Source organism: Lissotriton vulgaris, chromosome 12 (assembly GCF_964263255.1).
Source record: "Lissotriton vulgaris chromosome 12, aLisVul1.2, whole genome shotgun sequence".
Taxonomy (NCBI): Eukaryota; Metazoa; Chordata; class Amphibia; order Caudata; family Salamandridae; genus Lissotriton; species Lissotriton vulgaris.
The window spans coordinates 226,945,331-227,522,046 of NC_141700.1; the positions used below are offsets into that span (position 1 = coordinate 226,945,331).

The window sequence follows — 576,716 nt, forward strand, 5'->3', positions numbered from 1 at the left end:
CAGTATAAAATGAGCGCAGAAGTAAAAGCAGGAGTCGCAATTGAAATTACCAGGTTGCTCGAAGCGGAGATCATAGAGGAAGTGATGAGCAGTCCCTGCAATTCACCTATCATTGGGATTAAAAAGCCTAGTGGAAAGTACCGGGTAGTGCAGGATTTGCGCAAGGTAAACCAAATTGTTGTACCTTGCTGCCCTATTGTGCCCAACCCTGCAGTGATACTATATCAGATTCCCTGGAATGCGGAATGGTTCACTGTCATTGACCTATGCCATGCATTCTTTTCCATCCCATTGCATCCCGAAAGCAAGTTCCTTTTTAGTTTTGAATTTGACAGCCATATCTATGTCTGGAATCGTGTTCCTCAGGGGTACACTGAAAGTCCATCGATTTTCAACCAGATATTGAAAAAATGCCTTGAATCTCTAATACTGCCAAGAGAGTCTGTTTTGGTGCAGTACATAGATGACCTGCTGGTGGCATCTAAGACTCAAAATGACTGTGTCACCGACACAATTGCTTTGCTAAATCACCTAGGAAAAGGAGGACATAAGGTGTCGCCTGATAAATTACAGTTTTGTAAAAACTCAGTGAAGTATCTGGGGCACCAGATAGAAAAAGGAATCAGGAAAGTCACCACAGAGAGAATCAAAATAATTAAAGCAATGGAACTACCCCGAACTCAGAAAGAAGTGAGAATGTTTCTAGGAGTTGTGGGGTACTGCAGGCAGTGGATTGTAGGATTCGCAAATCTAGCCAAACCTTTGATAAAAATGACCAAGAAAGGAGTGGAAGGCCCAGTCAGTTGGGACAGTGAAAACATGTCCGCATGGGCAACATTGCGAAATTGTCTATGTACCGCTCCTGCATTAGGTATGCCCGATTATTCCAAGCGTTTTGAACTATTCTGTGACACCAGAGAAAATTGTGCGCTCTCAGTCCTGACCCAGGAGCATGGGCTGGTCAGGCGTCCCGTAGCCTACTTCTCAGCCACTCTAGATCCGGTGGCTGCTGGATTGCCCGGATGCCTGAAGGCAGTAGCTGCTACTTGTGTCAGTCTGGAACAAAGTGAGAATATTGTTATGGGACATCCTGTCACTGTATATGTTCCACATTCTGTTGTAATTTTACTGACAAGAACCAAGACCCAGTATCTCACACCTAGTCGGCTGACTAAGTTTGAAAGAATTTTGATTGGTGCTGAGATTGTAACAATTTCTCGGTGCAATATCCTAAACCCGGCAACTCTGTTACCTGTTCCTCTGGATGTAGACGATGAGGACGAAATGGAACATAACTGCATTGATCTAACAGAATTCAGCACTAAACCCCGTCCTGACATCCGAGAAGTAGCATTGCTTGATGGGGATTTCACCATGTTTGTGGACGGCTCATGTTTAAGACATGAGAGTGGAGGTCTGAGTGCTGCCTATGCTGTAGTCACATTGACAAACACCATAGAAGCCTCTTACCTAAGTGAAGTGAAATCTACACAAGTAGCAGAGCTCATAGCCATGACAAGAGCCTGTAGGAGGGGAAAAAACAAAAGAATAACTGTTTATACCGACAGTCAGTACTGTTACGGGGTTGTTCATGACTTCGGCCAACTGTGGTTACAAAGAGAATTCATGACTTCCTCAGGTACCCCAATCAGAAACGGAAAGGTGGTATGAGAATTATTAGAAGCTATTCAATTGCCCAAAGAATTGGCTGTGGTCAAGTGTGCGGCTCACAGATCAGGAAATGATGATGTGACAGCCGGAAATAGATACGCTGATCAAATTGCCCAATTTTGTGCCCGATACCAAATGTCCCTCCAAATTGGGTTGTGGGGTGGAAACATCTGCCAACTGATGTTGTTTGAAAATGTGTCAACGTGGGATGAATTAAAAGACTTACAACAGTCAACAGGCAGGGAAGAAAAAGGCAGATGGAGTGAGAATGACTGCAGAATGAGGGATGACGGTGTGGTGGTAGACAAAATTGGAGTGCCTGTGCTGCCCGACAGTCTGATAGATCCCATGGTCAGGATGATACATGAACCAACACATATGGGAAGGGACGCCATGTGTCGGGTGTTTGACAAGGTGTTCTACAATTCAAGGTTCAGGAACCAGGCGGAAAGGTTTTGCCAGAGGTGCCTAGTGTGTCAGCAATTCAATGCAGGAAAGAAGACGGTAGTGGAGCAAAGCACCATCGGAAAGGCAGTAGGTCCCTTTGTCAGAATGCAGGCAGACTTTATAACAATGCCCAAATGCAAAGGATATAGATATATCCTGGTCATAGTCTGTCTGTTCTCCCGGTGGGTGGAGGCCTACCCAGCAAAGAAAAATGATGCCCTAACTACAGCCAAGCTATTGCTCAGGGAGTTGATACCTAGGTATGGAATCCCTGAGACGATTGAAACGGACCAAGGGGGGCATTTTGCCAACGACGTCCTAGAAGAGCTCTGTAAGGCCTTTAAAATGAAGCAAAGACTGCACTGTGCCTACCATCCCGAGGCGTCTGGGGTGGTTGAGCAGATAAATGGCACGATAAAGTCCAGGCTGGCGAAGATGTGTGATTCCACCAAAATGAACTGGACAGACGCTTTGCCCCTTGTGCTGATGAGTCTGAGAAGTATTCCAAATCGAAAAACAGGCCTGAGCCCCCATGAGGTACTAATGGGGAGAGTGATGCGACAAGCATGGGTACCTGGACACAAACTGCTAAGCATTACTGATGATTTAGTGCTAGAATACTGCAAGCAGCTGGGTGACCAAGTGCGTTCTATCTCCCACCAGATTGGAGAGACAGCTGACGACTGGCCCAAGACCCCAGCACATAAGCTACGACCAGGTGGTTGGGTAGTGTTAAAGAAACATACCCGGAAGAGTTGCCTTGGACCAAAGTGGGGAAAGCCAACCCAAGTGATCCTTGTCACCACTACTGCTGTGAAGTGTGCTGGTGTACCGAAGTGGATCCATGCCAGCCACACAAAGCGGGTAACAGGAGAAAACGCGACTGAAGCTGAAGGCAGCACCGCTGAGGAGACTCCTGAGGAGAGTCCGGATCTCGCTGACATCGAACTGCCAAGCACAAGTCGAGACGTTGATTGGTACCCTGCCGACGACCAGGTTCATGATCCAATACGAACCAGGAAATATTCCTACCTAGACAGTGAGTGGGATAGTCCAGGTGAGACAGAACTAGAGGACGAAGGTCAGGTCAACGAGACTCACATCACACCTGATCAGGAAATAGGCCAAGTAGGGACAGATCAAGACGTCGACACTCCACCTGAAACTCCGGAGTCTGGAAAGGGACAGATAGTGGTCAAAGCTGAAGTTCATGCGGAAGAAAGTGAAGAGGACGAAGAGCATGAACCAGAGCAGATAGAAATAGATGAACGTGTTCAGGAATCAGGATCCAGTTCACCTGAAAGCAAAGAAAGCCTACAAAACGAACCTGAACAGGGCAAGTTTGAGGACCAGGCAGAAGAAATAGATGAAAGACCTGGAACTAGTCAGACAGGAAGGGAAATAGACTCTGTCCAGCACAAAGAAAAAATAAAAAGAGTGCACGAGGAGGGCCAGGTATCCTCGACCACTGAAAATCACCGAAGAAAAAGTACACCCAGGTACGTCAAAAGGCTAAGACTCCGAATCAAAACAGTCGAGGAGAAACTGAAAGACCGTAAGAGGGCTGAAAGTGAAAGAAAAGCAGCCCGAGGCAAGGCTCTGAGAAAGAGCGACAGAGTGAAGAAACAGAATAGACTGTATCGGAGCCCCGAATGGACATACCTGGTGCTGGAAGAAATTGATGAGCCCAATCGCAGTGGCAAAAGTGACGAAGAGTCCATCACTGATCGGAGTTCGGACGAAGACCTTCCTTGAGTCAAAACAGAGCGAAGCCTTGGTGTAAAGAAACAAAGAGGGGTTGCAAAAGCCACCTGTAAGCTAAAATGTCTGATTCAAGCGTAGCTGGGAGATCCAGATTTGGGTGTTGTAAAACTTGCTGTAAAATATGCTTATGTAGTATAGCCATGTTAATAGTGATGTGGATAGGATTAACAGTCTTTATACCTTTTATGATAAGTAAAGATCCTAACCTGTCCCCTACTGAACCTGAAGTATTAGAGACAGACGTTGTACAGACTGCAGAAACACCACGAAGCTTAGAACGACGTGACAATTCAGTTAGTATGAGACACACACAACCTAATTTAGAAGCATCAGATGAGGATGGACTACACTTTCACAAGATGAGAAACCGGACGCATTTAAATGTTTTCGCTAACCTGTTAGTGCATTATGTAGAGACTATGGAAATAGAAGACTGTTATGTCTGCATGAAACTACCCACATCTGTAGCTGAAGGTGTGACATATCACCACTTACCCCTAACCTACGGAATTTCCTGCAGTATATTAGCTAGTTTGTTTTATAGAAGCACTTTGCAGTACTACTATTCAAATGCTGACGTAGTATTTTCTGAACTTCCTATTAGAGGACATCTGAACCTTGTCCATGTTAAAAGCGAGGTAACCCGTTATATGGGTGAATATTTCCTGACTATAGGTGACATAGACTTAGCTGAAGCACGACAAGAGAATCTGACCTGTTCCTTGCAAGAGCAGGAAAAGATGTTTATAAAAATGGCAGACCGAAGGAGGGAAAGTTTCAGAAAAAGGCAAATAATGAAAAAGATAGAGTCCCTAGGTGGGCTGAGCACATGGATGACACCTCACAAGGCGAAGCTAATCCTGCTTTGTTGCTGGATTTTGAACGGAAAGGAAAACTTTGTCTCCATAGAGAAAGGACAGAATATTATAACAACGTATTCATTGGTTCCAGCGAGTGTGAACATAATTATAAGGTAATTGGAGGTTGGGGTTTCAAAAATGGGTCAGAACCTGTGTTTCCCGGAATATATTATATATGTGGGAACAAGGCTTATTTCAAATTGCCGGATCACTGGTATGGAAGCTGCTATTTTGGCATTGTTTTCCCGAAAATATACCATGTGAATAATGCTGCTGGAAGCAATGATGAAGATACTAATGGCTTAGTGCGTAGTAAACGTGAGAGTGTAGGAGAAATCATAGGTGATATCTTTAGTGCACTGATACCTGGAATGGGGGTAGTTCTGAACACTCACAGAATATGCAAATTATCTACAGTAGTGGATCGGTTATCTACTGACACTGCTGCTGGATTCCTGCTGGTCAATACTGAAATGGTTGCGATCAGATCAATGGTTTTGCAGAATCGCCTTGCTCTTGACACCTTATTGGCAAAAGAGGGCGGAGTCTGTAAAATGCTGAAGGCGCAACATTGTTGCACCTACATACCTGACAAAAGTATCGAATTGAAGTAATATGTAAAGAACATAACTAATTTGGAAAAAGAACTCAAACCATTAGAGGTTGACAGTGCCTGGACGAGACTGACTGGAGGTCTCTCCTCAATAGGTAGTTGGTTTTCTAACTTAGGTAGAAATCTTCTGTGGAAAATACTGATGCCAATAATTGGAATAGGTGTGGTTGTGTTGATAATTTTCATCTGCTGTAAATGTAAAAAATGCAAAAAGAAGTACACTGTAAATAAGAGAGGGGTGAAAAGAAACATTGATGAATTAGAATTGGAAGAATTGAGGAATGAAATATACAAAAAGGTAAAGAATCACCACTCTCATAGAGAAGCCGAAAGAAAAATCAACAATAAGTTTGTTGAGATAGAAATGAATGATATGGAAGAATGAAAGTTGGCATCTGTTTCCTTTGTAGTGATGATAGTAGATATCATCAAAGAGGGGATTGATGGAGCAAGGATTCGCACGTAAAGCGACTTGCTCACATTCATGAACCTCGCCCAACGTATAATCATATTAATCCAACTGTCCGTCTTATAATTAGCATTTTCCCCAACACGCGGGCGTTCCCGAGAGGCTTGCCTGTGTGTCTTTTCATCCTCACAATGCTTGCACTAAGGAAATGGCTGCTTCGCTGAAATTCAGTCTGCGCATGCGTCGGTCATACCCATGTGATGTGACGCACTCGCATTCTGGAGGGAATCTGTTGCTCATGCGCACTGTTGCAAACATGGCCGCTTGTCTCTCACCACGCTCTATGCTTGCAACTGCTGCTTTAGCCTATCTGTCTTTTCGCACTAAACTTTAATGCTATAGATGTTATAAAGTAAGGGGTGTGTAAAATTTTATCACGGTATACAGTGTGATCATTTTTATGTGTGATTCTAATTTGTTCTCTCTTACTTTTCATGTATCGCGTCTCTGGGGCTGGGATATACATGACCTACGCCATGTTGCGGCTCCTCTGAGTATTGCCATGTGACCTGGGAGAAACTCTACTGCGCAGAAGCTGAAACAAGCCAGCTGGCTCCTGGAGCCCGATGCGCCTGAGAACCCAGCACAAGACGATGAAATTCTACCTTGAACCTCAGAGACATTGTTGCTATACCCTGTACACTCGTATTTTCTACTGTATTCCTATGGATGGGAACGTGAACCCAAGGGGCGGATAAGCAAATTTCAATATTTATGATGGGAACGTTGAATTCTAGGAGGTGACTATGACCGAATCACCTCTCCTGACCAATCATAATGTACGAAACTGTCACTTGCAACATTGGTGGGTGGTCTAAGGGTCCCCAAACATATAATTGCCCTAGTGTAGCTTAGGAAAATTGTCCGACTTGTCCGAGTAGCAGACCTGTCACTGACCCTACGAACTCTATAGGTGCTCAATCTAGAGTGCTGCGGAGCACTCTGTCCATACTTTCCACAAACTCCTAGGGGTGGAAATAGTCTTAAGTGCTGGCGAAGCACTTTGCTGGGAAATTCGAAAACCCAATCGGGGTTACTGACGGATTACTTGCAGAGAGGGGTAACCCAGGCGTTGCATCCGAAGCTGTGGGTGTTGGTCGTGCCTTGGTGAGCCCAGTCCTGACCCAAACCTGAGGGGTATCCTGTTTTAACTGTCCGTGAGCTGTACCTGCTCGCATTCTGGCATTCCTTTTCTGAGGGTCCTTGTCCCCGTCCTTCCAAACTGACCCGTGGCCAGGGTTAGTCCCCATTTCTAATTAGGTAAATATTACTTTGTGGGTTTGCGTCTTTCTCTCACTTACTCTCCTTTTCTTAATAAAGCACTCTCGCCTGTGATATTGCCCTATCACTTTGAAACACAATTTATATGCAATTGTTTATTAGAATTGTTCCACTTCTCTCCCCACCTGTAGGAGATTATCAAAACTGTCATATTTTATTAGTGTGTTCCCGTTTTTCCCCTTTTTCCTTAGCGAGGTTGCAGTGAACTTAGTAAGAATAGCATGAGTAGCTTAGTCTAAATATACATTGTAGGTCCCTTGTTTTAGTTTAAGCTTGTGTTGAATAGCGGGTTCCCTAAATGCTCATATCCCAATAGTATTCACATATACTCAAATGGTCCTTGCCCTAATCCATAGCTATATTTTGGTTGTGATCTTAATGCTTGATGTGTTATTTTGTATTTTGATTATCTTGGCATATTTACTTTGAAATCTTTAGATAAACTTTTAAACTCATCAGGTGTCTGTGGTTATTTTACGGATTACAGTGTGGACAATGTATTTTGGTTTATAAGGTATATTCTTTCCTAGGAAACCTGTCACCTGTCTACTGTTAGCTCCTGATCCGTCAGGAGTAATGTGCCTGTGGTAAGTCAGGTACATGAATAGTAAGTGGTGTAAGAGTCACCCCCCGAATTACTCATAGTGGCGTGCAAGAAATCACCCGGTTCACGCAAAACTCAGTCTTGGTCTCTCGCGTCAGGGCCCAGTGCGCGGGGAAAATTGGTAAACTTGTGACCCGGGTGACCTGCACGCTCTATCATGGCCACCTCATGCAGTAATGAAGTAAAGCGAGTGAAGAATTAAGAGCAATGCAATTACTGACAAGTAACTGAAACATTTTTAGAAGAGGGTACATTTTGCTTGGTGAAATAGAAGCATTAAATAAATGCAAATAAATTCACAACTTGGGCATATTGACAGATCAGCAACAAATGCTCCCTCAGGATGTGCTTGCCTGCCGCCACAGAAGCACAGTATCAACATTTAATTAACAGAAAGAATTGCGAGAGGCAAAAAGAAAAACATATTCTTAATACATTTATTGTCCAAGCACAAATCGGCCAACACGTGTCTCACAATAAAAATGTTTGTTGGCAACTTAACTTCTTAAAATAACTTAATTCTTAGTTTGTAGCTGGTTTGTATGATTTGCATTTGTACTTCCATTTAATACTTGCATTCAATAAAATCGAAAGGCCTCCCTATGGATAGCATTGTCTAGAATAAATAGTAAAAGAAGAAATAAAAAAGCTAAAGCCAAGTATTTTTAAACATGATTGTGACATACTTTTTCAAAATAACCGATAGACATATATGTCATGATAAGATGTCTACAAGAGGCCCTTAGGCCGTACCTCTACGTCATGACTGTCAAATGTTTAGAAGTCCAGGCAGCTGTTTTTACGTTCTCCCTTTTCACGGGGGTACGCTCCTGCTTATTGTGGTGTTGGTGAGAATGACTGTCATTGCCCGAATCCTTCGGAGAACTGGTAAAATCACAAATGTGGGACCAGATGCTCCCTTCTGGACAGCATCAATAATAAATGGGTGGCATCACTAGTGACATCACACACATATGGATGTGTATTGAAGAGATTTTCTAACCCCTCCTAGTTACTTCCAAGGATCGGGTTGCTGTGTGGCTCTGTAGGAGGAACTATGAGTAGCTATTACTGCCCTCAGCTCCCTCCAGCCATAACCAACAACTCAAGCTGATTTTTTCTGTTGTTGAGAGGCAGAGTTTTGAAGGAGAGGGTAGGAGAATCAAATCAGTTCCTCACACTTTATCTCCACCACTCCTGTTGACAGGCTTTTTGGGGTACAAAGGAGGGAGACATGTTATATGCTTGAAGTAACTCTTTATTTGAGGAGAGCGCCGGGGCGAGCTCCAGCTCGGGCTGTGTGCTGGGCTATCATCGCCTAAGATCGCCTCCCGTGCTCCTAGCGTCTCCCATCACGTGATGACGGAGACACTAGAGAGCAACACTACATATCTCCCCCCTTTAACAACACTGCGAAGAATTACAAACTATTGGGAAATAACTGGGATAGTTCAGTTCAAATGGTGATTAGGTCTTCATGTGGAACTCTCAATACTTTTTGGGCAGTAGCACGGTCCTGCCTGTGTAGGTCTGTCTCAACAGGGTGCTTGCCCTCATGTCTCTGTTGCCACTATGTGGGGCAGCGTTGGTTGTTTCCTGTGGTTGATCGCTGGTGACGGTGCCACTCGCATTTTGCTCTACTTGTCTTGCCTGCCGCTCAGAGTCTCCTGGATTCTCCTGTGTCCTGGTGGTGTTCGCCTCTTCTGTGTTGGTGTCTTCGGTGTGACCACTAGGTGTTTCTGTGTCCCTGTTGGTTTCCTCTTCCTCCAGGTTCCCGTGATTACTCTCATCCCTTGGGGTCTCATCTGTCTTCGTCCACTTCATCACCTTGTTGCGCCTTGACACTCTGTCTAGGGACCATATCTTCCCATCACTCAATAAGGCTGACCTGGTGTATATTTCTTTGACCTGTAGTGGCGTGCTGTACTTGCTGTCACCTTTCCTCCTCAGCTGAGTGAGCTTCACTCTGACCCATTCCCTCTTTCCCAGCATAGCGTCTTTGACATTGTGCCTCTTGTTGTATGGTCTGTGTAGATCTTTTGCGCCTTTTCCAGATTGCTACGCACTACCACTGTAGACCATTTGCTTTGTACTGTGCGTCGTGTCCCCTGTCTTAGTGGGAGTGATTCGGTAGGCCCATAAGGTGCACTTGAGTTCCTTCTCCCAATTCTTCCCTACGTTGATGGCCGCTTGAATTGACCCCATGATGACCCTGTTAAACCTTTCGGCTAGACCATTCTCTGCTGGGTGGTATTCCGGGGTGTGTTTGATCTGTATTCCGCTCCTTCCCATGAATGCGTTCCATTTCTCTGACGTGAATTGGGGTCCATTGTCACAGGCTATGACTCGTGGAATCCCTTCTCCCAGGAATGTGGATGTAAGGAAGGCCTGTACTGCATCAGTGTCCACGGTCTCACATATCTCAACTTCCAGCCACTTGGAGTATCGGTCGACGAGCACGTTGGCGTACTTGGGTACACTGTTTACATCCAACATGGGGCCCAATATGTCCACTGACAATTCTTCCCATGGGTTTGAGGAACAGTATTCTTCTGATCGGGATCATTTGTACCGAGACTCCATTGCTTTTTCATTGCCATCTCGTGTCAAACACTTCCACACGACCCACCTGGTTGTTTCTGCTGATGCCTGAGGAAATCTAACTAACACGACAACAGCCATCTTGCAGCCTGCATTTCTGCCCAGGAACTGTCGTACACCCAACGGCCCTGTTCTTGCAGTTCAACAGAAAGCCATGAGACACTCACACCCTGTGTAACTGATTTGTTTTCCATCTCCTGCTCCCAGCCTGGTAAACATCCTTGACACCGTGATCAGGTTATCTGGACAATGATCTGACTGCTGGGCCTTGATCAGGGTGATTAAACAATGACCTGAAAGACCGGGCTTTGATCAAGCTGAGTGAACAATGACCTGAAAGACTGAGCCTTGATCAAGCCGAGTGAACAATGATTTGTGTACCAAGCCTTGACCAGGTCACCATCTACAAACATCGTCTGGATCTGGTTATCAACTGCAAACACTGCCCTGATTGAACAATGAACTAACAGCCAAAAGACCAGAATGAAAAAGTATAAAAGGCTTGTTAGCTGCGGAGTAAAGCAGCAGCCTCCTCTGTCTTGTTTCTGACGAGCTTGGGACTCTGTTCCATAGCCCGGGCTATTTGAATAAATCTTGGTTCCTCCTGCAGACGAAGGCGCCTGTGTTTCCTTTTACTACGTATGAAGGGTATGGAAGGCTTGGGCGGTTCCCCCGTCGCCGAAACCCAGTAAGTGGGTCAATCTGGTTCTTCAAATGGCGCCTGAACAGGGACTCCATGAGCACGAAGGTCAGGCCCGGTGGATGTGAGGAGGTGCACGGAGAGACTCCGACAGAGGTACCCTACCCGAGGGATTCTTGCAATCCGGTAAGCCGAACGACTCACCCACTGTTCTTCCCCACCTGATCTGGGCCACATGACTGCGTTCTCGATGGAGTCCCCTAGCAAATAATTTCTAGAGCAGGACACAGCCCTACGTCTGCATAAGAGAACTACCCCTGTAAGGTAAGGGTGGACTGATCAGGCACCAAGTCTGTATGATTCTGTTATTGACTTCTGCAAAAGCCAAGCTGTTATTGACTTTTGCAAAAGCCAAGCAAGCGAGGTGAGTTTTTTAAAACCCGCTGGTGTCTGTTCTGTATGATTCTGCTGTTATTGACTTTTGCAAAGCCAAGCAAGCGAGGTGAGTTTTAAAACCCGCTGGTGTCTGTTATCTGTTTTTAAGCATGCCAGTCAGTTGTAAGTTCAAGAAATTATGTTGTTGTATGTGTACACAGGACTCCCAGCTGGAGGCAGCTTGTCCGCTTCCTCCAGAAGGGACCCCTGGCCATACGATGTATGTTAAACATGGCCTTTCTGCCATAATGTTTTCCTCATTCTGGGTAAAATATATGAAACAAAGTAACGCAGAATTACAGTGGCCACTTTATGGCTCCTTTAATTCCCAAGTTCTCGCCAAATTAGAGGAACAATTAATGAAAAGAAAAATGAGCCCTTCTATGTTTGAATCTGTCCAATTTTGGAGGAAAGAGACAGAGCAGAGAGCTAGAAAGCAGAAGGCTCAAGAAAGGATGCAAGAACGTATGTCAATGGCCAACCAGGCCAGAGAAAACTTACAAAATCATATGACAAAATCAGTAGGAATAGCCGATAGGGAGCATGGGGCCTGGGTTCAAAAATGTCATCCAGCTCGTGAGGAGAAAGGAAAGGGCCATATGGAGGGGAGAAGAAGGTGATTCCTTGCTTGATACCATGCTAGAAAGCCCTCCTGCATATGCCCCAATGTACCCTGCTTTGATGCCTCACACCCCGCATGTCCCCCGCCAATGCCTACTCCTGCCCCCACCGCCACTAACTGTTCTCCCTGTCACAGCATCCCTCCCAATTTTTCCTATGACACGGACCACGCCCGCTAACCCTGTCCTCGCTGCGGGAATGACAACAAATCTCCATCCGCCCTACCCCAGCAGCTTTACCCCCACACGCCCTTTTCCTGCTTCCCCGTGGTCTACAGTTAAGCAGGATTTATATAAATTGTTGAATTCCCCCCGACTGGCCTCCTTGCACTCTGCAGTCAGCTTTTGGTCCCTTCGAGAAAATGAATTACAGAGGCAACAGTGTGAATGTTGGATAAATAAAGGGAATATTTATGCCTTTAAAGAAATATGGTCCACCTTTTCCCAGTGGACGATTATGGAAAAGACCACCTGGGCTGAATACATTTGTACCCTGGTCATGCAAAGATTTGAGAATGCGCTTATGCAGATACCCACCGGATTAATGGACCGTAGGTCGCAAATAAAAAGAGGCGATGTTCAGGGAGAGGGGATGTTTGGCACTATGTCTGCTTTAATGGCTTACCGTGATATGACCGCTTTTCCCAACACTCCTCTAGAAACAGCTATGCCAATGAGAGAGGCGGCCCCTGTCTTTGTTAACTAACTTACCGATGAAAAAAAAAATGGCAGAGGGGCTGTTGAGGCACACTGGCGCAGGCTTTGGGTTCATATTCCTTGGAAAAGGTCAGAAGTAATGCAGTTAAAAGGACAATTACCAGATCCCCTGAAGAATTCGGCTACCTTTTACAGAGAATTAGGTCAGATTATAGCTGCAGGTACTCTCGTTCTTGAGGATATAGATTTACTTTTTAGTACAGTTGTCCCCACTGAAATTTGGGACAAAATTCGACATACTGACCATGAAGTAGCGTTGGGAGGGAAATGTGCTGACCTAGAGGCTATGGAAGAAGCAAGGGTAGGAGGGACTAATCCAGAAGCTTCCATCCTGACTTGCCCGGTAAAATAATGACGTTTATGAAAACACTTTTGCCGGAAACTGTCATTAACTGGGATAAAATAAACGCCTGTAGCAGCAACAAGATGAGAAAGTGGTTGACTTCTTTACCTGTTTTGAGACAGAATACAAGGGACATAGTGGTTTGGATCCTTGGACCCCAGGTTCTGGTCCAGTATTTGCTGATAAGTTTGTCAGCAACTTGCTTCCTGAGATCTCCGCCAGGCTTAAGAAAGTTGAAAGTACGTGGTCTGCCCAAACTATGACTGGTATCTTGGCTATGGCACAATATCATGAGAATAGGGAGAATGAATATAGAGGCAAGGAAAGTAAGAAGGTTAGGGATCTTAAGACTAAGGCACTTCTGCAGCAGGCTTACCCACTCCGAGGTCCCGATGCCCACCAGAATTTCAGATCTCAACCCCCTCTGAGGGCGCGCCAGTCTACCCCATCCAGCCCTCAACGTACGGGAGCCCTCCAAACAGATCAGTGTGCTTATTGTAAGGGGTACGGCCAATGGATAGATGAGTGTCCTGTGTTAGCTGAAAACATCTGATCAGGGAAGACTCAGCCTCGCCCTCCCAGGGAGGAGAGGCTGACTAGGGACCATGGCCTGCCCCATCCACAGGGTAAAGAACGCAGGCCTAGGGATGGCGCACCCATCCAGCAGCACCCAGCCAATAGGTTTGAGGGGGACGAAGCAACACGCACTTATTACAATGACGATTATGATGAAGTTGATGAGACAGGGTCCTACCAAGCATAGGACAGCCAGGAAAGGGGTATTTTCAGAGTGTAAATTCCAGTGGATCAAAGGGGCCCGTATGTTCAAATGTCAGTTGTGGGGAATGATCAGAATTTTCTTTTGGATACTGAGGCCACCAGGTCTTCTATTGCATGTCTGTCAGTCCCGGAGGCACCCCTATCTGGCAATATGAATGTCTCCGTGGGTTTTGCAGGAACACCTGTGACCAGCCCTGTCTCTGAACCCTTTCCTCTCGATATTGGCCCTGCACATGTTGACGCTCCCTTGGTCCTTACTACAGGTTGCAGTGAAAACGTGTTAGGCATGGATTTACTGAAAGCCCTGTATGCGACCATATCATGTAGTCCCTAAGGTATATCCCTAACAATTTCCCCCACCGCAGCTTCCTATATGTATCTATCAGGTCCCCTCCCACCAGAGTTGCAGTCTTTACCTTCCTCCCTCTGGGCATCATAAGACACTGATGTAGGGTGTCTCAACATATCCCCTCATGTGGTACGCATCCAGACAGGTGCACTTCTCCCCCGCCTCTGGCAGTATCGACTGCCCGCAGAAGGAGAAATGGCCCTTTTGACAATAATATCTGAATTAATGGACAAGAACGTAGTGGAGGAAACACGTGGCAATATCTGTAACAGTCCCATTATTTCCGTTCTTAAAAAGACAAATGGAGATGCTCTCTCTCCTAAAATATACTGCGGGGGCGGGATTTTGATCACTATCTTATCACTCTAGATCTAAACCCCGTTCTGGTCGACTGAATCTTTATTGCCTGTCATTGAGGGAAAAAGTGTATCTCTTACCAGATTAGTTAAATCATTAATGGACTCGGCTCGGAAAAACCACAGACTACTTCTAAGTTTAAAAGTTTATTACAAAGTCAAAGTTAACTGCAGGTACAGGCATCTCAAAATGAGATTCAAAAGATATACGGGCACCACTTCATACATGTGCTCTCTGAAAGCCCTCAGGCGAGCAAAAAATACTACAAGGACTAATTCTAAAATCAAAAGGGCTGCAAGCATAGACACGAATTGGGATCTCTCCGTCATTTACAGCAGGAGGGAAAGGTTTCAGGTTAGGCTGTCCCTACCCTGCTCTGGATGGTATCCCTACTTAACAGAATCCCAACCTATCAAAAGGTGTCAGCTGTGAATGACTTCCTAGGAAGATCATCCACTCTTAGTCTCTAGGTGAAAACCTATGATCGCCAGTCATGGCCCCTCTCTGCCTACCCATCCGCTCTCTAAAGGGTCCTCAGGCATCTGCTCTAACTCCACCCCGGGGTGCTGACCCTAATACAAAACACAATAACGTTTGAGACGCCCCTCGTGAGACGCCCCTCACGTGGTGTCGATTCTGGCTTTTTCCATGATGATCTTCCTCTGGGCCTCGTGCGTTAGCGTTGACCTTGCTTCTCAGACTCTTCTCCGGCCCGCCGATACCCCCTAAAACATTCCTGAACCCTCCTCCATGTCTACACCAGTCTCTTGAACAGAACTCTATTCATCCAATTATTAATTGGATCCCCCTCACATATGCAGACAGACATCCGTAGCTGAATCCCCATTCCCATAAACTTCTAACAGAAGTTTGCAACTTATTTCCTGACACAACTCGGCCTGCACCAGTACGTGCAAATCAGAAACCCTTTCATCACTTCAGGCCTACAACAATTCTCGCAAAGGTCAACTAAAATAGCATGTTAGCATCTTATTGTTAAAAAATAAGAAAACACATCTATGGAATATAAATCTAACGAATAAACAATCATTGTAACATTAGTGCAATCTATGTCAATGCAAAGGTGTATACGTTTCTACCCTTCTGGCCTAGCCATAAGGCCCGTTCTCTTCTATGTCTTGCAGCATGACATTCTTCTATTAGCAGCTACATAACATGGATCATGATTAATCACGTCTAATAAGGTTATACATTCTCACACATTTCTGCATTAGTTCCACTTATATATGAAATCTCTAGATTAACTACACATTTCGAAGTATAGGTGAATATATTCGCAGTACTCATAGCATTTCCCTTATGATTTGGGCGTACTACTTGTAACTTTGGTGTACTCATACATTTTGTTCAGTTTGCGCTCTCTCAGTTCCCCCCTTTGATGACCTCTAGGGGTCATCACCAACATTTAAACTGAACTAATGGCTATTGCCCCTCGTTTCTGCGTTTCTAGAGCCCTCAGACTCCGGTACTGATTGTCTTGCATTGCAGCCAATCTCTGTAACTGCTCTCTCCTGGATCTCTCCAATCTATTTGATCTATACCATTGGTATGACCTCACCAATCCCCACAACATGATCACACAGATCACTATTATGATGATAGGTTTCAGCACATACCATACAAAACTCTTCCCTAGGTTGGCGAACCAACCTCCAACTTCGCCCATTCCATGGCCCACCTTTTCCCAAACATTTACTTTAGTTAGGTCTTCGATCTCATTGTGAATGTTAGTTATGTTCATGATAACTTTCTCAAGAGGTTTTGAATTGTCTGGAATGTAAGTGCAACATTCCTGGACCTTCAAAGCCTTACAGACTCCGCCTTCTTTTGCTAGCAGGACGTCTAACGCAAGACGGTTCTGAAGCACCATGGCCCTTATCGATTGCATCTCTCCTTTCACCAGCATTAAGGATCTAGCAGTGCTGGCAGACAACCTGTCTACGACTGTTGCCAGTCGCCTAATTTTGACATCATTGAGGATCAGTCCTAAGAGCGGAAATGCAGCTCCAAATACATCTCCAACCATTTCTGCATCTCCTAGGTCTCTTCTCCCTCTCGCTGAAGCTTTGCCCTCTATGATCTCTAAGTCTTGGGCGTGGTATATTTTGGGGACGACAATTGCCAAGTAACATGATCCATACCAGTTATCAGGTAGTCTCACGTAGGCATTTCTTCCACATACAAAATATACATTTGGAATCACTTGCATTCCTTTCAAGAAATCCTTAGTGTAATATTCTAACCTAAAAGCATGTTCACAACTGGCTTCTCCTACGAATACATTTTCGTAGTACGTTTTACTTCTGTGAAAGCATAACTTCCCTCTCTGTGTGCGATCCAAAGCTATTGGACCACTACTACCCTTCCTCTTATGTGCTTTCTCCTCCTCGGTCCAATCTGTTTTCCATTGTCCTGATTTTTTCAAAATCTTTTGCCTTCTATACCGATCATCCACCTGCCCTATAAACTTCTTTTCGACTTCTGACACTTTGCATGTCAGATTATTTCTGCGGGCATGTGAAGTATCTAAGGTATCCCAAGGAATGAAGAACTTGGCCAATCTGTCTTCACTCTTCCAGTAGTCCCATTTGTTCATTTGCTTGTAATTTGGGACTTCTGGTAACACGGAATCATAGTTAGAGAAATAATACTCAAAACTATCTCTTCCGTAAAATATGCTAAGCAATAAGCTACATGTAATGCCATATGTCAACGGGAGGTGATAATATCTAATGCCTTCATCTACAGACGCCGGCAGTTGCATGCAGACGTAGCAATCTTTAACCTCCATGGCATCCACGTATTCATACAAACGTTTGGCATAAGCATTTGACCTATAGTCGCCTTGGGACTCATCCATGTGTAACCTACGGGCTTCTGCTGCTAATAACGCTTTCTCCTGTATGTTTTCCCCTTTCTTACCAGCAACAGTGGGGTTTGGTGTCACTACAGACTTCTCGTCTGATACCCTTGCCTCACTCTCATGTCCCATTACATATGATACAGTAACTACTAAAGCTATTAGAAGTATCACTCCTACTATTAGTGTGCCTATTATACATTTGGCTCTACGATTCGGACTACCGGCCTCCATTTCTTCAGACAGTATGATTCTTTCCTTCTATTTCAACACAAAGTTCTTTTCTCTTCGTTCCTCTACAGTCTCTCTTGATCCTTCAGTCTTTAGAACCACACAATTGGAAGCTGGCAATCTCCTTTTGCAAAGTCTTTTTGAGCCTTAAAACAGACAACCCTAGCCCTTCTCCGTCAACTTATAGGAAAGGTCCCTAAGTTTCTCTGCTTCCTGGGCGCTAGGTAATCTTCTTTTACTCGTTTATTTACAAAGTCTTTAAGCATCGACAATGAGGCTTGGGCCTGCAGCTTGGATAGCATAGTTCAATATTTCCAAACGAAGAATGTGCTCTTCATGGCTTGTTATCTTTGTTCCAAAGTCGGGGAATTGCAATTCGGTGAAAAACATGTGCTTTAACTTGCTTAGGCAGGGAGGGTTGGGGAGTTTGAACGTTAGTGACCCTTCTGCTTCCACTCCGGGCACTAACAGCTGTACTTCCACTGTGATGATGGGTTCAGAGCTGGTCACCAGCACCGCTCTTATCCTCCCTGTCGCTCGTTCCCAAGACATTTGTCGCCAGATATGTCCACTCAGGAGTGGCGTATCTTCTGCTAGGCACACGTACTCTTCTTGACCTTCTTAGATCTGGTGCTTCAGAGCCCTGAGCACCTTCTTCCAGATCTAAGTCTTCGGATATTGGAGCAAGGGTTCTCTCTGGAGTCGACCTCAGGCTTGAACTCCCTCTTTGCTCGCGCTCTCTTTCTGCCTGGTCGGTGTCTGATTCGTACTCCCAGCTGCTTTCTCCTTCTGTAGCGTCGTCCGTTTCGCTGTTGTACTGACCGTCCTCAACCTGGTCAGACACGTTCCCTGCTTCTTCTGGCACCTCTACAGCTTGGCTGGCCCCCTCTATGGCTTCTCTGTCCGCAGCTGGACTTACATCCGAGAGAGGAGCTGTTTCTTCCAGAGGTGCTGGAACTCTCCGCGTATGAGACGCGTGGATCCAGTTGGGCAGGCCTCCCACCTTCACAGCAGTGTTCGTGATCAGGATGATCTGGTAGGGCCCACGCCAACGAACATCTAGGCAGCTTCTTCTTACGTGCTTTTTCACAAGCACCCAATCTCCAGGACACAGGTCATGGCACTGGTCCTGGCACGACGGAACCTCGGCAGCCTGCACCTGAAGGGACACAGAATGAATGGCGTCAGACAGCCCCTTACAATAGTCCAGGATCATATCATCTGTGATGTTTAACAGTGCAGCAGTTGGTACTGATGGCAATCTCATTGCCCTCCCCATTAACACCTCGTGCGGTGATAGTCCCGTTCTTCTGTCTGGGGTACTACGGATGCTCATAAGGACCAATGGCAGAGCATCGGGCCAACTCAGGGACGTTGATGAACACATTTTGGCAATTCGGGACTTGATGGTGCTGTTTATCTGCTCCACAATTCCTGAAGCTTCTGGTCGATAACTACAATGCAATTTCTGATCTATGTTCAGGGCCGCACAAATCATCTTCACAAGCTCGCTGTTGAAATGTGTTCCCCTATCTGATTCCAAAGAGGCTGGTACCCCGAAGCGCGGAATGAGTTCCCTGAGCAATAACTTAGCTACTGTGAGGGTGTCACACCTGCGTGTAGGGTATGTCTCGACCCATCTGGAAAATATGCAAACAACCACCAGGACATAACGAAGGCGGTTGCACCTTGGCATTTCAATAAAGTCGATTTGCATCCTATTGAACGGACCTCCAGACCTCCCTATGTGGCTCAATGCAACTGGCGTCCTTTTTCCTATGTTCAACTGCTGACAGGTCACACAACGCTGGCACACTGCTTCTGCTGCTACTCTGAACTTAGGGTTGTACCAGGTTTGTCTGAATACTCTCATCATAGCATCTCTCCCTAGATGTACTGGACCATGTATCTGTCTGGCCATTGGGCTCACCATCTCATTGGGCAACACTGCTCTTCCATCTGCTGAAACCCAGAAATGCGCCTCACCTATCACACATCCTGCAGTTTCCCAGGTTTGCTTTTCAAAATCGGGTGCATTTTCTTGCATACATTTTAACTCGTCCCAAGTGTCTACAGTTTCCAATATCATGGCTAATTCAGTTCTTACATTTATTCCGCCCACTTCCACCTCTGTGAAAGAGTACCCTTGTTCTGCACAATATCTTGCGACTTCGTCGGCATATCTATTGCCTTGTGACACGAAGTCCATGTTCCTAGTGTGGGCGGTACATTTTACAACTGCAATACCTGCTGGACATTGCAAAGCTTCTAACAGCAAACGTACAAACTCTCCATTTCGAATGGGGGAACCTGAAGAAGTCATGTAACCTCTTTGAGACCATAATTGCCCGTAATCATGAACTACCCCGTAACCATATTGGCTGTCGGTGTATATAGTGACTGGAATTTGGTTGCTTGCCAGGCAGGCACGCGTCAATGCAATAATTTCAGCTACCTGAGCGGAGTGTACTCCTTCCAGGCATCCGGCTTCCACAACTCCAGTAATTGTACAAACAGCATAAGCTGCTCTCAACTGCCCAACTTCGTCTCTTACACATGAGCCATCGACAAAGAAAACTTCATCGGGGTCAGTCAGTGGCTCATCCACGATATCGGGTCTCGGTTTGGTGCATAGTTCAGTCACATCAAGGCAATAATGGTCTGTACATACATCATCATCAATGTCACCTGGGAGTGCCATTAAGGTAGCAGGGTTCAAAACAGAGCATCTCCTGAGGGTCACGTTCTCTGCAGCAAGAATGACTTGCTCATAGCGCGTGAGCCTACTATTGGTCAGATGCTGTGTTTTGGTCCTGGTCATCAACAGTTCAACAGAATGTGGCACATACACCTCTAACTGGTGTTCCATAACTATATTTTCACAACGTTCGATGCTGACACCTGTTGCAGCAACGGATTTGAGACATCCGGGCAACGCTGCGGCTACTGGGTCTAAGGTAGCCGAAAAGTAGGCAACTGGTCTACGGCCATTCCCATGGATTTGGACCAAAACAGACAAAGCACAACCCTCTCTTTCACAACAGTAAAGCAAGAATATTTTATCGTAATCTAGCATTCCCAGAGCAGGAGCACGACACAAGTCCTCTCTCAGCTGCAGGAACGCCATCAAACAGTCCCTGTCCCATGGTACCGGATCACTCACCTCCTTGTGCGTCAGTTTTTGCAGGGGTTTTGCTTTCAGTGAAAAGTTCGCTATCCACTGTCGGCAATAACCCACCATCCCTAGGAACATCCTGACTTCTCTCTGTGTTTTAGGCGCATTCATTTTCATGATCGCCTCTATTCTGTCTGGTGACACCTTTCGTTTCCCTTTTTCAATTCTGTGCCCCAAGTACTGTACTTCTGTCAGGCAGTACTGCAATTTGCCCGGGGACACCTTGTGCCCATTTGTAGCTAGGTGATTTAGCAAAGCATTGGAGTCCTCCCTGCAAGCTTCCTCAGTTTCTGACGCCACAAGTAGGTCGTCTATGTACTGGACCAGAACCGACTTCTGGGGCAGCACTAGGCTTTCAAGATTTTTCTTCAAAAGCTGGTTAAAGATCGATGGGCTCTCTGTATACCCCTGTGGGATACGACACCATGTTAATACGCGACCTTCCAGCTTAAAAGCGAAAAGGAAATGGCTATCCTCGTCCAATGGGATCGAAAAGAAAGCCTGGCACAGATCTATCACCGTGAACCATTCAGCTTGGAACGGTATCTGAAACAATATCACTGATGGACTTTAAACAATTCTCTTCCTGAGCAATTACCAAAGCATTATCTTAGAATCAGTTCACAAGAAGCATCCAAATAATATCAAACAAATCAGAAGAAATGAATCCAGTGTATTTCAAAAACTTCTTCTTTATTTTTCTTCTTTCCAGTCACTCAGTACTTTTTCTTTTCTTTTCCTTTGCCAACACGTGTTTCGTCCTAACTAAATACAGTTAACGGACTTCGTCAGGGCTAAAGAAAAATTAAACAATTATAAAATTACTAAAATTCATAAAAGTTTATGTAATAAAGTATCATCAAGATAATACTTGACATTTTCTAAAATTCATTTCTGCGATGTAATTAGAGGTCTATTATGGTGGAACTCGCTCTTTACAGTCGCAAAACAGTACAATTAATAATTCATTCATCTGGAATGCTCACATCCAGAGACATTACTAATAATTCCCATCATAAAAAGTCATATTCTCATATTTACAGATTTATCAAATCATGCTTTCAAAATTTCATTTCAGAAAAGATCTTAAAAAAGAGAGGAATCAATGTCAGCAACTCTTAAACTTTCTATACTTCTCATGCTACACATGACTACAAATCAGGCAATCTCAGAGTCCATTCAACACAGGAATATATATATGTTTTGATGCTAGACTCACCAATGAGTATCTTTAATCTATGATATTGGCGAGACCTCAGGTGATCATAACTTGAAAATTCCTAGAAAATACATATTGTATTTTAGACATAAAGTAGAAACATCCATTATTTAGTGTATGAGTCCACAGTATTTCATATAATGCAGACCCATAGATACATATTAATCTATGATTCAATTTATAAACCCCCTGATTACTAAGTTAACCTGAAATCACATTACATGACAAAACGATATTCTCAGTTGATTCCACTGATATACTCATATCAGACTAGTTCCACCAGATTGCGATCCCTAGTATGTCTTAAATAATGTTTATAGACCAAAATGTCATAGTCTTGATATTAGAGCCCTCATGTACAAAAAAGAACCCATATGAGTGGTTGTTACTTAGGCGGGTTTCTATACATTTAATAATCCATTGACAAGGGTTCACATACCTCAAAAGGGAACGCAAAACGAAGGGTAGGGGGGGCGGGGGAAACTACCCAGATCCGTTTATGTTGACTCTAATAACCGTGGAAATTGAACAATTTCAAGTTTCACAGGATGCTTCTTACCTGGCTAGTAAGAAGTGTACACCTCACCCCGCCTGGCTGCGGCTCAGGACTGGTGAAGCACCGCTCTAAAAAAGGTAAATAGATTCAAAAACAAGAATCATCCACCAAGTAGTGCCTGAATTTGGTCAAACCGAGCTATGGAGTGTTGTCTGGTATAAAATCTAGCAAATAATGGAAGGCGGTGAAAAGATGTCATATTCACTTAAAAAGTTGGGACATATCAAGTTGTAATCCTATTTTTACATGCATCCATCAGTTACAGACTCTGATGCCAAAGAGATGTTCCATCAAGTAGGACGCTTTAATCCCGTTAACCAGACAGGGTAGGATTAGGTAAGATAAAAGTGCCCCGTGGGTGAAGGTTCACAATACAGCAGAACACTGATGCCTGTTTTTAAAAAAAGGAACCGTCTGCTGAAGTAGCGTGTGACCGCTCGGTGGAATTGAAAGAAAAGAAAAGCCTGCCCGCACTCACCTATCCGTCGGTACTTCCTAGCGGCATCTGTGCCGTCTGGGGAGGTACCGGCGGTTTGTTTGTGTTTGCATTATATTACGCTGGCTCCCATTGGTCAGAGGCACTCACGTGACGCGCCATTGGAAACGGCAGCGTCAGTAAAGCTACGGAACCACTGGTTGGGTTAGCTTACGGGCCGTCTGTCCAATGGCGCGCTAGGAAAATTTGTAAACACTGGAGTCGAGTAAGCCTCCGGTGATGTCGGTAATTCCAATATTTATGCCTCAAACCCAGTGGATGGTGGTTGCATCCCCACGTGTGGCGTTTGTTTAATGCGTTAATGGTGTAATGAGTTTGCCAAACCAGCGGAATATGTAATACCGCTCAGGCAGCGCCAGCAAGGGTTCCAATGACCATATCAAGAGACATATGGTCACAGTGATCGCATGGTCATACGGTAAATACATAAAGGCCAAAGGTGTGATGTTGGCATCGATGGTTACGGCACATTTACAAAGGAGTATGTCTGTTGGATGTCAATACTGATGGGGCATATCATCAGAATCTGGTTACCACACTCTGTTTAGTGCACCCAGTGGAAATGATTCAAAACGAGGACCAGGGAATGTCATCATTCAACCCTATTCGATCGGTCCCTAGTCTCAGCACCCATTTCTGTTCTTTTTTATGGAGAAAATCACTCACATTGGTGATATGAGAGGGAATGAACGGTTTCTCCAAGACTGTCCATTTGAAAGACGTGGGTGAGTGATTTTGTGTAATGAAATGGTTGGTGAGTTTTGGGGCCTGTCTCCTGCAATTGATGGTACTCCTGTGTTCAGATAATCGCACCTTTACTTTACGGGTAGTCATACCCACATACCTGAGCACACATGGGCAGGTTATGAGATAGATTAATTTATCGCTGTTGCAGTTCGTGAACTTCAGCTGTCTCCAGGGCCTAGAAGTCCCGATGTCTATCTCTGTGGTTCTGGACGTTTGGGCACATGATTGACATGTGCCACAGGGATGGTGGCCAGACACTGGGGGTAGATCCCAGAGGGTACCTATTGCTCTCGGAGTCTCATCAGGGGGTCTGGTGTGTACCATTCTGTCTCGTAAATTGGGTCCCCTTTTGAAGGAAAATAACGGTTGTGGAATGGAGTGCGGTCCTGAGTTTAGAATGGACCAGCGTTTCTTAACCGCTTTCTTGATACTATGGGACAGTGTGCCAAAGGTATGTACAAAGGTCATCCTTTCAAGCGGTGCTTTAGGAGTGGTAAGTTCTAATAGTGCTGCCCTATTGTTGTTGCTTGCGCGTTTCATGGCCCGATGTACCAGCCGGGGAGGATATTTTCTTTCAACGAGCTGGTCTTTAAGTGCAGACGAATGTGTTCTGAAAGCAGTGTCCGTGGAACAGTTTCTTTGGACTCGCAGAAACTGACCAAACGGAAGATTGTCCCGTAAGGACTTGGGGTGGTGACTGTCATACAACAACAGAGAGTTCCTAGACATAGGCTTCCTGTATAGTTCGGACTGTAAACCCGTGGGTGTCGCCTTAATCATAAGATCAAGAAAGGCTAGCTTGTTTTCGCCAATCTCAACGGTGAAGCGTAAAAAAGCATTTCTGCTATTCAGCCATCCCAGGAAGTCTTGACAACTGTCTTTGGAGCCCCGCCATACCACCAATATATCATCAATATATCGTTTCCACGTTCTTATTTGTTCAAAGTATGGGTTGGACTCATTTAGGACAAACCGTTGCTCGAAGTAGTGTACATAGAGGTTTGCCAGGCTGGGGGCATAAACGCTCCCCATGCTGGTCCCAGACACTTGTAAGTATATGTTGTCTTCGAACTTGAAGAAATTCTTCTTCATGGCTAAGGTAGCACAAGCCATAATAAAATGTACTGGAGTGATGGTATCTCTCTCGGTGGTGTCAAGAAGGGAATGGATGACCTCGAGGGTTTCGTCCTGGGGTATAGAGGTGTATAGAGCCTCTACATCAAACGAGACCAATAGGTCCGTATTGATGTCAAAATTGATGTCAGGCAATAAACGTAAGACATCGGTGGTGTCCTTCAAGTAGGTTGGCATGGTTTGGACCATGGGGCGTAGAAAATGGTCGACAAACAGTTGTGACTAGTGAAGAGGAATGGGGTAAACTGTTAGGCCTCAAAAAATCCATGACTAGAACATCTTTACATGGAACCATCATGGCCCAGTACCTACGCAACGATTGTGCCCCCACTGGGCTTTTAGTCACCAATGCCCCTAGGCTTTTCCTAAAAGACAAAGAGTTTCTAAAGAGCTGGGCAATGATTGCTTGGCGCTGCACGAGGGATTGGCTGATCTTGATTATCAAGACTTCCAAATCCGCAGCTGATGCCTTATTGATCGAAATACAGATCACTGAATCTAAAATTAAAGCTACCCTCTCAAACAAAATCTTTCGAAAGAAAAAAGAGGAGTCTGATAAAAGCATTAGCGATTACAAAGACCATATCCTTTTCACCAAAATGGAGAAATTTAAGAAGGATCTCGAGAAATTCAAATTTGAACGAGTATATCCTTACACCAGCGAATCTTATGCTCCGCCAGTGTACAATTCTAATATTTGCAAAACAAGCTCCAACTATGGTACTTCTGATTCAGATGGTAGCACCAATGGTAGCGATTCTGGTAGTGATAACAAATCCAGACCGAGTAGAGGTCGAGGCAGGAGGAATTTCAATCAGTTTTGGCGAGGCAACCAACAGAATCAAGGCCCACAGCATTGGTGGCCACCGAATCCGTGGCAATACGGGGCTCCTAATTTTCCTCCCAACCAACAGAATTCGTTCCAACCTCCTATGGGTCCCTTCCCTCCCAATTTTCCACCAGCCTTCCCTACCAACTTCAATGGGCAGCCTTTTTTAGGGTATGGCCACGGCAGATCACGGGGCAGAAGGAGAGGCCAGTCCACAACCAAAACACCAGCACAACCCCAAGTGCAGTTCAACTCACCGCCGACAACGAGCTCGACTCGGAACTTACGGAGCACCACGGCCAGGAACAAAGAACAAACCCCCACGGAGACAGCATCGTGATCGATCTAAGTAGCCGCATTCTCACCCAGATTGAGCAAACGGCTCTCAACAGAGGACTGGGTTTTGTTCCTACATATAGGAACGAACATTTTGAAACCCGTGTGGAACTGGCCAAATTCATCAGAAAGGTGCGACTACACTTCTTTTTTATGGACAAAGAGAAACTAGACCAAGAAGAAGCAATGACCAACACTGGACTAAGACCTAAATCAACTTTCAATCCACCTACTCATCTTATGCCAGCTAATGTCCTGGCTTTTGAACAGGCGATTGAAAGGGACATTGATGAGCTCTTCAAACACGAAGAAAAAACATTTTGCAATCTGCCCAAGGCCGAACACCAGGCACTCAAATCTTTATCAGCCGATAATTCCATAACGATAAAGCCAGCCGATAAGGGTGGAGCAATTGTCATCCTCGATACTGAGACGTACAGAGCTGAATGTCTTCGGCAATTGGGCGACGTTAGATCTTACCGCCTCTTGGAACAAGACCCCACAACAGACCTACAGAGGACGATTCGTGATATGACAGAAGAGGCAGTGAATGAAGGATGGATAACTGAGCCGGAGGCCAGATTCCTCAATACTGAACATCCAGTGACTCCCTACTTTTATATACTACCTAAAGTTCATAAGGAGAAACGCCCACCACCAGGTAGACCCATCATCTCGGGCATTGGATCCATTTTGGAACCCCTTTCTACGTTTGTCGACCATTTTCTACGCCCCATGGTCCAAACCATGCCAACCTACTTGAAGGACACCACCGATGTCTTACGTTTATTGCCTGACCTCAATTTCGACATCAATACGGACCTATTGGTCTCGTTTGATGTAGAGGCTCTATACACCTCTATACCCCAGGACGAAACCCTCGAGGTCATCCATTCCCTTCTTGACACCACCGAGAGAGATACCATCACTCCAGTACATTTTATTATGGCTTGTGCTACCTTAGCCATGAAGAAGAATTTCTTCAAGTTCGAAGACAACATATACTTACAAGTGTCTGGGACCAGCATGGGGAGCGTTTATGCCCCCAGCCTGGCAAACCTCTATGTACACTACTTCGAGCAACGGTTTGTCCTAAATGAGTCCAACCCATACTTTGAACAAATAAGAACGTGGAAACGATATATTGATGATATATTGGTGGTATGGCGGGGCTCCAAAGACAGTTGTCAAGACTTCCTGGGATGGCTGAATAGCAGAAATGCTTTTTTACGCTTCACCGTTGAGATTGGCGAAAACAAGCTAGCCTTTCTTGATCTTATGATTAAGGCGACACCCACGGGTTTACAGTCCGAACTATACAGGAAGCCTATGTCTAGGAACTCTCTGTTGTTGTATGACAGTCACCACCCCAAGTCCTTACGGGACAATCTTCCGTTTGGTCAGTTTCTGCGAGTCCAAAGAAACTGTTCCACGGACACTGCTTTCAGAACACATTCGTCTGCACTTAAAGACCAGCTCGTTGAAAGAAAATATCCTCCCCGGCTGGTACATCGGGCCATGAAACGCGCAAGCAACAACAATAGGGCAGCACTATTAGAACTTACCACTCCTAAAGCACCGCTTGAAAGGATGACCTTTGTACATACCTTTGGCACACTGTCCCATAGTATCAAGAAAGCGGTTAAGAAACGCTGGTCCATTCTAAACTCAGGACCGCACTCCATTCCACAACCGTTATTTTCCTTCAAAAGGGGACCCAATTTACGAGACAGAATGGTACACACCAGACCCCCTGATGAGACTCCGAGAGCAATAGGTACCCTATGGGATCTACCCCCAGTGTCTGGCCACCATCCCTGTGGCACATGTCAATCATGTGCCCAAACGTCCAGAACCACAGAGATAGACATCGGGACTTCTAGGCCCTGGAGACAGCTGAAGTTCACGAACTGCAACAGCGATAAATTAATCTATCTCATAACCTGCCCATGTGAGCTCAGGTATGTGGGTATGACTACCCGTAAAGTAAAGGTGCGATTATCTGAACACAGGAGTACCATCAATTGCAGGAGACAGGCCACAAAACTCACCAACCATTTCATTACACAAAATCACTCACCCACGTCTTTCAAATGGACAGTCTTGGAGAAACCGTTCATTCCCTCTCATATCACCAATGTGAGTGATTTTCTCCATAAAAAAGAACAGAAATGGGTGCTGAGACTAGGGACCGATCGAATAGGGTTGAATGATGACATTCCCTGGTCCTCGTTTTGAATCATTTCCACTGGGTGCACTAAACAGAGTGTGGTAACCAGATTCTGATGATATGCCCCATCAGTATTGACATCCAACAGACATACTCCTTTGTAAATGTGCCGTAACCATCGATGCCAACATCACACCTTTGGCCTTTATGTATTTACCGTATGACCATGCGATCACTGTGACCATATGTCTCTTGATATGGTCATTGGAACCCTTGCTGGCGCTGCCTGAGCGGTATTACATATTCCGCTGGTTTGGCAAACTCATTACACCATTAACGCATTAAACAACGCCACACGTGGGGATGCAACCACCATCCACTGGGTTTGAGGCATAAATATTGGAATTACCGACATCACCGGAGGCTTACTCGACTCCAGTGTTTACAAATTTTCCTAGCGCGCCATTGGACAGACGGCCCGTAAGCTAACCTAACCAGTGGTTCCGTAGCTTTACTGACGCTGCCGTTTCCAATGGCGCGTCACGTGAGTGCCTCTGACCAATGGGAGCCAGCGTAATATAATGCAAACACAAACAAACCGCTGGTACCTCCCCAGACGGCACAGATGCCGCTAGGAAGTACCGACGGATAGGTGAGTGCGGGCAGGCTTTTCTTTTCTTTCAATTCCACCGAGCGGTCACACGCTACTTCAGCAGACGGTTCCTTTTTTTAAAAACAGGCATCAGTGTTCTGCTGTATTGTGAACCTTCACCCACGGGGCACTTTTATCTTACCTAATCCTACCCTGTCTGGTTAACGGGATTAAAGCGTCCTACTTGATGGAACATCTCTTTGGCATCAGAGTCTGTAACTGATGGATGCATGTAAAAATAGGATTACAACTTGATATGTCCCAACTTTTTAAGTGAATATGACATCTTTTCACCGCCTTCCATTATTTGCTAGATTTTATACCAGACAACACTCCATAGCTCGGTTTGACCAAATTCAGGCACTACTTGGTGGATGATTCTTGTTTTTGAATCTATTTACCTTTTTTAGAGCGGTGCTTCACCAGTCCTGAGCCGCAGCCAGGCGGGGTGAGGTGTACACTTCTTACTAGCCAGGTAAGAAGCATCCTGTGAAACTTGAAATTGTTCAATTTCCACGATTATTGTTGTGCACTAGTCTGGTCAGTGTGATTGTTCAGATCCTGAGACGTGAACTACACCTATGTTGATGATTGCAACAGGTGCAACAAGCAGGCTCATTTCGGACAGGTATGGAGGGATTAGCTCATGCCATGCCTTTTTTATTTCAGCGCACTGCTGACTATGTGAGAAGATCTGGAACAGACACACCTGGAGGTTCAGGTGACTTCTCAGTGTCGTTCCTATACTATATTTCACTTATTTGTTACACTTTTGTCACATTTGGTTTCTTTGTTTGCAGTAGCTGTATATTTAAGGTCCTGAAGAAAGCAAGGCTATTGGCCGGTTTTTGCTGAAACATGTCGACCACGTTACACCACTAGACAGGTCATAGTTTTTACCCTGTCTTGGCTATTTTTAATATTGGTACTAGGAGCTATACCCTATTAAAATTTTTCTATTGCTCCTTAAAACCAATTTTACTTACTCCCTTTATTGTCTTCCTTGGTTTTTCCTTGCACTGCACACCACCACCCTCTTTTTAACCCTGTCAGTTACTTTACCAACACACATGGTCTTGACCATAATACCAACACATACTAACTAACAGGAAGGTTAATTCCTTTCTGCTAGAGAACCAAGATCTAGTATTGTGTTGGTCCTCGGAGCCCCAAATGATGAAGGGTGGTTCCGAGTGGTGACTGATGGGAGCCAGAGACCAGACACTGATCTTGATCTGGCATGCTCTACATTACTCCTTTTCCAGTCATATGTCAAAAGGGAGCGTTATACCTTCTCTGTCTTCGATAATTAGCCTGTCTTACTATTGACCCTCTGGTACTGTTTTGTGATTAATGTTAGGTGGGCATGTATTCAGAGCAGGTCATTAAATTGCCCGTAGGTCCCCTTTAATGTATGTATTCTGGATGTTAGGGGTTATATACTATCCTTCACTTCCAAAATAGAGAAGGGGACTAACTAATTATAAATTGAATTCGCTAAATCTTAAAAAACCAATACACTACGCCTACCACTATGTTTATTAAACTTTATATATTATAGCGCGCTATTGTTGTCACATATTAATTAAGTAATATCAGACGCCCTATAAAATATACGATTGTTAGTAATAATATCTATATGAACTAGAGGGCTTAAATATATGTATGTATTCCTGAATATTGTATGGGGAGAGATAGTGAGTAGACAGTATTTATATTTATGAAGAGTACTTTGAAATGATAATAATCAGTTTTCTATTATTGGACATTGAAGCATACTAATTATGAAATACACTATGATTCTGAAGTATGATAATTTAATAAGGTACATGAGTGGTATAATTTAAAGGGCGTCCTAAAATATTTAAAACCTATATTGATTATTAGATTATTAGATAAGGTACATGAGTGAAGAATAAGTATTACTGACCATGATTATTGGTTCCTTTTCGTTAACATTATTAATAATAGTTTTCAATAAATAGCAATGTAATCGGTAAATTTGGATGATGTAACTGATTGGTTATCTCTTAATAACTATATATATTAAGTTTCGACTTGCTAGCCACATAAGGCAGGATAATCTTTAATAACATTACAAGTATTTCGTGGTTTTGACTAGCCACGTTAAGATGGCGCCCGCATTTGATACTAGACTCTAATGACTTGTCAGGATATCGGTTTCGTAATGATTTTGTTCAAGTTGCTCTCGTTGAAATAAGACAATATAAATTTATACATTTCTTATAATCTATATTGGAAGTTAATGTATCATTATATACGATAGGATAGATATTATTACTAACAATCGTATATTTTATAGGGCGTCTGATATTACTTAATTAATATGTGACAACAATAGCGCGCTATAATATATAAACTTTAATAAACATAGTGGTAGGCGTAGTGTATTGGTTTTTTAAGATTTAGCGATTTCAATTTATAATTAGTTAGTCCCCTTCTCTATTTTGGAAGTGAAGGATAGTATAAAACCCCTAACAAACATGGCGCTGATGCTAGACGCCGATTACATCAGGACCCCCGTAAATCGAGGCACATGCACGTTTTATCCGGTAAGAACGATTATGATAATGAAAACAATATAGTACTAGGCAGTTAATAATACTTTGGTTCTAATACGAAATTCTTTTTATAGATTCGTAGTGTCTTGACCTTGATATTGAAGATTATGAGAATATATGGAACCTAGTGGACACGATAACTTACGAAGGTACTATTGGCCCTTTTATATGCTCTGTTTAATGCTTAATGCTAAGGACTGGTGATATAGAGTGTCATCTGTAACCTCCCAATATCTGTGCAACTTTGCATAATGAGTAGATAGCTGATCAGTTAATGATGCGTTGAGTGAATATGAGCAGTTTTGGGCCCGTTTAGCAGGAGGGAGTGACTTCAGGTCAATATAGTGACAACCTGGTTTATGCTTAATATGGACTAATGTAAGTTAGACTCCACAAAGAATGTCACCAGGGTTATTAGAGTCAACATAAACGGATCTGGGTAGTTTCCCCCGCCCCCCCTACCCTTCGTTTTGCGTTCCCTTTTGAGGTATGTGAACCCTTGTCAATGGATTATTAAATGTATAGAAACCCGCCTAAGTAACTACCACTCATATGGGTTCTTTTTTGTACATGAGGGCTCTAATATCAAGACTATGACATTTTGGTCTATAAACATTATTTAAGACATACTAGGGATCGCAATCTGGTGGAACTAGTCTGATATGAGTATATCAGTGGAATCAACTGAGAATATCGTTTTGTCATGTAATGTGATTTCAGGTTAACTTAGTAATCAGGGGGTTTATAAATTGAATCATAGATTAATATGTATCTATGGGTCTGCATTATATGAAATACTGTGGACTCATGCACTAAATAATGGATGTTTCTACTTTATGTCTAAAATACAATATGTATTTTCTAGGAATTTTCAAGTTATGATCACCTGAGGTCTCGCCAATATCATAGATTAAAGATACTCATTGGTGAGTCTAGCATCAAAACATATATATATTCCTGTGTTGAATGGACTCTGAGATTGCCTGATTTGTAGTCATGTGTAGCATGAGAAGTATAGAAAGTTTAAGAGTTGCTGACATTGATTCCTCTCTTTTTTAAGATCTTTTCTGAAATGAAATTTTGAAAGCATGATTTGATAAATCTGTAAATATGAGAATATGACTTTTTATGATGGGAATTATTAGTAATGTCTCTGGATGTGAGCATTCCAGATGAATGAATTATTAATTGTACTGTTTTGCGACTGTAAAGAGCGAGTTCCACCATAATAGACCTCTAATTACATCGCAGAAATGAATTTTAGAAAATGTCAAGTATTATCTTGATGATACTTTATTACATAAACTTTTATGAATTTTAGTAATTTTATAATTGTTTAATTTTTCTTTAGCCCTGACGAAGTCCGTTAACTGTATTTAGTTAGGACGAAACACGTGTTGGCAAAGGAAAAGAAAAGAAAAAGTACTGAGTGACTGGAAAGAAGAAAAATAAAGAAGAAGTTTTTGAAATACACTGGATTCATTTCTTCTGATTTGTTTGATATTATTTGGATGCTTCTTGTGAACTGATTCTAAGATAATGCTTTGGTAATTGCTCAGGAAGAGAATTGTTTAAAGTTCATTATATAGACAGAATTCTTTTTGCCTATTCCTACAGTTTTTGACAAGGGACTGTATCTCAACCTTTGAGCAGTACTAAGCCTGATAGACTATTCATCTAATAGGAACACTATAAGCGCAAAAAGCCCCTCTTGTCATTTGTTGAATTATCAATATCACTGATGGATTCGGTACCACTGGACAACATGAGACGACTATGTTATTGATTTTTCGAAGGTCCTGCACGATTCTGAATTTCCCATTTGGTTTCTGCAAACCCATAATCGGGGAGTTACATGGACTACCCACGATTTCTTTCAGTATTCCCTGCTTAATCATGGACTCGATCACGGGCTTTATACCTGCAATCGTTTCCGGAGTCAATTTATATTGGGGTGTTCTTGGAAACTCAGCATGCGGTTTCACTACGATTTTCACTGGGTCCACTCCCTTGACCAGTCCAATCTCTTCCCCAGTGAAATCCCACACTTCTGGTGCCACGGTCTCTCTTAGATCCCAGGGGAGCTCATCCACTGTCAAAGTGGGATACAGCTCCACACATATTCTCGAATTCACGACTTTGAAGTCAGCGTCATCATCATTAGTCAATACCTCCACTCCCTGCGGTGTGCAGTATATTGTGCAATTTAATTTGCCCAAAAGGTCTCTTCCCAACAGACATACTGGACTAGAATCGCAAACCACAAACTGATGTTCATCGCTGTATTTCCCTATTTTTACTTGCACTGGTTCTGTCAATGGGCTGGTTATTCTCCTGTTTGCGACCCCCACCACTTGAATAGTCTCTCCTGACATAGGCAGGCCTGGAACTGCGGCTGATCTTATCGTGGATCGGGTGGCTCCTGTGTCTACTAAGAATGTCGTGGGGCACCCTGCCACTTCGGCCTCAACGTAGGGTCCCCTTTGGTCCACATCTAAGGCTGCCCCGAGGGTACAGTCTTCTCTCTCTACTCTCTGTCCTGTTAAGGGATCAACGTAATAGCACTCCTCTCCTCCTACAAAAAGAGGCATCTGTCTATAGGTTTTTCCCGTTGTCCCTATTCTGGGTGGTTGAGGGAACTGGGCTCGTGGAGCTGGGGTCCCCCCTTTGACCACCTTTCCTTGGTATGGCGTTACCCCTCTTCCTGGAGTACTTTGAACCTCTTCCTCCTCTACCTCCTGTTCTCCGATTTCAACGTTGTAGGGACACTTGCGTTTCCAATGCCCCACCTCGTTACACTGGTGGCACCGGGTCGTCTTCTTTAATGCAGCTATGTCTACCCTAGGTCTAAAGTTGGAGTTCTCCTCATTGCCCTTGTTCTGACTATTCTGCTTCCTGCCCCCGGTCCCTGTTGCTGTTGCTGTTGTCCACCCTTCCCGGCTGACTGCATCTGCACCACCATCAGTTTCTCTTTTAGCTTCTTTGCCTTTGAGTCTATCTCATCACAGCAGTACCTAGCATATCTCAGAATTTAATCCAAAGGTTCATTTTGCCAACAAATCAAGTGTTGCTGAATCATTAAACTAATATCCGGTCTTAAACCCAAAACGAATTTAGACACAAACTGCCCTATGTCTTTAGGATCCATTACATCCAATCCGCTATACTGTTTAAACGCCTTCAGCAATCTCTCATAATATTCATGAACTGTCTCTTTGGGTTCCTGTCTAGTTCGATCTATTTTGACCCAATCTATGTCCTGCATTGGCACTTTTTCTTTCAGCCAAGTCATCACTCTCTCATATTTTGCCATTACTATCTCGGACGGTCCATTAGTCCGTGCATCTCTCTCTGGTTCTGCTGTGGGCCACTCAGCACTAACCTTACATGCTGTCCACAAGTCTCCTGGTACCACAATGTCAAACAGTGTGTTCAGATCTATCCATAGTACTTTGGAGATTTTTACGAACCTCTCCACCTGTTTGTACCATTCAACTGGATTCTCCCTCAATTTAGGGAAGGAGTTGGTAAAGGCCGCTAAGTCCCCCCTACTCCATGGCACGTGTACATAGTTCCCGTTTGCAACCTCACGCAAAGGGTATGCCTCTATTCTCTGCAGTCCTCCCTCTGGTGTCATCCCAAGCATGCTTCTCCTAACTGTCCCTTTCTTGGACCATCTTCCTTCCCATTTATCCAGCGCCCTCCACGTCCTTATTCCAGCTATCAGTTCCCTTATGTGTGTTTTCAATCCTATTCTTCTTCTCTCATCTAGGTCCTGGTCTGAATAATGTAGCCTGTGGTTACCCTGCAATGCTTTGGTCCTTGACAGGTCTACCGTATATTTGCCTGCTAGTTCAACTAATTTCTCATGTGCTGCTCTCGCCTTTCGAGTGATGTCCTTTGCCATGAACAGTATTTCATCCTGCTCGTACATCTCCATTCTCTCTAGAGGCAAGGTACCATCCACCATGTCATCCAGATCTGACTTTAGGCTGGCGACATCAAGTCTCTTGGCTTTTATCTCGGCTCGCAGTATGTCTTTCTTAGGGGGTTCACTGGTCTCTCTACCGTCCCAACTCCGAGTCTTACGCTTGGGCTCAGGGGAGTTAAGGAGAGTTCTCCCTTGTTCCCATCTCTCTAGGTCCCATGCTCGGCCATCCTGTCTTGGAAGGTGATGAAACACGGGCCTGTTTCCCCCAATTTCATTTTGTCCACTCTCTCTGTCCTCCCTCGCTCCCTGGTAGGATTCCCTGCTGTTCTCCCTCCTGTCCCTATCCTCTCGTTGTCTAGTGTCACTCAGGATCCGGTAAGTTCCCTCTCGGCTCCCCATCTCCCCAGAACTGCGTTCCTGTCCATAATCACAGGGGTTATGGCGAGACCTTTCGCAACTCTCGTTCTGTCCCCTATTACCAGACTCATGGTGGGTGCACTTAAAACTGTTTCTGTACTCTTGCGTTCTCCTATCCCCTTCGCTGTGAATTGGGCGAGACACCCCCCCACACTCAGGGCTCCTGTTTTCTAGGTTTGCTCTACCCCCACTCCTGGTATGGCGAGTGTCTCCGCTGCCGTCCTGACCCTTCCCGTCCCACTCCGGACTGCTTTCATCAGCCCCGCAGTGAGTCCGGGTCCTGCTATCCTGGCTTTCCCTTCCAACTTCCGCTGCTATGATGCTCCTGTGAGCCTCTACTGCCTCATCCCATTTTTTCATGTACTCGCTTAGCTCCTGGAAGGATTTCCGTCCTGATCCCCTCAGATCCCTCGGCCATCTAGGGCCCCCCGGATCTCCTATTGGATCTATTGCTGTACGTACTGAGGTGCTCCACTCCCTTGGTCTTGGCAACTGACTTGGGGAATTGCTTGTATCATTCCTCCTTGCCATCTCTGCTCTCTCCCTGTCCATTCGTACCTGTTCCTCCCCTCTAGCTCTCTCTGGGTTATAAATCGATACTATAGGGCCTATAGTAACAGGTACTTGCAGGGCGTCTGGCAGTGCGTAGGATGTGGCACACTCCGTTTCTGGCACCCTTTGTACCACAAACCTTCCGACTACCTGCTGCACCGGACTAGGTTGAGACAATTCCTTGCTTGCAGTGGGATCCCAATCTGTAATGGGAAGCGGTCCATACTCCCCTATGCCAGGCCCCCCTTCTCTGCTGGGCTCAACATTTCCTGTCTCTTTGTTGTACGGGGGTGGCCTATCTGTCAGTAGCCTATTTATCAGGCTGTCCTCTGTCTCGCTCTCATCATCTTCTTCTAATGGGCTTTTGTTTCCTGCCACCTCTATCACTGGGTACAGTTTGTTTACTTCTAGGTTATGCACTCTCCATCTTTTAGCATCCGCATCCCATTTGCCTCCTGTACTGCTCTTACCGATCGTTTCACCCTTTCTTGTCGTCTATTCAGGTTCCTCTCGTGCGCTGCCCTAATCCATGCATTGAGAGCTTCAAACTGGGTCGGTCTAGGCATAGGTCTCATTGAGGTCATGACTGCTTTTAATCGGTGTAGCACCTCTAATCTGAACGTCCCGTACTTTGGAAACGTCAGTTCCTCATTTCCTTCTGTAATCTTACTCCACTCTGAAATCCACAATATAGTGTGTAACCCAACATTTGTCGCCATATAATAAGCCGGCGTACCCTCCGGCGGGGCTTCTTCCCCATCATAAGATCTCCGCCTCTCTCTTTTAAACGCTGCTCTTAACCATTTAAAACATTTCATGATTAGACGTACAATTTCCAGCCTCGCTATTCTGTTTACTTCCTGATGACAATCCACCAATCCTAGCGCGGCTTTGCTAGCTGGCCTATCACAGCGCGGTCTTGCTCCGGCCGGCCAATCCCAGCGCGGCACTTTCTGACGTCACTCGTCTCCGCTTCGCAGCAGCACCCCTCCTTCCTCAGCTCGTCTCCCAATCACACATGCGTCCCATTCATACACGAAAAATGACTACTTCCGACCAAGCCGTCACTTCTCTTGACTGTACGTCCACAGTCTATCTGTAATTGTCACCACAACTGACGAAATGTCTTCCGTCTCTCTGATAGGTTGCTTACACACAGTAACTTCCGACCAGCGTCCGTTACTCACGCACTCACTCTTACGTTCCCCCTATCTCGGTCCTGCGGGCGATCAATGGTACCTCATGACCCCTTTTACTCTGGGTTGACAATTACTCTGGATGTCCGATACACCCGAACCACTTAAGCTCTCATCTGAACTTAAGATTTGCACCGGTTGCGCGCGCTCACAACCTGTTCCACAGTCACTCTACAGGCATTCAACTCCGCCAGACATTACAACATAGATACAACACAAAAACACCGCAATCTAACACGCATGACCCTTTATACTCACTCTCGACCGATACTGCTGCTTTTCTGTCTCACGTCATCCGGACCTTCTTCGGCGGGCGGTTCTTCCGATCATCGATCTCTAGGGGCCTTGGGGTAATCTAACCTGGCCTAGATCACCTTCCTCAAGAAGGCAACCATCCTCTATAGCTACCAACTGCGGGGGCGGGATTTTGATCACTATCTTATCACTCTAGATCTAAACCCCGTTCTGGTCGACTGAATCTTTATTGCCTGTCATTGAGGGAAAAAGTGTATCTCTTACCAGATTAGTTAAATCCTTTAATGGACTCGGCTCGGAAAAACCACAGACTACTTCTAAGTTTAAAAGTTTATTACAAAGTCAAAGTTAACTGCAGGTACAGGCATCTCAAAATGAGATTCAAAAGATATACAGGCACCACTACATACATGTGCTCTCTGAAAGCCCTCAGGCGAGCAAAAAATACTACAAGGACTAATTCTAAAATCAAAAGGGCTGCAAGCATAGACACGAATTGGGATCTCTCCGTCATTTACAGCAGGAGGGAAAGGTTTCAGGTTAGGCTGTCCCTACCCTGCTCTGGATGGTATCCCTACTTAACAGAATCCCAACCTATCAAAAGGTGTCAGCTGTGAATGACTTCCTAGGAAGATCATCCACTCTTAGTCTCTAGGTGAAAACCTATGATCTCCAGTCATGGCCCCTCTCTCCCTACCCATCCGCTCTCTAAAGGGTCCTCAGGCATCTGCTCTAACTCCACCCCGGGGTGCTGACCCTAATACAAAACACAATAATGTTTGAGACGCCCCTCGTGAGACGCCCCTCACGTGGTGTCGATTCTGGCTTTTTCCATGATGATCTTCCTCTGGGCCTCGTGCGTTAGCGTTGACCTTGCTTCTCAGACTCTTCTCCGGCCCGCCGATACCCCCTAAAACATTCCTGAACCCTCCTCCATGTCTACACCAGTCTCTTGAACAGAACTCTATTCATCCAATTATTAATTGGATCCCCCTCACATATGCAGACAGACATCCGTAGCTGAATCCCCATTCCCATAAACTTCTAACAGAAGTTTGCAACTTATTTCCTGACACAACTCGGCCTGCACCAGTACGTGCAAATCAGAAACCCTTTCATCACTTCAGGCCTACAACAATTCTCGCAAAGGTCAACTAAAATAGCATGTTAGCATCTTATTGTTAAAAAATAAGAAAACACATCTATGGAATATAAATCTAACGAATAAACAATCATTGTAACATTAGTGCAATCTATGTCAATGCAAAGGTGTATACGTTTCTACCCTTCTGGCCTAGCCATAAGGCCCGTTCTCTTCTATGTCTTGCAGCATGACATTCTTCTATTAGCAGCTACATAACATGGATCATGATTAATCACGTCTAATAAGGTTATACATTCTCACACATTTCTGCATTAGTTCCACTTATATATGAAATCTCTAGATTAACTACACATTTCGAAGTATAGGTGAATATATTCGCAGTACTCATAGCATTTCCCTTATGAATTGGGCGTACTACTTGTAACTTTGGTGTACTCATACATTTTGTTCAGTTTGCGCTCTCTCATACTGATTTGTGATTGACCTGAGAGCCCTTAACAAAATAACAATATCCCAATATCCTGTTGTCCCTGACATTACTGCCCTCTTAACGATGGTCCCTTCTAATGCAACGCACTTCTCTGTCATAGACCTGAAGAATGCTTTTTTCAGCATTCCTATACATCCTGACAGCAGACATTCTTCTGGTTTCTCCCTTGGTGGGCGGAGCTTTAGATTCTGCTGCGCCCCTCAAGGTTTCACCGAGAACCCCAGTATCTATAGTCAAGCCCTAAAAAGTCAACTAGATTCCTTGGAACTCCCTGCTAATTCTACCCTATTACAATATGTAGATGACCTCCTCATTGCTGCAAATTCTGCCCCAGCATGTAAAGAAGCTACTCTCTGTTTTTTATGCCTCCTTGCCCTCCATAATCATAAAGTCTTGTTGAAAAAGCTTCAGTTTTGTGAAGAGAAGGTGACCTATTTAGGTAATCTCCTCTCGAAGGAGGGAAGGCAGCTCACCGCTGATCGTGTAGCCATTATCAATGCTATGACGGCCCCATGAACACAAAAACAGGTGATAGCCTTCATAGGCCTAACCTCATACTGTAGACAGTGGATTTCTAATTTTTCAGCCATGGTCAAACCTCTTCTTGCCCTCACCACTAAAGACATATCAGACAGTTCCTTTCCATGGACTAGAGAGCATGCACAGTCCTTCCAAGATTAAAAAAAAGGCTCTGTGTACTGCTCCAGTCATCGGTACTCCTGATTATAACAAAAATATGTACATGAGACCGATGACTGTGCATGCGCTGTCTTGACCCAGATGTGCGGAGGTCACCAACGGCCAAGTGCCTATTTTTCAGCCACCCTAGATCCTGTTGCAAGGGCTCTCCAGGGATGCCTACGGGCAACCGCTGCGTCCGCCCTCATGGTCCATCAGAGTGCGGGGATCGTCATGAACTCCCCTCTGACTCTGATGGTCCCCCATTCTGTAGATACCCTCATTAATAACACCAAGACACAGTACCTCACTAGCGCACGACTCACAGGATATGAACTGACACTCTTTGCCAGCCACGTTAACATCAAAAGATGCACTGTATTAAACCCCGCCACATTACTCCCACTGGATACTCGGGATGCACGCTTAGACTCACCTGACTGCATATTAAGGACAGAGGAGGAGACGAAGGGATGGGTTGACTTACAGGATACCCCGATAGCTGAACCAGAAGGTACACTGTATGTGGACGGGCCATGTTTCAGAGGGTCAGATGGTAACACCTTAGCCGCCTACACCCTTACGACATTAGGGTAAGTAGTAGAAACAGCTCAGATTCCGCAGTGCTCTGCTGAAGCAGCAAAATTAGTGGCCCTCACTAGAACCTGTGAGTTAAGCAAAGGGATGACGGTAAATATTTATACTGACAGGCAATATTGCTTCGGGCTGGCCCACTACTTCGGGAGGTTATGGAAAGAATGGAATTTCCTTACTTCCCATGGGACCAAGATTCAACATGGCCCCTAATTCATCGATTGTTAGACTCCCTGACACTCCCCAGAAAGGTGGCCATCATAAAATGTTAGGCCCATAAGAAAGTGACGGATGATGTTGGGAAAAGCAATGCCCCGGCTGACCAGACGGCCAGACAAACAGCTCTTAGGAAAAGGGAAGGAATGTATGTAGGAGGTCCTGCTAGGTGGGTGGCAGACGAGGGCATGGTTGAAAACACAGTACAGAGTGTGATTGATATTCAGTCCCATACTACTCCTGAGGAACTACGGGTGTGGATGGAGCAATTAGCAAAGGAGGGAATTGATGGTTGCTGGGTCCTTACAACTATGGAAATACAATGGATGTTACCTGACAGTCATGTGCTACCAGTAGTTACGATGGCCCATGGTCCTGCTCACATCAGTGCAAAAGGGATATCTAAACTGTTGGAATGTACATGGTACAACTCTAAGATACCAGCATATGCTGACAAGCTGGTTAAAACATGCATGATTTGCCTAATGTATAACCCAGGAAAAGGCACAGTTACTCCTAAGGGAGGATTCTCTCCTCCTACCTTCCCTTTTGAAGTCCTCCAAATGGATTTCATCCAGATGGACCAATGTAACAATTTGAAATATGTCCTAGTGGTGGTCAGTGCCTTCAGCCGATGGGTGGAGGCCTACCCCGTCAAAGACTGCACCGCTATCACTACCGCCAAAGTGCTATTGAAAGAGTACCTCCCACAATTCGGTTTGCCCCGCTTGGTCTGGAGTGACAACGGGACCCACTTTACAGCTCAAATTATGGAATATGTCTGTACACCATTGGGTATAAAACAAAAATTTCATGCAGCTAACCACCCCCAGTCAGCAGGTCTAGTAGAGGTGTACAATGGCAACCTAAAAACTAAAATGGCCAATATAGTAGCTGAGACAGGTGTCACTTGGGTTGATGCTCTGCCCTTAGCCCTACTGTCCACAAGAACAACGGCCCACACCAGAATATCTCCCCATGAAATTGTGTTCGGGAGGCCTGCCAATGTATGGGGTGTCCCACAGCCTAAGAAACTGTCTGATGTTGAATACCCAGTATTAACTGATTATCTGTACAGTTTAACTAATACCTTTCGTACTCTTTATCACCAGGTGCATGAGGCCATACCTGACAAAAGTGAGGGCCCAGGACACGTCATCCAACCTGGCGAATATGTCTTGGCGAAAAGTTTTCAATGGACTAAGAGCCTCGAGCCCCACTGGACACAGCCCCGGCAGGTGTTGCTGGCCACCCGCACCGCAGTGAAAGTAGAAGGTCTGAAGAATTGGGTGCATTTGTCGCACTGCAGGTGTGTGCCTCTGCCCCTCCCCTATGATCAGTGGGTGAGGGAAGGACAAGGAGACTCAGAAACAGAAACAGTCCCGATGTTTGTCCCATTCAGCGATGCCAGATTGCATTTTACATCTACGGAAGCAGAGAGTGACAGCATACTGAAAGGAAGGATGGAACCCTCCCTTAACTCTGCTCAACACCAAGAACAATTGTTTCCCGACCATACTGTCCCTACTTCCGACCGATACAGCTTGCTCCCCCGAGGGAAGGGTTGCCCTGACTTCGCCAAGTGCCTATAGCCTGTAGGGTTGTGATCTTCCCCGGCTGAGAGTAGTGCTGGTGTGTCAGACTAAGGTACGCCATAGGGCCCTTGGCACATGCAACCAGTAAAGCAACCACCAATCACAGACAGCCACTAAAGGTCCCTGGCTTAGCACAATAGCAGCCATCCAAAACACCTGAATCCAGAAACAAGATGTCAGTCTCTGACATAGTAAATGCTTTATGGCCACCGTGGTGATACTGTTTGTCTCCCTCATCCTGTTTATCCTTGGTTGGCTGTTGCTAATCTACCATCCTGTTACCTCACCAACTCCTACCCCGACTCCTGCAGAACACCAGTATTTCATGCTACCAGCCCACGAATTACCCTGCCGTGCAGAATTCTTCAACAACACCTTCATCCAAATGTTGCATCATCACCAGCTGATCATGAACACTTCCAACTGCTGGGTTTGTGGACTGATGCCGCATTCCATGATACACCCTGTCCCTTCTTTCCCTACCCCTTTTCCATCTCTGGGTCTTGTCTTGCATGGTGGATGTTGATACAGGAGGCCTACACTGTCAATGGTACTGCCAATTCTGCCTTGGAACATTTCGGGATGACTTCTGGCGGAACCGGTCTGGCCAAGTCAATGCTCCTTTTTGCCCGACCAGCTCATCCACAACGCTACTATCACCAGATGAACTCGGTGAGATGGTAGTATTCAACTCAACTAATCGATGAACATTTTCCAGATTCCGCACAAGAAGGATACTGCCTGATGAACAAGACACTGTGAATGTCATAAATGTGCACGGCCGTGTCTGCATTCATGGCCTAGGGACTAAGAAAGTTGGTACCAGTACGTGTGATATCACAAAAGCTTTGAACTCCACATCTGCTCCGAAGCTGGTGGCATCCCCCAATACCTACTTCATCTGTGGCACTGCCGCCTACACTTGGCTCCCCCGTAACTGTTCTGGTACCTGCTATCTGGCCTTACTCCTTCCACCAATGTATTTTACTCATGGAGGTTATCACCTGTCAATGAAGGGCGCTCTATGCCGCTCACGTAGGGGCATCATATCAGCCGAGGATACAGCAGGCCAGGAAACCGGAGACTCTTTAAAGGTTTCCTTCCTTTCTCGGGCTCCATGGCCAACAGTCGGGCTGTACGAGGACTGACCAGGGTCCTTGAAGCCACCATCACAGTAACAGCTGGTGCCCTCTCCAACATCACTGCAGAGCTGGAGGCGGACCGCCTCATAACGCTCCAGAACAGAATGGTCCAAGATGTCATCCTTGCTAATCGTGGTGGTGTGTGTAAATTGATCGGCTCCAGCTGCTGCGTGTACATCCCAGACAACGCACCTACAGTGTACGATGCCATCCAACGTCGCCTTTCTTCCGAAATTCATCTGGATGAAGGCAACTGGTCCCTCACAGGTTGGATCTGGGGCCTCCTTTCCCAGTGGGGTGGAGGATCCTCATCTTCCTTGCCTTTGGAGTAACTGTCCTGGTCTCCTGCTGTTTGTGCTTTCAGTATCTGCCAGTGTTCTGTACAATGTGTGTCCAGACCGCCAAGCCTCCACCCTCTAACATTCACAAAACCAATATGATGATGATGCTCCAACAAGAAACCGATGGCCTTATGAACATTCACATTTCTTAAAGTATTTGCCACTCATTGGCAAAAGGAGGGTCTGAGGAAAAGTGTTTTTCTGATCGCCATCATTTGTACCGAGACTCCATTGCTTTTTCATTGCCATCTCATGTCAAACACTTCCACACGACCCACCTGGTCGTTTCTGCTGATGCCTGAGGAAATCTAAATAACACGACAACAGCCATCTTGCAGCCTGCATTTCTGCCCAGGAATTGTCGCACACCCAACCCCCCTGTTCTTGCAGTTCAACAGAAAGCCATGAGACACTCACACCCTGTGTAACTGATTTGTTTTCCATCTCCTGCTCCTAGCCTGGAAAACCTCCTTGACACCGTGATCAGGTCATCTGGACAATGGTCTGACTGCTGGGCCTTGATCAGGGTGATTAAACAATGACCTGAAAGACCGGGCTTTGATCAAGCTGAGTGAACAATGACCTGAAAGACTGAGCCTTGATCAAGCAGAGTGAACAATGATTTGTGTACCAAGCCTTGACCCGGTCACCATCTACAAACGTCGTCTGGATCTGCTTATCAACTGCAAACACTGCCCTGATTGAACAATGAACTAACAGCCAAAATATATAGTCTAACAGCCAAAAGACCAGAATGAAAAAGTATAAAAGGCTTGTAAGCTGCGGAGTAAAGCAGCAGCCTCCTCTGTCTTGTTTCTGACGAGCTTGGGACTCTGTTCCATAGCCTGGACTATTTGAATAAATCTGGGTTCCTCCTGCAGACGAAGGCTCCTGTGTCTCCTTTTACTACGTATGAAGGGTATGGAAGGCTTGGGCGGTTCCCCCGCCGCCGAGACCCAGTAATCCGGTTCTTCGGGTTAGCTGGGTTTGAGAACCTCCCTAACGGAGGCCTCATCGTGGTCTGTGTCTTGTCTGCATTGCTGCACTGTTTGCATTCTCTGACAAGCCTCTCCACTTGGCTGTCCAGCGCCGGCCACCAGTATGCTTGTTTGGCTCTTTGTTTTGTTTTCACTATTTCCAGGTGCAAAATAGGAAGTAACCAGTTTACCAGTCGTCCTGGGGTTATCACTTGGTCTCCTCTGAGCATGAACATTTCGTTGTCTCCTACTGACAGCTCTTCACGAACTTCATGGAATTTCCTCTGTTCAGCGTTTAAGTGTTTCTTTTCCGGACACCCCGATCATTATGAACTGTTTGATTGTATTGAGTCTTGTGTCCTCCTTGTATGCCGTCTTCCATTCTTGGGCACTTATGACTGCTTATTGGTCCTCCATGAATGCAATGGTGTAGTCATCTTCTGCCGTTGGGACCGGTGGTTTCTCCATTGCTGCTGCCCTGCTGAGGAAGTCGGCAACTTTGTTCTTAGAGCGTGGAATGTATTGGACGTCGAACACATAATCCAATAGCCGCAAGGTCATTTTTGCTATGTGAGGCGTGGCCGTTGCGTGTCCACTTTATGTGAGTACCTTCACTAACAGCTTGTGATCCATGCGGAGCAGGAATCTGGAGCCCCACAGAAATTGGTGGAATCTTTCCATTTACCAAATTGCTGCTAGCATCTCCTTCTCCACCACACTGAATTTTTCTTCATTTGGGGCCAAGTACCAGGACGCAAAGCTGACCGTCGTCATTTCCCCCTCTGCCGACTGCTACATCAGGACTGCTCCCAGCCCTCTGTCACTCGCGTCCGTGGTGAGAATAGACAACGCCCATTGGTCAAATCCGTGTAGGGGCACGGCCTCGCATATGTCTTCTTTGATTTGCCTGAATTCTTCCTGCGTTGTCTCCGACCAAGTGAAGGGGGTTTTCTCCTTTAGTAACTGATGCAAGTTGTGTGTTTTGGAGGCAAAATGAGGCACAAACTTGCTGTAGAATTCTGCTATTCCAAGGAATGACCGGACATCATCCTTATTCCTGGAGGTAGGTGCATCCTTTATTGTCCTCGCATTATCCTGTTTTGGTGCAATGCCTTTATCACTAATTTCATGTCCCAGGTACGTGACCGATGACACTCCAAACCTGCACTTGTCCCATTCTGCGGTGAGGCCGTTCTGCTTTAGTATGCGTAGTACTGTGGAGAGTTTGACGTCATGGTCTGCCTTGGTTCTGCCCATTACTAGGATGTCATCTTGGAAGTACTGCACCCCTTCTGTATGTCTGAACAGTTGATGCATTCGTTTTTGGAAGACCGCAGCAGCAGACGTTAGGCCGAAAGGCATCCGCCGGAATTGGTAGCATCCAAACTGTGTAATGAACGAGGTTAGTTTCTTGCAGGTGGGGTGCAGCGCTATCTGGTGATAGGCAGAGGTCAGGTCTATGGTGGAAAACCATTTGATGCCCTTCGTCAGGGCTAACATCTCGTTGATCCTGGGCAACGGGAATTTGTCAACTAAGATGTTTTTGTTGAGCTCCCGCAAGTCGATGCAGAGGCGTACCTTGCCGTTGGGTTTCCTGGCTACGACCAAGGGCGCCGGCCATTCTGCACTCTATATCGGCTCAATAATTCCATTGTTTTCTAAGCATTGTAACTCTTGCTGTACTGCGTCCCTGCTTTGAAATGGAATGTTTCAACTTTGTGGCTGACTGGTTTTACTCCTTCTTTGCGGCACATCTTGTGAGTGAACTTCGTCAACTTGCCGATGGTGCCTCCGAAAACTGTCGGGAATTCTGCCCTCCATTTGTCCGCCTCGTATGTTCTCCCTGGTCCACCCATCCTATTTATTTATTTATTTGTGGGTTTGTTTAGCGCTAGAATCGACTCAGGGAGGAGTATCTCTGCGCTCAAATGACAGATAGAGAGTGAATGGACTAGAGATCTAGAGAAGGTGCTAAGTTTGAAACAAAAATGTTTTAACAATTTCCTAAATGCCAAGTGATCCGTACAAAGCCTGAGGGAAGGGGGGAGTTTGTTCCAAAGGCAGGGGCCAAGGTAGGACAGGGCCTTTCCACCCAGCCTTGCCCTTCTGATGGAAGGGATTTGGAGAAGGGACTGATTGCTAGAGCGGAGAGCACGTACTGGGTTGTAAGGGAAAAACTTCTCCACCAGATACGTGGGGTCCAGGCCGTGTATACCCTTGTAGACGACACAGCAGGTTTCGAATTCGATCCGTTGGCAGATTAGCAGCCAGTGGAGCTTTTCCAACAAAGGGCGAGATGGAGATCTAGGTGGAGCATTCAACACTAACCTTGCAGCAGTATTTTGAACCACCTGGAGCCTGCTAAGTAAACTGTCGTTTGCTGAGATTAATAGCCCATTACAATAGTGTAGGCTTCTGAGCACCAGGGCCTGAACAAGGGTTTTTCTAGTGAGGTCCGGTAGAAAAGGAAACACTCTTCGGAGTAGTCCAATTACATGAAAACAGGGCCCGGCTGTTTGATTTACATGCTCTTTTAGGGATAGACCTTGATCCAAGCGGACACCCAGGTTTTTCACCACCTGCTTAGGGCTGGGGACGGGGCCCAGATCTAAAGGCCACCAGTCCGGTGTACACAACAGTGTGGCTTCAACAAAGAGCATTACCTCTGTTTTTCCTACATTGCACTGCAGGAAATTCGAGGCCATCCATTGTGATACAGCCCTCATTCCTTCTGAAAAGGACTGTTTAACTGCCAAGGTTAATGACTTGAATGGGAAGAGAAGCTGAGTGTCATCAGCGTACGACACTGGAATGAATCCGAATGATCTCATGAGGCTGGCCAGGGGGGCCACGTAAATGTTAAAAAGTGTAGGGCTCAAACAAGAGCCCTGTAGCACCCCCTTGGTAAGCTCTACGGGTGCGGATCGGAATGAGCCCATACTGACACACTGTGAGCGGCCACATAGAAATCTCCTCATACAGGACAGCGCCGAACCCCCGAGCCCCACCTCCTCCAGACGACTGAGCAGATTGTCATGGGATATCGTTTCGAATGCTGCGGACAGGTCCAACAGCACCAGAATCATAGAGTTCCCTTTATCCTGGGACATTCGGATGTTATCAGTCACCGAAAGGAGCGCTGATTCGGTGCTATAGTTGGGCCTGAATCCGGACTGGGAGTGATCCAATCCTCAGGTTCGCTCAATAGAGCATGACAGATGAGTGTTAACGTGCTTTTCCGTTAACTTGCTCAGGTACGGAAGAAAAGATATGGGTCGGAGGTTGGACAATTCGGTCCAGGGGATACTAGAAATCCTACGAATGGGTCTCACCTGAGCCATCTTCCACTCCTTTGGCACCTGGCCCTCAGAAAGAGAGAGATGTTGACAAGGGACTGGATCATAGGACCGAGTGATTTGCCGAGAGATGGGACAACTCTTGCAGGAATAAGGTCTAAAGGGGATCCAGTCTTGATTTGACCAATTAGAGGCTCCACTTCACCCAGGGTCACGATAGGGAACGCAGTAATCCTAGGAACGAGGGTCCTTTCTCTGCTACGTAGAGCTTCTCTTCTGCCGTGCGGCCTTTGAAATGAAATTGTAGGGGACGGTACCCCACCATGGGAATGGGTTCTCCTGTGAAGGTACCTGGGCGGATGTCCGGAGGCAGGAGGTGTGTGCCTGTGGTTTGCACAAAGTCTCTGTCCCAGATGCTGCGTTGTATAATGGAGTATGGGGACCCTGAGTCGGCCACCATTGCTACTTGGACTCCCCCTATTAAAAGTTCGCACAAAGGTTTGCGCGTGCACGAGCAATCTATGTCTAACACTTGGTCATCTATGCACAGCACACGGTCAGCGTTGTCTTCACCCCCTCCTTCATCCGTCTCGGAGTCTTGGTCCACGTATTTGACTGACGTTTTCTTGGATTTGCGTCTGCAGACCATCTCAAAGTGTCCCATAATACCGCAGTAAAGGCATTTGGCTCTGAAGGCGGGGCAACATTTGTCGTTGGCTGTGTGTGCTTGACTGCTGCACCTGTAGCAAGAGTTCTTATCCTCTCCTTGAGGTTTCTGGTGCATGGGTGTCTTGGGCACATACCTTTTGGGCTGCCTTGAACTTCCCGTGAATGGCTGCTTGTGCTCTAGGCGGGTGGCATCTGTTACTTTGCCCACTTTCCTTTTTGGCGGCTACCGCACACCGTTTTGAGAGTTCCGCTTTTTTGACCATGGCCACTATCTCCTGAAGGGGGGCACGATGATTTGATCCCTGATGAAGTAATCGTGAAGGGCTCTAAATTTGCAGGTGATCGCTAGTCTCTTCAACGCCGCCACGTAGTCATCCACTGATTCCCCCAAGTTCTGTTTCCGTTGATAGAAGTTGAAGCGGTCAATTGCAATGCACACCACTGGTTAATAGTGGCTGTCCAAGTCCTCAATGGCGTGTTAAAACACGTCATTGTCGTCCTGAGCCCTCGTCTTCTTTATCAAGTTCATGTACACCCTGATATCTTCCGGACCCTAGTTGTGCAATAGGATCTTCTTTTTCTGCTTGCTTGGAAAGACTTCATCACCTTCGTTCTCTAGAGCTGACAAATAGTTCAGGAAGTATTCTTTCCAATCTTCCCATTTCATGGCCGGTTCCACGGTTTCGGTAGGAAGGGGACAAGATTTGTGAGGGAGAAGGTTTGGGCACACATGGCGGCTTGCAGTCTGGGCGGGCTGTCGTCTGCTCTGTTCGGCGGGCTCCCTGGCACGCTTTGGTCTTGCCGGCTCACTGCGTCTACTTGGGCCTCGAGGTCTTCAGCCACGTTGCCTTGAGCCTGGTGCAACAGGGTCGGTTGTCCACTCTTCGCTCGACTTGCCTTCCTCCGCTGGTCCATGGGCACCTGGCGTGCCTGCTTCTGGGCACCCCAACCCCTGTTACAGGCCTGCCTGGCTTCTTGGCCAGTGCGTAAGGTTCAAGATGGTGCCTGCTGGCTGCGTTGCTCCACCATGGCGGACTGGTCCGCCTTCGCCTTGTCCTGCTCTGTGTTGCCCAGTAATACTAGGCAGCTCTTGCTCTTTCCGTGCAGCCTATGCTCTCACCATCATCAGGGCTGACATGGGTGTGTGTCTGGCTGGGTGCTGGCTGTGGGTACTGTCCACACTCCTTGAGCTGGAGGCTGGGTGAGCTCCTTGTCAGTGGTGGCGTGCTCCCTTGGATTCTGCTCCTTGGGGCAGGGGTCTACTGTGTAGCTGTTGTGAGACCCTGGGGTGTGACCCTTGTGTCAGCCTCTTCCTGCTTGTGGGGGAGGGGTTGCTGTGCCTTGTCTCAGTCTCCTCTGCCCTCCCAGCATGGATGCGTGCACATGCTCACACCTCTACCAACTTTAATGTGCACACGTTGCGAAAGGAGGGGCACCTCCTACTCACTGTTCTGGCGCACCCTCTGGCACTGGAGTGCGGCCTGATTGTAACGCAGCATGTGGCTGTCTCAGCGCACCTCCTCTCCCCCAGCGGGGTTGCTCTACGCGCCGTGCGCCGGGCTCCCACGGCTCCCCTGCCGTGCTCTCTCTCAATTTTCCATCGCCGCATGTGTGCGGCTGCCGCGTAGTGGTCGGGCCGTGGTCGTGGCTCCATCCCCAGCCTCGTCGCCAATTTGTTGTGAGGCTTATTGGGGTACAAATGAGGGAGACACGTTATATGCTTGAAGTAACTCTTTATTTGAAGAGAGCGCAGAGGCGAGCTCCAGCTCGGTCTGTGTGCTGGGCTGTCATTTCCTAAGATCGCTGCCCGTGCTCCTAGCATCTCCCATCACGTGATGATGGAGGCACTAGAGCGCAACACTACAACTCTTCCTGCCCAACCAACAGAAGAAGTTAACAACGAGATGTGGATTGGAAAGAAATTGATTTTGATTGTTACAAGTTCCTCCCCTTATAGTACCCACTTCCTGTTTTAGTTTCATACAGCATCTACACCTCTCAATGGTTCTTTGTCCATGGAGCATTGTGAGAGAAAGGAGCTCTGGGGCTGTGCTGCAGCAAGAGGACAAGCGCTGTTTGATTTTTAAAGCCTAAGAAAATATCCAAACAGTTTATGACTTCTTTCTGGGGTATATACAAACGAATTTGTGCCTGAAAAAGAGGACAGACAATGTGTGAATTTTTCTCAGGATATGAAAAAATCCAAATAGTGTCTGAGTAATTTCTGGTACACAGACATATGGTTCTATACCCCTGCAAGCAAAGAGCTGTTTTGAGTTATTTCATATCCTTATCCAAACAGAGTCTGAATCCTTGCTGGGGTACAGATATGTGGTCTAGGAAGTCCTGATTGGAAATTAAACATGTATTTCTGAGCCCCACCAAGGAGCCAAACACTTTTTGGATTTTTTTCTTAGCCTTAGAAAAAATCCAGACAGCTTCTGGCTCCTTAATAACTCATAGACCACGGGTCTGAGACCAGGTCATCCAGCACCTAAGGCAACCTATCAACCCCAGATATTTCTGAACACCAGACACTTTGAGGAGTCCTAGAAGCTACCAGATGTTCTCTCCCGGGATTCCTGTAAAGTTTAAAAACTTTTAAAAATAATTTTCTCACATTTCTGTAATGGAAAGTTCTAGAATTGGTGAGGAACAACAAACTCTGATCATCATGTATTTCCATAGATTTACCAAAAAAACATCCCTTTCATGTGTGGGAGGGTGTATTGTAAAATGGACAGCCCAAGTCTGTGACTGTGTGAAGTCAATTTGGTGTCAATGTGTTCTTCACCTATTCACACTTTTGGCCTATTCCTGTCCTACACATAGGCCCATCAAATATGTGGGCTAACATTCCTCTCATGAGAAGTGTGGGAGCACTGGATGGTGTGACTCTTGGTCTGTGCCTGAAGATCTGAAGTTTGCTGTCACACAAAAGTAATTAAATTGTGTTTTTTAACCATACTTTGACATCTGCAAGAGACTTTAGTTACTAAAACATGTACATATTCATGCAAGGCCCATCACCATAGATTCCCCTTTGTCTGACATGTCTAAAGTTGGTAGGCTCACCTTTCAGATTGTTGACCCCAGGCACAAATAATGCCGACATACCCATCAAATCTGCCTACTTAATAATATTCTCCGGCATCTAGGTTGTACTTCACAGCTTACACCCATGAATACCCCACAGGTCTTATGACCTCACACACAGAAGGCATAGTAGAACATTGATTTGAATTCAAACTTGTCAGGTTCCTGTATGAGAGAAAACTGAAGAAAACAGTATATTTTGGGAAAAACAATGCTGGAAATCTCACAAATATCTTGATCAGCACTGAAGCCAATTATATTCTGGGACATAGCACTAGAAACCATATCATGTGTTGATGTTGAACATATATAGCTATGGAAAGTTTATATTTACTTCTGGGGTGATACCTGCAACCAAATGCCAGGTACCCTATACTAGCATTTAGCTTGCAGCTGCTTTCCAAGTTTCCAAAAATGCATGGTACCCAGTTTATTGCCTATAGGAACTCTACACCCTCTGAAAACCCATCCATGTCTAGTATCCCCAGCATCAGGAGACCTAGAGTACTAAAGATGGTGGTCAAGGACTGGAAGGTTGGCCACCCAGTGAATTTAGAATTTAGAATTTTTCGATGTTAAAAGGGTTTAACAAAGTTAGGGTATAAAACTTATTTGTTCCGTGAGTTGTTAGGAACAAAAAGACAGATGGCCTAAACTTGCATTTTGATTGCAGTTGCTTTCCAAAGTTCTCAAATATAATGAACCCAGTTTATTGCTTAGGGCCCTCATGAACCCATAGAAAAACAATATGTCTGTTACTCTTACACTCATGAGGCCCAGATGAACAAGGATGGGGGGTGGGGGGGTAAGCCTTTGCAGGCATATGTTCCTGTGTAGGGCAGACTGAAAGGAATTTATGTTTATAAAAAGGTTTTTAAAAATTGACAAACGTCAAGGTCAGTATGAACTCATGGCCATCCAATCAGGGAAAGGAACGTCTGAGGCCCATTGATAACAATCTTAGGATGTGTAGATGTTACAAATATCCATGGTATGTTTCCATACTACCCAGGGATAGTGCCTGTGACTTAAATACGAGTAACCTAAACCAGTGATTCGCTTGCAGTTGCTTTACAACTTGCCAATATGCTTTGCGCCCAGTTTATCACCTGTGGGTACCCTAACCCTACAGAAACCCCATACTTGTCTGGTACCCCAATGCTCAGGAGACCCAGAGGAGCAAGGCAATATGTTCCTACATGATGAAGACTGAGGAAATGACCATATTTGAAAAATAAAATATCTAAAATCTGACAAATATTGTGTTCAATGAGGGTAAAGGATGTGTGGCTTGCACCAATAGATCCCTTACAAAAGTGCAGTATATTTAGGCCCAGATTTTTAAAGTACATTTGATTAATTAATTTGATTGAAATAAAATACAAATAAAATTATTTTTCTTAATTTGAAATGAAATAAACTCCAGCCAAAGAAGAATATATAGTTTTTTTTGTTTTAACAATTATTAAAGGTGATGTATACAATAAACAAAAAAGTTACATTAATGTTTAAATGAAAAAGTGAAAATATTTTAGAAATAAATAATAATTAGGTTTTGTTTTTATATATTGTTTTAACATTAGGTTACATTCATTTAGATGTGTAACAATTGAAAATAATGACATTTAATTCAATGTAACATTATTTGCTTTTTTTTTTTTAAGTCCATACCTCATTTATGTTCTAGGAGCAGGTATTGCAATACCTGTGGATGGCCAAGTATGTGCTTTATTACTCCTGCTTTATTTTTGCAGAAGTACTTTAGAAGGGCAGTGTGTGATTAGTATTCTGCAGGGCACCTCGTAGTACTATTGTAGTACTACAAACGTACTAAGAAATGTAGTTTGTGAATCAGGCCCACAGTGATAGACCTTTCAACCTTAGGGTGGTCTTCCCCCAAACTTTTTCCCTTCACCCCCCTATTTTTGCTGATCTCACTTTTGGTGGCCTTAGGACTCTTAGTGTGCCACCCACTTAAGTAGCCCTGCAAACATGCCCCGCAGCCGCCGTTGCAGCCTACGAGAGCACTTTTAAACTGCCATATTGTCCTGGCAAAATAAACGTTTTGGCAGGCCTCTACCTTCCTTTTTAATACATATGTTACCCCGTGGGTAGGGCCTGATCAGCCCAGAGGGCAGGGTGCAGTGTATTTAAAATGTTGGACATGTACTTTGAAGTTTTACAAGTCTTGGCAGTGAAAAACTCCTAAATTCGTTTTTTACTACTGCAAGGCATACCTCTCCCTTATGATAACTTTGCACAGCTGGGACGTCCAGAACTCTTCTTAGTACCATCTACTATTAGGAGGGAGGATATAAACTGGACCAAAAAGCATTTTATGGACAGGGCCAGACTAGCTCGGGAGGACCAAGAATTGTTAAAATCCACTGTGAGATCACACTATACACTAGTAATTTCTCCCTCAATTGAGTCATATCTCAGGATTGTAACTAAGCCTTTCCACAGATTTTTATTAACTAAACTTAGATTTAATTTGATCCATTTTTATCTAGGCAGTTATCATTCCTGGTGTAAACCAGAAGGGGGCCCATGTTGTAAATGTGATAATTTTTCCATACAGGATACCATGCATTTTATTATGTTCTGTGGGCTATACTCAGACGCAAGGCAAATACATTTGCTACCAATTTTGAGAGAGGCTGGCTTTGTGCAGGTCAGTCCTGCCCTGTTGTACCTACAGTCTCTGAGTAGTACCCGCATTATATTTGGAATGGCAAGTTTTCTGGTGGCAGCATGGAGAATTAAAACTAAAAAAAGTGGCATCTAGTGTATTTATACCTCTAAAGTAACCGTCCCGTCCACACTGTTTACCGCCCGGGTTTTGCATTGCATTGTATGTTTCTTAAATATTTGAGCATTGTGCATGTAAATTTTAAATATATACAAATTAATTATGTATGTACAAAAATGTTTTAGGCTTTTTATGTAATGTTTTATGCCTTTTATGATCTTTTTTTAAATCGAATAAAGTGATTTTGACTGACTGATAACTTTGATGACTTTAATTGGGAACAGGAAGACAGCTTAAGTTTGATATCTTAAGAATTGTAATTTCAAGGCCTTTTTAACTGTGAAGCCTGAATTTTTGTCATAATTCTGAAAAATCCACTTTTGATAAGTTGTCATTTTCTTGCTCCAACCATTTGGTGTCTGCTGTTTGTATCCTAGGTCATATGACTAGGTATAGTTGGCAGTTGGACTGTATGTATTGTTCCCAGATGGTAAGACAAAGAGAAGCTAGGTGCAGGCAGAATTGACCACTCTGAGATGACAAGAGGGTGGAGCTGTCACCTACCACACATGCACATCACAAAGGGCCTGACTGAGCACTCTCACAAAGGGGTTTGATGCTAGTGTATTTTGACACCAGACAATCTGGGGCCAAGAAAGGGAGGCAGGGAATTCCAAGGACCTCTGAGGAAGTTGAAATCTCTAGAAGTTTGTCCTATATCAAAGTGGGCACCAGGTATAAATATTGGCCCTCGGACCTCAACACTTCAGTACTCATGTGGACCTCTGGAAGACTCCGATGAAGGAATGCTCTGCTGCTCTCCTGCAAGGAGGACTGCCACGTTGCTGTCCGGCTGCCCTCCTGCATGAGTGAGAAGGACTGGACTAGGACCACTAGAGTGCCTCTCCAAGGGCTAGTTGGAGGGCCTACAGATCAGAAGCCTCAGACACAGAATAGGCTTCCTCCATCTTCAACCTAGAACCTGGACTCTGCCAGCTATGTGTCCTCTCATCCCTAATAGTGCCACTTTAATCCTGGGCCCCTGCAAGTGGCCCTGAAGGTGCTCTGCCAGCCTAACTATGGTACCAGTAGAACCGAAGCATCGCAGCCACTGTTCAATCCAACATCGCACCATAACTGCGCATCGGAGCTGCTGCGCAATGCATTGCCTCTACAAACTCTGCATTGGGACCGCTGTGTGACCCATCCCCGGTGCAGGGCTTTGCATCGCCGCTGGCAGCCCTTCAGAACCGCCACCGAGTGAAGTATCCTCGACCCAGGCCTTTGCATCGGAAGCTCCTTGTCAACGTCATCCCTGACAACCACTTAGGACTCCACATCACAAGCCTTGCAGCTTCTTCAGAACCAGCCAGTGCCCAGTGCATCTCGACAAGGCACTTCGCATCACAAGCTCCTCGTCACCTGAAGATGCAGGACATTGCATCGCAGCTACTAGGGATTAGTCCTCTACAGTTGAGGTTCCGTGAATTCTGAACCCGTTTTAATGTCATGGTTTTGTTGCGAATTTGATAGTAGCGAACCGCAACTAGTGAGTACGGCAAGTACGAGTGATTTCGCTATGCTAGAACGATGGATTCACTGTGTATTTAGAGATTTTGTTCTGAACCTTGGGTTCCGCTTTGTGTATGGCAGCCATTTTGTGGTTGCCGTCACATAAGCCGATGACTACGGCCCAGCGAGTCTTTAGTACACGTATGCGTTAGCTCCAGTTCGTGCTGACTTCTGGATGAACCGAGTGAGCTGACCTCGTTTCCTGAAGCTGACCTTGTTAGGCCAGTTCCTTGCCCGATAGCTGATCAAGATTGAGGATCAAAGCACAGGACATTGTAGAGTTTGGTATGCATACACACACCCCTTATTCTGCTTCTTATCTGTTTTTGTTCCTTCTTTTATGGTCTATTTATGATATGGGTTTTGGTCTTTTATTATGGGTTTGTCCGGCTTGTGCAAGAAGGAATGTTGGGCTTTCCTGTGTAATTAATGGTTGGCCGGACAACTGAAAAGTGGGTTTGTCGTCATGCGATGCCTTTTGCAATAATGCCTATGATTGGACAAATTGTAAATAGTGGGTGTTTGTCCGGAATGTGATTTTTGGCATAAAAGAGGATGACTCGTCTTGTAAATTTGAGCAGTCTCCGACGAATATACCCGTGTTGTACTTCGTGGACTTCTGTTCCTGGTTGCAGCCAATAAATTTGATCTTTGACGCCACCGAGAAGTATCCTGTGTCTCTGTATTCTAAGACAGGTGAACCGGAAGACTTTGGGTGCGCCCCTGGCGCTGCTGGGTTCTAAAACCCGGTTCTTCAGTTGGCGCCCACCGTGGGGAGACTTCAGTGGTACCGGTCCAAGCCTGAAGATCGTGAGGAGCTTCGTGAGGAAATTCTGGAAGACGGCCCCCACTCCATCGACTCCGGCATGTCGAATGTGGACTGAAGGTTTTTGCTGCGAGGCTTCCCGCTTTCCTGACGGCTACGAAGGACTGCTGCACTTACTGTCGCCCTGTCTTGAACCCCCTTTGTGACTATTTGTATGGCTAGACGATAGACGGGTGTTCTGGTGATGTGATTGATACCTTAGTTAAGTATAAGTGGGTCGCTCCAAGTCCTTTGTGTTTTGGTTCCTTAGGTCTTTGATTTGGTTCTTGCAAGCACCAAAGCCAAGGGACTCGTACATTTGCGAGACTATCGTTTTTGGTAATCCCTTGAAGTTTGAAGCTAGATTAGTGAGCGAAGATGCCTGGTCTTAGCAAAATTAGAAAGTTATTTTGTTGTGGTTGTAATAGGGATTCCCGATTGGAGGACTTGTGTCTGATACCTCCGGTTGGAACTCCGACTTATGAGCTCTATTCTAAACATGGCGTGGGCCCCATTACGTTTAATGAAGTATGGGTCCGCTATACTAGGAAAGATGGTGTCTTACGATGGCCCCAACATGGTAGTTACGATACTGAGATTCTAAATAATTTGGAAACTGTACTATTTAGGAAGAAAGCCCGGCCGGCAATGTTTGACTCTTTCCGCCTTTGGCATAAGGAAGCCAAACAGCGAGAAATTAAACAAGCTAAAATAGATAAGAGAGAAAAGGGTATATTGATAATGCAAGCTGCTAGGCAGTTTAAAGATAATGAAGAAGATCAAGCGATTAAGGAGTTGCATAGGCAACATAATATGGCTATTGATAAATGTTATCCATCTTTGCCACCTCTTCTACGAAGTGGAACGAAGGACCCTGAAAAGGATCCTTTGATGTCACATTTGTTGAGATTACCACCCCCTTATGTGCAAAGTGCTACCGCACCTCCGCAACCTCCAGTTGTTCAGCCTCCTGTTGTTGCTTAGCCGCCAGCTCCTCTTCAGCTGGTTCCTCCTCCTCTGGCGCAGCCTTCTCTAGGGCCGCCGGATTTTCTATCAGTTTGCCTCAAACTCCTTTGTCTTCTTCTCCTGTACTTGCGACTTCTCCTGCTAATACTCCTACATTTGTTTCCTCTCAGAACACTTTTTCTCCTGTCCTTATGACAGCTTCTCCTTCTGTTCGACAAAGAATGACTGATACTGTTACTGGTCTTTTGTCTCCTTTCTTTGGGTCATTGAGTGTGACCCCTGTTTCTGCGCGTAAACAATTGCGTAGCCAGCTTCCTAGTCCCGAAGAGCGGGCAGTGTTAGATCTTTTGGCTCGAAGATGGGTTTCGAATGTTTCGAAATATAATCTAGAGTCAGTTATGGATGTCTTCCAGCAATGGGAAGCACCGAAGCAAAGGTACGTTTTCAATGGTAAGTGTACTTTCCTCAGTGAGGAATGGGAAGATAGTGAGTTGGGTCAGATCCCATTGGAGTTACTTAATGTACAGTCCGAGTTTGCGAAAGGGACAATAGTGGGTCCTGGTGTCGAGAAAGCAGTTGCGACGTTGCTTGCGTTTAGCAGCGAGTTTCCTTCTCAGCCACTGTTTGAGCCTGATCTTTCTGTTAGGAGAAAAGTGAGACAGTATCCCATGAGAGAAGTTCCTCCGGTATGGAAAGAGGAAGTTGTGGCTAATCTTAATCAGGGTATCCAGGCTGTACCGGCTCATTTTCAGCGTGTGTGGGTACATGTCCCGTGGAAGAGAGCTGAAGTTTTGGCTCTTAAGCAGACTCTACCTGATCCCTGTAAGAATCCTGCAGGGTATTACAAGGAGTTGTCTCAGACAGTGGACGCATGTATCATGAATTTAGCTGAAATAGATATGTTGTTGGGTAACGTGTTTCCTCAACCTTTGTGGGCGAAGATTCGTCACGAGAATCATGCGCAAGAGTTAGGTGATACATGGGCGAATATTGTTGCGGCAGATGGTAGACAGGGTGGTGGAGCTAAACCTGAGCCTTTAGTTGTGGAACTTCCCGGTAGGATCATTACTTTCATGAAGACTCTGATGCTTGCTATGCGAGTGAATTGGGATAAGTTAGCAGCATGCAAGCAGAAAAAGGAGGAAAGTGTGTCTGATTTCTTCACTAGGTTTGAAGAGACTTTCATAGATCACAGTGGTCAAGATATGAGTACGGAAGGTGGCCAAAGGTTGTTCGTAGATAAGTTTGTTCATAATTTGCTTCCCGAGTTGTGTAATAAGTTGAAGGACTCCGAGAGTTCATGGGCTGTTTCATCGTCGGCCCAGATATTGGCTACTGCACAGTACTACGAGAATAGAGATAAAGATGAGAAAGAGAAAGCAGAGAAAACGACTAAAGAATTAAAGACGAAGGTTCTTTTGCAACAGGCTTATCCGCCTCGTTATAATCAGCGCGAGTTTCAGCAACCTCAACAGTTTCAGAGAGGGTCGCAGAAGCCCGAGTCTTTTCAGCAGCGAATTCCAGTTGGTCCTAATCAGTGTGCATATTGTAAGGAAGAAGGCCACTTCAAGAATAGTTGTCCGGTTCTGTTACAGCGTGCGAATGGTGCGTCTGGTGTGAGAGGCTGGGGCGTTCAGCAAGTACCTAGAGGAAGAGGACGTGGTGTGTTCCCCCAGAATGGACGTTCCTTTCCCCCGCAGAATTCTATGAATTGCTTTGATCAACAGAATGTTGTGTCTGGTCGGTTGACTCAGTACTATGCTGATGACTATTATGTTGAGAGTGAGAATGTTGACGGTGATGATTGCTAGGACAGCCATGGACAAAGAGAGGGAGTAGTGTCGGTTCCATTAGACCAGAGTGGACCTTATGTTGCAGTAGTTAATTCAGGTGTGGTAGAGCCTTTTCTTTTGGATACTGGTGCAGCGAAGAGTTCTATCATGCACTCTAAACTCCCTGGCGCACCTTTGTCTGGCTTAACAAATGTTTCGATAGGATTCTCTGGTGCCCCAGTTCGTAATCCAGTTTCTACTCCTTTGTCTCTTTCTATAGGGCCTTGTGAATTGGAAGCACCCCTCGTTTTAACGACAGGTTGTGGTGAGAATTTGTTGGGTCTGCATTTGTTGAAGAGATTACATGCGACATTGCATTGTTCTCCTTCTGGAGTACAGTTTACGTTGGGTAAGAGAGTGATCTCTCCGATGTATTTGTCTAAAGATCGGCTTCCACTGGAATTGCGTTCTCTCCCTGATACTCTTTGGGCTACTGGTCTTAATGATGTGGGTCTTTTGGAGATTCCACCTTATGTTGTGATGCTGAAAGCGAATGCTAGATTGCCTTATATTCCTCAATATAGGATTTCTAGCGATGGTGAAAGAGCGCTTTTAGCGATCATCTATGATTTGATTGAGAAAGGTGTGATTGAAGAAACGAGAGGTAATGTGTGTAACAGTCCTGTGCTGCCTTTTCTGAAACATACTGACTCTTCTCAGCCGCCTGTGTATAGGTTTGTAATCGACCTTCGAGAGGTCAATAAAATTGTTGTGCCACAGTTTCCGGTTGTTCCAGACATTACTGCTTTGTTGACCATGATCCCTGCTTCAGCTGCCTGGTTTTCGGTGATAGATCTGAAGAATGCTTTCTTCAGTATCCCGATTGCCGAGGAGAGTAGAGATATTTTTGGCTTCTCTTTAGGAGGCCGAAGCTTCCGGTGTAAGCGTGCTCCACAGGGTTATTGTGAAAGTCCCTCCATCTATAGTCAGGCTTTGAAGACACAGCTTGATGCAATTGTTTTACCTGTTGGTGCTACTCTTATTCAGTATGTAGACGATTTGTTGGATGCTGCTGATGATGAGGAAACTTGTAAAGAAGCTACTCTTTCTTTGTTGTGACATTTGTCTGACCTCCATCATAAAGTATCACCTTCGAAGTTGCAGTATTGCCGCCAAGAAGTGACCTACTTAGGTCATCTCTTGTCGAAGGAGGGAAGAAGGTTGACCCCAGAACGAATTCAAGCGATTGCACAAATGACTGTGCCAACCACGCAGAGAGAAGTGCGTGCTTTCTTGGGTATTACCTCGTACTGTAGACAATGGATTCCGAACTTTTCATTGCTTGCAAAACCTCTGTTAGCACTTACTCTTAAGGCTACTCCGAATCCTCTTCCTTGGTCTGACTAATGTCAGAAACGTTTTTCTGAATTACGTGATGCATTGTGTTTGGCTCTGGTATTGGGTACTCCGGACTATAGTAAACCTTTTACACTCTATATCCACGAGAGTGAGGGTTGTGCATTGTCAGTTCTGACACAACAATTTGGTGATAAGCAGCGGCCATGTGCGTATTTTTTGTCGACTTTGGATCCGGTAGCTAGAGCGTTGCCGAGTTGGTTGAGAGCTACAGCAGCAGCGGCTGTTTCTATTCAACAGTCTGCTGGTTTGGTTATGGATAATACGTTGATTGTGATGGTTCCACATGCAGTGGATACTTTGTTAAATAGAACTAAAACCCAGCACTTGACTAGTGCATGATTGTCAGGTTACGAGTTGACGCTTTTGGCGAGTCATGTGCATATAAAGCGATGCAACACGTTGAATCCAGCTACGTTGTTGCCGATTTCTGTAGAGACAGGTGTTCAGGAACAGCATGATTGCTTTCTCAGGACAGAGGAAGAAACGAAGGGTAGAATTGATTTGAAAGATGCTCCTCTTGTGAAGTTTGATGGTACCTTATGGGTGGATGGTTCATGCTTTAAGCTTCCGAATGGCTATACGACTGCAGCATATGCGGTTACGACTTTGCATACGATTGTTGAAGCTGCACGTATTCCACAGAACTCAGCTCAAGCAGCAGAGTTGATTGCACTGACAAGAGCGTGTGTGTTGTCCAAAGGAAAGAGAGTGACTGTACACCGATAGTCAATATGCGTTTGGTGTTGCCCGTAGTTTTGGGCGTTTGTGGAAGGAATGTGGATTCCTTACTTCTCATGGTACGAAGATTCAGCATGGACAGTTGGTGAATGAACTTCTTGAGTCACTTACGTTGCCGACGCAAGTTGCAATCGTGAAATGTAGTGCACATAAGAAGGTTACAGATGACGTTGGTCGTGGTAATGCGTTTGCGGATGAAGTAGCGAAAGAAACGGCGAAAGATGTGATGAGTCGAATGTATGTTGCGGGTCCAGCGAGATGGGTTCCGGATAGAGGAATGTGTGAAGACACAATAGAGAGTGTGAAGTCAATTCAGGCTGAAGCTACTGAGAAAGAATTGAGTGTGTGGAGAGAGAGTACGGGAATGTTGGATTCGACTGGTTGTTGGATTGAGTTGTCAGAACATCGGCAATGGTTGTTACCTGATGCGTATGTCCTTGCAGTGGTTACGATGGCACATGGAATGGCTCACATTAGTGCGAAAGGGATTTGTAAGTTGTTGGCTCCAGTGTGGGAGAATGCAGGAATTCCTAAGTGTGCGAAGAATGTGGTCAAGAATTGTATGGTTTGTCTGATGTATAATCCTGGCAAGGGAACCCCAACTCCAGCTGGTCATTTTGCGCCTCCGACGTATTCATTCCAGGTGTTGCAATTGGATTTTATCCACATGGAGAGATGTAATAATTTAAAATACGTCCTTGTGGTTGTTTGTGCCTTTTGAAGATGGGTAGAGGCATATCCCTTAAAAGATAATACTGCCTTATCCACAGCAAAAGTCTTGCTCAAGGAATTTTTCCCTAGATTTGGATTGCCAAGGATGGTGTGGAGTGATAATGGAAGTGAATTTGTGGGCCAGATTATGAAGAGAGTGTGTGAAGGTTTGGGCATTAAGTAGAAATTCCATGCTGCGAATCACCCCCAATCAGCTGGTCTAGTCGAATGCTATAATGGCACTCTGAAGCTGAAATTAGCCAAGATTCAGGCGAGTTCTGGTCTCCAATGGCCCGATGCTTAGCCGTTAGCACTTTTGTCAACTAGAACTACAGTGCATTCCCGAGTAGGCCTTAGTCCATATGAGATCGTATTTGGCCGCCCGGCGAATGTATGGGGAGTGCCGAGGCCAACGAAATTCAGTGATATTGAATATCCTGTGTTGATTGACTACTTGTATGACCTGACGGCTAAATTGCGTGTCTTACATCAACAGGTTCATGATAACCTTCCACAAGCATCTGAAGATCCAGGACACGCCATTAATCCTGGTGAATGGGTGTTAGTGAAGAATTTTCAACGGACCAAGAATGATCAGCCCCGTTGGATAGGACCACACCAGATGCTTCTATCAACACGAACATCAGTGAGAGTCCACGGCAAGAAGAATTGGATCCAAGGCGTACATTGTAAGAGGGTTCCTTTACCTCTGCCGTACGACCAGTGCGTCCGGGAAGGTGTTGGCGATTCAGAGACAGACAGAGACAGTGCCAAAATTCATGCCGTTTAGCGACGCACGTTTGGTTGGGACAAGGTCTGAGTGAGAGGACGACGATATTTTGCAAGCAGCTGTTCCACCGCCTTTAAGATTGGACACCACTGAGCCTGAGTTGTTGTTCCGAGATCAGACAGTGCCTGGTAAAGGCCGCTATAATTTGAGACCAAGAAGCAATGGAGTAATAAAAAAAGGATTTGTTTTTGTTTTTGAAAACTGCACTCTCTCATCCGAAAAGCTGTTTTTATCTATTTTTCTTTTTCAAACCGCCATCCGGGTTCAGCTGTAGGGTCGCTGTATCAAGACTTGGTGTGTCAAGCCATGTAGACACAAGGTCGATGGTTCTGGTTTGTTCTAGGGCGTTCCCTGGACTTACAGACGTACACCTGAGCGAAGAGAATCAACTGCCGCAAACAGCACAGTTAGAGGATGGAGTTTTTTGAGATCGAGAGAGTTGTTGCAGAAATGAACTTTAGGACAAAACTGTGTAAATTGATTCGTAGAAAATGTTTTTTAATAACGTGTCTTATGGTGTTTCTTAGCATGACTTTGTCTTTGGTGGGTTGGATTGTTCTCACTAGCCAATTGACGTTTGCACCCACTACACAACCTATGTCTTTTCCTACCACTACCTCTTTGCATTCTTTCCATACTTTACCTGAACATGAATTAGTTAGAAGATCAGAGTTTGTAAACAATTCTTTTCTGCAGCTTTTGCATCAGCATCAGTTAGTAGTGAACACCACTAATTGTTGGGTGTGTGGTCTTATGCCGCATACTACGGATAGAGGTATCCCTTATTTGGTCCTGCCATTCAGCTACAATGGGTCTGTATGGGCGTATCAGACGATGTTTATTTATGCCCATGAAGTCTATCCCCTGCGTTCCATGAAAGACAACTTGAGTAATTGTGCCTTAGTGAAGGGAAGAAGAGATATGATCAGAGATATCGATACATATGAGACTATTCCTAAAGATGAGGCATTAGCTTATATCGGATGGAACGTGACTGGATATAGTGTTAGTCTGAGTGAAAAGCAGAGACGAAAGAAGTCACCTCCGATTTGGATCGTACCCCATCGTGGTCATTTTTGTCTGCAAGGTAGTGGCAAGAATCCGAGAGCTCAGTTAGGGAAGAGTTTTTGTACACGGACGTATGTTTTTAGGTCCCAGACTTCCCCACCGTTTTTAGCAGCTAAGGGCACGTATTTTGTTTGCTATGATGCAGCATATACATGGTTTCCCCCTGATTTTTCGGGAACCTGTTATGTTGCTTATTTGCTACCCCCTACGTATACTGCAGCCGCAGATTACCACAGAACGAGAGTTGTTAGAGGTGTCTTCGATCAGGAAGATACCACAGGACAAGAAGTGGGAGACTTTCTCAAGGGTTTCCTACCGTTTTGGGGACCTATGGCTAACAGTAGAAATATACGGCAATTGACGAGAGTGATTGCGTCCACCATAAATGAAACTGCCGGTGCCCTTAGTAATTTGACTGGTTTTAGATGTCATACTTGCAGACTGAGGTGGAGTATGTAAAATGATCCAATCGAGTTGCTGCGTTTTCATCCCAGACAATGCTCCTACAGTATACCAGGCCATTTCTAAGTTACATAGGGTTCCTTGAGTCTATACATGTGGACGAAGGAGACTGGTCGTTGACTGGATGGTTTGGGGAATTGTTATCCACTTGGGGATGGAAGATTCTGATGATCATTGGGATGGCTTTAGCAATTCTTTTCTCGGTTTGTCTTTGTGTACAGTGTGCTCCTGCTATATGTGGCCTTTGTGCTACTATGTGTGTAAGGAGACCTGTCTCGAGAGAAGTACTGAGTAATAGGATGATGCTCCAGCAGCATCTTGATGATCTGATGAATATTGACATTGATTCAGATACAGACTGAGTGATTGCCTATGTAAGGGCAAAAGGAGGGTCTGAGGTTCTGTGAATTCTGAACCCGTTTTAATGTCATGGTTTCGTTATGAATTTGATAGTAGCGAACCGCAACTAGTGAGTACGGCAAGTACAAGTGATTTCGCAATGCTAGAACGATGGATTCACTGTGTATTTAGAGATTTCGTTCTGAACCTTGGGTTCCATTTTGTGTATGGCAGCCATTTTGTGGTTGCCCTCACATAGGCCGATGACTACGGCCAAATGACTCTTTAGTACACGTATGCGTTAGCTCGAGTTCATGCTGACTTCTGGATGAACCGAGTGAGCTGACCTCGTTGCCTGAAGCTGACCTTGTTAGGCCAGTTCCTTGCCCGATAGCTGATCAAGATTGAGGATCAAAGCACAGGACATTGTAGAGTTTGATATGCATACACACACCCCTTATTCTGCTTCTTATCTGTTTCTGTTCCTTCTTTTATGGTCTATTTATGATATGGGTTGTGGTCTTTTATTATGGGTTTGTCCGACTTGTGCAAGAAGGAATGTTGGGCTTTCCTGTGTAATTAATGGTGGGCCGGACAACTGAAAAGTGGGTTTGTCGTCATGCGATGCCTTTTGCAATAATGCCTATGATTGGACAAATTGTAAATAGTGGGTGTTTGTCCGGAATGTGATTTTTGGCATAAAAGAGGATGACTCGTCTTGTAAATTTGAGCAGTCTCCGACGAATATACCCGTGTTGTACTTCGTGGACTTCTGTTCCTGGTTGCAGCCAATAAATTCGATCTTTGACGCCACCGAGAAGTATCCCGTGTCTCTGTATTCTAAGACAGGTGAACCCGAAGACTTTGGGCGCGCCCCTGGGTTCTAAAACTCGGTTCTTCACAGTCAGGATTTAAGGTACTTTTGCTCATTGTGCCTAACTAGGTCTCTGTAGATGGCCAGTGCTCCACCAGGTAACAACACAATAGGCACTTTGTGATTGTTGGTGCTATTTGCACTTAAATCTTTAAAATTGCATATCTCTGGTTCTACTGTTTGGATATTTGTTGATTTGGTCTTAAATAATGCATTAAGTTTTCCCCTGTTTTTCTAAATTGGTGTGTTTTTTTTTCTTGTGGTGTGTTTCACTCTATTACTGTTTTAATTGCTGTATAAATACTTTGCACATTGCCTCTAAGTTATGCCTGACTGCTTTGTGCCAAGCTACCCGAGGGTTAAGCACAGGTTAATTTAGGGTTTGCTTGTGATTTTACCCGGACAAGGATTGTGGTTACAGCTTGAGTAGGGTTCCACCCCCTCAATCGGTAACCCAATTTCTTACACACAATTTTTATACTTTCTATGTAGTCTTGAGCTTGATATCTATCATCAAATGCACAGTGGACCATAAACAGTGATGCTGCCATAAATTAGTTAATTTCATAAATATTAAATAATTGATTGTAAAGATTTCATTTCCTAGGAAAACTCACACATATTCGGTAGTTCCCAACTCCAGACATTCATGGCAATATTTTCTTGGTAGGCGTAATATAATTTATTCTTGTCCACATGGCATTGACAACTTCTTCCAAAAGGGCTTACATTATGGTGTATCAAATCAGCATCAGGGAAGACTTGATGTGTCACATTCACATAACAGACTTCTGCAGAGTATTTCACAGCCAAAGACTTTGATTTTTTTTAAGAAAACATATATTATCTTTTTCTTGCTTCACCAAGAGATTATCTAACCCCCTTGTACGCAGTAAATCAATGTGGGAAAATAATAAATCAATTACAAAGATGACATTATATTTAACTCTGGAATAAGTGCAAAAGGGCCTTCAGCAAATTTAATTACCTCATTGTAAAAAAAAAACACTAATTTGCCAACAACGTAGACCAATTTAGAGGAAATACTGAATTTTGGAAACCAAGAATTAAATAACAGTTCACCAGAATCTTAGAACCAATAGATGCGAACATAAAAATACTATTGGACTCAGATTTCAACTTGAGGGCAACGGTTTCTGTACAGAACAAAAACTTGCCAGAGGATTTAATATGATTTGTATTCACAATGCTTAGTGATTTTCAATAACAGTATCTACCTGAACAACAGATATTTTCATATCATATAGGATTTAGGTGCCGATTACAATGCGGCCCATAAAGGCTGCGACCGACGGTCGGAGCCTTCCAGGCCGCATCGTAATCGGCCCCTCAGTTTACTTTCCGAATGCTGCATGACAATGCCGACGGTCAGAAACTAAACCGGCTGCTCTTTCTGGTCGACTTCCGATGGGCTCAAGGAGATCGTCGGCCCGTCGGAACCGGTTTATAATCCCAAAGGCCTGGGCTTTCCGTACCGGCCTGTCAGACACGGAAACCATATCGTAAAGCATGTTTGGGGCACCCAGTTGGGCCCCCATTGGTGCGCGGTCTCTGGTTGGGGGCCGAGGGGGCACCAATGGTTCCCCCTGTGGATCCCTGCCCCCAGAGGCAGGAACCTTGAGGTGCCTGCCACCGGGTGCTGGGATCAACAGCACCTCTCATTTCCCTATGGGAGAATGTATTACAGCTGGTTTACAATCGTAATGCATGCTCCCAAAGGGAAATGTAGGAATGAGACCGAACAGTGTTCGGTTTCAGCATAATTAGGTGGTCGGTCCCAGGACAGAGAAGATGTTAGGGCGGAAATAAATCAGCCCAACATCGTAATTAGTCCCTTAATTCCAAGGGTGTCCAAGATATGCAAATAAAGATCATCATCATGCTAGAACCAGGATTATGTTAGAGTGGCTTTTTATGACTCAAAAAACACCCTCAATATCATATGTCAAGAATGTCAAGCATTATGAATGCTGCTTGCACCATCATGCAAAAAAAAGGCAAAACCTTTCCAAAAGTGATCACAATTTTACCATGGCATGCCCTACTCCAGGGGTGCACACCATTATACTGGAAATTGCCTACAATATGCCACAGATGCTAATCATTGTATCAATGATGATTCCCAACATTCTGGAGATAGCTGTGATTTGTGGTGGAGCAACCAGATATCATGGGTGTCCTCATGCCGAGGGTAAAATTGCCATCTGGAAGGTCCATTGCCTAATTGGATGGCTGGCACATCACACACTGACTCTGACACTCAGACTCACCCCTAATGACCTAAAGGTCTTCTGCAAGCATCAGTTTGGTCTCTTACCTACCTTCTGCTGCAAAGAGTATCATCGAGATGTTCATAACTTTCTCCCCATTAGGAAACTGACAACCTTCTCCATGTGTTCCAGTCTAGCTTTACATCAGAAATGGTAACCAAAAGGACACTAATGAACATCAGGAAAGAAATTCTCAGTGTCAGAGACCATGGCCAGTATTGTGCCTTGATCTTCAGTGATCAGACCATTGTATTTAACAAGATAGTATGCAATAATCTACTAACCTGTCAGGAGATCTGTTGTGAAACTGGTGAGATTGCAATGAACTAAAAAAGTAAAAAGTAATTCCTATGTAACGATAGACTGTACAGTAACTAGCTCAATTCTTCTACAAATTAACTCAGACAAAATGCAGGAAACCTCTTTGGAACCGTCGTGACAGCAGCAACCACAGCGACTTCCACATGTATAATAAGGGTACACATATCAGGATATATAAGGCTCAGAGACTACCTCTCCTACATTCAACAATAGGTGTGTCACAACTGGCTAATCTTCAACATCGAAATTCTGGGGTACTACTTCTAGGAACTGGAAACCTTATGGTGGTAGGTTCAGCTGACCTGCTGCTAAAGGCACACCCAGAAATGCCTGCTACCTCCTTCGTTCTCGTCTTACGGAGGATTGATAACATCTTTCATCCAGTGACGATGCTCCAATGGTTAATCAGAGGCTTCCTGTTAGAACTGGCTATTTCTGGTTGGCTAAGGCTGACGCCAAAGCTAGGCAGAAAACACCATTTAGTCAGGGCAAGGAAGTCACACACCAAGATAACCCCTGCTCACCCCCTTGGTAGCTTGGCACAAGCAGTAAGGCTAAACTCGGAGGCAATGTGTAAAGCATTTGCGCCAGCGCACATCAGCAACAACATACTAGGCACACCACAAAAGGAACTCCACACAAGGTTATATTAAAATAACTTTTGTATTGTCAAAACATATCAGATAGAATCACACATGTACATTGTGCCAACTGGCACGGGCAATATTTACAAGGGATTATTCACAAGACAGGGCGTCATGGGCTACTGTCCGAATCAGAACTTAGTAGAAATGAAATACTGTCAGAAATTAGAATAAAAGAATATAAAATCCCTGTAGCACAAAGTAACAGTTAGAAATCACAACCAGTATCTACTGGTAACAGGTAAGTACCACCTACGCAACCCTAAACACCTTAGGAGCATGTCATGCAGGGGACCAGGACCTCACTAGGACCACCTGTACTAAAAAGAACAACCACCTAAGTATCACACAGCATTTAGGGGTCTAGGAAAGAACACATTACCCATGATGCATAATTATACATTCAGGGGAGTAGTAAAGAGAAACACATGATGCATAAACCTACACATTCAGCGGTTTTCAGAACAGAGCACATGATGCAATAAAATACATTCAGGGGTGCAGCGCAAGAAGACACATTATGCCTAAAAACATTCAGAGGTGCAGCGCAGGGAAAAGGAAGACACATGATGCCTAAAAACATTCAGAGGTGCACAACAATACAATAGCGCAAAAAAATCACATGATGCCTAAAAACATTCAGAGGTGCAGGAATAACACATGATGCAAGCAAACACATTCAGAGGTGCAATAACCATACAATTGCGCAAAACCTCACATAAGCCACTACCTGTGGCAGTCCCTAGGCCAACTGGCCTTGTTGGGGCTCAGACGCCCTGTGTCCAATGTCAGGGCACGCTGCCATGCAGCGCCAGTCCAAGAACAAGCCTAAACGTAGCAGGTGCCCACTACTTGCTGGGCACCTGTGAATATCCCAAGACCTAAACGGTGCAGCTGCCCACTAATTGCTGGGCAGCTGGGGAACTTCAAAACTGCGCCAGGGCCCTCACTGGCCCTTAGGCCCCAAACTGCGCCACCGCTGGAGCCACACAGGCTCTGAGCTCACTCTACACATGTTGGAGCCACACAGGCTCTGGCATAACACGTGCCCCACGTTGGAGCCACACAGGCTCTGGAAACTTATGCCCCAAACGTTGGAGCTCTCAGGCTCTAAACAAAGCATTTCACAGGCAGGAGGGGGCGAGCACCGGCAATGTGCCCCGACGCCCCCTTTACCTAACATGGCCCCTGAAGCCTTCTCGGGGCTCTACACAAGCATGGCCCCCAAGCCCCTCACAGGGACTTCTGAAACAACTGCGGGCCCCGGTGGAGCCTCTCTGGGCTCTAGACTACGTTGGGGCGACCCGTTGCCAACCGGGGCCGCCCTGCTCGCACCAACTATGCCCCCCTAGATAGAGGGCTGGACACGGGCCATCGAGAGAGCCTACGGGGCTCTCAAACACATCGCGGGAAGAAGAGAGGAGCGGCCCGCTGCCACGGGGCCGCTCGAACGCTGCCTCGATCAGGCACTGCCATCCACGGAGCTCCCCGCCTACCCCCAGCCCTTCAAACACTCACCGGGCTGGTCGGGGGGGGCTCTGCCTCACACGCAGCTTCCACTGCTGGGCTCTCCTTCGCCGGCGTTTCTCTCTCGGCTCCTCTGCTCCCAGCAATTCCGGTCTCCCTCTCCACACGGGAGACCTGCGACGAGGCAGCCAGGCTTTTCTCCTTCTCTCGGGGCTCCCTCTCGGTCACGGGAGCCCCGCAACGGCAGCCATCTTCTCCCTCTCTTCCATGGGCATCCCTCGACCAGCCAATCCCGTCGCGGCACCGATGACGAGCCTCCACTCTTCAGCCAATCACGGCACGACAATGGCGATGAGGCTGCGCCGCACGGGCCTATCCCATCGCGACGTTGGTGAGGGGGCTCGGCTCTCTCAGCCAATGAGAGCGCGGCGGCTCCGATTTTTGTCGCTGCAGCCTCCATTTACAGACGGCAACTTTTAGGAATATTCCTGGCCCCGGGCAGCGGCGGTGAACAACACGGGGCAATGCCGGGTGGGCACCGGCTTCCATTCAATATGAAAATAAAAGCGCTACTAAGCGTTTGGGCAAGATAAAGCGCTCCAAAGCGCTAAAGGGGCAAGAACACGCGCCCTCAAGCCCAGGATTAAGAATAAAGCGCTATCAGCGCTAAGAATCAATCTACAGCGCCCCCAGCGCTATAAGGACATCCAAAGTCTAGTAAAGTCTTCCAGGAGATGCAGCAAAGTCCTTAGCAGTCCTGGCAGAATAAAGATGGAGTAACACAGCTCCCAGCAGGGAAAGTCCATCAGGAGTCCAGGGGCTGGGCAGGGCCCAGGGATTCCCCTGAGCCCCAGCAGCAGCATGCCTCTGGCAGATTCAAGTTAGAAACAAGAACATTTTGGAAGGGGACACAGCCCCTTCTTATACACAGAAAAGTCTTTGAAGTCTTTGTGTAGGCAGTGTGAGAACCACCTAGAACTGGTTATAGGGAAGCCCTGTCAGTATCAGGGACAGAGGTGACAGTCGCCCAGCGGGGGGTGGAGCCAGCATTGTGGTTTGGCAGCACAGCCCTTCTCTATCAGGTGCCATCTCCTCCCACTTCCCTGGCAGCAGATGCTGCCTTTCATCCATGGGCTGACTCGGACAACCTCCTGGGCTCTCCAGCCCCTGTCACCCTCAAACCAGACAGTCAATCCACAAGCAGGCCCAGGCACTCCTGACCCAGGCTCACCAGCCAATCACACGCCAGACACAAATTACACAAATATGCCAACTTCTAAAAGTGGCACTTCTAAACTAGACACAGTCATGCCGCATATACCATTTCACAGCATTCAGTCTCACGAGTTCTCTCATACCAAACTCGCCCCTGCACTCCCCACACATCAGGAACTACCATGGGCATACATATTTCCCATTCATTCCTATGGGAGGGCAGGTCACTCACCACACATACACAGAGAGCTCAAGCACTTTACACTGTACCACAGTTAAAAAGTGCGCAGAGGCCTAAAATCACCACCACCAGGTTCCAGAAACAGGCTAGGAAAAAGCAAAAAGTCTCGGGGTGAACCTGCCCAAAGGGCCGGGTCCAACACTTCCATTAAAAAAAATATGTACCATGCATAATGAACTGCGCATTGGTGTACCAGAGGTCCTGCACTCTCAAGGCTCAACAGTTTGGAACTCCCTTCCTTTGCTAAGTTGCCTCATGGAGCACTTAGGAAGTTCTGTAAACACTTGAAGACCCACTTCCTCTCCTCGGTATAAAGAACTCGATTAGTGCTTGCCTTTGGTCTGTGGTCCTGCTTTAGATTTTGATAAATGAGTTACTCCTTTACAAATGTGAAAGAGATCCTGTACACCTCATTACAAGTGCCATTGGATATAATGGACTTGCAATAAGGTGGACGGGTTACCTGCCAGGTTTGTGACAGAGTAACCCATCCACCAAATTCTAAACCAAGTGCTGTGCTACTCCATAGCCTTCCCCACTCCTGCTCTATTGCACTCTGAAGCAATCATCTTTCTACACCAGTGCTATATTACTGAAAAATCAAATATATTTGGCATTGTAGTTAGGATACGTTTTTATTTTGTATGTTTCAGGATTACTTGTGCCACACATGTCGACCTCAATGCTCGTGGTTAGGTTATGCACAGGAACAAATAAAATTCATGGTTAATGATTTTGTTAACAACCCTGACAATCTCAGTACCAGATAAGATGATACTCCACAATGGGGAAGAATGCAGGTGTGCAAACTCCACAGTTGTCATTGAAGTCATTTTTACAAACAAAAAGAAAGTTTCTTGAAGACCTGACTAGTTTCCTATTGAGGGTAAGAATGGTGAATGATACCATTAACAATCACGGTCCCAATAAAAGTGCAGAACCGACATCATTCCGTGACCTAAGGTCAAACCCGGTAAGCACAAGCAGGGTCAAGCAGGAAAAGTGAAGCTTGTTTATAAAAACAAAGACCTACCACCAATGCATCTGCAATCCATAATGTAATGGAGCAATAAAAAGTTTTTGCAGACAGCCTCAAGAAAGCTACCTCTAGTGAGTCATTTATTAACCTGAATATGTCAAAACAAAGGGCAGACTCTGAAGCCTAGAAGGATTGCAGGAAAGCTGGTCAATGGCCCATTGGTGCAGCAAGATAAAGTATTTACAGTTAAGAGGATCCAGCAGTCTATTTCAACCATGATAGTAAAGCCTTGGCAAAGTTCCTACTGATTCTTGTAAGCCCCTCCCGGAACTATGGAGGTTCAGTTTGGACTAGCATTGATTATGGTACATTCAGTTTTGTTGTGACACTATGCAATATTTGTCCCTATTTTTGAGAAGGTGACACGTGAGATTGTCCCTCTCCCATTCCTGTAGGAGACTCACATGTCAAATCATGAGGCTTCCTCCACATTCGCACTAAAGGATTCATTGAAAGCGGATAACATTTTGGTGAGCACATGGGGTTTTCACACAGACTGTTCATGTCCAAAGTGGCACGGATATCAAAGCAATATTCAAATGTATATTTTTAGATCTGTCTTTGAGCATGTTAGATATAGCATGATTCTAAAAGTCATTAAAAGAATGCAAATATTGGCACGAAAATACAAACATTGAGACCAGATTTTATTTTCTATTCCTTTACCAAATCTATGATATGCTAACTAACACTTTCTACCTTTGCTTCAAAACTGAGATTTTAAACCCTCTTCGATATTCTGCATTTGCTTGCTGATACTTCTATTAGTGCTTTACCTTGTGCAAATTCAGAGAATAAAGCACTTTTCTCAATGTATCTGGAGGGTTTTTAATCCCCTATGGATGTTTGTGCTCCACGGCTGGGCTTGGTCATCAGATTAATACATTCAACAAATGTGAAGCACAATAGGCTCCACAAGAAAGACAGAGAGTATTTAAGTTTCAAAACATAAAGGGTTATTTAAAGCTAGTGGTTTGCAGAAGGCTAAATTAGATTAAAATAAATTATTAATCAAAATACACATGCCTTGATTAATATGCAATTCAATTTAAATCTAAATCTTATAAATCAGAGGATAAACCAGCATGGGTTCGCCTCAAAAGGGATAGACAAAGGAAAGTCAGTGCTCTCTCTGAGAGAGTACTCTAAGAATACTCTCTTACTCTGCTCTATTCTCAAACTGAAAACTCATCTCTGAACTAAAACACAGAAGCTCTAACATTTTACACACCTACATATAGCTTTCATAAGACTGTCCAATTAGCTTAAAGTGAGGTGGTACAGTTATGTGCTTGTTAGCTTCTCAAGGTTTCTCAAAATACAAATTTCTCCCTGTGTCTTTCAAACTTACACTATTAGATAAAGAATAAGATGCATGAACCAGACTGCGCACTGCAGGTGTCTTCTTGAATGTGCTATTCATTATAACGTTCCATGATTATCACAAAAAAAAGAAACCGGTTCTTCACATGGAAAAGTTTTAAAAAATTGAGATCGACAATTAAAACTTTAATTCATCTAGAATTAAATGTTCACATGACACAAAGCAAAGATGGGAACCAATGGTAGGCATTTTACGATTCAGGCAAAGAGTACCTATATTTCACACAAAAAGGCACCTGAGTGAGATTTAATTATTTTACAGCATATTATTATTTTATCATTACCAGTTTGTTCCTAGACACACAAAACAAATTTGACGGCATGTCCTCACACACACTGGTGGAGACTGGGAGCCACCTGAAGAACTTGCAGAGCATGCATGGGGTGTGGGAGCATGTGAATGAGACTGTTACTACCTATTTCTTCATGGATAGTTTGCTCTCCAAGACGATGCCGAAGCTGAGGGCGTGGTTTGTCAAGATGGGGGGGGATGAGCCGAGTACAGCAGGCCACCATGCGTCATTCCATGGTTTGGTGTTATTCCCAAAACATGTGGCCATCATCCAGTCAGCGACGTTCATCATACAACTGCGGAAGTTGACTCTGCTGGTGGAGGGGTCTTCTGAAAGCAAGTGGATGAGCCAGGTGTCTTCGGAGTAGGAGCTTAAGTGAGTTTGTGTGATCTGATGTGATGGCCAAGGGGTCATGTATGTGTTGAAGAGGATGGGGCTGAGGGATGATCCATCTGGGATACCACAGATTATCTTCTTGGGTTCTGAGGTGAAAAGTGGGAGACAGATTCTATGGATTCTTCCGGGGAGGTATGAGGTGATCAATTTGTGGGCGTCTCCCTGGATTCAGATATGGTGGAGTCTATTGATCAGGATGTGATGAGAGACGGAGTTGAAGGTGACTGGCAGGTCCGGAAGGATAAGGGCTGCTGTTTCTCTGCGGTCCAGGAGGGCCCTAATGTCACTGGGGGCTGTGATCAGGACTATCTCAGTGTTGTGGTTGGCTCGAAATCCGGATTAAAAGGGGTCCAGTAGGTTGCTGTGTTCCAGGTGTTTAATGAGTTGCTGAATGATTGCCTTTCAAGAACCTTCGCAGGAAAGGGGAGCAGGGAAATCGGACAGTAGTTCTTTGGTTCTGCTGGGTTAGGGGATGGTTTCTTCAGGAGGGGCCTCTCTATAACATGTTTCCTGTCCTCAGGGAAGGACGACGAGGTAATGGAGGTGTTCAAGACTTTCTGGAGCTCTTCGCCAATCGTCTTGCTCCTGAGGTTGAAGACATGCTAGGGACAGGGGTCCGAGGGTGCTCCCCAGCACACGGAGTTTATGATGGTGTGGCTTGAGTTTTGAGAGGGTGTCAGTGAGTGAGTAGGGGTTTGGTGTTAGAGTTCGTGGGTGTGAGCAGGCTGATACTTTTGCCAGTGGGGGGCTGGGGTTTGAGATTTTAGAGGATGACCGAGATCTTGTCATGGAAGAAGTATGACAGGGTGTCACACAGTTCTTGGGACGCGGTGGGTGTCGTTCTCAGCGGCTGCGGGGTTGGAAAACTCCTTCACAATGGCAAAGATCTCCTTGGTGCGGTTTGTGCTTGCTTCTATGTAGTCTGCTAGGGCGTTCGTCTTTGTTTCTTTAAAGAGGCGGTGGTACTGGTTGAGTGCTGTCTTGAAGGAGGTGTGTTCTTCTGATTCCTTTGCTGGTGCGCAAGTTCCTTTCAAGTCACCGGCAGGGACCTTTGTTGGAGCTCTGCTCTGCGGTGAGCCAGCTGATCTAAACCAGCTATCTAAACAGATAAGTAAGCATTTAACAGACCATATATTTTCGAATCACTTGATCAATCAACCAATCAGACTGATTGGATCAAAGTAATTATAAAACATGGGTTGTGTCTGCCAAGAGAGGGATGATTTTAACAAGACAACAGCAGCACTTTGCAAACTGATGCATGGCGAAGACAAAACAGAGTGTGGCCTGATAGACTCATCAGTGACAACAAAATGTTATGAGGCAAAATATGGGCTTACTGGAGGCTGTTTCAGAGGTCGCAAGAGGCCTATTCCACTTCAAGCTTTTGAGGACCCCAACCATAATGATAGCTTTATCAAATGCCCCCCTGGCCAGTTCTCTGGAGACGCCAGGCCAGAGTAAATGTGCAATACGTATCAATGTGAGACAAATAGAATGTAAACCAGACTAGAGCTTATAGTTACTGTATAACAAAGAAAGCTGACGTTACTCTAATGGTACTCTACAGCTTTCTCAGAGCAGTTTTTCCGCCTCGTCTTCTGCTCATCCTCCCCTTCGCCCCCCCCCCCCCACCGCTCCCAAGGCTCTCCCTGATGAAAAAGGTAGTCTGCAATCACCCCTCTGCCTTTATCTGGTTTCCTCCACTCTCATCATAGCTGTTGGCATCAGAAAAGTATGGAACAATAACAGGAAGCCTCTGCAGGGTGGGAAGTAGGCTGACTCCCAGCTGGAGGGCCGTGTAGATCCTGGAAGCGCTCACTCCCTGCCTGGCTCGGTGAACGCAGGACTGCCATAGTCTGCTCTTTATTTCTCATCGAAGTGGACAAGGTCTCTCGAGGCGCTGTGAGAAGCTATAAAGTTCTGTGGGCTCGACCAGCTGCGAGGGCAGCCCACCCCGTCAATCAGGTAAGAATGTTTTCCAAATTAAGATTTTTTTTTAATGTTAAGTGATTATTTTCTACACACGGCAAACATCTAATTAATATTGCATGTGTTACTATATTCATGGTTTCACTCAAGCATGTTATTTAAGGTATAATTGACTCTGCCGGATTGCAAACATTCAGACACGTTGCAGCGTTAATAAGACCCAGTTTATACCGGAAGCTGACATGTTCATGTTGTGGTAGACAAAGAAACAGTGTGACATTGAAAAGGAAATGGTTTTGGTTGATAAAAAAGTATTTTCTTTATTTAGTTAAATAATTGTTATTGGTTTACCACCGAATAAAAAATTGTCACTTAAGCATATATAGTACAAGATGTACGTACCCACAAATTGGTGCAAGGAGGGGCACTTCCGGACAGACAAGTGTCTTACGTGGCCTTTTCGCTACGAATCTGTTTTTTTAGTAAATTAAACGTAGTTCCTGTTTTTTATTGCCCTTTAAACATTACCAGTAAGCCTGTGCCACATTATATGAAAAATCAGGTGTTTGCGTATGTCTGACTATATTAATTCTAGGAGATTCTCTGTATGTTTAAATATGACTATTGTATGTGGAGCCAGAGCACGTGGAGTCTGGAAAAGAGGGCTCTGACATCACTCAATGTATCGCAGACCGTAGCTAATCATTTTTGGAGGGCGTTTTCACTCTAAACTGGTATGGAACTTTCCATTCCCAGACAAAGGATAATAAGAAATAGCTCATAACGCTATCTACTATTGAATCCTCTAGAACGTTCTAAAGTACGAGTGGAATGTTTATTTGAAAAAAAGCAACAGAATCTGTCTAGCCCTGGTGCTTGAAGATTTAGTTCATGATACCACTTCATGCCCGCTGCTGATGCAGTGCAGTACACTCACGTAATGAAGGATATAAAAATCGAAATATTGAATATAAAAAATTAAAAACCGTCAAAGGACGGAGGGAGAGGGAAGCGGGCAAAGAGATGCTTTTTTGGCAGGATTCTGAGTGATTCAGCACCTCAGAGCAGGAAATGCGAGCACATTTCAGGGGGCAGCTTTAGGTGGGGTATGGAGGTACTGTACTGTACTGGTATGATGAATGAATATAGCGCTTTATACCATCGATGATACTCTGTGCTCTTTGGTTCGCATCGGCTTCCTGGGGCCCTTTCAGACCGGGTTGTAGTTCAGCCTCCATGGGAGATGCTGGGGATGGTGTGTAAGGGTCGGTGACGTCACGGCACAGCGAAGTAGTAGGAGCACGTATGGACACGGCCATGCATGCATAGAACTTTCATCGTTTTTAGGCGCTGTCTGCATCATAAAAATATCGTACTGTAATATTAGGGGAAAGAGACAGGTTTTTGACTCCATTGGAAAATGTGAGGCGGTTGGTGGTCAATTATTTGTATTTTTGCCGGAATTCGTATCCCACGTTTGTCTGTCTTTAGCAACAAGTTGCTTCCGTCAGGGCGAGACTATTGGAACGAAGCGGGGGTGAATAGTGTGTCCACCCTGGAGCACACATTGGCAGCAGATGTGGAGTTTGTGTTGAAGTAAGAGCCCTCCAGTGCCTTGTGTGGCCCCATGTGTGGCATCTACCTGGAGAGGCTTGCAATGCTGAACACCAGAGGGATATTGAGAGAGATTCAAAATCATCAAAAGCAAGAAGAACTGCACATATCTGTAGTGGTACAAGGTTCACTTCATGAGCTATGTGACTGTAGAATTTTAAGATCTTTATATTGCAATCGACTTTTCTTAAAATGAAAGGAATGGTGTGATCTGATGATGCCCGACTCAGGATATGCAAACATTGAATGTTCCATTGCGTATAGCCTACCGCAGAGGACATGCATCTAAAGCACTATATTGCCCATATGCCTGCTAAGTGCTGGCTTGCTTGCTTTCCAGTCCTTTATGCAGAGATTAATTCAATCAACAAGAAATCTCACTTCTGCTACAAGGAAGCCAGAACTTGCACCCTCATTTCACCCAAGCCCTCCATTTGAACCCCCTACTCCTTAAAAATCCAGAACAACTACATTGCTGCATCCCTCTGTTACCATGGCGATTGGCCCACCCACTGATGGAGTTGTACAATGTTCACTTCCTTAGTTTGCAGGGTTTATGAATGTTGCCAGGGATAAAAGAATCCTACAAAAAAGACTTTCCCAGGACAGTGTTCAAGCCCTGTTTTACAGGCGGACTGTCAGTCAAAATCCCAAACCTTTTTTTACTCGGAAGTTTGTGACTAACAATGTTGTTCAGATGTTTCACCTGTAAAATCTACATTTATGGAGGGGGGAGATAGGAGGGATGGGTGGTAGGAGGAAGAGTGAGATGTAATGAGAATGGCGCAGCGAGAGGGTGAAGCAGCGGGAGAGGAAAGGGAGAAATAGAGCTGAAGTATAGAAATAAGTGAGGAAGGGAGACATGTAAGGTGAAAAGAGAAAGGTGAGGTAGCCAGAATAAAAGTTACAGAGAGGTTGAAAGATAAAGAGGTTGGTAGTGAAAGAAATAGAGGGATGTTGGCGCTATATAAAATGTTATAAAAAAAACAAAGCGTTTTAGAGTGAGGTACAGAGGGCTGTCGAGAGGAGAAGGAAATATATAGAGAGAAATGAGTACTCAGAGGAGTGAGGTAGCGAGAGGTAAGGTAGAAAGTGAGATGAGTTAGAAGCATTGGGATGTAGAAATAGACAGGTAGATAAGTGAGGATGTTGGAGAAACATACAGTGCTGCACAAAATGTACTCAGTAAGATCACATAGGTAGCTGATTCATTGTGTGGCCCTAGAGCTGTGGTCCAAATCCTATTGTCCGCACTGGACAAGAAAGTCATGTCACACTGGTCATGATCGCTCTGGTGTGTTATGTGTTATCTGAGAAAGTAAATAACGGTACAGTGTGCAGAATAGTGTTGTCACTAGAGGTGGGTGAAAAATTCCTGTCTGCCGGCAGAGTTCGTGGAGTATTGCCCACTCCGCTTTCCGTTTGAAACTTGGAGTTCCAGCAAAATTCCACGCTGGGTGCCCATGTTTTCTCTCGCCTGAGACATACAAACATTAACTTGGCGAGCATGAGCAAGAATTTGCATCCCCTAACATGATTTTCGGGCTCTAGAATGTCTCCTAGTGAGATTTCTCAAAGCGGGCGGTCACAGCTCGGCACTGCCTTTCGTGTTGAGAAAGCTGTAGATTGAGTAGAAAATCTACAAACTCACACAGAGTCATCGTGTGTCATACAATATTGGCTCTCGTCACACAGTCCAACTCCAAAGAGCTGATATCACATGGTGCTACACAAGGTTTCCAGATAGTGGGTTTCCGGCTCATGAGTTGTGGCTCTGCGTAGCTGATGTCCATCAGGATTTTTGAAACCCACTCAAGCCTTTGAGATAAGCCTCAGAAGCTTTTGTTTGTGTTTTGAGGGAGGGTAAGAGTGGGTCTCACTAAGTGGCATATATGAAGCCCCCCCCCTCTCTCCATGGCACCGCTCATCCCTCCTCCTCTCTCGCGTGGTGAACATTTTTTTAAAATATAGGTCTGTATGTTTCTTTAGTTATACATATGTAGTAGTAGTAGTAGTAGTAATACATATGGTAAATCATTTTTCTTCAAAGTTTGCAGTTGGTATCAGTGCAATTCCCTAATTTTGCGCGTGAACTTCTTTCTGCTATCAATTCAGTGTTTTTTATATCACTGATTCTATGACTTTTGATACAACTTACTTGAAATATTCACTGCTAACCTTTGGTGGAAAATGAGACAGATCCAGCAGAATTGGCTTGGGACACTTCCCTCTAATTTACAAAACTCTTTGGCCCTGGTGATGACTGCCCTGCTGTGTGGTGTGCTATTTATCACACCAAATAAAACCAGCAACCCAGGGAAATTATCAGTGCAATAAATAGCACTTACAAGTTTACTCATGTAAATGTAAAATGAGCCCAAGACGCACCGAGGCGGGGAATTGAACCCTTGTCCTGGGCTAGACCTCTGCATCAGGGTCTGCCGCTCTAATCATTGAGCCACACTTCTCCACAGGGAAGTGACAAGCTAACCGTTGTGCTTTCTGCACCAAACTCTGCATGCTCCGCAGTTTACTGGGCCTTTTCCACCTGCTAAATTTTGGCAGGGTGACCTGCAGAAATGTAACAGGAAAGTACTCAAAGTTTTTTGCACTTTATTGCATCCAATAAATACTGGATGTGGTGGACCTTGCACCCCTTGCATATATGATACCTGAGCAAACAGGATCCGTGCAGGGATTTCACTATAACAAGGCACTCATGTTTGTGACCGAAAACAACATATAGGGCTTGATTCACAAAGGTACGTTAGAATTTTTTGGTAGTTTACATTTTTAGTACATTTACTACTCTCTGTATTTACAAACTTAGTGGCATATTTACAATCCCCCTATCACCACCAAAGCATCACTTTTAGTGACATTGTGGTGGCGATACGGGCTTCGCCTTATTTACAAGGCAGCGTTTAGCCACTTAACATGGCTGAACGCTGCCTTGTAAATTAGGCACCCTTTCATGCTATATTTAGCGTGAAAGGGGTGGGCAATGGGAGCTGCAGTGGGAGTTCCACCACAACACCCATTGATTTCGACGATGCCCCATATACAAGGGTGGTGTAAATATGGGGCAGCGCCAAAATGAAGACCAAAAAACATCTGCTCTTACCCTGGCGAAATGAGGAGAAATGCTTTATTTCTCCTCGTTTTTGCTATTTCTATGTGTACTACATTGTGCAGCACACATAGAAACAACAAAACGCCATTGATTGCGTATGTGCAGGAAGGTCTCCCTTCAATCTCTCTGCTCAATGGTGCAGGAGTGCCTGCGTTGGCCCTAGGCAGCTGCAATTAGTGCCAGCGCATGGTGAAACGCAGGGCTGCTCTGTATTTTTATAAATATGGGGCAGTCCTGCACTTCTGAAGTGGTGGAGCACAGGGTTAAGCCAACAAGGCTAATGAAGCGCTCAGTCACTTCATTGGGAATATGCCTCCTAGAGGGTAAACTTACTACAAAAGTGTGTGTTACATATCTCCATTCCCAGAGTAATGCAAATGGGTTACTCTTGTGAGGATGGGTGATGTCCGTCCCTAAACCCCTCCCTGAACCTGTGCCTCGGTGCTCCTTTCACTTTGTCTGCTAAAATCTATATTTTCTTGTACAGACACTCCACAGTTGGGCAGAGAACACCACACATCTAACGAATGAAAAATCATACACTATGTTATACATTTTGTAGTATGCTTTGTAGCCCTACAAAATGTACTACAAAGTGCAATTTGTGAATCATGCCCATATTGGTCAGTATGGTCAATCCCATGGAGAAATTTGTACTGGTGCCCGCTGGTAATTTGGGCTCTTAATGTTTCTCAACAAAGTCCTAGAAGGTGGAATCCTACTTCTAAAGCTCAAGAGTATTGGAATTAATGGAGTAGACGCACATGCAAAAGTGTTGGGTTGGAAGCAAATTGTTCCAGGGAACCCTGAAAAGAAAATGTAGTTAATCAACATTGAGAACCCCAAACCTTGCCTTCCAGCATTAATGTTTGCAACCGTGGCATAGTTAGGCCTTAGGCCACCCGTCTGATCAAAGCTCGAAGAGCGGGGGTGCTGGCGATTCATTCGGCTTTAGGTAAGATCGGGGGTTGGCGTGGTGGCACTGCCGTGATAGTTGGTGGGGCAACCCCTGACCAGTAGTGCCTGGTCATCGCCAAAGCTGTCAGTCATGGATCTTTATAAACAGAGCTCATAACAAACCATAACTGAGAACTCTGGCATTGAGGTTGAAGGCAGTGCGGGTGCATCAGTGGGTTAACAAGAATAAATACAAATACAAATGTACTCACTCTCCGGTCCCCCTTCTTTAGTCCCTCAGCACTGAACTGCAGGATGCAGTAGTTCTCCACACTGATCCGAACGCTGCTCTCATGCTACTGCTAATGTTAGTGGCATGAGAGCAGCACAAGGTTTGGGTGGAGCGGGCTCCCTTGATGCTCCAGCAGGCACTGGGGATCTGTGCCTGCTCTCCACCTAGCTGTCTTAGGCAGCTGGTTGGAGAGGTTTACCCTGCGCATGTCAGGATGGCCGCCGCAAGGTCGCTGGCCAAAATGACATGCTCAGTGTAAACTGGTGGAGTGAGCCCAACTCCCATGCTGCCAGCAGCAGTAGCCCCGCCCCCAAACATGGCTTGGCTGGGGAAAGGGAAAAATAAATTGCTAATAAAATCATTTTAGTACTATTTTATTTTTCACCTTTTACGGTGCTGGCTGCAGGGTGGCAACGCGTCTCTGCCCTAATCGGCGGTCCGCCGGTGTATAAGTGAGTGATTTGAGCAAGTGGGTGTTTGACATGAGGAGCATACAGTGGTGTGGCAGTGGGAGTGCAGGCAGTCAGTAATGAAGGACAGAGTTTTTGGCAACACTGGGATATGTGAACAAAGTGGCATGGGCACAGTAGTGGAAGCAGGGCGTGTGGTGGTATATGACAGCGAGGGATGCTAGACAGCTAAAGGTAAGAAATGGTGAGTGGATGCAAAAAGGGGGATTGTGCAGAAAAGTTTAAGAAGTTGAACAGGAATTTGTGTTGGACAGTGAAGGTTGCAGGACAGCTAAAGGTGGAGTAGTTAGACAAAATAAGCCTTAGTATCAAGTTTCAGACCTATTGCTTTAGAAAAGTAACAAGTACAGCATCTTCCTGATAGCATAATTGACTAGTGAGTTCAACATGACCATTATCTGATCTCATTAACATTTTGTCAGACATAAATTTAAGGAAGGCATACTATTGCATCTTTGTAGCAGCATAAGTTTCTTCATAAGGGTAGAGGACAGAAAGCGTTAACACTAAAATGGTAATAAAATGATTTTGGTACCATTTCATTTTTTACTCAGCCAACCAGAGGCTAGTGCGAGGGTGTGGTGGAGCCAATGGATCATTACTGATAATTGGCAGCAGGGAGAAGTGGCCACTTCTGTTTGAAGTCTCCATGTTGGTTTGACTGGTAGTCTTGTGATGGCCAGTCTGAGATGTGCACTTCAAACCTCTCCAATCCGAGCCGTCTTGGATAGCTGGGTGGAGAGCAGGCCCAGGCCTCCAGTGCCTGTAGAGGACTTAGCCAGCCTGCTCCAACCAATCCTGTGCTTCTCTCATGTTGCTTACTAACATTAACAGCATGAGAGCAGTATCTGGATTGAATAAGGGAGTTGGCTGTGGGGGTTCTTGTGCTCAGAGCCACAGACTGGAAAACATCAAGGACTTTCTGCATGCTGCTAATGGGTAAGTAAACATTTAATTTTTCTTTGTTAAGTTATGTAAATAATGTAATGTAACTGTTGCTCGTGTTAATCTCTCCAATAACTTCAGGGTGAGTTCATGAGGAATGCCTTACTTAAAAAAAGATCTGGTATAGTGCATACTTTAAACACTCGGTGCCCCAACATTTTCATATATCTGCAACTTCTGCTGCTTGCCAGACAACAAGGAAATAGACGGTCAAAAGGTGAACATGTTAAGGTGAACGAATGTGAATGAATGACAGAATATAATAATGTGCAAAATATGCAAGCATTGATGAGAACAATTTAAAAGTGCAGAGTGCATCTTTGGGTTTGTAAGGGAATGCTTCTTTCTGCCCCTTGACCCCCACATTTTGGACTGATGCTGCTGTTTTTTTGATTCTGAGACCTGCTATCCAGACCTCAGTGCCAGTGTTCTAACCCCTTGCAAAGCATATGTTAAATTGGCTACTCTCAATTGGCATGTACTGGCTTACTTATAAGTCCCCAGTATACGTGCCCAGAGTACAAAGGGTATGTAAGACAGAGTGACCACTCAGGGCTGCAGCACTGTGTGTGTCACCCTGTGAGTGACAAGGTGCAACATGGCTCCCAGCCTGCCACTCCAGACTGGAAGGGCAGTGTTTGCACTGCCACTCCCACTTTGCCATTCAAACCAATGGCAAAGGCACCACTTCCCCTAGCAATATATGCAAGTCTCCCCTAAGAAAGTCATATGGAGCCCAATGGCAGGGAGTTCTATATTATTAATTAGGATATATGTTTTAATATATGTCTTAGCAGCAACACATCTAAATTATCATTTTGCTGTGGAAAAGTTAATAGCCACATTAGCTAATACAAAGTTACAGGCTGTCACCCCGGCCTGGATAACTTCTGAATCAGACTACCTAACTGGGTACTGTAGGGTATCAAATTAATAATGGCATTAAACCCGGGCTGATGTCCATGACGACTTTAATGTCACAATGAAGGTCATCCACCTTTTAGAAAGTTGCCACTGTGACCCAGCTGGTCAAGTAGCCTTACATCTGCACTGCCCAACAGACAGCTTTCTGCCCTCCCGAGGAGTCATGTGAATGACTCCCAGGTTTAGGAACAATAGCAACCTGCTGAAGGGTGAGGTGTTCCATCCTCCTTCTCAAGATGCCACTTAGGGTGTTAGCCCACAAGGTGAGCTTCAAAAGTGAAGCCACCTTTGATGGGCGACTGGTGATCACACTCCTGAGAGGCTGCTCTTTGTTCAGGTAGACAGGCTGGTGACAAGTACAGAGAGGGGAAACCAGTGCCAAAATCGGTTTTCCTGTGGGTATGTAGCCCACAGGTAGCCACATATTTAGGGAAGACTACCAAATGCCTAATAGCTGAGGCAGGGTGCCAATATCTTGGCAATGCGCAGAATAGTTAGGTGCGGCACATTGCTGGGAAGTCATCACCAACAGGGAAGGGACCTGGTAGCCCATTGGCTAGTGACCATGTTTCAGAACATTTTTCCAGGATAAATATGGCACCCATGGCAGCCTGAACCTCAGATCATGTCAAAATTAGAAAAGGACCAAAGAAGGACTGCCCTGTTGGCCCCTGGACCACACAAAGAGAGGCTGGACCATCTGCTGGGCTGCAGCTGCTTCACCTTGGGCTAGCAAAGTTGTGACGTTGTGCCTCTGGCTACTGGCTTGGGGAAAAGTCATGCCCCAGCCGCAGACAAAAGCAGTGAGTACAAGGGCCAGTTGCCTGACCCCCTGGAACTAGCTCCAGGGACAAAACAGCGGAAGTAGCCCAAACTGGCAAGTCAGTAGCCACTTCAGAAGAAACCCCCCCTGGCTGCGACTGGGCAGTCCAAGAGAGTGATTGTCAATGGCCAAAAGTTGCACCCAAGTCAGCCAGACCTGGGAGTGTCATCAGAGTCCAGATTGGTTACCCAAGATGGACAGGTATTTTCACCAAAGGATTTTGCTGTGACCACTGTGTTAATAGACCGGTAGCCCAGCCAAGGCATGCCTTCTACTGTCTTGAGGAAGACTCAGTGAGACCTGGACCTCTGTGGCCAAATGTGTCCCACATCACTCATAGGCCAAGGATCACTACAAAGGCACCCCTGTTGACGGCACAGCAACTTGAGCATCTTTGAGCACCTTTTCATACTGCATCAGGACCATTCTATTAAAGTCTATGAAAGTTGTGTTGTAAAGTATGGAATTTTACTGGGAAATGCTCTGGTGGCCAGGTAAGTGTCCAAATCTACCCAACTCGACCTCGAGACTGTCAGATTTGGTTGCCCAAATCGGACCGGAGTAGCCCAACTAACGTTTGCAAACTTTTGAAAAGTTTACAAAGTTTTGCTTGACCAGTGCTTGTTTGCTGTTGAACTGAAAAGTAATCAAACCTTTAAAAATTCTTATCTCTGGAACCCTCTGGTAGATTTTGCCCATCTGGCACTATAAAAATTCATAAAATATACTGTATTTTTTATACATTGGTGTTGTGTTTCTTTGTGTTATAAAGCTTTCATATTTTGTTGTTTTGATACTATTAAATGCTTTACACTAAGTTCCTTTGTGCAAGCTTTGCTGCTGGAAGCCATACCCTGGGTTGCTCTTGAGTTTGTTCAATTGAGCCTGCCTGGACCCTAGACAGGTTTCTGTGAGTGTATTTCAGGTTAAGGCTGCACAGCCATACCATATAATACAGCCAAATCCTCACAGGGTTGTGTTTGATTACACAAGCAACAATTTTCAATTAACCCCTCCCATGCTCATTACGAGCTCAGCTCGTCATGAGCTACGATGGCCGTGTGCTCATGACGAGCTGAGCTCGTCATAACGGCTGCAGCGCTCGCACGCGGGGCTAATTCCCCCGCAGTGCTGAGCGTTCTAAAGAAACGGGTGTGGCCATGACGAGCTAAGCCCGCCATGAGCACATGGCCACCGTGGCTCATGACGAGCTGAGCTCGTCCTGAGCACCGGGGCGCTGTGCGCGCCCCGCCCCCAGCACAGCGGGGGAATTAGCCCCGCAGGCAAAGGGTTAATGTGTTGTTATAATTTACAGACTGATCTAAAAGCTATTGGTTGGCCTTATCAACAAGAATCCAGTAGAAAATCTGTGATACAAAATAAAGGGGGAACTTTCATTAGCTAGCATTACCTATATATCGAGATAACCTTCAACATGTATTGAGACATTCCAAAAAGGATCTTTGTTTTATAGATTCCTTGCCACATCCATATTGGTGACATGGGTGCCCATATTTGCCACGCTGTCACAGCATTGAATACCTCCTTGTATAATAGGTAATGAATGTAACTGCTTGAAGTGCTCATGTTACCCCTGTAAAATATCAGCGTTTTGCAGACCTGCCAATTCCCCCGTTACCACTGTCTGCCACATAATCCCACAGCCCCTAATAATTCACACAATAAAGAGCTGACATCACACAATGAACACGCGATGAGCTAACTCCTGCACAGAGTGGTTTTCCAACTCGAGAGTCTAGGCTCTGCAGAGTCACAATTTAAGAACCTCTTTTACATCTTCCCCATGGATTTGGAAGGCTGTTTCAGATGTATTAGTTTAGGATTGGGGGGACAGTAAGAGTCCTCTTGAGGGAGGAGATGGTACAAAGCCCACCCCTCTACCTGCCCACCCGCCTACCATGGCTGCTCCTTGTATTTATTGTGTGAGCGACATACTGAGTAAATGGGAATGTACAGCGATGAAAGGACAATGGCCAGGACTACATAGCCACTTGTACATCTGTGTGCCTGTCAGATATGGGGCAATATAACGGAGAACTTGTCCATCGAAGGCATCTTGCAATTCTCTACTTGGCAATGAAATTTCAAAGGCAGCCCTTTCATGAAAAAATGTATCTTGTATTTGAAAATGTTTTCCATACTAAAGTAGAAATATTCAAGAATAGAAAATGTACAATAACTATGTAGCCGATTACAAGTCACCCTGTGCACAAGGCGCTATAATGCCATTACCAGATGGTATTGTCACACCCACAGAAGGTGACTACAAGTGTGAGTCCCAGAATGGGGAAATATGTTCACAGGTTACCGTGATATTTACCACTTGCTTTTCCAGAATTGATATTTTAGCTAGTGCTATATGTGATTGCACAGGTAAGTGATGATAGTGGTGCAGGACCTCAGCCGGTAAAATATGGACTCGTGCGAAGTGGTATTTCCAGAGAAAACCTGCAAATATTCCTCTCCTCACAACTTAAAGTCGGCTCCCGGGCCTTTTACAGCAAAGCAATTGAGTTTACTTTTAAATGGCTGTAGCTCAGCCTCAGCCCTTGTCCCGGTGGCTAATGCAGCAGTTATGCTTTTGAAAGGTCAGCCGGATGAATGTGCCTGTCACACTTCCTGCTTTTGTTCGAACCGAGGAATTAAAAACAGGATATGAAGAATGGCACGTATAGCGAGCGCCCTAAACAAGGAGGACTGCAACTTTGTCAAATAGTCACTCCTCTCTAGGAAATAAAACAAGTGAAAACTTTAATAGCACAAACAATATTTAATCGATGTAATGTAGAGGGCACACCAGGGTTTGTTACAGATTTTTAAAAGTGTTGTCAATTCGTATTTTTACTTAAATTAATTAACATCAGTCTCAGGCTGTTTTGCAAGGGCTGCACCACATATTTCTGTGCTTTCCCTCCAACAGTCGGGTTAAAATAATCCTTTATCCTCACTGCAATCGTGTTTTGCTTTTGCCATGGGCACATGAAGAGAGATATAGCAGCTGGCCTGCATTTCTCAGCAGACCTGCCAACATTGTCTCTTCCTGCGGTCATAAAGCCTGTGGAAGTGGAAGCATTTCTCTCTTCTAACCTCACAGATGAGAATACTCTGGCGGTCTTCTTTTGCCCAGAGCCTCATCTTTAAATCATACAGTCTGTCTTCCATGTCATCTGTTGATTCTGTAGTGATGGTCTTGCGCAATCTTATCTTTAGAAACAAACTTTATCAGGCAAAAACATATCATTCCTGTCTGTAATGTGTCAGTTTCAAATTGTTTTATAGAAACATATAATTTAAAAAAAGATATGTATCATGTCAACTGTATACGTCATGAAAAGCCATCATAATTATCTCATGGCTTCACTCTTAATCATTCAGAATAAAAAAAAAGTTCAGCAATTTGTTAAATCAGTAGAAATTCTTCCTCAGGCTAAGCATTATGAAATTAAATTAAAGTATGCTCCCGACATCATGACGCTCCACTCATCAGTTGTGAAAATCATATGGCTGGTGTACATAAGAAACACATGGATCAAATTGGGCCTCAGAGAGTTCTGGGAGGATCATGTCTCTATTCCAGCTAATTCAGACCATATGGTAAAAGTTAGGCACTGGGAGATGATAGGCACCCAAAATGAAGAGTCAGGTTCAAGGGGAACCCTTTCAAGGTGTTTTCTAATGCATAAGTTGTTGCCTAAATCTGAGACATTCCTTGACTACATCCGCCCAGCACAAGCCGATACCCTGTTCTTTTAATTTAGATATGGAACCCTGCCAATTGCCGAGTTTACTTTCAAATGGGATCCTCCGACTGGAGGTTCAAGAATCTGTCATTTCTGTCCTTTTATCAAGGAAACTTCAGAACATCTGCCCTTTCTTTGCCCCAAATATGCAATCCCTAGGCATAGGTGGCTCATTCCTCTGTATAGGAATTTATCAATTACTAATCGGTCAATGACCTACAGCTCTGTAAGAGTGATCCCTCCCCTGTGCTAAATATATTTTTGCTGCATGGGCGATTAGGGTAAAATCACTACCAAAACCATTCTAAACAAGATAAAGAGGATTGCTTTTAATTTCCATTTTAATATATTCACTATTGTAACCATTTATGTATTTGATCTTATTCTCCTTTCCACTTCTATGTAAATTTTGACTCATTGTTTTAAAAGGTAGCGCATATCCTTCTTACATTATGACTGTTGTGATGATGAACTTATGTGATGTCATTTGATTAATTGATTGTTTTATGGATGGGATGGGGAAACTTGCTTTCAATCTGCCAATAAACTTTGAAACTTTGAACTTTAGGTTTACTATACTGAACTCCACATATACAGACCTCGACAGTAAAATTACCGTATGTAAAAACATAAATCTAGACTTTCCTATATGCACATACCCTCTCGATTATTTCAGGCCTCGATAATTTGGCTAATATATTGTAGTAGTTCTACATTGTCAACTCTAGTCTAGACTACAACTATTTTCTTTGAACAAATGGCAAATTATCCTCCACCAGGAAAGCAGGGCATATCCCTCCGCTGACTTGCAGGGTGTAGGACTGCCTGCCAAGGGCTAAATAAGGCCCGGAATCCTGAATAAAACACAACTGTTGGGCAAGGTGTAGCTTCTAAGCCATGCTGTATTAAATACAGATAAATTCATTTAGGACCTAGGAATTAAGGATATTTGCCCGGGGACCCTTGTGACTTGGGTCAGGAATTAGAAGTCTGGTCTCTTGACAGTATGGAGTTGCAGATAAAGTTCTGTATAGTATGTATGCTTTTCTGATGTTTTATTGGCCCATCTCCAGTGTGAGAAAGTGTTTTTTTGCAAAGTCACTTCCATTTTGTGAGGATTGATGCTGCTGACTTGACTCTGTGCTCTGTGACACTGCTAACCAGGCATCAGTGCATGTGCATTGACCCCAAAAACTTGGTAAAACTGACTAACTCGTAATTGGAATATTTAACTTCTCTTAAAGCCATAGTATATACCAAAGTATATTCTGCCCAAAATACATTTATGCAATGGAAAGTTACATTTTACATATGAACTACTGCACTACTTTTCAATTCTTTAGTGTGACCAGGTAAAAGTAACTCCAAGCCTACAGTTATAGCTCAGCAGCTGCTGTTTAAAACCTGCAGAACGACCTGTTAAAATAACTTTTTCGACAGGAGAAATTATTACTTAAAAAAATTAATAGGTCACCGCATGTAGGCTTTGCAGCCCACAAGGCACTCTGCAGGGTATTTAAAAGAGGGAATGTAGAAATGTAAGTTAGCCCGTCCGTACAGTGCATATAACTAAAAAAAACCTATTTTCATTGTTGCAAGGCTGTCTGCTCCAACGATAAACACTATGATATACATATTAATTCTGCTTTCATTCTAGCTCTCTAGATTTACACCACCTCAAATTTGATTAAACCACTAGTTTTAATTTTTATAAAAAGTCCAACGCAATGGTGCAGTCAGATTTTTATCAAATATTAAGGAAACGCAACTTTAAGAATGTACCTGTTCTCTGCCTGAAGGTCTTGCAAGTTAATTTGCATTACCTCTTCAACGGTAGCCCAGTTAGTGCGTAGCCCTGATGCTCTCTGATGAGGAGAACCGAACCTCCTTCCTCATGTACCCAGGACAAAGAAGGGGACTCCAAGGATCAGCTGACTGACCTCCTAAATGGCAACAGGGCTACATAAAGCTGCAGGGGGCCTTTTTCATGAAGTGCCCAGCTGACTAATACAAGCTGGACCTGACCTGGACCCTGCTGTGGCCTCTTCCAGAGGGAGTCTTGACCCCCTGTTCCCGAGATCCTGAGGACCTTGGCTGCATCTAACTGAACTGCTCATACCACTCCTGATAACCTGGGACTTAGAAAATGTTTGGACTTCTAGACCTCTAGAGGAATAGTGCAAACTACCTGGGAGTATCCAACCAAGGCACAACCTTGCTGGGCTGGCAAAACAGGTTCCTCCCTTTGGCAGCAAGAGGACTTCCCTGGGAGTGATTTATGCCACTCTGAGCTTTTGCCTCCAATACCAACAGCTTCAGCCAGGTCGGACTTAGTTGATGTGGCCTGAAATCGCACCTAGATCTTGGTCTACAATGACCATTGCCGGTTTGTGCTTTTTGCCACTGTTTTTCCTTAAATTCTTAAAGTTCTTATCTCTGGTTCCCCCATTGGATTTTTGTCATTTTATTCTTTAACTTCGACTCTATCTTTATGAATTGGAGTGACATTTTTTTGGTTGTGTTTTCGACTTTTCACACAGAATTCCTCTTCCGTAGGGGCCAGTGTGAGCATCCGTATGGATGAAGGCCCAACAGATAACGCTTCTTTGAACTTCCTAAGTTCGAACATAGCCGGTTTAGCCTCCAAAATTATGTCTGATGGATGCCGATCTTTTATCGTGAATTACGACTTTAGGCCCGATTGAGATATCGCTGGGAAAGCCCTACGTACGACTCGAATCCGGAGGATTTTCCGAGCGAATCTTGCTCCGGGAGTCCGAGCGACCGATTACAATCCATCTGTATGCATCCGGACTCGGTTCGCTCGGTATCCAATTTAACTCTATGGGAGCCTGTGCACAGATGTGTACACAGGAACCCATAGCAAAAAGGGGTGGGTAGGGAAAAGCATACACCCTGTGGTGGGCACCCCATGGTGCCCGCCACACTGTGCATGCTTGGATGGGGGTGACCCATGGGCACCCCCTGTGGCCGATTCAGAGGGCCCCAGGTGTAGGGGAGCCTGCTTCAGCCCCCCAAAGTACAATTCTGACAGCCTTTTCATCTAGCTGAGACTGAGTCGACGCAGCTGTCTGAATCGTTCATTGTGCTTGCTTGGTCGGAATCCGACTTCATTGTGCAGCACTATTTGTCTAGGAACGAAGCGTAGGGACGGATCAGGTTCAGAAACAATTCGATCGGCCCGTACGCGATCTTCGCATTGTACTTGGTCGTTCAGACCTGTGTACGATTCGGTTGGAAACAAGGGCTACGAATCAGATCCGTAAAAGTCAAATCCGATTCGGAGGCCTTCCGATCAACATTGTAATCAGGCCCTTAGCATTCATGGAAGAAACCTGGAAGACAAATGATATTGCATTTGATGGCTTATATGCTTTAGCTTGCCAGTGACGCCATCTCCATCTAGCAGAGCCAAAAGGGGGTTTGTCGGCTTGGTTTAAAGTGGATATTGGCTGTTCAATTGCACCGTTATTCCAGGAGCAGGGGGAGGCGCAGGCCTTCTGCCTCTCTTGGAAAGATACCCATAAGAATACTTGATAAACTTTTACAATAACAATTTCTCGTCCAAGGGTGACTTTCAATTATTTTTGTAGTAATTGACATGCTTGTGGAGAGAGAGGTTCAGGAGGAATGCCCCCTTAAGTTGCTGGGGCAGGGGACTTTAATGCTAAATTGGAGCACACTCCGCCTCTTTCTCCAACTACCTTTGATCTATTTTCCTGTGAGTCGGACTGTAATGTGATGGACGCTAGGGGGCGGGCCTTATTCTCCCATCTGGTAGAACAGGGCATGGTTAATAAGGTTCCTAACTCTATTGACCAATACATTCCAACCTTCATAGGGTGGGACACAGGGAGCACTATTGATTACATTATTGCCACCTGGAGTATGTGTCCATCTATTAAGAATTGTGAGGTCCTTATTCAGACCTATAGCGACCATAATCCCATTTCAGCCAAGATAGTGCTACAACATATGCAACAAAAGTCTAAGCCTCTGCCTGCCCAGATCCTACTACTAAGGACTCAGGGTGTAGGGTGGTATGGCGAACTACGAACATGAACAACGTTATGTCCCAGGTGCTATGCAATAGTACTGCTCCAGAGAACAGCTGCAATTACATACCCTGTGATCCTGCTTGTATCCTAATTGGCTTCACAATTCTCTTAGCTAAGATTAAAATGCAGCTTTCCAGACCCATTGTCAAGCTGCATGATCATGTTAAATCATGGTTTGATAGCGTCTGTAGAGTAGCCAATAACACCCTACATAGGGCCTTTAAGCAAATGCCTAGAGACCAGCTTGCGATTAAGGAAAGTAGAAAGTTATACCAGTATGCCATTAAAAGAAGAAAGTCTGCCATGAAGGAGGAGAAATGGGAGTCTATAGTGAGTGCATGCTATTCTAAAGACCCACAGGCCTTCTGGAAAGCAGTGCAGTCTGTTTTGTCCCCTGTCTTACCAACTGACAAAGTAACTGTCCACCTTCCGGCTGAGACATGGATGGCACATTATGCTGGATTGTATTCCTCTGATTATAGGGCTGATGATGCCCCAGCACAGATGATTATAATGTGCCCAAACCGTGTTTTTAATATAGAGGAGGTTTTTAAAGCAATTGCTAATAGCAGAGGCAAGAAGACTCCGGGGCCAGATGACATTCCACTTGATTTATTCAAGGAAGACCCAGCCGTCTCAACCCCGATGCTCACTTCAGTTTTTAATTCTATTTGCCAGTGAGAGAGTGCCAAGGTTGTGGCGTTCATCTGTAATCCTGCCTGTGTTGAAATAAGGAAATCTGCAGGACGTTAAATATTACCCCGCCCAATATCTCTTTTGGTGGATTCCTCTGTTAAAATTATTGGGAGAGTCGTTTGGGATCGCTTACTATACTGGAACAATGGCAACTGCATACTTGCTCCTAGCCAGTATGAGTTCAGAAAGAGGCTGCGCACATTCGAACAGTGCCTCAATCTTCATCTCATTGTGGCAAAATATAAATATGCCAAGGACGCTTCCACTAACTTGGCTTTTATGGACCTGTCAAGTGCATTTGATTACGTCTCCCGCTCAAGTTGTGGGTCATTTTAGAAAACATAGGTGTTGATGCGGGCCTGGTTACATTCTTAAGGCATCTCCATCATGACCGTTTCTGCTTCAGTTAGGTTTGGTGGTGACAGTGAATGTACAGAGCTGTTCAGCACCAATCGCGGGGTGCGCCAAGGCTGCGTCTTTGCCCCAATCCTATTCTTTCTCTATACTAACGATCTGGAGAATTCTTTAGTTTCGGTTGGGGCAGACGTTCCACATGTGGAGAATAAGGCTGTGCCTGTGCTTTTATATTATGACGATGCAGTCCTCCTGGCAAGGACTGCGAATGGTCTTAAAAAGCCTATCATCAGCTATGTCAGTTTTATGAAGGTCCTGGGCTTGGAGTCAAACTACAAGAAAACCTTCACAATGATATGCGGCTCAGAAAATACTAAAACCCGCAGTTTAAAGATAGAGGGCAAACTCCTGGAGAGGGTTAGTTCCTTCCCTTACCTAGGACTGGAGTTTGACGAAGGTTGTACATGACTTACTTGTGTTAAAAACTGAACATCCCAATACACACAAACTGTAGGCACTACTTTCTCGCTTGCAATGTCCATTGGTAAAAAGCCCACTGCTCCAATGTTAGAGATCTACAATTGTAAGTGTTTACCAATCTTGACATATGGAATGGGTATCTGGGGCTGTAGGGATGCACATGCTATGCAGATTGAGGAGAACAGATTTTGCAATCGAGTTCTAGGGGTCCTCTCTCATCTCCGCATTTCTCCCTCCACCTGGAGCTAGGTATGGACTTTGTCCAAGATACAATTAATGTAGCCCCTTTAGCCATCTGGTGTTCAACCTGGTCCAACAAAGAAGCTGATCTTAACCAGGCTGTTATTAGAGATTGTCTAAGTTGCCCCGTGGCATGTTCATCGCTGGGCTCCAATATATCAAAACCTGCTTTTCGCAACTTGGGTGTGCCTCATTGTTTGAGCACCCCAGGAGACAATTGGCAAAGTGGATAGAAAGTGGGTTATGGGTAGTTTCCATAAGCAATCTTCTAGGGAACTATCTGAAGTGATTAAACCCTCAGTAAGAGACTATTGTCTCATTCAAGTGTCCCCCTTAATTGCTCCGTATTTATTATACCTGACCAATGTCTATGAAAGAAAACTGTTGACAAGATTCAGGTTGGGCTCGTTTAGTTGGATGATATGTTTTCCTTTAGGCCAGTATTCTTCTGAAACTATTGCCATTTGCCCATGTGTAATGAGCAATCGAGCCAAACTATTTTACACTTAGTCTTTTTTGCCAATTTTATCTCCCTTTTAGTAGGAAATTCTTATTACCGCTTCTGCGCAGACATAAATTTAAGTGTAGAGCGGGCCTTTATTACCTACAGCAACTTAATGACTGTAATGTCTGCTTTGCAGTTGCGAGTTTCCCAAAGTGCGCTTTAGCAAAGAGAAAGAGTATAATGTTTTGATACAAAAGCACTTTAGTGGCTTCAATAGTCATTGTATTTGAAATGTCATTTTCAAATATCTATTGTTGATACTAATTTTCACTATTTATTCTTACATAATGTATTTTAGTGCTCTTTTTATTAATTATCCCCAGGAGAAGAACATTTTTTAGATGCTCATCACAGGTGCAATTTTCTTTACTTATATGCCTCTTTGCTTGTATTTCTTGACCCAGTGCTGTTGCACTGTCACTTTAGATGCACCCACATTGTCCTCCTTGACCAGTTATTTTATCTATTGTATATCAAGAAATCTGTGCTATCTTTTAACAGGTAATGACGATAATGTTGTTAGTCTTCTTTTTTATCCATTATTGAGTGTATCATTTATGATCTGTCCTTGGAAGATCCAATAAAGACAATTTAATTTGTATTGACTTTTTAAAGTTTTGGTACTTCTAAATACTTTGCACATTTTCTCTAAATTAAGCCTGTCTGCTCTGTGCCATTGCTACCATGGATTGAGTTTGGGTATACATTGCTGAATCCTTTAGGTGGACCCAACAGGTTAGTGACTTTATCACTTGTGGTGAACTAGCATCCACCTGGACTAATAATTCACTTTCTCACATCCAGCATTCGTGATGAACAAACTCTAACCCCTTGAACCGCCACATACCCTTTGATATGCCCTAACGAAAAAAACATTAAACAGTCCATCTGTTCTCCAAAGGAGACAACACTCCATTTCTGTTATTCAATTTTGGAAGATACTTCCATAAAAAGTGCACCACACAATGAAATTGTACTGGATAATCCATAAAACCTGGATCTTCTACAATCTGATATTTTATGATCACAAGACATCCTTGATGCTGTTCAAAATGGAAATATGGTGATGTGATTCAGGTTACAGTGTGTTCTCTCTCAATCACACAGTAACGGTCTTCCCTATGGTCAGGTGAATCAAAGAATGAAGCTCTATGAAAAACAACAGTCCTAAGTAGATTTACTACTTGTGGGAATTCACAAACATCACACTAATAAGCTAGGAAAGATGCACTAGTTGCAGGCATCCAGTAATTTTATTTTATTTATTTTTATTTAAGGAGTTTTATATAGCCCTGGCCGGACCCAGGGGTATCGGAGCGCTTTACAACAGTTTATCACAAGAGTTATATAATAGAGCATTGTTATACATCATGGTTCAGAAGTCCAATTGTGTTGTGCAATATTAAGGTAGTGGTGAGTACTGAGGTAACCTTGTGGATTGCACATCATCTTGGGTTAAACTTAAGTGGTCTTTGTGATATAGAGTCAGAGAGCAATGGAGTCGGGGTTTGCGTTAAGGCGGCGGTTATCCATTTGGGAGGAAGCATTTGAGGAAGAGGACTTTTAGATGTTTTTTAAATTTGGCAAAGAACGAGAAAGTTCTGATATCCGCTGGGATGGAGTTCCAGATTTTTGGCACATTTCCAGCAAAGGACCTTCCAGCAGTTTATTGTTTGTGTGTTTTCATAGGGATGAGAAGTAGGGTGTTGGAGCTCCTGAGGTTTCTTGTCTGACCAGCCATCTTGAGTTTGGCGGCCAGATATTCCGGTTTTCCTGTGTGTGGGGCTTTGTGCGTGAGGCAGGCAGTTCTGAAATTAGCACGCTGTTTGACTGGGAGCCATTTTAGTTCTCTTAGTGCTGGTGAAATGTGATCATATTTCCTGATTCCAGTGACCATTCTGGCTGCTGTGTTGAGGGTTGTTGAGGGTTGTTTTTAATGGAGCTAGTTGGGTTTTTGTTGTACCGGTCAGAGTTGCGTTCCCATAGTCGAGTCTGCATAGCACCAGTAATTGGGTGGCTTGTTTGAGGTCTGTGGTGGGGATGAATGGTTTAATTTTGTTGAGTAGCATCAGATTGAGGAAAGCATTATTTGCAGAGTTTTCAATGTGATTGACCATGTCGAGTTTAGGGTCTAGTCATGCGACTGGAAACATCATGTGACATATTCCCACTGCTCCCATTCCCAGAGTGCATTACTGTATCCAGTGTACAATGGGAACTGCAGTCTGATGTGCAAAACAGACCATTTTTTCTTTTCTTTTAATTCTCCACAGGGAAAACATGTACTCATGGCTACTCCCTACTCTTAAACCCCTCCGTTTTACTACTATTTCTATGCACTCTTGACATAGAAATCCGAAGTAGTAAAAGATTTACTCCTGGAAGGTATCCATCTGTGAATTTCTTACGGGCACAACTTTTGCCATTTTCAGTCGTAAATTGGTTTGTGGCTCATAATGTCCTTGAGAGGGGGGGGTTCTGTTAGTATTACACACTTGCAGCCGTTCTTACTTCAATTTATTTGAACGGATGACAGCATTCACTCTGGCTAAACTCACTGGGCTCAGTTAAAAATAATATTTGTAGCAGAAAAAGGACCAGTGCAATGCAACGAGCCAGGATTACCAAGTTGTCATTTTTTATTGTCAAATCCTAATTTTTAGACGTGTGCGAAATTTGCATAATTTACTTTCGTGTAGTTATGCAAAATTTCAACAAAATTACATATAATAACTCAAAATGGAAATCCTTCATTTTATGCTATATTTTAGTGCAAATTGTTTTCTCGTGACAATCGGACTCGAGCAGTGCCGTAGCTAGGGAAGGGCGGCACATTTTTGGGGCGGCCTTTAGCGCAAGGTGCGTTTTTTTTCTCTCATGTCATCATGTGTTGCCTCTCTCCCACTGTCGCCACTGGGCAGCAAACTAAGATGGCCGCGGGCGGCCTAAGCTCTGGCTACGCCACTGGACTCGAGGGTTCATTTTGCACTAAAATAAGAGCAAGAGAACAAAAGCAAGGCTAACAGCAACAGCAGCTCTTTTATTCCCATACATTTGCAGTAAATGCAATGGCATGGTTACAGCAAATATTTTCTGTGAATGGTATGTCACTACGCAAAGTGGTGTAACGATATCATTTTGATAACTTCATGTAACAAGCCTAACATGAAATTCCTGAAATTACACATATTACATGAATTATGCTAGGGTCATTTAAATTCCTCCCAGACCTATTCACATTGGCTGTGGTATCACATTGCTTTTCATTGCAAATGAGGGGGTGAAGCCATTGTGTTTATCACAATATAAAGCATGAAAGTCTTCCAGCGACAATCACATTTAACAAATCTGTCTGGCTGAGAGGTGGAAATTAGTACTTGCAGTATGGATTTAATATTCCACAGTCAGCTCCATTTTACTGTTTGCCTACAGAGAGTCTGGTTTATTATTGAAAAACAATTCATTCTCAATGGCCTCATGTCCATTTCATCAGTTTAGGCCCCATCTCCTCATCACGAGAGCTTGGGAAGCGGCATTTTATACTCGGTTTTCCTCTAATTAGGGCCTTTTGGCTGCATCACGTCTTTGTGCGAGGAGAATGAGCAGCACAGATCAGTTGTCATTTCAGCTGTCAGGCAAATTAAATATAGTCCCCAATTGTCAGTATATACAATCCAAATCTATGCAGATGCTTTGGGATGCCCATAGGCCATTCTGTCTTCTAAAAGACGGAAATAAAACGCTGCAATGTTTAATAAAGAGCAACAATGTTTAATAAAGTGCAACAATGTTTATTGAAGTGCAACAATGTTTAATGAAGTACACCAATATTTAAAAAGGTGCTACAATGCTTATAAAGTGCAACAATGTTTAATAAAGTGCTCCAATGTTTAAAAAAGTGCGACAATGTTTAATAAAGTGCACCAATGTTTACAAAAGTGCTACAATGTTTAATAAAGTGCAACAATGTTTCACAATTATGCATAAGTACGTGTAGAAAGAATTATTTCTAGTGGCGTAAAAGTAAAACAATGTATCACAAAAAATAGGTTAATCAAAATGTGTTAATGTGAAGTTTTGTAATTCTCGAGTCTGACTCCATTTTGTTCTGTGCCACCATTTTGTGTTGCCCTCACGTAGGTCTGTGAAGGTAGCCTGGCGAATAAAGTGGCCTGGCCTTCTTAGTTCATGTATACATTAACTAGGTTTCTTTTTGACTCTGAAATGAACTGTAAGAAACTGACCTCTTCACCTGAAACTGACCTCGCAAAGCCAATTTCCCTGATCGATCTTTGTCTGAGATTGCCAATCAATGTTCAGGACATTGTTAACTTTTAGTTTCCTTGCACATGCCTTATCTTGTTCAGCATCTGTTACTGTTTCTTTTTTATGTTTCTTCATTACATGGGTTATGCTTTCAATTATAGGTTTGTCCGGCTTGTGGAGATTGAATTTGGGACATTCCTAATAATTAACTTTTGGGTTGAGATACTGTAAATTGAATTTTTGTTATGTGACACTTTGTTTGAAAATGTACCTTATTGGCTAGAATTTTGTGCAGTGGATGTACATTTATAATGTGAATATTGGGTATAAAAGGAGACGTTTCGCCTTAGTAAAATGAGCAGTCTCCTGAGAATTTACAGCGTGATGTATTTCTAGGATCACTTTTACTAGCTGCAGCTGATAAACTTGGTCTCTGATGCCATCCAGAAGTATTCCGTGTCTCTGTATACCAAGACAGGTGAACTCGAAGATCTTAGGTGTGCCCCTGACGCTGCTGGGTTAAACCCCGGTTCTTCAACTGGCGAAATACTATTAACTTATTAATAACAATTCATATCCGAATGTGCCACTCAAGTATAAAAAAACTAAAATGGCATTATAGTGATCATTTTCATCTTCCAGGCAACGTGTCTTGTTCAACTTATAGGACTTTTCAGCTTAGTGAACAGTATCTATTTTACTGGTTTGTTTAAGGCACGTGATAGTGTAATGTTATGGGGCAGTTAAAGTCATGGGATAGTGTAAAGGCATGGGAGAGTGTAAAGGCATGTGACTGTGTAAGGGCATGTGACTGTGTAAAGGCATGGGACAGTCTAAAGTCATGGGATAATGTAAAGACATGGGACAGTGTAAAGGCATGGGAAATTGTAAAGGCATGAGATAGTGTAAAGGCATGGGATAGTGTAAAGTCATGGAGCAGTTAAAGTCATGGGATAGTGTAAAGGCATGGGAGAGTGTAAAGGCATGTGACTGTGTAAGGGCATGTGACTGTGTAGCATGGGACTGTGTAAAGGCATGGGACAGTCTAAAGTCATGGGATAGTGTAAAGACATGGGACAGTTTAAAGGCATGGGACTGTGTAAAACCATGGGATAGTGTAAAGGCATGTGATAGTGTAAAGTCATGGGAGAGTGTAAAGGCATGTGACTGTGTAAAGACATGTGACTGTGTAAAGGCATGTGACTGTGTAAAGGCATGGGGCAGTCTAAAAGCACAGGATAGTGTAAAGGCATGGGATAGTGTAGAGACATGGGACAGTGTAAAGGCATGGGACAGTGTAAAGGCATGGGACAGTGTAAAGGCATGGGACTGTGTAAAAGCATGTGATAGTGTAAAGGCATGGGATAGTGTAAAGGCATGGTATAGCGTAAAGGCATGGGATAGCGTATAGGCATGTGACAGTGTAAAGGCATGGGGCAGTTAAAGTCATGCGATAGTGTAAAGGCACGGGACAGTGAAAAGGCATGGGACAGTGTAAAGGCATGGGGCAGTATTAAGGAATGGGACAGTGTTAAGGCATTGGACAGTGTAAAGGCATGGGACAGTGTAAAGGCATGGGGCAGTATTAAAGAATGGGGCAGTGTTAAGGCATTGGACAGTGTAAAGGCATGGGACGGTATAAAGGCATGGGGCAGTGTAATGGCATGGGCCGGTGTAATGGCATGGGGCGGTGTAATGACATGGGACAGTGTAAAGGCATGGGGCAGTTAAAGTCATGGGATAGTGTAAAGGCATGGGGCAGTATTAAGGAATGGGGCAGTGAAAAGGCATGGGACAGTGTAAAGGCGTAGGGCAGTGTAAAGGCATGGGACAGTATTAAGGAATGGGGCTGTATTAAGGCATGGGACAGTGTAAAGGCATAGGACAGTGTAAAGGCATGGGGCTGTATTAAGGAATGGGACAGTGTTAAGGCAATGGACAGTGTAAAGGCATGGGGCAGTGTACAGGCATGGGCAGTATTAAGGAATGGGGCAGTATTATGGCAATGAACAATATAAAGGCATTGGGCAGTGTAAAGGCATGGGGCAGTGTTAACGAATGGGGCAGTGTTAAGGAATGGGGCAGTGTTAAGGCATGGGACTGCGTAAAAGCATGGGACTGCGTAAAAGCATGGGACTGCGTAAAGGCATGGGACTGCGTTAAGGCATGGGACTGCGTAAAGGCATGGGACTGCGTAAAGGCATGGGACAGTGTAAAGGCATGGGAAAGTGTAAAGGGCACAGTATTGTTTAAAGGCATGGGACAGTGTAAAGCCAAGGAATAGTATAAAGGCATGTGAAAGTGTAAAGGCATGGGGCAGTTGAAGTCATGGGATAGTGTAAAGGCACAGGACAGTGAAAAGGCATGGGACAGTGTAAAGGAATGGGGCAGTATTAAGGAATGGGGCAGTGTTAAGGCATTGGACAGTGTAAAGGCATGGGACAGTGCAAAGGCATGGGGCAGTATTAAAGAATGGGGCAGTGTTAAGGCATTGGACAGTGTAAAGGCATGGGGCAGTATTAAAGAATGGGGCAGTGTTAAGGCATTGGACAGTGTAAAGGCATGGGACGGTGTAAAGGCATGGGGCAGTGTAATGGCATGGGGCAGTGTAATGACATGGGACAATATAAAGGCATGGGGCAGTTAAAGTCATGGGATAGTGTAAAGGCATGGGGCAGTATTAAGGAAAGGGGCAGTGAAAAGGCATGGGACAGTGTAAAGGCATTGGGCAGTATTAAGGAATGGGGCAGTGTTAAGGCAATGGACAGTGTAAAGGAATGGGGCAGTGTACAGGCATGGGGCAGTATTAAGGAATGGGGCAGTGTTAAGGCAATGAACAGTGTAAAGGCATGGGGCAGTGTAAAGGCATGGGGCAGTGTTAAGGAATGGGGCAGTGTTAAGGAATGGGGCAGTGTTAAGGAATGGGGCAATGTTAAGGAATGGGGCAGTGTTACGGAATGGGGCAGTGTTAAGGCATGGGACTGCGTAAAAGCATGGTACTGCGTAAAGGCATGGGACTGCGTTAAGGCATGGGACTGCGTAAAGGCATGGGACTGCGTAAAGGCATGGGACAGTGTAAAGAAATGGGGCAGTATTAAGGAATGGGGCAGTGTTAAGGCATTGGACAGTGTAAAGGCATGGGGCAGTATTAAAGAATGGGGCAGTGTTAAGGCATTGGACAATGTAAAGGCATGGGACGGTGTAAAGGCATGGGGCAGTGTAATGGCATGGGGCAGTGTAATGGCATGGGACAGTATAAAGGCATGGGGCAGTTGAAGTCATGGGATAGTGTAAAGGCATGGGACTGCATAAAAGCATGGGACAGTGTAAAGGCATGGGAAAGTGTAAAGGGCACAGTATTGTTTAAAGGCATGGGACAGTGTAAAGCCAAGGAATAGTATAAAGGCATGTGAAAGTGTAAAGGCATGGGGCAGTTGAAGTCATGGGATAGTGTAAAGGCACAGGACAGTGAAAAGGCATGGGACAGTGTAAAGGAATGGGGCAGTATTAAGGAATGGGGCAGTGTTAAGGCATTGGACAGTGTAAAGGCATGGGACAGTGCAAAGGCATGGGGCAGTATTAAAGAATGGGGCAGTGTTAAGGCATTGGACAGTGTAAAGACATGGGGCAGTATTAAAGAATGGGGCAGTGTTAAGGCATTGGACAGTGTAAAGGCATGGGACGGTGTAAAGGCATGGGGCAGTGTAATGGCATGGGCCAGTGTAATGGCATGGGACAGTATAAAGGCATGGGGCAGTTAAAGTCATGGGATAGTGTAAAGGCATGGGGCAGTATTAAGGAAAGGGGCAGTGAAAAGGCATGGGACAGTGTAAAGGCATTGGGCAGTATTAAGGAATGGGGCAGTGTTAAGGCAATGGATAGTGTAAAGGAATGGGGCAGTGTACAGGCATGGGGCAGTATTAAGGAATGGGGCAGTGTTAAGGCAATGAACAGTGTAAAGGCATGGGGCAGTGTAAAGGCATGGGGCAGTGTTAAGGAATGGGGCAGTGTTAAGGAATGGGGCAGTGTTAAGGAATGGGGCAATGTTAAGGAATGGGGCAGTGTTACGGAATGGGGCAGTGTTAAGGCATGGCACTGCGTAAAAGCATGGTACTGCGTAAAGGCATGGGACTGCGTTAAGGCATGGGACTGCGTAAAGGCATGGGACAGTGTAAAGGCATGGGAAAGTGTAAAGGGCACAGTATTGTTTAAAGGCATGGGACAGTGTAAAGCCAAAGAAAAGTATAAAGGCATAGGACAGTGTAAAGACATGGGATAGTGTAAAGGCACAGGACTGTGTAAAGGCATGGGACAGTGTAAAGGCACAGGACAGTGTAAAGTGCACAGGATTGTGTAAAGGCATGGGACAGTGTAAAGAGCAAAGGGTTTTGTAAAGACATGGGACAGAGTGAAAGCATAGGATAGCGTAAAGGCATAGGACAGCGTAAAGGCATGGGACAGCTCAAAGTCATGGAACAGTGTAAAGGCATGGGACAGTGTAAAGGCATGGGACAGTGTAAAGGCATGGGACAGTGTAAAGGCATGGGGCAGTGTAAAGGCATGGGGCAGTGTAAAGGCACGGGCAGTGTAAAGGCATGGGACAGTGTAAAGTCATGGGACAGTGTAAAGTCATGGGACAGTGTAAAGTCATGGGACAGTGTAAAGGTATAGGACAGTGTAAAGGTATAGGACAGTGTAAAGGCTTGGAACTGTGTAAAGGCATGGGACTGCGTTAAGGCCTGGGACAATGTGAAGGCATGGGACAGTGTGAAGGCATGTGATAGTGTAAAGTCATGGGAGAGTGTAAAGGCATGTGACTGGGTAAAGGCATGTTACTGTGTAAAGGCATGTGACTGTGTAAAGGCATGGGGCAGTCTAAAAGCACAGGATAGTGTAAAGGCATGGGATAAGGTAGAGACATGGGACAGTGTAAAGGCATGGGACAGTGTAAAGGCATGGGACTGTGTAAAGGCATGTGATAGTGTAAAGGCATGGGATAGTGTAAAGGCATGGTATAGCGTAAAGGCATGGGATAGCGTATAGGCATGTGACAGTGTAAAGGCATGGGGCAGTTAAAGTCATGGGATAGTGTAAAGGCACGGGACAGTGAAAAGGCATGGGACAGTGTAAAGGCATGGGGCAGTATTAAGGAATGGGGCAGTGTTAAGGCATTGGACAGTGTAAAGGTATGGGACAGTGCAAAGGCATGGGGCAGTATTAAAGAATGGGGCAGTGTTAAGGCATTGGACAGTGTAAAGGCATGGGACAGTGTAAAGGCATGGGGCAGTATTAAAGAATGGGGCAGTGTTAAGGCATTGGACAGTGTAAAGGCATGGGACGGTGTAAAGGCATGGGGCAGTGTAATGGCATGGGGCGGTGTAATGGCATGTGACAGTATAAAGGCATGGGGCAGTTAAAGTCATGGGATAGTGTAAAGGCATGGGGCAGTATTAAGGAATGGGGCAGTGAAAAGGCATGGGACAGTGTAAAGGCGTGGGGTAGTTTAAAGGCAAGGGACAGTATTAAGGAATGGGGCTGTATTAAGGCATGGGACAGTGTAAAGGCATAGGACAGTGTAAATGCATGGGGCTGTATTACGGAATGGGACAGTGTGAAGGCATGTGATAGTGTAAAGTCATGGGAGAGTGTAAAGGCATGTGACTGGGTAAAGGCAATGGACAGTGTAAAGGCATGGGGCAGTGTAGAGGCATGGGCAGTATTAAGGAATGGGGCAGTGTTAAGGCAATGAACAGTATAAAGGCATGGGGCAGTGTAAAGGCATGGGGCAGTGTTAAGGAATGGGGCAGTGTTAAGGAATGGGGCAGTGTTAAGGCATGGGACTGCGTAAAAGCATGGGACTGCGTAAAAGCATGGGACTGCATAAAGGCATGGGACTGCGTTAAGGCATGGACTGCGTTAAGGCATGGGACTGCGTAAAGGCATGGGACAGTGTAAAGGCATGGGAAAGTGTAAAGGGCACAGTATTGTTTAAAGGCATGGGACAGTGTAAAGCCAAGGAATAGTATAAAGGCATGTGAAAGTGTAAAGGCATGGGGCAGTTGAAGTCATGGGATAGTGTAAAGGCACGGGACAGTGAAAAGGCATGGGACAGTGTAAAGGAATGGGGCAGTATTAAGGAATGGGGCAGTGTTAAGGCATTGGACAGTGTAAAGGCATGGGACAGTGCAAAGGCATGGGGCAGTATTAAAGAATGGGGCAGTGTTAAGGCATTGGACAGTGTAAAGGCATGGGACGGTGTAAAGGCATGGGCAGTGTAATGGCATGGGTCAGTGTAATGGCATGGGACAGTATAAAGGCATGGGGCAGTTAAAGTCATGGGATAGTGTAAAGGCATGGGGCAGTATTAAGGAAAGGGGCAGTGAAAAGGCATGGGACAGTGTAAAGGCATGGGGCAGTATTAAGGAATGGGGCAGTGTTAAGGCTATGGACAGTGTAAAGGAATGGGGCAGTGAACAGGCAAGGGGCAGTATTAAGAAATGGGGCAGTGTTAAGGCAATTAACAGTGTAAAGGCATGGGGCAGTGTAAAGGCATGGGGCAGTGTTAAGGAATGGGGCAGTGTTAAGGAATGGGGCAGTGTTAAGGAATGGGGCAATGTTTAGGAATGGGGCAGTGTTAAGGAATGGGGCAGTGTTAAGGAATGGGGCAGTGTTAAGGCATGGGACTGCGTAAAAGCATGGGACTGTGTAAAAGCATGGGACTGCGTAAAGGCATGGGACTGCGTAAAGGCATGGGACTGCGTAAAGGCATGGGACTGCGTAAAGGCATGGGACAGTGTAAAGGCATGCGAAAGTGTAAAGGGCACAGTATTGTTTAACCCCTTGCGTGCGGGGCGTATTCCCCGCCTGTGCTGACTCCGCCTTGCGCGGGAGGAGTCATGACGAAACGGTTCCGTCATCAGCACAGCTCAACCAACGCTGATGACGGAACCGGTCTGTCATCAGCATGGAAGGGGTTAAAGGCATGGGACAGTGTAAAGCCAAGGAATAGTATAAAGGCATAGGACAGTGTAAAGACATGGGATAGTGTAAAGACACAGGACTGTGTAAAGACATGGGATAGTGTAAAGGCACAGGACAGTGTAAAGTGCACAAGATTGTGTAAAGGCATGGGACGGTGTAAAGAGCAAAGGATTTTGTAAAGACATGGGACAGAGTGAAAGCATAGGATAGCGTAAAGGCATAGGACAGCGTAAAGGCATGGGACAGCGCAAAGTCATGGGACAGTGTAAAGGCATGGGACAGTGTAAAGGCATGGGACAGTGTAAAGGCATGGGGCAGTGTAAAGGCATGGGGCAGTGTAAAGGCACGGGCAGTGTAAAGGGATGGGACAGTGTAAAGTCATGGGACAGTGTAAAGTCATGGGACAGTGTAAAGGTATAGGACAGGGTAAAGGTATAGGACAGTGCAAAGGCATGGAACTGTATAAAGGCATGGGACTGCGTTAAGGCCTGGGACAATGTGAAGGCATGGGACAGTGTGAAGGCATGGGGTAGTGTGAAGGCATGGGGCAGTGTGAAGTCATGGGACAGTGTGCAGGCACATATGGGGCAGTGTGAAGGCACATATGGGACAATGTGAAGGCACACATGGGAAAGTGTGAACACATGGGACAGTGTGAAGGCACACGACAGTGTGAAGGCACATGACAGTGTGAAGGCATGGAAGAACACCTAATTTAAGTTTTGTATGACATAGTGTAAAGGCATGGGATTGTGTAAAGGCATGGGACAGTGTAAAGCCATGGGACAGTGTAAAGGCATTGGACAGTGTGACGGCATGGGACAGTGTGACGGCATGGGACAGTGTGACGGCATAGGACAGTGTGAAGGCATGGGACAGTGTGAAGGCATGGGACAGTGTAAAGGGGCAGGGGATTGTGTAAAGGCACAGGATTGTGTGAAGGCATGGTATTGTGAGAAGGCATGGGGCTGTGTAAAGGCATGAGGCACTGTAAAGCCGAGGGCAGTGTAAGGCCATGGGGCAGTGTAAAGGCATGGGGCAGTGTAAAGCCATGGGGCAGTGTAAGGCCATGGGGCAGTTTAAAGGCATGGGGCAGTGTAAAGGCATGAGGCAGTGTAAAGCCATGGGGCAGTGTAAAGGCATGGGGCAGTGTAAAGCCACTGGACAGTGTGAAGCCATGGGGCAGTGTAAATGCAGGTTAAGGGCTTGGTGCAGGGTAGAGGCATGGGACAGTGTAAAGGGCATGGGACTGTGTAAAGACACAGGATAGCATAACGGCAGGGGATTGTGTAAAGGCATCGGGTAGTGTAAGGGCATGGGGCAGTTTAAAGGAATCGGGCAGTGTAAAGACATGGGAGTGTGTAAAGGTATGGGCCTGTGTAAGGGCATGGGGCAGTGTAAAGGCATGGGGCAGTGTAAAGGCATGGGGCAGTGTAAAGGCATGGGACAGTGTAAAGCTATGGGGCAGTGTAAATCCATGGGGCAGTGTAAAGCCATGGGGCAGTGTAAAGGTATGAGGCAGTGTAAAGGCGTGGGGCAGTGTAAAGGCATGGGGCAGTGTAAAGGCATGGGGCAGTGTAAAGCCATGGGGCAGTGTAAAGGCATGGGGCAGTGTAAAGGCATGGGGCAGTGTAAAGGCATGGGGCAGGATATGGGCATGTGCAGGGTAAAGGCATGGGACAGCGTTAAGGGCATGGGACTGTGTAAAGGGCATGACACTGTGTAAAAACATAGAATAGCATAACGGCAAGGGATTGTGTATAGGCATCGGGTAGTGTAAAGGCATGGGCCTTTAAAAGGGCATGGGGCAGTGTAAAGGCATCGGGCAGTGTAAAGACATAGGAGTGTGTAAAGGTATGGGCCTGTGTAAGGGCATGGGGCAGTGTAAAGGCATCAGCCAGTGTAAAGACATGGGAGTGTGTAAAGGCATGGGCCTGTGTAAGGGCATGAGGCAGTGTAAAGGCATCGGGCACTGTAAAGACATGGGAGTGTGTAAAGGCATGGGCCTGTGTAAAGGCATGGGGCAGTGTAAAGACATTGGATTGTTTAAAGGCATGGGACTGTGTAAAGGTATGGGACTGTGTAAAGACATTGGATTGTGTAAAGGCATGGGACTGTGTAAAGACATGGGACTGTGTAAAGGTATGGGACAGTGTAAAGGTATGGGACAGTGTAAAGGTATGGGACAGTGTAAAGGTATGGGACAGTGTTAAGGCATGGGCCTGTGTAAAGACATCGGAGTGTGTAAAGGCATGGGACTGTGTAAAGACATGGAACTGTGTAAAGTTATGGGACCGTGTAAAGGTATGGGACTGTGTAAAGGCATGGGGCTGTGTAAAGGCATGGGGCTGTGTAAAGACATGGGACTGTGTAAAGGCATGGGACTGTGTAAAGACATGGGACTGTGTAAAGATATGGGATTCTGTAAAGGCATGGGGCTGTATAAAAGAATGGGGCAGTGTAAAGGCTTGGGGCAGTGTAAAGGCATGGGGCAGTGTAAAGGCATGGGGCAGTGTAAAGGCATGGGGCAGTGTAAAGGCATGGGACAGTGTAAAGGAATGGGACAGTGTAAAGGCATGGGACTGTGTAAAGACACAGGATAGCATAACGGCAGGGGATTGTGTAAAGGCATCGGGTAGTATAAAGACATAGGAGTGTGTAAAGGCAGGGCCGGCCTTAGGCATGTGCAAGCTGTGCACCTGCACAGGGCCACCAAACCCTAGGGGCCACCACACCAATAAATATCCTTAATATAATAATCCTCAGAGGATGGATACATATTTGCGTTGCAGCCCCTAGCAGGGATTTGGCGACCTCCGGCTCTGTTCCACTTCCATACACCCTGACCCCCCCTTCACTGGCTTCCGTGCTCCACCCTGCCCGGACCCCCTCTTCCAGGGCCCCCTACCTACGCTCCCTGCCCAGGGCCGCCATGAGCCTTGAGCCGCCCCTGGTAAAGGCATGGGCCGGTGTAAGGGCATGGGGCAGTGTAATGCCTCGGGCAGTGAAAAGACATGGAAGTGTGTAAAGGCATGGGCCTGTGTTAGGGCATGAGGCAGTGTAAAGGCATCGGGTATTGTAAAGACATAGGAGTGTGTAAAGACATGGGCCTGTGTAAAGGCATGGGGCACTGTAAAGACATTGGATTGTGTAAAGGCATTGGACTGTGTAAAGGTATGGGACTGTGTAAAGGCATGGGACTGTGTAAAGACATTGGATTGTGTAAAGGCATGGGACTGTGTAAAGACATGGGACTGTGTAAAGGTATGGGACAGTGTAAAGGTATGGGACAGTGTAAAGGTATGGGACAGTGTAAAGGTATGGGACAGTGTAAAGGCATGGGACTGTGTAAAGGCATCGGATTGTGTAAAGGCATGTGACTGTGTAAAGACATGGGACTGTGTAAAGGTATGGGACAGTGTAAATGTATGGGACTGTGTAAAGGTATGGGACTGTGTAAAGGTATGGGACTGTGTAAAGGCATGGGGCTGTTTAAAGGCATGGGGCTTTGTAAAGATATGGGACTGTGTAAAGGTATGGGACTGGGTAAAGGTATGGGACTGTGTAAAGGCATGGGACTGTGTAAAGACATCGGATTGTTTAAAGGTAGGGGACTGTGTAAAGGCATGGGACTGTGTAAAGACATCGGATTGTTTAAAGGTAGGGGACTGTGTAAAGGCATGGAGCAGTGTAAGGGCATGGGGCAGTGTGCAGGCACACCTGGGACAAGCCATATGCCATGGAAAGGCATACAGACTTTTCTTTGGGGGCCCGTTGTGGGCCCCCAGGGGTGACGGCGTGGTGGGGGGTGCACATGGGGGGTACCTATGGTATCCCCCTGCCTTTGCGTGCGCGGAGCGGCAGGTACCACGCGGTGCCTGCAGCTTCGTGCACACAAAGGAAAACATGGTTTATTTAACATTGCGGCGTGTGCTGCTTCAAGCAGCACCCGCCGCAATGTTAAATATACAGGATGTGACCGCCAGGGTGGCGGTCACATCCTAATCTGCACCTGCGGACGGTCCCTCCTACTCTGGGGTGGCGGACGGACGCAGGTCCGTCCGCCATCCTAATTAGCCCCTTAGTTTGTTTGACTACAAATGATCGGTTTACTGGACGAAAGTGCATTGTGCCTACAGCAATAATTCACAAAATACAGTACTTTAAAACAAAGACTAAAAAGTAGAAAGAAATCACATTTAGGACAAATTTGACCAAAAAATACAATTAAGCTAATGAACGGTTAGCAGCAGAAATTAAAGTGCCTTGTGCTAGCAGCTAAAATTGTCAAGTAAACTTTTAGATTAAAAAGGGTACATGAAATACAACCCACCCCTTTGAAGCTGAATTTAAGCAGGTATGCTTGATCTAGTTCTTTCTTTGGCCCTTTTTTGCACATTTTGCATGTGTGGCATGCTTCTCTGGGTTCTTCTCCAGTTTTGCACCTCTGAGTTTCGACACTTCTGAGTGCATAAGTCCGTTAGAGCATTGTAAGCTTGGTGCTGGCAAAGTAAGTTTATTTAATGCACCTGTAGGTTTTTGTATAAATTGTTTTTGATTAATGCTAATCCGTCTCACTTCGGGCCAAATACAGAAACAGAGCGTAGGTTTCCTTGTAGTGAAACACTTTACAATAACATATACTTAATGTATACGTTGAAGTTCACAAAATACTGACAGACACACATATCCAAGCAAGAGTACACACGTTTTGTACAGGTGCTCGCACAACAGAGAGGGGATACTGTACGACACAAGCAGTAGCCAGGAGCACAACACAGGCCCCTGCAGCTTATTCTCCGCAAGGGGGTCCCAAGCCCTTCAGAGGGGCCCCATTCTGCCCAAAACCAATGCATATGTGTGATAAATCAGAGACTCGGGGGGGGGGGGGCTTCTTCTCATTCGGCAGGAGGGCCCCATCATTTTAAGGTATTTCCCTGATAGTACCATTGATCAATTTTTTAAAGCAAATGGTTTGTTTGAGTAGGAAAGTTGACTGCAAGTGGAGTGAGGAACAGCACTCACACCATCAAATTATGCTATTATATGAAAAGTGGGCATAAGGGGGTGCCAACAGCGCAAACACCCAAACACCTCGAAGATACGAAAGAAAGCTAGATCAAGCACACCACGCAAAGTAGTTTTACATAAATTATATACACCTAATGAAATCATGTGCAAAGCAAACAAGTTATAGTTCCATATGTAATATGTGTAATACGTGTAATTTTTGTGGAGATTAAACATATTGCACGAATGATCAGTAGGTGACTGAATATGTGACCGAATATGTGAAATAATGGTACTGGAAAAAGTTGCTTCAGTACAAATCGTATAGCAGACACTGCTTGCTTACCCGTCCGCCATGGTGCAATGCTAAATCGTGTGACTATCATGCAGGCGTGGTGTTATTTGAGTTTGGAAGGCCAATTGCAGGAGACAACTCTGTACAACTTTTGGCCGTCAGGGCAGTACAATGCTTCAGAGTTTCATTCTGCATAGTTTGATTCTTGGTAAATCCGTCCAAAATGTTCCATTTCATGCAGCTGTTAGTAGCAAATGCATGATTACTCAACTCCCCAATATTTATTTATATACATTTTAAAAGGATGAAGGGCTGAACCGTTCAAACATATCTCCTTACCTATATTAGGTTACTTTCAATTCCCTGGAGACATGATGCAAAATAACTCTTTTATTGACTATATAGTTCTATACCTGGACTGACAACCTCTGAGAAGCACAGGAAGTGTCTCCCACCACTCTGTTTTTGAATGATCTTACTTCTTTTCTGTCTACACACACGTCTTTGGTCAATCTGTACTTGACTACCCACTTATTGAGAAGTCGCACTCATTGTTCTACACCGTAGGTTTTGTCTCTTGTTACTTCCAAGCACGAACAGACAATGCTTTTTAACAAACACCCTATTACTCCTCGAAAAGATAAAATAGGAGTACATTGAGGCATGCTTCTATGTTACATGTAACTTACAGCCTTCAAAAAGATCCTTGTTGAACGAAACACGCGTCGGATGGTCTTCAATCACTTTTGATCTCTTCCACAAGTTCCACTAACTATCTGTCTACCATGGGAGAAATATTTCATTCAGATATAGAGGTGATGTATTTTGACTTCTTCCAACAGATGTTGTAGCTGTTATGACTAGTCAAATAATTGAATTTATATCCACAAGTTTCCCAGATCGTTTGGCTACTTTTGGAGGACCATTGCTCTCCAGCAGTAAAATGTGCATGGTTTATGTACCTTGACATTTTTTAGGAAAACTTGGTAAATGTTGTTGTTTTGTTCTTCAATGATTTCAAGCTTACCATATTGAGTCAATAAAGATACATATTTAAATTGTAACGTCTAAATGTCTTGCAAGCACTTTTGTATGTCGCTGGGGGTGCACACATATTACCATGAACGCTTCAAATACTGACACGGTTAACTCTTTGGCAACAAGGGTTCCCACCTAGTGTTAGCACCCCTAACTTTAGGACTGATATCATTCTTCACTGCACCAAATTTATTTTGGGTATATTTATGAGCTGGTCAACCTAAACCACAGCTACCTCCATGTAACTGGATTAGACTTGCACGTGAACTCAACGGTATCGAATATTGTCAATGTGAATAGATACAAAGTTAAGAATTTTGAATTTATTCTTCGGTGTGTATGCTCAACTTGCTAAGATGTAGGCAGTACATCTTCTGGAGCTGATATAAGTGCAGGTCAATATTATTGACTGCAATATCTGACATACAATGAGCATAGTGAATAAAAAAATCCTGCCCTTGTATGACTGAGAGCAGGCCTGTGATTCTCATCTCCCTGACTAACCAGCATTTCCTTTTTACTGGAAACAATGGGAGCTAGTGTACATGAGATATCCTGCTTTTCTTCAAAGAAACTAATCAGGGACAGGAAGGACCCCAGACAAAGCACAAGTCAGCCAGGCCTCATGTCCGTGGCAGTCATTGGCCAGGCTCAGTCAATTGCATCCAACCTTAAGTTTAAAAGTATCATACAGTCATGATCCTAGCCAGGGTTAAACACTTTGCAGAATGTGATGACTTCATCTAAGTAGCTAAAATGCCCAACCACTGACAGATGGAAACAACAGGAAAGATGTAATTGTTTTCATTTATTTGCCAACTAACTAAATTAAACTATTTTAAGTGGGACACACCTAAAGAAGATTTAACTCACATCCGGTGACCCAAGACTGTAGTCATATCCGGTGATCCAAAGCATGTCTCCTCTGAAAAAATATATTGCAAATATTTGCACTGAGAAGCGAAGTTAAAATCTAAGACTAAATGCTAAACAAGAGGTGTAAGGCACACACCAAAAGGGCCCTTGGTGTCATGTTTCATCATCGGGGTCTTCCCGCCCGCTGCGAGACGGAGCGTGCGGCGACTGGCGACTACGCTGGAGCACTTTTAAATTTGTAAGTGCTATGTGAGGTGTATTTGTAATGAGTGATGTAGGGTCAGGGGTGAATTAAAAGGTGATGTTTAAAAAATACCTGGCCTTATGGTTTCAAAAAACTCTATTGGTCATAGGCTAGTACTGTTAAAAGAGGTGTGTCGAAGGTACCATGCTAGTAATGTGCTGTTTCTCCTGGGGGTGTCAACATGTTTCGAAGCTGTAAAAGGTTCTTCGTCAGGACGGAGTAAAATCTCTCTGTCACTCACTATGTTGCTATCAATATGTGAAGAGAAATATATACAAGTGATTTTAAATACAATACCTATGTGGTACGAGTATATGTTTTAGCTCTGACAGTATTCCTGAGAATAAGCCTGTAAAAGAGAGAGCACAGTTACTTCACGTGCGCTTCTCAATGCGCAAACACCAATCACCTAAGGAAGAAAAAGGTGACGCACAGTGACTTTAGTAGATACAATATTCTACAGTTTAACATAGGTGCTGTGACCTTTTCTGGGAAAGGAAGGGGGAGGGACAGTACATAACGAAACAGACATAAAACAGAAAACACACACTCTATTTAGTGAATTTAGAGTAGGCCGTTGCTAGCTGGAAAAAATGGTGTGAGTTTGTTTGGAAACAAAACACAGTACATACTAGAAACGTAAGGAGTCAATGCCCCATGAGCCTTTGGGTCGAGAGGTAAATTAAACTTTCATCTGTTAGTGTGGAAAAATAGAAAACAGAAAAAACAGAGTCTTATATTCATAGCTCTTTTTTGGGGAGGAGAGCCTTCGAATGCAGTCATTAACGGTGGAACGTAATTGTGATCAGGTCCCTTCTCAAACGGTTGTGCCGTACTTAGATGAAGTTGTGTAGTCCTCCCTTCCTCTCTCGCCATCCCGCGCTTCCGTGTTATGAAGGAGAGGGCGAGTGGTCGCGTATTTATACGCAACGTAATTGAATAAAGGTTTCCACCTGTCCTCATATGGCCTGGGCAGAGGTGGCACAAACACTAGAATGTTTACAAGCATTGTGCAGGGATAATGGGGGCCATGTTGTTTCTCTGAAGTAGGAATCGGAAATGACATCCGATTCGTTAATCTGGCCCCGTATGTTGACATGAGCAGAGTATGCTCACCTGTTTTAGTTTGTAGCGTCCAGATGAGGAGAAGCACTAGACCGTAGCCCACACGTTACTGATGTGTTGCCAGAAGGGTATGAAAACGTAGGCTAAACACCCGGAAGTGCGGCGGCCATGTTGGTGTAGTGCAGCACTAGCTCGTAGCCCATATGTGGTGGCTTGCATCGGATTAGTTGGTTATGTTCGGAAGTTTTTCCGAAGCGTGTGAAAACGTGGGATTGCTTTATCCATTATCGAATTATATGAGGCGTGGTTATAACATCTGTGGTGGTGTCTAAAAGATGTTGTACATCATCTCCGAGGTGCTAAGGTTATTTGAAAGAGTGTCAATCCATGCAATACATATAAGGAGGCTATACCAAGTCAGATGTACAATAATGGTGGTGGGCGGGTTCTGTATACCCTACAGAGAAAATTGAGAATTATGAATGCAGTGGACCTAATGTCAGAGGGCAGACCATACTGCTAAGTAGCGTGTAGGTTTTCCATAAATACATCTTCAGCGGTAGATGTGGCCATGGCTGCAAACTACTCATGAGTCAAGGGGCATCGTATGCTCATGGGGAAGATATGTAAAAGCGGACAATTAGTACATCAAGCAAAAATACGCAATGTTTGCTTGTGGTGTACTCGTCGTGCCAGAGGGCAGGTCATGCTCCCAAACTACGAGTAGGTGTTACACGCACAATACTAACACGGTAAATGTGGCAATAGCTATAAAAATATAAAAAATATAAAAAAATACATGTCATGGAGGACTTGGCTAAGTTACCAGCTAACAACATAGACACCTTCCAAAACACCTCACGGAAAGAAAAAGAAGCATTACATGAACTGGCTAACAACGCTGACATAGTAATAAAACCAGCAGACAAGGGTGGGGCCATTGTCATCCAAACCCTACAAAACTATAACAGAGAATGCCAAAAACTACTCAATGATAAAAGAAACTATGAAATCCTGCGTGATTACTTGACAGAGGAAGTCCGGATCCGAATCCTGATAATGGTGGAGGAGGCGATAGCTCACGATTGGGTATCAAAAAAAGAAGCTGATTTTCTTATCCAAGAAAAAAACAACACACAACACCGTACTTCTATACAATACCAAAGATCCACAAGGAAGCTGTGTATCCACCTGGCCGCCGATTCGTATCGAGCATTGGATCTATCCTTGAACCCCTCTCAAAATTCGCAGACGCTTTTTGAGACCTCTTGTACAGAAAACAAATACATACTTAAAAGACACAAAAGTGGTACTCCAACTTATTGAGGACCTCCCTTTTGACCCTGACAACAACTTACTACTTGGACTAGATGTCGAGAGCTTGTACACCAGTCTACCTCACATCGAAACACTCGATATTATTGAGGAACTACTGTCCTCAACACCCTGGAATTACCACACACCTAGGAATGTTGCCATGGATGTATCAGTCTGGCACTAAAAAACTATTTCTTCCTCTATGAAGGGGTTCACTATTTACAGAAACATGAGACCAGCATGGGCAGCACTTTTGCTCCTAGCCTGGCAGGTCTCTATGTACACCATTTAGAGACGACACGAATCCTACATCAACAAAACCCCTTCTACGACTGGGTGATAACCTGAAAACGGTACATCAACTATGTCCTAGTCATATGGAAGGGAGACATACAATCAGTTGAGGAATTCATGGTATGGTTGAACCTGCAAGATAGGTTCCTGAAATTTACCCACACAGGTTCTAACAAGAATCTGGTTTTTCTAGATCTCAACATCTATCCAGACCAGGGGAGACTAAAGACTAACACCCATTTCAAACCTACGGCCAACAACTGCCTCCTTTTATACAATAGCTTCCATCCGAGACACTTGTGGGACAATCTCCCCTACCGGCAGTTTCTTCGCCTTCGGAGAAACTGTTCTGATGTCTTTGAGTTCAAAAAGCAAGCATCTGATTTGGAACAAAAGTTGTTAAGAAGAAACTACCCGAAAAAGATTGTACAAAAATGTCTAAAAAGAGTTAAAAACAACAACAGGGAAGCTCTACTAGAGAACGTCTCACCTAGGGAACCTGAAACCCGTTACATCTGCGTCACAACCTGCAACACAAATTCAAATAGGATTTCCAAGATAGTCAACAAGCATTGGAAAATCCTCAATTGTGGCACCCTTGATTTCCCCAAACCTATGTTCTCACACAGAAGGGATAGAAATCTGAGAGACATGTTGGTCCACACAAGACCTAGAGTCACCCAAGGACAAATGACAAGATTACAATCTGTGCAAGGACACCACCCCTGCGGCTCATGTAGCACCTGTGAATTAACACCAAAGAGCAAAACAATAAGATTTGCTAAAGGCACAACATGGGAGCAGCGTTCTTTCACTAATTGCAACAGCAAAAACCTTGTCAACTTGATCACAGGCCCCTGCGGCAAAGAATACCTAGGAATGACATTGAGACCAGTCAAGATACGGATCGGTGAACATAAGAGTAACATTTGGTGCAGGAAAAGCAAGACCAAGATGGCCAGCCACTATTTGACAATGGATCATGGCATAAAAGATCTTCAGTGGACCGTGATTGAGCTTGTCGGAAATGAAAAGAACCTACTTGAAAAGGAACAACGTTGGGTGTTCCGCCTAGGAACACATATCACGGGGCTGAATGATGACATCCCTTGGGCACAATTGGACTAGCACGCCACAAGCAAACATTATGTATATTTATCTTGAAATACTCATTGTTCACATTGTTTTATCTTCTCAATGGACACACTGTGCCCATGAGTATTTTTTTATATATATATTTTTTTTATATTTTTATAGCTATTGCCACGTTTACCGTGTTAGTATTGTGTGTGTAACACCTACACGTAGTTTGGGAGAATGACCTGCCCTCTGGCACGACGAGTACACCACAAGCAAAGATTGAGTATTTTTGCTTGATGTACTAATTTTCCGCTTTTACATATCTTCCCCATGAGCATACGATGCCCCTTGACTCATGAGTAGTTTGCAGCCATGGCCACATCTACCGCTGAAGATGTATTTATGGAAAACCTACACGCTACTTAGCAGTATGGTCTGCCCTCTGGCATGAGGTACACTGCATTCATAATTCTCAATTTTCTCTGTAGGGTATACAGAACCCCCCCACCACCATTATTGTACATCTGACTTGGTGTAGCCTCCTTATATGTATTGCATGGATTGGCACTCTTTCAAATAACCTTAGCACCTCGGAGATGCTGTACAACGTCTTTTAGACACCACCACAGATGTTATAACCACGCCTCATATCATTCGATAATGGATAAAGCAAGCCCACATTTTCACACGCTTCGGAAAAACTTCTGAACATAACCAACGAATCTGACGCAGGCCACTACATATGTGCTACGAGCTAGTGCTGTACTACACCAACATGGCCGCCGCACTTCCGGGTACTTAGCCTACATTTTCATACCCTTCCGGCAACACATCAGCAACGTGTGGGCTACGGTCTAGTGATTTTCCTCATCGGGACCCTACAAGCTAAAGCAGGTGAGCATACTCTGCTCACGTCAACATACAGGGCCAGATTAACGAATCAGATGTCTTTTCCGATTCCTACTACAGGGAACCAAAATGGCCCCCATTATCCCCGCACATTGCTTGTAAACATTCTAGTGTTTGTGCCACCTCCGCCCAGGCCATATGCGGATAGGTGGAAACCCTTATTCAATTAAGTTGCGTATAAATACGTGACTGCTCGTCCTCTCCATACCACGGAAGCGCGGGATGGCGAGAGAGGAAGCGAGGACTACACAACTTCATGTAAGTACGGCACAGCCGTTTGAGGAGGGGCCTGACCACAATTCTTTTCCACCATTAATGACTGCATTTGAAGGCTTTCCTCTCCAAAAAAGCGCTATGAATTTAAGACTCTGTTTTTTCTGTTTTCTATTGTTTCACACTAACAGATGAAAGTTTCATTTACCTCTCGACCCGAAGGCTCATGGGGCATTGACTCCTTACGTTTCTAGTATGTACTATGTTTTGTTTCCAAACAAACTCACACCATTTTTCCAGCTAGCAACAGCCTACTCTAAATTCACTAAATAGAGTGTGTGTTTTCTGTTCTATGTCTGTTTCGTTATGTATTGTCCCTCCCCCTTCCTTCCCCAGAACAGGTCACAGCACCTACGTTTTATTGTATCTACCAAAGTCACTGTGCGTCACCTTTTTCTTCCTTAGGTGATCGGTGTTTGCGCATTGGGAAGTGCACGTGCAATAACTGTGCTCTCTCTTTTACAGGCTTATTCTCAGAATAACTGACAGAGTTAAAACATATACTCGTACCACATAGGTATTGTATTTAAAATCACTTGTATATATTTCTCTTTACATATTGATAGCAACATAGTGAGTGACAGAGGGATCTTACTCTGTCCTGACGAAGAAGGTTTTACAGCTTTGAAACATGTTGACACCCCCAGGAGAACCAGCACATTACTAGCATGGTCTCTCTGACACACCCCTTTTAACGGTACCAGCCTATGACCAATAACGGTTTTTGAATCCATAAGGCCAGGTATTTTTTAAACATCACCTTTTAATTCACCTCGGACCTTACATCACTCACTACAAATACACCTCACATAGCACTTACAAATTTAAAAGTGCTCCAGCGTAGTTGCCAGTCGCAGCACGCCCCGTCCCGCAGCGGGGTGGGAAGACCCCGATATGAAGCAGGACACCAAGGGCCCTTTTGGTGTGTGAGGGTTTTTTCAACAAATACTGTGTATGCCTTACACCTCTAGACATACAAAAAAAACCCTTAGAGGTGGATCTTATTGTTTTGTAAAACTATTGCATGGAGGAGGATGCATCCACTAGAGTGCTCTTTAGCACTACCTCTTTACTCCCTTACCCTTGATTTTTGATTTATAAATTAAATGCTAAACAAAGAAGTATGTAAGAGGAGAGGACACATGCAACAGAAGGGGTAAAGAGGCTAGTGAGATGGGGAAAAGGGGGAGATGGAAAAGTTGACAAGGGATAGCTCAGCGAGCTGAGAAGTCTCTGGCGAGATGAATGAATGAATGATGGAATTTGTAAAGTACCGGAATCACCCTCGAAGAGGTATCTCCGCGCTAAAGGTGCTGGTATGCAGGTCTGAAAGATCAGTTACTGAAAAATTCTATTTTCAGGAGTTTCCTGAAGCGGAGGAGATCTAGGCACTTGCATAGATAAACAGGTAGTGAGTTCCAGTACCGTGGGGTGAGGTATGAGAAAGCTTTGCCCCCAGCATGGAATTTTCTATAACGGGGAATCAAAAGAAGATCTAACTTGGAACTCTGCCATTGAGTGTTTTATGGACTAGACAAAAAATGTTGAACTTGATTCTTTGGCCGATAGGTAGCCAGTAAAGATGTCTCAGGAATGGCAGGGAGGATGTTCTAGGGGGCATGTTAAGTGCCAGGAGATATGCCATGTTCTGAACGACCTACAGTCTATTCAGCAAGGATTTGCTTGCGACCGCAAGAAAGGCATTGCAATAGTCGAGGCAACTGATTACCAAGGCTTGAACCAGGGTCCTGAACACAGACAGAGGAAGAAGATGGAACACTATACAGTGGTGACTCAACATGTGGAAGAAAGTATCTGAAATGGACATAACTTGGTCTCTCCTAGTAAGAGAGAGGTCCAAACTGATCCCTAGGTTTTTTTCCACTATTTTCGGGGAAGGGGCTAAGTCCAACCCCGGGGGCCACCAGCCAAGGGACAATAAAGTTTGGGTGCTGCTGAATAATAAGATTTTCATTTTATCAGCATTGAGCTGGAGGAAGTTTTCCGTCATCCAGCTAGAAATTGCACGAATACCAACAGCAAAGAGAGATTTGGTCGAGGCTGTATTGTTAACAAATGATAAAAGCAGTTGCGTGTCATCTAAGTAAGAAAAGGGAGTGAACTCATGATCTCTAATGATATTTGCGAGAGGGGCCACATACACATTAAACAGGGTAGGGCTAGCCTAAGACAAGAGCCCTGTGGTACCCCCTTCATGAGCTTCATGATGCGAGACCGAAAAGGGCCCAGATTAACAGTTTGGGTGCTCTGGTCCAAAAAACTTGCAAGCCATTATAGCGAAAGTCCATGGATTCCATTTTCACTCAATCTTTGAAGTAGCTTGTGGTGAGACAGTATCAAAAGCTGCGGATTAGTCCAGCAGTACCAACAGCATAGCCTTGTTGTTGTCCAGGGCAAGTCTGATGTATCACTGATCAAAACAATTCAAGTAAATCAGCACATAGGGAATGAAAAAAGATGTCCAAGTCCAGAGTGTGGTTTTCTTATCCAAATGTTCTTTATTTTTCACAAGCAATTTCTTCTTTTCATAGTTCCAACATCATAGTCAGTGCGTTTCGTCTCGCAAGAGACTTCTTCAGGGCTATATTAAAAGAAACCATACAACTACATATGTTTAAAAAAAGGGAGAAATAAGATGGAGCCTACTCCTAATCACAGAATTATACCAAATTTAAAATGCATTTACACGATACAATAGCCAATGTATGCATGAATAGAGACATATTTGAATACTCAAGAGCAATAGCTCAAATGCATAAGTGGCTCAATATGAAAAAGCATTTTCAATGTCCAATCACACGTTAAGACATTTCATGATAAATAGAATTCAAAGTTTCTAAAATTGATTAACACACCATCAAAACAACAATATTCATGTGACACCCAAAACTTGATACATTTCTCCAAAGAGGCCCATGTGACAATATATACACAAAACACTTAGAAAAAAAGCCCATACCTTCCAATGTTTATCATAAGGTAAAATTCCCAAACAGAGCACAGTGTTTCCAAACTCAGTATAAACAATGTGTTTTCGAGGCAATGTTCCGACAATCTGCAAATATAAATGTTAATTGTGAAAGAACCCATATTTTAAAACACCTAACAACTAAAGACAGAGATCTAGGATCATATTTGTGCCGAGTTTCAATTGATTACTATAACTACATGGGAAAAGCAAAAAACCTATAAACATCATAATCAATGTAACTCTGCAATTCAGTATACATTAAATACATAGAGCCTAAAAAAAGCATCACTCTCAATCGTTCATAATTTATATGGTCCGAGTTTTTAAAAAAAGGGAGAGGGAGAACAATAATTCCTCCTTTAGATAACCTTATAAGTCTCTTAATTACTTATATTTCGTTTGAAAACGATACAGGTATCCAATGTCAATTGTCTTTATTGACAACCTACTTAACATGGCCCACTATCCATTGCTCCTGGTGTAATGTACACAACTCCATTAAATAAGAAGGGGGAGGTCATATTTAGGAAAGAGGGGGCACCCTAACATCAATTACAACTTTACATTATATGTTTGTGATGACCGTTACGAGTATTGCTCAAAATATGTGGCAGCCATCTTAAAACATCACAAACACAGTTCCTCTCTAAGATTGCAGGGATCCTTCTTATTAGGTAATTCTCTCAAACCAAAATTGACCAGTGAAAATATGTATGCGTAGTCTATTACCAAACGCATGTAATCTACGGTCGTACTCCACTGTCTATGTTTACTTCCTATAGCGGCAAAACCGTAATACATAGTTAATGCATGCGTTCCAAATTTATGGCAGCCATCTTTACTGAGTGCTTCAAAACTTATTATATTCAAAGCTTTGTTCACTAAAATATATTAGATTGTCAATTATATGCCCCAAAAGTAATCAAATCACATATTGACCGACATTATTGTTGTAAAAGATCTTGGTTTTGTAAAGAACCGCCATTAATGCCGTCATTTTAGTTACATTGACTTACGAGAGAATAAGGTTTTGATAGACGCCATATTCAAACATCTATTGTATACTGTTTAGTTCTACAGCCAATAGAGTTTTCTTCAAAAAAGCACAATCGTGAATCATATCTTTATCTTTTAATCATTATAATATTCGAAGAAAATATAAAGTTTTAATGTTATACGAATTTCGTAATGCCGACACAAATTATATCGATATATGAATAAACCCCCCATCATTTCATAATAGGCAATTGAAATTATACTGCCCAGATAACTTACCGAAACGCGGCATAATAACTGCCAGCAATTCGTGCAGTGTTTGTGTATCGCTAAACAGAACCACACATGCAGCGCATTTTTAAATGCACCCACCCGGAAGTAAAACGTCATGTGGCCACGTCCTACCCAATCGAAATACATCTATTGGTATGGGCGCCATATTATTCTGTGTAGTTTTATCGTTTTCCGTATTCAATAAAAATAAGTCGAACAAGAGAACTAAGTAACTTTTACAGCTATCGCATAAGTTAAACACATTAAAATCATATCCCAATCGGCCATTTTAAAAGGACCATTTATTACACAAAAGATTGCATCTTCTGCTCATATATCAAGAGAGCTACATGTCGGAGCAGATAGTCGCGATCAAAAATTAATCAGCAATATTTAGTATGTCTTAGATTCAAACGCCAAAAAAAGATTAAAAATATCAAAACACCCCGTGAATTATTCATTAAATCATTATTTAAAATGTGTGTGCTATAATGTGCATAAAAAAGATTATAACCTCAATGGATTAAGAGAGACACTCTAGAATGTTAAGCAATTAATCATCTCAGTTATCATTCTCAATTACTTTTCACTGTTGTGTCACATTTTGGCTCTCTCTACACAAAGCAAGAAGTTTGTAAATATATAACCACTGATCCTAAATGTTCGACTATATTGTCACAGCTTGTGGATCAACAATATTGATTCTTTATGCATTGAGATTTACTCATATATTAGAAATCTATATGGGATCAATGATATAGATTCAGATCAAATTTCACAGGAAGTGATGCATCTCATCATTAATATTCAACCCATATTGTACAGTTCTGAGACGGCATATCCAAGATGCTTCTCGTGTCTAAGAAGTAATTCCCTGTTGCCTCCTCTCTCTGGCAGCCTGACCAGATCAATGGCAAGAAAATTAAACGTCATGTCTTCGGGATGTTCACGTTGCATATGCATGGAAACAGGATATCTTACATCCATGTTCTTTATAGCTCTTGCGTGCTCCTGTATCCACAGTTTAAGGCTGCGTATACTGCTCCCAATATATATTTTTTTGACAGGAGCACGTAATCATATATACTGTAAAGGTTGTGTTAAGTTAATGAAGCAGTTTATCTGGAACTCCATATTATTCCTAAATGTCCTGCATTTTTTCTGGCCAAGTTTACAAATGCTACAGTTTCCACAAATGTGAAAACCTGCTGGTTTGTCAGGTAACCATGTCATGGACGGAGTCACAACATCTCTGATATAACTGGGGCTTATGATGTCTTTCAGGGTCTTGCTCCTGCGGTAGATTACTTTGGGTTTCTTAGCTATTGCATCATTCAAGGACCCTTCTTGTTCTAGGAGATGCCAATTCTTTCTCAATAACACGACCTTTGCAGTATATATGATTACGTGCTCCTGTCAAAAGAAATATTTTGGCAGCAGTATACGCAGCCTTAAACTGTGGATACAGGAGCACGCAAGAGCTATAAAGAACATGGATGTAAGATATCCTGTTTCCATGCATATGCAACGTGAACATCCCAAAGACATGACGTTTAATTTTCTTGGCATTGATCAGGTCAGGCTGCCAGAGAGAGGAGGCAACAGGGAATTACTTCTTAGACACGAGAAGCATCTTGGATATGCCGTCTCAGAACTGTACAATATAGGTTGAATATTAATGATGAGATGCTTCACTTCCTGTGACATTTGATCTGAATCTATATCATTGATCCTGTATAGATTTCTAATATATGAGTAAATCTCAAAGCATAAAGAACCAATATTGTTGATCCACAAGCTGTGACAATATAGTAGAACATTTAGGACCAGTGGTTATGTATTTACAAACTTCTTGCTTTGTGTAGAGAGAGGCAAAATGTGACACAACAGTGAAAAGTAGTTGAGAATGATAACTGATATGATTAATTGCTTAACATTCTAGAGTGTCTCTCTTAACCCTTTGAGATTATAATCTTTTTTATGCACATTATAGCACACACATTTTAAATAATGATTTAATGAATAATTCACGGGGGTGTTTTGATATTTTGAATCAATTTTTGGCGTTTGAATCTGAGACATACTAAATACTGCTGATTAATTTGTGATCGCGACTATCTGCTCCGACATGTAGCACTCTTGATATATGAGCAGAAGATGCAATCTTTTGTGTAATAAATGGTCCTTTTAAAGTGGCTGATTGGGATACAATTTTTATGTGTAACATGCGATATCTGTAAAAGTTACTTACATCTCCCGTTCGACTTATTTTTATTGAATACGGAAAACGATAAAACTACAGAGAATAATATGGCGTCCATACCCATAGATGTATTTCGATTGGGTAGGACGTGGCCACATGACGTTTTACTTCTGGGTGGGTGCATTTAAAAATGCGCTATAGTGAACAAAGGTGCTTAGCTTATTTAAAATAAATGCAATACAGTATAGGAACACAATGGAATGCTATAGGATTTAAGGTTTCCTAACCCAGCCGGGAAAGGAATTTATTCTCAAGAAACAATGTCCAATATTCAATACAAACGAAATAACATGACACAAGCCTGTGCCGTACCAAAAAGAGGGAAAGGAAGAATAGGAATAGGGTGAAAGGGGTGTTTTTCAGGCAAAGGAAGGGAGCAAGGACAGGGCACTGTAAGTAAATCAAAGATCAATGGCAGTGTCGCCTGGAGTGGAGTGTACACAATCTCATTTGACAATATTGTGAGTGTGAACCCACTCATGGGTGTCGACGTTTCGATCCCTATTGCTCAACTAGATACATGGGATCATCATCAGGACTTTAACGATAAACAAAGCATGCCTGAATGAAATAAAGCCTGTTAGGAGAAACAAGAAGAAAAAGGATTTTTTACAAAAACTAAGGAGTAGTTTACACATGTCTGCCAACTTTGTATCACAGTCGAATTCGCAGTGTGTGACCAAGTGCAGGGTGTTTGTGCCAGGTTTAAAAATGCGCGGCATGTGTGGTTCTGTTCAGCGATACAGAAACACTGCACGAATTGCTGGCGGTTATTATGCAGCGTTTCGGTAAGTTATCTGGACAGTATCATTTCAATTGCCTATTGTGAAACGATGGGGAGTTTATTCATATATCGATATTATTTGTGTCTGCATTACAAAATTCGTATAACATTAAAACTTTATATTTTCTTTGAATATTATAATGATTAAAAGATAAAGATATGATTCACAATTGTGCTTTTTTGAAGAAAACTCTATTGGCTGTAGAACTAAAGAACAAAGCTTTGAATATAATAAGTTTTGAAGCACTCAGTAAAGGTGGCTGCCATAAATTTGGAATGCATGCATTAACTATGTATTACGGTTTTGGCGCTATAGGAAGTAAACATAGGCAGTTAAGTGCGACCGTAGATAACATGCGTTTGGTAATAGACTGCATACATATTTTCATGGGTTAATTTTAGTTTGAGAGAATTACCTAATAATAAGGATCCCCGCAAACTTAGAGAGGAACTGTGTTTGTGATGTTTTAAGATGGCTGCCACATTTTTTGAGCAATACTCGTAACGGTGATCACAAACATATAATGTAAAGTTGTAATTGATGTTAGGGTGCCCCCTCTTTACTAGATATGACCTCTCTCTTCTTTTTTGATGGAGTTGTGTACATTACACCAGGAGCAATGGATAGTGGGCCATGTTAAGTAGGATGCCAATAAAGACAATTAACATTGGATACCTGTATCCTTGTCAAACTAAATATAAGTAATTAAGACACTTATAAGGTTATCTAAAGGAGGAATTATTATTCTCCCCCTCCCTTTTTTTAAAGAATCAGACCATATAAATTATGAACAATTGAGAGTGATGCTTTCTTTAGGCTCTATGTATTTAATGTATACTGAATTGCAGAGTTACATTGAATATGATGTTTATGGGTTTTTTGATTTTCCCGTGTAGTTATAGTAATCAATTGAAACTCAGCAAAAATATGATCCTAGATCTCTGTCTTTAGTTCTTATGTGTTTTAAAATACGGGATCTTTTACAATGAACATTTATATTGGCAGATTGTCGGATCATTGTCTAGAAAAAACCTTTGTTTTGACACACTGTGCTCTGTTAGGGAATTTCACCTTATGATAAACATTGGAAGGTATGGGCCTTTTTCTAAGTGTTTTGTGTATATATTGTCACATAGGCCTCTTTGGAGAAATGTATCAAAGTTTTGGGTGTCACATGAATATTGTTGTTTTGAAGGTGTGTTAATCAATTTTAGAAACTTTAAACTCTATTGATCATGAAATGTCTTAACATGTGATTGGACATTGAAAATGCTTTTTCATATTGAGCTACTTATATATTTGAGCTATTGCTCTTGAGTATTCAAATTTGTCTATTCATGTATACAATGGCTATTGTATCGTGTAAATGCATTATAAATTGTGTATATATAATGCTGTGATGAGGAGTAGGCACCATCTTATTTCTCCCTTTTTTTAAACATATGTATTTGTATGGGTTCTTTTAATATAGCCCTGAAGAAGTCTCTTAGGAGACAAAACTATGATGTTGGAACTATGAAAAGAAGAAATTGTTTGTGAAAAATAAAGAACATTTGGATAAGAAAGCCACACTCTGCACTTGAACATCTTTTTTCATTCCCCATGTGCTGATTTACTTGAATTGTTTTGATCAGTGATAAAGAAGAAATTCTCTGACATTATTGTAAAGAGTGCTGGAACCAATTTTGTGTTCATTATTATTGATGACTGTTTGAGTTCAGAATAAATACTTTACACATTGCTTATAAGCTAAGACTGACTGCTTTTATGCCAAGCTACCAAAGAGTTTTCGCAGGCTTATTTTCCGACTTGTGGTTCACTTTGACAAGGATTGGGTTTATTCCTTGAAGTGCGATCTCACCCCTTCAACTAATCTCTTATAACACGTCTACCACTACATCACGTCAAAGTAACAGCCCCCTTCCATTCTCAAAACCTGGTTCTCCCCTCCAATCACTCATTGACTGAATCTTTGAATTTGACCTTTTGGCTAGGTTTGCATTATCCAAATACCACCTACATACAAACATCTACATATGTAAATTATATTGTATTATGTTTTCACTTGGATCATTTCTGTGTAACCACATGCTCATTATTCTATAATGAATAAATCAAACTAGTAGATCATCTGCTCTATGAGACAAAGTAAGGCAGAAGCGTGTTGCACAAATGCTAACACAACGTAACATTTATTATCCAATATGTCAAGATGTTTGTCCCTCTGCATTTAATTTATGTCCTTTCACCTTCCTACAACTGAGACTTAGAGGGAATTTGAGTATTTTAGCTATATTTTCCTAGTTTGATTAAAAACATTTTATTTCCATCATCACAGTTTGAATACTGTTAACTTATCTGCCTCAAAGGATTTGAATATTGTGGAACTTTCTGTTCTGAGCGTTACATTTCATGACATTGTCATTTTGTTTTCTCCTCTGCCCTTTGTTGCATTAGTGCATTTAGCGTAGGAGAGGAAACACTGCCTATCTGCCAATACTGGTTCTCCTAATGCATTCTGGTAGATGCAGTCCTCAATAGTGTTCATTCAATTAATCAAGTTTTTGCCACCTAGTTTTGGCACGGCCAAAGCTGAATATCGTTGGACATGTGTTTTGAGCCCTTTGGGGCTCGTTGGCAAGGAGCAATATATTCCTTTGGGTTCCTTGGGGAACTGGTTTCAATATATCAGGTTCTATGAAAATCCAAGAACACAGGTACACTGTTAATTCAGCATCTTTCAGACAATGTAAACGGTAGATTGGGGTGCATACTGCCTGTCTGCACCAGTTCTCCTGGTGCATTATGTAAGAGACAGACCTCAATAGCAGTCATCCTTACAATCAATCATTGCATTAGTGTTTAAATGTCTGAGTACAGGCTGTCCTTTGTAGATGGTAACATACACGTGAGTTCATTGTGGTGGTAGGGAAGCATCAAACATCACCTGTTTCCTCTGACTCAATGTGCTCCGGAATCAACTGATATCCTTTGGAAGTGTCGGTGCTGTGTTTGCAATATTAACAGTATCTTTCCTTTCACCTCAGCCTGAGCTAAAAATATTTAATGTAATGGAAATGTTCACCTTTTGTTGTTCCAGCATGGGCTGCACAGACATGGGATCATGCTTGCTAAAAGAAATTGCATTTCCACATAGTGCAGAAAGTGGTTTCTCTTTCTATTTTTTCACTCTGTGTCGAACAGTATCACATTGGAACTTAATCCCCCAGCTTTACCCATTGGCTCTCCACAATTAAGGATCACATTAACGAACTGGCGACAAATCTGTCCATGGTTTGGATTCTCTCATCAGATGTATTTGCCAATGAAGTACAAGTCCCTGGGCTCATTTCAAATCTCCAGGTGAAGACCTGCTCTGTCTTGAGACCAAAGCTAAGGAAAGGACATTTACTCTCAGAGTACTGAATTGATCACCAGACCTTCACAACATCCATCAAGATTGGACTTTTCCCTGCTTTTCTAAGGGTAATGTTTAATAACAAGATGCACAACATCCGCTCACCCCTAGATGCTGACAAGTTGTTAGCCACCATTAGCAACCATACGCAGGGGGGTAATTAGGCCACTTTTCGCGCAAGCCATACCTTCTCTCTCTTAGACTCGGGTATTCCACAATAATGTAATATCTTTCATGTGTAATCCCTTTTAAATCGGATGCTAGGCAGGACAAGAAGATATGAATACAAATACCCCTAGTATCCCTAGTACCGAGTATCAGCCGAAACTAGTGAAGTAGTGTGGCTCACTGGTTAGAGGCGGCAGACCCGAGAGCAGAGGACGGCCCGGGACCAGGGTTCGATTCCCGGCGCGGCAGGTTTCTGGACCAGGGTCAGCGGACTCGATAATTCTCTCGCCTCGGTGCCCACTCTGATCAGCGATCACACTCGGCAACTCTGGGCATTAGCTTGCCTCATCTTCACTAACGGCCCCACCAGACCGCCGGGGATGCCTGGTCTCACTCTGGAGATACCCATTAAGGGACCATCTCTCAGGGAAGCCAGGAAGGGTTTCGCAGCGGTCGAAGCGCCTTGGGACCCTCCGGGTAAGTAGTGCGCTATATAAATGCCTATACATTACATTACATTACATTACTACATCTTGACTAAAATATCTAATACTCCAGAAAACAAGGGTTTGGATACTTGGGAAACTTTACAGAGTAATGGAGTGCTCTGGCTTCAGGGGAATATATAGAAGTGGAGGGATTAGCAAAGAATAGATAAAAGAAAAAAAAAATGGCGAATCTAGACGATGGAAAGTAAATTGTACAAAAAAAAAACAGTCACGGGTGAAAAGGAAAAAAAAAAGTAGAATAGGGAAAAAATATATATATATATCCATACTAATAATATAAAGAGACAGCCTAAACCTTTGAGGCGGGTAAACTCAAAAAGTACAGCACCAATCACAACACCCAATACAGCGTTGGAAAGGGTAGTTGCAGCAGAAGGACATAGGCTATGCAAACGCCCACTATATACATGTAAAAGGTAAAAGAACCGTGCCAGCAAAGTAGTCCCATGTGGGCGTGTCTGCGTTGTCCTGGGGCCGTGACAAACGCTGGGGGCATGTGGTACGTTCCGCCCTTCATGCCATGTCTTTTATCATGTGCTAATCCCACCCTGCTCCCTTTAAATACCCCTGCACCCCATAATCATAACCCACCCTTACTCCTTAAAATACCCCAACACCCTTAAACACTAACCCATCTTAACCCTATAACTATACCCTGTACCCCAAAACCCAAACCTATCCCTAAACCCTAAAAATACCCCTGTACCCCAAAACCCAAACCTAGCCCTGAACCCCATAAATACCCCTGTACCTCAAAACCCAAACCTACCCCTGAACCCTAAAAATACCCCTGGACCCCAAAACCCAAACCTAGCCCTGAACCCTAAAAATACCCCTGTACCCCATAACCCAAACCTACCCCTAAACCCTAAAATACTCCTGTACCCCAAAAACCAAGATCTTCGATGATCCAACGGCCAGAGATGTGTGGTTAGGAAAGGCTAGACTTCCCGTGCTCGCCCGGGAGCAGATCGACCGTTTGGACAAGGAAATAACAGAGCTAGAGGTCAGTAATGCCATCAAACAATCAAAGAAGGGGAAGGCCGCCGGGCCGGACGGCATCCCTGTTGAGCTTTCCCACGCTCTCGGTTCGGCTATTGTTCCAGTCTTGACTGACCTGTTCAATGACATCCTATTGAATGGAGCGTTACCACCCGAGACATGGGGCGAGGCAAATATCGCCCTGATTTTAAAACCTGGTAAAGACCCGGCCGATTGTGGATCTTACTAGCCGATCTCGCTCCTAAATATTGATTACAAGATCTTTGCCGCTATCTTGTCGGCACGGCTTGGGAGGTAGATCGGCACGATTATACACCAAGATCAAATGGGCTTTATACAGAGACGCCAGTTGGCAGACCTAACCCATGATCTGGTAGGAGCAATTGATATCGCCTCAACCTTTGTCCTTCCTCTGGCCATTATGACCCTGGATGCCACTAAGGCATTTGATAGGGTCAACTGGCCTTACCTGGATGCAACAATGAATACGTTTCATTTTGGGCCTAGGTTCTGTCGAGTAATCAACCTTTTATATAGTGCTCCCAGGGCCAGCCTTTTGGTAAATGGCACCCGTACTGAACCCTTTCGAATTATGAGGGGCACCAGACAGGGTTGTCCGCTCTCTCCACTTTTATTTAACATCTATGTGGAACCCTTTGTTCAGATCCTGAGAGACAAATGTAATATTCCGCCATTTACATTCTGCGGTTGGGAGAAGAAGGTCGGACTTTATGGTGACGACATCCTCATTTACACCACAGATCCTGCCCAGGCCTTCCCGGTGGGCATAAAGAGGGCGGAAGAATTTGGACGGGTCTCTGGGTATGAAATCAATGCTGGGAAAACTGAGCTTATGACCTGGAATATAGACAACTTACTTCTTCCAGTTACCCCCTCAATCCGGTATCTAGGAGTTAAAATCACCCACGACATCGGCATCCTAGCTCAGACTAATTTAGATTGGGTCAGTCGCGAGGCAAAGGCACTAATGAGAGCATGGTCCTTTCTCCCTTTAACGGTGTATGGGAAAACAAATCTAGTAAAAATGTCGATCCTCCAGAGATTTACGTTCATCTTTAATTCAATTCCAATTTTATTTGATCCCAAACAGCTACATAAATGCCAGCAGCAACTTAACTCTTTTATTTGGAGCTACAAATCAGTAAGACTGGCTTGGAAAAAACTAAGGAGGAGGAGGGAGAAGGGAGGGCTTGCATTGCCGGACCTGGAGTATTACGCCTGGGCATTTCAGTTGTCCAACTCCAGGATGTTGTTGAAGACCCCTGAGGACAATTCAAATGGGAAGATGTTTAGGGCTATGTTAACTGGGGCCAATTTTCTGCTTGACGGCTTCTTGTTCAAATTTGGTCATTAAAGATTCTTTAAGAAGGTGAGACTAAAGATTCTACAATCATTGCTGAGAGAATGGGTTCAGATAAAGTCTAGAGTTGGGTTGGCATATTTTTCTAATCTCGCCCCAATCTGGGATTCCCCGGGGCTCCCCCATGTTTAAAAGACAGTCTGGCTGTCCCCCTTCGAGAAGCTGGGATTCTAAGATGGGGGAGAGTTGATGGCGGCAGGTTCTTTGGTGGAATGGAATGTGCTCTTCGAGAAGGTCGGTCCAGCTCTATCTAGATTCAAATACTTGCAACTGGCCAGTTGGTCTCGAGAGCAGTTAAAGAGAAATGATCAGGTCGGGGGTTATAGTCCTCTAGAGAAACATCCGGTAGATAGACAAATGGGGCGTAAGGAGGTGGCCTTTTGGTACTGGTCCATTATGGAGGAGCCAGATGGTGAATTCAAGCTCCCGTCAGAATTGTGGGGGGAGGAATTGGGGACACAGGTAGAGGATTTATGGCTTAGTTCTTTTAGCCTCTTATACAAAGCTGTCAAACCTGCATGGTTAAGACGCAACCACCTGTTTACACTCAATCAGGCATATCTCTCCCCCCAAAGGCTTTCTAAATTCCAGCCAGGAAAGTATTGTAATAAGTGCCTCTTCCCAGCAGCTTCAGATACTCATATGTTCTGGGACTGTCCCGGTATCAATGTATACTGGGAAGAAGTAAGGGCCACTCTGGAGTCAATTCTCAAAACTCCTATCCCCATCAGTCTGGCACTGATTATATTTGGTCTAGAGGAAAATTTCAAGGGGAGAGAGCTGTTGTATAGCTTTATTTCGAAATGTTTCATTTCATAAAAGCATTACAGTAAAAATCAATGTGAGCATAAAAACAATTGTACATCAAAACTGACAAAATCTCAAAGAAGGGCGCTAAAAATATACAACATAGTAGATAACATCCATTCTAAAAACATTTGTGCAAGTACATAATTATCAACTTCGAATAGGAATAATGGGGAAGGGACACATACAAAAAGCAACCGGGCCACTGGAATGTAGATTGGCATCCTTACTGGAGGATCTTTCTCCTCGCGGTTCTTATCCTCCAAGCCCACCCCAGGAATTTTGCCAGGCCACAAGCAAACAGTGGGTGAGGGTCTGATCTTAACAGCTGTAAGGCCTCCAAGTGTGACCGAGTGCCCAGCCTCGCGCAGAGCGGTTTCAACCATCTGCGACGGGGAGCAGCGTAGGCTGGGCATTCGAACAACAAATGGGGAATGGATTCATCCCTAGTTGTGCAGAAAGGGCAAGTTTCTACGGTTTGCCATGGTGGTTTCCATTTAGCTGTCCTTGTGCCTAAGGGCAAAACCCCAGCCCTAAATTTAAAATACAACGCCCTATCTGCTGGATTCAAAATCACATCAAGGTAGGGTTCTCTGAAGGGACGGCATTTGATAGCCAAAAACTCCTCAGCTGATCTGCACAGATTCGGTTGGGACACTCTCTCGTTATCCACCCACGACCAGAATATTTTCTTTAACAGCTGTTTAGGTGGTGAAGATCTACTGGCCCAAGCGTCATTCAGGCCTAAGTCACAAAGGAGGCGCTTTACTCCAAGGAGCCAGCTGATCTTATACCAACCCGGGGTTGAAAGAAGTTCGCTTAGTGCATCCGCATAACTTGAAAGTTCAGGGACATTCCATATACGGGCCCACAAAAGGAGGGGACGTAACTTGGCCTGATCGGCTATGGATCGTGTTCCTGTATCAAGTAGAAGGGGTAGGGTGGGAGAGCTGTGGGGGAGCCGCATTAGGTCTTTGTGGAACTTATTCTCCAGATGGGATAGGGTATCAAATTTCTGGGTACCCCACAATTCAGCCCCGTACAATGCCGCACTCACAGCCTTTGCCTTGTAGATGTCGAGTATCACCCCGATGGGTTTAAGGGGTGAGGCGTGATGTTCTTTTATGAGGGCGCCCGTAACCCTCCTATGTGTCAAAATGGTTTTTTGGTGGTGCGCCTTCCAAGACATGGAGTCACAAAGTCTGATTCCTAAGTAATCGAATTCTCTGACCCTTTCTAAAGGTACTGCGTCTATAGATGGCGGGTAGACTGTCTTCCTGGGGGGATTCAGCACAAGGAACTTGGTTTTGTTGATGTTAATAGCCAAGCCCCTTGCGTCGCAAAAGCCCTGGAACCTCGTTAACAGGGTTTGGAGGCCCTTCGGGGATTTCGAAATCAACAGGGTGTCGTCTGCGAACAGGAGCGTTGGTATCTTTCTGCCCGCCAGGGAGGGAGCATCTGCTGGTAGTTGGAGAAGGTGCTCTACCACTCCGTTTAGATATAGAGAAAACAGAGTGGGAGCTAGCACACACCCCTGGCGGACGCCCCTGTCAACAGGAATCCGGGATGTTTTTTGGCCCTGCTGACCCCATCTAATTTGGGCAAAGTTGCTTTCGTGGAATTTGATAGTTAAGGCCAACAAGTACACGGGCATACCCATACCCTCAAGTACAGCCCACAGTTGGTTACGTGGAACAAGGTCAAAGGCAGTCCGTAAATCGATAAAAGCGAGATACAGACTGCCCTTGCCCAGTTTGACCACTTTCCAGTAAAGCATTAGGAAACGGAATGTCTGCTCAATCGTACCGGTTCCAGATCTGAAACCGGCCTGAAAGTCAGACAAGACCTGCATTTCCTCGGCCCACTGCAAGATCCTACCCAAAACTACCTTCCCTGCTGCCTTCTGGGTGGAATCAAGCAGACTTATGGGTCGGTAGTTGGCAGGGTCGTCCCTGCAGCCCTTTTTAAAAATGGGGACGACTTCCGCACCCCTCCAAGAATCCGGGAAACCGCCACCCACCATTGCCTCATTCAGGAGTTTAGCAATATATAGGCTCCAGACCTCTACGTTGCTACGAAGCAAGTCACCGGGGACTCCATCTGGGCCTGCCGCCTTGTTGGGGACGATACACCTGATTGCTATTTCCACCTCCCTAGATGAAAAAGTGGGGCCAGGATGAGAGCTATTATCTGACACTATATGACTAGTACCCCTACTTGGACCCAAAACCCCCAAGGAGTTAGAGTAGAGTTTAGAAAAGTGGGCCAACCAAACTTCCCCTGTGATATTACATGTTAGCAGGGAGTCAACAGGCCTGTCCCTGCCTCTAATCAGAGCCCAGAAAGCCCTTGAGTCCTTTCTAGAGCCAGCCTCCATTAAATCACTCCAGAAGTTAGTTTCGTGCGTGACCTTTGCCACAGCTTGGGTCTTCTTGTAGTTTTTCCTAGCTAGTGAAATCAAAGCCGGGTCTTTAGCACTGACCGCCAGGATTAGCTCACTTTTTGCTTGACGGCAAGCGTGGGAGTACCATTGATCTCTACCCCTAGTCTCGTTTCTCCGCTTGGACCCCCCCCCTCCCCTCAGGAACCAAAAAAAGATTACTAAGTGATACAATAGTCTCCACAAATGGCACGAGGATAGGAGTGTCAGAGTCCAGCGTGCCTGCGATACACTTAGCTTCCATCATTATGGACTTTACTTGGGCCATTCTTGTAACATCAGAAGCAACCTTAGCCCACTTCAGTCGCCTCCCGCAGTTAGATGGAACAACTTCATGGGATGATTTCCAAGTTGGCCGGGATAATGCTGTGGCCCCTGGGTCCCACGGGAGAGCAAGCGAGAGGACCAAAGGGTTGTGGTCACTATCCGTGAATTGTTGAACAACCATATCAAGGACATATTCCCACAGGTTGTGGTTTAACAGCACGTAGTCAATTCTGGAGGTGTGTCCAATCCTGTTGAATGTGTGCGCACCCCCAGTATCTGACTTGCAACGGCCATTAGTGGCTCTGAGGGCGTATTCCAAGCAAAGTGCGTTAATATCAATGGCATTCTGTGTCCATTTCTTGATGGGGTCAAGAGCAAGCAAGGGAATGCCTCTCTTGGCATCGTCCTCCCATGTGTCCAAAATGTCATCACTGGCCAGAGGCTCGAAACAACAATTAAAGTCCCCGGCCAGAATAATGAAGGAGTCAATGTTGCAGCCAGTTAGCTCCTCTTCAACTCCAGTTAAAGACAAGGGGCTCGAGTTCCCCGCCCTGGCCCCCCTAAAGTACAGGTTGAAAAGCTCTAGAGTCTTGCCCCCCGGGCATTGGATAGTGAGTCTCAAAAGATCTGGGGATGGTGAATTTATATGTTTTACTGTGAGACCCAACAATACACTAACCCAGATGAGAAGGCCACCAGAAGGACGGCCTTTACTGCCTTTGGACCTGGAGGCCGGCACAGAGTAGGTGGTGAAGCCGACCCTGTGCACGGGCTCCAGGCACCAAGTTTCTTGTAGAAGGCAGATCCCAAAAGGCTCCATGAAAGAAATCCAATCAGGTTTGTCAAAGTTCCGAGCAAGCCCTGCCACATTCCAGCTTAGGATTTTAAGCTGGGGAACACCTGCCAAGGTCTTACCAGACTGTGGCTCAGAAACTGGAGAGATGACATGGATATCATCGACCCTGGAAGATTGGAGAGAAGCTGCAGGTGACGAGGCATCGGGGGCAGTCAGGTTTAAGGCTAGGGGAGTAATAGGAGAACAAACAGCTGAGGAAAGGTGCACCAGATCCTGTATAAAGGGGACCTGAGTTGAGGACTGAGTTGGAGGGGAAGTACTAATCACACCCACGGTAGCCGCCAAGGACGATCTCCCCGCCTCCAGTATAAGACCATTGGGATTACTTGGTAGTGCTGTTGCTGGGGGCGTTAGGAGTCAGTCGACATCCTCCAGGCTGCCAAACCCATTAGAAGTTACAGTTCCAAGCCAACCACTGTTTGGGTTATACACAGTGGGAGGGTATCCCCAACTAGGCTGTTGGGGGACTGTAGGCCAAAAACCCCCCTGCGGACATACAGCACGGGGGGGATAGAAGAATGACAAAGGCCTCGGAGCAATAGAGGAACCCCAGTCTTGATTCCCAGGAGACCAGATATGTTTGGCCGTAAACACATCATCAAAGGTTACGACTATACAGTCACCAGGGGTCGATTTCCTCGTGGTACCCACCCACGGAACTCTTCGCGTCGTTAAGACTCTACTCCTCCTACCATTGGGGATAGGTCTATAAGTATTAAGCCAATGCATAACTTTATTGCGTAGGGAATGCTGGTCTTCGTATTGGCCATTCTCTAATTCCGGGACACCCGTCAAAACCACCATATAATCATTTGCTTCAGGAGGAAGGTCGATGTAACCTCCTCGAAAATTACTCCTGGTATAAGGACCCCCAGCAGAATGAGTAGGGGGTTTGTTCCGGGGGGCCTGGACAGGACGGGAACTAGAGCTAGCTGAGTTCTGAACTCTCGGTGCAGCTGGTGTAGTGTTGTTCCGAGGGGCCTGGGCAGGGCGGGAACTAGAGCTAACTGAGTTCTGAACTCTCGGTGCAGCTGATGTAGTGCCAATATGAGATTGTGTTGCTAGAGCATTTATGGTGTTGGCCCTGGCCTGGGGGGGCGGATTTACAGTAATGAGACTCCTGGTGCGGGGTTTGGGAATAGGGTGGGTAGGGCAGGGCAGAGTGGGATTAGGGAGCAAACCAGGGATAGCTGTAGGAGGTGGGGTAGGAACCTGTGTAACCATGTTACTATCAATCAGACCCTGGCGTTCAAGGCCTCTCAGGCCAAGGGTGGCCAAGGCGATAATGCTTTTCTCCATCTCAAGGAGATTGTTCTCTATACGCGAAAGCCTTAAGTCCAGGGGAGATAGAAGATTTTTTAGAGACTCCCAAACCACTCCTATAAATTCCCTCTCCCTCCCTTCTTGATTAGTCCAACCCGGGTCTGATCTCTCAGGTGGTAGGGTGCTTCCAGGATCTAAAGGGACTTGCCCCACGATATTTTCGCCACAAGGAACCAATGGGGAGGGGAAAGACGTAACCGGACTGGCATCAGCTATTGTGTTATCAATGGTGGACAGATTGGCCCCCTGCATTGGCATTTTTTTCCGAGGGGAGGTTGGACTGGGGGAACGTTTTCTCTTATTGGAATTCACCGGAATGTTATCGAGGCCGCCATATAAGGTGGAGGCCAGAGATGTATCAAAGGATTGTGGGGAAGAAATGGGGGGAACAAGAGGGCTACCCTCAACAATGGGCGGGCCGTCAGGCAGAGCAGGTAGACCTAGAAGTGGAGAGGGGATGGGCAGAACAGGCATATCGTGGACATCAACCAACGCTATAGCGCCCTCCCGAGTGCAAATGCGATTAGGGGAAATAGCAGTAGCTATGTGTCCAAGGGAGGATTTCTTATGGGAAGCAAATTCAAGTGACAGCTTCCTGGCCGCTTCCAAGTCAAGGGACACTCTAGTTTGCAGTTTATTGATTTCATGATCTATCGCCTTGCTTGTCCGCGTAATGAAGTCGTCCATAGGCCCGTTATGGGCCAACCCTCCCTTGGCCGCCCTATTACGTGTAACGCGGGTACACATGTGGACTTACTGTGGCTAGCAGCCCGGGCAACAAAAATAGGCAAACACAGAACCCAGGATGCGAGACAGGGGTGTAAGAGAAGGGGCCCAGACCAGACCGCTCAGACCTCGAACGGCCTCAAACGGCCCGCTCTTAGCCCGGTCTTCGCCCCGGGCTGCGTCCCGCGCTGCGGGAGAACTAGGTCAATAAATAGGTGAACAGGTAGACAAGGGGGCGTGGCAGCGGGGAGAGCGGACCGGAAGTTGGTGTGTGGTCTTGCAGGGACTCCTGGGCAATGGAGTCCCCTGCACGCTCGCAGCCCCGCTGACCGCACTCACCCGTTGGCTCCGCAGACCTTCCCCTGTGTCCCAGATGGAGAGTACACGCAGCGGCACCCGCGGAGCGGGTGCGGCAAGAAGTAGCGAGAATCCTTTGGTGAGGCGCTAAGGGCAGATTAGTCAGCCTGGAAGTGCGTCCGTGCTCCTGGATGGCGTCCCGCAGAAGGAGGAGAGGTGAGGATCTTTATGCACCACAGCTGCAGAGGGCGGGGGGCGGCAGCGGGGAGAGCGGACCGGAAGTTGGTGTGTGGTCTTGCAGGGACTCCTGGGCAATGGAGTCCCCTGCACGCTCGCAGCCCCGCTGACCGCACTCACCCGTTGGCTCCGCAGACCTTCCCCTGTGTCCCAGATGGAGAGTACACGCAGCGGCACCCGCGGAGCGGGTGCGGCAAGAAGTAGCGAGAATCCTTTGGTGAGGCGCTAAGGGCAGATTAGTCAGCCTGGAAGTGCGTCCGTGCTCCTGGATGGCGTCCCGCAGAAGGAGGAGAGGTGAGGATCTTTATGCACCACAGCTGCAGAGGGCGGGGGGCGGCAGCGGGGAGAGCGGACCGGAAGTTGGTGTGTGGTCTTGCAGGGACTCCTGGGCAATGGAGTCCCCTGCACGCTCGCAGCCCCGCTGACCGCACTCACCCGTTGGCTCCGCAGACCTTCCCCTGTGTCCCAGATGGAGAGTACACGCAGCGGCACCCGCGGAGCGGGTGCGGCAAGAAGTAGCGAGAATCCTTTGGTGAGGCGCTAAGGGCAGATTAGTCAGCCTGGAAGTGCGTCCGTGCTCCTGGATGGCGTCCCCCGCCCTCTGCAAGGGGAGAGAGAGAACCTTTCTGTTTTACGCAATCCTCCTTGCAAGACGGCAAATATTCAAACATTGGGTCGATTCCAATCCTCCAACCCAAGCAGAATGGCTGTCATCCCTATACGAAACATCAAAGGTTGACACAGCTAGGTCTGGCAGCTCTCAGAGCCTTGCCTTTTGGAATCTCTTAGTCAATTGGAGACGCTAAGTTATTCGGGCTACCAGGGTTTTTTTGGGGGTTTTTTTTCCCCCCGGGTCCGATGATTATGCCCTTTCACTCCAGGGTCCAGATGGGGTCTGCCGGATCACAACGAAGCCAGGGCCAACAGGCTGCGATAAGCCTTGATGGAGTACGATATTCCTGAAAGTACCTGCCGCCAATTCTATATGTCTGTCCGGGTGCAGGAAGAGGTCATGTTCTTTGCTCTCTCCTGGAAGGACAATAAGGTGGTTGTATACTTCTTGGAACGAAGATACGGCAAATGAGGACAAAAAAAACCTTTTTATTGGACTTTTCCCAGTAGCACCTAAGTCAATTATTTTGATAACTATTCTGGTTGCAGAAAAAGTCGTTAAATCTATTAATGAGCAAAAATACAAGAAAATCCCTATTCCTTTTTTGTTGAATATTGAGACTTTTGTCTCAAAAAGACCTTTGTTCAAGGCAACAAAACAAAAAGGGCTTTTAGAGTTGCGACCAGATTAACAAATTTACATATTTGCAGTATTGAAATATTTCAATTGTAAACATCAGGCATCAAAGGTAACAATGAGAGTGGAGAAACAAGAGGATACGTTATATCTCTTTTTTAATTTGTTAAATATTACATTTATTCAAGTTAAAAACATCAAATGTATTCATAAAAAACATTTCATATATAAAACAGTTCATGAAGAAAAAGGATTGTATGTCGACACGGCGTTTCGGTGATAAAGGTTGTCACCCTCTTCAGGACACTTTTTTCATTAAAAAGCAGTCTAAATTAAAACAAAGATTTAAAACACTTGTTACATCAGTAGTTCTAATTAATTTATATTGTTTACAGAGATATTTGATTATAGTACTGAACTTCAAATTTAATCTCCACACTCCACTATTTATTAGCATATTCATATCATAGCCATTGTACCTCATTTATTTACACTTCAATTGTAAAAAAAACCAGGAGACAAACTATCTTTTAATAACTAATAGATGTAATGTTTCCACTTATATTAAACATATATATAAGGATATTTATACAATAACTGTTAGTCTGCAAACTCGTAATCTTGCCCAGAACTTTTGTTACACCTTTGCCTAAGCCATATATATTCTGTATGGCTCATAATAATATGGTTGAAGAGAAAACCTACCTAGTTTTGCTGCTGACTATTCGCTTCGATCAATCGGCGATATAGACTTTTGCAGTTTATTTTTGATTTGTTTGATTAACCTTTCTAATGAACAAAACAAACAGATCTGATTCAATATCACATTCTCAAATATCAGCTCTATGTTCTGTTCCTATGAATTATTATATACCTGTATTCTGGAATGATTTCCTTATCATAAATCGTTGTTAAAACCTCTTCCGCTTGTGGCCTTTCATGTGATTCTTTAATTATCACTGTTAAAAGACAGGACCATGCTGTTACGTCATGTATTCTAGAAGGGTTTATTTATTAAAAAAAACCTTTGCTTTCTGTAATATTCGGGCTTTCACTCCTGGTTTGTGGAGCTTACTGGGAGTTTTGTGTTTACTTTCCCCTCTGGCTGTTTTCATTAAATTACTACCTGAGTGCGTGGATTTAATTTTTTCACCCACTCGTGTAGGACAAAAACCCACCGAAAAAGGGCAAGTCCTGCCTCGGTCATAGTTAAGGTTGGTCTGAGATTCACCTGTCATCTCCCTTTTGTTTACACACCCATATCACTGGTTATTCTTTTCTTTACTTCTATGCAGTGATCTCAAAAAGGGGTGTTTATTTCACTTCAATTGTAGGCTCATTTTTCACATGATTAGGTTTAATTTATAAGGATTATCAAAATGACATGTGTATATGCGTGGATTTCTCATATTTCTATTCTTTGGAGACCCACTACATTTTAGTTTTTTTTGTCAAAATTGAAATTACACTATATGACTATATGAATATCTTACCTTAGAATTTATAAAGAATTTTTAGATAGGACGGCCATTTGTTCTTGAGTTTAACTATGGGGAAGAACAGTGTTTAAATTAACTTCTCTTGTTTTGGAGCACTTTATTAAATGCATACTCCTGAGGCTAGGAGTTAGTATTTCCACCTCTTACCTTAAAGTTTTTTTGAGAAATTTGGTTTCTAGTTGTTTTGCCAACCGGTATCAAAGCTTCTTTCAAAGGGTCTTGCAGAGCACCTTACTTCGATCTATAAGGAGGAGAGGGAATCTCTCATGAGTCCTATGGTTAATTAAATATAAACTAATCAACGGCAAATTGTGAGGGTCCCTTTCCCACTTACTTGGTATGCTCCTTCGCTGTCAAGTACACGGACCGTCCGCATCAGGCTGTAGTAGGATGTGTTTCTTTTTCCTTGCACTATTTATACCAACTCTAATTGGTTAATGACCTTCTAATTGTCCACATCTGGGGATTCGGTATGACTCGCGATTAGTTTAAGCGAATCCACGGCGGCCATTTTGAAATGTCTCTTTGCTGTTCTATTTACTCACTTCACCTCTCCGTTCTTCTATTTCCTCATTTGAACTGGTCACATGGTGGGATGGGACAGCAAGCCTCCATGGCCCCATCCCATTCTTTGGGGAGGTTGGCAAGATCTAGAGCATACTTTACTCATTATGAAAATAAGGAACGAATGTGAGCAGAGTACAGAACTACCACCAGTTAGGGGCAAGTAAGACTCAGGGCTACCACAAAACTGGCATTTAGAGCAAGATTTTGATATGTCAGTAAGAGGTTATTCCGATACTAAGCAGCAGTAGTTACAAAAAAAAGACTTTTATTTTTGCAGCTTAGTATAGTGTGAACTCAGCCCAAGTGCAATGGAGCATTTACAGGAGCACCAGATTACATACATTACACATTCATGTTTTTATTTTTGACACAGTAGTGTAAGTGATGTGCCTGGAATCTCACAGCATGGTTCCCTAGATCCAAATCCAGCATCTCTGCCCACAAGCCCAAAACTTCTCCCCTTCTCTTCATCAAACAAGTCCCTTGATGTGCCTCATTCCTCGTCCTTCGCTCACGCTGAAATCAATATGTGATGGCGACTGCCAATATAGACAAGAACAAACATTTGAAGAATGAAGGGAAAAGCTCTGGATATTTGTAAGACCCATCTGTTCTCAGCATTTTTTTAGGTCGAGCCTAGGCAGCGCACATGCGCGGTCTGTAAGACCTGCTGTAGTCGATAAAGGACTTTGTTCCATCCTGCTGATCGCCACTGGTTCAGCGCAGTGTCGCTCTTTGTTGCTGCTTCCGAAGTGGTTCATGCGGGGATATGTCACTTCAGTTTTTGGCAGAGGAGCACCGCCTAGGTTCAGTTTCCTTCTGCTTCCATTCTTCATCTGTTGTTTCGGAGAACAATTTTTTAAAATTATTGCAGTGTGGCATGCCAAGCTTTATTTTGAAGTATGGCGGCCCGCCTTTCTTTTGTTCTGTACAGTGCAGCGTGGCTTGGCTTGGAACATACTTTAACTCTGAGCACGGCTCTTGTGAAAGAGGTGCTGTGCTTTATCTTTTACTTGCAGCTCAAGGAAAAGGTGTGCTGCAGGCAGTCTCATTCCTGCATGTGCAAATTGGGAGGCTCAGAGCACAGCGCAGCTCGCCTTTGAACATACTTAAAGTGTGAGTGCGTTTCACATGCTTAAAGCACAAAGCGGCTCGCCTTGAAACATACTTTAACTAGGAGTTATTTTCACGTGCACTTGAAGGACAGTGCACTTTACAAACTGTGCTTAGGGGCAGTAATCCCTCACACCCCCAAATGCACATACTCGTATATGGTGCCTGGGTAGAGTCACCCCCATACTTGGTGGGTAGTATTCCCTGCAAGTGGTGTCTGGGCAGTACCTTAACTTTCAGCATGGTGCACGTTTCATGCTATGAGTGTTTAATTATTTCAGCATGGTACGCCAAGCTTTAATTTGAAGTATGGCGGCTGCGTCTTTCTTTTGTTCTGCATGGCGCGACTCACCTTGGAACATACTTTAACTCTGAGCGCGGCGCTAGTGAAACAGGTGCTGCACTTTATCTTTTAGTTGCAGCTCACGGACGTTGTGCTGCTGGCAGTCGCATTCCTGCGTGTGCAGATTGGGAGGCTCAGGGCACGGCGCGTCTGTGAGTGCATTACATGTGCTCAGAGCACGGCGCGTCTTGCCTTGGAACATAGTTTAACTGGGAGTGTTTTTCACGTGCACTAGAAGGGCAATGCATTTTACAAAGTGTGCCCTGGGGCTGTAATCCCTCTCACTTCCAAACGCACACACTTGCAATTGGTGCCTGGCCATAGCCACCCCCATACTGGGCAGGAGTACTCCTTGCACGTGGTGTCTGGGCATTACCTTAACTCTCTGTTCTGCGCCTGTTTCACGCTATGAGTGTTCGCTTTTCCAGGATGTTGTTACTTTTATTTTTTCCGGTAGCACATTACTCATGTCTCCCCTCCCACATAACCTAGTTCCCATTTTCTGGTTCTCCAGCACAACAAGGTCATTCCAATGGCAATAGCGCTATGCAAATAGAATCACTCCACTGCACATAAAAAACAAGAGTAAAAACCTTGTGATTTTCAATGCAAACAGCTCTCTCACAAATGCAAGACCGATTGCATTGTAAATGCTTGTTTTCCTTCTTGTTGCTGCGAATGTCCTGTTTAGTACTCAGGAAGAGACTTCTTTGGGGAACCAGCTGCAGGTGTGGTGCTTCCTGCAGACCAGTAAAAGACTTATGGAATTTGGAAGTTGGGAGCGCTCCCTGAAGTTTGATTTTTGCTTGGCAGGCATATTCACTCGCCGCAAAGTTAAATTTAAAAAAAAATGCTGCATAGAAATTAGTATACTGGAAAAATGTGCTGCGGCTTCAACAGAAGTCAGGCAGGTGTTTGTCTGGCCTGATCGTTGTTCATTTCTGTGAAACATTTTCTAAACAATTTACTTTATGGTTCTTGAAAATCACATGATGAGAAGTTGTGCCTTTTGTCACATGCATTTGCAGTTTCTAATTTATCGGTCAACTTAACTGGGTGGAAGAGCGCCCCCTGCCTTTCTCTATCCTGAAGGAATTAAGGGGTATGTACAATGCACCCTTTCAGGACTCTGCCCCATGACATTACTAGTAGGAGTTCAGGGGTGCGTTTCAATCAACTCCCGACAGTGGTGTAAGAGTGCAGCGAGAGTCGGGGGGGGGGGGGGGGGGGGACAGGGCAATGAGCACAAGTAAAGGCCCTGCAGTTCAAGGCAGAAGCAGATCCTTACACCCCTAAGGTGCTGCATATGGTGCACCGTCCCCGATTCCATCTGCAAGCAAACCTTGAGGAAGAGACTGAAGGCAGAACTCCTCAGCTTTGGGGCACATGCCTGAGCAGCTCATCCTGTTTAGGTTTGCATTCTTGATCCCGTAGTCCTACAATTTAGCATGTTATAAAATTGGAACTACAAGACCCATAATGCTAAGGAAAACCTGGCCTGGATGAACTACTCATGCATGGACCTAGGATAGTTTAGAACGTATGAGCAGGACTTGCTGTTTACCACAGGATCCAGTGGTTTATGTCAACAAAATACTCCCAGGTCTGACGAACAAAGCAGCATACTGGATATCGCAAAAAAACAACAACTCTGCTGTCAGTGACCTAGCCAAGTGAATGCCCCAAACCAGGTCCTACAGCATGCAGAGCTCCTAAAGTGTAATGTCTTAAGCTTTCATTTGAATATGGTCACGCCCAACACATTAAATACTTTTTGGCATTGATTACAGTAATGCATCACTAACTGGATTTGTGCAGAGGTTTCAGAACAGTGTCTGAGCAGAGTGCAGTTTCATGAAGCTTAAAAGCACTGCAAACAGTAACAGAGTGGGTCAAACTAGTCTGTACACCCAGAGGTCACCGCCCATAACATTCTGATGACTAGACTGCTTCCAGGGACAAGAGGGGTTCATCATGTAAAGCAGGACTACAACGTTTTACAATAATGCTTTTCTTAGTTACTGTTGTTATTTAACCTGAGAAAAGTGATTAGTTTTCCATTGGTAAGGATTTCCAAGTGGTATGTCCTTATACGTTGCTACAGATTCCCATGTGGCTACTTAATATGATTTCTGGGAATAATTCCACATGGAAATGGTAGATTGTTGTCAAAGTACCCTGGACAATCTCTTGACTAAATATAACAACTTGCTGCTGTACAAAGCAGCAACATAACTTGTAAGGTAAAGTATTTATTGGTTATGATATGGTCGTTTCTGATTGTATGTATTCTTTGTGGAGAAAGACTTATGAATTCACAAAGCACAGAATTCTCCCTAAAATGTCTTCGGCCAAGCCCTTCGTTCTAGATGCCACACATCTTGTAAATTATTTCTAGTTGCACTGTATGGCTACACCCCTTTAAAAGTCCTACACCCTTTTTCATCCTGCTTAACTCCCTGGTCTAGAGGGAGGCCCCTCTGAGAGCTTTCAAATTCCCCCGCTTATTTGCACCAGTTTTCCCCTATGCCTTCTTAGAGCTGTAATCCTGATTTTATACATCTGTCAGCAGGATTACAAATTAAGAAAGCAAAAGAGAAAATCATGACTGGATAAGCTGCTCACAAATTAAACTGGGGAAATTGAGTCACAGTAAAGTCCTTATATGTGTTCTTTCAAAGTATGTCATACCTTTTGAATATGGGTTTATTAGTTCATCTTTTTTTGTTTTTTCCTGACCTATAAACCTTTAACATATTCTTGAAAGAAGATGTGTGTTTGCATGTTACTGACGAGTTCACTCCATGGGCCTCCACAACACAGACTCAGACTCGCAGAGAGAGCCTCTCTTGCTGTCTCTGATTTAGTCTTCAGAGTGTGTTGACACATTCGCCTGGGTATCTTTGCAAACAGTGCTAAGTATTCCCAGCGCTGTCACACGGAGAACTGTGCCTGGAAGGGAGACATCCAGAGGATAACTCACTCCCAGCCGGGCACTCACTCTCGCTCTGTCTTGCTCTCAGGCACTGTCGTACGAATGGCTTGGACACAGTTCCTGTCCTATTCTAAGTACTCTGGGCATCCCAGACAAAATCACCAGGTTGTCTTGGAAACAGTACTCAGTGTCTCAAGTATAGTCATCCGTTGGATGTCTCGCATCCGGGTACAGTTTCCTCGATGTCGCTCTCAGACACAGCCCTCGGAGTGTCTCAGACTCTATGGCAGCCTCTATTGGTGTCTCAGTCTGAGTCGTCATTATGCCTCAGGCACATTCTCCATGGTGTCTTGGAAACTGGACTTGATATCTCCTCCAGATGTCTCCATCCCAGGGACAGAGCTGCAGGTATCTCATGTCTTAGTCCGTCTCAGAGCATCTCAGGTGCCTCAGGCAGTCTTCATGGCTGTCCCATTCTGAGTCTTTGAGGTGTCTCAGACCCCGGCACAAGCGTATTTTGGAAGCAGTCCGGGGTGGTTCAGGCACATTTGTCTCCTGGATGTCTCACTCCTTGGTACAGTACTCTGGAAAATCTCAATTTTGGCCACAGACACAGTCCTCTTCTCTCACTTGCATCGTTCTGGGTGGGCCTTGGTGTGTCTCAATCAGAATTACCTGAAAGAGTCAGAAACAGCCATGGGTTTCCCAGACACTGTGCTCTCCTGGGTGACTCACTCTCATGAACCATGCTAGGGCTAACTGTCATGCTTCCCTTTGTCCCTGTTGGCCAAGGAGATAGCCTGGGGGTTCAATATATGACGTGCTCAGTATCTCTTGCAACCTCTTTCATCTCTTCCAAACACCCTTGGGGCAACTATGCTGAGTCGTTCAGGCAAATTTAGTTGGGCTTCGGCGCCACCATCTTTGGAATTCACCATCGTCCACTGCCCTCGAGAATATCTCTGTGTGCAGGTAAACGAGGAGCATTGATCTTGGCAGATGAAAGAAGATGTCTCCCTGCAAAGGTGGACAGGGCAACAGATCTAACCAACCAGATTCACACAGTTAAAAAACAACATTTTGTCCAAAAGTTACAACCTTTAGGTCTCCCGCTAGGTGATGATCAATCGAAACCCTGTGTTCTATGCATGCCTGGTTCCGACCTCCTTCTCAATGAGAGGTACAATACCAAATCTTTCTCCCACCGTGACCTTTACGATATCACTCGAAGGAGTATCGACTCCTCAGTTTTCTCCTCATTGCAGGTGTGCAGCTTTCAGTCCAAATCAACTCACCTAACCATCGTAATGACTATACTTCGACCTTCAAAATGTAAGCTAGCAAAGAATAACTTTTTTTAATTAACACAAGCATTTTGTGTCTTAAACAGAAAAACATTATGCACATCAAGCAGAATGCAGCACTTAATTCAAAATGGCGTGGGGCCCCTAGACCGCTCACACTAACTTTAAATGCACAATGGATAACTAAAGTTAATCAAATATGTATGTGGTTCACTCTGCTAAATCCAAATGTGAATAACATGACACTAATAAGTGACATAATTTGAGTTTATAATGAAAAAAGGTGTAATTCGTGTATACTAGGTATAATGCAGGTTACAGATTAACGTGCTATTTAAGTACAAGTAACAACATCGATTTTACATCATCACTCAAGTCGTTTCTCATTAAAACTGCTGGATAGAACGCTTCTTCACCCCATCCCCCACACACAACACACACTGATTGTTCCTCGAGATATGGATGGATATGCCTTCCCTTTCAAAGATAGGTCCTCTCACAATTTTTGATAGAGAAAGATACTTCTTCGATTTAAATACAATATATAGGTGCATCAGGGTCTGGGCCTGACAGCATCCAACACCATTTACAGCTTTGTTGACTGAACTGGCATGATCTCCCAAAAATGCATTAGCCTGTGTCTTATTCCCAGCATAACCCTTTCTCTCATGATGCTTCCTGGTTACACTCTGCGGGTACACCTCCCTCTCAGAAACTTCCCCTAGCAAGCATTTCAAAGCCAATAGCTCTGGCTTCAAAGTGTACAGCATGTAAGCACAGACATCCACGTGTGCTGTTTACATGTGCTGCATGCAGAAATGCTGTTTAGCACATTTAAAATAGCTCTTTTGGAAAAAATATAAAAAAATGATTGCTTGTGGTATAAAATGCACATAGCAGATAAGGAATTGAAAATGACAAACAGGAGGGCTTTTTGAGTGCACATTGCAGATGTACAATAGTTCCTCGTGCATTCCAAAGGAAGGACTTCCTAGAATGCACAATTAAACACCAAACAGCAGACAACATGAAGTGAAAAAGAAATGCTTGTTTTGATGCAGCCACTGTGCACTATATGTATACTGTAAAGAACCGGTAACTATAGGTCCCTCCCCTCCATCATATAGTAACTGTGTACCTTTTCCAGGTTTTGAAAGGATGTTCTTCCTCAATATGTCCTGAACATTTCATCATAGTGGCACAACCCTTGTCATTTCATGGAGCGGCCTTATTTCCTCCACACTTGTTCGGTGCCCATAAGCCAAGTATGATCTCTCATCATCTAATACTTCTGTGTTGCTAGCACAGCTATTGGTTTGGTATTTGTTTGGCTGAAGTTTCACTCTGGGAATCCACTTAAATTGACCCATTAGAGGTCATCATATTGTAAACGCGTCTTCTCCTCACTCGCAGCAGCCAACAGAAAAACTGGAAAAAGTGAGCCAGTCCACCATACTCTTCCCCCTCCTGGACACACCTGCTAGCCATGGCAGCCTCACGCTGTTTTAGTAATTTCTATACAAATCCCACAGTGTGTCCTTCGACAGATACCTACCATGGTTTATCTTGTCGATTCAAGGTGAATAGACTCCGTTATGTGACTACCCTATGCTTTATTATTGGAGTAGGGTCATCTCTAAAACATTTGTTTCTCTACTACTGTGGGAGTTTGCGTTCACCTGTGTAGTCCAATGCGCTCTGTTCTGCTGTTGGTCCAGTCCATACTTCCTGTCCAGTACCTTGGGCAGGACATGGTGTACAGTGCCATGGCTACGGACCTGGGTGGAAAACCTACTACATAGTCTAATGTCCTTTTCATGACATTACATCTTGCCTCTGGCTGAGCCTCACCACCTTCATTCAGGTTTTTTTAGTACACATTCTTGTTTGCTCTGTTTACCCTTTTTAATTTCTGTGTTAACCCTTTAGCGAGGGTTTCTTTACAACCCCTTTGCCATGCTCATTTCTTCAATAGGTTGATTAAGAAATTGCTCTTTCTCCAATTATAAATCCTTTTTCCTTCTCAGATCTCCTACACTGCCACTGTGTTCTTTCACCTCCTCTCCCCACCCTTCTCTTATCCTCAGATAGTCTGCTCTCTATTTCTTCCTTCCTACCATCTCTCTCTCTATTACTTCTAATCACACTACTTCCACTAATAGAGGAAATGCTTCAACTTCAACACCTCTTCCATTCAATCCACCACTCTTCTCTGCGTTATCCATCTCTTTTTTTACATTTTTTATTTTCATTCCAAAATAGTTATGAAAAAACATACACTTTTGAAGCAAGTTCATAACATCAAAAATAATATACGAGAAAATACAACAAAACATTACCATTTATGCACTTTCCATGGTGAGTAAAGTAGTATGATAAAAATACAAGTCTATCTCACTCCAACCATCTGGCTACTGGGGCCCAAAGTTTCTTTCCCATGGCCTGCCTCCTGCGACCTTTAAGCCCATACACTGCTGTTTCCATACTATATATAGCCAGTAACCTAGCCCTCCAGTTATTGTACATTGGTGGGTCCAGACTAATCCATTGTGATGTGATATTGCCCCTGACGATTGCCATTGCAATAAAAACCAAACCGGTTTCCGAGCTAGTCCAATTCATGTTACTCTTAGTATGATGTATCCCCAAGATTACTAGACACTCAGTTATTGATATAGATTTACCATGAATCTGACCCAGAAAGTGTGCAATGTCATGAAACAATTTCATAAGTTCAGGGCATTCAAAAAACATATGAACTGTATCTGCAGCTAGTGTACCACCCCAAATGCAGGAGCTCCCACGGGATCTTGCACACTTAGTAATTTTTCCAGGTGTATAATAAAAGTCGAAGACAGACATAAAATGTTGAGCTCTCAGACTACCCGTTATTAGTATCCGATTCGCCATTTCCAGAGAAAATTCCAAATCTGTACCGACTTGTATTAGCTTCCTATCCCAAGTGTTGTTCTGAGAGGCTAGGTCATTGGGAAAAGTAGATAATAAAATTTGGCACAATTTTCCAATCCTGGATTTAGTCAATATACTATCAACCAATGGTACTCTACCAAAATTACCCCTCTCTTGTGTAATGCTTTTGTCTAGAAAACTCCTTTTCTGCAAGTACTTACAAAATGTCTGGCGTGGAGCTCGTATTTTGCCTGTAATTCCGAGAAAGATAAGATGTGGCCCTTATAAAAGAGGTCACCCAACATTGTTAGTCCTAAAGCTTCCCACCCTATTGTTATCTGATCACAAAAGATCAAAGGGAGTAGGCTGTGAGCAGAAAACGGGGTATAAGTATAAATATTTGAAATCCCAAGCAGCTTCTGTATTTTTCTCCAAATTGAAAATGCTGATTGGATAATCTTAAATTTGTTTTTCTTATAGTAGCTTAGTTCTATTACTTTAGTTAAACAATATTGCGCATCCTTTCCTAATAATATTTCATAGATAGTAGGTCTTACTGGTTCAGATACTTTTACTTTACTCCCTGCCAACAGTATCCCCATTTGCTGAAGCAATGCCACCCAATGATAAAGTCTCAACGACGGCAAGCCCCGTCCCCCGCTTAGCCTCGGGAGAATTATCCATTTAGCTGCCCTCCTTGCCTTGTGATACCCCCAGGGAAATCTTGTGCACACAGCTTCTGCTTTAGAAATTGAGGAAACCGGAAATTCTAAGGGAATTGTCCTGAACAAGTATAGGCACTTCGGAAAAATAGGCATCTTAATTATGTTGCATTGCCCATATAACGAAAAGTGAAAATGATCTAATCTTGTAAGTGTTTGATCCGCAGTTTTTATGATTGGATTAATATTCAACTCCGGTATCTGCTCCACCGCGGCAGTGATCTTAATACCTAAATATGTTGCTGTTGCTACTGTTGTGATATGTTGTGGTCTTGAGGTCTCGGAGTGAATAATCTGTGTCTTCTCTGCATTTAATGTTTAGCCTGAGACCGCACCATATGAATTAGCAATGTCAAATACTTCTGGAAGAGCAGATCTAATGTTAGATGTAAAAATAGCGACATCGTCAGCATAAGCCAATGTCTTGTAACCAACTCCATCAACTTCTACAGCAGCAATCCGTGGATCCAAGTCAGTCTTACTTAAAAAGGGATCTATATAAATAGAAAATAGGAGTGGTGAGCAGGGACACCCTTGGTGGGTACCTCTGCTTATGGACAAAGATTTAGATTCCTGCCCAGAGATTCGAACACAGGCCTCAGGCAAGATGTACAAAGCCTGTATTGCAGTAATAAATTCTGGGGGAAATCCTTTAATTTTTAATATTAGCCATAAAACCCCCAGGAGACCCTGTCGAATGCTTTTTCAGCATCCAACAGGATCATACCGAGGGGAGATTTAGACTCCTGAGCCCAGTCTAATAGTGCTATTGTCCTCCTGACGTGATCGGATGTATCACGCCTGGGAATAAAACCATGTTGCTGGGTTGACAATAACGGCGCAATCACCTTTCCAAGTCTTAATGCTATTATCTTAGAATAGATTTTACTATCCACATATATTAAAGAAATAGGCCGGTAAGAAGACGGCTTAAGTTCAGGCTTGTCTTTTTTTTAAAAAATTACAATAGTAGAATTTGGTTAATTCTGATGCAAGATTGCGGCCGGCTTGCTGGGCAAGTGAGCGCCTCATCTACTCCTCCCGGCTTGACCGCAGCAAATGAAACGGGAGACAAGCTACAGAAAATGCATTTTTCTACAAAATTAAGAAGTATTTAGCGGAAACCGAGTGGATACTCACTTCTTTTTTTTTTTGCGAATCTGGCGAACCTGGTGAATGCTCAGGAGGTCGTGAGAGTGGTTCTGGAGGGTTCCGCTCCCGAGCCGTTTGGCGTCCCGACGGCGCTTTTTCTTTGTTGCGCTCCAGCTGCGGGGTTCCTTTGATGTTCCTGAGGAGATGCCGCAAAAGACTGGCAGTAAGGGTATTCGAGGGCGCGGTGGACAGAACGGCCCCAAAAATGCTGTGGACATAGTGAAGAGTGCTCCAGCCAGCTCCATGGAAGCAGTATCGGATCGCCAGCATGGAAGAGGAGAATGCAAAGCTGGCGAGCAGCAAAAAACTCAGAAGAATGGAGGCTGCCACGCCGGGTAAGCATTCTGTGCCAGCAATGTTTAAAGCACAGGCGCTAAGAAATAAAGTCCCCAGCTACTAAAAAATCTCTTGCTCCTCGTGGGAAGGGGGGCAAGGATGTAGTATCTACAGAGAAAACAATAGCTCAGGGAAATCAGTTGGTTAAGGACACTGCATCTACCACTGAGGGGCTAAGGTTATGGCCCAGGTGGTAGCAGATTTAAGTACGGAAGGGTTAATTAAAATCAACTCTGCGACAAATGAAGTTTTAGACAAAGATGCTGGGAACTTTTTTCTTGATAGAAGTGCATTGAATCTGTGCTCTTTGCCAAAAGACAGTTCCACAGTTCTGCCAGAGCATTCCCAGTGCATTGTGGGAAATGGAGGCCAACTCCCTGATAACTCTGTTGCCATGAATATAGATGCTGAGAATAACCTTGCTAGCCAGGATAAAGATGAGGAATGTAACCACAGAGAAGAAGAAAGTGCTGACAGATTTTTCTCCCTATCAGACTACTCTAATTCATCTGAGGACGAGTCTCAAGATAAAGATTGGGGTGGAGATGGCAGTGACACAAGCAGCCTTCATTGGGAGGAGGAGAGTGATCAGTTAATGCTTCAGTTTGGCACTGTCAAAAAAATTCCATCTCTTCCTACTGTTACTAACAAACCGGAGGGGACTTCTGGTAGTATGACATGGGATTATTCTCATTCGCCAAGTCTGGAGGAGTCGAGAAACAGTGGGAAGAAAGCAGGTAATCTGGACGAGCCTCTCATAGGCACTGAAGGTACCGAAGAAATTACTCTGTCCACAATCTATCAAGTTATTATGGCACATCGTGCTGAAACTAGGGCAGAGAGCTCTCGCACACAAGGGGCCTGCAGGAAATTACAAAACGCTGTTAGGAGAGTTACTAATACCTGTGCTGATTTCGCAACCAGGATTGGAGAAGCGAAGTTCAGGATCTCCCAGTTTGAGGATGAATTTAGTGAGTAGAAGAAAAAGACAGAGTTAATGTAAGTAATGAGAGATAACACTTTCATTTAATTAACCGATTTAGAAAATCGCGCAAGACGCAATAACTTGCGCACTTTGGGCATGCCGGAGGGGAAAGAAGGATCCGACATCCGGCAGTTTGTTAACGATCTCTTTGGGGAAGGCGTTCCCGATCTACCGCAATGGGACTGGAAAACGCAGATCCAGTGGGCTCATCGCTTTCTCTTCAACCAGCGGAAAACAAGAGGGAGAATTGGATAATCGGCCTCGTGCCATATTGATTTCCTTAAATAATTTTTGGGCAAGGGAATCTTTGTACGACCTTGCTAGACCGGACAGGAAAAGATCAGGGAAGGGCTGTGAGTTTTTTGGCCTTCCAGACTTTTGTCTAAAGACAGTAGAACAGCGGTGGCTTCTTCGACAATTGATCTCTGGTTGTCAGGCTAAAGGGGCTCAGGCCTATCTTATCAATCCAGCGAAACTGAAGGTGGTCTTTCAGGGTCGTACACAGTACTTTCAATCAGATGTCCAGGCCAAAGAGTATTTAACTTACAAAAGGGGGTGGTGATGAACAGAGTGTCTGAATTGAGCAGACCACTCTTACCCAGTCCAAAGATCAGGGCTTGATCCATCACCGTTATTTATCTCACTGCCCCATCCCAGCTCAGAACATGGCTATATGCAAATCAGTCTGTCCCTGGCCCAGTGCATCATGGGAACAGGGCAGACTAAACTACCAAGCCAATTCTTTACCAGAAAGGAGACAAGCTACCGGGGACCGGTTTCTGGCATTTCAGCCTCTTCGGCCCGGCTTGCTTGAATCCTGATGGAGCAGTGAGAAAGGGACTCATGTCTGAGTATACCCTGCCACACCTATCGTGGCCAAAATCGATTTACAAAAGGGGGTGGTGATGAACAGAGTGTCTGAATTGAGCAGACCACTCTTACCCAGTCCAAAGATCAGGGCTTGATCCATCACCGTTATTTATCTCACTGCCCCATCCCAGCTCAGAACATGGCTATATGCAAATCAGTCTGTCCCTGGCCCAGTGCATCATGGGAACAGGGCAGACTAAACTACCAAGCCAATTCTTTACCAGAAAGGAGACAAGCTACCGGGGACCGGTTTCTGGCATTTCAGCCTCTTCGGCCCGGCTTGCTTGAATCCTGATGGAGCAGTGAGAAAGGGACTCATGTCTGAGTATACCCTGCCACACCTATAGTGGCCAAAATCGATTTACAAAAGGGGGTGGTGATGAACAGAGTGTCTGAATTGAGCAGACCACTCTTACCCAGTCCAAAGATCAGGGCTTGATCCATCACCGTTATTTATCTCACTGCCCCATCCCAGCTCAGAACATGGCTATATGCAAATCAGTCTGTCCCTGGCCCAGTGCATCATGGGAACAGGGCAGACTAAACTACCAAGCCAATTCTTTACCAGAAAGGAGACAAGCTACCGGGGACCGGTTTCTGGCATTTCAGCCTCTTCGGCCCGGCTTGCTTGAATCCTGATGGAGCAGTGAGAAAGGGACTCATGTCTGAGTATACCCTGCCACACCTATAGTGGCCAAAATCGATTTACAAAAGGGGGTGGTGATGAACAGAGTGTCTGAATTGAGCATACCACTCTTACCCAGTCCAAAGATCAGGGCTTGATCCATCACCGTTAATTATCTCACTGCCCCATCCCAGCTCAGAACATGGCTATATGCAAATCAGTCTGTCCCTGGCCCAGTGCATCATGGGAACAGGGCAGACTAAACTACCAAGCCAATTCTTTACCAGAAAGGAGACAAGCTACCGGGGACCGGTTTCTGGCATTTCAGACTCTTCGGCCCGGCTTGCTTGAATCCTGATGGAGCAGTGAGAAAGGGACTCATGTCTGAGTATACCCTGCCACACCTATAGTGGCCAAAATCGATTTACAAAAGGGGGTGGTGATGAACAGAGTGTCTGAATTGAGCAGACCACTCTTACCCAGTCCAAAGATCAGGGCTTGATCCATCACCGTTATTTATCTCACTGCCCCATCCCAGCTCAGAACATGGCTATATGCAAATCAGTCTGTCCCTGGCCCAGTGCATCATGGGAACAGGGCAGACTAAACTACCAAGCCAATTCTTTACCAGAAAGGAGACAAGCTACTGGGGACCGGTTTCTGGCATTTCAGCCTCTTCGGCCCGGCTTGCTTGAATCCTGATGGAGCAGTGAGAAAGGGACTCATGTCTGAGTATACCCTGCCACACCTATAGTGGCCAAAATCGATTTACAAAAGGGGGTGGTGATGAACAGAGTGTCTGAATTGAGCAGACCACTCTTACCCAGTCCAAAGATCAGGGCTTGATCCATCACCGTTATTTATCTCACTGCCCCATCCCAGCTCAGAACATGGCTATATGCAAATCAGTCTGTCCCTGGCCCAGTGCATCATGGGAACAGGGCAGACTAAACTACCAAGCCAATTCTTTACCAGAAAGGAGACAAGCTACCGGGGACCGGTTTCTGGCATTTCAGCCTCTTCGGCCCGGCTTGCTTGAATCCTGATGGAGCAGTGAGAAAGGGACTCATGTCTGAGTATACCCTGCCACACCTATAGTGGCCAAAATCGATTTACAAAAGGGGGTGGTGATGAACAGAGTGTCTGAATTGAGCAGACCACTCTTACCCAGTCCAAAGATCAGGGCTTGATCCATCACCGTTATTTATCTCACTGCCCCATCCCAGCTCAGAACATGGCTATATGCAAATCAGTCTGTCCCTGGCCCAGTGCATCATGGGAACAGGGCAGACTAAACTACCAAGCCAATTCTTTACCAGAAAGGAGACAAGCTACCGGGGACCGGTTTCTGGCATTTCAGCCTCTTCGGCCCGGCTTGCTTGAATCCTGATGGAGCAGTGAGAAAGGGACTCATGTCTGAGTATACCCTGCCACACCTATAGTGGCCAAAATCGATTTACAAAAGGGGGTGGTGATGAACAGAGTGTCTGAATTGAGCAGACCACTCTTACCCAGTCCAAAGATCAGGGCTTGATCCATCACCGTTATTTATCTCACTGCCCCATCCCAGCTCAGAACATGGCTATATGCAAATCAGTCTGTCCCTGGCCCAGTGCATCATGGGAACAGGGCAGACTAAACTACCAAGCCAATTCTTTACCAGAAAGGAGACAAGCTACCGGGGACCGGTTTCTGGCATTTCAGCCTCTTCGGCCCGGCTTGCTTGAATCCTGATGGAGCAGTGAGAAAGGGACTCATGTCTGAGTATACCCTGCCACACCTATAGTGGCCAAAATCGATTTACAAAAGGGGGTGGTGATGAACAGAGTGTCTGAATTGAGCAGACCACTCTTACCCAGTCCAAAGATCAGGGCTTGATCCATCACCGTTATTTATCTCACTGCCCCATCCCAGCTCAGAACATGGCTATATGCAAATCGGTCTGTCCCTGGCCCAGTGCATCATGGGAACAGGGCAGACTAAACTACCAAGCCAATTCTTTACCAGAAAGGAGACAAGCTACCGGGGACCGGTTTCTGGCATTTCAGCCTCTTCGGCCCGGCTTGCTTGAATCCTGATGGAGCAGTGAGAAAGGGACTCATGTCTGAGTATACCCTGCCACACCTATAGTGGCCAAAATCGATTTACAAAAGGGGGTGGTGATGAACAGAGTGTCTGAATTGAGCAGACCACTCTTACCCAGTCCAAAGATCAGGGCTTGATCCATCACCGTTATTTATCTCACTGCCCCATCCCAGCTCAGAACATGGCTATATGCAAATCGGTCTGTCCCTGGCCCAGTGCATCATGGGAACAGGGCAGACTAAACTACCAAGCCAATTCTTTACCAGAAAGGAGACAAGCTACCGGGGACCGGTTTCTGGCATTTCAGCCTCTTCGGCCCGGCTTGCTTGAATCCTGATGGAGCAGTGAGAAAGGGACTCATGTCTGAGTATACCCTGCCACACCTATAGTGGCCAAAATCGATTTACAAAAGGGGGTGGTGATGAACAGAGTGTCTGAATTGAGCAGACCACTCTTACCCAGTCCAAAGATCAGGGCTTGATCCATCACCGTTATTTATCTCACTGCCCCATCCCAGCTCAGAACATGGCTATATGCAAATCAGTCTGTCCCTGGCCCAGTGCATCATGGGAACAGGGCAGACTAAACTACCAAGCCAATTCTTTACCAGAAAGGAGACAAGCTACCGGGGACCGGTTTCTGGCATTTTAGCCTCTTCGGCCCGGCTTGCTTGAATCCTGATGGAGCAGTGAGAAAGGGACTCATGTCTGAGTATACCCTGCCACACCTATAGTGGCCAAAATCGATTTACAAAAGGGGGTGATGATGAACAGAGTGTCTGAATTGAGCAGACCACTCTTACCCAGTCCAAAGATCAGGGCTTGATCCATCACCGTTATTTATCTCACTGCCCCATCCCAGCTCAGAACATGGCTATATGCAAATCAGTCTGTCCCTGGCCCAGTGCATCATGGGAACAGGGCAGACTAAACTACCAAGCCAATTCTTTACCAGAAAGGAGACAAGCTACCGGGGACCGGTTTCTGGCATTTCAGCCTCTTCGGCCCGGCTTGCTTGAATCCTGATGGAGCAGTGAGAAAGGGACTCATGTCTGAGTATACCCTGCCACACCTATAGTGGCCAAAATCGATTTACAAAAGGGGGTGGTGATGAACAGAGTGTCTGAATTGAGCAGACCACTCTTACCCAGTCCAAAGATCAGGGCTTGATCCATCACCGTTATTTATCTCACTGCCCCATCCCAGCTCAGAACATGGCTATATGCAAATCAGTCTGTCCCTGGCCCAGTGCATCATGGGAACAGGGCAGACTAAACTACCAAGCCAATTCTTTACCAGAAAGGAGACAAGCTACCGGGGACCGGTTTCTGGCATTTCAGCCTCTTCGGCCCGGCTTGCTTGAATCCTGATGGAGCAGTGAGAAAGGGACTCATGTCTGAGTATACCCTGCCACACCTATAGTGGCCAAAATCGATTTACAAAAGGGGGTGGTGATGAACAGAGTGTCTGAATTGAGCAGACCACTCTTACCCAGTCCAAAGATCAGGGCTTGATCCATCACCGTTATTTATCTCACTGCCCCATCCCAGCTCAGAACATGGCTATATGCAAATCAGTCTGTCCCTGGCCCAGTGCATCATGGGAACAGGGCAGACTAAACTACCAAGCCAATTCTTTACCAGAAAGGAGACAAGCTACCGGGGACCGGTTTCTGGCATTTCAGCCTCTTCGGCCCGGCTTGCTTGAATCCTGATGGAGCAGTGAGAAAGGGACTCATGTCTGAGTATACCCTGCCACACCTATAGTGGCCAAAATCGATTTACAAAAGGGGGTGGTGATGAACAGAGTGTCTGAATTGAGCAGACCACTCTTACCCAGTCCAAAGATCAGGGCTTGATCCATCACCGTTATTTATCTCACTGCCCCATCCCAGCTCAGAACATGGCTATATGCAAATCAGTCTGTCCCTGGCCCAGTGCATCATGGAAACAGGGCAGACTAAACTACCAAGCCAATTCTTTACCAGAAAGGAGACAAGCTACCGGGGACCGGTTTCTGGCATTTCAGCCTCTTCGGCCCGGCTTGCTTGAATCCTGATGGAGCAGTGAGAAAGGGACTCATGTCTGAGTATACCCTGCCACACCTATAGTGGCCAAAATCGATTTACAAAAGGGGGTGGTGATGAACAGAGTGTCTGAATTGAGCAGACCACTCTTACCCAGTCCAAAGATCAGGGCTTGATCCATCACCGTTATTTATCTCACTGCCCCATCCCAGCTCAGAACATGGCTATATGCAAATCAGTCTGTCCCTGGCCCAGTGCATCATGGGAACAGGGCAGACTAAACTACCAAGCCAATTCTTTACCAGAAAGGAGACAAGCTACCGGGGACCGGTTTCTGGCATTTCAGCCTCTTCGGCCCGGCTTGCTTGAATCCTGATGGAGCAGTGAGAAAGGGACTCATGTCTGAGTATACCCTGCCACACCTATAGTGGCCAAAATCGATTTACAAAAGGGGGTGGTGATGAACAGAGTGTCTGAATTGAGCAGACCACTCTTACCCAGTCCAAAGATCAGGGCTTGATCCATCACCGTTATTTATCTCACTGCCCCATCCCAGCTCAGAACATGGCTATATGCAAATCAGTCTGTCCCTGGCCCAGTGCATCATGGGAACAGGGCAGACTAAACTACCAAGCCAATTCTTTACCAGAAAGGAGACAAGCTACCGGGGACCGGTTTCTGGCATTTCAGCCTCTTCGGCCCGGCTTGCTTGAATCCTGATGGAGCAGTGAGAAAGGGACTCATGTCTGAGTATACCCTGCCACACCTATAGTGGCCAAAATCGATTTACAAAAGGGGGTGGTGATGAACAGAGTGTCTGAATTGAGCAGACCACTCTTACCCAGTCCAAAGATCAGGGCTTGATCCATCATCGTTATTTATCTCACTGCCCCATCCCAGCTCAGAACATGGCTATATGCAAATCAGTCTGTCCCTGGCCCAGTGCATCATGGGAACAGGGCAGACTAAACTACCAAGCCAATTCTTTACCAGAAAGGAGACAAGCTACCGGGGACCGGTTTCTGGCATATCAGCCTCTTCGGCCCGGCTTGCTTGAATCCTGATGGAGCAGTGAGAAAGGGACTCATGTCTGAGTATACCCTGCCACACCTATAGTGGCCAAAATCGATTTACAAAAGGGAGTGGTGATGAACAGAGTGTCTGAATTGAGCAGACCACTCTTACCCAGTCCAAAGATCAGGGCTTGATCCATCACCGTTATTTATCTCACTGCCCCATCCCAGCTCAGAACATGGCTATATGCAAATCAGTCTGTCCCTGGCCCAGTGCATCATGGGAACAGGGCAGACTAAACTACCAAGCCAATTCTTTACCAGAAAGGAGACAAGCTACCGGGGACCGGTTTCTGGCATTTCAGCCTCTTCGGCCCGGCTTGCTTGAATCCTGATGGAGCAGTGAGAAAGGGACTCATGTCTGAGTATACCCTGCCACACCTATAGTGGCCAAAATCGATTTACAAAAGGGGGTGGTGATGAACAGAGTGTCTGAATTGAGCAGACCACTCTTACCCAGTCCAAAGATCAGGGCTTGATCCATCACCGTTATTTATCTCACTGCCCCATCCCAGCTCAGAACATGGCTATATGCAAATCAGTCTGTCCCTGGCCCAGTGCATCATGGGAACAGGGCAGACTAAACTACCAAGCCAATTCTTTACCAGAAAGGAGACAAGCTACCGGGGACCGGTTTCTGGCATTTCAGCCTCTTCGGCCCGGCTTGCTTGAATCCTGATGGAGCAGTGAGAAAGGGACTCATGTCTGAGTATACCCTGCCACACCTATAGTGGCCAAAATCGATTTACAAAAGGGGGTGGTGATGAACAGAGTGTCTGAATTGAGCAGACCACTCTTACCCAGTCCAAAGATCAGGGCTTGATCCATCACCGTTATTTATCTCACTGCCCCATCCCAGCTCAGAACATGGCTATATGCAAATCAGTCTGTCCCTGGCCCAGTGCATCATGGGAACAGGGCAGACTAAACTACCAAGCCAATTCTTTACCAGAAAGGAGACAAGCTACCGGGGACCGGTTTCTGGCATTTCAGCCTCTTCGGCCCGGCTTGCTTGAATCCTGATGGAGCAGTGAGAAAGGGACTCATGTCTGAGTATACCCTGCCACACCTATAGTGGCCAAAATCGATTTACAAAAGGGGGTGGTGATGAACAGAGTGTCTGAATTGAGCAGACCACTCTTACCCAGTCCAAAGATCAGGGCTTGATCCATCACCGTTATTTATCTCACTGCCCCATCCCAGCTCAGAACATGGCTATATGCAAATCAGTCTGTCCCTGGCCCAGTGCATCATGGGAACAGGGCAGACTAAACTACCAAGCCAATTCTTTACCAGAAAGGAGACAAGCTACCGGGGACCGGTTTCTGGCATTTCAGCCTCTTCGGCCCGGCTTGCTTGAATCCTGATGGAGCAGTGAGAAAGGGACTCATGTCTGAGTATACCCTGCCACACCTATAGTGGCCAAAATCGATTTACAAAAGGGGGTGGTGATGAACAGAGTGTCTGAATTGAGCAGACCACTCTTACCCAGTCCAAAGATCAGGGCTTGATCCATCACCGTTATTTATCTCACTGCCCCATCCCAGCTCAGAACATGGCTATATGCAAATCAGTCTGTCCCTGGCCCAGTGCATCATGGGAACAGGGCAGACTAAACTACCAAGCCAATTCTTTACCAGAAAGGAGACAAGCTACCGGGGACCGGTTTCTGGCATTTCAGCCTCTTCGGCCCGGCTTGCTTGAATCCTGATGGAGCAGTGAGAAAGGGACTCATGTCTGAGTATACCCTGCCACACCTATAGTGGCCAAAATCGATTTACAAAAGGGGGTGGTGATGAACAGAGTGTCTGAATTGAGCAGACCACTCTTACCCAGTCCAAAGATCAGTGCTTGATCCATCACCGTTATTTATCTCACTGCCCCATCCCAGCTCAGAACATGGCTATATGCAAATCAGTCTGTCCCTGGCCCAGTGCGTCATGGGAACAGGGCAGACTAAACTACCAAGCCAATTCTTTACCAGAAAGGAGAAAAGCTACCGGGGACCGGTTTCTGGCATTTCAGCCTCTTCGGCCCGGCTTGCTTGAATCCTGATGGAGCAGTGAGAAAGGGACTCATGTCTGAGTATACCCTGCCACACCTATAGTGGCCAAAATCGATTTACAAAAGGGGGTGGTGATGAACAGAGTGTCTGAATTGAGCAGACCACTCTTACCCAGTCCAAAGATCAGGGCTTGATCCATCACCGTTATTTGCTCATTGCACCATCAGGATTCAAGCAAGCCGGGCCGAAGAGGCTGAAATGCCAGAAACCGGTCCCCGGTAGCTTGTTTCCTTCCCAGTGTAAGAATTGGCTTTTTTAGTTTGGTTTGCCCTGTTCCCATCATGCACTGGGACAGGAACAGACTAATTTGCATACAGCCAGGTTCTGAAACTGGGATGGTGCAGTGAGCTAAAAAACGGTGTTGGATCTAGCCCTGATCTCTTGACTGGGTGAGAGTATTCTGTTTAATTCAGAGACTCTGTCCCTCACCACCCCTTGTTGTAAATATTTTTGTCCACCCTAAGCGTGGAAGGGTATACTCAGATGTGAGTCCCTTGCTCATTGCACCATCAGGATTCAAGCAAGCCGGGCCGAAGAGGCTGAAATGCCAGAAACCGGTCCCCGGTAGCTTGTTTCCTTCCCAGTGTAAGAATTGGCTTTTGTAGTTTGGTTTGCCCTGTTCCCATCATGCACTGGGACAGGAACAGACTAATTTGCATACAGCCAGGTTCTGAAACTGGGATGGTGCAGTGAGCTAAAAAACGGTGTTGGATCTAGCCCTGATCTCTTGACTGGGTGAGAGTATTCTGTTTAATTCAGAGACTCTGTCCCTCACCACCCCTTGTTGTAAATATTTTTGTCCACCCTAAGCGTGGAAGGGTATACTCAGATGTGAGTCCCTTGCTCATTGCACCATCAGGATTCAAGCAAGCCGGGCCGAAGAGGCTGAAATGCCAGAAACCGGTCCCCGGTAGCTTGTTTCCTTCCCAGTGTAAGAATTGGCTTTTGTAGTTTGGTTTGCCCTGTTCCCATCATGCACTGGGACAGGAACAGACTAATTTGCATACAGCCAGGTTCTGAAACTGGGATGGTGCAGTGAGCTAAAAAACGGTGTTGGATCTAGCCCTGATCTCTTGACTGGGTGAGAGTATTCTGTTTAATTCAGAGACTCTGTCCCTCACCACCCCTTGTTGTAAATATTTTTGTCCACCCTAAGCGTGGAAGGGTATACTCAGATGTGAGTCCCTTGCTCATTGCACCATCAGGATTCAAGCAAGCCGGGCCGAAGAGGCTGAAATGCCAGAAACCGGTCCCCGGTAGCTTGTTTCCTTCCCAGTGTAAGAATTGGCTTTTGTAGTTTGGTTTGCCCTGTTCCCATCATGCACTGGGACAGGAACAGACTAATTTGCATACAGCCAGGTTCTGAAACTGGGATGGTGCAGTGAGCTAAAAAACGGTGTTGGATCTAGCCCTGATCTCTTGACTGGGTGAGAGTATTCTGTTTAATTCAGAGACTCTGTCCCTCACCACCCCTTGTTGTAAATATTTTTGTCCACCCTAAGCGTGGAAGGGTATACTCAGATGTGAGTCCCTTGCTCATTGCACCATCAGGATTCAAGCAAGCCGGGCCGAAGAGGCTGAAATGCCAGAAACCGGTCCCCGGTAGCTTGTTTCCTTCCCAGTGTAAGAATTGGCTTTTGTAGTTTGGTTTGCCCTGTTCCCATCATGCACTGGGACAGGAACAGACTAATTTGCATACAGCCAGGTTCTGAAACTGGGATGGTGCAGTGAGCTAAAAAACGGTGTTGGATCTAGCCCTGATCTCTTGACTGGGTGAGAGTATTCTGTTTAATTCAGAGACTCTGTCCCTCACCACCCCTTGTTGTAAATATTTTTGTCCACCCTAAGCGTGGAAGGGTATACTCAGATGTGAGTCCCTTGCTCATTGCACCATCAGGATTCAAGCAAGCCGGGCCGAAGAGGCTGAAATGCCAGAAACCGGTCCCCGGTAGCTTGTTTCCTTCCCAGTGTAAGAATTGGCTTTTGTAGTTTGGTTTGCCCTGTTCCCATCATGCACTGGGACAGGAACAGACTAATTTGCATACAGCCAGGTTCTGAAACTGGGATGGTGCAGTGAGCTAAAAAACGGTGTTGGATCTAGCCCTGATCTCTTGACTGGGTGAGAGTATTCTGTTTAATTCAGAGACTCTGTCCCTCACCACCCCTTGTTGTAAATATTTTTGTCCACCCTAAGCGTGGAAGGGTATACTCAGATGTGAGTCCCTTGCTCATTGCACCATCAGGATTCAAGCAAGCCGGCCGAAGAGGCTGAAATGCCAGAAACCGGTCCCCGGTAGCTTGTTTCCTTCCCAGTGTAAGAATTGGCTTTTGTAGTTTGGTTTGCCCTGTTCCCATCATGCACTGGGACAGGAACAGACTAATTTGCATACAGCCAGGTTCTGACACTGGGATGGTGCAGTGAGCTAAAAAACGGTGTTGGATCTAGCCCTGATCTCTTGACTGGGTGAGAGTATTCTGTTTAATTCAGAGACTCTGTCCCTCACCACCCCTTGTTGTAAATATTTTTGTCCACCCTAAGCGTGGAAGGGTATACTCAGATGTGAGTCCCTTGCTCATTGCACCATCAGGATTCAAGCAAGCCGGGCCGAAGAGGCTGAAATGCCAGAAACCGGTCCCCGGTAGCTTGTTTCCTTCCCAGTGTAAGAATTGGCTTTTGTAGTTTGGTTTGCCCTGTTCCCATCATGCACTGGGACAGGAACAGACTAATTTGCATACAGCCAGGTTCTGAAACTGGGATGGTGCAGTGAGCTAAAAAACGGTGTTGGATCTAGCCCTGATCTCTTGACTGGGTGAGAGTATTCTGTTTAATTCAGAGACTCTGTCCCTCACCACCCCTTGTTGTAAATATTTTGGTCCACCCTAAGCGTGGAAGGGTATACTCAGATGTGAGTCCTTTGCTCATTGCACCATCAGGATTCAAGCAAGCCGGGCCGAAGAGGCTGAAATGCCAGAAACCGGTCCCCGGTAGCTTGTTTCCTTCCCAGTGTAAGAATTGGCTTTTGTAGTTTGGTTTGCCCTGTTCCCATCATGCACTGGGACAGGAACAGACTAATTTGCATACAGCCAGGTTCTGAAACTGGGATGGTGCAGTGAGCTAAAAAACGGTGTTGGATCTAGCCCTGATCTCTTGACTGGGTGAGAGTATTCTGTTTAATTCAGAGACTCTGTCCCTCACCACCCCTTGTTGTAAATATTTTTGTCCACCCTAAGCGTGGAAGGGTATACTCAGATGTGAGTCCCTTGCTCATTGCACCATCAGGATTCAAGCAAGCCGGGCCGAAGAGGCTGAAATGCCAGAAACCGGTCCCCGGTAGCTTGTTTCCTTCCCAGTGTAAGAATTGGCTTTTGTAGTTTGGTTTGCCCTGTTCCCATCATGCACTGGGACAGGAACAGACTAATTTGCATACAGCCAGGTTCTGAAACTGGGATGGTGCAGTGAGCTAAAAAACGGTTTTGGATCTAGCCCTGATCTCTTGACTGGGTGAGAGTATTCTGTTTAATTCAGAGACTCTGTCCCTCACCACCCCTTGTTGTAAATATAAAGAGTATTTAACAGCATTGAACAAGCCATAAGCTCTGGATCCTAGTAAATTTCATTTTCTTTTCTTTTTTGCCCACATAGAGAAGTGTATATCAAGCGCCTCATTCCTTATATATACTTGTAGTATATTATTGTGGGTCCCCACATTCTGTTTCTGTTTCTGTATCTATAGTTAGGAGTATCAGTCAAGCACAGTGGAGGGGCGGTGGCTTAGCTCATCATCCCCAGGGACAGATGGTCCCTATGCCTTGGACGGTGGGTAGTAGGGGGAAAGGGAGGGCTGGGGAGGAGTGGGGTGGGAGTGGGAAGGAGGGGGAGTCGGGGTGGATAGTGGGTTGAGAGGGAGGTGGATTACACTAGCAGCACTTTTTCTTTATAGCTATGACGAACTTAGCAAATCTATGACGGTTCAAATGTCAGTCAATCACTTTTCTTCTTGTAATGTTTACCTAGAGGGTAATGCCAAGATCTTAGCACCGTATTGGGTCAAAACAATTAACTACTGGTATGCCGCTAAAGAATAAATATATTAAAATCTGCTCTATTAATTGCTGTGGCCTGAATGATAAGAAAAAGAGGGATCTTTTTGCTCAGCTAATCAGACATATGAGAATTGATGTGCTTTGTCTTCAGGAGACACACATTTGTTGGAACAATAGAGGGTGGTTAAAAGATCTCGGTTTAGATATCCTGGCATGTACTCGTCAAGCTACTAATGTTCGGGGGTAGCAATCATGGCCAAGCATGGCTTAATCAGTTGTAATCGTGTTAAGGAAGACAAGTTAGGGCGTTGGGTGATCCTAGAAGCCGTCATTAGTGGCGCATTATATACTATTTGTTCCTTTTATGGATCAAATTTGGATGATCCCACTAGTCATGATTTTTCAAATATTGAGCTTGCTCTGTGGCCCCCCGGATAAACTTGTATGGGGATTTCAACATTAATTTAAATGCTAATTTTAGCCTGTTCAGCAATGCCCCCTATCTTGGTAGGAAGTTCAAGATCTTTAAGTCATTGCAGGGGTTAGGTCAGGAATATGGTTTGGTTGATATTTGGCAGATTCAGTGGGCGGCTGATTCTGGATACACATTTTACTCGCGACCTCATAGGCGATTTGTACGGCTGGACTATTTCTTTGTGTCCAACTTAATAACCGGGGTAACCAATTGCGAGCTTTCATCTAGAATAATCGTGGATCATAGCCCGTTGTCAATATAACTCCCAATTGCAAATTTACCTCAAATATTGGCAACCTGGTCATTTGACAGGAAACTTCTGCTTGACATAGAATACTGCACGTACATGTCAAATTGAATCAGGGAATTCTTTTAGAGGAATAAGGGCACTGTCTCTGAGATAACTGTCTGGGATGCTTTTAAGGCAGCAGTGAGGGGGAAAACCCTTAGCTTTTCTTTGTACCAGCAAAAGAAAATAAAAGATATAATTAATAACTGGGTGGAACAGCTTTGAGGTGCAGAGCAAGAGCTTATTTGTGGGGTTGGAGATCCACAGAAAAGAGAGGAAAGCCAAAGGAAGATTGCTATAATCAGAACGAAGATATATCAGCATTTTGTAGACGGATTAGCTATTAAATATCAGCAACACCAAGAAGACACTTATGAATTCGGGGAGAATACAGGCAGACTGTTAGCAAAGAGGGTTCAGCAAAAAGCGGCTATGAATAGAATCTGCTGAATAGAAGATCAAAGGGGACAGATCCAGGATCTTCCCAGTAAAATTTTAGAAGTCTTTCAGGAGTTTTATCAAAGGTTGTATTCTACCGAACAGGATGGGTCAATGATATTCGGGGAGGATTTCCTTTCTGATTATGCAACATTTCAGATAACCGCTGAACAGAGGAACTTATTATCTATTCCAATCTTACAGGAAGAAATTGAGTCCACTATAACTCTTTTGGCAGCAGGCAAGGTAGTAGGCCCGGATTCTATTCCTTTGGAATTCTTTCGCACTTTTAGACACATTTTAAGGGGGAGCTTGAATCCTTATTTTTGGGAGCACAAAAGGGTCAAACTCCTCCCTCATTGTGTTATCCATCTCTCTAGTACTGTCAATGACATCATCATAAGCCTTCCTTTTACACCAGGATATTCTTCACTTATCCTTACTATCCCAATGTGTATCAAAGGTGAAGGGGATACATTGTGACGCAATGGAATGCAGCCTAGGGTGGCCGCCTAAAATTTTCCAGAACTGGTCTTGTCACCTACAAATAATTACTACCAGGTGTGATGGTCTAATAAGGTCTGTTAAATCAAACCTAGACTACAATCCCGAAAAGCAAAAGGTTCAAGTACTAAAACTTAGAATTTAAAAGAGTGCTTACAGTGACACGGTGGTCGTTTAGGGATTACAGCTGTGACCCTTGACTTGGCCCTTGCAACACCTGGCACTGCCATTGTGACCCCTGGCCTCAAAGGGGGCAACATCAGCGACAGGAACACAGAGGTAGCTTGATCTTCAGCTGGGGCTCCAATTTCCTTGGTTTCTGGCAATTTTTGTATTACACTAATAGTGAATAATATAAAATTAAACTGCATGGGATGTCGCTTCCTCTACCCCCAGATTTTTCGTGAATTGGCACCCAGGTGTTACTCTACTGCAAGCAAAGACTGCCTAGAATGCTTGAGACAATGCAATTTGACCAGTGTAACATAAGGCTGATGGGCAGAAAAATCTACAGTTCACTTACTTATGTGTAATGCATTTGGGTAAGAAGCCACATTTTAACAATCTTGTGCACATGTAATAATGACATGCAGAAAACAAGCTCTGACAAAGCCAGTTGGTCTGGTGCTAACTCTGGGCCTTTTGGGTTTGTCAATGTTTGTTTTATTTTGTCATAGTTTTTGCAAAACAGTTATTTTTGGGGAAGCTGATTGGTCTTCATCAATATTAAAAAAAAATCATTGGCTCAAAGCAAAATTATTATTTGGTTTTAAAAATTGTGCATAGTAATCCTTTCCACACGGGGGAGAGAATGTAGCCTAACCGCTCGGTTGGTCGACCTCGGAGCTGGGGAATCGGGTTCTAGTCTCGTGAGATTCTGGGCAAATCACTTAATCTTCCTGTGCCTAACAAAAATGAATGTGTCTATCTGTAAGGTAACTAACTGGTGCTCATGTAAAGCGCTCTGATACCTACAGGTCTAGTTCGCGCTATATAAAACTCCACAAAAAAAAAAAGAATAAGGGAACTTCGGGGTGTACAATTGTGCTACTTGTGAAAGGGTAGAATGAGGACACTCACTAGGGTGACCAACCGTCCGTAAATTTCACGGACCGTCGGTAATTGGGACCTCACGTCCGTTGTCCGGGAGGATCCCTTTTACGGACGCCTTTTTTCCGTAATTTTGCCCATCACAGGGAGCAGCGCTGCTTCCCAGTGAGAGTCCTCACCCCACCCTGATGAGGCTGCCTCGCACTCTTCCTGGAGCACAAGAGCAGCCCCACCCCACTCATTGTAATTCTGTATGCCAGGTAATTGCCACATACAGAATGTCAATGGGGCAGTCTGGGGTGTTAAAGGCATGTGGTGACCTCCTCCTGCCTCAGTGTACAGCAGGGCATTCTGTTAGAAAATAGGTAAAACGCCAATGCTGCAACGTGAAAAAACTGTTTTTTAATGAAGACTGAAAAACAAGTTAAAAATAACAGGTTATCGTTCTTTCACTGTCTGGTCATTTTAGAACTGAAGTATTTTCAATATAATATTCAACAAAGACATGGTTGCTGCTATTTTTATTTTAAAGAACTATCAACCATTGACAAAGCCAATAGTCCTGGCTTGTTGTTGGTGTAATAATACTTGCTGTATTATGTATATATATGAATGCAATGAAAGAATTAACACAATACCAGTCAGGCGCAACACTATGCTAAGCGCAGATTTTTAGCCTAGGTGTTTTAAAACACGATCTTAATTACATTAAACACCCCCTTTGAATAGACCCACCAGTTTTTTTTACACCACTTAAAGCCCTGGAAACAACACCATGTCACAGTCACCTCTGGCACTGTGCATCATGCATGACTCATGACTTCTACATTTTCAGTCTGTCTATGTGCAGGGGCATAGTGAATTCTCCCCCACCGCAGCCACTCTGTGCTTTAGGAACTACAGCAAGTTGACGTTCTTGATGGGCCTCTTCGGTCTGCAACTCTGCAGACAAAGGCCCAGCTCATAATGTGAAAAGGAATGTGTGAATGGCTGGATGGATTGCTGAAAGGATGAATGGATGAATGAAAAGGGGAATGGATAGATAATGAAAGAAAGGATGGATGGATGAGTGAATGAGTGGAAGTATGGATGAGAGAAAACGTAAATAGATGGATGTATGGGTGGAAGGGTAGATGGATGGGGAAAATGGTGGATGGGTGTGTGAAAGGATGGATGGATGAGTGAAAGGGTAGATGATGGGTGAGTGAATGGATGGATGGATGAATTGATGAGTGAAAAGGTGAATGGATGGATGAGTGAAAGGGTGGATGTAAGGATTGATGAGTGAGTGAAAGGGGGTGGATGGACAAAAGGATGGATATATGAGTAAAGGGGTGGCTGGATGAGAGAACGGGTGGCTGGATGAGTGAAAGGATGGATGAGTAATAGGATCAATAGATGGATTCATGAATGGATGAGTAGATGGATGGGTGGATAAGTGAAAGGGGGATGGGGAGAGAAAGGGAGGATGAATGGGCGAATGGGTGGAAGGATAAGTGACTGGGTGGATGGATGAGTAAGTGAATGGATGGGTAAAAGGGTAAATGGTTGGATGGGTGAGTGAATAGATGGATGGGTGGAAGAGTGGATGGATGACTGTACGGGTGGATGGGGTGAAAGGGGGGGTAGATGAATAATGGGTTGATGAGTGAAAGGATGGATGGATGAGTGAAATGATGGATGGAAGGATATATGGTGGATAGGTGTGTAAATGGTTGAATGTATGTATGTATGTATGTATAGGCATTTATATAACGCACTACTTACCCGGAGGGTCCCAAGGCGCTTCGACCGCTGCGAAACCCTTCCTGGCTTCCCTGAGAGATGGTTCCTTAATGGGTATCTCCAGGGTGAGACCAGGCATCCCCGGCGGTCTGGTGGGGCCGTTAGTGAAGATGAGGCAGGCTAATGCCCAGAGTTGCCGAGTGTGATCGCTGATCAGAGTGGGCACCGAGGCGAGAGAATTATCGAGTCTGCTGAGCCTGGTCCAGAAACCTGCCGCGCCGGGATTCGAACCCTGGTCCCGGGCCGTCCTCTGCTCTCGGGTCTGCCACCTCTGTTTGGATATGGATGGGCACACAGGTGGAAGGACAGAATGAATGGTGAAAGGCTGAATGATGGATGAAAGAATGATTACACCTTGTAGCACCCATTATCTTAAGTAACATTTCCTATACAATGACTTTCATGTTAATATGAGTCATTGTCTCTAAATAATGTGTGTGTGATGTAACACACTCCGATACCCTGCGCTACATACTTGGGATGGGTAACACTATAAAAGAAATTAAATACACATGAGAGACCGTCTAAGTGAAGATGAAGGGCACCATTGGAGGGTGGTAGCAAGGCCGGACTGGCCGGACCGGGCATCGGATGTTTCCCTGGGAGGCTGGAAAGGGGGTGAAGGGTGGTTTTGTTACTGGGGGCTGGCGCTGCAAAGTTCCTTGTATATCCAGTAGTTTTCAATCAACAATAAAAGCGGCCTCACTTATATTCAGGTGTGGTTCACCATTGTCTGGTGACTAATGTACCTGCTGGAGCGAGATGCGAATTTTGAATCTTCTACGGTAGCAAGCTGCGCCCATACTGAAAAAAACGTGAAGTGCATGATTGTCTCAACCTAATATGAACATATTTAGACTTGTACTTAGGTGGTTGTTTATGTACTTACTTATATACTATTGCACGACCACCTCTGACGTGTCTGTTAAACGTACATTTTGTCCCGAAGTTTTGTCCTGCATTTTGACCTTTTGTCCTGAATTTTTGTCCTGAATTTAGTCCCTTTGTCCTGAATTTTTACACTCACCGTCCTGAATGTGCACCTATGTCAGTTGGTTACCCTAACACTCACAGTGAACTTAGCCAATGGTTGAAGTGGCCTAGCCTACTACCCCCGTGCTGTAAAGAGGGGAAGAAAAATGTGAATGTCACAATAACAGGCGAATGGATGAAGAGGGCTGGCTGAAGGCCTTATATATATATATATATTAAGCATATCACTTTAATACAATCATATGGTCTTGGCTAATGCCAGACCTAAAAATTGTCATTACGAGAAGCATGACATAGACAGTGTCATAAGTGCTAATCATACGTGCACACACATTGCAGGAAACGTCTCACTGGACAATTTATCTGATATGTGGCACTTGGTGGGCATTGGCACAGCATGCGTAACACGTCATACAATGTCCCCGACTTCCCGCAGCGCCACAGACTGAGTCATCGTTACGTGATCCCGGAAGTCTGGCGACTCCGTGAATACATGTGAGACGAGTACAGGACATGACGCGCGTACAGACCTCATTAATATGCAGCGCTGCGCTAGACACCCAGTGTGTGCCGCTGTCTCGGGGGACAGAGAGGCGGCCATCATCAAATCTCCCGGCGTTGCTCAATACTCGTACTGGGAATCTCATCTAAAATGCCAGCAGCAATCTTTCTAATGGCCGCTTCTGTGGTAATTGATCCAAGGGGAAGGAAAAAGGCTTCGCGGCGTCCCCTGGTATATTAATTGAAAACATTCTGCTGCCTGTTGGCCCACTGACACTTTCTCTAAAAACAAGCAGGCCACGATATTGCAATAGCCTTTTTCGCAGACTTCTTTAGCATTTAAGGGTGACTATGTCACTGAAGCAGATTGGTTTACCCTGATAAGTGCAATAAAACCCGACCGAGAAAAGCGCTTGCATTTAGTGGAAACAGTCTGTCTTTGTTCACTGTAGAAAATAAGTTTTGACTGTGCTTTGTTTTAAAAATGGCTTCTCTTATTCTGTATCTTGGGGAAACAACCTGTTCATATAAAATGTGATTGGGCTGTTAACAAAACCTGTTACACATTTTAAGAACACGTTCAATATATATTCCTCAACATCCCTATATAGGCACGGATTATGAGCTCGAGGTCATGCGAGGACAGTAATTTCTCATCTGAATTAACATTTACTGCATGGTAAACCCACCCCAGTGCCGTCCAGTTACGATTTTAAACCGATTCGACTGGAGAATTACCATGGAGACAGATTTTTCATTGCACAAAACATTGTTTGGCTCTCCTCCATCAGGAAAAATAATAGACAATAAGGGATGGTTGCTGCTCATCTAATTTTTCTCGCCAGAATTACCAATACGAAAAATTTGGTGTGGCTATTCACTCTAATCGGTTCGGAATCTGGGTACTAATATGCAAAAGAAACACAAAAATGGCAGAAGTGCAAATAATCTGACTAAACAGAAATCAAAACCTTTAACAGAGTTAACACCACAGTTTGCCGCACAATTAGATTATTTGTTTTATTTTTGCACGTTTGAACAGAATGAGTCTTCCTGCAGCGCTGCCCTATGGCAAAAGGAAAGGGCAGTAATGCACCATATCGATTAGATACAGCGCGTTTCCGTCCTTTTCCCCTGCACTGACGCTCAATGGCCTGCCTGCGCCAACGCGGACATCTGTGCGCCATGGTGCAAGGGTGCCTTGTAGGGATGATTGTTTTGGTGTAGGAAGGGAAAGAGGCATTTTCCTCTTTCTATGTGTGCTGCAGAATGTAGAACACATGAAAAAGGAGAAATGAAGATATTTCTCCTCGTAGCGCCTCCCTTACCCCTCCCCTCCCCTGGAAGGCCTACGTTTTTGCCGCTGTCTCAGAGTTACGATTCCTCATAAATCTGGAGCAGTGTCAAAAAGCCAAAGGGTGTTGCTTGAAAATAATGTTGTACTGCATTTGTAAAATAATGTTTGGGGTATATTGAGGTTTATTGATGCTAAGGTTAAGTTACTGTCTTAACAGGCTATTTTAATTCTATTGGGATTTTGATTTTTAGGCATTATTCACCCATCTCAAGCTTAACAAAATCTTAACACAGGTCTTTCCCAATGAGCATTTTGGAGTTTCAATCCCAATCCCTTAGCCTCATTGGACTCTGTACTTAAGTAGGCTGCATGTCCAGAGGCAGGATTGAACCAACATGGCCATGAGTTTTGATAAGCATCAATGGCCCTAGGCATTAATGGCTATTAATGCCACCTCGTTCTGATTATTAATGGGCCCAGTAGGTGTAAACCCAAACGGACACTGATTCACTAAGCAATAATGTCCCCAGGCTCAATGAGTGTCAATATTGTCAGACATTTGTGAGACTCACTTGCCATAGAAGCTAGTGATTAACAACGTAATCATCCATATCAGAGCATCAATATTGGCCACATGTTTCTGTAAGACTTGATATTATTTGCATCTCAGCCCTATAACTCAGGTTCAGGGTCTTTAATGACTATTATAAACCTTGACAGTGGTCTGTAATGCTTTTAGAATATAATACTAACTGAGGGTACAATGTTCTAATTTAAAACGTGAGAAACAGAAAGATTATTGCAGCAGAATATCTGTCTCAGCTATTATTGGCCCTGAGTCACCATATTGTCATTAGTGGAACGCTCAATCTCTCAATATTCTAATAAGGGTGAGTGGATCTGGACAGATATGAGCCTCAATGGTTCAAAGCAGTCATGAGCATCAAAGGCAACTAGAGTAGTGGACATCAGTGGTGCTAAGCCGCAATGGCACTGAGTTTCATCAATGGAGCTAGGTACCTATGAGCAGTAGTAGCCCCAGTATCTTTCTGGCCTAGCATATGGGCCAGGAGGCTAGATAGTGACTCCAACTTAGCTCAAGTTGCAATCAAAACATTTATTTTGCCCAGTCACCTTTACTTTTCCAAAGGTAGACAGGCATTTGTTTTTGTATGCCCTCTTTGAAACAGTATAATTCAAGGTGCCCTGAATGTGCAACAGATGAGTGTGCCCATTTTATGCACCCCAGGGCACTCTGGCAATTCAAAAGGGGCCACAGACGCTTGTTCTTACCCTTCTGTAATATGGTTTGTGTGGGTACTAAACTTGTGCTGGTGTGATCTCAATGGGACATTTCTTCACTTGCAAATGAATGCACATGAGAATATCCTGTGCATCATACCATATTACAGATGACGGTGCACTGGCAAAGAGGCATTCAGCAGGCATAATGAGGTGTCGGACAGTCAGTGGCCCCCGGATAGAGCCCTCGGGAGAGGCACTGGGGCACCCCCTTACAGGTGACTGTAGTCACAGACTGTGTCTGCATGTAGAGGGATCCCGGCTTCCCTCTGAAGGAGAGGCCAGGCTCCCACCTGCAGAGAAAGGCAGACCAGCAGCTTGACACAGCCACTGCGAATTTCACCAATGCAAATTTCACCAATGCCTTGTTCACGCCTGCATTATGACCAGCTCTTAAGGCGTATTGTGCCACTCTGCACTTGGAGTACACACTTACGGGTGCACCAAGGCGCAGAGTGGGTCAGTATGCCCTGTCTCTAATTTTGCCCCTGGGGTGAAAGTGATATTTTTGCCCTTTCTCACAGTCTTGCTCAAGGGCATGAGTATCATTGTATTATGCTGGAACAGCTCATAGTGGACGCGGTGCCTTGTTAAGTGCAAGATAAACTTTTATCACCTGGGGACATATTACGGATGCAGCGCATTTTCCTGGATTGCACAGGACACACCTTTCAAATGGTGCGCCCAGCGCAGTCCAGGAAAATGCACCGCATTATGGTGACTGGACTGCCCCAGAGCAGCCACAAACTTGCGCTGCCCTGGGGGCAGTGCATTCATGTGAAAAACGGAGCAGCTGCTTTAAAGCCGCTCTGGGTTTTCACAGCGCAGGCGACAACCTGCCTGCACTTTTAATGGGCATTAGAGATCCCCTTGCAGGCAGGAGCAGTAAGTGACTGCACCCGCCTGCAAGGGGATGTCTGGCGGTCCATGGGACACCCTTCACCCCCTCCATAGGGCTGCCATCAGGGGCGCACTGTAGTGCGCCTCCTGGGAGTTTCTTAGCCTCTGCGCCCGCGTTTGTAATACGGCACGGGACAGAGGCAAAGGGATTCCCTCATTTGCATGGGGCACACCCCAATGCAAATGAGGGAACGCCTTCTGAAGATAGTGCTGGCGCTTTATGTGCGTCAGCACTATCGATATTACGGAAGGGGCCGCACAACCGTCTGCGGCACCCGTCTGTAATACCAAAGTGCCCCAAGGGGCGCACAAAGTGGGTGCACAAAGCGGGCGCACATTCCTATTGCGCCCCCAGGGCACTTTGTGTAATATGGCCTCTTATCCTTCTATGGGAAGAATTGATGATAAGGACAACCTTCCACAGTTGCTACATAAGCAAACTATAGATTGTCTGAATGGACATTGGGGAGACACAAAGTAACGCACCAAAAGTACACTTGCTCAGAAGATGAGGCAAGGAAAATCACAGGTGCCACTAAAAAAGAGGAAAAAGCAGAAAGCATAAAAAGCCTTTCCAAGAAAGGTACCACAAAACTGAGGAAAAGTATTTGACAAAAAACAACATATGAAAATCATTCTTTTGTGACATTTTACTTACGAATTGTGCTGTGTATTGTATAGTATGTCTTTTATGATGTAAATCGAAATAAAGACGTTTTTGACTGACTGACTGATAATCATTCTTTGAACTCTAGTTTCTAACAACGGGTTGTAGCACAGTAACCACACTTTTCAACTCTTTTACCAACATTCTGCATAATGAAACCACATTAAAATGATCAGTAGCACCATTGCATAACATAGACCTGCAGCAATAATTGCACCATAAAAACCAGCATGCAGATATTTATTATACACAGGGTGTCACTTAAATTCCATAAGGGCTGCCCTTCACCACATATTTGTGTCACTCTAAAGAAACAAATTGCGAATTATTCTAACCCCTTCCATCTATTGTTTTGTTATATGATTTTTTAATATGATTTGTGTCTTTGTTCTATCTACTATTGGCATATCAAGTTCCATTCAGATATGCCAAAGGTTACAAGTCAAATGGGGACATAGGGTTTCATTTGCTAATAAAATTGGCACTGTTTGATGACTTCATCTCAATGGTGGTATCTCAAGTTTCATGCCAATACTCCACAAGGGTATTAAATACATTTTTCTAATAACTTTGGCACAGTTTGACATGTCTACTCAAAAGTTGAAGGGTCAGACCTGGGCTCAACATGCAGATTTATCAAAAGGAGCCCAGAGCATCCTGAAGCATGTGTGCAGGTGGTTTGGGTGTGACGGGGTGATGTAGACTTTAGATGTAAGCCAATACCTGATTTTAGAGTGTTTCACTCACAGCTGAAAACCTGGCAAGCAGGTGTTGGTGAGACTTGCAGTACAGCCAGAGATACTATACATGGCGGGAGACCATAGGAATATGCGCAGAGTGAGAACAGGCTGCTTCAGGGTATGGTATTTTAGAAAGCTGTCATTGTAGGGATTGCTGCATGAGAAATTGGCAAATCACACAGCATTTGGTAGATGGATGCATGGGTGATTAAGGGTAGGGTCTGGCTGAAAGCCTGGTGTTGTAATGTTCTTATATTTATTTCATGGTAGTTAGGTTCTGCCTGTGACTCAGTTTAATTCTGGAATATAATCCAGGACATTGGATAAGCTTTAGATCCTTGAGAACAGATGATGCTTGAAGAATAAATCATCATTCCAACTTTCATGATTCCTGTTGATCATTTTACATCAAGAAACCCACTTTTAACATTGGCGACGATTGGGTCCTGATTGAACAGCTCAACTCCAACATCTAAGAAGAGATCTGCGGACTTCAATGATTTACTTCTATTATTTCACCAAGTAAGACTGTTCTTTTGTTCTATTAATGGCGTAAAATTTAGAGCCTGGAACTATGAACTTTGGACGTTTATTTTTTTTAATTCGCTTTAACTTGAGTCACGCTCGCAACCGTTCTGTGACACTTGTAAGATTGGGATGTTGTGCCTCAACCTTTGGAGAGATAAGCTGTAATTTCAAGCGAACTTAACCTCTAAACAAGTGGCATCGTGGGATATAATATTAACAATAATTACAAGATTTTGCTTATGGTTGAAGTTTTCTTTCAAAGATCTTCAACAGTCTCCCTCGGGCGCACTTTGCCTTGTGGAGCCATTGTTCTACTCGCGTCTTCAGTACAGGACAAAGAGTAGACCGGCAACTTTTCCATCTAGTGCGAGACGTCATCGTAGGCAATATCGATTGCCGAGCAGCCATCTTGGGGGTACTTCCTTAAGCAGAAACCTTCCCAGCAGGTGCGGGACGTCATCGCGGCTACCGTCATTTGCCATGACGCCATCTTGTGTGTGTTTTGAAGCTGCTTTATAAGTTGACCATCTCTTTCGAGTAAACGATCTCTTAGGCACATTCTCCTTTTAAAAGTGAATTTTGCTATTATGCGCTCATCGACTGTGATGCGCACACATTGTTCTTAAGGAAATTCACTTTACTGTTCTGCGCACATCGACTGTGATACGCACACATTATTTTAAAGAAATTAGCAATGATGTGCTCATCATCTGTGATGCGTACACATTGATTTGAATTACTTTTCTACAGCTTTCAACTTTACACTTGTTTTCTGTGATACGCTCACATTATTCTGAGGGAGAGTTTTAGTTATGCGCTCACCGTCTGTGATGCGCACACATTATTTTAAAAGAAGCTTACTATGAGATGCTCATCATCTGTGATGCGCACACATTGATTGGATGCACACTTCTGATCTTCATAATTACATTTCGACGCTGACACGCACAGCATTTCTGTATTGGAGTGTCATCTATTTTTTTTTGTGATGCGCTCACATTACTTTAAGGGCAACCATCAACATTACACTTGTTTTCTGTGATACGCTCACATTATTTTATGGATGGATGACTGATAAATAAAATTGACTAAGTCTAGACGCACTGTATAATTTTGTTTTACAGGAGCACGCACTATTGTAAGAGGATACATACCTCGCTGGTTCTCCAACATAGGGTAAGCGCAAGGCTCCCCTCTCTTTTTGTTTTTTTGATTGAATCAGTATTGCCACTACCTTTGGGTAATACCTTCCCCTATCATTATACTTTTTTAGGGTAATCGACACCTCTTGGTTGCCCATCTTCTCCTTGTCCTGATGAAGACTCGCATGCCTCAGGTTCAAATGACCGGTTGGCCTTAAGTCGAGTCGAAACGTCGACACTCCCCCTTCTTTTACCTTGGACCATAATCGTGTTCTAACACAGTGCTTACTGAGGGTATAAATGTCCCTGTAAAAATCTTGAATGTAATGCTTTTATAGTAGTTTCTGTTTGGCCAGGTACTCAATACGGCAAAATTAGAACACCGTCATTGATTGACAAATAATGTGAATTTGTGATATTTATTGCTGTGAATTTCCTTTCTTTTCTTTATTCACTTAACACTCTGATCACTCTTCTTTGCACGCTCCATTTGGGCAACCTATCTGTTGGTTTTTACTGATTGAAACAGCTCATTATTGTATAAAATGAATTAAAAAATTTGAGACAATGAATTAAATACATTGTATCTCTGTTTGGGTTGTAGTGGCTTTCACCTAAGACTATTAACTAAAAATTGGAGCAGATTCAGTTGAAGTGCTCTGGAATGTCAAAATGATTGAATGAAGATTGATTGGGTCAATTATCTTGATCAATAGGTCTAGGACCATTGTTTATTTATATCACATTATTTTATGGGCAAATCTTAATTATGTGTGCACCGTCTGTGATGCGCACACATTATTTCAAAGGAAGCTTACTATGAGATGCTCATCATCTGTGATGCGCACACATTGCTTCCATGCACGCTTCTCATCTTCACAATTACATTTCAACGCTGACACGCACAGTATTTAAGAATTAAGCGTGTCATTATTTATTTATTTTTCTCTCTTGTTTTGTTGATAAAATCGATTATTTCTTATTTCTACTCTGGTTTTAACATTGACAAGTACTAAGCACTAACTAAGACCTACAATTTATTTAATTCATTTCATTTTTTTTGTTCCTTTAAATATACAAAATGTAACAGCTGCTCCTTTCTTTCTACAATCACCTGGAGATCCACCTATAAAATGGTCCAAGTGGAAAAAAGTGTTCGAACGTTATGCACGTGTTTGTGGCACTTCGCTTAGTGTTGAAAGAAAGACAGCATTACTCATGCACTGCTTAGGTTCTGAGGGGCAGGACGTATTTGATCATCTTGCTGATGTTCCTGACAGTATAGCAAGAACTTTGAATGAATTTGAACTATGTATCTACAAACTTGATGCACATTATTTGCCAAAACTTAGTACAATTTTGAACGTTATCATTTTGGTAAGCGTATGCAAAAGGAAGGGGAGAGCATTGAAAATTATGTGACTGATCTAAGGCGCTTAGCTTCCACATGTAAGTTTAATGCTCTTATTGAAGAAAGTATTCGTGATCAATTTATGCTTGGGTGTGTTTCTGAGAAAATATGAGTGGCTTAAAGATGAATCCACATTAGATGAGGTCTTGGTAATAGCTAAAATAATTCTAGAGAATGTGTAAAGGAAATTAAGAAAGACTTGAATAAGGATGTAAGTAAGAATGTCTCTGTGATTAATGCAAATTTGTCATTTAAGTCTAAAGAGCTTCAAGTTAAAAATTACACAAAGAAAAAAATAATTAATAGATCCAATATTACATTTGAAAAAGAAAATAAATGCTTTAGGTGCAATAATTCAGGACATTGGGCTAATAACAAGAGTTGTCCAGCCTTAAATGCCACATGCTCGTTTTGAAAAAAAAAAGGTCACTTTGTAAGTGCTTGTAAAATCAAGGCTTCCAAACAGAGTGTCAGTGAAATTACTTGTGGGCCGATTGTTGTTCGAGTTGATGGTGATGGACCTCTAATTTCATTCTTGTGGAAGGTCACAAAACGAAAGTTCTTTTTGACTCTGGTGCCAAAATTACCATTGTCTCTAACAAGTTCTTTACTGACAACTTATACTCCAAGGTATTTGTCATAAAATAAAATTAATCCCTGGTTCCATTTACCGTAAGAGATGAAATGTTGAAGGAATTAAACAAACTTAAATCTCAGGGAATCATTGAAGAGGTTAAGTGGACTTCATGGTTAGCTCCGGTCGTTGCAACTAGAAAGGCGGATGGGTCCCTGAAACTATGTGTGGACCTTAGGCAACTTAATAAATGTGTACTAGTTGACAAATACCCTCTCCCAAACATTTCGGAGATTTTAAGCATGGTGCGTGGCGCGAGATGTTTCAGCACAATCAATTTGACCTTCGCGTATCATCAGATTTTGTTAGATGAGTCTTCCAAGGATTTGACTGCGTTTGTCTCACCTTTCGGTACTTTTAGATTTGTCAGGCTTCCATTTGGTTTGGTCTCTGCGGCCTCCGTTTTCATAGGGTTATGGAAAAAGTACTAGTGAAGATTCCAGGTGTCTCTGTTCACCAAGATGACATTCTAGTATATGGGTGTGATGAACTTGAACATGGAAACAGAGTTAGACAGGTATTAGAAAGACTTCTCACAATCTCACCATCAAGCGGGAAAAATGTAAATTTGGTCTTGACAGAATTGATTATTTGGGTCACACCATAACAGCTGAAGGTGTGGTTCCAAAGGTTGATTTGGTTGACACAATACCAAATTTGAATACTCCCATCTCAAAAGAAGAGCTTATGCATTTTTGGGGGATGGCTGAGTACTATAATAAGTTCATACATTTTTTTGCTGAAGTCACTTTTCACATGAGAAGTTTATTAAAGAAAGGTAACAAGTTCTTATGGAATGAACCTTGTGAAAAGGAATTTGTTGAAATAAAAAAAAAGGTTCCTAATCTGAGAAATTTTGATCCTACAAAGAGTTCTATTATCTCCACTGATGCAAGTGTAAAGGGTCTGGGTGCAGTCTTGTATCAAGGTGGAACTGCTCCTGAGAACACTATAATGTTTATCTCAAGAAGTCTAAAAGGAGCTGAATCTAGATATTCAGTTATTGAGAGGGAGGCTCTTGCTGTCTATTGGGCTATCAAGAAACTAAAGAAATTTCTATGGGGACCTTATTTTAGTGTCAGAACTGATCATAAACCTCTGTGTGAGGCCTTAGTTAATAAGGGTATTGATGCCATTTCTCCAAGAATCTCTAAGTGGATCATTGGTTTACAATGTTACGATTTTACTGTAAAACATGTTCCTGGTTCTGACAATTTTGTGGCCGACACACTTTCAAGATTAGTTCCTATTGACAATTCTGATCCTTCTTCTGACACAACTTTTGATAATTCACATGATTATGTTTGTGAAATTGATTACAAATTTATTTCACATAGGAAATGGCTGGATGTGTGTAAAGAGGATGTAGTCATTCAGAATCTATTTAAACGCATTCACAGTGGTTGGGATCACAAAGATCAGTCTGATCCGGATATACAATATTTTTGGAGTGTTAAAGATCAGCACTCTTGCTGTGATGGGTTACTTTTATGGGGCCAAAAACTGGTTCCGCCTATATCTTTAAGGCAAGAGCTGTTAGATTTGGCCCATTAGGCTCATCTGGGTATTTCAAAAACTAAGGAAAGGGTTCGTTCTAGCTATTGGTGGCCGGGTCTTGATCTACAAATTGAAAGATTGGTCAGGGAGTGTGTTCAATGTTCCTTAAGTGAGAAGAGTTTTAAAATAAGAACGCAACCCATGGAAAAGAGATCTCGACCTAGTGGTCCTTGGAAGGACATTGCACTTAATATTTTGGGACCGATTTATGGTGACGGTTCTGATACTTATATCATAGTAACGATGGATCTCTACTCTAGGTGGCCAGAGATTTTGTTCACTAAGATTGTGAATACTAATACTGTAATTGATTTTCTCAAATCGCTCATTTCAAGAGAAGGGATACCTGAAACGTTACTCACCGACAATAGTGTACAACCTGTCTCGAATGATACGGAAACGTTTCTTAATAACTGTGGAATTGTTCATAAAAAGTGTGCGTTATATCACCCTGAATCAAATGGCACAGTTGAGAGATTCAGTTGTATTAAATGAAACTGTATCTTTAGCAAAACAAAATGGGCTCAACTGGAAAGATGAGGTTTCAAAAAGAGTATGTGTATATCGATTTGCTCCTCATTCTATTACTGGAAAATCTCCTTTTCTTTTATTTCATGGTAGACAAGCTGACATTTTTCTTGAACCTCCTTGGGTTAATAAATTTCTTTCACTGAAAGATGATGTTTTAGATTCAAACTTGTGGAAAGAGAAAGAAGATTTAAAGTGTCTTAAGAGTAAGGAATACTATGATGCAAGACATGCCGTTAAAGCTACTAAAGTTTCCGTTGGTGACTTTGTAATGATCAAAAGACCTGGGTTTTGTGTTTCTGGTTCTAAGTTTTCAAAACCGTTTAAAGTTATCAAAGTTTTTAGCAATGCTGTAAAAACATTTGACCATAGAGTATGGAATCTGAACCTTGTTGCTGTATATAAAGGTAAAGTTGTTCCTGACAACTCATCAAGAGTCCTAATTGATGGTGATGATTACTCATCGAGAGTTCTGATTGATAGAAATGTTCCCGCTGTACGAAAATCTTCTAGGATAGCTCGTAGTCCTTCATATCTACATGAATATACCACTTAGAATGTGTTCTTGCTAATAGCAATGTTCTCGTGCTATGTACATTTTGTAGGATGACCTTTATTTTTTTTTATATTTGCATTATTGTGACCCTTAGGATTGTCTTCTGTTTTTTGTGTCATTTATGCATAAAGAAGGGAGATGTGTTGTAATGTTATTATTTATTTATTTATTTATTTATTTCATGTTAGTTAGGTTCTGCCTGTGACTCAGTTTAATACTGGAATAGAATCCAGGACATTGGATAAGCTTTAGATCCTTGAAAACAGATGATGCTGGAGCCTGTGACAGTTGGGTAGATGAGCTATTGTATCCAAGTAATTTGAAGAATAAATCATCATTCCAACGTTGACTCAGTTTAATTCTGGAATAGAATCCAGGACATTGGATACGCTTTAGATCCTTGAGAACAGATGATGCTAGAGCCTGTGACAGTTGGGTGGATGAGCTGTTGTATTCAAGTAATTTGAAGAATAAATCATCATTCCAACTTTCATGATTCCTGTTGATCATTTTACATCAAAAAACCCACTTTTTAACACCAGGCTATTTGCCAAACCTTCACAGCACACAGCTAAAAGCCATGCAAAGTGAGGCTTGGGCACAGGGAAGTTGGGTGTATTGACTAGCAGAATTCCAGGACATTTGGCCAGCCCTGCTGTGTATAGCCAGATGCCCTGCAGAGCGGGGTTGAGCACATGAGAAGTTGGCCGCAGGGTCTAACCTGGCCAGGCCTTGTGGCCAACTTCAGCCGCAAACAGCAACAAACAATAGCAATGAGTGGTTGGCCACAAGGGAGGATAAGCCAACCACTCATTGAGAGATCAAGCCATTTGGTCAAATGCTGAGAGATCAAGCCCTTTGGTCGAATCCCGCTGCAGATGGATTTGACCGAAGGGCGGAAGGCTGTGCATGGTGGGGGTTAGCCACACAGAGTTTTGGGAGCACGTTTATGCAAAGAGGAGAATGTAGGCTCTAGATAGGCTATTGGGCACCATGCTCGGCCGCTGGCCAATCCCTGGCCAATCATTATTGTTGTATTGAATGAACTAAGACTACAAATTCTGTCTATCAAACGCCAGTTGAAATAGGGGGAGAATATTATAAATATAATTTGCGGTAGGGTGCTGGCCTAGGTGCCAGGCCCTACACTTATTGACTTCTTTGGTATGACCTACAAAAAATTTGTATTGCTAAATATTTTTGTATTCTTACCTCTGAATGCCAATATCTATCAATAACAGATGTCATTGTTTACATTACATATGTTTGTATCAAAAATGTTTGATTATAAAAGAAATATATAGCAGAGGTCAGATTTAAGGTTAAGTGAGCATAGAAAGGGTGTGAGGTAACATTAGGGTAGTTGTGTTACTTTTAAATTGTATATCTTTAGAAGTATTTTGCTATAGACACTATTACAGAGCCACCAACCTTAACTCCCCTTAGGTTAGTAGTTTTTTCAGATGTGCTTTTATTTTATTTATTTTCCAGTCCAATCCTTGACCCAGTGCTATGTCTATGTACTAGTCTTAATCCCCCAATGGCCCCTCTTTAGTGAATGATCTTTATTTGCCTTTCTCAAGGCTGATGGGAATAGCTAGAGCCCCTGCAGTCCTTACTTTCTGTGTCGCCTAAGGCTAGAAGGTGTATTTACTATTTACAGGCCTACACCCTGCTCCGACCAAGGATGTGGGCCATTAATTTCCTACTATCTTCTTCATGAGCGAGTGAGTTATATGGAGCCCTTCCTTCCACACAGATCAAGGGATCTATTATGTTATTCACATACACACAACCTTGCCCAAGGCAGTGGTGTAACAAAACTTGAGGGGGCCCCCCTCAAAGTACACAGAGGGGACCCCCCTCCAAGGCTCACAACATATCACTTTTGCTGAGGGGGCAACTGGAGCTCAGGGGCCCCCTGCACTGCGGGGGCTTATGTTACTCCACTGGTCCTAGTGTGAGGTTGCTGTGACATTCCTCTGCCTTGAACAAGGGTTGGAGTTGATCTCCAAGGATGGGGTACATATTTTACACATTCTGCCCTATGAATGAAAGAGACGGTGAGGAATCACTCCATTTGCCCAAGCACTGGTGGTCTATTTCTCCACTACTGACTCGAGAGCACAGGTGGTGTGTTTTCCCTCCAAGCCTTGCCCAAGGAAAGGGTGATTGGTATGTTTACAGCATTTTGTCCACTTTCTTGCCCAAGGGGTGGGTAGATTGTCTTGCTGAAGGGTATATTTTGCCACCATCTTGTACAAAAAGGGGTGGGCATTTGGAGCATTTTGGTCAAGGCCCTTCTCAAGGATGGGGTAGACTTTTTTCAAGGGGTTGGCTTCTCCCTGCCATACCCATATGCATAAGGCTATTATTTTCACCCCCTACACTGGCCAAGAATAAACGGTGGTGGGAATTTGCCATATTCAACCCCCCCCCTCCACCTTGTCCAAGTACACAGTGGTAGGATTGTACACACGCCCATCTTGCCCCTGGGCTGGGTGGTTAATAGCACCACCATCCCAAAGTCAGTGGTATATCTCTGCTAGTCAACAAGAGTGGGGAGTAGGATAATTTATGGCTGGCTATACACCTGCCAGCAATTATCATAAACACAACAAAAATAGAGCACATCTACCTTGTATAGAAAGAGTCAAAAGTTCTAATACTAAGGCTCCTTTCTTAAGACGTGGAACCCTCACCCACCACTAGTGACATGCTTCTTCTCTGGGTTCCCTCGACATTTGGAACCAGCATGTTGCCTGTCCAAAATGCCTTATATATAAAAAATATATTAAAGGTTGAATCTTTATTAAAACATTTGTCAGGATAACATTGAACAAGCAACAGCTTTGGTGTGGACGACTTTAGCACTATAAGTCTTGCTTGCGGAGCAATTTGTTTCTATGGATAGTCATAAAATGTTCACCTTCAAGGCAAGTTCAAGCATGCAACCTAATGCTGTAATGCAGCCCAGTGTTATTCTGAAATACATAATATAAAGAGAGCAAGGAGCAGTCACTGTGGATATGGGCCAATCTAATCCTTACGAGCCACTTACATCAGCAAAATGAAATCACACTAATGGTTTGGCACATGTGTGTTATATAAGAGAAAATCAAATCTTCCAATAAATTAGGACTTTTCTATGATTTACTGCAGAACAGAAAGGTTACACATGGAAAGTCTTCTAGGACAGAACAGATATCAAGGCATGTTAATGACACTTCCCTTGCATAGGCTATGTCTAGCGAGTTTTGAATCAACCAGAAATGTAGAATAGTTTAGGTACATGTGTCCATTGACACTTGTATTTAGAAAGCCTGATAAATTCTACCTGAGTTTCTTCAACTGCTGGCCACAAAGAAGTGGACCTCATCTGATTTTACCTGGGCCCACCAATAATTGAATTATCTGGACTCTCATAGGCATGCAAGGATCTTATGGGCACTTCATGAGAGTTAGATGGCTGCCTCTCAATGGAATGTAGAATATGTTTCCAGGTTGAAATTAGGTATCACTTCAGGGCTGAGTCATTTACTTTCTTACCTTGCAGCTGTGCCTTCCAAATATGCATGTAGCTGTATAATCTCTAACATCGTCTCTTCTCCTGTAGATGCTCACCCTTATACTAGTGTGGCAAAGGAAAGCTGCTTCTCTACAATTTTGATGATGTTCATGTGACATTTCAATCTGTGGAGGATTCTTATAAGCCAATGAAAAGAGTTGTTCTGGCACAACCTCATAATATCCTTACATGACCAAACAGTTTTGGATATATAGAAATGATTTCTTGTTTCCCAGTTTAGGATTTTCTTGTGTATCTCTTTTTTGCCTGAAAGATGTTTTTTAGTTTACCCCATCACAATATATACAAAACTAACAAGACATGGTTGTAAAGCAGCTGAAAAAACTGTATAGTATTACATAGAAAATGGAAATATTAGAAAAAAGACCCATAGGTTACAGGAGAATAATAAATGCGAAACGTTTATGGAACTTGTAAACTATGGGCCCGAATTAGATCTCGGAGGAAAGGTTACTCCGTCACAACTGTGATGGATATCCCGTCTGCGGAAATTTGTATTTCGATGGATGGGATATCCGTCACTGTTGTGATGGAGTAACCCATCTGCCCAGTTCTAAATCATGCCCTGTGTTAGAGACAGTGCAGATTAATATTGTAAAAGGTCATGGTCAACATAACAGAGAAAAGAAGTAAAAAAACGATGGTGGTGGATGTCCCAGTGCTGATCATAGACACAATGTCAAGGGAAGAAAGAGGCCCAATATGTTTTAACTCAGGGAGGCTTCATGTAGTCTAATCAATTAGTTCACGTTATCCTATAGTTATTTATATATAGACATGAAGAAACTGAAGTTACACATTACCTGCTGCTTTTATTATAATTTTTTTGCATGATCCAATGGTGGCATAATTTCCAGAGCTGCTGACTGTTGAACTGGAGAATCCAGGTTCGAATCTCGGGGTCAGCTGAACAGTTTGTGATTCTGGGCAAATCACTTATACTTCAACCTGTGTATAACAATTAGTGTGTCATTATGTAATGTAACTGGTGAGCACTTAAAAAGCTCCAATTTCATAGGCTGCTGTTAGCACTATGGTAAGACGGAGGACAGAACAAGGGCTCCAATACCGCTGGATCTTGCAAAAGAAAAATAAATAAATGAAAACAGCAGCGATGAGGGAGGTAATGGGGGGCTGAGTCAAGCAGGGAAGCAGGAGGGGATGGGGAGATGGGCAAGCAACGACGGAAGAGGGAGGCAGGAAGCAACAATGAAGGGTGGATAAATACCTTAATTGAAGCAGGATCAGTGACAAAAAAGGATGCGTCATTTTTGGAATATAACTGGTGAGCACTTAAAGCGCTCCAATACTATTGGTTTGTGTCCGTGCTATGGCAATATCGAGGATGGGACGAGCACTCCAATACCAATGGATCGTGAAAAATAAATAAAAAGTGCTGTTCATGTTTTAATAACTTGTTTCAGAAATGCATTTGTTTATGTAAACGTGTATGCATTTTAGTGGTATGTGTACAAGGGAGACTATGGAAAGACAGGGCTGGAACGAAAGCTCCAATACCATCAGATCATGCAAAAATATACATAAGTAAGTACTGTTTGGGTTTTAACAACTTTTTAAGAAATGCATTTGTTTATGTGCAGATGCATGCATTTTACTGGTAAGTGTGTATGTCTACAAGAGAGACGGCCCGAAAACACAAGTACTCATATGGTGTGCTTTAAAAGAAAGAAAAAATAGCTGTGCAAACCAGGAGCAGTGTCATGTACATGGTTCATGTGCTATGGGAGGGCCAAACACAAGAAAAGGGCATAATGCCTGCATGCCATGAAAAATGACAACAAAGAGAATGAGAGCAACGCTGAAGTTTACCAAGGGTAGTAGATGGGCGGCCTGTAGGCCCACACATAGAAGACAACATATCTCTTTGAGACATCAAATGGCTGTCTAACTGAGCAGCGCATGAGCTGTCTAGCCGAGACCTAAAACCAATAGATTTCACACAGGCGAAACCTACTGGGTTTGCCAATGCTTGTTGTGTTCAGAATCGAGGCGATTAAGTGATATATCAATATTCACAAGAAGTGGAACTGATCCAGAGCCTAGGGAGATGATCAGCGTCCTTTCGGGAGAGGATGTGGCAGAAGGGCAGAGCTGCCGACTATGGATTACAGCTCAAGACACAAGTAGTTTAGAAGCTCTAACATGACCTGTGATAACACATACCGCATTCACTTGAGAGCTAATTTTCCAGCCATAAGCACAATTGCCAAACAACCACATATGGTGTAAGAAAGCACACACACCTAGAACCCACAGTCGAGGAAAATAAACAGGGACTTCACATGTGCCAAGTAATAGCAGGCATGCACATATGCTCCAATCAGCACGTTAGATATACACTAGCAGGACATTAAAAGGCAGAACACCACATGAACAAACAAGCATTTGCAATGCAATAGGTCGCGCATTTGTGAGAGTTTAGGCTATCGGTATTTAAAGGACAATGCCTTTTATTTATCTGTTTTGCAATTAACACATAAATAAAAGGCATTGTCATTTACAATGCTAATAGCTCGAACTCATAAATACAAGACCTATTTCTTTGGAAAGTAACAGCATTGTCCCGGGCTCCTTGAAAAATGAAAGTGCGCATGGCGCGCTGAAGGTTGCGGGTAAGCCTGTTCTGCCTGCAGTAGAAGAAACTCATTTGAAAAACCAGCATTAGATTAGTCTGTGCAGCGTGAGGCATAAGCGTGCACCAGGTTCCGTGGTTAAAAACCTGCCATGTGGGAAACCAGCATTAAAGTGAGCTGTGCGTCGTGAGACACAAGTGTGCCCAAGGACCTGTGCCTTAAAAACAGCATTATGGAGAACCAGCATTAGTGTGTGCTGTGCCGCGAGAGATACGAGTGTGCACTCAGGTCCACATATGAAAACTATCATTAGTGTGTGCTTTGCAGCGTGAGACATGAGCGTGAAACAGGATTCTTTGCGCGAAAACCAGCCATGTGAGAAACCAGCATTAGAGTGTGCTGTGCAGCATGAGGCATGAATGTACACCAGGTTCTGTGCGCGGAAACTAGCATTAGAGTTTGCTGTGCAGCGTGAGGCAGGAGCATGCACCAGGATCCATGTGCGAAAACCAGCGGTGTGGGAAACTAGCATTAGAGTTTGCTGTGTAAAGCGAGACAAAAACCAGCAATAGTGTGTGCTGTGCAACGTGATACCCGAGTGTGCACCAGGATCTTTGCACGAAAGCCAACCATGTGGGAAACCAGCATTAGAATGTGCTGTGAAGTGTTAGACACAAGCGTGCACCAGGATCTGTGTATGAAAACCAGCATCAAAATGTGTGTAGTGCCACATAAGACATGAGCGTGTATCAGGATAAGTGCATGAAAAATACCACTGTGGAAAACCAGCATTAGAGTGTGCTGTGCAGAATGCAACACAAGTGTGCACCAGGATTTGTGTAGGAAAACCTGCCCTGCTATGTGGAAAACTAGCATTAGAATATTCTGTGCAGCGAGTGACATGAGCGTAAACCAGAATTCCTGTACAAAAACCTACCACATAGGTAGCTAGCACCAGAATGTATGCAGTGAGCCACCAGCGTGCACCAGGATCCGTGTACGACCAACGGCAGTAAGGAAACTAGTCTCAGAATGTGTGCCTTGCAGCCTGAGACATGAGCGTGCACCAGTATCTGCGTACGAAAACGAGCAATGTGAAAAACGAAAATCGGAATGTGCGCCACCAGTGTGCACAGGAGCCATGTATGGCATCCATTTGCAATGCAATAGGTGCCGCATTTGCAAGAGTTTAAGCTATTGGCCTTGTAAATGACAATGACTTTTATTTATCTGTTTTGCTAATTAACACATAAATAAAAGGCATAGTCATTTACAATGCCAATAACTCAAGCTCTTGTAAATGCGAGACCTATTCAAAGAAGCGTCCGGCATTATCCCGGGCTGCTCTGAAGGTGAAAGCATGCATGGCGCATTGAATGTTGCAGGAAAGCATGTTGTGCCTGCAGTAGTAACAACTGAAATAAAAGGGCCAGTCCTCATGGGAGGTTACAAATGAGGACAAGGCAGTACTGAGGAGGGACTTAGAAGCCTATTAATGAATCAGAAGCGAGCATTTACGAAGGACAATGACACAAGCCAATGGCAAATATGGGAGGATAGTGGGCGGAGCTTCTATTCCATACTCCAAAACATCATGCCACAGAGTAGCGCATGCGCTGCCCAGGCTCGACCTAAAAATAAGTAAAAATATTTTCATTTACCATGCCAATAGCTCTAACTTTCACACAGTATGATACCGATTACGTTGCCAATGCTTGTTTATTTAGCATGGACACAAAAATATAGGGCAGCTGATAAAATGCCAAGTATGTTGTATGAGTCTAACTAAACATGCACAGTTTTTCAACTTACTGTGCAAGTTATATGTTTGTCATTAACACCTTATGACATATTCATTAAGTGAAAATAAAAACTCTTTATTTCCCCATTTTAATACTTTGCTTTTTTCATTGCCTTTTATTTAACCTTCACCCTTTAATATTTCCCACGTTTTGATATTAATTTTCCCTTTATTTGAACCCCTAACGTTGTTTCTATTCTCTTCCCCTCATGTTATTTCGTAACGTGCCGATATGCTTCAGCAATTATAGTTTCTTTGCTTTCACAATGTTTATTAAGTTAATTGCTATTTCCATTACGATTCATTTTCTGTCTTTATTGAGCTTTCTGCCTGTCTCTCTTCGTGCAAACGTTTCGGGTGATTTATCACACTTGCGGAGTTTGGCATCCTGTTAAATCGTGTGTCCCCTAACTCAGCCAGAGCGGTGATCAACTGCTTCTGTCTGAACCTGCCCGGGCTGTTTCATTTACGAAAAGTGCCGAAGAGCAGGGTAAACACAATACTGAGGTGTTACCAAATATTACACAACACTGGCACTTTTCAGAAACAAGCAGGTACCCTGTTCTAGTGTTCCATAATCCATTTTAAGCACCACTAACAGCTCACTAACTGGTGTTCATCTAAAGTGCTCTGATATCTTTGGATGGAATTTGCGCTGTATAAAAACTGCACAAAATGAAACTGTGTCCACACCCGTCAGCTGTGGAGCTCAAAGAGGGAGTTTGGGAGCCTGGAGCCCCCCACCCCTCCCTGGTGTGGGTTAAGCACCATTTGTACCCTCCTTAAATACTTCAGATAACGGAGGTCGCGCTCCTTAGGAAGCCAACCGATCATAGCAATATGTCATTTTTATTTAAATATAATAAACGTCTTGCCTTATCAATAGGCACACAGCGACAGACAGTGCATGGGTCCTGCCTCAGCGTAAGACCCATCAATCAAATGGCTCTACCAATCACAGCGTGAATATTTGGAAATAGATTATAATCCCGCCCCCTTGACCACGTCCAATTATCAAGTGTGTGTCAAGTCAGACCGATATATAAGCTGTCAATCACTCAGTGTGTGTCCAAGTCCTCCAGTGAGTAGGGGCAGGGCTTTAAGTGGGCCGGGTCGCGCTGATAAAACCAGGTGTGAGACGGGCCCTTATCGGGATCTCCATTTTGCCCTCCGCAAAAAGAAATACACGTTTTTGTGTGGACATGCACATTAACAAACAGTTTAGAAAACAGAGCTGGCCCACACCGTAACCATGACAATGGCAGCGAGCGAGCCCTTCCTTACTGGGTGATTAAAATCTCAAAATGTATATCGTTAAGGAAGTTTTTAGGATGCAGGGACCTAAAACTAACCAGTCATGTTTCAGAAGACCTTATCCTTGGCCTTCTGCTCCTGGAACCCTAAAACACCGAAACAGGGAAAGAGTTTAACCTGCGAATTTACAAATACTTGAACTCTCCGAACACATTGTACAAGACTGGAGAGACGTCCTTGCAACATTGACTGTCTGTGGCATAACGCAAAACAAGCAATAGCCGCACGGCAGTAAAGCTGCGGGACCGTGAAAGCGATCATCTGAATAAAAAGAGCATGCCTCGCACAGCAGCAGGGGGAGGGGGCCTGCGCCATTCCCTTATGGGAGCATGTGACCATATGGCACCACCATATGGCGCTGCGCACTCCTGCAAGGAAATCGCCAAGATGTGCACGTGTTGCATTAAAAGCACGTTTTTGCCCCCAAAGCTGTGGCTACAGCTACAGGTCTCTGTCCTATGCAGCACATACGCGCTGCATAGGCGAGACTTGAAAAGACTATATTGGGGGTTTAAAGCAGTGACGGAGAGGGGAGAATTTGTGGAGGAAAATGAAAAGCAGCAATGAAGGGAAAAGCAGAAACGAGGAGGGGGTGATCTGTGGATGAGGCATAAGGGCGGGTGAGACAAGATGGAGCTGGTAAAAGAACAAGCACTGTAGAGTGCTAAAAAAGAAAGAAAAAATTAGGCCCTAAAATGTTCGTAAAAACGGAAGCAGTGGATGTTTACTCGTACTTGGTCCATGCTCCGGGGGAGGGCTAAGCAGAAGAAGAGGCATAACCATGCATGCCAGGAAAAATGCTGAAAAAGAATATGAGACAGATGTTGGAGCGAGCAAATGGGAAGCCTAAAGGCAGGCTGAAGCCCATGGATTAAACACAACATGTCTCTTTGGGATCTATGACAGAATTTCGACTACAAAAATATCGACCTACAAGAATATCGAGTCAACAATATCGAGGGCAAAAATATCGACATCCTATCTACAACATGGTAAGTACAAAAATATCGAAAAAATAATATCGTTGTAAAAAATATCGATGTTAAAAATATCTATTTTTTTAAATATATATAAATGTAAAAGTAAGTATATAACACTAATAAATAAAATGTACATATTTAAAAGTATCTAATAATGTTTAAAATTAATAAATAAAACATATATATTAATAATACATTAATTAAATATATACAGTAAAGATATAATATATATGTACTGAACAATAAGTATTAATAATTAATTTACTAATTTCTAAATTAATGAAATATATTCTAATTTACTAATACATGTACAAACATAAAACAATAACATACATAAAATGTAAGTAATATAAAAAATAAAATAAACATGTGATATTTTAACAATTAATTATATAAAACGTTGGATAGCGTAAGGGTAAAAATTACTATTCCTACTCCAGAGAGTGGAACAGTAGGGAAAGCGTTTGATAGCGTAGTGATAAAATTACTATTCCCACTCCAGAGAGTGCAACAGTCGAGAAAACTGACCCTGAACCCAAAAACCACCCCTTTACCCACGAACTGAAAACTGACCCTGAACCCTAAAAATACCCCTTTACCCAAAAACTGAAAACTGACCCTGAACCCTAAAATTACCCCTTTACCCAAGAACTGAAAACTGACCCTGAACCCTAAAAATACCCCTTTACCCAAAAACTGAAAACTGACCCTGAACCCTAAAAATACCCCTTTACCCATGAACTGAAAACTGACCCCGAACCCTAAAAATACCCCTTTACCCATGAACTGAAAACTGACCCTGAACCCTAAAAATACCCCTTTACCCATGAACTGAAAACTGACCCTGAACCCTAAAAATACCCCTTTACCCATGAACTGAAAACTGACCCTGAACCCTAAAAATACCCCTTTACCCAAAAACTGAAAACTGACCCTGAACCCTAAAAATACCCCTTTACCCATGAACTGAAAACTGACCCTGAACCCTAAAAATACCCCTTTACCCATGAACTGAAAACTGACCCTGAACACTAAAAATACCCCTTTACCCATGAACTGAAAACTGACCCTGAACCCTAAAAATACACCTTTACCCAAAAACTGAAAACTGACCCTGAACCCTAAAAATACCCCTTTACCCATGAACTGAAAACTGACCCTGAACACTAAAAATACCCCTTTACCCATGAACTGAAAACTGACCCTGAACCCTAAAAATACCCCTTTACCCAAAAACTGAAAACTGACCCCGAACCCTAAAAATACCCCTTTACCCAAAAACTGAAAACTGACCCTAAACACTCAAAATACCCCTTTACCCAAAAACCCAAAAATGACCCTGAACCCTAAATATACTCCTTAACCCAAAGTTAAATAATATTATTTAATTAGCAATTAATAATTAATTAACAATAACAATAAAGTAAATATATTAGCACATAAGCTGTAATTAATATAATTTAATAATTAATATCATTTTCCCCCAATTAATTAATTAACAGTAACTAAAAATTATATATATAAATAAATTACTCTAATAATGTAATTAACTAACTAATATTATTTAATTACCAATTAATTACTAATTTAAAATATGTACAAAATTATATGAATTAATTAACTAATTAATATTAATTATTTGCCAATTAATTAGTTATAAATATTTAAAAACATATATTAATAAATTAATTATTATTAAATTACTCCCCACCCTATTCCCCTATAAACCCACAACCCGCTCCGGTACTAAAACATCAAATTTCCTTATAAATTTCTATATTATTATAGAAAATGTATACACATATAATAGTAATTATTTTAAATACTTAAATTAAACATATAACACATACATAATAAAAAACTATAAAATAATACAAATATCGATATTAGTGTCATCGAAATTATTAACATCCATATATATGCTATCGATATTACTAACTTCGATATTACTTACATCGATATTAAGTATTTCGATATTACTTACCTTGGGTCGATATTCTGTCCTACGATATTCTTGCTTTCGATATTATGCTCCTTCGATATTTCAGACTCGATATTATGGTAGGTCGATATTTCCAACTCGATATTTTGACTGTCTACCGTCTCTTTGGGACAGCGCATAAGCTGTCTAGTTGAGACCTACAAATGTATAAAGGAACTGTTATTTGCCCTATTTCAAACAATTTGGTACAGGAGGAGAGAGCCAAGATTGCAAAGCAGGTCTACGCATTTCAATTTGTGTACATTTCCCATTATCTCATATGTTACTGCATGGATCATAAATTGGGGCACCGTCCTAGTGAGTTAATGTTCACAGGGCAGGGAGTGACAGTCCACACATGTACTGCCAGTATTTAGCCTGATTCCAGTTAGTTTCATTATCACAAACATGAGAACAGAGAAATATTTTCAAAAAGTGATTGTACAAAAGCATTTCATTCTGTTCCATGGGGAGGCAGGGATTGCAAAATATGCCCCTGATGTACTATGGTCAGGATGCAAGCTAGTCAGTGTTTTGTGCACCCGGACTGGTTAGTGATCCAACCTTAATTTTGCCCCTGAATGTTACTATTAAATGTGATACATTTGGTATGATGTGCAGGTTATCATTTTGAATTCGAGCAAGGCCAATTCAACCTTCCATCATTTTGAAGTTGTGTTTTGGGGGAAGGGGGTTTATCCTTGATATATAATATGTCAAAAATAAAAACACAAGATATAGCTCCTGCTTTCTTTACTTAGACAATACCTGTTCGCTGTTTGGGAGCTACGTGCAAAGAAGTACCATAATATTGAAAATCCAGACCCAGTATGGATAAGTTCATTTTGAAGAATCCCTGATAAAAAAGCCATCTATTCAGTCTTATGATGAGGGATCGTTAAGATCTGGCGTCTTTTGACGTGGTTTCCCTGTCTTTTTGCTTCTGATCTCCTGTTTTGACTGTGTGCTGACTTTCATTTTTGCTGGCTTTAGGACTCTGAGCACTTGGCCACTACTGACCAGTCCTCATGTAGAAGTGCCCATGTCTAAAACCTGATGGTAGCTGGTCTCTCTATGATTGGCGTATTTGATTTACTAGTACATTCCTAGTACAGTGCACTATGTGTGCCCAGGGTTGGTAACTCAAATGCTACTAGTGGGCCTGCAGCACTGATTGTGCCACGCACATGAGTAGCCTCACAAACCTGTCACCGGCCAGCCATCGCAGGGCCTGTGTGTTCAGTTTTAAACTGCCATTTTGACGTGGCAAGTGTACTCACTTGCCAGGCCCACACCTTCCTTTTTAGTACACATTAGGAACCCCTAGAGTAGGCCCCTGGTAGCCCCATGGGCAGGGTGCAGTGTGTTTCAGAGGCAGGAAATGTACTTGTGAGTTATACATGTCCTGGTAGTGAAAACTGCTAAACTCTGTTTTCAATTCCATAAGTTTGCATTGAAGCTGCCTGGTAACATCATACCAGTGTATCTTCCAATTGGGAATGGACGGAAATTTGGAGTTTGATGTCTCTAGATTCACAATTTAAAAACACATCTTTTAGCAAACGTGGTTATTAGATTGCAGGTCTGAATCTGCCACTATTAGAAAGTCAGTATTTTCTTACTTAACCATTCTGTACCTCTGTCTGTCCCTAGAATACACGTCTGGGTTGAATGACAGTTAGGCTTTGTGAATTCACTCTAGAAAGTCACACACAAATGGAGCTGAGGGGTGCTTTGCATATCCTGATGGCCCATCACCAGGCTAATGAGCCTTCCTGAGCTAGAGTGGAGGGAGGAGCTGAAACTTGCACCTGAACAGAGCTGTGCCTGTATCCACGCAAAGAAGTCTCCATCCTCAGTAGTGTGTCTGGAGCCGGGGCCAGGAATGTCAGGGTCTTGTGCACTACAAATACTTTTCTTTGGAGTCTCCATACTTCCAAGGTTAGAATGGGTATGAGTACTAGACCTCTGATACTATATACTTCCAGGGGGGACTGCCACTTTGCAATTTGCTTTGCTTTTTTGTCCTGCTGCTTCTGTCCTGGGAGTGAGAGGGCTGTGCTTTGCTCTGTACATCCTCCTATTGAAAGTCTCAAGGACATCAAAGAGTTCACCGGTTGTACCTGGGCTCATCTGCTGAGACCGCTGCTTGCCAAGAGGTGCCAATTCCAGTTTTGGGTCCATGGAAGTGAGGTTTCATGCTACAAGAAAAAAACGATGGCAAGCGACTTTAGAAACGATGCCTGTCTGCAGTTCTGACGCTAAACCACTGCCAGCACTGCAGCCATGGTCACCGCTTGAAGCAATGACTGCAACTTACAACGCAGGCTCTGACGACGCCACAGACTCTTCGAAAACCGCCACTGCAGGAGTCCTGAGGACTGCACTACCGATGTCGTGGACCAGTGGTTTGACCTTGATGCCGCAAAACTGAAGCCTTGCCGCTTGACTGCCAACTTCATCAAAGATAGTGCACAGCTGTAAGGAACCAAGGAATCATACCTGCAACCGACGCATCACCTCACTTGTGCCTTGCATCGCCCCTGGCAATAACGGCTCAGCAACCCTGCACCACCTCCAGGAACCGAAACCTTACTTGCTAAAGTGATGCCTCAACTCCTCTACGCAACATACTGTCCTCAAGGGCCAACGTGCCAACGACCCTGAACAGCAGTAAGGAACTAACGCATCACCTGATTTGGCTACACCTCACCTCTCCTGCTCCTCGCATCATCATAGGGTTTTGACATATCCAAAGTACTGTGCTGGGGTCTGTGGGACTCCTGTATCCAGCCCTGTCAAAGCGTGACCCAATACTCCCAGTCGTAGCTATTGTTTGCCTAGGAACTAGAACTTTACTTAATACTGAAAATTTCATAACTTCATTTGTGTATGTTGGATTATTGTCATTTTGGTCTTGTTTACTCAAATAAATATTGGCTGTTTTTTCTAAACTGGTGTGGAGTATGTTTGTGGTGTTTTCATTGTGTTACTTTGTGCGCGGCTACAAATACTTTACACATTGCCTCTGAGAATTAACTTGACTGCTCTTGCCAAGCTACCAAGGCGGTAAGCACGAGTTAATCTTAGTGTGTACCTTACTTACCCTACTAGAGCAAGTGTTCCTACTTGGACAGTGTGCAAACCACTGCCAACTTGAGACACAGTTTCTAGCAGTATCCAACCTTGTGTCAAAGTATCAGGTAGCACAATAGGGTGCTTAGCGTCTAGCGGATGCACTGGCTGACAGTAATCCTGGCACTAGTACTTCAGAAGTTTGTGAAAGGAATATTCTGCATTTAAAGAAAAACAATCTGCTCTATGTCTGTGTTTGAGCATATGTCCTTCTATAAGGGAGAAGGTAATAACAGCTGATTAAAGGTTCTGTGATATGATTCTGAACAGTGGTGTAAGGACTTTGGGGTTATTTTACCCTGATGATTTAAAAACTATTTTTTCGCACTGTCCAGTGGCTTACTCTGTGCCATGTAACTACGGGTGAGACCACTTCTGGTGATGTCACAGAGGTCAAAGGGCATGTCTTATAACACAGACCTCGGGGAAATTCAGAAGTTAGCTTCCCTGGCCAAGAGTGGGCTCCAATACTCCATGCCCACTCGGTCTTGCTCAACAGGTTATGTGCACAGGGTTTGCCCTGCAGGGAGGCTCTCTGCCAACCCCCATGCACACTGCTCCAGCCCCATGCCAGCAAGCATGCTGCACATATCCTACGATCATGCACTGCCAGCTGTAGACCAGGGTATGTACACTTCAGTCCCAGTACCGTCAAGTCCACTGCACACGACATTCGGCCATATTTAGTTGACTTTGGGAAATAGTTTGAGCCAGACCCTGTGCCACCAGGCTAGTTGCCCACAGCCATTACCAGCATAGCAGATGTATGTGTGATGAACCCCAGAAGAGCTTACCATATTTCTTTTTGAGCACTCAGAGCTGGAGCTGTATTCTCATCAGCAGGAGTACACATCCCACTTTGTATTTAGTTCTATGGCTACACATTGTGGCTTGAAAAATGCTTACAAAGAGACTCAAATACAAATGTAATTTATATAAAATGGTTTATTAAAAATGAGTTGAAATAATCATCATTGCTAAACATTGCAATGTGTGAATTTAATGAATGGTGGTGCCCATGAAATCCTGTACATTACTAAAACTAGCCTGTGCCGGTTTGATGCCTAAGTACTCCCTGCCAATTACTTTGAGTTACTAGGTCTATTTTCCTATTTCCCATATGTTTTGCAGTAATAAAGTCATGCAGATGCCACAGTTGGATCCTTTATATTAAAGGTGCATCTGTGCATTGGTGAGAGAGGATAGTAGGCTGGGCTGTGTCAGCAACTGTGTTTCAGTCTGACCTATGTTACTACAGTCACTGGTAGATCTGCCGCGATCTAAGATGGACAAGTAGTAACATGGAAACATTAAGTGGAAGATTTACTAAGATTTTGCAACGTGTTTGCAGCCAAAAAGTGACGCAAATTGGCGGCATTTGTTTCTCAATTTACTTTCCAGCGCTAAATTTGTATAGCGCTGGAAATAACGGCTAAGTCATGCGAAACAGCGCATAGCGCTACTTTGAATTACCTTACACCATGGGGGTGTACCAAGAGTGGGGTATGGGTGTTCCGATGCAACCACCAATGGTTTCTCACGCTAAACCTTATTTACTAAATAAAGTAGATTGAGTTTAGCGTGAGACAACTGCGCCCTTTTCAAGTAAGGACAGAGAAATTCCTTAATTTCTCCTTGCTTTTCTGACTTTGCATCAGTGCTGCACTTTACAGCACACATACAAAGTGGGAACATGGCTAAAGTGAGTCTGTGCATAGTATTTTGTACTGGAAGGATTCCTTCTGGTACAAAACCTATCCTAGACTAACAGGGACACCCTTGCACCATGGCGCAAAGGTGTCTCTCTGGTGCACAGCAGCTGATTTCCGCGCCGGCACTAGTAAGAGAGAAGGAGAGCAGCTTATTTTAGTAAATAGGGCGCTGTCCTCCTCTTTCCTCTTAACGTAGCGCAGCGCTGCATTTGTGGCTGCTGCAGTGCGCTACGTGAAAAGATAGTAAATCTGCCCCTTCCTGTTAGATTTGTGTGGATTCTTTATTGTGTTCCTGAGGTGATTAATCCGACGTTTACTTGGATGTTTGCATTAATGGGATGTTGAATTCAGATCACTTTTCTTCTACTGTGCAGGGTATATTTGAGTTGGGTGGTTGATGGGGTGGTGGGAAGCATGGATGGGTGGGAAGATCGACAGACAGATTGAGAGACACATGGTGGAATCTACTGCTTTGCAAAACAATAGAGGGTCCCTGGGTCATAACATTTAAGGAGAGGAAGGCAGGATCCAATAGAACAACAGAGAACCTCTCCTTAACATTTAAATAATATTCGGGTAATACCTCAAAAATCAAAAGTACATTGTCCCACAAAACATTAGTTCATATTCTTTTTATTTATCAGAAATATTTTTGTATAGTCATTTTTCAAGTGGTGTAAATCAACTCGATAATATAGGAGCCCAGAAAACAAGTTTAAAAATAAACTCAAAACATGCACTCAACCATCATCAGACATACAACTACAATCATCCATAACACTATCATACTACCAGACATAGCTCAATAAATCAATATACATCATAATACATTTTATAAATTCATGAGATAAAACATAAGGAGAAAGGCGCCTAATCTACTGCTAAACAGCACTCTTATGGGGCACGTGCATTGCAGATATGTTGAAAAAGGTGTTAGAAGATGGCAGAAGTGTGCAGAGGATTCTGTATATGTAAGTTCTTGACTGTATATGCTGGCTTTATTTTATATTTCACAGCCTGTTATGTTTTATGTTGGATCTGATTTCACATTTCATCTCAGTTGACAGAATTAAATAAAAAAAGTGTGTGAAACGTATTCAGGTTCCTCTGTCTCATTGATTCCCATTCCAGCTAGCAGTTCCTACTGGTTCCGCTCCGAATAAAGAGACGTCAGGTACGCAGAGACGTCAGGTACGCAGCGACGTCAGCTTTGATATTCCTACCCAGACGTTCCATCCACTTGGACAGGGCAATCCTGGAGTTTGCTGACTCATGACTTCCATGATTAGCAGGAGCGGGAGGGATCTCTTCTTTCCGCAACCGTGTGTCAGACGCGTCACTACCCATTACACGCCCTGCGCTTGGACGCCTCTCAGGAGGGACTCCCTGCTCTCCCCACTAACGCTGCTCTGATGATGTGAGACTGATCGCAGAAACTCGCTACTGAGCTCCCCGTCTTTAATAATAACCCTCCCAGCTTATTCTTTCCAGTCCTAAAAGCAATTTGTATCAATTTACAAAGGGAAAAACAAGAAACACGAGTGTGGTGCATCACTAAGGTGGTAATATCCTAGGGAGCAAAAATAATACTTGCTTCATTACAACTCCCCCATGCAGTTTTCCACAGGAAACCTTTTAAAATGTACAAGTGACAGCTGCCTCTGAAATGTCAGCATATTCAGAACTTGGTGCCATCAATTCTTACTCCAGATGAATTCTTATACTAGTCGCAAAACTTGGACCGGCTTTTTGAAGCCAGATATTGCTTTTGCAAAATCACCATCTGCAGGGGTCACAAAACAACCCGCCTAAAATTAATTACGCTGGTCAAATTTGCCATCCTCTTCAATATTGGCTACAAACACAGGTATGGTGGCCTGCAAGGGACAGCAGCAGACCACTCTCATGGGTTTGCATTTCAAAAGGAAAACGTTTCTTTTACATCAATTGTGTGCAAATTAAGCCTGATCCTCCCGAAGAGAGCGGCAAGTTCATCTTCTTTCAGATAATTTTAGGAATATAGTGGTAAGCGGTGCATTTTGCATAACAATAACTCCTTCAAAGAAAAAAGTCTGAACATTCTTAGCTGATGCAGACAGTTCAGAAAATACAATTTCACGTGGCCTGTCTTTTACCATAGCACTAACACTTCCACATTTCATTACCATTCTGCCCCTTTCCAGGATATTGTTATTCATATGGTATAGAATAGACAGTTTTCGGAAGCAGTAGGGTTAAAAAAACGTAAAAGCTACATCATCTCAGCTGTACTTAGAAGAGATGTAAAGATTCACAGGTTTATAGTGTAGTGCTGTCTCGCAGGTTCCTGAGATCCTACAGGTTTGGGCAGCAGCAGGGGCGTAACTTTCAATAGGCAGGCAGGTAAGATGGCACTGGGGCCTAGTGCTCAGAGGGTCTGACTAGACCTTAAATATAGCTGCCTTTTTGCCACCAAAAAAGGGAATGAGGGGCATTTTCCGGGCTGGCTTTAGGGCCCATAGCATCTTTATTACCTCACTCTGGAGCAGACAGTCTGTGGCCGTTTTGTCAGGTAGGTTTCCAGTTAGTTCTTTACAATTATTGAAACATTTGCTTTAAATTATATTTGAAAATGCAATCATTTTGTCCACAGGCCTAAGATTCATGGTTTATGAAAAGACACATTTTGCTATCTTTTTCATTTGGAAAATTAAAACCAGATACATCCAAACACAAGCTAGTCATTTTGAATTTAAAATAAAAACACAATTGTCTGAGAAATACCATATTTTCCTTTTCAATACATGCATGTTTAGTGCCCAAACTTTCATTTCTCACTTTCATCCATTAGTCACATGTGCTGCTGGCATAAACTGATTCCTGCCATTAATGGCAGGGACATTAGTGGATTACCACCATTATGCGAGGATCTGCATTTGTCCACAATGCGAAAGTTCACACCAAGGATGGTCCATATATACACCAAGAATTACCATCAATATGCCAGGGTCAGATTATTACCCACAAAGAAAATCATCATGCCATGATGGCCCTTAGTTACCAAGAACGATCACCAATATGCCATGGTCAACACACTCCGAAACTTGCATACACAAATGCACAGACAGACACATATGGCCCGTCATATACAGATATGCTCTCTCGCTTTCTCCCGCACAACATTAGGTAAAAAAATATTTTACTTACCTTCCTTCCATTGGACCTAACAATTGGAATGATAAACCCAGCTGAACTCAGGGACTCTACTTTTCCATGGAGTGGGATCACAGGAGTTATGAGTTGGGTCAAGTGCAGTAAAGTGGAAGATGGATAGAGTAGCTGTGGTGGGATTAAAGAGAGAAATGCCTGTAAGACTGTAGTCACCACTGCCTGAATGTTGCTACGGGAAAGCTGTGGGACTCACCAGTTTCCTTCGTCCTCGACAGTGTAAAACACGTTCAAGACTGTGCTCTGTGCTGATGGCAAAGAGGGGAGAAGGCACACAAGACATGCTGTCGGTTGCAGTCATACGGCTGGTCTCGCCAGATAATCTCTCTGTTTTTATCAGTCTGAGTGATGGCTTAAAATACAAATAGTTTTTTCATTTTCATGAATTTTAGGTGGATAATATTCTAAATGAAATATGACATACACAAAATTTACTCTGGTAACTGATGCACTGTGATAAACATTCGACCTATGAATGGTACAGTACCTTTATCATGCTAGAGCCAAAAAACTTGAAATAGAAATGGTATCTCCCACACATCCTATAGCTTCAAGAAATAAGACGCCAATCAAACAATAAAGGTTCACACAGGATCTGCATATAACACTGCAGAAGGCCAAGAGACCATTATCACAGCACCACGTTGAGGGTGTGAGAGAATTCTTGTATGTAGGTGAGGGAACAGTAGAGGCATCCAACAGGAGTCTCACTCCCAAAGATGTAATATCTAACTCTCTGAGCAATCACACACCTTCGGTCTCAGAAGACATTGCTGGAAGAGGTTAAATAATTCCAAGGATGCAAGGAAAGTCTTTGAAGTGACCTTGCAGAAGCAATTTGTAGAAGCACCACAAGCAGAAAACTTCTGAGATGTTTTCAATGCCTGGCTTGACGATAGGCTAACTGGAGAGTCAAGCATTCAGGCGAAGAGTTGTGCTCATTGAAACACAGGTGAAGAGCAGAACCAAAGCAGAAATGTCCTCTCATCCACAGGAGGAAAGTCAAACATCTGGTCATGACCTAGGTGTGCTTTTTATAGACTGTGGGATCCTCAATTTTAGCAGCAGACTGTTAAATCCCAGGATCCTCGAATCCTCTGGTAGTTCCTCAAGTCCTGCTGTAGCTTGCCACTTAGATATATAGGGCTTATGGTCAAGGCTTTTGGGGTGTCTGCTTGGGGATCGGATTGGCTGTGTTTGTGAATGAGGGTCACCACTGTCCGCATACACCTGACGCAAAATCTTGGGGGCATGACGTCCTGAGTGGCAATGCCCTAAGGAAGCGGTGGCCAATATGCCCAGGATCAGAGGTCAATGGGATTGGGGGTGAGCATCCGTGACATTCCATGACAAGGTCAACTTCAATGCATCTTTCAACTTCTGAAAGGATTGAAAAATCCCACACCTACCCATTTGCTCATTTCTAGTTAGTCGGAGAGCTCTCTGGTGATCACCCTTGATAGTGTAGTTTAGCAGACATGCTGTGCTGCCTTTGGAATGTGCATTATATCTACCATGTGCAGTGGGTTGTGCCAGAGATGCGTATGTAGAATACTATGTATTTACATGCAAATCTAAAAATGGAATGTCATCATGGCTCAGTGTTAAACCACATCTATGTTCTCATGTCATGATCAGCAAGGGCTAAGAGCTGATATTTGCATAGCCAGCGTGCATGAAAACACAGAATCATAGGCCTCCATTGTCGTACAAGCTGCTGCCTGTGCCCCAAGGACGGCACCGCTGTGGAGGTCAAAGTAGGTGGTAGGCAATGTCCCACAACCTCCTTAGATAAGCCATTGCTGATTATATTTCACAAACCCCAGAGGCCTTATGATCCCTTTCATTTTGTGTCTTTGAACAAGTGAACTTTGCATCATCCCTTTGATCAGGGGCTTGGAGATCCACAAATGCTCCATATGGACCATTGTAATAATTAGGAAGCCCACCTGCACACAATGAAAAAGTGGTGAGAGACCACTTGCATTTATATTATATCAGGATTAGGTGCTCTGGTGAGTGTGGTACATACATTTCTGAAGTTTTAGGTTTCCACTTTGTGAGTGTCTACAGATGTTGCATTAAATGTTCTCAATCACTCCCCTGTGGCCATCCACTACTACTCGTTCATGTGGAGCACTACATTATGTGGAAGGGTGGACTAAATTATGCAGCACGAAAAGCCAAAGTATAGCGCATTTTTGATAGTATTACTTCATTACTCTGCAATCTTTAAACATGGTAATACTGTCTAGGCAAATCTTTAACCTCATTTGTGTGTTTGTTTTTGATTTGCCAATGTGACCTAACCATGATCATACCTTGCTGAATCTGCAGTTTTATTAATTTGTATACATAATTTGTGTATAAACCCCCCCTGGTTTTGAACTACCGTGGGCGACTTTCCATTTTTCTCCTGAGACCGTCCGATTGATTTGAGATTTTCTTCCTCCCTGAGATACTGACAATACTCTTTATGAGTTTGACATTTAGAGGGCCTTAATTGCATGAATTGGGATTTATAATATGATTTGTGATTCTGAATTTCTGCCTCTGAGGCTTTATGGAAAATTCATGCATCTCTCTGTGTAGTTTTTCTAATAATTCTATAATAAATCCTTTTAACTCTATTTTTGGTCTAGAGCTGTTATTAATAATTGCAGTTTCTATTTAGACTTTACTCTGCTAAACTTGAAGCTTATCTTAATAAGGAGTGTAGTCTCTTGAGAAAATTCGGAGCTGAACTGCCCAGGTAAAAATCGGGTGCGCAGTTATTGGGGTTCAGACAATTTTTGGTGTTCGGCTCCCATAATCCACACCTAGCTTTTATCATTCGTCACGAACTGCACCACTTCTGATTGATTCCTTATCGAATTGAAACCCAGATGTACTACTCTTTATGCAGTAGAGCGCTGGGTGAGAATAACAGTGGTGTGATGCCACAAGGTTTACAGAGTCACCTGCCAATGATGTCATTGGCGGCACTCTCACAAAAAAAGGCTATTTGGTGTGATGCACAGCCTTACACCATGGCACAAGGATATGCCAACGGTGTTGCACATGTGATTCGTACCGGAGGGACACCCTACAGTACAATTTGCGGAATAGCCGCCGCAGTGAAGGGGTTAAAGCAAGCAAACATCTAACACCTATGTATCCTATGCGAACATCCTTTTGACCGTCATTTGCACCAGAAATTACTAGTGGGTTTGTTCTTTGTGATGCTGTGCTGTGCTGTTTTTGTTGTTGCACAAGGGTCAACTTTCTACTCTAAAACCCGTTAGTGCAGGAGTGTTGATCGCTACTGCTCTTTGAGTTGCTTAGCATTGCATGCATGCCTATGCTATTCCATATTAAATTCTGACCTTAGTATAGTGGTATCACCAACCCCGCACTTTCCTCCTCCTACAGATATTTGGATTGATCAAACCAGCTCTTGGGATTTCACTGTCGTTGGTTTTTACATTTTGCACAGTAAAAAATATATAATCCATACCATAGTTAAGCATATCATTGACAATTACTTTAGCGGAAATCTAGCACCTATATCTTCATGCCAAGTACATTATATGTTTTGTAATTTGATATTTTTAGAAGAACTGTTTTTCCCTAGCGCCCATTTGTTACATCTCCACCGTAAACAAGTTCAACCATTTCTCTTATACATTTTTATTTTATGTACTTATGCAAAGTTTGGTATTAATGTTGTCCTCAGGTAGACATGATAATTAATCAAGCTGGATGTCACAGTAAATTGAATGCTAATCACCACAAAATATGTTCTTCTGCATGCAAATCCGGGCCAAGCTGACCCAGTCTTCCATAAATTAAGTATCATTACATTGGGCAATGGTAACATCTGTTATTTATATCACCTAGGAATAGAAAATGAGGTATGAAGTGAGAGATAAAACTAAGTGGTTATCTTTCCCTCATTAATTCTCTTAGGCCTGGGCCTCCAAGAAACCAAAGGATCTGCCACCTATCCGAGCCAGACATACTTTAGGAGTGTAAGCGCGGGTGGAGGAGGAAGATCTGAGAGAACGGGCCGAGGTGTAACCGGTGACTCTTCTACTTAGGTAGCCAGCTCTTTTCCCATTGAAAGCCTTAAAAAAGACAATAAGAGCTTTAAATTTGATCCTCTCCTTTAGTCTCAGCCAATGCAGTGATTTAAGAAGGGGGGCATAGGAGACCTGGGTTTGGGTTGGAGGATCGCCCCAGCTGCGGTACTTTGTACAACCTGTGAGCGCTGTACAAGGTAAAAGGGAAGGCCCAGATACAAAACGTTTGCGTAGTCCAGTCTTGATGTCACCAAGGCCTGGACCACTATTTTCCTGGACTCTAGAGTCAACAGAGGAAGGAATTTTTTCAACATACGCAGGATGCCGGCTTGCCTTCCTAAATAGCCTACCCTTTCAAGAAGGTGGAAGTGTGTTTCACCTTTCATGTCATTTTGAAATTATAAAAGCCTTTTTTGTTGAATATTTTACCGCTTTTTAATGTTATCAGTAGTGTCTTAAAACCTTTCCTGTATATTTCATTCATTAGGTCTGTAGATAAATGGGTTCCCCCTCATTAAGTCCACCCAGATTATCCGCATCTGATCACAAGTTTTTTTTATTACGTGTGAGTCTTGCTCACTGTACTTCCATTATAACTGAACTGCGAGTGTTTACAGCCAGTATCTACCTTTTACGATAAGGCTGCTGCATCATAGTTAGGGTAAAGGACATTGGGCTGGGTACACGTGAACAAGTGTGCCCACATGTGTATGCATGTGTGCAGGCTGCACGTGTGAGGCTGTCATCAGGCACAGCCCAGTAATTGCGCACAGGTAGCCTGGCACAGAGGGGACTCTGCAATGATAGATTTTGACCTGAGATAGGCCTTACATTATCAGTGGGAATTCATAGATAGGTCAGTGGGGTTTAATGGATTATCTGTGGTGTCACTGTATTATACACATGGGCGATTTCCACCTTGAAGTGCAGTTTTGCTCCACTAAGGCCTACACTGCCCTGTGAGGTGTCAAACTGAAGTGAAACATGCATGCAGAGTTTGAATATGCAGGTCAGAATAACCTGCATGTACATCTTATGGGTTGCCCAGAATCGTCATATGTCTCTGGTTCAGCTCAGACTTTTGTCCCCCAGCTGGGCAAAGTAAATAACTCGCCAGATGAGGGAACAAAGACCTCCCTGAACAAAAAGAGCAATTATCAGTGCTTGACTCAGTTCATTAGAAGGGAGGTGTGAGGATGAAATCTACACCTGGTAACTAGTTACCACTCTGCACCTGGGTTGGGGACAGCCCAGGTCCACTAAACCAAGGAGGAAGGCCAGACAATTGAATTCAACAGAGGAGGCTTTCCCTATTATTGTTTTGGCGGGCATGTCTTTGCAAGGATGTCAGCTAGAGGTGGAGCAGAGGCCCTCAAATGAGTTCTGCACATAAAAAACTTGGTGGCACCATATTGAAATTTCCAAGAATGCTGTGCAGGAGGTTTGGGATGCGGCAGAGGAATGATGTGGCATCCCAGTATTAGACAGGGGTCCCTGGCGTCTAGAAGCTCCCACCAACACTTAAATCCCCTGCAAACAGGAAAGACCCTGGACCCGGAAGGCAATGATGACAACATCATGGACAGCTGGAAGTACAAGCCACCTGATGCTGCTGATGAACTAAGGACTGTCTGCAGCTGACTCCCAGGACTAGATGGGTCTCTCCAGAGTCAGTGACACTTGCCCTTTTACACCCACTGAGGACCAGTTAGGGGAATCTCTAGACGTTTGTGCCCCAGCAGGAAGACAGGAGCAGCAGGGGTGTAATTATTGCATTTGAGCATAGTTACTGATTCAATTGGTATGTTGGTGACTTTTAATATGTGGTTAATGTTCTACTGAAGTAGTGCCCCCTTGACAAAGCCATTAGACCTGCTATATCTGTGATGTTTCAAAGGATATAGGAGGGGGTACTGTGATTTTGGGGGTCATGACCCTCTATGGGGCAACATTGATTTCAGAAAGTCCTCAAACGTATTTCCTCCTGCCTGATGTACATATTTGTAATCTAGTGTTCAGTATTCAGTAGTGTGGGTGCAGTAAATTTACTTTCCCCCTTTTTAAAGTAAAAGCTCTGACTGGACAATGATTTATTGAGTGTTGTTTTTGCGTGCCAGAGAATGGGGACACCTAGCCCACATCAACTACCCTGATTAGTCCCTGGGCTGTTCTGCTTTGTTACCCTGAGAGAGTCAAGTGCTACAGTGGGTCTCTTGGTTCGAGTGAGAAGGGAATTGTGGATCTATTACCTACACAGGTCTCATATCCTGCACAAATAATAACCAATTTTCTACAAAATCCAAACGGTCCTTTAAAAATCAAAATAACAAATAAAACCATTCAATTTGCACACATTTTAATTATTTATATTTTTATCCTAAATCTGTATTGAGTCCAGTCCCCTTCCCTGACATTTGTTCAAATATTACTGTACTATGGCTGTTCTACCACAAATTCTCCATATTATCCATGCTGCTACTGAAGTTGCTAATGTTTTAACCCGCACAGAGATGACGATGCAAGAACACTGATCTAATTTTCATGATCTCCTAAAGCTTGAAAGATAACATTAAGACATAGGGTCAAACATCAAGATGTAAGTTTAAAAGGTGCTACACGATGTGGGGCAGTTTGACGCCCCATCTCCAGTTGCACTGCTTGATTGCGCGAATTCTGCACCTACTTATTTTTTTCAACCATTGAACTCTTTGTATTTCATGTACTCCATTTTAAAAAAACTTTTATTGCTCAGTTCCTGTTCAGTCCACACATCGGAATGTTATGCCATTTCCAAAGTTTCCCATGTTTGCGTTGTGGCCCTCTGGACCTCCTACAAAAACACAAACCCATGCACTATTTTAGGCTGCCGGAGCCCTTCTTCAGAGGTTAACTATAAATGACAATAAAACATTTACCATTATCTTGTTGTTCATTAACCTCTTCGATGCGTCAGATGGACGGTGGGCTTGAGGGTCAGACGGAGGGGGGCCGTCCGTTCTGGGCATGCGTAAAATTCCGCTGCACCGCGGTGGAATTTGCGCCGCGGCAAAGCGGTTATCATTGGTATGCATCTTACATGATCAATCAATCATTATTATTATACTACTTACTTAATCAATCCTAACAGTGCAGTGTTCAATTGGCCCAATCGCCATGTGTTTATTACTGCTCTGTATATAGCTCAACTCATAAACTAATCCAAAAGCAGTTCTACAGATAACATGCCATTAAACTAACAAGCCATTGTCATGTGAAAACAAACCAACTACTTTCTCACCTTTACCCTTCCTTCCCCTCCATGGAATACACAGAGTTAAATGGTTGAAAAAATAAGCAGGTGCACAATTCGCGCAATCAAGCAGTGCGACTGGCGATGGGGCATCAAACCGCACCACATCATGTAGTTGTTCAACGATGTGTGACCTAGGCAAGGCATTTTTCCAGTGACCACGCATTCACGGAGGATGATGGTAAATATGGATAAACTTTGGATTAAAAGGTGTGCATCCCATATCTCAAATTGATTGTTTAAAAGGTACTAAACATTTTTGACGATCAATAACACATAATACCAAAAATGAAGATCAAGATAACTTGACAAATTGATGTACATGTATCAGTATTAGAATTTTTAGCTTACCGTAGGGGCAATGCTGCACCAGCAGAGGGGTATCAGTTGTCTCCTAAAAGTATTTTATTTTTTAAAGCCGATGATGCTGTTCTTGCACCAACCCTGCATTTCAGAACGTCACTTTTTTCTCTCACAGTTTCAGAAGGTGCTCATATTCCTGAACTGTAGATCTGGAATTAAAACAAATGAGACATTTTGAGAAACATTGCCATCTGAAAATTACTCCTAAAGCAGAGTAAAATATGTGATTATATATGGCATAAAGTACTCTCTACCGTAGATTTTAAGGATAATGCAAATCACAATTGAGTTCCATGACCAGAGGCAAACGGATGAGTTCCTTATTTAGGTTAAGGAACTCCAACGTGACTTGCAATATCATTCTCAGATACAGCAGAGGGTACTTTATTCCTTATAATACATGGTCACACAACCAGCTATCGCCCAAACAACTTAAATTGGGGCATAGCTCTTTCATATAAAGCAGAGAGCATGCGTGCAAACATGAAGAATACAAATAGAATCCCTAGCGCAAAATTAAACACACCAAAAATTGGTTAGATATTTATTGCAAAACGTTATTAAAATCAATCAAATGAATCTCCGTTTTTGAAAAAAAAAGGGCGCAGTTGCTCATAATGTGTGGGAACATGCAGAAAGATTCAAACTTTTCTATAATAATCTCGAGAGTACAGAAAATAAATATGTTGGCGCCCTAAATATCCCCTTTCTGTTTGTCACTTTAGACCTAGAAAAACAGAGCAGAAGAAAGAAAAAACAGGTTTCCTTTTTGTTCTTTAAATAGCTGCTTCAATTATGCTCCATGATCTCACCTGCCTTTCCCATTGGCTGCTGGCTCTGGCAGCAGGCACTGTAACATGAGAATTCAACTGTAGTAAGTTATTACAGTTGAGTTCTGATGTCATTTCTTTAAAGTATGTGACTGAGTGCATCACAAGGTGCTCGCATCAAGAAATAATGTACTATTTATTTATAATAATGGATTGCATTTTAGTAATATTGTATCATTTATTTGCCGCACATGCTCTTTGAATTTTGTATTGCTTCCCTTTTTATCATGTGTGTTGTATTGGAACACATTGTCCATCTTCTCCTAATCTTGAGTCTTCTTCTTCTTTAATTTAGGTTGTGTGAACTAAGAAATACAATGGGAACCTGGGTTCCCCTGCTGATCCTGAGCCTGGTTTATTGCTATTCAACTGTAGTTTCTGGTGAGAGGCCAAATCATCCTTCAGCAGACACCCATGCCAAGCGCCCGAAGAGAGAATGGATATGGAACCAGATGCACTTCAATGAAGCTACTATCGTGGACGAGCCATATCTCATCGGGAAGGTAAAGTCTACGAAGGATTGTAGATGCTCTGAAGATGATTTCTACCAGAGGTGTGGGAATGTGTACTGTTGGCTTTTGCCAACTTGGAAAATTGTTTATTTAAACTTTTCCATATTTTCGAAAATTGGCAAATTATCAAATTAGAGTAAGTGACAAATCCTGCAAAGAGTAGGTTATGTGGCTAAAAAATCTGAACTTACTTTTGTACAAAATAATTCACTTGCATAAAGAGGTTTTTGAAATCCAAATCTTTTTTGTAGAAATATTTACCAACAGGCAAAGCTGTGAGAAAGTGCCAAACTTTGCAACTTTTAGAAGTTGCAAAGGTTACCTTCTTTGCAAATGTTGTGCCTACTTTTCACTTTCTGAGTGTTCATTAATATAAGCAGCATTATGACCTATTGTGGGGACTCAAGTATCTAACTAATTAGAGCAAGGATCGGTCAAGAATTTGTTGTCTATCGAGTTTTTCATAGTGCAGTCGGTATTGATGTATCTGTCTCTCCGTGATAGCATTTTATATTAGATATGGTAGTACAATACACAATTATAGTTTCCAATCTTCCTGTATATTTAATGTCTTAATTAATTTATAACTTCATTTATTGTCATATTTATGTAGGAACTAACCCTTGGCCTTCAAAACACTGGCTAGAGTAGGTTATAGAGCTGACAACATTGGGTATTCAACAGCAAACCTAAAAAAACATTGAAAATACAATAGAGTTTATTTTAGATTTGTTTATTCTGATGGTTCTGTGGCTTAATATATTTACTGCAGGCATCTGTTTGCTCTCATGGTCATAGATTCGAATCCTAATGGGTCTATACTGCCTTCTGTTCTTCTGATGCTTCTGAATTGAGTAATATTTGATTGGATGACAATAAATATTGTCTATATTGTGCCAAGAAGCCCTTTGGAGTAAAGCCAGTGTTTAAAAATGACACATGCTTGTTATCTGCCTGAGAAGGAACTGCTGCATACACAAAAGAGACCCACATATTCCAATGAAACAAAAAGCCAAGATCTAGTGGTTATCTTTCCAACCCATTGAAAGACTTTGGGAAAGGCTGCTGCATTGACACTGCTACCCTCCCAGTAGTTGATGATGTACTCAACTTTGTAAACAGTGGAGAGCCTGGTCTCCAGATCCTATTATATTGCTTTGCAGTATTTGTTACTATCATGAGGGTTGATACAGGATGGGATGTTAACCAGCTGTCACCCCGCATCCGTAACCACGCATGCTGTTACAGTTGTGACAACCTATACCATTACCCCACAAGTCGTTACAACGGCTTGCGGAGGGGGGAGAAGGTGTCGGATTTAAAATCCATCACCTTCCCTGCAGTCCGCACAGACTGGAGTTGGAATAGTAAATTTTACTATTCCAACATCCAGCGCCCCCCTCCGCAAGTCATTGTACCAACTTGCGAGGTTATGGAATGCGTTGTTAAAACGCAGTCATTGTAACAACCGCGTTGTAACAACATGCAGGGTAATGGTATGTGAGGGAAAAGCAGCATATTCAGATGGGATTTGAGGACTCAATTTTAAAATGATGGCAGTCATATCTCTAAATCTGTAAAAATGGAAATTGATATGAACACTCAGCACTTGTTGTACCATAGGATTTAAAACTTGCTCCCCTATGTTCAACCTCTAAATGAAGCCATTGGGCGCCTCCCAAATGACTGTGGAACTAAGTACCGGCGCCTCCCAAATGACTGTGGAACTAAGTACCACTAGCCATCTACTGACACTGACCTCTGCCTTAGAATAAAAATGCCTTGCTCCACAAAACGTTTTGATAAAGTGATTTCCTGGATGACAACATAATCTCAGCCTCAACAGCGCGAAGACTGTTTTTTATTACTATCTGCATCCTATGGAACTCCTCTTCAATATGCTGTGTTATTTCCCTGACGACATTTGGAATTTCCCCTATAGTGGCTAAAAAGGAAAAATCATTTGGTTTCATTCTAGACAAGGGACTCCCTCTTGATAACCGCATAAAACTCTGTCAAGGGAGCCCAGTATCAGTTGAAGGAATTAAAGAAAATGAAACTAAGTTTTCTAAAACCAAACCTAAAGTCTGTAATACAGCACTGATCATAAGGGGTTGATTTCAAACATTTTGCACTGGGGTAGTGTTACAAAAGTGAAGCTAACCAGCACAAAATGTTTTTGGTGGAATTTACTTTTTAGAGCAAAACATGTTGTGCGCTGAAAAGTACCCTAAAAGTAGCACCAAGGGGGCGTTACATGAGTAGTACATGGGCGTTCCCATGCAATCACTCATGCCTTTTGACGCAAAACCCTATCTATAAACATTTGTAGACCGGGTTTAGGTCCAAAAGTTAACGCCACTTCAAAGGAGGTGATAACAAGAGAAATGTTTTTATTACTCCTTTCTTTTCTAACTTTGCATGGATTCTGCACTGCACAGCACACCTACAAAGTGTGAAAAGCTTTAAAACTTGCCTAGGCATGGTATTTTGTACTATTTCTCTTCCTGTACAAAGCCTGTGCTAGACTCACGCAACACACACCCTAGCACTATGGCGCCAAGTTGTGTGCGTGGCACTCAACAGCTGAAATCAGCACCGGCGCTGGGGAGAGGAGAGGATAAAACTATCTCTTTGAAGATATGGTGCTCTCCTGCTCCCTCCCTGTAATGCAGCACAGCCTCTTTGGGCTTTACGTTCCGTGTATTTAGTTTTTTAAATCTTGCCCTAAGAATGATAGATTGTGAAAATGTTCTGCTAACTGTTCTCCTAAGTCAACATTAGCCCCACTAAAGGCTAGTGGTCATGTGACCCATGTGTAGTTGTCAGTGCCAGCTGTAAGGAACTTACCATCCCTGCTTTAAGTGATCTTCAATGGCTTAAATCCAAAGTAAAAAGCCAGTTCAAACGTTCATGCATCACGAATTAACTTCAAATGAACTTAAGCTTGCTTTAAAGGGCTGCACTGCTAAGTGCCATTGCTCCCCTTTACTCAGTTACGTAGGTTAGAGTAAAAGCTGGTAGTAGAACTAGAGTGTCAAAATAGCCGCCAGAAGTAAAGGTGTGTGCTAGCACCCTTTCTGTCTTTACACCACTGAACACAGGAGAGTCCTGACACAGGCAAGGTCTTTTCCTCCAAAAATAGGACCACAACACATACAGTTGCTTCAATACGCAGACAATATTGTTAGTATGGAGAGGACTGGCATTAGCTTGCAGAGAACATCGAAGGAGCTTGCGGAGTATAATATAGTCAATAGGTTGGTGGGCAACAACCCACAAAATCATGATTTTTTAATGCAGAAGAATAAAACCTAAACATCTGGGTGACACAATATTTAGTTATACATCAAGTGTGTAACTATCTAGGAGTCTGGTTGCCAGATACTAGCTCACCAAGATATTGTATAGCCCTCCTCTAAAGAACAGAGACATGGTCATCACATTTGCACTTTGCAGAGCATATTCACAATTACATGGTCTCACTGCTGAACTCATTCTCAGGGTAGAGGGTACTTGAAGCTAAGATAACAGTTGTTCGTTCCCTTTGAATTTGCAGAACAAATTGGATCAGTTGCAGTGTATAAAATTTAGGAAAATCTTCAGACAACTGTCGGCTACAGCTAGATTACAGCTACAACTAAATTTCAGTCTTGCAAAACAAAACCTGGCATGTGAAACAAGAGTCACCATGAAGGCCATTCTATGGCACGTTCTACAAATAAAATATGGGGCAAAAGATAATTCATGGGCCACTCTTTCAGTGATGCAATAGAAAATCTGTTTGTTGAAACAGGGTGGTTGGATAACCCCTTAACACAACTCTCTGTAGTCACTGGGAAAACACAATTGTTGCTTAATACACGGTTCAAGTACTTAGCGGAATGATATTAAACAAGTTTATGGATTTACTAATTAACACTTATAACACAATAACTAAACACTCTTACCTTACAGAATAAACTAATAAAATAAATAGAAAGATATTTATTCACATTCATTTACTGTTATAATAACCTATATATGAAATATGAAACAGTTTGGACAAGCACGTTATTAATCCCAGTAACTGTAGATTGCGCCACTAAAAGAATGAGTCACTATCACATGATGTGTTGTGCTGTCAGGACTTAGTTTTCAAATGCAATCTTCTTTGATTACAGTTGACAGCACAATACAATGTTTACTCTGGTTGTCTACTGAGATCATGATCTTTTGCTTCATTAAAGCTCATTGGAGTAATTTACCTTATTAGTTGGTGCCAACCCTTAATGCTACAGAGCAGTATATAGCCTAAGAGACCTCCTTAGCGGGCTCTACTGGACTTTAAATGCCCAAGCCGAATGCAAGGGCCTGTAACAAGGGAGCCAGCTTTTAATTGCGGGTAGAGCCTGCTACAGAGGGCTCTAAGGCTATTAGAACAATCCGCGTCTGGAGAGAAGAATGTTCATATTTGTAAAACAAAGGACTCAGAGAGCCTAAGGGGGTTAAAATTCCTTCGAGCTCCGTGAGTCCTTTGTTAAACATGGGAATGTTGATGCTCCAGGATTCTACTGCACATTTAAAGCCTAGAACACTCCACTGTTTTCAATAGAGTGCTCAACATTCCACTGTTCTACTATAGCCTTACAGCCCTCCGTAGCGGGCTATACCGGCTATTAAAGGCCCGCTCCAGCTTTAAAGGCCTGAACCGAAGGTGAGGGACTTTAACAAGGGAGCAGGACTTTAATAGCCAACTACTAAGGAGTATAAGGCTATCATAACGTTCTGCCACTAGAGGGCAGAATGTTCCAACAAATAAAGCAAAGGCCTCTTGGAGTTCGAGGGGTTTAAATTCCCTCGGGCTCCGAGAGGCCTTTGAAAACAACATTGGAATGTTGTTTTGGGGGCCTTTACCGGCCCGTAAAAGCATGAAGCAATGGAGCTCCTAACATTCCAATGTTTTAATAAATGTTAAAATACTCATGAGACTATTTCAGAAATGGAGCAACCCCTCAATGCAGGCCACTGGCTCGGGAAACCATCATTTTCAAAGATATAAGCATAGTTTATGGTAGTCAGCCTTGTCTGGTTTCCCAGTTCCATGAATGAATAGTTGCTGTGGTCCAGTTTTTTACTTCTCATCCTAGGACTTGGAGTCTTGTTTATCCATTGAAGGCCAGACCTACGAATCCCAGAATGCAGAGAAATGCTGAACTGGAAAAGCTAGTGTAAAATTGATCTGGGATGCCTGGCAGCCACAGGAATGTTTCAACAAAGCAGCGGATGACGTTTCACAGACTTTCAGTATGGCCACCTTACATTATGGTAGAGGTAGTCCATGCATCGTTAATTTATTTAACTTCATTTTGCTGTAAAATACTGAATAATTTTCAAAGATGAAATTTTCTTTCAGTTAAATAGTTAGTATTGTCCTATTTTCACTAAGGTAATCTCTCAACAGTATGACCTTTTTTGTCCATTAAAGTTCTTAAAGAGGAACTTACCCAGTCACTGCTCCTCCGCTGAGGTGGAGGAGCATCACCCTACTGCTTTTCAGCAGTGGAAGGAAAAATAAAATGATAATAACTTCGAGTTATCATAATTTTATTTTTTACTGTTGCTGCAGCTTTGCAGGGCGGGCTGCTCTCCTGGTAGAGCAGGTGAGGAGTGGTTTTCACTACCTAAGTGTGCAAGAATGTTTGGCCGGCCGTCTCTGAACACTTAGCATGTTTCCCTCCAGGCTGCATTACAGCCTGGGTGGAAAACATGCCCAGGCCCCAGTCCCCATCTGAGCGCCAAACCACGGTGCTCAGACCAATCACAACACTGCATTGCAGCATTGTGATTGACTCTGGGAGCCTGGGTGCTTCTTGTTCCGGCAAGAAGGTTGAGGAGGAGAGACATAGCAAGTAAGACGCGGCGCAGAGGAAAGTGAATTGTTCTTTTTACCTCCTTATCCCCGGATCTGTGCCAGCCACCACTGAACTTACCCTTGTTAGGTGGTGCCGGATTTGAATGGCTGAAAACAATCCAAATAATAAAATACAAAAGTTATTACTCCAGCAAGAGAACAACCTTCGACAGAGACGACTAGTCCTGGAAACCTCACATTTCATGGAGATACAAACAGTCTATGGTAGCACTCAAACAAAACAGCCAGATCTGTTCACAGGTGTAAGCCTTCAGTAATGGCGATTTTAGCAGGGCATCAAAGCGTTGTAGTAGAAGCTTAAATGAGCCAACTACCACCTCTGCACTCTACTCTCAGTGGTAGCTGCGGTCATGTTGTCAAGGATCCATCGGGGGAATGTAAATACAGTTCAGTGAACATGACTCATAAATCAACATGCAAACAGTATGAACAATAAAGTAATATCCAGCATAATACTTGCTTTTATAAGAAAAAGTAGTATTTTATTCCTAGTTCAACACAGACACGCAAAGAGATGCAACATTCAAATGTAATAACACAGTCACCCTTGATGCCGCCGCTCTAGTAGTTGTCAGGCGAATCCTGTCCCACCCTCCTCAGGCCACGTCAGGGAATGCAAATTATTAGGTAGTACTAAACAGTTCTCCCTTCTGACGTTTTAGGTACTTATCCTATCTTTTTTTGTTTTTTTGTGATGCAACAAAAATTAAATAAAGGTATTAGGTGAGTGTTTGCCAAACCCTGAAAACGCAGGGAAAGCACTATGTGTTTTTAAAATACCCCTCACACACTATGAAGTCCCATAGTGTCCTGCTTCATCATAGGGGTCTTCCCGTCCCTCTACGGGCGGGCGTGCTTTGACCTACGAATACGCGGGAGCACTTGGTCTCATGAAAATAGGCTATGTGTGGTGCAGGTAGTGGTGCAGGTAGTGAAGAGTGGTAGGGACCTGCTGGTCACTGCTGGTCACAGCAGTTCTTCTCTGGTCCAGGGCAAAGGCCTGTTACCTAGGCAAAAGTGGTACTGGCAGACTCTCCTGGCATGCGAGGATGCCACAGTACTCACTACTTAGGTGTAGAATCTCCTTCTGTAACCGCACTCACTACAGGGGCCCTTCTTGGCATACAGGGTTGCCGATCTGGGCAGTCATAGGTCCTGTGCACACGTTCCAAACTCAGTTCTCTGGTGATCCTTTCTGGCAATTTGGGGTCACCGCAATACAGGGGTACGGGTTGGTCCTTCCCGCCCAGCTCTTCCGATATGGAACAGAACAACACGGGCCTCCACTGGCATACAAGGGTCGCAGAGCCGCTATTGAACACGGGCAATGGCCCAATTGATGCATAGTCTCACATCTCGCTCAGGAAATCCTTGTGCAGGGCTCCTCATTGGACTTTGCTCCCTCCAATGATCTCTTCTCCCTTACAGGGCACACTGGTCTTAGAGAGCAGGCAGGCGATGATGCTCTATGGCAGGTGATCTTGGTGTCCTGGGTGAAGTCCTCCTTACCCAACACGGAAACTAACAGGCCTTTGCCCCCAGTCATGGTCACAGACAGAAGTTGTAAAGTCTCAATAGACACTCCTTTTAGTCCTTTTTGAAACGCCAAGTGTAATTTTGGGTCTGAATCTTTGAATTTATATGTTGGGGTTCTACTTCTTTTGAAGTGACCACTTCTCCTTTACATCTTCCTTCAAGAAAGAGGTCTTTCACAGCAGGCAATCTCCGAAGCTGACTGTCCACAACATAATTCATAGAAGTAACCAGAGTTTACACCTATATGTCAATCACAGAGATATGTGCATCAAAGGATTAATCCCAGACCTCCATCCCTACTCTTTATGATTCTCTTATCAGCCCCATCTCCTTTCCTGAGATGTGTCCAGGCCCCTTCCTTGTGATCTATTACAGTATCAAAGAGCAGTCCTTTGAGATGTAAAGGGAGTCTCTTCCGTCCGTCTAGTGTGTCCTCAACCAGCTCACAGAAATACAGTTATATACAAATCTGTCTGGGGCATTCCTCGCCTCCTCATGTGTTCATCATGCAGGCCTGGGCTTCCCAAATTGAAACCCAGGGTCCTCCATACAATGTGCACACTCACTCAGTATACATTCATACCACACTTTCTATTCAGCACTAATACCTCTATGCATTGGACCCTCACATATACCAATACATCCAGCACACACACTCAGTCTGCACATTGTTCAGCACTGAAGTGTTCTTGTCTTTGACAAGGGTGTGTTAGTTCAAAACACATGCACTGCCAGCACATACACTCACTATGTGCATGCTACACAACTCTTCACCCTTCATGTATTGTACTTCACGCAAGCACCCATACACCCACAGCACATGCTGTCCCTGCGCACACAGTGCACAGCACTAGCACTACATCTTCCATGTAATGTATTCCTCTCAGGCATACATACATCCAGCACATGTAGTAACCACACATGTACTGCACAGAACTACACCGTCCTTGTACTAGACCCTTCCCAGACACACATACAACTAATGCTACAACAAGGAAGACTCCAACTGCTGCACCTTCTGAACCAAGACAGGACTCCAGAAAGAGAAGGGCTGTGCCTAATATCCATTTTGTGTCGCGAGACCCCAAGGGCGGGACATGCTCTTACTTGTGCTACGAACCAATGAGTGGACTCCAGGGGCTAGTTAGGTGCCTCCCAGGTCCTGGACCCTTGGCTGGTGCTATAGAGTACTCTCTCTCCCAACAGAACTGAAAATTGAGAGCCAAAGGCAAAAGCTAACGTTTTTCAACACAAAATCTAAAGCTCATAAACTATCACTCCTTGAAATTCATGGGTAGGGTCGAGAAGCTGTTGAGATCTAAGACTTTACAGATATGCTGGCCTTCACCTGTCCTTTGACATCAACCCCAATGCCAGTCTCGAGCTGCAAAGGACCTCGCTGACCTTACTGTCAATAAGAAAAAACAAGACATTTTTCTAAGTGCAAAGGTAAAATTTTGACCAGGTCCAGCCCGGTGCCCGCATCCAAACCCGACTTCTGCTGAGGTTGGTGTGAAACTTTTACTTTGCCTCAGACTCTCACATTGGAAGCTCAGAGACTACTGCTAATAGTGGAAAGTGGTGATTTGCCAATCTTTTTTGTTAAAAACGTATTCGAGTGAAAAGCAGTGATTTACTAAATGCTTTCTACTTGTTTTTCTTTAAGTTAAGCCTGACTGCTCTGTGCCACAGCTACCCAGGACTGAGCTACGGTTTGATTGAAAAAACCCTATCTGGAGAAGACACAAATAGTGGCACTGTTACTTGGTGAGGCTTTGTAACCAACCCAAATAATAATCTATTTTTCTCAAACTCTCTACAACAATACAAATAGTCACCGTTTACAAGAAAATTGGGCTATCCAGTAGGTAACAGTAAAATCCTGATAAATGGTATGAGCCACCCAACAAGTTTAAGTTCCTCCAAAGAGCTTTAATGGAAGCAATGTGTCATGATGACAAAGGGAAAATAATGAACTGTGCCAGCTGTTTGAAAGAAATATTAGCTCATTAAAAAATTATAAAGTATTTGCTTACTAAATGAAACAAGAAAACAAAAAAAGATGCAATGATTGCATCTGCCACAATGCTTATTGCGAGGCAATGATTACAGTACGGTAAACTTACCGAAGACATACACCTGTTAAAAGGTCTTTGCTTCTTTGTTAGAGCACTACCACATCTTGTGTTTATGTCCTAGAATCTTCAGCGTTTATTGAAACAGAGGACCTTGAAGCAGGTCTTCTCAGAAATGGGGCTCAATCTCTGTAACTTCATGCGCCTTTCGATTAGGAAGTGACCTACTCTCAACTTCTTCGGGATTGAAAATAAACACATGGCTTTGTTATTTACAAAAGGTGCACAAAAGAAAACATAGACTGCATGTAAATTCTCAACAAGTTCTTTCTAAAAGGTCCACCTTACTGCATTGTTTTCTTTTCCAACCAAGTTACTTGTTACCTTGACACTGTTTTATTTGCTTAATAGTTTCACACCTGGCATTGTAAAGTTTCATTTTTCTTCTCAAATGTAAACCATTCCCTCCTTGAATGCTCAGTCTACACATATCTATCTTGTACCTGTTGCATTGCCTGACAATTCAACTCTTTTGTCTGCTTCCCACAAATTGCACTTTCCCATGATTGTACTAATAATGCCTAATGTGCTGTGCTGACATGACGCACAAGCATCACTGACATAATATCGAGGGACATAATATCGACTATCAAAAATATCGTTGACAAAATATCGACAGACAGAATATCGAGTTTGTATCTACAAACAGGTAAGTACAAAAATATCGAGTTAAAAATATCGCTTACTAAAATATAGTTTATAAAAACTATCGACTTTATTAAAAACAATGTTAAATTCAATTAATATTAAAAATTAATTACTAAAATATAGTTAAAAATACTTAATTAACTTATAATTAAATAATTAATGAAAGTTATGAAAAAAATTTAAATCATATTTATTAAAACATATATATATAGTAACATAATATAATTAAATAATATCCAATATTATTACCAAACAATAGCGAAAGTGTAAAAATTACTATTCCCACTACAAAGAGTGCAATCGTCAGGAAAGCGTTAGATAGCGTAGGGGTTAAAATTACTATTCCCACTCCAGTGGGTGCAACAGTAGGGAAAGCGTTGGATAGCGTAGGGGTAAAAATTACTATTCCCACTCCAAATAGTGCAACAGTAGGGAAAGCGTTGGATAGCGTAGGGGTAAAAATTACTATTCCCACTCCAAAGAGTGCAACAGTAGGGAAACCGTTGGATAGCGTAGAGGTTAAAATTACTATTCTCACTCCAGTGGGTGCAACAGTAGGGAAAGCGATGGATAGCGTAGGGGTAAAATTTACTATTCCCACTCCAGTGAGTGCAACAGTAAGGAAAGCGTTGGATAGCGTAGGGGTACAAATTACTATTCCCACTCCAGTGAGTGCAACAGTAGGGAAAGCGTTGGATAGTGTAGGGGTAAAAATTACTATTCCCACTCCAGAGAGTGAAACAGTAGGGAAAGCGTTGGATAGCGTAGAGGTAAAAATTACTATTCCCACTCCAAAGAGTGCAACAGTAGGGAAAGCGTTGGATAGCGTAGGGGTCAAAATTACTATTCCCACTCCAAAGAGTGCAACAGTAGGGAAAGCTTTGGATAGCGTAGGGGTAAAAATTACTATTCCCACTCCAAAGAGTGCAACAGTAGGGAAAGCGTTGGATAGCGAAGGGGTTAAAATTACTATTCCCACCCCAGTGGGTGCAACAGTAGGGAAAGCGTTGGATAGCGTAGGGGTCAAAATTACTATTCCCACTCCAAAGAGTGCAACAGTAGGGAAAGCGTTGGATAGCGTAGGGATCAGAATTACTATTCCCACTCCAAAGAGTGCAACAGTAGGGAAAGCATTGGATAGCGTAAGGGTTAAAATTACTATTCCCACTCCAGAGAATGCAACATTAGGGAAAGTAAATACTTCATATATTATTTTAAAAAATATAAATTAATATCTATAAAAATAAATTTTTAAGTCATTACCAATTTTATATAATATAATAATTAATCTATCAACATTACTGATTAACATTAATGATTACAATTAGTTGCCTATTAATACAAATTAATTACAAATTAACAGTTAATTAATTATTTAATAATTACAAATTTATTAACAATTAATTCGAATTAAATACAAATAAATAAATTTAATTATTTAATTAATTATAAATAAATTACTTCCCACCCTATTCCCCTATAAACCCACAACCCACTACAGAAAATAAATTAGTAAAATTAACATAATTAGCAATTAATCAATTAAATTAAATTAATTGGCAATTAACATTTTATTAATTACCCATAAAAACTTAATGAACAATTAATTCTAAATAAATACCTATAAATTTTTTTACATATACACATTTTAGACTCACAGCAGCTGCTTACTTTGATATTGTAACAGGTGCAAGTTGCGCAAACTGAAGACTCCAGTCTTTTGATCCACGTCAAGAAATAAGAAAGAGATATCACCCCCTAAAAAGAGAACATGATACCCACTTTAAGAAATGTCACCCGAAGCATAAAGCATTATGCGGGATATTTGACTTTCTAGGGCCTGGGGGCCTCCTTGTGATAAGGCTAGTAAGTCTGGCTTCTAACTGTCTCCGATTGATGACTTTGCGTGTGTTGAACTGTGGGTGGGCAAATGAGGGGAAAAAAGAGGAATGACTGAATGGGTGGATGAATGGATTCGTCCGACCTCATGTACTCGCTCATCATCAATGAACTTTGTTACTCATCGAGGCACTCGTGAATCAGTTCATCTAGCCATAGGCTCATTATTAGATTTATTTACTCAAAAAACACTGGCAAGTCACGTTCAATTATAAGCTAGATCAATTGCCTTTGCAGTGCTTATTTTAACCCCTTAGCTGCGGCAGCTATTCCGCCGCAGTGCTAAGGGGGAGGGGGGTCGCGCGGTGCTCCCATACTCATGATGGAACCGCTCCGTCACGAGCCTCGGGGTGGGCTGTGCTTGTGACGGAACGGTTCCGTCACGACCTCGCCCGCTCAAAAGAACGCTCAGCGCAGGCGCAGAATTCGCGCTGCGCAGGCGCGGCGAGCCGGCCGTGACGGAACCGTTCCATCACCAGCACAGCCCACCCGAGGCTTGTGACGGAACGGTTCCGCCACGAGCACGCAAAGGGTTAAAGAAAGAGACCTACTGGCCTTGCCAATTATTATTTGTGATGTGTTTTCTATAAATATCACCCAGGTTTTTTTGTTTTTTTTTAATTGCAAGAAAATAATATGTGTGACTCATATAACTTCATATCACTTTTTAACATATACACAAAACACAGTTTTCATCCAGTAAAATATGTTGATATATTGCCAGAATTGTAGAATGTGAACAGCATGGCTATGTAATGGGGTGTAATGTATACTGGCATACATTAGATGTGTGAATGAAGAATATTTTCAGGTGCATGACCTACTCTTGAATGAATATTGATACAAAAAATGTGTCCATTCTTGTCTGGCGGAAATATCTATGGCTGGTTACCAACCAAAATAAATGTCCTGCCTGGGAACTTGCAAAGTATTAAGGACAATATAATCACGCTTTTTACCATCTCACAGCTAATATTCATCATTTTACGAAATGCAAAGGGTAAAATAATATCCGCAGAACTCTACCTTTTTCAATCTAGACATTGCCGATAAGAACTGCAGGAAGAGCTAATACAGTAAAATAAATTCATTTAAAAAGCATTTGGCCCTCCATATCAAAGACAACCTTAGGTGTATTTGAGATTTAAATAAAAGATTGCCTATTTCAAATAAAATCAATTAAGCAAGCCTAAAGACCTTGTGATATTCATTAAATAAAGAAAGACCGAAAGTCTATCAGACTTGCGTGTTTTCCATACCATCATCAGCTGAAAACTATATTGAATACCCTTATTGGTCTTCATAATGCTCATTCCATAAGAGTTTGTTTCTTAATCAAATTTGAAAAGTGTCCAATTCTCAATGAGTTTTTCTATGAGTAAATATTGTTTTTTCCTGGAGTTTTTCCAAAAGTTGGACCTAAACCATTAGTAAGACACAACTGCTCACTGAAAAAGCTACGCAATTTATGCCCACTGTAATTAAATGTTGATCTTCGCTAAGGTATCACCAGATACCGAGTTGCACTAATTGTCTGCTCATTTTCCAGTTTGATACATATCAGTTAATCACTGTGCAGGTTAGATCTTGGATGTTTTTTTTCTTTTGAAAAAGCTCAACATATATGACATAGTTAATCTGCAATATCTTCAATTTCAATGTATTTGTTCTAGAGGGAACTAGGCTAAATTGTTAAGGGGCAGACTTCAAGTAGCGGAAGTCACTGAGGGTAGGACGCCAGCATCCAGTGAATGCTTACATTCTTAGATTAGATTAGTTTAGATTAGATTATTTGTTCTTTCAGTGCTTGATCTCCATCCACACAAGATAGAGCGGAATAATATTAAAAACATCATACAAAACAGTGTGGGATTGTATTTCGGTGCAAAAGCTATGCCGCACAGAGATAGACTCCTAACTCCAGCGCCAGCTGCAGGTTCTCTGGTCAGTGGTCGATGAGGTCGATGTTCTGCGTAAGTCTTCCGACTGAATGCAGATTTTACTCCTGGAGAGGGACTGTGAATTAACTGGGGCCTTCGGGTGTTCCTTTCTCCCTTATAAGGAGGTGGTTGTGTTTCCCGAGGTCACAACTTCTTGCCAGGTGTCTTCCTGTTTGTCTGGTCACTGTTTCAAAGACGTCGCTCAGGAGGAAAAATATGCTGTCTGATAACATATGGTGAGTAGGGCTTGTAAACTCAGTGCAAAATACTATTAATATATGTATTTGTTTAATTATTGAGCACGAGATCCTTCCAAAGCTACATTAAGAGAACCAGATAAACAGTAGCCTGAAATAAGTGAGTGACACACTGGACTGGGCCCAAAAGGCAGCTGACCGAACAGGAAGGTGGAGGGAAGCGTTGCTGACTGTAAGATTATCTTCAAAGCCTTCTAACATAGACGAGTAATTAAAAACAAATATTCAGCATGTTTTTTTTCTTGTGACACCTAGTCATTTACAACAAAGAAAGTGAACTTTCCGCGAGCACGTCACTCTCGCGGTTTAAATGACAAGTTAAGCTAATGATTCAATTACGGTTCATTTAAATAACAGAAGCTGTCACTTTCCGTTATTTGTCACGTGTTTAAACATGCAAGGGGCTGGCTCATTACAAACAAAACGCAGTGCTCTGGTACGGGAAAGAACATGAGCTGAAATCCATGCAGTAGTTTACCTTAAAACGCAAGATAAACTGAATGGCAGCAGGCAATAAAGGCAGCTCAGTCACCAATCGGATCAATCACAAAACCTGCCTACAGGCATTCCACAAGTTCTTGTGGGGCCCGGACCATAAAACTGAAACGGGGCCCTTGATAGAAAGAAGGTGACATCTTTCAGAGTTGAAAAACATTTCCTGTAGGGAAGGAGAAAACACCTTAGTTCATCATCCAGCCCCATGTAGTGGAAGTAGCTGTGTTGCAAGCCTCGCCACTGATAATTTAATTATAATTTAATTTGCGTGTTTATATAGCGCTAGAATCACTCCCGGGGGAGTATCTCCGCGCTTCGACCGCTGCGAAACCCTTCCTGGCTTCCCTGAGAGATGGTCCCTTAATGGGTATCTCCAGGGTGAGACCAGGCATCCCCGGCGGTCTGGTGGGGCCGTTAGTGAAGATGAGGCAAGCTAATGCCCAGAGTTGCCGAGTGTGATCGCTGATCAGAGTGGGCACCAAGGCGAGAGAATTATCGGGTCCGCTGACCCTGGTCCAGAAACCTGCCGCGCCAGGAATCGAACCTCGGTCCCGGGCGTCCTCTGCTCTCGGGTCTGCCGCCTCTAACCAGTGAGCCACACTACCTCACAAAGATGGCAGCTTTGCTTTCAAGTCTATGAATACATTTGTTGCCGCACAAGAGGGGGGTCGCTAACAATAGCTGGGCCTGCAGAATAAAGAACCACTTCCCTTCTAACAGGTCTGATAAGGAGTGACGTATGCCAACAGCAAGACATCTAGGCGTGTGGCCATTGGCCGGAACATGTCTGAAGGCTCCCCACTCGGGGAGTAGCGGGTACATGGGCCATGAAAGCCCAGCAGGGTCTTCCACACCACAGCTCTGCAAGTTCCATCAACTATTAATGTAGTGTGAATCCATCTGGACTCACGCACTTGACAACCAACGGGACCTTACTTGCCAGGAAGAAAGCTACAAAGGTCCTTGCTACAGCTCGCAAATGTCTGTGTGTGCTTAAATAACAGGGAACATATATATATATAAAGACATGCCAAGGGTAGAAAAGATATTGAAACTTATTCTTTTGACAGAAGCAGCAGATGTAAACTCTACACTGATTGACGGCTTGTATGAGGCAAGACTAAAAACAGGCACTGTTCTTTACACCTGTAAACTTCTTCACAGTTCCTCAATACCACATTATGCAAATTTCACAAAATTCCTTTTCATTTTGAAGGTGATACATTTCCTTGGGGTTTTGCCCACAGGGGAAAAGTTTAAACAGAAAGTGGCTTGTGGGTGCATTAGAACTTCAGCTGAGATACATTTGTTTACAAACCAGTCTCCGGATGGGATCTCTTGTGTCTTTTGAATGTGAGAAATTATCTCATGATCAAATTTCATGCAACATACCAGCCAAGAAAAATTTGCACAACAGGAAGAATTGTGTATATCTGCTTTTAAATATTACAAACAAATTCATAGCTTTGCCCACCCATAATAAAACGGAGGTATGCTCTGGGGCCCTGTCAAAGACTTTTTTCTAGAAATATAAAAATGGTAAAAGGATCCAATGCTCTCCACAAACATTCCTGATGCCCGGTTAATGTCTGTTTCTTCATAAACCTCCACTTACAAAATTACTCCAGCAAATATACCAGAAGAATAAAATAATGGGGAGAGCTATCTAAAAAGAAGGGATATGGTACCACAATGTTGACTTTTAAATCTCGACTTGCAACAAGATTGACTGCCCAATATTGACACAATATATTCAATGTGAGACTACGTAGAGGTACAATAGCAAATCTACACGTCCCTGTGTATGCTTACATTGATATTATACTATTTGGATATCTTGCAGTAGAATTATTACCGGTCGATATTTCTAGATTCAAGAAAGGAGCGTATCTTCTGCCCTTGATATAAGATTTGATCATCAAACCGATCGGTGAAGAAGCAGCCGTAATGCAATTTAGCCTTTCCTCTGTTTAGGGTTGAATGATTATCTTGTGCACATGAACTTGTAGCTTGAACTATATGCTAGCATTCTATACCCAGAGGTGGGTTTAAGTCCTTTCAATGCTTTGCCACCTTACACAATGCCACGCATGAATTGTACCTTACTATTCCTTGGAAAGGCGTCTTAGGCAGAGATTGCAAACTGCATAAGATCAACAGGTTCTATAGCACTTCTCTCAGTTGTCTGCTCAGCGGTCAATCAGCTTTAGGGCGCGATCAGTGATAGGTACTGATTAGGAAGCCACTATCTCATAGAAATTCTGTACTAAGAAATGTTCTGCTCTGAATTGCAGCAATAGATGCCTATTAGCACCTGGTGCCTGTATCTTGTAACGCGAGTTGCTTCACCAAACTCTAAAACATATTGAGGGCCAGACTGGCCATTCTGCCACTCTGGCATTTGGATGATAGGCTGCAGGCTAGGGGGCTGCTTTTACAGCAGGCCAGACTGCCGGGACCCAACCATGACATGCCCGCAGCTGCATTCCCATCATGGCTTCCTGCAGTGTGGGACTGCTTTTAACATCCTTACAAGGGCTGATTTTGTCCACCAGCTGGATCAGGGCATATTAAAGCAAATAAAGCGTAACAAATTGGCACTCAACTGTTCCACAATGGACAAGCACAGGGCATTAAGTGGGATGCAAAAACAGGGGGGTCTTTCATAGGGGCGTGGCCGCTGTAATTTAGGGCGTGGCCTAAAACACTTCGGCTAAAAATCTGTACTGAGAGCAGTGTGCCGCCCCACTGTATTTTGCAGTTTCTGTGCATTTATCTAGCTATTTAACACAACAAGTAACATTACACCTAGAACAAGCCAGGACTATTGGCTTTGTCAATAGTTGTAAATTGCATAAGATAAAAAATCAACAACTATTACTTCATTGTATATAATCTGGAAAATGCTTTTGTTCCTGTGTGCGAGGTTGTGGCTAAGGCTGCAGCTGCCTACTTTTGAGCTGAGAAAACAAGTGGAACCTCACGTCCCCTCAACATCCTATAATACAAAACATGAATATTACCTTGTGTAATGTAACTGGTACTCATGCTTGCTCCAAGTTGGCCCTATATAAAACTGAAAAATTAGTCTCTTTGAAGCTACATCAAAAGCAGTGGGAGATGGTACTATGGCAGAGTTAAGCTTTCCTTTTTTTCCACCCTGAAGGTAAAAATGGTGAGCCCGATAGGGATAAATCAATTACAGAGAAAGAGGAGCACTCAAGTTTATATCAATTTAACCAAATAGACTAAGGGTGCAAACTGCAAGACTATGTTGGCTACATAGTACCAAAACAGTGACTGGAAATGCAAGCTGAGCCTACATGCAGGATGCACTGTTCCTAGGAGAAAATATTCTCACCAAAGTGAACATATAATAAACTGATACTAAGTCAAAAAAATATATATACCTGGATATTGCCAACAAAATTTTTTTTATTTTTCACAGTGATTATTCAGTAATAATCCTGCCTTTTCAACTCATCTTGTTGATCATACAATGTTATCTTTACATAGATATATATGGTTGATAACAATAGCAAAATACAAATATATGTGTGACTTAATGAGCCACTATAATTCAAGTTGATCCATATGAAGATCAGTTTATTATATGAGCCCGATAGGGACCCATTTTGGCACTTTCTTTTAAGAACTGCCAGTGCTGATCACCGGCAGGACCCAGCTCACTTAAAGCCCTGGACAAGACCTACCCTGCTCTCAAAAAAGATTGCAATAAAGTGGATTCCTGTGTACCAATGCAATGCTTTTGGCCAACTTGCAAGCTTAACAAAAGGTGGTACAGAAAACAATCACTGGCAAAGCCAGTAGGTCTCGTCTATGCAAGAGCTATTAGCTTTACCAATGTGTTTTAGCCATGGTGTACACCAGCGGGGCTGCTGTTCAGCATGCTAAAGGTTGGTGGCGTCGACGTGGTTGGCGTGGAGTGTCGTAGAGTGGAATGTCGTAAAGGGGAGTGGCATTGAGTGTCGTGTATTGGAGTGGTATTGAGTGCCATGTATTGGAATGGCACAGAGTTTAGTTGTGTAGAGTAGTGTACAGTGGAGAGGAGTGGAGTGCATTGGCAGAGTATAGTGGCAATGCAGCATTGAAGAATGCAGTGGCATAGATTACAGTGTTGCATAGTAGAGTGCAGTGGCATAGAATGCAGTGGTGCAGAGTGGAGTGATATAGAGTAGAGCTGCATAGACTACGGTGGCATAGAGTGCAGTGGCACAGAGTAGAGTAGCATGTGGTGCAGTGGTCTAGAGTGATGCAAAGTATAGTGGCGTAGATTGGTGCAGAGTAGAGACAGTGCTGTAGAGTGCAGTGGTAGAGTGGAGTGCTGCAGGAAGAGTGCAGTGTCAGGGTGTAGAGGGAATTGTCAGAGTGCAGTGACAGAGTAGAGTGGCACAGAGGGCAGTGGTGTTAAGTAGAGTGGTACAGAGTAGAGTGAAGTGGCAAGTAGCGCAGTGGTGTAGAGTAGAGTGCAGAGGTGTGGAGTGGTGTAGAGTAGAGTGGCATAGAGTGCTGTGGCGTAGAGTGTAGAGTGTCGTAGAGTGGAGCAAAGCAGGGTATAGTGGGGTGGAGTGGCATAGAGTGTGGAGGTGTAGAGTGGAGTGATGCAAAGTGCAGTGGCGTAGAGTGCAGTAGTGCAGGGTAGAGTGACATAGACGTCAGTTGTGGAGAGTGCAGTGTTGCAGAGTAGAGTGTTGTAGAGTGCAGTGGTGTAGAATGGCATAGAGTTCATAGAGTTCAGTAACATAATAGAGTGGAGTAAAGTGATGTAGAAAGCAGTGGCGTGGACTACAGTGGTGCAAAGTAAAGTGCAGTGGTGTAGAGTACAATGATGTAGAGTGCAGCAGCGTAGAGTGGTGCAGAGTGAAGTGACAGAGTGGAGTGGCACAGAGTGGAGTAGAGTGCCGAACAGAGTAGATTGTTCAGAGTAGATTGAAGTAAGGTAGAGTGAAGTGGTGCTGGGCAGAGTGAAGTTGTGAAGAGTGCAGTGGTGCAGGATAGAGTGCAGTGACCTAGAGTAGAGTAACGGCGCTAAGTGGTGTAGAGTGCAGTGTTGCAGAGTAGATTAGAGTGGCATACAGTGGATTGGCATAGCGTGCAGTTGCATAAAGTGGAGTTGTACAGAGCAGACGGCATTGGCTTAGAGTGCAGTGTTGCAGAGTGGAGTAGAGCGTTGTAAACAGGAATGGTGTAGAGTGCAGTGGCAAAGAGTTCAGTGGTGTAGAGTAGAGTGGCATAGAGTGCATTGGTACAGAGTAGAGAGGTGTAGAGTGAAGTACAGGGCCAGACTGGCCATAGCGGGCAACGGGCAATCCCCCGGTGCGCCGCACGGGCGGGGGCCGGGTTTGGGCCCTCGGGGAAGGATTTTGTTACAGGGCCGTTTTTGCAGCATAGCTTCAAAATCGGCCCTGTACTAACATCGGCCGAAAACCGGCCCGGGAAAAGAGCTCTGCAACTCCTCCAACCCCCCGAGTGTGGGGGGGGGGGGGGGGGGGGGGAGCGAGCACTTTGCCAGGGCCGGTTGTGGTTCCCAGTCCGGCCCTGGTAAAGTGGCATAGAGTGCAATAGCATAGAGTAGTTTGCTAGGTCTGATATGTTCTGAAATGCTTGCACAGTTCATTTAAATGCTGTGCACTACAAAAAACCTTTCCTCTACCCACCGTATCCAGCAATATTCTCACCTAGATCCTCTCACTTTGAAGCCAAGGAAAGAAAAAGTAAACACCAGGCTCACGGAAGACAGCCTGACATTTGACCTCTCTCTTTGAATGCACAGCAAATGTGACAAGTTAAGAGCAAGATTTACAGGCCTGTTCACAGAAAGGAGCACTCATGGAAGAATACAAGGAGTGGTAGTTCGAAAAGACTTCACTCCTTGGGAGGGACGCACTGAACATGGTCAGCCTAAAACAAATTTTGTCTGCAAATAGAAAGCCAGAAAATGTGAGTTACAAACCACAAAGCCAATGATAAGAAACAGACGTAATGCATCCCCAGTGAAGCTTTCTGAATGTCCCCAAGATGATTTTGGTCTGGCTGTATAACATTACGACGCCTTCCTTCACCCTGCATGTCTTTACATCGCAGATTTTATAACACATACCACTACTATGCATTTACACTCACTCACATTAGAAACACATCCACTACACATTCCACTGCCACGCATACTCTTATCATGCTTACCGTTTCTGAAAAATCCTGTCACAGTCCAACACTGCCACCTACTGTTCAAAAATTATACATTAGTTGTTAATACATTTTTAATTGCATTTGTCCTTGACTGATTTTGTACTATTTGAAAATGTTATGTTTTTGGGGGATAACCCCCCCAAGCCCTCTTTTTTAATTGCCTTCCAATGCGTGTTTTTGTCCTACAATCTTTAAGATATAAAAAATGCATAGAAAATTTAATGAGAAGGAGAAATTTCAAAGTAAAGGCTGTTTCACGACTTTAGCAAACCAGACAGCTGCGTTGTCTGGTAGGCTTCAACCTAAAAATCGGGAAATGTTCAGAGATGTGTTGACCGAACAAAAGTATGACGGTATGCAGGCTTAAAAATTGACCAAAAACCACCAGGTTCTAAAGCATCAGTAGTGACTTCCATTTTGAGCACCATTTTGTATTATAAATAATAGCTGCTCTCTGTATCATAATGATATACACATAATAATGCAAGCCATCGCTATTTCCAGCATCGCTGAAGAAGTGTAGTTGAGACTGAGCCATATCTGAGTTATATCTACCTGTCAATCAAGGTGGCCACCTAACATCTTGCCATTACAGACAAATTTGACAGTTCTGGTCTTTTTCATGCCAGCAAATGCCTTCTGGGTAATGTAGTCTTGTTTTGCTTCCAATGCACTAATTGACACGCGCATGTAATATCAGTAATTTGAGGTTTAAGATTTAGGATTGGAATCCCTGCCAATGCTCACCCTACATTGTCAATTAACATCTAAATGCCTGCATTTCCTGTTTTATTCCTGCCTTGCAGCTGAAAACAAGCACAAGCAACCCGAAGGCCCGCTTTGTCCTGATGGGCGAGTACGTCAACTCCATCTTTACGGTCAATGCCGTGACAGGAGATGTATTTGTAACCAGGGAGCTGGACAGGGAGAGCAAATCGGAGTACGAGCTGAAAGCGGTCCTGGTAGACGAGGATACCAACGTCACGCTGGAAGAGCCTTCCTCTTTCATCATCAAAATCATCGATGCCAACGACAACGCGCCAGAGTTTGTCCAGAGAGTATTCAACGGGTCCGTGCCCGAAATGTCAGCTGTGGGTATGTTCATGGCAGGACTTTATTTTATTTTTTAAACCCGCTACAAAAATGTGCATCCTCCTGTTTTAACCTTGTATTGTTGATATACCCGGCAGGGACGTCAGTCACACAGGTGACAGCCGTAGATGCAGACGACCCAACCGTTCGAGGCAACGCACAGATTGAATATCACATTATTAAAGGGAACGAGTATTTCTCCATCAACGACAAGGGTAAGAAGAAGCCATGGTTATTCGGGTTGTTTTTTTCTTTCATTTCAATTGTGGCTGTTAGGGATCGTCAGAAACCAATGGGAAATTGTGGAAACTATGCCTGGTTGAAATGTGTTATCACACCTTGTGTAATGCCTAAATTACGCGTTATGCTTATTTTAAAATTTCACGCAAATTTATCCTGTGGTCAAAGACTTTTACCTCGAACCAGTCTCCTCGTGACTTATTTTGCCTTTGCCGGAGAAAAGTTAGTCGAGATACCAGCAAAATGCATTTCTTTTAAATAAGTAATTTCGTGAAAACTGTGTGGTTTGCAAATAAAACAATTGTACACCCCTACCTGAAAATGAGTTAGAGGAAGGTCAGGTGGCTTCCAAAACGAAACCGGTGTGACCACTTAAAATCCGGTCCTAAAACATTCTGTTGCACATGTTGAATAATGGGCTTTATAAAGCTGAGCTCTTTTATTTTGTGTGCATTTGTGTAGCACTTTTCTATCATTTGAATTGTCCTACGGGGATTTTGGTACTACACTATTAAAGAGTACCTGCTGAATTTCAGAATTTCTGTAGCAAATAGGAAATCCTAAATAATGAGCATCTGCGGTATGGTACAGGAATATTGTGTACTGAATTTAATGAAACAAGAAACTCGTGGTGACAAGGTAAATATACAGAGTTAAGCATAGGGTTACCACATTTAACACCACGTGTATGTTCCTCGGCAATAACTATATCTTCAAGGTACGGAGATGTGAAGTTAAGAATAGTAAATATGTGCTTACCAATATATAGTTGCCTTCACAATATTTTGGTTGTTAATACTTTTGCTACAATAATTCCTGTAGTACAATATTTAGAACACAAGAATCTGACACACATCCGAGTACCTGCCCTTCTAGATTTCCATTTCAAGCCCCGGTACAGTCTGAATGTCACCTGAGGAAAACATTCTGTGAATTTGCCGCTTACATTCCTTTGTTGTTTTTTTCTCATTAGGTGTTATTTTAACTGCGGTCCCTAATTTAGACAGAGAAAAACAATCTACCTATCATCTTATTGTGGGTGCCAAAGACTCTCCGGGCCTTATGGGCGGTCTTTCAGGAACAGCTTCTGTCATCATCACACTGACTGACATCAATGATAACTTTCCGATATTTACAGAAAGTAAGTACTTTTACAAATGTGCAGAGTGAAAAAGCACATGTGCATTTCTGTCTAGTGTTTTATGAGGGGTTGTTGAATTCAGTGGCTCAGTATTGACAAAACCATTGGGTCTTGCCCGTGAAAAGTATTGGTTTTGCCAGTGCTTTGTTCCCATCACAGCTGAAGAATGAACCTTGACCTTGTGGCTCACCATTACCACTATCGAAACCTGAGCTACCATTAAGTTCATCTGTTTGGTGGCCTCATCTGGCCCCTGACCCCACCATTCCTTCACTAAAGGACTACTACAAATCAGAGAAGCACTAACACCCATCCTCAATGTCTCAATTGACTCAGTAAGCTCCCTGGCCATGTGCAAACATGCCACGATCCCACCCCTATTCAAGAAACAATCTGCTGACCTAGCCATACCTTCAACCACGCTCTCCAACTACAGACCCATCTCTCTCCTACCATACCAGCCAAGGTCTTAGAGAAACTAACCAACCAATGCCCCACCAACCACCATCTCCTAGACACCACGCAAACCAGATTCAGGCCTAACCACAGGACGGAAACAGCATTTGACACAAAAAAACACCCCATCCTCATCAGGCCCTTGCATATGTTTGTCATCCAAGGACCCGCTCTCCACTGGATCTGCTACTTTTTAATGTCATGTTCTCTCAGCAATTTTGACAAGGGCCTGGTTACTACATACCGAGTGCCCCCATGCTAGGATTCCTGCCCTAGGGTGGTCAAGCTATAAAAACAGTGAGATTAATGGCTAGAACACAAGCTGTCGGCATGGCACCTTAATCCTCAGAAGCCGGCAAAGTCCTCTGTGGAGAGTCTCAAGGTTCATAGTTCAGCCCACCCTCTTCAAGGCATACATGATCCCTCTAGCCAATGTCATTTGTACACACAAGATCAGCATCGTCTCCTACGCCTAAATACCCAACTCATACCCTCCCCTGAAATCTCTCAAACAAAACCCCAAACACAAGAAACAAGTTCACCTCCTGCATGACCACAATTGGTAGTTGGATGAAAGCCAAATGTCTTAAGCTGAACGACAAGACAGTAGTAGTGATCTTTGGAAATATTACCTCACCATGGGGCACCAGCTGGTGGCTAGCCAAACTCAGAACCACTCCCAGCACCAACGTCAGGAACCTCCGAATCTTCTACAACAGCAAACTGGATATGACTGCATAAGTCAATGCCATCACTGCATCCTTTTTCAACATCCGGAAGATGCTGAGGAAGATCATCAAATAGCTCCCAAGCAACACCAGAAAAACTGTCACTCATGCCCTAGTCACCAACAATTTGGACTACCAGAACACCCACTATGCCGGGATCACCAAGCAACTCACCAGAAGGTTACAAACCATCCAGAACTCGGAAGCCAGACTCATCCTCAGCCTTCCACATTGAGCTCACATCATACCACACCTCAGGAAGCTACTTCAGCGCCAAGTATTCAAAAGCACTTAAACTTCTCACACACACATATTCAAGGCACAACATAGGCCCCAATTACTGGAACAATTGCATCTCCTTGCACCATCCACCCAGACTCCACCTATCCGTGCAAACCCTACTCACACACATCCCATGCATTCACAAAGCCAGATTAGGAGGACTCATGTTCTCTTACATCACTCCTAAAGCATGGAACAACCTCCCACTCCACATCAGAGACTCCTTTTCTCTTCTTCAACTCTTCAAGAAGCTGAATACCATGCTTTTCAATTACCCAATCTCCCCCAGGGCTAGGCACACACAGATACTCGGAGGCTCCCTGTGTGGATGAAAGCACACTTTACAAATACACATAACATATTCTTATGCTTTATGCAAATACATTCAAATATGGCTGCTACAGATGCACCCCTATCCGCAGCAGGCATCTTAAATGGAAGTTCTTAAATTAATAGAAAATACATTCAAAGTGATCAACGCAAATGCATGTGCATTATTGAATTGACTTTTTAATGTAGAAGAAAATACATTAAACAAGGCCTAAAACAAGGGTACTGGGGGGCAAGTGAGCACTGGGCAAATACTTTAATAGAGGGGTGAGAGGAGGATTGAAGAGTGGTTTGAGATATTGAGGGAGAGAAAATAGGGCCAGATATTCCCACATTATGAATTCTGATTTCCTAATTGAGATTTTCTCCAAAACGCAATTAGGAAATCTGTATTCCTAATGTATGAAACTCATTGAGTTTCATTTTGGGATTCCTTGTGTGTTGTACATCGACCTGCCTCACAAATATTAATGAGGTAGGCTTCAGTGTGTGACCCATTAGGAATCACAGCCATCACAGGGATGGTGGCATGCTGAGGTCAGCAAACCACTATGTCTATGACTGCTTTTTAATCAAGTGTGAATCAAGAGAGAGTAACCCTTCTGTACCAAGGGAACAGGGTAAATAGTTACAAACAAATACAAAGAGTTCCCTTGAGTTTCTATATCCTAGAGTTAGAGATCTCCAGATAAATCCCTGTGGAGATCTCACTATGATTTAAATGACACAATTATTCATGCACTCTGCACTCTCAAACTCAAATGGAACCGCAAAAAGCACTTACAATCTAAAGCTATATATACTACGTAGCCGGGGTATATGTATTATGACAAGATTTTTATTATTTAAAACAATTCCAAATTGCATGAAAAAAAAATTTGCATTAAAAACACATATATGTATCTCTTTTGGTGGGTATTCATATGTATGTCAACATACTGTTATTCGTTTCTATACAGGCTTGCTATTGAAACACTCAAAAGAGATATAAATTTGTAAAATACATTTATAAATACATTCAAATAAAATAAATCCAAGTCGAAGCGTTTCGGTGGATCTTTGCTGTGCGCACCACCTTCCTCAGGACAATTAAAAACAATTATTTAGTTTATTCACCATTCAGCCCCGTTGTTTATTGAGAAGCTGACTCCAGACAGTTATTTATCGTAGTCTGGCAAAACTGTGATAGATCTCAGGTAAAAAAAAAATTCTATATTTAGTTATCAGTTTTATTCCGCGTTATGGGTGTTCCTTTCTGTTCTTAAGGATACATACTGGCACCAATGTTAGAGTATTTTCCAGTATACTTCTCCCCGTGTTCGAGGGTTATTTCGTTTCTTTTTATACTTTATATATATATATATAAAATCCAACTTGCCTCTGGAGTGCCTCGTGCACAGACAGGTACGCAGACAGCAATAATAACAGAATCGCCAGAGTCAGACTTCTTCTTTTTAGTTGCTTTTATTTATGCATTTAAGTGGTGCATATATATATATATCAAGTCAGAAAACCTTCACTTTTCGGTGGCAGTAAGACACGAACACAATTCTTTCCAGGTAGCATTTAATTTTGCAGATTAAAGGCGATCTTCACTCCCACGGTATGCTTTCACCTTATTAATTCGATAGGCAGCAGCATGCAGAGACGGGCCATTGCACACAAAGTCTTTCACCTCTCGCCATACGCCATGGCTTTTATTTGAAACACCTAAGTGATCTTTGCACGCTGATCTCAGTTTTCCCCAGAACGCTGAGCCAGTGACCAAGGAATGTGATTCTGAAATTCGTATGGTGAGAGGCGAAAGACTTTGTGTGCAATGACCCATCGCTGCATGCTGCTGCCTATCGAATTAATAAGGTGAAAGCATACCGTGGGGTGAGGTGTCCTCATTGCGCGAGCAGTTTCGTTTGGTATAATAGGTGGCCCGCTTTGGCTTTGGCTTTGGCCACGAGGACTACCCCTCTGCGATCTCAGCAGATCCATGTGCCTTGTTGTAGAGGCGCTCATTTGGAACCACGTACCTGTTCGGTTTTGGCATGAAATAAGCAACAAGCGGGCCGGTTCTACTGCAGCAACCCGATGAAAAATGTCATGGTGGAGGAGAAACTGTAAAACGGCGCCTACTAATGGAATACACAGAACAGGACTTCAGAATCCAGGATGCATAGCAAGTACACGCCCACTAATGGCTTTTATTTGAAACACCTGAGTGAACTTTGCACGCTCATCTCAGTTTTCCTCAGAACGCCGAGCCAGTGACAAAGGAATGTGATTCAGAAACACGTATGGCGAGAGGCGAAAGACTTTGTGTGCAATGGCCAGTCTCTGCATGCTGCTGCCTATCGAATAAATAAGGTGAAAGCAAACCGTGGGGTGAGGTGTCCTCATTGCACGAACAGTTTTGTTTGGTATAATAGGTGGCCCGCTCTGGCCACGAGGACTACCCATCTGCGTTCTCAGCAGATCCAAGTGCCTTGTTGGAGAGGGGCTCATTTGGAACCACGTGCCTGTTCGGTTTTGGCATGAAATAAGCAACAAGCGGGCCGGTTCCACTGCAGCAACCCAGTGGAAAATGCAATGGTGGAGCAGAAACTGCAAAACGGCGCCTACTAATGGAATACAATGCAGAACTGGACTACAGAATCCAGGATGCATAGCAAGTACACGCCCACTAATAGCTTTTATTTGAAACACCTGAGTGAACTTTGCACGCTCATCTCAGTTTTCCTCAGAACGCCGAGCCAGTGACCAAGGAATGTGATTCAGAAACGCGTATGGCGAGAGGCGAAAGACTTTGTGTGCAATGGCCCATCTCTGCATGCTGCTGCCTATCGAATAAATAAGGTGAAAGCAAACCGTGGGGTGAGGTGTCCTCATTGCACGAGCAGTTTCGTTTGGTATAATAGGTGGCCCGCTTTGGCCACGAGGACTACCCCTCTACGATCTCAGCAGATCCAAGTGCCTTGTTGGAGAGGCGCTTATTTGGAACCACATACCTGTTCGGTTTTGGCATGAAATAAGCAACAAGCGGGCCGGTTCCACTGCAGCAACCCAATGGAAAATGGAATGGTGGAGGAGAAACTGCAAAACGGCGCCTACTAATGGATAACAATACAGAACTGCACTACATAATCCAGGATGCATAGCAAGTACACCCCCACTAATGGCTTTTATCTGAAACACCAGAGTGAACTTTGCACGCTGATCTCAGTTTTTCCCAGAACGCCGAGCCAGTGACCAAGGAATGTGATTCAGAAACGCGTATGGCGAGAGGCGAAAGACTTTGTGTGCAATGGCCCGTCTCTGCATGCTGCTGCCTATCGAATAAATAAGGTGAAAGTAAACCGTGGGGTGAGGACCTCACCCCACGGTTTACTTTCACCTTATTTATTCGATAGGCAGCAGCATGCAGAGACGGGCCATTGCACACAAAGTCTTTCGCCTCTCGCCATACGCGTTTCTGAATCACATTCCTTGGTCACTGGCTCGGCGTTCTGGGAAAAACTGAGATCAGCGTGCAAAGTTCACTCTGGTGTTTCAGATAAAAGCCATTAGTGGGGGTATTATACCAAACAAAACTGCTCGTGCAATGAGGACACCTCACCGTGAGGTGTCCTCATTGCACGAGCAGTTTTGTTTGGTATAATAGGTGGCCCGCTCTGGCCACGAGGACTACCCCTCTGCGATCTCAGCAGATCCAAGTGCCTTGTTGGAGAGGCGCTTATTTGGAACCACATACCTGTTCGGTTTTGGCATGAAATAAGCAACAAGCGGGCCGGTTCCACTGCAGCAACCCAATGGAAAATGGAATGGTGGAGGAGAAACTGCAAAACGGCGCCTACTAATGGATAACAATACAGAACTGCACTACATAATCCAGGATGCATAGCAAGTACACCCCCACTAATGGCTTTTATCTGAAACACCAGAGTGAACTTTGCACGCTGATCTCAGTTTTTCCCAGAACGCCGAGCCAGTGACCAAGGAATGTGATTCAGAAACGCGTATGGCGAGAGGCGAAAGACTTTGTGTGCAATGGCCCGTCTCTGCATGCTGCTGCCTATCGAATAAATAAGGTGAAAGTAAACCGTGGGGTGAGGTGTCCTCATTGCACGAGCAGTTTTGTTTGGTATAATAGGTGGCCCGCTCTGGCCACGAGGACTACCCCTCTGCGATCTCAGTAGATCCAAGTGCCTTGTTGGAGAGGCGCTTATTTGGAACCACGTACCTGTTCGGTTATGGCATGAAATAAGCAACAAGCGGGCCGGTTCCACTGCAGCAACCCAATGGAAAATGGAATGGTGGAGGAGAAACTGCAAAACGGCGCATACTAATGGGTAAACAATACAGAACTGGACTACATAATCCAGGATGCATAGCAAGTACACGCCCACTAATGGCTTTTATTTGAAACACCTGAGTGAACTTTGCACGCTGATCTCAGTTTTCCCCAGAACGCAGAACCAGTGACCAAGTAATGTGATTCAGAAACGCGTATGGCGAGAGGCAAAATACTTTGTGTGCAATGGCCCATCTCTGCATGCTGCTGCCTATCAAATAAATAAGGTGAAAGCATACCATGGGGTGAGGTGTCCTCATTGCGCGAGCAATTTCGATATATATATATATATATATATATATATATATATATATATATATATATATATATATATATATATATCCATTCCTTCCTGCTTCTACAGGCACGGCACGCAGGACACAAAAACCACCACACAGCTCATCCAGTACATCAGGTCAGTTTATTATCACCTTGATTCTCTCTCTGGCATGACGCGTTTCGGGTATGAGATACCCTTGATCACATAACGGTCTGATGATACAGAGGCCCTTTAAGTACTCATTTTTTTCTCTCTTTGCTAAGCACACCACGTGATTCATGAAACGTGAAAACATATTATCAACCAATACGTTGAGTGGCTCTTTCATTCTATGTACACAGCACTTATAGAGAATACGGCTTCCTGATATTTATCTACTGGCTCTTCACATGATATTATTACTGCATAAATGCAATTACGGTAAACATGGACTGGATTTGTGCAAACTTACATATATAAGTTAATATGGCAAACATCATTACATCGTAAATAATTTGAATAATTTAAATACATTATACAATTATCTGCTATATACATATAAAACCACTGTGCAGCAAAATCTATGTACATATATATGTTTATACAGATCTATCACACTTTTTATGAGATGAATTTACATATATTACAAATTCATAAAGAGTGATTTATTGCAGCTTAAATGCAAAAATTATGTGTGCAAAAGTATGCCATTATGTAAACTTGAATACTCTTTCTCCACCTGCCACCATATTGCTAAATACTATGTTAGAACCTTAGTTCAAATTGTCTGCCTAAATGCAGACACATATGTGCAAAATACGCCTTTTGTACAAATGTAGTCTCATATCGTATCTCCATGTGCAAAAAGTTACTCGATGTAATTCATATTAGTTTATGACAACTGAGCCCAGTTGTCAAGAAGAGCTCACTCCAATTCCTCTATACAAACAAAGTGCTAAGTGCTATAAAAAATTGGAACGAATGCTAAAAAAAATTGCATTCAATAATGTATCTATATTTACAGATAAGCTGTATGCAGTGTTGTCAATTATTTACATGTAACAATATTTGATCAAAAAATTGGCGTGAGAAAATTTTCACATACGAATTTAATATACTGTTTGCAGGGAGTTTATTCCTGCTGTTCAAATCATTTTCATTTGGACACCGTCATCAGTCTATCCAGGTCCACTAAGGTACATGCTATTGATATGTGTATCCACCCATTAGCAGGATACTATGTAGATATTTTCCTTCTAGATCCTTTTTCCTATTTCCTCATATTTTCAGAAATTCTAAAAGAAATGTAGATGTAACATATATGAGGAAGGTTATAGACACGTTGCTGTAAATTATATACACATAAAATTCAATAATTGGTTAATACACAAGTTGAATTTAGAGAAATGTGTGTAAATCCTCTGCGTTGTTGAGGCACTGGGGAAACTTGCAGTTGAGATTAAGAATATATTTGGTCTCTAAATGTCTTAAAAGAGTTTCCCTATCACCTCCCTTCTTAGGCATGGGGACGTGATCAATGACAAAGTACTTTAAGCAGTTAATGTCCTTATTATGCACAGACTTAAAATGCCGTGCTACAGGGTAATTCGGATCACAATTAATGATAGCTCTTATATGCTGTAATATTCTCACGTGCACCTGTTTCTTAGTACTGCCCACATACCTGAGCCCACAGGTGCACGTGAGAACATACACAGCATAATCTGTGCGACAATTAAAATTACCCCTGATAGTTTGTTCATTTTCCCTGAACGGAGTGCTATATTTCGAAGTGTTGACCCCAAAGTTACAGGCCCGGCAGGTTGCACACTTAAAAAACCCTTGTTTTGCCGGTAACCATGTTTTAATTGAGGTCCCTTCCATCATGGATTTCGATAAATGACCTTCCATGGTTTTACTTCTTCGAAATGTTACTGTTGGTCTTTCAGGTAACCTGTATTTCAGGACATTGTCCCTTAGTACTATAGGCCAATTTTTAGTTAAGATGGCCTTAATCTTCTGCTCCTGCATGCTATAGGTGGTTATTAGCCTGGGTGTATCCATATCACTGTCATCCTCGATTGTGATTGATTGATTCATAGGGAGCAGGGATTCTCTAGATCTATCATATGCTCTTTGCACTGCTTTATTCAGCACGTTCACAGTGTAACCCCTTCTTTTGAAACGTTTTAAAGTCTTTGCTTTTGTTATATTCCTCCTGAGTGCTGCATATACGTTTTAGCCGTAGCAATACCCCAAAGGGAATGCTAGCAATCAGATGTTTGGGGTGGGAACTAGTAGCATGCAGTAATGCATTTCCTGCAGTTGGCTTCCTAAATGCACTAGTTACTAATTTCCCATCTATTATCTGAATCCGCACATCCAGGAAGTCTGTAGTGGTAGGGCTACAGTGTGATGTAAAGTGTAGGTTACATTCGTTGACATTGATTTGGTCAATAACATTTTGGGCACTATTACTGTCACCTTTCCAAATCATAAAATCGTCATCAATAAAACGCAACCAAACAATAACTTTGTGCTCGAAAACGTCCCTGCATTTGTCCATGAGGGCCTGCTTTTCCCAGAGCCCCACGTGCAAGCACGCGTAGCTCGGGGAAAAGCAGGCCCCCATTGCAATACCCTGTTTCTGTCTATACAAATCATTGCCATATGAGAAAAAATTATTATCAAGGCACCATGCAGTAAGTGACAATAACATTCTATTGTGCATTAAATAATCTGCAGATCTAGTTTTTAAAAAGTGTGCCACCCCTTGTAGGCCACAGTTATGTTGGATACTTGTGTATAGCGACTCGATGTCCAGAGTCACTAATGTTAATCCGTTACACCAGGTGAAATCATTAATATGTCTAACGTCCCCAGTGTCTTTTATGTAAGACGGCAGAGCTCTTACCAGATCCTGAAGGTAGAAGTCAAAATATTGGCCCACACGTTCTGTCATACTGTTGATGGCCGATGTAATAGGACGCCCTGGAATAGGTGTCACCCCCTTATGTATCTTCGGTAATAAATATATAAAGGGCATCTCAGGGTTTGCATTGTGCATAAAAGTATATTCCTCTGAGGTAATTAGACCTTCACTCTTCCACTTAAGGAGTTCTTTCTTCAGATTCTCTTTTGATTTCTTGTATGCCTTCATGGTTGTCTTTTCATCACATTTTACGTTGGTCAATTGGCGTAGCACTTCCTTTTCATAGTCTATTTTGGGCCAGAGGACGATGTTCCTACCCTTGTCTGATTTTTTCACTATGACCCCCGGATTTTTTTTTATTTTGTCCATGAGTTGATTGAACTCTTTCTGTTTTTGATTCATATGCCGTTTTTTAAAATTCACTTGCATGTTAAGTTGTTTCATGTCCTCAATTACTCGATCATGGAATACGTCGATTGCATCTTTCTGCATTAGCGGCATAAAAGTCGATTTAGGCCTGAATGGGCCTTCGCCTGCGCCCTTTTGCAGCAAATCCGGTTCTTTTAATTTGTTCTGTACGGAGATTTGGGATGTATTGGGCTCTTCATTACTAAGCTCATGCATAGCCCATAGGGCCGGGATTTCCGCAACTGTCAATGTCTTTCCTGCCCCACTCGTTTCTCTATTCTTTTTATCCTCCCATCCACTTTTGAGTGCGAAGAATTTTATATATATATAATTTTTTCCACTGAAAAAAGCCAATGGTGACAGAGGCATTATAGTTAGGAAACAGAATTAAAAGCCCTACAAATTCACAGAAAAAACAAAGGTTACAGGGACATTTTAGTTAGGCTGACATTTCACTAGTAGAAAGCCAGAGAAATTCAGCAGTTATAGTCAGGGGTGGCCAGGGGTGGCCGGAGCTGGAGTAGTTGTACTCCATGGAATTTCATGAAGTTATTAGAAAACTCAGTGAGTTTTGCAGAGTTCCGTGGCCTGGTGAAGTGCCCCCTGCCCCTGCCCCTCCCCCTACCCCGCTAACAACCAGGCCCCCACCTGCCAAAACCCCTGCCCCCTCCCGCTAATGCCCCGGCCCCCACCCCCTCCGGCTAAACCCCCAGCCCCCCTCCCACGTAGTAAGGCCTAAAAGAGTAAAGACTAAGAGACTTATCTTCCTTCCAAATCAGTGTACTGCTCCTGCTGCTGGGTCTGGCTCCACTCGGCTTCCGCAGCTCTGGTTGAATTACAGGAAGAACTGCAGTGCATAGCATACTGCTTAAAGGCATTCCTGACCCTATCATGCACACTGCAGATCTTCCTGTATTTCAACCGGAGCAGTTGAAGTGGAGCTAAGTCCAGGTGCAGAACACCAATTTCGGAGGAAGGTAAGTCTCCCACTTCACCGGTGAACTCCAAATGGAGTGTGGAGTTACTAAAACTCTGCAAACTTCGCTGGCGGAGCAGAGTTCACCGCCCACCCTTAGTTGTAGTTATCTGAGCTGACTATAACTCGCGCCCTGCTTATGACCACATATATTACATTACTCATGGCATGTCAGTGAAATCACTGATGACATCATCCACAGAATCTGACGTACCCACTCACACCCCAATATAACCTTTCATACAGCCATTCCAACTTACACCCTACCATCCTCAAAACCATTGGGACACCCATACCAGTACTGACACACCCACTCACTGATTCATAAGTCTACACACACATCAACTCAGTTACCCATAGAGCCACTCATACACCAACTCACTCACTAAAACAGCCACTGATATATCCACCCATACAGCCACTCACACACTGTCAGTCACCCATAGAGCTAGTCACACACCTACTCACTCACCTTTAAAGTCAATCATACAGCCACTGACTCACCTAGACAGTTATACTATAACGCCAAAGTAACCTTTGTTTTTTCAGTGAATTTCTAAGGTTTTATAAATGCTAATTCCTAACTATAACGTCCCTGTAACCTTTGATTTTTTCAGTGAATTTCTAAGGATTTTTACAATTCTCATTCATAGTTGCTACGTCGATTTTCTTAAGTGTGCCTCTAAGATTTTCGTATTTTCTTTCTGTAATTGGATATTGTATATTATATTTATAGTATACACCACTAATTTTTTTGATTTGCTATGTGTTTATCACAAAGTACATTAATCACTGGTTTTATTTTTAAGAATTTTTTGAGTCCCCACAACATTGTTGCAGTTACTGCGGAGAATCTGTGATCAGCTAATGTATTTCACATAATCAAAAAAATACACTTAGAGCCACCTAAGAGCCCAAAAATGTGTTCATTTTCTTGTAAAATATTTTTATTTTTAGAATGTTTAAAATTTGCATCAAAGTCACGATGGTCACAAATATGTCACGACAACGGAAAACAAAAACAGACATTTAACAGCCTCAGTGCATCCAAATATAATAAGTGAAAAATCCATTCTAAACATTATGCTACACATATTACTATATACATACTTTTGTAAAACATGCTTAAACTCATGTTTTCATACTAAGTTTCTTTAGAATCCATCTTTAAGACCTATTTTCTAATTTCGCAGTTATTCGGGAAGTCGCAACAACGCCATTAATCGCAACTGTTGCACCATTTCCATAAAGTAAAACACACACACATATATATATATATATATATATATATATATATATATATATATATATATATATGAAAACATATTTCACACACTAGGCGTTTATTACTGTACACTTCAAACGTATGTTTTTCTAGTGCATTTCTAGACCAGCCATCTCTAAAACCTATTTCCCTTTTTCGCGGCGAGGCCAGAGATCGCGATGACATCAGTACTCGTGATTTCTGTGGATACATCGTGAACGCAGAAAGCAAAAGAAGGAATTCAATAGCCACCACAACATTCAAAAATTATAACTAAATACTTCATTCTAATCATCACACTAGATAAATCACTGTCTAAATAACTCTACAAAAACATTTATCAGAATCTCAATACAATGTGTATTAATGATTCAGTGATTTCTTTTTTTATTTCCATCAATATTCGCGATGTTTCCAAGATACTCACGACGTCCCTATGACGGTACATGGGTGGCCGCACTGGCAGTCATGTCGTCGTGGTGAATATCATGCACAATAAAAAAAATCCATTCTGGACCCATAATTTGTGTCAATACCATGTACATTTTTAAAACATGGGGTCAGAGTACACCGTGACCCCTTATGTTTGCTTTCACAGACAATATTAGCCCTGCAAACTGTTCCCAATAGATAAAATGGCAGCTGCAACTTTCTGTTCAGGTTGTGTCCAGCCAATCACAGCATTCCTGTTGGCGCGTGTGTTCACGATTAATTGCAAAACTGTCGCAAAATATCCACAGCCAGAGATATCACTATCATTTTAAATTTATATTTCTCAAAAACTACTGAACGGGTTTACACCAAATAACCAAAAGGCACTACCTTAAGACCAACATCTACCTCACTGCCAAATTTTGTTTAAGTCTATTCAGCGGTTCGGGCTGTAGGTGTGGCTAAAGGTTCCTATGGGAATTAACATTACAAATGCACCCATATTTAGCACCTGAATTTCTCAGTCACCATTGCCCGGATCACCCCCAATCTTTCCAAGACACACAGAACCTACCTTGACACTTTTTTGGTAACATTTTATAAAGATTAGTCATACAACGCCAAATTTATAGCCAAGTCATAAAACGCTTTTCCTATAGAAACTAGGTCCTAACTATAACTACCTACTGGCGACCGTCTGTAGGTAATATATATATAAAACTGTGAAACAATATTTCTTTGGTTGCTTCCTGAAGAAAAAATAGTGTTTACCTTCTTTAAAACATTTATGTACATATTCTTCTAAATCAGACCTGAAAAATCTGCTTCTTGTAAATGACATGCATAGAGTAACTATAACTCGCACATATATATATATATATATATATATATATATGTATATATATATATATATATATATATATCATTATCAACAGCTATAGATTATTATTTCCAGTACTGCTTCGCTAATGTCAGGAATGCACCCATCCTGCAATGGAATACGGAGCACAGGATTCAGAAATAAATCCACCAATCTTCCTTCATAGACTCTCTGGTGGCAGCCTTCTGACACCACAGGACAATCCCTCAGTACTTGCACAGGTAATTGTGGTGGAGAGTACTGTCGGGGTCTGGGCAGAGTCCTAATTTAACAGAAAGCAGATCAATATTATGGCAGGAATTAAGTCCCATTACAATATAAAGCATTGTGAAAAGGTCATAAATTACTTACTAGATCCTTGAGATGGATTCGCACTGACAAGCACTATGTACCAGGAGCGGGGGGCATACAGCATTCTAGAAGTTGCCAGGACCATCTTGCTCTTTCTGACCCCACGGTATGGTAACCTTTAACATGGCCTTCACCTACAACTGACTGCCTGGTCCTCCACAGTCTCCAATCTCTCTCATGAATTTCAATGTGTCTTTATGGTTCCAGAGGCTCTTGCACTGATGTCTCTTCCTTGTTCCCCTTGATGAAATATTGACAGCTACATTTTATTTAAAATCTTTTATAACAGAGTGAAAAAAGAACATTTTACTTAAGTGTTGGTTGGATATATTCTTCTAACGTTCACCTTTGTGTTTGCAGAGCGTTTTTCCTTCAGTGTTCCAGAGAATGTTCGGCTGTCGGATGAAGTTGGCAGATTAAAAGTGGAAGACATAGACGAGCCACAAAACAGGAAAACCAAGTTTAGCTTTGTTAATGGAAAATTTGAAGATACGTTTTCAATTCTGACAAATGCCATTACTAATCAAGGAATTATTGGATTAAAAAAGGTATTATTGATCAACTTCCCTCAGTAGTGTCTGGAACAGTGCATGGTTAATGGAAACAATTTGATTAGTTCCCAATGTTAACACATTTTGTGTACTTTGAAACAAACATCATTTAAATTTTGTTAGCATATTTGCTGATTAAATCTTTACAACTCTAGCCCTAGGGTAACCGGTGAAAGGGGTTGGGAACGTGATTTGGGGAAGCAAACTATGAGATTGGTCAAATACCAGAGCACACCAAAGAGGTCTCAGTCGACCACTAGATTTGTAGTTTGTTGATGCTGGTTGATTAAGGGTTCCTTAAACTGGGTCTAAAGGCAAAAATACAGTGGACTGTAAGAAATTGTGTTACTAGTTGGCTTTGGTGCGAGACCTGATCAAGCAGCACTGACAATCCTTGTCAGTGTAAGACTCAGAAACAAATAGAATGTACAGAGTTCCCCAAAAGAAGGGTGGTAGATTGGAGGAGTAACTCTCTCACTGAAAGTGTGACAGGGAATTAAGCTAATCCCTTATCGGAACTAAGGATGCCTCACACAACTAAAAGGCTGGACGACTGTTGTCATCCTACCTGATGGTTGTTTTGTATCATAATTGGCCTCCTGCTCCAGCGACAGGCTGGCGGTGCAATGCCTGACGGGTAGCACAGAGTGCTACTCTTTGGTGGAGTTCTTTTGTTCCTGGCCAATAGATGTGTGCGTGTGAGGGGCCTAGGAGGTGAAGAAGTGAGCATGAAGGGAAGGTTAAAAGAGGCCAGTAGAGTCCACTTCGGATTACTTTATTCATGTGGCTCACTGCCTAGTTAAAATTGGTGAAGGGAGGGGTACCGAAGCACAAAGGTAAGGTGGTTTGGCTTCGTTCAACCCTCGCCTATGGTGTGGTCAACATGTTTCATGCCTCTGCGGCAATTCTTCAGGACCTAAATAAGCTCATCAACTAGTAAGAAAAATCTAACAATTTGAAAGAAGTTTCACATACAACCTGCGTGGTGGATGTACCAAGGCAGGAAGGAGTCCTGCGTAGGTTCCCGCCCCCTAATCCCTGGTGGATGGTCCCCACAGACTGTCCTTGTGGGGCCTGAGCTGTCAGGTAGTTACCTGGTTGGCTCGAGGCACATGCTGGAAAGCACCTACCCCTACAACGGCGGCGAGATCGCAGGACAGCCGGTCTTGCACCTACCCCTACCACGGCGGCGAGATCGCAGGACAGCCGGTCAAAGTAAGACTCAAGCAAACCCCAAATTAACATGCGCTCAACACCCTGGTAGCTTGACACAGAGTAGTCAGCCTTAACTTAACCGTGATGTGTAAAGTATTTGTGCAACACTTCAAACAGTAAAATAGTAAAAACATCGCACAAAAAGATCCCACATCAGGTTTAGCAAAATAGAGCAACATTTAATAAATAAAAAAAGGCCAAAACAACAAAACTCCAATCAGTAAAACCTGAGTAATTAATTTTTAAATGTTAAAGCGTAAAAAGCGCCTAAAAGCACAAAGCACAACCACTGCTTTTTGGTCGGGTTGGACTGGGTCAAAGTCAAAAGATCAGGCCCACTGCGATTGAGCGCAGTCCAGATACAGTCCCAGGTTAGTCCAGCTGAAGGTTTACCTTTGCAAGTTTGTGCGAAGAGTCCTGTTCGCTTTGCAGAGGACCACGAGGAGCAGGGAGAGGTTAACAGGATGCTGTTGGCAATGTGTGAGGAGCCACCTGGTTTCGTGGGTGTTGCGGGAGTTCTGCAGTGGGGGTCCCCGCGAGTGACCGATGCTGCAGTGCAGAGAGTCACACTGACCGTGCTTTTCGCTGATTTGTGGTGCGAGCTGCAACATCTTGGTGCAAACTGGCCTGTTAGCAGACATAAAGAGTCCAAAAGCTTGATGTAAGTTCGAGTGAGCAACACCAAATGTCCAGGACCTGAGAGGCACCGCTTGGGGGTCACTACAGTGCTGCAGCTGGGTCCAAGGGCTGGTGCAGGATACTGGGGATCCTTTTATGTCCCTGATGCTCTGATCAGGAGGCCAAACTGGGTATGGGTTCCCAGGCAGTAAGGCCAAACCCTGCCTTAACTAGTATTCCAAAACTAAATCCCAATAATGCCACGTAATTTCACATCACTTATTTCATACCATGCACATGAGCGAAACTGTATGCAAGAAGGAATTTTTTATCTCGGAATTAATCAATTCAAATTTGCATTTTATTTACACATTTCTTTTATGTATTTTTTCAAACCATTTTTTTTTCAACAAGACTTTTTTGTGAAGCACATTACAAGTGAACAATACAAAAATTAAACAAAAAATAAACGTGTCACTGCTTACTTATATACATCATTCATACAGAAAGACATTGCAATCATACTATAAGCACATTCACACCACTAACAATATAAAAGGGAATACATTTTTCATACAATTTATATACAGTTCATGAGTAAGAAACCATAGATCTATGTTTTTAGATATGAATCTCTGTGGTCAAAAGATTTGTTCAGTTCTCTTATGGTTTCCACGTAAGAAACGTGATATAAAGGGGTCGAACAATACAAAAATTAAACAAAAAATAAACGTGTCACTGCTTACTTATATACATCATTCATACAGAAAGACATTGCAATCATACTATAAACACATTCACACCACTAACAATATAAAAGGGAATACATTTTTCATACAATTTATATACAGTTCATGAGTAAGAAACCACAGATCTATGTTTTTAGATATGAATCTCTGTGGTCAAAAGATTTGTTCAGTTCTCTTATGGTTTCCACATAAGAAACGTGATATAAAGGGGTCTACGCGTTTCAAACTCCTTGGTTTTGGAGTTCTCGTCAGGACCAAAGGCTGTAAATGACAAAAAGGGGGGAACCTGTATTAATGTATGAACTATTTCTACGTGAGCCGCCTTAGGTTCAACGCCCACTTCTCTGCTTCTTACCTCTCTAAATGGGAAAAGATGTGCCTCATGAATTCATCATCTATCGCGGGGCGGGACGTCCTATGTAACAAATATACACCTTTGCTGGTATGAATTTCTAATGGCAACATTCCGTATCAGGCATGCTCAACATCATACTTACTTCTGGCGTGATATCTTTCTCCTTAGTTCTATAGTGGGGAAAGGACAGGGAATCTGTCAGCGGCTTGTGTTTATATTAGGCTTCAATTCACATACGTTTCATGGCGTGTCTTACCGGTTAATTGGATGGTGAACGCCGGAATTTTATAGCTCTGTGATGGGTCGAGTTGGGGGTCACAGGGCGTCTGTGGGAGCCAAGAGCGATAATGTCTTAATATATGTTTGCGCGTTGACAACAAATCTCAATATCCTTAATGCATCTTACCGGAGAAATTGCCATGATAAACAAGAATATGAAAAATTGACAAACAATCTGATTGACCGGGGGTACCCCAAAAAACTTTTACACCGCTCCAAAAAACGAGCATGGTGGACTCCAAGAGAACATCTGCTGGAAAAAAAAAAAAAAAAGAAACTGGACCGAATAGTCTTGGTGACTACCTACTGCCCAAATTCAAACATGCTAAAGAAGGTTATAAATAACAACTGGCACTTGGTCAAAAATTTGAGCGAAGAATTAAAAAAAAAACATTATTCGCTTTTAAAAAAGAATCAAATTTGGCCAACAAATTGGTGAGAGCTGCATTACCAACGAAACCATCCACCAATTTAAGAAGCATGATGGGCTTACCCCCAGTGATGGGACACCATAAATGTGGAGGATGTAATTGTTGCGAATCGACCGAAGAAGGATCAGTGTTTAAACACAATGGAATATCGTGGAAACATGAGCAATTTACAAATTGCAAAACAAAATATGTGATTTATGGGATCAAATGCCCATGCAACCTCCTATATATTGGGAAAACCAATCAGGAGATACGCTCCCGAATACAACAACACAAATCCAGGATAAAACGGAAGGTACCCAACGCCCCATTAGTCAGTCACTGGCAATTAAAAAATCATGAGGACAATGATTTTCGATGGACAGTATTAACAAAGGTGGAACAAGATCCGAGAGGAGGGGATATAGACACTAAACTGTTCAAAAAAGAAGCATCAATGATTGTCAGATTTAATACGGCTACCAATGGCTTAAATGAATTATCTGAAATGTTCAAGCTATAAGAACACATTGGCACCCAGGATATAATTGATGAATAGGTCCCCTATCCAAGATGGCCCCCATCGGAGATACCACCGGATTCACCGTATAATCAAACACGTCTTTCTATCAATATTCGAAATCGGCATATGACCATCCAGAACTTTAAGTAACACCAAGTGAACGCTTCACATACACAAACGTCATTTTCGATATTGAAAACTTGACTACACAAACATGGCGACCATAACACACGAGTAAGTCACGTGACCTACAAACCAGGAAGTCAAAACACCATCGGGTGTCTTCACTGTGAGATCGGAAGACGGGACCCAAACGGAGCACATCGCGAATTGAAGGTATGATTCCAAACATACATTCGGGATACTTAAACCTGTTACTAATGCGCAAACAAATACTGAGACACTCTCGCTCTTGGCCCCACAGACGCCCTGTGACCCTCCGCCCGATCCATCACAGATCCCGGCGTTCAGCATTGTATCAACCGGTAAGACTCGTCACGAAGTGCACATGCAATCCAAAAGATGCATTAAGGATATTGAGATTTGTTATCAACGCGCAAACATATATTAAGACATTATCGCTCTTGGCTCCCACAGACGCCCTGTGACCCCCAACTCGACCCATCACAGAGTTATAAAATTCCGGCGTTCACCATCCAATTAACCGGTAAGACACGCCATGAAACGTATGTGAATTGAAGCCTAATATAAACACAAGCCGCTGACAGATTCCCTGTCGTTTCCCCACTATAGAACTAAGGAGAAAGATATCACGCCAGAAGTAAGTATGATGTTGAGCATGCCTGATACGGAATGTTGTCATTAGAAATTCATACCCACAAACGTGTATATTTGTTACATAGGTGGTCCCGCTCCGCGATAGATGATGAATTCATGAGGCACATCTTTTCCCATTTAGAGAGGTAAGAAGCAGAGAAGTGGGCGTTGAACCTAAGGCGGCTCACGTAGAAATAGTTCATACATTAATACAGGTTCCCCCCTTTTTGTCATTTACAGCCCTTGGTCCTGACGAGAACTCGAAAACCAAGGAGTTTGAAACGCGTAGACCCCTTTATATCACGTTTCTTACGTGGAAACCATAAGAGAACTGAACAAATCTTTTGACCACAGAGATTCATATCTAAAACATAGATCTATGGTTTCTTACTCATGAACTGTATATAAATTGTATGAAAAATGTATTCCCTTTTATATTGTTAGTGGTGTGAATGTGCTTATAGTATGATTGCAATGTCTTTCTGTATGAATGATGTATATAAGTAAGCAGTGACACGTTTATTTTTTGTTTAATTTTTGTATTGTTCACTTGTAATGTGCTTCACAAAAAAGTCTTGTTGAAACAAAAAATGGTTTGAAAAAATACATAAAAGAAGAAATGTGTAAATAAAATGCAAATTTGAATTGATTAATTCTGAGATAAAAAATTCCTTCTTGCATACAGTTTCGCTCATATGCATGGTATGAAATAAGTGATGTGAAATTACGTGGCAGTATTGGCATTTAGTTTTGGAATACTGATCAGGAGGCCAGCAGACTAGCCTTTGGAGCACTCTGGGGTCTTGGGTTCAAGATTAATTTGCAGGTCCAGTTCTCCTTCCCCCAGGCAATAGGGCAGCGGGTAATAGGACAGCAGTTCCTTTAGAGCAACAGTCAATCAGAGTGGCAGTCCTTGTAACAGCACAGCAGTCATTCTTCTTGGTGGAGTATATACAGGTCAAGAAGTATACTGAAGAGTTGGCGGCTGAGGTCCAGCATTTATACCCAGGACTTATACCCAGTTGTGCCATTGAAGTTGGACAATAGCTTCTGGAGGTTTCCCTTTAAAGGCCCTAGGCATCCTGCCTTCCCTGTCCTGGCTCCAGACTAACTACGGGGGTTGCAGTCCTTTGTGTGGAGGAAGGACACAGCCTATTCAAGTGTAAGTGGAGCTGTACCCAGCTACTCCCTCCCATCCCGCCAGTGATGGCCCATCCACAGACACCTAAGCTCCCTTTTGTGTGTGGCTCTCTATGGGCAAACACAAAGCTCAATTGTCAGCTGCACCCAATCATGTGACCCAGGTACATGCTACAGGCACTAAATGGCTAAGGCAGGGAAATGCCAACTTGACATGCCCGGGTAAAACTCTAACTGGCATGCTTCGCAAACACCAGTCCTCTGCCTTCGAGCTGGAGCTGCTGGATGAATAGCAGGAGCCCCAGACCACTCCTGCCAGGCTTATGCAAACAATGATCTCCTTCTACTCTAAGCTTTACGAGGTCACATCAGTGCATGATGCAGTGGAGCAGATTGAGTACCGGAACACTGTTTGGCTGCTATGCCTGAACAGTGCTCAAGCCAGAGGATCTATGGGACTTATATTGGCCGCTTTCAATGATCAATGTGGACAACAAAATCTTCAGTAAACTGGTATCTAATCACCTCCTCCCGTTTATGCCCTCTATTATGCGTCCGGTCATGTCGGGCTTTGTACTGTGCTGGCACACTGCACACAATCTCTGCATAATATTCACACTCATACATACCCTGGACCCTCAACTTACTCCTGTAGACGCCCTTTTAGACGCCTCGAAGACCTTCAATTCGCTTGAATGGCCATACCTGTTTCAGCTCCTTGTATGCATCGCCTCAGTCCCCGCTTTCTTCAACAAATTCAGCTACTATACACTCGCCCTATCTCTCATGTTTGGCTTAATGATAACTGTCTGACCTCCCTTTTACCTGCGGGACCCACCAGGGATGCCCAATATCACCCCTCTTATTCGCTGTGGCATTGGTGCCATTCGCGGCCCAAATATGGCAACACCATGCCCACCGCGGTTTTGGATTCATGGTGTCGATGTATGCAGAAGATATGGCGGTGTATATTTGAAAACCACAGGAGAATCTCGCCCCAATGATTTATTAGATTATGCGCTTCGGCTGTACGATATATTACCCCTTCTCTGCGCCTCTTCCATGCTACAAATCTTAGAGCACATCCTTACCACTCCTTCATCGTGCAAATTAGTTATCCAACTATACTCCACAATGCAAGCCACATCGCCAATCCGGGTGCCAGCAGCGAGCACGCGGCCTAGGAGACTGGCACTGACCCTCCTATCATAGAAACCCAGTGGCTCTACTGCTGTGGCAAATCTGTGGCTCTCTCCCCTAATTATAGACTGGCTAATACACTTCAAGTTTCTCCACCTGGTCTACCACACTCCAATACAGCTCATTCACATGGGTTTGGTGACATATGTGTACTGCCTTTAGAAGTGCAGATTCTCAGGCTTCTTTCTTACACTTGGCATGGGACTGTCCATCAGTTGCAGACTACTAGGCTGTGGTATTCTCCACCATAGACAACATCACAGGTCACTTCCTACCACAGACCCCTTTGGTTGGCCTTCAGAGCTATGTAAAGGACATTACTGGCTGAAATGGCTGACTAACAGCCATGCTCCTAATCCTGGCCATGCACTGGGTAAGACAACCAGCCCCCATTGTGGAGGTTTAGCTACAAGACGCGTCATACTGTCAGGAGCAACTATCTACTTAATGGGAGCTCATGCTGCTGCACTATCATTCCAAGGACATTTTGAAACCTCTACTAAGCCTGCTACGACAAAGAGACAACCCCCCCCCTCCTGCCTGGAGTACGGTGTACTAGCACCCAGAGGTAACCTCCTCCACTCAGGCTCTAAACAGGGTTGCCCCTGAAATTGCAGCTGATCCCACACATCCACACTCTGACACAAGTGAATAGGTGGCTAGGTAATTTTGCTGTTACCTGTTTCTTAGAACTGGCCATGTCATGTATGGAAACTCTTGAGGTCCAGCCACTGAGTAGGTATTACTGAACTTGTGACTGTATCAACCTATGCTTCCCTTCCATTTCTTCCCCCTCTCCCATTTCTTGCTAATGTTACAGCAATGTGTTTACTGCAAATGTGAATAAAGAAATTGTATTATTAAAAAAAAATGGGGGAGGAAGGTAAAAAAGTTTGGGGGTGACCCTGCAGAGAGGGCCAGGTCTAACAGGGACCAAGAAAAGATTGGTGTGGAAGAGAAAGCTAGTACAGTCAATCCGGAAGATTGCCCTTCCAGCAAAAGATAGAGGCACCATGGGTTTTTATTGGTTTTAAGGATATAATACAGAGCTTGCCACTTACCCGGCTGGATGGCACAGACCCAGGTTTTCCACTTTCGTTTCATTTTATAAGGTAGGAACCAAAAGCAAGTGAATTGAAACTAAAATATTGGAATATCATGCACGCCAAAGTTCATGTTTAATTTAACTTTTAACAGTTATTGACTTTAACGGGCAATCAACCTGAACATATTATAGGGAATCTCACTCCAAGCTGTGTGCAGAACTGACTAATATTTTCCTACGTCCATATTTCAAAAACTATTTATCTCTCAAGCAGAGAGGGTCAGCACACAGCACAGTCTATCTTGGTTTTTCAGTGTCTCAATTAAATGCATTTGGGGTCTCCAATGTACATGCTGTGTTTCCCCACCACGACCAGTCACAATCATACAACCTTACATATTAATTGTACTAGCATTTACTCATCTAAGCAACATATTAAACTGTTAAAAAAGCACTGACCACAAGACGTTTGCTTTCTGCAGAAATTCTTTTCCTAGCCTTACATGATTGAAATATTTAACAAATGCATCAAATTACACAAATTAGGTTGCATTGTTAGCATTAGCCTTAACTTGGAAAGACAATTTGCAAAACCTTCCGCCAGTTATTGTGACTAGGATTGCCACATTTACCATAAGCATTCACTGTTTATCACAGAGGTATGTTCACTATCAGGTGAGATTGGACTGCCTGACTCTTAAAGGCATCCCCTTTCATTTTGAGTGTTACAGACAAAGGGCCATATGTATCAAGCTAATTAGCATTCGCAAAGGCCGAAATTCTGCGAATTTCGGCCTTTGCGAATGCTAATTTGACAAATGGTATGTATCAAACATGTTTGATGCAAAATAAGGAATAGCAAAATTTGCAATTCCTTATTTTGCGATTGCACTTAAGGAATCACAAATTTTGCATTCCTTAAATGCAATGTATCAAACAAAAAATATTCAAAAAATGCCATTAAGGAATCGCAAATTACCACCAACTTCTCGTTGGTGGTAATTTGCGAATTCTTTTCAAAAAGCTTTTTTCCAAAAAACAAAAGGTGCCATATGACGCCCATACATGCCCTTAGGGCATGTATGTGCGCCATATGCCCCCAAATGACTTTTTCAGGGGTGCAGCAGGGTGTTCTTGAGACACGAAACAAAACTACTTAGGGGAGGGTCTGAGGGCTGTTTAACGACTCATACTGGATACATGCCCCAATCATAAACCTATAACTACAAGAAGTATCCAGGAGTCAGTGTTTTGCTCGAGACTTACTCCTATGTGACTTGAGCTGTGCAAGTGCTAGTGTAAACCGACATTCAGTATGCAACTAAGGGCAGGAAAAATTCCCATCAGTTGCCGCTCTGTACCACCATTTTTTCATCATTTGGGGACTCCATACCATGGAGTTGGCACACAGAACTGGTCACACTGTGAGTGGTAGGTGGACCGTGTGAGTATGAAGACCGATGTGAGTGGTATTTTAAGAATGATGTCGGCAAGGTTTACACTTAAGGGAAGCAGTGCAGTGAGGGATATGTGAAGGTGTGTAAAATTAGGTGGACTCGAGTAGAAAAATAATTTATTGGTTTCTCTCGGACCCCTAAGATTAAAAATAAGTGCAAATGAGTAGATTTAACAATATATCTACATGCAAGTGGTCAACATGTTTCTGCATTTATCAGGAGTGTTCCCTATGCATTCTTCAGGACCATGGTTTTGCTACTGCTTGCTTACATATGTGAAAAATAAAAGTTAAAATGGAAAATTTCACCTGGAAAGCAGGTGTAGAATCTCCGCCACAGTCTAAAAACAAGTCACATAAGGAGAGACGAAAAGAGAAAAACACAACATAAATTATGGAATGCACTAACAACATTACGCTATTCCAGTGCTCACGGATATGCAAATAAGCACGAACATGGTAACACTCACCCAATACTTGTGGGGAAGGCGCCTCACCTCACCTGGCAGGAGCTCAGGTAGAAAAGGAGCACTGCTCTGTTTAGCAAAAGAACAATAACAGGGACATTCAACCGTGTCAGTAGGACTAAGCAAAAGAACTCGGTATGTAACAATGTATTCGGTGATAGACCGAGATAGCTACGTGTAACAATAAGGGCCGTAGTAGGATGTTCGATGCCCGTATTGTTGCTCGTGGAGGACTACCTAAGGCACTCACCTCTCCGTCAGTGTCTCCAAACGTCCCTCTGGGCTCTTCTGGGGAGGCACCGAGCAAGGGAAATGGGCGGGTATATCTGTGGAGAGTGCTGGGCGAGTGTGATGCATGATGGGAGTTGTAGTTCCTCGCTAGACGGTAAACAGTGGTGTTGGACTTTTTGAGGAAGACTAAGTGTAGTTATAGTGACATCCATGGAATGGGTTCATTGAGACCATCTTTGTCACTATTAAGTTTGTACACCCATTTTTGCTCAATTTTGAATAGGAATTTACCGACATCTGGACAATGATCGGGTATTATCGGTTGCTCTAAGATCGTCCATTGAAATTCACTCGGCCCATGTCCTTTCTCTAAAAAGTGTGCTGTTAATCGAGTAGCTTGTTTTCGACAGCGGACTGTGCTCTTATGTTCTCCAATTCTGATTTTTGTTTTGCGGGTTGTCATGCCGACGTACCTCTTTGAGCAGGGGCACGTGATCATGTAGATCGTGTTTTCGCTATTACAGTTGGTGAACCTGCGCTGCTGCCAGGGGCGCGATGTTCCAATGTCAACACTGGTGGTCCTTGTGGTTTGAGGGCATGCTGAGCAATTGCCACATGGATGATGTCCTTGCACAGGTGGCATATCCCATAATGTTCCGATTTGTCGGGGTGTTTTGTTTTTCGGTCTGGTATGGACCAGATGATCTCTTATGTTCGGTCCTCTCTTGAATGCAAAAAGGGGGGGTGGTAGAGTGTCTCCGCTGGTGTTCAGAATGGACCAGTGTTTAGTTATGATCTTACGAACTTCATTGGACCTTGTGTGGAACGTGTTCACAAAAGTCATCCTCTGGGTCTTCTCTTTTTGAATAGCAACCTCTAAGAGGGCCTCTCTATTATTATTAGAGGCTCTTTTCTTGGACTGGCGGATAATCCTCGCCGGATACTTCTTTTCTCGCAAGAATTTGGAGAGTGTCCCAGAATGTTTCTCGAATGATTCTTTTGTTGAGCAGTTTCTTTTCAATCTGAGAAATTGTCCAAATGGTAAATTTTCTCTTAGGGATCTCGGGTGGCAACTTTCAAAATTGAGCAACGAGTTGCGTGCCATCGGTTTTCTGTACAGTTCTGTGTTGAGCCCATCTTCTGTGACTACAATTAGGAGGTCAAGGAATGGCAATTCCCTTTTACTGCATTCCACAGTGAATTTCAGAAACTGGTTGCAGTTGTTTAACCAACCGTGGAATTCCTGAAGGCTGGTCTCAGTGCCTCTCCATACCACAAGGATATCGTCTATGTATCGCTTCCAGAGTCGGAGCGATACATAGTAAGGATTGTCCTGATGCAGGATTTTAGTTTGTTCTAAAGCATGGACGTACAGATTCGCCAAGCTTGGCGCAAAAACACTGCCCATGCTGGTGCCAGATGTCTGGAGGTAGATGTTATCCTCAAATTTGAAGTAGTTTTCCTTCATTGCTAGTTCTGCCAACTCCATGATGAATGAGACCGGAGTGATTGTTTGTAGGTCTCTCTGTTGGAGGATGTTGCCCACTACTTCCAAGGTTTCAGTTTGGGGGATAGATGTATATAGGGACTCTACATCAAAGGATACTAGTAGGTCCTGACTGGGGTCAAATTCTATAGTTGGTAGGAGTCGAAGTACATCTTTTGTGTCCTTTAGATAGGTGGGCATTTCTTTCACAATGGGATTAAGGAAAAAATCAACAAAGGTTGATAGAGGCTCCAGTATGGACCCAATTCCAGAGATGATGGGTCTGCCTGGTGGTGGTCTTTGGGGTTTGTGCACCTTTGGCAGACAGTAGAAATAGGGGATTGTGGGATGAGAGGTGCACAGAAATTGTCCTTCCTGAGGGGTAATCCATCCTTGCGATGTGGCCTCCTCTACCAGATGATTGATTCTGTTTTTTAATCTCTCAGTTGGATCATCTTTTAGAAGTTGATAGGATCTGTGGTCCTGTAATTGTCTCAAGCATTCCTGTCTGTAGGTGTCTTTGTCCAGGATGACGATACCTCCGCCCTTGTCTGCAGGCTTAATTATGATGGAATCGTTGGTCGTAAGTGCTTGCAGAGCTAATTTCTCTTTATTTGGTAGGTTAACATAGGATCTCGGTTTCTTTGTTTTGAACAGTAGGTCAATATCTGTTTCTACTGCCTCCTCGAAGGTTTGGACCCTTGTTGGTAATCCAATCGTAGTGGGATTGAAGGTGGAGGGTCTCTTCAAACCAGTGTTGGCAACAGATCCAATGTTGTCACCTGGATTTTGTTTTGCAAAAAAGTAGTGCAGTCTCACCTTTCTAAATAGTTTTGAGATCTCGATTTGGGTATTGAACTGGTCTCCTTCATGAGTGGCCACAAAACCAAGCCCTCGATTTAGGAGATTCTCTTCATCAATGGAGAGGACATGGGAGCTCAAATTAATCACGAGGCTGGGTGGTCGGTTATCCCGCTCGTTCCAGCTCCCTCTTGTGGTATCCTCTTGCCACTCCTCAGGTCCATGGTCGGTTGTTGTACCGGGGATGCCCAGCGTACTTGTGGTCCTTGTCCTTGTCCTTGTCTCCTCCTCCCTCTGTTGCTCCTCTGGCCATACCCTAAAAAAGGCTGCTGACCTTGGACTTGTTGTATTTGCGGTGGGAAGAAGGGATGTCCCATTGGAGGGAAATTGGGGCCATACATCCAGGGACCCGGTTGCCAATATTGTTGGAAATTATTTTGACCGAAGTTGTTGCCTCTGCGGCCTCTTCTGTTACCACGTCCTTTCGAAGGACCTCCGGTACCTCGTTGCGATGTATCTGAATCGCTGGAGTTATCATCCGAGCTGGAGGTGGCGTAGTTAGAGCCTCTTCGGCCTCCATTTTGATTGTACGTGGGTGGGACATATGAGTCACTAGTATATGGGTATACTTTTTCTCTGGAGAACTTGGCTAGGTCTTTTTTGAATTTCTCCATTTTCGTGAAGAGTATCGATTCCTTAAACTCGGTATTCTTCTTATTGGTATCGTCCTGTCCAGTTTTAAAGGCAGGGTTTTTTAGGGTTGTTTTGATTTTACCCTCTAGGAGTTGTATTTCAACCAATATTTTGTCAGCTACCCGTTTAGCCGTTTTGATGATTAGGACCAACCAGTCTCTGGTACACCGCCAGGCAATGAGAGACCAGTCTTTAAGGAATTCTTTATCATCCAAAAATAACCTTGGGCTATTGGTCACAATAAGACCTGATGGTGCACAGTTACCATGCAGGTATTGTGCCATTATGATGCCGTGTACCGTGGTTCTGGTGTGGGATTTTTTTAAAACCAGGATCTTGTTCCACCCCTCATCCGGAGTGTTTGTTACGAGGGGGGCATTCTCTAGCAGGCTAGGGTTTTCATCCAAAATATTTTGGATTTCCGCTTCCTCAAAAGCCAAACCACTGTTTGATGCCATTATACGTGTTTTTATCAATTGCCAAGTTCCTACGTAAAGGGAGTGTCCTGTGATTGAAACTTATCGTCAAAAACAGAGCTGGAAAACAGACAAAATATGCTGTTAGGATGACAGACAAAGAAAAACGTTTGCCTGTATTTTTCAAAAAGACCCACAGCTGAGGCTGTACACAATCACGAAACAAAACTACTTAGGGGAGGGTCTGAGGGCTGTTTAACGACTCATACTGGATACATGCCCCAATCATAAACCTATAACTACAAGAAGTATCCAGGAGTCAGTGTTTTGCTCGAGACTTACTCCTATGTGACTTGAGCTGTGCAAGTGCTAGTGTAAACCGACATTCAGTATGCAACTAAGGGCAGGAAAAATTCCCATCAGTTGCCGCTCTGTACCACCATTTTTTCATCATTTGGGGACTCCATACCATGGAGTTGGCACACAGAACTGGTCACACTGTGAGTGGTAGGTGGACCGTGTGAGTATGAAGACCGATGTGAGTGGTATTTTAAGAATGATGTCGGCAAGGTTTACACTTAAGGGAAGCAGTGCAGTGAGGGATATGTGAAGGTGTGTAAAATTAGGTGGACTCGAGTAGAAAAATAATTTATTGGTTTCTCTCGGACCCCTAAGATTAAAAATAAGTGCAAATGAGTAGATTTAACAATATATCTACATGCAAGTGGTCAACATGTTTCTGCATTTATCAGGAGTGTTCCCTATGCATTCTTCAGGACCATGGTTTTGCTACTGCTTGCTTACATATGTGAAAAATAAAAGTTAAAATGGAAAATTTCACCTGGAAAGCAGGTGTAGAATCTCCGCCACAGTCTAAAAACAAGTCACATAAGGAGAGACGAAAAGAGAAAAACACAACATAAATTATGGAATGCACTAACAACATTACGCTATTCCAGTGCTCACGGATATGCAAATAAGCACGAACATGGTAACACTCACCCAAGAACTCGGTATGTAGGTGCCTTAGGTAGTCCTCCACGAGCAACAATACGGGCATCGAACATCCTACTACGGCCCTTATTGTTACACGTAGCTATCTCGGTCTATCACCGAATACATTGTTACATACCGAGTTCTTTTGCTTAGTCCTACTGACACGGTTGAATGTCCCTGTTATTGTTCTTTTGCTAAACAGAGCAGTGCTCCTTTTCTACCTGAGCTCCTGCCAGGTGAGGTGAGGCGCCTTCCCCACAAGTATTGGGTGAGTGTTACCATGTTCGTGCTTATTTGCATATCCGTGAGCACTGGAATAGCGTAATGTTGTTAGTGCATTCCATAATTTATGTTGTGTTTTTCTCTTTTCGTCTCTCCTTATGTGACTTGTTTTTAGACTGTGGCGGAGATTCTACACCTGCTTTCCAGGTGAAATTTTCCATTTTAACTTTTATTTTTCACATATGTAAGCAAGCAGTAGCAAAACCATGGTCCTGAAGAATGCATAGGGAACACTCCTGATAAATGCAGAAACATGTTGACCACTTGCATGTAGATATATTGTTAAATCTACTCATTTGCACTTATTCTTAATCTTAGGGGTCCGAGAGAAACCAATAAATTATTTTTCTACTCGAGTCCACCTAATTTTACACACCTTCACATATCCCTCACTGCACTGCTTCCCTTAAGTGTAAACCTTGCCGACATCATTCTTAAAATACCACTCACATCGGTCTTCATACTCACACGGTCCACCTACCACTCACAGTGTGACCAGTTCTGTGTGCCAACTCCATGGTATGGAGTCCCCAAATGATGAAAAAATGGTGGTACAGAGCGGCAACTGATGGGAATTTTTCCTGCCCTTAGTTGCATACTGAATGTCGGTTTACACTAGCACTTGCACAGCTCAAGTCACATAGGAGTAAGTCTCGAGCAAAACACTGACTCCTGGATACTTCTTGTAGTTATAGGTTTATGATTGGGGCATGTATCCAGTATGAGTCGTTAAACAGCCCTCAGACCCTCCCCTAAGTAGTTTTGTTTCGTGATTGTGTACAGCCTCAGCTGTGGGTCTTTTTGAAAAATACAGGCAAACGTTTTTCTTTGTCTGTCATCCTAACAGCATATTTTGTCTGTTTTCCAGCTCTGTTTTTGACGATAAGTTTCAATCACAGGACACTCCCTTTACGTAGGAACTTGGCAATTGATAAAAACACGTATAATGGCATCAAACAGTGGTTTGGCTTTTGAGGAAGCGGAAATCCAAAATATTTTGGATGAAAACCCTAGCCTGCTAGAGAATGCCCCCCTCGTAACAAACACTCCGGATGAGGGGTGGAACAAGATCCTGGTTTTAAAAAAATCCCACACCAGAACCACGGTACACGGCATCATAATGGCACAATACCTGCATGGTAACTGTGCACCATCAGGTCTTATTGTGACCAATAGCCCAAGGTTATTTTTGGATGATAAAGAATTCCTTAAAGACTGGTCTCTCATTGCCTGGCGGTGTACCAGAGACTGGTTGGTCCTAATCATCAAAACGGCTAAACGGGTAGCTGACAAAATATTGGTTGAAATACAACTCCTAGAGGGTAAAATCAAAACAACCCTAAAAAACCCTGCCTTTAAAACTGGACAGGACGATACCAATAAGAAGAATACCGAGTTTAAGGAATCGATACTCTTCACGAAAATGGAGAAATTCAAAAAAGACCTAGCCAAGTTCTCCAGAGAAAAAGTATACCCATATACTAGTGACTCATATGTCCCACCCACGTACAATCAAAATGGAGGCCGAAGAGGCTCTAACTACGCCACCTCCAGCTCGGATGATAACTCCAGCGATTCAGATACATCGCAACGAGGTACCGGAGGTCCTTCGAAAGGACGTGGTAACAGAAGAGGCCGCAGAGGCAACAACTTCGGTCAAAATAATTTCCAACAATATTGGCAACCGGGTCCCTGGATGTATGGCCCCAATTTCCCTCCAATGGGACATCCCTTCTTCCCACCGCAAATACAACAAGTCCAAGGTCAGCAGCCTTTTTTAGGGTATGGCCAGAGGAGCAACAGAGGGAGGAGGAGACAAGGACAAGGACAAGGACCACAAGTACGCTGGGCATCCCCGGTACAACAACCGACCATGGACCTGAGGAGTGGCAAGAGGATACCACAAGAGGGAGCTGGAACGAGCGGGATAACCGACCACCCAGCCTCGTGATTAATTTGAGCTCCCATGTCCTCTCCATTGATGAAGAGAATCTCCTAAATCGAGGGCTTGGTTTTGTGGCCACTCATGAAGGAGACCAGTTCAATACCCAAATCGAGATCTCAAAACTATTTAGAAAGGTGAGACTGCACTACTTTTTTGCAAAACAAAATCCAGGTGACAACATTGGATCTGTTGCCAACACTGGTTTGAAGAGACCCTCCACCTTCAATCCCACTACGATTGGATTACCAACAAGGGTCCAAACCTTCGAGGAGGCAGTAGAAACAGATATTGACCTACTGTTCAAAACAAAGAAACCGAGATCCTATGTTAACCTACCAAATAAAGAGAAATTAGCTCTGCAAGCACTTACGACCAACGATTCCATCATAATTAAGCCTGCAGACAAGGGCGGAGGTATCGTCATCCTGGACAAAGACACCTACAGACAGGAATGCTTGAGACAATTACAGGACCACAGATCCTATCAACTTCTAAAAGATGATCCAACTGAGAGATTAAAAAACAGAATCAATCATCTGGTAGAGGAGGCCACATCGCAAGGATGGATTACCCCTCAGGAAGGACAATTTCTGTGCACCTCTCATCCCACAATCCCCTATTTCTACTGTCTGCCAAAGGTGCACAAACCCCAAAGACCACCACCAGGCAGACCCATCATCTCTGGAATTGGGTCCATACTGGAGCCTCTATCAACCTTTGTTGATTTTTTCCTTAATCCCATTGTGAAAGAAATGCCCACCTATCTAAAGGACACAAAAGATGTACTTCGACTCCTACCAACTATAGAATTTGACCCCAGTCAGGACCTACTAGTATCCTTTGATGTAGAGTCCCTATATACATCTATCCCCCAAACTGAAACCTTGGAAGTAGTGGGCAACATCCTCCAACAGAGAGACCTACAAACAATCACTCCGGTCTCATTCATCATGGAGTTGGCAGAACTAGCAATGAAGGAAAACTACTTCAAATTTGAGGATAACATCTACCTCCAGACATCTGGCACCAGCATGGGCAGTGTTTTTGCGCCAAGCTTGGCGAATCTGTACGTCCATGCTTTAGAACAAACTAAAATCCTGCATCAGGACAATCCTTACTATGTATCGCTCCGACTCTGGAAGCGATACATAGACGATATCCTTGTGGTATGGAGAGGCACTGAGACCAGCCTTCAGGAATTCCACGGTTGGTTAAACAACTGCAACCAGTTTCTGAAATTCACTGTGGAATGCAGTAAAAGGGAATTGCCATTCCTTGACCTCCTAATTGTAGTCACAGAAGATGGGCTCAACACAGAACTGTACAGAAAACCGATGGCACGCAACTCGTTGCTCAATTTTGAAAGTTGCCACCCGAGATCCCTAAGAGAAAATTTACCATTTGGACAATTTCTCAGATTGAAAAGAAACTGCTCAACAAAAGAATCATTCGAGAAACATTCTGGGACACTCTCCAAATTCTTGCGAGAAAAGAAGTATCCGGCGAGGATTATCCGCCAGTCCAAGAAAAGAGCCTCTAATAATAATAGAGAGGCCCTCTTAGAGGTTGCTATTCAAAAAGAGAAGACCCAGAGGATGACTTTTGTGAACACGTTCCACACAAGGTCCAATGAAGTTCGTAAGATCATAACTAAACACTGGTCCATTCTGAACACCAGCGGAGACACTCTACCACCCCCCCTTTTTGCATTCAAGAGAGGACCGAACATAAGAGATCATCTGGTCCATACCAGACCGAAAAACAGAACACCCCGACAAATCGGAACATTATGGGATATGCCACCTGTGCAAGGACATCATCCATGTGGCAATTGCTCAGCATGCCCTCAAACCACAAGGACCACCAGTGTTGACATTGGAACATCGCGCCCCTGGCAGCAGCGCAGGTTCACCAACTGTAATAGCGAAAACACGATCTACATGATCACGTGCCCCTGCTCAAAGAGGTACGTCGGCATGACAACCCGCAAAACAAAAATCAGAATTGGAGAACATAAGAGCACAGTCCGCTGTCGAAAACAAGCTACTCGATTAACAGCACACTTTTTAGAGAAAGGACATGGGCCGAGTGAATTTCAATGGACGATCTTAGAGCAACCGATAATACCCGATCATTGTCCAGATGTCGGTAAATTCCTATTCAAAATTGAGCAAAAATGGGTGTACAAACTTAATAGTGACAAAGATGGTCTCAATGAACCCATTCCATGGATGTCACTATAACTACACTTAGTCTTCCTCAAAAAGTCCAACACCACTGTTTACCGTCTAGCGAGGAACTACAACTCCCATCATGCATCACACTCGCCCAGCACTCTCCACAGATATACCCGCCCATTTCCCTTGCTCGGTGCCTCCCCAGAAGAGCCCAGAGGGACGTTTGGAGACACTGACGGAGAGGTGAGTGCCTTAGGTAGTCCTCCACGAGCAACAATACGGGCATCGAACATCCTACTACGGCCCTTATTGTTACACGTAGCTATCTCGGTCTATCACCGAATACATTGTTACATACCGAGTTCTTTTGCTTAGTCCTACTGACACGGTTGAATGTCCCTGTTATTGTTCTTTTGCTAAACAGAGCAGTGCTCCTTTTCTACCTGAGCTCCTGCCAGGTGAGGTGAGGCGCCTTCCCCACAAGTATTGGGTGAGTGTTACCATGTTCGTGCTTATTTGCATATCCGTGAGCACTGGAATAGCGTAATGTTGTTAGTGCATTCCATAATTTATGTTGTGTTTTTCTCTTTTCGTCTCTCCTTATGTGACTTGTTTTTAGACTGTGGCGGAGATTCTACACCTGCTTTCCAGGTGAAATTTTCCATTTTAACTTTTATTTTTCACATATGTAAGCAAGCAGTAGCAAAACCATGGTCCTGAAGAATGCATAGGGAACACTCCTGATAAATGCAGAAACATGTTGACCACTTGCATGTAGATATATTGTTAAATCTACTCATTTGCACTTATTTTTAATCTTAGGGGTCCGAGAGAAACCAATAAATTATTTTTCTACTCGAGTCCACCTAATTTTACACACCTTCACATATCCCTCACTGCACTGCTTCCCTTAAGTGTAAACCTTGCCGACATCATTCTTAAAATACCACTCACATCGGTCTTCATACTCACACGGTCCACCTACCACTCACAGTGTGACCAGTTCTGTGTGCCAACTCCATGGTATGGAGTCCCCAAATGATGAAAAAATGGTGGTACAGAGCGGCAACTGATGGGAATTTTTCCTGCCCTTAGTTGCATACTGAATGTCGGTTTACACTAGCACTTGCACAGCTCAAGTCACATAGGAGTAATGTTCTTGAGACACCCCTGCACCCTTGAAGAAATTCCTAATTTGCGATTAGCTAATTGCTAATCGCAAATTGCACCTTCATTCCTATGGGCCTCCTGGCCCATGGAAATGAATGGGTACTTTGCGATTAGCAATTTGCTAATCGCAAATTAGGAATGGTAAAGAATCGCTATTTAATAGCGATTTTGTACATACATACTGTTTTGCGAATTCCAAATAGCGATTCCTTAAAATTCGCTATTTGGAATTCGCTAAACGGAAGTATGATGCATATGGCCCAAAATCTTTAGTTCAATTTTATCTCAAATGTTACATCCCTTTTTAATGCATGCTTCACTCTTCATTCTTTCAGTACTCATTCAGAAGCCCCAACCTCATTTTGAATGGACTATTTTCTATTATTCATTGTGACTGATATTCCTACCCACACAGACACTCTTCATTCATTTAAACCCTGAGAACACTTTCCTTCTGTACTCGGTCTACACTCATACTAGAAAAGGCCTGCATAATTTCAAAGTAACATTGAGTGTGAAGGCCAAATATCCTTGATCCTGCTGTAATTGTCTTCATTGTTTCTGTGAGAGCTCTGATGGAGTGGGGATCCTTGAATCTCAATCTTTTAGCAATGTTGTCATAGAGATTCCCCACTGGTCATATGGACCTTTGATTGTTGACTTGAAGAGTAAGAAAGAAGCTAACATCAGCAAAGATTTTCAAATACTGTGAATCCAATGCGACTCCACAGAAATGACAGAGAGGATGTTGTTTCAACAAGATGATGGACGGAGTGTTGAAACTTTTCAACCACTCAGCCCCAGTCAAGAGATCTGGGTTGAATCCATAGTTTTTTTGCTCACTATGCCATCCCTTTTTGGTCCCAGCAATATTCAAATCAGTCTTGACCCTGTTCCTCATGGGAGCAGTCCAGCCCGAACTGCCAGGCCATAATTTAAGCATGAACGAAACTTCTAGTAGCCTCTTGATAACAGTTCCAAGCAAACAGATCAATCAGGAAAACTCATTCTAGGGGAGCCGGTAAACTCTCCAGTTTCCCAATACTAAGTAAAAGAGCAACTATCTGGAAGACCTTGAATGTAAAATTGGTACATTCTGTCTCGTACAGGAGGATCCCTCCCACTGTCTCAGTCTTCATGTCCAAAGACAACTTCTCATTAGACTCCAGCTACCTATCAGTCTATTACAATAAGCCTATTCCAGCTAACGAGCTGGAATAGACACCTGCAGACACCTGCAGAGAAGAGAAAATCAAGACACTTTCAATTAATTATATCACGTTAAATACATGTTACTCAGGCATGGTTGCAAGTTGGGCAACCTTGGCATCAAAGAGGGCTATCAAACAGGTAAGGATAGCAGGAGTTGATATATTGATTACATTTTGAATATATGTGTGTCTCTTGTTAATAGTAAATGTAGCCACTTACTGTTTTATAATACAGTGCACACGATAACTATGGTTATCGTATACTGCGTATAAATGAGGCACAAGCTCATAAAGCACTAAATTTGTGCTCCACCAGCTCTGTGCAGGTGTACCCTATCCGTCACTTAACCTTCTGGTCAGGGATGCTGGGGAAGGCCTGATGAGGCATAACCTGCCATTTGTAATCAATGTGAAGAGCTTGCTCCCGCCTACTTCCTTTTCATCAATAAGGCAGTAGATTTCTCACACATATTTTGTGTTCATTTTTGGGAAACTGCGGACACAATGTATTTATTGCCATTGCAATTGGCCTGCAAACAAGTATCCTTCCATCCCTGGTTTTGGTTATAGCTCAGCTCTCATTATGCCTTCTATTCAATTTTATTGTAATCTCAAATTAGTCGGACTGCTTACATTTTACCTTTTGTTTATTGGTGCAGTGACAGTCATCCTTCGCTGAAACGTAGAAAATTCACTTCATTTTTCCTATGCTAGGCCTTCTTTCGCATCTACTTCTCAGAGTTGCTGTGATAGGCCGGTTCGAAAGGAAAAATCTTTTTATTGTTACTTCAAGAGCCCCCATGTAGATACTCAACTTTCACTTGTGATTGGGAGGAGGTTAATCTAACATAATTTCCATTGGTTTCAAGTACTGTTGAACATTTGGAAACCTTTGCTTACTTTTTCACTGACAAAAGAGAAACATCACAGATAGTCATTTAAAGGATAGGATTTAGACCAGTGGTTCTTAACTTGTGGGCTGCGGAATCCTGGGGTCTGCAAAGCTTACTCAAGGGGTCCTTGACTGTTTATAACATTTAATGACATTAGCAGATTAATAATGTGCATACAGATAGAAATGCAAAATTGAAAACTGAACGTTTTCAAATACTCTGTAAACATGAAAGAATTTGAAATTGGAGGCTAAACATTAAGTTGGAGCCCTCATCTTTATTTGAAGGAGAAAACAGAATCTAGTATGAAGAATGTGTGGCCTCAATTGATGCAGCACCGGAATGCACCAATAAAAAAGAATGGAGTAGGAAGAAAAAATACAAAGTGATCTGCTGGAGTCTAGAATATTGCTTTGTATTTTGGAAATAAAATAACATTTTGAAAACCTTCAACTTTTCCAGTAAACTTCAAATTTAGTTTTTGCCTTATTCTTTGGTTGTGAATTAAATACAATATTGAATAATTTGTGTATGTATTTGATGTACAATGTTTTCAGTATTTTTTGTACAATATTTTGTGGTTTGAATCCCAGAAACTGCTTTAGCAGTGGTTCCTGACTTCCAGTAATGATTCAGTGGAGATCCACAGATATCAAAAAGTTAAGAACCACCGATTTACAATAATTCAGGGCTATATAAATAATGTATCTCCTTAATTCTAAATTAAGTAGTGCATCACTCATTTGTAATTATTCAGTTTGTATGTCAAGTATAATACATTTCCTACAACCTGTTTTGATTGCCTGTCTTCACCCAAAGATCAAGTTTCATTGGAAAGAGTTGTAAAATCTCTTTTGCATGCCATTCATCTGGCCCCATTCCCCAACCCCTTGTTTATATAATTTCCCTAAACATCTTACCTAGTGCCAAGATGTTATTGTACCCACCAGATCAAAACCATTAGAGTCACACTTTCATCTAATTTAATTCCATTTTCTTTATCCTAAAACTGAAAAATGCAACATCAAAATTTACATCTTTTTCAGCCTTTAGACTTTGAGAAAATACAGCAGTACAGATTCAATGTTGAAGCAACTGATCCAACAATCCATCGCGGAGGAGGTCCAAAGATGAAGAGCTCCACAGAGATAATCATCGATGTCCTGGATGTGGATGAACCGCCTGTTTTTAGTCAACCATCGTACCATTTTGAAGTCAAAGAAAATATGCCAAGCACAATTATTGGCTACGTTTCTGCGAAAGATCCTGATGCAGCAAACAGAAATATCAAGTGAGTAAAACCTTTAAATCACTGGTTGAGATTTGAGATTTAAAGTACATATGAGAACCTTTTTGAATTTCATAGTTTTAGGTGTTCTTTACCAATATATATATACTAGCAGCCAGCCCCAGCGTTGCCTGGGGCAGAAGGGGGCTGGGGGCAGCATTTCAGGCTTGCACGCACTCCCGCCCCGGACCCCGCCCGCCACAGCATTGTCCATGTCCCGGAGCCTGAGCCTTACCTCAGCCGCCGTTGTTCAGGGCCAACCTCCCGTCCCCATCACCCTCCCGCCCCGACCCCCTCCCGCCCGTGTCCCAGAGAGCCTGGGCCTTACCTCAGCCGCCGGTCCCGCTCCAGGCGCTTTTCCTCCTATAATTCACCGTTTGCTACCTCCCGCTCCCGCGCATGAAGCAGCGCCAGTCACTCCAGGACTCACCCCCGTCCGCGCTCTAAGGGTTTGTTTGGTCCTGCTCCAGGCGCCCCGCCCGCACAGGCCGCCACTTCGCCCAGCAGCAAGCAGGGCCGCGGCAGTCCTCCCAGCAGGTCGCGATCTTCCATCAATGGGCACGATCCGCAGAGATGCACAGCCTCGGACCCCCAGGGCAGCACGTTTCGCCGCCATTTCAGGAAGTGTTGCCAGGGAGCGCAAATGATCTCCGCACGCACGTGGGCACGATCCGCAGAGCTGCACAGCCTCGGACACCCCGGGCAGCACGATTCGCCGTCATTTCAGGAAGTGTTGCCAGGGAGCGCAAATTATGTCATCAAGCAGACGTCACGTCCGGCGCTACTTGCAAGGGACTACTTTATTTTTATTTCAAAAATTTTTAAACAACGTATATTTTTTATTTTTAATAGCCTATGTCCTTCTGCTTGCCCTGAGGTTTTCAAAGATGTCTTGGGTGTTTGGATTGGTGGTGTACTTTTCGAGTTTACCTGGGTCAAAGGACACAGTTCTCTCTTTATAATAGTAGTATAGATATATATGCCCAAATGCAAATATTTATTAATTTATTATTTATTTAGTATTTATGTTTTGGATGTAGTGAAGTATATGTGCTAGCATCCCTTTTGGAAAACTGATAGCAATATGGCATCTGAAAATAGATGCAAACCCTGCTCTTTCGGGGATTCTTCTCCTTTTTGGGAATTTTATTCAGTTCTAGGGTACTTTTGAATCTTTAGCAATATATTCATGTGTTCACCATGTGGTACACGATGCCCTAAAACTAAAGCACCATAATGTAACGTAGATTATTATGTATTCTTTTTGGGGGGTTTCACATGCCCATCTTACCAAAAGTATAAATACTAAAAAGCTCCCCAAAAAAGTTTCTAATGCTATATTTTCAAAATAGGACATGAATTGCAGTAATTTGACAGGATTCATGCAAAATCGTTTCTCTCGTAATGAACACTCCAAAAGAAAGAGGGAACCATTAGAGGAAAGATGTCAGGGCTGACAAAAGCGAAATGGAATGTTAAAGTAAAACAAGCATTGGCAAAGCCAATAGATTTTGCCTGTGACACTAGGAATAGACCTAGTTACTTTGCCAAAGCTTGGATCGTTTTGGTTTTTCCCTTTTTTGTGGGGAAACCTGTGGTAATGTGGCCACTGCACATGCACACACATGGGTGGCCATCTTGGAACGTTTTAAAATCCACTAAAAGATGATTGGCCTTTGATGGAAGGGCATGCAGAGCCAGGGAATGAGGGATAGAGTTTAAAAAAACAGGAGGTTGAAGGATGGCAAACAGCTATATATAGGAGAGTATCAGAACAATGAAAGAGAGGGATAGAAAATAGCCTGCATGCATTACAATGCAAGATCCCAAAGATACAGCTTCTTAGCCAATTAAATCATGGTGCAACAACAATGCTCCTCTGTGTGGGCTTAAGTCAAGATTAGGGAGGCAAGCCATCTACTGAGAAGCAGGGAGCAGAGATAGACATGAAAGCTATTGACTCATGAGCAGCTGGCTGAACCAAGCTCCCTATGGGTATTCTATTGAAGCCAGTAGGTCTCCCACAAAAATAAGAAAAGCTCTCTGTAGGCAAAACCTGAAAAGAAAGGAGTGTTAAGCTGACGAAGTTGTAGTGCATGATAAGATGAGTAAATAGAGGTAGGATGGCACTCACTATTGGAAAATAAAATCAGTGCTAATGTAATATGTTTTATATCTTAAGAGTTTCCATATGCAACTTATTGTTGGCATTTGGGTTTCATTGAGAGTTGACATGTTGCACAGCACTGGGAACACAAACAATATCTGTAAATTGGCAGATATTCATTACTTCTGTCGAAACATCAAAGTTGTATGATGATTTTTTCTTCCTTTAGGCATTAAGCTTTCACAGACACAAACAGTTGCAGGGTTTTGGTTAGGAAGTGGTGACGCAGGTGTAGTCAAATTAAAGAGCAGGGTCTTAGTCCATTGCTTAAACAAGAAAATACTGTCCCCTACTCTTTATTCACTAAAGCAACACCTGAACCTGTTTTTCGTCAATGAAAACAAGAGATCAGCACTCATAATCCTTGATCCTTTAGCTTCTAACAACACCATGGACCATAATACTGTATATTGTTGAGAAGATTGCCGAGATATGGGGTGGACTATCGGGTGCCCTGGAATGGATTTGATCTTTCCTCAATAAATAAAGCCAAAACTATGACTTTGACCATTTCAAACATCTTTCCATAGTGCTATTGAAATGCACCCCTCTGGCTCAGTCCCTCGGGCAGAATCAGGCAAACTTTCCATAAAACACTGACACCCCACATCGAGTTCCAGCTGGGAAAGATACTAACATCGCCACACGCTTGGACCACACCATCACTTGGGAAAAGAGTTTCCTGTGCATGAAAGGAATTCAGCCTGAAATCTCAGCCATAAGAGGAGCTGATGATGCCCTGTTGCCATTCAATTGCATCCATAACCATGGCTTAATCTCATTAACCAAGGAATTTGGGACATATTTTCAATTCTGAGCTCTTTTATTTCTCAAGTCAGTATGATGGTCAAGGACATTCACTTGCATCTTTCAATTGTCATCAACATTCTTTTATTTATCTAAAAAGACTATCAGGTTGCAATGAAGAAACAGCTGGTAATAGTAAGTCTGGGTTAATGCAACATTGTCTACATTGGCATCATGAAGAACCTCATTATTAGGGTACAAAACTCTAAAACCAGGATGATAATTATGCCTGAACCAGTGGAAAAGAAGCCCCATAAAACAAGCTTTTGAAGCACCCGACTGGCTCCTGGGGGATTCAAGGATCAAATTCAAAGTCCTTTGAAGCAAATACAAGAGCTACTGGAAAAATAACCTTGATATCTTCAAAAATAGTACTTTATTTTGAGCCAAACGGGATCCTGTGCTCAGCCACTGCACGTCAGATCATCCAAAGAGTCTCAATGTGAATAAGTATGGAGAAACACCTGTAGGAATTCAAGTTTTGTTACCCAAGAATATTAGACTGTGGCTTGCTTTCAATTGCGGAATTCTACCTTCCCCTTCCTCACACTGTTTTTTTGTTTTCAGCCATAGAACTCTAGAGTAAGGGAAAAGCACCACACAGTGAAAACTATCCAACAAGTAGTTCGATAAATGTTGGATCCAAAAATGGACTAGTACCTTATATAGGGAAAGCAAACACTATCAAATGTGGTTATATTAAATAAGACAGTTTTGAGGTCTCGAGTTTCTTGTTTCACAAAAATATGATTGAAATTAACATATAATGGTATGTTGCAGGAATTTCTGTTGGTGCAGTAATGAAAACTGAGCTCAGTTCTGATCATCAAAGTATATTTACCTAATTTTATCCTATAGATAATAATTCGCTGAAGTGTAGAAATTAGCATTACGTGCAGTATTGTAGTATACTTGTGGAACTAACTGGAGGGGTTATCTACAAATGGAATTTAGGACTGAATTGTGAGTTTGATGGCTGATACTCCAGCCATCAAGGTGGCAGAGGACAATGCCTCCGCCATCAATCCCAGCTGTCATATCTGTACATTGAAAGGATCTTCCTACAAAACAAAAGGGTGGATAAACCCTTGTTGTTCAGATTGTCAATCATGCAACTTTTTTGTTTGTTTTTTTAGAAACAAACTCACAAAGCAGGAGTTTAATTTTGAAAAATAAAAACTATTGACCTCTCTAATGACTCCACACCTGTGGAGGTCGCTTCCAGGGAGTAGAGGGATCAATATTATTTTTTTCTTTATACTACTGCCACTATTTAACTGGTGATGACAAACAGAAAAGACAGACATTACACTTTCCACTCTAAATAGAGCATGAGGTGTAATGTCCTACTGACCAAGCGTTTGGTGGGCAGGAGAGGTCACTGCATTTTCTATATCCTCTCTGCCAAACTTTAAATGGACCCTCCAGAAATATTGCTACATATGTCTTAAGAAATATAATATGTCTGAAATCTTCACTGCCCTAAATATTTTGAAGATGGCTAAAGTTTCTTTGGACTCTATTGACTAATTGGGAGCAGTTTTATCAGTAGCAAAAATCTTCGAGGGCCATTGCAACATGGGGTAAAGTAATAAATATGTATCTCTATCACAAATCAGAATAAAATACCATAGCTCGTTCAAGAATTGTTTTAGTCAATGTTTCTTGCACTGAAATTTCTCTCTTATGCGGATTGCCAACCAGAAAACCTCCTTACATGTCTGACTAGCTGAGAAAATAATTCCCATTCTAACCAATCAGCCCACCTGAGACCTGGGATCTGCAATGATAATTCATAAAATATTATACATATTAATAAACAGCACATCTACTACCAGTTACAAATAGATTGATACGACCCTCATGCAACCAGAACAGTAGGTGTGGCAAGAATATTTATATCTTTTGATAATGTTACATACAACGTCTTTCTGCATTGGCAGTATGAGTGCAAGAGAAGACTTAAAAGACATGATTCACCGAATAATGATGCCAAAAAGAAATGAGAGATCTAAGATATTGGGCTTTACTTCCTCAAGCATGAAGAGTTGACCCTAGTCCACAAGTGATAGAACATATTTACACATGTATTTTTCATACATTTAGATAATTGATTATTGGTGCTTTGATGTGAAAGGTTCATTTGCGTACAAGATGGGAGTAAAATGGTGTGGAAAACCTCACACAAAACAGAATGTAAAATGGGGTTTTGTTTTTTGTTATTGTTACACACCACATGCTTTGCTGTATATCAAAATGATCCAGCATTGTGCATGGAGTCGGCAAATGCATAAAAGGCCTAAAAATACACTTTTGCTCAAGAAAATAGGCCCTGAGAGGGATTATTCCACTCTGCAACATTTAGCAGTACACAATAGCTAGGAATAATTTATGGGCGTATGACCTTGTACAGTTCCATATCAAAGAAGTCAGAACAATCTAAAAAAAGAGCTTCCGAAACGAGAATGAGGGTATTGTTTAACTGTGCTTTTTGGCAAATACAGTAGCCGGGAAGAGCGAGCTCCTCCTTGCTCAACAGATCGTCATATATGAAAAAGATATGTGTTTGAGGTCGGGTATGAAAGATGAACTTGTTGCTAGATGGATGCTGACAGACAAGTCCTGACTTCAGGCCTAGTGGCTTAAAGATAGGGACATTCCCTGCTCCTCCTCTGCGACACTAGCCAGAAAGAGCCTCCACTGGCTTCCTATAGAGCATCGTATCTCCTTTAAAATCATTTGTCTAGTGCATAGGGCCCTGAAAGCTGGAACATCTGATGGGCTGGGATCACTTCTCTCTGGCTATGTCCCCAGCAGATGTTTGCGCTCATCACAACAGAATCTTTTGGTGATCCCTCGGACTAAGAAGACCAGATGGGGAGGAAGAGCCTTCTCTACAGTTGCCCCGCGTCTTTGGAATGCACTTCCATTGGAACTTAAGTCCTTATCCTCACTGCCCCTCTTTAAAAAGGCCCTCAAAACATGGTGTTTCAAGAAAGCGTACCAGTAATCAGCTCTCGGGACATGTAAATAATTTTGGGTTAGGCGCCTTGATGCCCATTGGACTTAGTCAGCGCGATATAAATTTATTTTCATTTCATTTCATTTTCATTTCATTTCATTCATTTCATGGCACAGCACATTGAAACAAAATAGGGTATTTGTATATGAGCTATTAGTAACTTAGGAAGAGTTATGAATAATTGAGTAGGGACAGGTAAGGGAATATGATTGGGATGTATTTAGGCATTCACCCTTCTACTATTTTGTCCACTAAGTTGATTATAATTATTGTGGTCGTTCTTGTTCATATGATTTGATGAAGAACAGTATGTAATAAATAAAAGTGTATAGTAAAATACCAATACGTGTGTGCATACTAATGTTGGGGGTTGAGGTGGAGCAATATACAATCACTGTAAATCAGAGCTCTCCGACAGATTTTTCTGACTCGAATACTATCCATAAGATAATAAGTCTAGGAAGGGTAAAAAAATGCATGTCAAATTTCCTTTGATCTGAAAAGTCTGTACTTCTCTTTTGAGGCCTAGGAAATCTATTGGATGTTACTCTGATAACTTCAAGACAGATCACATCATATATGTCCATTCTATAACCGGGAGACTTTGACTTATTCACAACTTGTATCGCGAGTAAGATAAGACAAAAGGATTCCAACACAATGTTACCTTGTTTCTAGCATTATTTCAAGTGTAATAAATGTAGACTAACAAGTTGTACCCCAAATGTGGAAAACCCAAATTTTAAACCTATGAACCCTTCATTTAAAATGTCATTCACAATGTGTAACTTAATCGATGTACACTGCAAGCGTATTTCATTTAGTTTGTTGGATCAGTTATGTGTATCGTCCTGTACTTATTGCCATCTTGCAAAGTTGGTTGACATGGCACGATACAAATCAACACAGTCCAGTCAATTTCAATCCATTTAGTCCAATCCAATATGTTATGAATCCCAAAAGGCAACAACTCATGATCACCAGTGGATGTTGGTATTTCCGTCTTGGCCATCTCTATACATTAAAGAGAAATGGCTGCTGGAGTGACGCGCAAAGCACTCCAGCCAACAGCATGAGGTACATTTCACTGGAGCCACCGTGGTGCTTTTAACGCCCAGAGACTATGAGTCTAACTCACAAATCCCTCAGCAATGGAGCAGACCTGACCTTCCTAGTTGTTCCCAGCAAACTCTTCTTCCTCCTGGAACCTCCAAGATGGCAGATCTACCTGCTATTGCTTCTCATCAATAATAATGGGGTCTCCCAGTATCATGCAGAATCTGGGCAATTACAGCAGTATAACGACAGAGGTTCTGCCATGAAAATAATAATTGCTTTCTGTGAGTAATCGGTCCACAAAGATTTTAGGACTATCAATCAATGATACACAGAAGCAAACTACGGCCATAAATAGTACTAAACATGACAAATGACAACCACAATATTTGCTTGAAAATGAATCAGCATTTTATTAGAAAGTCATATATCGTATGTGATGATACATCCACAAATACTAAAGGACAAGACTAAATGCAGACTGTGAACAATGTCTATGACATACATATGTGCCTCATAAATAACACAGGTGCTAACTCAGTAGACAATCAAAACATTAAACACAATTAACATATATACAGAAATGTGCTTTAGCATCCAGATGCACTAGATAACCCTAAAAAGACTTAAGATTTTCATCCTGTCATGTACATGTCTATTTGGGCATGGTACGCCTGTTCATATTGAGTCGACAGTTTGGCCCCCAGACAATGAGTGTGGTTAGACAAAATCACCATGGGGGGTCTTCATAAGGACTATAAACACAATAGGGCACAGCCTGCTATGGAGGATTTTCAAAGAAAAAATAAATTGCATCCTCTCCTCTCTCATTTAAGTCAGGACCTTACTAAGCAGATAAAGAACATCAAACCCGCGTTGGGTGTCATGAAGGAGCCAAATGGGTGCTTCCTCTACTGTAGATGTGCTTAGTTTCAAAGTAGATCACCAATTAATGAGCATCCAAGATCCAGGAGCACCAAGTGCTTCCCAGGTTCCGCCGGCATGCTGAAGAAACAGTAATGCTCGGTTGACCTTCTCTGGTCTTTACTGCAGTAGTAACTAGGAATGTTTATATTTTTGGAGGAGGAGAGAAAATATATAAAACTAGCTGTCAAATTGCTTCCATGAGGTGTATTTTTTTGCACTTTACAGGATAATTGATTTATACCAAATTCTTTCATTCAAACAGTTGCAAAATCTTTTTGATAAGACCATTTTATGTCACAAATATTTCTATGAAATGATTGTTGAAGAGGCACATGCACTTTTTACTTTTGTAAATGTGTGAATATATTAGGTGTAATTGTTTCGGTATAAGTTTTATGAGGGACTTTTTACTGGAATTAAATGTTACAGTAATGTTATGCTCATTTATTTAATTTATGGGTCTAAGAGTGTCTGGATAAAAAAATGTTTGCATGCAATTGACAAAATTCCAAATAGGATGAAACTACTTCTCATGGGGACTCAAATTGACTGATGATGATTAAAGCACCACAGGATAAACCCAAGTATCATCAGAGATACAGCAGGTTCCCCCCAGGGTTCGATATTCTCTTTAATGATAAAAGGGATAACACAGAAAGCACCAACTTATTAAATCTGGCTTAGACAGCATGTTCATAATTTATGTTTTCAAGAAAGAGGACTTCACCTTTCTTCAATCAGATGCCATTTGATTAGTTGTTGTGGTTAATACTGCCTATCTTTTAGGCACCGAGAGATCATTTAGTTTGTCTTTTGTGCGATACAGTTAGCCATTATTACATTTACCAATATTTTAAAAAGTGGTTCCATGGTTTAAAAGGCTTTGCAAATAACATGGTTGTTAGAAATGAAAGTGTGCCACAAACACTGTGCAAAGCATTACGTATTGAATTTTGTTTTCTGTAATCTTTGAAAACCTTGCAGACACATCCTTAGAAGCCGTGATGATGGCCATATCATAGTTCAACCTTCTGGAAACATTGTCAGTAGAAAGCCCTTCGACAGAGAAACCAGTGCTTGGAGAAACATAACCATCGCCGCCCAAGAAGTTGATGCGCATAACAGTAAGTAGTTCCATGCAAGGCAATCTACCCTCCTTCTAGGCTTTTTAAACGCTTTTTTGGGAGCCAGGTCACTAACATCCAGTAAGCCCTGGTCATCAAATAGCATTAGCCTATCGGTCAAAATAATGTGTCCAGATACACATTTTGAAGCCACTTCACCTTATGAACCATCTGGTGATGGCTGACATTTGCTTCTATGATATATAAATACACTTAGAAGTGACAGACTGGGGCCTTCTAGAGTGTGGTGTCTGGGACTGAAGACCCTGGCTGCTCTCCCCATTGGGACACCCCTGATTCCTTCCAGGATCCATGTGACTTTCCACCTTTACCCATTCTGTCTTTCTTACTTTCTCTTTTTTTGCCCTCTCATTTGTTATTTTTCTTTTTAGGTATCCAACACCCAGTTCTCTTTTACCCTCTGTTTCTCCCCTGTGCCTCAGTTGCCTAATTTCCCTATTAAATTCTAAACTGTGGAATAAGGTGAATACTTTGTGAAGGTGATCTGAAGACAGGGCCGTCTTCTTTCGTCAATGACAAATCATGAAAAGGTAGATCAGACACAAAACCAAGAGGCCATCCATGTGCGGCTGGGGTGACAACATGACAAATTGTCAGGAGATCACATTATCTAGGATCTCTGCACTAACTGCATGTACACCCAGGGTACTTGGTTGATATACGCACAGGTAATAGAGTTAAGAGCCATGCCTCCAGTTTCCAGAACAGTACAGTAAAAAGAGACCTCAGATATAGAACTCAGAGAAAATCAGCTTCTTGTGAGCTCCAGAGAGCTTTCTAGGTTGAAGGTGCATATCTGTGGTTATCAGGTGGGGACAGGCTGAAATCGGCCTCTACTTGGATGGAACAAATTATAACAGACCTTTGAATAATTAGTGTGAGGATTTTACCCTCATTAATAAGACATTGGTAGGAGTTGTGACTTGTGAGAAAAAGGGCTGAGGAACTTTTTGAAAGTCAGTGAGCAAGAGTTAGGTGGAAGAGATCGGGGAGAACTGGTGGGTTTTCAGATCTTAGCTCCAGGCTTTGTAGGTAGTGAGTGGCACTAAGTTCAAACCAAGCAACTGAGATCACATGAATGTGAATGCATTGGCTACAGCTAGAGGAGCCAGTGGGAAGTCTAGGGGGCCTGGATGGGGTTACAGAAGACTCAATATCAGAAAATAACAACCAGATATTGCTTTAAAGCTTGTATCTCTTATGATATTGTTTTGTAATTACCTCAGATGTAGTCAAGTAAGCACCAAAAGAAGTAAAAAGCAGAAGCTGAGGCAGAACCTGGGACAGAAATCTGGCGTATGTAACTGAGGAGTCTTTCCTAGGTGCAAACAAAAGGGAGTGTGATGGAGCTCGTCATAAGTACATTAGAGACTCTAAGAGAAACCAGCTTTGGCAAAGCCAATATGTTTAGCAGGCGACACTTATTAGCTTTGCCTGTTATCTTCTAAAGTAATAGTACATGCAGACGCGGTGGCATCATGAAATAATTTTTCGTACAGAAAAAGAAAATTAATTCCTTAATAGTTGGCGTGCTTGTGCATGCATGAGCATTTCCCACCTAAGAAATGTTTTTCTTGTGCCTTATGAAAAATCATTCAAAAATGCAAATCATGCACAGTGCCTAGCTTTGAATGATTGTCATTGAAACAGACGAGAAAACATTCCAAGATGGTCATTGTGCATGTGCACAGATACACTGTAGCCACACTTGGATGGTCTTTCTTTTGGTTTATGAAAAGTCATGCCATGATAGATTTGCCCACATGCTCTCAACCTATAATGGAATTTAAAAAAAAACATTTGCATGTCAGGCAGCCCTCTTGGAAAAGTGTACAAACAATGAATGGGGGGCCCTCCAATATAGCATGCACACTGACCGAAGCACCAGTGAGCAAGAAAGCACAGTGGGGGCTAAATCTTTAATAAAGCGAGCAAGGATGGGAAGGGAGGGAGGAGAGGAAAGAGAGAAAGACAAGAATCCCTCATGCATTGCAGTGCTAAGTTCTGACATCAATAGCGGAAGGGTACAACTCATCCAATCACAAACTTAGTCAATCTGAAATAATAGGGAGAAAAGCCATTAAATCAGCTACAGGGAAATGAGATAGACAAGAATACCATCACTTCATGAACAATGGGTATCCTCATTTGGGAGCCGCAAATCGCGATTTTTTGCGACTCGCAAAACAGAATGTACTAATCTGTCTCAGACATATTTAGCGATTCTCAATGGGGTTGCGAATTACCTGCTTCATCAATATTCATGAGGCAGGTTGCAATTTGCGATCCATTTGGAATGGGCAAAAACACAGGGATGGTGGCCTACTGTGGGCAGCAGACCACCAGGTCTGTGTTTGCTTTTTAAATAAAGCAACATTTTTTTTCAAATGCAGCCTGCTTTACTTTAAAGGAAAATGGGATGTGTTTAAAAGAAAAATGTTTTAAAGATTTCTTTTCATTTCTTGAGGGCACGCAGTGCTCCGTTAGACATCTGGCCCTAAGTTCATATTGGATGCAATATTTCAGTTGTCAACAGATAGCTAAAGCGGAGTTTAGGCAAGACCTAAAAAGATGCCAAATCAGGGGGAAGTTCAGCACAGAGGGAGGAGCAGTCATTTACAGAAAGGAAACCGCAGGTTTCTGTGAGACAGCTTTAGTCGACTGAAGTCTGTAAAGAAATTGCACAAGCAACTACCAGTGTGTTCATAAAACCAGGCCGAAGTCACCAGAATCATGTCTCTCAGCATAGGAGAGTTGGCAATCACAGGTACCGCAAAAACACCAAAGGTGCCTGCTGCTTCAGTAAGCACAAATGCAGGAGCTTTTTAACCTGGATCGGTGGAACCACTTCTGAGTCCTTGGATTCAGTAGATCTCCAGCAAACAATCAGAGAGGAAAATGAGTATGTACTGCAAAAAATCAGTTGCAAAAGGTGCATTCTAAGCATAGCAAAAAAATAAATCAGTTTTAGAATTTTCAAAAGTCTGTTGAAGTAACGAATTCCTGTCTTCCACCCTAAAGTCTGTCTGCAAATGAAAAGTCACAGATTACATGGAATACGGACAGCAAGATGAATGAGTGAGTCTTTAGGGCTGAAAGACCATGGGGTAGATTTACAATGGAATGGCAGAGTGAGGCATTCGGCACAAATGCTAACGCCATGCTCCACCATTTAAAAAATGGAGTAATGAGCCGTATATGCAAAGATATGACACATCCCTGGGTTTTCCCTTAGGCTTTTGCTAAATTAAGCTGCCTAGTGCCAATGCAGGCACCCTTGCACCATAGTGCAAGGGCGCCTGCGTTGAGGGAATGATTGTTTATGTGCCGGAAAGTGTCCATTCCTGCACATAAACAATCACAAATGGCGATTTGAAACTTCGCTGTGTGCTGCATTGTGCAGCCCACATAGAAGTTGCAAATCTTCATTTTTTTAATGATTGTTTATGTGCAGGAAGGGACAGCCCCCTGCACTTAAACAACCTTGCATGGCGTTTTGCTGTTTCTATGTGGGCTTCACAATGCAGAACACAGAGAAACAGCAAAAACAAGAAGAAAAAAAGCATTGCTCCTTTTTTTGCTATGCTAAGACCTGGTTTTAATTTTGGTGCTGCCTCTTATTTACGCCAACCTTGTAAATAGGGGACAGTGTCAAAATCAATACACGGAACGCCCACGCAACACCCATTGTCCACCCTTTTCACGCTAAGTATGGCATGAAACGGTGCCTTATTTACAAGGTGGCATTAAGCATGTTAAGTGGCTTAACACCGCCTTGTAAATAAGGTGAAGCCCCCATCGCCACAGGAAGGTCCTTAAAAGTGATGTTCCTGTGGCGATAGGGGCTTGTAAATATGCCCCATGTGTGGTGCACAAAGCTGTGTCCACTTGCCTTTTTCTCGCTGACCGTGTTTTCTTACCCAGTGGCCTCAACATCTTCAAAGCCATCAGAGAGGGGTCACATTGTGTTTTTCGGCTTCACCAGCAGAGCACATGACTCAACTAGACTGAGATTGTGCATAAAAGTTGCCTCCTTCTTAAGTGTAATTGAACCCCGCCTCTTCACCAGGCCAGGGAGAGACCAAAGGTTGGTGTCAGTGGCTTCATATGCATAAGCAAAGGTTGTAAAACATGGAGGTTGCTTTGTTGGGGTTAAGGCAACTCCGTGGAGATGTCCATAGTGGTTCTACTTATTTCTGATTGTGATTCTGCAATCAGAATGAAATCCATGCACCAGGTTTAAACTATGTTAGCAGCATTGTCAAAGCCCCCCTTGTGTGACAGGTATTCTAGCACTTGATTACGCAAGTGTTCACATTCTATTTGAGGTCATATTTCAGCCCATAAGAGCCTAGCAGTTTCTGGTATCATTTGCATGGTCTTAGTTGACAACTTTCCCCACTGCAAATAACAACCTATTCTTTTCATATGCTAACAAGCTGATTAGATAATGATTTGATTTTCTTGTGTATGACTGCTGTATCATTCTGAGTTTCAATCCACCACCATCTTGTGGAGTGGGTCTTGGTTGCTTTTCTACACTCCAATTGGAGAATCAGAAGTGCTTTAAAATTACTTGGTTAACCGAAAGAAAAGACATCCAATCCTGAACCCTGATAAAAAACCTTAACCAGCCCCTTAACTTCAAGACAAAACAAAATCAGTTGGCACTCAACGGTGTAATTTAGTTTGCATGCTCTGAGAATAAGAATTACCCAGTAGTACTTACACCAAACAACTTGAATATTAAAGCACTTGAAAACTAGGAGCAAACATGAACTGTATTATATATGAACATATTAGATGTCATAAAGAGTGTAAAATATAAAATGAAGGGTCGCCAGTTCTCAACCATTAGTATCATTTTCATGCATAATTTTTAGTCTCTTGTTTATTGGTATACCACTCCAAAACCAAAAATAAAACCAGGAAAATAATAAAATAAAATAAAAACTCAAATCACAGGATGGAAATTCATTACCGCTACTTGTATTATTTCAGATCCCATACCGGGTAAAGAATCTCTTACACATGTCTCTATCAAGGTTCTTGATGAAAATGACAATGCTCCTGAATTTGCTGAGCCATATGAGCCCAGAGTGTGTGAAAATGCGCCTCCTGGAACGGTAAGTCCTCTGCTTTTTTTTTTACTCACAAGAATATTTCTGTCTATTCAGCATGACTACAGGTCAGGTGAGCAAGATGGCTGACAATAGGTCAGTTTCTCAATGAGCGCCTCAGACCGAGGGACCTTGAGGTATAGATTTGTCCCTACACTGAAGTATATCTCTGCAGTGTATAGTGCTAAGCCCATTTTCCCCCAGGCTTGGAATAAACCATACTTTCCTCTGAGTGAGCCCGGAAGAATACCTCTGTGGATTGTACCTTTGCCCACCTACTACAAAACATCAGAGAGGCAGCTCACACGAGACTTTGAGGCTCCAGAGGTTTACATCGTTGCCAAAAACAGCAAAATGGCATGCCATTGCGACAGTTGTGAACTGCAGGCAGTGATCTGCAGTGACAATGGATGGAGAGATGTGGAGGAAGTGAGCCAACCCATGGATGAGTTGTCGTAAGGTGACCCATAAGCATCCAGTCCAGATGGGCTCCTGTAGACTTCTGTTTCCTGGCACAAGTCTCCTTGACCTGTAATAAATGATTCATCCTCTCCACAGCAAAGTGGAGTGCTGACAGAGGGGTTCAAGTGAACTAAGGGCAATAAAGTACTGACAGCAGCAGCCACACTTGTTTTCCTTCGCAAAAAGAAAAGAACTAAACTGGCAGTTGAAATGCCCTCTGTCTGCCAACAATCACACCGTAATGTGGAATCCCAATCACTCATTTAGATTGTTGCGATTCTCTTTTAAGTAGACCACGTGTGATCGTGTTTCATATATAGATTGATATGACTACACTTAAAATAGCTCCATGCCCAGTGCAACTACAACCTTCCAATTATCAATCGAGCATGACATTAATAACACAATGTCTACATTGGTCTCTGAGAGCACGGGAGCAGAAAACCTTACTCTCCACCTTGGGAATAGATTCAGTAATCACACAGCAAAAAGATAAGTCCCTTCATTCTTCATACTATGGATGACCCTCCCTGCTTAACATCCTCATGAAAATAGAAATTGACTAACATGCCCACGATAATCGCCCTTTTTCATGCATAGCAACAGAAGTAGAACTTCATACTGGGGATGACTTTCTTTGACCACCTTTCTGCATGATCGCAGAAGCCCCACAGCATGAGAATGAGGCTTACAACTTCATATTTATTCTCTCCCATCAACTCTCCTTACGAGTATTCACATTTTACTCTAGGGGAGTAAAAATCACTCTAATCAATGTTTTTGTAGTTGCTTACCAAATAATCTATTTGAGGGATATAGAGCACAAAATCCCTAACAATGCTACACTCCATCTACATTTTCCTCAGTATAACCCACTTCAATGACTGCTCTCTCTCTAAACACTGCTCTAAATTAGGAATCAACTCCTTTAAAATCACCTCTCAACTAAATCTTTCCAAATATCCAATGAGGAACTTCAAACGTAAGATACTTAGAGAATTGCCAGAAGCTCTTTTTGTCAACCAATGCCATTGTTCTCAGAATGACTCCCTCAAAACTGATCTTCTACTCTTCCCACACAACACATGCCAGTGCCTAAACTTTCTACACAGGCACTTTGAAATATTATCATCGTCCATAATCCCCTATGGACAAAAGCTTAAAGTTTCACATTCTATTCCCTACAAACAAAGGCTCTCTACCTCCATTTTCACCAATGGAAAACTATGGTTTACTGTAACAATTGAAATCTGGCCTGATATGACTCTTTTTCAACCTCTCAACCCAATCTCTGGAAGCCTTCTACTGTCAATCTTCAATGCCCCTTCTCCAAATCTGTCCAAGCCTGGAAATTCCTCTATTGTCTCGCAGCTCCCCTTCTGCACTTCCGCATTTAATTTCCAGTTCCCCCGCTCTCACCACCAAACTATCCCCTACCATATCCCCTACTCCCCTTGTACTTACACTGTAACAGGTCTTGAACACCGCACTCATTCAGCCTCCTGTTTCTCAACTAACAGTCCTCCCACAACTGTCCTCATGACCTCCACCACCTTACATATGACACTCATCCACCCACTCCCCCTATGACCAACCTAAATGCTCAACATACTAATATGTTCTCTCCACCCAGACATAATACTACAGCCTGCCCTCCTCCTGGTGATCTCTTTATTGTCTCCTTGAGTATGGTCACAGCCTAGACTTCAGCCAGTGCCATCCTTTCCTCAATCAATCAATCAATAACATTTGTAAAGTGCGCTACTCACCTGCTAGGGACTCAAGGCGCTGGTGTGGGGGTGGCTGCTACTGCTCAAAAAGCCAGGTCTTGAGTTGCTTCCTGAAGGAGAGATGGTCCTGGGTGAGTCATAGGTGGGTGGGGAGGGTGTTCCAGGTCTTGGCCGCCAGGTAGGTGAAAGATCTTCCTCCGGTTGTTGTCCTGCGGATCCGCGGGACGGTGGCGAGGGCGAGGCTGGCGAAGCGGAGCTGGCGGGTTGGTGTGTAGAACGTGAGGCAGTTGTTGAGGTATTCGGGCCCAAGTCGTGGAGAGCCTTGTGTGCGTGGGTGAGGAGTCTGAACGTGATCCTCTTGCTGACGGGGAGCCAGTGCAGGTCCCTCAGGTGGGAGGAGATGAGGCTGTGTCGGGGGATGTCCAGGACGAGTCGTGCTGAGGCGTTCTGGATGCGCTGGAGTCTTTTCTGTAGTTTGGCAGTGGTCCCAGCGTAGAGGGCGTTCCCGTAGTTCAGACGGCTGGTGACGAGGGCCTGGGTGACCGTCTTCCTGGTTGCAGTGGGGATCCAGCAGAAGATCTTATGGAGCATGCCGAGGGTGTTGAAGCAGGAGGAAGTAACGGCGTTAACTTGCCTGGTCATCGTGAGGGAGGAGTCAAGGATGAAGCCCAGGTTGCGTGCGTGCGTGGGCCGTGGGCTTGGGAGGGGAGCCCAGAGCAGGGGGCCACAAGGAGTCGTCCCAGGCAGAGATGGATGGGCCGAGGATGAGGACTTCCGTCTTGTCTGAGTTCAGTTTCAGGCGGCTGAGCTTCATCCAGTCCGTGATGTCTTTCATTCCGTCCTGGAAGCTGGCTTTGGCGGAGGCGTTGGTGAGGGAGAGGATCAGTTGGGTATCGTCTGCATAGGAGATTATGTTGAGGTTGTGCTTGCTTGCGATGGCTGCGAGGGGGCTCATGTAGACATTGAAGAGGGTGGGGCTGAGCGAGGAGCCTTGAGGTATGATCTTGGAGGCTTCTGCGAGGAAGGGTGGGAGACGCACTCTTTGGGTTCTGTCGGAGAGGAAGGAGGTGATCCATTCCAGGGACTTTCCTTGGATCCCGGCGTGGCGGAGGCGGGTTGTCAGGGTGCGGTGACAGACCGTGTCGAACGCAGCCGAAAGGTCAAGCAGTATGAGGGCAGCGGTTTCTCTGTTGTCGAGCAGGGTCCTGATGTCGTCGGTGGCTGCGATGAGGGCGGTCGCGGTGCTGTGGTTCGCTTGGAATCTGGACTGTGATGGGTCGAGGGAGCCGTTCGTCTCAAGGAAGGCTGTCAGCTGTTTGTTGACGGTTTTCTCGATGACTTTTGCGGGGAAGGGGAGGAGCGAGATGAGGCGGAAGTTCCTGAGGTCTGAGGGGTCCGCTGTGGGTTTCTTCAGGAGGGCGCTGATCTCTGCGTGCTTCCAGCTCTCTGGGAAGGTGGCGGATTCGAAGGAGTTGTCGATGATGTCCCGAAGTTTGGGTGCGATGATGGAGTCGGCTTTGTTGAAGATGTGGTGTGGGCAGGGATCGGCTGGGGAGCCCGAGTGGATGGTGTTCATCGTGTGGGTGGTGTCTTCCGTGCTGAGCGGGGTCCAGGAGCGCAGGGTGGTGGTGGGGGGCGTAGGTTTGGCGGCGGGGTACGAGTTCTGGGCGCCAAAGCTGTTGTGTATGTCGACGATCTTACTGTGAAAGAAGGGGGCGAGGGGAGTTGCAGAGGTCTTGTGAAGGCGTGATGTCGTTGTTGCTGGCATTGGGGTTGGAGAGCTCTTTCACGATGTTGAAGAGTTCCTTGCTGTTATGGGTGTTGTTGTCCAGTCGTTCTCTGAAGGATGACCTTTTGGCGGTGCGGATCAGCTGGTGGTGTTTGCGGGTGGTGTTCTTGAGAGCCGTCATGTTTTCCGTTAACTGGTTGTGGCGCCAGGCTTTCTCGAGGTCACGGCAGGACTTCTCGGAGTCTTTGAGATCATTGGTGAACCATGCGGCTTTCCTGCTGTCCAGGTTGCTAGGAAGGTTTTTTAGTGGAGCAAGGGCATCGATGCAGTCGGTGATCCACTGTGTGAGGATGCGGGCTCCTTCGTTGGGGTCCGTGGTGTTGGTGGGAGGGTTATGGCTCAAGGAGGTGGTAAGTTGGTCGGTGGTGATCTTGCTCCAGCATCTATGGGGGGTTAGACATGGGCGGTGGTGGGTCGTTATTTTCCTGAAGTTGAGGTGTACGCAGCTGTGGTCGGTCCAGTGGAGCTCAGTGGTGTGGCTGAAGGCGATGTGGTTGCTGGAGGAGAAAACGGGGTCGAGCGTGTGTCTGGCGTAATGGGTGGGGTGTTGACCAGTTGCTTGAATCCGAGGTTGGTGAGGTTGTCTAGAAGGGTGGTGGTGTTGTTGTCCTTGTTGTTCTCCAGGTGGAAGTTGAGGTCTCCTAGGAGGATGTAGTCGGGGTAGGTGAGGGCGAGCGGGCTGATGAAGTCTGGGATGGCTTCGCTGAAGTGTGAGCGTGGTCCCGGGGGTCTGTAGATGAGTGTTCCTCTGAGGGTGGTCTTGGGGTCGACGTGAATCTGGAAGTGAAGGTGCTCTGCGGCGGTGAGGGTGTTGTCGGTGTTGGTCGTGATGCGGATGGTGTTTCTGTGGGCGATGGCGATGCCTCCACCGGTCTGGTTGACGCGGTCCCTCCGGATGATCTTGTAGCCGTCCGGGATGGCAATGGCGATGTCGGGGGCTGAGGTGGGGTTCATCCAGGTTTGTGTGAAGAAGGCGACGTCTGGTGCTGTTTTGTCCAGGAGGTCTCCTCCATTCCCAGTACCCATTCAATTTTCTTCCCATCCTCTGCCTTATGTGGATCTTCTACCAGATCCCTGCCATTTGACTGTCTATCTTCTCCATTATCTAGCTCCTCACAACAAAATCTGGAAATCAGACCACTTAACCTCACCCCCAATCTGAACTTTTACCTTAACCTACATCCTCTTGCACCATTAATCTCCCCTTCTCCTTATCTCTTTTCCTCTCTATCTCTGCCATCTAATAAATTTGACATGTACATACTACAAAAATATTGTCAACCATAAGACATCAGAAAGAACCAGATACATTATTACAGAATGCCGAAGTCCCTACTAAAAACCACCATGAGGTTTAAAAGGATTCTTACCCACATTGTGTTGCATGCTCGACCATCCAGAACAGCAATGAATCTGGATGGGCTCAATCGTGAAGGGATCATTGGTATTTTAGGTATGAGGAATCTTGCACGCAAATGATATAATTACCTAGAAGGAATACTCAATATTATCCTTATTGGTGGGGTCCTTAGATGAGGTTAAAAAGAGAGATCATGCATAGGGATAATAATTACTCCATCATCGTAAATCTTTAGGTCTACATGTTACGGACGATTTTAGATGCCCATTTAGGTCAAATGGTTTTCCTCAGGACCAAAGATCTCTGCCTACAGTTGTGACCTGACCCGGATTGGGAGTGGCGGGGCAGAGGGTGGGGGTAAAAAAAAAAAAAACCTCTGTTGCCGCGTCTCTCCTCCGTCTTTTTGCCGGGTCTCTCCCAGCCAGCACCAGGAAGCACCCAGGATCCACTGAGTCAAGCACAATGCTGCAATGCAGTGTTGTGATTGGTCTGAGCGCCATGGTTTGGCACTCAACTAGGGACTGGGAGCCTGGGCATGTTCTCAACATAAGCTGTTATGCAGTCTGGGTGGAGAACATACAAAGTGCGCATAAAGATTTGACCGGCCGGAGACGGCCAGCCAAACATTCATGCACACTTTCAGAGTGCTCACCACTCCTCCCTCTGCTCATCTGTGAGCAGAGCAGCCCCACCCCTCCCTGCCCAGCTGACGCAGCAGGCAAAAAGAAAATGATAACGAGTTATCATTTTATTTTTCCTTTATTTACACTGCTGAAAGCAGTAGATCAGTGCTCCTCCGCCTTAGCGGGGGAGCTGCCACTGCCTGCCTAATATAAATTCCGAAATTAACTGTGTAGGTCACTATTATGTATGTATGTATGTATGTATGTATGTAGGCATACTTGTATAGCGCAGCTGTCACCCAAAGGGCATCCTGGCGCTTATTATGGAGACAAACTTATAAAATGCACACCGTTATGCATAAATATGTTCTCCAGGTGGAGTAAATGATTTTATCCATGTTAGTGTAGGGGAGAAGAGAGTAGATTGTTCTTTTAATCAAACTTGCATCGATGAGAGTGACTGGCTGTTGCACTTGAGAGTCTCCAGCCCCTCCAGTATGCACTCTCCATCCATTGCATCTCCAAACCCATTCCTTCTTCTCTGTGCTGCCTACTACATAATTGCTGATCTACAGTTAAACACTGCTGGGACCTTTAAAACACAATTGTGCACTTAGCCTGGATATCATGGTGCTGACAGAAATGTGGCTCAATGTTTCTTCAATGTCCTGGACCTTCTTCACCCCCACATAACTCCATACTCTAATGCAACCATGAAGTCATGCATAGTGGTGGAGTAGCAGTAATTCACATGAACATGCTAAATTGTAAACAACCTCTTACAGAGCACTTTCACTCCTTCCAATGCCTTTCTCTTGATCCATTCCAAATACCCCAAGTCTCAGAAAGAATATCATTTACCACACTCCGGTGAAAATAGCATACTCGTTGAGGAATGCATGATATTTATGTTGTCACGCCTAATAATCTCCGAGACCCTGGTCTTCCTTTATGATTTCAACCTACATGTTGAAGAAAATAAACCTTTTAGTCTGTTCTCTTCCTTTTTCTGAGACAGTGACCTTCTACAGCACTGCCTGACAGCCACTTACTAAAAAGGCTCCATTCTAGGCCTGATTATCTCAAAGGAATCTATCCGATGACTGACCAGACGATTCTGGTGGATTGGTCCTCCTGCAAATTCCTTTCACTTTATTCTTTCCACACCAGAAATGTTCAGGGCCATTTAAAAGAGGAAAGACATAGTTCAGGGACCCTAAGAACATTGGCATCTACACCCTCACTACCACGGCTTGTGATACTCTTCTCCCCCCTAGCTCCCAACAAGACATCAATACCAAAGCAGATGAGTACAATAAGTGCATGGAAAACCAGATTAATAAATATGCTTTACTAAAAAGCAAGAGGAAAAGTCTTAAATGTTTTCTCCCCTGGTTCTCAAAGGATCTCCATGCTGAAAGGAAATTCCTGAAACATCTCTCCCCATGTAACCTGGGTAGTCTCAGTATTGACAGAAGACAATACAAGTTGAACATCTTCAGTGAGAAATTTAGCCACATTAAATCTCTACTACACAGCTCAAAGCATCATCCAAAACCTCTATTCAGCATGATTAAACAGACTAACAATCATTCCCACACTAGTACAATCACCAAACCAACAACTAAAGGTGAAGAATATGCACATTTCATTACAAAGAAAGTTACCTCTATTGAGCTTTCATTTCCATCAAGATCAAACAACCCTACTTACCATGTACTGAGCCACAAGGCACAGTAGAATCAATTGCACTCTGACTTCGTCTCTAACTCAAAGCTACTTGAAACTGTTACTAAGGTTAAACGTTCCAATCACATCTCCAATGCATTGCCTGAGTATATGAGCAAAGAAATGGCCAAACTGCTTATATCATACTGTCCGCACTGGTGAATGTTTCAGTGATGCAAAGTGTTCTACCTGACAGTTGTAAAACTGCCCACATCTCCCTCATCCTGAAGTAATCCACAGCTGATACTGACAACCTGGTTTCAACACTTCCCTTCTTTGAAAAGGGGTTTGAAAGCGGTGTTGCCTCAGAACTATACCCCCATATCCAGGCCAACACCATCTCAATTCCTTCCAATTGTAGAACAGAACCCATCTTCTGGAAATTGTGGATGACTCCTTATATACACATCCATATACAGATCCTTGATATCTGATGACTATGTATTGTTAGAATTCTTTTTACACATACCTACACACAGATCTTTGATGTGTGATGCCTACATATTGTTAGTCCTGATGAAGGCTGTTGGTGTATTTTCCCCTTAAGACGAAACACTTGTTGGCTAGTGTGTTGAGAAAGCGACAGAAAATTGCAGAACATTTTATACAAATAACATAAGAAGACTGAATACATAGGACGTTGTAATTGATTACTTTGGAGTGCTTGAAGGTTTCTTTTCATTTTGTGGACTTTGTTCCTATTGAAGAAGATTTGGTGGCTCTTCTTCATCTTCAAGCACCTGTGATACAATTTATATGTATAAATTGTCACTATTTATTCAGATATTGTATACTGTGTTTGTGTGTGTGTGCCAAATGACCCAGCCAACATCTGCCTTTGTATATAGGATTCAAACATGGAAGAGCAACCACTACTAGAATCTCAACAACATAAAAATTGAATTTCAATTCATGTCACCCCAGAAATCCAACCTCCCTGCTCAAGAGTTGCTTGAATCCTTCTGTACCCTGAAATGCAAACCAGCCATTGTGAAGAATGTCAAATCTCTAGGCTTCATCCTTAACCTTCTGAAACAATTCTTGGCATGGTCAAAAGCACCCTAGGCCAGCTTGGACTTCTCTGGAATATCACACAGTTCATTCTTGAGCAAGACCTGACAACTGTCTTCCAGGCCCTTGGCTTATTCAGACTAGACTGGAAGAAGGGAACTCACCCGCACAGCACATTTATCACCCCTCACTGTGTTGTCCTCTTTTTGACAGGAAATAATACATTTGACCACATCCCTTCTATTTGTCCCTAAAGCTGAACGTCTCCAGTGCCCAGCAAGGATCAACAAATGCTGAACACATGAAACAGGCATTCTCTGGCAAGGATATGAGGTCCTGGAATACCTTCCCACCATCCCATCGCACAACCTCAAGACACTGCCACGTTCAAACAGGAACTTACAATCCTCACATTTCAAAGACACATTGGATAAAGCTGCTCTCCTCCCCCTTCACTGAAATATCCAGTCTAAGTGTTGATCTGTTTTCCCCTCGTAGGAAACGCCTGCTTTCTTTTTTTGTTGCTGCTTATCTACTGTTTTATTAATATTGTAATGGATAATGTATTTCTTTTTCTCTTGTGAAGCACTCTTCTGCCTCTGGGCCTAGGTCGCATTATAGAAAGTCGCAAAAATAAATCCATAAATATTACAGGTTCGTATGTGACCGGGAATTCCAGATCTGCTCGCAGAGTCATCTTTCATGCCGCACTGGCGCACACATTGCTCTCGTAAGCAATTCTAAGAGCTTTTCATGGTCGTGTAGAAATGCACAGACTGCTTGTTCGAAAGAGAAAACAAAACCTTTGAAGGGGTATTCTGAAGGACTGTGTGAAATTACAAAGTTGTTTTGCACGGCTTGCCTAATTCTACAGCAAACGTTGCAACTTTTTGAAGGTCGTCATGTTTTTTGCTATCTCGCATTGTATTGAAAATTTGAATATTTGAGACAATTCATAAGTATATATCCTTATTTAACACAAAAAAATGGTTCTGCATACGATAACCGCCAAGGTTTCCACTTTTTACGGAGATCAATACCAGCCATTTGTGCATGTCTTAGAAACCTAGAAGGACCAGGAGTTCATACTCGGATACCAGATTGTATAAAATCCTCTATTTTTAACACTACAATACAACCTCTAGATGCTTTAAAATTCATTTAGAAATTGTCTAGGTAGAATGAACATCTTTTTATGTGTATTCTCATCTTCTATTTGTTACTTTTAAAGGGCAAAATTCTGAATGGTGATGATTTTCCTGATTATTTCTAACTTGTCTTGGCAAACATATACTGGCCATGCTGGTAAAATATTGGTCAGTTGATATATATATATATACAAGGGATTCTGGGACCTGTAGTTTTCCCGGACGCAGGGGACGCTACACAGGTGTGCTGCTTCAAGTTTTTCCTGTGGGAGGTGCAGGCTCATCACATTGGGCTTAAGAGAGAGGCGGGACCTACAGCAGAGTGTTATTCTTGTGGAGGCTTTGGGCGCTGACGAAGGCACAACAACAGCCAGAAATGCATCCGCCACTTTCCAGAATAAAGCCTCCAAAAGTTATCCCCTTGGGTCTCTGCTCTCTTTTTTCTTGGAAGGAGTGTTTCCTGCACATTTTACGCGTCAACCTGAGACGCCTACAGAGAACCCCGCCTCACTCTGGGATCGGACATCACAGGCTTGGGCTGTTTTCAGTCCGTTTTCTTCACCAGAGTTATTTGGTTGGTCCCAATCCCGCCCCGGAGTACAGGAGGATAACCGGCAGTTGCGAGGTAATTCCAACCTCGCGGTGGGCTGCAGGCACTGACCTCACCGCCCCTGCTCAATAGACACCTGTAATCTGGGGCTGAGGCGTACGAAGGGGAGCTGAGGAGGCTCTGTTGTGGACAAATCAGCCGAAAAAACGGAGCAGGACATTTTGCTTTGTTTTAAAGACTCACCCTGCTTTGGTTCCCGCATTCACGCACCAAATAATCTTTTCCCTGCAGCACCAACCCCCATGATCCCTCTACAGGGGATTCTGGGACCTGTAGTTTTCCCGGACGCAGGGGACGCTACACAGGTGTGCTGCTTCAAGTTTTTCCTGTGGGAGGTGCAGGCTCATCACATTGGGCTTAAGAGAGAGGCGGGACCTACAGCAGAGTGTTATTCTTGTGGAGGCTTTGGGCGCTGACGAAGGCACAACAACAGCCAGAAATGCATCCGCCACTTTCCAGAATAAAGCCTCCAAAAGTTATCCCCTTGGGTCTCTGCTCTCTTTTTTCTTGGAAGGAGTGTTTCCTGCACATTTTACGCGTCAACCTGAGACGCCTACAGAGAACCCCGCCTCACTCTGGGATCGGACATCACAGGCTTGGGCTGTTTTCAGTCCGTTTTCTTCACCAGAGTTATTTGGTTGGTCCCAATCCCGCCCCGGAGTACAGGAGGATAACCGGCAGTTGCGAGGTAATTCCAACCTCGCGGTGGGCTGCAGGCACTGACCTCACCGCCCCTGCTCAATGGACACCTGTAATCTGGGGCTGAGGCGTACGAAGGGGAGCTGAGGAGGCTCTGTTGTGGACAAATCAGCCGAAAAAACGGAGCAGGACATTTTGCTTTGTTTTAAAGACTCACCCTGCTTTGGTTCCCGCATTCACGCACCAAATAATCTTTTCCCTGCAGCACCAACCCCCATGATCCCTCTACAGGGGATTCTGGGACCTGTAGTTTTCCCGGACGCAGGGGACGCTACACAGGTGTGCTGCTTCAAGTTTTTCCTGTGGGAGGTGCAGGCTCATCACATTGGGCTTAAGAGAGAGGCGGGACCTACAGCAGAGTGTTATTCTTGTGGAGGCTTTGGGCGCTGACGAAGGCACAACAACAGCCAGAAATGCATCCGCCACTTTCCAGAATAAAGCCTCCAAAAGTTATCCCCTTGGGTCTCTGCTCTCTTTTTTCTTGGAAGGAGTGTTTCCTGCACATTTTACGCGTCAACCTGAGACGCCTACAGAGAACCCCGCCTCACTCTGGGATCGGACATCACAGGCTTGGGCTGTTTTCAGTCCGTTTTCTTCACCAGAGTTATTTGGTTGGTCCCAATCCCGCCCCGGAGTACAGGAGGATAACCGGCAGTTGCGAGGTAATTCCAACCTCGCGGTGGGCTGCAGGCACTGACCTCACCGCCCCTGCTCAATGGACACCTGTAATCTGGGGCTGAGGCGTACGAAGGGGAGCTGAGGAGGCTCTGTTGTGGACAAATCAGCCGAAAAAACGGAGCAGGACATTTTGCTTTGTTTTAAAGACTCACCCTGCTTTGGTTCCCGCATTCACGCACCAAATAATCTTTTCCCTGCAGCACCAACCCCCATGATCCCTCTACAGGGGATTCTGGGACCTGTAGTTTTCCCGGACGCAGGGGACGCTACACAGGTGTGCTGCTTCAAGTTTTTCCTGTGGGAGGTGCAGGCTCATCACATTGGGCTTAAGAGAGAGGCGGGACCTACAGCAGAGTGTTATTCTTGTGGAGGCTTTGGGCGCTGACGAAGGCACAACAACAGCCAGAAATGCATCCGCCACTTTCCAGAATAAAGCCTCCAAAAGTTATCCCCTTGGGTCTCTGCTCTCTTTTTTCTTGGAAGGAGTGTTTCCTGCACATATATATATATATATATATATATATATATATATATATATATATATATATATATATATATATATATATATATTCACTGAAAAAACCATAGGTTATAGACCGTATATAGTTAGGAATTCACATTTACAAAACCTTATTTTACTCACACAAAACCATTGAAATTCCATATATAGTTAGTTGCACTAACTATATATCGCGCACCCGCAATCCACTGCTGATGATGTCACATATTACATCATTCATGACATGGTCAGTGACATCACTGATGACATCACTGATGACATCTCAAATGACATCACTGATGACATCTCAAATGACATCACTGATGACATCACTGATGACATCTCATTTGACATTACTGATCACATCACTGATGATATCATTCATGTGATAATACGATGAACCTCTTCAGACTCTAATATAACCTTAGATACAATCAGTGTAAACAGACACTCACAGACTGTCACTCATCCATGGAGTTACTCACACACCTAGTCAGTCATGCAAAGAATCAATCACACCTCCATTTCCTCAACTATACAGTTATACAAACTTTACTTATTCAAACATATACTAACACATATTTACTCTCTTATACAATCCCTGATACAAGTTCACAATGATCCATACAGCCACTCACACATTCACTGGCTCTTATGCACAGTTATTTATATATGTCAACTCTCACATGTACTGTGTTTTACATATGTACTTACTTTGACATGTTGCACTGAGATATCCATTCACTCACCAATACACTCATGCACACAGTCAACCGCCCATACAGCTGTTTCCACATGCACTTTTGAAACCATACATCTAGTGAATCAACTGCTCACACATCTATGCACAGAGTCATACACCTCCCAGCCACCCACACACACACTCAGTCTCCCATACAAATACTTGGGCAACCAATCAATAACCCATATAGTTACTCATATAGCTACTTATCAACACATGCAACAGTTTACAGAACAACAGACATAATGATGCACAAATTAAGACAGTTTAGTCACTAACCCATGCACTCAGTGAGACACATTTAATCACTCACTCATACAGTCAGTCATGCACCTACTAAATCCTTCATCCAGACACTTAAACATCCACTCATTCTTCAATATGTAAGACATATTTTAACTTTACAGAAACATACAGTCACTGGATGTTGTCATCAGTGATGTCATCAGTGATGTCATTTGAGATGTCATCAGTGATGTCACTGACCATGTCATGAATGATGTAATATGTGACATCATCAGCAGTGGATTGCGGGTGCGCGATATATAGTTAGTGCAACTAACTATATATGGAATTTCAATGGTTTTGTGTGAGTAAAATAAGGTTTTGTAAATGCGAATTCCTAACTATATATGGTCTATAACCTATGTTTTTTTCAGTGAATTTTCAAGGTTTTGTAAATGCTAATTCCTAACTATATATGGTCTATAACCTATGGTTTTTTCAGTGAATTTTCAAGGTTTTGTAAATGCTAATTCCTAACTATATATGGTCTATAACCTATGGTTTTTTCAGTGAATATATATATATACATACATATATAAACATATATCATCTGTATATCTATATAAATACAAACAAAAATGCATGCATACATATACTTATATGCATACAGATGCATGTTATTTACATGAAAGTTGAAAAAACACTAATAAAAGCAAAGCTAAAAAGCCACCTCATTACAAACAGAATGGCTTTAACTTAAACGAGGGCGAGATCTATTGCATTTTCAATGCTTGTTTACTTTGGTTCCATCAAGAAGGCATTCAGATGTGTCACACATTTGCCATAAATTCTGAATGTTAGCACTCTAGTTGCACATTAGATCACTGTAGTAAAGCTACTGCTCACCAGGGACGTCTGCTGCTGGTATTCAAAGTGCATGTTCCAGTCTGCATGTCAGAATTTTTTTAATGAAATAGAAGAGGATTTGAGAAGTCACTCAAAATGATCCCTAATTTTTCTTTCTGAAGCACTAATCCTACTTTCTATGGCAAAATTAACCCCCTCATGTTGTTCCTTTTTAAATTGAGTGTTTTCAGACTTACCACTTCATTCCAATCAAGATGGCTTCTGGTGTGCCATACTTTTGTCATAAGTAAGACTGTTAGCGCTCTAGTTGTTCTTTAGAACACTCTGGGACATTCTGTCATTGGGCTATACTTGGGGTACATCTGGGTGATATTTGGGCTACATTTAGGCTCTTTTGTCTCTGGTGGCCATCTTGGGAGACTGTATGTCAGAATTTTTTAATGAAATTGAAGAGGGTTTGAGAAGTCACTCACAATGTGCCCTAATTTTTCTTTCTGCAGCACTAATCATAATTCATATGGCAAAATATACCTCCTCATTTTGTTCCTTTTTAAATTAAATGTTTTAAGAGTTACCACTTTATTCCAATCAAGATGGCTTCAGGTGTGCCATACCTTTGTAATAAGTAGGACTGTTAGCGCTCTAGTTGTTCTTTAGAACACTCTGGGACATTCTGTCATTGGGCTATACTTGGGCTACATCTGGGTGATATTTGGGCTACATTTGGGCTCTTTTGTCTCTGGTGGCCATTTTGGGAGACTGCATGTCAGAATTTTTTAATGAAATAGAAGAGGATTTGAAAAGTCACTCAAAATGTGCCCTAATTTTTCTTTCTGCAGCACTAATAATACCTTCTATTGCATAATATACCCCCTCATTTTGTTCCTTTTTAAATTAAATGTTTTAAGAGTTACCACTTTATTCCCATCACGATGGCTCCAGCTGTGCTATACCTTTGTAATAAGTAGGACTGTTAGCGCTCTAGTTGTTCTTTAGAACACTCTGGGACATTCTGTCATTGGGCTATACTTGGGCTACATCTGGGTGATATTTGGGCTACATTTGGGCTCTTTTGTCTCTGGTGGCCATTTTGGGAGACTCTATGTCAGAATGTTTTAATGAAATAGAAAAGGATTTGAGAAGTCACTCAAAATATGCCCTAATTTTTCATTCTGCAGCACTAATCATACTTTCTATGGCAAAATATACCCCCTCATGTTGTTTCTTTTTAAATTAAATGTTTTAAGAGTTACCACTTTATTCCAATCAAGATGGCTTCAGGTGTGCCATACCTTTGTAATAAGTAGGACTGTTAGCGCTCTAGTTGTTCTTTAGAACACTCTGGGACATTCTGTCATTGGGCTCTACTTGGGCTACATCTGGGTGATATTTGGGCTACATTTGGGCTCTTTTGTCTCTGGTGGCCATTTTGGGAGACTGCATGTCAGAATGTTTTAATGAAATAGAAAAGGATTTGAGAAGTCACTCAAAATGTGCCCTAATTTTTCATTCTGCAGCACTAATCATACTTTCTATGGCAAAATATACCCCCTCATGTTGTTTCTTTTTAAATTAAATGTTTTAAGAGTTACCACTTTATTCCAATCAAGATGGCTTCAGGTGTGCCATACCTTTGTAATAAGTAGGACTGTTAGCGCTCTAGTTGTTCTTTAGAACACTCCAGGAGGCTGCAGTAGAACACAAAGGAATCAACTGACAGTCTCTGTCCTTGTTGAATGTACATGTTTTACTGAGAATTTCAGACTTCATTTTCACATGACTGAGAAAGATAATGTGAATTTACAGAAAATATGCTTTCAGTTTAGCTTATAGATCTCCTTCCAAACCACTGTGGGAAAATCATGAGATATTAGTTTTCTTTCAAACAATATTCATGATATCACAGCAGAAGGTTTTTTCACATGGTAAAATCACCTTAGAACCCACCACAATTCCTAAAACGAGTATGGTACCATGAACAAATGATTTATAATGTAACTAAAGTCCTAAAACCCTCTATTAACTACAATGCTTTTTAATGAGGTGCTATCATGTATATTGGTCCCAAGATGGCTGCCAACACTTCTTGGATGAAGTGCTGACAGCCAATCAGATCAGATGTGTGGTTAGGCTCCGCCCAGATATATATCTTTTTTTGAACCTAAATTACTCAAAATCCACTGGAGCACATATATTGAGACCTAGCAAAGGCACATCGGGCTAACAGTCCCTACAATTTTGCCAAGTTTCGTGCAAATCCATTCAGCCGTTCGAGCTAAAAGTGAGGCCAACCGCCCTATGGAAATGAACATGGGAAAAACGTGTTTTGGGACCCCCCTTTTTTCTCGGCCCCCCCTTGATGAAACCCCCCCAAATTGTCAGGGGCCGCTCAGAAACAAAATGTTCCATTTTCCTGAAAATTTCAGCCAATTCCGTCCACAAACGCCAAAGTTATTAGACATAGAATTTTCAAAAATCCCATAGAGAAAAAATTCTAACTATATATACCTACTGGCGACCGCCAGTAGGTAATATATATATATATATATATATATATATATATATATATATATATATATATATATATATATATATATATATATATATATATATACACACATACGTATACTGCAGAAAACAGAGAGGCCCTGATTATAAGTACGGAACAAAATTCAGATCCCATTGCAAACAAGAGTTCACATAGGGGTAAGAATAAAGAGTAATGCAGTAATATCACCCCATACAATTGTTCCCTGGTACATTTTGACAGGAGGTTCAACCCGCTGATACCTACCAGGGAAAATCATGGAAACAATCTGGCACATATCATGTCATATTTTTTCAATTGCCAACCTGGAATGTGGGATATTTTCTTCACCTTGTAAATAGCATTTCCGGGAAATAGCTATTTAGTGGTGTTCTTTTGCAAAATATCACTGTGCAAAAATATCTCAGCAAAAGTTAACTTGCAGAGAAAAAAAAATTATATAACTTTGCCTTTAGACGTAGAAAAGCTCTGTAAAATTATCTTGAAATATGGTGAATGAAGATTGACACCTCAACACCTTCACAATGGGCAAAAAGGTCACACTTCAATATGTTTCACTGGCTCAGAAATAACCAATTTGCACTTCAAGCCCACGAGGCACTGAATGAACCAATTGCTCAGACTACTGTATCAATATATTTTATTGCATATGTAGCCACTGACGATTGGCATTTCCCAATTAATTATTCCTTTTTTTCATGGCAATTTGTTAGTTATTGTTATTTTTCCAGATTCTACTCTTTCTTGTTACAATCTTTGCATCATGAGGCACACTCATATCCTGAGACTGCATCTAGATGCCTCCTCAAACCATAGTCCTTGGTTCTTTGAGCTCACCCACTTCCTCGGTCTTAAGAAGATATAAAACCCCCCTACACCCTTTACCACAGCAGTACTGTACCTAAAGGAGAGTGATTGGAAGAAAAATCCATATTTTACCACACAGTGTGCAAACATCCTTCCACCTCTTATAAATTAAAAACAATGGGGGCAATCTGCAGTCTGATTTCAGAAGACATGACATACTGAGGCATACAATAAAAATTCCACATCTAGAAAAATTGGTTTACACACAAAAAAACCTTTCTGAGCACATCATTTGCCCAGATTTGCTATGGGTTTGCACAGCTACCCATGAGACACAAACTAGTGCTAACTGCGGCATCGACTAGCTTTCTAAAGTGTTTTGGAGCCAAACACCCAGCCTTACACAGTCCTAAAACTGCTTTATGCCATGAACGGCTGATCACCTGGCAATGTATGGAAAGAGGAAGAGCAGAGAAATGTATGGAAAGGGCCAATATCCTTGTGATACACGGATAGTGGGAGTGCACAGCACAACTCCTTAGGTTTGGCACAATGCCATATCAACTAAAACAGTATGACCTGGGTCTTAGTTAAAGCTGTTTAGAAAGTTAAAAAAGGAGCAAGCTAAGGGCAAAGTGGCTAATCGCATTATGTATCCAAGGGTTATATATGTGCTTTATACAGAAGCTCACATCTTATAGGGCTACTATCTGTGCAGTGATCTTCTGGTAGCAACTTGTACTGGTGGCTGTACCCCGAGGACAAACCTTTCGCTAGACATTGCTGGCATGCATTTGTACCATAGCGCAAGGCAAGGCTCAGCTGCACTTACAACAGACTTCTTCAACGTAAGCACCACTGATGTCATCATCGGTAGGCAACGCTTTCTAAATCTGGTGCTGTGAAGTCTTTCTATTGTTAATGCAGTGCAGCACTGCAATTTCACATGCAGTGCTCCACTGTCTAAAAATGGTGAATCTGGTCTGTAGAGTATTATACTCAGTGGGATCAGACACTTGTAAACAACGTGGAGCATCAAAAATTGTGCATGTGATTACTTCTTTTTCTGATTGAAGTGAGGCATGCTGCAGCATTTCAGAATGTTTAGATAGAATGGTTCATGTAATTTTCCATCTCAATATATAAAACGTTCTCATAACTGGATTGATCTACTAAGGCAAAAGTCAAACTTATCTACTTAGTGGCATTACAATGTGGGACCCATCCTCTCTATATAATTAAATGAGAAAAACTAAAACTGATCGAAGTACTAAGGCAATTAAGAAATTGATTCATAGTTCGGTATTACAGATCTTTATTATTGGAACTGGACAGGTCTTTGTCCCAAGGTATCATATAGCACAACACAAAAACATTGCCTTCCTTTTTCTAGAATACAAATATTGAAGTGTAAACTCACCGGGGCCACATCATCAGTTCTTCAATTTAACGCAGAGTCAGGCTTTCTGGTAAACCCATTACCACTAGGAAACGTATTTCTCCACAATCAAGAGGATCACTCTTGACACTTCAGATATTCTGGGTATTAAGCTTGAGAGACATCGGTCCACCTTGTATATTTCTAATGTATATAACAGGTTCAGGGGAGAATAGTCTGTCCAACGCACTATTTATTTTGGAGGAGGCTATAAATGAGCTTCCATATGAGGTACTGGGTTTTCTCGGAACCGATACTATTGCAATAACCCAGCGGTGTCAGGGCAACACCCAAAGACCCTGGATTCCCCTGTCTTGGCAAACAGAGACACGGGATACTTCTTGATGACGTCAAAGACCAAAGTTTATTGGTTGCAACCAGGGACAGAGGTCTACGAAGTACACACGGGTAGTTCGACAGAGACTGCACCAACTCAATGAACGAAACTCGGTCTTTTATGCCGAAAATTACGCTTCTGGCAACATCACAATTTGCATTCGGTGCATACAAAACGAACCAATGAACAAGTAGCATTTCAAAAAGTATCGAATCATGACAGCCGAAGTTAATCCCACTTTCCGTTGTCCAGCCCACCAAAACGATCGCACATATGTTAGTTTCCTGTTCGATCAGGCCGGACAAACCCATCATAAAACCTTCAACCCAGATCGATGAACATGTCGTAAAGGAGAGGCAGAAACAGATGGAAAGGAGATAGAGGAGTGGGAACGGTGGGCCATAAAATCGGACCACGTCCTGTTCTTTGATCTTTATCAGTGCAGCTGCTGGACAAGGAACTGGCTCAGCAGGATTCGCCCCAGGCGAGGAGTCAGTTCGGCCAGGTCAACCAGGAGTCAGCTAAGGCGTACGTGTCAAGGACTCGTTCGGCCACGATCATAGGGCCTATGTTAGGGCAACCATACAAGATGGCTGCCACATACAAAATGGAACCCGAAGGTTCAACCTAAATCCTCAAATGCAGAGTGTTCTCCTATATCGATTCATACGAAAACACTCAGACACGTTACACTCGTCATTTGCGGTCTGCTGACACCAAAATCGTCCATTTCCGATGATCTTCATAAATCGGGTTTCAGCACTATCGAACCCAATTCGGAATCACGGAACCACACATATGACAGTTTGTCAATTGTCGCAGGAGCTTTTAATGTTACCTTTGAACCGCTTGGTCTCCTGTGCTCCATTTTATGCAGTCAGGGGTGTTTTCGCCCCAAACATTATGCCAGTTGTGCCTGTAGGTTCGAGTAAAACTGTTGACCAGCTAGATGTTACACTCAACGATATTGTGGAGTCAATCAAGGCTATGCACCCTAACAAAGCGCCAGTCCTGATTCGGTTCCAGGTGATTTATACCTAATTTGGAACCTTTTGTTTGAATGCCTTATTTTCACAACCTTTATAAATCTATCTTGGGAGGTGGCCCCATACCTAGGTCATGGCAGCAAGCCTAAATTATTCTGATTTTGAAAAAAGGGCACAGGATATGACCGCAGCAACTATAACCCAATCAGTCTAATTGATGACGCACAAAAAGTTTGTTGTCGCATTCTACTTGGGGAACTGTTAGAGTGGGAACCGGCAAATGGTCTACTTTCAGACTATAAGGCGGGGTTTCAGGAAAAAAATTAATTACAAAAGACCAAATTCTATGTTCTTTCAGCATTTATTGGAAAACCGCACTGCTGGACAAGGGCCACTTGTATGTGGTGCTATTTAATCTCAGATCAGCATTAGACTCTAGTCCTACGGCAAAACTCTCGGAGGTGTTAAAGCAGATGGGTGTCCCCGAGAATCTCTTAGTGATTCTAATAAAATGACATGCCCTTAACTATGCGTGACTTAGATTTGGAAATAATGGGGAATTAACTGACCCCTTTGCGGTTGAGACAGGTGTGAGGCAGGGGTGTGTTTTGGCATTGACTTTGTTCACGATTTATATTAACGATCTAGTTAAAGCACTGGACTTCCAGGGGAATGATGCCCCTAAATTGGGTACCCTTAAGATTTTCACCCAGTTATTCGCATTTGACACCTTTTTAATATAGAAAACTCTGTGTGGTCTGCGAGCTATAATGGATAAGTTCCTGTGTTTCAGCACAGACAGGGTATTGGAGATGAAGGTTAAGAAGATTACATTTATGGTTTTTAACCCATATAAAAACGCGAGGACAAACATTCTATTTAGAGCATTTGAGCAAGTCCAGGAATTTGTTTATTTGGGGGTCTCCTAACAAACAAACTTAGCTGAGCGATGCAGATCAATAAGAGTAGCCTGAAGTTTCAGCAGGAGGCTGGCGCCGTGGTTAAGTTGAGGAAGAATGGCCCCGGGCCAGTCCTCTTTTACCTGCACTGGAGATCTACAATACAAAAATTACCGGTGCAGCCCAGGGTCGGCTCTAGGGCGATGTGACCGGTGCCACCGCACCGGGTGCTGACTTAGCATGTGGGCACGTGTTTGCTAGTTTATATTGTGCTTAAAAGCACCTGCTGTCGCATTCCTGGCCTGCAGCAATTTTCAGGCAACAATTAATATGTGAAGAAAACTCCGGTGATTAATGTTCTTCCGGGCCAGGTCGAAGTTTTGTCTAGTAGACGTTTTGACTCGTGGGAGTTTTGATTCAAGGTAGGGCAGAGGGTTAATATGCCTGCTGCAAAGAACATGTACCATGCAGATCACAAAGTGAATGTAATGTAAACAGGTCAGTGGGTTACTGTGTTTGTCAGAGACTTCCTTTTATTAGTTGCAGTTTACATTGAGCTATTAACTGTCAAAGAACTGCATGCAGACTTCAAGGGATAGATTAGAGCGTATCCATTTTTATCCGAGACTTTCATTATTGTAATGTTGCAAAAAAGGGTTCATTCGGGTACAAATCAGTTCTTGTTATTAAAGGGGCCCCCGTCCATTGTGTTACATTTTAAATTCAGAGTTTGTGCTTCCCCAGACAACATATTCTTCAACCATACTGCCTACCTGGATGGATAATATGTGAATCCACCCTTTGTTGGCCTCTGTCTCGTATGTAACATTTCCTATACACTGATTTACACACCTATCATTGATAATCTCTGTGTAATGTGTGTTATGTAAAGTGCTTTGACACCCTTCACTTTTATGAGTGCCACTATAAAATTAATTAAATGCATCTGAGAGAGAGTTTGTTATGGAGACTGTTAAAGGGTGGTGGGGAGGGAATCCGTGGTGGAGGTTGTCATTGGGGGGAGCCAGAAAACATTGTTGCACTGGGCGTTACTAGTGCTAAAGCCAGCCTTGCAGCTATGTGTGGGTCTGAGCTAAGGAGGCAAGCAAGAACTGCTGCTCTTCTTAAAGCTGAAAACAAGTTCATTAGGAATCTCTTTTTGGTTTTTTAAATTTTGTTTATTAATTATCGGTATTCCTTACACAGCCCCTTGGGCAAAACATAATCTTACCTCAACTTATTGAAAAATAACCCATTGCCTGTTCAATGAGCATTAGTCTAATATTGATGCTGCTGCGGGACTCTGTGATTTTATAATACATTATTAACATAACATTTAACGTTTTAGTAACTGTCATGCACCTTGAGAGCACCTAAGTAAGCAAGGTAGCGACTGCCTGCTTTGGTTCTCTTGTCTTGTTTCACCAACACTACAATACAAATAAAGACCCAATCCAGTGGCGTACAAATATATCAGTGACTCAAAGGGGGGTCCAAATGTCCCGCTCCCCACTACTCTCTTATACACTTTATAAGGAGGTAATGCACTGTACTCCGCCCACGTTAAAAGACCTGTTCTCCCGGGCAACACCACAGAACACCAACTCAAAGTGAACCAAAATAAAATTGGTCACACAAGTCCACACCAAACATTGAACCCTACTCTTAATAGAGGAAAAAATGTGCGAGAAGCAAATGACCCCTCACGGAAACACCACCATCGGGGTAACTGGTATGCAATTTCCATACAGGCCCCTGTCTCATCATTGGTAGTCACTTGCTTCTCAAAGAAAATAAGAAGAAAGAAAAGAAGTGTCCAAAACAAACAACAAATAAAGTGACAAATAATGAAGTGCAGAAAAATCTGCTGGTGACAAACACACACAAATATAACTGAGTGCCTAAAAACACACACAGCACACCAGTCCCTTAACCAATTTTATTCATAGGGCAGTGAATATTAAAAAGGCTGGTAGCTAATCATGCATACCATTACCTATTGCCAGTGCCTACACCCAGCCTCCTTCACGGATGTCGGGCGTCTTTGCATGTTTGCGGTGATCAGCAAATTCTTTCATTTTGGCTTTCTTGGCGTGATCAAGTTCTACTAGAGTGTCATGGTCTGTGGTTACAACTCGAGATTGTGTGACAGCATCTGTAGTTGGGAGCCGGGTGCGTTGAATTCGCCCAAGCATTAGAGTGGCAGGACATTGGTTCGTGGTGCTGTGTGGCGTGGTCCGATAGGCTCGCAGCACTTCATTTGGTGCTGGTTGAATGTCACGGCGAGCCAGTACAGTGTGCTGAATGGTCTTTTTGATTGTTCCCATAAAGCGTTCTACCATCCCATTGGCCTGGGGCCACAAAGGAGTGATCTTCCGATGTTTAAAGTTCAGGTGTTTCGCAAATTCTTCAAATTCTTGTCCATTGAATGGTGGTCCGTTGTCTGTCTTTACCACCGTAGGTATTCACCATGCTGCGAATGCTTCGTCGATGACAGGTATGACGGCCATCGCTTTGGTGGAAGAGACTTGATGAACAATGGGAAAACGAGAGTACTCATCCATGATGATGACGATGTGTTTCCCCGATTTCAATGTGCCGAAGTAGTCAATGGCCACTTGTTGCCATACACTGTCTGGGAGGTCCGACATCTGCAGTGGCGCTGGTGGGTCATCTTGTCCCACTAGTTGGCAGGATGTGCAGTCTTGGAGCGTGGCTTCAAACATCTGGTCAAGGGACGGGAAACAGACGCATTCTCGTAGTGCTTTCTTCGTGGCCACCACTCCTCTGTGCCCTTCGTGTGCCAAGTTGACAATTCCTTGTCTTAACCTTTGAGGGATCACAATTCTTCTGTCTCTCAGTAGTAGTCCATCAGTACTGATAAGACAGTTCTTCTTTGACGTGTTTGAATGCTGCAAGTTCTTGAGTGTTGACAGCTTAATTTCTGTGGGCGTCTTCTAAGTGTCTCCACGAGTTTATGCGGATTCGGTGCATAATGTTCTGAATTGTGGCATCTTGGGCAAACGCTTCTCGGATGGCTTCTAGGGGACTGCCGATGGACAGGCGTGGTCGATGACGAAGTGGAGATGTTCCTCCGCCAGAGAACGTCGCACTTGTGTTCGGGTTTGTGGATGTCCCGACATTTAGTCCGCTGGGTTTTCTGCCTTCCCCGGTTTGTGGATAATACTGTAAGTGTAGTCTTGTAGGCAAATTCCCCACTGTTCAATCCGTGGGGGCATCTTGGCCCGCGGGTTACCGAAGATGGTTGTCAGCGCCTGGTGATCAGTGATGAGCGTGAAGTGTTTCCCCTAGATGAAAAGAAGTAAGTGTTCACACGCCCACACAACCTCAGGGCTTTCTTTTTCTGGTTGAGAGTAAACTTTTTCTGTGTCGGTGAGACTGCGACTGGTGTATGCAACAATGTGACGTTGGTCAGCTTCATCATCATATTGCGCCAGGATTGCACCTAATCCCACTGGGCTGGCATCCACAGTGATTTCAGTCTTCCGTTTGGTGTTGAAGTAGGCTAAATTGATCACAGTGCTCACCGCCTCTTTGATCTTGTTGAAAGCGTGTTCGCAAGTAGCTGACCATAGGAATTGCTGTCCTTGACGTGTCAGTTCTCTGAGTGGATAGCTGATGGTGGCATAGTCTTTGATGTAGCGGGCGCAGTAGCTTGCCATCCCTAGAAATGAACAGAGGTCACTGACGTCATGTGGTTGTGGAGTGTCCAAAAGGGCAGATACTTTCTCCGGGTCAGGTCTCATGCCGTCCTTTGAGAAAATGTGACCGTAGAATTTGAGTGTTGACTTATGAAACTCGCACTTGTCTTGGTTGAGTGTGAGGTTGGCGTTGAGGAGGGCGTGACATACCCGATCAAGTGCTTTGTCATGTTCTTTCTGATTCTCCCCAAAGACCAGGATGTCGTCACTGTAGTTAAATGCTTTTGGGATGTCTTGAATCACCTGCCTGACGGCCTCCTGAAAAATCTCGGCTGCAGAGGAAATTCCAAAGTTAAGGCGTTTGTATCTAAAAAGGCTTTGGTGAGTGGTAAATGTGGTAATGTATCTCGACTTCTCATGTAGTTCTAGTTGGTTATAGCCTTTTGTTAAGGTCCAATTTCGAGAAGACTGTTGCTCCGTTTAGGCACGTGATCATGTCGTTCATGTGTGGTCCAGGGTGCCACTCTCTCTCGATAGCCATATTCGGGGCTCGCATGGCCACACACAGGCGTACTTTGTTGTCTTGACCACTCTTGGGCACAAGCACGACTGTTGACACCCTTGGGGTGGGTCCTGTTGATCGCTCTATGATGTCCGCTCGCAGTAGGTCTTGCAGCTCGTCATATACTGCCTGTTGCAAGTGGAATGGTACCTTCCTGTGAGGTTGCGCGATTGGTGCTATTTGTTCATTGATGTGTAATTTAACTTTGAAGTGAGTTAGCTTTCCTAGTCCACTGAATAGCTTCATAAATTTGTTGACAATGTCCGGCGAGTCATCCACCTTGTATAGGATTTCAACCAGCTTCAGACGTTCTGCTGTTGGCAGGCTGAGGAGGCAGTCTGCTGCTTCAGGGCCTTCAATCACATGGATATGTGCTTGGATTTGTCGGTCTTTGTACGTCAGTGTGGTGCGGAACTGCCCTAAACATGGCAGGAGATTTTCTGGACATCCACCTGTAGACTCGCACTGCTGCTGGTTCTAGTTTCAGTTTGGGATTCATGCTCTGATATTCTGTGGTACAGATGTAGTTAAGTGATGCGCCCGTGTCTAGAACGAACTTGGCGGAGTGACTTCCTATTTGGATATCTAGCCGTGGATATTTCTTTAATCTATCTGGGTCTGCCACCATGCACACGTATTCATCACTGTCCTGTGATATAGGAGTGAGGGAAGATGATTCTCTAGATGTTGACCGCTGAGATCTGTGGGAGCTTACTGTTTGAGAACTTGACCTTGATGAGCTGGAGGAGCGGTCTCTCCGTCCCTGTACAGCTCTGGCATGGTGACGTGATTCCGTGCTCTGGTCTATTTTACCTCCGAGCGGCGAATTTGGCCGACAGCTTCAAAGTGGTTCTCTCTTCTGCATCGATGGCACTGTTGACCAACTGCAGGGCATTGGCCTGTGTGAGGGTAGTCTTGGCCACACCGATAGCATTGCGATGATTTTGTCCTAGGTTTGCTGTTTCGGGTCCTGCTGCGCGGAGAGTTTGCTCAATGTGTTCTCACGAGTCTTCCAGATTTGTGAAGGTCAGGGCGATGCCTCGAGTCGGTATGGGACTGTACTCTAAGAGCTTGCTCGTGCTCTTTTTTCAGTTTTGCTAGCTTCCATCTTTTTCGCGTGTTCTTCCGCTTGATCATTGATGTGGGTGAGTTCTCTATCTCCTCAAGATTGCTTTTTAGTAGTCGACAACGTAGTGATTCTGATTGGCATCCCTCAATGACGCACAGGCGAAGTGCATCTTCGGTGTTGAATTTGTCGAATTCGAAGTATCGGGCGAGACGCCTGATGCGGGCGATGAAGTTGCTCATTGACTCCTTTTCTTGCGAGGCGAGGTTGAACGTATAGCGTTCATAGTCTAGGCTCCGTTTGTGGAGGAACTTCCTATCTAGAGCTTCTTTCACATCTTTGTAGGATGGGGTATTAGCGGCCGGTAGTTCCTCTATTATTTTCACAATGTCTTTTCCTATTAGATTCCGCAGGGCTATGAGTTTCTGATTGGGATCACAAACTTGAGACCCCGTCATGAAATCTTAAAAATCTTCAGCCCAGCTTTTCCATTTGGGCCCAATGCTGTTCCCTGATGTCAACATTAGGGGCTCGGACGTAGGACGCAGGAAAGGTATTCCGGTCCAAGTTGCAAGGCATTCTGAGTGGGCTCAGAGGCTGCTAACTGCGTGGTATCGGCCTCTACTGACATGGTGGGTGAAAATGTGACTCTGGTAGACCGTGGGGGCTTCTAATCCGCAAAATGTGTATGTTTTGAGGGTTTTTATGTAAGTTGCCTGACCCCAAGATTGCCACCATGATAGGGTCCAATGTTATCCTATACACGGTGCCTGGCTTCAAGATGGCCGCCAGAGAGACGTGAGTGCTTCACTCCCACTGAGTGAATTAAGTGTTCATTTCTTTGCAGGGTAGTTATTCTGCTAGATTCACCCTGATTTTGACTTTGCAGCATCTGGGGTCGCGGTCCACTTCTCAGATCAGCCCGGTGCTCATGCTCGTCATTGGCTGCCGGGGGCGCTCTATAGCGCGTCTTCTGCCGCGCACTCTTCTAGCGCCGCAGTGGTCGTGGGGAGCAGGTGTAGTGAGTCGGCTGATCCCACCCTCGTCACCAGTTTGGTGAATATGCCCCCAAAGAAGACGCGGGACATGGGAGCTCTTTATAGGCTTCTTTAGTACTATCCTGCCTACATCATACTGCCCCTTTCCTGTCTCGCCCCTTTCCTGTCCCACCTTTTCCTGTCTTGCCTGCCCCGTCTGGAAACCAGGGTTAGGCATAACAACACGACAGACGGCTGTTAGTAAGTGGGTAGAGCGGAGCTACCCGATTGGTGCACAGGAGGAGCTAAGTATCGATCTGACTTTGGGGGTTTTCTGGTGGGGCCGGGCCTTAGGCACCATGTGGGGAGGCTGATGGAAGGCTAGGGGGGGAGAAAGAGGGAGAGGTATGAGCGGGCGGACGTTGGCATATGTGGGGTCGTCTCATGGGGTCCTGTATCCCTGGGAGGTAGGTTTGTCCTGAGTGGGCCCCTGGTTGGAGGATGAAGAGTTGAATTTTGAACTATGAATGTTAGGTATTTATGGTAGTCTGGGGGGTTGGTGGCAGTGGAAGGATTTAGAGAGATACATTGCGTCAGCTCATGTTCAGCCACTAGTGCCCTATGAACGTCAGAGAGCAACACATGTATTTGAGGTGCTGAATTCAAATTCCAGGACATGGCCAGTCTACGTTTAGCAAGGCCTAGTGCTAGGTCCAGGAATTTGTTGATGAGTTTATGACGTGTGTTGCGCTTGGTTATGCCTAACAGGAAGTGAGGACCCTGTGCTGTGATTGTCGTTTCCATGGCCTCTGAGAGTGTGGTGGCCACCTCATTCCAGTGTGCTGTTAGTTGGGGACATGTCCATACCATATGGATGAATGTGGCGCTGGAATTATGGCATCTAGGGGATATATCGGGTGAATTATCGTACATACACGCCAACCTGTGCGGTGTGGGATACATGTGGTGAATGTAGTTAAATTGAGTATATTTGATTCTGGTATTAGTGTATATTATCTTCAGGAACCCTATGCAATGTGCCCACTGTTTATCTTTTAGTTGGTTGTCAATGCAATGTCCCAGTACTCTCAGAGTGGTGCTAGTAGGGAATCAACATCTGGTCTCATTGAATTATGCAGTGTGATGATCGCTTTCCTATCTGCACCATGTGTTAAAAGTGTTTGTAATAAACTAGATGTTTTAGGTTTGCCGTGTGCGTTGCCCCACATCGCGAATAACTGATGTGTGAGTGACGGTAAACAATGTTTACCGCAAAACTTTTTCCCCGCAGGAAATTACAACACAGTTGTTACAATGACCACGTTGTAATTCCGCATTCCATTACTCCGCAAGTTGGGACAACGACTTGCGGAGGGGAGAGAAGGTGTTGGATTTAAAATCAACACCTTCCCTACTGTCTGCACGGACTGGAGATGGAATAGTAAATTATACTATTTCAACATCCAGCGCCCCCCGCGCCCCCTCCGCAAGTCATTGTTACGACTTGCGGGGCAATGGTATGCAGAATTTAAACATGGTTGTTCTAACGACCGCGTTGTAATTCCCTGTGGGGAAAAAGACTGTGTGATAATGAGACATATTCGTGAGTGACGCATATGATAGAAAGGAAGCAGGGGATATGCCGTAATCATCTGACAATGTTGCCAAGTCGCAGAGATTCGAGTTGACGAATAAGTCTAACCAGATCGGTCTACCATTTCTGGGTGCTTAACTCTGTTGTGTGGGCCAAGGATTAACCCCTGGAGTAGATCTGGAGCATAGGGTGGAGGTTAGCACATATCGGGACCAGCAGCTGTGGGCAGTAGACATTAAAATATTTCCTGGGTGCTTCGGGATCATTGACTTGGAGCCAGACAGCCACTACGGCAGTTTGGACCGCATTGGCCATTGCAGTTGAGCAGCTGCATAGTAATACTCGTAATCAGGGGCGCCTAGACCGCCCTCCATGATTGGGTCGTAGAGTTTAGTAAGTTCTAGTCTTGCCCAAGATTAGTGATGTAAGAAGAGATTTCAGGTCTTGGAATAATTTATTGGTAGTTGAAAGGGGAGGGCTGTGAAGAAGTACAATCATCTGGGAAGTAATAACATTTTAGATATGGCTATATGTCCCATGGGAGACAACAGTAGTTCCTTCCAGAATGTTAGGGAGGAGTGGGCGTTAGCGATCACCATACCCAGGTTACCGTCTGTTAGCTCCACTTGTGAATGGTATATTTGTACTCCTAGGTATTTGAAGGAGTCATAGGACCAGGTGAGTGAGGCACGTGGTAAGTCCGTCCTTTAAACTGGAGTCTGCGGCATCATTGGGAACAAGAGAGATTTGACCCAGTTCACCTAGAGGCCAGATATACGTCCATATCTGTCCAATAGTTCCATCACGCCATGGAACACCACCTAGTGACCCCGGAGATAAACCAGCCCATCATCGGGTTATAGTTATAAAATAATATGCCTTGGCTGTGCGCCCTGATGCCCCCGTCAACTACTCGACTATGTAGTGCACAGGCCAGGGGCTCCATCTCTAGGGCAAAGATAATTGGCAATAGTGGGCATCCCTGCCTGGTTCCCCTCTCAATGGTAAAGGAGTCAGAGATCGTGCAGCCTGTCTTGACACTGGCCTGTAGTGCATTATATAGTAGCTTAATCCATTGTAGGAACCAAGGGCCTATACCGTATCCTAACAATATCGCATTAAGGTATTCCCATCCTAAGGCGTCGAATGCCTTCTCGATGTCTAGGGAGGTTATCCATTCTGGCTCCTCTGTTGTGCAATCTAGCAATGAAAAGAGATGCCATAGGTTTAGGCTAGTGTTTCGACTAGGTGTAAAGCATTTTTGGTCGGTATGGAATAACAGTTGTGTCACGTCAAACAGTCTATTGGCCAGCTCTGTGCCCAGTATTTTGTAATCTGTGTTTTTGGAGGGATTGGGGGCAGCACAAGCCCATCTGTAGCAGGTCTCTACCTGGCTTGAGTAATTCCACCAGCACAGCCTTGCGAAGTGAGAGTGGTAGTATGCCCTGATCATATGCTTCCATGTATACCCGGTGAAGGCAAGGGACCAATTGCATACAAAATACCACATAGAATTCTAGAATCCATCCATTGATCCCCAGGGTTTTTCCTCTCGCCAGTTGCTGAATTGCTTCGGATATCTCTGTTTCCACAATGGGAGATTCTAGGGTGGTGAAATGTGCTTGCGGGATCCCGGGAAAAGATAAGTGTTCTAAGAAGAGTTGTAGCGCCTGGCTGACGTAAGGCAAGGGAGGCCTGTATAGGGAGGCCTAGTATCGGTAGAAGGCCGAGTTAATCTTGGCGTGCAAATTGACCAGCCGGCCCTCCGAATTATAAATAGAGGTAATGGGTATTTGGGATGAGTTCGTTTTCAATAACCATGCTAACGTCCTGCTTGCTTTGTCCCCCTCTGCGCTGTCTAGCCAGATATTACTTGTAGTCTAAAACACACAGCCGGTCAAGGCTCATTATATAGGATAGTTTTGCTTGGGCCAGCGTGGTATGATTTGTAGATCAGCAGGTGCTAGACGCTTGCAGGGCTGTAATTCCATCTCTAGGGCTTCCAGCTCTTTGTTAAGGGACATAGGGGTGCCATATACTGCTTTTATTTCGTGTTCACGTAAGACCACCTTCAATGCGTCCCATTCTATTCCAGCATTTGATGTGGTGCTATCGTTAGCTAGAAAGTATGTTTAGATGGATTGGGATAAGGAGGTGCATAATGGTACATCTTTGAGCGCTTCTATGGGGAGACGCCTTGTTGGGATACTAGGTTTAGCTTTCCCCCAAGTCAGCTGGAGTTGTAAGGGGCTGTGATCTTAAAGTGTGCGGGAGAGGTACTTCACGTGGGATACACAGGCCAAGGCCTCGTGGGAACATTATATCAGGTCTATTCTTGTGTATAAATCATGTAACCCTGAATAATAGGAGTACTCCCTATTGGTGGGATTTATGCCTCACCATACGTCTTGCAGATGCAGATTGGTGACCCAAGTGTGTGAATGGTGCGACAGGGAGATGGACCGTGCACCTGGGAGTGGGGGGAGTGATTGGTCCAAGTCTAGATCTCGGGTGAAATTGAAGTCCCTTCCCCAAAAAATTAATGATAATGGTAGACCATCTATAATCCCCTCCAGAATTGCGTATTGCCTGTCTGGATCAGTGCGTGTGTGGAATATATCCAGTGGAGTCCCGGGTGCCACACATATCATGGCCCCTCCAGCATAACCAGAACACATGGTCCCTACTGTCATTATCCCTCCAGTGCTTCCGCATTGAGATAAGTGTCTGTGTGGTCAAGTGTGTTTCCTGGAAGAGGGCAATGGCAATCTTGTGCCTCCTCAGATACTGATACCTGCCCTCCTAAGCTGCAGACATTCCAAGGTAATTAATAGAAACATGTGGGTTCCCTGTGTTCCCATTTCCGGAGATTTGTTATAGAGTTGAAGGTCAAATTCCAGCATGCCGACATTGTGTCTCCTTCCCACCCTTGAACAAGTGGTCCCCATATGAGACAAAAGCATTTGTATACATCCTTAGAAGTAGTATGTGTGATTTGGTGGCACAGACAGTGCATTATAAACAAAAACAATCCCAAACTCCCACTTCCAGGCCAGTACGCCAACAGGCGAATGGCCATTAGCACTTAACTACGATTCGACAGAAGTTTAGATGAAGGAAGGAAAGAATATAGGGAAAGGAGCAGAGGGAGAAAAGAAAAAGTAGTAACAATGGTGGTTCTGCAGCAGTCACTCAAGATGAGTGGGGTGCGGTGGCTATGTGACGAGCTCGGATTGCCCACTTGTGAGAGTTAGAGTACAAAGCCCCGAAAATTCTTGTGCTGTATCAGTCAACCAATCCTATATAGTAGGTCAAGCCTATTATGTTGTCACCTGGGTATGACACTGGTTTGCATGAGAGCTATCACAGTAGGTTGTTTGATGTTTGTACATTAATTGTGTGGGCCGCCACCCGATACCGCTGTTTGTTGTGAGTCTGTTAGTGATGGGATATCCTCTGATCGATTCTTCGCATCCGACCCCGAAGATGATGGGAGGCGGGAAGCAGCGTATGTTTCAGCATTCTTTACTGCTCGCGCTCTCTCCCTTGCTGCTTGGAGGATGTATGGCGTTAGCACGCATACTATTACCACGCATACCTTTACAACGCGGTATTTACAACGAATACCGTTACAACGCATAGCGCTTTGAGGTGCTGGATAGTGGTAAGTATAATTTTATATTCCAACTCCAGTCCCCGTGGACACTAGGGAAGGTGTTGGATATAAAATTAAACGTATTCCCTATCCTAGAGCGCCCCCCAGCGCAATGCGTTGTAATGGTATGCGTGGTAATGCCTGCGTTGTAATGGTAGTGCGTGGTAAAAAATGCGTGCTAAACGTTGTATACCCTGCTTGGGCTTTAGCTGGTCCTCATTGTTGTTGTTTGCTATGTAAGCCACAGCGCCCTTGTGTTTGCCACTTCTGTCGAGGTTCGGCTACCTACCCTTTGTTTTGCACTAGCCCATTCTTCTCCGGCGTGGTGCAGATGTAGGTGTTGCCATCATGTTGTATCCATAGGATGACTAAGAATTGGAGAGCGTATTTTACATTGTGGTCCCTCAAGCTCTTCTTCACGTCGAGGAAAGAGGACATACCTCTCTGCACTGTGATTGTATAGACTGGATATATGTGCACCGTAGCATTTTCGATGTGCCATGGGTCGTGAGCTCTTGTTACCTGCAGTATATGATCTCTGTTGCGGTACTTAAAGAGTCATGCCACCACCTGCCTTGGAAGGTTTCCTGGGTGGGGGAGGCCACCCGGAACCCTATGGGCCCTCTCAACCGAGAAAAATGTTGATTGTTTGCCCTGGAGGATCCCGTCATCGAACAAGGTTTCGAGGTAGAGTTCCATGCTTTGGCCTTTGATTAGGGGTGGGCGTAGTTCGCGAAGTAGCGCTACGCAAAGCTACACGAAGTGCACTTCGCACCACGCACACTTCGCGTAGCACTACGCGAGCTGCGTAGTAGCATGTTCGCACTGTGCAAGATGCGTTTTCAATGATTGCACAGTGCAGACAAGCATCCGGCACTGTGCAATCATTGAAAAAGGCATCTTGCACAGTGCGAGCTGTAGTTTTCTGCTGCTCGAGTAGATTATTACTCGAGGGGCAAAATCTCGCCAGGATGTCATTTTGCTTGCTCGCGGTCGCAAACATGACGTTGAGGACTGCGAACAAGCAAAAAATTACCGCTGCACTACGCGTGTTCGCACTGTGCTACGTGCAGCTCGCGTAGTGCGAAGTTGCGCAAACTTCTCAAACTCCGCGAGCGTAGCGTAGTGCTTCGTCCAGGGTTTCCTTTGATGCGCTCAGGGAGACCTTCTATTTGTACATTGTTCCTACGCGATCTGCCTTCCTGGTCCCCCACCCGGCTTCTGAGATATTCCACCTCTTTTTGTAGTGTTCTGATGTGCTCCTCTGTCGCCTTCACAGTGGGCATCAGGGCCGCCAACGTCGACTCAGAGTTCTCAACACGGTCTTTCAATATTTTGTGATCTTCATGCATGAGCCCCATTTCAATTCATAATGTATCTATCTTGGGGCCCAGGGTGGATTGGATGTCCAGGACCGCCGCCAGGAGTTCATTGAAATGATGCGAATGGTCTGGTGGAGCTCTGGTGTTGATTTTTTAGCTTGGCTAGCGTTCTGCGGGATCAGGTGTGCCCCCCGCCTGGGTCGGGGGCCTGTCCAGTTTATTTTTCCTCATTTTGTAGGGGAAGGTGCAGGGAATCTGCAGTAATTTGGGGAATCGAAGCAAGGGTGCCAATTAGTGTAGATAGTGCCACATCCTCGTACTGCCAGTGGTGTCAGGTTGGGCCCACGGCTTTATACTCATTAGGAATCTCTCAAGTAAACTACAGAGTGCCCTGTGCCTTCCCTAGCTCCTTGATACGAGGATGTTACTGATCAGTTTCACCTTTTTGCTTAGACCCCTGCTGTATTGGCGCAGGCTGTGGCCTATTGAGGAGTTGGAACCATATAGACAGTTGATTAAGCTGCTTCTTTGCCAAAGGGTGTGGCAGAAGATACAATGGCTTGTTTTTATCAAGTTGATGTTCCAGGAGATAGGCATATCTGAACTGTGGGAGAACCAAGATGAATGCAAGCTAGTCTCACATTTACTGATAAAGGAGCGCTCTAAGGAATACCTTTGGGTACGAGAGATGAGGAAAATCATGCCTGGAGCCTGACTGATGCATTTCTAGACTGTAAGCCTGCCCCTGCATATGAATTATTTCTGAATGTCATCCCTCGGTGCCATGCTAAGCAATTATTTCTGAAATGGAGCTATGGTATACTCCCTGAAAAATTTATCAATGGTAGGTGTCCTTCATGCTATCAGGAAACTCTCCATCTTGCCTTCTTTTGTAGCGCATGTGCCTGCCCACGTGGGAAATGGCTTAAGCCACTTTGTCAGCATCTGGGTTTAAGATAGTTTACCACAGCACTCAAAGTTCTGCACATAGACACCAGTGAAGTAGTTGTTATAGCAGTATCCAAATACATTCATGCAGCATGGCTCATACGGTTCCTAATGGAAAAGGGAAGAGGCGAGCTCACGGATGCTCATGTGCTCCGGTGATTAGAGTCCCACTCTTTGTGGTGCCTGACCATTGGGGCACACTGGGGGATTTTGCAAGAGGTCATTATCTAATCTTTACCAAGCACTGGCACTCTCTGTTAAGCAAGGATGACAATGTGATGCTCGGTCCTGAAATGGAACTGATATTTCTTTACTTAGGCTGGTATTTAATCTCCAGTATCACATGTGCCTCGATGATGGTCTATGTTGTTATTATTGCATTTTATATATTAATAATTCTTTGTCATTCATGGGTGATTCTAATGCTGTTGTGGCTATTTATGATGAGAATGTATTGCTCATTTTATTGTGGTTTTATGGATATTTCGTCTGTAATTAATAACGAGTGAATGAATGAAATGGGGAATATATGGATGGTTGTTTGAGCATATGCCAATAGGATACTGTATGTGCCATATTATCTCATTTTAAGACATTATGGCCAATTATTAGTTGTTACTCACTAGATATGCAATGATGATGAAACAATAAATAAGTGCACTAGTGTTTTTCTTTAATACAATGTTTGCATTCTTCCAGATCATTCTAAATATTTCTGCCATTGATAAAGATGAAATGACACCAGGAACTAGATTCAGATATACACTAGCATCGAAAGAGAGTAATTTCACAGTTCAAGATAATGCCGGTAATGTATACCTCTGGTGTGAGAGACTTGATATGATATTGTATGGTACTATTGTTTAACATCCAGAATGCACATGACAGAGAAGCGTTGTGAAATGAAGGAGATGTGTGAAAAGGAAACAGGAAATGAAGATTAGAAGGAGACAAAGAACAATCTTTGTCCTATTCCAATCCATATCGCCTGGTTCAAACCTTCTATCCTTGGAGAGAACGGGGTATTGGAAGTAAAAGTGTTTTTAAGACCTGGGCTGCTCCTCCTCACCTGTCTCCAACCTACCTACCTCCCACCAACAGAAAAAAAGAGGATTGAGCTGGTGGCATGGCAAGGAGGTAGCTGGGGGAGGAATACCTGCATTAGCCCTTCAAATGGAACCACTCATCAATTAGATTTTTTGATGGATCTGGTACTGTCTGGGAAATCCCTCCGAGGTTATTCTGTTATCTATGGTTAATCTGTTATCTATGGTGTGTCATTAGTGATGTCACATACATATAAATGAGGCAGACTGTATGGAAGCAACTGGCTATCTCATTCAGGAGCTTTCTGGTGCCCAGAAGGGACTAGCCAGTGTCAAATTCCTTAAGAGCACTCCAGTACCAGGAGGAGTAAAATGGCCACCATGCATTGGGGAACATTGGCTCGAAATACAATTAGATATGTAATCAGGGAATACTAGAGACACCCTTAAATGAAGTATATATACATCAATATAGCAGCCAAGGAGTTAAGACCACTCACCCCTTGGTCTAGTTAGAAAACATGTTTATAATAACCTATTACGGTAGACTGTACATTGGTGTTTATGTACAGTGCATAAATATAAATGTGCTACTGCTGTTTAGATATTACTGCCCTTTCTGATTTTGCACCATATTCCTATGGCTTTTTAAGACAATTCAACTGCATAATCTGCAATGTGATAACAATTGTCTTCAGATCGTCAGTGTGCATACTGCTCTTTACTACAAGCACAAGCTGGGAGAGAGGTCCTTAAGACCTATTCTTCTGTTCTACCTAACAATTACTAAGCACACAGTAAAGAAGAATAGGACTTTGCATGGCTTTCAATAGAGATTTGGGAGAGATATGCCACTGTGAATTGCAAATGTTTACCCACACAATTGTGGAATGCTTCATCATTGGGCGTTTCCAAACTTGGACCTCATATGGACTCAAGTGGGCAACCACTAAAAGCTCGGGAGTGATGGGGTTTCCTGTTGTTTTAGAGGAAGAGAAGATCACCCTGTGACAGAGAAAAGAAATGTTAAAACACTCTTCAGTATCCCTAAGTATTATTAAATTGATGGTACCTTGACTGGATTAAAAGGTTACTAGAGAAGGATTGTGGCTATTAATAACCAACCTTCTAGCTAGGTCTGCATGTTTTGTCAGTCTACTCAAGCCCAGTGAGTCTGCAGCTTTTTTAAAGACTGATTCTTTTTAACTGACTCTGGCTAATAATAGGAAATACCTTTGTTTAAAACTGGCATGCCAAAAACGTCTATCAATGAGAATACCAATACCAAAAAAGAACAATAAGAGCCACCTCATAGTCCATTACAGTCCAGGTTATGTATTTAGTCCTTTGCAATTGTTTCTGCTAATATTTCAACTCTCTTCAAATGTGAAATAAAGTCATTTTCAGTCCTTGGCAACTATAGCATAAAACATAGTATCCTAACTGTTTTTTCTGCATCTACTGTGCCCAGTATAGAACCTTTTATTAGTTGTGAACTAGTGCTCTTTTGAACTTGGTCATCTGTAAACCTCATTAGTAATGAATGATAGACTAGCCGTGGAAACTATCATCACAAACATCTTCAATTTCAAAAAAGTTACAAAATGCGAAGTCATTCATATTTATTAATGTAAACTATATACACAAAGTAAAAGTTCCTTTACCATTCCCCAGAGTTATGGTCACAAACAAATATGCGTTTAAACAACTGAGAACTGGTGTTGTAAATGTATTATTAATAATTCTTTTTCAGAGCTAGCTTCTTTTTTAAATAAAACTTTAACACTCACTCTACCACTTACAGACCCACTCACGCATCCACTGACTCACCCACTGAGAGACACATTCATCCACTCATAGACCTTCAAAGACACTCATGCACCCACTCACAGACCCACTCAGATGCTCATGCACCCACTCACAGATTCCCACAGTCACTCCTACACCCACTTACACAGCCATGTACACACAGATACAGTCACTCACACACCCACTCACAGACCCATACAGCAACTCACTCACAAACCCACTCACACACCCACACACCCACTCTAAGACCCATACAGCAACTCACACACCCACTCACCTACCTATTCAGCCACTCGCATAGCCACTCTCAAAGTTTACAGTTAGGAAATATAATTTAAAAATAGTTGAAATTCACTGGAAAACAACAAAGATTACAGAGTCTTTATAGTTAGGAACTAGAATTTTTAAATCCGTAGAAATTCACAGAAAATAGCAAAGGTTAAAGGGACATTATAGTTAGCAAATAGAATTTAAAAAACCTTAGAAATTCAAAAAACAAACAAAAGGTTACAGGTACATTATAGTTAGGCTCAGATTTCACTTGTACAAAACCTTAGAAATTCAGCACATGAGTGATGTTATATGTGAGATCATAAGCAGTGCATCTGGGTTGCGTGTGTTATAGTTAGCACAGGTAACTATAACTGCTGAATTTCTATGGTATTGTACGAGTGAAATCTGATCCTAACTATAACATCCTGCAACCTTTATACACATACACACATATATACATGTATGTGTATGTATCTATGTATTATTTTACAATTTCTTTGATTACAAGAGCCAATTTCTTTGATTACAAGAGCCTGTCAGACAACTAAACCTGTCAGGCTCCCCTACATTAGTCGAGCAAAGATTATCGCAGTGCAATTCTTCAACAGCTAAGTTTTGCTAGGAGAGGTAACAATACTAAAACCATTGCTCTCTAAAAAAAATCTGTGCGTGTCCATGTAACATATTACCTATGTATAGGCTTTAACGTAATGGTATAACAATCCATCCTTAAAGGTCAATTGGTTTTAACATATGCCTTTCACAGTGTATGGCATCTGACATAAATGTTCCTAAGGAAGCATTCAGCTCTATTGGTTTTATCATAGCTTCTCACCATAAACAAATCAGGTCTACTGTATTGAGCTTAAGCTTTCCCACAAGGTAGCCGTTAAGTATACCTTCATAAAGTTACAAATACTGACAAATATGCAGTTGGAAAACTGATATAGAGTCCTTCACATGAGTCCAATAGGGATTCTCAAACACAAATCTTCTGCCCCAGAGTCGTCAGAGGGGTACCCAAGACCCTTACCTACTACAGCAATTGATGGTATCCATGTAGGAAAATACATGTGTACAGATTTTTACAGTGTGTGATAACAACCTATCATTAAATACCTATTTTCTTTAACAAAATCTTTTCACAATGAATATTTCAGGCCTACCACCTTTGCTGTGAGTTTTTAACAATAAACAAATCAGAACTATGGCATATGACCTAATTTTTCCCAATGAACCGATCAAACCTATATCCATTATCAGTTACTGTCACTATAACCAACTCAGGACTGCTGTACCGCACATAAGTACGTAAACACCCGGTGCTTGTGGTTGGTTGATTGAAGTGAGTGTACGGTTATGCCTGTTTGGATTAGCAGGTGGTTCATGCTCCTGGGGCTAGACCTGGCAAAGTGTAGGATTGCAATTAGATAGCTTTCCCGAGTCCTGCCATTGGTCTGAGAAAATGGCTGATTGGTCAGGTGTGGAAGAATGACATGTGCAAGACTCGCTGGGATGATAAAGTAGCGGATGATATGCGGGCATGGGTGGTGATACTCAATGAGCTGCTGAAACCACAAGATGTTAGGCCCCTCTTTATTAGGAGGGAGTGGATGGGAGAGGGGCGCCTGAAAAAATGGATAGTGTCGCATAAAATGGAAGATGCTACAAGAGCAGATTAGGTGGGAGGAGCAGAATTGGTGACTTGTTATAAATATGTATCCTGATCAAGGTGGAATGTATAATGGCAGACAGATACCACATTGTTAATGTTACAGTGGTAGAGCGGGGGAAGAGGGACCGTGTTTTGGTTGTGTACTCCATTTTGTCATGTGAAACGAAAATGTCTATAAGTTTATATTCCTGTATGTGAGAAAAACCATTAAAAACTATACAGAAAAAAAGTATGCAACCATCTGCATACAATCCTGATTGATGGGACTCCATTTCACAAAACACTTGTCTAAAGTCTTTAACATGGTACAATAACAACGCACTCTTAAAAGCATATTTGCTTTAATAAAGCTTTTCCCAACAAACAAGTCAAGTATACAGCATTTTTGCATTTGATGATGAATAGATCAGACCATTGACCTCTGACCTACCTCAATGTATCAATCAGGCCGAAAGCCTTGGATATTGGCTCATCACTATAACCAGCTCAGTCCTGAAGAACTAAGCATAAGCTTTCCCATAAGATAAAAGCTCAATACAAGCACTTATTTATGTGAAAGCACACAACATCTACCCAATCAAATGCAGTAAGACAAGGACATCACTTTTGGTAGTATTTCTTAAAGCTATTTTTCTGTTGATCCCATTAGGGAGGGAAACAGTGCACTGTCAAGCCAGACCTAATAACAATGTCAGCCTTAGAACAGTCATCATAGTTATTACCTTAATTAAAGGCAAACAAAATATCTTGGAGAACATAGGACCTGATGTAGATCTTGGTGGATGGGCTACTACATCATAATGGAGATGGATAACCTGTCTGCAGAAATATAAGTCACATTATATCCTATGTGACGGAGTAACCCATCCGCCAAGATCTAAATCAGGCCATAGTCTTCTCATTAGTTCAGTAATCAATTTGAATGAGCGTTTTGTTTAACCCCTCCCATGCTCGTGACGAAACCGTTCCGTCACGAGCCTCGGGTGGGCTGTGCTGGTGACGGAATGGTTCCGTCGCGGCGCGAATTCCGCGCCTGTGCTAACGTTCTCTAGCACGGGCAGGGCCGTGACTGAACCGTTCCGTCACAAGCACAGCTCACCCGCGTGCCGTGACGTAGCGGTTCCGTCACGAGCACGGGACCGCCGCACGGCCCCCGGAATAGCCGGCGCAGTGAAGGGGTTAATTTGCCCTACTACCATCTTGCCACTGAGAATAGGATAAAAGCTATTCTTTCCATTAACTGGACTATTGAAAATTCCTATTTCCCTTTTCACTTGGTTCACACTTCCTACTAATGGATGATTTAACCATCTCCTCAAAGGTTTCCTTATTGTTTACAATTGTTTTTTTCCCTCGTGCCCATAGCAATACAAAAGAGGAAGAGCATGGGATTTCTAAGGTCAGTAACAAGTGACACATTTTTACTGCAATCACTTCTTGAGTTTCTATAGGTTTCACTCTCAATTGCCTTATCCTATTTTTCCAACCACCACTTATCTTTCTCCTATCGGCAAGTTCTATTAATGTCCTGATATTTTGCTTGCTATTTTGAAACCCCCCAAAAATCCTTTCAGAAGGTTCAGATGGCCAACTTGTGATCGCACTTTCCATGCTTTATGCCTTTTGTGGTTACATTGCACACCTGTGGCTCTGCAACTTAGTTCCTAGGCTGTGGAATTCTCTCCCGGTCACACTGAAACTTGAGCCATCCTTGATGAAATTTTGCAGAGACCTTAAAACCTGGCTCTTCCCTCAATGATAACTGCTAGGTTTACCTTAGCACTATTTCAAGAGGCGCCGGGAGACCACATGTGGGTAGCTGTGCGCCTTATAAATGTAATTACAAATACAAAATACAAAATTCCTCCCAGTGTAAACTGCTGCTGGCGCTCACAAAATACATTTGCAATCTCTCTTCAACTAGTCTCAGTCTGGCAATGGAGAGACTTAAAGGAGTATCAGGTGCCCCAGCATGCAGATACAAAAAAAAAACTGCCGCTATTGTCCCCAGTGTTAATAAATAAAATAGTGCTCACCTACTCATAAGGCAGACCCCCCTGTAACAAGCCAAATGAAAGGTCCAGTCGTTGTGGGTGGTAACTAAAGGAGACAAGGCGGTACCATGGAGGAACTAACAAACCTTTCTGCAAATCAGAAGCCAGCATTTAAGAAGTACAATGACACAAGCCAATGACAAATATGGTCAGAGAGTGGGCGCGTCTTCCGCTACATACTCTATTACAGTATTACAGCATGCCTCGCAAAGTGAAATACGGAGTTAGCGCTCTTGTAATGTAAATCTGCGACCTGCAGGTTGCATGCAGATATCCCTTCACCAATCGTCGTGCAATCTCTCCCCCGTCCCCCCCCCCCTCCCCCCCCCCCCCCCGCTGCTTCGGAGAGAGCAGGCTGGGTTCAGAGGTGTCAGAACTCCAAACCGGGTAAGGCATGCCCATAAGTCCAGGAGCACCCCCTCCCACTATTTAGGTGCAGCGTCCCGCCACAAAGTACCCCCGCCCTGTGGCATGGCTGCTGACCTGCTACCAAAGTAAGCTCCCTGAGTAAACCATACCTCTGTTGCTAGATTACTGCCAGACCACTGGTAATGGTTCTCCTCTAATCCCTGTTGCTGGTGACGCAGCAACATTCAACGTTTCTGCCTTGAGCAGGATTAGAATTTACACTTGAACACATCCTCTACCTGTTCCTGCAGAACACCTCTGACGAACAGCCAGATCCCATGCATGTCATAATAAGAGCCCCAGAGTAGCGCGTAGCCGCATTGGCAGTGGTGTGATGTAAAATCAAGCATCCCGGGGACGTAATGCAACGCAAGCTTATGTAGCCCTAGCGCGAGCCTAAGAAGGGAATTGACAGCTCCTGGCAATCCTGCAAGGATAAACTGCTGGATGTCACTGGCCTTTTGACTAAGATTTTAGACATGAAGGAGGATGCCATACAGTTGCGATCTGTAATTTCCCCAGAGGTTCTCTCTGGCTGGGCGCAGTGAGCAGTCCTTTTCGTGGGCAATGCTAATTGTGCATTGTCAAATGGTGAGGCGCTGCTCTCTGCTCATAAAGGTGGACCAAACATTGGGTGACCTAGCCTCTTCGGAGGAGGGCCCCTCTGTGCAAGGAGGATTGTTTTGGCTAGCCTTTCATTAAGGAATTGGGCAAGTTTGTTGCTATGTTTAATTAACTAGATAAAACGCAGGCAACAATCAAGAAGATTTTCAATTCAAATGGTTTTTGCTGGGGCTGGGCGTGGAAGGCAGCGCACATCCGGCTGCTTCCAGTCCAACACCAAAAGCTGAGGGTAACCGTACTTGGCTGGTGCTCCTCTGTCAACGTAAGTGACCTATGGGCTGCCGAACGAGTTATCTGGCAGCAAAAAAGAGTGACAGTAGTGTGAACATATGTCAAGCAGCAGGCAGAAACCAAGTGGTTTTTTGACTACAGCAGGTCTTGCATATAGCGCATGTGTGCTGCCTAGACTTGACCTAAAAAGCAGTGCCTCAACCACTGCAATCTATAACAAGCACTGACAAAGTCAATAGGCCTCGGCTCAAAAGGCCAAGCTATTGACTTTGCCAATGCTTTTATTGGCCCTATACAAACGCATTTATCATGACAAATGTGCATGCAAGCAGACACATGGCAAGCAATTTCGCAATGGGTTTGCTAGTAAAGGGGAAATGCAGTGCGTACAAAACAAACGTTATCTTTATCCATTCTTACATCTCTAACTATCACCAGAATGTTCCTTTGTTCTTCACAATGTCTGCTTGGGCTTTGAAATCTTTTTGGACATTTTTTATTGGATGGCCCCATTCCATGATGGCCACTGATGAGAGTGCAGGCATCATGTTGCATGCACAGGTGTGCATTTTGATGCAGGCAAAAACAGTTGCAGTTACATCTGGTGTCCATTTTCAATTTATCATTGTAACATGGCGGACACCTATGTCATAATGGCAAACTACAAGTAAAGAAAATCTAAAAGAACACAGTGATATACAGTGGTTCTCAAACAATTTGAAGAGTCAGTGTTACAGCACCCATGCCATAGTGCTTGTGAAAAATCCAAGTATCACACAAAGGCCAAGTGTAGCAAATGAGCCATGTCCATTCAGTGGGAGAGTGGTAAGGGTGTGGTATGTAGCTGTGGATGCATTTTGGAGCACACTGTCACGCACACATTAATAAATCATGGTGCAATACGGCACTACAGGCAGCACATTTGTCATTGAAATGGCCGTAAAATGTACACAGGCGTTCAATTTTACTGCTAAAAATGACAATCTGTGGAAATCGGGGTTCAGGGAAACATTATCATTTGCACATAACATCTGGCAGCCTTCTCTTCCACACTCTCTGTACTCCAGCAGGATGGTTATATAATTAACTTTTCAAAATCCTCTCACTTTGTAGCTTGAGAATGAAAAGTTAACACCGATCTCCTTGTTAAACAAGTACTCAGCTTGACATTTGACCTCGATCTTTGAAGGCACAGAAACATGACAAGATAAAGACAAAATTTAAAAGCATCTTTATTGCTTATTCGCCTTCTGAACTCCAGCATGGTTATTTATGGAGGTGCTGCCGCACCCGCACACCTCTATTCCCAGCTCTTATGGGAACAAATGGGGAAGATAACAAGGAAACATAAACACTCCCATGGAGTGCTGAATGAACACCAAAAAGAGTCCCATTATGTCAGCAGTGGACGGATACATCCCATCCAATCAGTACACTGTGAAAGCGTAACCCTGGGTGGGATAAACTCAAGAATATGAAATTAAAAGCATTCACCTGAGATAGCCAACAAAGCCATCCAATCATGAGCAAGGGGTGAGCCAAAGCATTCTGCAGGTGTGTATTATGCATTTAAAAAATACATCAGCCAACAGATAGCAAAACAGGTTTGTAGCCAAGACCTAAAAATACTCAGACTATAATTATACAGATCCTGAAAGTCCTCATGATTGGTCTAAGAACCATTTTAATGTACTTGAAATCCATATGTTTGAGACATATTGGATAATCTACTTGCTTTGGCCTCTCTTATGTGAGTTTCATCCAGTGCTAAAAGCAAAGACAAAAAATATTGACCACATCTCAAAAGACTATGGGGCAGATTTATGTTAACTGGCGCATCCCCAGGGATGCGCCAGTTAACGTGCGCCACAGTGCGCCACAGCTCCGCCACCCATGGTGCGCCGCATTTATAATGCGGCGCACCATGGTGCAAAAACAGCACAGATGCGTGACGCATCTGTGCCGGAAATGTGGCGCATTGCTGGAGTTGGGTCGCAAGCGCGACGCAGCTCTAGCAAGGCTCGGGGGTACACCATCTGCACAATGCTGCGTCAAGACCTACGCCTGCTTCAAGCAGGTGCAGAGTTTTGACGCAGCATTGCCCTGAAAGTGACTGAGTGAAATCTCATAGGTTTCACTCAGCCTCTTTCAGGAGGCGTTCCTGCGCAGGAACCACCCCCCTGCGCAGGAACGCCTCCTTATGGCGCAGTGCTTTACCACGTGACGCATCTCCTAGATGCGTCACGTTGTAAATAGGGCGCATTGTTTGCGCCGCAGTTGCGTCAAATAAAGTGACGCAATTGCGACGCAAAGTGGCGCAACGGCCTCATAAATCTGCCCCTATGTTTCAAAACAGAAAAGAAGATGCACCACCTGACAACGACAACATAGTTTCAATAATTGCAGCATTGGAAGTAATAGGTGCATCTCAGCCCCCAAAATCGATGTAGTTTGTTTTCTTTATGCCCTTCCCACTTATAAGAAACCTGGAGGTTTAGCACACATTTGAGACCATTGTAATATATGTTAAGTTTGATGCAATAAAATATTATGAAAAGCTTGATTCTGTTCTTTAGGAAACTTTCCATGCCCCCATCTTATATTCACCATAAACATTTTTAGATCATAGCTAAGCATTTACATTTACAATTACAAGGCAATCGATCTTAAAATGTCATTATGTCTACAAAATATATCATTGTTTTTTTATAAATAATTCTATGTAAGGACCGGAGGCAATTATTATGCTCTTCTTCCTCCACTTTATTTTCTACAGCAGCTACATAACATTAAAAGACTTTCTTTCCCATGAACACTTGGAAAGGAAGAGAAGCAACAACAACCAGTCAGAGACTCTCCCTCTGAATATAGTCTATCAATGGTCTCTAAACCCCCTCTTTCTTTGCTGCTCCAGCAGACGTTCAGTTAACTGCTCCCTCTTTCTTGAATTTGATGTGTTTGTGCAGCGTGATACTGATGGAATTTTGTGCTGATATTGCTTTATTGCTGCTTTTGCCATATATATATTTCATTTAGGGGCCCGCGGTATTACTCTCCCCAATCCTTGCGTGGGTTACTGGTATCATTCAGGGGCACGAGGGAGCGATGCAGTGTGTAGCCCACTAGAGGGCGCCCTCAGACCATGTAGTCACTCCTTGGGCTCTTTGTTGAGTAGGGTCTGCTTCCTAAGGTTACCCCCACTTTTTGCTGTGTTTCGCTGGTTTTTCGACTTTAGTATGACTGTGGCCCTGCTAATCAGGACCACAGCCTAGCTGTTCTCTCTTTAAATTGATACCATGTGCTTTAGGTACATACCAGATTGGTTACTGGGTCACCCTTGTGAGCCCCTGTATATGGTACCTCAGGTACCCAGGGCATAGGTGCACCAGAGGCCTACCACGGGCTGCAGCATGTATTATGCGACCCCTGGTTAGCCTTCCAAACTCACACCACAGGTCTGCAATTGCAGCCTGGGTAAGGTGGTGTAATAACCCCTTACTTAGATATTGTATTCCTATATCTATCTATATATATATATATATATATATATATATATATATATATATATATATATATATATATATATATATATATATATATATATATATATATATATATATATATATATATATATATAGACACATATTAACCTATAAGTCACTCCTATGGCAGGCCTTGACAAACCTGGAGGCAGAGTGCTTGGTTTTGTGTGAGAGGCTGCCCTAGCATGAGCTGAGCCTCTCTGCAGCTTTCGGAACCATCTCCTTATAGCTGTTCTATGATATAGCCATACCATATACTCTTAAGTGCATTATAATCCTCGCGGTTAATGCTAACTTTGGATTGGCTTTATCAAAACATGTTGTGTAAGGTGTCAAACACTTTGGAATACTACCCCCCCCCCCGCCAGTTCTGGCGGCGGGGGTATCATTCCACCCTTCTAGAGGGAGAAGACATGTGCATACTGGTAAACCCAGTTAAAGTTAAACAGAGCCTCAGCATCACAAAATGGATGCTGCTGCCACAGACACAAGTCTGCCCTCCTGCTGCTGGAGAAAACTCTGGCAGGGGAGGCCTGGACAATAGGTTTCCTGTCACCTCCCCGGACAGGCTTTAGTGTTTTGGGGCAGGGTGGGTTGCATTCAGTGAATGCTTTTCAGACACTGCCTGGGGCACACAAGGTGCTCCATGCATTTCCTAGTTCAAACTGGTTGCTGGGGCACTCAGCCCCAGCTCTGGCGCGGAACTAGACAAAGGGGAAGGGTGTAACCACCCCCTCCCCAGGTCCCCCCATAGGTGGGACACTAGAGTTAGTCCACCCCCTAAACTTGCTATAAGAATAGGATCCCAGTCCCTAGGGCTTTAGATTACGCTGGACTAAACTCTGCAACATATATCTTGGACCTTCGACATTCCATATCGACTGGAAGACAGAAGAAATCTCCCTTGTGGTCAAGGAGTGACCATCCTGTTCAAACAGGCACCAAAAGCATCCTAATTTTTTAGGCTCCCGCTGGATCCCGAAGAATCTACGACACAGGACACGGACTTCCAGACATCTCTGACGCTGACCTGAGCTCCCAGCAAACCTGAGACCTGTAGCGGACACGAGAGACATGGGACCGGAACTCCGGGACATCCTGCATTTTTACAACTGCACCTACTTCCCGAAGTTTCCCGAAGTTGTGCATTGGGGTATTTGAAGCCCCTGCCCGAGCACTTTTTGAACCGAAGCTCAGAGGCCTACACTCCACGAGTGTTCCGTGGGCCCGCTTTGTGCATTTCCGCTCGAGGCTCCTTCGTGGTTCCTAGTTCGTTGGCTAGTGATCCCCCCACGAAGGACACTCTTTGATTTCTTGAGTTTTCCTGGTTGCTCCAGACGTGCTCTCACTCCTCTCCAAAGGAGGAGTCCCTCAGGCCTTGCTGGTCTGAACCGTAGCCAATCTCGACATTTTGCATGGGTTGCTGTTGCCAAGGCTTGTTGGATCCAATTCAGATTCTGACTCCGCAGCACCCGACATCCTTTGTGGGAATGCTCAAATCCAGCTCCTGGTTGTCGTCGACACCTCCTGGTCCTCGTGGCTGAAGTGTCAAGCTTCACCTCTTTCACCCGAAATCACCCGACATCGGTTGGCATCTTCTACTCGCCATCCTGGTCACTGGCTAGTGACCAGGACTCTGTCCCCTCTGCTTTCAGGTTCTTCAAATCTCCGATCCAGCCTTGGATCCAACCGGACACTTTTCCTCTGGTCGCCTGCAGCATTTCTTCGCAGCTCTCCATTGGAATCGACGACGAAACCAGACACCAAAAGACACCTATGCACCTGGCTTCCGTGGGTGAGGTAACTTGAGTACTCCAGTGCTCATGTGGGTCTTGACTCTCGAAGTGTCTAAGTCTAAAAGGGTTCCATCGTAGTTCACCTCTAGGTGCCCTTAATCTTTAAAATTGTAACTTGTTTGTTCCCCATAGAAAGTCAATAGTGATCACACATGTGTTTAGACACTGCATGCGTCCCCCGTGGGCCTCCGGCGTCCCTACCTTGGGTGGTTCCTCGTTGCCCTAGCGGTTCTACAGGCCCTAGGCCTGCTTTCTAACCCTCACGTGGTTTTTATACCACTATTTTCTTATATGGCTTGTGAGGCATAACGTATACTGTGCAACTTTTTGTATGCTAATTAAGTTCCTTGTATTGTACTTTTTCCTCTGACTTCATAAAGAGCCCAGAGTGGCTGTGTTTAGAATAAATACATATATATTTGATATATACCTTGTGTGGTGTGCTTTCATTTGATCATTCAAGAGATTACAACTGGTAAAACAACTTGCTTAACTCGCCTCTAAGTCTTAGCCTGAAGGCTGCTCTCCACAGCTAACATTAGGATAGCTTTCTATAAGGTTGACTTCACAACCTACCATGTCGTTTGGACTGGTGCAAGGTGCCCACTAGAATAGTGGAAATCATATGCCAGTCCAACTTCTCACAGGCTCCACAGCAGACGCATATTTGGTTTCCTCTCAGCAGGAGAGCCAATATACAAGCTTTGGAGCCTTGGCCCATCTGTTGCCCAAAGGCAACCTGGAGCTCGACACCCACCTCACAGGGGACCAGCCCAGGTTGCAGTCATCTGCTTAACAAGGGTGAGAAGGTCCCTGTAAAACCGAGTCTCTGACTCGCTCTATTGCAGGTGTGCCTAGCGCTACACTGAGGTAGGATGCAAGCATACCAAAGCACATTCCTGGATGAGGATTCTGCCTCCCCCTTACCTCTGGATGAGGAATTCTGCAAGGTGGTGCACACATCTATATAGCGTACTTTGTCAGCGCCCCTAGCGCCCATACAATACCATTAGCAAAGCAAATGGCTTTAACTTAATCAAAGTAGAGCCCTATTGCCACCAACCACTAAATATTTTAGGCCTAGTTGTTCCTTTCAGGTCGAACAGGTTGTGGACGCATCGCAGCAGCTGTCAGCGTCGAGCGTGTAACTCGCCGAGCAGTTCTCTATATATACCGTGTTACAATTGTCCAGGGACTTGGAAATGCGTCTACGCCCGAGGCTCGGATAAGTAGTTATGCGGACCCATATATGGGGCATCATTGTCTGTGCCAGCTGAGAGGTAGGACTCAAACAGTTTCCGATACATTATTAGTGATAGACACATATTGACGGGAAAGGGATTTTTTTAAACCTTTTCTAGGGGCTGTGAAAACAGGTTTTTCTATTTACAAATGAAAGAGTATTCGAGTTAATGGCCCTGGGATGATGAAAGCCTGAATCGGCCGTGTTAGATTTGGAAGCGGTGCCCTGCACACCTCGCAGCCTGCAGTCGGGCTGTGGGTGGAGGTGCCTGCCTGGGCCATGGGAACACGCACAGGCGGTCGCGCGCTTCTGTCCCCTGCACTCCCCTTGAAAAAAAAGTTACAAAATCCTTGAGAAAGCAAACACTTATAGGTAATGCAATAATAAGTATAGCATGTGAATGTGAAATGTAAGCATGAACAACATGATTACTTTAAAGGTTTTGGTTAATTAGAGCCAAACACACTTTACCGCTAGCCTGGAACTGCTCACCTCTAACAAATGCGCCAAACCTGTTGGGGGGGGTCCTAAGAAGGGAATTGACCGCTCATCGCAATCCTGCCAGGATAAACCACTGGATGTCACTGGCCTTTTGACTAAGATTTTAGACATGAAGGAGGAGGCGAAACAGTTGTGATCTGTTTTTCCCCGGAGGTTCTCTCTAGCTAGGCACAGATGGCAGTGGTTTTCCTGGGCAATGCAAATTGTGCATTCTCAAATGGAGAGGCGCCTCTCTCTGCTCATAAAGATAGACCCAAAGTTGGGTAACCTGGCCTCTTCAGAGGTGGGCCCCTCTGCCCAAGGAGGACTGTTTGGCGAGCCTTCCATTAGGAAATAGGGCAAGTTTGTTTCCATGTTTAATTCACTAGATAAAAAGCAGGCCTCCATCAAGAAGATTTTCAATGTAAAGGTTTTTGCTGGGGCTGGGTGCAGAAGGGGGTGCATTTTCGGTACTTCCTGTCCAACGCCACCCAGAGAGGTCAAGGGTCCCGCCCATTTGCACTGGCAAGAACAAGATAAGTACTTCCATCCAGAAGATTCCAAATCTACCGCAGGGCCAGAGGTGGAGGCATTGGACCCCAAGGATCTGCCCAAGGTGAGAACTCTAGTTTCTTCCCAACTAAGAGTGGGAGGGCGTTTGGCTCTGTTTCTAGAGAACTGGCGACCCCAGACTTCAGGTTCATAGATACTCCAGGTGGTTCAAGGCTTCCATTTAGGCTTCTTGGGGACTGCAATCCAGTCCTGTCGGCCCCTATCTCTTTGTTTCTCCAAGGAGGACTCTGAGCTCATCGATCAAGAGGTGTCAAAACTGTTGGCCAAAGGGGCGATGGTTCATATGACATTGTAGTAAGCAGTGTTTGTAAGCAATCTTTTCCTGGTGTTAAAATCGAGACAGAGACTTCCGCCCAGTCATAAATCTTCGATAATTCAATGATTGGCTCATATACTGTCACTTCAAGATGGAGGATATCCATTTCTGGAGAGACTTGCTGAGAACAGGAGATTAGTTGGTTAGATTAGACCTAAAGGATACTTACCTGACGGTTCTGAATAATCCTCCACACTGCCACTTCTTACAGTTTCTGTGGCAGGATTAGGTATTTGAGTTCAATTTGTTAGAGCAACTGGGTTTCATGATCCAAAAGAAGAAATCGCTACTAGTCCCGGCCCAACAGATGATGTTTCAGGGTTTTGATATAGATTCCAAGGAATCAGATACTCAGTCTGCCTTCCAAAAAGATGGCGAAGATCAAACTCAAGATCAGGAAGATGTTGTCATGGAAGAAGACATCCCTCTGACAACTGGCGTGTCTAGTGGGTTTACTCACCTCCTGGATACAGACAATTTTTCCGGGCCCTCTTCACTACAGGGCACTCCAGGGACTGAAGCCATTCCATCTCCGCCGGGCTCGGAGGAATTTGAAGTCTGTTCCCTTGACAGCAGAAGTGCAAGAAGCAATGCAGTGGTGGCTTATGCATATGGAGGCATGGAAAGGAAGAGCGATCTTCTGTTCCAGCCCGGATATGGTGATAGACATATCCAATGCCAGCGAAACAGGTTTGCAGAAGTGTACTTACAGGAAGAAAGTGGTCATCACAAGAATAGATTATGTATATCAATTGCTTGAAACTTATGGCAGGCTACTTTGAGGCTCGGTGTTGGACCAAGGAAAAAGTGAGCTTCTGTGTCTTGTGGGAGATGGACATTTCCTCAGCAGTCCATAATCTCAATCATCTGGGGGATCCTCATTCCAGGATTCTAGCCCAACTGGCTAAGGAGTTCCAGAATTATTGACTATACGTCACATTTCCACAGCGGAGTATCTTCGTGGGACAGTCAACAATGTGGCAGATTGGCACTCACAGCACCTTCAGGATCTCGGTGTACCTGCATCCATAGGTCTTCGGGATGATTCAGGAACACTGGGGACCATTCACAGTGGACTTGTATTCCTCTCATCTGGATTGTCAGGTAGACAAATGTTTCAGCTGGAGGCTGGATCCACAAGCAGCAGCTACAGAGGCCTCCTTTCAGGAATGGAACAGAGAGACCAGTCATGCCTTTTCCCCCATTCATAATGATCATGTAGCTGCTAGCGCAGCTCCATCATCAGAGGGCAGACCTAGTGGTTGTCACTCTATTTTGGAGGTCTCAAGTCTGGTTGTTAGTAATAATGGAACTTTTTTGGGATTTTCAAATTGTCTACCCCACAGACCAATTCTCCTTCGGGACAATCCAGGGAATCCCCATCACATGATCCAGGCTGGGTCGCTTCGTCCAATGGCATGACGGACTACAGGAGTGGATGGACGATCAGGTGACTTTGAGAGGAAGCTGAGTGTCTCTTGTTGAGGACCTGGGTGGAGGGAACAAATAAGAGGTGCAGATCCACCTGGGGGTGATGGCTGCCTTGGTGTTCAGAGGAATATTGATACTGTGGAATCCAATGTCGTCCACATCTTGAATTTGTTGTCTTCCTTGATGTTGGATAGGTTGGCCTATCGATCAGTAAATACATTTAGGTCAACTATATCGGCAGGACACCTTGCCATTGATGACTTAGCTGTTGGGAAACATACTTTTTGTCAGGAAATTGATGAGGGTACTAAGATTGTCTGTTCCGCCTGAACCTCAGTACTCTGCCATATGGGATGTCACTAAGGGTCTTAACCTTTTTCTATCATGGCGATGTAATAAATATCTTATCAGTAAACAATTATCAGGTAAGTTGGCCATGTTATTATGCCTCCTATCATACAAATAAGTGTCTGATGTCAGAGCCCTGGATATTACAAGGTAGGGTATTCACCCCGGAAGGGGTTACTTTTCACATCTCTAGAAGTACGAAATCTAACTCTAGAGGGGCCTCTTAACCCGATCTTCCTACAGATCCCAAATTATATGTGGTTAGATGCCTTAAAGCTTATGAAACATTATGGAGGAGGTTGGCCCAGCAAGGGAATGCAGCTTCCAATATCCTTATGTAAGCTGTTCAAGGCAGTGTCTTCCCCAATCATTGTCAGATGAGTGAAGTACATTATGCAGGAGGCTGGCATAGACATTGATTTTTTATGCCCACTCAGCGGAAGGGACCATAGCTTCCCAAGTCTTCTCTCTGGGGCTCAATTGGAAGACAACTTGTATGCGGACAAATTGTCGTCAGACTATGTTCAAGATGTTTTATTTTTAACCAGTGGATAATATGGCTACACTGGTCATCGGCTACCTTTGAAATAGCATAATCCTCACCTCCGGTCCTGACACAGAACGTGAAATTTCCTAGCTTTAGTAACGCAAAGTTTCAGTCCTATGAAAGACACTGAGGAGAGGATTATCCCCACCCAAGTTGGATGATCTTTCCATTTCCCCCCTCTACTGACGCTATGGACATCAGGAGTCTGAGAGACGTTTAGTATGACATATTTTGATTACATTGACGGAGGTGTAAATGGCATTTTGTCATGTATAAAATGATGCTCAGGTATATTTGTTCTGCTATTGTGCATGATTGTTTCTCCTCTGGTATCTTTTGATGGATGAGTTATGAGGATTTGTTTTTCACGCAGGAAGTGAATCTTCTATATAGGATTGAACAAAGTACAGCAGAAGTTGTTTGTTGCATGAAGAAAGAGGGGGCATAGAGACCGTTTATGGACTATATTCGGATAGAGACATTGATTGGTTGCTGTTTTTCTCTTCCTTCCCTAGTGTTCATGGGAAAGGAAGTCTTTTGATGGTGTATGGCTGCTTCAGAAAATAAATTGGAGAAAGAGGAACATAATTCTCACTTCTATGTACTTAATAGATTTAGATTTAAAACTTTCCATTACTAGAGCTAGGAAATTTTACCTTCTACACAGCCTGAGTTCCTGGCTGTGAAAAATGGCCTAGACATCTTCCAGAACTACACTTCTATATACATACTGTAATTACAGGGTCTATATTAAGCCTTACTTTCTTATAGTTATTTTACTTTCCGATGCTATTTTAATTGACATTTGTGTATTAAGTACCTGGTTTGTGAATCACATGATCCCAGTGGCAATGTGCACCATCTGTAGGTGAAGGGGAAAGACTGTGAGTATCAGGTAACTGTGCTCATCAGGTCATTGTTTTCTCATTTTGTGCAGATAACACAGCCAGCATCATTGTGACATATGGAGGATTGAGTCGAGAAGAAGCCAAATTCCACTACCTGCTCATCAATATCTCTGACAATGGCAATCCAGTTCAGACCAGCACGAACACTCTGACCATTGGTGTCTGTACCTGCAATGAGAAAGGAGAGTTCAGCGGCTGTGATAAACCTGCCAAACAGGTTGGAGTCAGCGTGCAAGCACTGGTTGCCATTTTTGTCTGCATCCTAACCATTTTAGGTAAGTTTCATTATAAGCACTAACAAATGTTTTTTTCATGCTACTTTTCTGCTTTCTCAGGCAACTGAAATTACCTATATGTATGCATATGGCCTCAATTATGGCATAGAACGTCTCCAATGAGTGGTATTTCGACCTACGCAGCATGTTTTATTGTGTTCCATGAAACTACCTCGAGGTGCCTATAATGTGGATATGAAAGAGATGGAAAGTCAATATGTAAAAAACGTTGCAGAGGTATAGCTCCATGACTTCATAACAAATACCTAGTGACCCTCTGAATATTCAATTCCCTTGGGGGTACTTTTAAGCTACGTCATCTCCCCCCTCTAAATGTAGAAAGGTTAAGAATACAGCAGGGGTCCATCTCACCACATCCCGTGATGACTACTAGAGGAATGGTATGGCTGCAGGCCCCATAGGTAGACTTGTTCAGTTCCTTCTAAACATGGTACACTCTAAGCATGGGCGGAAAATCCGTTTCGCCCGCGGATTTTGGGGATTTTCGGTAAATTCGCAATCCGCGAGATTCGCAAATCTCCCGCAAAATCCGCAAATCCGCGAGCAGCGGATTTTGCTCGCACTGTTCGCGTGAGTTCGCGGCTTCCCAGTACAACTTCGCGCCCCGCGAATAAGTGCAAAATTGCAGAAATACGATCTTAGCAAAACTGAAACTACTTACCAGGTTCAAAAGTTCAGGCTCATCATTAGTAGCCATTTCCTGTAGTGCTTCCTGAGGGGCCCCTCCAGAGTTCAGTTGCCAGTTGCAACTATTATGTGACCCTGCTCTGAACCTCAGAATAGTTACACATATGCCACAAAGGTCCTGAATTACAGCTAAGGGAGACAAGCAGGAGCCAGGCTGGAAGTTCAAATCCATTAATCAGCCCCTAATTCATTATTGTCAGTTGGGGCAGGGCAGGTGTTGTAACTAATTTTGCAACAATGAAAGCACTTAGCAAGTGCAAAAGATCACTAATCAGGAAGCACTAAGGAAGCAGGTGCCAGCTAAAAAAATATTCTGTGACACATTAATCAGCCCCAAATTAATTCAGGTCACTTGAGGCAGGGAAGGTGTGCTTGCGTTGCCACAATAATGTACACTGACTGGACAACCAGAGGGTGCTGTGATGAAACAGAGGGTGGCATGGGTGGGCCAGAGGGTGGCATGAGTAGTCAGAGAGTGGCAGTGGTGACAGGGAGTGGCAGTGATGAAGAAGAGTGTCCCAAACAGGCTGGACACGTAGAAACAACAAGTTCGCGAAACTTGCGACCCGACAGGTAAGTTCGCAATTTGCGAAATTGTACAAAACCCTCGCGAACTGGCAGAAACCCGTGCAAACACAAAAAAAAAAATCCGCAAATTCGCGAGAATTCGCGTATTTTGCGGATTGCGAGTTCGCAAATCCGCAAAATTCGCGAACGCGAGATTCGCAAAATTCGCCCATGTTTAGTACACTCCACTCTTTCTTGCATCTGGTACACACCAATGTGAGCACCAATGTGTAAAAGGAAGTTGGCGCAAATCGGTTTTGGCACTGCACATGGGTTAACTTTCAGCGCAAAATAGCTTTTGCGCATAAAAGTAAGCATTACTGCTGTTAGCACTGTTTTGCAGCACCTAGATTTGGCAAGCACTGGTGCAAACCTTCAGCAAATCTGGGCCTTGGTTTTCCTCCTATCTTTTTATAGTCAACTAGCACAAGTTTTGGTCTTTTCCCATCAAGTGAAACTGCTGTGTACGATTGGATTCATTACACAATAATGAGTAAGAAACGTCAACTATCCCAATGCTGCATTTTTGAAGCAGCCCCAGAGGAGGACAATTCAAAAGTTGTTTCTAATGAAAAGCATATTGCTAATTTGGGATATATTGTAGCATCCAAGTGTTTTAGTTTAATTCTGGGTTAATTCTGCCTCTTTAGAATTGCAAATAAGAAAATTCAAACAATATACACATTACAAAATGAATGTATCCTTTGATAATTCACACACTTGGATGCACACAATTTCACTCACCCGCGAGTACACAGTAGCAGATATCATACATGAAGATGCATGTGTTCGATGGTTATGTGGCAAATGATCTCTGAGGTGAAGTGAGTATTCCTCATTTTTAATACTGCTGCTAATGCTTTGCTGGTGCCCTGGTTGTAGGGTGAACATTCTTCATACAGGGCTGCCTGGGTTGTGCATCATCATTGTATATATGTATTTACTACTGCACCTAATGAAGGGATGCCAATTCAGCAAAATGCCAAGGGTGACGTAAGTGACATCATATACCTTTTGACTTCAATGATATCTCAATACTTCTCAACATGATCAGGTCACTTTGCAGTTACCAGCTCATCATATGCTCTGAGTATGGAGATATCAGTGCAGATCAGTATAGAAATGCACTGTCAAAACCCTCCAAATCTCTTCATATATGGGAATTAGTGTGAGGTTAAGGGGGAGTCTTGCAAACAGTTGAGGACTCAAACATCATTACAGCACCTCTACCTCAGACATTCTGTCACATCCACCTTCCTTCTTCTTTCAGTCTACCACCTAAATATTTACTCTACCTCTGGTGTATAGGCATGTCTTTCCTGTCACATACACCATACCTCTGTGACTCCTTCTCCCACCCTATGGCTCCATTCAACCAGTTAAGGGCCCAATTAGGATGGTGGGCGGACTTTAGTGCGCCTGCAACGCTAGCGGTGTTGGGACCGGCCGCCAGCGGTGTGGCGGTCCCGCACCGCCAATTAGGAGGCAACCGCCACCGTGGCGGTCACATCCCGCATCTTTGACATTGCGGCGGGTGCTGCTGTAAACAGCACCGGCCGGAATGCCAAAGATGCATGTTGTGCATTACCATGCACAATGTGGCAGGTACTGTGCGGTGCCTGCCACCTTGTGACTGGCAATGAGGGGGGGTACCATATGTACCCCAAGTGCAGTCCCAAACTCCCGGGGGCCCGCAACGGGCCCCCAAAGCAATTCCCAACAGCCTTTCCATGGCAGCAAAGCCTTCATGGAAAGGCCTTCACATCACACCATCCTAATATGGATGGCAGTGCCTGCTAGGCACCACCACCATATTAGGAGCCAATTCCACCCGGTAGGCAATGGAATTGAGAGAGCGCAAACTGAACAAAATGCATGAGTGCACCATAAGTACAAGTCGGTCGCACAACCATAATAGAAGTGATTATAAGTGTTGAAAATATATTCACCTATACTTAGACTTGTGTAGTTAACATAGAGATTTTATATAGAAGTGGGACTGACGCAGAAATGTGTGGAAAATATTTAGTCTTATTAGACGTGATTAATCAGGATCCATGTTATGTAGCTGCTAACGGAGGAATGTCATGCTGCAGAGCATAGAAGGGAACAGGCCTCATGGCCAGGGCAGAGAGGATTGGAAATGTGCACTTAAACATGACATGGATTGCACTATGTTATTTAGTAATTCTGTTTATTCGTTAGATTTATATTCCATAGAAGTGTTTCTCATAATTAAAGAATAAGGTGTTAACATGTTATTTTAATTCTCGAAAGGATTTGAAGAGAATAGAACCTCTGCGAGAATTGTTGTAGGCCTGAAAAGAGAAAAAGGTTTTTTCTGATTTGCACGTGCTGGTACATGTCGAGTTGTGTCGAGAAATAAGTTGCAAACTTCTGTTAGAAGTCTATGAGAATTGGGACCCAAGTTGCGGATGTCTGTCTGCAGGTGCGAGGGGGGTTCCAATTAAGAGTTTGATGAATAGAGCTCTGTTCGAGGAGACTGGTACAGACATGGAGGAGGATTCAGGAATGTTTCGGGGGTATCAGCGAGCTGGAGAAGAAGCCTGGGAAGCAAGGTCAACGCTAAACACGAGGCCCAAAGGAAGATCATCATGGAAAAAGCCAGAACCGACACCACGTGAGGGGCGTCTCGTGAGGGGCGTTTCAACTGTAATTGTGATTTTGTATTAGGGACAGCACCCCTGGGTGGAGAGAGAGCAGATGCCTGAGGACCTTTGAGAGAGCGGATGGGTAGGCAGAGAAAGGTCATGACTGGAGATCATAGGTTTTCACCTAAGACTAAGAGTGGGTGAACTTCTTAGGAAGTCATTCACAGCTGACACCTTTGATAGGTTGGGATTTTGTTAAGTAGGGATACCATCTAGTACAGAGTAGGGACAGCCTAACCTGATTCCTTCCTTCCTTTGTAAATGATGGATAGATTACAATTTGTGTCTATTCTTGCAACCCTGATGATTTTGGAATTAGTTTTAGTGATATTCTTTGGTCGCCTAAGAGTTTTTAGAGAACATATGTTTGTATTAGTGCCTCTATATCTTTTGAATCTCGTTTTGAGATGCCTGTATTTGCAGTTATCCGTGACTCTATAATAAACCTTTGAAACTTAGAAGTAGTATGTGGTTTTTCAGAGTCGAGCCCATTATTAGTCAAACTAACCTGGTATTGGATGCACTTTCTTTCCTCAATGACAGGCAATAAAGATTCAGTCGACCTGAACGGGGTTTAGATCTGGAGTGGTAAACTAGAGATCAAAAATCCCGCCCTCCAGTTGGTAGCAGAGGATGGTTGCCTTCTTGAGGAAGGTGATCTAGGCCAGGTTAGATTACCCCAAGGCCCCTAGAGATCGATGATCAGAAGAACCGCCCGCCGAAGAGGGTGCTGACGGCGTGAGAAAGAAAAGCAGCAGTATCGGCCGAGAGTGAGTATAAAGGGTCATGCGTGTTAGATTGCGGTGTTTTGTGTTGTATCTATGTTGTAATGTCTTGCGGAGTTGAATGCCTGTAGAGTGACTGTGGAACAGGTTGTGAGCGCGCGCAACCGGTGCAAATCTTAAGTTCAGAAGAGAGCTTAAGTGGTTCGGGTGTATCGGACATCCAGAGTAATTGTCAACCAGTGTGAAGGGGGTCATGAGGTACCATTGATCGCCCGCAGGACCGTGATAGGGGGAACGTAAGAGTGAGTGTGTGAGTAACGGACGCTGGTCGTAAGTTACTGTGTGTAAGCAACCTATCAGAGAGACGATTGCCTGGAAAGGCATTTCGTCAGTTGTGGTGACAATTACAGATAAACTGTGGACACACAGGCAAGAGAAGTGATCGCTTGGTCGGAAGTAATCACCTTTCAGTGTATGAATGGGACGCATGCGTGACCGAGAGACGAGCTGAGAAAGGAGGGGAACTGCTGCGAAGGGGAGACGAGTGACGTCAGAAAGTGCCGCGCTGGGATTGGCCGGTAGGGGTGAGACCGCGCTGTGATAGGCCAGCTAGCAAAGCCGCTCTAGGATTGGCGGATTGTCACCAGGAAGTAAACAGAATAGCGAATCAGGAAATTGTACATTTGATCATGAAGTGTTTTAAATGGTTAAGAGCGATGTTTAAGAGAGAGAGGCGGAGATCTTATGATGGGGAAGAGGCCCCGCCGGCTAATTATATGGCGACGAATGTTGGGTTGCATACTATATTGTGGATTTCAAATTGGTGTAAGATTACGGAAGGGAATGAGGAACTGACGTTTCCAAAGTATGGGACGTTTAGATTAGAGATATTACATCAGTTAAAAGCAGTTATGACCTCAATGAGACCTCTGCCTAGACAGACCCAGTTTGAAGCCCTTAATGCATGGATTAGGGCGGCGCACAATAGGAACCAGAAAAGGGCGCCAAGAAAGGGTAAAACGATCGGTGCAGGCTGCCGAGGTCCCGTCGTGCCAGGACTTGTGTCATGACCTGTGCCCTGGAGACTGGGTACTGGTCAAAAAGCACGTCAGAAGAAGCTGCCTAGATGTCCGGTGGCGTGGGCCCTGCCAGATCATCCTAACATCGAATACTGCTGTGAAAGTGGGAGGACTGCCCAATTGGATCCACGCGTCCCATACGCGGAGAGTTCCAGCACCTCTGGAAGAAACAGCTCCTCTCTCGGATGTAAGTCCAGCTGTGGACAGAGAAGCCATAGAGGGGGCCAGCCAAGCTGTAGAGGTGCCAGAAGAAGCTGGAAGCGTGTCTGACCAGGCCGAGGACGGTCAGTACAATAGTGAAACCGACGACGCTACAGAAGGAGGAAGTAGCTGGGAGTATGAATCAGACGCTGGCCAAGCTGAAAGTGAGCACGAGACAAGCAGAAGGTCAAGGAGCAGGAGGGCAAGGCGTGAAGAGGCCAGCTGGCCGCAGAGGAGAAGGTCAAGCCTGAGGTCAACTCCAGAGAGACCCCTTGCTCCAATATCCGAAGACTCAGACCTGGACGAAGGCGCTCTGGGCTCTGAAGCAACAGGTCCAAGAAGGTCAAGGAGAGTACGTGTGCCTAGCAGAAGATACGCCACTCCTGAGTGGACATACCTGGCGACAGATGTCTTGGGAACGAGCAACAGGGAGAATAAGGGCGGTGATAGTGACCAGCACTGAACCCATCATCACAGTAGAAGTACAGCTGTTGGTGCCTGGAGTCAAAACAGAAGGGTCACTAACGTTCAAAATCCCCAACCCTCCCTACCTAAGCAAGTTAAAGCACATGTTCTTCACCGAATTACAATTCCCCGACTTCGGAACAACGATAACAAGTCATGAAGAGCACATTCTTCGTTTGGAAATATTGAACTACGCTATCCAAGCCGCTGGTTCAAGCCTCATTGTAGATGCTTAAAGACTTTGTAAATAAACGAGAGTGAGAGGATAACCTAGCGCCTAGTGGAAGAAGAGAAAACTTAGGGACTTTTCCTTTAAGTTGACGGAGAAGGGCTAGGGTTGTCTGTGTTAAGGTTCAAAAAGACTTTGCAAAAAGAGATTGCCAGCTTCCGATTGTGTGGTTCTAAAGACTGAAGGATCAAGAGAGACTGTAAAGAAAACTCAAAGAGAAAGAACTTTGTGTTGAATAGGAGAAAGGAATCATACTGTCTGAAGAACATGGAGGCCGGTAATCCGAACCGCAGAGCCAAATGTATAATAGGCACACTAATAGTGGGAGTGATATTTCTTATAGCTTTAGTAGTTACTGTATCATATGTGATGGGACACGAGAGTGAGGCAAGGGTACCAGACGCAAAATCTGTAGTGACACCAAAACCCACTGTTGCTAGTAAGAAAGGGGAAACAATACAGGAGAAAGCGTTATTAGCAGCAGAAACCCGTAGGTTACATATGGATGAGTCCCAGGGCGACTATAGGTCAAATGCTTATGCCAAACTGTTATATTAGTATGTTGATGCCATGGAGGTCAAGGACTGTTATGTGTGTATGCAACTGCCTGCGTCTGTGGATGAAGGCATTAGATACCACCACCTCCCACTGACTTATGGCATTACATGTAGCTTATTGCTTAGCATATTTTACGGACGAGATAGTTTTGAGTACTACTTTTCTAATTATGATTCGGTGTTACCAGAAGTCCCAAATTACAAGCAAATGAATAAATGGGACTACTATAAGAGTGAAGACAGATTGGCGAAATTCTTCATTCCTTGGGATACTTTAGATACTTCACATGCCCGCAGAAATAACCTGACTTGCAAAGTGTCAGAAGTCGAGAAGAAGTTTATAGGGCGTTATAGAAGGCAAAAGATTCTGAAAAAATCAGGACAGTGGAAGACAGATTGGACCGAGGAGGAGAAAGCACACAAAAGGAAGGGTAGTAGTGGTCCAATAGCTTTGGATCGAACACAGAAAGGGAAGTTATGCCTTCACAGAAGCCAAACGTACTACGAAAATGTATTCGTAGGGGAGGTCAGTTGTGAACATGCTTTTAGATTAGAATATTACACAAAGGACTTCTTGAAAGGAATGCAAGTGATTCCAAATGTATATTTTGTATGTGGAAGAAATGCCTACGTGAGACTACCTGATAACTGGTACGGATCATGTTATTTGGCAATTGTCTTCCCCAAAATATACCATGCCCAAGACTTAGAGATCATAGAGGGCAAGGTCCCAACAAGAGGGAGAAGAGACCTGGGGGATGCGGAAATAGTTGGAGATGTATTTGGCGCTGCATTTCCTCTTTTAGGACTGATCCTTAATGATGTCAAAATTAGGATACTGGCAACAGTCGTAGACAGATTGTCTGCCAGTACTGCTAGATCCTTAATGCTGGTGGAAGGAGAGATGCAGTCGATAAGGGCCATGGTGCTTCAGAACCGTCTTGCGTTAGACGTTCTGCTAGCCAAGGAGGGCGGAGTCTGTAAGGCTTTGAGGGTCCAGGAATGCTGTACTTACATTCCAGACAATTCAAAAACCCTTGAGAAAGTCATTATGAACATAACTAACATTCACAAAGAGATCGAAGACCTAACTAAAGTAAATGTTTGGGAAAAAGTGGGTCATGGAATGGGTGAAGTTGGAGGTTGGTTCGCCAACATAGGGAAGAGCTTTGTATGGTATATACTGAAGCCTATCATCATAATAGTGATCTGTGTGATCATATTGTGGGGATTGGTGAGGTCGTACCAATGGTACAGATCAAATAGGTTGGAGAGATCCAGGAGAGAACAGGAACGGAGATTAGCTGCAATGCAGGACAATCAGTACAGGAGTCTGAGGGCTTTAGAAATGCTGAAACGAGGGGGGATTGCAACTAGTTCAGTTTAAATTTTGATGATGACCACGAGAGGTCATCAAAGGGGGGAACTGAGAGAGCGCAAACTGAACAAAATGCATGAGTGCACCATAAGTACAAGTCGTCGCACAACCATAATAGAAGTGCTTATAAGTGTTGAAAATATATTCACCTATACTTAGACTTGTGTAGTTAACATAGAGATTTTATATAGAAGTGGGACTGACGCAGAAATGTGTGGAAAATATTTAGTCTTATTAGACGTGATTAATCAGGATCCATGTTATGTAGCTGCTAACGGAGGAATGTCATGCTGCAGAGCATAGAAGGGAACAGGCCTCATGGCCAGGGCAGAGAGGATTGGAAATGTGCACTTAAACATGACATGGATTGCACTATGTTATTTAGTAATTCTGTTTATTCGTTAGATTTATATTCCATAGAAGTGTTTCTCATAATTAAAGAATAAGGTGTTAACATGTTATTTTAATTCTCGAAAGGATTTGAAGAGAATAGAACCTCTGCGAGAATTGTTGTAGGCCTGAAAAGAGAAAAAGGTTTTTTCTGATTTGCACGTGCTGGTACATGTCGAGTTGTGTCGAGAAATAAGTTGCAAACTTCTGTTAGAAGTCTATGAGAATTGGGACCCAAGTTGCGGATGTCTGTCTGCAGGTGCGAGGGGGGTTCCAATTAAGAGTTTGATGAATAGAGCTCTGTTCGAGGAGACTGGTACAGACATGGAGGAGGATTCAGGAATGTTTCGGGGGTATCAGCGAGCTGGAGAAGAAGCCTGGGAAGCAAGGTCAACGCTAAACACGAGGCCCAAAGGAAGATCATCATGGAAAAAGCCAGAACCGACACCACGTGAGGGGCGTCTCGTGAGGGGCGTTTCAACTGTAATTGTGATTTTGTATTAGGGACAGCACCCCTGGGTGGAGAGAGAGCAGATGCCTGAGGACCTTTGAGAGAGCGGATGGGTAGGCAGAGAAAGGTCATGACTGGAGATCATAGGTTTTCACCTAAGACTAAGAGTGGGTGAACTTCTTAGGAAGTCATTCACAGCTGACACCTTTGATAGGTTGGGATTTTGTTAAGTAGGGATTCCATCTAGTACAGAGTAGGGACAGCCTAACCTGATTCCTTCCTTCCTTTGTAAATGATGGATAGATTACAATTTGTGTCTATTCTTGCAACCCTGATGATTTTGGAATTAGTTTTAGTGATATTCTTTGGTCGCCTAAGAGTTTTTAGAGAACATATGTTTGTATTAGTGCCTCTATATCTTTTGAATCTCGTTTTGAGATGCCTGTATTTGCAATTATCCGTGACTCTATAATAAACCTTTGAAACTTAGAAGTAGTATGTGGTTTTTCAGAGTCGAGCCCATTATTAGTCAAACTAACCTGGTATTGGATGCACTTTCTTTCCTCAATGACAGGCAATAAAGATTCAGTCGACCTGAACTGGGTTTAGATCTGGAGTGGTAAACTAGAGATCAAAAATCCTGCCCTCCCAGAATGATTGCCGACTGGCGGAAAAGCAATGGATGCACTTTGCGTCTGCCGCGAAACCCCCCCGCTATTGTAATATGGCGGGGGGTTTCACTGGTTACGATGTCATAACTATCGCCACCTCCGGCTCGGTGGTGGCGAACGTCACAACATCATAATGAGCGGAGCCCCTTAGTCTCTATCTTGACTTACCTCTTCATGCACATCACTCTCTACAACTGCATACATCTACCTTTTCCTCTGTTTGGTTTCCCTTGCTCTCTCCTCGCTTGTTCTTTCTCTTTCTACATTTTTAGGTTTTGTCTGTGCATTGCTTGCACTGGGCTTGTGAAATCTATTGTATTTACTATATCTTAAAAGGGACTTACTTTCCTTTTGGTCTGTGTGTTTGTCAGTTGACTTTTCCTCCTTTTCATTGGTTGTAGGCATTTTATTTCCGGTTGTTCCATGTGTCTTTCTCTTATCTGTCTCCTGTGGCCCAAGTACTCATTCTCATTCGCCGCTTCTCGCTTTGATGGGTGGAACTACTTTAATTTGCTTGCTGCACACACGCACCGTTTATTGTTTTTGCTTAAGGCTGCACAGCATTTACTGTTTGCATTTTGTTATCTGTCCCTGGCTGCACGCATTTAGAGCATGCTTCTTAACATCATTTATCTCGTCCTGTCAGCACTCATTTCTTTTTACATTTTTGCCTCCATTGCCTTGTTTTTATTAAATTCTTGCCTCCGATGCCTTGGAACTAATTATCTAGCGTCACTGAATGTCAGAGATGCTTCTGTTGCTGTGATGAAATGTTCTTTGTAAGGCACACTGTTGCTGTGAGCAGCCAGTGGCCACGGCTGATTGCAAGCATGCACGCAGGCGAGTGGAGGTCACCAGCTCACCATTTACTGTTAGCAGCGACTCCCTCATGCCCTGCTGTAAACTAGGTACGTTTTAATGCCTCAAATACGAGTCACTTCCTTTTTATGGCCTTTCATAAAATAAGTGTAGGTATTAGACTATGTAACGGTACCCCGCTTACAAACCACATAATGATGAAAGGCCTTGTTAGCCCTGTTGAGAATTCGAGTTCATAATCTGGGGATCACAGGAATTTGGCGCTGAGTTTTTACTCACTAAGCCGGATTGCCGGCAATTGGTTCAACATAATCTCCACCATGCGCTTATATACTGTTCCCGACATGTGCGAAAGCAGAACATTTAAATAGTTCTGTTTTCCTTGCTCATCCACCATCAGCAGTTAATTAGCCACAGAATGTGCAACCAGAGTTCATGAGATTTAAGGCTGGTGTGAGCTTCTAAAAGAATGAGCAATGCCTATTTGCACACACTCACTTAAAAACTCTATAGCAGTAGGAACATTCAGGGCCCAATTCACAGAATGAATTTAAGACTAAATCCTAAACTTACTACTATTTGGTATTCACAGAATGCACTTACTACTTTCGGGATTCACAGAGTGAACTTACTACTTTCGGGATTCACAGAATGAACTTACTACTTTCGGTATTCACAGAATAGATTTAAGACTACTAACTTTACTTCCGTACTCGGGCCGTAAATTCCAGCCCGGAGGCGGAGCTTCCGGCTTGGGGGTGGAGCTACGGCCCACAGGCGGAGCTTACGGCCCGGAGGCGGAGCTTGTGGCCCAGAGGTGGAGATTTCAGCCATGGCTAAATACCCACCTCTGAGCCGGAAGCTCAGTTTCCAAGCCGCAAGCTCCGCCTCTGGGCCGTAAGCTCCGCCCCAAGCCATAAGCTCCGCCTCCAGGCCTGAATTTACGGCCCGAGTGCGGACGTAAAGGTAGTAGTCTTAAATCTATTCTGTGAATACCGAAAGTAGTAAGCACATTCTGTGAATCCCGAAAGTAGTAAGTTCACTTTGTGAATCCCGAAAGTAGTAAGTGTATTCTGTGAATACCAAATAGTAGTAAGTTTAGGATTTAGTCTTAAATTCATTCTGTGAATCGGGCCCTCTATGTTCAGCAGACCACATGTTGTGTGTTGTGTGCCAGCCAACGCTCTCTTGGTTTCCCACACACTTATTACATTACAAACACATTCACAAGTACTAAAAAGACAACAGCTGCATTCTGCACCATTTCTTTGGCTTGCGAAATTACTTAAAGCATTTTGCTCCAGCGCAGCAACAGACGAGGCAAACTGTGACACATTGCAAAAAATACATCATGTCAATATGGCTTGGAATATATGTTACATATTTAATTCATTTTTACAAAGAAAACTTGGTCTGTGAATATTGTTTTTAAAAAAAACATGGATCCAGATATTTTTCACTCTTTTCTACTGATGTTATAAGAAATGGAACATATTCATTGCGTGTCAGACAGTCGCAGATACAGGTCCGTCCAACCTCCGGTCGACGGTCCCAACTGCCTAATGGTGATGTAGCCGCGCATGGTATGGTCACAAACAACCTTTTTGTATGGGAGTTTGTTCTGCGGTCAGAAACCGGCTGCAGCACAAGCTCCCATACAGAACAAGCATTTACAATGCAATGGTCTCGGCATTATTAAAGGTAGAGCTATTGACATTGCTCATGACTTTTTTTTTTTAAATCATAAATAAATAGCATGGTCATTTACATTGCCAATAGCTTAATCGTTAAATAAATGGCATTGCACTCTGAATCTGCACTCTGAATCTGCACTCTGCACTCACACTCTGCACTCTGCACTCTGAATCTGAACAGAGCCACGCACACACAGACAGACAGAGCCACGCACACATAGGCACAGAAAAACCGGGATGACAAGCAGGGAACAGAGGCTCTGTCTTGATGGCATCAGCAAAAAAAATTGGCAAAGGAAAGAGATCCCCATTGGCAAAGTCAAAGAGGCAAGCCGCGAGACCCATTGGCTTATTTTCCTTTCTTGTCGCAAATCTGTTCTATTTGCTTCATGCTGTCACAAATTTAGGAGATTTACTGGTACAATGTCAAGTTTACCTGTATGCAGAAGGGCTGTTATCCATCTGTACTCCTGCAGGCAGGCTTTGCCCGTTATCTTTTGCAAGCACTGGGCTACAGGGCAACAACTTTCAGCATCGTGTTTATAAAATGTCGACGTTGAATATCACACTAAACTCTCAAATTGTTTCCGTTTAGGATGATTCTGGTGTAGGTTACTGATAGAGCATCCCGGATTACGCACACTTCGTGTCAATTATTGCTTGCAGAACCTACTGCGAAAGTTGTTGAGTTTAATTAATTAATCATTTAATCTTATAATCGCCCTGCCTGCCCATAACTTTCCATTTCCTCAGCCCCAACAGGTTTGGGAGCCGGTGACTATTCCCAGTTCATTAACTGACTGACCTCTGCATTAACACCCCCTCGGCCTAAAAAGCACTAGCAGCAGGAAGCAGCAGGCTTTCATGCATGTCTGAAGCACTGCATCTGGGTTGTTTCTGCGATAAACAAGAAATACAAGATAAGCAGTAGTTCTTCACTTATATATTCACAAACTCAAAGTGTGTTAGGTAACTGATCTACACTGCATTACCATCGGCTCACTAGACTCAGACAGTAAGAATCAGAAACATCCTATTTCTTATTTCACTGAAATCTATTTTTAGAGCTCCACCAAAGCCATGCCTTTTAAAAAGTGGTTAAAATCCATTGCTGTCCGAATTCTTCTTTCGACTATTTAGCAGTCGATAATTCACGATAGCAGTGCATTTCAGTCTGGCGCACTCACAACAGTATAAATCTCATAATTAGACAAATGAGATCAGAGCTCAATCCTGTGATGTCTACAGACACAAAATAAATAGTCCAGCCTCCACATGACAGCTCAACAAAGCGGCACTAAAACTTTCAGGCACTCCTTGAATCCTATCCGGAAACACTGTCCCTCTATACAGCTCTTGTAGGTCTGCATGGACTACATCAGGACAATTGTTGCACGGCAGAAAGGGGCTTCAAAGATGGGAGGGGGGCGCTGGTATCCTTGGATTGCTTGCCCAGGACGGTGGGAGGGGGTTAAGCGCTCGAGTCATCGCGGAGCTGCACAATGGTGCTTCAACGCTGGCTTCGGCCGGAGGCGGGGTGGGGGGAGGGGAGGGGAGGGGGGGCTCGCAAGGGAGCATGACACATGTTTCCTAAAGAGTGACCGAGTGAGGCGGGCACCAATTTGAGGCGGGGGGGATGTGGGGGAGGCAGGGAGCTACGGCGGGTAGCGGGAGGAGATTGCCGGTCTGATGGACGGGGACGGGTTTGTGGTCGTGGGGGGGCACGGGGCATCTTTGGCGGCCTAAAAGAAATGCTGCAGGGAAAGCGAGGCTTGGGATGGCTGGTATCGCAAATAGAATAGAAAGTCCGCATATGGTGCGCCGAGCCAATGAAAGTTTTCGCTCCACTGGGGTTAACACCATGGTTTTTCTAAATACGCTATTTGTGGCTCCATATTTCAAAATGACTTTCGTTATGCAGGGCCAGCAGTTTAAATTGGCTTAGGACAAAACACACGTACACGATGCATTGATGGAAGGTTGCCGGTCTGGTGGCTGGGGACTGGTGGTGGTCTTGGGGGGTACAGGGCATCATTGGCGGCCTAAAAGAACTGTTGCGGGGAAAGCTAGGCTCGGAAGATGGCAGCGGATGTGAGGTGCTGTCGGAGGCTGTCGGGGGAGAGCACCACTTGGCACGGAGGTGCCAACTGGGATAGGGGCGTGGGGATGCTCGGGGTGCGGAGTGGGAGCCCATGCGTGTGGGGTGGGCACGGGGACCACGCGGGGCGTGCGGCAGCTAGGCTGGACGTGGGTCGCACTCCAGCACACTATGCGGTGGTCGGGTCTTTCGATTGTCACTTTTGGAATGCACCGTTTCCTACCTCTTGTATTTGTTGGCTCACGATTGTCATTTTGTAATGCACCCTTGCTGCCTCTTGTAGTTTGTTGGCTCACGATTGTAATTTTGCTTCTTTAATGTAACGTTTGTTTTGGACTTTGCTCACTTGATTGGTCTCATGTATCAGCCCTGTCCCTATTGTGAAGCGCTCTGACACCTTCGGGTAAAGTTTGCGCTATATAACATGGCATAAATAAATAAATAAATAGATAAATAAATGGCACTGCGTGAGGAGAGCAAGGGGGAGGTAGAGAAAACAGCGCCAAGGGGAGGGGGAAGACAGGAGGGGGTCACCAACACGAACAGCAAGAAAGCCGCTGCCTCCTCGCTCTGCCTGGGGATGTCAGCTCACCTAGGTCCCGCTCCACTCACTAGTGGGCGCTTTGTCTCCCTCGCAGTTGAAAATGGCGACCACCTCCCGACCAAAAGCAGTTACTGTCTTTCCCGAAGTGTGTTAACAGGAGCGGACAAATGGGGCTTTAGCTGTAGTTTAGTTGCAAGATAGGAGCGGAGGCGGAGGGCTACCACTAAATATCATTGGGAGAGAGATGAATAACGATTAGAAGGAGGCTCGTGAGAAGGAGGCTCATGGAAGCAAGCAGATGGATGCAACGGCCGACGTGGTCAGGCCGAAATGGCTGCATGCAAAGCTCCGAAATTTTCGGATTCGGGGGCGTGTTTTGCTGTCCTGAGTGACGGACAACGTCACTGTCTAAAGAACAGCAAAACTTACGCCCCCAAATCCGAAAAAGACGGAGCTTCTTTGGAGGGACGGCTCTCTCCTCCAATTGCTGGCCTCCGTTTAGGAAACCAGCCAATGGAGGAGAGACATGGCAGGGAGGCGGGTTCTATAGCCCTACTATACAACATAAGATCTCCGGACCGGAAGCTGCTTCGCAGCTTATAGGTCCCTCGACCTAAAAAAGAGTTTGTGTTCATCCTTGCACTGCGTGGCCACAGTGCAAGGATGAACAGGGGCAACCATAGGTGCCCCCTCGGCCTCCAACCGGAGGCCGCTGGCTGAAGTGGGCCCTGATAGGGGCCCCCAAAGACGCTTTCCGACAGGGTTTCCATGTCGGAAAGCCCAGTATTGGAACCCTGCCGGAAACCGACATCGTAATCCGGACGGTGTAAAATGGCATCCATATGGCTTACGTGCCGGTTCTGACAGGCAGACGGGCTCCTTGAGCCTCGGAAGCCAGCCGGAATGCCCAGCTGATTTAAAAAACGACAGCTTCCATTGTAATGAGGCTGTCGGAATTGAAACCGATGATCTTGGTTGGAAAGTCTAAAGGCTTTCGGACCAAGATTTTAATCGACCCTTTAGTGATTTTTCTTATTAGAAAAGTTGAAAAAAATTATGCGCTTAGTTACATATATATTGACTGGTGAAACGTGGTGCTCTGGGCGTCACAAATTAGTGTGCTTCATTTGTTACTGTTGTGCAAAACTTTAGTTAAAAACGGTTGTGCAAAACTTTCGTTTAAAACTGTCCTATTTTCATAATGTGCTGCTTACACAAGCAGCAAAAGTCATTTGCTCCATTTTTCTTCGTCCGTCGCAGATTCCCCCCTCACACCACTTGAACTCAGATTCACGGGCATTGTGCATGCTATACTAACTGGTATGTCAATTCTGAAGCTATCACAAGCTAATAAGTATTTTGCTTTTTTTCTGCCACCTCACCTCTCATCCCCTATGTCTCTTACTCTTCTTTTTCCCCACCTCTTGCTCTCTTTGCCACATCTCTCCATCCCCTCCCCTCGCAATTTGCAAATTTCCTTTGATGCTGCTTCTATTGTGCTCTTAAGTTCTAATTCAACAAGCACAGAGATAGGTTAATGCAAAATTTAAAGTATGCCAGTGAAATTCACAGCATTGGAATATGTTGTTTTATGCAAAATTCACAAGTTTTTTGTGCAATCAAGAATGGCATTTAACGAAGGCTTGTAATTATGGACATTGTGATTAAATATCGACATGCAACATTTTCACCAACCTGACTTACGGTTAAGCAAAATATTTAAGCATTCACTTTGGATGTTATAAATGGTCCATTTTCTCCGAAGGCTGGAGTTAAATTCCTGCACCTGTACACATTTTGTGATCTGGGGCAAATCACTTTTTGTGATTGTACCACTATTACCTAATATCCCCGCTTTATAATAACACAAGTAACAAAACAAGATAGTGCTTTTCTTAAAAACAAGTCATAACACTTTAACAGAATTTTCAGTAACTTATGTTGCATAACTATTCACAGAGCTACAACTTACAACAAAACAAAACTTATTATTAACCACGTAGGTGAAACCGAATCCATTTACCAATGCTTGTTTCTCCTGCACTCTCTCAATCATTACTGCTCCTCTGATTTAATATCTTTGCCGAGTCTTTCGTTCTTGCTTTCTATGTGTTTATTTCCCTATCCCTTCCCTTTCCCTTTACTTTACCACTTTCATTTATTTTTTTCTCTCTTTTACATTTATTTCTTTGATCCGTTTGGGCCAGAATCACAAAGGTAAACTTACACTTTTGTGTAAGTTTACTCTTTTTCGCTATTCACAAAAACAATTTAATAGTAACTTCGTGACTGCGGAGACTCCGCTGCCGGGGCGGTGAACTCAGCACGTAAAAAGATGGGCGTAAAATGAAATATTTGGTGGTTATGAAAAAAAATATTTTGTTTGACATCTCATCACCTCCAAAATTTTTCTAACTTTGTAGTCATTCTTGTGTTTTCAACTGCCTCAATAAGGACACATTCTTTTTATTCTTAGTTATCGCTACAAGTAAAATTAGTTGCAGACACGGAAACCGAAGAAAGGAAACCGTTCTGTTCCTCACTTTTTTGCGCCTAAACAAGGCCATACATGACTGATCCACCAAGGTACAGGGCCACACTTAATTAGCAATGGTCGGGGTTCATAAACTCGAGCTTGAACCCTACTAACATGCTCCCTTTGTATACCAGTGTTTCCTGGTGACTCGCTCACTGAAAAAATAAACAAGCATTGAAAATGCAATAGGTCTCGCCTTTGATTAAGTTAAAGCCATTTGCTTTGCTACTGGTATTGTATAGCTAAGCTAATGGCTTTAACTTAATGAAAGGCAAGACCTATTGCATTTTTAATGCTTGTATTTTATTGTACTTCCTTGCCCTCTGTTGCTCCTGTCTCCCCCAGTGTTCACTCCCCCCTCCCTTGTGTTCCTTGCTTCCTTCTTCAGTTTTCGGCTTTTTATTTTTAAAGAGGGTTGGTTTTCAATATTTGGGGTTTGCCTGGTGGGTGCCGTTTAATGTATTTACTATTTACCGCTGCGAGTGGCATCCACCATCTTGAAACGAATAAATAAAAAAATGATGATACATGCTGTATGCTTGGGATACATGTAAATGGATAACGCATGACGCTGGGCGCCATCATGCCATGACCTTTGCCAGCACATGCACATAGTACGTCATTCTGCTCTTTTTGGAGGCTGAAACCTTAGCAAAGCCAAAAGGAAAACAAAACGAGACCTATTGGCTTTGCCAATGCTTGTTCAGTGCAGGTGAACTCGCCCCAGAATGAAGCCACCTCAACAATCGCGCATGTTTTTTGTGGTGGGTGTTCACGTGCGTCATTGCCTGTGTGTGCCGCGTCTGCACGTGCAAAATACTGATGTGCGTAGGTGTTCACGCCGAACCCCAGCATTTAAAAGGGGATGTTAGACAGTGACTTTTTCCCACAGCCGCTTGGAGCCCCCAGCCCCGTCTGCAGGGGCTAAAAGAGAGAGGGTGGGATTAATGTGTAATTAAAGGGAATTTGGAAGGCTGAGATTTTGCAGAATGTTAGATCAGTAGCTGGAACAGCATGGGGTATTCTTTAGGCAGGCGTCATCGAGCTCATACAAAACAAGAGGGGGCTCCCTTCCATCCTCCTCCCCTCTTTCCCCCCTATTCTCATTTTTCACACAGCCGGGCTGAACCTTCACAGCTCCACAAAAGTGTTTTAGTGTTTGCTGAAGCTGCGCTCTAGAAATGAAAGCCGAAGAAATGGGACACGTCCTCTCAGAGCACAGACCCTATTTCATGCGTCTGAGCCGTGCTGGTGGAACAGGAGCCAGCACACGACACGGGGGAAAGGAGAACGTGTTCCATTTTAAATAAATACATTTTTATGGCAGGTACATCCTCTGTGGTGTGGCGTGTAGGACGAGATGAGCGATACCAAACACAGCTGCAAAACACAAGCATCACTTCCCCCACCCGAGCTTCCGTTATCCCGCTTAATGCAAATATCAGGAGTGTTTGTTGTGGTAGGTTTAGGCCTCAACCAACCTTTCTTTGAGCCACTTCTTCACAGCGGAGCTTTTAAATGGCCGCAGTGGGCAGAAAATGTTTTTTACACAATGAAGTGGAACGGGCTCTTTTTGACAGTGAGAGAAGTGACAAGTACTACATACATGAGTTACTAACTTTTTTCTTCCTTGCAGTCTTGTACATCCCATTATACAATCAAAGGGACAAATCCCAGAATGCAAAGTAAAAACAAGCATCAATATCTCAGCTTTATGGTGCCATGTGTTTCTAATTAGCGTGATTTAGAAACACATGGCCCCATAAAGATAATAAAGTGCTTTGCGACAGCAGCAAAGCAGGCCACACAGTGGGATCGGAGGCAAAAGGATGTCCACAAAAAATCCTCATTTCCAATGGCAGGCCACCGTTTAGCATAAACGGTGATGCCAGCCAATGGAAATGAGGGGCGGGCTTAAAGCCCCTTTCTGAAATCCCTCTCTCACAAAATCTCTCACCAGCGAGCAGGGCATGCGCTGCAATGCAGGCGAGACCTAAAAAGGTTAATGTGCATCTGTAATGCAGCCCCTGTTCATAAGGACAGCATTTTTTTGCAGTTTTATGTAGTGCAAACTCGATCCGAAGGTCGACCGCTCTACATGAGCACCAGTTATATTGCACAAGGACGTATACATTTTTTGTGGTCACAGTATTATTAAATGATTTGCCCAGAATCATAGGAGGCTGATCCGACCCAAGCCTTGAACCTGTGCCAAATGTGGCAGCTCTGGCCGTTATGCCACATAATTTCCCCTATATTGCACAGAAGGTGGGTGAGGAACTGTATTCTCTCAGAAGTAGGAATCCAGGTAAGAGGGCAGTCCCTTACATTTGGACGCTGAAGGTAAACAGAGCTACGAACCCTATGTGTGTTCTTCCTGTGAAGTACGGATATCAAGGGCACTACCAGGGCTCACTGCTGGTACCCCTGGGGACCTCTACATGATGTCCATGATGCAAATACTGTTTTTCTGTTTCCCCTCAAATGTTTACAGAGGTTCACTATCATTCATTCTGATGTGGAGCTGTAAAAAAATGTCAACAAACTCAAAAACAACAACCGTTGATCTCTGCTAATCGAATTTGCAAGCTGAAAATTGTTGCCAACATTGTTACCAGCTTTTGCTTAAAAGTTGAGTATAGGTAACTAATCTATTCACTGGCTGGAGCACCAGCTCCAGAGGACTGTCTGTTACCCGAAAATCACGGGTATGAATCCCAGCAGGAGCGACTCTTCCTTATATATTTCTGACGTCAGTATAATGAGTTCCTTTGAGTTGGGTATAAGTAACCACTATTTTCTGACGACAAATAGACAATTCAGTTTCTGCTATTTACTACATAATTGGTCTGAATGTTTATGTTGGTAGAAAAATGGTTTTCCTCAATTAATATTCAACGTCAGAAGATATAGAATGATTTGCCATATCCAGTGTCAACTAACTAAGTAACATTTTTCCCTTAGTGATCACCCTGCTGATAATACTGAGCCAGAGATACAGGAAGGATGTGAATATCTTGGGAAAGAATGTGGCTGAAATTCATGAGCAGCTCGTCACCTACGACGAAGAGGGTGGTGGAGAAATGGACACCACAAGCTACGACGTCTCTGTGCTCAACTCAGTCCGCAGGAACGTCATGACGACCCGGATGGAAATGGCGCCAGGTCCATGCTTGTACGCCAAGGTTAAAAAGCCTGCCCGAAATGGAGATATGGCCTTCATGATTGAGGTGAAGAAGGATGAGGCAGACAACGATAGCGATGTTCTCCCCTATGACACCCTGCATATTTTTGGATATGAGGGATCTGAATCTATTGTGGAATCTTTAAGCTCTTTGGAGTCAGGCTCCTCGGACTCAGACATAGATTATGATGTTTTAAATGATTGGGGGCCCAGATTTAAAATGTTAGCAGATCTGTATGGCTTGGAGCAATCTGACCTCTTTGAGTATTGAATAGACATGAAGTGTTTTTTTAAATTAATTTGTATGCAATGTGATGTGATAAAACCGGGATATGTATGGTCCTCTATAAAGTATTTTTATTAGGATGAATCTTCCACAAAAAGAACAAAATCCAAAACGTCATATGACAAGTAGGGATCGGGAATGACTTGAAACTTCTCTGTGATAAAGGACATTAGTTCCCAGCATCATAACTGTGTTAACAAGGAGTGAACACATTCTGATGTCATTTTCACAGCTTAATATTGTTTGTAGTATGACAATATTCCTGTGCTTCTCTTAGCTAATTCTGTTAAATCGGATTTATGATTTCACAACTGCCCAGAAAACAATTATTTACTCCTGACTACATTACATTCAAAATCACAAATGCTTAAATTAAAAATCTGATAGATTGGGGGGGATTTAGGTCACCCCAAAAGGGCAACAATGCGATTTCAACCTTTATTTCCTATTGGAACATTGGAATATTGGGAGCTTCATTGAAGATAATGGAGTCGCTACTGGTTTATAAAGGCTGGTATAAACCTTCTGCTCGTACATTTCAATGTTTGTCTTTATGTTTCTGCCTTTTCAATGTAGAACATAGTACTCTTGGGGGGCGGGGGTGGAATGTTCCAATAGCCTTATAAACCTTCTGCCTCAAGCTACACTGTTTGTTAAAGGCCCACTCCCTTGTTACTCAGGTTGAGGGCCTTTAGCAGCGGGCTATAAGGCTATATTATTCACTAGAACATACCAATATTGGCAATAATGTCCTGCTTGATTGTCAAATTAATATGAATATTATTCTGTAAAGTTTTGATAGTTCATTTTTTTCCTCAGGGGCTTTTTCACTCTCCTTTGCACTTTTATTAAACCTGGTTATTACGCTTGAACTAAACATGCTACCATGTTAAAGGAAGAGGCATATGTGAAGTGCAGATTTTGGCAGCACAAACTTTCTGTCTTCAGCACATTTTTTCGCTCGACTATCTACATTCAGTTGTTTTGTTTTTAATAGACTCCATTTATATGTGGCCTCCTCACTAAACTCCAGTCATTGTTCAGTTACTGCATGGTGACTTGGTTAGTTCAGAACTGTGTGTCTTCTAATCTGTACCGCCTTCCACCACTGACTGATACCAAGAACTGCCTTACTGTACCAATATTGGTACAAACTTCATTATTTGGAATCCTTTGACTAGGAGGTTCCACGTGTCATAGCAAATTTGAAGTTGCCGTGTAGGCTACTGAGCTTCTCTAGAAAATATTTTATTTGCAATCATAATTGGAAGCTTGTTTCCTAACAAAGTTGTCCAGGTGTCAACCTTCTTCAACCATTAACCAAACTCTCAGAAGGCATAACTTCTAAGAAAGGCACATATAAACTTGCATGCCCACTCCCATCCAATTGTTTCTTGATCTATTACATAAATCAAGCTGTTTGGATACCTAGCCTCACACCTGAATTAAACTATCAGAAGATCCCTATTCTACTGCACATCAAGCTGACATAATGTCCTCTTTAGGGTGCAACCCAGCCACAAGTTCTCTGGATGACAGTCACCTACCACAAACTAAGATCTCTGGATGCCAGGCCTCTGCCACAAAACCATATGTCTAGGCTGGCTTCTTCCAAGCACTATATTTTCATTATAAGTGGCTTCTCTCAGACACCAGTTGATTTGATGTTTGACCTCCACCACTAACCATGTTTGAGGATTACCTGGCTCCATTTAATAGGCCAAATTTTCAGAATGCCTTCCTGCTATTAAAACCCAAGCTCTATCAATGACTAGCCTCTACCCTCAAAAAAGCTCCTGTGATGCATGAATTTTACCATAAGCCAGTCAGAGTGTTTGACAAGCTTTGAAACTGTGTTTCTGGCCTCCAAGATGAATCACGATCTGTAGATCCTGGCCTCAACATAAACTAAACATTAAGAACGCCCAACTGCTTTTGTAAACCACGTTCACCTGCCATCTGATCTGTATTACAAACCAGTCTCTTGGAATGTCCGTGGTCCTGAATAAACCAAACTTCCAGAATGCTTGGCTACTTCCATAAACAAATATTTTTATAGACTCACTTTCTGCTATCTGCCAAACCTCAAATGTGTTTGAATTCTAACAAAACAAGGTGTTTATATCTTTCCAACATACGCTAATTATTGATATCTATCATAAATCAGGCTCTGTAGATGCTTACTTGCTACCGGAAATGAAACCTCACGATGCAATAACCTACCACATTCTTACCATCTGCCAAAGTGCTGGCTTACTTCTACCATAAAGCAACCTCTCATGATGCCTGACCTTTTGCATGGGCCAACATCTTGAAGAGCCTGGCTTAAGGAGCAGGCAAAAGATGCCACCAGCAGCAGGGAGAGGATGCATCTACATGTTGCCCCCCAGATGTGCCTAAGTAAAAAACATTCTGCTAAAATTGCCTAGAGAAAAGAAATAAGTCTTTCAATCCCTTTGTTCATACATATGGCTCTGGGAGAGAGGAGTTGTAGCATTGTACATTTCATCAGAAACTGTTGTCTTTAATCATGCTAATGAAACATAATTTACTTTATTGTCTCTGGTCCGTTATCCCTTCACGTGATGGGGGTGAAGGGACAGCTGATTATCACATGTAATGGCTCAGAGAAGCAACCCCAATGGTTAATATTCGGCTGGTCCACCTATGGGCATTTGCCAAAAGACTTTAATGGACAGTTTAGCCCTATTTAGTTTTTATCGCTCATTTCACCCTCTAAGTACCCTGACATAAATCCAGATTGCCAGGATGACATCCACTTTTTGCATAAGCCAAGCTATTAAATGTGTGTCTCCTTCAACCCTAAATAAAGCTCTAAGATGTCATAAATGACATCTTCTGACATTCACCACGTTCTCAGGATAGATTGTGTATGCATAAAGCATGCTGCCAGCTTGCCTGGTTTTTGTACAATGAACCACCAATTCTTTGTATTCCTGCCCTGTCCATTCACAAATTAGGTTCCTGTGATAACTGTTTCATTGTGCATAAACAAATCCCTCAAAGTTCTCAGATATCGATTTATCTTAAAAAAAGTATAACGGTACCTTGCACAAGCAAAAGCATATCAATATAAACATGTTTTTTGATATTCTAAATATGAATACACATCTAAGAAGACCTGGAGCTAGATGTATGAAGAATGGAGTTGGTAACAGTTGTCACAAAATGCGCACTGACTTTTACCAAGTCCATTCTGTTTTTCCAAACCGACCATTGTACTAAAAGGCACTTTGCAGGGGACAACTGCATAGTGTTAATAATATGTCTCAGTATTCACAGATGAGAAGTGGTCCCTAGAAGGTCCCTTTCAATTTGCGAATGCCTTACCGCTACCTTTCAATAGTCAGCAAAGTCTTAATGTTTTGCGGCAGGATTTCAGTCGCAAAAGATTGATACATTCCACTGTGATTCATTATTCAGAAGGATGTCTTAAACACACCCCTAACAAATCCCAAATCGGTATGTACTCCCAAACCCAAACTGCAATTCGGTAATGTTCGCAATGTGGGTTTCTTACATGCCAAACTGCCTTTTTGAGATTACAACTGGTCCAATTCTGCGAATCTGGCCATTTGCAAATGCAAAAAAGCTCGATACATCTGTCCCTTGGTTACTTACATTATAAACCAAAGTGTCTTAGGTTGCCTGGTTCAAATGTTTTCAGGATCACATATCCTAATAACACAAGCAATGCTTTCCTTGTTATACAATGGTATCTCAAGCAAAGCTCACAGTATGATAAACTCCTTGATGCACAATCTTTGGTGCTAGGGCCAAATCTAAGCCAAAGTCTAAGGGTCGACCTGATTGTTCCATTGACCACAGTATAACTGTGTTAAAATGTCTTGATCTGGATAAATAAACAGGCGTACTAGTATCTGGAAGCAAACATAAAGGCCCACACAGGATGTCTCCTATCTTTCTTGTGTGCCGCCTTGACAGAGCCTCAACTTCATTTTCATTATATTTCATTTGAGGATGGCAAGGGGAGCATGCATCATTTCAAATTTGGCCGAAAGGGGTGGTCCTATTGGCAACTTCCTTATCACATTCACCAATAGTTTCAAATGTCCTTGTTACCTTTGTCAATTTCATCCTGTTATCATGTGTTTTGAACTAGGCGGATTACTAAACACTGTAGATTAATGCAGTAATATCACTTCAGTGAAGAAACAGTAAAAATGCAGCAAATGTTACTTGTCAACTAAGGAATGGTCGACAACTATTATTTTTCACTTATATATTTTTCACTGAACGCTAAATCTGGAGAACATTCTGAGGGGGAACTTTTTTATGCTGTAGGGCATAATATCTAGATTTATGAACACCACCAAATGTACATGTGCCTTCAGAACCGCTGAAAAAAGCTGGTTTTGGGTGGAGTGGATGGAGGGTGGACAATCGGGTGTATTTGTTTTATTTTCAGGTGCGAGTTCTGCTTTAATCACATAACACACCGAGAATTTTCATTTAGTGCTGCCCTTGCATATTGTATTAAAGAGTTTAATCTTGTATTTAATATTCAGCTATGAGAAAAGCATCAGAAAACTTATAAGAATATTTGATGTTTTTATAGATTTGTTACTAATACAACACAGAAATAAAGTTGTAAAATACGTCAGAAAATGAGTACCAGGAAATCTGGATTATTTTATTCCAATGTATATAAAATACTTTGTTAAAAAAACGAAATCAACTTTGTCATATCCTTCTTTCTCAAGATTCCCAAACTTTTTTTTGTACAGCTTTTATGCAAACTGATCTAATGCTATTAATTATTTCACAGTGACAGACATAAGTGTGTTTCGCACTAGTCTCGATTTCAAATGTATGTATTTTCTTTACCTTATGCTAAAGAGTGTATTTTTCTACATTCTAAATAAAAACGTGACACTGGTCAGAAATAATGGTGCATACATTTGTTTTGAAACTCCTTGTTGTATGCTGTGTTCAGAAAAATATGTCGTCTACAAAAAAATGTTGTTCTGTGTTACTAGGAAAACTGTACCCATTACACAGACACCCTTTCTAGGGGGGAAAAAGGTATTCATCTCTTGCAGAGTCACCTGACATCCTTGCTCCCCAGCATGCAGGTTTATAGAAGGTAGGCAGGGAACGCTATTGATGTTGAGGCATTGAGAGTGGGACAAGCGGGCAAAGGGTCAATGCTGCGATGTTATCAGAGGTCAAAGAATGCTTGAAAGCTACTTTTGCTACCCATGGCCTTTCAATGTATTCAGGACCGGACTGGGAACCAAAACTGGCCCTGGCAAGGTGCTCGGCCGCCCCCCCCCCCCCCCCCCCCGGGAGATTGGGGGGTGCCACCGAGCTCTTTGCCAGGGCCGGTTTCGTCCGATTTGTTACAGGGCCGATTTTGCAGCTATGCTGTAAAAATGGCCATGTAACAAAATCGGCCTCCAGGGGCCCAAAACCGGCCCCCACCTGTACGGCGCACCGGGGATTGCCTGGTGCCCGCTACGGCCAGTCCGGGCCTGAATGCAGATTTTGCTTCTATAACTTACCGGTAATGGCATTACTCTTAGCCCTTCTCCTCCACCTGCTCTATTACCTCATAAAGGACAGAACTGTGTGACCCAGAACATTATCAGGACATTCCAACTAGGTGATCCTATACAGTCTAACAAAAGTGGAAGGTGTAGCCCACGTGGCTGTCCTACCAATCTCTATATTGAAGCACCCTGTAGTTCAGCCATTGCAGTAGCCATGCCAGGCGTAGATCGTCCCTAAATTCCTAAAGGGGTGTTTTACCTTTCACCTCATACAAAATTAGAGAGCCTATCGATCTACTCGAAGTGTAAGTAGCTGACTTCTCCCCTTTTCTTGCGTGCCCAAAATACACAAATATTCCTCTTTCCGAAAGGTTTCGACCGTACACAAATACACTAGAAGAGACCCCTCAACATCTAAGCAATGCAACGTGCGATCCTCCGATGATGGAGCAGGACAAAAAGCTAGAAAAACCACTTCCTGCTGAGAATGAAAAGAGAAATTAACCTGGGAGTAAAAGAAGGAACCGAAACCAAAACTATTGTATCCTGGAAGATTTTACTAAAAGGATATTTGCAAGAAAGAGCACCCAATTCCCCTAATCTTCAGCTGATGTTAATGCCACCAAAAAACGCTTTGAAGGTCAGAATATTTAAATAAAATTGATCCAGAGATTCAAAAGGGGAGCCCGCTAAATCATCCAAGACCAACTGATGACTCCAACTCTGGAAGCTTTGAAAAGACCTAGGAAAGAGATTCAACAAACCTTGGAAAAACCTAGGCATCTGGCTCTCTTCATCCCTCAATTTCCACCATGAGCCTCGAAAATCCCAAAGCTCAGCCAATTGTACCTTCAGAGTTGCGACTAATCGGCCTAGGCTAGCATCGTCCTGCAAATATTGCATAACCAGAAAGAGACTAGCGGAAATAGGATCTACCTGCTTCTTCAAACACAATCCAGAAAAAACCCTCAAATGCCTAGCATATGAGTGGAAATTCGAGGACCTAAGTGATACCTGTAAAGAAACTGCCACTCGTTCCAGTACTATACAAAAAGAGGGTCCCAGTGAACCGTTATATATTAATCACATTTATTCACAATACCATTAAATACATAAACTCATCAGAGCGCATTGCTAATTAATCACAATGAGCTGAATCCACAGTGCATTAGGAGACAATAATAGCGACATACTCATCATAGTGCCCCAGGGAAAGGAAAAAGGGGTAGCGTGATGTAGTGAAGAAAGGAAAAGGAATGTACAAGAAAAAATAAATAATGTGACCACAGGTTATTTCAAATTTAACATCCCTGAGCCAAGAATTGGGATAACTAATTTCCAAAAGTTCATCAATAATCATGTATATGACGCTGGTACTCAATACCCGAGATAGGGGTGGCGTCAACTGATGTAGGAGAGAGTAGCCGTCGACGTTTCGACCCCAAAAGTACAACTGTAGGCGTAGTTAGCACCTTACACCAGGGTCTTCATCAGGACAAAAGCGTGAAACCCAAAGGTACACTAAGTCTTCTATAAAGGTAAATTGAATCATATATTAGTACTCTCACAGTCAAATTTAGAGAGGAAATGCAAACATAACGTTAAATCATCATGAACACAAGAGGATTTTACCATGGTGGGTGGAATATATAATTGCCACAGGATAATAGACCAAATCATCAGTTCAATCAAACAGGCAGCTTCGTTGTCATATAGACGCTTCAAAGGTCGTCAAATCTCTGAAAAAATGGAGTCCCAGACAGGACATCTAATTACCACTTTTTCACTGTCAAGAATAAGAAAAACTACATGAATGTACCTTTTAAAATATTCATAAAATATTTCTAGAAGCAACACAGGACAATTGGTAAACCAAAACTCTACCAACACAGTAAGGTGAGATATATTTCCCCTCTTAAGAAGTAAATGGAGCCTCCAAGCCTAATGCTGTAGAATCGGTGTCCGGCACCACAGATTTCACTTTAGCAGACTTAACAGACTTTAATGAATGAGCCTGCATTGCTCCGGCTACCGCAGCCTCAATCAAATCTTGGATCTCTTCTTTTGACATGAGCGGTGAAACCTCGGCTCCAGGACTTCTTGGCCTTGCTGGCCATTTAGCTGAGACAGCATCCTCCCTTTAAGAAGAAGAGGGAGTAGTTAACACTTCTCTTTGCAGATCTGTTCTCCTCTATCCTCATAGCAGAATGAGTGAGCAGCAAGCAATCCCTCCTTTAAAAACTAGTGGATGGATCCTCAAGATAACTAATTTAGATAGACTAGCATAGTACCCAAACTTACCAATAGGAATTTATGACAAAAAAATCCAAGAAATAATTAAATGGCAGCCTAAACAGGCTCTTACCGACTTTGTAAATGGTGAAAAACTGGCTGGCACCACCTTGCCAAGTCAAACACTGCTCTGCAGAGCCTCTGACCAAGAGCGCAGCCGCAAAGAACCGCCAGACTCCTTTGCGGCATGCACAGCCTCCTTTCTCCGCCCAGCATTGAGAACCTGAAGCTCTGCCAGATTGGGAATCATTGTGAGCGAGCTCAACTCGCCACCAAGACCCAAACCATGAAGAAACACAGCACGCCACGAGGGACAAATCAGGTATATCTGATTTGAGACAAAAAGGAACAGGAGGAAGAGGGGTGGGAGGAGCATTTATTTAGTAGGAAGGGGTTGTCTTATTGGAGGCAGGGAAGCCTCACTGGTATTGAAGAAAGGTGAGGGAGGGATGCAGAGGTAATGCCCTTTACATGGGTCCTTGGACAGATCTTTGATGTGTGCATCGTAAGTGTGGCCCACGAGGATGAGGACATTTATAAAGTGCACATTACTGAATTAGTCTCTGGGCCCCAATGACACTCCTCAACTGGAAGGAGAACAGTTACCAAGTGGTGAGTGAGGCTACATGGCCCGACGGACACCTTGCTATCAAGTTTTGGAAAAGGCCATACACCTTTTCTGTCAGAGATCTCGTAGCTCCAAGAGCACAAAATGTCCATAAAGTTCCATAGACTAGAGTATTTCCTCGAACTGAAATGAAAAAAAGTAAGAGTAACTTCAAGTCAATATTCTATGGGATTACTTAACTCTTAAATCTCTGTGCTTGGGAAACGTCTATTTTGCCATATGTATAAGCCGGGCATTCGGTGTCTATATTCAGTTGAGGTTCCCAGGGTCAAACTGGTTGTTAGACCTGCCATCCTTAGGGTGGTCTTGTGGTGGCAAGTAATTGATGGGATTTTTAAACGTGGTGGTTTTCCCAAGGAAGCTGTGTCTGACAGAAGCAGAAACTTCATGGCTGCATACATGCCGTCCATTTGGAAAGAGGGTGGGGTTACTTACAAGTTCTCCACACCTTACTACCCCCAGACATTGGGCTTGTTGAGAGATTCACTAAGACCCTGAAAGGCATGATTAGAAGTCTGCCTGAGGAAAAAGTTGGATATGCTCTTGCCTTGCCTGTTGTTCTCCTACAGGGAGGTACCACAAAGGGATGGGCTTTCGCCCCTTTGAGCTTCTGTATGCTCACACTGTTAGAGGACCTCTCAATTTGGTGAAGAAAGGGTGGGAGAAAGCTCCCAGAAAAGTTCCCCAGGATGTAGTTAGCTACATGTTGGCCTTTCGTAGCCAAATAGCTCAGTTGTGGTAATAAGCTTCGAACAACTTAGAAGCCAGTCAGGCTGTAATGAAAGAGTGGTATGACCAAAATTCCAGACTGTGGAATTACAGCCTGGACAGAAAGTGTGAGCCATGGAACCTGTGGAGCCCAGTACCCATCAGGACTGTTGGACTTATAAGGTGATTGAGAAGAAAGGTAAGGCTACTCACGTGCTGGACCTTAAGACCGCCAGACAACCCCACAGGGTGCTTCACATCAATCACCTCAACCCACACTTGGATGACATACCTGGATGACATAGCTGTCTTCAGTAGCAGTTTTTTGAGGGCCATCTCTTTCACCTCCAGAAAGTGCGTCAGGCCTGGCAAAAGGCAGGCCTAAATATCAAAACCAGTAAGTGCCGGATAGGTCAGGGGTCTGTGGTGTACTTGGGAGACCTGGTGGGCAGGGGAAGGTGCAACCCCTTCAGGCATAGATAGAAACCATCATGGCCAGGGAGCCCCGCAAAACCCAGATTGAGGTGAGAGAATTCTTGGCCCTCCCTGGATACTATAGGAGGTTTGTCAAGGGCTATGGCACTATTGATGCCCCCTTGACAGAGCTAACTTCGAAGAATCAGGCTAGAAATGAGATTTGGAAAGAGGCATGGTAAAAAAGCATTTGACTCCCTGAAGCAAGCCATGTGCACAGGTCCTGTGGTCATGGGCCCTGACTTCTCCCAGGAGTTTATCGTTCAGACAGATGCCCCATGGCATGGTAGAGAGGCAGTACTCTCACAGCTCAATGAAGAGGGCCTGGGCCAACATGGAGCCTTCATCTTCAGGAGGTTACTCTCCAGGAAACAAAGGTGGAGTGCACCAGAAAGAGAAGCCTGTGCTGTGGTCTAGGCCCAGAAAAATTTGAGGCCATACCTGTTCAGGACTCACTTCCTGATTCATACAGACCACAGGCCCCTCAGGTGCTTCATGCAAATGAGGAGTGAAAATCCCAAACTGTTGACGTGGTCCATTTTACAACAGGGGATGGACTTCAAGATGGAACACACCAGAAGTAGACCACGCCAATGTTTACGGTCTCTCCAGGTGTTTCCGCCTCAGTGATGAGAATTCCCTAGAGGTTGGGCAGCTCTACCCACTTTCAGCTAGGGGGGACACTTGTTAAACCTGCCATCATTAGGGTGGTCTTCCCCCAACCTTTTATCTCCCACTTTTTGCTTTATCTTTTTATTGGCCTAAGGACTCTGAGCACTTTACCACTTCTAACCATTGCTAAAGTGCATGATGTGCTTCTCCCCTAAACATGATGATATTGGTGTATACCTGATAGGCATATTTAGTTTACCCTTCAGTCCCTTGTAAAGTGGTACCCCATGTACCGAGGGCCTGTACACTAAATGCTACTAGTGGGCCTGCAGAACTGGTTGTGCCACCCACACATGTAGCCTTTCAGACCTGTGCACAGTTTACTGCCACTTAGACCTGACATTTAAAACCTTGCCAAGCCCTCAAACTCCCTTTTTATTACACCTAAGTCACCCCTAAAGCAGGCCCTAAGTAATCCTAAAGCCAGGGTGCTGTGCAACTAAAAGGCAGGATATGTACTTTTAAGTTTTACATGTTCAGGCAGTGACAAACAGCTACATTTGTTTTTCTCTGCTGTGAGGCCTACTCCTTCCATAAGCTAGCATTGTGGATCCCTTACAAAAACATTTTAAGCTGCAATTCCTAATTGGAAATGAGTAGCTACTTCATGTTTAATATCTTTGGAATGGGTTATGATAAATCCTCTTAGAAATAATCATTTTAGAAAGTGGCCATTCATCTGCTGTTAGCTCTGCTATGTGTGTGTGCAACCTGACTCCAATACACATCTGGGCTGGGTGACACCTACACTTTCTGCTTACTCTCTAGGTAGCCACAACACAGGAAGGGCTGGGTGTGACAGGGGATACATCTGCATGCATCTGCATAATGATAGTCTTCCTGGGCAGGGAGAGGTAGTTCACACTTACGTCTGAATAGGTTGTGTCTAAGTGTGGGCCTAAAATTCGTTCCGCTCTTGGAATTTGCGGATTTTCAGCAATTTCACAATCCACGAATATCGCGAAATTGCGGAAAAGTCTGCGAATCCGTGAGCCGGATGAATTTTACATGAAGCAGCACTTACAGGGTTACAGCAGGTGCCCAAGTTGAAGCTAATTTCTTTGTAACCATTTACAAAATGGTTACAAAGAAATTAACTTCAACTTGGGCACCTGCTGTAACCCTGTAAGTGCTTCCTGAGCGGTGCCTCGTTGCCTGCTTGCATTTATTCTCTGACCCTGCTCTGACCCTTGAAGCAGGGTCAGAGAATAGTTACAAGTATGGCAACGAGGCTCCTGTCACAAAAATTAAACCACAACAGGAAGCACTTACAGATATAAATAAAGCAGGTGCCCGAGTTCAAGCTCAAATTCAGTAACGTTTTAATCAGCCAAAAACATTAGTGAGCACGGTCGAGGCTGGGCAAGTGTGCTTAACCCAGTCTCTGCCGTCGAAAATTAGCTGTAATAATCCGGCAAGGTCTTTGCATCCATAAGTCTCTCGAGCGTGATCCCCGTGTGGCTGTGGCCAGGAGGCTGCTTTCTCCGCCTCACCTGCTGCCCTGCTCGCTCTCTGACCCATACACAAGGGCATGTGATCACGCATAGAAACCCCGCCAGTTTGGCCCCACACACCACACACTAGCGGTAGCAAACGTCTTACCGCCCTTGCCCCACTATGATGGGCAACTCACTCAAGGGACCTCAGCGCCTTTTGGCGCGGCGGCAAAGTTACAGGCACACATGGTCACTGGGGACAAATCATCTGGCCCTTTACGCAGCTGCAGTGTAGGAAAAACACTATACATTTACCCAACGAGGTAGCATTTACTGATTAGCCAGTAGAAAGTACTCCAGTTGAGTATGGAGCAATCGTAAAAAAATCCACGATTTTGTGGGAAAATCCGCAAATTAGCTAATTTTTTTGCGATTTTGCACGAATTCGCGGACCGCAGATCCGCAAATTTCGCCCATACTTAGTTTTGTACTGCCATCACACAAATTGCCGATTTACCCCCTACTGGTAGTCTGGATCCAGGACAGGGCAGAAGGCTCTTTTAAAATCACCCCTACATCTAAGTCATTTTGGAATTTAAGTATGAGGGCTCTGGCTCTATGAAATCAGTACACAACTGGACCTGGAAGAAACTCTGCTGTAGTAAAGGCTGCTGTGCCGAAGGATTGCCACTCTGCTATGCCTGACTGTTCCACGGAACTGCTTCCCTGCTTTGTTGAGCTGCGCTGCTGCCTGCTGATCTCTGCCCTTATAGAAAATTAAGGGTTAAGCCCCAGAGTGACTCCAAGGGCTTGCTGGCTAGCCCCATTTTCTCCCTGAGGTCTCAGGGACATCAAAGACCTCGCCATACCAAGATCTGCATACTTGGAGCTGCAGTGCTGCCCCACTGCACAGGTTCAGCATGCTGTGATTTAATCCAGACAGGCCTCATGACTTCTATTCTGCTGCGGAGGTCGTTCTACGCTCCGAGTTGACTTGTGCCCTGAGACGAAGTGACTGACACCCGCCAATCTGCATGCCAATCTGGAGTCTCTGTCTCTTTTCCTGCAAAGCTGGCGTTTGTTAAGGGAAATCCCTCTCCAGCATGGCCTCCTTCCACCAAAAAGGTCAGTGTGGCAACTGGCACTGAAATCCAGAATGCCAAGTAAAACACCACCTGTTGGTTCTTTTGCATTGCTGCCATACCTAGGGAACTGGCCTCGGCGTGGCCCCCTTCAGCATCGACATCCCACCAAGGGAACCCCTCTGCATGATCCCCTTTCGGCTGAGTGTTTGTGGAGAGTGACGCCCATGAGCCTGCACTGACTCCCAGCTCCAACCCGGTGGGCCTGAGTGTGACACCATGACCTGAGGACCATTAACAATGCTAGCAGCAGGATTTAACATGTACCCCGTGAGTACACCAGACTCGGGCAGGCGCTGACCATCAGCGGCTTGCCTGAGTCCCTCGCTCGAGGGTAACAGGGTTTTGCCTTTGATCATCTATGACCGGGCCCAAGTGGTCCCGCAACTGTGCGCCACTCCTCATAGCTGCTGCATTTACCATATTCCGATCTCAAATCCTCCAGGGGGACCCTCATTACCATAACATAACATGTGTATTTGTAAAGAGCAAGTTCACCCGTAGGTATCTTGGCACTGAATAGCAGATATTTATTGTTACCCAACTCAATGGTACTCATTTTATCAACCTCAGATGGATGAAAAGCTGAGTGGACCTGGCGGGATTTTAACCTGTGACCATGAGGTCGAACACAGGCCCCTGCAGTGGAAGCATTAGTCCACTGAGCCACCAGACCCAGCCATCAGACCCGGCTTCTAAAACTGCAATATTACCTATAATGTGAGCACACTCGTATAATTGAAAGCGCTGCGTTTTCCTGGATCCATTTCAAAGCGATATCTCCGAATGTACTGACTAGATTTTTGTTGTTTGAGTCTTATATAATGCAGATAAATAATTCCTATTTTTCTAAACCTGTGTGGAGTCTTTTTGTGGATTATTCATCATGTTACTGTGTATATGTTGCACAAATACTTTACATCTTATGATATGCCTGCCTACTCTGTGCCAAGCTACCAGAGGACGAGCAGAGGTTATCCTAGGTGTGTAGCTAGCTTACCCTGACTAGAGTGGTGAGTTCTGCCTGGCCTAGGTGCATACCCAAGCAAATGAGAAGCCTAATTTCTAACAAAGGGTCAAGTCAAGTTTTCATCCTTATTAATGCAGAAAGAATTGTGTTGATTTGTGCTCTGATTAAGTTTGCTTCCCTATATAAAACAGTCATTGGAAATGTGCCTCTAAAGTCATTTATGGGATTAGGCATAAAGTAATTTATCACACATACCCTCTGTTATTCATCCTTGCACTAGAGCATCCATTCATCCACTCACTGACTCAGTCTTATAATCACACACTTATACAACCACAACAAAAACACACACAAATTCAAGAACAACTTCAAGATAAATGAATAGAAGAATGAATGAATGAATGAATGCTTTATTGTTTGGTTACTCAAAACCATTACATTAAAAACCAGAGTACAAAATTACAAAAGTTAAAACCAAGGAAGTGTCGGGAAGTAAATCTGTATGGTAGGTCCCTGAGCACTGATGAATACTGTGAATATGGTTCATGATGAGACATGGGTCTACAAAGTCTCTATATGTTTGAGCCTTGGATGACCATCAGCTTGGGACGTGTCTGATGGATAAACTTTCCAAAAGAAGCCATCTGTTTTACCGTAGTCAGTGTGTATAGTTGGTTGATCGCCTCCTTTGCAGTGCGTGACCCCACTTGTCTTAGAATTGGCCTGAGATAAAGACTGCGAGCCGTACGCAGAGCCTGGCAGCAAAATAGAAGATGGGCCAATGACTCTCGTTTGTACCTGCAGAGCCTACATTCCCGAGCTCCTGATACAGCCTGTCCAAAGGCATATAATTCTTTAAGGGGCAGTGGATGTAGTCTGTAGACTAAAATCTTGTGAAGGGCAGCGCGGCCCACAGCCTGCGTAAGATGATATTTAGGATTGTGCACGATGTGCGGCAGGCATAAGGACTTGTGGAAGTCTTTTTTTGCCAGTGACTCCAAGTCCACCTCCCCTGACCGCGCACGTACTTGTTTTTTAATCACGTTTTTGATGGCAGTGTAATTGATGTGTTCGGGGTTCCAAGACTCGGTAGCAAGATTGAGAAGGTCCTTTGCCGCATTAAAAGTGGCCAACCAGGGGTTTCCGGGTTCCCTAAAGATGCATTTCAAAACTGCCTTGAGTGTGTTCTTGTGTGCCGCTGTTGTTAGGAAGTAGTATTTACTTAGGGCGGCCATCTCTTCCAGGTTTTGCTGGTTGGGCGAGAACTTTAAGCGGATAAGGGTGTTTCTGGTGCACCTTGGTAAGTGGAGTAGTCTCTTGTAAGCTCTGCAATGGATTTTTTCTAAATCATTGTTGAGTTTTCCCGGGAATGGTTGTTGAGCGTAGTTGAGGGCCGGCATTAACTTGGCTTTGAGCACTCTTTGTATAGCCGTTGTAGACGGGCTATATAAGGAGGCTTGCAGCTTGCAGAGGGCGTAGATGATGATTTTACCTTTGCCTTGAATTTTCTTTAAGTGGGCGCTTGAAAGCTCAGACTCCTGGTAGCAGATGCCCAAGTAAGTGTATCGCTGTGTGCTTTCCAGGGAGAGATGACCAAGCCTCCATTTTACTGATTTTTTCTGTGGATAAGGTCCAAAGATGATTACTTTTGACTTGGATGAATTTGCTACCAGCCTATTTTTGTTGTTGTATGCAGCGAGTGCCGTCAGCGCCTTTTGTAGCCCAATTCTAGTGTGGTCCAGGAGTACCAAGTCATCAGCATATTGCATAAATTGGATTTTGGTCCCTCCGATCTTTGGGGTTGCTAAGGTTGCCCCAGTCAAGGCCCTCTCCATGTTCCCTGTATATAGGTTGAACAAAAATGGGGCTAAAACGCACCCTTGTTTTAGCCCACAATGTGTGTCAATCTTCGCGTCCCTCGAGAGTTTTATTCTCACCCACGTTTTTGATACAAGGACTGGATCGCTCTTAGCAGGGATGGGTTGATGTTCCATTGGACCTACTTTCTCCACAGGATGGCGCGATCTACCCCATCAAATGCCGCCGAGTAGTCAAGGAAGCAGGCAAATAGGGGGGGGGGCTTTTGTGCGACCGCGCTTGATGGACCAAGAAAGAAAGTGCAGTGATGTTATCAACTGTAGCGGACCCCGGTCTAAATCCGGTTTGACAGAATGGGAGAAGGCCTTCTTCACTCGTCCAGTCTGCGAGGTCCCTCAAGATGGCACTAGCGTAGGCTTTTCCCTCAATATCCAGGAGGGCGATCATACCGTAGTTTGATGGTTCTGTTTTGGGGCCTTTCTTGTGGATTGGGTGTAAGAGCGAGCCTCTCCATGAGTCTGGTACATCCCCCAGAAGCCAGCATTCAGTATACAGCTGAGTCAGGTTTTCGGACCAGAAATCAATATTTGCTTTGAATAAGTGACCAGGAAGGCCGGTTGGGCCCGGTGCGCCGTTTAGCCTGATTTTTTTTTTAGGATTTTAGACACTAACAGTTTTCCGGGCGGAGCCTTCTTCTTGGTTGTGGAGTCTGGTTCATCTCCTGCGAAGGATCCATCATTTTGCTGGTTGACAGGTCCGGCTTCGTTGTAAAGTGCTTTTACATGGGCAACCTAGATGGATGCTTTGAGAGAGTTTTCTCTATGGTTTATGCCTCGTCCCAGGTTGCTTAAGTAGCTCCAGAACTCTTGCGATTTTCCTGGGCTCAGCAGATCGACGATTTTCAGCCATTGTGCTTCACAGTGGTCTCGTTTTGCAGCCCAGACCTTCTTGGAATGGATTTTTTTGGCTTCTTGTAATTGTTTTTTGTTTGAGCTTGTGCCACTTTTGCGGAAGACTTTACGTTTCGTGTTCAGTTGTCTAGCGCTTGTTTTGATCTCTTCGTTATGTCCATATGCAGTTGGAGGATGCCAGTGAGTTGTTCTACCTGTCTCCCCACGAAGAGTGGCCACCAGGGTCCCTTTTATGCCATTCCATGTTGCTATTGCACCATTCTTCTGTTCACTCGGAGGCCAACCTGACCACGAGTTTGCCCAGTTGTTAAATGTGGTAGTTGCAGTCTGTCCCCATTTAATTCTTCTGGGTAGCTTTATTAGTTCTTCGCCGTCGGCTGCTCCAATGCATTCAAGCCTGTGGCGTGTATTCACTATTAAGTTCAACGTGTTGGTTAAGGCAGCATGATCACTATCACTGCGTGGATGAACTGAATAATTTGACATTAGGGTTGCAGTTTATCACTTAAGATGATGTAGTCAATCGTCGTTTGATTGTTGTACGTGGGACCGACAAAGGCCCCTGGGCTATTCTTTAGGTGAATAGACTGCGCTGTCGCCAGTTTGTAAGATTTTAATTAAGCATGAGCGCAAAATCCGTTCCGCTCGCGAATTTTGCGAATTTTCGGCAAATTCGCGATCCGCTAACTCCCGCGAATTTACCGAAAATTCGCAAATTCGCGAGCGGCGGACCTGGGGGGCAAAAGTTCAAGCCTTCAAGCTTGTAACTATTTTAGGATGGCGCCGGCAAGCTGCCAGCGCCATCCTAAAGTAGTTACTAAGTTAGCTTCAACAGGAAGCACTTATAGATAAAATAAAGCAGGTGCAGAAGGGCACAGCAACGAGTGAGGCAGAGGGCAGAAGGGCACAAAAAACGAGTGGGGCAAGGGGCACAAGGGCACAACAATGAGTGGGGCAGAGGGTAGAAGGGTAGAAGGGCACAAAAAATGAGTGGGGCAGAGGGCAGAAGGGCACAAAAAAACGAGAGGGTGGCAGTGATGAACTAGAGGGTGCATTGCGGGCTTGCACAAAAAAAAAACCGCGAACACGCAAAGCGCCCCGCGAACACGCCAAGCGTCCCGCGAACTCGCAAAAACAAAGAAATCCGCAAATTTGCGAGAATTTGCGAATTTTGCGAATCGTGAATTCGCAAATTTGCGAATTGCGAATTCGCAAAATTCGCCCATGCTTAATTTTAATAGGTCGTTCAGTGCATTAGTGGCCCCAGACTGTTGACTTCATGTGATCAGCACCCCTATGTTGTGGATGTTGAAGTCGCCAAGGATAATACATTCTAATGACGAAAATTGGAGCAAAAGGGACTCTAGGTGGTTTATTAGCGTGTCCGAGTTGGCTATAGGCCCATGTGGGTTATGATAGATGTTGATTAATAAAATTGAAAATTTCCCATTTATCGAATGGCGACCTTTCAAGATGCCCGCCTGGAGGGTGTCCGGAAGATTGCTTATTTCCGAGAATTCCAGTTTCAGCGAGGGTTTTATGTAGACACATATCCCCCCGATGGTCTTCCAAATATGTTGGTCTTTTTTGCTGGTTTTCCATATTCAGCATATCCTCTTAGTGAAAGAGGGTGGATCTGCCAGGATTCTTGTATACAGATTATGTCCACCTACTCCATAAATTTCACCGCGATTTGGTTCTGGAGCAACTTTTTGAGCCCTGCAACATTCCAGGTCATGATTTTCAAGCTGTCCGAAGACCGGTTTTTATCTGAGGGTTTCGGATGCTCGTTGGTCGTACATTGGTGGAGTTGGCCTAAGTCTTCAGTGCAGTACCTGTTAGGATCTAGGGTTTAGTGCTAGCAGCAGCCAGGACCAATCTTTGCTTGCGCGCCCCAGTGTTGCGCATATGCGTTTGGTTGTTATCTTGATTGGGGTTCTGTTAATTGGGCCTGTGTTTATGCCGCCATTAGACCCCTGAAGAACAGACGTCGCATTTGGCTCGTGGGAGGAGGAGATGTGCGCGCGTGAATGCCCTCCGGCTAGTTGTTCCGGGCTTCCTGGCTGGAAATACGCGGAGTGGGTTTTTAGGATGAGGGGGTATTTTTGCACGGGCTTGGACTTTATTTTTATACCCCAGCTTTCCAGAAGCATATGCTGACTTTTCATTGCCTCGGCCATGTCCGAGCTCGTAAAGGTTAGCTCCGTGGTTTCGTTTTTCTCCTCCGGGTCTGGCGGTAGGAAATAGATGGTCTCGATGTCTGTGGTTTTTGTGCCCTCCAGCCCTGGGATGTTTGCGCAGAGTGTTAGAAGATTGCTGCGGTTGAGAATGTCCCACTTCCCCTGGGAAACATAGTCAGGGTACAGCAATATATGAATAGAATAAAGGTATAAAAATAAAACATGCTGTCCTAAACATGGCAGGCACATGCAGTCAATAACAAATAAAAATAAACATAGTAGCGGATTGCTGTCTTGCAACGATATTGTACATGGTATATCATTGTTTTTAAAGTTTATGGCATGTCTGCCAAGTTTAAAAGCAACATGTTGGTCATCTTGTATTGAGAAACAATGATGCACTATGGACAATACCATTCCACAATGGTTACCTGGTTTACAGACTGTGGCCTCGTGGGATGCGGTGCATTGCATATGAAATGAGCAGAAATCAAGAGATCTGTTAGCACTGTCTGAGGAACTGTATTATGCCGTAAAATGAACATAAACCAAGAGAAGGGAAAGAAATGAAGGAATACTCATAAAAGAGAAAATGGAAAACTAAAGGTCTGTGCCAGCAGCCCTTTGACTACAGGGCACTCACTTTGAGGAAGAGCTGCACGTGATTAGACCAATACCATCAATCACAAGACAAGAGAGATAATGGCTGAAGTGAGATCACAAGACAAGAGAGATAATGACTGAAGTGAGATGACCCATTCCCCATGCTCTATGCTGCAGTGGATGGGAGCAGATGTAAATGGCACTCATAAACACCGAAGCAGAAGAGGGCTGTTCCAAAGCCCCCCAACATATATATTTTATATGTATGTTTTGTAATGAATGCTTTGATGACAAATCCAGGCAAACTACTCAGCCTCTCAGGCCTTCTGAAGGGATTCTATCAAGAAAAGTCGTAGACCCCTAGGTCTTGTCAAACGGTGTAATTTACACCAAACTCCTTACCTACAAAGGTAATCAGTGAGATATTATTTAACAAAATACATGTCTTGAGGTTTGAACACTGTGCAGTAGCACTCCAAACCTTAAAGGTCTATTGGACCGAAATAATTACATCAGGCCTACTGACTCAGTATAACATTTCATAATAAACAGATCAGGCATATGGCATCTTATATAACGTATCCCAATGAACCAGCCAGGCGTATCACCTTTATCCTTGGCTTGTCGCCATAACTAAATCAAACTTATTGTATTGAGCATAAGCTTTCAGACAAGGTAACCATTAGCATACTATGTAATGTTACAAATATGTACACAATTAAAGTTGTCAACACAATATAACATTCCTCCTGAGAGGGCCTAATAAGGATTATAATAGTACAAATATTCGATCCCTGGAGTTTGCTGGAGAGGCGGGTCAATATCATATTATATATATGATATTTAATGTGACAAAATACATGTCTACAACCTGTAATACAATGTGATAAAGTGTAGAACAGCCTCCCACTCCACATGAGTTACATTTGACAAAGCAAAATATTACCTGAACTACAAGGCCTAGCAAAAATTATTAAAGCAGAATACTTCTAGTTCCACAGTAACTCAGCGGAGACAATCAAAAGCAAAATCCTTCCATACTTTGTGAGATTCCATGTAACAAAATACCTCTCTGCAGGCTTTAATACAAAGTAGTAAGAACCTACTCTTTATTGTCCACTGACTTTAACCCCTTGTATGCTCATGACGGAGCCGCTCCGCCATGAGCCGCGGTTGCGCTGTGCTCATGACGGAGCGGTTCCGTCATGGCCCTGCCGCCGCGCCTGCGCGGCGCGTTCTATTGAGCGGGCGGGGCCATGACGGAACCGCTCCGTCATGAGCACAGCGCAACCGCGGCTCGTGACGGAGCAGCTCCGTCACGAGCATGCGAGCGCCGCTCGGCCCCCCCACCCCCAGCGCTGCGGCGGAATTGCCGCCGCAGCAAAGGGGTTAACATATGCTGTTCACAATAAATAGGTCTGGTCATCTGTTTTTGTAATAACCAATAACAATAAACAGATCAGGCCCATTACTTTGGTTACTGGCTTGACTCCACAGCCAACACAGTCCTGTGGAATGGAGTGTAAGCTTTCCCAAAAGGCAAAACGTGCAATACAAGCACTCTTTCCAGTGGGAGCACACAGCTTATTCCCAATCAAATGCTGCACTCAATGAAACCAGCATGTGGATGCAAAATAAGCCCCTCTATCAGTAGTACTTTGAAAGGCTATTTTTTGGTCATATAAAGACAGGTGCCATCTGTGCTGTCATGCCAGAACTAAAACAACAGTACAGTTACTGAGAGCTTCATTGCATCTCACTATTTGAGAACAATGAAATAATAAGCAAAATAACGATACTATTCTTAAATGGGGACCAATAATGCTGACTCAGCCACTGTATTAAAAGGTTTTTAAACACAAACGTTGTTTAGTTTTTCATAGAGAGAGACGCACATCCAAATGTTGGTTTGATGAAGCACTGCCTAGTTGACTATCACATGAACATCCTGAGAACTATATTTATTGGATGTGCATGAGTCAATGATTTTAAAATGTTATAAAGTACATTCTATATATATAAAAACCACTTTCAGGTACCATGGTGCCTAGCCTCATGGAGAGCAATCTGAAAGGTTTTCATCAATGCTCTGATGAGTTGAGAGGGTATTCCAGAATTCTAGTCTCCAAACTGGAACGTATTTGCGGAAAGGGCTAGCCATGTGGTTCTGGGCAAGTTTCAAGCTTATCACCTGAATTCACCTGCAAAATGCATGTATACACCTGGCAACTGTCCTGAAGGAATTCAGGCGAGGTCGAGATTGCGCACGGCTAAAACATCAAATTGAGGGCAGAAAACAATCACACAGTTTTCAAGAATGTGGTCAACTATAGGTACAAGGCTCATCTGAAAGCTTCTAAAAATGCTGTTCTCTCGAAAGCACCTTACAGCTTTCTTGGAATGTTGGCGAGGCAGAGTGCAAACCGGCAGTCGCAGGAAGCAGGGCAGTAAAGTCAGTGGTGTCCAATGGTGGCCAGGCCTCAATCTATTACTTACCCTGAAGGAACAATGGGCCAGATATACGACCATTTTGAGCGGTCATAAACTGAAAATCAGTCCGTTTGCGACGGCTAAAAAGGGTGGTGGTATGTACAAACCCTATTTTGAGAGTCAGTAACCAATTACTGACTCACAAAATAGGGTTTGCGAGTCGTTATTAGGAATGGGTGTGCCAAGGGTGTCCCTTCCTAATAGCGAGGAGTATGTACGATTGTGGTCACAAAACATACAGTTTGCCACCTACTTCAAGTAGGTGGTAAGCCACTCACAAACAGGAAGCGGTCCCCAGGGTATCCCTTCCCCTTTGTGAATGGATGCAAAAATATTTTTTAAGGGCAGTCAGTGTTCCCAGGGAACACTGCCTGCTCTTAAAAAATGAAACAGAAACGCTCCATTTTTCTTTCTTAAATGCATCCCATTTTCCTTAAAGGAATGCATTTTTGTTTTTAAACTGCTTTATTGAAAAAGCAGTCACAGACATGGTGGTTTGCTGACCCCAGCAGACCACCATCCCAGTGAGTGCTGGGATGGTGGCAGGTTGAGGCAGGTTGCAATTTGAGACCCCACTTGGAAACACTGTTGTACATTCTATTTTGTGAGTCGCAAACTGCAAGTAGGAAAACGTCGCAATTTGCAACTAGCAAGATGGAATGGTCATACATCTGGCCCAATGTTCTATGCACTATTTTAAGAAAACTAACTTCTCACATGTGATCATCCGCTTAACCAGACATGTACTCATTTTACTGAACACAGACAGGATGCTTCTTAAACTCACACAAGATGGTGGATGTGGAGGAATCATGAATACATGTGAAGCCCTATGCCTGTGGGGACCGCTAGCCCAACATGATTGAGTCTGCTCACTCCCCACCTGAGTCTCACTTTGACTTTTCTCCATTGCTGTTGCCCTCACTCTTGATTAATTGATGGCCCACCAATTTTTTCTCCGAACTGCGCCCTTTGACTTCTGCCATCTGGCAACAGAAACAGCGATGAAGAGCTCAGTGTCATCTCCAACAGAGCATGGAGCAAGCACCATAGCCACCATAGGCTTTTGTTGGTATATCTGGTCAGTTGTGGAGGGCAAACTGGATGAGAATCAAGCACGAATAGCAAATCTTAACATATTGTCAAATTCATTGCCGTTCCCTACCTTTTGATCCCTCATTTCATTCATGTATTCATTTATTTCTGCATTCATTATCATTTGTGCATATATTTCAAAGTGTGTTTTTTTTTGGTATTTCATTTAGGTGTATTCATAATAGAATGTTGATTTGATATCATTTTGTAGTGCATCAGTAGCACATATTGCATGTATTCCAACAATATGATTTCAAGAAAGAAATGTAATATGTTTGAGCAAATATGCAGTAGAAATCACATTTCTTTCACACATTCCATCACAAATCACAAGGCCCTTAGCCCTCATAGAATTGGTGTATAATATAGGTGTACAGGCATTTTAGTGAACAGAGAGAAGTGCTTAAAGGCTGTACGAATTTGGGCTACTAGTTCTGCAGGATGTGAGGTCTCCGCAAGTAATAGGTCCACAATTTCCCCTTACTGGAAACAAAGCACGCAATTGTAGTGCTTAACTCTCTCAGGGTACGGAGCAGAGCAGTCCAAGGCCTACTCAGGGGAGGTGTTGTGGGCTAGTATCCACAATTCGCAGACATGCAACAATACACTCAAATAATGATGGGGGCTGAGGCTAGGAAATCCATAAGGGTGGATGTGTTTTGATGAGGATCCACTACTAAGCCCCTGTTATCTGACATTTCTCCGGTACAGATCATGCCATTGAGTGTTCTTCTATGACATATGCCCCCCCTTTGGCTGATGCTGTGGCGGTGTGGTCCTTTTATGGCACACTGGCCTGGTGGGGCAGAGGAAACAGGGGACAGCGCTGCCGTAGATCTGGGACTATGCCTAGAGTGACAAACTGGGGCGGAGCGGTGCCAACCGAAAGTGAGACCGCCTACTGTGGCCTTGTCTCACACAGGACCAGATTGGGAGAAATAAATTTTATTGCGGCCTGACGTAAGCTGCCGACAGGCATGATGGATTCTAGGTTACCTGCTGTGTTGCGAGACTTGACACGTCCCTGAGGGGAGAAACTCCAGTGATGCGACCGCAACTGCAAAGGTAGAGCAGAAGGGTGGATCGGGCCTATATACCTCTGACGGGCTTCCCTGAGCTATTGTGGCCTCTGCATACAGAAATACTGGTACTGGCGCTGCTGTGAGTCTGCACGGCCTCCTCGCTGGAAGCAACTGAGGTAGGCGAGGCCGTGGTGGGCGGTTGACTGAGCGAGCCGGGTGTTGAACAATGTGCCGACCACCCGCCAGGCCACCATTGCAGGGAGCTGAAATTGGGCCCACCGCCGATTGTAAAGCTACATGATTGCATGAACCGAAGGGGCACAGGAGACCTCAACTCCCACCTGGAGAACAACAATGACTGCAATACCACCGCCCTGCTGGACAACCTCGCCAACCTCGGACTCAAGCATCTGGTGAACACCTCCACCCACTACGCCGGCCACACGCTAGACCCCATCTTCTCCTCCAGCAAGCACATCTCCTTCAGCCACTCCACCGGACTACACTAGACAGATCACAGCTGCGTCCACTTCAACTTCAGGAGAACCGCGACCCACCACCACCCGCAACAGGTTCCCCGCAGAAGCTGGAGCAAGATCACCGCCGACCAGCTCACCACCTCTCTCAGCCAGAACCCTCCCAGCAACACAACCGACCCCAACGAAGCAGCCCGCAAACTCACACAGTGGCTCACCAACTGCGCCAATGACCTTGTACCACTGAAGAACTCTACCAGCAGACCTGGCAGCAAGAAAACCTCATGGTTCACCAATGACCTCAAAAACTCCAAGAAAACCTGCCGCACCCTCGAGAAAGCCTGGGGCCGCGACCAAACAGCAGAAAACATGACATCCCTCAAGTGCGCCACCAGCTGATCCGCAACACCAAAAGGACAACATTTAAAGAATGACTGCGACTCACTCGCCTCGTTCTTTCACCGCAAGATTGCCGACATTCACAACAGCTTCGGCGAACAGACCACGCACCCCACCACCACCCTCTGCATCTGGACCCCGGTCAGCACCAAAGACACCACCCGCATGATGAACACCATCCACTCTGGCTCCCAACCGACCCCTGTCCACACCACATCTTCAACAAAGCCGACTCCATCATCGCACCCCAACTCCGGGACATCATCAACAGCTCCTTCGCATCCACCACCTTCCCGGAGAGCTGGAAACATGCCGAGCTCAGCGCCCTTCTGAAGAAACCCACCGCGGACCCCACGGTCCTCAAGAACTTCCGCCCCATCTCGCTCCTCCCTTTTCCTGCCAAAGTCATCGAGAAGACCGTCAACAAACAACTCTCGGCTTCCACGAGACTAACGGATCCCTCGACCCCTCGCAGTCCGGCTTCCGAGCAAACCACAGCACCAAAACCACCCTCATCGCAGCTACCGACGACATCAGGTCCCTGCTCGACAACGGGGATACAGCTGCCCTCATCCTCCTGGACCTCTCAGCAGCCTTTGACACTGTGTGCCACCGCACCCTGATACGGCGCCTCAGCAACACCGGAATCCAAGGAGCGGCCTTGGAATGGATCATCTCGTTCCTCGCCGGAAGAACCCAGAGAGTCCACCTCCCCCCTTCCGATCCGCGGCACCGAAGTCATCTGCGGCGTTTCTCAGGGATCCTCGCTCAGCCCCACCCTCTTTAACATCTACATGAGCCTTCTCGCAGCCATCGCAAGCCAACACAACCTTAACATTATCTCCTATGCTGACGACACCCAGATGATCCTCTCCCTCACCAACCACCCCACTACCGCCAGAGCCAGCCTCCAGGAAGGAATGAAAGACGTCGCGGAATGGATGAAGCTCAGCCGTCTGAAATTGAACTCAGACAAGACGGAAGTCCTCATCTTGGGACCATCCCCCTCTGCCTGGGACGACTCCTGGTGGCCCTCTGCGCTGGGTACCGCTCCCAAGTCCACGGACCATGCACGCAACCTGGACTCATCCCTCACGATGACCAAGCAAGTCAACGCCGTCTTGTCATCCTGTTTCAACACCCTGAGCATGCTCCGAAAGATCTTCCGGTGGATCCCCACCGACACCAGGAAGACAGTCACCCAGGCCCTCGTCACCAGCCGACTGGACTACGGGAACACCCTCTACGCTGGAACCACAGCCAAACTCCAGAAAAGACTCCAGCGCATACAGAACGCCTCTGCACGACTCATCCTGGACATCCCCCGTCACAGCCACTTCTCTGCCCATCTGAAAGACCTGCACTGGCTCCCCGTCAGCAAGAGGATCACATTCAGACTCCTCACCCACGCACACAAGGCACTCCACAACATGGGCCCCAAATACCTCAACAGCTGCCTCACATTCTACACACCCACCCGCCAGCTTCGATCCGCCAGCCTCGCTCTAGCTGCCGTCCCACGAATTCGCAAAGCCACCACCGGAGGAAGATCCTTCTCCTACCTGGCGGCCAAGACATGGAACTCCCTCCCCACCCCCCTACTGCTGACCCAGGACCATCTCTCCTTCAGGAAACAACTCAAGACCTGGCTGTTTAAACAGTAGCGACTCCCCTCCCTCCCAGCGCCTTGAGACCCTAACGGGTGACTAGTGCACTCTACAAATCATTTGATTGATTGATTGATTGATTGAACGTCTGACACTAGGGTGGCCCAGTTGTCATTGTCCCATTCCATCTTAGCGTGGTGAATAAGTCGCTTATATTCCAGTCTCCTACTTTTTATTAGTGCCCTATTATTGTTTTGCTTGACGGCCAGCAATAGATCTGCCTTCTCCTTTCTACAGGCACCATTATACCAAGTAACTTTGGTGCCCCTGGGTTTCCAATTTGGAACCAGGGGGTTTAGTACCTCTGCTAGAGTGGTACTTAACTCCTGGTGTAGGTCCCCTAACTTTTGATATGTGTCAGAGGTACAGTTCTGCATAGTTAAAGCACCAACTGCTTCCAAAACAGGGACGAACCGAGCATAAAGCTCAGCCACTTGCTTGGGATGTTTTACCAAATGTTCCCATCTAACTCTACGCCTATTGCTAGATAGAACGCCCTTGAATCAAGAGCATCAATTGGCATACAGTTATCTTTGGAAATACCAGGAGAGGAAAATTCCAGGATCAAGGTATTATGATCGCTCTCACCTCTAGGAGCGAATCGGAAATCGATGACCTTGCTCCAGGCCCGGCTTTCAACAAATATATAGTCCAAACGGGACTCTTGTCCTGGCTTATTAAAAGTACAGGTCGGGGGGATATCAGATTTTGCACGTCCGTTGCAGGCCCGAATCGAGTGGTTAAGTGTTAGGGCCATGATTTGAACGGCCAAAGGGGACCAAGACCTGTGCGGAGGGCCCTCGATAGGAAGTATATTCCAGTGCTCGTCCTCCTCCAGGTTTGCACCCTCCATCAAGCCCGGAAGGGGCTCGAAGTGACAATTCAAGTCACCCCCCACCACAAGCAAAGTACCATGAGGGAAGGATGTTCAAAAATAAGGAAAGTTTGTCAATTGTTTTTGATTCGCTTGTAGCGTTCCTAGGCCTGGAATACACATTAACCACTGCGAGCCTTGAGGCGTTCGGCCACTCTAAGACTACGCATTGCACATCCTCCGAGAGGGTATTCATGGTCCTAGCTTTACAGCCAAAGTGGGAACCCACCCAAATTGTTAGGCCCCGGAATGGCCGACCCTTTCCCCCCCACCTAGCCGGGATTGAGAATGAGGCAAAGCCACTCCTTAGTTGATCCTCCCTGACCCAGATTTCAGCGCCTTGAGACCCTACGGGTATGTAGCGCGCTCTACAAGTGTCACTGATTGATTGATTGAGATTTCCTAGAAAAGGCACACATCTTTATCATCTATAAAGGAACTCCACTCTGGGCAACTCATTTTATTGTGTAGACCAGCCAGGTTCCAAGACAATATTGTCAGTGAGTCGGCATCAGTTCTTGTTCCCTTTTTTAAAGGGCATGGATCTTTTTATTTGTGGTATCTAACTGGATATATAAAATATTTGGGCCTGGTGTCGAAAGATCACATTTACTGTCTCCAGTAGGTACACATGGCAGTGAGAAGAGATGAACGCTCTCCCCTTGGGAACTTTCTTCACTCTTATATTTGACGTACCCCTTTTGCAAGATTAAATCAGGGGTGGGCGCATCTATTGTCCAAGGTCGAACTGCTACATCGTGCTTACGGTGTAGTCAGTCGACCTGTTCCAGGCAGCTATACCGATTGTAAGTAGGAATAAAAGTGTTATAGGCCGTGTACCTAGACCCCCTGCTCCGCCCTCTAGATGCCGCCCTAGTCCATCCCCCCTCTAAGCCCTCTTCAGGGGAGGAAATGTCCGATGGATAGATAGAAGAAGGACAGTGGGACGGACTGGATAATTGTGTTTGAGTTACCTGCCAGACAATTACAAATGTGAAGAACTGTTCTATATTCCCTAAAGTTGACTAGAACACAGTCCCCGCTAATATTCTTAATACTGTTGCCCACCCAACTGACTCTTCTAACCGTTAGTATTTCACTAGAGATATGTGGTGGGAGGGGTCTGTGTATATTCAGCCAATTTGCAACTTTGTTCTTAAGTGATGCAAATGATTCTGCTGCTGGGGTGTCTAGCTCAGGGACTCCCGTCAAAACTACTGCAAGGGGAGTTGCTTCCGGGGCAAATCTATTACCATTTTCTTACGGGATGCATTACCCTCAGGAATTTTTCGCTCTTCATGTAAAATAGGCTTTTTGATCAGTCTCAAAGGGCTGGCAGGAGAAGCAGAATAGCTAATACTAATTGGAAGACTTGGCGCTGCAGGGAGGGTGGTTACTGCAGAGCAACTGTTAGTTGTAATAGCTTCTCCATCGTTGAAATCAGGCATCCCCTGCAATATTTTTGCAGTTTGAAAACATTCAGCCTATAGTCCCAGCAGCTTTTTCCAAATTAGACAGCCTAAACTCGATTTGGGCGAGTCTGGCATCCAAGGGGGCTAGCAGGGACTTCAAGAGAGTAGCTATGTTAGAGTTCGTTAAGTCTCCCTCAACCACGGTTACCCCACCAGCATTAGAATTATTAAACATCACTGCAGGATGACTCAGGTCGGTCAGTGTTTTAATTCCACTCGGTACCGGGTGAGCAGTTTTGCCTTGAACCTGGGCCATAAGGTCATGACGGCTAGATTGCTTCGCCTTTTTCCCCCACTTGTCTGGGCCCCACGTTTTCTTTTCTGAACAGCCCCCACTCGATTCCCCCGAAGCTGGCAAGTATTGAGCTCAGGTACGCTATCAGTTACCGAATCATCACAACTGCTCGCCGCTGGAGTTGACTCAGGAATAGCATGTAGGGAATCTCTAACCCTAGACAGGCTACACCTGGAGATCGGCGAAACAGAGGTTAACAAACAATCATCCTGGGCCAATGGATCGAGAACAGGGGGAACCATGGGCCTTTCCGGGGTTCTAGCATTTGCTATATGCCCCAGCAATGATCTCTTTGCATTGTCAATACCCTGGGACAATCGGCGTTCTAACATAGTTATTTCGTTAGACAACACCGAATTAGCTCTGACCAGGAAATTGTCCAGAGTACCTGCCACATATGTGCCTGAAGACATAGCTTTACTCCTGGTCTCCCGACTTGTCATTCTCCGTCCCGGCGACAAGGTGATGACCAATATTGGTCGGAGTCCTGGATTGCACCACAGTGAACACAATGAGTGCCAAAGGGAAGTGGCCCGGTCCGGTCTTTCATGATCTCGAACGGGCTAAAACGGGCCAGCCCTTTCGCCCGCGCGCGATCCGCGCAGTGGTAGCCGTGCCTAAAGATGTAGGGCTTAGAGGATGGGCGGGGAGATCACACAGCGTTGCGCCTCACGGGCTGCTGGTCCTCGCAGTCCCGCTGGCGTATCAGAAATGCCCCAAAACACACCACAGAGTCACTGCACTCGAGCGGCTCCCGCGAAGCGGGGGCCGTGAGACGCTGGATTTATCCGACGAGAAGGGTGGGCGGGAAGAGCACACAGCGTTAGCCCCCACGGCTGCTGGTCCTCGCAGTCCCGCTAGCGTATCAGAAATGCCCCAAAACACACCACAGAGTCACGGCACTCGAGCGGCTCCCGCAAAGCAGGGGGCCGCGAGGTGCTGGATTTATCCGACGTGGAGGGGTGGACGGGAAGAGCACACAGCGTCACGCCCCACAGGATGCTGGTCCTCGCAGTCCCGCTGGCGTATCAGAAATGCCCCAAAACACAACACAGAGTCACTTCACTCGAGCGGCACATTGCCCACGCCCCTTTGAGAGACCCCCCCCCCCCCCAGTTTTTTCATCCCACTTAAAGCCCTGACTGCACCTAATCCTATGATACAACATGGTACTATCCAATGACAATCTCTGAGCTTCATAATATCTTTTACTTTTATTCACACTTTGCTCCTTTCCGACTTAGCATTCCAGAACATATTTTGGCTTTGCCACCTGAATGATCGTTGCTGGATACAAGCAATCGCTCTTCAGTTCGCACATTCATATTATGCCCCAGACTCAACACATATGTGCAATTGCTGACTTTTGTACACTCTCTATCGTACATTAGCATTAAACTTGAGTTTTCCACAACCATGCTCTCAGCCTCAATCATTAACTCGAGCTAGTCCGACCAGAACTACATCTGCCAGAGAACCCCAAGGGCTTAAGTCATTGCACTCTCTTCCTACAGGTTCATGTTTCCCATTTATACATTCATCCAAGAACGAGAACAGCAGTGAGCAAAGCCGACCACTAGAAGTTAGAGTTTGTTCCACCAAGAACTGCATTTATTTTTCAGTCGACATATGCCTCGTAGTGTTCCCTCAACCCCCACCACAGTTCCCTCTCAAAGTTATTGTGCTCACTTGCCACAGGACGATGTTCATTAACATTGATACACGTGCTTAATATCAATAAAGCAAGCAGTATCGAGAAGAAGGAAATAATATAAGTTATAATTATGCTATCTCATGAACCCAACACCCTGCGTTTCTTTGTTAAATAGATTAAACAAGAATTGGTTCTGTCGGGTCGAAAATACGTTACTAAGTGGTGCTCTCAATACACTCATTAAAATTGGGTCGCAACCTTTTCACAAAGCCTGTAAAGTCAAACAGTTTTCCTTGAAGAATTGGAAACAGAGATCTAGATGTTTTGTACTGTTTCTATTTTATCTGAATTAAATCATTCATAGATAAAGACAGTAAAAGGTGGCTGTCAACATGAATACAATATTTACAAAAATGTAGGGTGATCGAGTGACATGGGTGCTCAGTGCTCAATAGGTGTACAATATATACAAAGGTGGTTGAGCTTTTTATATACAGGTGGGGGATAGGCATGATGATGCATTAACACCAATGACTCTTAACTAGTAGTGTCCTTTCGTTATGTGTAGAGTCTTGGTTGGTCTGGGCCTTGAGTAATCGTCGACGTTTCAACCCTAGATGTGCCCCAGTCGGTGGTCACACAGGGTCTTCATCAGAACAAAGTGTTGGGAATGGGAGGTGACAGCCCTAGAGAGTCCGGACAGGTCTCAGCCGGGGTCAAGGGACACTCGCAGACAGATCGGAAAGAGGGTCCATGCAGAGATTGCTCTTGCTGTGACTGAGATCTAATCGGGAATAGATGTAGGACAGGCAAGCCGGCGTCTTTTCCTGCCACTGCAGTCAGTCAGTCTTTGTTCAATAGGATGTACAGACAGATTATTAAGGATGCCAACAAAGTGTTTTCCTTTACCAAGTATTAATTGGGACTTTAATGGTTCAGAAATGATCATGAAGTTTAACTTGAAACCTGATTTTGGTGACAGACACAACTTCTGTGGTACTCTCTGACTTGTAATTTTTGTATTTGTTTTGTATGCAATGTTAATTTTTCTGTGTATGATTCAGTTGTTTATTTGACTTATTATAAGTTTCCAAGACAAAAACTCTCATAAATATAACTTTGATCTACTCATTAGGTGCTTTTAATATCTTGTACTTTGCATTAAGTTACCTGGTTATCATGTGAAGTATATCTTTCTCCTGTACTTTGAGATGAATGGCAAAAGCCAATACATACATTTTTGAGCCCTTACGAGAGATGGTGGGGTGCTCCGTTTGCCCGGGCATACATGTGTGATGAGCGACCTGCTTCTTCTCAGAAATGATTTTTTTTCCTGCGGCGCCTTCTTCTTTGCACTTTCTGTGATGCATCCACTCCCTCCATCCTGTCTTCTTTCACTCCTGCAGCCCCATCTCGTTTGCACTCTCTCTGTAATTTATTTATTCATGAAGTTTTATATAGCGCTCCATCCCCTTCCCTCCATCTTGTCACCGCTCACTCTTTTTCGAAATAAAAGGAAGACGAGCAGTTACCTATGCACAAATTAATTAAAATAAGGCCTTATAAGAACAAGTTATTTCCCCTTATATTTTACACACTGCTCCCCTATAACTCTGAGCCTTGACAAAGCCTGTGGCCTGAGTGCCAGCAAGTGGGGAAAGTTTTTAGCTGCTCATTTAAAACAAGGTTGCTTTTGCTCAAATACAATAAATGAACGTAATTATGGAGACTGCTCAAGAATAGGTCTCTTTTTTGATAAAGTTAGAGCTGTTGACAATGAAAATGTTAACGTTTTTTAATCTCGCTTTTCTATACCAATGGCAATAGTGCTAAGCAAATATAATTAGTCCACTGCCCAAAATGTTTTAATTTCCAACGCCAACAGCTCTAACTTTAACAAGCACGAGACCTATTGCATTGCAAATGCTTGTTCTGCTTTTGCAAGTGGAGCGTTGGTATGGGTTAGACCGGGGACTCCCTTTGTGGCAGAAGAGATTGATATTGCCACAGAAGGTCAGTATGTTTTCGTGTGAGCCCCCTAGATGGGCGACAAATACTTCTTGGTTCGGTCTATGCGCTGAGCTGGAATCAAGCCACATTCCTTGATACTACAGGCTGTCCCGCTAGAGTGGAATACCGTGGTCAACAGGTGGCAATCTTAAATGTGTCCTTGATCCAGACCTGGACTGTTCGACCCCCCCGCCCCCAGACGCACCCAAGGTTTTAGCTGCAAAGGGCACTGCGAAATTGGCTAGAAGAACACTGGCAAAATGGTTTATGTCTGGCATCACCGCAATTCTGCATACTTGTTGTGTCAATTCTCAAGAAGACACGGAAACGAAATGGGTGTAAAGTAATTGTATTAATATAAAGGCCCACGGAAGCGGAACCGGCACAAACAGCTGGGGCAGGAATGACAAGTGACAGGAAAGGTCCGATGACAAATGACTGGGGGTGACGTATGAAATGCGTTACTTACCTGTAAATGCAGTTATCCAGTATTAGTGTCTTTCATAGATTCACATGCCTGAATCATTCCCCGTCGTCGAGACGGGAGCCTCCGGTATATAAAAAAGTAATGTCCTATAGACATACATATAGATGAGTAGGCCTAAGGGTCTCACCTTAGTGTTCTATCTAAGTCCTTATGTAGAAAGGACCAAACAGAGTAGGCCCAAGGGTCCCACCTTGGCAGCCTATCTGTGTCCTTTTGTAAAAGGACCAAAGTAAAGAGAACCAACCAATCAGCTACTACCTCCTTTTAGAACCTTCCTGTGAGGAGCCTCAGTCTCTCAGATTTTCGTACGCACTAACTAGCTTGGTGTAACGTTGTTAGAGAGATAGGTGAGTCCTTCCAGGGGAGGCGGGAGGGTGCATGTGAATCTATGAAAGACACTAATACTGGATAACTGCAGTTACAGGTAAGTAACGCATTTCTTATCCAGTATTTGGGTGTCTTTCATAGATTCACATGCCTGAATCAGAGTAGCAAGCAATACATTATGCACATTCTGTGGTGGTACATCATACATGAGTCTGGAGATAAAACATATCTGCGACTGCAAATCACCAACATACAATGTCATGTAGTATCTAGGAATAAAGAAATGTGCATACCAGTAAAGGATGGTGGGATGCAAGAAGGCTCACCTCACTGGAATAGATGGCGAAGCACTGCTCTGCCCACTGCTGCATCTTTTGTCAGCTCAGTTTCCAAGCAGTAGTGCCTGGTGAAGGTATGCGGGGACTTCCAGGTCGCCGCTCTACAGATGTCCAGGAGTGGCACTCCAGCAAATAGTGCCGCAGACGTGGACATGGCTCTCGTGGAATGGGCTTTGACTCGTGAGTCCAAAGGCCGCCCAGCCTTGTCATGGCAGAAAGTTATCGCTGAAGAGATCCACCTTGATATACTTTGTTTCGTCAGGGGCATGCCTTTCCTTGGTCTGCTTAATGCAACAAAGAGTTGGGATGATTTTCTGAAGTGTTGTGTTCTGTCGATGTAGAATTTGAGACATCTCTTCAGATCTAATGAATGCAGGGTTCTTTCAGCCGTAGTAGTTGGGTTTGGAAAGAACGATTTTAGTACACGGATTCCTCCCCTGCCTTCCGCGGGAGTGACAGCTAAGCCCTGTTTCCTTTTAACCCCCAGCTAGCATAGCGCTCGCTTAGCGCTTTTTTAACTTACCCTCTCCTGCATCCAGGGACCTCTCCCCTGCCACAGTCTTTCCCGCGCAGCCGAGATTGACGCTGCAGCGGACACAGGACTCCCCGTTCGCCGCCTTCAGCGGCCGCTCCCCGGCCACGCCCACTTATTTGGCCACGCCCACCTGAAACCTTCATTAGGAGCTGACTACTAGCTCTAACCACACGGATTCCTCCCCTGCCTTCCGCGGGAGTGACAGTTAAGCCCTGTTTCCTTTTAACCCCCAGCTAGCATAGCGCTCGCTTAGCGCTTTTTTAACTTACCCTCTCCTGCATCCAGGGACCTCTCCCCTGCCACAGTCTTTCCCGCGCAGCCGAGATTGACGCTGCAGCGAACACAGGACTCCCCGTTCGCCGCCTTCAGCGGCCGCTCCCCGGCCACGCCCACTTATTTGGCCACGCCCCTTTTCGGCAGTACAAACCATGTGCTTCCACCGTACGCGCAGCGGACGGGCGCAGCGGGCACGCCGTTTGCGCGCCAAAGGCGCGCCTAAGGCAAGCCCGTCTGCGCCCGTCCGCGACCGGCCGGGACCAGGGGCCACGGATCCTGCCCCTCTTGTGTCCTATACCTCCGCTCAACTATCCGCACTTATGGCCCCCATTCCTGCCTCTCCTTTGTTAGTCTCACGTATTGCTTCACTTGGCCTTTCTGCGCCTCCTTGTTCAACTTCACCCCCCTCCTCCTCTCCCCCCACTCTTCCTCTGAAGGTTCATCAGGTATCCTCTTCTCTCATACCGTCACCTCCTGTAGCTTCTGCTCTACTGCTAAACACCCGGTCAGCAGTTAAGCATCAAACTGAACTTTTCAACCTCCTTTCTTCAGACTGCCCCGATTATCTTTTTCTCACGGAGACTTGGTTCTCTTCTGACTCACTCCCCGACCTTTTAGCTATTCTTCCTGACACACATTATGCCCTCCGAATGGACCGCCCGGCTGGTAAAACCGGCGGTGGAGTGGCAATGATTATACGATCTTCGCTGAAATTCCAGCTTCTTGATCACTCTCCAATATCCAACGTGGATTTCCTGGTCGCCCGGTCCACTAATCTTGTTGATCCCCTCACTTTTGTCCTTGTCTACCGGCCCCCTCTGTCCATGCCTCAATTTGTTCCCCTACTACAAGATATTTTGGCCACCTTGGCAGTGAATAACTCGGCAGTTGTCCTATTAGGAGACTTCAATTATTGGCCTGACGATCCTCGAGAAAGTCTAGCTTCTAAAGATTTTTCTGCAACTCTCCAGTCTCTAAACTTTATCCCTCACATTTTTTCACCCACTCACGTTAAGGGTCACACCCTGGACCAAATTTGGTCCCTGCGTCGCCCCCTCTCCGTTCTCTCTACCCTTCCCTGTCTCTGGTCGGATCACTTTTTAATTTCTTTTAATATTTCCTTTCCCTCTTTCACAAAAGCCCCTCTCCCCAAAAACCAGTCAGCCCGCTGCTGGAATCAGACAGATCTCTCTCTTCTCTCTTCCTCTCTGGCCTCCACTGTACCCGACATGACGGACCTCTCTCTGGAAGATCAAGCCGACGCTGTTCGTGCCTGGTTATCCTCCTCCTGTGACCTTGTCGCCCCTCTTAAAAACATCAAATCTGTGCGGCCCCATGAGGCCCACAGATGGTTCACGAGTGAACTCAAAGAGCTCAAACTCAATCTCAGGCGATCGGAGCGCCACTGGAGGCACAACTACTGTCCCCTTCTCCGCATTAAATATAAATCATTGCTTAACAGTTACAAAAAAGCCATTATTTCGGCGAAAACAGTATACTTTTCTGAAAAAGTTGCCCGCTCCTCTAACAAATCCCGAGAGATCTTCTCACTTGTCAAACAACTCGCCACATCTGATCGCACTAACGCTAGTTTTGCCCCATCCCTTTCGTTCTGTCTTTCCCTCAACAATTACTTCATCGATAAAATTACCATTATCAAAGCTAACATCCCCGCAGTCTCACAAACCCAGGTCATCCCCCTTCTTCCCCCCCGCCTCTTATATTAGATCACTTCCCCCCCATTTCTGCTGTACAATTTTCCGCTCTGCTTGTCAAGGTTAAGTCAGGATCACCAGCTGATTGCGCGCCGGCTCGGATCCTTCAAATCCTTTTCTCTCACTCTCCTGGACCCCCCCTTACATTACTTAATTCATCCCTGGCTCTGGGATCTGTTCCTTCCTCCTTCAAAACTGCCACCGTCCTCCCTATAATAAAAAAACCCGGCCTGGACCCTTCCTCACCCTCCAACTTCAGACCCATTTCTCTCCTTCCATATTTGGGAAAGATCGTGGAAAGCCCTGTCACTTCCTGCCTGTCCTCACATATTGAGAAGTATGGTCTCCTGGCTTCCCACCAGGCGGGCTTCCGCCCGGGTCACTCTACCGAGACTGTTGTCACCGCTGTCTTGGACGAGCTTAAGGGTAAGGTCGACTCCAATCTCCCCCAGGCGCTGGTGCTCCTCGATCTGTCGGCTGCGTTTGACACGGTTGACCATGCCATTCTTCTCGACCGTGTCAGCGCAGCCGGCATCAGGGGGGTAGCACTCTCCTGGTTTAAGTCCTTTCTCCAGGACAGGTCCCAGGCAGTCCACCTCGCTGGTTTCTCTGCTCCCCCCTGCTCCCTTGCGTGTGGGGTCCCCCAAGGCTCCTCTCTCTCCCCCCTTCTCTTTAATCTTTACATCTACCCTCTTATTTTTTCCCTCCGCGAGCTGGGGGTCTCCGTGTACAACTACGCTGACGACCTCCAGCTCATCTTTGATCTTTCTACCCCTGATTCCTCTTCTTTTTTTAGTTCCACTTTAGTCTTTATTTCGGACTGGATGATCACGAATCACCTCAAACTAAATCCTGACAAGACGGAGCTTGTCCTCACTGGTGGTCCCTCTAATCCCTGGTGCCCTACTCATTGGCCCCTTTCTCTTGGTACCCCCCCTCTTCCAGTCCCCTCTGTTCGCACTTTAGGCATCAAGGTCAGCAGTGACCTTTCCATGCATTCCCAAGTTAGCTCTGTAATTTCATCTTGTTTTTTATCCCTCCGCCTCATTCGCAAAATTTCCAGTTTTTTTACCACTGAAGCCCTCAAATCCATCATTACAGCCCTCATCACCTCTCGTCTCGATTACGGGAACGCTCTTTACTCCGGCATCCCCGCCTTTGAAATGCGCCGGCTTCAGGCCATCCAAAACCAGGCCGCCCGGCTCATTTTTCACCTCCCCAAATTCTCCCACGCCACGCCCGTCCTGAAGTCCCTTCACTGGCTTCCTGTACGCTTTCGCTCTTCTTTTAAATTAGCCTGCCTAGCCTTTTTAGCCTTCACCCATTCCGCCCCTCTCTTTATCGTTTCTTTGATCACTCCCTATACTCCCTCTCGCACTCTTCGGTCATCATCTCAACTCCTTCTTCAAGTCCCCCGCTACCGTCAAGCTCGTATCGGTGGCACCCGTTTCTCGGTTCTGGCTCCTCAGTATTGGAATAGTCTTCCATTATCTATCCGCTCGATCCCCACTTACCCAGCTTTTCGAAAGGCATTAAAAACCTTTCTTTTTCTTCAGGCCTTCCCCGGTTAGTCCCTCCGGTTGCAGTGCAGAACCCGTCTTCCCTCCCTCAGCGCCAGGAAGCCGCTCAGCCACAGTGCGCTTTATTAAGTTTCTTTTTCATTTCATTTCATTTCATTTCATTACCACTGGTTCATTAAGGTGGAAGTCCGAGGGGACTTTAGGTATGAATCGTGGGTTAGTTCGCAGGATGACTCTGTCCTCTCTGAATTGTAAAAAAGGATCTTGGATGGAGAGAGCCTGCAGTTCACTGACCCTTCTGGCAGAGGTTAGAGCCAGGAGGAGGGCCGTCTTCCATGAAAGGAATTTGATATCCGCTTTGTGGATAGGTTCGAAGGGGTGCTTCATCAGTTGGTGAAGGACCACGTTGAGGTGCCACGACGGAGGGATTGGCCTTGGCCGTGGAAAGGATCTGAATAGGCCTTTTAGGAATTGTTTGACAAGCCTGTCCGCCCACAGGGAAGGACCCTTGGAAGTTCTTGTGAACCTGGATATCGCTGCTAGATGTACCTTGATGGACGCATGTGCAAGGCCTGACTGCGCTAGATGCAGTAGATATGGTAGCAGTTGCTGTGGGGTGACATGGAAAGGGTGTAGGCCTTCTGTCACACACCAGACACAGAAGCACTTCCATTTTAGAGAATAGGTCTTATTAGTGCTGTCGGCTCTAGCTTTAGCGAGGACATCTCTACACTCCTGCGGAATGTTCAGGTGGCTGAATTCGCGGTATTCAGGAGCCAGGCTGTTAACTTCAGAGGGCTCAGGTTCGGGTGGAGAACCTGTCCTTGGGACATTGTGAGCAGGGCCGGATGTTTGTGTAGGCGAAGAGGTGGTCGGACAGATAGGCGATGAAGTTCCGTGTACCAATGCTGCCTCGGCCAGGATGGGGCGATGAGGATCACGGTGCAGGGCTCCGACTTCATCTTCCTGAGGACCCTGGGTATCAGTGGAAATGGCGGAAAGGCGTAAGCAAACACGTTCCGCCAAGCAATGGAAAATGCATTCCCGAGGGTTCCTGGTTGGGGAAGCCTGCTTGCGAAGCTTGGGCATTTGGCATTCTCCCTGGTGGCAAAGAGGTCTATCTGCGGGGTTCCCCACTCCGCAAAGATGTCGTTCAGCGCCTCCATATCCAGCTCCCATTCGTGGGATAGTGACCGTTCCCTGCTCAGGGCGTCCGCCAGGATGTTGTCTTTGCCCGGGACGTATTCGGCTATGAGTGTTATTCCATGCTCTAGAAGCCAATTCCAGACTCTCTGTGATTCTTGAGAGAGTGAAAGTGAACGCGTCCCTCCCTGTTTGTTCAGGTAGTGCATCGTCGTGGTGTTGTCTGTCCTGACGAGCACTGGGGAGTTTCGGATGCGTGGAAGGAAAGCTTGGAGAGCTAGAAAGACTGCCCTTAGCTCCAGAATGTTGATATGGAGTTTGGATTCCTGCGGCGTCCATTTGCCATTGATCTGGAGTTCTTGCAGGACCGCCCCCAGCCTTCTAGGGATGCGTCCGTTGTGATCACGTGTGGTTCCGCCGGAAGCAGGAACGGCAGTCCCTGCGACAGGTGTTTGGGCGACCTCCACCATTGTAAATAATTGACTATAGTTCGTGTGACTTGTATGCGGTCTTCGAAGGATCCCGCAGCTTGTGTCCATTGTCTCGTTAGTTCTTCCTGGAGGGGGCGCATTTTGAGACGGCAGTGTGGAATGAGCAGAATGCATGAGGACATCATGCCGAGGAGAGATTTGAAGGTACGGACAGTCAGAGTCTTTCTTGATGCCACTAACGTGGCTAAGGAGATGAGTTTGGTCTTTCTCTCCTGCGAGGGGAAGGCTCTTGCGCGTTCCGTGTCCAGGGTCGCTCCAAGGAAAGTGATGACCTTGCTTGGTTCCAGTGTTGATTTCTCTCTGTTGAGGGTCAGGCCTAGGCGGCGGAAAAGATTCAGACAGGCGCTGGAAGATGTGGCTGCGGCTATCGCCGACGGCGCCTTTACCAGCCAGTCGTGCAGGTATGGGAAAACCTGGAGGCCCTGTTGACGAAGGAAGGCTGCCACAGGAGAGAGGCATTTTGTAAATATCCGTGGGGCAGATTTGAGGCCAAACGGGAGAACACGGAATTGATAGTGGGTTCCTGCCACTGCGAACCTGAGGTACTTCCTGTGTCCCTTGAGGATAGGGATGTGGTAGTAGGCGTCCTGCAGATCTAGTGACGTCATGTAGTCGCCTTCTTCCAGGAGTCCCAGGATCTCTTGTAATGTGACCATACGGAACGACTGTTTCTTTAGGAACACATTGAGCGCTCTCAGGTCAAGGATTGGTCTCCATTTCTTGCCTTTTTTGTGAATTAGGAAGAAGTGGGAGTAGAATCCTTCTCCTTTTTGGGCGTGTGGAACTTTCTCTATTGCTCCCTTTTGAAGCATGGAAGTTATTTCCTGAAGAAGCAGCCGTAGGTGTCTGTGGGGCCGCTTGGCTGGTGGTGTCGTTGGGGGAATCGAAAGAAATTCCAGTGAATGACCGAATTGGATAAGTTGTAAAACCCACCGGTCCGTCGTTATTTGTCGCCAGTTCTTCAGGAAGAAGGAGAGTTTTCCTCCAAGTCTTAAATTAAAAAATGCAATGGTGGATGGGCTGGCCATTGGGAAGAGTCATTGGCAATTGCCAGCAGGTCTCTTTTGGTTTTTTCCCCTGTAGGTCGATTTGTTGTAGGAAGTTTGACGTCCTGTCTGGCTTTGACGCTGTTGGAACTGCGTCTTGCTCTGGGTGTACGGGTAGGAGGACCTGTTTTGGTAGGAACCTCTGTACGTAGATTGTCCTCTTCCTCTGTTGCCACGAAAGGACTGGTTTCTAAATTGTAGAGTCCCCAGAGCCCTGGCCGTATCGGTGTCCTTTTTGATAGTGGTGAGGGCGTCATCGATCTTTTCGCCAAAAAGATGTTCGCCATCATAAGGCATATCAATGATTTTAGTTTGTACTTCCTGACGGAAGGAGGTGGCCTTAAGCCAACCTTGTCGTCTTAGAACAGCGGCGCCTGCCAGCTGTCTGAAGCCAGTCATGGCTACGTCTATAGCACAGTCAATCAGTTCAGAAGCCGATGTTTGGCCCTCTAGGAGTAGTGAGTGTGCCTCCTCTTTAAAATCCTCTGGTAGGTTAGCGAGGTAGGGCGCGATGTCCGCCCAGAGTTGACGGTTATAGCTGCCCAGGAGTGCAATTGAATTCGCGATCTTCACAGTCGTTGCAGATGTGGTGGAAAAGCGTTTTCCAATGGCATCTAGCTTCCTGCCTTCCTTGTCGGGTGGCGTTGATAAGGGAGATGCAGGATTGCGCGAGTTCTTCTGCGCCGCTTGAGTAACCACGAGTCTGCTTTGGGGTGACCCGTGAGACATGCTGGTGCCGAAGATGTGGCTTTGTATTTTTTATGAAGCCTGGGCACTACCACCTGAAGAGAAGCTGGCGTCTGCATTAGTTGTTTGCCCTGTTTCCATAGGTAGTCAATAATCGGGATTGATCTTGTCGTCTTTTTCGTAGGTTCCTTAAAATCGTAGAGGAAACATTCAGTCTCCTGTGTTTCCATAGACATATGGAACCTTTTGGCTGCCCTCTCAGTGAGGTTATGGAAGCCACCAATGTCCGCGGGTGGAGACTCCGAAGACTGTGGCTCTGGAGAGGCCGGAGATGGACCAACGTAGTCCTGGTCTGCGTCAGGGTCTGAGTCATCGTCACGGACTTCCCCCTCTTCATGGTCTCTCTCCTCATCGTCGGACGAGATGATGTCTTGTGCTGGATCTTGATTTCTAGAAAGTACCAGCGGAGGAGGCTTATGTCGAGGTACGGGAGCAGGTACCTGTGGAACTGGAGGTGCAGCAGTAGTGGCTTTCTCTGGGAACCGCTCTTTATAGTCTTTGATGAGGAATTGTAGGTCCGAGATAATGGATGCTGGTAGGCACACCATTTGTGTTACTTGTGTGTGCACCTGAGTATGGACAGTTTGTTCCATGTGTTCCTCTACTTCTTGTTCCTCATCTGTACTCTGGCACTTAAGCACCAATTCTGAAGGACTAGTGGCCTGAGTATACAACTCCTCATCTAGCTCTTCATCTTGCAAGAAGCAGGATGGGGTTAGTTGTTGCACCTTACTAGGTGACGTCATGTCCGGTGTGATTGGCTTTTTAGTTATTTTGATCGTGACATGAGACGTCTGGGCATCCATGGCATGTAAAAGCAGTTCAGACTCTTTCCAGGTACTAGCTGTCGTCGACGCTTGTGTCGGTGGTGCCGTCATAGAAATCTCCGTCGTCGGCGGAAATTTACTCTTCGTCGACGGTGTGTCCGTCGACGATGCCCTCGTCGACGTTGTCCTCGTCGACGACAACTTCTCCGTCGTCGACGGCTTCGTCGCCGTCGATGGGGTGCTCCTCGTCGGCGAGGGAGGCTTCGTCGATGTTGTAGCTTTCGTCGACGGGGTCGTCGTCGATGTCTTTGGCGTCGATCTCGTCGTCGACGACGTAGTCCTAGTCGTCGATGGAACGGTAGATGGCACAGGTCTACTCGTCGACGATGAAGGTGTCATTCTCGTCGACGAGGAAGACGCCGACGAAGCCGTCGTCGTCGACACTGTTGTCGTCGACGTAGAGACGGTTTTCAGCGCTGAGGAGACTATCGACGTTGTTGTCGTCACCGGAATCAGCGGCTGCTTCCTGGGGACAGGAAGGTCCTTATCAGACACAGGTGGCCTGCCCTCTGAAGACTTTCTAGAGGCCTTCTTAGGAGGGGTGTCTGAGGGGCCAGGGGAGGAAACCCTAGGCCTCTTCAAGGACAACTGCGAGGCGCCAGACATGCTCTCACCTTCTGAAACCAGGTCGCTCCCTGGTTTGTTTTTAAGCCTGTTCAGCCATATCAGAAGACGTCCTTCCCGTCCTTCTGAGTTTTATGGGAGAATGTTCTACATATTTTGCAGTCCTTGGCCTGGTGTTGGGGGTAGAGGCAGTATAAACAGGTCTCATGTTTATCCTCCACATGAAGCCTTTTTTTACCACATGAAACACAGGCTCGAAATAGTCCTTTTTTCTGGCTATCAGCCATAGCAAAGAAGTTGAGAAAATATCGATTTTTGATGAAAAAAATAAGTTTCCTGAGGAGAACTCAGGTGGAGACTCCCTAGCACAACGTGCGGTAGAAAATCTGAGAGACTGAGGCTCCTCACAGGAAGGTTCTAGAAGGAGGTACTAGCTGATTGGTTGGTTCTCTTTACTTTGGTCCTTTTGACAAAAGGACACAGATAGACTGCCAAGGTGGGACCCTTGGGCCTACTCTGTTTGGTCCTTTCTACATAAGGACTTAGATAGGACACTAAGGTGAGACCCTTTGGCCTACTCATCTATATGTATGTCTATAGGACATTACTTTTTTATATACCGGAGGCTCCCGTCTCGACGACGGGGAATGATTCAGGCATGTGAATCTATGAAAGACACCCAAATACTGGATAAACTGAGCTTAACCAATAAGGAACACCAGTGCGGAAAAGCAGATTACACTGAGCCAACAACTGTAACGCAAACCTGCAATGAGTAATATGGCATTACAACAATACTGTTCGGGGTCACATCAGTTGCATGTCAGAATCAATAGGATTGTTTGTATGACCAATCTTGTCTCATCAGTGGTACAAACCGACTAAATAGGTCAGACTCATTCTTATCATAACCCGCTATTTTTACAGATATCGTGGGATAATGATATACCTGCCATCCCCATATGGTGATTACAGCTGCGAGCATTGGAGGGGTCCTCCAATCCTTTCCGGGAAGCCCTGAGTTCTGTAATTGCAGATTATTTTAAAAACATCAATTGCCTAGCGTCCTCGCATCTTATAGAATGTGACGCTTTTTAACTAGTCATCCAGGGACACTGCTTGGGTACGCAATGTACTATGCGTAAATCCATTGAGGATGATCTTGTGTGTCTTGATAGAGGGCTCCCCGGGGGGAACCCGCGTGGCGTGCACTCGAACCGACATTGGGTAGGTGGCAAATCAGCGAGTGGAACACATGTCCCTGCTAGAAAGATTGCGCACTCAGCTCACACGCATGCTGCTGCTGACTGAGCTGGTCGGTTACTAGCCTGGCTTATTTGACAATATGATTCCCGTTCTCCTATACTAGCGCTACCCTCCTCCGTTGACACTTTACTCTACAACCGAAAGGAGATGCCTCCTGAGCTTACTCATTATTACACAGCTCTATATCAGTCGACCATTGTGGCTACCCAAGATGAACTTCACTCATTTTTCTCCACTGTTGAGCTACTATGCATTACACTTGAACAACAGGCAGAATTAGATGGACCACTTACTCAAGATTAAATACAGGTAAGTATTCTGACATTTGCCACTAGCAAGTCTCTGGGCCCTGCTGGGCTGCCAGCCGACTTTTACAAAACGTATTCCATGTTAGTTATCCCTCAGCTGAAGATATTATATGAGGAAGCCCTTTTGGCTGGTACACTATCTGCTTCCCAGCGTGAGGCCCTTCTGATCTGCCTCCCCAAGCCTGATAAAGATATAGAGGAACTGGGGTCATACAGGCCACTTGCGTCTACTTAATACAGATTATAAAATTCTGGCTTAACTATTAGCGGCCTGCTTGGTTGCTTTAATCTCGACATTGGTCCATCTGGACCAAAATGGATTTGTACCAGCACGTAATACCTCCTTAAATCTTAGATGCTTTTTCCGGGTTAAGACATATTCACTGCTATGCTAGGCCCTGGCGGGATGCCTTTGTGCTAGATCTCGAAAAGGCTTTCAATTCACTGGAATGGTTGTTTGTTTTTTGTGGTGCCTCGAAGGTTTAGCATTGGATCCCGCTTTATATGCCTGGCGCAATTGCTATACATGCAGCCCCCTGATGTGCCCTGGCAGCCTGACATGTTCCGTTATTTGGGTATTCGTGTATACCACTCCTCAAACGCTTTATTTGATGGTAACCTTACATGAACGGTATCATCTATCCAAGCCTAGATGGCATTTTGGAGGACATTACCATTGTCAGTGATGAGTCGAGTCACTCTGCTGAAAAAGGTGATCTTTCCTAGACTCCTACACTATGTATCTGATCTTCCCATTTGCATCCGGCCAAATTTTTCCTAGATTTTGAAAAAAGAATGCTGTAATTCATTTGGAATATTGGGCGCTGCAGAGTGACATTGACAAAACTGTATGCGCCCCTTAATCAGGGCGGTTTAGCAGTACCAAACCTGGAATTATACTACTTGGCGACCCAGTTACTCTCTCAGGCCTACAACTGATTGATACAGCTACCACACTGTGGCCCTAGTAAATGCCTCAAATCTATCACCTGTTCCATCCAATCACTGGTACTACCATACCGGACCCCCTGTTGTTGGCAGTTGCATACTGCTGCTACGACAGAGCCCCTCCCTGACATGATCAGTGACACCATATGTACCAGTGCTACCCCATTTGGGCATGCCTAGACACGCAGCCTTTACATCTACAGAGGAACTCGTTCTGTGGCATGCAGCTGGCTTACCCACATTAGGGGAGTTATATAACAAGGGTACTTTACTTTCTTACGGAGATCTAGCAGGTGACACTGACTTACCACCAAGAATATTCCTATTGTACAATTCACTTCTGGCAGTGCTGACGCACGCGTGGGGCTATATGACATATGAACCGCAGTTTTACTTAGTAATACAATATTTACAGGTTGTAAAAACGAGTAGCTATCCAACTGCTTCATTGTTGACTTATATAACACCTCTGCATACACAGCTGCAAGCCCGTTGGGAAGCCAATCTTACTCATCCTTGTATAGATAGGGAGTGGGCTGTGATACTAGCAGGGCCCACCAACATTCCGCAGAATGTGAAATTCCAGTTAATATAACTTTATATTGTACATAGACCATATCGCACTCCCCTCAAAATAAACCAATAATTTCACCATACAGATCCTGCCTGTCCCCGATATACATTAGGCAACGCTGATTTGCTCCACATGTTATGGCATTGTTCCACCTCACACACCTACTGGCAGGAAATCACAACTCGGCTATCCTCTTGCATGGAACGTCAGGCATTACATACATGGGAGGTATGTGCGCTTGGTTTATTCCCTAGAACCAAAACACTTAAGATAACTTCCCAATTCCTTGACTTGGGCTTCTTAACTGCCAAGCGGCTCATCACTCGAAGATGAAGGTCCCCAGACTTTACCCCAATTAAGACCTGGTTGCAGTCCTTCCTTTTGTGGGCAGCCCTATACAGGGAGGACGCCCTGAGGTTGTGCAAATATCCGGTGGCCCATAATTGGGACACAATACTAGCAGTATTCAAGACATCGATAGAGGGCGTTGATGAGGGTATTCACGATTAATGAGATGGTTGGGAAAATGAAGTGGAGTTCTCACAACTAACTGGGATATTATCGAACTGATCTGCCTCTCCGTTAGTAGAGGACATGCTGGAAGATATTACTGCTCTCACACGTACAGCTACAGATGTACATTAAAATGTAATGTATTACTTGTAAAGCGCACTGTTGCCAGCCGGCGTCCTGGCACTGTATACCGCTGGGGAACCCGTCCTGGCTTTCCCTGTGGGATGGTCCCTACAGCGCACTGTTGCCAGCCGGCGTCCTGGCACTGTATACCGCTGGGGAACCCGTCCTGGCTTTCCCTGTGGGATGGTCCCTACAGCGCACTGTTGCCAGCCGGCGTCCTGGCACTGTATACCGCTGGGGAACCCGTCCTGGCTTTCCCTGTGGGATGGTCCCTACTGGGAATCCCCAAGGTGGAGCCAGGCATCCCCGGCATTGATGGGGTTGTTGTGGAGATTAGGCAAGCTAATGCCCAGAGTTGCCGAGTGGGACCCCTGGTTAGAGTAGGCACCGAGGCGAGAATTATCGAGTCTACTGACCCTGGTCGACGAACCTGCCGCATCAGGAACTGAACCCTGGTCCCGGGCCGACCTGCTCCCGTGTCTGCCGCCTCTAACCAGTGAGCCACACCACTCCATTGACAGATGAGGGTTGGGGCAAAGAGACAAATGCGAATCCCTGTACTTATTGACTCCAGTTGTTAATTTTGTTCAAGATGTTTTACAAAATGGAATCTTGCAATGTATGCTGTGCCAAAAAACATTATTAGTAATTACATTACAAAACATATGTATAATGACATGCATACGTACAATGGAAGGGGCTGATTGCTTTTCTTTAATCCTGGTGTTACATCGAAAATGTCAAATGTTGACCTTGAAATGTCAGCTACACACTCTTTATTGATGAAGTCTGAAATCACATCACCTGCTGTATTGTAATTGCAATTGCATTTATATAGCCCTTACTACCCCTAACGAGGCGTCCACGTGCTTTTTCTGCCAGTGGCACGCTACTCCGGAACCCATAAAGGATTAGTGGTGAATTAGTATAGTAAAGTATAAAAGTAATTTGAGTCGTGGATATGGTAGTCAGTTATTTGGATTGTAAAGGATAGTGGAGGGATATAAGGGGGGAAAAAAGGTTTGTATTTATGTAGCGCTTGTTACCCCTTAGTAGGTGTTAAAGCACTTTTTCGGTGTTATGTTAGTGAGTTATATTGTTTTATAATGTGTCAACGAACAATGTAAATACCAAAATGCAATAAAGAGATTCAAACAAAAATAACACTAAATAAATCATTGTCCTGTCAGTACCTTTTCTTCAGCAAAGGAAAAATACTATTATTACACACACACACACACTACTTAATACATAATATATAACAATTTACAATTATATACATAAGGCAGATCAAAAATACCTTGGACTACATTATGAAGTCACATTTAACCCCAAAGGGTCATGATCCTCGAAATCACAGCGAGCACCCCTCCTATACAAGATAACAATTTCAATATACGTTGAGAACACTTTAAATAAAACAGACCTACTGGCATTATCAAGGGTTCACCATATTACAGAAACAAACCTCATGTTAAAACAACAATATTGTGCATGTAAATGCAATGATCAATGATAACCATGCGTAAATGGGATTATTAGTGCCAATAAAGCATATCAACATTCATCAGCAATGTCTGTCAGAATAATTATGTTATTACGTCACTTTACATGTGCGTGTGTGCTTTTATACTTTCAGGCCAAATAAAGTGCAACCATTAAAACAGGCCCTAGAAAGTGTTTCACTCTATGTACCTTCCTTAACACCTTTAGACCACATAAAATGCAGCCATAGAAACAGCCCCTAAAGAGTGCTACAATCACAACTATACAGCAAAAGCTCCAGCTTTGGAAATGTTTTAAAACAAATGATATGAAAAGCCCAGTGAGCCAAAAAATTCCTTGACTCCACCAACGTAGGGTCAGTTTAGCAAAGATGACTTCTGGAGGGCTGCTGTAACTCATACAGCACCACGCAACGCTTTCTAAGTTTGTTGGTGGTGCCTCTGTTGTCCTGGGGCCACCATATGGCAATAGAAATATGCAAATTAGGAGCCCCGCAGGGAAATATAGAGCACTCCAGCCTGGAGCAGTGAATATTTTATAAACTTTTTCTTTTGGGTTTTTACCTTCTTTTCAGGGTTGTCTGGTCCCACCCGAGCATCCCGCATGCCCCCATTTGCTGGCGGCAGCTCATGGGGCCAACCCCTGGCTGTCCTTTCCAGCTCCCTGCCCGTCCGGCACTCCTTGTTGCCAGTGGTGGAGCCAGCAACTGTCAGAGTTTTGTCTGCAGTGCTGCCTGCTCCCCCCAGACACGAGCACAGGTGGCAAGAGTGAGTCTACCACTATTGGTAGGGACATGACAGTTCCTCTCCCATTTTCTTTTGCTGTGCTAGGGGTCAAAGTTGAGATCCAGGGCCCCTTCCGTGCCTCGGCCCCCGGGGAGTGGTGGTACCCCGAGGCAATCCATTCACAGGGATGGAGCCCCAAACACCACTTCTTTCTCCAAACAAATAAATTAAGGAGCTTGCACTGACCCCTGTTCCACACAGGGGGTTACTTATAACCAGTGCAGTGGAGCCTCACATGCTCAATCTTCAATGGGGGGGTCAAAGGTTACCAATCTTAATATGGCCATAACTTGGGCCTCGTTCGGCTGGCTCGGATGATTTTGGGCTCATTTTACTCCTTGTGCCGAGCTCTATGCCAACAGAAACAATTTTAGCAGACCTTATCCAACACTGTTTTCTTCACAGGAAGCTGGTTCTACTGACTCACTGCTCCAGTTCTCCTCCCGATCTTTGGTCCTGGGTGCAGAAGTCCAAGGCTACCCACAACTGGTCCTCAGGGGATCTAAGGGGGCAAGCCCCAATGGCCCTTGGGGGGACCTACTGGTCCAGTGTTCAACGGTGGAAGGCAGAGTAATTAGTCATTTTGGGCATCAAGAGGTTTCTCCTTCCAGTTGTCCATGACTGTTGAAGTCCCAGGGTCCTGTAACGAAGAGCATACCAATGCAAAAAACCTTTTCTCTCCCTTGTGCAAGAATTTTTCAAGGGTGGTGGAAGATTCTACAAGCGAGGCACTCCTGGCCAATACCAGGGTGCCACATCAGCTCTCCACCCTTGTCCCAACTCTTCAGCTCTGCCCTTCGCTGATGTCACTGCCGGGTCCTTTGCCAGCAAAAGACAGAAGTGCACTAGATGTCTCGTTGTCTATGTGTCTAGTTCATAAACATATGCATGGCACTGGACCCAAATACTGGAACCAAAAATTGACCTGGTACCAGCCCGGACGAGAACTGAGATCCAGCTCCAAGTTCCTACTCACTCCATCTAGAGTACAAACAGTCAGAAATGGGGGACGTGCTTTTTCCCATATGGCACCCCTCCTATGGAACAAACTTCCGTTGAACATCCGTGCAACGACCGAGCACATGAGGTTCCGAAAATTGCTGAAAACATGGCTTTTCAGCTAGGTCTTGCCTTTTTTAGGATCTCTCCTCTTTTTCTCTGGGACTGTCCGCATGCGCCATGAGACTCCCTCACGGGATGTGATATGTTCTGCGCAATACAAATTTCCAGACTAGACTAGACTAGACTAGATAAAGTAATCGTGCAAACGTGAGAATAGTGGTGAAGACACAAATATTGACAAACGTATAAACAATGACACCAAAATGTTGTGTACATTCATGCCCCATTTGGAGGGGCATGAATGGCGCTTTTAGCGTTTTGTTTTATTCTTTCACACAGGTCCAGATTCTTCTGAAAAGACTGAGAATAGATAACCCCTCTTATGCCCTGATGAAATCTCTGAAACTTGGAGCGATGAAACATGTCGGCTTGAGGATATAAATCATTATGGTATACAAGTAACCATTTTTAACTGGTGGGGCTTGCTGCAACAGAATAAAAAACGAAAAGCAAGCAAAGTCCTGCTACACATAATCTTTTTGTGGTTGGTTAGGGGTCTGTTTGTTTGTTTATGTACACAACATTTTGGTGTCATTGTTTATATGTTTGTCACTATTTGTGTCTTCACCACTATTCTCACGTTTGCACGATTACTTTATCTAGTGCACTTCTGTCTTTTCATATAGAGAGAGTGGCCAATGATGAGAAGTGGTTATACCGGCAATTACTAACCGGGAACCCCCTCGGGTTGTTCTATCGTGAGGTACTCTCTCTATTTTTCACACCTTTTCTTGGGTGAATTGTATGTGGTCCTGTGTGATTTTATATTGAATTAGTAAGCATCTTGACCTAAGGATTAATGTTATTAGACACATCCTGGGAAATGATATTGATAATCAGTCCCTGTCTCTTGGTCATGTATATGGATGCGGTTGCATATAGGTGAGGCCTCAATTGTTTGAATAAAGCTCTGGACGTAGCACCTTGTGAGCGCTTCAGGATTATCTGTCTGGTACAGGAAAATGGGAGGAGCACTTTTGCCCTACAGTGTGGGCTGTGCTCCCCTCCCCAAGGTGACCGAAGCCCCAGAGGGAGGCCTACACTGCCCCAAGGCAAGGGGAGTGCCTCAGGGGTGTTTTTCACTCGGAAGCGCTGTGCCAAGGAATCCGGGCGTGGGGATTTCCCCGTGCTGCCTGGAGGTGGAACGGCCTGCCGGAAGTCAGGCAGGGGCAGCACCAATCCACATCCTGGAGCGGGAGCCTACCCCGCCTTTGTGGAAGTTACGGAAGCATTGGAGTCAGGCCAGGGCCTGCCTGATTGAGGGCAGGGCCAATGACGATAGCAGCAGCTTTTGGCCGAAACAGAATGCAGGAAAAGGCTGCGTGGTCCGAGGCAAGGCTCCCGTCTGGATCAGTGGGTGGAGAGAGCCCCACGTGTTGCTGGTAGAGGGGGCCTCCCTGTGTGGAGGAGGAAAATCTCCACGCACCTGCTCTGAGGAAGACCGAGCCTTGTGACGGCTCACCACCTTTGTGCGCACCGCCGAAGAGTAGAGTCGAGAGGAGGGGCTAAATCTGAGCCTCGTGGGCTCCTAGCACGGATTGGCGGTGCTCTCCCTGCCTGCGAAAGAAGGACAGCATCGGTGAGTGGGGCTACAATGGAGCCTTTTTCTTTGGTGCCTGGTAGTGGCACCGGATGAGCCCCGGTGAAGGGGAGCTCACACAGCACTGCTGGTGCTGGGCACTACAGGTGCCTGTTGGGGGCAGAAGTGCTACAAGAGGTGCCCCAGGAAGGAGGGGCTCCCAAGGCACTGTGGTGCCGATTTTGCACAACTGTACCACCCGATCGCTGCAGCTGCAACAACGTGGGCATTCCTTGCTGTCAGCAGAGGAACCAAAGTGGGTTGCACCCTCGCCCCATTTAGAGTCCTGACTTTTGTGGAAATAGGGCTTTACGGGAAAGTCCCAGATAGGACCCCGAGGAAGGCTAATTGGCCTGTGAGCACCTGAGGTGCTGGAAGGGCGCAAGGCCTTAATGTGGTACATAATAGGTTTATACCTAAGATGAATGTGCATACTGTGTCTATGCCTGATATAATGATGCATAATGTGTTTATGCCTAATGTGATAATGCAGAGTACAGTATTTTACCTGTAGTTGCTGGTTGTTTCATTACTTACCTGTTCTCATGGCTCTGATAGTGGCCCAATTGGCCCTGTCATGTATAGAATCCCATGTAAAGTACTACCTAGTGTCAGTTGGCACAGTTTATAATTGTGATCATGATCTATTGGGTTTATGAATAATACAAAGGCTATTGTTGATATAACCTTTTCCGGAGTTTCTTTTGTGGTATGCCTAGTGTGTCGCTGCTGTATGAGTGTGTTTCGCAAACGCTTTACACATTGCCTCTGGGACAAGCCTGGCTGCTCTGCCAAGCTACCAGGGGGGGTGAGCAGGGATTATCTTCAGCGTGTAACTCCCTTGCCCTCACTAGAGTGATGGTTCCTGTCTGGCTTTGGTGCATGCCCTAGCCAACCAGAAATCCCATTTATAACCTTTTTTTTATGTAAAAGAGTAAGCCAAACCTATGGGAAAGCCAGTCTTCCCACAGCCAAAAACAACTTTGGACGTTTTTCACTGCCAGGACATATTAAAGATTTAATTTACATGTCCTACTTTTAAATACCATGCTCCCGGATTGGCATGTGCCAAAGACTAGATGTAGGGATCTGGAAAATATGGTAGGACAATTCTAAACAACTAAATGGTTTTGCCACCATGTAATTTCTTCTTAAGTATATTTGTCCAAGAGTACTTGGTCACTATAGAGAGAACCTTTGTTAAATGTCTGCCATTGAGACATTTGCATGCATGGTAATGAAAGGGTCGTAGAAATGCTGCTTAGACAGACAACAGCAAAAGCCTTATTAATCTGGATAACTGCATGAGAGATGTGTGAGTGAGTTATCTTAAACTCTGGAAGTTGAAAAGTTTTGTATTTGGATTCTACTCAGAGAAATGTGTTCAAATGTGAATTAGAGGAAGAATCAGAGGGATACGGCATAAATTGGTGGAATTGGTGTGCCAGTGAATTTAAACATGCATCCTGTGTGTTCTGGGCAGATTGGAGCAGAGAGGAAAGAGTTGTTACAGGCTAGCTTCACAGTTGGTTCGCCAGGAAAAAGAACATTCCTTAGAACAGCTATGACCTCCATTTTGAAGAGGCTGTTCTTTTTTGTTCCTTTCTTTTTTTAAATTTTGTGGTGACAAAATCCCTAGGTTGGAGTGAACTCTTTATGACACCATTAGAAATAAGTTTTCCTTCAATCTATATGAGCTCTCTCTCTACACAAAACAAATTGGCCTTAGAAAACTGACTGTGAAACAAAGGAGAGAAAGCTATTAAAAAACCACAGTATGGTTTGAAGTACCAAGGGATTCTCTGAGATTGCTTGTTAAATTTGAAAAAAAACCTTTGCTGTAAATTAACAGGGGGTAATAAAATATGATAGTGACCTTGAGAAAAAGCTCTCCCTTGTCTGTTCGTAGGAACAATATCGACCCACTCTCCTTTGCGGGAAGTAGGATGGTCATTAGTATTGCTAAACCTTCCTACCCAATGGGTTATATTGTAACCAGCTACAGACGAGGTAACGGTTGCCTAGTGGCTTCATCAAAACATGTTTCCCAAACATCCTCTTCAGAGAGCACTGTACTTTGAGCAAATATATTATCATGATTTTTAAAACAAGCAACGATTGAAGAATATAGGTTATATTTTATCAATTCTTACTCTTCAAATTCAGAATCATATGAGAAAAACCAAGGCTCTTCATAACTACTAATATAATCTCAAATGTACATGAAAACCACTTTAACATTTCATTTCATTTCAAAATACTTTATTCGTTTTTTTTGTGCAAAAACCATAAAACTTCACATAGCATTAAAATTAACAATTCAAACATTACAGATAAAAATATACAAGACAAGTTACTATTCTATAAAAACTGGCTATTCATAACATAAAGATTCAGCTATTGGATAATCTAGAGGGTGGCGGACACAGGATTTAGTTCTTGACAATTTTACATATCCAGACACTTCCTATACTTCATAGAACATTTTAAAAAACCAGCCACATAAAGTATACTTTCTGGGTTCAACATTTGTAGATAAAATAACGCAGGACGGGCTTGTACATAGTTCATCATTTTTTTTGTTGAAAAATCTTTATTGACAGGAAGGCAGAAGATATATTCACAATAACACATTCAGATGCCAGTGTCACAGTAGCATTGGTTATTATCAAGAGAAACTGATATCATAAATCACTGTTTGACACGGGGCATCTGCTTTCCTACCATGGACATGGATGAATTGTCAGCAACCATTTCGCACAGACTTTATCTCACTTTCATACCAGACCCATTTTGTATTCCGTGATCTGCCCGCTTTCAGCACAGTTATTAGTTTCTAGCAAGTTCAGCTAACAAAGAAAGAAAAACAACAAAACTTAACTATTGTCATCACTTAATAGAAGTTATACCCGTTCATGGTTGGTTATTAGTCACTGCACACAATTAGTGCGTTATCCAAGGTTGTGCCACCCTCTTGCGCCACCCCAGCATATACCAGAGTACATTATTTATGCCCGCCCTTCCTAATCCTCCTCCTCCTCTGAATCCAAGTCCTCGTCTTCCGGCAATGGTTCACATGGTTCACCCCTGTATTCGTTCCAGGGTGTCCACACCTTGTTCCATTTACGGGGGCAGGCCCGTAGTACGTACACCGCTCTTTCCTTCACCATTAGTAAGTCCATATTCCTGATCCATCCAGCCACGGTAGGTAACTCCGGGGCACCCCACCTTTGTGCAATGTCTCGCTTGGCCACTGTCACAGCCAACGTGACCCACAGCTGTCCATACCTGTCCAGGTCATTAGGGTCCCAAATGTTCAATAGGTACTTACGGGGTTCAGGCAGGATTGACAGTTTGATGGCCTGGGAGACTGTGCGCACAATTTGCTTCCATATGTCTTGGATCTGCGGGCATTCCCATAAGGCGTGGAACAGAGTACCCTCCTCCCCGCAGTCCCTGAGGCAAAAGGGGTGTGGCGCCCTCTGTATTCTGTGCAGAAGTGTTCTGGTGTAGTAAGTGCAATGTAAAATCTTGAGTTGCACTAACCTGAACCTAGCCGAAATGCCCACTTCCCTTGGTGATGCAAGCGCCTCGTTCCACTCTGAGTCATCCATTTCGCCTAGTTCCCCAACCCATCTCTCTCTGAGTTTCTGTGTGGGGTCCTTCAGGTTGTTAACCAGCTTCTTATATGTGAGAGAGGTTGCCTTCTGCTCCATAAAGTCAGTCAATAGCCTATCCTCTAGTGGTGACGAGTCTGGAAGTGTGGTGTCAGGTGGAATTGCTTGTAGTAGCGCGTGTCGGATCTGCACATATCTAAATGTTTCAGTGGGGCCCAAACCATATTGTTGCTGGAGCTGTGAAAACGCAACTACCGTGCCTTTGTCCCAAAGGTCCCCCACCGTGGAAATTCCTATGTGGTCCCATTGCGCGAATCCCTTACAGGACCTCAAGTTTCCTAGCGATCTTGTGTCCCACAATGGCGTCATTCTGGTGATCTTCCCCTTCCAACCCATTCGAGATTGTGCTGCGTGCCATAATGCCGCCGTATGAGACGTTGGTCCGAGTAGGCTCTTAACTTGTGAGAAATTGTATAGTACCGAAAGCATACCGTCCGTTCCTAGCTGTGACCAGTCCGCTTTGTACGCGGGGTCTCCCCGCGGCACGTGGATGCAGTGATTAATTACCTTCAGCTGGGATGCCCAATAGTACAACTGAAGATTGGGCCACGCGATCCCCCCTTCATACCAGTTTTTCACTAATTTATCATGCGCTATACGGGCTGGGCCGTTGCTCCACAGTAAGTTGGATACCAGCGCAGCGACTTGTTTGAAGTAACGCGGTGCCACCATATAAGGGGTATTTTCTAGCACATAGAGAAATCTGGGGAGAGCCATCATTTTATATAATGCCGCTCGCCCAAGGAGGGTCAGTGGCAGAGTAGCCCAGTATTTGACATCTGCACGCAGGCGTGCCAGAGGCGGCATCAAGTTTTCGGCATAAAAGTCCGCAGCACTATTAGTAATGAAAATACCCAGGTATTTAAAGGAGGTGGTCGCCAACTTCAGGGGGCAGTCGTCCTGCAAAAGTGGTTCCGGGCCCTTAAGCACGTATATTATTGATTTGGACCAATTCAGGGTGTATCCTGACGCCTTTCCATGCTCATCGCATAGAGTCAATAGGGCAGGGATTCCCTCATTAGGGCCAACCATGTAAATCAGCATATCATCTGCATACAGGGAGACTTTATCCTCCCACCCTTCCTCCCAAGTGATGCCCCGAAACAATGGCGTTGCTCTGAGCAAGATGGCCAATGGCTCTAGTACCTGCGCAAAGAGTAGGGGCGATAGCGGGCACCCTTGTCTAGTTCCTCGTCCCAATGGGAACATTGGCGAAATATGACCATTCGCAACCACTTGTGCCACTGGTGAAGTGTACAGTAGCCGTACCAAAGCAATATATTTCGGGCCAAAGCCCATACGAGCAAGGACTGCAAACAGATACTCCCATTCCACCAGGTCGAAAGCCATTTTGGCGTCTAGGGACAAAATTACAGCTTGTTCTGAAAGGAGATGTGCCCGTGCCAGCACCCCATGGACCCTCCGCAGATTCAGTGCCGTGCTCCTGTGTGGCATGAAACCCGATTGATCGGGGTGTATCAAAGTGTGTAGGTGCTGGGTCAAGCGACTGGCCAGGAGTTTCGCCAAGATTTTCGCTTCCACGTTGAGCAATGAAATGGGTCGGTACGAGGTGCATACAGTTGGCGGTTTAGCTGGTTTAGGAATGGCTACTATCGTGGCCGTGCGCTGGTCAAGTGGGAGTTCCGCCCTCTCCACACTCTCAACATACATATCCAACAGGGGTTTGCTCAATACGGAAGCCGTCGCTTTATACCATTGTACGGGCAGTCCGTTGGGCCCTAGTGCCTTGCCGGATTTCAATGCCTGTATTGCCAATTGGATTTCTGCCTCCGTCAATTCAGTGTCTAGTTCCTGCTGCGCCTCTTGGGAGAGCACAGGGATAGCAATGTGTTCGATCGAAGCCATCGCCTCCCGTTCCGTGACTGTCCGCACCGGGGTGTATATCTCCTGATAGTGGCGTGCTAATGTGCATACTATTTGTTCAGGGTGAGTCTGTAGCTGGCCATCATGTGCGTAGAGTCTCTGTATCCCTCTGTTACTACCGCTCGTTTGTCCAACCAAGCCAGCATCCTCCCAGCCTCGTCACCCACGTCATATATTCTATGTGCGGTGTTTGCCAAATGTCCCTTAGTAGTCGTTGTGAGGTGAGCCTGGTGTTGCTGCTGTCGGAGGTGCAGCGTATGTGTGGTATCAGGGGTGGGGTCCGACATGTGGGCGGCGTTTGCGGTGTGGAGTGCCAACTCCAATTTTGCGAGTTCACTTCTGGAGTCTCGTTTATGCCCTGTTATCGCTGCTATGGCTGCGCCGCGCAGGACTGCTTTGTACGCTTCCCAAAGCATCGAGGGCTATGAAACTGTACCTGTATTTTCGGTAAAATAGTGCGCTGTGGCCAATTTGAGTTTCTTCCTGATTCCAGGGACCGTTAAATAGTTGGGGTATATTGGATACATTCTGGCGCGTTTCCTCTCTTTGGTAGTAAGGTGGAGGGACACTGGGGAGTGATCAGATATGCCCCTGGGTAGGATTTCTAGTTTGTCTATTGATCCCAATCCCACCCCTAGAAAGAAAAAGTAATCAATACGTGAGAGGCTGTTATGTGTAGAGGAGTAGTGCGTGTACTGAGTCGCCGTGGGGTTCAACTGACGCCAGACATCTGTGAGGCCTAGTGCGCTCAGAAAACCAGGAAGCTTGGCAGCCCCTCTCGGGCGGTCTCGTATGGGAAAAGTGTCCAGCAAGGGGTCCGTTATTGCATTAAAGTCCCCCCCAATGATCATATCACCCTCTGGGAGGTCAAGGAGAAACTGTCCAAGCGCCGGCAGTGCTGTAGAGTGGAGTGCCGGGGGGATGTACACGGACACCACACTGAGGGGCCTCCCCTCCCATTGGCCATGTAGCGCCGCAAAACGACCCTGGTCGTCCGTCCTGCCTCTTTCAACCATGAAGGACGAGTTCTTTTTGAGGAGTATCCCTATGCCCCTGGATCCCGTAGTGAATTCTGCGTGCACCGCCATGGCATACCCACGTCTGTCGAGTGCTTTGCATGTAGTCCCTGCCAGGTGTGTTTCCTGAAGCATTACTAAATCAGGCCCGTGGCGTTTGACGGTTTGCAGGACCAAACCTCTCTTAATTTTGTCTCCCAGGCCTCTAACATTCCATGTGAGCAGTTTCAGGGGGGGCACCGCTGTCATTGCAGGGGCGCCCTCAGCGGGTGCATCTCGTCCCTGTTGGGCCATCTGGGCTTGTGACCAGTGTTACTGGTGTGTGGCAATGGGGTGTAACGCATATGCAATGACGTGTGCTAGGGTACCTGGAGTGTACGGCCTGCAGTGGGGCCGTGTTCCACATGAAAGCAGTGATGACTAAGAACAATAACAGTAACATTACAACTTTTTTCCCCCACCCCCTCCCTGCTCCCCTGCACCACGGACGACTTCCCGCCCGCAACCCCAACTTGGCAGAGTGCTTAATCCCATCCCTAACTATCTTACTTGCTCGTGGGGTTGGTGAGTCCCCTACAGGCACCGGCCAATGCCCGCCCTACTCAGCTCCATCAGCTTCAAGGTCCCAAAGGCTGCAAGCGTGCTGTCCCCCACGCAGCCATTTATTCAGGCCCTGACAGGCTGTCCTGAATCAAGTGGGTCCCTCTCAAGATCAGACTCCAGTCCTGCGGCGCCTTCCTCGTTCGTGGGGCTACTGGATGGGTGTTCCGTCGGTCTTCCGTTACGCTGGTTCTGGCGGTCCCTGTGCGGGCGCTGGGGTTGGCCCACCTGTCTCCATCCATCAAGCCATTCTTGTGCCACCTCCGGCGTATCAAAAAAACACGTTTTTCCGTCGGCTACAATCCGCAATTTGGCGGGGAAAAGCATCGAGTATGGCATCCCTCTGTCACGTAACGTCTTTTTCACTTCAGTGAATGATTTCCGGCGCCTAGCCACCTCCGCCGTGTAGTCCGGAAAGAAGGCCAATGTCGAGTTCTGAATTTTTACAGTTGGTGAGACCCTGGCCGCTTGCAGGATGGCGTCCCTGTCTCTAAAATTAAACAGTCTAGCTAGTACAGGCCGCCGTGTGGCTCCTGGCTTGGCCGCACCGCCAGGAACCCGGTGCGCCCTTTCAACAGAGAAAAAGTGTGACAGGCCTTTAGGTTGTAGCTTGGTTTTGATGAAGTCCTCGACGAACAAATCCATAGCACCTTTACCGTCTGATTCCGGAAGGCCTAGGATGCGGACGTTGTTTCTCCGGGAGCGCCCTTCCTGATCGTCCAGCTTGTCCAGTAGTTGTTTGGTGACTTTTTCCATTCGTTCCATCGCCACTTGCAGGTCCGAAGTGTCCTCAATGAGCGACTTGGTAACTACCTCCACTTGAGACACCCTTTCTGACATTTTCTTAAAGTCCGCCTCAGCAGATTAACTTCGGAAGAAATGGAGCCCACCGTTGTTTGTACCTCGGAGAGGGTTTTCATAATGTCTTCCAAGGTTACCTTTTTTGTTCCGTCTGTATCTGAAGCTGCGCCTGCGGAGTGACGCCCGCCACTCTGAGAGTGTCCGTGCTGGCTGTACGCAAATTTGACGAGTTTCGCCTGTGTCGACGCACTCCTTGTACCCTTGCCTGCCATGGCGTCGTGCTCGTAAATGTATAGCCCGTTCTTGGCGATATTCTCAGTACCACGCGTCAATGAGCTACGTGGCTCCCTCGGGCGTCAAGCAGTGTGCAGTCGGGTGGGTGTCTCACTGGTTTCAGGAGCTCGCTTTACCTCCCACAGGGCCCAGGCGCGGTGTAGTCGGCGGTCGCGATGAGCAGCACGCCGGTCCCAGTGCTGTATTTCTGCGGCTTGCCGCGTGGCCACCCCGGCCCCTCGCGTTCACTTTAATATTCCTTGCCTCGGCGCTCCGCTGTGTCTTCGTTGATCCCCTGGCAGGGGTCACCTTGCGAACTGTGTTCAGACCCCCACTGTGCAGCAGGAGGGTACCCCAGTCCGACAGCGTTAGGGTGCAACTGTTCGGTCAGCCACGGCGCCTCTCGATGGGTCGGTCACCACTATGGACGCCCCATCAGGATGTCCTCTCTGTGCCAGGATTCAAGGGTTCAGTCCCGTCCCCCCGTTAATCTTGCGTGAGAACACGGATTATTGGCACTGTGGGAGGATGGCAGGGCCTCCGATGCGATCTTCCTCACCCTGCTGCGTGAGCGTTGCGCCTGATCGTTTCCTCCTCCCAATATGGCGCTGACCGGGACCCGGGGAGACCTCCGCTTGCGTTGGTACTTGTGCTGTGTTGTACTGGTTTATGGAACCAGTCCTGGATGCAGCAGTCCCTACTGCACTTACGGGGGTCCGTGCCGGCAATGCGGAGCTCCGGAGCACTGCTCGTTGTCGTGTCCTGAAGGGGCCGGCTGATACCACCGCGCCCAAGCCGAGCAGGATGCACTTCCGCCCAGGCCCACCAGGTACGCCAGGCCGGTGCGGCCAGACAGTCACAGGCCTCAGCATGTCGCTTCAAAATGGAGCAGTTCCCGGCATCTGACTGCCGCCGGGGTCGGAGCAAACAGCGCCGCTCGGGTCCCCGAGCCGATGCCGCTACTTCGGACGGGCAATAACACGGATGAGTGAACGGATTTCAAAGCGGGCCGCTATGCCTTGGGGAGCTCACGCTTCAAGCTGCCGCCATGCTCGGCAGTTGGCCACGCCCCCCCCTAGTTCATCATTTTTAAAATAGGTTTAAGATAAAAAGCCCTGGGAAAGTCATAATATTTACAATAAAACATGAAGTGTAGCAAATCCTGTGGAGACAAGTTGTCGCAGCCACAGAGTGCTAACACCATCCCCTTGTGACATCCCCTAGGGACTGCCATTAGGAGGTGAAACAAATTAAACCTAAATCTAATTAGAAGAAATCGTTCATATGCTGGTAATGGCCAGAGTAAATACTGCTCCTCAGCAGGCGAGGTTATCAACATCAGATGGAGGCGCACGCTGGGTTTCATCAAGTCCCTTCCCTCTCTGTACAATTTCTTGCGTGTGATAAATGATTGTTTTATAAATGCAAGATCTATCTTCGATATTCCTGACGGATTGTCCCCTGAGTGGCCTAGCAGGTATTGTATACCACCCGTCTATTCCATGTCTGTGCGTGTTGTAGTGCATCCTGTTTCTGTTGTAACTAACTCGATCTTGTTCTGGACGATAGAAGAATCCCAGTGGGAAGATTTCTATGCCTTGTCCCCTCTGACCAGTATATGTCTTTGCTTCCTTCAAAATCTTTTCAACCGGTACCGAGCTATTAAAATTCACTACTATGCAGTCCCCTTCCTTACATTTCTTGGTACGCCCCAACCAAGCTACTCGGCGTGCCATAATTATGTTATGTCCTATGTTTTGGCCACTTACGGTGTTGTTTGCTAACCAGTGGGTGACTTTGTTTTTGATCTGCGGAAAGTCCTCCCTCCCCCCCAAGGGCAAAGGTGGGGCATTCCCTAGTATTATTACAAGTGGGGTACTCTGAGGGGGCAGGTGCAGAATAGAATGGTTAACCAGACCCTGGGCTCTACTACTGGGCTGTATGGGACCATTAGGCTGTCGTGCTGGATGTGGGCCCTCTTCTAGGGGAGGTTTAAGAGCTTCCAATGAGCTACAGCTATCGCCAGGACATTTGGGGCTACCCTTCTTGTTCACTCTACTTGTGTCCCTTGTATCCAGGTTTCCACTTAGTGGCACTGTACGGGGTTGATGGTTATTAGATATAGATGAGTTGTTATTACCATTCCCTCTACTTGGCTGTTGCACAGAGCCTGAAGGCTTTTTACTACCCACTATCTTTTGAAGCAAGAGGTTATTGTCTGTAGTGATTTGTTGTAACTTCTCTAAATTTGTGCTAACCACTCTGAGTCTCCCTATAAGGGGGAGAGTTAACGACTTTACTAACTGTTCTACTTGTCCAATCAAGGTGCCTCCTTCCTGAGCAGTCAGTGGTAATCTTTTGGGCAGGGGATGGTGCTTGAGATTAAGCGGTGCATCGGTGCTAGTAGAATGGACAGTAGTTTGTGTTTGGCAGTGTGCACCAGGAGGTTTAATCTTTTTGGCTGTGAGCTTAGGGATCTTTGCCCGATTGCCTTTCTTCCCGCCCCCACACCTTTTTCTTTTCCCCGTTGGTTTACATCTGGTGGCAATTATCTCTGTGGTAGGGCAAGCTATGGTCTTTGTAGGGGGTGTATTACCCTTTGTTCTATCATCGATATGGATGATGCTATCCTGTATACTGTTCCCCAGCACGGTGATACTTTGATCTTCTGAAATAGTGCTACTTTCGGGTAACCCTAGATCTATGAGGCGTTGACTAACTCTCCTCTCAGGCGTGATGCTACTCATAATGTTACCCAAAGAAGATCTTTTACCATTAAGGAACTCAGAGAATAACCTTTCCTCAGTTATCGCTATTTCTCGTTCTAGGGCAGCCACTGCCCTAGTGAAGAACCCATCTAGTGGACCAATAATGCTTCCCCCACAGGGTGTAGGCGGTAATGATCCCCCATTATCCTTACGGCGGGGCATGGTTTACCCTAGAAGAATTATAAATTTTGCCACAACAATGGTAACAATGTCCTGTTTGGTACAATCTGGATCACTCAATCAATGTCACCTGATCCGTGTTCTTTGCAAGGTCCAAGAGGGGTAGCCCAACCCAGCCTCCTCTGGCCTCTGAGGGCCACAGAAAACCCGCCCTTTGCCCGGGCTTAGCCCGGCGCATCCCGCGCGCGTCCTCACTGGACGAGGAACCTGACGCAGCTTTATGCGCCTCCTGGCGCAATCAGTGGTGGCATGGGCGTTTGCCCCAAGGGATCCTGGGGGTTGTAGGCAGTCGTCGGACCGGCGGAGCAAATCCCCGGCCGGTCATTCGTGATGCTAGGGGGCGGAGCCAAGCCCGGCCGTAGGTCAAGGAACAACGGGTACAGCAAGCGTCAGCAGAGAGCCCCAGAGTTAGTTACAGCATCGAAAGGCACCAGGGGACTCGGCCCCTGACGCAGCTTTATGCGCCTCCTGGCGCGATCAGTGGTGGCGTGGGCGTTTGCCCCAAGGGATCCTGGGGGTTGTAGGCAGTCGTCGGACCGGCGGAGTAAAGCCCGGCCGGTCGTTCGTGATGCTGGGGGGCGGAGCCAAGCCTGGCCATAGGTCAAGGAACAACGGGTACAGCAAGCGTCAGCAGAGAGCCCCAGAGTCAGTTACAGCACCGGAAGGCTCCAGGGGACTCGGCCCCTGATGCAGCTTTATGCGCCTCCTGGTGCGATCAGTGGTGGCGTGGGCGTTTGCCCCAAGGGATCCTGGGGGTTGTAAGCAGTCATCGGACCGGCGGAGCAAAGCCCGGACGGTCGTTCGTGATGCTGGGGGGTGGAGCCAAGCCCAGCCGTAGGTCAAGGAACAACGGGTACAGCAAGCGTCAGCAGAGAGCCCCTGAGTCAGTTACAGCATCGGAAGGCACCAGGGGACTCGGCCCCTGATGCAGCTTTATGCGCCTCCTGGTGCGATCAGTGGTGGCGTGGGCGTTTGCCCCAAGGGATCCTGGGGGTTGTAGGCAGTCGTCGGACCGGCGGAGCAAAACCCGGCCGGTCGTTTGTGATGCTGGGGGGCGGAACCAAGCCCGGCCGTAGGTCAAGGAACAATGGGTACAGCAAGTGTCAGCAGAGAGCCCCAGAGTCAGTTACAGCATCGGAAGGCGCCACTTTAACAGTATTCAGACAAAATGTATAATGAATTCCAAAAATTAGAAATCAGAAGGGCCACACACATCTAAGCTGTAAATTTCATTTCTCCTTGTGTTTGCTCTATTTTATTGTTTATGCCATGCACCAATCTGACACCTACACAATATTTTCAACAAGTCCCCACTCCAAATATTTTGTGAATGCTTCTGCCAGGAGCGGCTCCTCCATAATAGCAGAGGAGAGTCGCTAAAAATGCTCCAGGGATGAAAAATAAAACGGTAATGAAGCTAACTCATTACAAATTTATTTTTCATCATCCCATCCCGAAACTGAGTGTCAGGAAGGGGAAGGGCATGCTGAGTGGCAACACCAGCAGGGAGGGGTTGTGGGCTGCCTGTGCATAGTTTAAAGTGTGCATCTCTGTTTGGCCGGCTATCTTGTGATGGCCAGCCAGATAAGTGCATTTTTAACGTCTCTAACCTAGCTTTCTTAAAAGCTGGGTTAGAGAAAGACAAGGCCTCCAGTGTTCTTGAGAGTGCTGGGAGAGGCCACTCTACTAACCAATTTGGAGCTGCTCTCATGCTGAGAGGAGCACCAGGATTGGTATGGGGAGTTGTTAAGGGTTCCAAGCTGGAGGCAGAGCAAAGAAGAAGAAAACCAGAGCAAGGAGGATGTCCATGCAGGTAAGGTAAGTGCCTATCTCTTTCCTAACTCTAACAAGTATGTATTTAAGTATATATTTAATCTTTATTTAGTATACGTTTAATACAGCAGTTATCCACCTACCACTCATTCACCTGCCCCACCACTCTCTAGTGCTGGCAGCCACCATTCACTTCTTCAGAAAGACATTAACAGGCAACCAGATTCAATCCATAAATGCATTGGGCAGTCATGGGACCTATCATTGTAAACTGCTCTAGTGCTGAATCTTTTCTACAATAGCAATGCATGTTGGTCATTGTAGTGTCCCTGTCATGTCTGTAAACAAAATGTCAGTGTGTGAAATATAGTGTGCCAGTAGTGGGAGCCCAAATAGTGGAAAGTGGCAAATAATGCCCAAACATATAGATATATAAAAATAAATCAGTTGTAAAGCAGAAATGAGTGAAGCACAGACTAATTAAGCTCAACACACTATCAGATATGGATAACCAAACACATCAAGCAAATGTCTAACAACAGAATACAGAAAAGAGAGATGTGGCATACCTGTCTCATAGCTGAGCAACAAGAAAAGAGGCTTTTACTTCCTGGGTGTTCCTCTATATGGACTAACATCATGGCTAATTGTTTGTTCCACTTCCCCTCAACCTGGAGTTTGTGTCCAAGGGTTTGCTGGAAAGCGTTGTTTTTTGTAATTTGTGTCTGCTATGATAACAAGTTCTTTCAATGCAATAGGTCTCGCATTTGCGAGAGTTTAAGCTATTGGCATTGTAAATGACAATGCCTCTTATTGATGGAGCCTTCCAGCGTCTGGGGAGCGCTTTGTGATCCTGAGGAGGAGAGCTTTATTTTAGATTATAATTTGCCCAGGTGATGAGGAGCACCAGGGCTCCTTGATGCGTCGCTGCAATTTTTTCGGGGGGAATCCAGGCATAGGGATTCCTTCCTGCTGGAGGGGCGAGAGGCGGGAGCCCACCCCGCATGTTACCACTTATGTAATTATTTTTATGCACAGGTGCCCAATCCGCGACATTGCCCATGATTGAGGCGGGTGACCACCCCGCTTTACATTTGTGTTGGAGGGAGCCTACCCCTCATTGCGCGGCCGAGAGCCAAGATTGCCGCCGCCATCCGCGGCCCGCCGGACGAAGCAGAAGTGACGCTGCGGCAGGACTGGAAGCTGTGTAGCGTCGGTGAGGGGCTCCTGTGAGCCAATGGGATTCCCGGGATGTGCGTCACGAGGTAGAACGGGAGCCCACCCCGCCTACCGGAGCATGGCAGAAGAGCCCCGGTCCCAGGAGGGGGCCCGGGTGAAGGAGAGGCTTCCCCCACCCACAATGCACAATGAGAGCGAGTCCCCGAGGAGCGGGGGCTCTCCAGTGCATGCTGCGAGGGAGAAGCCCAGAGTCCCCAGAGCCTGGTGAGTGAGGGCTGAGGGGGGAAACATCGCCATAGTTTACTCCCACGCTACAAGGGAGTAGGTATTGTTTTCGGCGCCAGTGTGGGGTCCCGAGTCCGAGCGGCCCCGCATGTCAGTGGGCTGCTCCAACTTGGCCATAATGGTTCAGAAGGCCAGAGGGGCCCTTATTCTGTCCCCGTGCGATAGGCCCCAGCGTCTCAGAGCCAGAAGGCCCCAACGGGGGCATAGGGGTTGCCAGAGCCTAGATGGCTCTCACGTAGCATTATTTCATTACCAGGCCCTGTGTGGCTCCAACTCTCCGCAGTGCTGATTTTCAGAGCCAGATGGCTCCAACGTGGGTCACAGGTATTTCCAGGGCCAGTGAGAGTCCATGTCTCATTTGGTTATTTACAGCTGCCCAGCAAGTAGTTCGCAGCTGCACTGTTCAGGTCTTAGTTTCTCTTAGGGGACATGGGTAAGCCTGGAGTGAGATGCACTCCTTCGCCCCCATCTTTGCCTGCACAGCTGTGCAGCACTTAGTGCCAGCTCCACCGTTTAGGTTTGCGCAGTGGCGCAAATGGATTTCGCTGCATTGGCAGCGGGCCCTACATTCTGGACACAGGGCATTTGAGCCCCCTTTTTGGATGGCCAGTTGGCCAGGGGGACTGGTAGATGTATAGGGCGCCAGGCCCTAATGTGATTTATGTGCTAATGTGATGTGGTGCTATGAAATGTAAAATGTTATACCTCTACCTGTGTTCTATGATTATGAGGTTGTTCTGCATATCATGGTTTATGCTAGTGAGATTATGTTTCACTGTGTGATGTACGCCCCTAATCTGAGTTATGCTTAGGAGGTTAGGGTCTAACGTGTTTAGACTTGTGAGGTGATTGCATAATGTGTTTATGCTGGAGAGGTTGGAGCAGAATGTAATTCGCGCATGATGTGAGACTGTGCATAATGTAGTTTATGTGACAGGCTGAGGCGAAGTACAGTGGTTACTAGTGTTTACTGGTTGTACGTTTAAGATCTGTTTTACTTTTACCAAGTTCGCTTTGTGATGGTTTTGACAGTGGTCCATGTAACCCTCTCAGGTGTAAATAATTCCCTTGTGAATATTGCCTGTGCCAGTTGGCACAGTGTATATTATGTGTTTACTACTTTAATGTTTTATGAAAATACAAAGGCTATTTTGATGTAACCTTGTGTGGAGTTCATTTTGCAGGGTGCCTGGGATGCTGTTGCTGTGTGCGTGCACAAATGGGATAAGCCTGACTGCTCGTGCCAAGCTACCAAGGGGGTGTGCAGGGATTATCTTTGGCGTGTAACTTCCCAGCCCTGATTAGAGTGGTGGTTTCTGCCTGGCTTGGGAGCAAGCCTTAGCCAACCAGAAATCCCATTTCTAACAAAGACCTAGCTCCGTTGGTGTGTCATTTTTTCTTATATACAAAATGAAGCACTGGCGGGGCAAGGGCCTTCTAAATAAGCCCCTGTGAGATTTCACTGATCCACTCCTACGACTTGACTCCGTCACAATCCTTAGGCCTGCTCCAAGCAGGGGTAAGGAGTGAGGCAGGGCCTTTTACATGGGACTCGCCCCATGAATAATGACACATTGCTGGAGTTGCATCAGTTTTCCGACTTACTCCAGCAATGCGTCATTACTGCACCACCAGATACGTCAGGATTCCTGACGTATCTGTGTAATCCTTGTGACATGGAGCGCCGTAGTGTAAATTTGTGCATCCATGTTGTATAACTAGCGCGCCCGCAATGCACTGCTGATGACGTCACATATTACATAAACTCATGACATGGTCAGTGACATCACTCATCACATCACTGATGACATCTCAAATGACATCACTGATGACATCATCCTTGTGGAAGAGTGGTAGACCTCCTCTCACCCTAATATAACCTTTGATACACACATTCAAAAATAGAAACTAAAATTTACAAAAAAATTGAGATACCAATACCAGTAACAACAACCTATTAGGTAATTCCAACATCTATATACACATCCATTCATTCAGCAACAGTTCTATATAGTCACTCATACATGTACTCACTCATCATATGTACTCATACACCTATACATCCTGTTACACACCGATACTCATCCATGGAGTTACTCACACATGCAAATAAACTATCAAACATCCATTTACTTGCATATACAGCTATACACATACCACTACACTTACTTCTACAGAAACATACACATACTTACTCTCTTAAACAATCACTTATAGAAACACATACTTATTTATACAGGAACTCCTTCAATCTCTCACTCTCACATATACTCACTTATATACATCAATACTCACATATACTAGTTTAAAACATATGTAGTTACTCATACAGATACTATTGAGACAGTGTTTCACTCACTAACACACCCATACACACACTCATCCACCCATACAGTCCTGCACACATTCTGTGTTCAAAACACATACAAACAGTGAGTTAGTCATTCATGCATTTGTGCGCTAAGTAATACACCCCACCAAACCATACAGACACTCATTCTGATACTCAAAAAACCGACTAATAACCCATATAGACACTCATGTAGGTACTCACCAGCCCATGCAATCACTTATATACAAAGTGAGACACTGATACAGATATTTACATGTATCACAAAAACAAAGGTAGACGCGGAACGAAACAGACAGCTCGGCAGCACACACAACATGATGATGGGACTTATCAAGGCTCCAATTGCTGTGTGGATCTAACAATATACTATATGTGGATGACACTAGAGCGTATACAGGCATCCTTAAGAAAACGAAAGGCTTGGAGGTTCAATGCCAACTTGTTTCTAGAATACGTCAAGAATATATGCTGCTTAAATTGAATACAATTGTTTTTGCTTTGAAAAAGCCCGTGTAGGGCGAAACGCGCGTCGGCTGTGACAAGAGAAAGAACTAATAAAGAAAACTGTGGATTATCGGACACTGTGTATTACTATTTTGGACTGAAAGAACATTGGTTGTATAGAAACAAGAGACTTTTTGGATCAAAAAGGCAGATTGCCTATTGGATAATAGAGACTGAATAAGGATGTGCACTGATGTTTTTGTGATACGTGTATGATATTCTATCACACTTCCAGTGGGTGGTTTATCGTAGTTTTGTGCTTAAGGTGGATAAGCACTACATCTGACTTGCACTCCAACAGAGAAGTATAACTGGTATACACTAAGAACTTAACAAGGGAGGAACACTATGATGTGCTGATCGTATTTAGCAAAATCTGCCATTTGTGTTTTCTATACAGATATTTACATATTTAAACATTACTCGCTAATACATGTATTCACTAAGGTATACCTAATAAGTCAGTTATACAATCAATTTTACAAAAAAACATCCATTTAGACACTTATTTACCCATTTATTCTTCCATCAACCTTTAGATATACATATATAAAAAATATTTATTTTTCAGAAAGATACACATTCACTGGATGATGTCATCAGTGAGGTCATCAGTGATGTCATTTGAGATGTCATCAGTGATGTGATGAGTGATGTCACTGACCATGTCATGAGTGATGTAATATGTGATGTCATCAGCAGTGCATTGCGAGCGCGCGAGTTATAGTTAGCTGAACTAACTATAACGGGGGAATTACAATGCTTTTGTATGAGAGAAATGTCCAGCTAACTATAACATGGGTGAAACCTATGTTTTTTTCAGTGAATTTCTAAGGTTTTTTAAATGCTAATTCCTAACTATAATGTGGCTGAAACCTATGGTTTTTTCAGTGAATATATATATGGATATATATATATATAGATCAAAGCTCCAAGGTTCCCACCAGTTGGAGACGCACTCTGACATCCACTGCAGCAACCTTCAAGAGGTAAAATATATATATATATATATTACCTACTGGCGGTCGCCAGTAGGTAGTTATAGTTAGGATTTTTTTCAATGTTAAATCTCAAAATTCTATTTGGAATAACTTTGGCGCCGGTTGACGAATCTGCCTGAAAATCTCCTGAAAATGGCCTCGTTGAGCTCCGGTCCTTCGCTGAAAGTTTGGGGGGAATGCGTCAAGCGGGGGCCGAGATAAAAGGGTGTCCCAAAACGTGTTTTCCCCATGTTAATTTCCATAGGGCGGTCGACCTCACTTTTAGCCCGAACGGCTGAATGGATTTACACCAAATTTGGCAAAATTGTAGGGACTGGTAACCCGATGTGCCTTTGCTAAGTCTCAAGATATGTGCTCCAGGGGATTTTGAGTAATTTAGGTTCCAAAAAATATATATATATCTGTAAGCGCGCCCCGGTACACGCACCGTGGAGCGCACCGGGTGCGCCACGCGACTTGCGCACGAAAAGCTGATTGGCTCTCGGGTGTCTGTAAACATTCCAAACAGTCCGGAGCGGCCGCCATCTTGTGTCTCGGTAGGATCGAGACACAAGAGGTGGCCAAAACAAAGGGGGAAATGACCATAAGGGGGCAGAGTAGACCCTCCCTGACCCCCTAGGTTTGATGTGGGGGCTTTAAAAGGGCCCCGCGGGGTAAAAAAAAAATTTCGATTTTCGCGGAGGAGCGCCCGGTACGCGCACCGGGGAGCGCACCGGGGAGAAAAGAGAATGGCAGAGTTTTAAAATGTAAGTCATTTTATATAAATGGGAGGTAGTTCTGAAAAGAACTTTTTTTTTATTGTTTTTGTTGTTTTATATATATTTTTTTGTGTGAACATTTTTTTCCTTTTTTTGGTTTTTCAAAACAATTTTATATATTTTTTTGTTTTTTTAGTACTTCATAAAAAACAGAAGGATTTGAAAATGTCTCAACAGGCGCAAAAAAAACCCAATAAAGAATCATTGCTTTCGTTTGTGAGAGCACTTGTGGTTTTCATCTGCTCTGTTAATTAAGGTGATACTTTTTTCACCATAAGCAATAGTAGCCCCACAATAAATACAAACTATTTTGTAGTTTGAGAATTTACTTTGGATGTTGGGCACCATTTGACGCCCTTCAGGTGCTGCAAAAGATGATTCCGCACTTGAGGTGCTAGGCTGAGGGGTCTGTGGGTTTTCAGCCATAGGTCTCACCCGCGCTTGGGCCAAATTATTTGGGTGCCACCTTTCCATGTGGCGAATCATGGTGTGGTTGCCAAAACTATATTTTTTAGCAGGATTGCCACGTGAAAGGATGCTCTTGCAAATTAGACATTTTACTTTAGGGGCATTAACTTTCTTCAGTCCTGCAGGAAACATAAAGAATTGCCAAATGTAGTGCTCCTTTATATGAGATGAGTGGGGTTGCTCTTGTAGGAACTGTCTCTCCTGCTCCTCCTGCTCCTCTTCCTCCTCTTCGTCCTGCTCACCACTAAAAAGCAGAGGTGGTGGTGGTCCTTTTGGTGGTGGTGGTGGTGGTGGTGTTGGAGCACCAGCAGCAGCAAGTAAAGAAGCCATTATTGGTCTCTCACAAAGAAATAGCTCTTGCTCTCTCAAAGAAGAAAGTAAGAATGAGGAAAAAAGGTGGGGGCTTTCCTCATTTGGAAAAAAAAATATTAGGAACCAATGAAAAGTGTTATTTTCAAGTCACATGACCCGATGCGCTTACGTTACGCGCTCCGGCGCGCTTACGTTACCCGCTCCGGGCCGTGTCGCGGAGCGCTTCCGTGTGCGTTGCGTGTGTTGGCAAAAAATAATGCAGCAAATTAGAAATGTATTTGCAAAATGAGTCCAGGCTGTCCACTTTTAGTGTAGTAAATGTGTTTTGGTAAAATGTATGGTTTTAAATATTTTGTCTAGAATCACACTGAGTGTCTGTGTACATTAAGGAATTATACTTGCCCCTTTCTCTATAATCTCTTCTGTCTCTCCTCACAGTCTACCTCTCTCTGCTTATACTGCCCCCTCTCTTCTGATATTTCCCCTCTTTCCTTATTTTCTCTTGTCTTTCTTTATAGTGCTGCTTGTTCTCATAGTCCCTTCTGTCCTCTTAGTGCCCCTCTGTCCTCATTGTCTCCTCTGTCTCCTATTGCTCCCCCTTCTTTTTATACTCCCTCCTCTGACATATTAATCCTCCCTCTCTTCTCATACCTCCCTCTTAACAATTCCCCAGTCAGTATACATGGACTGCTGCATACACTCTTGGGCAGATTTACAAGCCCCTTGGGCCTCTTTTTTGTTCTATTGTGTCACATTTTTGGATGAGTCAGGGTTGTCCACTGAAATGTAGTAGTTATATATGTGGAATGTGTTCAGTTACTTAATCTGTTTAGTGTAGTAAATGTGTTTTGGTAAAACGTATGGTTTTAAATATTTTGTCCAGAATCACACTGAGTGTCTGTGTATATTAAGGAATTATACTTGCCCCTTTCTCTATAATCTCTCCCGTCTCTCCTCACTGTCTATCTCTCTCTGCTTATACTGTCCCCTCTCTTCTGATATTTCCCCTCTTTCCTTATTCTCAATTGTCTTTCCTCATAGTGCTGCTTGTTCTCATAGCCCCTCCTGTCCTCTATACCCTCTCTGTCCTCATTGTCTCCTCTGTCTCCTAATACTCCCCCTTCTTTTTATGCTCCCTCTCCTGTCCTCTTAATCGTACCTCTCTCCTCATACCTCCCTCTTAACAATTCCCCAGTCAGTATACATAAACTGCTGCATACACTCTTGGGCAGATTTACAAGACCCTTGGGCGTCTTTCTTGTTCTATTGTGTCATATTTTTGGATGTTAAGTTGGCAAAAAATAATGCAGGAAAATGGAAATGTATTTGCAAAATGAGTCAGGGCTGTTCACTGAAATGTAGTAGTTATATACGTGAAATGTGTTCAGTCACTTAAACGTTTTAGTGTGGTAAATGTGTTTTGGTAAAATGTATGGTTTTAAATTTTTTCTCTAGAATCACACTGAGTGTTTGTGTACATTAAGGAATTATACTTGCCCCTTTTTAAATAATCTCTCATGTCTCTCCTAACAGTCTACCCCTCTCTGCTTATACTGTCCCCTCTCTTCTGATATTGCCCCTCTTTCCTTATTCTCCCTTGTCTTTCCTCATAGTTCTGCTTATTCTCATAGTCCCTCCTGTCTTCTTAGTCCTCCTCTGTCCTCATTGTCTCCTCTGTCTCCTAATGCTCCCCCTTCTTTTTATGCTCCCTCCCCTGTCCTCTTAATCGTCCCTCTCTCCTCATACCTCCCTCTCAACTATTCCCCAGTCAGTATACATAGACTGCTGCATACACTCTTTGGCAGATTTACAAGACTCGGGCCTCTTTCTTGTTCTATTGTGTCATATTTTTGGATGTAATGTTGGCAAAAAATAATGCAGGAAAATGGAAATGTATTTCCAAATGAGTCAGGGCTGTCCACTGAAATGTAGTAGTTATATACGTGGAATGTGTTCTGTCACTTAAACGTTTTAGTGTAGTAAATGTGTTTTGGTAAAACGTATGGTTTTAAATATTTTGTCCAGAATCACACTGTCTGTGTACATTAAGGAATTATACTTGCCCCTTTTTCAATAATCTCTCCTGTCTCGCCTCACAGTCTACCTCTCTCTGCTTATACTGTCCCCTCACTTCTGATATTTCCCTTCTTTCCTTATTTTCACTTGTCTTTCCTCATAGTGCTGCTTTTTGTCACCGTCCCTCCTGTCCTCTTAGTCCCCCTCTGTCCTCATTGTCTACTCTGTCTCCTAATGGTCCCCCTTCTTTTGATACTCCCTCCTCTGTCTTCTTAATACTCCCTAGGATATAGTAGTAAACATGGCATTAGCAGAAAGCTTAGTATCCCTTGAATATAGATCCTCACCCCCTGCACATTCAAACATACAAATTAGGCAGTCTCCTTTATGGTCCAAAGTCAGTATTAGCGATGATTCAAACCTTAACAACAACGACTGACTAGGGAATAGTGTGCAATTTCACAACATACCATATATCCACCAACCAGGAGTTATTGAGCACGAATATAAGATCAATGTGAATGGCCTTGTAGCAGGGGAGGAGGATTTAAACAAAGCTGCTCCTGGCTTGGGTAGAAAGTGTAGGGATACAGAGATAAACAAGATAAATCTACTGGAGGAAAACCTAGAGCCCCAAGCTCCCACTAAAAGTACAGATGAGAACACAAGAACAATGAATCTAATTTCTTGGAACATAGCGGGCCTCACTAAAAAACTGGCTACCCCTGAATGGAACAAACTTATTGATAGGTTTGAGATTTGCTTGTTCCAAGAAACATGGAGCACGATCCCTCTTCACAAAAATGGCTACGCTACCTACTTTATACCAGCAACGACGGTAGGAGAGGCCGCCCTTCTGGCGGCCTCCATATATGGATCAGTGTAGCCCTAAATTGGGCAGTAAGGGTACATAGGCTACCGTCAGATGATATACTCCATCTTTCCCTTAAAGACCCACATGTAGCAACACCAGTAGAACTGTTCTGTGTATATGCCAGGGGTATCCCGGGTGGTCACATCTCCCCAACAATAGCAGTTCTTGAGACAGCTCTAGCAGGCATTCACCCCCTGGCCACTATCATTATAGGTGGAGATATGAACTGTACATATGAACCCCTATCTGAAGAAGATCTGGCGGGAGCCAGCGATGAGGACATAAGGCTTTCCATTCCTCCACTAAACCTGGCCCCCATTAAGAAATGGTCTGCTAGAGCCATACAACTGAATGCCTTAACACTAGAACACAAATTACGTGCTCTAAATGGGAGGACACCCTCAGACCCCAATGGGGCGATGGCATATAACAGACTATCTTGCCCGTCGCGCATTGATTATATCATGCTCGACATTAGCTCCTGGGGGAACCTAATAGATATGGAGGTTTTGGAAATGCAGGATAGTGACTACAATCCACTTTTCATGAAAATTAAAGGGCTAAACAAAGTGGTATCGAGGAACGGCCCACCAATGCTCTCTAAAGAAGTTACCGTCACGCACTGTAATCGAAAGCTAAAATGGAATAAAGTCCGTTGTAATGAATATACACTCTCTAGCATTAAGGAGTTAGTACAAGCTGGAACAATTGATCTAGCGGCCTTTGAGACCATGAAGACAATTGTTCCAGGTTGCAAATCAACTGACCCCTATAAAAATCTAACAGAGAAGATCGGGGACTTCTTTATGATGGGTGCAAAGAGAGGGCTCCCTAAGAGTAATTTTGGTAAGAAGGCAACCCCGTGGTACACTGCAGTTTGCAGGGCTAAGAGAAAGGCGATTGCATTTGCAATTAGGAAGAAAGACCCACTATCTGTAAGAGAAGCCCGAAAAGACTACCAGAGATCCATTCAACCGGCTAAAAAGGAGTGGGAGGAAGACTACTGGCAAGAACTCAAAAAAGTGGCCTGCTTGAAAGACTCCACTATGTTTTGGAATCTAATAAATAGTTAGAAAGAAGGTGCAGGACCTATGTCAATCTATATCACTGAAGACCAATGGTACTTGCACTTCGCAAAATTGTATTGTGAGGCAGAACCCCTAGGGCAAGGCACACCGCCAACAAACACCCTTACACTAGAGCCCTCTGGTATATCTGAACCTTTTCTCGTTAGGGAAGTACAAGAGGCCATCTTAAACATTTCCCCGGGCAAAGCAGCTGGCCCGGATGGGCTACCTGGCGACCTACTCCTGTATGCACCTGAAATATGGTCGGACTTCATCGCCCTCCTAATGAATTTGTTACTCCAGGGACATCCTATCCCGGAGTCGTGGAAGGGCGCGGAGGTAGTGACCATATTCAAGAAGGGCAACAGGGAGGACCCTGCAAACTATAGACCAATAAGTCTAATCGATGTAATTCAGAAAGTAGTTGGCAGGGTCATTGTCACAAGAATAGGAGCCGGGGCTGAGGAAGGTAGGATACTCTCCCATTTTCAGGCTGGTTTTAGACAGAACATGGGAACAATTGACCAGGTCTTTAGGTTTTGTGCTGTATATTGGAAGACGGTGTCTATTGCCAAGGGCAGCCTATACCTGGCTTTCATCGATTTAAAACGGCATTCGACCTAGTCCCACGCGAAAAGCTGTGGAAGGTGCTTGTTGACATGGGGTTCCCAACTTACCTTTCGGAGCTGATTGTAAGGATACACCAGGGAAATTATGCCAGGATCAGATGGGAGGACCAAGGGCAATTACAAGGAGGGTGCCTGTGCAGAGGGGGGTCCGCCAGGGCTGTGTGATGGCTCCGACACTGTTCTCCCTCTTTATTAATGGGGTGGTGGACCAGTTGAGGGAGGACTCTGCGGATGCCCCAGTCCTGGTGGAGGAGAAAACACCAACCCTACTCTTTGCAGACGACACCCTCCTCCTGTCCAAAACCTCCTCAGGATTGCAGAAGCTACTGGATAGATTTACCCTGTTTTGCGATGAGAGGGTGCTCACTGTCAACACATCTAAAATGAAATTGATGGTGTTTTCAGCTCAAAAAAAGGCAAGGAAAGTGCACATAACACTAAATGGGTACCCACTTGAGGTGGTGGAGGAGTTTGACTACTTGGGCGTTAAGATCAACAACCAAATGAAATGGGACGCCCATGTGGCCAAGATGCTCCTAAACCTCAAAAGAGCCTCAGGAGCGATCCTAAGAAACCAGCGCCTATCTACTAGCAGACCTGTAGCCCCTGCTCTGGTAGCAAGGCTGTTGCCTCCGCTGTTTATGGTTCAGAGCTGTGGGGAGGTGAGAAGACCACTGACCTGGTAAGGGCAGAGAACAAGTTTGTGAGGGACCTGGTTGCTCTCCCCCTCTCCACGCCTCTAAAACCTCTCTATTTAGATATGGGAAAACATTCCATTGCTGATGTGCTGCGCCTTCGCCCTTTGCTGTTCTGGGTGCGCCTGCGAAGGACGTCAGAACTGGCAAATTATGCGTTGGTCTTGGACGAGCTGATCACACTGAACAGTGCGAACAAGATACCGTGGTTAACCAAACTTAAGCAGCTGGTTTTGAAGCTAGGTTTGGGAGAATTCTGGACCACCCAGTCCCCTCCCCACAAGCATATCATCAACAAAAATATATTGGGATTGGGTCAAGGAGGAGGAAATAAAACATACTAATTGGTGGGCATTAACAACTGACTTCATGGAATTCAAACCCAGTAAAAAACTTGAGCCCTTCCTAGATTTTATCCAAAACCCTAGGGACAGGTCTCTCTTCCTGAAAATGAGATACGGGACCATACCCCTGAAAAACTTTACTGAGGGAGGGAAAGGAAGGGGGGCACATGCCCATTCTCCCAGCTGCCCAGGATGCCCATGTACAAGCGAATCACTTCCACACTTTCAATTCGCTTGTAGGGCTTATAAAAGACCTATAACAAACTGGCTAAAACTGGTTTGTAGAGAGCTGGGTGTGAGAGAGACCAGAACTGCCTTGCGTATGCTCTTGTCAGATGTTACATTTATGCTAGTTGTATGCGGGGTAGCTAAATATTTAGCCAGTGCGTGGTTCATCCGTGCCAGACTGTTGGCTTAAGACAAGAGAAAGGATGAGCTGTAAAACGGATGTATACACCGATTCCTGCTAATGTATTATTGAACCCTTTGTTTTAAATGTAAATATTCTGATTTTTATCTTTTTAGATCATGGTATGAAATGCATTGAATAGTAGATTTTTAATATGTGTTTTTATGTTTGTATTGTTTGTACTTTTATGATATGTAAATATCGAATAAAGTAGTACAACAACAATATAGTAGTAAATAGTAATATGCATGGTGTCATTTTTTTTGTCTAATATCACACTGTGTCTCTGTGTATATTAAGGAATTATATTTGCCCCTTTTTCATATTTTCTACACTCTCTTATCATACTCCCTCTTCTATCCTCTTACTCCTTCCTCTCTGAGTATACTACCTCCTTTTTCTTTTATTTCCCTCTCTCTTTATACTTCTCTTTTCTCTTCATATTTGCCTTTCTTTTTGCATAATTCCCCTACTCTTCATAATCTCTCCTGTCTTAATATTCATCCCTGTCATCATAGTTTTTACTGTCTCCTCATAGTATTCTCTCTCTCCTTATACACTCAGTCTTCTCTTATATTTCTTTTTTCTCCACATTTTTGTCTCTCTCTCTTTATATTCTTTCTTCTTTTCTCATATATATTCTTTTTTCCGTATATTCTCCCTTTCTTCTTATTCTTGCCCTTCTTTGCACATACTTCACATTCTTTTCTCTTATTTTTGTTTTTCTTCTCATACTCTCCTCTCTCTGCTCACACTTCTCCTCTCTTTTCTTATACTCCCGACTCTGTCCTGATATTTTTCTCTTTTCTTATTGTCATATTCCTCTCATCTATCTACTATCTGTTTATACTCCTTCCTTTGTCCTCATAGTACTTCCTCTGTTTTTGTACACCCTTTTTCTTCTTATGCACCACTTTTTCTCACTTTATCCCTGCTCTCCTCTGGTACTCTTCTGTCTCTTGTTATATTCACCCCTCTTTCCTTATATATTTTTTTGTCCTTATAGTAGTGCCTGTTTCCACATATTCCTTGTTTTCTGTATATAGTCATTGTCTCTCTTATTATACTGCTCCCCTGTCTCTTTCTTCTTATATTGTCCCTTCTCTCATCATACTGCCACCTTTCTCCTCATACTCCTTCTTTTCTCTTCATACTTTCCAGTCTTTTCATAGTCTCATTATGCCCTTATACTGCAGTGTCTGCTAATATTCTTTTTTCTATTTAAATTTCTCGTTGTCTCATAGTCCTCTTCCTCTTGTTGTAACTTCTTCTATTTTCATACTCCCATGTTTGTTGTGATAATTTCCCTTCTCTTCTTATAAGTAATATAATAGTGTATTTCATATATTTATTTTTCTAAAGTGATGTATATTTTTTATAATAGATTGATCAACACTGAAAAAAGTCATCATGCCTTCTAAAACTGAAAAGAGGAAAGAACGAAAGAAAGCAGTTTATTTAAAGAGAAGTCATCTACAAGATTTACCTGAACAAGAATGCGTTAATAAAAAGAAAAAAAGTCCTGGTAAAAAAACTAAGACTTTTCTGCAAAAATTGTTAAACACTAAGAGTAATGTGCACAAAGACAAAAATAGTATTACTGTATCTGCAAATAAGAGGAAAGAGAAGAACCATGGAAAATCATCTTTTGAAAAAATCGTGTATAGCAAAAGGAGGAAAAAACAATATAAGGAAATAAGGAAGAAGATGTTCTATAATAGAGTATTGACTAATTTGACTGAAGTAGTAAAGAATTGTAAAAAAAACTGTATTTCATAAGAAAAAGAAATCTATTGAAAAAGTAGTTGAGAGAGCTTTTGAATTGAAAAAAAAACATTTTGTTTTAGTCATCAATAGAATTCGATCACTAGATAAGCCAATCCATTTAATGAAGGCCAAAAGTAAGTGGAGAAGAGTAATTAACAGAAGTAATTTTTTTCTGAGGTTTTTTTGGGTGAATGGAAACATAGTTCAAGTTCTGAGCCTTTTTTTAATAAAGAGAGTTATCTTCAGAGTAATGATTTGTTGCATGCAGTTGACACTACTGGTCGTGCTTATGAGGTCAAAAATGGTTGTCCTACTGAGAAAGAGAAAATTGTTCCTAGAAATGTAGAAGAGGTGTTAGCTGATGGAGTTTTAGGGAGACGTCCTAAAGGTCCAGTGTACACTTGGAATTGCAGTAGTATTTGTAGTGTACGGCAGGAATCTATTGATTTTTTACGCGATTTCTTACGTAACTATATTAAAAAAAAGTGTTAAACAAAAGATTAAGATGTTGCAAGGACTAGACCCTTGCAGAGTGAGAGATAATACTGGTTTGCAAGGTCATTCTCTGGCTTGTCTTTCTAAAAAAGTATGTCGAAGTATTTTTCATCATTTCAGGATGTTAGCAGTACATCATATTTAAATGAGGAAATTAGTGAGAACGTTGTATTATACAAAAAGTCCAGCACTAATGTTAAAAAAGTTGAACAGTTCTCTTTTGCCTGAATCTGTATCAGATGTAACAAACGTGTGTGATGAAATTCAGGTTAGTTACTTTGGTCCTGAAGAAGACAGTGCAGAAATAGATACGTTAATAGAAGGAAATGTAGAAGAGAATGTACAACATTGTAGTACAGAAAAATGTGAGCAAGAGATTTCAAAGTTCAAGGTGATTTCAGGTGAAACACCAAATTATTCTTGTATTTGTTGTTGTAATACTTTATTCGATATGTTTCATATAATAAAAGTACGAACATCGATATACATAAAACCAATTTACAAGTATTACATTCGTCTTCTCTTAACTCCCTCACTCCTTTCCACCCCTCTGTGAACCTTTTAAGGGGGACTATACCATATCTCATCTTCAAGAAGAGGGATCTATCTCTTGGAATTTGTATGTAGTCCAAAAAGGGCTCTAACCTCCTCATTGGCTTATGCTCAAGGAATTGGTTCGTCAACTGCCCCCACTTTATGCTTTTTAATTCCTCTGAGTCAACCCACTCCCAATATATTTTCTTAACAATTTGTTTATTGGGAGGGGACTGGGAGTTCCAGAATTCAACCATTCCTAAGCTCACGACCAACTGTCTCAGATTGTTTAGCCATTTTATCTTATTTGAGACATTCAGGGCAATCAGCTCATCCAATACCAAGACATATTTTGATAATTCAGGTGGCCTTCTCAGTCGCACCCAAAACAGTAAAGGGCAGAGGCGTACTTTGTCTGCAATTGATCGCTTGCCCATGTCGATAAACAGGGGTTTCAATGGGGTTGATAGAGGAAGTTAGACCAAATCTCTCACAAACTTATTCTCGGCCATTATCAAATCCCTTACATTCTCACACCCCCACAGTTCTGAGCCATAGACCGCAGAGGCCAGTGCCTTTCCTTCGTAGACCACAAGGGTTGCAGCTATTGGCCTACTGATGGACAAACATTGGTTCCTCAGGATAATTCCTGAGACCCTTTTTAGGTTTAAAAGCATTTTTGCTACGTGGGAGTCCCATTTCAAATTATTACTCAACCTGACTCCCAGGTAGTCAAACTCCTCCACCACCTCTAGTACTGACCCGTTTAGGGTAAGGTTAATCTTCCTGGCTTTTTTTTTAGAGGATAACACCATCAGTTTTATTTTTGCAGTATTTACAGTTCGCCCTCGTTCATTGCAAAATGAACTAAAGCAGTAGTGGAGTTTCTGCAAACCCGATGGGATTTTGGACATCAGGAGGGTGTCGTCTGCAAAGAGTAGGGTAGGTGTCTTTTCCCCGGCCAGGACTGGGGCATCGGCAGGGTCCTCCCTCAAATGGCCTACCAACCCATTAATAAAGAGGGAGAACAATGTCGGGCCATCACACAGCCCTGGCGAACACCTCTGCTAACTGGCACCCTCTCTGTTAACTGGCCTCGGCTCCCCCAATGGATTCTGGCATAATTGTCCTCGTGGAGTCTAACAACCATCTGCAAGAGGTGACACAGAAGCCCCATATCCGACAAGACCTTCCAAAGCTTGTCACGGGGAATGACATCAAAGGCGGTTTTTAGATCTATAAAGGCTAAGTATAGACTGCCCTTCACGATGGACACAGTCTTCTAGTACACCGCACAGAACCTGAAAACCTGGTCAATCGTGCCCACATTCTGCCTAAATCCCGCCTGGAAGTGTGTCAAGATATTATTGTCATTGATCCATGTCCCTATTCAAGTCACGATGACCCTGCCAACTACCTTATAGATTGTATCGATCAGACTTATAGGTCTGTAGTTGGTAGGGTCCTCCCTATCTCCTTTCTTATATATGGTAACAACCTCCGCACCCCTCCATGATTCCGGGACGGGGTGTCCATACAGAATTAGGTTCATTACAAGGACTATGAAATTGGTCCATAAATCCGGGTCATGCAGAAGCAAATCGCCCGGCAACCCATTCGGCCTGGCAGCCTTGCCTGGTGTTATATTTGCGATTGCATCCTGCACTTCCCCAGGGGTGAAGACTTCCATCTGTTTTATAGCCTCCAAATTCAGTTCATTATCTAACCTCTTTGTTGGTCCTAGATCTTCTTCTCCACAATACAATTTTACAAAATGGGAGTGCCACTGTGATTCAGTGATGTGATTAGTTATTGTATTTGTTGTCAACGTACTCATTATAAAAATCAGACCAGGACCGTTGATATGTATTTAAAATGTGAAAAGGAAAATAATAAGGTGTGGATGGAATTTGCAAACTATTTGTTGGTAGAGAATTGTTTTGATTTGGGTTCTGATCAGTGTATTTGTAAATATTGTTATAACAAATTAGACGAGAATAAAATGCCTGCTAGAGCTGTGCATAATAATTTTCGAGTTGGTGAATATTCCTTCTAAACTGATGGATTTAAATACTTATGAGTCTATTCTTATTCAATGTGTGCATACTTTTCAGGCTATTGTTCGTATGGAGCCTAAGACAGGGAAATTGCCTCTTTCAGATTTACAGAGAGGATTAAAGGGAAGAGTTGTATATTTGCCACTAGATTTAAGAAAAATATTGAAACAATTGGTGTAGAAAATGTAGAAGATGAACATTTAGTTATACTTGTTAATGGGGTTCCTACTAAGAGTAAGAAAATCTGGCAGGAATTAGTGGATGTTAGGAAAGTGAAAAATGCAACGTTGGATCTGGTAAAAAATAATCAATATTATAAAAATGTGTTTGTGAGAGAAGAAGAAAAAACTGTAGAAGAAGGTAGTGATTTGCCATCTGGACAAATTGAAAAAGTGGATGTGTCCAGAACTGAAGAAATCTACGAACATTACAGTGTTCATCCACTGCATTCTAAAGAAGTGATGGGGAATACTATAGAGCTATTCCAAATGAAAGAAGCAAAGGGAAGTCCCATTAGTGTATGGGAAAAAAGCTTGGAAGCTCGTTGTTTCCCTCAGTTGTTTCCCACAGGAAAAGGAGAACGATATGATGACCGACCTGTGCAGATTCCAGCATCTGAATACCGGACTTCAAGATTGTATGCAGAAGATCCAAGATTTCGACAAAGTATTCCGTATTTGTTTCATCTTTTGTTTGAGAGAGATTTGTCTGTACTTTCTTATGCAGTAAATCATATATTGAAAACAGGTGTACATCTGCAAAATGTTTTGGCAAAGGAATTCATGGATAAAGTACACCAGAATGATAATGTTTTAGAATCTCAGCTAATTAATCTCATGGCATGTCATCGTGGTACTAATGAGTACTGGTACCGTCGTCAGGGAGAACTTAAATGTATGATAAGGAACTTAGGAACTCCTACATGGTTTCTTACTATAAGCTGTGCTGAATATGCTCGGGATGATTTACTTCAATTTCTTCGAGAGGCAAATCCAAATATACTAAATATTGAATACAAGACACCTGGAGAATTGTGCTCTTTGGATCCAGTTAATGTATGCAGATATTTCAATCATAGATTTGAAGCTATGATGTCTTTTATCACCAAAAAAAAATCCTCCTCTTGGATAGGTTCTGGACTTCTTTTGGAGAAAGGAGTATCAAGCAAGAGGTGCTCCTCACATACATATGCTGATATGGATCAAAGATGCTCCCAAATTTGGAACAGACTCAGATGATACTGTGTTGTTCTTTATTGAAGAATATGCTACATGTGATGTACCCAAAAGTACACAAGGTAAGGACTTAAGACAAGTCTTACGATTTCAAAGCCATCTTTGTGGGAAATACTGTCGCAGAAAGTACAAATCTAAGGACAAATTCTACACCAAATACCGTTTTGCATTTCCACAACCCGTAATATTGAAAGGAAGAGTGAACAGTTTTATGTCATCTTTGCGACATACTATCACTAGAAAGTCTCCAAAAAATACCTACAACTTAAGAAGAAATGAAGAATCAAAATATATAAATGACTATAACCCAGTCATTTTATCCATGTGGAATGCTAATATGGATATTCAATATGTTGCAGACAATTCCATTGCTGTTGCTCGATATGTAACATTGTATATAACGAAATCAGAAAAGACGGAATTGAAGGAAATGAGGGAAGAGATTTCTCACGAGAAGAGTTTAAGTAAGAAATTATATACTTACAGTTTGAAGATGTTATCTCATCGAGAAATTGGAGTGTATGAATGCTCGGATCGCTTATCATCTGCAAGTCTATACTCCAAATCTAGAAGAATCATATTGGTGAGTCTAGGTCTTGCTGCAACTTGAATCCGAGTACTTAAATCTGTACAAGAAATTGAATATTTACCTGAAAAATAGCCAGAAAGTATAGATATTGCGAAAACAAATATGTTGGATACATATTATCCAAATAGAAGTCATCATCTTGAGAATGTTTGTCTCTATGAAGTTCTGCAAAACTATATTTTTACACGGAATATTACAGAAAACATCAATAATGGTATATTTGCTGTGATTGGTTCTGAAGGATGTTTGGTGAAACAAAGAAAAGGACATTTGATTAATCACCGTAAACTGAGTTGCGAAACACCTGACAAAAGGGAATTTTACTATTTAGCTCTTTTGCAACTTTTCAAGCCATGGCGTTCAGAATTGGAATTACTTGGAGATTTCGAGAGCTATGAAGATTCCTTCAACGCAAGTAAAGAATGTCCTGTTTTTGCTAATTATGTGAAAATGTTGAACGACGAAATTGAGCAAGAAGCTACAATTGCAGCTGAGATTGCTAGAGACAGTTCTCAAGATAATCAAACTTTTGCTCCGTTGAGTCAGGATCCATTAGGAGAACTAATTGTTCAAAATGAAGCAGCAACTGCTATGGAAGAGGTGGAAACAGCAATGTATCAAGCTCAAGGAGATGTAACAAACTTAGGAAACATGGAAGAACAACTAAATGTTGAGCAGAAACAAATATATGAGCAAGTGAGAGAACAGATTCACCATGGATTACTTCATGAGAAAAAAGAGTGCTCTTGCTCATCATTTGAACCTATCCAAATATACCTGAGTGGACAAGCAGGAACAGGGAAACGATTTTTAATTAAAGTAATTTCAACTTTTCTACACAAAACAACTGAGTCGCATTTGTCTTGTGTTGTCACTGCTCCAACTGGGTTGGCGGCACACAATATTAAAGCAATTATTTTACATCGGTTTTTAATGCTACCAGTAGAGCATGAAAACAAATTGGAATATTACAAGCTATCTGGAGAAGCTTGTTGTGAAGTTTCAAGAGTGTTGAAGAAAATGAAACTTCTCATTATTGATGAGGTAAGCATGGTATCAAACTTAATGCTTGCCTTTGTGCATTTAAGAATGCAGCAAATTCTTAAAACAGAGTATGACATATTTTTTGGAGGAAAACACGTCATAGTTTTAGGAGATCTACTTCAGCTTACTCCTGTAAAAGGACAACCAGTGTTTAAAACATTGGCGCATGAAGATACCAGAAAGTCTTTGGGGAGCATTGGTAATGTTAACAATTGGTCATATTTTGAGTATAAGGAATTTATTACAAATATGTGACGGGCAAATGATGCTGATTATGGAACTATTCTTCAAGATATAAGAATTGGAAAAGTGACAGAACATGGCAAACAAGCTTTACAGAGCCGATTACTTCCCAATTTGTTTCCAAATGAAAACATTGTTCCTGAGAAAATATATATGAAGATTGCAGAAAACAAATCTGTTATCTGCTTAATGCCAACACTGCGTGAATGTTCTATATTCAATGAAGAAATGTTAAAGTTGGAAAATAAAGAAATTATAAAATTGGAAGCTATTGATAAAATAGAACATGAAGGAATCACTATTATTTTAAATGAAAAGCTGAAGAGGAAATTGGATTCTTTAGAGAAATCGATTACTAAAACTGCTGGTTTAGAAAAGAATTTGTATGCATGTGTAAACTGTAGGGTAATTTGATGTCGTAATTTGCATGTGGAAAAAGATTTAGTAAATGGAGCAATGGGTAAAATTGTTGAATTTGTTAATTATGTAAATAGAGATGGGATTGAATTTTTGAAAATCAAATTTGATGAAATTGCTGAAGTATAACAATTTAGTTGTTGGTCAGCTCGGTTTTTGCTTGTAAAAGATTTGTATGTACGCAGGAAACAGTTTCCTATTTCTTTGGCATATGCAGTGGCTATTCATAAATCTCAAGGTTTAAGTGTAGATAATGCTTTAGTGAATATTGGAAGTACCGTGTTTAAAGAGGGTATGGCATATGTTGCTTTGTCTTGAGTGAGCACTTTATCTGGATTGTACTTGATTGACTTTGATGCGACAAAGGTTAGTGCAGATGCAAATTGTGTGAGAGAGTATAATAGGTTAAGAAAAAAATATGCACCCTATTTAGGTCAATATCCAGTATTTGAAAAGTGTATGGTAGGTAGAAAAAGAAGATTTGAGAATATCTGTAGTGAAACTGTAGAGAAAGGAAAAAACAAGATGAAGTTGTGACTGCAAGGAAAAAGAAAAAGGACAGTGTTGAAGAGAAAGTTGGTTATCGGTTTGAAAATAGTTGTGGTGTCAACTGCTATGCTAATGTAGTTGTTAATGCTGTTTTCTTTCTTGAAAGTTTGCAACAGCAAATTGTTGAAAACCGGTATGAAAGATTCTGTTCATTGTTGTATTCTGTTTATGAGAAATGTAGTAGTGACAAAAGTAAAATACAAAGTGTTTCTAATATTCGAAATGTTTTTGGACATATGTTCTGGTTCTACTCAAATTATGCAGAATATTCAGCAAGATTGTCAGGAATTTTTTATGTTTATGCTTGGTGTATTGTAAGATGAAGGTATATATATTGAAAACCTATTTGGCCTTTCTTATAAATGGCAACATGACTTTGAAAATTGTTTGTTTACATGTACCACTAACACAGACACTGAAAGATTCATATATTTGGCTTTACCAGACTGTGAATCAGTGTCTTTTAACAATCTAGTTAGAGGAGCAAGTCAAAACATGGAGTGTAGCCAATGTAAATCAGAAATGTCATCAACATTATTTACACAAAGATATGGACAGTATGTAATTGTAATGCTGCAACGTTGTAGAGCTGATGGAAGAAAATTGGAAACTTTAATTAAACATTTTGTAGATACTCAAGTATCAATATCAGGAAGAACTTTTGTATGTAGCGATTATTTTTCATAATGGACCTTCTACAACATCTGGACATTACACTGTTTATTTAAAATGTGTGAAAGGTTGGATGCATTGTAATGATAGTCAATTAATTTTTAAGCAACGTTTGCCTAAAGAGTTACCAAATTCTAACCTAATATTTTTAAAGCCAAAATGTTAAGAACAAAATTTGGCCTTTCAGGATTACTGCTGTTGAGGTAGATTAGTCTGGTGTTGTAGAGTATTTTGTAAGTGAGGGTGAGGCGCTTGGAGGTGATCCTCTTGTTGATGTTGAGGCAGTGTAGGTGCATCAGGTCGTGGGTGATGTGGCTGCAGCAGGGGACATTTTAGATCAGTCAGGTGGAGGTGTTTTGGATTTGTTGTAGTCGTTGTAGGTGTTTGGCTGGAATTCTTGTGTAGAGTGTGTTGCCACAGTGTAGTCTGCTGCTAATGAGGGCCTGTGTTACTGTTCTTCTTCTTTTGGTTAGCATCTACTTGTAAATGTTGCGGAGCATATGGAGGGTGTTATAGCAGTATGAGGAAATGCTGTAGAATTGTTTGCACATTTAGAGGGAGGAGTTGAATATGAATCGTAGGTTGTGTACATGGTCGGTGGGTGTTGGTACTGTTCACACTGTAGTTGGGCAGCAGGAGTCATCTGAAATTGAGGGGGTGGGTCTGAGAATGAGTACCCCCCCATGTTGTGCGAGTTCATGTTTAGAGAGCTGCTCCTTATCCAGTTGGTGACGTCCTTAATTGCGTCGTGGAGGTTATTTTTTGTGTTATGTGGCTCCACGGTGAGGAAGAGGATGAGCTGGGTTTTGTCGGCGTAGGAGATGATGTTGAGGTTGTGATGGTGGGCCACTTGTGTGAGGGTGGCCATGGAGATGTTGAATAGCATCGGGCTGAGGGATGAGCACTGGGGGACGGTGCAAATGATGTCAGTGGTTTTGGATCAGAAGGCTGGAAGGCAGACGCTCAGGGTTACTATTGAACAAGTTTCAAACTAAGAATTTCACACATACTATTTGGCCATGGGGAAAAGTATGTGACACCATTAGGACTTTTTGTTGTAAATTTTGTCACCATATATTTGTAAGTAACATTATTTATAATGGAAGAAAATTAATGATAGTGTTTTGTTATTTTAAGATTGTTTGACACACCTCATAGCTTCGTGAGAAATTGGTATTAGAAAAAAACATTTAACATATGTTTTATTTCTATTTTTCTGATTGTTACTGAGATTGTTGTTTCGTTTTTTTAAGATAATCTTCTTGATTGTCTTTTTTTGCCCGCTGTTATGTGATGACTACTATTGAACTCACTGTTTCTAGTGAAATTCAATATATTCTGAGAACAGCAAAAAAGGCAAATAAAATGCTTTACAAATTATTTTGTGTTGTAAAAGATGTATGGTAACTGTATTTTTTGTCTTCTACAGATGCTAATTTTATAATATTTTTATTTTTTATTTTGAAGGTAAGTATAAGTAACTGTTAAAAATGATCGATGGGATGTACTTTTACAGAGCTGAAGTAAGAAAACGTGGATGGAGTACATAAGTGTGTAAGGATGGTTTGTATCTTTTTAACACATTTGAAGAAATTAAAAAATGTATATACTGAGTGTACCTATATTGTTTGCATTTTACTACAACACATCTACTACTTTGGAACTGGTAAGGTGAATAGAAATATTGTACTTTTTTTAGTACTGCATTTTACAATAGCCTTAGTTTTTTCCTATAGTGATAAGGAGTGACTGGTGTGAAAATGTAAGAACATTTTATAACTAAAAATTCATATAAGCAATGTTATTGATATAATCTTATAAAGTAGCTGAAAATGGTATTTGCATAATATTTTTTAACCCATCGGCCGCGGCTGGAATTCTGCGCCTGTGCGGCACATTCAGATCGTGGGCGTGGGCGTGGTCATGACGGCTCCCGGCCGTCATCAGCACACGCCCACCGTGACGCATGGGGGCCGGGAGCCGTCATCAGCACGGAAGGGGTTAAAGGGCAAAATAGTTGATAAAGCTAGTTTTGTATTATGTATTAGGAAAAACGATCAAATTAAGTGTTTATGTTTTTCTACAAGGAAGAACAACATAAAAAATTCACTATGGAAGAAAAACAGAACAATATAAAAGACAGTTTGAAAATTTCTAACACTCTCATAGAGGAGCTAAATAAACCTTTCATGGCTAGCGAGAATGAAGATGAAAATATTGCTGCTAATATCAGCTGCGATTTTTTAGATGAAACATTGGATGATGATTTTGTGCAAGCATTAGAGGACATCGAGTTTCATGATATGACTTTTTTGAAATTGATAATCAAGAAAATGAAATATCGGATGAAATCATGTTAGAAGCTCTATTAAATTATGAAATGTTACAAGAATAAATTTATGATTAAAAATTAAAAATGGTTTGAGAGACTCGTCTTGCAGAATTGTAATCATTCAGCTAGTATCCAAATGCTCATGGTGCAAAGTGGGCCTTAGGCATGGACTGCTTCAAACCTCTATAGATTATGTATGCACTCTTCTATGCACCAGCAAACTTGTGTTTTATAGCTTTTATTTCCAGGTCTATATCCTTTGACTTCCAGCAAAGTCTCTGTGATTGATGATTCTGTATTGTACTGATCTATTCAGCAGAATGTCCTTATGTATGCACTGTGCTAAAAATGAACCTATTTTAAATTCAGTCTGGCACTCTCCTTGCAGAACTGTAATTATCCAGTCAGTACCCAAATATTCATGGAGGAAAGTAAGCCTTAGACAATGGACTGCTTTAAACCTGTATAGACTAAGGGGGTCATTACAATGTCGGGCGGATTGCCCCCGCCAGGCTGGCGGTAGCCATCGCCAGGCTGGCGGTAGCCACCGCCGGCCTGGCGGAGGCAATCCGCCCGACATCCACACTAGTTTCCCCCCCGCCATATTAGTATGCGGGGGGACCTTGGCGGACGGAAAGACCGTCCGCCGCTTTTCCGCCCCGGTCGCCTTGCGCCCGGGGCGGAAAAGGAATAATATGACGGCGGTGTCTATCAGACACCGCCAGACATATCATGATAGGCATTTTTCAATGCCTTTCCGTGGCGGCAATGCTGCCACGGAAAGGCATGCAGACTTCACTCTGGGGGTTCCCTGCGGGCCCCCGGAGGGGGGTACACACGGGGGTACCTGTGGTACCCCCCTGCATTTGCATAATCAAAGCGGCAGGCACCGCACAGTGACTGCCGCTTTGATTATGCAAATGATGAATGCATTTTTAGCATTGTGGCGGGCGGTGCAGAGAGCACCGCCCGCCACAATGCTAAAAATACAGGATGTGCCTGCCACTGTGGCGGGCACATCCTAATACTCCCCACGGGTCCCCCGCCCTTATGGCAGGTGGTCCCGATTACTACAAGAATGGCAGGCGGGCAAAGTCCGCCCGCCATCCTAATGACCCCCTATGTATGCAGTCTTCTATGTACCTACAAAGTAGTCCTTTATACATTGAATTTCCCAGTCTGTATTATTAGACTTTCAGCAATCACTTTCACTCTACTGTTTCAGTATTGTAGTGAGCCATTCAGCAGTATTTCATTATGTATGTACTGTGGTAAAACTGAAGCTGCTATAAATTGAGGGAGGGATTTTCTTTGCAGAACTGTAATTATCCACTCAGTATCGAAGTATTCATCAATTAAAATAGGGCTTAGGTCATAGACTGCTTCAAACTTCTATAGACTTTACATGCAGTCTTTTATGCACTGGTAACTTTGTCTTTTATACCTTCAATTTCCCAGTCTGTATCCTTACACTTCCAGCAAACACTATCACACTACTTTTTCAGGATTGTACTGAGCCATATAGCAATATATGCATATCTATACACGTTACAAAAAGTGAAGCAGTTATACATTGAGCTCTACACTCTCCTTGGAGAAGTGTATTCATTCTGCCACTACCCAAGTAGTCATGCAGCAAAGTAGGCCTAAGGGTATGGACTGCTTCAAACACCTAAATATAGTAAATGCACTTTTCTTAACATCTGCAAACTTGGCTTTTAAACTTTGAATTGCCTAGTTTGTATCCTGACACTTCCTGCAAACATTCTGCTACTGTTATTTTAGTATTGTAGTGAGTCATACAGCAGTATGTTCTTATGTATGCACTGTTCTAAAAGTGAAGGTGCTATATATTCAGCTAGACAATTTCCTTGTTGAAGTTAAGCATCCAGTTGTTTCCCAAGTAGTCATGCACCCAAGTAGGCCTTACGGCATGGACTGCTTCAAATCCCTATAGACTATGCATCCACTATTCTATACACCAGCAAACTTGCCTTTTATACCTTCAATTCCCCAGTCTGTATCGTTACACTTTCACCAAACAGCCTCTAACTACTGTTTCAGTGTTATAGTGAACCATACAGCAGTATGTGCTTATCTATACACTGTTCTAAAAGTAAAGCTGCTATACATTCAGCCAGACACTCTCCTTGCAGAATTGTAATCATTCAGGGCCTCGTTTATGAGGCCGCTTGCACCATCGGAACGTCAATGTTTGTGATGTTCTGTGACACAGCTGCCTGTGTGATATTTATCAGGCAGCACTAAGCCACTTTTTTTGGCGTACTGCTGCCTGATGAATATAAGCCCCTTTAACGCAGTATTCTGCGTAAAAGGGGTATGCAAAGGGTGTTGCTGGGGGTGTTCCCAGCAACACCTATAGCCTTTTGACACTGCCCCAGATTTACGAGAAATCGTAAATCTGAGGCAGTGCCATAAGCTTACGCCTCCCCAGGGGAAGCATAAGGAAGGCGCAACGGTTGAAAAATAGTTTTATTTCTCCTCGTTTTTCTTTTTTCTATGTGTGCTGCATTCTAAAGCACACGTAGAAAAAGGAAAAGTCTCTTGTGATTATTTTTGTACAGAAAGTTTCCCTTCCTGTACAAAAATAATCATCTCCGCAACGCAGGCACCCTTGCACCATTGTGAAAAGGTGCCTGCATTGGCGCACGCAGACCATTGTGTGCCGGCGCAGGGGAAAAGGAGAGTAATGCGCTTCCCTATGGCAAAATCTCATAAATGAGGCCCTATGTCAGTAGCCAAGTACTCATGGTGCAAAGTGGGCTTAAGGGCATGGAGTACTTCAAACCCCTATAGACTATGCATACACTGTTCTATGCACCTGCAAATTTGCCTTTTATATGTTGAATTAAGAAGTCTCTATCCTTCCACTTCCACCAAACACTCTGTCACTCTTGGTATAGATTTGTAGTGACTCATTGATCATTGTGTAGTAAGGTATTCACTACATTAAAACAGTAATAAGTAGATGTACGATAAAAGTGGTACATCCCCAGAGATTTGCCAGTTATTATGCACTGTGACATCACCACCATGGATGCACCGTATTTACAATGTGGTGCACTAAGGGGCAAAAATGTCACAGATATGTGATGTATCTGTGCTGTGAAGATGGCACATTGCTTGACTTGTGTTGGAAGCGCAATGCAGCTCCAGCAATGCTCCTTGGGCCCTATGCTCATAATGCTGTGTCAATCCTTACACCTGCTTCAAGCAGGTGCATGGTTTTGACGCAGTATAAGCCCAAAAGTGACTGAATTAAATCTTATAGATTTCACTTAGTCACTTTTAGGAGGCGTTCCTGCGCCAAAACACCCCCCCACGCAGGAAAGCCTCCTTCTGGCGCAGGGCTTTACAATGTGATGCACCTTCCAAATGCGTCACATTGTAAATACCACACACCCTGGCACATCTTTTGCACCACCGCTGCGTCACAAAAGTGATGTAACGGCTGTGTAAGAGAGGCACAAGGGGGTGTAAATCTGCCCCTAACACATACAAATTCATCCAGGCAGTTTCACCAGTAGTGCAAATTGAAGCATAGACTTGTAACATGTTTATGTGCATATGTTACATTCAAGTGCTTCGGAGGTACTACAGTATACTATAGGTAAACACCTTATAAATGTATGCTGTAGCACTTCCTTATAGTTCTGCACTTTCACATTCACCATACACTACTAATGTATTAACTCATTCATTTATGAACTACACATTCATTCTGACAAAATTTTACGCACTTACATAGAAATATAGTTCTTTCATTGACCAGTGAATGTAGTTCTGAAAAGAACAGTTTTTTTGTCTTTTTAGTTTTGTATTTTTTTTTCAACAAGTTTTTTGATTTCATTTTATTTTTTAAACCAAAAAAAATGAACTTTTTAAACAAAAAAACTGGAACAGGAACAAAAATTATTTTTTAAAAATTATTTTTTAGGGCAACTGTGCTGTTCTTGCCTCTTTACAATGAGGTGAACAGATTGCTCACCATAAAAAAGTATCTCTTTGCAGTATTTGCAATGAAAAGTGAGTTCTGAAAACTGTGGCACAATTATGGAATGCGGACTGCTTGGAGAAGGTGGTGGTGCAGTTGAGGTGCTAGCCACTGCAGGTGGAGGATTGTCTTGCAAGCTTCGAGTTGCCACCCTTGCATAGTTGTTAGGATGCAAGTTTTTTACATGGCGATCCATGCTCGCAGTACCGAATGAGTACTTTTTAGACGGGTCACCTCTCGATAAAGTAACGTCACATATTTTGCACGTTACATTTGGGGCATTCCTCTTCTTCTGTCCCTCAGTAAAAGGAAAAAACTTCCAGATAAAAGCTTCTTTCTTCCTTTTCTGAGGAGGCTCAATCACAAAATCTTCATCAGAGGAATGGTCAGATGGAGTTTAAGGAATACCACTCATTTTAGAGAATTTGCTTCTAAAGGACTACAGCTCCCCAGAATAGATGCTGCTCCTGAGAAAGTCCAAGAAGAATGATCAAAATAGGAGGGCTCTTTCAACAGTTGGAGTAGGAAGTGTTATGAACCAATGAAATCTCTTCTTTTAAAGTCTCATGGCTGTGCGTACTCTTACGGTGTGCTTACAGAGCTCTTAGCTGCATTTATGGTGCACTTATGATGCGAGTATGTATGACGTACAGTTGTGATTTGCGTAATTGCTTTTCAAAGTAATATACGCTTATTAAAAGTTAAAAAAACTATTTTCATGATTATCCCAGATAATGTCTACCTTTAAAATTTACATTAAATACATAGATATATCGTTTTGAACATTATAAAACTTTCGTGGGGTACGCGTACGGGGCGCCGTGCAAGCGTACATGACGTCACGCGGAAGCGCTGATGCGCCGCGTAACGCCAAAACGTATTTGTGACGTATGCGCGTGTACGTGCTGAGCACAATTTACCGTACAAAGGGCGGTGCAATCACCGTACATGAACTGTGCGATTATCCCCCAAAAAAACAATGAAAAAGGAATTATATAGAATTTAATTTTAATATATTGAAAAAAAAATCATTACAATTTTTTGGGAATTTCGTTTTGTTATTATTTTACATTAAAATATGAAATATAAATAAAAAAATAACAAATATATAAATATGTAAAATAAAAATTTCGAAAATTAGTATAAAAAGAAAGAAATATAATAATACATTTAACAATTATCATTTACAAAACCTTTGAAATTCACTGAAAAAAACCATAGGTTTCACACACGTTATAGTTAGGAATTAGCATTTAAAAAACCTTAGAAATTCACTGAAAAAACATAGGTTTCATAAATGTTATAGTTAGTGGGACATTTCACTCATACAAAACCATTGAAATTCCCCCGTTATTGTTAGTTCAGCTAACTATAACTCGTGCGCCCGCATTGCACTGCTGATGACGTCACATATTACATCACTCATGACATGGTCATTGACATCACTCATGACATCACTGATGACACCTCAAATGACACTTAAGAGTATATGGTATGGCTATATCATAGAACAGATAGAAGGAGATGGTTCTGAAAGCTGCAGAGGTGCTTAGCTCATGCTAGGGCACCCTCTCACATAAAACCAAGCACTCTGCCTCCAGGATTGTCAAGGCCTGCCATGGGAGTGACTTATAGGTGTATATGTGTCTATATATGTATATAGATATAGGTATACTATATCTAAGTAAGGGGTGATTACACCACCTTACCCAGGCTGTGTGAACAGACCTGTGGTGTCAGTTTGGAAGGCAAACCAGGGGTGGCACAATACATGCTGCAGCCCCTGGTAGGCCTAGGGTACACCTATGCCCTGGGTACATAGGGTACACTATACAGGGGCTCACAATGGTGACCCAGTAACCAATCTGGTATGTACCTAAAGTACATGGTATCAATTTAGTCACTGGCTGATTGATTTTTCAAACGGTCATTGGTGCTTTATCCCTGTGATTATGACAATGGTGTTGGACTCCACTCTGGTTATTCAAAGCTCTGTGGGTGGCAGTGATGATTTACTAAACTGGGACTGGCATGGTGGAGTTGAATGCCATGTGGTGAACCTGTATGATAGGAGCCGACGACTTGCCTTGATGGTCACATGCATTCTTTTTTTGGGGTTATTGGCAACTTGGAGTGGTGATGGCCAGGTGATTTTGTCTTTTCTTTAAAGAGGCATCTGCATCCTTCAGCATGGATGCTCTGCATTGCGGAGCCATCTGTTACTGAGTTTGTGCATGCCTACAGCTTACTCTTGGTTCTCCTGCTGTGCTGTCACTAGCTCGTCCTTGCTTCACCCCTGTGGCTTGTTCATGTGGACAGATGCACTCCTTCAGTGTCCTCTCAAGGAGGCCTGCCAGGCCTGGCCATTCTTGATCTTCCTTCGGTCTTGGCTTGGTCAATCAGCAGGTTTCCCAGTGTGAACCGCCTGGCCGCACTCCCACTTGATTCTCTTCTTTCGCCTTGGTTCTTGGGCATGCACCTTCTTTCCAATAATGTTGTTGAGACTTATCATGCCCGAATCTCTTCTCCTTCTGGGTGCAGTTCTAGCCAACAGAGCCTCTCAGTGGTCAACTGTCTCAGTAGTCTGACCACTGACCTTGGGTTTGGGTCTCTGGCTTGGTGATGATCAGAGCAATTGCTGATCCAATTCTCCTTGTCTTATAGGGCTGTGTGGCATCATGTCATGTGTCCTCTGGGACCTTCTTGGAGCGTCCTTCTTCATGGTGTTCCACCAGTATCTTCTTCCATGAGCATCTGTGGTTCTGCCTACTTTTCTCTGGGTAGTGCAGAACTAAAGCTGTGAGTCATTGCTACCATCAGGCATCATTGGCAGGGTATGGCACTATGTGCCTTGAGGGTGCAGGATCATGTGGACCTCCTGTCTATGCACCCTATGTCACTGGAATAAAATGCTACCTGGCTGACGAGCTCATGACAAGGGTGAATTCAGGCCTGGGTTGCTAATGTTCAGGGCTGAAGGAGGACCTGGCTTGGCAGTTCAGGTTGTACTGTTCCCAGTGGATCTGGGCCAAGACTCATTTGCATATACCTTGGTCCAAACTGAGGTGGCATAATGTGCAAAATAACAGTAGATTGGGATGTGACCAAAGTAATTACCAGTGGCTGGGATTAATTCAAGCATTCCATCTATCACTTTTTGCATAATTTAGTTGGTCTACAGTCATGGTATAGTGTGCTTCTCTCCACTTTCTCGTCCGGCCTCGCTTTCCTTGGACCTTCTCCTGCCCGGGAGGTGTCCATCTGGCTGCCTTGCCAGTGTGGTGTTTCTGGTGTTGTCATTCACTTTAGTGGGTGGCACTTGGTATTTTGCACCTCATGATATAGGTTCCTTCCTGGGATGCTTTCTCTTCTCTGCCGTGCGGAAGTAGAGTAAGAGAGCTCTCCTCCCTTTTACTGCTCGGCTCCTCCAATCCCCTCCTCAGCTCTGGGGCATTGGGTTTAGGACAGGTTTGTGGCAGGGTGGTGGGGACCATCTGGTGCTGTGCCTTGATGGCAGCCAAACAATGAATGTGTGCACTCTGGCAGTACTTTGGTTTCAGTGTCTTGCAGAGCCTATCAGACCATGTTTGAAGGTTTCTGTGGCTGGCCGCTGCGGTTTGTTCTTGACCAGGTGGCATTGCAGTCCATGCCACTCAATTTGCGCTATAATGAACTGGTACTCCGCAGAGCTTTGATGAGCTCTTCATCTGCACTTCTCACTGAATGGTCTCTAGAGTACTGCTGTTATAGCAGTACTGATACAGGACGAGGCAAGCAATCTCCTTTTTTTAAGCAGCCACCAGGGGGTGAGCAGAGCCTTCTTCTTAGTCATGACTTTCCTACCTCTCAGCCTTTGTCGGGGTGACAACCAGGAGCTGCTCCAGGTACTTGGGTTATTTCAAGGGCAAATCCAGTATTTTGTGTCCGTTTCAGCTGTATTTGTGGCCAAACATCTCTGCCTTGGTCCGGTCTCACCCCTACTGGCCTCTTTGCATTTGAGCTATGGAGGACCTCTCCTACCCATAGTAACTGTGAAGCACTGCTGGTGCTTTTGTTGTATTGCAGGAGGCAGACTGGTCTCCTTTCCTCCTGCAGTTGTGGCGGACTGCCACTAGAGGTCGTGCAGACCTCTCCCAGCTTCAATGTGCTGACCCCCAACTCCGCTACATCCAGAAAGGCAAGCCGCTCCTGCTGCTGCATTGGCTCAGGTAGGTGGGCTTGAAGATGCAGACCTGTGATTTCTTGCAGATTTCGGGTATCAGCCACTCAGCAATGGGGCTTGAGTACAGGCCTCCTGCCTGACACAATCTCACCTACACCTCTTCTGACCTCATGGACACAATGTATCAGCACAGCAGGCTTCTAACTCTTCCTGGTGGATGGGTGCCCTGCCTCTCCATAGACTTCCTTGCCAGTTCTGTTCTTTCCGCCTGAGGGCCTCTCCAATGGGCACATCTCTCGCGTTCACCACCTAGTCACAATGCTGGTCTCTCAGGCATGTCAGGAGCAGGGAGCCTCACTGCGCACCGTGGTGTCTGGTACGGTGGGTTCAGCCACCCTTGGTGCAAGTGTTGTATCCTGGGCCCTAGGGCCACATGCTAAATAATAAGGGACACAGACACCAGGGACTGGCCATGAGCATGTGCACCCTGGCCCTTTTCATTTCATTAACTTTATTAGACTATCAAAAAGTAGTCACAAAAGTACAATCATATTACATTTAAAACATATTAGGACAAAGAAAATAGGAGTTATTAAAATTTAATTTCTTGAGTTATGACCATAAACAGTCTCATATTAGGACAGCAAAGAAAAGAGACATAACAATATTGTTACATATCAAAAAAATCAGCTATAGATGTAATAGAATCATATTAGTTCAATTCTACAATATTTAATTGTTTCCTCAAGTTAGTTGCTTTCAGGATGAACAGGGCATCACTATAACAAGTCAGGGGGTCGCCTAATGTCACCGATAATGTCATAGCAGCTTTGTGTAACCTAGTATTGTGGGTGACAAACAATGGTTTTAAATAAAAACATCTAAAATTCTGATAAAAATTACAAAACAACATAAAGTGCAATGTGCTTTGTTTGCTTTTATTATTGCACGGGCATCAAAACTCTATTTCGGATGAGACCTCATTTTAGGGAAGGCTATGAGATGGTGAACTATGCCGCATCTCAGTCTAATTAGCACAAAGCAGTGCTGGGCATAAGACACATATGTCAAATAGTTACTAGTACTTGCATCTAAGCTGTATGATATATCTAGAGCAACAGAAGATTTATCCTTCTCAGCCTTAGATCTCAAGTCCAACCTATGTTGAATAAAAGTATCCCTAATCTCCTTCTTGGTATAAGACAAGGTTTTTGATGTTTCTGACCATACTGATGTTCTATCCCCTAAGGTCAGCCCCAGGTGCAGCTGTATCCGTCGAACTGCCCTGGAGCTGGCCCTGCTTAGAGTCACAAAAAATTAAGGTTGGTTCTTGCTGCATGTAAAGATTTATGATTCAAGCTTGTTAATTACACATGTTTCTGAAAATTATAGGTCATAGGAGTATTATGACACGTATAGACTCCCAAAAATGAAGTCATATGATTTTGCTAGAGGGACCATTATAGCCCCACCATTGTCGAAAGGTAAAATCATTCAAAGAACACTTGGTGTAGGATTCTGTAGCGGGAAACTGAAAATAGACCATATTTTGATGACCATTGCCTATTGGCTGCAGAAATTACTGGAGACTCTGGCCTTAGACAAAATCATCTTTTCTCCAGACCGTAATCCAGTGGGTTTTAACAAAACAATTGGTTCTCCAGGTTCCCTATATGACCGGCAGAATATAGTCAGTTACCATATTTCACAAATCTCAGGGTGTTGAAGCTGCTTAAGGAGGATGTGTTATAACTTTTCAAATGAAGGGAGTAAAGGTATGCAATTTTCCAGATACAGAAGATCATGTCTAATATTCATTAGTACTTATGGAGCACTGTGGATGGGCAATCCCTTATCTTTAGACCAAATTGAGCACACTAGGAAATGGAAGACAATAGTGAGTGCGCTAGGAAAGACCTTTAAAGGACTGGGAACTGAGTCAAAGGTGTGTGATAGGCGAGTGGTTATAGGACAGAATGCTAATGGAAAGCTTAAGTGGTAATAGTCACTTTATTTCCTTTTTTTCAAAACTAAGAAAAACTATTGAAAACTAAAGAATCTCCCATCACCAAATGCCCCCTATTGACTGGGCATTTCCTTTTTCACAATACTGCACATATATATCAATATTTCGCCCCTGTGATCCCTTAATTCATTACATTAAGCAGAAAACAATGTGAACTGATATTAAACCCTTTGCTATTCATAATCAAGCATTGGAAATACCAATAGATTTAGTATATTGTTGATTTTGCCTCTTCAGTTACAGACATATGTGCACTCTGTCACTTATCTTTGCTCTCATGCATCCATTCATACACCCAGTGGCTCATTCTTACATTCATCCACTCACTCGCCAACAATGCAATTATAAATATGTTAAAAAAATATATAGCAGTGAGTGGCCATCTTGTAATAATGTTGTATATAGTGATTAATTACTGCAAATCAATGATGGCTGACACATTGCTTCTAAATATGGTAGTCATCTAGGAATGGTAAAGTAATGATAGACTATGGACAACAACCGTCAAGATGGCACTCTGGTTTACACACAGTGGTCATGCAAGATGCAGTGCACTGCAGATGAAATGATAATTAAATAGGTGGCCTTGCAGCCTTGTCCACGAGGGAAAAAAGAGAAAGAAAGAAAACAGGGGACCTATAAAAGGAGAAATGTAAAATTAAAGAGAAAAGCATGCAATCCATGTATGTTATTCATAGGTCAATAGAACCAGTGGCTGAAGAAGGCTGACCCATTTCTTCATACTATGTGTTAACATGGGACGAAACAGAATGTCAATGACACTTCAACAGACCGATGTCTGAAGAGGGCTGACCCAAAGTTCCACAATCAACATGTGACCGTGCATGTATTTGTTATGATTTTGTTTTCTTTTTTTTTTACAAGAGCCTGGCTAACAGCTAAGCTGTCAGGCCGGATATAAAAAGAACTTTAATACACACACAGTTAAATGCTATGCATGCAGTTACAAATACGTTTAAAATTGCAGTTGGCAAAACAACATACCATGCCTTCTAAGAAGTCAATCAACGATTCTTAAATACACATCTTGCACACACAGGGTATGTCAGAGGTTGCAAATCCATCGTAAGCGTAGTTTCATGTAACAAAATTCCTGGCTACCTAGTGTTATTAACAATCTACTCTGAAAGGCCTATTGTCTTTAACATGTTTATCACTAATAATAAGTCAGCCTTCCTGCCTTTGTAATAGAACTGACTAAGTATCCGGCATAACTTTTTTCAATAAACCAATCGGGTATTTAGCCTCTATAGTTAGTTTTTACCATAACCAAAGGTGGTATACTGCATTGGGCATAAATTAGTTGGAACAAGCCAACCACCAGGCATACATTCATGAATAATAACACAAATATGTACACACTAACAGTGTGCAAAAAAGTAAGCAACTCCTCCTAAGTGGACCAAACAAGGATTGACTCAGTGCAAATCTTCTACTGCGAGGTTTGAGAGGGGGGAGGCCAACATCAAAACACTTTCCCCGCATGGCAATTTGTTGGATTACACGTAACAAAATATTCACTTCAACAATAAATATGTCAGGCGTACTCCTTTTCCCATAGGTTTTCATAATATACAGATCAGGTCCATGACATCTCATTTATCTTTTCCCAATGAATAAAACCGGCCTGTTGCCTTTGCCATTGGGTTGTCACAATAAAAAACCCAGGCATGTGTTTTGAGCACAAGCTTTTCCACAAATCAACCATCTGTGTACAGTCACAAAATTGCAAATGTGTACAAAACTACAGATAGCAAAATAACATAATGACAAATGACAGAAAGTGCAAATCTTCTCCAAGGTTTGTCACAGGGAGTAACCAAAATTCAGTGCAACAAAAAGCCTATCTTCAGCCTTTGACTCAGTGTTATGATAGTCCACACTTCAAGGCCTGACAGCTTTAACATGTGCTTTTCACAATAAATTAGTTAGGCCTACTGTATTTGCCATAACGTTTCATAATAAAAAACATCCGACCTATGGCATCTGACAAAAAATTCCCAAATAACCAATCAGGCCTCTTTACTTTATCATTGCCTTGTCACCATAAACAACGCAGACCTAATCTATTGAGCATAAACTTTCCCACAAAGCATCTATCAGGCAAACATTCATGAAGTTGCAAATAGGTAAAAATTAAATTTAGCAAAAAAGGTTAACCAACACCAAAACCCTGCCTTACTACAGCAATCCGTGGTATTCTGTGAAACAAAATAACTGTCTAAAGGCTTTAAGACAGAACCGACCAGACCCATGGCGCCTGCCAAATGACATCATTGCCATGTCACCATAACCAATTCAGGGGCACTGTATCAAGTGTAAGGTATCAAACAAGGCAGAAAATGTAATATAAGGACTCGTTTTCAGTGGAAGCATAGGGCGGCTGCCCTATCAAATGCTGTAGGTAAGCAGAAATCAGCATGTTAGAGGAGCCAAACCTGCTGCCCAGTATGATTGGTAAACCTTTTTTTCAGTTGATCACATAAGACCTGAGGACAGTTTCGCCGTCAATCCAGCCTTAAAAAAGTGACAAACAGTTAAGGTGCATGCAAAAATAGAGCTAAATGGAAAATAATTGTTATAATGTAAACGTTGGAAATCCAATATACTGTATCCACGGCCCCTAGCCAATAGAAAAAAACAATTGTTTTTACTCAGTATTTGGTTCTTGGGGATCATGGCAGTCTTACAAACTAACTCTGAAATTCACATTTTCAGGCCATGAAATGTTTCCTATATATTTTAGGGCTCCATCTATTTAGTTGTAATCTTAAAAGCACGGTCCTTGTTGGCTTCTTGTTTTTTCAGTTTGCCTTCAGCAATTCTATCTTGTCAGATTAGCCTGTCAATAATGATATATCCCCTGGTCTCCGGAGCGCATCTTTCATACATTCTGTACTCTTTTCGTCCATACCGTAATCCTGAAGGGAAATAAGCCATTCTCTCGGAATTCATGCTAGCCAAATGCCTCGAGGCCTAGTGTGAACAGTGCTCAGCTAGGAAAGGGAGCTGCATTGATTTGCAGCTCGTATGCAGGTTTTTCATCTTTAGATCATTGTGAGCCTTTTTGCTCAACCTTCTCATTGCTGCAACATGAAGTCAGGTCCTGCCATCTTATAAACAGCTAAGTAACAAATCAATTCACGTGTGGCAGGGCAGGGGGGAGGTGGTGTGAGGTCATTGTCCGCAGGCAGCTTAGATTGAGATGGGGCTTTGAAAGTTCTGTGGCTATTAAGATATTATGTTCGCTCTAGTACCACAAACCTTCAAAATGGCTGCCGCTTACCCTATTCTTACTGAACTCACATCATTAGAGGCTTCCTGTTTTGATAGCCACAAAATAAAAGAACAGATGCGTAAGTCATTGCCCTTCTTCAACATACGGTCGCCTCTCACCTAGAATATATACTCTATATAGAAAACAGTTGTATGACGTTACAACGCGTACTGTTACAATGCATGCTTTTACAACACAGGAATTGCAACGTAAACATCCCTATGACACATGATTTTACAACAATACAATGCAGTCCCATAGAGTATCATTACAACGCATACCATTACAACGCAATTACAGTAAACATAAAAATACTGTTTCTCAGCTTCTCAACAAAAAAACGATAACACTTCATTTTCAGATAGCAATAAGAAAACAAATTCGAGAATGAACATTTAGTAAACTTAAAAAGGTGAAAAAAAACTAATTAATATAACGCTGATAGAAAAAGAAGCAGATGCATTACTAAAAGCAATTTCCAGGTATTCTTTCTTGATTTTTACTAAATGCCTGTATTCAGTTGCCTATCAAAATGGCTGCCGATCTAAACATGAAAGAAATAAAACTTATTTCTGAACATTACCTATTAAATATAGTTTCTGTCAGAATTAGGTTCGCAATCAAAAATGCAATTAAAATCATATTTTGTTTTAAATTACCATTCACCACACCAAAACGTCTTAATTGAGCCGTCCAGCATTTTGTGCTCGGTGGATCACTGACCTCCTTAGTGTCCACACGCATTGGAGCACAGAGAAAAAAAAAGACAGCTTGCTTTTGAACACTGCCATCTGCAGATCAAGTAAGTAAAACAGTTACAACCAACACACATACAGATAATACACTAAAACCCCTAAACATTTGATAATAATATTTTTTTTTCTCCACAGACTTTTGCTTGACTCTTGACAGGACACTCATAAAATTAAGTGTAAGTTACATAAATCGAATTGTATTAAAAAAACATTTTCAATTATTTAAAAAAAATTTTAAAAAATGAATTACTGAGTTGGTATTTAAAATTACTAATAGTAGTGTGCCAGGGGCTGTCATTTAGAAAATAGGCGCTCAGAATTTACCTCAGGGCAGATGCTGGAAAGTAGAGGAAACCAAAATTACTAATCAACCTCTGACAAGAGTTTACCTCAGGGATGGTACGGGATAGTGGTAGGGGCTAAAATCGCTATTCCTACTCCAAAAGGTATTTACCTCGGAGAAGTTGCTGGATGGTGGTGGGGCCAGCTTTACTATTCCTACTCCGAAAGGTGTTTGCCTCCAGGAAGGTGCTGAATGGTGGTAAGGGGTTAAAAATACTATTCCTATTCCGACAGGTCTTTGCCTCAGGGAAGGTGCTGAATGGTGGTGGAGGGGTAAAACTACTATTCCTACTCCAACATGTGTTTGCCTCAGGGAAGGTGCTGGATGGTGGTGGAGGGGTAACATTACTATTCCTACTCCAACATGTGTTTGCCTCAGGGAAGGTGCTAGATGGTGGTGGGGTAACATTACTATACCTACTCCAACTGGTATTTACCTCAGGGAAGGTGCTGGATGGTGATGGGGGTAACATTACAATTCCTACTCCAACAGGTATTTCCCGCAGGGATGGTGCTGGATGGTTGTGCAGGGGTAAAATTACTATCCCTACTCCAACAGGTGTTTGCCTCAGGGAAAGTGCTGGATGGTGGTGGGGGTAAAATTACTATTCCTACTCCGACATACGTTTGCCTTAGGGAAGGTGCTGGATGGTGGTGGGGGTAAAATTATTATTCCTACTCCAACAGGTGTTTGCCTCAGGGAAGGTGATGGATGGTGGTGGGGGGAAAAATTACTATTCCTACTCCGACAGGTGTTTGCCTCAGGGAAAGTGCTGGATGGTGGTGGGGTAAAATTACTATTCCTACTCCGACATACGTTTGCCTTAGGGAAGGTGCTGGATGGTGGTGGGGGTAAAATTATTATTCCTACTCCAACAGGTGTTTGCCTCAGGGAAGGTAATGGATGGTGGTGGGGCAAAATTACTATTCCTACTCCAACGATGTTTGCTTCAGGGAATGTGCTGGATAGTTGTGGGGTCACAATTACTATCCCTAATCTGACAACTGTTTAACATAGTAAAGCACAACAGTAAGCTTATGTTATATAAATTGATTGGTTTAAAAAACAAATTCAATTATTTAAAAAAAAACAAGGTTGAGGTAGTATTTAATATTACTAATAGTAGTGTGCCAGGAGCTGTCATTTAGAAAATGAGTGCTCAGAATTTACCTCAGGGCAGATGCTGGAAAGTAAAGGCAACCACAATTACTAATCAACCTCTGATAAGAGTTTACCGCAGGGATGGCGCGGGATAGTGGTAGGGGGCTAAAATTGCTATTCCTACTCCAAAAGGTCATTATCTCAGAGAAGGTGCTGGATGGTGGTGGGGTGCAAATTTACTATTCTTACTCTGAAAGGTGTTTGCCTCCAGGAAGGTGTTGGATGGTGGTAAGGGGTTAAAAATACTATTCCTATTCAGACAGGTCTTTGCCTCAGGGAAGGTGCTGGATGGTGGTGGAGGATTAAAATTACTATTCCTACTCCAACATGTGTTTGCCTCAGGGAAGGTGCTAGATGGTGGTGGGGTAACATTACTATTCCTACTCCAACAGGTATTTACCTCAGGGAAGGTGCTGGATGGTGATGGGGGTAACATTACTATTCCTACTCCAACAGGTATTTCCCTCAGGGATGGTGCTGGATGGTGGTGGAGGGGTACAATTACTATCCTTACTCCAACAGGTGTTTGCCTCAGGGAAAGTGCTGGATGGTGGTGGGGGTAAAATTACTATTCCTACTCTGACAAACATTTGCCTTAGGGAACGTGCTGGATGGTGGTGGGGGTAAAATTACTATTCCTACTCTGACAAACATTTGCCTTAGGGAACGTGCTGGATGGTGGTGGGGGTAAAATTACTATTCCTACTCCAACAGGTGTTTGCCTCAGGGAAGGTGATGGATGGTGGTGGGGGGAAAAAATACTATTCCTACTCCGACAGAGGTTTGCTGGATATTTGTGGGGTCACAATTACTATCCCTAATCTGGCAACTGTTTAAAACAGTAAAGCACAACAGTAAGTGTATGTTATATACAATGATTGGTTTAAAAAACAAATTCAATTATTTAAAAAAACAATTGATGAGGTAGTATTTAATATTACTAATAGTAGTGTGTCAGGGGCTGTCATTTAGAAAATGAGTGTTAAGAATTTACCTCAGGGCAGATGCTGGAAAGTAAAGGCAACCAAAATTACTAATCGACCTCCGACAAGAGTTTACCTCAGGGATGGTGCGGGATAGTGGTATGGGGCTAAAATTTCTATTCCTACTCCAAAAGGTCATTACCTCAGAGAAGGTGCTGGATGGTGGTGGGGTGCAAATGTACTATTCTTACTCCGAAAGGTGTTTGCCTCCAGGAAGGAGCTGGATGGTGGTAAGAGGTTAAAAATACTATTTCTATTCTGACTGGTGTTTGCCTCAGGGAAGGTGCTGGATGGTGGTGGAGGGGTACAATTGCTATTCCTACTCCAACAGGTATTTGCCTCAGGGAAGGTGCTGGATGGTGGTGGGGGGGCAGAAATATTATTCCTACTCCAACAGATGCTTACCTCAGGGAATGTGCTGGATGGTGGTGGGTGCAAAAACAACAAGTGAGAGGTGTTACCTCGAAACCGGTCCGGTCCTCGGATGCTTGATTCCGTTCTGGGAAGGACATGGCTTTTGTAGTTCGGACTGGACTGTTCCCATGGGGCACAGGGTCAGAGCTGATTTGCATATTGCCATTGTCTAACCCAGGGTGGTGTGGAGTGCAAAAAAACGATGGATTAGGACCCAGATCTTTTGACTGGGTTGAATGTGTGACATTGATCCTCATTCGGTCCATCACCTGTTGTTTTTGCAAACTCGCTATAAGTGTACTGGGGATGCCCAGACGTGGGTCCCAGGCACTCCACACCACTGGAGTCAAGCTAGCCGGGCTGATGAGAGGTGTTACCTCGAAACCGGTCCGGTCCTCGGATGCTTGATTCCGTTCTGGGAAGGACATGGCTTTTGTAGTTCGGACTGGACTGTTCCCATGGGGCACAGGGTCAGAGCTGATTTGCATATTGCCATTGTCTAACCCAGGGTGGTGTGGAGTGCAAAAAAATGATGGATTAGGACCCAGATCTTTTGACTGGGTTGAATGTGTGACATTGATCCTCATTCGGTCCATCACCTGTTGTTTTTGCAAACTCGCTATAAGTGTACTGGGGATGCCCAGACGTGGGTCCCAGGCACTCCACACCACTGGAGTCAAGCTAGCCGGGCTGATGAGAGGTGTTACCTCGAAACCGGTCCGGTCCTCGGATGCTTGATTCCGTTCTGGGAAGGACATGGCTTTTGTAGTTCGGACTGGACTGTTCCCATGGGGCACAGGGTCAGAGCTGATTTGCATATTGCCATTGTCTAACCCAGGGTGGTGTGGAGTGCAAAAAAACGATGGATTAGGACCCAGATCTTTTGACTGGGTTGAATGTGTGACATTGATCCTCATTCGGTCCATCACCTGTTGTTTTTGCAAACTCGCTATAAGTGTACTGGGGATGCCCAGACGTTGGTCCCAGGCACTCCACACCACTGGAGTCAAGCTAGCCGGGCTGATGAGAGGTGTTACCTCGAAACCGGTCCGGTCCTCGGATGCTTGATTCCGTTCTGGGAAGGACATGGCTTTTGTAGTTCGGACTGGACTGTTCCCATGGGGCACAGGGTCAGAGCTGATTTGCATATTGCCATTGTCTAACCCAGGGTGGTGTGGAGTGCAAAAAAACGATGGATTAGGACCCAGATCTTTTGACTGGGTTGAATGTGTGACATTGATCCTCATTCGGTCCATCACCTGTTGTTTTTGCAAGGATGGTGGTGGGGGCACAATTACTATACCTAATCTGACAAGAGTGTAACACAGTAAAGCACAACAGTGAATGTATGTTATATAAATTCTTTGGTTTTAAGAAGCAGATGCATTACTAAAAGCAATTTCCAGGTGTCCTTTCTGTATTTTTACTAAATGCCTGTATTCAGTGACCTGTCAAAATGGCTGCCGATCTAAACATCAAAGAAAAAAAAACATATTTCTAAACATTACATATTAAATATAGTTTCTGTCAGAATTAGGTTTGCAATCAAAAATGCTACCAAAATCATATTTTGTTTTAAATTACCATTCACCACAGCAAAAGATCTAAATTGATCCGTCCACCATTTTGTGCTCAGTGGATCACTGACTTGCCTAGTGTCCACATGCATTGGAGCACGGAGAAAAAAAAACAGATTGCTTTTGAACACTACCACCTACAGATCAAGTAAGTAAAACAGTTACAACCAACACACATACAAATAATACACTAAAACCCCTAAACATTTGATAATATATACTTTTTTTAATCCACAGACTTTTGCTTGACTCTTGACAGGACAATCACAAAAGTAAGTATGTTACATAAATCGCTTGATATAAAAAAAAAAACATTTTCAATTCTTTAAAAAAAATAGCTGAGGTGGTATTTAAAAATAGTAGTGTGCCAGGGGCTGTCATTTAGAAAATGAGTGCTCAGAATTTTAATGGCAGAGCTCCTCCATGAAAAAGCGGGCAGTGCAAGAACAAAGGGGGTCCTACAGGGCACCCATGACCCCCACGCCATGGGGTTACATTCAGGGGGGCACAACATGTGCCCCGTCTGTATTCCCCCCAGTTCCAGCACGGCATGGACATCACCGTCCATGCCGTGCTGGAACCTTTTGGCTGCTCCCATTGTGGTGCCTATTTTCAAGGCACTGTCATGGGAGAGGCCAAAGAAATGCCGACCGTATTAAGAGTTTTATGTTTGCAACTCGTAATATGGTCTGCGGTGCCTGCGTGGCTTTAGCGCAGCGGAGGATGCATTGCACCATCGCTGCTGAGCCAAAGTCTTAATCCGGTCCATTGTCGATTTTACAGGTATAATGCAAACCATCAATCCGTCAAAAAATAAAATAATAATATTAGTATGCAGCCATGTCTTCCTTGCTTTTCTCTACAGACCAACACATATCACACCACCAGTCTAGAGGAACACATCCACAAAGAAAATCAAATCATCCCAATCAGAAGTTGCTGATCACACAACTGACCAACCTATTGAAGGTAAAATTTAACAAAAACACAACTATCACAAATAACAACTTTCTTTACACAGGTTTCAAGTAAAAAATAAATGTGATTGCAAACATAGCATTGCCTAATGAATATAAACTTTATAATCAATAAAAAATTTAGAATGTTAAATAAATAATATCTGAACATTTTCCCTTGCAGGATAATATCAAAAGCACATTTATAAACCAAATAGTAAACATATTTTGTTGTCTTTTCCTTTCTATACAGATCAAGCCATACCACATCACCTATCTGGAAGAACACAATCGCGAAAAATCAGAAAATCCACACCATCACCTTCGAAAGTTACTTTTCACAGAACAGAGAAACCCATTTAGGTAACATACAACCAAAACTCAATATCACCAAAATAACTTTTTTTTCATAGGTATCAAACCAAAAAACAGTTCAAAGCAATCATAGCAAAAACTAACAAAAATAACCATTGTTATCCAAAAGAAATATAGACTGCGAAATAAGTAATTAAAAAAAAAATTCTGTTGCAGGTAAAATGTACGAAAACACATTTGTATACCAAGTCAATGAAACATGTTTTTATCTTTTTTTCCTTCTACCTGCAGATAAATAATGGCAGCAAGAAATCAAGCAAACTATATTAAATCAAGCAGGGGAAACAGAGTTACGGTGGCTACCTTTATTGTATGGAAAGATTAAGTGAGCCCAGGAGTAATTGGAGGTGTGTGCAGTAATATGCATCCCACTGTACAGGTAGAGCAGTTACTCCTGGTGACGCTGTTGAAAAAACAATCGAGCATAACCACTGTCTCTGCAATGAAAAATGAAGTTCAACAAAATATTGAACAAATGAAAACCCTTGCATCCACCGTCAATGAGCCATGTGGCTAAGTTTGGAGGAAGGTTTCCCAATACATATCTATGGATGTAGCTTGTTCTATGCCTACTATTCCTAATCTAAGTCGTATTATACAGAGACAAAAACAAGCAAGTAACCCCTCAACGTGTTACATCTCAAACCTACTCAGATATCAACATCCCTGAAGAATTAACAGTCACCTTTACTAACAAATCTTTTCTTTTACATGATAACAAAAGCCCTCTAAAACAAATACTAATTTTTAGCACCCCTGTAACCTTGCTAAACGGGACATAGTGATATTTGGATGATGGATGGTACCTTTAAGTCCAACCCCATCCCTTCACCCAAATATACGCTATTCATGCCAACATGAATAACACCACTATTACTTTAGTGTCCAATTTACTACCTGATAAGCAAGCTTCAACTTCAAAGTCTAAGAAAAGTGATTATTGATTTTGAATTATCTAGGATTATTACCATTACTAAATTATACCCAGAAACCCAAATACAAGGATGTTTTTTCCACTTTTCATAGGCATATTGGCAAAACATACAAAATATCCTTAGTTGAAGACTACATATCATACAGTGAACTACAATATCAATTGAAGAAACTAACAGCCTTATACTTCGTGCCACCTAACAGTGTCGATGAATACTACACATCTATTACTGATTTGACTACGTTACACAAAAGGATGAAATATTGTGCCCCTTACTAAATTATTTTGAAGACACATGGATTGGCCATCTAAGCAGTTTGGGTTGCAGGAGGAAGCCAAGGTTTCCAGTTGACTGCTAAAACTGTTATGCGACCTGGTAAAGGGTGGAGTGAAGACTAATAATGCCATTGAGGGATGGCACAACTCCTTCAACAAATCTATTAGAAAAACACACCCAAACCTTTATCATTTTTTTGGAAACCTCGAAGAAGGAGCAAAGTTACCAAGAAATGATAATAGTGCAATCTTTAACAGGTAGTCTGAATCCAGATATCTGATATCTCCCAAAAAAGTAAAGCCATGTCAGAAGGACTATTGGCACAAATGCAACAGTTAACGTTGTCAGTGACTTCAGACCACCTGGAAAATATTGCAAGCATACTAAATTTCTAATACAAACTAACCCCTACTTCTAACTTACTTGCCTGTTTTTTAAACAATTAAATTGCCATTTTTTAATTATTCTTTTAAAAATATTAGGAATGTCAGAGATCCTACCTGCGGATGTCGTCTTTCTTCAACTTTTGATGATGTTTCAATTCATCCTGTCACCAAAAGTCTTCTGTACTCCAATAGTCCACAGGATGTAACCATAAATACATGAATTTTCAAATTTCTTGATCAAAAAATGTAAACACAGAGTGGCATAAACATCCTGGGAATGTTAAGGGTATGCAGTTAAATAGATATGTCAATTCAGGTAATATCACCATCTTGAATAAACTGACTCGCTTGTATATTGTCAGGGAAAGGTTCCTCCATCTAGTAAGCAAGACATCTACCTCCTTTGCCGCGCTCCCAAATTGTGCTTCGGGATAGCCTCCAATGGATTTAGAATTGTAATACCAAGATACCTAAACTCTGCTTGTACTTCCCCTTTCCAACCTGGTATATTCCAGCACATCACCTCCGACTTCAAATTATTTGCTAGATATACTGAAAGGGCCCCAAATTCCTTTATCAGGAATTCTACCCTAGGAATATTACATGCAGGGTCGGAGGTATAGATTATTAAATCATCTGCATACAGCACAATTCTATTATTGAATAAAAACGTACTGAAGGGGTTAACCCGACAATCTCTCCGCAGGAGCTGGGCAAGTGGCTCAATGTAGATATTGAATAATAATGGGTGCGAGGGCCAACCCTGCCGAGTGCCCCTAGAAACAGGAAAACTCCATGTAAGTGAATCTTAAGAAGGATCCTAGAAGTTGTCTGCTCATAGAGCCCCTGTAGCATTGAGATAAAACAGGGGCTAAAGCCCAATACTGCCAACACCTCTCACAAATAGGCCCAGCGACCCCGTCAAATGTCTTGGCTGTATCTAAAGTGACTACTGCCAAAAAGCAACGACCGGGCCGTAGCAAGTTCTATACAACCTATCGGCTGCTGAGTAAACTCATAAATGTGCCTCCCCGGGACAAAGCCCTTCTGATCTGGGTGTATAAGCTAGGGGCGAGTTTGGCCAATCTCCCTGCCAAGATGCTTGTGAATTCCTTATAATCTGCATGTAGGAGAGATACTGATCAATATGAATCAGCCTTCCTAGGATCATTTGCTGTTTTTGAAGTCAGGATGATCGTAGCTTCCTTCCATGAGTCAGGAATTCATACCCTCCCCGTATACACCAAGTTAAACAGGGTCTCCTAGACTGAGACAATTTCATCCCTTAGGAGCTTGTATAGTTCAGAAGGGATGGCATCTGGGACTGCCGCCTTCCCATTATTACTGCGTGACAAAAAAAACTGATTTCCTCCTGAGTTATCGGCGCCTCCATACACTCTTTTTCTACATCTGAAAGCTCAGGGAGACCCACATGTACCAACCACTCTCTATGTTTATGGGGCACCGGGGAGGTATCTTCCATGTACAGTGTAGAGAAGAGGCAGACCAGATGACTATGCATATCTTCCAGTTTATTTGTAACCTCCCCTCCAAGTACATCAGGACCACCCTCTGCCTAGCTTGGGACAAAAGACCATTCCCATTCCATGTTAAAAACATATATTTCTACCCTCCCTGCCATCATTTTCTTGATTGAGTCTTTTCTCAAATAAATCATCTCTGAAGGAGAGTAAACCCTGGGGGCTTACAACCAGCTCCTTCATCAGATTCCTAGATCACTCGACTCTCGCCTTCCATGCCAGCAAGGCCCCAGCTCATTCCCATACTCAAACTGCCTCATACATCCAGCCTGCCACCTTTCCCTGCACCTGGAGTCCACTTTGATTTCATAATTTAACTGTGCGACTTCTAGCTGTTTTAATAGTGTTTCCCTGTCATTTAATCTGCTCTGCATCTGTAAAGCGGCCTCCAACACCCCAACCTCTTTCTGTAGTTCTGCCAATTCTGCCCTCTTCTCCCTGTTCTTTGAAAGTGCCTGGCTTATCAGTACCCCCCAAATAAAAGCTTTGAATGTGTCCTACACAACTCCTAAGGGGCTGAAGCTATATTTTACTGAGAAAATCTCAGCCGTGGCCCTTTTTAATTCGAGCTCCACATCATTATCCAAAAGGATAGAGCGCTTCAGGGTCAACCTCATGTTGGGCCTAGATCCAGGAGATTGCAACGACAAACATATGGCTGTATGGTCCAAGATGTTCCCTGGAAAGTGGTTTACATCTCTAATATGTACCGCTAACCCCCTATCAAAAAAAAATAATCGAACCTGGAAAGGTGGCAATATTTTTTACTATGAAAGGTGTATCCTCTTACCTGACCTTTTAAATGGCACCAATCAGCCACCAATCTTAAATCCTGAAGCATGATTCTGAGGTGCCTGAGCACCATCCCTCCAGGTTGATCTATCTAAAATAGGATCCAGTAGAATATTGAAGTCTCCCCCAGAACATAAGTGACTGAATCCTCCACTAAATTCAGCTCCAGGTCCAGGATATGTTGGGGATCATCTACATTTGGCCTATAGAATCCAGCACATATAAACTCAAAACCAGCCCTTCTCATTCTAACTAAAGTCCACTTTCCAGTACTGTCAGTTTTAAAATGGATAATCTCCACCCAGAGCCCTTCCTTGTCAGAATCGCACCTCCTTTACAAGACTGACCTTGATCAGTTACCAAAAAAAACTCTGGATCCAGCTATACCTAGTGAAAAGCTCCCTACTCTCACTTGCAACCAAGTGTGTCTCTTGCAAAATGATAATGTGAGCCTGACTTCTTCCAAGTACCTCAGGACCACCCTCTGCCTAGTTTGGGACAATAGACCATTCACATTCCATGTTAAAAAAAACATATATTTCTACCCTCCCCAGCCATCATTTCCTTGTTTGAGTCTTTCCTCAAACAAACCATATCTAAAGGAGAGAAAACCGACTTGGTGACATTGAGGACATTTTGTAGTTTTTCCCACTGCTCCCCACCCTTTGCCCGTCCACCACACCCTGCCCCCATCTCCCCCTAACCCCACCCCCTTTGGAGCCCTCCCAAATCTTACAGGCACGTAGATGCCTTGTGAGCTACCCCGAGCGGACAGATGCTTTTTGACCACAGGAGACTACACCGGCCATTCCTACTCCCATATAACTGATATTCAGGGCCATCAATTATTTAGGGATCCTCTCCTTTCATTTTGATGGAGTCGATCAGTGTATCAACATCTTCAATCGCGCAATGGTTATACATTTGATTATTCCACATAATACAAAGAGTTGTGGGGAATTTTAGTTGTATCTTTTCCCCCAATTTCCGTAGATCCTACATACTCTTGCCTAACTCCCAATGCCACTGCCTCTGCACTGTTGCCTTGCATATATCTGATCTGATTAGGAGAGAGAACCCATTAACAGTATAGGGGCCCTCCTTTAAGGCCGCACTCAGGATTGCCTACTTAACAGCGTACAAGAACCAAGATATTCCTTGGTTTAGTCCGTTGGAGGTTGGATCTCCTGCTCTAAGTTGATGTCTGGCCTATCCTTTAGGGCTGTTTCTCACAGGAGCTTGATTATAAAAGTCTTCATATCTGTACCCTCCTCTGCCTTAGGGACATTCAAAAATCTTACATTATTCCTCCTCAACTGATTTTTGACCCTCTCAATGTCCTCCCTCGAAGCTTTATTTTGTTTGGCCAACATGGAGATCCCAGTGAAATGTTTCATCACATCTTGCTTTATTGATCCTACCTCCTCTTCCAGTGCTTCAGTGCAGGCAACAACTGCATGGAGCTTTTGTGCTAACCCAGATTATGAGTTTTGGATGTTCTCCTGATTAGCCTCTGAGGCCATGAACCGATTTTTTATTTCTTCTTTTAGTCCCAAGAGGATGCCCATCAATAAATTCTCTGCATTTTCCTTGGGCGTTTCTCAACTGTTTTTACTCATTTGAGCCCTCAGCAGCAAGTCCCCCACTTTTATCAGACTCTCCACTTATTGACAGGGCTTCGAACCTATTGCTAGTAGGGACAGGAGCCCCCTCTGTAGTACAGCGCCTAGGGTCCTTTCCTCCTCAGAGGGCCTAGCTGAAACCTGACATTCTGTGATGTTGGGATTACTGCTAGGGGGAGCCACTCTGGAAGCCTCCATCCCGGTACTGTTCCATAAGGTAATGCACATGCCCCCTTCTGCTTGCTGAACATCCAGTAAAACTCTGAAGATGGATTTAAGAGAGGGGGTTATTTTAATCTGCTGAGCTGAGGACCTCTTGCCCCTGCCCCCCTAAATTTTACCAGGAAACTTTGCAGGTTTCCCATGTAGGGAAGCAGAATTATAACCCCTGCACCCCTCACCAAGCACAAATCGCTTCCCCTTTCATGCATCCTTTTTTATACCGGGGATCACCACAGAAGGTCGGGCGCAACCCACACATTACCAGCCGCAATGCTCCTGGTATGCAATGTGTACCTCTAAACCCTATCTGCAGCCTTGCCAGTGGTTAAAGCACTTTCCTCCATATGATTGGGGCTCCTTATCCCCTGTGTCAATGCCTCCTCCTTCCAAGTCCTCCCTTGTAATATTTCCCAGAGACTGTGGGCCAGAGAAACCCCTATGTCCGCGTCAGAGATGTAGGCCCAGGCAAGCTCAAGCCGGCAGCCTGACTTGTGTGAGCTCTACCCAGCACATGTATGCTGGCCGATCTTCAGCACCGGAGGCCCTGCACCGCCCCCAACCAGTGTCAGCCACAGATCGGCACCGTCTCCACCTGGGGCCTGGCTGACTCGACACGAGAATAGAAAAGACTAGCACGTCCGCACTGCAGGATCACCCGCGGCCGCTCAACATGTAGCCGCCATGTTCCCCCACACATTTGTTATGTTTTAACAAATATTTACTCATTTCAAAATTTAAAAAACATTCAAAAAAATACATATATCTTTATTTAAAAATTATTACGGATTGTTTTAAAGTGTATTTCATAGTTATTACTATACATTAAATCTCTGGTTTGTTTTTTAATGATTAATAAAAGATATTTTAAAAATTTTTAAAAACTTTTAGGTGTTTTGTTATGCTTCATTTTTCTTATTTATTTTTTACGTTATTCTAAAATATAAATATGTTTGTAATTTTTATAATTTTCCAAATAACAATTACTCAGGTATTAAAATTTGTGCCTGAGTATTAATACACATCCCCACCCATAGCAGCTAAACCCTCACAGCCCAGGCCTAAAGGGTTAGGTTACAAACCCTTTCTTAACTTAAATTATTTATATTTAAAAATATTACATTATATATATTAATTCTACAAATAAATTAATACTCAGGTATTACAATAAATACCAGGGCATTAATAGACTTACCCACCTATAACCCCCAAATCCCTCATATCCCATGCCTAAAGGGTTATATTACAATCCCTTTCTTATTATACATTTTTTTATACAGACAGCACATTACATTTATTAATTCCCTAAATAAATTAAAACACAGGTATTAAAATTAATACCGGAGTACTAATGCTCTTCCCCACCCATTACCCCTAAATCTCTCAAATGCCATGCCTAAAGAGTTATGTTACAAACTCTTTCTTATTATATATTGTTTTAATAAAAATATTCAATTATATATGTAGTAATTCCCTGAAACAAAGTAATACTGTTATTGAAATAAATACCCGAGTATTAATATACTTTCCCACCCATACTCCCTAAATCCCTCACATCCCATGCCTAAAGGGTTATGTTACAATCCCTTTCTTAATATAAATTATCTATTTATAAAATATTAAACTAGATTTATTAATTCTCTACATATATTAATACTTTGCTTAGCAAAATAATATGAATATCCTTTTTGAATAAATTACTTATTATTAAAATAACAAAAAAAATACATTTAAACTCACCTGAACACTTACCTTAACCATAAATGTGTTGTAAAGGCATGCGGTATAATGGTACCTACATTGTAATAGCATGTGTTAACAATAAATGTGTTGTAAAGGCATGCGTTATAATGGTACCTACATTGTAATAGCATGCGTTGCAATGGTACCTGCATTGTAATGGAGTTGTTGTAATGGCATTACATTGTAATGCCTGCATTGTAATTGTTGTTTACCATAGAAAACAGTAAACAAAGGTCAGCCTGTACAGCACTAGAGGAAAAAAATGGTGTTTAGTAGGTTGCTTTACATTTGTTTAAACATTCTTGATTCCCTTCACTCCAAATAAATGTACTATCTCGTGGGTTGTGCTAAATATGATAACTATGATGACACAATTCTAAACAGTACCATATAGGGTGTCAATAGGTACTTACTTAAATTCTTTTGTTCAAATTCTCCAATCAAAAAAGCCCCACTTCATCAGCGCTCTGTGCCAACACTTGTTTCATGTAAACCATCAGCCTCAGTATCTATATTGTTGGGTACCTCTTGACTACTAGCTGAGTTGTAAATATTGGAGCCAGAAGACCTGATTTTGAACCTCGCTACTCCTCTTGATCAGATTATATAGTCCTAGGTAAACTGCATTCCTGAACTTAGCCCCAGATCCTAGAAGTGCCCTTAGATGATTCAGTTCACGGTGTGGGTGATAGAAGAGAATCCTGATGAAGACCTTGCGAAACACTGATGTCAAAATGTGTTGACTGGAAACACAGGGAAGTGAGGCATAATAAAAAAACGACATAATCTGTGTAGAATCCAACACATATTTATACGGTGAAGGACCACAATAATGATAAACTGATCTTTCAAGGATCACTAAGTCAAGATACTGTTTGATGGTTAAACATGTTACCCATAATCTGTACAACAAATGGTCCACTCACTATGTTGACATAAAAAATATGTTTAGGGAAATTATTGAAACCTGTCATAAACAGTGTAAAACAATTAGCAAAGGCTAAAGCGTATATAATCAAATCAACATAGTTACTCGTGATAAGGATAAGGATTTGTAACTCTTCAAAACCTGTTTCTCAGTCTGCAATATGTTTTTATATGAATTTAGACAACATAAATGTTTTTTGAATAAGAGGTGACCATTTATAAGCACTAGTGTTTAAATAAATGACTATAGCCAGGTATCAGAGAATGAAATACTGACCCATGACAAGCCTGCATGGATTAAGAAAAATACTCTTGATATAAAAGGATCTGCTTTATTTATATAAATGTAAACTTTAGGTAATGATACCAGTCATCAATGCTGGAAATAATGTAGTGATAAGATAACAATTTGTTTATGGGAGAAAAATATACTCATTTAAAAATTCCACTTATACATGCTGTTTGTAAAGTAAAGCTAATAGTTTAATTTTCCTTCTTTGTCTCCAGAGGCACCACCTGAGAAGACTTTCTTAAACTTCTGGACAGTCAGAAATGCACAGTGTGGTACTACAAACAGCAGAAAATGATACATTTCTAAAATTCTGAATACCGGCAAGAGGGAGAACATGGGACCCCCTCCACCCTGAGTCCAGTTTCGTCCAGGGAACCCCCATCTCTCCAGGGCTCAGGGCACACCATTAAAGGTTCTGGGGACCCCATCTTCTGGGACTGAAGAAGCCATCACTACCCTGAATATGTTGCCGGTCTCGTGCCCCTGAATCTGTCCTCTGGGGGAGGGGCTCCTATCCCCCTACCCGTGCTTCTCATCGGACAGGGACTGCATCAGTCCTGACCACAGGTGGAAGCAAAAATGAAGAAACAACATAGTGTAGCCGGCTTCCAAGTGCAGCATCTGGAATGCAGAATGAGCAGGGCAGGGCCTTGCAGGCCATTGAGGCTTCTCCCACAGCCCCTCCATGATATTCATGGAGCACCCCATAATGCCCCATGAGGGGGCAAACATGTGCATATGTTTTCTGTGGCAGTCTTAAAATGGGCAGCAGCACGACCAATGTTTAGCAAGTGTGTTGTGGGGGGCTGCATAAGGAGCACAGCCATGCTGAAACATTTTGAGGAAACTGACTTTACCTCTCCCAGGTGATTGAATCCCAGACCTTGCAATGTGTATTACCTTCAGTTCAAAGTACTCCTGGATTGACAGCATTTGCTCCTGGGTTCTGCAGTGGTAGACCCCTTTCATTTTGTACCATGACTGCAATGGCAGTCTAATAAAAGTAGTAAATATTCAAAGGCATGCTTTGAATTGAAATTCAGCTATTGACAATACAAGGTTTTCCATTTTAACAAATGCTTTTAAATATTGGAATTGTGGCAATTAATTTTAATGGTGGTGTAAGGTTGAATCATGACATCTGGCTGCTTTTGCTTATGTGGTGACATCCTACAAGGCTTATAGGCATGTCATATTCCTAATTACACCCACATGTATTGTAATGTTGAATCTAGTATACTTGTTGGGTGTTGTGGCTATGGCGTTTAGGGTCGACTAGGTGTGTAATGTGATATTAGAGTGTCAGCAAAGGTATTTCTATCTACCTGAATGTATATATTTGCAATTTAATGTACACTATTTTGAAGTGTGTGAGGAAAAAAGTACTTTTTATTTTTAAACGAATAAGCATTGACTGGACAATCATTTATTGAGTTTTGTGTGTACCAGTGGACTAGGGGTCACTCACCCACATCACCTCCCCCGAGTAGACCTTGGCCTATTCTGCTTCACTACCTTCAGGGAGTCAAGTGCTACAATGGGGTACTGGATTTCCAGTAAAAAGATAATTATGAATGCATTACTAGTGAAGGACTTAATCCTTTGCAACGAATGACCTGATTTCTTACAATCAGGCAAATCCTTTACAGGTGACCAAAGAACTTCTCTTTTTTAACAGAAATTGGAATGGATGACACATACTCTATCTAGTCTCGATTATCACATACTCCAACTATCAGATTTGAAAGGATATCTTCCTAGAATTTTTCTAGTTCTGTGTTACTTGCTGAAAAACTACCACTTGCAGGCAATCAATTATATTGATATTTATGGAACAGCACTTCGAGTTCTCTGAGAAACTACCTAAAAATTGTATTTGCATACATAAAGGGAAGGCTGGAATTAAGTACAAAATGTATTTGACTCCAGACTTTAATGCCAGTTAAAATGTGATTTTCTTTAAATCATAGGTATTATCATAAACCTGAAAATGGAGAACATTGACCTCCACCTTCTTATTTATTTCTTTTTCATTTAGAATGAGATGTGTGGATTTTACTTGTTACCTAAAAATTTGAGAGCAGGAAATACATCTTCCTAAAGCAGTAACATGAGAAATGTACAGGTTTAGTAGAAACACTATCTAAACGAATAAAATATATCAACATTTTGATCAAATTTCTTTGACCCCACATATGTCAGATAAAGAATTCCAAGTAAATGTTAAAGGTGGTACATTTTTTCTTGCTTCTTCTAAATTCAATTTAATTGTTCTGTTTATTGAGTTAGTGTACCACAATACTGGATACTTAATTTTATGTGTGTTCCAAATACAAATAAAAATAGAGGCTCTGAAATCTTGCTTTAAGAAGAAATCGTTTAATGGAAGAATTTCACATTTGTCCGAATTGAGCTTACATCCTGAAACTATGGAAAAACTAACTTCTTCTAAGAATGCTGGGAAAGATGATTTTGAGTTTCAAAGATATAAATGTATGCCACCAGATTAAATGGATATTTTAACCTTAGTAAAGTAGAGAATTTTACAATTTAGTGCAAGTTCACTCAAAATTTCACAATCTTTAGAAATATGATCTTGGGGCCTGATCTATATTTCGGTGGACATGTTACTCCGTCACAATGGTGACGGATATTCCGTCTGCAAAAATATAAATCCTATAGGATATTATGGGATTTATATTTTGGTGGACGGGATATTCGTCACCGCTGTGATGGAGTAACCCATCTGCCAAAATCTAAATCAGGACTTTAATCATTTTTTAAAACAGATTCTGACTTTGTATGTTCTTTTTTAATCTTGAGATCATTTAAAAAAAATCTTGCCTGCCTTGTTTTGCACAAGATAATATCTTGCACTCTTTTGGGAAGGTATGAGAAAGCATTTTAGGTGGATATTTTATTAAAATGAAATTTAGCATTGGTTCCTTTGTCCAAGAATGATTTGTAACTAGGAGTCATACAATCATCCATTTTTTCAGTGTGCCCTTTATTTGTCTTTGGCACAAAACTGATAATTAATTTCCTGGCATTTGCTTTAAAGGAATCCCTTATAATTTGCAGTGACCCCTCCTCTGGGCTTTTAAAGTTCGAAAATTCAACAGCAGAATCCTGAAAGGCATGCATAAAAGAAACATCCAACAAAAGAGTATTATAAATTCTCCATTTCCTATACCAACTTGGGGCTTGCATCAACTCTAGGTCAATCAGAATAGGCCAAAGGTCATATATTAACATTGAGTAAAAAATATTGTCAATTCTGGATTGTGAGTGAGGACCAGGGAGAAAATGCATGTTCCCTTAATGTTTATTTGCTAACTCTACAAGCATCAATAAGCAAGTGTTGGTCTATTGTATTAGTCTATTGCTTTTCATTATTAGAAATATAAGCAAAAATGAAACTTGTGTCTAAAATGGTGTTCAATAATTGATTGCAGTCATCTTCAAAAATGAAAATCAATTGGCTTGTAATGTTACAGCAAAAGGAATAGTCAGCCTGAGTTGCACCACAGACATTAAATATACAGAGTGAACATTTTTGATAATTCATTTGATTACTACCCATCTTCCATCTGTATCATGTTTTTGAAATACAACTGTTGAATTAAAGTGATTTGTCACCTAAAAGGACAATTTCTCCTTGATCCTGGTGAGAAATCCTGGTGAGAAAATGCATTACCAACCCAACATTTGGTAAATTTCAGTGCATCCGACTATGCTAAATGTGTCTTGTGTCTCGTGTCAGGACCGGCTTTAGCGCTGGTGGCACCCTCGCTGCTCCCCTGGTGGCCTGGGCTATCGTGGGAGCCGGGGGCAGGGCCCAGCTCTCCTCCGTACCTCGGTTTTCGGGCCTCTTGGGGCATGCCAGGTCCGTGGTGGTATATCTTCCCCCCTCCTTTTCGGACGGGGGAAGTACGTGTGCTGGAGGCAGGCCCGGGCAGTTCACAAGTCATGCATGCAGGTGGGGACAGTCCTGGACTTGCGACGCATTTATCTAAGTGATACAAATGCTGAGAACTAGAAGCAGGCGGGACCAACAGCTCAGCGGCACAACGGCCAAGGTGTCCGACTCCAGTGGCAGGGTGGGTCATCGGTGGCAGTCACTGGGGATTCTCATGTGGGCATTGGACTGCGGCAGCTGCTTGCCGGTCCATGCCTCCCACTTGCAATGCCGCAGCCCGACCCCGACCTTGCTGAACAGTTTATGGAGCGAGTTAACACGGGGCCAGGTGATGGCTCATTCGCGGCATCTGAGTGTGCAGGCATTTTTAGTGCTGGCCTCCGAGCCTGCAGCTGCTTCCATCAGCGGCGTGGGGAAAGCTGCAGCGCCATCCCGGCATCAGCGCCGGGGTAGGGGTATTTTAGCGGGCCAGGTGGGGGTTTACGGAGTTGGCCAGGAAGTCGCACTTCCCTCTTTGTTGCATGTCACACTGTCGAGAGGTGTTGTGTATCGTCCCGTCGTCTTGTTCTCCTAGGCCCTGGTCGGGCCGCGTGCTCGCCCACGTGACATTAGTCACGGTGGGTGCATTAGAGCCACCCCTGCTTCGTTCCTGGGTGAGTTCCAGGTTACAGCACTTTAAGCACTTTGTGGTGGCACCTGCATTAAGGAAGGCGTAGGCCCCTCGCGGGGGCAGTGCGGGTCTTGGTGGTGCTGGGTGTACAGAGGTCAGGGGCAAGGTCTGTCGGAGCATTGGGACTGGTCAGGGCCCCCCCAGCTTTTCTGCCACGTGAGATCTCTGCCTAGCAGACAGGACACGATAGTTGTCACGGCCTTTGCCCTGCTGTGGAGGGGGAGCTGCCTTGGCCACGAGGACCGGGAGTAGGCCCACTGCATCCGTGCCTGGAGGTAGCGTTCAAAGGCTTCGGACGCTAATCACTGAATCCGTGCCTGACTGTGTAAGAAACCGGCGCTCATGTAAAGCGCTCCAAGAACTTAGGGCCGAGCTCGTGCCATACAATTATGATGAAATGCAATATTTGGAATGCAAATTAAAGTGCGCTAATAGCTCAATACATACATTTGGAATGCAACATTTGAAATGCAAATTAAAGTGCCCGAAATAGCCGAGTGTGGAGAGCCTTAGACTAAGGATATAAAGGCTAACGGTTCGATCCTAGGTTGCGTCAGTAGCAGTTATTGACTAAATAATGATGCTTAACACGCTTAGAAATGTGAAAAAGAAAACAATACACACAGGAGCTTAAGGCACACGTAGATAGCGCTTTAGCCTCCTGTGCCAGCGGCTTGGGGTGCCGCGATGATCGCCGGGGCGGGGGCGCATGGCCGTAGGGGAGCCTAATCTCTTGCATGCGTTGTGGTGGACAGGGCACCAATAGGATTGCGTGGGAGGGCCAGCTAGGACACATCAGGGACCGCGGGCCTGCAGTTTGGAGCCGCATCACAAGGTTGGGCCTATGCATTGCCTGGCTGGGTGGCCGACAGCTTCAGTGGATGCGGGCGCCAGGGGTGAGGGTACCTCGGCTTTCGCGCCCCACCAACGCCACGGGGGAAGCGGTGTTCGGGTCGACATATTAAGTAGTTATTACATTGTGTAATGTCCGAAGTGTATTGAATCCTACGGCTGTATTGTGGACGTGGCGCTGGAGACCACGATTCGAGCATCGAGGTCGCGTCAGAGCCCCAATGGTGGCACTTGTGCAAGTATCGAAAGCAAGCAAAATGTAGGAGGTAGCAAACAGTGTGTTACAAGAGAAAAGTGACGTGTGCATGTTACAAAAGAGTACCAAACACAGGTAAAAGGGTAATACTGCAATAAATAGCAGACTCTCCAACCACAAGAACACACTGGGAAGGCACTTCCATAGTCATGGAGATTAGAAATTTTCTATACTAAAAGGTCTTCCTTCAGATAATAGAGAGGGCATGAATTAACTTCGGAAGTGTCTTTGAAGGAGCAGTCTTTGAAGCATTGTGCTTGTCCCTCAAGTATTATCGGGGTTTCAGATTCTCCCCCCAACGCTCCTTCGGGCCGCAGCGGGGTGGTTCAATGCAATGCGGAGAGCCGGGAAGGTGCCTTTGTTTAATTTGGGCTCATGTATCATTGCTGTTCCTATTGAGGCACCCGGACGCCTTCAGGCGTTGTTCGCGCTGTGTGGAGGCGCATACATAAATAAATAAATACAATTTAAAAATAAGGTGCACCGCTAGGAGAAGATACGGTTATCGCTTTCTGATTGACCGCTATACGGGTCACTCTGCAGCGGGGTAAAGGATTGGTAGGCTACGGCGTAGAGTGAGACATACACACACACTTGGCTATTTCGAACTTGCCGCATCCCCGGAACGAGCACTGATTTCTTTCATCAGAACGTACGTAATACTAGTGGCAAAATACCCACTGATCCAGGTTGGAAGTAATTAACAAATTTGTGTGTGTTTGGCCAACGGGAACGATTACCAATTATAGAACTGTGTTAGAATTCGCCCTGCAACTGATTGCTCACGAGTAATGGCTTAGACCCTAGTTGGAGCCTTTGGGAAGACTAGCGTTTTAAGGGATTTTACTTTTGGTTTTAAAGCCAGACAGGATTCGCAGCATGTAACACGGGCACGGGGTCTCGCCCTACAGAGGGGCCCCCTTTAACGATGTGCGACCCCCCCCTCTTGTCTCCACAGCCTCCCCAAGCCTCGGGATGGTCGGCTGCTGAAAGGTATAGCTGCGATGAGGAGGAGGAAGAAGTATGGGGACCCTTTAAGTGGACGGCCGACCTGATTGAAGAGGCGGAGCCTGGTGAGAACGTAAAAGGCAGCCACGGCAATCCACAGGTGTGTCTTTTCACCGGAGGAGCGGACAGAGTGCAGGAGAGCGGAGTGGCGGGAAGCAGCGAGTCGGAGCGGAGTGGCGGAGCGAGTTGGTTGAGCGGAGCGGATTGGGACGGCGGAGCGAGAGGGTTCGATGAGACGGAGTGGAGAGGTGGATCGAGCTGGTTAAGTGAAGAAGACCTGCTGGAGGAGAAAGAGCCTGGAAGGAGCGAGCCTGAATCCGACTCATCGGATCAAGAGACAGCGGCAGGGAGAACGGAGAAAGGAGAGACGGGAGCTGTGAAGCCGGGAGGCCAACACCGCGAGCCGCCCAGCCGTGCGCCAGGAGGTGTACGGCTAGCTGAGGTACGTGCACGGGTCCTGGGGTGGTGGAGAAAGAGGGGAAGACGCCTGACTTAGCTGTAGTTTAAAAGCCTAGTGGTAACACGCCCTCCGAGTAGCGGTACACTATAATTGCACAGATCACTTTTCTCCCTAGTCGCGCACTGTGTGTTACCTGCACTTTTCCCCACGTCCCCTCCCTCTCAAAATCCCGTGTCCGATCCTGAACACTTACGGTTCCTCTCTTCTGTTTCCCTTCTCGGTGGCCGGCGAGGGTGAGCAATACGGAGCCTCCGGAGGAGCCCAGCAGCAGGAGGAGGAGCCCCGTCAGGAGGAAGGAGGAGGGAGTGCTCAGAAAAACCCGCCAGGACAGGAGCCGGTCCCCCAGAAAAAGCAGTATACGAAAGAAATGTACAGATGACTTACTTGCTAGAATAAAAACCACTGCAACAAAAACCCGTTTGCTTCCAATTCCTGGTCCCGCAGTTACAGTGGTGGAGAATGCGGGTAGGCCCTCCATCTGCATAGATAAGATGGAAGCAGTGGTGCAAGCCCTGGTGCACGGACAAGAACGACTAGAGAAGATAGCAGAACAACAGCTAAGAGCGGCCGAAGCGGATAGAGAGATTATCAAAGAAGCCGTAGCAGCCCGCACCCTGGACCCTCCTGTTGCTATCGCCCCTGCGGCCGTGGGAGGGATACCGCCCACCATGGGAGGAGTATCTCTGCAAAAATACCAACCCGGGGAAGATCCGGACGCCTTCCTTCTAAATTTCGAGAGGGCGGCTCGGGCATGTGGCTGGCCTGTAGTCAAATGGCCGTTTTTTTTGGCCCCATTGTTGGTGGGAGAGGCACAGGCGGCCTACCAAGTGGCAAACCCGAGAGGGGACACAACATACGCGGACATCAAAAAAATAATTCTGGACCATCTGGGGTTAGACAAAGAGGCCTATCGACTGAGGTTCCGCAAAGAGAGGGGCATCCCAGGAGAGACCCCCAAGACCCTCTTTGTTCGTCTAAAGATGGCCGCGGATAAATGGCTCAAACCGACTGAAAGTACGAAAGAAGAAATCATGGACCGGATATATCTTGAGCAATTTCTTGAGGCTCTACCCTTTGCCACTCAACGGTGGTTGAAACAACATCATAACTTGACCACCGATCAAGCCGTCGAGATGGCCAATACCTTTTCAAGGGCTCCCCAGAGACCCCCCTTGGTAGGGGAGCCAGACAAACAAAAGCACTTATATAAAACGGACAGGAAACCTGTAAAGGTTCAGGAAACAGGGAAGCCCAGGATGTGGAAACCGGAGCCTCTACCGCACAGCGGGCCCCAGTGTTTTGACTGTGGAACCATGGGGCACATTGCCAGACATTGTCCTCATCGAAAACAGGAAGAGGAACCCATGGAGCTCGGCTATCTACCCCGGACTGTGTTATACTCAGCCGAGATGGGTCGAGCATACAGAGTGAGTATGGGTATCAATGGCAACCCTGTAAAAGCCCTTCTCGACTCTGGATGTAGACAGTCTGTGGTCCAGGCCCACCACGTACGACCCCATCAGATTGTCCCCAGAGAAACTGTATATATCAGGTGCGTACATGGGGATGTGAAGACATATCCCGTAGCGGTGATCCCCCTGGTTCCTCAAATCGGTCGCCCCTTTAGAGTCAAAGTGGGTGTCCTGTCCTCCCTGCCCGAAGACCTTATAATCGTAACAGACAACCCGGCTTTTCTAGATATGTTCAAGCAGAGTCTTAATCCCGATACTGAGCCCGAAAACACCTCGCAGAAACAGACCTCCTCGCCAGCCTTCGTGTCTTCCGAACCCTGGGTGTTAGATCGTAGCTTCCAGTTCGCCCAGTCTAATGATGCCACTTTATTTAATGCATGGGAGAGGGCCCACCAAACACAAGACCAACGCCCTATCACGTATCCTCGCCTGTTCATAAAAAACGATCTGCTATATAGACAGGGAAAGGAAGACGACCCCGAACAATTACTAGTCCCTTTGGCCTTTCGGGAACAAGTTTTGTTCTATTCGCATTCACATTTAGTGGCGGGACATACAGGGGCTGAAAAAACGACACAGAACTTGTTAAAATGTTTCTACTGGCCGGGAATATACAAGGATGCTATGGTATACTGTCAGGAATGCGACATTTGCCAGAAACGAAATATGACCCGTCCACCAGCTGTTCCGTTACAACCCCTTCCGATAATAGGAGTCCCTTTTGAGAGAGTAGGGATGGACATTATCGGGCCTCTCCCCAAGACAAAGAAAGGTTACCAATACGTCCTAGTCCTTGTGGATTACTCCACCCGGTTTCCCGAGGCCTTCCCGCTGACTACGACTACAACAAAGAACGTAGCAGACAAGATGTTAGAGTTGTTTTCCCAAGTGGGATTCCCAAAAGAGATCTTGACCAATCAAGGTACCCCCTTTGTTTCGCGCCTCATGAAGGAAGTGTGCACCCTCCTACACATACACCAGATTAGAACAGCCGTATACCACCCCCAAACGGATGGCCTAGTGGAGCGATATAACCGCACTTTGAAAACCACTCTCCGTAAGATGTTAGAGGTGAATGGGGCTGAATGGGACCAGATACTCCCCCTGGCACTGTATGTCATTAGGGGACAAAAACAAAGTAGCTTGGGCTTCTCGTCTTTCGAGCTATTATACGGACGTCAACCCCGATCCCTGTTGGACATGACCAAGGAAGCATGGGAAAAGGAATCCCACGACGACGTGGTCAATACCCTAGAGTATGCCGAAATCTTAGGTCAAAGTTGGGAAAGTTACGGGACTTGGCGTTCGTCAACTTGGAAAAAAGCCAAATCAAACAAAAAACGATATACGACCAAGGAAAGAGATGGAGACGACTCTCGGTAGGTGACTGGGCCCTGGTCCTTTTGCGTGCTGATACCAAAACCAGATGGAACAAAAAGGTTTTGTATGGACTTTCGCGCCCTAAATGACATCTCCACTTTCGACGCCTACCCTATTCCACGAATAGACGAACTCATTGAAAAGTTGGGAGAAGCAAAATACATCAGCACGATTGACCTCACAAAAGGATACTGGCAGGTCCCCTTAAAAGAAGAGGACCGGCATAAGACAGCGTTCACTACGGAAAACGGGAGATACGAATTCACGGTCCTACCCTTTGGCCTACATGGGGCCCCCGCCACCTTTCAAAGACTGATGAACAATGTACTGAAGAACATATCATCCTTCACGTCCGCGTATCTGGACGATATTGTCGTCTTCAGCCCGGACTGGAGCACCCACCTGAACCACCTGCATAGGTTGTTCGAAACCCTTACCCAGGCCGGATTGAAAATTAACTCCAAGAAATCCAAGATAGGGTTTCACAAAGTCAAATACTTGGGATATGTACTCGGTCATGGCATGATCGAGCCACAAATAGAAAAAATCAGAGCCATAGCTGAGACCCCCTTTCCAAGAACAAAAAAAGAATTAAGGGCGTTTTTGGGCCTCATAGGCTATTACAGGCGTTTTATCCCAGGATTCGCGGAGTTGGCAGCCCCTCTCACTGATGCACTGCAAACTAAAGTGAGACAGAGCGGCCTGAGAACGCCCACCCCAGCCATGTCAGACGCGTTTGTCTCCCTGAAAAGAATGATCACCTCCGCGCCGGTTCTCACCTCCCCTGACTTCTCACGGCCCTTTTCTCTTCATACGGATGCATCAGACTACGGTATCGGAGCAGTGCTGTCACAAGAGGGTATGGACGGTTGCGACCATCCGGTCCTGTTCATCAGCAGGAAGTTGTTTCCCCGAGAACTCAAATACCCTACTGTTGAGAAGGAATGCTTGGCCATCAGATGGGCCGTGGAAAAGTTGTCGTATTACCTGGAGGGTCGCCAGTTCGAGTTGTACACTGACCATGCTCCCCTACTCTGGATGGTTCGCAATAAGTCGACCAATGCGAGGGTCATGAGGTGGTTCCAGCGCTTCAGCCTTATGTCTTCCGAGTACACCACAAAAAAGGGATCGACAATACTGGGGCTGACTATTTGTCCAGGAATCCACTTCCCGAGCGGAAGTGTTCAGGGGGGGTGGTGTGTAACACGGGCACGGGGTCTCGCCCTACAGAGGGGCCCCCTTTAACGATGTGCGACCCCCCCCTCTTGTCTCCACAGCCTCCCCAAGCCTTGGGATGGTCGCCTGCTGAAAGGTATAGCTGCGATGAGGAGGAGGAAGAAGGATGGGGACCCTTTAAGTGGACGGCCGACCTGATTGAAGAGGCGGAGCCTGGTGAGAACGTAAAAGGCAGCCACGGCAATCCACAGGTGTGTCTTTTCACCGGAAGAGCGGACAGAGTGCAGGAGAGCGGAGTGGCGGGAAGCAGCGAGTCGGAGCGGAGTGGCAGAGCAAGTTGGTTGAGCGGAGCGGATTGGGACGGCGGAGCGAGAAGGTTCGACGAGACGGAGTGGAGAGGTGGATCGAGCTGGTTAAGTGAAGAAGACCTGCTGGAGGAGAAAGAGCCTGGAAGGAGCGAGCCTGAATCCGACTCATCGGATCAAGAGACAGCGGCAGGGAGAACGGAGAAAGGAGAGACGGGAGCTGTGAAGCCGGGAGGCCAACACCGCGAGCCGCCCAGCCGTGCGCCAGGAGGTGTACGGCTAGCTGAGGTACGTGCACGGGTCCTGGGGTGGTGGAGAAAGAGGGGAAGAAGCCTGACTTAGCTGTAGTTTAAAAGCCTAGTGGTAACACGCCCTCCGAGTAGCGGTACACTATAATTGCACAGATCACTTTTCTCCCTAGTCGCGCACTGTGTGTTACCTGCACTTTTCCCCACGTCCCCTCCCTCTCAAAATCCCGTGTCCAATCCTGAACACTTACGGTTCCTCTCTTCTGTTTCCCTTCTCGGTGGCCGGCGAGGGTGAGCAATACGGAGCCTCCGGAGGAGCCCAGCAGCAGGAGGAGGAGCCCCGTCAGGAGGAAGGAGGAGGGAGTGCTCAGAAAGACCCGCCAGGAGAGGAGCCGGTCCCCCAGAAAAAGCAGTATACGAAAGAAATGTACAGATGACTTACTTGCTAGAATAAAAACCACTGCAACAAAAACCCGTTTGCTTCCAATTCCTGGTCCCGCAGTTACACAGCAGTATGACATCATGTACTCACTCTGATGGTCTGTGAGGAAAAGTAAGGGAATGAGTAAATAGGATTAGAAATCTCACACACCAATCAATATTAGACTCATTATTAGACTTAGCATTTGCAGAATTGACAATAGTTTCAAGACACTACACTACTGCACTTTATTTAATTTTCTTAAAGTAACATGTGGGTCGGCACTGGGGTTCCTTCGAGAGGGCGTTGGTGTGACAGATTCTCTGTGTTCGGTTTATTGAAACACCTAGAATTCCAGCTCTTCAGCTCATGGCATGGGATTAGCAGCGTGGGGGCATTGTTGGACCCTGTGAATCTGAGCTTAGCAGGTAGCACCTGTACAATAATTGGATGTTTTCTCTTGTAAAACATCGGATGAACCTGGGCAATTTGTTGATTTACTGGGCAATATTGGGGTGTTCTGTCGGTAAGCAGTGGGAGACTGTGGGCAAATCTTGCATGCCCTGTGACAAAATTGAAAGGCGTTTTCTTTTACACATGTGATGTGTCTGGGCATATCATGCAGCCCAGCTGCAATAATGGAATGTGTTCTTTGGTACAGCAACTGTTGTGCAAGGAAGGGGCTCTGATCCTGGCGATCTTGTTAGCAAACTAGTTCTCAAACTAGTTCTCGTAACCGACAAACAGGCTTGGCCTTGGTAGTGTGGGGGGCATTGATGGCCCCTGTCTCATTGCAGAGAATCCATTCCGTATATGAGGGGGGCTTGGCTTCTAATGGATGTTTTATGTCTCAAATGCAGGAACCACGCGGGAGAACCGCCCTACTCACATGTGGGGCCACCTGAACTATCAACAAGTAGAAGGGTCATAGCACACTGGGGGCAGTGTTCTAGGGTCTGAGATTCCCAGGTTCTCCCCAGGTGTCATTACTGTCCCTGTTGTGGGGCGCGCAGGTTACATCCATGGAAATATTACATCAGTAGTTAACGGGTGAGTCTGTGCATAGTAGGTAGCCCCTGTGCAATAATTGGATGTTATATCTTGTAAAAACAACTGATGCGGCTGGGAAATTTGTTGTTTTACGGGCAATACTTGGGGTGTTCTCTCTGTAAGCAGTGGCAGAGTGCGGGCAAATAATGCATTCCCTGTGACAAAAATGAAATGTGTTTTCTTTTAAACAACTGGTGTATCTGGGCATATCATGCATCCCATGTGCATTAAGGGAATATGTTCTTTTATACAGCAACTGGTGCGCAAGTTAGGGTCTCTTATCCTGGCATTCGAGCAAGCAATAGGCTTACCTGTCAATGCTGGTTAGGGGCTGTTTTTCATGGATTTGTTATTTCTTCCAGAAACGCATGGGTTTGTTCTATAAGGGTCAAACCATGCTTGGCAGGCTGGCCTGCCAGGGCTCAGAGCAGGAGCAGGGGAAGAACACACTGGGGCCAGTGTGTGGGGTTCTGGGTCAGCACGTTCAGGATTGGAGTGTAACCTGTTTTTTAATTTCAGGACAATCGGATCTAGTACACAGGCACCACTCTGAGAAGGCCAGGTGGGAGCGGAAGCAGGAATGGCCAGGGGTGCTCCGGGCTCGGAGCCTGAATGCTGTTCCTGGTTAAGTACTCTTGGGGGGCAAGGTGACAACCCAGTTCTGACTTCTTGTAGGGGAGAATAGAAGCAGTGTTAAGTGTAGTGGCTGTGCAATTACCATGCCCCCCTTACACATCAGCCCCAGTTGTGCTCAAGTACCTTATGCAACTACTGGCCTCAGCTCATAGGTAACAGGAGGGGTAACCACAAGGGTAGATGGGCAGAATACTGGTATGATTTTCATTAGGGGGAGGCCAGGGGTCTTCTCCAGAACTTATCTGAAGGTCAGTACTTGTGACACACGATAGGGTTTGCACACAGCAGGGGAGAGGGCCTGTCCAGGTGGTCAGGGGTAACAGTATTGTCAAGTCTGGACTTCTGTGCGCATGGCTAGGGACTGCCAAGATCATGAGGGACAACTGCCTTCGGCCCAGGGCATCCTTTTAGCCGTAAGGGGGCCGGGTTCACTTCGTTTGGCACACTGTTGTGGGACACAAATGGGTCAGTTCTGTTGAGACTTATGCTCCGTTGGGTAGAGCTCCTTAAAGTAAGGGGTGTGCAGCATGGACCTGGGGTAGCCAGCTCAGTCTTGCTCCTGGGTTTGTAAAGTTGATGTGATGGGCCAAGGGGTGCTGCACCAGGTGGAAATGATATAATACAGCATCTAGTTTTCCAGTTCTGTATGGGATCATCAGTAGCAACAACAGCTGCTTATATGGATAGCAGTATAGCCTCTTTTAGTTCGCCCAGGATTGGGGCTGGCTTGGTCAGCAGCTTGGCAGCTGGAAACAGAGGAGAGAAAAATCATATCCGAGATGGAGGAATGTGCGCTCGGCAGTCAAGCAAACTATGTTTCAACAGAACCCTGATACACTGTTGGGAATAAAAGCAAGGTTATGGGCTATGCCTAAATAGGCCTTTATGGGTGCAGGGGGCGTGAGTGAGCCATTTCCAGGAGGGTGCGATTTGCGTTGACAGTGCGGAAATGAAGGGAATGGAGCACTAATAGGGACATCTCCAGAGCACAGTTTGCAGTGATAGTTGAGAGGTTCAGGGACATTACTGATACAGTTTACAGTCCTGTGGAGCGGCAGAACTGATAGGGGATTTTGATTTGTGGACAGCACAGCTGTCCAGAGGAGGAAAGGACATGTCCTTGCTTGAGCCGAGTGAGGCCTCTGAATGAACAGGCTGTAGGTAACTAGGTCTATGGCGGTGGGGTGCCCTAGAGGGACGGCGGCCACACCTAGTGCTGTGGTGGAATTACAAGACAATCCAAAGGCTGTGAGGTACAGTAAGGGTACCCTCTACAGGAGCACAGTAAGGGTGCGGAAGCCGAAAATCCACAGGGAGGTCCTCACGTTGGACACTGGAGGAGCAACTGGGCTTTGAGGTTCATGGGATTCACCTGCCCAAAGTAGCAATAGCCCTATTTCTGCTAGAACAAGGCCAAGCATTGGCAGCAGCCGGCTGGAAGTGAAGGGTCAGGGGCTGGGATCTCCCGTCATGCACTGGAATAGGTTGAAGCGGAAAATTCTTCAGAAACTGGGCGAGGGGGACGCACCACCAGATTTATTGGTAATACACCTAGGAGGTGATGAGTTGGTTTCACCTGGGTCGCAGGGGCCTGCTGCACATGATGAGGAGAACTTTGGGCAAATTGAGCAACTTGCTGGGGACCTGTGAGATATGGTGTTCTGAAATTACCCCAAGGCTATCTTGGCGGGCGCAAGGTCAGGAGAGGCAAGGGAGGCCTCGTGCATGCAGGTGAATAGCGCAATGCGCGAATTCACCGAGCAAAGAGGATTTGGTTTTGTCAAGCATGGGTTGCTACATGCGAAATGCACAGGGTGCTTTGAAGAGGACGGCATACACCTATCCAAAGTGGGGATGGGCCTCTTCCTGCTAGATTTAGCGGAGGCATTGGTAGCGACAGGTTGTAAGTGAAAGAGCAATATAAGGTGGGGGGGCTCTGGGGCGGCAGCAGCCACACCCAGAGCCATGGCAGAGTTACAGTACGATCCAACGCTGGAAGGTACAGAAGGGTACCCTCTACAGGAGCACAGTAAGGGTGCGAGAGCCAATAATCCCCAGGGAGATCCTCGTTGGGATCCTGGAGGAGTGACGTCGCCCCGTTAGTCCTTTGGGCGGTTGTGGACCTGAGCAACCGGGGGTTGCCTGCAACGCTCCGCCCCCCGTAGTGGCTACGGGTGTGAGTAAGGGGTGGACTGGAGGTCTGCCGGGGGGAGGGGAAGGCCCTTCCTCCAAAATTGACAACACCCACTCGGTTAACACCACAGGGGGTTTATGGCTCATCAGGTGGGCAGGTCGCAAGGGGCGGCCAGACCCGGGATCGCCCGTAAGATAACCCAACATGTTGGCATAATGTTTATGCAAATGAAGCTGCAACAACTTTCTCCAACTAAACATTGTGTGGTGTCTGTTATTATGGAAAATTGTTGTGAGCGGTCTGGGGTATGGGCCGATATTGGTGCTATGCCAGGCTGCCCCAGGCCACCGAAGGGGGCCACCTAAGAGGGCGGCCACCCTTAGTGCCACAGGATGGCACAGACCCCAAGGAGCAGTCTAGTGTTTGGAACCTGGAGGGTCCCCAGTGATGTCACTTCCGGCGGGGGCGGGCCGAGGGTATATGGCCTGGGGTTGCGGGCCTGGTGCCCTCTTTGATCCCTGGTCAGCCTCGTGGACGGACCCTCTCCCCCTTGACCCAGATGAGTGGTGCTGCACGGACGCTGTTTTCCCTCCCTACCGCGAACCCGGCTGGCGGGCAGCAGGGGGGGGGGAGTTATCTAATACTATTTTGCTTTGTGTTGCAGGCGGAGTTACAGGGCGATCCAACGCTGGAAGTTACAGAAGGGTACCCTTTACAGGAGCACAGTAAGGGTGCGAGAGCCAATTATCCCCAGGGAGATCCTCAGTGGGATCCTGGAGGAGTGACGGCGCCCCGTTAGTCCTTCGGGCGGTTGTGTGCCTGAGCAACCAGGGGTGGCCTGCAATGCTCCCCCCGTAGTGGGGTAGGGCGTGAGTAAGAGGTGGACTGGAGGTCCGCCGGGGGAGGGGCTAGCCCTTCCCCAAAAATTGAAAACACCCCCGCGGTTACACCACAGGGGGTGTATGGCTCATCAGTTGGGCAGGTCGCGAGGGGCGGCCTAACCTGGGATCGCCCATAAGATAACCCAACATGTTGGCATAATGTTTATGCAAATAAAGCTGCAACAACTTTCTCCAACAAAACATTGTGTGGTGTCTGTTATTATGGGAAATTGTTGTGAGTGGTCTGGGCCAATGTTGGCACTAATGGGAGCCACCCATATGGACCGGAGCGGGAGGTTGCGGTGTTGGGCACCATGGGCTTCTGCTAAAGGGCGGTGTGGATTGGGCATGCTGGGGTCGCGGCACAAGAAGCACTTCTAATGCTTCTGGGTTGTTCCAGTGAGGCTGATGCTAAGCCCAGGGCTTTAAGTGAGCCGGGTCTCACCGGATCTATCGGGCTCTAATTGGTGCCCTGGCACAGGCGGACTTTATGTGACCGCCTGCTCACACTGCTATTCTCAATAGTGGAGAAGTTACAGCATGACGACGTGCTAGATGAGCGTTGTAGGGGGAAGGGAAATCCTTTAAAGAGCCATTTTCTCTCTGGATTTCCCTTCGCTTTTTGAAACTCAGGAGCAGAAACATTGTTGTGGTGTCACCAGGGCTTTAAGTGGAAGCTTTTTCAAAATTATATACAACAAGCCATAGTTTCTGCTTAATTTATCTTATGCAACTAACAATCATTGACAAAGCCAATAGCCTCGCCTTGTTGTAGGTATGATGTTACTTGTTGTATCATATATCTGGATGCAATGACAGAAACAGTAAAATACAAGTGTGGCAGCACACTATACCAAGCACAGATTTGTAGCTTATGTATTTTTAAGCCACGCCCTTAATTATATTGGCCACATCCCTTTGAGAGAATCCCCAGTTTTTTCATCCCACTTAAAGCCCTGGCATAGCCCCTCCCATAAAAAGGGATCACAAAGCAGCAAGTGTGTCTCTTGATTCCCGCTTGTCACTTCAAGAAGGAAGACACTCCCCAGGGCCCCCGCTGTTTCGTTCTGCTGTGAGGAGTGATTTTTCTTTTATTTTCTTTGCCCACCATCCCCATCACGGTAAGCCATGGGGAGGCGTTTAGTTATCTGGGAATATGATTAGGATACAGCATTCCTAGATCTAAATATTAGGCAATTTGATATATTTTAAGATGTAAGGTAAATCACCCTGTGCAGGAGAAGTGAGATTCAAAATGGTGGGTAGACTAATGTCCTGCTGAAACTAGAGTGATCAGGCCCAGCTCATATCACCTTACTGTTGTCACCTGCCCATACAATCCATCCTGCGTTTCAGACCCCAAAAGCCCTTCTAGTGACATGTAAATGAGGTGGAAACCTTCAGAATTAATCTACATCCTAGGCCTTTTCACTTTGATGTTCAAAAGGAAATAACATTTCAAGGTGTGGCAATGTAAGAACATCAACCAAGCCTAAACAGTGCTCTGACAAAAGAGACGGTTCCTGCTTCCATTTCTATTGCCAGGAAATCAGCACATTAAGGATTTGGAAGCAGGTTCCTTTTCAGTTTTTAGTATGGCATCTGTTTGAAAGATTTAATGTATAGACTTCTAAAAAGCAGATATATCTTCAGGAAACAGAAGGTATGTTAGATACTATGCTCACCACCTTGCAGTCTCTGAAATACTCTGTCCAGTTATCTAAACCCAGGTCCCCACCTCCTCCTTCGACCTTAACTCTCCTCTAACGCCCACAAAAGGCCATTGAACCGATCAATAGTTGCCTTAAACTTAAACAACGAGAATGAAGTCGATGGGTTACGGACACTGCATCAAGTTATGTTTTTTAGGGCATTTTGCAATTTTGAAAATTAGTTTCAGAATCCCGGGTACAAAGAATTTTTCAACTGGTAGAGTCTAGGGGACTTTCTCTAACTTAATATTCAGCAGAAAACACAGTAGTGCTGAGCGAAACATGCTTTGCAATTGTATTTAAAGTTGTGCGAGTAGCTTGAGCAGCAGCAGGCCTGGCAGAGCCAAAAGAAGTTTGCTGATGCACTGTGGGGGAAATAGTAGTCATCATGGTCACTGAGTAGTGTGTAAGGCAGGCGTAGCCAGCACAGGTAAGAGCAGTGGGGAAGAAACAGGGCGAGGGGGATTCAACAGACAACAGGATATGTATAATAAAAATTTAAAAAATAAAAAACAACTACGTTGCACCCTCTGCTTTGAAGAGTCAGCAATACCGCGAGCGCAAGGTAAGTGGTTTTACCCTGTCGTCTGTCGACTTCCCCCCGCCCTACCTCTCTTACCTGTGCCGGCTGTCCCTGCCCATGAGGAAGGTTTGCAATGAGACAAGGTGAACAAGTACCAACAGACAATGGAGTTGATTTTGGACAGTACATGCACACATATAGACCACATACATTTAAACATCAGTCACACATACTCAGTCATATGTAGCCAGAGCTGCACACCTAGACATAAACACACCTAAAGGCTGCCAGAGACACAGGTCTACCGGCTCTCAAAACCGTGGACCATGAGCCATGCAATTGCCATGCACAAAGATCATGAAATATTTGGTTACTTGTGCACACAACCCAATACAGACATCTCTGAAGAAATTTGAAGGAAACTATTGGCCTCTTCATGGAGAAATCACATCTGTGAGGTAATGAGATTCTCAGACTTTATGCCTATCCAATCCATGTCTTCTTTGAATTGTTGACAGTATTGTGCCTCCACATACCACTTCATCCTAGGTCCCGTTGCTACCCTACGGCTATGTAGCAGTGAAATGTAGCTACTTAATTTCTCTAGTGTTATCCTCTGGTACACATAGGTATGCCAGATCTCTTCAGCTGCACCAAACACTGAATTCAATGTTGACCTTCATGCTAGAAAGCATTGTTATTAAGTGGATTGGTTCATTAAAGCCAATCAAGATTAAGGGCCTGATTTAGATCTTGGTGGACGGGTTACTCCATCAGAACAGTGACAGATATCTCATCCGCCGAAATATAAATTCCATTGGATATAATGTGATTTATATTTCAGCGAACAGGGTATCTGTGTCTGTTGTGATGGAGTAACCCTCCGCCAAGATCTAAATCAGGCCCTACATCTCCAAGAATGCATTGATTTGATAACTGTAAGTCCTACGTCAACAACATGGTGCCCAGACTACAAGGGGCTGTCTGGAACCCCTAACTTCACTGCAATCTGGAATTATTACATATTAATTTTTCCATATGACATACATTTTGTGCTTATAATGTTGACAATTTTACTTATTTAATTGTACTGTTTTTAGAGGAAATAAATGCATTTTGACATTTTGCAATAACGTAGATGAATAGAGAAGTAATTTTTTCAACTGTATTCACTCTGCATGGCTATCAAATATTTTCATTAGTTTGCATTTACATTACCCAGCAGGAGGGTGCAAAGGAGCTTGAGGGACATGTGGCACTGAGCCACTTTGAAAGTGTAATGTTACTAGCAGTGCAAAGAAATGCTTTCCCACAAGCTACTAGTTAGACTGGCATTAAGAGGATTGTTGTATGAAGAAAACTTAACAGAGTCACAATTGTATCAGGTTTTGAAGTTGTAGACTCACTGAAAGCCCCTGCCATCCTTGAATACCTGAACTGGTGGACAGAATTGAACGTGCTACCAGGTGTGGAAATCTGGGGAGAAACAGGGAAAGGAATGAGGAGAGGAATATTGAACTGAAGCCCACTCTCTTTAAAGTCACATCTTTTCTGGATGTTAGAGGTTGGAAAACCAGCTGAAAGACTGATGACAGACAGTAAATAAGAGGTTTCAGCCATTTGACCAATGATATTGATGAGTGAACCAGAGCTAGTGAACCAAGGAAAACGAGGCAAAGGAACTCAATAAAAATGAGGGACGCAAACCAGGTGCAAAATAAATTGAAGTCAGAATGCCAATGAAACCAAGTGACTCATTGTGAGCTTATGCCGAAATCCTAGAAGACATATTTAATAGGGCTGTGATCTGGCCCCCTTACCTGCCTCGCAACATCGCCATTCCCCGGGGACGGACTCCGAAGCATTCGTAGTACCAGGAACCCCGCCCCCCTGTCCTCTGTCGTTCCAGAGATCAATACCAATCCGAGGAAAACTGGAAGTGATCCCAGCCTACCCCGGAAGTCCAACCCTCCGGGAATTGAAATCAGGAAGCCGCGAACCAGAAGACGGAAGAACTGCAGGAGGAGAGTCGGAGTTGCAGGAGTTCCAGGCAGATGGAGGAAGAGATCGAGAAGCGGAGACTGAAGGTGGAGAAGAACAGTGGAGCGAGGAGTGGTGGTGTCCCACGGAAGTGGCTGGGGAGCGGCCGTAGCTCAGGAGAGCTATGGCGGAGTCGGTGAGTACACACACCCAGGGGAAGCACTGTAGTAGGGCACCAGAAGTGGGAGGGGAGCACGAGAATTGTAAATAGACCGGTCACCCGTAGAGAACCTCACTGGCCACTGTATTTATTGTATAGCACTTCCTCAGCCTCACTACCTTTCATGTTTCCCGTCCTGCACACACCATCTAAGAAGACCCGAGCAGGGTTAGCACGCCGGAGAAGCATCTATCTCTTTCTCTTCGCTGAATTCCCTTCCCGTTCTATCGTCCACCTTACCCGCTCCCTGACCCTCACGATCTGTTTTCTTATATCAATCACCATCCCGGTTTTCGGTGTACGGTACTCAGTTCGGACGGTCCGACAGGACTAACGACTCCTTTCTTTCACTCCCACACGCCCTCCACGGACTACCCGGAGTCGTTACACAGGAAAGGAGACGCGGTCAAGCCGAACCCCGACAGAACGAATCTCGGAGGAAGAAGAGCTGAAACCCGGACTGTTTTGTTACCCTTCTCGAACTGTCTGTCCTACCTCAATAAATATTGATAACATTTCTCACCTGATACGGCCTCCACGCCTGTTTTTCCGGCCCGCGCTCCCCCCACGTTCACAAGGGCACAATCACTCCTCACCTGGAAATTACACCAGACTCAGGAAGTGAGTTAGTGCCGACCTAAACTTAGGTTAGTGGTCCATTACCTGTGCCTCCAGCCCCAGTGTGCCTAGTGTGTTAACTGAATCCTGACAAGATGTTGCAATATGTCATTGCAATAGCTGTACGCTGTGCTAATTTATTACCTTTCTTACTCCGCTAATTCCAAAGGCTGCAATATTGCATTGCCTAAAAATACTTTACTCAGATTGCTCAACAATGTGGCTGAATGAATGGGACAAGGGCAGTATATTAAACTAAACCTAAAAATGAATGTTGGGGACAAGACTTATTACAAGTCACAATACACACTGACAGCAATAGCGTCAGAATAGGTGTAGTTATGTCTGAGTTTCCAGAGTAAAGCCATTTTTTGTTTCTATAATAACTTGGGGCACTGTTTAATGAACCTGAACAAAACTTTAAGTTAAAAAAAAGGTTCCCACTTTGAGCCCTTTATTGGAAAGTTTCATGATGATCTGCCCAGTGGGAGCTCATGAAAAGGAGAAGTCCAAAAACAATGATATACCATATTAAATTACATAGTTGCTCTCTGATACAGCAACAGATGAACAGGATTACATCAAATTTGGAAGAAGGTTAGAAATTTACTCAGAAATGTGTGCTTGTTTTGTTATTTGGAGTAAATTAAGGGTGGGTGTATTTTGCGATATTTGCTGAAGATAATTATGTGAAATGACAGAAAATGTGCATGAGGTTACACGGAATTACATGAGGCATGTAAGTCAGCATTAAGTGCTATTTTCTTAGCGCAAAATGTGCCCGTGTCCACAATGGACCAGAGGATGCATTTTGTGCTAAGAAAACAGCGATAAATGCAACAGAACACACACAGCAGCAGCCAGCAGCCCCAGGTATGACAGCAGGCAAGCCAGAGCGTAAAGTATGGACACCAAATACCGAGTCCCACCAGGCCCCTCCGTGGGATGCTCTGGAGCAGAGTTCTTCAATCTGTGGGGTGCGCCCCACTTGGGGGGGTGCTACATCATCCCAGGGGGGGCGGGCACTCCACTCCAATCTTACCTTTGTTTGGAGAACTCCGGCATGGCTGGAGGGGGGTGCGAGGGGAAATTGATGGGGCACGACGTGCCCGTTCTTTTGTCTGGGTAACTCTCCCAGGAGGGGGGTTAATTCACGGAGCTGACATCATCAACTGCAGTGCGAGGCAAGGAGTCTCCTCTGCTGAAAACGAAAGCAAACAAACAGACACACTATTCAGTTTTAACAGAGGAGACCCCTTGCCTCCCACTGCAGCTGAAGCATTTCAGCTCTATGAATTAACCCCCTTCTGGGATAGTTTGCTCCTCCCAGAAAGGAAAAGTTTCCAGAGAAGTTTTAAGGCAGCCCAGGGCCCCAGCCTTTCAAGGGGGGTGGGAGTGAAGGGGGGGTGGGGGTGACAGAGCCAGCTCTGTTCTACAGAGTCTTGCCCTTATGAGCTTGAGTAATTTTTAAACACAATGTTGTAATTAGCGTTTTTCTATCATTCATATTTAATGTGTAAGAGTCTATTACAGACATTTTGCAGACAAAATGTGTTATACAAGGAAGCCATAGTTGATGCTTTTTTTTCATTTTATGCAACTAATATCCATAGACAAAGCCTATTTTCATGAATTACTGTAGGTCTAATGTTACTGGATGCAATGATAAAAACAGAAAAATACCAGTCGCTGCACATTATGCTCAGTACATATTTTTAGCTTCAGTGTTTTAAGACACCCCCTTAATTACATCAGACAGGCCCCTTGGAGAGACCCCCAGTTTTTTCATCCCACTTAAAGCCTTGGAAACAACACCATGTCACTGTCACCTGAGGTCCTGGCACTGTGCATCATGCATGACTCATGACTTCCAGGTTTTCAGATTGCCTATGTACAGGGGCATAGTGAACCCTCCCTCCACCTCACCCCACCCCTTGCTTTAGAAAATACAGCAGGGGCTAAGTTCTTGATGGGCCTCTTCTGTCTGCAACTCTGCAGACAAAGGCTTAGCTCATAATTAATGTGAAAAGGGGGGTGAGTGAATAAGTGAAGGAATAGGTGAATGGCTGGATGGATTAGTGAAAGTATGAATGGATGAGTGAAGGCGTGAATGGAAGGATGAGAGAAAGGATGGATAGATGAGTGAATGAGTGGAAGGATGGACAAGAGAAAGGGTAAATAAATAGATGTATGGGTGGAATGGTGGATGTATGGGTGGAATGGTGGATGTATGGGTCGAATGGTGGGTGGAATGGTGGATGTATGGGTGAAATGGTGGATGTATGGGTTAAAGGGGGGATGGATGAGTGAAAGGGGGGATGGATGAGTGAAAGGATGGATAGATGAGTGAAAGGGTGGATGGATAATGAGTGAAAGGATGGATGGATAATGAGAGAAAGGATGGATGGATGCATGAGTGGAAGGATGGATGAGGGTAAATAGATGTATGTATGGGTGGAAGGGTAGATGGATGGGTAAAAGGGTGGATGGATCAGTGAAATAGTGGATGGATCAATGAAAGGGTGGATGATGGACGAGTCAATGGGTAGATGGATGAGATAAATAATGGATAGATTGATGTATTGATAAGTGAAAGGGTGAATGAATGAATGTATGGATGAGTGAAAGGGTGAATGTAAGGATGGATGAGTGAGTGAGAGGAGGGTAGATGGACAAAAGGATGGATAGAAGAGTGAAAGGGTGGATGAGTGGTCAATGGATGGATTCATGAGTGGATGAGTTAATGGATGAGTGGGTGGATGGGTGAAGGGTGGATAGAAGGATGGGTGGCTAAGTGAAAGGGTAATGGAGAGAGAAAGGGAGGATGGATAAATGGATGAGTGAAAACATGGATGAATGGTTGGCAGAATGGATGGGCAAATGTGTGCATGGATGAGTGAAAAGAAGAACATAAAGATGGATGAGTCAAAAAATGCATACATGAGTGAAAGGGAGGGTGGAGAGCAGGAAGAAAGGATGGATGGATGGATGAATGAGTGAAAGGTTGAATGGGTGGACGGATGAGTTACTGGGTGGATGGATGAGTAAGTGAAATAATGGCTGGATAGGTGAAAGGGTAAATGGTTGGATGGATGAGTGAATAGATGGATGGGTGGAAGAGTGGATGGATGAGTGAAAGGATAGCTTGGGTGAAAGGGTAAATGGTTGGATGGATGAGTGAATGGATGGATGAATGGGTGAAAGAGTGGATGGATTAGTGAAAGGATGGATTGGGTGAAAGGATGGATGATGGATGGATGAGTGAAAGGGTGAGTGAAAGGGTGGATAGAGGGATGGATGAGTGAAAGGGTGAGTGAAGGGTGGATGATGGATAGGTTTGCAAAATGCTTGAAAAGGATTGGATATGGATGGGACACAGATGGAAGGACAGAATGAGTGGTGAAAGACTGAATGATGGATGAAAGAATTAATAGATGACAGAATGTACATGATAAATGGGGAGGGTTGTGATGACTTACTTTGCTTTCTTGGTGCCATAAGAGCTGTATTTCAAAGTGGGAGGTATTTAAATTGTCTGGCTTCTCCCTTGCCTATGTGTTACTATTCTGTATTCTATGTGTGCTCATGTGTGGGATCTATACATCATGCATATGACATTTTGCGTGACATCCAACTGCTACTTGAATGCAAAGCCCCCATAAGCAAAGTCTGGTTCAATATTTTAAGTTCCACTTAATGAAACACCCATAATGTGTTCCCTATAGTGGGTTCATCACAGCAATCCTCCCTTTAGTTCACTTATGCATGGTGCTTTACATCTTACAATTTATTTATTTATGAAGGAGTTTGTGAGATTGGGTTCTCAGCACTTGAGGTATTAAAGACTAAGTACTGTTCAAGACTGGATGTGGAGCACAACCTGAGGATGGCAGTAGCAAAAATCCACCCACAGATTGATAGTCTAAATGTGGCTAAACACCGGCAAACCCGTCACATTCATGTTGGTGGTGTTATTATTAAACTATGTCATGTGTAAAACAAAGCATCCCGGGAAAAATAATTTTTGCACATTTTATCTTGAAAAATTATGTTTTGAGCTGTGTAATACGCCTCTGTCATTTCACCCAAACCTCCAGTTTACTAAACACTCTTATTGTGTTAGACATTATTTTCCGGATAAGTCCCGTAATATGCGCGTAGTAGTCGATCATGTAGTGTACCAGATTCCAGAAATTTCTGTTAGGTGGTGGGGGGCCCAACATCTAAAAAAAATTCAGCTGGGGGGGCTCAACCTTAAAAAGTTTGAAGACCTCTGCTCTAGAGTCAACATTCACTCATTCCATAACTTGCACTGCACCCCATTTCAGAACTAGAAAAACACCAGTAGTTTACTGGAAGCAGCACTAGTACTATTTGAATCAAAGAAGAGCCAAAACACGGTATCAATAGTTTCTATATATTGAAAGTGCTGCGAATAGAAATATGTAGTCTCTGTCCGGGAGGAATGCTGAAGAGAACCTATAGTTTCCACCACTCATTCATGTCACTCTGACAGGCTACCTGGCGCTCATGCTTTATGCAAAAAATAGTTGTCAAAGCATGTCATCCATACTGATGTTCAGTATATTTTAAGTGTACTTGCTCTGGAAAAGCACAAACGCAGGATTTGAAACTTAACGCAGTGGTTGGGATTGACTTTACTAATAAGAATGTGTTTCGGACCCTTTTAGCAACATTAGGTTAAGGACATACTGGGGTAACAAGCATAACATTCTAACCTATGCCATGCAGTTTGTATGGAACACTTTGATGACAGATCATAGGTCACTATGATCAGGGCCAGACGGCAACTGAGATGGACCATCCGGTGGGAGGCAGCTGCTTTTGATACAGGGGACCGATATGCTATGCTGCAAAACTGGCCCCCGGTAACAAAACAGCCTCCCAGGGATCAAAAGCGGGGCCCCACCGCAGCGGCGCACCGGGAAACACCCGGTGCCCCCTAGGCAAGTCCAGCCCTGACTATGATATGTTAGAATTGTAACTTATGACTGCAAGCAACAAAAGGATTTCTGTGACAAAAGCAGTAACCCATGTGCTATCCACATAAAATTCAGTCTAGCGATCTGCATGATGCACCTTCTTTGAAGCAGGTATATTAACCCTCTGTGCTAATTTATGATGAGTCAAAACTGCCACTATAAAAAACTCTCCTCTCGCCAGCAGGACCATTAATCAGCAGAATTATCTTGATACTTTTTGTTGTCTGAAAATCGCTGGACATACATGGAACTCTGCAGCAGGTGCTTTTAAACCTGTAAGTTATTTATTAAACCAGCACCCCCCCCCCCCCACCCTCTGACCACAAAAGTCAGTGCCAGGTGCAGCTGCACTGGCCGACCCCCCCCCCCCTAATCAGCAGTGTGTTAACCGTCCACAACCCAGCTACCTCTATCACTCAAAGGTTATGCTTGTCTTTGACAACCTACAGATTTATGCTGCCTTTTGGCTACGTCTGCGCAATAGAAATACCATATACATACATTGTAAATTAAGTGTTAAAGAATTCTCAAATAAATGCCTTACAGTTAAAAAAAGCTCCTACCTCATGATTTTCAGCTGTTATATTCCTAACACATCTCTTATCCACGATGACGACCTTTGCTCGCATGTGTACTTTTTTCTTTATCAAATGTAATTATTGCTGCAACCAAAAAAGCTGAATTTCAGACACGAACATAAATCATCATATCTTCACTTCATTTCAAACATACCTTTAAATAAATTACACATATTTTATGTATTTAATTCTGAAACAAACCATGTAAATGAAAGATGAGCAAGTGAGGCATATCTGTGGAAAAGGCAAAGCAAAGAAAAATAATCATTAAACATAATCACTGTGAATCAGCAACAGAATGCATCTTGCAGCCCAGAGGTTCTCTCTCCCAAGACAGAAGATACAATTAACTAGTTGTTTCACCGCACAGTAAATGCTCTAAATGAACTATGAGAACAGCACATCAAACTATTGTAATTCTAATTTATATCTGATCCATGCCCTTCATTAAAATGCACACCCTGCTCTCTAGTCGGATTGCGTGGATTGTACCATAAAGAGTTAGTATAATAGGTAGCGTCCTGTTTTTTTAAAGAACACAAAAATCCCATGCTTTATCGGTGCGGACAACGAGGGTGAATGACACAAAAACAAAAACAAAAGCATCCCCATACTATAATGTTGCAAACAACGAAGGTGAAAGAAAATCCGTTAGAAACTACAGGAATCCTGAAAATAGACAAATCAGTGCAAATGAAGAAGAAACTGAAGAGATGTGAAGAGAGAGACATGCATATAATACATAAATTAAATAAATAGACCTCTACTTTTTTCTTGTAATTGAAACATACTTAAACACAGCAAGATACAATATCAAATCCACAAAGCAATAATTTCTAAAGATAACTGCTAAGTTCAATACGGTCATTCAGACACCCTAGGGTCAGAGTCCCAAGCTTTTTTATCCAAAATGTCTCTCTCTGTAGCAATTTTTTATTCAAATCTGTAACTTCCCTGCTATGTACAGCCTCTATAATTTGGAATCTCAACTGTGCTATAGAGTGTTGTTTTTCTAGCCCATGCATAGATAAGGGGGATGTTAATGATATGTTACGTATCTTACTTTTATGTTCTGAGATACGAATTTTTAGTTTGCGCTCAGTCTTTCCTATATATAGTAGTCCACAGGGGCACTTGATTGAATAAATGACCTGATTTGTGTTACAGTCACCATCATATTTTAAGTTTATTGATTTTCCAGATTGTGGGTGTGAAAGTACATTGCCTAAGATCGCGTTGTTACAGTGTACACAGTTAGTGCACCTGCGCATTCCCTTGAAATTTTTCTGCTTTATTTCTGTGTTGCTCAATAGCTCTTTTATGTTTTTAGAACGAGTATAGGCAAATAGTGGTTTGTCATTGAAGATCTGATTGAAATCTATCTCCTGTTCCAGAAGTTCCCATCTTTTCTTGATAATGTTCTTAATTTTCTGAGAATTAGTTGAATATTTGACACAAATACATTCCGTTTTTTTTCAATCTGTTGTTTCTTCATCAGTAGTGTGTCCCGATCCTCCTTAAGTGCTTTGGTTTGTGCTTCTTCCAATAATGTTACTGGATATCCTCTTTTTTTGTCGTTCTCCTTGTACTCATTTATGTATTCAATGCTCTTCTCTGGTTTTGTCACTATTCTCCTTAATCCTAAAAATTGAGAATAAGGTAGGTTTCTTAGTAGATTTGGAGGATGAAAGCTCAAGAAGTGTAACATACTGTTTTTATCCGTAGGTTTTCTATGAAGTGTGGTGACAATTTGGTCTCCTTCAATTACTACTTTCACGTCCAAATATGCAATCTCAGATCTACTGGTATTGTATGTCACTTGAATCCCTGGGTTCCTAGTGTTCAATTCCAAGATGTTATTCTTCAATTGTGTTTCTGAGCCAGACCAAATTAAAAAAATGTCGTCAATAAAACGACAAAAAAATTCAAGGTTGTTAGTCCATTCCTTATGTGTAAAAATATGGTCTTGTTCAAATTTTGCCATGTAGGTATTGGCATATACCGGGGCTCCAGTAAAGCCCATCGAGGTTCCATTTAGTTGCATATAGAACTTGTTAGCCCATTTGAAATAACTGTTTTGCAAACAAAATTGAGTCAGTTCTAACAAGAATATTGGGTTTAACTCGATTTCAGGATGTTGTAACAACATCCATTCTTCTGCTTCCAAGCCATCAGTATGTCCAATCGAAGTATACAGGGATACTATGTCTATGGTACACAAGATATATTCTTTTCCATTTTTAAGTTTGATCTTAGCCAACTTAAGTAAAAAATCTGTCGTGTCCAGTATGTAGGTATGCCAGTTTTGAATAAATGGTTGCAAAAAATGGTCAATTACTTTTCCTTCTGGTTCAAACACAGAATTACAGCCAGACACAATTGGCCTGAATGGCAGATCTTCCAATGATTTATGTACCTTCGGTAACATATAACGGTTAGGTCTTTTAGGATTTTTACCCTTCAAGAATTTTGCCATCTTTTCTGTGATCCAATGCACTTCTTCAGCCTTTTCTATTAATACTTGGAGTATCTTCTGTATTTCGAAAGTGGGATCTTGTTCCAACAATAAGTAGGTGTTAGTATCATCTACATGCTCTTGTACTTTCTTGTAGTAAAAGTCTGAATCCATCAGCACCAGAGCACCACCTTTGTCAGCCTTCTGGAAGGTTAGCTCTGTTTTTCTGCCCAGTTGTGCGAGTATGCTTTTTTCTTTTCTGTTCAAATTATTAGGTTGTTTGTTGTTCTTTTTGTAGTTCAATTTTTTTAGATCTTTGCTGACAAGTGACTCAAATAGGTCCAATATTTTGTGAGATGTGGGTGCCTCAAAAGTACTTTTTGGTCGAAATATTTCTTCCTTCTTTTCTGGAGTATCCTCCTTTTGAACAATGTTGTCAAAGAAATTCCTTAGTCTCAGATTTCTCATGAATTTGTAAAAGGATATCTCATCCTCAAACAGGGAACCAGTGTATGTAGGAACGAACTTAATGCCTTTGTTAAGGATCATCTCCTCTTGTGTTGTTAATGAATACTTGGAAATATTGATTATGAGGGTTTCCCCTGGCTCCGTAATCCCTTCTTGACTTTCTCCTTCTCTTTTTCTTTTTCCTCTCCTTGTTTTTTTGTGATATCCAGATCTGGAGGGCGGTCTGTTTCCGGAGTTTCCAACAAAAAAGACACCTGTGCTCCTGAAGTAGTTGCTTTATCCTGACTCGGTATGTTTCCCACTGTGGATGTTGTTTTTATGGATGCCCTTGATGGATCCACATCCTTATCTGTGACCAGACTTTCTTCAGATGAAGTAGTTGGACGTTGTGTAAAGCGTCTTTTAGCATATACTTCCGCCCATGTATATGCTTCATTCAGCTTATAGTCTATGGTGTCTCGTTTGAATTTCCTCAATTTTGTTTCTTGTAACTCCTTTCCATACTCATCCAATTTAATATTGAGATCATTCAAAAATCTTCCAAAATCATCTTCTGTTATTCTCTCAGAAAGGTCTGCTTTAATGCTCGAGATCTCAGTTTTTAAGCATCTATTGTTTTTGCTAATTCCTCTATGATGAGGAGGATTAAATCCAGTGAGCATTTATTAAGGATCTGATACCATTTTTCCATGAATTGGGCATTGTTTTGTAGACGATATAACATAGGTTTAATGGATAATCTGAGTCCCCTCGGGATCCGTTTGACCTTATGGTACTGAATCAAAGTAGACGCGTGTAATCGTTGGTTTAACTCACGTCTGGCTATGAATTCTAGTTGTTTAAGTTGATGTCCTATTGATCCACTGTGTGCCTGTAGATTACTCACTTCATTTATCAAACCATAAACGTCTGCAGCTTGTTCTGCTGTGTAAGCTCTTGTTATAGCTCTGTTATCAGTCAATGAAGCTATAGATTCAAAAGACATTTTAAACGTGTTTACTGTGGGTGCTCAAGAAAAGATGTGGGTAAATTATGCATGGGTTATGTCTAAATATGGGTATGATTTCTATGCCTATATAAGGGCAATGTGAATTGTACCTATATAAGCTAATGAATGTGTTCTGAGCACACCTATTTTCCTCTTTGTTTAAAAAACAAATTGATTTAGTTATTTTGATCTGCGTGCTGCAACTAATAGAGTATACCCAGTACTCTGTCTTAAACTAGAAAAGGTGGCTGGTCAACTGGCATTGACACAGGCTTAATTGCCACAGCCTAATATATTTGTTGATCTAACACTGTTTATTCTTTTCACAAATCCAATTTATTCATATATCATTCACTGTTGTTGTCAACATCAATATTACAACATTATTTAACAGTTCACATTATTCATAATGATTCACATCAGTACAGAGTTCAAGGGGCGTGGCTTGGACGCCAATGGCGATGGTCACCTGAGAGCTCGGCTCCGGGACTGAGCCCGCTTTTATCCTGCAGATCGAGGACCGTGGGGCACCCCGACCCCCACAAACCAAAGATCGGGTTGGGGTGGACCTGCTGAGACACCCGGAGACACTCGGAAATCAGTTGTTCCGACGAAAAGGCGAAGTTGCGAAGAAAACGGAGCGGAGCCCAAGATGGCGCCCGGACCTTCTCGATGGCTTTGCCGAGACCCCAGACCCGTGGACGCTTAGCATATCTACATGCATCTTCTCCACATCCCATCTGCTCGAGAAGCGACCGTCCGGCTGATGGTTTGGGAGTGTCTGGGCACCGTGGCCATCCCTGAATTGATTGTTAGTCGCATTTTTCGGCACAGGCTGGTCATGAACGGCCGGAGGCCCTGAGCGGAACAACAATACCACGCAAAACGACCGGCTGCCTCCCACTGCGTACCTGAACTCGCCGGAGCCCTGAGAACTTTATGGGCAGCACGGCGACCTGGCCCCATAGTGTCTCCGGCCGCACTGGTGCCTCTCATTCGAGGTCTTCCTCGACCTGACGGGCCTACCCAGATTGGCGCCGATCGCCCCCGCCTCCCCCTTGGTGGCCTCCGGGGACACAGCGGTGGCACGTCCCGAAGAATCGGAGGAGTGGTAGACCTTGGCGAAGACGATCTAAGGCCCTCTTCAATACGACCACGTACCAGGAGAGCTATAGTCGACGCCCACACTTGGTGGAGATTCCGCTGAACTTTCCCCCACGAGACTCATCCGCCATGGGGAAACCAAGGGGGCCTAAAGGGACCACCCCGGCCGCCTCGGACACGGTGGCGCCGGACAAGGACGACCGAGTTGACCCGGAGAGCTCTGGTGGTCCCCACCTACAACAACAATTCGACCGGGTCCTGGAGGCGATCGCAAACACGCGATCAGCCCTGCAGCAAGACATCGCCCAGGTTGCGACGAGTTTGGGCCTCCTCAGGGAGGACCAGGGCAAGCTCTCGGATAGAGTTAAGGAGGTAGAGAGCTCAGTGAAGGTTCTGGAGCCAGCACAGAAGACTCGCCGCGACGATGAAGGATGCCCTGTCCCGGATCGATGCCTTGGAGAGACGGGCGGAGGACGCTGAAGGGCGTAACAGACGGAACAATATTCGGGTGATGGGCCTGCCGGAAAAGATCGAAGATGGCGACATGGTGGCCTATCTAGAAGCTTGGCTCCGGGACACGGTGGCCCCGGAGGGTCTGTCCTCCTTCTATACCCTAGAACGAGCACACAGGGTGCCGGCGAGGCCGCCGCAACAGGGTCGCTCCACACACGCCCGGTGGTGGCGCGTTTATTGCATTTTCGGGACAGGGACCTGCTCCTCAACGCTGCCAGGCACAATGGCCCCTATCAGGTGGAGAATAGCCAGGTGAACATTTTCCCAGACTATACGTATGAGACCCAACGAAAACGGACCTCTTTCCTGGCGGTCAAGCGTGAACTCCGGAGCAAGGGTATCCAATACTCGCTCCTCTTCCCTGCAAGGCTCCGTATTATCCTTGACGACAAGACCCAGTTCTTTGATACCCCGGAGGAGGTCTGTAATTGGCTCAAACTATATAGGGCTGGCAAAGATGGTTTCGGCTCATCATCCCAGTTGACTACGGAGCCCGGACAACAACGTCGTTCCAAGAGACTTCGGAGCCGCCGCGGCAAACTGGGCAAGCCTTCGACTATAGAGACTATGGCAGAGCGGCGGGGAGTACTGGAAATGGTTTCTAATCTGTCTGGTTCACAAGGCGGCCCCATTGTTGAAGAATCGGAACCCGGCGGCGAGGGGGCTCATACGGACACAGAGGAGTCGGAGACCGATAGTGTTCACTTGCCAGTGGTTACTCTGGACTCGGCTGAGGACATGCTGGACGGGCAGGGATGACTGGGTGAGCTAATTCCATTTGGGCGGGGGTTTGCAGAGGGGGTTGTGGAGGATGCGATTAATGCCATGATCCGTTGATGGGGTTGGGGGGCCCTGATCGGGCTGACGCTTTTGACTTGGGGCTCGAATTAGTCTCCGTGGTCCGAGACTCGAAGGCCCATTACTGGCGCCCAGCCCGCACCTAGCCCTTAAGGCTTCCCTGCGGTGGCGACCGCAGGATTAGTCAGGGAACGGGGGGTCTCTGGGGACACGGTTTGGATGGGAACTGGATGGTGCTATTTGGGTCCTGTTCTGGGGTGGGTGGGGTGGGGTTTGTTTCAGACGGGTGTTGGATTTTTGTTGGGGAAGATGGCCGCCATCAGTGTTGACTTGGCTGTAGCTTATTTTTTGTTTGAGCGTTGGTGGGAAAGCCCGGGACAGACGATGTGGGACAATGGCTGAGATCGCTAATGTAAAATGCATCACTTGGAATGTACGGGGGCTTCACACTTTGTCCAGACGTCACAAGGTTCACGCTCATCTAGTGCGTAGAGGGGTGCAAATAGCGCTGCTGCAGGAGACACATCTCACCAAGGCGGAAGGGGCGGCGCTGCAACATAGATGGAGAGGGCAGGTCTACTGCACTTCATACTCAGCTTACGCGAGGGTAGCGCTAATATGGATAAGGGCTGGGGTTCCCCTGCAGAGTACAAAATCGGTGGTGGATCCGGAGGGTCGCTATGTAGCTATCTCTGGCACATTGGGGGGTAGGGACCTGAATATTTGTTGTGTTTATGCACCTAATGTGGACCAGCTTGCCTTCCTCTCCGGGTTGTCGGGCTCCTTGGCCCATTTCCTCTCGGGAACCCTCTTACGAGGTGGTGACTTTAACTCAGTAGTGGACTTGGAGGCCGACCGCTCACACCCCCCCCTCCCGGACTCTCCAGTCCGGCGAGTGGCTAAAGGTAGGAAGGAATGGCAGACGCACTGGGGGCTCACGGACATCTGGCGAGCGCAGCACCCCGACTCTAGAGACTATTCCTACTTTTCCGGCCTACACGAATTGCACGTGCGGCTAGATGGGTTTCTGGGATCGGCGGAGTTGGTGTCTGCGGCGGTGCGCTCTGAATATTTGACTAGGACCATCTCGGACCACAACCCCCTCCTAGCGGACTTCCGTTGGTTTCCCGGGACCCCTAGTGTGCCTACCTGGAAATTGCGCCTGGAGATTTTAGAGGACATAGTCTTTAGGGCGGACCTGGAGGACAAAATTTCTGATTATTTTGCGACCAATGGGGGCACTGCTAGATCGAGAGCGTCAGAATGGGATGCGTTTAAGGTAGTGGTCAGGGGCTATTGTATCTCTAAGAAAGTGGGTATGCGACGTGTCATCCTCGATGACCTGACCACGGCTGACCGGAAGCTCCGTGAGATGGAACTTCGCCGCCCCGGCCATCCTGAACTCCAGGAGCGTACTGCTGCGGCGAGGGAGGCGGTGGCAGCGGAAGTCGAAAGACTGCTCTGCTTCGATTATAAGGCCTACACCACTAGGTCGCTCACGGAGGGGGATAAGTCGGGCACGCTACTAGCTTGGTTGGCCAATCCCACGCGCCGGACCTCTCTGGCGACGTCCATGCGCACAGCGGAGGGGCTTGAGGTGCACACCCAACCGGAGATATTAGGTTGTTACCAGCGCTACTACGAACGGCTATATTGCAGTAACCCGACCAGAGACCCCGCTCTGATTGATGATTATCTGCAACCCTTGGAGATGCCAGCGCTGGAGCCCGATGTGGCGAAGGCCCTGGGCTCCGATATCGAACTGGGGGAAATCCGTAGCGCCATTAAGGGGATGGCGAGGAATAAGACCCCGGGCCTTGACGGACTCCCAGTCGAATTCTACTCCACCTACGTAGACCTATTGGCGCCCGACTGTTGATAGTCTACAGAGAGGCGAAGCGTTTGGGACGTCTCCCCGGCTCGATGTGTGAGGCCTTAGTAGTTCCCTCCTCAAACCTGGTAGAGAGTCAGCTGACCCGGCGTCTTACCGACTGTTATCAATGTTAACGGTCGATTATAAAATCCTAAGCAGCATATTGGCATCGAGGCTGCTAGGACACATGCGCTCTTTAGTGCACGAGGAGCAGGCAGGATTCATACCCAAACGTAACACGACCATGAATATTCGCAGGTTGTTTCGCTTGTTAGGGGAACCGCACACGGAGGCCCTGTGCCCGATGGTCCTTTCGGTCGATCTGGAAAAGGCCTTCGATAGTTTGGAATGGGATTACCTGCGCAGAGTGTTGCTACGCTTTGGTCTAGGGGAGGGCTTTGTCAGGTGGACCACGGTGCTTTATACCTCGGCGTCGGCCAGGGTGAGAGCAGGCCCGCTGATCTCCCAACAATACCCAGTAGAACGAGGCACGAGGCAGGGATGCTCGCTATCCCCATTGCTCTTCGCGTTAGCGGTGGAGCCACTGGCGCTGTCAATCCGGTCCGGAGTTTCTTTCGGCGGTTTGCAGACCTTATCAGGCCAGCACTATATCTCGCTATATGCTGATGACCTGCTGCTCTTCCTCGAGAATTCGAGTACCGCTTTGGATGGGGCTGCTGAGGCACTGACGTCTTTCGGGGAGGTCTCGGGCCTTCGGGTGAATTGGGCCAAGACTTGTCTTTTCCCGGTTTGCAGGGGAACACCCAGACCCGACACCAGCAGAGAGATTAGGTGGGAACCTAGCTGCCTCAAGTACCTGGGGGTATACATATACCATGACCCCACCGACCTTCTGGACGGCAATATAGCCCGCTGTACTCGCGCGTTGCGAGGTAGTATGGAATTTTGGGCTACCCTGCCGCTTTCGGTGGCGGGGCGGATTGCACTATTGAAAATGGTGGCACTTCCCCGGTTGCTATACTACTTTCGAGCGCTTCCGATTTGGATCCCGCCGGCCACCTTTCGGCTTTTGCGATCCATGGTGGTGGGGTTCCTCTGGGGATTGGGCAGCCGGAGAGTGGCTCTCAAGACGCTGATGAGACCAAAGTCAGAAGGAGGCCTTGCAGTGCCAGATTTTGAGAAATATTATCTGGCAGCTCAATTGCAGACCTTCACCCAGGAAATCGCGAGAGAGTTTCGTGGCCCGGAGGTTGGGAGGGGTACGGGAATGCCTAGGCATGTTATTTCCTTCATCGCACTACGCCAGCGTCTGGCCCTGCAGGACCTGACGCTCGAAGAAAAGACTATTAGATTATGCTGGAATCGCGCCCACGCCCGGGGACAGCTGAGGCTTCCATATGCACCAGAAATACCGCTGGGGATGCTGACGGCCCTGCCTCATGGGGGAGACTGGTCGCGTCTAGGACAGTGGGAAGACGCAGGATTGCAATTGGTGGGAGACCTTTATGAGGACGGGGTGTTACTGCCCTTCCAAGAGATTCTAGACCGTTTTGATGTTCCCCGAGGCGACTTCCTCCTGCACACGGCTCTGGTTAGAGCGATTCAGACGTACTGGAAAAGTGGTCTAGAGGAACCGCCTACGTCTCCGGTGTGCCAGTACATTATGATGTCCGCGGGGACGGTCAAGGCAGTCACGTGCCTATACAACAGATTGATTAACGAGGGCTTGCCCCCCTCACCACACTGCGCAATCGTTGGGAGGCCGACATAGGGAAAGAGATACCGGAGACGGCCTGGTCACAACTCATGCGCCGAGCCTGGAAGGGAGCACGCCATGCCCGATTTCAACTGGCTCATTTTTATATACTCCACAGGGCCTACTTGACCCCGGCGAAAATTCAGCAATACTTCGCCACAGATACAGCGGATTGCCCCAGATGCCGAGCGCCTGAGGCAGACCTCATTCATATGTTATGGTCCTGCCCGGCGCTGTCCTCATACTGGCTTTTGATCGAGGACACTCTAAATAGGATTACGGGGAGAACTTTGACGGTTGACGCGGCGGTGGGGCTTTTACACTGGTTCCCGCATACCCCTAAAAATAAAATTTCAAGTAAATTTATTGATTTAGGGCTCGTCCTCGCTAAACGGGAGATAACCAGGAATTGGAAGGCAAGAGTTGGTCCGACGGGAGCTAAATGGCACAACGAACTTTTGAAGTGGGCCGCAGGGGAGAGCACTCTGCGATACCAACTGACGAGGCGGCAGCACAACGAGAGGGCGCTAGAATCAGCACTGGAATGGGAGACAATAGTGCAGGCCTTTAGAGACTACTGCGCTTCCAGCGATTCCGAGGGTGATGATGCAGCACAACCTGAGTCCCGTTAGACGTCCACGAAACGGATCTCTATACAGTCATCTGGGGGTTTTTCCCATAAGCTCTTCCTACACATACCACAACACACTGATGGCGGGGTTGGGTGGGGGGAGGGAGTTGAATCATGAGACTGTTGGGGGGGGAGTTTTTTCTGTTAGGTTGATCTAGAAAAGCAGATGAAGCCCGTGGGATTATCCGGATCAGCTTCGACGTTCTACCAGATCCCCACCTGTGTTCTATGTAAGAATACGCCGCCCGACCCTCGGGTTGTCGGCTGAATGGCTGTGTACCCACGATGTTTTCTCACGGGGGATCGGATGTTTCTACCCTTTTCTTCCTGCAAATGTGTTGCTGATCTGACATGTAACTTTGGCTAATTCCTGCAATGAAAATATATTTAAAAAAAAAAAAAATCAGTACAGAGTTCAATATGTAGACAAAAAGCAAACAATCAATACAAAGTAGGTTAGGTTGGCATTCGCCCAATGCATTTCAGGACGTTAAGAAAGTCCCTTCGTCAGGGGCACCACTGTAAAATAAACATAATATACAGGCACATCAGTAGATCGTATAACGTTTCAACTGTACAAGAAAAGTCGTAGAACAACATTACCATGCAACAAACGAAAGTAGTACCTTCACCATCATCACCCATGTGATATTTGTGTAAAGAAAAAACATCAAGATTTTTACTCACACCAAAGGACCTCTATCTCGATAGGTTGCTGATTAACTGAAGTCAGTCAACTCAAAAAAAGCCTTTTTCTACAAGCAAAAATTCAAACCAATGATTTAAAACTCAATATTATTCCCTGTTCGTCTCATAACATCAATACATGGCATAAAGCCACATAGTTTCATACCTATTAACTTGGTTCCACGTGTGGATTTTGAAAGATTCACCATTTAGACTCCGTATCACACTCTGTTATTCGAACCAATGTCAACCTGTAGCGTATTAACAAATAAACCATCACTATTTCATAGCCTCATTTTGCCGTAAAACAATCACGACGTTGATCTTTACATACCTTGTGTAGCTTCAAAAGGTTCTTGTAATTATACTTGTAATACATCCACTCAACTCGCAATGGTCGTCAGACCTGTTAAATAATTACAAAAAAGCCGTCACTCTGCGACTCACAAGTAATCCAAACAAGTGTGCCCTAAACACTCATGATTCTCACCTTGTCGGAATCTGTCAGTATCCGAACGCCACTATTTCCGTTCTCCACTCCTCGCTTCAAACAATCCTACGGCTTTAGAAAATTAAATCGGGCGCTTCCTCCTTAACCCGTTCAACAACGCATGCCATTGGCTACTCGACCGTTACATCCACCAATCCCGTCAACGCATGCTATTACTTGACAAAACGCCGAACAACTTTCAACCAATCTCTCCCATAGGTTAAGCACCCATCAGGTCTACCAATCGTGAGAACTTTTATGTCAGAGACAACTTTTTATCAACCTACGCGGTAGCGTCCTGTTTTTTTAAAGAACACAAAAATCCCATGCTTTATCAGTGCGGACAACGAGGGTGAATGACACAAAAACAAAAACAAAAGCATCCCCATACTATAATGTTGCAAACAACGAAGGTGAAAGAAAATCCGTTAGAAACTACAGGAATCCTGAAAATAGACAAATCAGTGCAAATGAAGAAGAAACTGAAGAGATGTGAAGAGAGAGACATGCATATAATACATAAATTAAATAAATAGACCTCTACTTTTTTCTTGTAATTGAAACATACTTAAACACAGCAAGATACAATATCAAATCCACGAAGCAATAATTTCTAAAGATAACTGCTAAGTTCAATACGGTCATTCAGACCCCCTGGGGTCAGAGTCCCAAGCTTTTTTATCCAAAATGTCTCTCTCTGTAGCAATTTTTTATTCAAATCTGTAACTTCCCTGCTATGTACAGCCTCTATAATTTGGAATCTCAACTGTGCTATAGAGTGTTGTTTTTCTAGCCAATGCATGGATAAGGGGGATGTTAATGATTTGTTACGTATCCTACTTTTATGTTCTGAGATACAAATTTTTAGTTTGCGCTCAGTCTTTCCTATATATAGTAGTCCACAGGGGCACTTGATTGAATAAATGACCTGATTTGTGTTACAGTCACCATCATATTTTAATTTTATTGATTTTCCAGATTGTGGGTGTGAAAGTACATTGCCTAAGATCGCGTTGTTACAGTGTACACAGTTAGTGCACCTGCGCATTCCCTTGAAATTTTTCTGCTTTATTTCTGTGTTGCTCAATAGCTCTTTTATGTTTTTAGAACAAGTATAGGCAAATAGTGGTTTGTCATTGAAGATCTGATTGAAATCTATCTCCTGTTCCAGAAGTTCCCATCTTTTCTTGATAATGTTCTTAATTTTCTGAGAATTAGTTGAATATTTTGACACAAATACATTCCGTTTTTTTTCAATCTGTTGTTTCTTCATCAGTAGTGTGTCCCGATCCTCCTTAAGTGCTTTGGTTTGTGCTTCTTCCAATAATGTTACTGGATATCCTCTTTTTTTGAAGTTCTCCTTGTACTGATTTATGTATTCAATGCTCTTCTCTGGTTTTGTCACTATTCTCCTTAATCTTAAAAATTAAGAATAAGGTAGGTTTCTTAGTAGATTTGGAGGATGAAAGCTCAAGAAGTGTAACATACTGTTTTTATCCGTAGGTTTTCGATGAAGTGTGGTGACAATTTGGTCTCCTTCAATTACTACTTTCACGTCCAAATATGCAATCTCAGATCTACTGGTATTGTATGTCACTTGAATCCTTGGGTTCCTAGTGTTCAATTCCAAGATGTTATTCTTCAATTGTGTTTCTGAGCTAGACCAAATTAAAAAAATGTCGTCAATAAAACGACAAAAAAATTCAAGGTTGTTAGTCCATTTCTTATGTGTAAAAATATGGTCTTGTTCAAATTTTACCATGTAGGTATTGGCATATACCGGGGCTCCAGTAAAGCCCATCGAGGTTCCATTTAGTTGCATATAGAACTTGTTAGCCCATTTGAAATAACTGTTTTGCAAACAAAATTGAGTCAGTTCTAACAAGAATATTGGGTTTAACTCGATTTCAGGATGTTGTAACAACATCCATTCTTCTGCTTCCAAGCCATCAGTATGTCCAATCGAAGTATACAGTGATACTATGTCTATGGTACACAAGATATATTCTTTTCCATTTTTAAGTTTGATCTTAGCCAACTTAAGTAAAAAATCTGTTGTGTCCTGTATGTAGGTATGCCAGTTTTGAATAAATGGTTGCAAAAAATGGTCAATTACTTTTCCTGCTGGTTCAAACACAGAATTACAGCCAGACACAAATGGCCTGAATGGCGGATCTTCCAATGATTTATGTACCTTCGGAAACATATAAAGGTTAGGTCTTTTAGGATTTTTAACCATCAAGAATTTTGCCATTTTTTTAAAATTATGAATAATGTGAACTGTTAAATAATGTTGTAATATTGATGTTGACAACAACAGTGAATGATATATAAATAAATTGGATTTGTGAAAAGAATAAACAGTGTTAGATCAACAAATATATTAGGCTGTGCGCAATTAAGTCTGCGTCAACACCAGTTGACAAGCCACCTTTTCTAGTTTAAGACAGAGTACTGGGTATACTCTATTAGTTGCAGCACGCAGATCAAAATAACTAAATTAATTTGTTTTTTAAACAAAGAGGAAAATAGGTGTGCTCAGAACACATTCATTAGCTTATATAGGTACAATTCACATTGCCCTTATATAGGCATAGAAATCATACCCATATTTAGACATAACCCATGCAGTCCAAATACAGGCATGGCTACTTCCACTTGTTCCAAAAAGCCACAGCGATTTCTTGGAAAACTCGGCTTCAGCATTCAGGGACATCCCCTTGCTTGAATATTGATTTGCCCAAGAATTCATGGAGTTTTTAAAGAACTACCATTTCCTTGGGGTTCTTTGATGACGTTATTATGTCCGACTTTATGTCAAACTAGGCACCTTCCAGGTATAAATATGCCTACACTTGCCCTAGCAAAGACGCAGAGGTTCGGAGCTCGACTATCTACTTCCCCAACGCAGCTCGCTACAGCAAGTGCCGAAGGAAGCCAACCCTCCAGCTGACGCACTGATCGAGAAGCTGTCCTTTCTCTCGGCGAGAATCCAGCTCCAGTGTTTCCCAGCTCCCCTTTCGGGGTGTTGGGAAATCGAGTCCCGAGACAGACTCCGCCTTCTTTTGCGAGCAGGTTATCGTATTCAAAGCAGTTCTGCAAAACCATGAACCTGATAGCCACCATTTCCTCATCTATAATTGATAAAGCCCTTGCTGTACTAGTAGCCAACTTATCCACTATAGCGGACAACTTTCTAATCTTAAGGTCAATGAAAAGCCCACCAACAGATGGGATAATTGCACAAAAAATATCTTCTACTACATCTCTAGCACTTACTCCTCGCTTATGTCTAAACATCTGTTCCCATACAGAGTCATAGAGATGTTCCACATGGATAATCTTTAGAAAAACGATACCTAGGCAGCAAGTATCAAAGCAGCCTCTGGGCAACATGAAATAAGCATTTCTTCACACAAATATAGTAGACTCCAGAAATAACAGCATCATCTCGCATCGAAAATGTATTCCAATTTCCACTAACGTCAAATATATGGTTGCACTCACTCTTTGATGAGTGATTTTCAAGTGAAGATCCCTCCTCAAATATACATAAGTTTAAAGATTTACTATCGGGCGATAAGAGCCGGTGTCCAGCTGATCGGTGTACTGGTTTAGAAAACATGTGCTTCTAATCCAAAATAGGTGTGTCGAGGTATTAAACAATATCTGTTTTGCATTGGAGAGTAACCCTGTGTGCAGGTGATATCTTTGATAATATCACTATAAGGAGACCTTACTGTTTAGCGCTTGCTGGGACGCGCTCATCTCTGGCTGGACACCGTGAGAAGGACCTTTGCCCACACCTCGCAGCACCCGCTCCGCGGGTGCCGCTTCGCCATCAAGGAAGGAGGAGGAGGCGTCTAACATCACCGGAGGGCTGCAGGGCTGCGAGCGTATCAGGGACTCCAAATCCCAGGAGTCCCTGAGAGACCGTTGACCACTTCCGGTCCGCTCTCCCTGCTGGCCCGCCCACCGCCCTCAGGCTCTGCTATATCTGGGGCCACTCCTCCCGCAGCGCGGGACGCAGCCCGGAGCAAAGACCGGGCTAAGAGCGGGCCGTTTGAGGCCGTTCGAGGACGGCAGCGGACGGCCCCGGCCCATCCCCCTTGCTACTCCTACCCCGCCTGTCGATCTACCATTGTGGTAAGCTAGGTCAGCTAAATAGAGGCAACCTATCTAGCAGTGTGTGTGAGGGCCCTAATATAATATTATAGTAAGCATTATGAGCACTAGGATGACACGTAGCAAGGCCGCCAAAGGGGGTTCACAAGTCAGCGGTCCTATGGATGACTTCATCACTCGCACTAACATAGCTATTGATGAAGAAATATCCAAACTCCAAACCCGGGTATCCCTAGAACTGGCAGCCGCACGTAGGCTGTCTGAGGTAATGGCCCACTCGAAAAAATCATCCCTAGGCCATATAGCCTCTGCTGTCACCCCTGCTCGCCCTGTTCGCCCAGATAGTATCATTATTCAGGCCGACCTCCACCATCCCCCGAGCACTCCTTCTCTCACCTCCCCCACAGAGCAAATACGCACCGTAGAAGAGCCAAGTTTCCCTGTACCTCCCCATGCTCAGTCCTTCACCCCTAACCCTCCTGCCCAAGTAATTCCAACTATCTCCTGTGCTACTAGTGCGCATCCCAAAAGGAAACGCCAATCACGCTCAGCCTACTCCCGCAAAAAGGCTAAAGTGGCAGTTTCCCAACATCTTACAATGGCTAATACCCAGGCATGTACTGCCTTACCTGAGGGTCCATTAATATCACAGCCAGTATGCCAAATAACGGGAGATGGCCTAGCTACCATCACTCCAGAGGTTGAGGGGTCGCAGGCGCAGCACCAGGGACAAAGTGATAAGGAATTCATAGACCAAGTTTGGGAATCACTAAAAAAACTTCTCTCACCACTCGATTTAAGACTATCTAGGATAGAAAACAATCTACTCGAGATGGAAAAGAGCATTATTGCTCTGGCCACTCTTGGCCTGAGAAATCTTGAAAACCAGGGCGTGTCCTTATCCGACTCACAATTGCCAGCTCCTGCTGTACAAGCTGAGCAGCACCCTGCTCTAGTACCTGCTGCTGCAAGGCCTGTTCCCAAGCCAAGGACGGTGGCTGTGGATCAAATCTCCACGACCGCTAAACCCCAGGCTTCCCAACCGCAGGCTCCTGCACGGAATCCTAAGCCGCAAAATACAATTCCAAACCTGGTACCACCTACTAGACCCCATCCTACTGAAACCCAGGGCCCTCGCCCAAAAGAAAATTTTAGAGGAGGCTATATAGATCTCCCTCCAGAGGCCAACGAGTATGTAGTTGTGTTGACAGGCGTCCCTGTCCTTGGCACTGACCAATACGAAAACCATTGGTCTTTGAAAAACAAAACAATGCACTGGCTCAACGTTAATAGACCAGCTTCTAATGGGAGGAGAAGCCGGGTAATGATGGTCCGTAGAATACCTTGGGTGGGCCCAACAAAGAAATCCAAGCAAGGGGACTGCGTAGTTGTAACTTTTGATGACCCACATACGGCACGCCATATTTGTTCTTGGCCAACCAGCGAAGAATCCCTTGTTATCCCGAGGCCGCTATCTTACTTTTACCCTCCACGCCAAGCATATACCCAAGCGGATAACTGGTCCTTGGTGCAGCACCCTCCACGGAACATCCATCCTACGAGGCCAATGGACACCCTTTTACATTGGAATGGCCTCTCAACCTACAACAGATTTGGAGGCCTGGAGGAGGTCGATTGACTTTTTGTGCCCCCTACTTTTCCACAAGTAGAAAAAGCTTTGTCTCCCATGGTCTCAGAATCATCTGGAAATCAAATTTACAGCCCACAAAATAACGATGGCGCACTCCTGATTCGCACGCCACGTGTCTTGGATCTGTCCAAAACGGCTACTTTAGACTGTATAGGGATGGAACTACGGCCAGACACCCACTGCCTAACCCCACCTCCTCTTGCCCAACTCAATCTAATGGAGATCAAACAGCCTGGCAGTGCTGCCCCCATTGAACTATATCGGACCAAGATCCCCCTAATACCAACTATCCTGGATGAAGAAAATTCTTTCTTATCTTTTCATGTTCCTAAAATCCTTCCACCTGGCGATTCCTCACTGAAGATCTTAAACTGGAATGTGGCTGGCCTTGAACGTAACCTTGATAACCCAGAATGGAACACCTTCCTGGCACCCTACGACATCTGTTTGCTACAGGAAACATGGTGCCAGGAACCCAGACATAGAGTGGGTTTCTCGACCTTCTATGTCCCGGCTGTTCATCAACAAGGTTCCAAAGGACGCCCGTCAGGCGGTCTCCTTATTTGGATTAATATAGCTCTAGACCTCGGCGTTCTCCAAAGAACTACTGAATCTCCTGACCTCCAATGGCTAACACTCCAACACAAAGGGGGAAGGAAGCTAGAACTGTTTAATATCTATTTAAGGGACAGCAGGAACGGAGGATCTTCAACCTTATTAGGTCTAAACAACAACCTGGCTGCCTGCAATGCTGACTCTCTCGTCCTGCTGGCAGGCGATTTTAACTGCTGTTTTGAGCCTCTAGCTATAGAAGATATTCTGGACACCAATGAGGAGGATAACAGGAGGGGAATCCCCATCTTGAATCTCGACCCGATCCCGAAATGGTCACAACGGGTGATCGATATAAACGCTCTCTGTATGGAGCATAACTTGAGAGCAACGAATGGGCGTTCTAGGTCAGATCCCATGGGTGCCCACACATATAATAGGACGGGCCACTCTTCCAGAATTGACTTTGTCATGCTCAACTATACCCTCTGGTCATACCATCAAGACATGGAGGTTATAGAATCCTGTGATAGTGACCACAACCCTCTTGCTGTAACCATTTCTGATCCCTGGCACCAGGACTTTCAAGAACCCACGAACCAGATATGGAAATCGTCACGTGAGATCCTTCCCTCGAATTGTGGGAGACGTCTCAAATGGGCAAGAATCGCAGCAGATGAGGCACGGATGACGCAAGCTAAAACCATCCTACTACAGGCTGAATCTAAGTTTAGTTCCACAAATGGTGATAGTAAGAAGTTTTTAACACTATTTTTATAGACAATAACAGCGCTAAGTGGGCTATTCACCATTTCAAAACCCAGCGCCAGAAGCGCTGCAAAAGGCGCCCCGAGAACAAATGGAAAGTGGTTTACAGCGAATTGCCGAAATGCTAAGAGTGAACTCGTGGCCGCAGTAAAAGGTAAAGACCAAACTGCTATCAGGTCTGCAAGGAAACTCTACAGGAAATCTGTGTCTGAGGCCAAGCGGTCATATGATTTCAATTTCTGGCGTGATCTAACGGAGGCAAGCACAAAGAAAGATGCCAAGGGGTTTTGGGACTTGCTAAGGTCAAGAGACAAGCCCGTAGATCACCAATTGACCTGTAACATCCCTGGCGCTGTCTGGTTTGCCCATTTTTCGAACTTGTACACAGCACAAACAGGGCCCACCCAACCAGACCCGCTACTAGGGTTCAGTTCCATAGCTCTCCCACCAAATGAAGTTGCATTTACCGCCGTAGAAGTGGAGAAGGCAATTAGTTGTATTGTTCCCAATAAAGCGGCAGGCCCGGATGGGATTCCGGGCGACCTGATAAAAAATAATCCCCCATTTTGGAGCAGACTAATTGCAGAACTACTCAATGAGGCTACATTGGGGGGATCCTTACCTGATTCCTGGAGGGGCGCTGAAGTCGTCCCTATTTTCAAGAAAGGTAACAGGGAGGACCCAGCAAATTACCGCCCCATTAGTTTGTTGGACACAACGCAAAAGGTGGCGGGGAAAGTAGTATTGGGCAGGATTCTGGAGTGGGTGGACGACAATCAGATATTATCCGATTTCCAAGCGGGGTTTAGATCAGGGACAGGTACCGTCGAGCAGACTTTCCGCCTTCTAATGCTCTATTGGAAGGTAGTGGTGCTAGGAGGAGGCAGTTTATATCTAGTCTTTATAGACTTGAAAACGGCCTTCGACCTAGTCCCACGAGCATTACTGTGGAAAGTCCTTGACGGTCTAGGTCTACCTCCCTACCTTCTGGCCTTATTGATAAAATTTCATGCAAACAACTTTGCTCAAATCAGATGGGGTGCCCAGGGAGAAAAAACACCGTGTATCCCAGTAGACAGGGGCGTCCGCCAGGGGTGCGTGCTTGCCCCCACTCTGTTTTCGTTATACGTGAATGGAGTGGTGGAGCATCTTTTACAACATCCTGCTGATGCACCATCCCTGGCTGGAAGGAAAATCCCGACACTCCTGTTTGCTGATGACACCCTCCTGATTTCGAAGACACCCATAGGCATACAGGCGCTACTTACTAGCTTTAAGGCCTTCTGTGATACCAAGGGCTTAGCAATAAATATTGGTAAGACCAAATTCCTTGTTCTAAATCCCCCGAAGAAATCTGTAAAACCCCCCACTCTAGACTCCGTTCCATTAGAGCGGGTCAAAGAATTTGACTATCTAGGCATACGCCTCTGTGACAGTATGAATTGGAAGGCCCATCACCAGAAAGTGTTTCTAACCCACAAGAGGGTTGTTGGCGCTCTACTCAAAGAACAACGTGCCTCTTCCACAAAACCGATCGGGGCACTGCTTGACATCTATAGGGCCAGGGTTGTGAGTGCAGCGTTGTACGGTGCAGAACTTTGGGGAACCCAGAGAGTGGACACTTTGGTCCACCTAGAAAATAAATTTCATAAAGACTTGATGAGGCTACCCCAAAGCACTCCCACAATCCCACTCTTGCTTGACGCAGGTACTCGCCCTATCTGCGACCAAGCTAAACTACGTCCCTTGTTGCTGTGGTCCAGAATTTGGAACGTTCCTGAACTCCATAGCTATGCGGATGCCTTAAAAGATGTCTTGTCCCTCCCTGGCTGGCACAAGATCGCCTGGCTTAGAGAGGTTAAGAAGGCGCTTACCTTGCTTGGTCTAGGATCTGCGTGGGAAAACAAAACTGCACCTCCCAAACAGGAATTGAAGAAGGCATACTGGTCCTGGGTCGATAGCGAGAGACTGGGTAAACCAAACCATCCAAAAACTGTTGCCAACTTCCTGATGGTTAAATGTAACCCCTCCAGAGAAGCTTATTTGGACCTGATACACAGCTCTCATGATAGGGCTTTATATTTTAAATTCAGGGCTGGGGTTTTACCTTTGTGCCAGTTCACTTCTACCTGGAAACCACCCTTGCAAACTGTTCCCGACTGTCCATTTTGTGAGCTGAAAACAGAATCCGTTGCACACTTCTTATTTGAGTGCCGAGCCTATCTAGCTCCCAGACGGAGGTGGTTGAAGCCTCTTTTTAGGAGCCTAGGAACCCGTTCACACCTGGAAGCCTTGAGAATACTGCTCTCAGACACAAGACCCCTTTTTTCAATCTGTATGGCAAAATTCCTAGGATGGGCCAGGCGTATAAGAACCACTAAAAAACTGATGATCCAATAATGTCTCCCCTTCTTTTTTATATGTTTTTAGTCCAATGGACAGATTCCTTTTATTGTATAATGAATTGTAAGTTGTTTGTTCGATTATTGTTATATTGTGATGTTTTGCTTTTATGATATGTTTTTATATATCGAAATAAAGCTTACTTACTTACTTACTTACATAATTTCCCATTATGTTTCCAATCTAGAGTCAATGTTGCTTGCTTTTCTGACACTAGATGCTCTATTTCTTCCTTAGTCTACTTATGTTCATTCTTAATGTTCTGGTCGGTTTTAGATCTAGATTCTTTACTTTGCCTCCTGTCTTCAACAAAATGCAGACATTTCTTCTCAACCTCTATTAGAAGAAAAGTAAAATTGTGTCTGTGAGCACATGTCCCTTGCCCAATTGCAATTACAATATTATTTAACATTTACTACTAATCTTTAGATTAGATTTTATTTAACTAGATTTAGTTTAGGTACTGTGCATTTTCTGTTGGAATTTCCACAACAGAAAGAATGGGTGGAAGATCTCTCACCTTGTCCGTGTGACAATCTCACAAGCCAAAGGACTTTGTACTTTATCTCATTCTGCACCTAATAGAAAATGGCAAGGAGTACATTTTTAGTCCCGCTGTTAAAGAAAATTCACCCCTGTACATATGCGGATGGTTTTAAATTCTTGTAGACGTTGGCAACCCTTGATATTTGTATTGCGGTAGCCAATTTAAAAAGAAGTATCTTTGGCCATTAGAAAACGTTACGAGTAAGAACTCCCTGAGCTGTTTCACCTTAATTACCGTATGCAAAGAGTCGCATGTCCCTGGAATTTTATGAATTGGTTAATTGTTTTTAACATATTGTTCAGAATTGTATATGATGTGATAATTTTTTTGTAAATTTTTAATGGTGTTTTGAATTGATATTAAACTGTTTTTTATTTAGTTTTAAATAATTCACACTTTTGAAGGTTATATATTTGAATTAACTTGGAAACCCTGGAGGTCTGCTCAGTGGTTATTAAGACCACTAGAAAAGCACCTTCATTTAGGAATTGATATGGTTCATAGTTTCCTTTTGCGATGTTCTGAAGTGTCTTTTTAACAATTGTATGCTGAACCTTGATGCCATTTAGTTTATTCCCCCTAATGAATTTTACTGAAGTATGTAATGTTACTGCATGGCCATCTGTCCTAGGCTGGAAATGGATGATGTTGTTATTGATGCACTGAATGTTCTTTTTGGACTCTTTTATGGCTAGTTAAGCTGAATAAAGATGTATTATTGATTGAATGATTGATAATAACGTCAAGTTATTATCATATTATCTGTCCTTCTTTGCACAGCTAAAAGCAGTGGGGTGATGCTCCTTCGCCTTAGCGGAGGAGACGCTGCTGGGAAAACTGATACTTATGTCAATGCAGAGGTTAGCGATTTAGATGAAGATTTCCTGAGTGATTTATCGTTAATCCTCCACCACCATACAATGAATCAAAACCTGAAGAGGCTAAAGTTGCAGAATCAGAGAAAGTTCCAAATGCACCTACTGTGGCTGTTATCTCAAATAAGGAGACAATGGAATGAAAGGCTCTTCAAATCTGAGTGTTTTAACAGCTCCAGATTCTCTCATAGTTCCTGTTAATATTGGCACTGTTGAACCACTTTACAAACCTGGATTACAGGCTAATACTATTCATACTTTAGTTGCTCCTACTGGAATGAATAACTTATATAATGGCCCTATTGATTTGACTATGAGACGAGCTGTTCAAACTCTTACGGTCCCGACTCAAGGAAACGTGAATCTGAGAAGGGCAAATACTAATCTGATTCAAACATACTCCAATCCAGCTAGTAGAATAGTTCTGAGTTAATCACCATTTTTCATGCCAAGAACGAGGGCACCGCCACATGGGAATTATTCTGCCTCAGATGCGACAGTACAATTTGAAACCATAAATCCTGATGCATATTAATGCATGCATTGCCAGGATTATTTGGAAATTTTCATGGGCAAGATTTGAATTCAATTATGTCAAAAGAAAATATGGTCTTACTCTTCAAGAATTTGATGATTGGCTAAGAAATAATTCAGTTACCAATAAAAATCCAGTGACTACGCAAGCACCAGAGAAAGAGAAAGCAATAGATGTGGCCACATTAAAAGTAGAATTAGAAGCAAGTATTAATGGAACACTTAGTCCATCCCAATTAATTACCTACCAGGGTGAGGAATTATTAATTCTTGACAAAGATATTACGAGAAAAGCTAGACAGACCTATGAAAAATTAACTGAATTAGCATAAAAATGAGAGGTTGATGTATGCAAGTCAAATATGTAGCAAAAAACTTCCAGATTGGACTTTAGTGATAAAGATCCTGTTAACATGAGATCATCAGGAATGAAGCTGCAGATTAAGGAAATAATGACAATACTCAGAAAGTGGAGTGAATTTGACAAATGTCAAGGTAGATGGTCATAGAAAAAGGAAACAAAGAAAATAAGAGTATGTGCTCCTTCAGTGGTAACTGATGAAGGAGAGGATGAAACATTAATGTTTCCCATGAGAGAAGTGCCTGAGGAAGGATATGCAGTATCAGACTGCAGGAGGTAGTCCATATACCCTAAAGAGACTAGGACAATCATCTGTAACATACAACAATGTCTCAAAAGGGTGTTATTTGGAAGTCAAATAAATATAGCCCAATTAATTGCTGAGAATTTAATAAAAAAAGGGGAGAAAACCAGGGAGACATTCGTTTGGTGATATAAATTGTATTTTAGTGAATGAACATATTAAGTTTCATATGTACAAGCATATGGAACTATATCACTGCGTTACATTGAATGGCATGTAATCTATCAGATACTGTGCACAAGTGCTCGTGAAGGATTGTTATGGCGCAAGTGACATGTGAGCAAGTATGTACAGCAATGGTGACATGCGCAACACGAAACAAGTGGATTTAAAATTACATATTTAGGATACCCTAACAATAAATGGTAGCGAATACAGAAGTTAAGTGCGGTATCCTTGAAGGCGTTGCCAAGAATTCCGCTGTAGAAGTTGACGTCGTTTCGGCCTGTAGAGGTATTAGGCCATCATCAGGACCAGGTTACAGTTACTTGGCAGTGCTGAGTAAAGAAGGATACATATATCTCTATACACTTGGTCATTCCGTAGTGGACAAAAGGGAGCGACGGTAGAGACAGACTATGTAAAGTTACTTAAATTGGGTCGAAATGGGGGGAGAGAGAGAGGGTACCAAATTAGGTGGGCGCTGCAGAAAAATTACAGCGTGGCTAGGCTCAGAATAGTAATTTGAAGAAAATAGCGCTAGTCCCAGCCTGGGAGGATGACTTACGCCAGTGGGCGCACTTCCAAATTCCGGTAGGGCCAGGTCCAAAGTGAGTAAGGATTGGACCTGCCAAGGTATAGCCTAGAGGGGGTGTACGGGAAGAAGAAGGGAGGAAGAATTAAAACCTTGTACGATGAGGTGAGTGGGGCTGGGAGTTTGGGGGTGTGGAGAGAGCAAAATTGCAGAACTTACTGGGTGGGATGTCACTTGGGTCCCAAGGATCAACAAATCATAATGGGCAACGCTGCCATCGCGAAAAAGCAAGTTGTTGCTGGTATGAACACCTGAAATGCACAATACGTGTGATATGAGTGATAGACCACGGGGGACGGGAAGGGCAAGCATGGAGGCAGGCTGGCAAGGAAACGGGCTGGGCTAGCAACGAGTAAGAGACCATGGGGGAGGGGAAGGCCAAGCATGGAGGTATGCTGGCAAGGAAATGGCTGGGCTGGAGGGGTAACAGGAATCCAACAGAAAGTCAGGGGGAGGTGGCAGGGCGATCCTGTGTTGCGGTGTAGGGAGTGTGTAATCTTAAGCATTCGTGGGATCGGAACACAATGAGAGGGAGCTCAAGCGGAAGGTAGCGGAATTACAGTGATAGTCCAGCAACGACATAAATTCCCGGGTGTGGAAGGGCTCGTTTATGAGTGGTGGGTAAGGAAAAGGGGGTACCGTGGGGGGTTGGGGACTGGGGGCATTGTGCAAATCCGTCCATATGGCACGGGGTAAACAAGAGCGGCACTCGTAAGAAGGGGCTACACTTACTCTCCGAGTCAGCTGGAGAAGGTGTGGCGCATCACAGGACCAGGGTGAGTCAGGCTCTGTGTGCGAGTCACGGCAGGAGCCCGCTATGAATGTGAAGCGAGTCACGTTGTGCGCTCAGGATCGGGAACATCAGAGTGCAAGTTGCGGTTTTATTCATAGCTAAAATTGGAGAGGTCAGTGGGACTGAGGATCAAACCGCTCACAGGTACTCCAAGGTACTTAAGGAATTGACAACTGAGGGACACATTATGTGTCATCAATTGGTTAGAACAACGTATTGGATATGGAAAACATAATCTCAGCAGTTTATTAATCTGATTAGTTGATGAGTCTTTTAGCTAGAGCGGTCCATTAAAATACAGACACATACATTTTCAAACAATTGATTAGATACAGTAGAAGATGATTGAACATGTACCTGTAGAGAAAGAAGTGATTGAAAGGAGGGAAGAAGGTTTCCAAATTGTCAGGGGAGAACATACTAGTAGGAGTACTCAATATGATCATGACAGTCCAGTAGGCTATGGATGACTTATGTGAGCGTGGTATTCCAAAGTGTTAAAGCCACGTTCAATGGTATTGCAACGGGCTATCTAGCGACATTCACACTGGTTCAGGAGCCTCTGAATGTCACCGCCCCTGGTGGGTTAGGTGGGTTGGTCAATAACCATCCTGGTGAAGTCAATGTCATTATGGTTATGTTCCTGGAAGTATGTGACAAGGGGTGCTGTCAACACACAGCATCTTATGCGACTGCGGTGTTGAATTATTCTGTCCTTGACCATTTGTGTTGTTTGACCTATGTGTAGGAGAATGCATGGACAAGTATTAAATAGATGACATTTTGGGATCTACAGTTGGTGAGAGACCTTCGTGTTTCTGTCTGTTGTATTCAAAACATTTTGTGTTAAGCAAAGTGGAGCATGCTGAGCATTCTTAACACTTGTAATGTTCAGGTAGGGGTGGCAGGCCCCATGAGCCTCTTACAGATTTGTTTCTGGTGTTCGTCTGTGGCCATGTGATGGCGTGTACCAGGTGGTCCAAAAGGTTTTTTCCCCTGCAGTACGAGAACAAAGGAGGTTCATTGAATATGTTTAGAGGGGCAAGTGCGTTCCAGTTTCTTTTAATTATTTTAGAAAGTTTGTTGCTGGTATGGGAGAAATTAAAGACGAAAGGGATGCGAGAGTTCATCCTCCTTTCCTTGGGTGTAAGTAAGGTGTCCCGCTGGTTGTACCATGCACGTTTGCGTGCTCTGCATACCAGTTTCTTTGGGTAGTCCTGGGCAACTAGTTTCTCAGTCAGGATTGAGGCTTCCCTGAAGAAGTCCTTCCTCCATTTACAGTTGTGGATCCATAAGAACTGTCCAAATGGTAAACCATTGCATAAACCCCGCGGGTGGTAGCTGGAGTATAGCAGTACGGTGTTTCGCTCGTTCGGTTACCAGAATAAAGCTTTTCCGATTTTGTTGTCTACTTGTAGTGAAAGATCAAGGAATCTCAAATGGTTTTCTTTGTGGTCAATGGTGAACCTAAGGTGTTATTTGCAGTTGTGTAACCAATCCACAAATTGTAATAGGTTTCCATTATTATCTGTCCAGATAAGTAGAATATCGTCTATGTAATGACGCTAGAAGGAAATGTTGATGCTGAATGGGTTATGGTCAGGAAGGATCTTAGTTTTTTCCAGGTGGTGGACATAAAGTATGGCGAAATGTGGGGCAAAACAGGCACTCATTGATACCTCTTTGATTTGAAGATAGTAAGTATCTTTGTATAGAAAATTGTTATTTCCTAGGTCAATCTCCAGGAGGGACATCACGAAGTCTGTTGGGATCCTTGCGAGTTGTGGTCTTGTGTCAAGGATTCCCCTTATTACTGCCAGGCCTTCTTGATGGGGTATATTGGTGTACAACAATTCAAAGTCCATCCCCACCATCAAATTGGCTCCTGGTCTGAAGGGAGTGTCCTCAATGAGATTGATTAAATCCATACAATCATGGACATTTGTGTCCGTGAGGGGAACAAATTCATTCATAGATGAAATTGTCGATGTACTTCCCAACTGGCTCGAGGATTGAGCCACAGTCTGACACGATCGGTCTGCTGAGTGGATTTCATTGGTCTTTGTGGACAAAAATCACGGGGGTACAGGGATGGGTGTTGCTGAAGTACAATGCTTCTCAGTCTGTTATGATGCCATTGGACCTGGCCAGTTCATTAGTTTGTTGAATTTTAGTTCTTATCCCTGGTAGTGGATCGGACAGTAGGGCTCGATAGTGGTTGGTATTGTCAAGTTGTTGTAGGATTTCTGTGTCATATTTGGTGTGGTCTAGAATGATTATGCCGCCGCCCTTGTCGGCAGGTTTGATGATTTTATCTTTGTTCGTTTTTAGGTTGTTGAGGTCTTCTTTCTCAAGCAGCAAGAGCTAGTAGGGAACATATTCATGTTGTGATTGGATGTTCTTCATTTCATGTAGTACCCTTTTCTCAAAGGTCACGATCTCTGTAGGCAGCAGAGATGATGAAGGATTGAAGGTTGAGGCTGGTTGAAATGGTGAGCGGGTGGTTTTTCACGTGGGGGTCTTTCAGAGAAAAACTGTTTGAGCCTTATCCTCCTGAAGAATTGAAGCAGATTCTTCTGTATCTCAAAGAAATTGCTTTTGTCAGCAGGGACGTAGGTAAGCCCTTTGCTCAAGAGGCTGGTCTCATAGGCGGATAGGTCATTTTGGGATTTTGATTTAATTGTCAGCAACTAATTGTGCTATATGTATTTGATTTCCAAATAACACCCTTTTGAGACATTGATGTATACCGGGAGACAAGAAATGTCTGGATCTTACCAATTCTATGGAAATGGGGACTTGATGTCGTCCTGCTTTTATGAAGCTTCAGCTCCTGGACAATGAGCACGTTGCTTTGAGGCTATCCATGTAATTTTAAAAATAATTTTTAACCAGAGAGAGAGTATTGTTATCTAGACTCAGGATGTTTACTTCCCTTCATATGTACTATTAATTGACTTTTAATATGCCTTTTAAGAACACGTAATGCATTTTAAATTGATTTTATTAATGTTTTTTATCTGCACTTTTTTTGATTGTTGTTTTACAATCGAAATAAAGCTTTGTTCTGATTCCGATTCGGACATTGATGTATGTTACTGATGGAGGATATGGGCATGTACCTTTGTCTAGATCTGATATTTTGTCTTTCACAAATGAGTTCCTGAAACTGAGAGATAATTCAGCAGAATGGTACAGACAAATTAAGCGGTTTGTAAAAATATCAAAAGTTTTGTTGACAATTTGAATACCTTGTTTGACATTGAAGTTCCTGGAGACTTATTAACAGAATGTAAGGTGTCTGTAGATTGGTCTGAAGAAGAACCAGATAGGGGTCCTAGAACGGGTGCCACAACCCCAGTGGTATTGAAGAAACATCCCCAAGTGATTACACTCCTGAAAACAAAGATTTGTCCTAAAGAAATCGATTGTCTAAAGATTGACAGAACAACACAAGAATTTAAAGAAACTGTAAATGCCTCTTATGAGAAATTGATTCAAGTTTTTGGACAGTATAGTGGAATGTAAAATGTGGCAGAAAATGATATGGGACATTTTGTTTACAGCTTTGTGAATGGTTTGTGACCCAAGATTTCTTCCATGCTTCATCAGCATTTATTATGCTGGCAGAACAGGCCGATTGATGAGATTTTGCGTTATACAAAGTACTGCAGAAACTAGATTGAGGTGAAGCACTAGTAGTTGAAGGAGAAACTGGCGATAGCACAGATGAAAGCAGCACAAAGAGGTCAGAATCGTTTGGCTTTTGAAAATAGAGTTCCAGCACAGAAAAGATATAATCAGGCTCCTGTGATTCTTAGTGTTAATCTTTTCCAGAAGCAACAGAATTTCTAGTCACAAGGCAGAGGTTATGGTGTTCCAGCTGATACTCGAATGGGTATTTATGAGTCCACTTTGAAGAAAACAAATCCTGGTCATGTGTGTGGCAAGTTTAGACATTGGAAACAAGAGTGTTGGTTTAATGTAAACAATGGAGGAAATCAGGCACAGAATGAAGGATGTGCACAGTCTCAGAGAAATAACATGGTTCAGACTCCGCAATAACTGCAACAGAGAATTCCAAATTATAATGTGCCACAAAATCAGACAATGCAAGTACGACAAGCCCAGATGCCACAGAAAGATGTCCAGATGCCTAGGTACAATACAAAACAGGTTCAACAACTGAATATAAATTATTTCCAAAATCCGATAGCATTACAACAGTGTATAATTCAGACAGTTGACTTCAATCTAGATCTGTCAGCATAACGGTGCTTGAGGGCGGAGGAGGACTGAGTGCTTAGCACAGCCTTAGAGGTAGACCAGAGTGGTACCTATGTAGACGGATAGGTATATGGGAATCATGCTTCATTTCTTGTTGATACTGGTGCTACCCGCTCTACTGTAAGATCAGCAGAGGTTCCAAACCTACCCCTCTCTGGAGAAAGAATCCAAGTTGATGGAGACACAAATAAACTGACGTCCATCCCAATTTCTGAAGCATTACCTATTAAAATAGGTTCCTTTGAGGATCAACATCGAATTGTGGTGTACGATCCAAGTCCAGTAAATCTCTTTCGCGCAATGTATTATGTAAGCTAAATTGTTTTATTTACTATACTCCAAATAGTATAGAGTTTAACACAAATGATAAGGATATTGTTTTTTCAAGCTTGCTAGACAGAGATCTGATCTAGAAATATATCCTCTTCTGACTAAAGATTTTCTCATTGAACTGAAAGATACTGTGTTACCTTAAGTCTGGGACTTTATGCAGCACATACAGGAGTGCCTATTATCGACTCGTTATCATTGATAATATCAATAATCTTTTTTTAGAAACTTCACATTTCCATCATTGATGATGCCCGGACATCGTAATTAATATAAGCCCAATATATAAATTATTCAACCCGTAATTACAGGAGTGTACATTAGTAATACACAGGAGTCCGGGAATCTTAATGAACAAATCTTGATTTATTTCTATTCTTTTGTAGATGTAAGCATGAATTCAGCCCAGCCAATGCATTTCCTCCTAAACTGACTTCATCAGGGTTGTAGGTAAATACTCAAAAACAGGTGTTTAATCTCTAGTCAGGCTTTGCATTGTACTTGAGTGGATCCCAGACGATAGGATCAAAGATGAGTCCTCAAATATTCTATGTTCATCTCCAATTTATATTTTCCAACCTTCCACCTTCCTCATCAGAAGTGAATTCATTATAATCAATTATATTGTTCTTCCATGGATCCAAAGCAATAGCTACCATCTACCGGGTTCAGAATTCTGCAAGTTGGATAATTTATATGTTTGGTCTATTTTAATTATGATTTCTGGGCATCATCAATGATGGAAATGTGAAGTGTCTAGAAAAGATTAAGGATATTATCAATGAGAACACATGTGTGGATACTAGGCATTCCTGTCCTGTATGTGCTAAGTAGTATTGTGTAGTGATTCGTTGGCAGTAGAATCGCAAACAGTTGAGTGTTTGGGTCTAACTAATGAACTAATACGGATAAATACTAGTGCGACTGTCCTATAGCTCTACTGCCTTTCTTTGTTTTATAAAATCTAGGACTTTACAGGTAAGGGTATTGGACTAATCAAAGGTGTCTGCATTAAAGTGAAACCAATGGCTGAATTGCTGAGAATCGAACAATAAAATTTGACCCCTGATACCGTTGCTAGAATTACTCCTGTGATTGACTCAATGATTGAGCAAGCAATTTTGTAGGCGATAATGGGGAATTCATGTAACTTTCCCATTATGGGTTTACAGAAGCTGAATGGCAAATATCGTATTGTGCAGGATTTTAGGAAAAGTATCTATATATCGTTATTCCTTGTTGTCCTGTGTACCGAATCCAGCTGTAAACCTGTTCTAGATTCTATATAAAGCAGATTGGTTTTCTGTTAACGACCTTTGTTAAGTATTCTTTTCTATCTTCTTCCATGAGAATAGCCAGTATCTATCTGCATTCCGTTTCAGCAGTCGTGTTTTGGCATGGTGCGAGTCTCACAGGGGTATACAGAAAGCCCTTCGATCTTTAATCAGATACTTCAAAAAATCATGAATCTCTGGTAATGTCTTACTATTGAGTGTTGATCCAGTACATCGACTACCTACTACTGGCGTTGAATACACGAGAAGCATGCTGAAATTATACTACGCATTGATGAATCAGCTCACCAGATATGGACATAAAGTATCTCCAAGGAAGTTAGAATTTTGCCAAACTGAAGTCCCATACTTAGGACACCACATTGAGAAAGGAGCAAGGAAATTGTCACAAGAAATAATCTGTACGATTCTAAACATGAGCCCACCAACCACACAAAAGGAAGTCTGCATGTTCTTAGGAATGGTGGGCTACTGTTAACAATGGATTCCAAACTTTTCACTGCCACTAAGCCTCTTCAGATGTTGACGCACAAAGACGTGTCTGATAAAGCACCTTGGAATGACAATTGTATCAGTGCTTGCACAGATTTTTTTTTAAATATGTATTTTTTATTTGTTTTTTTATAATGCATAAACCTAACAGGCATGTCACATATAACCATCTTCCATACCCCGTCACCCATCCACCCTCCTCCCTCCTCCCGCCAACCCATACTCTCATTGTCATCCTGACAGGACTATAAACTACTTTCTCATGACTCTGTAAAGTGCAAAAATCGTTCCGAAGCTGCCCCTCCTGCAGCCTGTTCAGCCGGGTACCTCCTCCTCTCTTTTTCACAGTCCCCCATCTAGGCCATGGTATCGTCTCCATTTCCCCCACCCTCTTGCCTTGTATGTGACCCTCTCTGCTGCCATATATAAATCCAGGCCCCTTCTCCAGTCTTCTAACCGCAGTGGCATGGGGGCCCCTACGCACAGTCCACTTCCCTCTTTGCCACCACCAATGCTAGAACTACGAAAATTAGGAGTGGGCGATTTAAGTCTACATCATTTGTCATGCTCAACAGCACCAATTTGGGGTCTACCGGCAGAGTGACCTCCAGCACCTCACTCAATTCCCCCAGAACCTCAACCCAGTATGCCTGAATTATGCGGCACTTCCACACAGTATGGTAAAAGTCCCCTTGCCCCTGACTGCATCGGAGACAATTAATGTCACTAGCTCGTCCAATGTGGTGCAACAGTGCTTTCACAGAGTTGAGGGAAAGTCTCTGTCATACCCAGGCTCTGGGAATGCTGCATTACAACAAATGCTTTGTGTTGTGTTGCATTGAAAGAGAAGGTTGTGCTCTTTCAGTGTTGACATAAATGCATGGAAGTGCCCACAGGCTAGTGGCATACTTTTCGGCTACATTTGATTCTATTGCCGCAGCCTTACCTGGATGTTTGAAAGCGATTGCTTCAACATGTGTGAGTCTTGAACAGTGTGAAAGTATAGTGATGGGTCATCCACTCACTGTATTTAATCCCAATTCTGTTTGCGATTTTCTTGCATGGAGATGTATTGCATAGGGGTGGTTCTGATTGCTGCTTTGGGTGAGGCGATATCCTTGTGTAGAGATGTGTCGGGCAGCAGCAGTCCTGATAGGTGGTGCAAAATCCTTGCGTTAAGGAAATCCACGCAGCAGAGGCGATACATTGGTTCCAAGGGCGATGCATTGAGTAGCAGAGGGGATACGCGGGTTCTGCTGAAGATTCACAGGACCCCAGAGAAGATGAATTGGTTCTGCTTAATACACGGATGGGCTGGCAGAGTACCTTCAGGACACTTTCAAGGGTCAAGATCTGGGGTGGCACCACTTGGGAGGGCAGAATTCACAGATGGCAGAGTGCAGGCTGTTGGAAGCCTGCTTGTCCCTAAGGCTTCTGATCAGGAGGCCAGCCATCTATCTTGGAGTCACTCTGGGGTTATGGGTTTAGAGATGCATCCAGGCAAGAGGGAAGCAGGGCAGCAGGCCAGCAGAGCAGGGCAGCAGTCCTTCAGAGTAGCAGTCCAACAGAGGGGGAGACCTTTCACTAGCACAGCAGTCCTTCTTCATGGCAGAGTCCATAGGTCCAGAAGTGTAATGAAGAGTTGGGTCTAAGGGGACAATATTTATACCTGCTCCCACTTTAAAGTGTAGGAAGCTTTAGAGGTTTCCACAACCCCTTGAGAATTCTGGCATCCTTTACCATTTTGTCCTGGCCCCAGCTTGTCTGGGGTCACAAAACACTAGTTACAATACCTTTGTGAGAGTCCTCAGGCAGAGCCTTTGTTATGTGTTAGCGTGGTATGTGACAGATCCTCCCCCTCGTTGACTCTTAGTGGACAATCTTGACAACACCTATCTTGCTTTTGTCTCACTGTCTCGGACAAACACACAAATACCAACTGCATGCTACACCTTATAATGTGATGCAAGATCAGGCTGCAGGCACTAAATGGTTAGGACAAGAAGATGGCAACTTTCAAAAAGTGGCATTTTCAGAATTGTGATAAAAAAAATCAGATTTTACTATAAAAGTTCTTTTCATTACAATTCTACAAACACCAAATTTGAGCTGTCAGCTGCTCCCAATTGAAAATGATCCCATATTAAATGTAATAGCATAACCCAATGTTATCCCATGGGAGAGGTAGGCCTTGCAGTAGTAAAACAATAATTTAGATGCTTTCCACCACCAGGGCATGTCCTACTTTGTAAATACACTGCACCCTGCCTTATGGACTGTTCAGGGCCTAACATAGGGATGACCTATGTCTACTAAAAAGGAAAGTTTGGGCCTGGCAAAAGGTTTACTTTGCCAGGTCTAAATGGCAGTTTCAAATTGCTCACACAGGCTGCATTAGCAGGCCTGAGGCATGTTTAAAGAGCTACTTAAGTGGGTGGCACGATTAGTGCTGCTGGCAGGCCGACTAGTAGTATTCAATTTACTGACATTTGGTATGTGTATTACCAATTTACTAAGGACATACAAGTAAATGAAATATGCCAATTAGGTGTAAGCCAATTACACATCTTCAAATGAGAGAGCACAAGCACTTTAGCACTGGTTAGCAATTGTAAAGTGCGCAGAGAACTAAAGCCAGCAAAAGTAATGTCCGCAAAACAGGAGGGTTAAAGGCAAAACATTAAGGGAGACCAATGTCAAGGATCCTAGGTCAAACCCATTTTGCCACATCTGAAAGTGGGGCGAAATAGCCAACCTCCTGGGATTTCTCATCACTAAGTCGGGAAACTCTGGAGAGACCATCAGCATTGGCGTGGTCTGCTCCAGGCTGGTGTTCCACCATGAAGTCTATTCCCTCTAAAGAGATGGGCCACTTCAGCAGTTTAGGATTCTCACCCCTCATCTGCAGTAAACATCTGAGGGGGTCTGTGGTCTGTCTGCATGGACGTCGGCACCAAACATGTTTGGTCTCAACTTCTTCTGTGCCCAGACCACTACAAAGGCTTCCCTTTTGATTGCTCTCCACCTCTGTTCCCTGGGAAGTAACCTCTTGCTAATGAAGGTTACAGGTTGATCCAGGACCTCTTTCCTTCCCAGGCCTTTGTTCGGAAATCATGGGAGTCCTCACTCTGCCTGGCAGGAGGTCAGAATTCAGTCTTGGTGGCAGCAAACATGGGCAACCCAAAGAGAAGCTGGGGAAAATTGATGGGCAAGGTAGCCACTTGGGTGAATGTCACATTACCCTTGGCTTGAGATTCATGTCAGGGGTGAGAAGGCACGTTGTTTAACATCAAACATGACATATTTAGGCAGTGACATAATGGAGCTGCCAACCTCAGGTTTGCTAGGGTGCCAGCCCATGTAATCCTTTGAACTGTCTATCACTTCTAGTGTCCATTAATGGTAAAGGGCACTATAGGGTCCTATAAGCTTGTACTTACATGTCCATACCTTTGATATAATGCACCCTGCCTCTTGGGCTTTAAGAGGCCTTCCTTTCGGAGTGACTGACATATTTCAATGATTTGACTTTGACAAACATTGTGAGAGCAAAGTCAAGTTCTAACAATTTGCACTGCTCCTGCAGTCTGCGATGGCAAGCATGCTGTCCGTAGTTTACTTAGGTCTCCCTGGGTGGCAAAAACAGTGCTCCAAGCCCTGGGAATACTCCTTCCCCGCCTATGCCCAGGGTACCACTGATACCATGTGCTAGTGGCTCATAAGGGGGGGGGGGGGGGAGTCCTTGTCATTTGGGTTACCAATTACACACATCAATATTAGGGAGAGAGTACTGACACCACAGCCTGGTTAGCAGACTTCAGTGCACTGTCGGAGTTGAAAACCAGCATTTGGTATTCCAATTGGGGGGGGGGGCATCTGCAAAAAGCCTTGTTTTCTCACAGCGCAGATCTGCAAAACAAAGACTGAACATGTGCTCTCTTGCAATCAAGTTATTCAGCCCCTGGTAATCCTTCACATCACTGCCATTCACCCAGCCATCCAGTTCCTTGCAAAAGGCATCTACACAATCCAACCAGGACTGATGGGTCAGCTTCTAGTGTCCCTAAACGTTTGCCTATACTTTTCAGGGGTGAGACGATATTTCCTGACAAGGGTTTCCTTCATGGGGGATACCTCATCCTCCCTTCTTCAGGGCCAGTAGGGCATCCCTCCCCTCAGTAGGGATATGTTTCCTGTCCGATAGCTCCTCTGGGTACAGGCCTTGAGAAGACACACTGAAGTCTGCTCAGGCATGGAGCTCCAACTCAGGAAACAAGTCACCCCTAACATCTGACTGCTGTATCTGATGTCCCCCATTCGCACCATGCTCTTGCCTCTCCACATCATCCTCTCCATCCTAGTCATCTGTCATTACTGGCAACGGGTGGGCCTACGCCCATACGCTAAGAGCTTTTTGGAGCACCACCTTTCTGGCGCTCCTTTTGGCGGGCACCCCGGCTTCTTACAACCTTATCTGAGCTCAGCCACAGTGTAGCTCTCCAGATTGAGGAGCTCAGATTCCATTCTTGCTGTTGCAGCCACAGTCTCAGTCTGGTAGAGTAAGAGTGAATTTGGAAAAAACAAAAAAGCCAGTCAAGTGGAAATTTGGAACTCAAATTGGTCTCAGATTATTTTTCTTGGATTTTCAGTGTACCACAAAATCACCATATGTATCTGCACAACCAAGCCCTAATCCTCACCACTGATCACCAATGTAAGAAATTGTGTTTCTTTTTGGACGGGGGTAAAACCATTCTCAAGCAGCAACCACAATCCTTGTCAGGGTGAGGTCACAATGAAACTCAAATTAACCTGTGCTCAATCCTCTGGTAGCTTGGCACAGAACAGTCAGGCTTATCTTTGAGGCAATGTGAAAAGTATTTATGCAGCCCGTCAAACAATAATCAAGTGGAAACACAACACAAGAAAATCCTACAAACATTGAGTACACTTTAATAAATGAATCAAGACTGAAACAACAAGGCCATTATTAATCAGTGCACCTATCGGTCGCATAAAGACCCAGCATATCAGATCGACCAATGGCCCTCCCTGGGGCAGCTTCGATGGTGCGCTCTATGCGCGGTCCTTGCGGCCCGACCCTACCGGCCCGATGGGGCATGCAGTGGCTATTTGGAAGGCAGCCAACAGGAGTTTACGGTGGGAGGGAAGACTCACACGAGCCACGCCACTATGGTATAGTGAACAGCTCGGCAGGCTTATCCAGTCTAAAGATTGACAAATGGGACACCATCGGTATTTCACGGATTGGCGACTTATGGAGGTCCGGATATGTGGTGCCCTTCTCCCTGTTAGAATGGGAGCATGAACTTGCCGAAGCTCAATACTTTTGGTATCTTCAAATTAGGCATGCTTTACGTGCGGCTCTTCCTAGAGGTAGTGACCTCCCTGATTCCTCCCCGCTAGACGACAGAATACTTGACGGGGACCTACCAGAAAAGGCTATTTCTATTTCCCTTATTTATAAGAAACTCTTTAACAATATGATTGACCCTCTGATCAGCCCGAGAGCCAGATGGGACCACAATGTTGCAGGTTTGCTTTTCCTCGTGAGGTGTCCATCTCCTCACGGCTCCGGCTGGTCCAACTTAAACTGCTCCATAGATCCTATCTGTCTGGGCCTCTGTTGGTCCGAATGGGATATATCCCGGATGGTTGCTGTACAAGAAATTGTGGGCAAGAAGGCACTTTTATTCATATTATCTGGGAATGTGCAGTGATCCAGGGATATTGGGAACGGGTGGTGGGTCGGATGGAAGAGGCACTGGGGCAGGGGATTCATTGCAGTATAAAGTTAGCGTTGTTAAATATCTAGGATCCGACTGACCTGAACTCTAGGGAGCGGCTCTGGGTGATGCTGGGGTTCATGATCGCAAAAAGGAACATTGCACAGCTTTAGAGGACTCCAAGTCCGCTGACAATCATGGACTGGTTTAACGATATGGACTAATGCATGGTAACTGAGAAATCCACAAACGAAGCCAGGGGATCTCCGAACAAGTGGATACATGTCTGGGGTTTGTGGAACACTTATAGAGGGGAGATCCGTGCACTCCCACGGACCAGGGACAATGTCACAGAGGATCTTGTTGTTGTTTAACAAGTAGGTTGACTGATTATTGTCAAGTGTACTCTTGGGATGGATAGCGACTGTCCACTGTGTGCCGACCTAACTGCAAATGTGTTGTTTATGTAACATGCCTTTTTCTTTAATAGAAAGACTGAAACAACAAAATCTAATCAGTAGAATCGGAAAAATGCAATTGTGAAATTTCAGTGAAAATGGCGCCAAAAAGCACAAGGTGCAAACCGTGGTAATCTGGTCGCACTGGATCAGGACAGTCACAAGTTAAGGCTGAGTGCGCTGGAGCAGTGGCCGGCTACAGGGACCCACTTAGGTCCTCTGAACGCAGTACCTTAATCATGGTTGTCAAGAGATGCGAAGTCCAGGGCTGAGTATAAGTCGTGCAGCAGAGTAGATGCAAGGTTCAGGCGAGAAGATGTATTGCCCTGTACCAGTTCAGGAGAGCTGCAAAGTGCGATGGAATTCCATTGCATGGAGATGCATTGTGCTACAGCGGTTCTGATAGGCTGTGTTGGGCAAGAAGATGTCCTTGTGTGGATATGCATCGCTCTGCAGCGGTCCCAATGTGCTGAAATGGGCGATGCAAAGTCCATGCATCGGGGAAGTCTGTGCAGCAGAGGAAATGCGTCCATTCAGAGGGCGATCCATTGAGCAGCTGAGGTGATGCGCCGGTTCTGCAGGAGATGCACCGTGCCATGGAGGAGATGCGTTGCTTCTGCTGAATCTGCAGATGGGCTAGCAGAGCACCTGCAGGCCCACTTTCAAGGAAGGGTCCAGGACTGGGGTGGTACCACTTGGGAGGGCAGGACTCACAGGTGGCAGAGTGCAGGTGCTGAGTTCTAGGTTCTTAGAAGGCTGTTCTGTCCCTGAGGCTTCTGATCGGAGGCTAACCAACTAGACCTTGGAGACACTCTGAGGTCCTGGGTTTGGAGATCACAGTCCAATCCTTCTCACTTAAGTAAAAAGTCAGCACAGCAGTGCAGCAGTCCAGCGGAGTGGCAGACCTTTCAACAGCACAGCAGTCCTTCTTCCTGACAAAGTCAAAAGGTCCAGAAGTGTACTGAAGACTTGGGTCTGAGGGCATAATTGGATGTGAAGTAGAGGAAGATTATAGATGTTTCCAATCCCTGAGATGTCAGGCATCCTCTTCCTTCCTTCCAGGCCCCAGCTTGTCTGGGGATCACAAAAGAGTAGTGATAACCCCTTTGTGAGAGTGCTCAGGTGGAGTCTTTGTGATGTGCAAGTGTGGTAGGTGACAACTCCTTCCCCTTGTTAACTCAGAGTGGCCAATCCTGCCAACACCTATCATCCCTTTGTCTCATGGTCTAGGAACAATACACAAAGACCAACTACCAGCTACATCTAATCATATGGGCCAGGATTAGGCAGAAGACACCAAACTGTTAGGACAAGGACATGCCAACTTTCTAAAAGTTAACAAATACCACTGGGTATAGGCTCCCAAGCAGCAAGGCCAAGCCACAGCCTTATGTACTATACAATAGAGAAATGCCAATGTTGCCTATCTCAATTCATGATCTATTTGTCGTCTCGCCTTTGACTGAAACATAAAGTGAGGGGACCGTAGTTTCTTGAATCAATCCTGAGTTTTATTTTATTTTACTTCATTTGGATTTTTTAGCATTTTTCTTTTTTTATCAAATTTTACATTTCAAAAAAACTTACAGCAACATACAATATATGCAAAACATTCTGTACAATAAAACATTCCCCTCCAAACAATCACACTCGCTATCACTTATAAATCGCAGTAAAGCACTCTCATACACGCTTTCACTCATCCCATTTGCTATTTACAATCATTGATCCAATAATTTTTTGACAAAGCAAATCTTTTTAATATATAACCATAGATTATAATTGAAACCTAATTTTATATTTCACAAGATCCCATTCATTGGTATGAGAACAAACGTTACTCACGGCGAGAAACGAGTGGTAACGAACCCGAGTCATCTCCGGTTCAGACCCAGGAATGATAGAGAAACAAACCCTCATTATTGAGCACAACACCATAGAAATTATTGGGTATTCCCAACGAACCCGAGTGAAACAAACTACTGTTTGTCATTACAGGGGCACCATCGATCCGCAGAAGCCGGCATACACCGATGGTCTCCCATAACTAAGGTAAGCGCAATACAATTGCGGACAATCACGGCAAGAAACGCGTGTTAATGAACTCTGATTTAGACCTAGCACTATTACCGAACGCCACAACATAGAAACCATTGGGTTATCGGAACTAACCCAAGTGACACAAACTTCTGTTTGTTATTACAGGGGCACCATCAAAAAAACAAATCCCCTCTACCCACACCTACCGATCAAACAAAGCCATTAGGTAAGAACCCAGATAGAATGCGGTTAAAAGACTGGTGAAACTTAAAATTATTTGATCTTAGCAGGAGAGTTCCTCTAACCAAGTCCCTCATGTTCCATTACAGGGTAGAGTGTGAGTGAATACCAAGACACAACAGTGAGTTACGCTTGTTCTCATAGAGTATATGTGTTAAGCCATAAGTTTTTGGTATAGTTCGGCTGAGCTTTATGTCTTAATGTTCTTTAGGTTGTCCCGCGCCGTGGGCCCGAGGATTACTACAATTGATTTGTTTCATAAGTTGGAGGTAAGATGCTTAGAGGTGGATGTTGAGCCACCTAGTGAATTCGAATATGGTTAGAGAAACACACCTAATATAGGTTTCCCTTTTCCATTCACAGTGTGTGGTCCTGATGAGAACTCAACAATAAGAAGAGTTCGAAACGCGTAGACTTTGTGTTTATCAATGCCATAAGAACATCAACCAATGAATGTGATCTTGTGAAATATAAAATTAGGTTTCAATTATAATCTATGGCTATATATAAAAAAGATTTGCTTTGTCAAAAAATTATTGGATCAATGATTGTAAATAGCAAATGGGATGAGTGAAGGCGTGTATGAGAGTGCTTAACTGCGATTTATATGTGATAGCGAGTGTGATTGTTTGGAGGGGAATGTTTTATTGTACAGAATGTTTTGCATATATTGTATGTTGTTATAAGTTTTTTTGAAATGTAAAATTTGATTAAAAGAAATGATCAAAAAATCCAAATGAAGTAAAATAAAATAAAACTCAGGATTGATTGAAGAAACTAAGGTCCCCTCACTTTATGTTTCAGTCAAAGGCGAGACGACAAATAGACAGTGAATTGAGATAGGCAGAATTGAACATTCTAAAAGTGGCATTTTCGGAAGTGTGATAAAAAAATCCAACCTTACAATTAAAGAGGGCTTTTAATTACAATTCTATAGACGCTAAACTTGAGCTGTCTACCTGCTCCCAATTGAAAGTTATCAGTTATTAAATATAATAAGGTAACCCAATGTTATCTTATGGGAAAGGCAGGGCTTGCAGTAGTAAAAAAGATAATTTAGGAGTTTTTCACAGGCAGGGCATGTGAAATTTAAAAGTACATGTCCTATTTTTTTTAAATTACACTGCACCCTGCCTCCAGAGCTCTTCAGAGCCAAACCTAGGTGTGATGTATATGCATTTAAAAGGAAAGTTTGGGCCTGGCAAAAGGTTTATTTTTCCAGGTAAAAATGGCAGTTTAAAATTGAATAACAATAATCCAAGGCTCCCCCGTCTAGGGAGAGAACACCTCTGTGCACAACCGAAAAGACCGAAGTCTCATTCCATACACAAAATTATATGAGAGTCAAAGTTAACCATCTCAAGGTTTAATTAGAAAATTTGGAATTTTTAGACATTCCAATCCGGAAGCAATTGAAGTCAAAAACAAGTCTCTTTGTTAGTCATATTGCAACATAATAATCCTCAAACATCCCGATGCATTTCGGGCAGATGCCCTTCGTCAGGGGATTACTCTACGAGGCAAATCAGAAAATAACCAGAATCACTAAAACATCCTGTAAACTGTGTCACAGAGCAATACAATGTCATGCGATTAGCTGAACTGAAATTGAAGTAAAAATAAGCGCAAAAATAATAAAAGTGGAATCAAATGCGTTGTTTCTTGCATAACGAGTAAAAGAAAAAAGAGTAGAAAGGTAAAAACAGACCAACGTGCCACCCTAGCATTCTCGTGTAGAATAAAAGAAGTTATCACCCAAGGCGAGTAAGCGCAATGCGTAAACAGAAGCTCTCACGCTAGTAAAATGTGACCACACGATAACATGCTCGTGTGCAGGTGAAAAGTCGAGTAAACCAACAACATGTGGATGTCCACCCGGTGAAAGTATCAGAAGGTCCCCAGTAGGGTACTTACATGCGTGAAATTACGCTAAAACTCCGCGGAGTTCCAACGGAGCTGTTCGACTAGTGAAACGCTGTACGTCACTAATTTAAAACGACCAATGTGTGAGAACACAAAAAAAGGACTAAAGATGAACCACGGACAGGGTGAAAACAGTAGAGGAGGGTGAAATACGAACGCCGCCATGAGGGAGTGTGTAAATCCAAGAGGGATATAAGAAAAATGACGTGACAAAGGAGATATGTAAACAAAAGGTAAATGGATCCAACGTAATAAGGCATGCATAGTAAACAGGACAGAGAATTACAGGTAACAAAGAAATTCAATACGGTCATTAAGCCCATGGGGCACCATCGTGGACAGAAAACGGATCCAATAGTTCTCTCTTTTTAAGAGGGTGTTCTTGTTGTTGTGTGTAACTTGAACTTGTTCCAAAATTTGAAATTTTAGTTGAGCCACAGTGTGCCTGTTCTCCATGAAGTGAGTGGCTATTGTAGATTTCAAGTTATTCGTGCGAATGTTACTTTTATGTTCTAAGATCCTGACGCGGATCTTTCTTTCGGTATGTCCGACATGACATTTACCGCAGGGACACTTCAATAGGTAGATAACATTACTGGTGTTACATGTCGCGTTCACCTTAAGTTTGATCTGATGTCCTTTCATTGGGTGATTGATGATATTGCCAGGAATACAATTGTTGCAGTTACTGCAGTTGTAACAAGGCTTAAGTCCTTTGTAGACAGTCTGTGCATCATGTTTACTAGGTTTACACAAAATTTCTTTTGAGTTCTTACCTCTGGTGAATGAAAAAACAGGTGGTTGGCTGAATAAACCCTTGAAATCAGGTTCCAAAGTCAAGATGGGCCAATGTTTACGAATGATGGATTGAAAACGATTGGATGTTTTGGAATATTTGGAAACGACCACCATGCGGTCTGACTGTGTCTTGGGTTTAGGTTGCAATAAAGCAGTCCTACGACATTTGTCACTCCTTTCAGCAGCTAGATCAAGTATGGGGGTAGGATATCCTCGTAATTTCAGACGGTCGAGAGTGTTCCTTATTTCCTTTTTGCATTCCTCTTCTTTGGAGACAATGCGCTTAACTCTAAGGAGTTGGGCATAGGGTAAATTGTTCTTCAGACCAACGCGATGAAAACTTCTGTGGTGGAGAGTGGAGTTTCTATCCGTGGGTTCGCGGTAGATGGTAGTGGACCAATCTCCAGGTCCTCTGTGTATTTCCACATCTAGGTAATGTACTATTTTATCACTGTGTTCCCATGTAAATTGAATTCTCTGATTGAAGTTATTCCAAGTGTCAAGAAAGGAGTTCAGGGTATCTGTGGTCTCCTCCCATAGTAGGAAAATGTCATCAATGAAACGTAGGTATAATCTACCGTGTTCCTGCCAGCTGTCTTGGCAAAGGATGTGGGACTCTTCGAAGTGTTTCATATAAATATTGGCGTAGCATGGAGCTGCCGAATTTCCCATGGCCGTACCATTGAGTTGTAGTATCCATTTGTCTTGAACTGTAAAGTAACTGTGGTACAGTGTAAACATAGTCAATTGCATGAGAAATATTTTGAAATCTGAATCCAGAGCTGCTGAAGAGAGTACATTCTCGATGGCTTCAATACCTCCATCATGGGGGATGGAGGTGTAAAGTGAACAAACGTCCACTGTACACATGATGATTTGGGCATTTCTCAATTCATTCACGATGGGCTCTAATTTCAGCAAAAAATCGGTGGTATCTCTCACATGTGACTTAGTTTCGAGTACAAATGGTTGCAGATATTTATCTAAGAATTTGCCTACATTCTCGTGCAGGCTGCCTCTGGTCGATACGATAGGACGAAAAGGAGGATGAGTAGGATGCTTGTGCATTTTAGGAAGCATATATAGCACGGGAGATTTTGGGTTAGAAGGTGTCAAAAATCTGCGGGTTTTATCATTGATAGTGCCATTTTCAAATGCCGTGTTAATGATGTTTATCAGATCTTGTGAGAACTCCGGTGTCGGGTCCCCTGGTAAAACGTCATAGGTATTGGTATCACTGACATGAATTTCAATTTGTTGGTCATAAAAGGCGGTGTCCATGATCACAAGGGCACCCCCTTTATTTGCATTTTGACATGTGATGGTGGGGTTGTCAGCCAACTTTTGCAGGATGTTTCTCTCTTTCCGGGTGAGATTCCCATGTTTGGTAGATTGTTGAAATGGCAAGTTGAGTATTTCTTGTTTGATCAAGTTTTCGAAAGCATCTATGATTTTATGGCTTTGAGGTGCCAGAAAGGTGCTGTGGGGTCGTAATCCTCTGAGCATATCTTCTTCATGAGTTAGGCTGGAGTTGATATTTTGAAAATAGTGTCTCAAACGGATATTCCGGACAAGTTTGAAAGCACTTACTTCAAGCTCCAAAGAGTTGGTGCTGGTGGTGGGTACGAAAGATTGGCCCTTCTGTAAGGTATTGATTTCATCAGAGGATAGGACGGTACAAGAGATGTTGATAACCAGATTGTCATTAGAGTTCAACGCCTTCCTTTGGCTTTCTTGCCTTTGGTTTGAGGTGGAGTTTTTTCTGTTGCCTCGGCGGGTTTTTCCCCCCCGGGATCTTTCTGTTGGTCTGGGCCTGATTCTAAAAAATGCACCGTGGATTCTGTAGATGTACCTGGTGTCTGTGGTTCGGCATCAGGTGTAGTACGAGTAGGTCTCTGTCTGCTGTCCTCGTCAGAGGATGATGTTTCATTGGCAGAGAACGGATTATAGGGCTTGTTGGAGCGTCGGCGGGCGTACACCTCTGCCCAGGTGTACACCTCGCCGAGCTTATAATCAATGGTGTCCCTCTTGAATTTACGTAGTTTTCTTTCTTGAGTTTCGCGTGCATGCTTATCAAGTTGGGTATTTATATCTTCCAGCATTTTGTTCAGATCGTCAATGGGCATGGCTTCGTCCAGCTCTTTCTTTATGCAGGTGATTTCATGAGATAGTTCTTCCAAAGTTTTGGATAGTTCCTCCACGATCAAAAGGATCAGATCGAGGGAACACTTGTTGAGAATAGAATACCAACGTTCGACAAATTTGGCGTTGTTTTTGCATAGGAGAGGTTTTAAGGGAACCCGTAGGCCCCGAGGGATCCGTTGAACACGATGGTACCGTATCAGGGTACTTGCGTGTAGTTTCTGATTTGATTCTTTTTTGAGCAGGTAGAGTAATTGTTTGAGATTACTCTCCGCGCTGCGGGTGTTGCCAGTAGAGGTAATGTCTTCCTGTATTAGACTGTAAATTTTATCCGCGTCTTCTGTTGTATAGGCAAATGTGCTTGCCTTTTGATCGGTCATTCCGGAGACCGAATCAAAATTCATGATGCTCGCGTGCTGAGATCCAAGGTCAGTTGAAGAGAATGCTCAAGGTTAGAGGGAACTCGCACAGCAATTTGTTGATATGGTGAAGAGGTGCAGGGTTGTAACGGGCTGTAGTGTGCTACGAGAGGATAAACACTGTCTGGCCAAGCAGTGTGAAAGTCAATAACAATAATCCAAGGCTCCCCCGTCTAGGGAGAGAACACCTCTGTGCACAACCGAAAAGACCGAAGTCTCATTCCATACACAAAATTATATGAGAGTCAAAGTTAACCATCTCAAGGTTTAATTCGAAAATGTGGAATTTTTAGACATTCCAAACCGGAAGCAATTGAAGTCAAAAAAGTCTCTTTGTTAGTCATATTACAACATAATAATCCTCAAACATCCCGATGCATTTCGGGCAGATGCCCTTCGTCAGGGGATTACTCTACGAGGCAAATCAGAAAATAACCAGAATCACTAAAACATCCTGTAAACTGTGTCACAGAGCAATACAATGTCATGAGATTAGCTGAACTGAAATTGAAGTAAAAATAAGCGCAAAAATAATAAAAGTGGAATCAAATGCGTTGTTTCTTGCATAACGAGTAAAAGAAAAAAGAGTAGAAAGGTAAAAACAGACCAACGTGCCACCCTAGCATTCTCGTGTAGAATAAAAGAAGTTATCACCCAAGGCGAGTAAGCGCAATGCGTAAACAGAAGCTCTCACGCTAGTAAAATGTGACCACGCGATAACATGCTCGTGTGCAGGTGAAAAGTCAAGTAAACCAACAACATGTGGATGTCCACCCGGTGAAAGTATCAGAAGGTCCCCAGTAGGGTACTTACATGCGTGAAATTACGCTAAAACTACGCGGAGTTCCAACGGAGCTGTTCGACTAGTGAAACGCTGTACGTCACTAATTTAAAACGACCAATGTGTGAGAACACAAAAAAAGGACTAAAGATGAACCACGGACAGGGTGAAAACAGTAGAGGAGGGTGAAATACGAACGCCGCCATGATGGAGTGTGTAAATCCAAGAGGGATATAAGAAAAATGACGTGACAAAGGAGATATGTAAACAAAAGGTAAATGGTTCCAACGTAATAAGGCATGCATAGTAAACAGGACAGAAATTACAGGTACCAAAGAAATTCAATACGGTCATTAAGCCCATGGGGCACCATCGTGGACAGAAAACGGATCCAATAGTTCTCTCTTTTTAAGAGGGTGTTCTTGTTGTTGTGTGTAACTTGAACTTGTTCCAAAATTTGAAATTTTAGTTGAGCCACAGTGTGCCTGTTCTCCATGAAGTGAGTGGCTACTGTAGATTTCAAGTTATTCGTGCGAATGTTACTTTTATGTTCTAAGATCCTTACGCGGATCTTTCTTTCGGTATGTCCGACATGACATTTACCGCAGGGACACTTCAATAGGTAGATAACATTACTGGTGTTACATGTCGCGTTCACCTTAAGTTTGATCTGATGTCCTTTCATTGGATGATTGATGATATTGCCAGGAATACAATTGTTGTAGTTACTGCAGTTGTAACAAGGCTTAAGTCCTTTGTAGACAGTCTGTGCATCATGTTTACTAGGTTTACACAAAATTTCTTTTAAGTTCTTACCTCTGGTGAATGAAAAAACAGGTGGTTGGCTGAATAAACCCTTGAAATCAGGTTCCAAAGTCAAGATGGACCAATGTTTACGAATGATGGATTGAAAACGATTGGATGTTTTCGAATATTTGGAAACGACCACCATGCGGTCTGACTGTGTCTTTACAGTCTAATACAGGAAGACATTACCTCTACTGGCAACACCCGCAGCGCGGAGAGTAATCTCAAACAATTACTCTACCTGCTCAAAAAAGAATCAAATCAGAAACTACACGCAAGTACCCTGATACGGTACCATCGTGTTCAACGAATCCCTCGGGGCCTACGGGTTCCCTTAAAACCTCTCCTATGCAAAAACAACGCCAAATTTGTTGAACGTTGGTATTCTATTCTCAACAAGTGTTCCCTCGATCTGATCCTTTTGATCGTGGAGGAACTATCCAAAACTTTGGAAGAACTATCTCATGAAATCACCTGCGTAAAGAAAGAGCTGGACGAAGCCATGCCCATTGACGATCTGAACAAAATGCTGGAAGATATAAATACCCAACTTGATAAGCATGCACGCGAAACTCAAGAAAGAAAACTACGTAAATTCAAGAGGGACACCATTGATTATAAGCTCGGCGAGGTGTACACCTGGGCAGAGGTGTACGCCCGCCGACGCTCCAACAAGCCCTATAATCCGTTCTCTGCCAATGAAACATCATCCTCTGACGAGGACAGCAGACAGACACCTACTCGTACTACACCTGATGCCGAACCACAGACACCAAGTACATCTACAGAATCCACGGTGCATTTTTTAGAATCAGGCCCAGACCAACAGAAAGATCCCGGGGGGGGGGAAACCCGCTGAGGCAACAGAAAAAACTCCACCTCAAACCAAAGGCAAGAAAGCCAAAGGAAGGCGTTGAACTCTAATGACAATCTGGTTATCAACATCTCTTCTACCGTCCTAGCCTCTGATGAAATCAATACCTTACAGAAGGACCAATCTTTCGTACCCACCACCAGCACCAACTCTTTGGAGCTTGAAGTAAGCGCTTTCAAACTTGTCCGGAATATCCGTTTGAGACACTATTTTCAAAATATCAACCCCAGCCTAACTCATGAAGAAGATATGCTCAGAGGATTACGACCCCACAGCACCTTTCTGGCACCTCAAAGCCATAAAATCATAGATGCTTTCGAAAACTTGATCAAACAAGAAATACTCAACTTGCCATTTCAACAATCTACCGAACATGGGAATCTCACCCGGAAAGAGAGAAACATCCTGCAAAAGTTGGCTGACAACCCCACCATCACATGTCAAAATGCAGATAAAGGGGGTGCCCTTGTGATCATGGACACCGCCTTTTATGACCAACAAATTGAAATTCATGTCAGTGATACCAATACCTATGACGTTTTACCAGGGGACCCGACACCGGAGTTCTCACAAGATCTGATAAACATCATTAACACGGCATTTGAAAATGGCACTATCAATGATAAAACCCGCAGATTTTTGACACCTTCTAACCCAAAATCTCCCGTGCTATATATGCTTCCTAAAATGCACAAGCATCCTACTCATCCTCCTTTTCGTCCTATCGTATCGACCAGAGGCAGCCTGCACGAGAATGTAGGCAAATTCTTAGATAAATATCTGCAACCATTTGTACTCGAAACTAAGTCACATGTGAGAGATACCACCGATTTTTTGCTGAAATTAGAGCCCATCATGAATGAATTGAGAAATGCCCAAATCATCATGTGTACAGTGGACGTTTGTTCACTTTACACCTCCATCCCCCATGATGGAGGTATTGAAGCCATCGAGAATGTACTCTCTTCAGCAGCACTGGATTCAGATTTCAAAATATTTCTCATGCAATTGACTATGTTTACACTGTACCACAGTTACTTTACAGTTCAAGACAAATGGATACTACAACTCAATGGTACGGCCATGGGAAATTCAGCAGCTCCATGCTACGCCAATATTTATATGAAACACTTCGAAGAGTCCCACAACCTTTGCCAAGACAGCTGGCAGGAACACAGCAGATTATACCTACGTTTCATTGATGACATTTTCCTACTATGGGAGGGTACCACAGATACCCTGAACTCCTTTCTTGACACTTGGAATAACTTCAATCAGAGAATTCAATTTACATGGGAACACAGTGATAAAATAGTACATTACCTAGATGTGGAAATACACAGAGTACCTGGAGATTGGTCCACTACCATCTACCGCAAACCCACGGATAGAAACTCCACTCTCCACTACAGAAGTTTTCATCGCGTTGGTCTGAAGAACAATTTACCCTATGCCCAACTCCTTAGATTTAAGCGAATTGTCTCCAAAGAAGAGGAATGCAAAAAGGAAATAAGGAACACTCTCGACTGTCTGAAATTACGAGGATATCCTACCCCCATACTTGATCTAGCTGCTGAAAGGAGTGACAAATGTCGTAGGACTGCTTTATTGCAACCTAAACCCAAGACACAGTCAGACCGCATGGTGGTCGTTTCCAAATATTCCAAAACATCCAATCGTTTTCAATCCATCATTCGTAAACATTGGTCCATCTTGACTTTGGAACCTGATTTCAAGGGTTTATTCAGCCAACCACCTGTTTTTTCATTCACCAGAGGTAAGAACTTAAAAGAAATTTTGTGTAAACCTAGTAAACATGATGCACAGACTGTCTACAAAGGACTTAAGCCTTGTTACAACTGCAGTAACTGCAACAATTGTATTCCTGGCAATATCATCAATCACCCGATGAAAGGACATCAGATCAAACTTAAGGTGAACGCGACATGTAACACCAGTAATGTTATCTACCTATTGAAGTGTCCCTGCGGTAAATGTCATGTCGGACATACCGAAATAAAGAGCCGCGTCAGGATCTTAGAACATAAAAGTAACATTCGCACGAATAACTTGAAATCTACAGTAGCCACTCACTTCATGGAGAACAGGCACACTGTGGCTCAACTAAAATTTCAAATTTTGGAACAAGTTCAAGTTACACACAACAAGAAGAACACCCTCTTAAAAAGAGAGAACTATTGGATCCGTTTTCTGTCCACGATGGTGCCCCATGGGCTTAATGACCGTATTGAATTTCTTTGTTACCTGTAATTCTCTGTCCTGTTTACTATGCATGCCTTATTACGTTGGAACCATTTACCTTTTGTTTACATATCTCCTTTGTCACGTCATTTTTCTTATATCCCTCTTGGATTTACACACTCCATCATGGTGGCGTTCGTATTTCACCCTCCTCTACTGTTTTCACCCTGTCCGTGGTTCATCTTTAGTCCTTTTTTTGTGTTCTCACACATTGGTCGTTTTAAATTAGTGACGTACAGCGTTTCACTAGTCGAACAGCTCCGTTGGAACTCCGCGGAGTTGTAGCGTAATTTCACGCATGTAAGTACCCTACTGGGGACCTTCTGATACTTTCACCGGGTGGACATCCACATGTTGTTGATTTACTCGACTTTTCACCTGCACACGAGCATTTTATCGTGTGGTCACATTTTACTAGCGTGAGAGCTTCTGTTTACGCATTGCGCTTACTCGCCTTGGGTGATAACTTCTTTTATTCTACACGAGAATGCTAGGGTGGCACGTTGGTCTGTTTTTACCTTTCTACTCTTTTTTCTTTTACTCGTTATGCAAGAAACAACGCATTTGATTCCACTTTTATTATTTTTGCGCTTATTTTTACTTCAATTTCAGTTCAGCTAATCTCATGACATTGTATTGCTCTGTGACACAGTTTACAGGATGTTTTAGTGATTCTGGTTATTTTCTGATTTGCCTCGTAGAGTAATCCCCTGACGAAGGGCATCTGCCCGAAATGCATCGGGATGTTTGAGGATTATTATGTTGTAATATGACTAACAAAGAGACTTTTTTGACTTCAATTGCTTCCGGTTTGGAATGTCTAAAAATTCCACATTTTCGAATTAAACCTTGAGATGGTTAACTTTGACTCTCATATAATTTTGTGTATGGAATGAGACTTCGGTCTTTTCGGTTGTGCACAGAGGTGTTCTCTCCCTAGACGGGGGAGCCTTGGATTATTGTTATTGACTTTCACACTGCTTGGCCAGACAGTGTTTATCCTCTCGTAGCACACTACAGCCCGTTACAACCCTGCACCTCTTCACCATATCAACAAATTGCTGTGCGAGTTCCCTCTAACCTTGAGTTTAAAATTGAACACAGAGGCTGCAATGGCAGACCGGAGACATATTTAAGGAGCTACTTAAGTGGGTGGCACAATAAGTGCTGTAGGCTCACTAGTAGCATTTAATACACATGATCTTGGTATGTGTAGTACCGCTTCACTAGGGACTCACAAGTAAATTAAATATGCCAAATGGGTGTAAGCCATTTCTACCACATTTAAAGGAGGGAGCACAAACACTTTAGGACTGGTTAGTATTGGTAAACTGCGCAGAGTCCTAAAGCCAGCAAAAACAAAGTCAGGAGGGTTAAAGGCAAAACATTAAAGGGAGAACCATGCCAAGGATCCCAGTTCAAACACGTGTACCCCAGCTGAAAGTGGGGAGAACTACCCACCCTCCTGGGAGTTCTCATTACTAAACCTGAGAGACCATCAGCATTGGTGTGGTCTGTTTAAGGGTGGTGTTCTGCTATACATTCTATTACCTATAGGGAGATGGGCCAATTCAACAGTTTAAGATTCTCAACCCCATCTGCAGTAGCCATCGGAGTGGTCTGTGGTCTGTCTTAACCTGGACGTGAGCACCAAACATGTATGGTCTCAACTTCTTCTGTGCCTAGACCACTGAAAAGGCTTCCCTTTTGATTACACTCCACCTCTATTCCTCGGATGTAACTCTTGCTAATGAAGGCTACAAGTTGATACAGGCCCTCTTTGTTTAGCTTCGAGAGCACAGCCCTTAAGACATGTTCTGAGGCATTTGTCTGCACGATGAACTCCTGGGAGAAATCTAGGGCCTTGAGCATGGGTGCTGCGCACCTGGCCTTCTTCTGGGGGTTAAAAGCAGTTTGGCACCCTAGGGGTTCAAGGACATCTGTCTAGGCTGCTTCGGTAAAGGGAGAAACAGTGGTGCAATGCCCTGTAACAAATCTCCTGTAGCAACCAGTGAGGCCCAGTAGGACCCTCGCCTCACCCGGAAGTCTTGGGGGTGTTCACAAGCCAAAATGGTCTGAATTTTGGCCTGGAGGGCCACACTTTCTTCCTCCCACTCAGGAAACTATGGAACTCACAAGACAGGAGAGTTGAAGGCAAAAGGTTAGGGGAGGACCAGACCAAATACGCCAGGTCTAACAGAGGGCAATCTCTTGTTTTGTGGAAACACACAACTTCTGCCCAATCAAAAAATGTACTTGTGGCTCCCAAATTGCAGTGATAGTTAAAGCCCCTCTCTGAGTGATCCTCACATAATTGCCTGGCAATTAGTGTTTTACTAATCAAGCTAGAATTGCTACTTTAGTATTAGGTTTTAGCATTCTATGTGTTTAAGATCACCCAACCATGCTTCAAGGTCCCCATTTTAGTTGTATCCCACTGCAGTGTTGGGCTGCTTTCACAACTATTGCAAGGGCTCATTTTGGTTTCCAATCCAGCACTGCATATTAGTGGCGATATGGTTGTTGTTTGATTATAAGGTATTTTAAAGTGCGTTCTCTGTTGTCCTGAGCTTTATGACCCTGTACCAATTACATTCAGATAGTATGTACAGATTTTAGCATTTTGTTACGAGCATTATCTTAAACTATTACATATTCACAATTCTATACTGCAATATTATGTCTCCTTCTAGTTTGAAGTACTTAATATTGGTTTTACAGCCAGAGGTGAAAGAATGGTAGGATGTTTGTCATGTATTTGCCATATGCGATCTGTGATTCCATACAGACAAGCTGATTTGTGGAATTCATGCCACTGCATAATATGCCAAGTACTGCATATACATTTTTAAAGTTAAAAAAATATATATATGATTACAATTCTGAACTTGGTCAAAATTCCTCTTGATTAGGAGCTATTCTACACCAACACCAGACCTCAAACTGCTATGTGAATAAGGCATAATATTCAAATCTTTGTTATGGTTCGTCTTTCCCAAATTGCTCCAAGTGTTCACATTTGCTATTGACTTCTGTTCAGAGCACTGGCTCAAGCTGAAAGAAAATTTGGAAGAGGGTGGGCACTAGTAAGAAAACTCTAGTACAGAACAAGAACTTTGGTATAACAAGTCACCAGTAGGTAGTTATACTTAGTCCACAGCAAAAGCATTATTTGACTTGCCTATACCTTTGGCATCATTTGACCAATCTGTAGGAAATTTTCCAGAAAAAGTGTCTAAGTAGGTTTGTGTGTCATTGAATGTTTGGGAGTGATGCGTGCAGTCGGGACCGAGAAATAGGGGCGTTAAATAAGTGTGCATTTGTAATGTTAATTCCCATAGGAACGTATTGTCGAAACAACAGCCCGAATCGCTGGACAGATTTACACCAAATTTGGCAGAAAGGTAGATGTTGTTATGCAGATTGTGCTTTTTGTTATTTGATGCAAATCTGTTCAGTACTTTTTGGGAAATCTAAGCCAAAAATTATGGTGATCTCTGGCCGGTGATATTTCGTGATGGTTTTGCGATTAATCATGAATGTGCGCGACAATAGGAATGCTCCGATTGGCTGGATGTAACCTGAATAGAAAGTTTCAGCCATTTTACTGATCGGGAATGGTTTCTGGGGCTGAAAATTTCTGTGAAAGCTAACATAAGGGGTCAAGGTGAACGTATTCCTACCCCAAGTTTGAGAAATAGGACTATTAGTGACACAAATTATGTGTCCATAATGGATTTTCTTAATCTGAGAGATATTTGTGATGAAAATCCGATCACAATTGCGGCCCCCAGTTTACCGTTGTAGTGACAAAGCAAATATTGCAACGTCATCACGAATATTGGTGAAAATATATACATATTTGTACACACTTGCCAGTCACTGTCACACACTCATGTATGCACTCACAACCTCACTCAGACAATTATACATACACTCACATACCCACTCACACACTTATACATTCAGTCACATACCCACTCGGATACTCATGCACCCACTCACATACACATTCAGGTGCTCATGCACCCACTTACAGACTCATTTGGAAAGTGATCCACCCATGTACAGTCCCACTCAGAGACTCATGCATCTACTTAGAGACCCACTCATAGACTCATGCGTATAGTCTCATACCCACGTAGAGACTTTTACACCCACTCACAGACCCATGGGGCACTCCTGTACCCACTCACAGACCCACTCAGATACTCATGCACCCACTTACAGACCCACTTACATATGTACTCACAAACCCACTGAGACACTCATACACCCACTTACAAATCCACTCATACACCCACTCACACACCTAAACAGTCACTCCCACACTCAGTGACAGACTCTCTCAGAGACCTATGGACTCCGTCTCTCACTCATACACTCAGAAACTTACACACTCACTCACTCACAATCTCAGTAAGATAAACACACACCCACTGACTCAAGACTCATGCATTCACTCACAGACCCACCCAGACACTTGCCTTCCCAGTTGCAGACCCACTCCGACACTCATGCATGCACCCATTTACTGACCCACTCAGAGATTTATGCTCTCACTCACAGACCCATTGAGACACTCATAGATCCACTAAGAAACTTGTACACCCACTCACAGACCCACTTAGACACTCACACACCCATACTGTCACTTAGACACCCCACTCATAGGCCCAGACACTTATGCACCCAGTCAGTTATACACTCAGAGACACATATACCCATTCACACTTGCACCCACACAACCAATCATAGACCCATTGTGACACTAATACACCCATTCATAGATGCACTGAGGAAGTCACACAGTTCTTTACAGAAGTATTGATAAATTGATGCACCGTCTTACAGATTCACTCAAATACTTTTACAGTGAATGAGAGACTTATTGATACAGTGATGCATGCAGTTATAGATTACACTGAAAAAGTTATGTAATGTAAAGGAGCATTTATATAGCGCGACTATCACTCCAAGGAGCATCTCGGCGCTGTGGACCAGAAACAGATGAAAAATACTGGTCAACTGCTCTTATTAGTAGGGTCCAACCTTCACACTAAAGCTTTGCACAATGTATTGGAAAGACTGTATATCTAGGTCTTAAGTAATTTTCTGAACACTATTTCAGAGGGGATGTGACGTAGGTGGGAGGGGAGTTCATTCCAGGCCTTAGATCCTATAGCTGCCAGGAATTTCCCTCCCTTTGAGATAAGCCTAAAGGTAGGGATAGTCAGCAGGTTCGCGTTTGAGGATCTAAGGTTACGAGATGGGCAATAGCACGTGAAACCTTTCTGAAGATACTTTGGGCCTTGTAAGTGGAAGGCCCTGAAAGTGATGACAAGTACTTTAAACAACACATGCTTGTGGATTGTTAACCAATGGAGAGCATCCAGTGCGGCTGAGGCAGAGGACTTCCTAGGCCACCTCAGCACATGCCGAGCGGTTGCATGCTGGACCATCTGCAACTTATGAAGGACTGCTTGTTTTGATCCAGCATACAGGCTGTTGCAATAGTCCAATCTAGATGTTATCAGCGCAACCACCACCGTTCGTCTAGCTGCTAGTGGGAGTAAATCAAAGAATCACCTCAGGCCTTTTATGATGTTAAAGCAAGTACCTGCCACGGCCAAAGCCTGTTCTTTAAAAGATAGACTGTCGTCAAACTTAATTCCTAGATTACGGGCATCGTTAATTGTATTAGGGGGCACCTCAGCCTCCTCAGGCAACCACCGTTTAGGAATGAAATGATTTTGTTGTCCGAACGGCAGGATTTCTGTTTTACCCGAGTTACATTTCAGGTGGTTATTACTCATCCATTCAAAGGTGGCTGAGAGGCAGTTTTTGAGATTTTCTTCTGCATCCATCCTATCTTTGTCAAGGACTAGGATAAGCTGCGTATCGTCTGAATAAGAGATGGTACTAATCTTAAAGGACGATATTAAATTGATCAGGGGGACCATATAAAGATTAAAAAGCGTTGGGCTCAAGCTAGAACCCTGAGGGACCCCTGACGTGAGGGCTTTTTCTTCTAACCAGAACTGTCCTAAAGTAGTCACTTGACGTCTGTTTTTCAGAAAATTCATGATCCACTCCAATACGTCTCCTGCTATGCTAGATGTTGCTAGGCGGTCTATAAGGATAGCATATGAGACCGTACCTAGGGCCGCAGACAAGTCTAATAATATCAAGGCAGCCTTTTTGCCCTGATCCATCGCGGAGCGTAGAGTTTCCACCGTGAACAGAAGGGCGGACTCTGTGGAGTTCTGGGCTCTAAAACCCGATTGATTGGGGTGCAAGATGTTATTGTCCTCCAGGAAATTATTAAGCTACCTGTTAACAAATATTTCCGTTAGCTTACACAAGACAGGAAGAAGCTAAATAGGCCGTAAATTTGAAAGAGTTGTAGGGTCTGCCAATTACTTCTTCTGGAGAGGCTTTACCGCTGCGAGTTTCCATTCCATAGGAATCTAGGCAGAGGAGAGTGAGGAGTTTATGATGCTGTTAATAATGGAGTTAACCATATCCACAATGGCTTGTAGGAGAATGGGGGGGGGAAAGATCGAAAGGAGATCCCCATTTAATAGATAATATGGCCTGGCGGGTTTCGTCCAGACTAATAGGCCGGAAAGTCCTCATTCAGGCAGTGTTAGTACCTCCCAAGGCCCCCCCCATCTGAGATTGATGAAACGGGATGGGAGAAGTCTTTGATAAGGGCCTGTACCTTTTGTTAAAAAAAGTCAGCTATGGTGTTGCAGAGACGCTGAGAGGGGGGGATTTCCTGCGACAGTATTTTGGGGTTTCTAAATACATTTACTATCTTAAAAATCTCCTTCTGTTTATTTTTGGTAGCATCAATAGCTGCCGTATAAAAGTCAATTTTAGCAGTCTTAATCAAGGCATGATAGTGTCTCCTAGCTGATTTACAGCTGCTAAGGTCCTTGCTTTCATAATTTCAGCGCCACCTTCGTTCTAGGGCCCTCACTTCGCCTGGCTTTTCTTTTGGAGACCGTGAGAACCAAGGTGCGGGCATTTTCTTATGACGTGGCTTATTACTAGAACCTGTGGGGCCCGACTGCTCACTTAGTTCAAGCATCTAGTCCCCGAAACGTTTATTATCCGTTATCGTATTTCCCGTCATTGTGGGTTTTCTTTCATTGGCTCTCATAGGAAGGTCGGGGTGCCCAATGATCGTTTTCCAACCGGATTTACCCATCCAAGATGTTTTCACAAAACCTTTGCCTATAGCACTACACTCAGCTGAGAAGTCAAAAGGAATGCATTTGTGATCTGACCAAGTTTGCGTGCACTGTGTTATACAGATATTAAAGTGATTGTATGTGCTATTATACAAAGCAAACACAAGGAGATGATGGGCGGGGTGCTGAAAATTTTCAGACACTCACCCCCAGCGACAGATCTGGGTTGAATTCATCATCATTATTTAGCTCACTGCGCCGCCCCAGCTCGGACCCAGCTATATGCAAATCAATCTTGACCCTGTGCCTCATGGGAACAGCCCAGCCCGAACTGCCAAGCCATGTCTTCCCTGGATCGGAAACAAGCACCCTGAGACCGGTTTCGGGGTAACACCCCTCTTCAGCTAGGCTAGCTTTAATCCAGTGACAAAGTGAGCAAGGGACCCACGTCTGGGCATACCCTGCCAACTTAATGCGAACAAAGCAGCAACATCTCTATGGAGAGTGAAAGGCTGAAACATGTTGACCTTTAGAGTTCTATAACAGATTGAATTTCCCTCTGTCATAGACACATTTTTTAATCCTGACTTTTGGGTGCCTTATTAAAATTTGTTTGACATACCATTGAGTCAGTTTTTGACCACTTAAACTTTCTTCACTACCTGTCACCACACCCTGCTCATCTAGAGGTTTAGGATACCTCTTTTTCACAAACAAAACATCCCTGAGCTCCTCCCTCTCAGATAGGGGGTTATGGGACGCACTACGACTAGGTCCTTAGTGTGAAAAAAGTTGCCGGATAATGAAGCATACCACCCTCGGGTGGGTGAGGGGAACCGTCCTAAGAAAGGTGCATTCCAAAACTGTCCTAGATCTCTAGACCCAGAGGAAATTTTTTGTGTTTTCTGGTCGTTGAATGTTTGCATTTGTTTTGCGATTTCACATCATCATCATCAATGGATATTAAGTCCCAATTGTGGATCATTCAATGTAATATATATGAATATGTGTTATACACTTTACCAAAAACATGCGCTCATCGTGGTTACTGACTTAATCGTGACTTCCGGTAATGGAGCAAGGATTTGCACGTGCGCAACTTGCTCGGATAAATCCTCTCATATAATATTATAATACATTACTAATATTGTTTGTAGTACTAATTCTACCTGACATTTTACATTTACTAGAAAGGGGGAAAACTTGCCTATGTGTTTTACTAACAAGTAACCAGAGTGCAACTCAAAATGGCTGCTAAAGTGGAAAAGCATATTGCGCATGCGTCAACTGCATGACATCTTAACATTTGGAGGGAAAGATTTGCTTCTGCGCAATGGCAGTCAAAATGGCCGCTTAAGAACTCACATGTTCAGCATCTGCTTTGCCTGAAATTAAACCGTGTTATATACTAAGTGCTAATGCAAAATAGTTTTTTTTTTAAATAAATGGGATTAGAGTAGAGATAAGTGGTATACAGTAAAATCATTTTGTTTGAATCTAACATCTTGTCTTTTTGCCTTCTCTGTTAGTTCGTATTTGGGCCTTAAAGAGAGCTAAGTGTCAGTCAGTCATAAAACTTTTATTTGGTTACATCTCAGCGAAACCATAAAAAGTACAAAGATAAAACACTACAATACAAATAAAAATCAGTGTCAAAATACATTTAAAAACAGATGTCGATTAAATCAATTGCTTACAATAATTCATTGGGAAACTAAACAGGAAATGGAATAAACTGGATCACTCAGGGTTTACAGCGGATTTTTAAACATGATTTTAGAAAACAAGCTACGCACTTAGCAGTGTATTGAGAATCCAAAAACTGCAGAGCCAGATAAGCGGGCCGACATGTTCTCAGGCCCATTTTTCGCAGTAAGGGAATAATCCAGCGCCTGCGAGGGAACTCATAGTATCTACAGAACAATATTACATGCATCGTAGACTGGGATGATATGCCGTCACAAGGGCATTTCGTTGGATTAAATGGCCAGTCCTGCTCTTTTGGAAATGTAACTAGGCGAAAGAAAGAATTAAATCGGAACCTAGTCAATACATATTTTTCATAAATAGTTAGACGGAATGTTAGATATGGTTGAATACTCAAAGCAGTCTGGACTGATAGGATCTGTATGTTTGAGGGTTTGCTTATTTCTTGAGAAAGACGTAATTCCCTAAAATGAGTTAAGCATAGTTTTTTCAAGTCTTTCCTGGTGATATCTGTCATCATGGAAGGTTCTAAAAAGTAAGAAGTACAGTCCAAGTCCTTAAGGAAATTGGACACGTACAGGAGCCATGGGATTTTACTCCAGTTTGCCAGGGCCAAACAGTCGGTTATCAGTGAGCGGGTTAGATGGCATTGTGTTTTGGTCCAGATACAGTGCCACAACAAAATTGGCTGGCATCTAATATTGTCTATTAGATAATCAATGCCCAGCTCGATGTGGCAACTGTATGTTGGAGCACTTTGAGGTACTGCCAATAAGTATTTAAGAAACCCATTCTCAACCGTTTGAAGGGTATCGATGGGAGCATAACCCCAAACCCCTGCACCGTAAGTTACTACACTATGAGGTAAGTGCTAACAGTCATGTGACAATCATGCGACACCCATCCGCATGCACGGTAGAGACAACTCTGGAGTAATAAGCTCAAGTCTACATTATAATGAACGTAAGATACAGCGGGTAAAATACCGGAGTAAGAAAACGTTGACTCTGTACCTAGACTAAGAAGTTGGCATAACGGGCACAGGGTGGCAGTTATAGTTCCCAAAACACAGTTAACGGATGCAGCCAGGCCACTGCAAGGACAACCTCTTCCTATATCTTGTGGTACCTGTTAAAAAGCTTGTGACCCCAAAACAGACCATAGCAGAAGAAACATTTGAAGATACAGTAATGCAGGCCTTACTTGGGCAAATTGACAGTTTCTGAGCAGCGACAGTATACATTTTTTGAGTAGGGAATCATAAAAATCACAGGCAAATATTAAGTGTAAAGTAGCCTGCTCAGAAAAATTGGCAACAAGGACAAGTCTTTAGTGCTCCAGGTTTCGTATAGCCTTTAGGAACGGCTAATAACCAGTGTACCAGATTCTGGTTAACACAAAGCGATGATATGTTTTAGTGACAAGCAACAAGTATGGCTGTACCTGTGGGCTCAGACTCAGTATTACAAACCTTCTCACAGTGGACCTGACTAACTCTTTACCTTCCCTAAGCCCCTGCTTTTTTTTCCAGAAATGTAATGTCTCTAATGGCTACTGGGCCTAAGGGATTAGGATTAACATACAAGTCAGGGCAGCCCAACCATTTTATTTGCTCCATAATATAATTTAGCCAGAGGATACATGGGGCACCCTCATGTGAAACGCAGTCTGTGATGACAAGTTGATTTAATGTGGGGGTAGGGCAGGCCCAGATTCTCAACCAGTGCAACAGCGGGGCAACGGCGGGGCAACGGCAATCAGGTCCGAGATGTACCCCATACCCAGTTCCTTGTGTAAAATCTACGCCAGAGTAGTGGAGGGACGGCAAGAAGTTTGCGCATGAATTTATTTTCCGTCCCCTGGATGTCCCTCACATCTTTGTAACCCCAAGCGTCAGACCCATACATGGCCATAGAAATGCATTTTTCTCTGTGCACCTTAAGCAAGGCAGCAATGGTCTTGGACAACAGCTTTTTTGCAAACTCCAAGGTTGCCCCTGCTGCTCTAACAAAGACGTTCTTTGTGTGTATTCTTTGCGCAAGCCAAGTCCCTCAATCATCGAACAGCACCCCCAAACATTGAAAGGTGACACTTTTGTTAGTACTGCCCCCTTACAAAAAAACATAATCTAGGCAGCTTTCCGAGAGCCTATCGACATGGTGTGGGATTTTAAAAAAATTGTGGCTAGAATAAGTGAATCCATAAAATCTATAAAACCATTTAAGAGTTTCTGAAGACCAACTGCAATTCTGGCAAACAGGACCGCATCATCTGCGTACAAGAGGGCGGGGATCACCTTGGATTCAACTTTCGGGATGTCTTTACAGCTGGATGATAGGATGTCCCCTAATTTATTAATATATAACGTGAGCAGCATGCGGGGCAAAATGCAACCCTGCCGGACCCCTCTCTTGACCACCCAGGAGTCTGTCACACCGCCATCCTCATTAAATCTCACTGCCGCCGTGGTGTTAGGGTCGGCAATTAAGAAGGCCACCAATTCCGTATCCAGAACCAGATCCTGGAGTGTGAGCCACAGCTTGGATCTATTTACACAGTCAAAAGCGGACGTCAGGTCTATAAAAGCCATATGTAGAATTCCCCTCTTGGCAATTGTATATTTCCCAACCACCAAGTGCAGGTTGAGACATGATCCAGCGTCCCTTTGACTTGCCTCAAACCTCATTGTAGGTCAGAGATAACATTAAAATGGTCTAGCCACACAGTATAACTTTCCCTATAATTTTTGCAGCCGAGTCCAGAAGCGATATCAGTCAATAACAAGCAGGGTCATCCCTTGAAACCTTTTTAAAAATAGGGATAATGATAGCCTTAGCCTAGGAGGGAGAGAAATCACACACGCAGGACGTATTGAAGGCCCGTGCCAAAATTGTCGCCTACACCACAGGGTCAGCTTTATATAGACCTGTGAGAACTCCATCCGGACCAGGGGCTTTCCCACCAGAAGTAAATCCAATAGCTTTGTGAACCTCATATGTACTAAAGTGAAGTGAAATACTAGCTAAGCCGGAGTCCCATTGTGCCTCAGGTTCTTCTAGATGATCAATGCTATAAATGCATTCGAAGTGCTAAATCCAGCATTCATCAGATATATGTTCTGTAGTTGGCTGTATCAGAAAAGAAGGGACAGTTAACTATGGCCAAAGCTGTGAGATATCAGACAAAACACTAACTTGACTGAGAGCCTCCCATGCCTGTTCCCTGATACACTTCTTCCTTTGATTGACAACGGACTTGTAAGCCTTCCTGCAGCTCCTAGCCATGGCTTCATCCCTCAGGGCCTATTTATGTGCCAGCAATGACTTCCTATGGTCCACGGTGCAAGTACCATCTAACCACCTCTCGCCCTTTGGGCCTTTAGTCCTGCTCTTAGAAGTTAGACTGGAGGCTATCTGCTTGGTTAATTTGTCAAAGGCATCTAGGACAGTTCTATCCTGCATGTTGATGTCCATACAAACTGAAATCTCTGAGGAACATGCGGCATACAGATTATCCAGGAATCTTTCCGGTATCACCTTCAACCACTTCAGCCTACGTGCTTGGTCTTTGATACCAAAGTCATAATTTGGGAAACTCCAGCCCGCTGCTCGTTGTAGAGAAGATGTGTAACCCAGCTCAAGCATAAGGGGATTGAGATCACAGTGGCTGCTCCAGGAAATGCTAAGTTGCTCCACAGCCTAGGCAAGAGGTGCAGAGAGCATTATATAATCAATAGTACTAGTGCAACCCCTGCCTGTATAAGTGGGAACCGGCATGTCCACATCTGTTTGCTCTAAACAAAGCAGATTGTTAGCTGAAAGGAGCCCCTCTATGTAAATGCCTGATGATGAATGCTTAAAATGTGTGACCAAAGATGAGAAGCCCCCACGATCCATTGTAGCAGTACAATTAAGGTGATATTGATGAGTATTAAAGTCACCCAGGATTATTATCTCATAATAGGAGTGTTTCCCCTCCCATATTGTTCAAGCAGCCCCTCAGGGCTACTAAGTGCTCTGTCTCCAGGCTTCTGGTAAAGGAATTATAAAAATTAACGACTAACAGAGTGGAGTGATTCCTAAATGTCAGCTCCACTGCTAACAGGTGAGGTGATTGACACTCTACCAATCTACTTTTACAGGTTAATTCAAGTGAGACCAATACAAGAAGACCCCCTGCCTTGTTCGTCCCACTGTTGAGGAAGTTGCACACTTAAAGAACGAGATAAAACCATTCAAAAATTTGTGGTGTGCCAGGTTTTCTGTAGCGGTACAAAAGGGGGTGGTGATGGACAGAGCATCTGAATCAATCAAACACTCACACCCAGTCAAAAGATCTGGGTTTAATCCATCACCGTTCTTTAGGCCACTCTGCCACCCCAGTTCAGACATGGCTGTATGCAAATCAGTCTGACCCTGTGCCTCATGGGAACAGTCCAGCCCGAACTGCCAAGCCATGTCTTCCCTGGACCGAAAACAAGCTTCCGAGGACCCGTTTCTGTCATTCCAGCCGTCTTCAGCCCGGT

At 44.1% G+C, this 576,716-nt stretch overlaps 1 protein-coding gene across 1 annotated transcript; it reads left to right on the forward strand.

The window, feature by feature from the left end:
* Nucleotides 1-77,484: 77,484 nt before the first annotated feature.
* On the forward strand, nt 77,485-372,268 carry CDH5 (cadherin 5). The gene is made up of 12 exons (XM_086947719.1): nt 77,485-77,635; nt 215,551-215,758; nt 237,608-237,896; nt 237,992-238,108; nt 239,107-239,274; nt 253,275-253,462; nt 277,047-277,291; nt 286,252-286,391; nt 291,414-291,538; nt 327,204-327,312; nt 345,838-346,083; nt 366,832-372,268. The coding sequence occupies exons 2-12, from the start codon at nt 215,573-215,575 to the stop codon at nt 367,320-367,322; spliced, it is 2,304 nt and encodes a 767-aa protein (XP_086803845.1). The 5' UTR covers nt 77,485-77,635; nt 215,551-215,572; the 3' UTR covers nt 367,323-372,268.
* The last annotated feature ends 204,448 nt before the right edge of the window (nt 372,269-576,716 follow it).

Coding starts and splice junctions, on each gene's coding strand:
- CDH5 (XM_086947719.1), top strand. CDS start 215,573: ATGGGAACCTGGGTTCCCCTGCTGATCCTGAGCCTGGTTTATTGCTAT. Junction 215,759..237,607: donor AGCCATATCTCATCGGGAAG/GTAAAGTCTACG, acceptor CCTGCCTTGCAG/CTGAAAACAAGCACAAGCAA. Junction 291,539..327,203: donor AAAATGCGCCTCCTGGAACG/GTAAGTCCTCTG, acceptor GCATTCTTCCAG/ATCATTCTAAATATTTCTGC.